Source organism: Chlorocebus sabaeus, chromosome X (genome assembly GCF_047675955.1).
Source record: "Chlorocebus sabaeus isolate Y175 chromosome X, mChlSab1.0.hap1, whole genome shotgun sequence".
In the NCBI taxonomy this organism is placed as follows: domain Eukaryota; kingdom Metazoa; phylum Chordata; class Mammalia; order Primates; family Cercopithecidae; genus Chlorocebus; species Chlorocebus sabaeus.
Window position 1 is genome coordinate 137,948,002 of NC_132933.1, and position 576,716 is coordinate 138,524,717.

The window sequence follows — 576,716 nt, forward strand, 5'->3', positions numbered from 1 at the left end:
GTGTAAATCATCCTTTAAATTTAACAAAATACCTGTAAGTTATCCTCACAGTAGTGGCCCTCAGAGTGTGGTCCCTGGATCAGCATCAGCATCTCCTGGGGACTTGTTGGAGATGCAAACTCTCAGATCCCACCCTGGACCTACAGAACCCAAAACAGACCAGGTGTATTTTAATAGGCCATCCAGGTGATTCTGATGCATGCTGAAGTGTGAGAATCATTTGTAGTTTATTTATTTATTTTATTTTATTTATTTTTTGACACAGAGTCTCACTCTGTTGCCCAGGCTGGAGTGCAGGGGTGTGATCTCGGCTCACTGCAACCTCCTCCTCCCAGATTCAAGCAGTTCTCCTGCCTTGGCATCCTGAGTAGCTGGGATGACAAGCACCTACCACCACGTCTGGCTGATTTTTGTATTTTTGTATTTTTAGTAGAGATAGGGTTTCACCACGTTGGCCAGGCTGGTCTCCTGACCTCAAGAGATCCACCTGCCTTGACCTCCCAAAGTGCTAGGATTACAGGCGTGAGCCACCGCACCTGGCCCATTTGTATAGATTTTTAATTTTACTAGAGTTTGAAACACAGATGTTCAGGAAAAGCCAGTGTGTATAATGAAAAATGCAATTGCTTCTCGTCTCTCTGTTTCTGGCCATGACCTGGTTACACAGCTTTGCAGGCAGAATCTCTGAAGTTTTTAGCTAAGCCTAATACAGAGTCATTCTGCTCCCTGATTTGGTAAACTCTTTACCCCAGGACAGACTACCCCTTATGTAGAAAATAGATATCTATATAAATATATATATAATCAATGGGAAATTTAGAAATACCAGTGCTCATTCTAACCTTTATTTATATTCTGACTTCACATCATCATCTGCATGTGGAAAGAGCTTCCAGTGGGCTCAGCTGGGCAAAACCATCCCAGTGTCTCCTAGATGTTTAAAAGCTTGCTTCCAGAATGCTCAGCTCAAGAAAATTGGGGACCATAAGCTTTCAACCCACGTGTTTGCCTGCCTTTAGCCATGGTTCTTAGGGCCCCTGCTACATACTCTTGCTTGCTGTATACATCCCACTCCTCTTGCCTATGCAACTCATCTTCTGGCACTTATCCCTTTCAGCAAGAGGTTGGACTTTTAATCATAGCATAAAGCATATGATTCTCTCTTATAACATCTATTTAAATTTATTTTCTCTTTCGAGTCTCCCTAAAGATTGCTCCCAGGGGTGTTGATTCGTCTCAGATGCTCATCTTGAAACTGAAAGTGCCCTCTGAATGGGGATGAAAAGAATATTTTAACATGGGATAATATGTTCCACTATTATGGAATCTGGAAATGAATGCAAGCAGATATATTCAAAATGAGGCTGTGCAATTATGCACATCAGATGAAAATGACAGTCTGCAGGTGGTATACCACTTTGGAGGTGTGATCACAAACACCAACTCCCTCAGGAGATGAGGTAGAGGCAGTTAGTACTTAAATTAGTTTATCTTTAATTTGCATTTGATGTTGGCCCACTAGGAGGTAGAGGGTTGATGAGTTGAGAGTTACTGTTTTGTAGAAGAGCTACTTTCCCTTCAGCACATCTGGAGACTTGGCGTGTTCATGAACTCTGCATAGTTTACACAGGAGACTCTTTGATGCACTGTAGCAGTCTTAGCTGCATGTGTAGGGGTGATTCAGATTTGGAATATGGTGTTCCAAGTAATGATGCATCTACGAACATTCTTTGTTGCACCATGTTGTAGTGAGTCCTTAGTTTGAACATAAGACATTCTACAGTCCTACTTCTTGTTGACTGTTTTGTTAGGATCTTTGGTACAAAAGTCAGTTTTGCATCACTAAATAAAATATCACATTGGCCAGTGGTTTTCAAACTTAGCTAAACATTAGACTCTTTAGAGACTTAAAAATCTCAATGCCCAGATTGCACACCAGGCAATTTACATGAGGCTTTCTGGGTTTAGGGCCCATACATTGGTGTTTTTTAAAGATCTCCAGTAGATTTTAATGTGCAGCAAAATTTGAGAATCACTGGCTTGGGTGCAGGGGCAAAGGGAACTTCCCCTGTGCCCTCTGGACGTTTGATTAATTTGAGTCTATGAAAATGAGCCTACAATAGATTGACAGGAGAAACTCATATAAAGTTATTACATGTACAAGGTCATCACAGGAAAGTGAGTACCCAATAACCCAATGAGATTTAAAGCTTATAAAGCTTATATACCCTTCTTCATAAGGGAGAGGGAAGTCGAGAATGTAGGCAATTTTAAGAGTAAGTAATTTTTAGAGGAGATGAATGGGTCCGATGAACAGACAATATCCTGAGACAGAATTCTTCTGGGTTCTGGTGGTGTCAATTCTAGTTTTCTTTCTAGAGAGTTACTCTTCCCCATTTGATGAGATTCTAGGGAGGGGGCTTAAAACCATTGCATTCCTTCTGGAGGAACTTCTCTTAGTCAGATAAGGGACCTTCAGAGAAATCCCCTCCCCGTACTTTGGGAGAGGCAGAAGGCTGAGAAACGAAGGCAGGAGAATTTCAGAGAAACATTGGTTCTGAAGCTGCTTCTTTTGTTCAAAGTACTCAGTATGTCCATCAGGCATGGACATACTGTAGTCCCAGCTCTTAGGGAGGGAGGAATGGGAGGATAGCTTGAGCCCAGGAGTTGGAGACCTGCCTGGGCTATATAGTGAGACCCTGTTTTCCACACACACGCACACACACAATACTCAGCATGTCCAAGTGCCATACTTTGGGATATTGTTTTCTGATCCTCAACATGGGCAGTTTCATGGCAGTTGGATGGGTGGTTGTGGGCTCAAGGTAGACAAATCCATTTGTAAGGGAAAGGGGATATTATGCTGTGCACTGGTAATAAGGTTAAGTGAAAATGGTTTCCCAGCCTTACAAATAGAAAAAGTAGTCAACCAGGCATGGTGGCTCATGCCAATAATCTTATCACTTTGGGAGGCCAAGGTGGGAGGACCACTTAAGCCAAGAAGTTCAAGACCAGCCTGGGCAACATAGTGAGACCCCATCTCTATAAATTTTTTTTTAAAAATTAGCTTGGCATGGTGGTGCATGCCTATAGTCCCAGCTACTTGAGAGGCTGAAGTGGGAGGATGGCTTGAGCCCAGGAGGTTGAGGCTCCAGTGAGCAGTGATCACTTCACTTCACTCTAGCCTGGGCAACAGAGTGAGACCATGTCTCAAAAAGTAAATAAAAATAAATAAAGTAAGGCTGGGTGTGGTGACTCATGCCTGTAATCCCAGCACTTTGGGAGGCTAAGGCAGGTGGATCACTTGAAGGCAGGAGTTCAAGACCAGGCTGACCAACATTATGAAACCCTGTCTCTATCAAAAATACAAAAATTAGCCTGGTGTGGTGGTGGGCACCTGTAGTCCCAGCTACTTGGGAGGCTAAGGCAGGAGAATCGCTTGAACCCAGGAGGCAGAGATTGTAGTGAGCCAAGATCATGCCACTGCACTCCAGCCTGGGTGACGAGAATGAGACTCCATCTCTAAATTAATTAATTAATTAAATAAAGTAGTTAGCGAAATTGAAAAGACCAAACTAGGTCTTCCCCCTTCCCCCAACCTGTAAAGTGTTCTCCTCCCTATTAAAGCATTCAATCATCAGTGCGCAAGAACACAGATGATAGCTCTGTTGAAGATAATGCAGGATAAATGCCTAAACTGGTGGTTTTCAAACTTGACTGCATGTTAGAAGTACTTGGGGACCTTTAAAAATCCCTATGACCTGGCCATATCCCAGAACAATTAAATCAGAATCATTGGATATCAGACATCAGGATGCTGAAAATCTCTCCCAGTGAATTCCAACTTGTAGGCAGGATTGAGACCCAGTGGCCTGTAACAGTGGTCCTCTAAATTCTGTATATTTAGAATCCTCTAGGAGATTTTCTATAAGTCCTGATGCCCAAGCCACACTCCACAGCAATAAAATAAGAATCTCCAGGGCAAGACCCAGATATCAACATTTTAGAAGCACCCCAGGTGAGTCCAATGTGCAGACGACAAATTTGAAAACTAGTAGTTGGAAAGAGAAGTTAATGGAGAAAAAAGGAAGACACAGAAAAGCATCACTAATAATTATATCCACCTAGTCAATTTGCCCAAATCATATTCTTTGTGGTGATTAGAAATTGCTAGATCTATAGCTGCAACATAAAACATCCTGAGAACAAGCTGCATTCATTCTCTTATTTGGAGATTGAGTGTGAAGATAACTCTCAATCAGAAAACTCCACATCAGCATTTTTCCCCTTCAGGTTCTATTTAAAAAATTTCTATTAAGCTATACACTTTATCCTGGGAGAATAGTTCTTAACCTTGGCTGCACATTAAAATCACATAGGGGAGATTTTACACTTTCACTGCCCAGGTTACACTCCAAGCCATTTAAATCAGTGTGGTGGGTGAAAGGGGTTGAATGGGGGTGGTGGTCGTACTTTTTAAAATTGAAATTTATACTGAGATTATTGTAGACTCATATGCATTGGTTTTGTTTTGTTTTTGTTTTTGTTTTGAGACGGAGTCTCGCTCAGTTGCCCAGGCTGGAGTGCAGTGGCGTGATCTCTGCTCACTACAAGCTCCGCCTCCTGGGTTCATGCCATTCTCCTGCCTCAGCCTCCCGAGTAGCTGGGACTACAGGCGCCCGCCACCACGCACGGCTAATTTTTTGTATTTTTAGTAGAGACGGAGTTTCACCATGTTAGCCAGGATGGTCTCGATCTCCTGACCTCGTGATCCACCCATCTTGGCCTCCCAAAGTACTGGGATTACAGGCATGAGCCGCCGTGCCCGGCCCATATGCATTGGTTTTAATTTGCATTTTCCTAATGGCTAATGTTGTTGAACATCTTTTCATGTGCTTATTTGCCATCTATATATCCTCTTTGGTCAGATATATGTTCATAACTTTTCCCCAAATTCTAATTCAATTATCTGTATTTGTACTGTTGAGTTTGGAAACTGTCTAGATCTTCTCCATACTTCGTCAGATGTGGGTTTGCAAATGTGTTCTCCCAGGTTGTAGCTTGTCTTTTCACCCTCATTACATGGACTATCACAGAGCAGAAGTTTGTGATTTTGATTAAGTCCAGCTTATTTTTCCTCTTACAGACTGCTTTTTAATGAAGCCGAAGAACACATTGCCTAGCCTTAGACCCTGAGGATCTTCCTCTATATTTTCCTATATAAGTTTTATAGCTTTACATTTTACATTTAAATCTATACACTGAGTTAATTTTTGTATAAGATGTAGGGTTTCAGTCTAGGGTCTTTTTATTTTTCTCTTTCTTTGCCTGTGGATATTGAAGCATCAATATCTTTTAAAATCTCTCCAAGCAGTCAAGGCTGAGGACCAGTAGCATGGTGACTGAAATTAGAAATCTCAACTCTAAGGCCTTCATGACCATCACAATAAGCTTTTAAAAGAACAACAGAAATCTGTGCTTTTAGACCAGCACTGTCTAATAGAAATATAAAACCAGGCTGGATGTGGTAGCTCATACCTGTAATCCCAGCATTTTGGGAGGCCAAGGCAGGAGGATCACTTGAGCTCAGGAGTTCCAGATTAGCCTGGGCAACATAGTAAGACCCTGTCTCTATAAAAATTTAAAAAAGCAAATTAGCCGGGCATGGTGGCACACACCTGTAGTCCCAGCTACTTGGGAGACTGAGGTGGGAGGGTCATTTGAGCCCAGGTGGTGGAGGCTACGGTGAGCTGAGATGGTGCCACTGTACTCCAGCTTGGGTGACAGAGCAAGATCCTGTCTCTAAATAAATAAATAAATAAATAAATAAAACAAGTCACATATATAATTTAAAAATTTCTATTAACCTCATTAAAAATTTTTTAAAAGGTTAAATTAATTTTAATGCAATATTTTATTTAACCCAATATGTCCAAAATATCATTTTAACTTGTAGTCAATATGCAAATTATTAATGAGACATTTTGTATCCTTTTTTCTGGACTAAGTCTTCAAAATGTAGTATGTATTTTACATTTTCAGGACGTCTCAATTTGGACTCGCTACATTTCAAGTGCTTAATGGCTACATTTACTTAGTGCCTACCAAATTGGCAGTGCAGTTTTAGACAAAGGGAGTCTTGTTTCCCACCCCCATTCTTTGCATGTTTGTTGACTGAATATTAAATTTCTGTACTGTTTCTTCCTAGCACGACTATAGGACTATTCATTTCAAATAATACAGGCTGTATTGAGAAAACCTTGCTTCTGCTTAAAGCGGGATAAAACAACTCTTTTCTAGACAAATACATTCATAGTGGAATGTGCTGCCATAAATACTTATGTTGGGCTGACAGTGATGGGCCCATAGCCTTGGAGCCATGATGTCTTCCCTCATGCTTTGATTCTTATCTTATTTTTCCTCAACCCAAGTTATTAAACTCACATGAGTTTACCCAGTGTTCTAAATTCATGAGGGCCTTGTTTATAGATGAAACTGTGCAGCAGTAAGGGTGGGACAAGGTAAATCTTATATGTCATCATTTAAACTGTCTAAGGAACAAAGAGCTGAACAAGACTGATTTCCATTCCACAAAATGAAGCATGCCACTTTAAATAAATGTACCTTTAGCCATGTCTACAGTGTGGACTAGAACAGTTTCTCAACATCAGCACTACTGATATTTTGGATTTTAAAGTTTTTAACAATTTTTATTCTTTGTGGTGAGGGGCTATCCTGTGCCTTGTAGGATGTTTAGCATCATCTCTGATCTCCAGTAATCACACTCCCACCCCAGATGAGACAACCAAAAATGTCTTCAGATATTGCCACATGTCCCTTGGGAGTCAAAATGATCTCCAGTTGAGAATCACTGGACCACAATGAAATGAATTTCTGATGCATGCATGGAGGTTTACTTCTTTGTTTTTTCCTTTTTTCTTCTTTCTGGCCAAATTTGAAATTTTATATGACTAATAGTATTTCTTTAATATTAAAGATTAATATTATGGAATGTCAAGCTCTCCAACTTGTTTTCCTCTTTGGGGGGAAATTATATTGTCTAAAAGTGCCTGTGGTATTCTTTGGTCATTGATAAAACAGCACCGAGGCCATTTTCATGGGGTTCTCAAGAAATCTGGACAGAAATAGAGTAATCATTAAGCATTCCTCAGGCTGCACTTGGTGCCACTTCCTTGTAACCACAAGTCACGTAACACTAGATCCTGACCATTTCCAGCCCCATTGTTCCTATCAATAGGATCTCTGATGTTAGAAATCACAAGGCTTCTGTTTAAGAATTGTTTCAACAAATCCTGAATTCCAGTGAAACAGCTGGCACCAACCAATATGAAGTCCCCTGCAGGGGAACCCAATCAGTGTTAGAACACAGTTTCTTCATCTCCTTGTCCCACGACTTCACCCTGCACTCTTCAAGCAATCAACGATCTCCATGCTCTGGCCCACTCCAAAACCCTTAAAGCACCTAGCCCCAGACTGCTTGGAGAGATGGACTTTGAGTTTCCTCCCATCTTCTTGTTCATTGTCCCTATGATTAAACCTTTTTCTCTGCTACAACCTCGTGCCTTGGTGTATTGATTTGCTGTGTGCATCCAGCAACAGACCTCTTACAGTAATGTTTGTTTCAGGCCATGGTACTATAAACTCTTTGAGATACAGAAATAGGACAGATTCTTATCTAATCTTTGAATCTTTGATATAAAATTCATCTTCTAAAACAGTCCTCTATACTCTGCTTGGTGAATTCCTGCTCATCCTACAAGGCCAGTTCAAATGCCTCCTCGTGTATGAAAACTTTGCTAATTTCCAAAGGCAGAAAAATGACCCTTTGTCAGAGGTTTCTTAGATTTTTGCTAAAGCTCCTCTAAAAGCATCTATTCCTTATTATAGTCATCCCTGAATAGTGAATGAATGCATGATTCCAAGTGACATTACAGGTAGGGGGTTTGAGGCATGGCAAACTTTGATTAAACTGGGAAGTGGGTTTTATATATGCACAGACAATGTACAGAGCAAAAGTAACCAGTAAGTGGAGACATGCTTGGGACATGGCCAAGAAGCTCTCCAAAAAAGTTAACAAAATTCATAGAGGGTTGACAGCGTCTACAATGGAAACCAAAGACCAAAATAGTTACAAAAAATGATCATCGGTGCTGCTCACACTCCTAAGTAAATTGGAATCAATGTAGCAAACTCATCTGATTCTGTGATCAGTGATTTTCAAGACGTACAGACAAAAACAATGAATATCCTTTACGGTCAAGAATCTGTGAATAAAATGTTATGTTGATGCTGAAATAGTCATTTACACAAAACATCACTGGATTATAATTTTATAGCTTTGCTTTATCTCACTGCACATCAGAGAGATGTCTAAACTTAAGTGGGACTGTCTGACTAAGCTAGAATCTTTGGAAGAACCATAAATCAATTTCCTTCTACCCGTGATAAATAACAAGATCCCAAACAGGCCATATTTTGCTTTTTGAAGCACCAAAGTCAATCTGCCCTTAAGAAGGAATTCTCAACTCGGTGATTCTCTAACTTTAAACCACTTAAGATTTATAGATACTAACAAGCATCTGGATCTCCTGGAGGATTCTGATTCAGATCTGGGTGGGGTTTTAGAATCTGCGCTGCTAATAAGCCCTGAGCTGAGATGATTCTGATATGGGTGGGTCAATGATCTCCCTTGGAAAGTAAACAATGAACTCTAACCCAATGGTTCTCAGTCACAGCGGGATGGGTAGGAGGGAGGCCTCAATGGTTGATGGGGCAATTTTGGAATTTGGCCCCCAAGGACATTTGGCAATGTCTACAAAGTTTGGATGACAATGGCAGTGGGGGTGTGAGGGGGGGTTAGTTCTATTGGCTTCTAATAGGCAGAGGCCAGGGACACTGCTAAACCCCCTACAGTGCTAGAACAGCCTTCTGCAGTTAAGGAACCCTGGGATAACCCACTGGTTCTGAACCTTGGCTACGCAGTGGAATTACCTGGGGAGCGTTAAAAAATTCTTCTGTCTCACCCTTAAACAATCTAATTAGTCTTGCATGTAGCATGGGCCTCTGGGCTTTTAAAACTCCCAAAGTGGGCTGGGTATGGTGGCTCACACCTGTAATCCCAGCAATTTGGGAGACTGAGGTGGGAAGATTTGCTTGAGCCCGGGAGTTTGCGACCAGCCTGGGCAACATCGTGAGACCCTCTCCCTATAAAAAATTTAAAAATTACTGGGTATGATGGTGCACACCTGTGGTCCTAGTTACTAAGTAGGCTGAGGTGGGAGGATTGATAGAGCCCAGGAGATCGAGACTGCAGTGAGTCACAATTGTGCCTGTGCATTCCAGCCTGGGTGACAGAGGGAGACCCTGTCTCAAAACAAACAAAACAACAAAAAACAACGAAAATAAAGTAAAACTCCCGAAGTGATCTTTAATGTGCAAACAGGGTTGGAAATCATGAGTATAGGCCAATGGTCCTCAAACCTATTGTATCAGAATAATCAGGATAGTTTTAAGAAATATATTAAATAGATTGCAGAGCCCCACCCTTAGAGTGTAGATCTAAGGTAGGATCTGAGAATCTGCATTGCTATGTTTCTAGGTGATACTGATGCTGCTAGTTTATTTTATTTTATTTTTTTTGAGACAGAGTCTCACTCTGTTGCCCAGGCTGGAGTGCAGTGGCATGATCTCGGCTCACTGCAACCTCTGCCTCCCAGGTTCAAGCTATTCTTCTGCCTCAGCCTCCTGAGTAGCTGGGATTACAGGCGCGTGCCACCACACCCAGCTAATTTTTTGTATTTTTAGTAGAGATGGGGTTTCACCATGTTGGTCCAGTTGGTCTCAAACTCCTGACCTCAAGTAATCAGCCCGCCTTGGCCTCCCAAAGTGCTGGGATTACCGGCGTGAGCCACCACACCCAGCTGACACTGCTAGTTTAGAGACCACAATTTGAGGCTGTCTTGTGAGGCATTGGAAAGTAACTCCCTCTGTTTGGTCCCATTCTGATTCACTATTTTAATTTTGGGGCCAGTAAACTAGAAATAGCATTGATGACATAAATGTGCTTCTGCCAAAATGAAGAAAACAGATCAGGTCATTTAATGAAAATCAAGTGAAATTAAATGATTTCTAGTAGCAATGAGAATGCAAATAAGCATAAACAGCAATAGATAAATCACTTCATGTTTCTGTTTAGCAAAACTTGTTAGGGCCTGTTTATATGTATTTGAAAAAATTATTTTCCAAGAAGCTTGAACAGTAAATTCAAGTCCAACAGGAAAATAATTTTAATTGAGATAGTTGCCAGAAGGGTCAATAGAGAAGTTTTTGTAATGGGAACATCTCAGCATTGCTTTCAAATTCATGCTAACACACATTCTAAATAAAAGCCTGAGAAATTAAAAAAAAAAAAAAAAAAGAAAAACTAACTGTCAGAAAAACTGGTCATAGGAGAAAAGAGTCATGAGACCCTCCCGCAGCAAAATAATCATACTGTGCTTCTCTTTTTACTCTGCCATGAAGAATCTGAGGGTGTCAAGAGGAAGAAGAAAGTCTCTTTGACTCAAAAAAAGAGCAGAACATTTTTATCAAATCTAACTGTGTAAGCATGTGAGCATGTGATTTTTCTGTCTGTCATTCTGATGTGAAGAAGCAACTTATCAGCTGAGAAGAGGAAAGAAGAACGAACAAGAAAGGAAAGAAAAGAAAGAGGAAGGAAGGAAGGAAAAGAAAGGAAGAGAAGAGAGAAGAGAAGAGGAAGAGAAGAGAAGAGAAGAGAAGACAGAGGAAGGATAGAAAGATGAATGGAAGGGAGGAAGGGAGAAAGGGAGGGAGGGTAGGTCGGTCTTTTACCCTAAACTGGCTTAGGTTCTGAGTTTAGATGAATCTTTAGATCAGTGGTTCTCAACCTCAGCACTGTTGACATTTGAGACCTGAACATTCTTTGCTGTGGGGGCTGTTCTTGTGCATTGTAGGATGTTTAGCAGCATCCCTGGTCTCTACCCACACCAGATGCCAGTATCATTCCCCCTATGCCAGTCGTGACAACCAAAAATGTCTCCAGACATTGCCAAATGTCTTCTGGGAAACAAAACTCCCCTGATTGAGAACCACAGCTTTAGATGATCTAACCCAGATTAAAACATTTGCACAGTGCTTCCCAAATTATCAGTGGGGAAAACCAGCTTTTAAAACAATTTCCTATTTATTGTGAACCCATACATCTTTAAAACACAGTAACATTTACTTACTTAAAAATAAAGTAACAAGAGGACAAAAAATACAAAAATATTTTTATTATTAGATTGAAATATAATTCATTTACTCTGTAAAGGTGACAATATTTCTAAGTACTCTCAATTTCTATACTTAAATGAGCAAGTAATGAATAATGAACCAGCCTGGTACTCAGTGGCACTAATCTGGAGGAAATCAGAGGAAAAAATGCATTCAATTAAGAAATACTTGCAGCATAGTAAGAAATTGTTCTAAAGTCTATATTTCTTACATGTTATTCCGTTTTTTGTCACCTTTAAGTTATATTATTTAAGTTAACTTTAGTAGTTTTGTTGGCAATCTCTATTTAATTTTTAGAAGGAGTAAATGACTTTAGAAAAACCTGTTAATTTTCAGCTGTTATTCCAGGAAAGCTGGGTATGAAGACTCCAGCTGAGATACTGCATTTGACTTGTAGATAGTACATCATTTCTTTGATTCATTGATTAGTTAATGAATTCAGTGCATATTTGTTCTACAACCCCCTGAATATCAGACATTGGGCTAGGTCCTGGGGATCCAAACATCAGTGAGAAAGAAACTCCACCTATGAGGGAAGGCACTGTCATTCAGGAAACCTTCCTGGAGTAAATGACACCTCAGCAGAGACAAGAGAACGAGTGACAATCCAGGAGGAGAAGCAGGAAAGACTGAGAGCATTTCAGGCAGAGGGTGCTGCGTGGGAGGTGGTCAGCAGATCAGTCATCACCCCTCCAAGGAACTGAAAGTAAAACGTGGCTGAGGTTGAGAGTAGGAAGCGAAGGAGCATGAGCTGAGGCTGTAGAAATAATGCAGGGGACCGGGCGCAGTGGTTCACGCCTTTAATCCCAGCACTTTGAGAGGCCGAGGCAGGTGGATCACTTGAGGTCTGGAGTTTGAGACCAGCCTGGCCGATATGGTGAAACCCCATCGCTACTGAAAACACAAAAATTAGCCGGGCATGGTGACATGCACCTGTAGTCTCAGCTACTCTGGAGGCTGAGGTGAGAGAATCGCTTGAACCTGGGAGGCAGTGAGCAGAGATGGCGCTGGCCGTGATAGTTGCTGAAATTTTACCCATCACATCCTCACATCTGCACTCCAAGTCAATACTCCACTTCCTAGTTTTATCTCATTTTATTTTTTTGTGGAGACAGGATCTCACTGGTCTTGAACTCTTGGCCTCAAGTGATCCTCCCACCTCGGCTTCCTAAAGAGTTGGGATTCCAGGGCTAAGCCATCACACCCAGCACTGCTTCCTAATTTTAAAGGGGCCTCTCTTCAAATCTCGCATCATACTGCAATTTATATGTTACTGACCAGGACTTGTTACATATTATACCTTGTTGTGAAGGAGGCTAGGTAGTGTATTATTATTTTTTTCTGGACTGCCATGTACTGTATATTCTCTGACAAAAAAATCAGAACTCTGTGACAAAGTACATAGAAGAGAATGTACATTTGGTACCCATATCTCTCTGAAAGACTGCCATAATCAGGTTTACATTTCAGGAATGTCATTCTGACTAGTATGGAGAGCAGGTTGTAAGGGAAGAAGACTGGAGCTGGGTAGATCAGCAATGAGGTAGTGGAACACTCTAGGGCCAGAATGGCAAACTGTGAGCTATAAACTAAATCCAGCCCACTGCCTGTTTTTGTAAATAAAATTTTATTACAGTTATGTCCATGTATTTGCATATTGTCCATGGCCGCTTTTGCTGCACAACAGCAGAGTTGAGTTGTTGCAGCAGAGACCACATGGTCTGCAAAGTCTAAAATATTTACTATCTGGCTCTTTACAGAAAAACATTACCAACTCCTGCTCTAGAGAAGCAGCAAGTAGTGTTGGAGAAAACAGACACTTTCAGGAGACATCTAGGAGGTAGAAAGTATAAGTGATTTGGGGGTATGGAGGATTAGAGGCCCAGGTTGGAGCTCTGACTGGAGTAGGCAGAGTATTTCTGAAATCCTCAGCAGTGTCCAGATCACTGTCTAGCAAATCAGGTTTCCATGAAAGGGTTCTTATGAGACTTGAGAATGATCACTTACAGTTCATTAACCAAACAAAAAAAATTATTCAGGTTTTGAGCTCTTAGCTTTGAAGAATAAAAATTGAAAGAGGACTAGTGTCCACTTTAAAGGGGAAGAAAATGAACATAGAAACATGGAATGTTTATGACGTATAAGATACTGTGCTAGAAATGCATTTATTGTATCTGTTTATACACAGTGACAATTCATTTTTTAATTTTGCTTTTTGATGTTGGCTAAAAAATATTTTTAAAGTATCAAAAAAAATTATACCCACTAATGTTTCACAATTTGTTTTTGTTTTATATCTCCATTAGAAGTTTCAGTTATAAAAAAGTAGTAGTATCATAAGCTTATTAAACAATGGGATAAGACAGAAAATTTAGGAAAAAAAATTTGTCCTCTACCATTAGATACAATTTCTGTTAATTCACTGTATTTTATTTTCATTTTTTTCTTTCTGAAAATATTAAGCATTTTCTTTTAAATTATACTTTCCAATAGTTATATATACTGCTTTCTTCACTTAAATTCTGTCACTTTTTTTCATTATGTGATCTTTGCATCACTTTGGGTACAAAACCATTCTGAAGATTTATGGGAGGTGCTTGGATTTGCACAAGTGTGTGCATTTCACAAGCCCTATATTTTCTAATTGGAGACTTAAATCCATAACATAATATCCTGCTACCCCAACATCTACTCAAAGGACTTTTTGAGTCAAGAGGCTTTTCCCAGTACAACCTAGCACTTACCTCATTTGGGAACTAGGAATCTAATCTGTGTTGGCAGCAAAGCTCTTCCAAGAGAGTTGCTGCTTTCATTCAGTGGCTATTTCTAGAATCTATTTATAGATGCAAACTTGACCTTTTTTTCTCTCCTTGTGAGTGGCAGGCAGGGTTGCTGTACCACACAAAACAACTCTTCTTTCCCCATCTGCCTTCCAGTCCAGTGACACTTCTTTAGACCTAATCATAATCTAAAAGCCCCGCCTGTTTCTTCCACCCTGGGAATACTTGGTAGCTAGCCCTAGTTTAGGAAATCCTTTTTTAATAGAGGAAAATTGAAATGGCCTAAAATTAGATTGCAGTGATGGTTGCAAAACTCTTTAATATATTGAAAACCACTGAACTATACACTTTAAATAGTGCATTTTATGGAATATGAACTATATCTCAATAAATCTGTCAAAAAAGAATTAAGAAAAAGAGACAAGTTAGTAGTGTTATGGCTTTTGTTTGTTTGTTTGTTTTGAGATGGAGTCTCGCTCTGTAGCCCAGGCTGGAGTGTAGTGGCGCCATCTCTGCTCACTGTGAGCTCTGCCTCCTGGGTTCAAGCAATTCTCCTCCCTTAGCCTCCTGAGTAGCTGGGACTATAGGCACGTGCCACCACACCCAGCTAATTTTTTTTGTATTTTTGGTAGGAACAGGGTTTCACTATATTGGTCAGGCTAGTCTTCAACTCTTGACAGGTGATCTGCCCGCTTCGGCCTCCCAAAGTGCTGGGATTACAGGTGTGAGCCACCGCGCCCAGCCTACTTATGGTTTATCTGAAGGAGCTAAACAAGAAATTGAGTGATTTCACAGATCCAGCAAAGCAAAATTCATTTAATTAGCACCAAAATGAAACGCACTCACTTAAGGGTGATTGCCAGGAGAGAGTGCGGGTGGTATTTTCTGTTTCCAAGGACCATCCTATGTGGTAGTATGTAAACAGAGGCTGGGCGCAGTGACTCACACCTATAATCCCAGTACTTTGGGAGGCCAAGGCGGGTGGATCACCTGAGGTCAGGAGTTCAAGACCAACCTGACCAACATGGTGAAACCCCATCTCTACTAAAAATACACAAATTAGCTGGGCGTGCTGGTGGGTGCCTATAATCCCAGCTACTCAGGAAGCTGAGGCAGGAGAATCACTTGAACCCAGGAGGCAGAGGTTGCAGTGAGCCGAGATCGCACCATTGCACTCTAGCCTGGGTGACAAGAGTGAAACTCCATCTCAAAAAAACAAACAAACAAACAAACAAAAAACAAACAGTACCTATTCAGGTATTTTCTTAAACAGTTCTAAATGGTACCTATTCAGGTATCTCTCTCTCTCTCTTTTTTTTTTTTTTTCTTAAGACAAGGTCTCACTCTGTTGCCCAGGTTGTTGTGCAGTGGTGCAATCACAGCTCACTGCAGCTTTGACTTCGCTCGGCTTAGGTAATCCTCCCACCTCAGCCTCCCAAGTAGCTGGGACTATAGGCATGTGCCATTATGCCTGGTTAATTTTTTTGTATTTTTTGTAGAGATGGGGTTTTACCATGTTGCCCAGTGTGGTCTCGAACTCCTGGACTTAAGCAATCCACCTGCCTCAACCTTCCGAAATGCTGGGCTTACGAGCACGAGTCACCATGCTTGGCCAAGGTATTTCTTTTATATGTGCTCTGGAGAGCTTCAGAATAGAATAATTGGTTTCTAGAATAAGCTGTTTTGTTCATGGGTTTTGAACCTTAAACAAATCCACTAATTCTCAATGGAGCATTAAACATCTGAATTCATTTTGCAAAGCTGAATGTCAAAGTGGCTTTTTAAAGTGAGAATAAACATAAAGCCATTTATTACCAGTGATCACACCAGCAGTTCTAACAAGTGGACTCGGCCAATTAGAGGTCAGGGCAAACCCTGCATTTTTTACTGTGCTAGATTAATCCCACACAGGATTAATCCCATCAGTGTGAAAGTGGGTTAATCATTAATGTCTTTAAGATGACACAGGTGTGTGTTTCGAGTCAATTGGTGTCCTAAGTCATTTGCCCTATAGAAGATTTGCATTTTTGTGTATTTGATGAATGTTTATTGCATGCCTATCTTCTTTCAGATGCTACATTTACAGGGTGTGTTTTGTTAGACTACAGTAAGCTGTTTTCCACAGAAACCTCTTAGAAATTTGTTTCGCCTGTTCTTCCCCCATTACCAAGAGCCCACCTTCTAAATAGTGTACTTCATCAGCTAGCTCCCTGCGTGACATATATACAAGTGAGAAGGAAAGGGTTAACAGCTGATCTGCAATCCAGCCTTTCTTACCCAGGGGGACACACCTGAGAGAAATGACCAGGTCACATGTCCTTGTGAATTTGCTAATTGGACTTCCTGATGGTAATTGCCAGTGGGAGTCCTTATCTATAGAATGCTTTTGTCAAGATATACCAGGTTTGTCTAGGCTTATTTATGGTAAACACACCTAGAATCTGTGAATTTCTGGAGCATGGTCAGGTGGTAAATGGCGTTTTTAGTGATCATGGTATAAAATGAAGATGTTTCATGACAAAAATAGCTGCTTTTGTGAAAATAGTGTCTCTCCACTCCCCACCTTATGACACTTAGAGATATCCTATGTTAAATCTGGGCCAGGATCATTTCACCCTACAGCTGTAATTCCCTGGGAACAGTTAGCACATCTTAATCCTCTTTGTAACAATGTCCAGCACAGCACATAGCACCTAGAAAAGACTCAATAAATATTTAATTTATTTTAAAGAATATACATACATGACATAACCCACTTATAAATGGCCGTAAACTACTTGGCTAGCAAAACCCACAAAAGATCATAACAGTTTTAACCACAACTATTGCAGCCAAGAAAATGTTTAACAGTCAAATAAAATGAGAAGTCACTTTAAAAAAAAAAAAAAAAAAAAAGACTTTTAGGTTGGGTGCAATGGCTCATGCCTGTAATCTTAGCATTTTTGGAGACTGAGGTGGGAGGATTGCTTGAGCCCAGGAGTTCAAGACTAGCCTGGGAAACATGGCAAAATCCTGTCTCTACTAAAAATACAAAAATTAGCTGGGCATGTGGTGCACACCTGTAGTCCCAGCTACTTGGGAGGCTGAGGTGGGAGTATGGCTCAAGTCCAGAAGGCAGAGGTTGCAGTGAGCCAAGATCACCGCACTCCAGACTGGGAGACAGAGCGAGACAGACCCTGTCTCAAAAAAAGAGAGAGAAAAAAAGACTTTTGAATAAAAGGTAGGAGTCTTTTGGGTGAATGTTTTTCAAACTTTAACGTGCATATGAATCACTTGGGAACCTGTGATCTTGTGAACATGCAGATTCTGATTCATCTGGGATGAGTCCTGAGATGTGCCTTTTCTAAAATTTCTAAAGGCTTGTTACTCAAAGTGTGGTCTAGGCACTTCGGCATCAGCATGACCTAGGTGTTTGTTAGAAATGCAGGATCTACAGCCCTATCCCAGCCCTTCTTAAATCAGACTCTGGCTCCTTTTTCAATGATTCCTTCAAAAACACTCTTGGCAAAGGTCCAAGGACTTCCTATTGCTCTTTTTCTAAGGTTACCTGGCCCTGCTTAAGAAGTGGTATTTCTTTGATGGCTCTATATCTCCATTATAATTGATTGGCTTGTCCAAGCTTATTGCTAAAAGTACACAAGGCACATTTTTATTTCTACTTTTTCTGAAACCATAGAACTTTGAACTTTCAGTCCCTTTGATTCAAGCGTGTCTGCTTTGGGACTGCCTAGCAAACAGTGTAATACTATTATACATGCTGTTTACTGGAGGTCAGGAAAATACAATATTGGCTAATGAGTCCCACGGGCAAGAAAAGGAACTCAGAAATTTCATGTGTAATCTAGTCAAAGAACATTAGATTCAATAAGTAGCAGAAAGATGTGCCTGGGGTAAATAAAATGTGTTTGGATATAGGAAGCTCAGAGTTACCTTTTTTTTCTGGACTCTTTAATAAAAATATATATTGATTTTAAGCCATGAAATGAAAGCATTAATGGGTATAATTAGCCAAAACTCAGTGCTACAAATTCAAATTCAAAGATGTAAGTGAAGAAGAAAATACTACTGGAATGAAGGTGAAGAACTCAGCAGAAATTCTGTCTTCAGAGAAACAGCAATATGGAAAAGAAGACTCAAAAAGGAAATGCCATTAACATACACAGAGATGCAGGCTGAGATGAAAGAATTACATGCAGTTAAATCCAAGTCTGCCAATACTTACAAAATACCATTAGCTTTAAGCAAGTATTATCTGCATACTTACATTTAGGATCTATAATGAAGTCCCCTAAATACATAGGAACCTCATAATGCCCCTGAGGTCTACTTGGATTTGCCCCTAAGTCAGTGAAAGCCAAAGGCAGGTGTGTGTCCTGCAGGTAGTAACTGCCTACTGCCAGGAGCTTGTGCTCCAAGCTGTGTGTGGGTTGGCTGAAGTCCTGCTGAGCAGCGAGCAGAGAGCAATAATGGCTGGTTGTCATGATGAACTTCCATCCCAGAGAGTCTCAAACACGTTTCACATATTTAACCAATCCACAGAAAGATGACAGACAAAAATAAGTCCATATAGGGATAAGAAGGAAGAGAGAGTCAGATGTGTGCAATCTGGCCCTGACTAAACTACGAATTGCTGTAGTGGGCAAAATAGGACACAGAAATGAAAATCCACAGAAAGGTCTTCAAGATTACATGCAGCTTTTAGTTAAAATACACATGCTGTCACATTCAATTAATTTTACAAATGGAATTAAGAAAATGAGAATACAAAGATCTATCCTGGGCTTTAGCTATAAATCTCTCCTTTATTTACCAGTGTTGTGGAATTTTAACTTTGACCATCACCTTCAGCTCTGTTTTACATTTCTGTTGCAGGTTGGGCTTACAGGCACGCAGGGACCCTTCAACTCTGTGTTAAAACCCCCAACACAATGTATTCTCAGAATATTTAGTCCCAAAACATAGTGCTTGAAAAGAGGATTCCATGGTTTTATAAATTTGGGAAATACATAATATTCTCAGAGATTTGTCATACACATTAGTACACTAAAGATTCTGAGAAATTCTATGGGGGAAAACTTTAATTTTGTTTAACGCAATATTTCCTAAAATTACATGGCAAGGGAAAGTGTTTGGCCCAGTGTAAACTATGGAATTAAGTGTTCTAAGGGACCTACTTGAGAAAATGCAGGCCTACAGAGATAGAAAACAGCACCTGAAAAACTGCTCTAGCATATTAATGGGGCATAGTTGTCCCTGCTGTGAAGTGAGTAGAGGGTAAGAAAAGCTGGGGGAAGCTCCCTGCTCATTAAACATTTGGGTGAGTCCAAACACTATCCTGCTGTAGTGAGTCCATGACAGAAGAAATGTTTTTGCAAGTCTTGGAGAGACCGGGGCTCTACTGACCTATACTTCCCATTAGAGCTGCAGACCAGCTATTCTAGATTCTTTGAGAACAGCCACTGTCTCTTATAGTTGCTTTTCCCCCTAGAGCACCAAGTTATAGGCTTTGCCTAAAACTGTACTTGATGAATGTCAGTTGATTGATATACATGAGGCAAAAAAGCTAGAAATGAAGAAAAGGAAGGCTAGTCTAGAACTTAAAAATAGTCTATTTTTAAAATTTCAGGAATATTTTCATCAGGTAGGTTCCACCCATATGGCAAGTACTGAATTGTGCTATGTGTTGGGGACTAGATGGTGAATACTTCATGGAGTTTATAGTCTAATTGGGAGTGAGGCATTATAAAAATTGTACACGTTTTTAAATGCAAGCTGTAATGAGTGTTATGAAGAAAACATGGTGGCGTCATGGGAGCATCTGATAAGGGGACCTGACTACCTGGATTCCTGGGATGAGGGATTCATTCTCTGAGCAAATGATGAGCTGAGAGCAATGCTGAAGGGGTAAAGGTGAAAGGCTGAGATGAAGAATTCCAAGCAGAGAATGGGATTGAACAATGAAGAGGGACCAAGGGGAATGAGGCCAGAAAGCAGGTAAGGACTGATCATTCAGGGCTTTGTAGGACAAGTTAGGAAGCTTAATCATTGTTTAAAAGCCATGAAAGCTACTTGAAACTTTTAATCAGGAGAGAGATATGACTGGATGTGCAGTTTCAATAGGCGCTGAATATTCCTGAATCAGTATGGAGAAAGGATTGTAGAAGATGCCCAGAGACCACTTGAGATTGTTGCAGGAGTAGTCCAAGTGACAGAGCTGTGGATTGAAGTGAGGGTGGCAATGAAGAGGTAGAATTGGAAGAGGGTGAACTCTGTGGCGTCAAGGATGGAGTTCAGTTTCTAGCTGGTGTAAATGGTGGAGGTCCCCTTATTAGATTCTCCCATGACACCACCATGTTTTCTTCATAACACTCATTACAGCTTGTATTTAAAAATTTGTACAATTTTTATTAATGTCTCACTCCCCATTAGACTATAAACTCTATGAAGTATTCACCATCTAGTCCCCAGCACATAGCATAGTATAGTACTTGACACATGGGTGGAGCCTAGCCTAGCCTTCCATCCATTGAGATGGGAATGGAAGACAAGGTTACAGGTTGGTTTTGACATTTTCTGATAGATACCTGGAACTACTGAGTTGATACTGGGTATATGTGTCTAGACTTAAAACAGAAAGTCTGGGTTAGAAATATACAAGGGTTAATGGCTTATTGATGGTAATTGCAGCCATGGGTATGGAGGAGTTAACCTAAAGGGGAGTGAGGAAAGAGAGTTCAGTTCTTTTTTTTTTTTTTTTTTTTTTTTGAGACGGAGTCTCGCTCTGTCACCCAGGCTGGAGTGCAGTGATGTGATCTTGGCTCACAGCAACCTCCACCTCCCAGGTTCAAGCAATTCTCCTGCCTCAGCCTCCCATGTAGCTGGGAGGTGCCGGCCACCACGCACAGCTAATTTTTGTATTTTTAGTAGATACGGGGGTTTCACCATGTTGGTCAGGCTGGTCTCGAACTCCCGACCTCAGGTGATCCACCTGCCTCAGCCTCCCAAAGTGCTGGGATTACAGGTGTGAGCCACCATGCCCGGCTAAGAGAGTTCAGTTCTGACTTTAACGTCTTAAAGACTTGGTGAAGGAAGATGAGCCAGTAAAGGAAACTGAAGAATGTCACTGGGAGAAAAAAGCAGGAGTTTGTTGTCTTACAAAACTTGTGGTTGATATAGTCAAATGCTGTTGCAAGAACTCACTTCAGACTCAAGTCAAAGTGGGTCCATTGGAAGAAGCAACAAGGAGGTCATTGCTGGGCCATGGCAAGTACACGGTACTGTTTTGCCAGAGTGATGGATGTAAACAATAGAATGGAGTGCGATGACAAGGAGAGGGATGCAAGTGGAAATGTCCTGAGGGCCCTTTTTAGAGATTTGTCTAAGAGGAAGATCAGATTTCAGTTAGGAGTTTGGCCCTAACTATGTGAGTGACCTCACTTATATCTTAACTCTTAGAATGAAGAAGTTCTGTTCCACTCTACACATGTAGAATGGTAAGTAAGAATGTTTTTCTTTCATTCGTTCTCAATTCTCTTGTGCTTCTTAAAGCAAGAGAATCTTGCTGATGGTGATTCTAGTTTTAAAGACATGTTACATATATTTATTAGACTACATGATCCCCTCCTCCTGGCAAAATAATAAAAAGTAAACCAAATACTTTACCTGGTGTTAAAAATGAATGTCTAATTGACCAAGATAGGCGTTATTATGGCCATTTCTGTTGTGGCACCTTCCTAATGATTGATTGATTGATTGATTGATTGATTGATTTTATTTTATTTTTTTTGAGACGGAGTTTCACTCTTGTTGCCCAGGCTGGAGTGCAAAGGCGTGATCTTGGCTCACGGCAACCTCCGCCTACTGGGTTCAAGCAATTTTCCTCCTCAGCCTCCCGAGGAGCTGGAAATACAGGCATGCACCACCACGCCCGGCTAATTTTGTATTTTTAGTGGAGGCGGAGTCTCTCCATGTTGGTCAGGCTGGTCTCTAACTCCCGACCTCAGGTGATCCACCAGCCTCGGCCTCCCAAAGTGTTGGGATTACAGGCGTGAGCCACGGTGTCTGGCTGACACCTTCCTAATAATTTTTAAATTTTAAAGAACAGAATATAGCTCCTCTGTAAGATGCACCTCCACCTTTAATGACTAAGTTCTTAAGCAGTTTAAGAAATCCTAGAGCAGTAAATACTGGATTTGCAAGGATGCTTTGCTTTTTACGTCAATTTCCTTTCACTTATCCTTTTTAGTAACTTACCAGTTCAGTCACATTTTAAAAAATTAAATTCTGCTGGACTGTGTCATACTATTGTTATTGCTTCTAATAATAGCTTCCTTCCTCTGCACCCCCACTAAAAGGAAGTAGCTGGAATCACAGAATCTAGAATATTGGAAAAGTACCCAAAACACATTTTTGACACTTAGTTTATGACTGAAAACACTTATTTTGTATTTGATTCAAGTTGTTCAACCATATTTTCATGGTAGTGGGTGAAGGCATTTCAGGGCAAATTTCATAAGTTCTACTGAACGAATCTGTATTATAGTATTAGAGTGAAAACTTGATGCAGAAAAGGATAAATGGGTACTGGATTGAGAAACACAAATGATTGGCTTCGTGGTTTGTTACAGTCTCAGATTCAGCAAGGGAAATGGTCAAGCATAATATTAGGAGTTTTGGAAGTTTCTTGTGTTCAGAAACTTACTAAGAATACACACATATGTACATGATTTCCAAAATGAACCAGGAAATCAGTGAGATTTTAAAACACATATACATGTATACATAGCTCCAGAACAACCTGAAAATGTGCAGAGGACTTTCTGAAATAATAGAATTCAAGGCACTAGAATTTAATCCAAAGTAAATTAGAGAGTATAAATGTTGGATATCATGATGCAGGTTTCTGTAAGAATTGTTTCCTTTTTTGTTGTTTTTTAATAGTTTTGTCCTTCTTATTTACTTACATCCACAGAGCATATTTATGTCTAAGAAAACTAACTCAAATTAACTGAAGCAAATGGATTATTCTTTAAGAAAAGGGAAAGTTAAAAAAAGCTAATTGCTTTCACTAGAGCTTCATTTATAAAAGAACACAATTGCTGGAAGTACCCTTTGTCCTAGCAAATTAACTCATTGTGAGAATCTTTCTTAAGCGCTTTTTATGATTGAATAAATGTTTAAAATAGTGGTGACATACTTTCCCCTAACAATTTACTCATAAAAGTTTGAATACTTGTGTGAACTGAATCTACGAGACTAGAGAAAGCCAACCAAGATAGAGATATATGGTCTCAACACCTGCCATTTGGTGCCTGATAAAGAAGTTCTAGTCTATTTCCTTTCAGGTGTGGAACATCTGTGAATTCAAAGCCGTCAATCACACTGCTTAAGGTTGAGTTCAGTTCTTCAACCCTCTGTTTCCTGGGGGACTGAATTGGATGAGTTTGCAGGTCCCACCCAGCACACACACAGCATCTCTCCTTGAGTATGGAGTGGGGGTATTGCTTGTGAATGTGATGGGATGTCACTCCCATGATTAAGAAGGACTTCGCAGATATAATTAAGGTTCTGAATAAACTACCTTAGAGTTAATCCCAAGGGATATTGTCCTGGGTGGGCTTGACTTAATCAGGTGAGTCCTTAAAAGGAACCGGGTCCTTTCTGAAGGAAGATTGGAGGTAGCAACAGCCACGCTGTAAACTGCCTATAGGGGTGGGGAGCTGCAAAGACCATTTGCTAGCAAATTGACCACCTCAGTCCTATAGCCACAAGGAAATGAATTGTACCAATAGCTTGAAGGCACTTGAAAGTGGATCTTTACCTAGTGGAGCCTCCAGGGAGGATGCAGTCAGCTGACATCTTGATTTCAGACTACGGAGCCCCTGAGCAGAGAACCCAGTCATGCTGTACCGGTGAAACCCACAGAAACTGTGAGATGATAATACATTTGTGCTGTTTTAAGCTGCTAAGCTTGTGGAAATTTTTATATGGCAATAGAAAACTAACATATGTGCTCTGATTTTATTAAATACAAGACTTGTTCAGGTTACTAGACTATGGCTCCTCAGATGGCTGGTGGTAACACACCCTACTATATGCCCTTCTACAGAGAGATGAATAAACCTCCCTGAAGGTTGATGCTGCACATCAAACCACTCCACAAAGCAAACATATGTTAATCTGTATGTTTAAAACCTTTTTGAAAATAAGGTCTGTGATATGGTTTGAATTTGCGTCCCCATCCAAATCTCATGCCAAATTGGGGAATGTTGGAGGAGGGGCCTGGTGGGAGGTGACTGGATCATGGGGGTGGATTTCCCCCTTGCTGTTCTTGTGATAGTGAGTTCTCATGAGATTTGGTTTTTTTAAAAGTGTGTAGAACCTCCCTCTTCTCTCTCTTCCTCCTGCACCAGCCACGCAAAATGTGCCTGCTTCCCGTGTCTTCTCCCATGATTTCAAATTTCCTGAGGCTTCCCCAGCCATGCCTCCTGTGTAGCTTGCAGAACTGTAAGCCAATTAAACCTTTCTTTATAAACTACCCAGTCTTAGGTAGTTCTTTATAGCAGTGTGAGAATGGACTAATACAGTCTGTCTATAGCTTAGAATATCAAGAAACTTTCAGCCAAGGGTCCTGAGTGGCTATTATACTTTGTCTCCTATTTTATCTTCATTCTCTTTTCTTCTCATACTGTTGGTGCAAGTAAAGCTCTCAGACGTACCTGTTCAGCATTTTAACCTACTACTCCAATGTGGCAGCTCTGGGCAGTTATGACAGCATTGGACTTAAAAGATTAAACTCTTTGTTCTGACACCAACTAGTCATGTTACTTTGGGTTTCCTTATCTATAAAAGACAGTATGTTATGATGTATTCCACTTATGACTGAAAAATTATTTGGTATCTGATCCAAGCTGCTTAACCATATTTGCGTGTTATGACAAGTATGTTTTGTCTCGAGACTGCTCAAGATGAGCGTGGGAAAACTGCTGGTTTCAAGGACCACTCAAATTTTCCCTCCAGGAAGACTTGCAAATGTGCACAAATCTTGTCCCTATGGGTCAGGGAGATATTTCTCTGTATTCTTGTCAGTTAAACCAGTTGTCTTCAAATATGTTAACACGTGGAAGAGATCGGTCTCACTCTTCATGGCAGGCAACATGTGTGGGGAATAAGGAAGGTATGAGACTCTTTGGACATTATAGGGAGATAATTTTTATTCAATATAAGGACAAATTAAGATGCAGATGTGAAAGAACTGATTTGATAATTTTATTGAGGTGCCAAGAATGCAAGAGTGGATAAAAGACAGGAAAAAGTTTGGAGAATTGTCAAGGAGGTGGAGGCAATATATCAGCAAAGCAAGGCTAGACTCCATGGATGTTTTATTTTATTTTATTTTATTTATTTATTTTTTCATTTTTATTTTTTATTTTTTTTATTTTTTATTATACTTTAAGTTCTAGGGTACATGTGGATAACGTGCAGGTTTGTTACATATGTATACCTGTGCTATGTTGGCGTGCTGCACCCATCAACTCGTCATTTACATCAGGTATAACTCCCAATGCAATCCCTCCCCCCTCCCCCCTCCCTGTGATAGGCCCCGGTGTGTGATGTTCCCCTTCCTGAGTCCAAGTGATCTCATTATTCAGTTCCCACTTATGAGTGAGAACATGCGGTGTTTGGTTTTCTGTTCTTGCGATAGTTTGCTAAGAATGATGGTTTCCAGCTGCATCCATGTCCCTACAAAGGACATAAACTCATCCTTTTTTATGGCTGCATAGTATTTCCATGGATGTTTTAAATGCATTATTTCCTCTCATTCTCACACCTAACCTGTGGAGTAGTACTATGATTATCACTTAGGGAAGCAGGCTGAAACTGGCTTAACTTTCCCAAGTCACACAGGCAGTCTTACCTCAGAGCCCTCACTCCTAACAACCATTGTTTCAGTTGGAACAGAAGATTTCTAGTCTGTCTCTTTGGGCCAGGGAGAGAAGGGGAGCCCTATGCTTTCGAGGGCCCATATTGTTCTGATATCAGGAAACCTAGAGTTGATGGTAAACATTTAGGGGAGAAAGAGCTGAAGACTGTTGTAAAGTAACCAATCCTTTCCGACCTAGCTGGAGATTTTCCTGACAGGAGCTCTAGTCTCCTAGAAAATTGTGCCCTCTAGGGACGGAGACCACCCTGTCACATCCCGGGTCAGTATGGTGTTTGTTGGCAGGTTAACATTCTTTGTGGCTCTATTTTGAATTTATCAGAGGGTTGGGACTCTTTAACCACCTGATTTTGTTATCTCCAGGATATTTTTCAGTGTAGAGGAGGGACCCGTCCCATTCATGCTATTTTTATGGAGAGGTAGCTGCCATTTGGGAGGTTGTGTATTTCATTGGTGACAGACCGGGCATCAAGAACCCTGAGAACCTCTAACATCACCATCCTGGGCTTCCCTGCTGCCCCTCTGCAACACCCCCCAGGTCCCAGGTCCTGAGCATGTGCCTGATTTCAGAATGATCAGTGCCACACTGCTATCTTCCCTGTGTGTCTGGCAGTCAGGCAGACTTCTTGTTAGCCTGCCTCCTGCTTGCTCCTGTCAGAGAACTATGTGTGAATACTAGGATTGGGGAAACTACGTGGCAATTCTGACTCGTTGCAGCTTCAGCAACAGGCTCCACAATGAACTCTAAGCATGACAGTGGGTCCAGTGCTATGTCTGGGGAAAACAAAGAACTACACTGAAAAGCAGCTACACCTGACACGGGGACAAGGAGAAACAGGACACACTAAAGGACAGGCTAACCTGACACTGAACTGCATCTTTGGAGGCCTGCAGTGCTGTCCTTATAGAAATGCAAAGCAGATCCAAAAGAAATTACTATGATCTTTAAAAGGTCAGAGTGAGGTTGAATATTGATTTTCTTTAAGATGCTTTATCAATTAGAGACCAGAGGTTTTTTTTTCCTGATGATATTTATTTCATAAATGTAATTATTTTTCTAAAACATATTAAAATAGAAAACATGTTCTTTTAATCAATTTATACAAAGAAAATACCAATATAGTAATAAAAATACTGAAAATATATGAAAAGCACCAGAACATTAGAGAAATTACACTGGCAACAATTCTAGGAATATATTTTTTTGTAGTTGTACAATAAAGTGCTATTAAATCCAGTCAAAATTAGTGGCGATATATAAAAACAGTTATGGTAGTATGAAATTTGAGGCCAGGTTTACCAGCAATCGCATTTTTAGGCTACTTGCAGATCAAGGTAATGATATTTCACTAATGCTTCCATGGAAAATCTATTAATTTCCATTCCTAAGTGAAAACAAATATCTAAATCTAAATGTTGGTTCCTTGGTAATTTGGTCATGAATAGGTAATGACATGATTAAAAATAAAATTACTGATTAGAGTACCAAAAACAATCATGCAATTATGATTAAATAAAAACAAATGAAGACAGAATAAAATCAAGTGTAAATATATGATTAATCAAGACAAGTACAAACGTTTAGATGCCTTTGATTTTATAGTTAATTTTCAGTAATCCTGCTTAGTCACATTTAATAGATACACAAACATTAACAGGATATGTTATTAAATTCAACTGATCAGACGTTGAGCAAGGATGTATTAGTGGGTCAACATAATTTTTCATATGAAACATTAAAGGGACACCGTTAGGACAATACATTTTCAATCTTGGCTAATTGTTTCCTCATTTATTTGCCAAGGAACAGAAAACATACACAACTACTTTGGGATTAGATTATATTAAGGCCAAAAATCTACCATGTAAGGGGAAGCCACTGTGCACACATACAGGGAGATACTGTGCACAGTACTTAGGGTGGACTGCAGTCCGTTTCACAGCTGGAGGTGGCAAACTGAAACAGAAAAGCCCAAATTAAGACAAAGTAGCACACCAGTGTCCTTTTAAGGTTTTATTTTCTAGGCCAATTTTGAAGGAATTCTGTTATTCTTCATAACTCAATTTTGGAATCAACTTCTTGAAGATGAAAGCCAACAACACTACCCTTCAGAATAGTAATAAAATCTCCAAACATGGCTCAATCAAAACTCAACATTTTACAGGCAGACTGTTTTTTCTTTCAAATAAAGTAGATGTACATGTGAAGCAACATAGACCCAAACTGGCCATATTAATGAGAAAACAAACTAATTTCATCGCCTCTGCTACTGCAAGGTGTATCTTGTTAGGATTTTAGGAATACCGGGTGGGTACTACCATATCAAAGGCAGAATATCAAGTAAGTCAATTGGTCCTAGTTTGAAGGTTTCACAGATCATCGTGAGTTACATTTTTCATTTTTTAAATGGAGAGCTGGCACCTAGGCATCTATGTTTCTTTTTATTTTTTTCTTTTCACCCTTCTAGATACTCTAGTATTTTGTAAATTTCCTTGTCATGGGCTGACTTTAACAAGGAACATTTTAAAATCTAAATTTATTATCCTGCTTAGCATCTCATACAACTAACTTTTCAAAACATTTATATCTAACACCTTTCATTTAGAAATGAGGAGGGAGACAGTGCAATTCATGGTCCACAGAGACTCCTCTGCTCTGGAATGGGGGTGAAGATGGGACAACAGAAGGTCAGGCCTTTTTAATAAATTAGGCAAAAAGTTGTGTCCAGCTATAGTGGACAACATGAAACTCCATAAAAATGACTGGATAGGGGGACTGCTTGAGACTTTTCTTTTGGGCATTACTAACAGAATTCAAAGAAATTCCAACCACGCTTAGTTTTCCAAATTCTACTGAAGTGAGAGTGTTCATAAAAAAGTCTGAGATTAATAAAAGGCAGGCTGTTAAGGAACACTGAGAAACAAGGGTTAAGGTGGTTTGGCATTAAATCGGTTTACATTCCAAAAGAATATTGACCATCACCTGGGAGGAATTCTCAAAATTACAAAGTCATGGTTACATAAATTCCTCTATATAAGTATGTTTTCTTTCTCAATATACATGTTCTTCTATATACATAGTATAGAAAAGCTAGTAAGTCAGCTCAGCTATAATAATTCTGTCATAAAAAAGCAGATTACATTTTTTGGCTGCAACAAAGCATGTTACTTATACTTTTCAGTTTAGCTAATGTATTTACATGATAAAACTTAAGCTTTAAAACTATTCAGATCAAAAGGAAAAAATAAATTATATTTAAACTATTAATTTACACAATGGATATGCCTTTACTTACTTTACTAAATAGCTATAGTCTCTTATAATCAATTTCTCCAGCATTTCTTTATTCTAGCAGTTTATTTTCAAGACATGTATGTGTTCCCCTCTAAGTGCTGCATATTTCCTTTTAGGAAGCACAGATGTGCAATGTTTTTAGTAGCTTGGTAGAGTTTTAGGTCTGTTACTTTTTCCAACTAATGGACGAAGGAGCCGTGGTTCCTATTCGGCACCACTTCTTTAACTGTACAATAAATAGAAGAAAGAGGTGACAAAAGCAAGCAAGAGCATTGTTAAGGAAAGCAGCAGCTGCTGGAACCAGATACAACGCTGAACTTGGTCTTCAAGCTTCCTATTGCTTTCTAGTAAATGACTGAGCTGAAGAGGGAAAAAGGGATGAAAGATTTATATCAATAAAACAGTCATTAATCATGGGCATGACAAACAGGAATACTAGAAATCTAAACACTGAAAGGATGGGGCCCACTACTCTGTAAGGCTGGTGGAAGGAGGTGGAAGTGCAACAGGGCATTAGATTTGTTTGGTGGACAGATATGTCTATGCTTATTCTCATTTTGAGAGGTCTACATTTCTAGCTGAGACAGGAGCAAGAGCAGTCAGTTTCTGGAGGTACAGAAACCCTTAAGTAGCCTTCAGCTACTCGGAGAGCCCCTCTGTCTCTTTCAAATTTAAATGCACTACTTGGTACTTTTTTTCTGCAAGACTGAATTATTTGATACTCCCCAAAGCACCTTGTGCTTTGCTAAAAATGGCCAAAGCTTTCAAATGGTTAGTAGATCTCCAAAAATAACTCATTTCTTACACCATTTCTTTTCTTTCTTTTTTTTTTTTTTATTGAGAAATGGTCTTGTTCTGTTGCCCAGACTGGAGGGCAGTGGCATGATCACGGCTCACTGCAGCCTTGACCTCCCAGGCTCAAGCAATCCTCCTGCCTCAGACTCCCTAGTAGCTGGGACTATAGATGTGTGCCACCACACCTGGTTAATTTTCAGTTTTTTTGTAGAGACAGGGTCTCGCTATATTGCCCAGACTGGCCTCAAACTCCTGGGCTCAAGTGATCCTCCTGCCTTGGCCTCCCAAAGTGCTGGGATTACAGGCAGCACTGCACCTGGCCTGCCTACCATTTCTGATTTAGCATCTCTTCACAAAGAAGACAGTATTTCTGTTGTGTCTATGCCAAAGGTTTTTCCTTATGTCCATGAGAAAAAAAGGGATTTCTAATGTTGATCAGCATTAACAACTTTGTTTGGGTAGGAAGAAAGTATACTTACCTGTAGACATATATCTTCACTGGTTTTATCTGACATGTTGAAAGCATTGTCTTTTAACGTAAGAGTGTTTGGTTTACTGCTTTCAACAGTATGGCATCTTAACCTATGAAAATCCAAAGAAAACATAACTTCTTAAAAATGTTAATGAATTTTCTTATAAAAGTAAAATATAAAATGAAAACAGCTAAACACAGAAGACTATGCAACAGAGGTGAAAACCCTCATTCCTCTTCCCCAGGTTCACCTAAGACAGCTGCTCTGTGTCTATGTATCTTCCAGCTTCGTTAATTAATGTACGTATAAGGAACACAACATATGGCAGATACCATTCAGTAAAATTCAAATGAAAGTTTTATATGGTATTCAGTAGAATTCATCAAAATATCTTATGATTTGAAGGAAATCACCCTTTCTAGATAGGAGAAAGGTACTTTCCTTGAGCTTCAGTACCCTACCACCAAGCCTCCCTCCCACTTTCTGCAGAACAGTGATCTCCTCTCACAGTTACAGAAAAGCAAACCATCAGTAATTGGTAAAGCAAAAAACAAAGAAAACAAAGCAACTCGAACATAACAAAACCAAAAATAACCCTTCATTTTGAAAGACTGTTTCATAAGAACTTCAAATTAATCTACAACACCTTTTATACCAGTGTTTCTTACCCTTTCAAAACATTCCCATAACCATGTCTTTGAACAAAAGAAAAACTCTTGATAAAAACAGAAAGTAGGCCCTCCTGTAATAGAATTTGAAAATTTAAATATTACATGTAAAAACAAGGCAGGCTGCTGACCTCCATTTGCTTCTCCCTCCTCTGGACTAAGGCTAATCTCCCCTGCTTTGGTCCCCCACACACTTTCAGCCTTCTCAGGAATTTCACTGTTCATAATCTATTTTCATGATCTATCAGCTAAGCTTTTGAGTTTTTGTAGAGAGGAGGTTTCCCTATGTTGCCCAGGCTGGTCTTAGACTCCTGGGCTCAAGCAATCCTCCCACCTCAGCCTCTCAAAGTGTTGGGATTACAGGTGTGAGCCACTGTGCCCAGCCCTGAAGATTTCATTCAACCATAGCCATTATCAGGTTTCCCAGCTTCTCCTCTATAAAGTAGGAAAAATGCCTTCCTCCCTCACAGGGCTGTCTTCATGACTGAATGAATCAGTATGTCTAAAGCATTTAGAACAGTGCTGGCATATAGCAAATTCCATTTTAGTGTGAACTTGGTATCACTGCCCACCGGCTAGTTTCTACGCAGTACTCAGAAGAATCCTTTTAAAAAAAAATAAGCCCGTATCACCTCATGGCTCTGCTTAGCACCGCCTAATAGTTTTTCCTCTCACTCAGAAGTCCTCACCATAGGGACGATCTGATATCCTACTATCTCTGTCCCCATCTGTCACCATGCTCCTCCCTTACTGGAGTCATGAGACAGTGACTTCCTTGTTGTTCCTCCCAAAGGCCAAGCACACTCCTTTTGCATTTGTTGTTCTGTCTGGAAAGGTCTCTGTCCAGTTATCTATGTGGCTTGCTTCAGGGCCTACTCTAATGTCATTGGAATGGCCATCCTTAACTACCCTATAAAGCAAGATTTCTCAACCTTGGCACTATGGACATTTGGAGCCAGATCATTTTTGGGGGATGGGGCTGTCCTGTGTACTGCTAGTGGTTTAGCAGCATCCCTATGCTGCCCCCATTAGATGCCCATTGGAGCCCATCACCCAGTTGTGATAACCAAAAGTGTCTCCAGACATTGACAGATGTCCCCTGGGGGGAAAAATGGGAACACTCCAATAAACCACAATTCCAATAAAAAAAAGCAAAATAAAACTACAATACAGTCTTTTCTATTCTCCTTTTCTATGCATCTTTTCAAGAAATTTGTCAAAACCTGATATATCTATATACATGCACATACACGTATATATCTATATACACAAGTTTTCCCCCCTCTTAAGTAGGATAATGTTCATAACCAATTTTTCTCACTAGATTTGTTTTCTAAAATATATTACAGATGTTTTTCCATGTCAGAACAAATAGACTTGCTGTACCTTTTTGAGTGGTTGCAGCACGCTTTAGTGTGGATATACTCAAACGTATCTCACTATTGCTTTACTGGTTACCATTTAGATTCTTTCTTTCCAGTTGTTCACTGTTACAAACAATGCTGTAGAAACATTCTAGTATGTAAGGTGAGCATTCCTACAGGGAGAACTGCTGAGACAATCTGTGTTTGTGATCTGGACAGATCCAGACTCTTGCACTGACCTGCAAGTGAGTTTCTGCTACTAGTGACCTCCTTGAGCAACACCAGGTCTCTTTCATCTGGGCATCCCCAGAGCCTTGCAGGGCACCCAGCAGATGTAAGAAGAAAGGGAGGCCACCTGGTCCAAGGAGGCACTTTTCTCTTTCTGATTCTTCCCACTACGTTTGAGAAGAAAGTGAGGAAAAAGCTTACCTATGTTCCATCACTTTGTTTCTGGGAACTTCTTTCCAAAACTGAGTTAATTCTGCTGGGCCTGTGCCAGATGACTGTTCCATTTCTGCAGCCATTATCAGAAAACGGTCTTGGGCAGAGACGGTTAAACCTGCATTCCAAAAGGGTAATTCAGCATATAAACAGGAACCTTCAAAGGGGTTGGATATGCATGTGGTTTAAAGCATTATTCTGGAACTTAACATTAAGGAAAAAGAAGAAAATGGAAATATCTTTAAAAAGGAAAAAGTTCTAAAAGTGAGGAATTTCTCCTTTGAAATTCAATTTCAATTGGTGTCAGTTTAAACAATTTTACTTGTTAGAAACAATTACATTTTAATGCTGGAAAGGGCTTTAGAGACCTCTTTGACCATCCCATTTCACATGTGGGAAAACCGATGTCTACAGTGAGGTGAGGTAACTCGTGATACTCCGCTAATTTCTAGATTCTAGCCCGACATCTCTGCTGACTCAGAGCCCAGCTCCAGGTCCCCTTCCCCCCGCCACACTCAACACCTGCTGTGGCTACTAAGTGACAACTCACCCCCATGGGGAGACACAACTATATCCACTGATGCGCCCGGGTCACAGCTGCTATTGCTTGGCTTGACTCTGTATTTTTCTGGAGCTGTTGTTCTCACCTGTTTATAAACACAATAGTCACATAACATCCTTTGTGCTTTTTTTGGGGGGAAATGGCTTAAGAATGACTTTAAAAAAAAAATTAGCAGTGAATAATCAATAACAAAGAGTTTACAAAGTAACAGTGATGGTTATGCATAGAATAGATTTTTTCCCCAGTAACAGGAAGAAAGCATCTCGACCTATCTAAAAAGATACTTGTAAGTCAAATTGTCATTCAGACTCCCTCTTAAATAAAACAATACATCTGTTAAGTATTTATCCTGTTAATTGCCTGAATTTAATGACATAAATTCACAAAAACAATGCACATTAGATTGCATGTAATTAATACAATGGTGTTCAGAAATTAAAAAACAGTAGATAATCAAAGCACATCAGGAACATCCTGGTGGTTACATCTAAATTAAACAGAAGATTTAAGGCAGGAAAACCTACAATATGGGGTAGAGACAGACTCAGTCTTCTTACCCTTAATGCTCAGTATCAGGTTAATATCCGATATAAACTACACTCCAGAGTATACCACACTTGGGGAAAATGCACTATCAATTTTATAGTTTTATGTTTCACTGTTATTATAAATTAAATTATTCACATAGTAAAGAGTAATTTTTCTTGGGTTGTTATTTACAACAAACATTAAACCCTTGTATTAACTTAGACATTAACCTATTACTGCACATAAAAATTCAGATACAGAGCTCAGGGAACATTTTTTGATAAGCTATGCCACTTGGTTAGAACCAGAAGGGAGTACTACATACCTAAAAATTGTCATAAATTAAAACACTGTACAAGTTCAAATTTTTCAATCTTTCAATTAGAACATGTCTAAAATCACTTTCCATGTCAAATTCTCGAACATAATTTATTGTATCTTTGAGAGATTTACCTTAAATGCCACTATATTTTTAGTTACATTTGTCAACACTATTAAAGTTTTCTTCTCTCCGGATTCTGTATTTCCAAAATACAGTTCTTCTGCTGGGCTAGGGAGTGACAAAAACATACAACATTTGTAATAATCAGAACAAATGACAATCTAATCATTAGCCTGAAGAAAAAATATTTAATTAATATTTTAGGCTCATTTGTATAAAGGCATTTCACCAAAAAAGACTTACAAAACAATTACCTAATACAATTTTGTATTTTAATCTTACTGATTCAATGCACACTATTTAAAAAGTCCTATGGTTTTCCCCAAGATCAAAAGCAAACCAGGAAGAACAGAAGAGAGAATGACGAAGGCTCTGATTAATCCTATAATCAGCACTATCTTAAGGTGCACTGATTTAAACTATTTGGAAGGTTATAGATAATAAAGCAAAGAAGATATTGCTGCTTCAACTTTACCTAATTACAAATAATTAGAATAAGGCATATTTCTATACACCAACAGGAAAGAGCATAACTTAAAAAGAAAGATGATTAGGAATGTATTTAACAGAATAATTTCTTACTATATAGCAGCTTTTCTAAGTAATAGGGAAGGACAGAAATAAACAAAAGTAAATTTGGGATGGGAGCTGTAGGAAGAACTTATTAAACAGTAAAATCAGTGAGCTTCAAAATTTAAATTTTACTATTACTTTCCATTGTAATGCCTATGACCTAAAAAATTTTTAAAACAATTCAAGCAAAGTTTGTGTAGTTTAATTACACTATCCAAATTGTATCAGGTGGCTCAAAACGATGGGAAGAATAGTGTTTTTGTTTTATATAAAAAGGTGAATAATTTAAAGTGGATTTTCAGCGAGCCCTTGATTTTGAGATACATCTTTAAATAGGTTAATTTTATATCAGGAATGTCTGTACCTTGGGGGTGTTTTTTAATCTAACTAACACATGTTTTTAAGAATGAGCTCTCCCAGGAGGGCTTTGCCGAGTTTTGGACAAGGTGGTAGATTTACATGGTTGCTGGCTTCCTTTTAGAATCCAATCTTAAGTAAGTCATAGAAAAACACAAGGTTATGGATCTCATTGTTCTTAGTAACCAGCACAAAACTGTGAGCAGCTCCAGGAAGACAGAGATTGGTTAGGTCCTTGTGTATGTGTAGGAGCAGCTCTGGGACTTCACCGGGGGCAGAGGATGGGAGGAGCAGAGCCTGATATGCAGTTGAGAAGCTGTCTGGCTTTCTCCCTAGCCTGCTTTTCCTGTCATACCTCTACAATTACAGGCAAGGACCTATGATGTGACAGGCTTCCAGTGAAAACAGAATGTGTAACTTCCAAATAAGTAGGGAGAAAAAAGGGAACAAGTAAACGAACAAAAAAGATAAACTACAAAGGGAGAAAATGGGAAAGAAAAACCATGAAAAATAGAAAATGCATGCGCATCTGTCTCTCTTGTTTGTTGGCTTTCATACACACAGATGGCGGAGATAAATCCAAATATAACAGTAATCAAAATATATGTAAACAAACTAATATTATCAATTAGAGAATGTCAGATTAGATTTTTTTTAAAGTCTGGCTGTATTGTTCATACGAGACACACATAAAGCAGCTATATAGAAAGGTTTCAAGTAAAGGGACAGAGGATGCTACATGAGATCATAAAGTTGGTGTAGCAATTTAACGTAAGGCAAAATACATTTACCAACCAAAAACATCAGTGAGAAAAAGGTCTTTATACACTTTATACAATGCTAAAAGAAACCTGGAATCTTTTGAATCAAATAACCTAGCAGAAAAACAGAGATGTCCTGAAGTTTGGCTTTAGTCACAAACCTATTTTTCTAGTTCATCTTTGGCTTTTGGAAAGTAAAATCAACAAATCCTTCGTGTCATTTCTGGCATTCCCGAACTTGGGCAAGTCTAATAGTATCAGTAATGTGAGGAAACTACTGCCATTCAGATTCACTAATATATAAATATTTACTTTTGTTATCTGATGTGTGATGAGAGCCCTTTAAAGACACTCGACATAGTAAAAGAAAGGTAGCTAAAAATATCCACTATGTCTGGAAACCAAGGTAATTTTCAGATAACTCTTGGTTTTATATTTCTACAGTTTCAAAAACCAAAGAGAAGTTTTCTTAATTTTGTGGCTCCCTCAAGGTGATCAAGACACGTTATAAAATTATAGCTAATAAAATATTTGGTGATTACCTGATGTGTAGTAAGGGGCCTTTAAACACACTCAATGGTTTCTTGAAAGCTTTCATTTTTGAATCAACTTTTTCATTTTCTTCTGCTTTGGAAGTAGATTCGGTTGGGTTAATCTAAAGACAAAAAAAAAAAAGGATAACTATTTAGCATATATTAACATGACCATTAACATCTATTTTAGTGCCTACATAGGTTACTGTAGAAAATACAACATGGCCCTTCCCTTAAGAGTCTTTAAACTTTTCTAAAATATAACATTGTATTTATCCATCTATCAAGTTCCTGATTACCTGTAAAAAGAGTGACAACTACTAAGTGCTCTTTTAAAAATTAGAGAAAGGAACTAAATCAAAGTTGTAAATTCATTACTTTTAGACAAATAAAAAAAATTTAGATAAAACAATTACTTCTAGATGTGTTTTGCTAGTCTTTATACAAAAGCATGGAATCAGCCTTTATTTTATTTGAGACAAAGTCTCACTCTGTCACCCAGGTCAGAGTGCAGTGGCACAATCATGGCTCACTACAGCCTCGACCTCCTGGGCTCAAGCGATCTTCCCAACTTAGCCTCCAGAGTAGCTGGGACGACAGGTGTGCACTATCACATCTGGATAATTTTTTATTTTTTGTAGAGACAGGGCCTCCCTATGTTGCTCGGGCTGGTCTCAAACTCCCGTGCTCAAGCGATCCTTCCACCTTAGCCTCAGAAAGTGCTTGGGATTATAGGTATAAGACACAGGCCCTGGCCTGGAATCAGCCTTAAATACACTAAAGTGGTGCTTCTGGTTAGCTAATCCCATCCTTTCTCTTTCTTTTTACACACAAAAATGTGGAAGGGTAGCAGGTTAAGTGAATTACCCAAAATCACATAGCTGGCTAGTGGCAGAATTGGGGATAGACCGTAACTTGTGATTCAGTTTCATTTTATTTATAAAGTTACCTTTTTAACAAGAGGTGTTTGTTCTTCGCTAGAAATTGTTTCCAATGTTTCTTTGCCATCACTTTCTATGTCCTCTTTACTTGAAGTTTCATCCTCACTGGTAATAGGCCCATTCTCACACAATGGGGTCTGGAAGTCATCATCTACTAGTGGTGGATAGCTATACTTGAAAGGATCCTAAAAGAAAATAATTTCACATGAGCCTACTAAATGGTGGGTGGAGAAATAATTCTCTTAGTAGATTTACAGTTCATTACTTTGGCCAAGAAAATAGACTTAATTAGATCACGAAATTTAAAATAAAGGAAGTATTTCAAACGAGAAAGAAAAGCAGCAATAAGTGGTGTGGGACAACTGGCTAGCCATCTATACAGAATCACCTTAGATCTCTAGCTTGCTCTCTACACCAAAAAGAATTTCAGATGGATAAAAGCTTTAAATGTATATGTTGTGTGTGTGTGTGTTTTTAAGAACCACATAAGTTCTGTAACAATACAAAAGAGGGATATAGAATACACTGAAAAAGAATGAAACTGTCTTTTGAATCATAAGGAAGTTTTCAACATCACTTATAATTAAAGAAATGCAAATTAAAATGACAATGAAATACTTTTTACCTGAGACTGGCAATGATTACAAAAATAAGAATATGCGATGCTGGCAAGGAGGTGGTTCAAGAATTCTCATACATTATTGGTAAACAGGCACAATCTCTTTAGAGGAAATGTGGCAACAGCTATCAAAATTAAAAACTATACCCACTGATTTTTTTTCTAGGAGTTTATTCTGTATGCATTCTTGCTGCACCCATACATCAAGAGTTATTACAAGGATATTCACTGCAGCAAAACTAGTAATGGCAAAAAATTAGAATACAATTATCACTGCAGTCCTTTAAAAGAGGAGTGATTAAATAAATTATGTTATATCCATCCACACAATGGAATATTTTGGAATGGTTTAAAAATGAGATAGACCTCTGTGTATCAATATGGTATAACCTGCAAAATAAAAGATGTGAAAAAAGCACAACTGGACAATATATATGGTATGTGACCATTTGTGTAAAAAACTGTAATAGATAACTCCAGAGGGATAGAAAACTTAATGGTGAATGCCTCTAGGGAGTGGCAGTGGGCAAGGACCTGGGAAGGGGGATATAGTTTTCATGGTACTGTTACACTTTTCAATCTCTGGTACTGTGTTTACTTTATTAAAAAATCATGTATATGTATTACTTTTTGAAAAAAAAATACTTAAAAATTAATGTTAAAAAAATAGTCCTGCTATAATTTTGACTGTAATTCTGAAGAAATATATCACTAAGAACAGAGAGGGAAAATAAAATAACCTTTTCTATACATAAAATTAATATAATTTAAAATGTTATGAATTATATTATAATTATTTAAGATACAACAATTTTATGAGCAAGTTAATAAAAATAAACAAAATCACATTTTAAATCAAGCATAGCACCTGAAATGAAGTGTATTTGGTTTTTCTTGGTGAAAATGTGAAATAAAGCCTTAGAATAAGAAAGAAGCAGACTTCAAATTAAAAATACTGGTTCAGGTCTTTTCTAATCAAAGACAATAAACAGAAGGACATATCAAAACTATTCCTCTTGCTAGTTCTGACTGAACACAATTTTGCCAGGCAGGCAGTATAAAAAAAAGATTGCAAAAAATCAAGTAAGTGAAATATTATCAAGTTAACCCAAAGCGTACCAAGTCCGTAAGTTGTAGTTTTTTTATAAGTAGTGAAAATCAGCTCAAAAAAATCTTGACAGTATATGCTTAACAGTATCTTTTTAACTAAAAAGAATGTTGAACAGCAAACAATTGGAAGCACACTGAAGACACATCAAGAGGAAATTCACTAACTTATGTCTAGATAGTAGAATGCCATGTAGCCATAAACGAGTATCAGAGCCTGCTACATACTGATTTGGTATAAGACATGCTGTGAAGAGAAAAGCAGGATGCACAGTAGCACATAAATGCACTAACTGTTTAGAAGAGATGAGAGGGAGGAAGAATTATATACTATACTTGTTTATATAGGTAATACATATCCCTGCAAATTAATATAAGAAATTCAGCTGGGGAGGGAATATGGTGATTGGAAATAGAAGTAGGAGGAGATATTTTTACTGAAGACTTATTTCTCATTATTCTTCTGAATATTCTTCAGTTTAGAACCACATAAATATATTACCTATTAAAAAATAAAAAAATCAACAACTTTAAAACTTTAAAAATGTGTGTAACACTACTTGCTATTTTGAGGGTATCTGTGATACTTCTTTGTATATTATGATACTACTTTTCTTTTTTCCTTGAGGAAAGTATACAGCCTAATGTGTCATTATCCAGTATAGTTTTATAAACAAGTTTCAAATATTATACTTACAGTTCCACCCATGTGGGGAGGCAGGTATTCTACACTGACATAGTCCTGAACTTCATTTTTGCTTGTAAACTTCAACAAGCTCACTGCTTCTGGACCAAGCCAGGTTTTCACAATTTTGAAAGCAGCTGAAGAAAAACCAGTCACTTCATTAAAATTCTCTTCGTTCCTATTCTCAATTAATTTACCATAAATGCTAACCCAGGTCTTCTGAAATCAGTTTGGGCTATAATCTGTTAATATTTATCTTTACGTGATGTACTTAATTAACATTCTCTAATTTCTGTAGGCGTTTACATTGTGGCTATCCCTTATGGGTTTCAAATGTTCTATGAAGATTCAGGAAGATTAAATTACCCTGATGTTCATTAATAAGCTTATCAGGGTTTTGGCCTCTGAACAAATCCATCAATGATCCCAACTATTTAGATTTCCAGACACTGAATCAAACAGCAATATGATTCAGGAAATAACTGCACAATAGTATGGAAAGAGTCATTTACCTTATGGTTCTCATAAACTCTCTATCTGAAAAACCTTCTCAAACAGCGAGTCAGAAGAGAAAGAAAGAAACAGCCCTTCTTATTATGAGTGTGAGCTGGATCCAGACTTCCTTCCTAACCCTACACTTCTCTGCCTCTCTCCCAGGCTTGCAGTTTATATAATTGTGGGGAACTTACAGAATCTCAAAAATAAACTGGTTTAAAAAATTTTTTTGAGACAGAGTCTCACTCTGTCACCCAGGCTGGAGTGCAGTGGCATGAACTGCACTGTTCTGTTGTCAAACACAGCTGTTTGGTAATTATAATCTTGTTCTGTCATGTAATTTCTTATTTATGCTTAATTTTTAAACCTAATTTTCACTGTGACAATCTAAGTACATTTTTAAGAAATTACAATAGAAATACTGCATTAAATTTGCAAAACTGTCAATTAAAAACAACAGAAAATAAGAACAGCAAGATAAACATTAGAGAAGTATCTTTTTATTTTAGCTAACTATAAGTTTTTTACATAACATTTAAATTTCCATTAATTTCAATTTAAAATGTGAGTTGACATATTTGAAACTATGCTACTTTAATTTGATAAATCTGATTTTTCATGACTTTACTGATATAATTTACATGTCATAAAATCCCCCCTTTATATACAAGTCAATGGTTTTTAGTATATTCACAGAATTGTGCAATCACCACCACAATCTAATCTAGAACATTTTCATCACACCAAAAAGAACCTTCATATAGCAATGTCTCTTTATGCCTCCTTCTCCAAGTCCTTAGGAACTACCAATCTATTTTCTGTCTTCATGGATTTGCTTATTTTGGACATTTTATATAAATGAAACCATACAACGTGGCTTTTTCTACTGGCTTTGTTCACTTGGCATGTTTTCAAGGTTCATTCATAATGTAGCATGTATCAGTACTTAATTCCCTCTTATGACTGAATAATTGTCCATTTTATAGATATGCAATATTTGCTTATCCATTCAGCAACTGATGAATATTTAGGCTGTTTCCACTTTTTGTTATTATGAATAATGCTGCCATGAACATTTGTGTACAAGTTTTTCTGTAGACATATGTTGTCACTTCTCTTGGGCATATACTAAGGAGTGGAATTCTGGGTTACATGGTAATTCTATGTTTAGCTACCAAACTGTTTTCTGATGTGGCCGGACCATCTTAACATTCTCACCAGCAGTGTACGAGGCTTCCAATTTCTCCACATCCTTGCCAATACCTGTTATTGTGTCTTTTTGATTCTAGCCACCCTAGTGGGTGTGAAATCATACCTCACTTGGTTTTGACTTGCATTTCTCTAATGACTACTGATACTCAGCATCTCTTTATGTGCTTATTGCCCATTTGTTTATCTTCTTTAGAAAAACATCTATTTAAATCTTTCACTCATTTTTTAATTGGGTTGTCTTTTTTTTTTTTTCTTTCAGAGAGAGTTTCACTCTTGTTGCCCAGGTTGGAGTGCAATGGTGCAATCTTGGCTCACTGCAAACTCTGCCTCCCGGGTTCAAGCAATTTCCTGCCTCAGCTTTCTGAGTAGCTGGGATTACAGGCTTGCGCCACCATGCTCAGCTAATTTTGTATTTTTAGTAGAGACGGGGTTTTACCATGTTAGGCAGGCTGGTCTCGAACTCCTGACTTCAGGTGATCTGCCCACCTCAGCCTCCCAAAGTGCTAGGATTACAGGTGTGAGTCACCATGCCCGGCCACTTGTCTTTTCAACGTTGCATTCAAAGAGTTCTTTATATATTCTAGAATAAGTCCCTTATCAAATGTATGGTTTGTAAATGATTTCTTCCATTCTGAGAATTGTCTTTTCACCTACTTGATAGTGTCCTTGAAGGCACAAGTTTTCCATTTTCATGCAGTCCAATGTTATCTGTTTCTTTTGTTGCTTGTGCTTTTGTTGTCATATCTAAGAAACCATTGCCCAATCCAAGCACAAGGATTTAATCCTATGTTTTCTTCTAAGAGACTTAGCTTTTACATTTAGGTTTCTGATCCATTTTGAGTTAATTTTTATATATGATGTGAGGTAGGGTCGAACTTTATTCCTTTGAATGTGCATACCCAGTTGTCCTAGCACCTTTTATTTAAAAAGTCTTATTTCTCTACTGAATTGTCTTGGCACCATTGTAAAAAAAAAATCAACTGACCATAATAAACACTAGGGTTTATACCTGGACCCTCAATTCGATTTCACTGATCTATACGTTTATCCTTATGCCCATACATGCCCAATGTCTTGATTGTTGTAGCTTTGTAGTAAATTTTGAAATCAGGAAGTGTTAAATCCTCCAACTTTGTGTTTCTATTTCAAGATTTGACTAGTCTGGGTTTCTTGCATTTTCATATGAATTTTAGGACAAACATATCCATTTCTGCAAAAAAAGGCAGCTGGGCTTTTGATAGGGACTGCACTGAATCAGTAGATCAATTTGGGAAGTGTTGACCTCTTACCAATACAGTTGGCCCTCTGTATCCACAGATTTCACATCCATGGATTTTTGATTGACCAACCACAATTGAAAATATTAAAAAATAAATAAAACCAATATGACAAAAATATAAATGAGAAACAATAAAGTAGAACAACTATATAGCACTCACGCTGTGTTAGGTAGTATAAATAATCTAAAGATGATTTAAAGTACATGGGAGGAGCCAGGTGTGATGGCTTATGCCTGTAATCCCAGCACTTTGGGAGGCTGGGGCAGGCAGATCACTTGAGGTCAGGAGTTCAAGACTAGACCAGCCTGGCCAATATGGTGAAACCCTGTGTCTATAAAACTATAAAAATTAGCCAGGTGTGGTGGTAGGTGCCTGTAGTCCCAGCTACTTGGGAGGCTGAGGCAGGAGAATCGTTTGAACCTGGGAGGCAGAGGATGTAGTGAGCTGAGATTGTGCTAATGCACTCCAGCCTAGGTGACAGAATGAGACTCATTAAAAAAAAAAAGGAAAAAGGTATACAGGAAGATGTGTGTCAGTTACATGCAAATACTATACCATTTTATATGAGGGACTTGAGCATCCAAGGATTTTGGAGTCTGTGGTGGTGGTGGGGGAGGGGTTCTGAAACCAGTCTCCCATGGATACTGAAGAGAGACTGTATTAAGTCTTCCAATCCATGAACAAGAAGTCTTTTTATTTACGTAGGTCTTGAATTTACTAAAATGGTGTTTTGTAATTTTCAGTGTCCTTGTCTTGAACTTCTTTTATTAATAGAAGTGGTAAGAGCAGACAGCGTTGTCTTGTTCCTGATCTTAGGGGGAAAGCATCCATTCTTTCCCTGCTAAGTAAGATGTTAGCTGTGGGTTTTCATAGATTCAGGTTTTTCATATATGCCCTTTATAGACAGGCAGAGGAAGTTCTTTTCTGTGAAGGATTAGCCTTACCCAAAGAGAGGTCTGGCCTTTGCCCTCAGCTTCTGAGAGGTAATCTTCATGCCTGATAGGATTGTCTTCGTCTGGGGGCCTTGAGTGACAATGGAACAATATGACTTAGGGTAGGAGCTGGCCATGGAAGAAAGACCAACAATGTGATTCAGGGTAGGGGTTTGGGTTACACGGTATCAGTAGACCTTGGGGGAGACTGAAGACTAAGATCAACCACATGGGCAATCAATCATGCTTACATAATGGAGTTCCAATAAAAACTCTGAACACCGAGGCTTGGGTGAGCTTCCCAGGTTGACACACTCCATGCATACTGCCACATGTTGATGCCAGTGAAGTAACATGCTCTACATTTGGTACTTCCCTGGACTCTGCCCTACACCTTACTTTCTGTGGTTGACCTTAATCTAAATTCTTTCCCTGTAATAAACCATAATTGTAAGTATAATAGTTTTCGGTTAGTTCTCAGAGTCCTTCACTAGAATTATCAATTGATGCCAGTGAAGTAACATGCTCTACATTTGGTACTTCCCTGGACTCTGCCCTACACCTTACTTTCTGTGGTTGACCTTAATCTAAATTCTTTCTCTGTAATAAACCATAATTGTAAGTATAATAGTTTTCGGTTAGTTCTCAGAGTCCTTCACTAGAATTATCAAACCTAAGGGTAATTTTCAGCACCTCCTGAACTTGCAGTTTGTGTCAGAAATGGGGGTGGTTTTGTGTGGACTACTGTGGTTTAACTTGGCAGTTGTTTCAACTCTTTGCACCTTATGTTGCTAGTTTGTTGAGTACTTTTATCATGAGAGGGTACTAGATTTTGTCAAATGCTTTTTCTGTGTCTCTTGAGATGATCACATCATTTTCCCCTTCATTATATTAATATGGTAGATTACATTAGTTGATTTTGATATGTTGAGCCCACTTAGTCATGGTGTATAATCCTTTTTATATGCTGCTGGATTCAATTTGCTAGTACTTTGTTGAGGACTGTTGCATCTATTTTCATAAGGAATACTAGTCTGTAGTTTTCTTTTCCTGTGATGTTTGATATTATGGTTATACTTGCCTCATAAAATAAGTTGGAAAGTATTTCCTCTTCTTCTATATTTTGGAAGAATTTGTGAAGGATTCATGTTGACACTTCTTTAAATATTTCACATAATTTACCAGTGAAGCCATCTGGGCCTGGGCTTTTCTTCATGGAAAGGTTTTTTGATTACTAATTCAACTTCCTTTTTTATATTTCTATTCTGATTCTTCTTGAATTAGTTTCAGTAGTTTGTATCTTTCTAAGCATTTGTTAACTTCATGTAGGTTACCTAATTTCTTTGCATATAATTATTCACAGTATCCCCCTATAGTCCTTTTTATTTCCTTAAGGTCAATAGTAATGTCCCTTCTTTCACTACAGATTTTAATAATTTGAGTCTTTCCTTTTCTTCTTTATTAGCTAAAGGTTTGTCAATTGTGTTGCATTTTTCAAAGAACCAAGTTTTGGATTTGTTGATTTTCTCTATTGCTTTCTATGTAACAACTGACTTTTGCAAACACAAATGAGAATGTACATTTAATAACATTTAATAACATTAAATTTATAGTAATTTTAAAGTTGGTCAAGATAGTTTATCAACCAATGGCTTTTTCAAAAAAAAATTTACCAAAAAAGATATCATGACTGTCAAAAGGGTCATGTCACTACAGTGATTTGGGGTGAGTTTCAGACTGATTCCACCTTCCTTCTCAACACCTGAAGCCCATGAGAAAACCTAGACAAGGCCTGTGTTCTGTGACACACCTTATCTGTGCATGTCAAATTCAGGCTTCTGACTACAGTATTACCTTAATGGTTGAATATTTTGAGGCTGCTGTTAATTTTTTTTTTTAAGAGAAAGGTATCATTATGTTGCCCAAGCTGGCCTCAAACTCATGGGCTCAAGTGATCCTCCTGGCTCAGCCTCCTGAGTAGCTAGGACTATAGGTGTGCAACACCATGCCTGGCAAGGCTGTTTTTAAAGAAGACTAATGGGTGCCCCCAGATCCTGGGTATAGAATTTTAGCCCTGTTTGCTTAGGAATAGCCTTTGAGTGCTCTAGCTCCAGTCTCTTAAGAGTGCATGCAAAGGACAATATAAACATTATTTTAAACAATTGTAGAAATATGGCTAAATTGGCAAAGAAAATTAGACATTTTGTTTTAAGAAAGTATAAATATACTCACCATTCATTAACCAAGGCATATCAAAGATCACTATTTTTGCTGAAAGATGAAAAAAAATTCATTGAATGTGAATCCGTACCTCTGTAATAATATCACTTATACTGGCCTAGAAAATACTGGTCATCTAAATGTAAGTAAAAACTGAGCTCATTGTCTGAGCTCTAATTCAGTGAAGTGTATAGTATCACGAATAGTATTCCATGTGGTGCTGGAACTGAACTAGCATGTCACAATGGTGAGGTGCCAGCCCAGGAGGAGGACTTGTGGGAAATCAATAGTGCACTGTCACTGTCCTCTGGTAAACAGCCTATTCTTTTGTCATTCACTGTGTTTGTTGTTTGCAGGGAAGTACAAAAGAAAACAGTTAAGTGGATAAATGGAGTCTTTGGATGTGGCATGTCATAGTAGCTCTGAGGCCACTGACCTTTAAAATCATTTCCAGTTCTAATTTATGGTTTCAATTACAATTTTCTAGAGATTCTATTGTTAAACCAGTCTCACAGTTGCCCCCTCCCCTTTTAATACATCACTACATTTTCAGAAGCAAAAATTATTTCTAATTTACATCATGAGCACCAGGAAGTTAATAATTCCAAAGTATACAGAAGTATTATTTACACACTGAGTTGAAGATACTAAACAGCCCAATTAACAAATGAGACAACTGTGAGAAAGAAACAGAAACTGCAAAGAAGACTTTTGAGATTCAATTCATTCTTCTATTCCAGAGGAATCAAAATGTAATTTCACTCTTTTCTGAGCAGAGAACCTCCTAGAGTTGTTGCATTAATGTAGGACAAATAAAGTACATATAAGGAAAAAGGCATCTGTGAAGAGGCACCCTGGTGCTTAATACCGCAGTCTTCATCTGGGATATGCTTAAAATAATGCAGACTTAAGATTTTAAGATACGATAGTTATTCTTCATGACAGATTTTGAAGAATAATCAATTAAGATTCCACAAAATTCAATGTCTGCAAAGCTACATTATGTAGGTAGAACATATATATATATATGTATATATAATCTCTAGTTAATTAAGATGAATCTATATAATTCATCTTTATATAGATCTATTAACTTTTTAATAGTTTTCTCAAAAGAATCTCAGATATATTTTACAAAGTAATAATAATATTTATACTATTGATAAGTGGCTCTTCACAAACTCCTTTAGATATTTCAATGATCAAGTGGGTATTTTTTCATTTTGTCCATAAGAGCAACAAACTAAAACTATGGGGTAGTGATTTCCTACTGACCAATGACTGGCACTGCTCAGGAGGCCTTAAGGAATCAGGGTACATGCCAGATACAGGAAAAATCCATAAGGAACCTAAGATAGTACAGGTTCTCCAAACTGGACACTATTGATCATTCTTTTCACCTAAAAATATTCATGAATACTCTCTCTGAAAAGATGAGAGTATAGAGCTAGGGGTGGCAGTGACTCTTGATATCCATTATGCTTTTTTGTCTATTCCTCACTTCTCATTAACAACAGTAAAATGAATATGCCAAATTAAGACAATTTAGGGATTTTATGCTAAAGTCACCTGAATCACGAGTCTCAAAAGACCCAATTTGCTGTTTTCTAGGAGTACGCTCAGGCAGATCTGTAAATTCCCATTTTCTGATGTCCCTGTTGCCTCTCTTCTGTCTTTTCACTTTTAAACCATTGGGGTTAAATATACTTGACTGTTTATGTGAGTTGGCATCTTGGCTTCCCTAGGGGGAACCCATCATACAAATTCAACAAGTAAAAAATGGACTATATAAGGTTTAGGAGTTCTTCATTCAGGTAATTAATGGAATAGTCACAACGAAAAACAAACAAACTCCAAATGCCAGATTCAAAAGTTGTACCTTCTAGTCAAGTATTTTCTTAATGACAATTTTTAAATAACAGTTGGTAACAGTATACTTTATATATCAATACTGCTTATCATACAGTGTACTTTATCAGTACTGCTTATCTGTTTCATATAATAAATACTATTTGAAATGAATTTCTAAATTGAAATATTAGTTAAAACGAGATAATTTTGAAATAAATGTATGCTTTTATGTACCTATGTGTGTGAGTGGGTATGTGTGTTATAGGATGCCATACATATGGTTTAGAACTTAAACTCTTAAAATTAACTGTGAAGGACAATGAATACTTACGAAAAATTGTCCTCTGGATGTGTTAGAATAATGTCTATGAACATATTTAAAATTCTTCATCAGAAAACAAAGTTTCAGGTATGAAAGTCTATAATACTATAAGGCTCCACAATTCTCAGACATTGTCTACAGTTTCAATGTTATATTTTTATAAAGGAGTAAGTTACTTACAGAGGTATTTAGGGTAATAAACCTTAAAGCAGTTGATGATAAAGCGTACAAAGTCCATGTCCTAAAATAAAGATTAAATCTTTAAGACTGTCCACATTAGATAACTTAAAATTGCACATTTCTAAAGGTGAGAAAATTAAATACAAATGAGACAATTATTAAATTCTTTAAAAAGTAAGCTCATATCTAAATATCTATATTCTCAAGGATTAAGGTTTTAGGTCATTAAGCTATTTATAATAATCAGCCCTAAAACTGACTTGAAGAAACCAGATGCTTAGTGATGTTTTAAAATTATTCACATTACCTCAGACTAGTTACGTACTTCAGGCTGCTAAGGCAACGGGGCATAAAATGGATCTAAAAGCAATCTCCACAGAGAAATTCTAAAAATCTGTTGAATAACTAAAGAATTATTGAAGCAAGTAAACAGTTTATAATCAGACTACTTGGGATGATAATACACATGTATGTAAATTCTCATATATTTGCTTTTTAATCCTAATTTTTACACCTCATAACAGTGTCAATAAAATATATTTTATCAATCTTTTTTTATCACAATACTTAATCTAATCACATTGGCCTGCTGTATCTACTCCACTTCTGGCTTTTTTCATTTTATTTAGAGACGTATAATTAGTTTTTCAGTTTATATTCCAGTGTTGTTCGCTGATTCTGATTTCTGGGAGACTACAAACATAGCTATCTGGTTGGTTCTACTGCTTTGAGCACAGCAACAGTAAATTAGGTCATTAAGGTTATTATTTCCATGGGTCATTTTACTCCATGGCCACATACTGATTCACTAATTCCGATTGGCCATCTTATAAAGACTGTGGAATGAAAGATATAACCAAGCAAACTGAAATCCATCACAATTACTGGAAAGGTGGGTTGTCCTAGAGATGAAAGTTTATAAATTCATCCCTGGAATGTTAGTTGCAGCATCTTTAATTGCAGTAAACTAAAAGTAAGCATCCTTAACTATCTTAAGTATTTGTTATGGGTATATATATAATAATACCTTTGTGTGTGTGTGTGTGTGTATATATATATATAAATAAAATAATACCTTTGTGTGTGTGTGTATATATATATAAAATAATACTTTTGTAATTAATCATTATAGCCACTGTGCATGGAGTTTTCATAATTGGTAGTTAAGTAACAGTCAAAGAAAATGGCTGAAAAGAACCAGTTACGTAAAAATTTGGTTACCTCGTTTACCTAGTTTATAATTTATGGCCCCCAGAGATTTTGTGTAAATAGTCTTGGTATAACATTCTTGTTTCTATCATTTATTTAATTGAATATCCTTCTTCGTAAAATCGTGAGTTACTGCTAATTCAAGTGGATATGATAAGATGTCACTGGTATATTCTATTAATGGGGACTATAAGAAATAGCTACATCAACCCTATTGCTCAGCATTATATAAGGAAGTTTTCGAGGTTGTTATTCATTATCTTGTAAAACGTCCTTTTGAGGACCCATGAAAGACTTTCTAGTTCAAGTATTAGGAATGGATATACTTTTAACACACTGGTTGTGAAGGATGGTTGCTGAATAATTTTAAATGATTACATTTCTTTCAGCCAGGCAGCTGAAAGCTTAGAGCCAAACTGGTGTCCCAACTCTAGCAAATGATTTTCTTATTTTTTGCCTTGAGATTTTGTAGACATCTTTATAAGCTCACTTAAATTCTTTGTGAATCATGAAAGGGTCATTTATAAAAATAAATTATTCAGCAAGATTCAAGTATTTTAAAACATTAATAATGACTTAAATTCTTAGCAGTGCAAATACACCTTATTTACAAATTAAAGATGGTGAGATAATTATGTAGCTTGAAAAAAATAAAACAGTTCAAGTCAATTCTCTTTCCTTATACTTGGCAACAAAAATATTAACATTTATTCTTCATGATTCTGGGTTATAATTAGGAAACTATCATATCCAAAGGATAAAATAATCATGATTTATTTTCATGGCATATTTATTTATCTAGGCAAATTGATTTTGATTTTGGATATAAAATAATTTACTCTCTCTAATTTAAAACCCATTGACAAGGAAACTAGGTTGGAAAACTCCAGGGCATCGGATCCTTGAAAAATAAAAAGAGAAATAGAAACATGAAAAAAAATTTGTGGTCCTGCCACTACAAAAAAACTCTTGTTAGCAGTTCTCTCTAGCCTATTTGGTGTTTGTTATAATGTCTACAGTTTCCTTTGTTGGGCTATGTATCACCATGGTATAGTATACATGCATATTACAGTATGTATAATCAAACAGCTTTTTTCGTCTCAGAAAAAAGTGTGCTGTCCAATATTACTATAAATTCCTTATAAACAACATTTTACATAGCTATATATATTCCATCAATTAGATATACCATAATCTGCCATTTCACCATGTTGAACATTTACATTTCTTTTCTAATTTTTCATTACTTTAAATGACACTGAGAAAATATTTTGATATATGATGCTTTTTCTGTATTCAGGGTTATTTCTTTAGAATAGATTTCCAGAAGTTGGTTACTAGGCAAAGAGTATAAATACAAACACTTTAAGGTTCTTAACATACTGTGCCAAATGGAATTCCGAAAAGATTTCAACACTGCCCTGAGCACGTTTGCGAATTCGACATTACTGCTATCAGAATCAGCCACAGATTAAATATAAGAGACTGTAGTTAGAATAAATGTGCCAAGTGATCTCAATTGCTGCTGAAGGGTTTGTAGGTATCACTAAGGCCACAAGGACCCAAATTAAAGACAGGTAGGTTTTACTTATTTTTCAAGCTTGGCAAAATCACCTGAAGAAAACTGGTTTCCAAAGCTAACCAAATCAAACAGATAGAAAACAAATCCAAACAAGCAAACAAAAACACTCAATAAAATCACAAAATGTTATATGTGCAAAACTCATCTGAACATCTTCCAACTGTAAAACATGGTATGAATATAACAAATTCGAGACGGTATATTACCTTACTTGATATTTCCTGAATATACTACTCTGTGGCACACACCGAGGCAGGTGCTATAGGATATTAGCTTTGATATCAAAGTTCACAGTTATCACATCGATTCATACCTTGCCAGCCTTGACATGCTACCTCCCCATCCTGTGTCTCAGACAAGGAACATTTCTAGGAAATCAACAGTTTCAACGCCAAATACAGAAACAAATTTAATTCTTTGCAAGCCCTATTCCATGTTTGACTACACTCACACTGCAAGGTGAAAAAATAAATCCCTAATACAAGTTAGTTACCTCAATTTTACAGCAATATGTGGTTGGCAGCAAGGATAGGAGAAAGTGAGGAAGCCATGATAAACACTGATTTGAAATGAATGAAAAATGCTTACAATGCTATTTATTCCAGTTTCTGACAGGTCAAACATCACTGTTACAGGTTTCCCATTTTCCCTCTTAGCATAACGCTCCAACCAGAATGCTATGAGCTTCTTTTTGTCCGATATGGTTTTCTGGTCTTTTATATGATACTTCACCCTGATCCAGACTTTAAGCAGAAGATAAAAACAAGAACAAGACTTATGGCATTATATTATTATTATACATATATATTGTCTTTCCCTTGACATTTTTCATTTACAATTCATTTTGTTTCTTAGATCAAAAACATCTCTTTCTTATTTTTAGTGAGAAACAGTTGCACTTGGGAGCCTTAAATTAAAGAGTAGCAAAGAGATAGACTGTTTCTTTCCCTTAGGAAATAAACAAATTTCACTTGTAAGAGGGAAAAGAAAATACAGATGAACAAACACTATTTGATAATAATCTAAATGTGCTCTGCATTGTGCTTAACAAAAAAGAAAATCACTACTTTTGTCGAGCACTGGAAAAAATGTTCCATCCAGAGGAAAGATACTGACACAGGGCGATGGAGGCATGAGCCAGTGCCGTGCATGTGTGTGGAGCACGGTAAACTGTTCAGGTGGTGGTAGTAGCTAAGATGAAATGTGATGAGTGGTGAGAGGAGAAGCAAAATAGGAAAGAACTGGACTTGAAGGACTCTGAATGAAACTCTAGGGCATTTTGATTTTCCTATTTTAGAACACCTTTCAGGCAATAGCACAGAGGGTAGAGTGGAGGAGGTAGAGAAGGAAACCCACCAGGTTATGACCTGGGAAGGGACTGGGGCAAAGGGGTAGTAGTTAGAAACTGAATTGAGGAACTAGGTGGTGAGGATGGAAAAAAGGCCAAATTGAAGCTATATTAGAGGAAGAGCCAATGAGTGGGACTGAGGTGGGCAATACAGAAAGTGAGCAAGTGGAGGGGCATGGATGTTCAGTAGTGTGTTGTGCTAAAGGCTGCTGACAGGCAGGTGGGGCCAGTCAGTGGGTAGCTAGGTATGTGCATGTGTCCTGGGGATAGTGTGGGGTCAATACTGTGCTGGGGGAGGTAGCTAAAGCTGCCAAGATGCTCGTGATTGATCACCCAAGGAGACTGTATCAGCTGTAAGGTAAAAGATGCAAGAAAGGAATAAAGCCTGGGAAACACCTTTAAGGGACAGGAGGAAGAAGAAAAATGAGAAAAAAAGGTTGAAAATGAGGAGGTGGCAGTAAGAGAAAAATGCAAAAAGAGTATTGCTGAAACAGGGACAGACAACATGCTATGGAGAAGTGAAGACGAGCGCAGGACATCTGTTCAGTATGGGGCTCAAACTCGCCTGCCAAGTTGCATCCCTGGTACAAAACCAGGCTGGATTTGGGGCAAGTGGGAGAGAGGTATAACAGGGGAGTCATTGGAACAAAAGAGATGATTGTTACTGTTCCTTTCATTATAATACACATTTCAGAAAAAGCTAGAGTGAGATTATGGGAGACTTGAAAAGGAAAAGGCCTACTTAGCAACCTTTAGCGACTGTCAAAAAAAATTCTCCATAAAAACACTAAGTTGAGTTTTAATATCACAGTCAGATTAGAAAGAAGATAATGACTCTGAATTAAATAACTTTGTTTATGCTGTAGGATGCAGCATTTGCCTTTATTGCCTACTTTATTATAACGCAAACAGTAGGTACAGCTACTAAGTATCTAACACTCTGTAAAAATGGTTCTACCAATCCCTCATTGCAGTAGACTTGAGAAGTGCTACAGATGGAGAAAGTTCTGCTAGTTCTTAATTCAGTTGACATAGATATCTCAATCTCAAAATCTTGAAAAGCCAGAACATAAATATACTTACACAATTTGTTACCTTCTTTGTCATAACCATGCAGATAAATAACACCAATTTCCAATAACCATCTGGGAATGGAGGATTCATTAAGGTCTAAAAAGTGGTAAGCTTTGATCAGTAGGTGTAATTTAGGGGTTTAAAAATAAAACTCATAATGTAAAGATAATGTTATGTAGTAGTTCTGATATTTAAAAATGATATAATGTACCCAAACATTCAAAAAGAAAATCTCTGGCAATATAAAGTGGTGTTTCCTACCAAGGAAACAAACTAAATAATGACACAGGTGACCAAAATGGACAAACTCCGTTTCCCCTGAGAGGTCATTATTTATGTGTATACATTTCCACATTTTGATTGTTTCACATAATGACTTGCAAACAATCACCATCAGAGTTTCAAGAGAACATTCCAGTAAATATCCACATTGCAGCCTCGGAATTAGTAGAAAAAAATCACTTTGGTTTCTTTAGTAAAATGGTATTTTTCTATTAGGTTGGTGCAAAAGTAACTGTGGTATTTGCAGTTAAACATAATGGCAAATGCTGCAATTACTTTTGCACCAATCTAATATGAAGTTTGTTATCTAGTAGACTTTAATGCATTTAAAAACCTTTAGGAAAGTGGAAAATACTTCAAGAAAAATGGCCAGGCATGGTGACTCATAAAATCCCAGCACTTTGGGAGGCCAACACGGGAGTATCATTTGAGGCCAGGAGTTTGAGACCAGCCTGGGCAACACAGTGAGACTCCCTCTCTACAAAGATAAATATATAAAAATTAGGCCGGGCGTGGTGGCTCACGCCTGTAATCCCAGCACTTTGGGAGTCTGAGGCAGGTGGATCACGAGGTCAGGAGATTGACACCATCCTGGCTAACATGGTGAAACTCTGTCTCTGCTAAAAATACAAAAAATTAGCCAGGTTTGGTGGTGGGCGCCTGTAGTCCTAGCTACTCGGGAGGCTGAGGCAGGAGAATGGTGTGAACTCGGGAGGCAGAGCTTGCAGTAAGCCAAGATCGCGCCATGCACTCCAGCCTGGGCGACAGAGCAAGATTCCATCTCAAAAATAATAATAATAATAATAATAATAATAATGATAAATAAATTAAAAATAAATAAATAAAAATTAGCCAGGCATGGTGGCACATGCCTGCCGTCCCAGCTACTCAGAAGGCTGAGGTGGGAGGCTTAACCTGAGCCCAGGCATTGAAGGCTGCAGTGAGCTATGATCACAACACTGCATTCCAGCCTGGGTGACAGAGCAAGACCCTGTCTCAAAATAAAATAAAAGAAAGAAAGAAAGAAAAGAGAAAATAAGAAATGAAAACAAAAAATGTGAGAACTTGAACTTCAGCAGGAGGAACAAACAGAGTGCCTCTCCAGTTTTTGGGAAGGCTAAGGACCAACATAGCAAGGCAGTAAATGCCAATGCTTTTGTTTCATTCACCAGCAGTACCTTAAGACCTTTCAAAGATTTATCTTTCCCCATCCCCTTTTACCAGATCTCTGCTATTTTCCACCAGAAAATAGCAATTCTATGTAAGAAAACAAACATTGTTGAATTTAAATATTTATTCGGTACTTAATTCGTTTAGAAATATCAGATTTATATTTCTTTGCTTGGTTAATAAATACTTCACTGTTGAAATTACCTACGGTTGTTAAATTTCCAATCACGTTATTTCTTACTACTCCCCTTTTCAGGGATTCCTTCTGCAAGCATGAAGAGTGAGGAGAGTATCTGCTCTAGATTTATTTGTTGACCATTTTGTGTTAAGTCTTCAGATTGAAGTCACTTCAGAGGTTATAATCTTCAAGGACAGAAAATTCTGCTTTATGCCTAACTGAAATCAGAAGTTATGCCAGTTTCTTCTTATTCAATTTTTTGGAGGAGAGAACTAACAGGTCATCATATACTTGAAGACCATTATAAAACTACAAGACTTGAAACTCCCATTTTTGGAAAAAAATTCAATCTAGTAGCAGACTTAGAAATTAAGAAGCTAAGGCTGCATGTACCCCAAAATATATACATCTACTATGTACTGAAAAAAATAAAAACAATATAAAGAAAAGACTGTGATAGGCTTCCCTGGGGATAAGTTTGCATTTTTGGGGTGACTCTCATTCATTTAACAATTCTATATGGTGCACCTATTAACCTATTAGCACAAGGAACTGTGGGGATAGAGAAGGGCATAGGAAATAATTGAGAAAAATGGACAGTATCTCCTTATTTCTAAGCCTAGTAGCAAAGCTACTGTCTTGCTATTGCTTAATGGTACTGAATTAAACACAGATTAGGAAACTTTGCTGTGACTGAAGAATCTGAGTGTGATTCTGCTCTCTGGTGATCTGATTTCCTTATGAATGTTCCTACTAAAAAGAGTTATAAGCTGTTCCTTTGAAAGTATTACTGGGTCTTTATAAATAATTATATTTTGGTGTTTATGATGGCTGCTAGGAGTATGTGCAAATACATGATTAGATAAATGTAAAACAATACCATTTATACAGGATATATTACAGTCAAGGTTAAATTGAACAGCTTACCGTTGACAGAAATTTCTTTCCTCCACTGAAAACTCTCATCGAGCATCTTCAGTGTTTCATCTACAATATTATGTCTCCAAGATAAGTAACTTTCAACCCAGTTATCATCTTGTTGTAGCCTTTCAACATCACGTGCATCATATTTTTCTGACTTATCTAGGGAAAAAACAGGAATAAACATCCAAGTCAGATTAATTCTGCAGTGAAAAATAACCACTAATGGCAAAGGAGAAGAAAGACTTTGAAGACAAAGTTAAGCTATTTGAGGATAGACTCAGGGATGTAGTTCAGATAAAAGTGTCATTTAAAAGATTGATGGTGCTATTGTCTGGGATATGGTTTGTTTGGTTCCCCCAAGTCTCTTGTTGAAATCTGATGCCCAGTGTTGGAGGTGGGGCCTGGTGTGAGGTGTTTGGGTCATGGGGAGGACCCCTCAAGAGTGGTTTGGTGTCATTCTCATGACAACGACTCAATTCTTGCTCTTAGTTCACACTCGAACTGATTGTTAAAAAGAGCCTGGCATCTCCTCCTTTTTCTCTTGCCTTTTCTCTCACCATGTGATGCCTGCTTTCCTTCGTCTTATGTCATGAGTGGAATCTTCCTGAGGTCCTGACCAGAAGCAGATACTGACACCATACTTCTTGCATAGCCTGCAGAACCATGGGCCAAATAAACCTCTTTTCTTTATACATCACTCAGTCTCAGGTATTCCTTTATAGCAACACAAATGGACTAAGACTGATGGAATTTCCAAGTGTGAGGAGAATACAGTTATCTAAAGACTGCAGGTTTAAGTAAGCCACTACAGATGTTAAAAATTACAACAGAGTAAAATATTTGGTACAGCCCTCTCTAAAACTATACACCAACATCTGGGAAGATCAATTATGTTATCTGAACTTGAAATTCTTAAGTCAATGAAAAATAAAGAAATTTCATACGTAAAGAAATAACTAAGTTGTACTTTAAAAAGACATTTGTTTGGCAAGTGTCATTAAAAAAAAATTAAGTAGGCTGGGTGTGGTGACTCATGCCTGTAATCCCAGCACTTTGGGAGGCTGAGGCGTGCAGATCACCTGAGGTCAGGAGTTTGAGACCAGCCTGGGCAACATGGAGAAACCCTCTCTCTACTAAAAATACAAAAATTAGCTGGGCATGGTGGCACACCCTGTAGTCCCAGCTACTCGGGTGGCTGAGGCAAAAGAATCGCTTGAACCCGGGAGGCGGAGGTTGCAGTGAGCTGAGATTGTGCCACTGCACTCCAGCCTGGGTGACCGAGTGAGACTCTGTCTAAAATAAATAAATAAATAAATAAATAAATAAATAAATAAATAAAATTAAATACAAAAATAAGGACAAAAAAAGAAAACAACAACAACAATAAAAAAACAGTAAAAAAAAAATTAACTAAGTACCTATGGAAAACTGATCATGTATGCCATATTATGGTATTTACTATTTTCAGACTCTGGCCAACATTTTCAATAATTTCTTGGAATAATTATTTCTAATAACAATAATTTCTCATCAGTTGCACACACACACTGTATTCCCACTAACTTGCATAGCAGACATTCCTCCTTCCTTGCCCTGCTCTATTATTCTGTAACTGAACTTCCCTTGTCTCTGCTCATCCAAATGCTACCATTCTGCAAGTCTCCTTTCAAACACTCCCCTTTCCATAAAATTTTCCCTGAGTCTGGAAGTATTAGGTTGATGCAAAAGCAATTACTTTTATGGGACTTGAACTAAGCTTTTCTTAAGGTGTTTACTACTTTTACCTTGAAATAAGAGTTACTGGCATGGAAGACATATTTCCCAAATAGACAGTAAAGACAGACAGTCTATACATCTAAGCATCCTCCAAAGCAGATTACAGTAGTGCCAATGAAAAGGCCTTCCATAAACATCTGTTGATGGAATCTATTCCTTTTCATTTTTTTCTCAGTTAGTCATACCCTCCTAAGGTTCATACAAAAAAACAAAACAAAACAAAGCAAAACAACTTCAGGAAATTCCCTGGCTCCTTCATTTCCTTTTCTTCTGCATCTAGTTAGTTGCCAGGTTTTATGAATTCTATCTCTTCTTGATTTGCACTGCCTTACTTCAGGCCCTCAGAGATAATAGCTGAAAGGCCAGGAAAATATAAAATGCATTCAGAGAATTGTCTTCCTTGAGTCTCAATTTCCTTATCTTTAAGCTGTTTTACATACTCACAAAGCTGTATGAGGATCGGATGAAAAAGTATATATATATGAAAGTATTTGGAAATTTAAAGCACTATAAAATATAAGATGAGGCCATAAATCACGCATTTATAAGAGTGTTGTCTTGGATATGGCTTTTAATATCTGGGTTGTATTTTTCTAATCTATAAAATGAGTGGTTCTGTGGTAGGTAATCTTAGAGATGGTTGTTTAGCTCTGCTATTTGAAAATTCATCAGTATTCAAAGCACATTTAAAAATTTTTTTTTCAAATGAAGAGGGTGGCCTGTGAAACAGGTGACTAATTCAGTTGGCAACTCAAACATATTTAGCATGCAGAAATGTTTTATGCATAGTTCCCCATTTTGTCACACAGAACATTGAAAGGACATGTACTCAAAGGTCAAGACTTAATACAATTTACTGTTTTATCAGGGACTTTCTAAAATAAACTTGGCTTTTTTTTTTTTTTTTAAACTAAGAATGCTGACAATGAGGACTACAGTGACTACCTGCCTTGATTTGGGCGAAGCAACCGGTACTGATTACACACCACTGCTTCCGTGTAATCAGTGCAAATGTAAAGAAAGTGAAAAAGGCAAACGATATCTTAGCATTATTATGACAACAGTTTTGACCTCATAGCTTTCTGAAAGTCTTGGCCATCCCTGAGGGTCCCCAGATATATTCTAAAAACCAATTACTTAGAACAATATATGGCAAGTGGTAAAAACTCAGCAAATATTAGCCATATTAAGAAGAATAAAGCACTATTGTTGTTGTTGTCATTTTTCCCACCACTGCTAGTACCATCACTAGGGATACCATAAACAAATGAATGCCCATTACCAAGAAATTTAAAGCCCATGGCTCTTTGATAGCTTTCAGCAATGTTGATCTTTGAAATTAGAAATCCCCATTTATATTAAAATGACTTTTATTAATGTTCTTACATATAACATGCTAGTTGTTGACCATTTACTCCTAGACAAATAGAAATGAAATCAGAGTGGGGGAAAGAAAATAGAAGATAAAGATTTGAGAGCTAGGCACATGGGGGTTGGGGGAGAGAGGCAGGAGAAAAGTAGAGGCAGAAGAGGACAGAGGACAACAGGACAGAGGAGAGGGGTGAGGGGGAAGAGAGGGGGAGAGGCAGATAGAATGAGACACAGAGAAGAGAAAGGTGAGGGAAGTAAAGATAGAAAAGGCAGAGAAACAAACATGATAAACTGAGCATTGAAGGTAAGGAAAACATGGCCTGGAAGCACAAGGCCAAGGGTGATAATTAATTGTGCTTATGTCAACACAATTTTCTGCTTTCACACACAGCCTACAGACAACTGAGCCCTCAAGTGACTGGAAATTTCAGAAAACCAGTCCTTTGGTAAGTTCAGATGTGCTATGGTTTGAAGCAAGTCTCTCCTAAATTCAAGTGTTGTCAACGTGACAGGATTAAGGGTAGGGTCTTTAAGAGGTGATTAGGCCATGAGGGTTCCTCCCTCATGAATGTCATTAAGGCCCTCATAAAAGAGACTTCATGCAGCAGTGTCCTCCTCTTGCCCTTCCACTTGCTGTCACAGGAGGACACAGCAAGAAGGCCCTTATTAGACACTAAATACTGGCACCTTGATCGGAGACTTCCCAGCCTCCAAAACTGAGAAAATAAATTTCTGTTCTTTATAAATTATCCTGTTCTGTTCTTTATAAATCACTCAGCCTCAGGTATTCCTTTAAAGCAAGATAAATGGACTAAGACTGATGAAATTTCAGGTATTTTGTTATAGCATCACAAAACTGACTAACACAAGATGTTACAGAAAGATGCTAAAGATGTACACTCAAAAAGGTTAAAGATATAAAAACACACATGAATGCACATACACACACACACCTAGGACATTTTTTTAAAAAACTTTATCAACAATTAAAGTGTAGAGATGAGGGTGAGAAGGTGTATTAGTCAGGGTTCTCTAGACGGACAGAACTAATAGGAGATATATACATATATATTTACTGGGTTAGTCTGTTTTCATAATGGCTGCTGATGAAGACATACCTGAGACTGGGAAGAAGAGGAGGTTTAATGGACTTACAGTTCCACGTGGCTGGGGAGGCCTCACAATCATGGCAGAAGGCAAGGAGGAGCAAGTCATGTCTTATACGGATGGTGGCAAGCAAAGAGAGAGGTTGTGCAGGGAAACTCCCATTTTTACAACTACCAGATCTCGTGAGACTCATTCACTATCATGAGAACAGTGCAGGAAAGACCTGCCCCCATAATTCAATCACCTCCCACCAGGTTTCTCCCACGACACATGGGAATTGTGGGGGATATAATTCAAGATGATTTGGGTGGGGAGACAGCCAAACCATATCAGAAGGTGTGAATAGAATAGAATATGATCAGTTTTATAAAAAGATATGTGTGTGTGTGTGTGCATATATATATATATATATATATATATATATATTCTCCCAATACTTGTCCTCATACACGAATGATACCTTGTCTCATAATACCGGTGAAAACCACATCAAAAACAACATTAATTCCAAGTGGTGGATTTTTAAGCCTCATCTCTGTATTTCTTTAAAATAGCTAATTTCAGCCAATCCTTCATGAAGAAACCTTCTTAATGAACTACCAGCACCCTGTGGTTCATTGGCCCTTTCTACTATTTATTTGTTCTAACATGAATTTTGCTCTGTAAATTGTTCTTACATTTATACAAGTGTATTACCACCAAATAAATTGTAAAGTCCATAATTTGGCAGAGAAAGAATTAAAGATACAAGACAATGGTGATATGTCTCTAGGAACACACAGTATTAAATGTTCCAAGGTAAAGATGACCTGTCTCAGCTTTTCACGTCTCTCAATACACATGCATGTGTATGTTCTCACTGTTTCTCTCACACATACAATTTTTTAAATAAAAAAATTAATATTTTTTAAAAATTGTGTTGTAAGATAAAGAAACTATAGTTCTAACTTGTAAAATAGCAAATTTTATTATAAACTTTTCTTTTTTTCTCTTGCATTTGTTGGCTAGTGATGTTACCAACAGGTCAGAAACTGTGTTTTAAGGTTAACAACGTGAGAAAATTTCTGGCCACATTCAGAATGTAGAGTAGAATGATGGAGCTGGAAGACCCATGCCACTATGTATAGTGAAGCTAAGCAGGCTCTAGGCTTTCTATTCTTCTCTGTAAAATGAAAATGAGGTCTGTCTACCTACAGTCTTAGAAAGATCAAGAACACTGAAAAACTTAAACACTATACAGATGAATTTCTATCAACATATGATAGAATGCTAACCATGAAAAGAAGACTAAATTCAAATTTACCTATTAGTTAACCAGGAAGGAAAATCTTGGAAGTATATTGTTGTTATAAATGTGCCTAAATTTCAGATAAAGGTTGAAAAAATATGAAAGTATTCTGATAGTGAAAACTAGAGAACAGTTAATGTTCCAAAGCAGCAAACATATAACTAGATCATTATAGTAGTTTAAAATATCTTAGGATTTCTTATTTCTCCATGACTCTGAGCACAGATCCACTGAAAGTGCTTCTAGGGCCTTAAAAGAGCATTTGTATTGGATGGACTATTTCTATTAGCTGGACTGTGTAAATGTCAGTAATGGGTGTGATCAAGACAAAAGAACAAAATGTTCCCTCAAGATTATTCTCTGCTAGTTGGCCTATTCTGAATCTCCACTTTTTTGTGAAACTGGTGAGACTGAGAGACAGGTAATCTTTTATAATGGGATTAAGCCATTGGTCTATAGCAGTGATTCTTCAACTTCAGCACATATCAGAATGATTAGGAGGGCTTATTAAAACTGGGATTACTGGGCCCCACCCCTAGACTGTTTAATTCTGGGTGGGATCTGACAATTGGTATTTGTAACCAGTTCCTATATACTGCTGATGCTGCTGGTCAGGGATCACACTTCGAGAACTGTTGTTCTACTGCAGGGGCTGGCAAACTTATTCCGTATAGGCCCAGATGGCAAATATCTAAGACTCTGAGGGCCATATTACATTCTCTGTTGCTGATTTCTTTCTTTCTCTCTCTCTTTCTTTCTTCTTTCTTTCTTTCTCTTTCTCTCTCTTTCTTTCTCTCTCTCTCTCTCTCTCGCTTTCTCTCTCTCTCTCTCTCTCTCTCTCTCTCTCTCTCGTGTGTGTGTGTGTGTGTGTGTGTGTGTGTGTGTGTGTGGGTGTGTGTGTGTAACAACCTTTGAAAGGCTTGGCTCAAGGGTCATACAGAAACAGGACTTTGCTGATCTCTGGTCTATTGCAAAAAGGGGAGGTGCTTTCTGTTTCAGTTCTTATCCTTCAAGAGCTGGATTCCTTAGTACACTTCAACAAGCAAAGTTTCAAAACTGTTCCCCAGGTCCTCATTAGTCACCAGCCAGTTATCCAGGTTAATTAGATATAATGGACCTTGGTCTATTCCTGTATATTACAGACTCTGTCTCAAGGTCTTGGCATAAGCACACTATCTATAATCATTCACTTGGCTCATTTTGGTCAAATGGGAGAATGTAAGGCCAATTTCATCAAAACTAATAAAATAATAGTAAGAGTCAGTCATTTTGAGAGGAGCTCCTCAAATAGGGGATGGCATGAGGAGTGGGACTGATGCTGTCTCCTCTACTAAGCTCCACGAGGTCAGGGACTTTGAAAAGTCACACCCTGTTCCCTCCAACTCTGCCCAACACACAGTAAGTACATGCTAAATCTTTGTTACTGAATGATTAGCCATGTACAAGTCTATCCCCTAGTAGATCTTGAGTTCAATGAGGACCCAGAACTTCACTAACAAACTGTTTTTTTCCTTCCCTTTTGAAAAGTTAAAAAATTATAGAATAGAAAATGATGTTGACAAATACTTATGTAGCTGTAGCCCAAAATTAACAAATATTAAGTTACTGGCTTCAGTTTTTTTTTAAATAAAAGGACTAGAATGTCATAGATAAAGCTGAAGTTACCCTTTGATCTTCCCATAAAAGCCTTACATTTCTTTGCTAGATTAGGCAGTTTAGAAGTTTTTGTGTTGTTATCATAAGCCTATGATAAGATTGGCAAACTTTATACCTCATATTTTCCTGCCACGTTCATAACTAAGTTATCCTATATAATGTAGAATTATTGAAATAATAGCAGAAATCATTGTCTTTTTCCTGACTTTATGGGAATTATTCTAAAGTTCCCCAATTAAACATGACATTTGCTGTAGGTTTTTAGAAGATACACTTAACTTTAAATACTCTGGAATTTCCATTGTGATGTCCTCTTTAACCCATGGGCCATTTAGCAGAAGAATTACACACATTGCTGAGAAGTTCGTAATCCATGGATTATTTAGAGGTGTGTTATTCTAATTTTCTATTATATGACATGTGTTTAAGTACCTGTTATTGTGACTTCTGATGTAGTTGCTTAATAATGTATGAGCATGTTCTGTATGATGTAGCTTCTTTGGAATTTTCTGAGACCCCCTTTATGACTTAGTATGTGGTGAATGTTTGCAAAGACTCTGAAAGTACAAATATATATTCAAAAAGTATATATTCTCTACTAGTTGGGCAGGAGAGTCTATATGCTTATATACACACACATATATATCTATAATCAAATTTACTCATTGTAGTGTTAAAATCTTCTAAATCTTAAATATTTCTTGCCTGCTAGTTCTGTTTCTGAAAGAGGGTTGTTAAAATCATTCAACAAGTTTGTAGATTTCTTGAGTTCCCTTATGATTCTGGGTGCTTTTGCTTTGAGTATTTTAAGGTTATATGGTTAGGTAGTTTTTTATGTTGTTAGTTCCTAGGTGTTATACACTTTTATGGTTCCTTTTATCATGAATAGTATCCCTTTTTATATGTATTAACGTCTTTCACCCTAACTAACATTTTACCTAATGAAAGTACTGCCGAAACAAGATTACTTTCGGTTAATATTTGTTTTGTATCTTTTTCCATCTATTTTCAACCTTTCTACATTAATTTATTTTAGGTTAGTCTCTTTTAGACTGCATGCAATTAAGATCTTTAAAAATCCTTCCTCTGTGTTTTCTAGTAACCATGCTGCTTTTTTCCTCCTTTTCTGCTTCTTGCTGGAGAGAACTTTTTCTCTATTCCCCTTTTCACTCCTCCACTGGTGTGGAAGTCAAACATTTTATTTCTGTCTTTCAAGGGTTACCCTTATTTTAAGTATTCACATTGAAAACAACAAAATCTGAAGTTAATACCTCTATTGTCATTCTGAAAGTTCCTTGTAATACTTTACCTCCATTTCTTCTACTCTTAATATTATTTCTGTTATTTTTTCTTACTATCCACAGTTAGATTTTTTATTTACTAATTTGCCTACCCATTTCTTTGCTTTTCATTACTTCTTGCATCCCTCTGCTTCTTTTGGTGTACTATTTACTTACTAGTGAAGTAGACGAGTAGTTGTTCCCCCATCCCCAGCAATGGTCAATCTTAGAATGCCTAAAAAGTTTTACCTTCACTTTTGAAAAAATGTTCTAAGTGAGCAGTTATTTCCCTTAGCACTTTCAGAAAATTATTTCACTGTTTCCTGGCAATACTGTTACTGATGAGAAATCAAGTATCAGTCTGATTTTTGTTTCTTTGTGGATAATGTGTCATTTCTCTTTGGGTTGTTAGATTTTCTCTGTCCTTGGTGTTTTTTGGTTTCACTAAAATATGCCTTGAGATTAATTTCTTTTTCTCTATGATGCTCAGATTTTCTTATGGTTCTTTAATCTGAGGATTTGATATCTTTTATAAATTCTGGGTTACTGTCAATTATTATTTCTCCTAATAACACTCTTTTTTTCCTTCTGGAAGTTTGATTAAATGTATATAGGGTTTCTCATGCCTTTTATTTTTCCTTACACATTTTTATCTGTTTTTTTCCTCCAATGATCTGGGTATAGAGTAAGTACTTGTGGAAAAACTTTAAAATTGTCTATGAATGTCCTATGTCAGTTGTGAATATATAGCAGCATAATGGGTAAAGAAAAGCTTCTGCAAACCGTGGCCCAACTAGTAAGTACTCTAATATCAAAGAAAATTCTACACATATGTGTCAAATCTTTATAGTCACTACAAATTCAGCTTAAACTAGTTTTGATTGAAATGTAGCAAACTTTTGTCCTCCTATTTCTTGCAAAATGGCTGCAGGAAGAAAAAATCCTTTAGGAATTTCTGTGAGCACTACTCAATCTCCTAGAGATCTTATCAAACCAAAATTCTTGTTAGAGAGTAAATTTTCAGTAATGAAAAATATTCATATGATAGAGTACTACTATCAAGAGCACACAGTAGATTTGGTAAACAGACCACTCCTCTCATGCAAGCTTTCCAAATGACAATGACTAAAAACAAACTGATATCTTAGAAATGACAGTATTCTAGTTACAGACTCTTTTTTTTTTTTTTTTTTTGAGATGGAGTCTCACTCTGTTGCCCAGGCTGGAGTGCAGCGGCACGATCTCGGCTCACTGCAACCTCCACCTCCCGGGTTCAAGCAATTCTCTGCCTCAGCCTTCCGGGTAGCTGGGATTACAGGCACCCGCCACCACGCCCGGCTAATTTTTGTATTTTTAGTAGAGACAGGGTTTCACCATCTTGGCCAGGCTGGTCTTGAACTCCTGACCTGGTGATCCACCCGCCTTGGCCTCCCAAAGTGCTGGGATTCCAGGAGTGAACCACTGTGCCCGGCCCCTAGTAACAGACTCTTTAGAGTCGCACATTTCCCTAACCATTCAGAATGAGGATATATGAAGAACAGGTATAAACAACTTAAAGAGATGAGTAAAAAGAGTATTCGCTAGGCACTGCAAAAAGTCATTACTGAAAAGAAACATTAAAAAATAAATAGGTTTACCAATTCTCTATCCCAACACAAATTTATCACTCAAGTCTCCAATGTGAAGTTACAATCTGATATTCTCTAAAGCAGTCTTGATATTTTTAGATATGTCATAAGGACATAAATTGATAACTCTCTTTTAAAAATTAATTTTTTAATTGACAAAAATTATATTTATGGTATACAACATGATATTTATATATTGTGGAACAGCTAAATCAAGCTAACTGACATGCATTACTTCATATACTTAGCTTTGTACTGAGAACACTTAAAATCTACACTCTTAGCAATTTTCAAGTATACAATACATTGTATTAACTATAGTCTCCATGTTGTACAATGTATCTCTGGAACTTATTCCTTCTGTCTGACTGAAATTTTGTTTCCTTTGACTTATATCTCTTGAATCTCCTGCCTCAACCCTCACCCTCCAGCCCCTGGTTAACAGCCATTCTATTCACTACTTGCATGAGTTCAACGTTAAAAATCTAAAAGATTCGCATTTATGTGAGATCATGTGGTATTTGTCTCTCTGGGATTGGCTTATTTCACTTAACATGTCCTCCAAGTTCACCCAAACTGTTACAAATGATAGGCTTTCCTTCTTTTTAAAAGACTGAATAGTATTCCACTGTGTGTATATATATATATATTACATTTTCTTTTTCTTCCTTTTTTTTTTTTTATCATACTTTAAGTTCTAGAGTACATGTGCACAAAGTGCAGGTTTGTTACATATGTATCCATGTGCTATGTTGGTGTGCTGCACCCATCAACTCGCCATTTACATTAGGTATATCTCCTAATGCCATCCCTCCCGCTCCCACCACCCCATGCCAGGCCCCGGTGTGTGATGTTCCCCATCCTGTGTCCAAGTGTTCTCATTGTTCAATTCCCACCTATGAGTGAGAACATGCGGTGTTTGGTTTTCTGTCCTTGCGACAGTTTGCTCAGAATGATGGTTTCCAGCTTCATCCATGTCCCTAAAAAGGACATGAACTCATCCTTTTTTATGGCTGCATATATACCACATTGTCTTTATCCATTCATCTCATAACCTCTTAAAATCTTTTCCTCTTATTCTGATGGTGACAACTTTAAAAAGGTTGATCTTGAGAATGTTAATGATGGAGCAGAATTTAAGCAAATCCAAGTGTGTCTGTTTGTTTATCTATCTTTTAAAGGCTTCCTCACTTGGAAATAATAATAACTCATTAGTTATGAGCACTAATCTGTGATCACCTGCCAGATGCTAGCCTAAAAGAGCTAGGTATTGCAGATGCAAAGATGAGTGGAGCCTGAGCTAGTCCCTTGAGTGGTTCATAGTCTAGACACATAGGCAAACTCTCCAGTATTATAGTTACATTTTAAATGTCATTTTCCTTTCAAGAAAGAGTAATCAATAAGGACAATCCCTGTTATATGTTCCCTTTACCCTACAGGAGTTTTTTCCAGTTACTGCTTATCTTCCTGTCCTTGAAATTCTCTTTTTTGTTATCCACAATAATAAAGTTTCCTGGTTCTCCTACTTCTCTAACCACGTCGTCTCCTTCAGCCTAACAAAATGAAGGCATTCCTCAAAGCTAACTGCTTAATTAAAAAAAAACCACACACACAAGGACAAAATAAAGGTATTTTCAAGACCAAGAAAGTTTACTACCAACAGATCCCACCAGGAGAAACCTGAAGGTTATACTTTAGTTGAAACAACAATGACCCAGGATACAAGATCTGAAACTCAGGAAGAAAATAGTAGTAAATACATGGTAAGTAAACAAACACTGATACATAAAACAACAATAATAAATTGGGGGAGTGGTGAATTTCGGGAATCAGGTTGTGCTAAACAATGAACATATCTTACAGGGAATAGAAAAGAGGGAACACTCACTCTGAAGCTTAGATAATCTTGATGTCAATATTGCACAAGAAAAACACTAGAAAGGAAAATTATAGGCCAATTCAAGAATACAAATGTAAAATCCTTAAACTATTAGTAAACTGAATTTAGCAATTTATTTTTAAAACCTTATCAATGTAATCTACCATATTAACACAGTAAAGGAGAAATACCAAATGAAAATGTCATCAAATACAATAAATGCGTGCAACAGATGAAGAAACTGCATTTAGTAAAACGCAATAATCAATCATAATCGGAACTAAACAAAACAAACAAAAAACCCAAACTAGCAAACCAAAAGTGGAAGAAAATGTCTTCACTTTGATAAAGGGTATATACAAAGATCATACTTAATGGTGACATGTTCAGAGCTATCTTTCTATCATCAGGAATAAGATAAGTAGGCTATTACCACTGGTTCTATTCAACAGTGTTCTAAAAGTTCCAGCCAATGTAATAAAGGAAAAGCATTGAAAGATTTAAGAATTGGAAAGTTAGAAAGAAAACGATCAATATTTCAAGGTGGTTATTATGTACATAAAAAATCCCAGGTAAATTATCAGAATTTATAAGAGTAAATTCAATATTAATGGAAAAAAATCATCTATATTTCTCATAAACCAGCAACCATCATTTAGAAAATATATATTAAGACATACCACTTAAATAACAACAAAAATAAAACACATACAGTATTTGGGAAGAAATATAACAAAAGATTGTGTTAACCACTATAAGGAAAATTATAAATCTTTCAATAAGGAAGACTTTAGCAGATACAAATATATACCAGGTTCTTGGATAAAAAGACTCAACCATGATAATGTCAACTTCCATGAAATTACATTCTGATTTAACATAATACCACTGAAATACCAGCAAAAGTGGTTTTTCTTTTGTTTTGCAGAAATATGATAAGCTGATTCTAAAGTTTACATGGAAGAAATAAGGACCAAGAAGAGTTGGAAGGAGTAATTTTCACAGAAGCAGAAACCAAAGGTCCTATCATAAAGGTATGAAAAAAAAAAAAACAAAAAACCGCTCAATCTCACTGGTATTCAAAGACATTAAAACCACAATGAGATCTCCCAACACACCCATCAGATGGGCAATTATTAGTTTTTTTAACTTGCAGTGCCTATTGTTAGGGTGTAGAAAAGTAAGGATGCCCAAATACTGCTGGTTAAAATGAAAACTGGTACAATCACTTTGGGAAACAGTTCAGCATTACCTACTAAAGTTGAACAAGAAACAATGTGCTTATTCTACCACCTACCCATTTTACTGTTGGGAACAAACCCTAGAGCAGCAGTTCTCAAACGTTTTGGTCTCAGGACACCTTTTACACTCTTACAAATAATTGCAGACCCTCCAAAAGCTTCTTTGTTGATATGGGTTATATTTATTGGTAGTTACTGTATTAGGTATGAAAATTGAGAAAAAGAATTAGACATGAGAACATAAAGTACACAGTCTATCAGCCATCAGAACAACGGCATCATCACATGCCACCCAGCCTCTGGAAAATGCCACCATATGCTTGTGAGAGGATGAAGGTGAAAAAGGAAAATGGTAGTTTAGTATTATGAAAATAATTTTGACCTCTCAAACTCCTTGCAATGGCCTCAAGGAACCCCAGTTCTTGAACCAACTTTGAGAACCACTACCCAAGAGAAATTCTTGCATGTGTGCACCAGACATGTATAAGGATGTTCATAGCTATATTGTACATGATACAAAAACCTAGAAACAACTCCAAACCCATTAATTGGTATATTCATTCTATGAACTACTACACAGCCATAAAAAGTAATAAATTAGTCATATCTGACAATATAACTGAATTTTGAGCAACAGAAGTAAATCATGAAAAAATATATTCAGCTTTAATATAAAGTTCAAAAAGAGGCAAAACCTAATGAAGTATTGGTGAGGAATATGTCATAGGCTGTAAAACTAATGAGAAGTAAGAGAATGAGTAACATCAAATGCAGAAAAAGTAACTGTTCCCTGAATAGCAGGCACGGGGATACACAGGAGGCTTCTAAAGTACGGGGAGGCTCTAGTTCTTTGGCTGAGTAGTGAGCACAGGGGTATTTATTTTATTCGTGTTTTATACGTTTTGTACATAACAGAATTCCAAAACTCAAAATTAAAAAATAGTAAACCAAAACAAAACAAAAATGAAAAGACTAGAAAGTCACTTTTAATGGCAAAAACTGCAATTACTTTTGCACCAACCTATTAACTTAATACCCATAGAAGAAACCACAAAGGAATGGGTAATTTTGAATATATTCAAAAACTGAAAAAAAAGTAAAAGTGACATGAACAAGAAAAGCCCAGACCAATATTAAAAGTCATACTAATAAAAAATGTTTAAACTACAAATGGATGTAAATGCATGAAAATAATTTACCCTCATTAGCAATCAAAAGCAAACTAAAACCACCATCAGTTAAGAAATAACAACACTAAATATGAGTAAGGGTGTGGTAAGACTAACACTCTCCTACAAGCTGGCAGGAATGAATATTGGTGCAACTTCCATGTAGGAAGTTTAGCATATATGATCAAAGGCCTGAAAAATATAAACACTCTTAAAACCAATAATTCAATTTCTGAACATGAATCTTAAGGAAATAATCTGAATTACCGCACACAAAAAAACTGTATTAAATGAAACTGGAAAGAATCTAAATGTCCACAAAGGGACTATCTAGGACAAAAGATAAGAAAACTATCTTTTATTTATAGAACCAAATATTGAATGGCTATATACAATGTTGCTTACTTCATAAATACAGAGAAATAAAATCATGTCAATAAAAATGTATTTTATAACACACAAAATTATATACAGAATAGTTTTTGTTTTTTTTTTTTGAGATGGAGTCTTGCTCTGTTGCCCAGGCTGGAGTGCAGTGGTGTGATCTCTGCTCACTGCAAGCTCCACCTCATGGGTTCATGCCACTCTCCTGCCTCAGCCTCCCGAGTAGCTGGGACTACAGGCGACCACCACCACGCCTGGCTAATTTTTTTTTTTTTTTTTGTATTTTTAGTAGAGATGGGGTTTCACTGTGTTAGCCAGGATGGTGTCGATCTCCTGACCTCGTAATCCACCTGCCTCAGCCTCCCAAAGTGCTGGGATTACAGGCGTGGGCCACCGCGCCTAGCCCAGAATAGTCTTCTAACTTTGTTTTCTTAAATGTATAGAAAAAAGACTGTAGGTGCAATGGCTCAAGCCTATAATCCCAACACTTTGGGAGGCTGAGGCAGGCGAATCACCTGAGGTCGGGAGTTCGAGACCAGCCTGACCAACATGGAGAAACCCTGTCTCTACTAAAGACACAAAATGAGGTGGGCGTGGTGGTGCATGCCTGTAGTCCCAGCTACTCAGGAGGCTGAGGCAGGACAATTGCTTGAACCTGGGAGGCGGAGGCTGTGGTGAGCCGACATTGTGCCATTGCACTCCAGCCTGGGCAACGAGTGAAATTCCGTCTCAAAAAAAAAAAAAAAAAAAAAGAAAAAAGACCGTAAACAATGTATCCACTGTTATCACACCTATCTCTGAATGGTGAGTTTACGGGGGTTTCTTCAGATATTTTTGGTATGACCCAAATTAATTTAAATGAATTCATATACTTGTAAAGCCAGACAACAAACCTAATTACAAAACCTATAAACCTCTCAATGGCTCTCCATATTAACTAAAGTACAAACACATCACTTTGGTGCCCAAGGCTCTCTATACTATATTTCCACTGTATTTAGCCATGTGTGCTTACCCTCCTTAAAGTTATCAAAGCAGACTTCCTACTGCTTCCGAACATGCCCCATACCTTTTGACCTCAGTGCCTCAGTTCAGACTATTCAATCTGCCTGGATCACCTTCTCTACCTGGCTGAGTTCTACCATCTTCTGAAGTTCATGAGAAATACCACCTTTTTAATGAATGTTTTTCTAACTCTGTGCTAAACTAGCCACCCCATCCAGATGTTATTTCTCTCTTTGATTTCTACAGAAAATATTTCAGCACCATTACTCTTAATACAATTTACCTTAATTTTAATAGCTATCTTTATTTTACTGCCTCTACTAGGTTGTAGTAGTTTGAGAAGGGGCTCTATCCTTCCTCTGCTCTTTCTCTAATACCGATACACTGCTTCCCAGAATTAGGCATATAATGAGTACTTAAGGAACTTAATAAATTATTGTCACAAGAGATTAGTCTCTTCTCTTGGGCATGAGAAAGAGGAAGAAAGAATGGGAAACGTTTCTCATTTGAGACTCAGCATGGAATTTCTCAGAAACAATAAGGAAACAAGTACCATAATTATGGGCTAATATTTTATTCTTTTTGCCAGCTAAAAATCTATATATAATGATAACTTAGTTTCTATGGACACAAAACTGTGCTTGGCATTCCTAAGAACCTACCTCCAAAAGCATTTCTGGAATACAGTTTGTGCTTGAAGTGACACACTTGCAGAAAATAAATATTTTCCTTTCATCGACTTTGCTTAAGTCTGCCTTAAGCCTCTTCTGGAACAAAATACTGTTAATGACAATAGAAAGGGTGAAAGAAAAAGAAGGAAAGTGGATGTTCTAAACACCCGAGTTAATTTCTAAAAGCAAATTCTAAGGGGAAAACACAGGCAAACTAAAAAAACAACCAAAAAAAATCCCTTTTATTATCATTTGCCAATTCTACCTTTATCTGTTGCCATATTCCAGGAAACAACTGAAACCTTAAGGTAAGAAGGTTTTCAAAGGCTTCTATTTTCTTTTTCCATGCAAATCTTTAAAATCGGACTAATCTTTTTATGTACATATTTAAGTATTTCTATATTCATTCAGTAAGTATATATTGAGAACTGTCCTGGGCATACAGAGATGAGTAAGACACACAAGGCCTCTGCTCTAAATGTCTATAGGCTGCTAGAGAACCCATGTACATTCTACTGGAGAAAATGAAAAACATACAAACCAATGAACAAGATAATTACAGATTACGATAAGGGCTGTAAAGCAGAGAAAATAAACAACACAGGGAGACACTCAATAATCAGTGAAGGCCTCTCAGATACATTTAAACACTGAAGAGAAAAAAGGACCAAGCCATGAGCAATACCTGGGTAAAATCTTCCCAAGCAAAGACAAGTGGAAAGGTCCGAGATGGAAACAGCCTCACTCTGTTTAAGGAACACAAACAAGGCAGTGTGGCTAGCTGTGGTTTTTCAAACTGGGGGTCACATTTTAAATTGCGATGTTAAGTTTGTGGGTAATTGCATTTTTTAAAAGGAAGTCAAATAGAAAAAATACATCAGAGAGTCACATGTTTTCAGAAGTATTCTTTAATGAACTTTTGCTTCAGTTATGTGAGTGTGCACATGTTTGTACTGGGTTGCAACATATAACATGTATCTTACTTTGAACCGTGGTCAAATCTGCACTAAGCAAGCAGAGTAGTAACAGATGACGATAGGGGGTGGAGGGCTGGCAAGAGCCAGATCACACATGGCCTTGAATTATAGGCCACCATAAAGAATTGGGATTTTATTCTAAACGCAGTTGGAAAGGCACTGAAGGGTTTCAAGCTGGAGAGTGACATGATCTAATCCGACATCAGGGTATTGCCAAAAGATTACTGTAGTGAAAATCAGAAGATATGAACACTAGTCCTGGCCTAGCCAATAACATCAGGGATTTTGAACAAATCTCTTAATCTCTCTAGACCTCACTTTCTTCATTTTAAAAACGAGAAGGATGCCCCAAGGTGACCTTTAAGATCTTGTTTATTGCCTAATTTCTGCCTGTATTCTGCTTCCTTCCTTCGGCATAAATAAATGACTATTGGGGTGTTACTAGCTCATTAGGTCTAATTCTGAGTTACTTCGTAAAATATTATAAACCATGTATTAACTGCTATAATAGTTACATTTCTGTAGAAAGCAATCGAAGAATGATCTCTATTGGAACCAGCTATATTATTAGAAATGGGAACTCTGGGTGAAAAGTGAATCAAGTGCTTTTGCAACTCTCCGGAACAAAGTTTGGGGTGTGAAGAAAATTGGCAAGGAGGTATGAAAAGATTTACTGACAAGTATTTGAAACCGATTTCCAGATTTGTTCTGTCATCAACTGATGTATAATCTAGGATGGTTTAAAGTTGCAGGGAACCTCTGCTGAATACTAGCCAAGATGTAGAAGCTTCACTCCTTTCACAGTAACCAAAATGACAACTGAGGCAAAATATTCACAGAGAGTCTACTATATGTTAAGACATGCTAGACGGTTTGATATATGTTTTTTTAAAATTTAATCCTACTATATTATTTGCACTTCATAGATATGAAAACAGGGGCTCTGAATAGACAAGCTATTTAGTGGCAGGGTCAGGATTATAATCAATCTTAAGGTAGGCAACATATAAATCCTTATTTAATTCCATATTTACAATAAGTTATTCCATATGTTTTACAAAATTACTGTACAGGTATTAAATATTCAGTTAAGTACCTGACAACTCAAGTATCTGTGACATCTGGACACAGAATGTTCAACCAAGAAATCAATTCTGGACTCATTGGTACTTTGCAAGATACAGTTTGGGATAAGAACTTGTTCCAGCATTGGAGGGCCTATTCTGTGGGTAGCATGCTGAGTTGTATGAAAGCGAGATCAAGCAAAATATCCAAGGAATTTGTATACCCAATTAAGTACACATCAATAGTATTATGGCAGTTTCCAGGTACATTTTCTCTAGTGTTGCTGGTGAAAGGCCAGCAGTGGAACCGTGGACTGGACAATGTCGCCCGTCTTGTGGGCCTAACAAGTATCCTGCAAATTCCATAAACACGAGGACATGCTAAAAACTTAACCGATTTCCAACTTACATTAACCCTTTAAAGGGAGCATGGGACACACCACTTGACCATTTGAAGCGGTGCACACAGCTTGTCATGGAGAGGAAAACCTTTGAGACGTGCCCAGCATCATTCTTGTGAGGGTTGAAAGGGTCCCTAACACCTCCCACAAATACAAACACTCCAGCAAAGTTGGGGATGCTCACTGCACACCCGGAACAGAGTACCCACCTGTCACATACTCAGCTTCGAACCTCCGCCGGGTCTCAGAGATGAGCTTGGCTTTATTCTGGGCGTGATTCTGGATGGGAGACATGACCGGACCTTAGATACTACTTCCATCAACCCGCTTACCCTCAACCCAGCCCACCTGCACACGAGCGCTCAGTCCCCGGGCCTTAGAGGCGGCTTCCGGGTCCGGGGGGCCAGCGGCGGTGCAATAGGCTCCTCACCTCGGCCATGATCACGGTCGTGGAAGTGATTGCAGTTGTCGCCGTCGCCCGTTCTATCGTCGCCAACCGAGTATCTCATCACCCGCCAGTCCCGCCCAGAGGTAGACAGAGAAGGGTGGGAGGGGGAGGCGGTCGCGTGACACCGGAAGGCGGACAGAGGTGCCGCCGCACCGCCCAATCCAATGCGGACGCCTGGGTCTGGAGGCGGGACCAGGCCCTCAGCCTAGGTCCCATTCGTTTCTCGTCCGGCCTCGCCCCGCGACATCCCCCGCACTGCGGTCCCGCCCCCGCCAGCCGGGAGATCGCCGGCGCTTCCCCTGCGGAGCTCCGCCCTGGAGAGCTTGCCGGCTATTTGCTTTCACAACACTCCCAGGGCCCCGCCTCCTCAGCCTCCCTTGGCAACCGTCTCCTGGCTGGCTTCTAGGCTCCGCCTCCTCTGCGTTCGACGACGCAGCCTCCGCCCGGCCTCCCAGGATGCAGCGCGCTGGCGGGAGGTTTGGAGCCGATAGATACTGTATCCGCGTGGGGCGTCCGGTATGTTGCCGCTGCGTTGAGGTAGGATGGGGCTGGCAAGTCTTCCCTTCCCGGGACTTTGCAGAGGGGGCGATGGGGCTGCATTTCCTCCCCTTGTCCCCGCATTGCGGGAAAGAGGGAAGGAAGCGGGCATTCCGAGACCTGGGTCTGCCATTCCTTGGAATTATAATTGGATTTTAAGTGCTACATTCGGGGATTATTTCTCTTGAAGCTTTTTTTCATCCCTTCAGTATCCTTCCAACTTGGAGTGTGAGATGCTTAATGAGCAAAATTAAATCCTTATTTAATTACATATTTACAATAAGTTATTCCGTATGTTTTACAAAATTACTGTACAAGTATTAAATATTCAGTTAAGTACCTGACAACTCAAGTATCTGTGACATCTGAACACAGAATGTTCAACCAATAAATCAATTCTGGACTCACAGGTACTTTGCAAGATGCAGTTTGGAATAAGAACTTGTTCCAGCATTGGAGGGCCTATTCTGTGAGTAGCATGCTTAATGAGATGCTTAATGAGCAAAATATCTGTGAAATCTTTAATTGTTATGTAAAGTTAAATGATAAAAGCGTCTTTCGGCTTATTAATTAAGGTAGTTGTTCTCAGCCGGGGGGCGGGGGAATATGGGGGGCGGTTTTACCACCCAGGGGACCTTTGGCAACGTCTGGAGACATTTTTATTCGCCACTGCTGGGGGCCAGGGGCCAAAGAGATGCTTACTGGCTTCTAGTGGATAGAGACCAGGGACGCTGCCAAACATCCTGCGGTGTACATGAAAATTCACAACAGTTATCCAGGGCAAAATGTCAATAGTGTCAAGGTTGAGAAAGATTTCGAATTAAAGGGACTGGAACAAATTTTGTTCGTCAGTTAAAAACGATTGAAAGAAAATAGTTGCGCATACAGTATTGCCTTTTGTAAAGTTGAAAGATACTGAAAACTACAAACAAGTTGAAAGAATAGTCCCCCATATTTCCATCAACTGTAGTCATCCATGACAGAATGGCATGTTAGCATCTTTTGTCCTAGACTTTTAAATATATTTACACTTTTTGGGAAAAAATGAACACATTGTCTAAATGTTGTTTGACTACATCCTTAAAAGATATTTCAGATATAACTAAAGTCTCCTTCTACCTCTACTCACCTATCCTGGACACTTAACTTGTTCAGAATCAACAGTCATTCAGAATTTGGCATGAAATGTTTACAGTTTTACATTTTCTTTTTTGGATCATACTGCCTGGGTTTGAATCCTGGCTCTGTCACTTCTTATCTGTAAGCCTTTGAGAAGATCCTGAAACTCCATGCCTCAGTTTCTCCATCTATAAAATGGGATAGTAACAGTGCCTGTGTCATAAGGATGTTGTGAGGAAGAAACGAGTTAATCCAAAGTGCTTAGAACAGTATCTGGCACTGTTGCTTCAGGAAAAAAAAATAGTACATGGCACTATTTCTTGAGAAAGCACTCAGGTAATGTAGCCATTGTAGGTAAATAGAACATATATAATGCTGTTTTGTTTGTTTTAATTTACGTAAATATACTGCAGTGTACATTTGTCTGCAACTTAATTTTTCATTTTATTTTTGAAATCTAACCATGATTTTATATATATATATGCATATACATATACATATTGATAGATAGATAGATCTAATTCGTTCCTTTTAACTCTCGTATGATAGTCCATCTATACTCATTCCCCTATTGGTGTTCATTGAGGTTTGTACTTTTTTTATATTGCAAATATCAGCACAGTGAGCATTCTAGAGCAATGTATTCATTCATATGTGGGATTATGTCTCTGGGTTTTTATCTACGAATGAAACTACTGGATATATGCATTTCAGTTGACTGCCAAATTACCTTCAGGGTCATCTCTCCCTTTTATTTAAGTACTCATAATTTTCTTCTAATTGTTAGCTCTTTTTCCAGTCTGATCTCACTCACATTTTTAACACTGTCACCAGGATCTTTATAACTCAAAAGTACAGTCCTGTGATTTCTGTTTTTGAAGTCTTTCAGTGGTTTATCATTACTTATATGAGAAATTTAGAAGTCCTTAATATGACATAAAAATTTTCTTTAATGTAATCTTCCCAAATTCTCTAATTTAGTTGATCGCCATTCTCCCACATTTACTTACATTTCAGGTATATTAGATACTGTTGAAAAAGGTGAGATCAATTCTGTGTAGGGCCCAATAAATAACTTACGTAGGGAGAAAAAACTTTTACCAGTGGCCCTATTTTGTAGGAATGTTAATTTACTTTGGTTAACAATGTCATATGTCTTGGAAAAACATCTATCATTATTATCTTCATAATATTATGTTCAGTATTTTTAGGTGCCATTTTAGTTGGGTGCCTTAATTCTACTTTTTTCCCAAGGATACTTTCTCTTGGTCACAATTGATATGGTTTCTTAGACTTTTTGGATGTCATCTGCTCTTCTAGGATAATCTGGAACCACACTGATAGTTTATTTGAAGAATTATCACATTTATAGGGCCAAAATGATTTATGAGCATTTAAAGAGAATGAACAACATGTTTATCAAGTGGGGGCAGGGGACAGTAAAGAATAGATGAGGATGATAATTTTATTGCCAGCCTACTATTGTTGTGTTAGCATATGCTGGTATATATTATCATTTTTCTAGTATACACACATACCTGTTTTAATTTTATATATAAAATAGATACAGTCATCTTTGATGTATGATAATATAGAACCATAAAAGCTCAAATTAATTATGTAGTATTTTATAAATAATCTGCTTTCTGGTCTCCACGCCCTGCCCTGCCACCCTGCCCCACACTGCCATCCCTAGTTACTTCTTCTGTATCCTCTGCAGCCACTATTACAATGTTAATAAGTAAAAAGTCAAATAACCCATAGGCTAGAATAGTAAACCTGGCGCCCTGATAATCAGGGTTTAAAATAGTGAGGGGTTGCTTATAGTTGGACTAAGAACCTCTAAACTGAACATTAGTTTGATTTGTTTCCAGATATGTTTCTATTTTTTAAAAAATGCCAGTTATTTCATGGCCTGCAGGTTTTATGAACATATACCAAAAACTTTAAAAATAGACATTGCAGCAGCAATACTTAATATCTACTCTCTTAGCAGTTACACCTCAGTAAAACTGGGAAAAAAGTTAAAATTCATTTTAGCAATGAATTAAATGTTAATGATTGAGTATTAATTAGATATGATAAACAGCAAACATTAAAAACAAACGAGATTGGAAACGTCGCATTAGTATAAAATATAGTGGGTATGCACATATTTGTAAATTCAATAAGTTTTGCAAAAACTTTTCACTCAGTAGTCATTTATGGTTTTAGATCAGTTTAAGTTCATGAGAATAAGTTTGCTTTTTGCCTGGAGATCATGTTGAAAGCAGGTTGAATTAGGATTATACAACAGTTTTGAATGCCATGCTAAGCTTCATAGCAATGGCTCGCAAGCTTTTTTTCTCTACACCATTCATATGTTCTATACACAGTGTTTAGCATCTGTTTTTCCAGGTAGTAATTCAAGAATCACAGGTCTATTGACAAAGGCAAGGGACATGCAAGCTTTTGGATTAGGGGGTGGACAGTGACAGGATCAAGTGTATGTTTTAGAACAATTAACTGATGTATTAAATAGCATAAATGAGTTGATGTTTTGGAGGGAAGAGAGATTAGATTAAGGAAGACTAAGAAGCTTTTACCTCAGCCTGAGAGATCACAGCCTGAACTATAGTAGTGGCAACTGGAACAGAGAGTTGGAAGTTAGATGTTTCTAACTTAGGGAACTTGATGATGACATTTAAAGAACAAAATGTAAGGGGCCTAACTTTCCTAAATTCTGACCATTTTATAATCAGATTTTCCTTACTCCTATCACACTTAAGTTATTGGTAAGTGAACCAGAGCATTGTACTGGTTAAACATTTTTTTATGTTTAATTTTGTCTATTTAAGTTGTGATATTTAACATTAAAATAATAAAATTCATATAGAGGTGATTTTTGTTTGCTTTTGATATTAAGAAATCTGAAAAACTTTGACTAGGTAGTAAAAGATGATGAACTCTTAGAGCTTTACCTCAGAATGTGTAATTTTCATGCTTTTCCTTTCTAGAAATCTAGGAAACCTGACATGGGACCTTTGGTAAATACATTATTATTCATATATTTTGATGGAATATAACTAATACATTTATTTTCTCTAAACTATAGTGTCATAAGTAAAAGCCACACCTTTGATTTACCTACCCTATCTTCTTTACTGATGAAGCTGACTGAAACTACTTTGTGATGGCTGTTGTCCCAGATCTTTCTGTTAATTGCCTAACAACAAACCAGTAAGCCAATGACTTCTTTTTTCTTCTTTATTTACCTGTTGTTATTGACACATTGTAATTGTGTATATCTAGAGAGTACAATTTGATGTTTTGATACATACATATATTGTATAATGGTCAAGTCAGGGTATTTAGTGTATCCTTCCCTCATGAATGTATCCTTTCTTCCTGGTAAGAACATTCAAAAACTTCTAGTTATTTTGTAATAAGTAATAAATTACACCTTACTGTTAACTATTTTTACCCTACTGTGCAATGGGACACTAGAACATATTCCTCCTATCTAATTGTAACTTTCTACCCTTTGAGCAACCCCTCCCCATCCTCCCATCCTGTCTCCTTTCCCAGTCTCTGATAACCGGTATTCTACTCTCTGCTTCTATGATAGCAACTCTTTTAAAAAAATTTTAGATTCCAGGTATTAGTGAGATCATGCGGTATTTGTCTTTTTATAACTGGCTTATTTCACTTAACATGATGTCTTCCAAGTCTATATATGTTGTTACACATGACAGGATTTCATTTAATTTTGTGGCTGTATTAATAGTATTCCATACTATGCACCAAAAATTGGTATATACACCAAATTTTTTAATCCATTGATTCGTTGTTGGACACGTGGGTAGATTCCATATTTTGGCTGTTGTAAATAGTGCTGAATAAACATGGGGGTGCAGACATCTCTTTGACATTGATTTCATTCCTTTGGATATAGACCCAGTAGTGGGATTCTGGATCATATGGTAGTTCTATTTTTAGTTTTCTGAGGAACTTCCATACTGTCTTCCATAGTGGCTATACTAATTTACATTCCTACCAGCAGTGTGTAAGTGTTCCTTTTTCTCCACGTGCTTGCCAACCTTTGTTATCCTTTGTGTTTTTAGTAATAGCCATTCTAACTGAAATTAGATGGTATCTCATTGTGGTTTTGATTTGTGTCTCCCTGATGATTAGTGATACTGAGCATTTTTTTTTTTGTATACCTTTTGACCATTTGTGTGTCTTCTTTTGAGATATGTCTATTAAGTTACTTTGTCCATTTAAAAAATGGGGATATTGCTGTTCTTTATATATTCTGATATAAATCCCCTGTAAGATGTATAGTTTGCAAATGTTTTCTTACATTTTGTGGGTTGTCTCTTTTCTTTTTTTTTTTGGCCGTGCAAAAACTTTTCAGTTTGATGTAATCTCATTTGTCTCTTTTTGCTTTTGTTGACTGTGCTTTTGAGATCTTTTTTAAAAAATCCTTGCCCAACCCAATGTCATAAAGTGTTTCCCCTGTGTTTTGTTCTGGTAGTGTAATAATTTCAGGTTTACATTTAAGTCTTTAATCCATTTTGAGTTGATTTTTTATATGGTGAGAGATAGGAGTCTGGTCTCTGCATGTGGATATCCAGTTTCCCAGCACCACCATTTATTGAATAGACTGTCCTTTCCCCAATGTGTGGTTCTTGGCACCTTTGTCAAAAATTAGTTGGTTGTTGGTGCATGAATTTATTTATGGCCTCTCCATTGTGTTCCATTGGTCCATGTGTCTGTTTTTATGTCAGTACCGTGATGTTTCAGTTAATGTAGCTTTGTAGTATATTGTGAAGTCAGATAGTATGATGCTTTTAGGTTCGTTCGTTTTGCTCAGTATTGCTTTGGCTGTTAGGGGTCTTTTGTGGTCCCATATGAATTTCAGGCTTGTTTTTTCTATTTCTGTGAAGAACGTCATTGATATTTTGCTAGACATTGCACTAAGTCTATAGATTGCTTTGGGTAGTATGGCCATTGTAACAGTATTAATTCTACCAATCCATGAGCATGGGATCTTTCCATTAGTTTGTGTCATCTTAATTTTTTTATCAGTATGTTATAGTTTTCATTGTAGAGATTGTTTTGACCTTTTTGGTTAACTTTATTTCTATTATCTTTTTTTTTTTTGTAGCTTTTGTAAATGGAATTGTTTTCTTGATTTCTTTTTCAGATAGTTCGCTTATTAACATATAGAAATGCTGCTGATTTTTGTATCCTGTGACTTTACTGAATTTATTAGTTCTAACAGTTTTTTGGTGGAGTCTTTAGGGTTTTCTCTGTATAAGATTATGGCATCTGCAAACAAGGACAGTTTTACATTCTCCTTTCCGATTTGGATGTCTTTTATTTCTTTCTCTTGCCTAATTGTTTTGGCTAGGATTTCTTGTATGCAGTATATAGAAGACTGAATAAAGAGATCAACAACTTTTTTTATACGTGTGTTCAATATTGAGGATATTCTTTTGTTCTTTATTTTACTGATTATTTCAAGTTGCTTTTCTTATAATGAGTTTGTTCAGAATAAGGGAATGCATGCCAGGGCAGAGTGGTAGTTAAAAGTGTAGACTCCGGAGTCAGAAGGCCCCTTTTCCAAACTAGCACCATTGCTGGTTACTATTAACTGTGGATTAGTGTTGTAACCTTGAAAAATTTTCTTATCTTCTTTAAAATAAAGCTTTCTTGCTTAGAAGGTGGAATAATAAGAGTACTTATTTTAAGAGAATAGTTATTAGAATTAAATAATGCATGTATTGTACCTGCCATATAATAAGCTTGAATGATTGATAACTATTGTTTAATTCTTGTGTTCATTATAATAAATTGTGTTAATCCTCTATTTTTTCCCTAATTTGAATAAGAATAGTGACTTCGTTGGGTCATACAAATGCATACAAATGCATTGCCTTTGTAAACTAAGATTTATTTGTATTAATCCTATGGAGATTTTTAAAAGCCTTGTTACAGCATCTCCTATTTTTATTCCTGGGGTTTCTTCTTTGTCTTAGAGCATGTATAGGCTCCTGTCTCTAGAAAGCAGAAGTCCAATTGCCTGGGCTGTGGGAGAAGTATAATTGAAAATCACCGTGTTTGGGGAGAGTGAGTTGCAAGACAAGTAAACCACTAATTGAATTGTCATTCTAAAGGGGCTAAGGCAGAGAGTGGGAAACCCCATTAGAGTTGTTAGGTTTGAAACAGAGAAGTATAACCCTTAAGCAATTTTCTGAGCCAGAACAAATATCTGAAGTCACTTTTAATAGAGCGTCTAAAGCTTTAAATATATGCTGTTAACACATTCAGTTATCTTTTTTGATATGGTTATTTGTATTCTTAGCAAACTTTTTTAAAGGGTCTAGAGAAATAGTATTTAGGATTTTTTTGATAAGTATGATATTGTAAAATAGTATAAAAAGCTTAAAATGTTTACTTAATAAAATGTATAGTTACCTATGTTGTAGTTCTCTAACAGAAACGTGTTTTCTTTTCAACTCTTCCTACTTCATGGCAGTTTTTCCTCATTTCTTTTTTAGGTTTGGAAACATCAACTGGAATCAATTTGCATTTGAAAATTAGATCAGCACAAAGACTTGATATTGTGGAATGACTAGCAAACAAGCAATGTCATCTAACAAACAAGAAAGGCTCTTGTGTTATAATGGGCAAGTCCTTGTTTTCCAGTTGTCTAAAGGAAATTTTGCAGATAAAGAGCCTACAAAAACACCCATATTACATGTCAGAAGAATGGTATTTGACAGAGAAACAAAAGTATTTGTTCAGAAGTCCACTGGATTTTTTACCATAAAGGAAGAAAACTCTCATTTAAAAATCATGTGTTGCAACTGTGTGTCAGATTTCAGAACTGGAATTAACCTCCCTTACATTGTGATACAAAACAATAAAAAGAATAATGTTTTTGAATATTTTTTACTGATCCTTCATAGTACCAATAAATTTGAAATGCGTTTGAGTTTTAAACTAGGCTATGAGATGAAGGATGGCCTAAGGGTCCTTAATGGCCCTTTAATTTTATGGAAGCATGTCAAAACATTCTTCTTTATCACTTCTCAAACTGGCAAAGTTGCTAGTGTGTCAGGTAACTTTTCCTCTATTCAGTGGGCAGGGGAGATTGAAAATTTAGGTATGGTTTTATTGGGACTAAAGGAATGTTGTTTATCTGAGGAAGAATGTACTCAAGAGCCTTCAAAATCAGATTATGCAGTTTGGAATACCAAATTTTGTGTATATTCTCTTGAAAGTCAAGAAGTATTAAGTGATACATACATTATTCCTCCTGCTTATAGCAGTGTGGTGACTTGTGTACATATTTGTGCAACTGAGATCATCAACAATCAGTTAAGAATATCTCTCATTGCCCTTACTCGAAGGAATCAGCTGATTTCATTTCAGAATGGAACTCCTAAAAGTGTGTGCCAGCTTCCATTTGGAGATCCTTGTGCAGTTCAACTTATGGATTCAGGTGGAGGAAACCTCTTTTTCGTTGTATCCTTTATGTCCAATAATGCTTGTGCTGTATGGAAAGAGAACTTTCAGGTACTACACTTATTGTGATAATAATTCAGTTGGTGGTCTCAAACCTTTTAAACATGTCTGTACTTCATAGAGTTCATTCTGGAGTCTTATTATTTAAGTCAATTTTCAGTTCTGTACTTGAAGTAATGTATATTACATTGTTCTTTTTTCTTAAAGTTACCTGAATACAACCTGATGGTGTTTTTTTTGTCTTGCCATTTTGAGTCATAAAGCCTTTGAGTTGTTTGGAAATGTGTAAATACGTATGTAACTATAATTATGTATTTACTTTCCTGTTAGTATAACTTTCTAATTTTTATTAATATAGTAGATGTGCATTTTCACTTACAATAAGATTATTAGTGATTTGACTAGATAGATAAGCCATCCTGGAAAATTTGAATCAGTTTTTCATGTTTTTATTTTTTATATATTTTTTGAGACAGGGTCTTGCTTTGTCACCCAGGCTAGAGTACAGTGGCGTGATCTCAGCTCACTGCAGCCTCCACCTCCCAGATTCAAGTGGTTCTCCTGCCTCAGCCTCCCGAGTAGCTGGGATTACAGGCATGTGCTACCACGCCCGGCTAATTTTTATATTTTTAGTAGAGATGGGCTTTCACCATGTTGGCCAGGCTGGTTTCAAACTCCTGGCTTCAAGTGATCCGCCCGTCTCGGCCTCCCAAAGTGCTGGGATTACAGGCATGAGCCACCATGCCAGGCCAACTTTTTAAACATTGATACTTATCTGTTTAAATTTACTTGTCTCTGATTCATTTCTGAAAGTGAAATATAGAGAAATTCCTAGAAATCTGGAGAGACAAATAATTGTTCTCTAGAGACAAGTGGTAAGCATTACTTTTTCTAAAAACTTGCTCAGAGATTTTATTATGTTATATTTTGAAATGCAGAACTGACCTTTGAGCAAGTATGCTCTTTTAAAGTAAGTTTGGAAATTGCTCTAAAATATGTATTGGTATTGAGTGTTAAATAACAGGTAAAAAGGCACAGAAAACCAATAGGAAATTAGAGTTTTGTAACTGAGTGTCTCCACCAATAATATTTCTTTGACTGTTTTTTTGGGTAATGTTGCATCCTTCTGGCTTAAAATGTATTCAGTTATGTGATTTGAAGTGTTTATGAATTAAGACAAATCATTACTAGTTAGAAATGTCTCTTCCAAAAGTAGTACACTATACAATTTTTAGTTTTTGTGCTACTTAGGAGAAAAAAGCAGATATTACCTTATTTTGTGTGCCCTGTCCATTTAATTAGAAGCTCAATGAAAATTTTTATCATATTGTCACCTCTATATGGAATATTGTTAAATGTTTTAGAAAGTTTGAAATTCATTTTTAAATGTGAATCATTATTGTTTGTGTGGGGGGAGGAATGTCAAGTTGGAATTGTGAATCAGGCTTTGCCTTACCAAGTACTTTTATATTAATAGGGATTATTTTGAATCTCTGTAATACATATGTATCCTCTATAATACATAGAGAATGCAAAAGGAAAATAATTTGAAAGCTATCCTATTTTATTTTGAAAGCAATCTTTTAAAAGCACATTATACATTTATTTGAAAGTTATTTGGAATTGTCTTTTTCTGTTCTCTTTTCCTTTAAAGAAATGGTAGGGGGAAAACATCTGGTATACCCTATAGTCTTTTACTGTGGTCAAGGTAATACAATAGAAAGAACACACTTAACCGGGTTTTGAATCCCAACTGAGCCACTTACTGGTGTTACCTTAAGGAATGTAATTCTTGTGAACTCATTTTCCTCCTTTATGAAATTTGGGATCATCCTGACTGAGAGGGGAGAATTAAGTCAAATGACATTGTAAAGTGTCTTGCACAGAGCTTGGCACACAGGAGGAACTTAGTAAGTAGCAGGTATTACTCTGTTATGTTACTGTTAGACAAAAGTCAGGGCTGTCCTCAGTTATTTGCACCTACTCAAGATCCCCTATTCACCTAGATAAGGAAAAAACAATTCCTTTATATGTCATTAATTGTAGTACTCACTCTCTTGAAGTGGGTTTCCTGCTTGGACCCTGTAAAGCTTTGCCACTAACATGTTACCCAAGGCAGGAGACTGCATCATTCCCTGTAGGTGGACCTGTAACTGCTGCTTCCCTGACCTGAAGTTGTGTTCTAGGGCACTCTCTCTACAATGGACCACTATCTTTTCCACACATTGCTTCCCTAAGTCCCTACTGACTTACCCCCTAAGTTGCTTCTTCAGGAATTCTGTACTTCTAACTTGCTCTCAAATGCCTTGTTTTAAAAGCTCTGGAATTCACCCTGATATCTACAAGTAAGTGCTTCAAAGTTGCCTCTAACCCTGCCACTTTGGGCATATTCAGGTCCTGCTTCTATCTTGGTATTACATTTATACTCAACTGCTTAAAAAAAAAGGGAAATATTAGTTTAGGGTAAAATATTCAGCTACTTTAAAAACAGAAATAAGGCTTGGCACGATGGCTCATGCCTGTAATCGCAGCATTTCAGGCTGCCGAGGCAGGCAGATTACTTGAGGCCAGGAGTTCAAGAGCAGCGTGGCCAACATGGTGCATTCCTGTAGTCCCAGCTACTCAGGAGGCTGAGGCATGAGAATTGCTTGAACCTGGGAGGTGGAGGTTGCAGTGAGCTGAGATCGCCCTACTGCACTCCAGCCTGGTTGACAGAGCAAGATCTGTCTCCAAAAAAAAAAAAAAAAGAAAACAGAAATAAGACCTAACAATCTAGAAATAAAGTGGGAGTAGAAATAATTATGCCAAAAACCCAGATTAAGACAAGTAATTACATTTGAACAATTACATTTAGTTTTAACAGTTAAGACAAAAAAATAAATATGGTGGATTTTACAACTGAAAGGAACATACTACAAGGGAAAATATTTTTTCTAACATTAGGTTCTGAGAAGAATTTACTGTGTGTGGTATTTTATAAAAGGTTTTGAGTAATAAGATGAATACCTTATTAAATAATAAGGTGGGTCTTTGATAGCAGTTTTCCCCCAAAATATAAAGCGATAGAAGCCATCTTCCTTTGGGTTGGCTATGGATCCATCCATCCATCTATCCTTTTATTACCTCATTCCAAGAAGGAATTAAGCCAGCTTACAAAGAGAGGTAAAATACAAACAAGCATAAATTAGAGTAAATAATGAAAATCAAGGTTAGTGTTTTCCCAGATCAACACTTCATAAAAGCCCGAGGTATGATGTTTAATGTGGTAATAGGACCTGAAACAGAGGTGAATCTAAAGTAATACATGATTAGCTTTTTTCTTCTTCGGCTTTCTCTCTTGAGTAGAAATTGTCTCTGCAAGTTTTGACAAGAAACTATGTGGCAGGCATTTCAAAATTGAGATCATAGGCTGGGTGTGGTGGCCCATGTTTGTAATCCCAGTGCTTTAGGAGGCCAAGGTAGGAGAATTGCTTGAGGCCTGGAGTTTGAGACCAGCCTGGGCAACATAGTGAGACTCCCATCGGTACAAAAAATTTAAAAATTAGCTGGGCGTGGTGGCATATGCCTGTAGGCCCAGCTACTTGGGAGGCCGAGGTGGGAGGATTGTTAGAGCCCAGGAGTTCAAGGCTGTAGTGAGCTACAATTGTGCCACTGCACTCCAGCCAGGGCAACAGAATGGGACCCTGTCTCAAAAAAAAAAATCCATCTGTCAATAAAATTGAGGTCATTGTCAAGTATACCGGAAGCATAGCTATTGGTGTGTTGTCGATAGAGGTTAATGTGTTCTGGTGCTGTGCTGTCTAATATGGTAGCCACTATCCAGATGTAGTTATTCAACATTTGAAATGTGGCTAGTCTGAATTAAAACAGGTTATAAATGTCAACCATCAAATTTCAAAGATGAATAGAATAGAAATGGTAACATCTCTCAATTTTTTAATGATTACATTGAATTGAAATGACAATATTTTAGATATATTGTGTTAGATATATTAAAATTTCATTTTTTTACTGCTACCAGAAAATTTAAAATTATATGCCTTGTATTTGGGGCTCGCTTACCTTTCTATTGGATGGCACTATTCTAGAGCTATAGATTGCAAATATGTGTGTGCATGCATGCATGCATACATAGTTCTGTGCTGTTTTCTTGCCAAGCACATTCTTATTACTAATGTCTCTTCCCATAGTCCATTATACTCCATGATACTGATGGGAGAAAGGGAGGATATGGGTTTACAGATAAGCTGTCTCTCTGCACAAGTGAAGAATCAACTTTGGAAATTAGCCTTGTAGGGGAAGATTGATATTTGGGTATGTGGGTTGAAGAGCCTTACTTTCATTCTTGCTGTAATGAGAGCTACCCTCCTGTATCATCTAGATGATGTATCTGTGCTCCTGGAATTCTGAGAAGGGGTTTTAGCTTTTTTGTCTCAGGGAGAAGGGGGATTTGATCCTCATGGTGTTAGTTTTCCCTGGGACCAATCTTGAGGCTTTCAGCTATATGTACCTTTAAGAAGTTGTCTTCTATTTTAAATGTGAGGTCTCAAGTTCTGATATAAACTGACCAAATCATTCCATGAGGCTAGGACGGTTCTGGCTGTTCCACTCTTAGGACCCCTCACCTGTGTACCCAATACTAGCTGTATTCCCCTCCATACCCACATCAGGGTTTAAGGTTTTAAGCTCATCTTGATTCTACTATAGGTGAGTTTGTATTAAGAGCTCTTAAGGTGTCTACTAGTACTGTCTGGTTACCTAATGCAACTGAATTCCTTGGGTAATTTGTCTGATCGTAAATATATATCCACTAAGAGTTATGGGAATGAGGGTCTTCCTTAAATTAGCTGTGTGAGAGAAAGAATCTTCGCTAGAGTTTGACTCATGATAAATGTTAGAATTTCCAAAGGTTTAGTCATGAAAACTGTTAGAACTTATAGGTTACAATAAAATTTTAATATAGATATCAAGAACGTGACGGTCCCTGGACAAACCTGAATAAAATATTAAATCTAAGTACCTTGCTCTTTATGAAGTTGTTATAACTCTTATATTTTCTCATCCCCTAATATCTTTATTTTTAGTTTTTGCTATTTTCATTACTCATTTATAAGATTGAATTTTACAAATTACAACTACATGAAACAAAAGGACTTAATTTGTTTATTTCACATTTGATTTTTTTCTTGTCTATTCCTCCTATAATGCTCCCTTTCTTTTAGGTTGCTGCTAAGTGGGAAAAACTTAGCTTAGTACTGATAGATGACTTTACTGGAAGTGGAACTGAACAAGTACTCCTACTTTTTAAGGACTCCTTGAACTCAGATTGCCTGACTTCATTTAAAATAACGGATCTTGGAAAAATAAACTATTCAGTAAGTTCTATTTACTTATCATATGGTATTTTAAGAACCATTTCAGAAAACTTAAGTGCCCAAAAGCTTTGACCTATCATTTAAATATTTGTGGTTTTATACTTAAAATTTTGAACTTTAAAAATATATAGATTGAATCTTTTAAATATATATATTGAATCTCCTTTCAACAAATGTTATACAAATTGACCATGCTTTTGATATAAATTTGAATTATAGTACATTTGGTGATCACTTAAGTGATGGCAATACTATAAATTAACTTTATCTTGCTTCTGAAAATCACATTTTTTACCAATAAATATAATATTGGATTAAATAAGGAATAAAATGAAGCAAAACTGCTTTAGTAAAGGAAGTAACAGCTCACAATATCTTGAGATCTTGGACATAAGGGAAATTATGCCCCTGAAGTTTCCAATCAATAAAAAATCTCTCAAAGCCTCAGTTTTTTCATTAGTAAAAATAGCATAATTTAATTTTTCTCCAGTTATGGAATTTTAGGATTTTTTAAAAAGCTAATGAGAGCCCAGGAATTCAAGGCTGCAGTGAGCTGTGATTATTATGTTGCACTTCAACCTGGGTGTCGGAGCAAGATACTGTCTCTTAAATAAATAAATGGAAAAATGTTTGCTCTTTAAAAAGAAAACTAACCAGCTGATACTTTGTAAAGCAGTATATAAATGTTAGGTGGTAGTAGTAGGAACCATAATAATTTTTTTCAGGTTATAAGAAGATGATGGGGAAAATATACAGGTTGCCTTTGGGTTTTTTTTTTTTTGGGAGACTGAGTCTCGCTCTTTCATGCCCAGGCTGGAGTGTAGTGGTGCAATGTCAGCTCACTGCAACCTCCACCCCCTGGGTTCAAATGATTCTCCTGCCTCAGCCTCCCAAGTAGCTGGGATTACAGGTGTGCGCCACTATGGCCGGCGAATTTTTTGTATTTTTAGTAGAGACAGGGTTTCACCATGTTGGTCAGGCTGGTCTTGAACTCCTGACCTCAGGTGGTCTGCCCACCTCGGCCTCCCAAAGTGCTGGGATTACAGGCGTCAGCCACCGCGTCTGGCCTAGTTTGCCTTTTATAAAATAGTGTGTAGCACGGGAAACTGTTCTGACTGGATATACTTTAATTGTTTTGTTAGTTTTATGAATTTTCAATTATTTCAAAATTTCAGTCTTAGTGTATTTATTTATTTATTTATTTATTAGAGTGAACCATCGGATTGCAATGAAGATGACTTATTTGAAGATAAACAAGAGAATCGTTACCTGGTGGTTCCACCTCTAGAAACAGGACTGAAAGTTAGTGTCTGTTTACTTCTTTTGCTTTTCGATTAGTGTTATTCTAAATGAAGGAAAGAACGTTGAAAGAAAGGTCTTTAAAGTATAAGCAACTTGGTGCTTGGGGAAAAATGGTATTTCAAAGGATCTTTATCTTTTTGGCACCTGTGTACAAACTATTATGATACTACTTATAAATGTATCATCTAAACATGATACCTTTTTTGTAGTAAGACTCTATAGATTTAATAAGCCTCATGAGAGAAAATAGAAGCAGCTCACTTTTGAAAACACGTTCTTTCCGGGATCAGTATACCACAGTATCTTTTTAGAGTAGCAGTGAATATGATAAATCATAATACATTCCAGACATGAACAATTTACTCTCGTATTTTCCATAAGAAGCTCCCTAAAAGAGTTTTTTGTTTTTGATTTTTCCCAAGTGTACCAAGGTAATGCACATTCCCTATAAAATACTGAGACTTTGCAAATAAATGTCAAAACAAAACAAAACAAAGCTAATGATTGTCTGTGATTCCACTTCTTTGAAATAACCGATTTTAACATTTTGGCATGTATATTCTTGCAGATTGTTAAATGAATTTATGCAAATTTACATAGAAATGTGATTATAAGATGTATGTTGTTTTGTAAGCTGCCTTTTTTGTTTATAGCATTTTCAAATATACAGAAACATTCCAAGAATACAGTGATTATCTCTGTATCCCCACATACATTCAACTCTTGTTACTTTTAAAAATCTTATTGGCCTCATTTGTTTGTGTTTGTGTGTGTGTGTATATATTTTTGTAGAACCATTTAAAAGTTGCAAATGTTATATTTCACTCATAGGTATTTCAGCAGGAATCTCCTAAAAATAAGGATATTCTCCTCATGCAACTATAATACCATTATCAAAGTTAGAAAATTATTAATGATCCATTAATCTTATTTGCTATCTTGTCCATATTCAAATATGTTTAGTTATCACGAAAATGTTTTTATAACTGTTTTTTCCAGGATCCAATCAATCAAAGTTTTTACTCGCATTTGATTATATCTATTATTGGTCTTTTTATCTAGAATAATTCCCCTTTTCCCCTTTTAAAAATTATGCTAAAGAGGAGGCCATGCTAGTTTTATCCTCTCTTTTGGATTTGTCTCTTTTCTTGCTGTGTTATTGAACTTTTTCCTCTTTGCCTAGGATTGGAAAACTTTTTCTGGAAAGGGCCAGGTGGCAAATATTTATACTTTGTAGGTTGTTTTAAAATTATTTTGCAGCTATTTCATCATTAGAGTGAGTTTACTTTAAAAATGCTTATTGAACATGTATTAGACATGAATTTGAATAACAGATTAATAAAACATCATAACAGACATAGAACCATGAATGAAGACATTCATCTATTCAAAATTTTTGTACCCTGAACAAAGTAAAAGTAATAAGACAAATTGTGAAAAAAGAAATTGTAATAAATGACAAAATATTAATTTTCTTAATATAAATGTACATTCTTCTATTGTATTTTTGTGAACGTGTAGTGGCCCAGCCTTCTCAGAGGTAAAGTTATTGTAGTTACTAAAAGATGAATTACTCATGTCTTTTTACTCTTGCAGTTTCACTTCTAGAAATCTCTTCTAAGGATAGAGATGATTTTACAAGAATGTTTATATAGTATTTATAAACTACAATGTTGGCTGAAATCTAAACATACATCATTAGGCGTATAATAAGTAAATTGTGATGTGCTGAACCATGGAATACTATGTAGCTGTCAAAGAGAATAATGCATATTTTTATACTGATTTAGAAATGATGCCAAAGTACTTTAATTTATGAAAGCATGACTTTATGAAAGGTTTAATTTATGAAGCAGGATCAACTCTCCTGATTAAAACTGAAAATGATAGATGAAGTCTCCTTTATAAACCTTCTTAGAAGCTTCAAAAAGCTGACACTATAAGAATAAATTATCAAATCAAACTTTAAAGACTGGAACCCAGAGAGATAAGCAGAACACTGATGCTACTTTTGCCCTGGGAGCATGTGTGTTGAACTTAAATTGGTGGTGCCCCAGGCACCTGACAGAAACAAACAGAAAATCCTCTCTGGAAACACACATTCATCCTAGCCCTCATAAATCTCACAAGTAATTTTTCAAAGAAAATGAGCTGTCCACAGAATAACTAAACACATAAAGAAAAGAGGCATCATGAGTAAGTATTCACAGAAAATAACCAAACAGCATCTGTTTGAAGCAAAAACACACTGAAATAAAAAACTCAATAGATGACTTTAACAGTTAAAGAGATAAAAGAGATACAGAGCAAATTAGTGAACCCGAATATATGAGAAAAATTATCCAGAATGTAGCACAGAGACAAGGAAAGTATGAAAGGCTTTAAACAACATTAAGGGAAGGAAGGGAGGAATGGAGGTGGTGGATAAGAGATAGTTGAATATCCATTTTGTTTCAAGTATCCGCATGTTAACAGTAGCTTTCAATGTAGATAATAAAGTTCTAAATGCTGGAAGGCCTTTTAGAGATGAGCAAGCCTACCTTTGCACCATTTTGCACATGATGTAACAAATAGAGAGCCGGAAAGGTTAAGTGACTTACAGAGCTAGAACTAGAGTCCATTTCACTGTTCTTTCTCCCCTGAAATTTGTATTCCAGTCAGTTACTGGAAGGGGAGATGGGGAGACCAGGACCTTAGAGAATCTTGTACACATGTACACAGATGTTCATAGCAGCATTGTTTGTAACACTGCACAACTGAGCATAACCCAAATACCCATCAGCTGGAGAATGGAGAAGTAAATTGTGGCAGTCATATGATGGAATACTGTAAGCAATGGAAGGAATGAACTACAGTTACTAGTGTCAACATGGGCAACTCTAAAGCCTGATACATGCTGAACGATTCCATTTATAAAAGGTTCAGAAGCAAAACACAAAAAACTTAAAATATTCCTTAAGAATTCATGCAAATGTTGTAAAATTTGAAGACAGGTAAGGAAATTATCTTAAAAGGCCAAGGTAATATTGACTCCACGGGAGAAAGGGCAACTGTGATTGTGGAGGGCCCCTGGGCAGCTCCTGGACTGCTACTTTTTGATTTGGGTGGAATTACATGGGTGTTGGCCTCATTATTAGTCTGTAAAATGTTATTTTGTAATGTGCATTCTTCTGCATGTATGATAGAGATCACAATAAAGAACAAAAAAGCAAGGTTCAGTGTCATGCAGTGCGATGTGCTCCTTGTATTTGGTTTTGGGTGGGTTTTTGTTGGTGCAAAGGAAAAAGCATTCCTTAACATGCACATGGAAAAGTTCTGGGAAGGTACACCATCTATTGGTTTTGCAAATGGAATTGAGCATCTAGGAAGAGGTGAGGTGTACTTTTTCACATTGTTTAAGTTTCTTAACATGTGTCTAATTTATTTTTGTAGCTTTGTAGCAAAACTTCACAGCCAAGATTATTTAACTACTCTACTGAATCACTATATCGTCCTGGAGTAAGGGCCATGTTAAGGAGGAAGGAAGAGTGAACACTGATAATTTTCGAGGGTACATTTCAGTATGCCCACATAGTTTTTTCTTCTACTCCCCACCCCTCCAGTAGCTCAGCTGTGGCTACATACCTTTGCTGGGTACATCTGCCTCTCCCTGTCACAAATTACTGAGTGATGGAGTGTGAATCATGTGCAACCCACAGAACTAGGTCAACATAGGAAGTTTTAAAACATTAGCTAGATACTTCACATACTTTGCGCAATAAGGTGACACATAGTAATAATTCAGTCTTCATTCTCCAATTTCTATTCATTGATTAAAAGAAAAATAATTTACTTGCCTTGAAATGTAATTTAAAAGAAAATCCCAAAAGTGATGCATTTTGTTGTTTAAATCTAGAAAAAGATGTTTCATTAAAAGCCAGATGAATACTTAAACAGCCTCAGATATCTACCTGAAATGAAACAACTTCTATCAGTTCAATAACATGACTCTTTAAATTTTCGGTAGCAAAATATATTTTGTGAATGTTTCATCCTTAGTGCTGAAATCTAGTTATCTGGTATCATGAAAGGAATGGATTGCTGTATCCCCGGTTCAGAGCCAAATTGTTATTTTTTTCAGTAGTTTTCAGTATTTTTCAGTAGACTCTAGCACCGAGTTTATTAGCACAAAAATAAATATAGTTTGGGAGCTATTACAATTTTAATTTTATTTAAAAATTTTGCTATAAAGGTTACATGAACAGAAAATTTCGAAGAGTATCACATTAAAAGTGATAATTTCTATTCATTATGATGTCTTTGCTTATGTGGATGCCTTGTTTATAAAGCAGAAATTATTTCAACAAGAAAAAGTTATTTTGTGTGGGGTGAGTGTATTTGTAGGGCTTGATTTTTATTCACATTGATTCGAAGTTACTTAATGACTCACTAGTGAAACATGCTAATATATTGCCACTCTCTCAATTTGATACATAAACTCTATGTTGCAGTTATTTTCTATATTTTCCTTTGAAAGAAGATACATTTTTTAAACTTAGAGACTTAAAATCTATAAACAAAACAGTTTTGCTCTGAGAAGTATTTTATTTTCTGCAGAAAAATGAATTGATACGCACATTTGGAGAAAGTATTTCCTGAATTATTGGTATGTCTGGTTTCATTTGAAATCATGTTTCTTGCAACTATTTTTCTTTCTACTTTATAGATTTGTTTTTCTTCTTTTCGGGAATTACGGCAGCATCTCTTTCTTAAGGAAAAAATTATTTCAAAATCTTACAAAGCTTTGATAAACCTGGTTCAAGGAAAAGATGATAATACATCAAGTGCAGAGGAGGTAAAAGTAATCATGTGACCATTTTATCATTTTATGAATTAAAAATCTGTGAGCTATTGAAAAGTCATTTAAATTGGAATATTAGAATATATTAGAAAATGCTGCTCAGTGGATCAAGAAGAAAAGCAGCAGAGGTTATAATGGTGGACTTTTATGACATTGAAAAATATTTGATTAAGGAGCCAATATTTTATCGATTTGTATGTAATTCTGTAGCATATTAAAGTTTCAGTTATCAGGAACCTTGGGGAACAAGTCCTTTTGTTTACAGATTTAACTGTTAAACTTTTTTATTTGTATTGTTTGGATAGAAATTACTCGTAAGTGAATTATGTGTTTACTGACTTCTTAAATAGAATATACTGAGTATTATTTAACTTTGTATTGGTGATGACATAATTTTATTATTAGTATGATTGTTCTTTTAGTCTGTTGGATTGTTTCTTTCTAAGGATATTTTTCCCTCTAGCAAGTGTTCTTACACTGCTATGGGTTTTTTAGTCCTTCTATCTGCTTTTTATAATTTTACTCTCTTTTTCCTTGTGGCTGATTATAATAAGATCCTCCTCAGGGCCGGGTCTGGTGGCTCATGCCTGTAATCCCAGCACTTTGGGAGGCCAAGATGGGTGGATCATGAGGTCAAGAGATTGAGACCATTCTGGCCAACATGGTGAGACCCCGTCTCTACTAAAAATACAAAAATTAGCTGGGTGTGGTGGCATATGCCTGTAATCCCAGCTACTTGGGAGGCTGAGGTAGGAGAATCACTTGAACCTGGGAGGCAGAGGTTGCAGTGAGCTGAGATCCTGCCATTGCACTCCAGCCTGGGTGACAAGAGTAAAACTCCATCTCAAAAAAAAAAAGAAAAAAAAAAGAACTTCCTCAGGTCTCTTATGTGGTAACTTATGTCAGTACATTAATGTAGGAAGTTAGTAAAAACTGCTGAAACTTCATAAAAATAATATTTATGCACATTAATTTCATACCGAGAAAGACACACATGGCGACACTAGAAGTAAATCAATAAGAGCTGAACTAATGTTGCTTTTTATTCCCTCAAATCACTGTAGTGCCTAGCTCTGACTTCCTTCTGGATTGACCATTTTTGTCATGGGCTATGCTTTGTATTTGTATTCCAGTCTTAGCCATATAAGGATTTGGGTGCAAAATATGATCTTGTTAATATAATAAAACATAACAAAAACACATTGTGTTGCTATATTACTGTTCTAATTTCCTGGGAAACCTCATGAAAGTCATTGTTAAAACTGTTACACCATTTCCTTTCCTCACCTCAATGATTTTGCCAATTTTAGAAAGGGGAAGGAATGTTTAGAAATTAATATATTGAAACCACTATGTGCAAGGCCCCATTTTTGGCCCTTTACATTGTTAGTTTTAAAAGCAAACCTGGCAGGTAGTAAAAATGTCTCCAGGTTTCAGATGAATAGCCTGCTTCAGAACTCACAACTACTGGCAGAAGTGTCAGATTCCTGGGAACATATTTTGTCTCCTATTGAGTGAATGCCCCTATCTTTCTTCAGTAATTACCACATAGAGAGGCAGTATAGGGTAACAGTTAAGGAAGAGCATGGGCTCTGGGACCAGTTGGATTCAGTTCAGATCCCAGCCCTGCTACTTGCTGTGTGACCCTGGGCAAGTTACATAACTTCCCTGTACCTCATTTTTCTAATCTGTAAAATGTAGATGATAATACCACAGACCTAGGGTACTAGGGTTATCGTGTGGGTTAAATGAATTGATACAAAAATGGCATTTGGAACAGTGCCTGGCATAAAGCAAACACTCAATAGATGTTGTATATTATTATTATCATTACTATTATTCTTATTACTGCTGTTTCTAATGTTGTATATCCATATGTGTGTGGAAATGAGTATGGCTTGGACTTTTAAGAATAAAATTTTAGCAATAAGCTCTAAGTAGTCTAAAGATAGTTTAATCAGTTTTATTCATACAAAAGTTTACAGTTACAGGCTTAGTGCAAGTCACTGATAAAATACAGAGTGGATTATTTTCAGTATAACTGGGGTACATATTATCAGACTTTTTTTTTTTTTCCAAAATGGACTCCAGGTTTACCTCCCTTTTGACTCTCTGTTGGATACCTCATCTGAATAGATAGGGAATTTTATATATTTTATACATTTCATGTTAGTAAATTGTGTATAATCTATAATATGATATGTTATGATTTGTTTTTAAATATTTAGGTCATCAGCCCTAGCCAAAAGCACACTTAACTTTTTTTTTTAGTTTTGCTACACATGGTACATATTTTATAATTAGTTATTTAAACTTTTTTTTTTTTTATAAGGAATGTCTTGTTCCTCTTTGTGGTGAAGAAGAAAATTCCATCCATATCTCAGATGAAAAGTTATCAGACAATTTTCAAGATTCAGAACAGCTAGTAGAGAAGATATGGTATCGTGTAATGGATGATAGCTTGGTTGTTGGAGTGAAAACTACATCTTCTTTAAAGCTGTAAGTAAATTCCAACATGATAACACTATCTTGATGCTCCAGAACAGTACTGTCCAATAGAAATTAATGTAAGTCACATGTGCAATTTTAAATGTTCTAGAGGCCATGTTTAAAAATGTAAATAGAAGCAGGGGAAATTATTATTATTATTATTATTTTTGAGACAAAGTCTCACTCTGTTGCCCAGGATGGAGTGCAATGGGATGATCTCGGCTTACTGCAATCTCCACCTGCTGGGATCAAGCAATTCTCATGCCTCAGCCTCCCCAGTAGCTGGAATTACAGGCATGCACCATCATGCCCGGCTAGTTTTTGTATTTTTAGTAGAGACGGGGTTTCACCATGTTGGCCAGGTTGCTCTCAAACTCCTGACCTCAAGTGATCCCACCCACCTCGGCCTCCCAAAATGCTGGGACTACAGGTATGAGCCACCATGCCTGGCCATTTTAATGATATGTTTTATTTAACCCAATATATCCAAAACATTATCATTTTAACATGTAATTAGTATAAAAATTGTTAATAAGATATTTTGCATCTGTTTTTTCATACAAAGTTTTTAAAAGTTGGTGTGTATTTTACGTGTATAACCTATCACAATTCCAACTAGCCACATTTCTGGTGCTTAATAGCCACATATATCTAATAGCTACTCTCTTGGCCAGCACAGCTCCAGAAGTATCTCTTTTACACAAATGCATTGAGTTAATAATATGAGGAGGATGAGGTTTATGAAATTAAGACGCTATAGTCTCACGGTGGAGATAATCAAACAGCGTACAGAACTTTTTAATCAAAACATTTAGAGGCATTAGGGATACTTAGAGACTATTGACCAAAGTGAATAGGTAAAAGTTTAGTTAAATAACAAAGTATCTCCCTCTGATAACAGACGATATTCTCTTTTGGGCTGTTGAAATCACGGATAGAGAAGTAATGTGCATACCATCTATATCTGCAGTCTAGCAAAGAGCTTTTTAGCCAAAACAGGCTAAATACAGGCATTACAGTAACTACATTGAATTTGAACCACAGATACACAAATAGAGAGAAACCAGATAGTGCCTTGTAATAGGTGATGTCAGTATATTTGAGCAGCTTAACATAGTAAGGGAGCCAGACTGCTTATCTCGTGGGTTTGAGATATGGATTTATTGTTTTGTTTCAGTGAATTTCTAAGCTGTTTTGGGCTGGTTCATCATCTGGGTTTTTCTTCTCTTTAATGTATTAATTTTATATTGTAAAATAAGTCTCGCATTCTTGTGATAAACAGTTTGTCACTAGATTTGGTTTGCTGTCCTTTGGTCAAGAATATTTGCATCTAAATTCATGAGTGAAATTGGCGTGAAATTTTCTTGAATGATACTTGCCTGGTTTTAGTATCAAGGCTATGCTAGTTTATAAATGAATTGAGGAATATTTCCTTTTTTCCTGTTCTCTGGAGCAGTTTGTGTAAATTTGGAATTACCTGCTCTTTAATATTTGGTTGTAGTCGCCTGGAATGCAGTAGAAATCTGAAATTTTCTTTGTGAGGTGACTTTTAACTACTGATTCAATTTCTTTAGTTATAGGATTGTTCACATTTTTATTTATTCTTGAATATGTTTTGCTTATACTTTTCAATTATTATATTTATTAGCATAAGTTGTTCCTAAGATCCTCTTTAGGTATTTATCAACTGTATTGTTAGTGTTTGTCAGTGTCTTTTTATTCCAAATCTTATTTGTGTCTTCTTTTTCCTTGATCTTGCCAGAGATTCATCCATTTTATTAGATCTTTTCAAATAATTAAATTTTTTGTTGATGTTCAATTGTGTATTCCCTGTTCATTTCTGATCCCTTATTATTTACTTTTACTTTATTTGGATGTATTCTGTTATTCTTTTTCTAAATATTTGACAGTGACATGATTAAGTGCAGATTTCTTTTTTTTTTTTTTCCTCCTTTAGATTGTTCAGCTTCCTCAAACTGTTTTGTTTTCTTCTGGCAATTCAAAAAATTCTTAATTCTTAATTCTCAACATACTGATGCTTCCTAACTTTCTCTAGTATCTGTCTCCTTCTGGAACTTCAGTTAGTACTCTGTTAGACCTTCTCATTCCATACTCTGTGTCTCTTAACATCTGTTTCATATTTTCTATTCATCTAGATAATTTCTTCTGATCTATATTATTTTCACTAATTATATCTTCAGTTCTTTCTATTCAGCTATTTAATCCAGTCATTGAGTTTCTAAGTTTTATTATTATTTGTATTATCATAAGTTTTATTCTTTCTTTTTTAGATCTGCCTGGTAATTTTTTATTCTCTATTTTCTGTCTTGTCTTTTATTTTTTTCATATGCGAAACAGAATTACTTAAAATGTTTTTAGATATAGAACATTTCAAACATACAAGGAGAATAGTGTGGTGAACCCTTCTGCCCATCGCTCTGCTCCAGTAATTATCAACTCATTGCTAATCTTGTTTCATCTATACCTCCATGCACTCCTCACCCCATCCCCCAGATTATTTTGAAGCACTCAAAGGCATTATATTATTTCATCTGTAACTATTCCAGTGTATGTATCTAAAAAATAAGAACTTAAAAAATATAATTACCCCCCCAAAATTAACAGTAATTCTCTCAGTAAATGGTCAAATTTCCCATTTCTGAATTTAAAAGTATTTTTTCAAGTCATGAGTCAGATAAGGACTATAAATTGGACTTCACTGTTATCTCTAAGTCCTTTGTAATCTGTAGTCTGTAGGTATCCTTTTTCTGTCTTTTTTTTTTTTAATGCAAAGTATATTTTATAGAAGCCAGGCAGTTTGCCCTGTGAAGTTCTATAGACTGGATTTTGCTGATTACTTCCTGTGGTATTGCTTAACATGTTTCTCTGTCTCCTGTATTTCCTCCAAATTGATGATTAGATCTAGAGACTGAGTCAGAATAATGCCTGGATTTTTGTTAACAGAATACTTCATAGTATTGCTTTCTTCCATTGGGAAGTATATAAAGTGTGGTCATTTTCCTTTTGTGATATTAGCAACTATTGATGCTCATTGCCTAGTTCCATTGTTCCATTACATTTTACAACATGATGGTATTCTAATTCTATTATTGCTTCTTTATTTATTACCTATACTTCTATAAAGAGAAACCTCTTCTCATCAATTATTTAGTTAGACCCTCAAATATAATTTATAATTTAGAAATCAGAATTTGAGTGCAAGAAGTGCTTATTTATCCTGAGTGGGTTGTTGTTTCTGGGCCTTTTTAGTAAGCAGAGGTAGGAAATAATGTGTTTTGTTAGTTTGGTTTGTTGTGGTTTTGGTTTATTTAGAGATAAAATATACTGTAAGTCCATGCTGATACTTCCAATTCAGATTAAGGACTTCACATTTTTACTTATCACCATGATGTAAAAACTTCAAGGTTTTTGCTTATCATCATCATGTATCTTCTTCTTTCTGTATCATCTTTCTCCCCTGTTGATAATTCCAATTCTCTGTTGTACCTACTACATAATTACTCTACAGTATATATGTAGTGTTGATAAAACAGCATTCCCAACAAAACAGTAGTTCAATTAGTGCAAATGAAGATTTTTGAGTTCTTTTAAAATCTTTAGTATAACTCATTAGACATGGTCAAATTCATGTATTAAAGGAGTTTTCTGTATTAAATTTCTACATTAAAGTTCTTTCTTTGGTCATGTCACCATTCTTACCTGTTTGACAATGCTGGAATATACTACAATAAGCCTGTATATATTTGTAAATTATTATAAATGTAGATATGGAAAGAATTGCTGAGGGATAAACAATATTCTGACTGAAAAAACAGATTTTATTCAAGTCATTTAGAGGAACAAAAAATACAATTTTTAGTTTAGAGCTATTTGCATTCTAAAGTATGACCAAAATAAACTCTTAAAAAATCATGAGTAGAGTTTTTCTTGTTTAAAAAGAGGAGACAAAAAAAGACCTACTTAAAAAATAAAATCCAGGCATTATTTTACCATTCCTTTACCTTAAATTTTTTTTTCTTTAATTTCTCTTACTATCATTCCTAATACCATTCCTCTATCTTAAAAATTTTACTTTCCTAAAACCTAGCATATTTACAATGTTTTTGCTTGCCTTTTTAAAGAGAGGTGCTATCACAGGACCTTTAAAAATGTGTTTGGCTTTTACTCTTAACTTTCTGATGTATTTTACATTTGAAATGTTGTTTTCTAGGAAAGGAAAGAATAAACATTTTTTTTTACTGTTGTTTGTATGACATTTAATCATCAATTTGATTTTAAAGAATGAGCTTTTAGATTAAACCAAAGTTGGGTTTTTTACAGGTCCCTGAATGATGTGACTTTATCATTGTTAATGGATCAAGCCCATGACTCCAGATTTCGGCTTCTTAAGTGTCAAAATAGAGTAATTAAGTTGAGTACAAATCCTTTCCCAGCACCATACTTGAAGCCAGATGAAATAGGATTGGAAGCAAAAAGGGTCAAGTTGACCCCTGATAGCAAGAAAGAGGAAAGCTTTGTTTGTGAACACCTATCTAAGAAAGAGTGTGTACAGATAATTACTGCTGTAACATCTCTTTCACCACTTTTAGCATTCAGTAAATTTTGTTGCACTGTACTGCTACACATTATGGAGAGAGAAAGTGGTAACTGTCCCAAAGATCGTTATGTTGTGTGTGGCAGAGTGTTTTTAAGTCTAGAAGATCTTTCAACTGGGAAGTACCTACTGACGTTTCCAAAGAAGAAACCTATAGGTAATTTTGTTGGCACTTTTAGATTATATATTTAATTGAATTAGAAAATTTTAAGAATTCTGTTTATCTGATAATGGACAGAGTTTAATGATAGAGCTTGTGACTTTTTTTGTAGAGCACATGGAAGATCTGTTTGCACTTCTTGCAGCATTCCACAAATCTTGTTTTCAAATCATGTCACCTGGCTATGCCCTGAATTCAATGAAGGTGTGGCTCTTAGAACATATGAAATGTGAAATAATCAAAGAATTTCCAGAAGTGTACTTTTGTGAAAGGCCGGGAAGTTTCTATGGGACACTCTTCACCTGGAAACAGAGAACACCATTTGAAGGGATTTTAATAATCTATTCCAGGTAATGCACATTAAATTGTAATCAGTCCAGAGAAGTTAGTGTGTTTGAATGTGATCAATGTGTGGTTCAACAGCGATCTGCATGGGTTTTGTATTATTGCCATGGCTTAGCATGAATGGACACATTGGCTTCATTTAGAAACTGAAGATCTCTGCTTTAATTTTATATTTGTTTTTGGCTTTTTTTAGTGCCTAGTAATTATTTTGAGATTTCCTGTTACCTCTCTGCCACAGTAAAATTTTTAAAAATATTATATTGACCTTATTACTCAGCAAAAAAAAATTTAATTGGAAACAATCTGATTAATATTAACTGACTTGATATGGGATATGTATATTTGATTGCTGTAGTCTGAATTTTATCAATTCTCACATACGTAATTGGTTCTGTTTATCATTATGGTGTTTATAAATATTAATTGATTACTGCAGTATATTGTACATGACTGCTTTGTGCTGTCCTAATTTTTGTAATATTTTGTTTGGTTTTTTATTTTAGGAATCAAACAGTTATGTTCCAGTGCCTTCATAATCTCATCAGAATTCTCCCTATAAACTGTTTCCTCAAAAATCTAAAATCAGGAAGTGAGAATTTCCTAATTGATAATATGGCATTTACTTTGGAGAAGGAACTAGTCACCCTTAGTTCTCTTTCTTCTGCCATAGCTAAACATGAAAGCAATTTTATGCAGAGGTGTGAAGTGAGCAAAGGAAAGAGTAGTGTCGTCGTGGCTGCTTTATCCGACAGAAGGGAAAATATCCATCCCTACAGAAAAGAACTTCAGAGAGAAAAGAAGAAAATGTTGCAAATGAACCTAAAAGTGAGTGGTGCCCTTTACAGGGAAATAACTTTAAAAGTAGCTGAGGTTCAGTTGAAATCAGACTTCGCTGCACAGAAACTGAGTAATTTATAATTATAATTTCAATTTGATCATATTTTAAAATATGTTTTCACCACCATATAAGATTTTGGTTCTACTTGCTATATGCCTCCTTTGTAAAAATAAACACCGAGGCTTACTGTAGTAGAATCTTTAGTTTTGATGATGCACAAAATAAACAGCAGCGGTTCTCAACTAGGGCCATTTTGTCTCACTCTCCTCTACCCCTAAGGGGCATTTGGCTATGTCTGGAGATATTTTTTTTTTTGGTTGTCAGAAGTTGTGGGGTCAGGAAGGAGTGAGGCACAGGTGCTGTGGGAGGAGACCAGAGATGCTGCTAAACATCCTACTATGCAAAAGACAGCCCCTTACAACAAAGAATTATCTAGCCCAAAATGTCAGTAATGCAGAGGTTGAGAAATCCTGTCTTAGAGTTACTTAAGTGAAGACTGAAGTGGCATAATAGTATTTTGGTCTAAATCTTTTAAAAACTTCATTTTTTTTCTTGCTTTCTGCTTAGTAAAACCTAGCATGTAAAAATCAACTTCAAATAGATAAATTAAGCAAGGTTGTAAGGATCCACAAGTTTCTGTAAATATCAATATTTCTCCTACAAAAATTTAAATGGCAGATTGTCTGGGCGAAACCTTTAAAATGAAAGTTTTTGAAACCCTTGTCAATTTGAATGTTATTACAAAGCTGCCCTGAAATCATGTAAGTCTATAAGAATGTAAAAATTGTAAGGCATTTTTCAGAAAAGCATATCTCTTTCAAAAGGCTGAGTATACTTTACAGGCCACTGTTTAAAAACCAAAAAAATGAAAATGCTTTTAAACTATCTGAAATTCCAACTCTAAGCAAAATTAAATTATAAAATTCTAACTAAAGTAACGTAAAGAATATGGTACTCCTTAGGGACTGAGAAATTTAAAAATAAATGAAAATTCACTTCAGTTAAGAAGTGATTTATAAGGGGTCCAATGAGATACATTTCAAAGGGATAAATATTCAAGCTAGTCTTTTCTTTGAAAAATAAGAATTCTGGATTAATAAGAGAGCTTCAGGAGAAAGAAAAGACGCAAAAGGATACGGGCCAAAATAAATATTCCTGATCCTTTTTGCTCTAAAATCCTTAAGTGAGATGCAAGTTTCCATCTCAGTTGAAGGAAAGAAAGATGATTATAGAATGTAGCATCTTGTGCTTGTAGCTGTGAAGTGCTATTTCTGTCATGCCTTACAAATGCTTATACCTAATGATCTTGTGATGCACATGATTTTCAGAGAATATAGGTTATTAGTTTCTTGTCTTGGTCTTTATGATGGTACATATAATAAGGGACCTACTTTCCTAGTAATCCATTGCAAATTGAGATAGAACTCTACAGTTGTATCCCTGTGAAATGTCAATGGAAAATATTTCAGACTTTCTCCAAATGGAAATGGAATAAATTCAGGATTAATTGTAGAAATCTGGAAAGAATATATGTCATGTGCTATCTGTTGAAACTGCCCATGACATGTTCTGAAAGAACAACCAAATGTAAAATACAGGAAGTAAATTGTAAAGTAGAAGTGGTGAAAAAACTAAACAGTCATGTTAGTAGAGTTGCTTAGAAAAAAAAAAAAACAGGATTTAATTGTAATAGTTTATGTGTAGGGAAGTTAAGATACTAAAAATAACATATTGCTTATTTTTTAATTATCAATGCAACCAAAAGATACAGATATGCCAAATAACTTACTAGTTAATTTTGTACTCCAGTATTTTTTTTTTAACTTACTACAAACTAGAAAAGCCAAAGTTGAAGAAATGACACTCTTGCAACTTTGATGATTCAGTTGTCTCTTTGCATCTACAAGCGTATTTTATTGACTACTGCCCTGGTCACAACTCTGAGACTCCTCTCAAAAACACAGTCCTCCCAAATCCACACTGCCAAGTTGAAAGTGAATTGTGTTTTGGAATGTAGCTAAGGAGATGCATGAAAACACCTTGATCCTGTACTCTTGTTGCAAATTATTTCAAACACTGTAGACCCTTTAAGAATTCTAATAGTACACAAGTGAATCTCTTATTGTCCTCAGAGCATCTCTTTATACCATGTAGAATTGACTACTCATTTTTTTCTAGTGTTAGAAAGAAAAAGATGCTATTAACTTACATCTCTCCCTGCTCTCCCCAGAAGAAACAAAAACTTCCAACTCTCTTGGCTAGAAACCTGTGTAAAACTTTGCTTTCTTTTTCCTTTTTGCCTAAAACTTGGACAGTATCAGAAACTGAGAGGATTCTATTTTCTTCCTTGTCTTCTAAATTACAAAGATGTTACTTTCCACTCTAAGAATTTGGGAGTGAAACATCTTTCTTGTGTAACCCATCTGAAGAATTTTAGGCTTCTGCTAAAGACAGTGTGGTACAATGGAAAGAATGCTGATACATAAACAGTATTCTTAATTCTTCAAGGGTTTGTTCTGTTTTCCATTTTTGGACTTTCTATATTTGTTGCTGTATTGCTTTACTGCCTCAACAAAATAGCCCTGTCCTGTAAGATCCTACTATGATGAATATCCTTGCAATGCTAATGGTCTGGTCACTTTCTAGGGCCTTATTTCAATGATCCTGCCTTTCCTTTTTATTCAGAAGGGTGTCATACTATTCAGGTCCTGAACTTTAGTAAGGGCGGTAAATCAGACCCCTACCATGCTTTGACTATTCAGATTTTTTTGCTGTGCTACACCTGTGAGCACCTATGCTGGACAAAAGTACCTGTGTGCATAACTGTGGCTCGTGATAGCCTTAGGTTCAGCTAGAAAGTTTCTTTAGCATCCTTAACTTTAATTATTCATTTCCCCACAGCAACAGCCACTTATCACTAAATGTACAAGCAGTGCTATGGTCAGTAAAGCATGCTATTAGTAATCAGTCAAAATATTTAACACTAGATAGCAGGTCAGTCAGGAGAGAGACGTGCAGTCTATTGATTACCTTTTCCACATCTGTTTCACTCTTTTTCTTACTGAAACTCTCGTTTTGTCCAGGGAACTTCCTTTCCCATAGTTCATGTGATTGGGGAGGTGAATCCCATCCCTAGTTCCAGAGATTAGTCCTGACTAATCTAAGCCAGTTAGTGCAAGACCTTTCCCTGGCAGCTGTTATTGATCTGGGGTAGACACAAGACCTAAATGGGTCTAATCAGACTGAGGGGAAGGGCTTGGTTCTTTCTGAGAAAAAGACTATGTTGGACTGAAGGTAGGTGGCCCTTATTTAAAAAGTTGAGAGTTACCTTATAATCACAAGGCAATCAAGGCTTAGAATGAAATTGACACAGTAGAATGCAAATTTTTTTTATTGTTGTACCCCAGAATCAAATCTAAATCTCACCCTTTTCCTGGACTGTCAATTACTTAAAAAAAATTCCTTGGCCAGGAGTAGTAGCTCACACCTGTAATCCCAGCACTTTGTGGGAGGCCGAGGTGGGTAGATCACCTGAGGTCAGGAGTTTGAGACCAGCCTGGCCAACATGGTAAAACCTCATCTCTACTAAACATAAAAAAATAGCCAGGTGTGGTGGCACACGCCTATAGTCCCAGCTACATGGGAGGCTAAGGCGGGAGAATTGCTTGAACCCTGGAGGCAGAGGTTGCAGTGAGCCAAGATTGCGCCACTGCACTGCACTCCAGCCTGGGTGACAGAGTGAGACTCTGTCTCAAAAAAAAAAAAAAAAAAAAAAAAAAAAAAAAAAAAAAAAAAAAAAATTCCCTTGTAACAGAACTCAAGGTTTCCATTACTTGTAGTTAAAATTGTTTCTAGCTGTTAAAAATGGGAAAAAGAATCCCAGAGAACAAAGCATGGGGAGTCCCAGGATAGAAACAGTTTATTACAGAAACAGGATGCTTTTACCTTAAAAAGAGTAGTAAAGAACCATCCACTCACCACCCCCATATGCCCCTTTTATTTCTGGGCAGTGGTTTGCTTTTTTTCTTTTTGAGTTTATAATTCAATTTATTATATACTTGATAGTAGTATATACCTGAAAATAGATGCTTTAATTATTTTTTGTATCTTCTTTTCTTTGTTCCTTAGCTTCTCTCTGGTATTACATGAGGCCAGTTGATTTATTATACCTTCTTCATTGGGTAGAAGTATATGTCAGATTATTTAACTTGTTTCTCAATATTTCATATTTTAGAATATAAAATTATAAATGTAAGGGCCATATCTGTCTAGTGTGTTTCTTAGATATCTGAATTCAGACTTTCAGTTCTCATTTCTTTATTTCTTTCCTTTTTTTTTGAGACAGGGTCTTACTCTGTCGCCTAAGCTAGAGTGCAGTGGCCTGATCTCGGCTCACTGCAGCCTCCGCTTTCTGGGTTCAAGTGATTCTCCTGCCTTAGCTTCCCAAGTAGCTGGGACTACAGGCGCATGTCACAATTGCTGGCTAAGTTTTGTATTTTTAGTAGAGATGGGGTTTCACCATGTTGGCCAGGCTCATCTTGAACTCCTGACCTCAGGTGATCCGCCCTCCTTGACCTCTTCCCAAAGTGCTAGGATTACAGGCGTGAGCCACTGTGCCCAGCCTCAGTTCTCATTTCTCCTGACAGCCATTCTCATGTTCTAGCTATATCCTCTCCAGTAGGAAGAGAAGGAAATCTTTATCAATTTGTATTGTTCTGGGAATCTTTCTGCTAGAAACAGCTGGTTTAATGTCATGGGACTGTTTAGGAAATAGGATATTATTGCTATATGAAAAGAGATGCACAGTATTATTAATTAGAGCTTATAACCTTTTCGATGATAGCATATACGTGCTAAAACATGAGTAGTTGCCTTTTAGTATATACTAGGAAACAAAAGATAACCTTTCTAACTTCATCTAACCTCATTAAAAAACAAGGTGATTATAATTTTAGTAGGTTTTTTTATGAGCCTAGTGAGATGTTTTAAGATTTAGAATGACTGAGTAATCTGGTTATGTCAAGTACAATAATAAAATCATCTTACAAATTATCCCAATAGGAAATCAATATGCTTTAATACTTGAAAGATTCTGGTAAAAGTAGTAAAAACATTGGGGGTGGGATGGGGGTGGGGGGTAATGGTGGTGGTAGAATGTGAAGGAGACCAGGATCAAATGTGTTCTTAGTAGTATGCAAAATCTTAAGAAAAACTCAACATGCAGCACATGCGTTAGGCCCAGGAAGGGTGGGTAGGGCTTGGTGTGCAGGCTAGTCAGGTGTTTCCTGAAGCCGGTGCCAGCTGGAAGGGGAATTAGTCAGTAAATATAAATAGTAGGAAAAAGAATTATCCACAAGATTTAGGAAAAGTGTTAAAGAAAATTATAACCCATACTCGCATATCCATTTTCTATGACATGGTGCATAATATCAATAGTGAATATTTATTGATTATTGTGTGCCAGACATTGATCTGAATGCATAGCCCATGTGATCCTTACAACCCTATAAAACTGTGCTTCCCAGGATAGTAGCTATGAGTCATATAGGACTATTTATATTTAAATCAATTAAAATACAATCAGTTTATACATTTAGTACCTTAGTTGATCCTAGTCACATTTAAGCTGCTCAGTAGCCACATAAGGCTGGTGGCTACCATTTGGTCACTGCAGAGAACATTTCCATAATCACAGAAAGTTATATTAGGCAATGATGTTATAAAATGTATACTGTTAACTATCTCTATTTATTGATAAATAAATTGAGACTGAGACAGGTTAAATAATATATGCAAAGTCACATAGCTGGTAAGGAACAGAGCCAGGATTCTAATCATCCAGTCTAGCTACAGAACCTTTGCTCTTTCACCACTATGCTATTCTGTGTATAAAGTCAATTTGTAATAAAACACTATCATGTCTTGACAGTTTTATATTACCAAAATGTATTTTTTGTTAAAAAGGGAAAGTCACATGTAATACACAATTCTATAAAAGTATAAATCTGTTAACATAATTGAATTGTCACGGAGAATGTGGACCATATCATCCTAAATCCTGTAATGAACAAGTTATTAGAGTTGGTTGATGGCCCCAGCTGAGTTTTATCTCTTGACTACTTCCCTCCAATTATGTCTAAATACCTGTGTATCTGTTCCCTATTTCCTCTCAGTTGTCTTTGTTAGAACCACCAGTCTCCAGAATTATTGCATTACCATTGCTGGTTCGTGTTTTGGGGATTTTTAAAATGAAACTGTCAGTTCTCTAAATAGCCCTTTATGTAGTTTCTCTTTGAGACATGTCTAGGTCCTGAGAATCTCTGAAGTGTTTGTCAGTGGCTGGTGATCACTGCTGTTGAGGGCTTGGGATTCCAGGGAAAGGTACAAGGTGTCTAGCCAGAAAGATTTACATCTTTATTCTCTATGAGTACTATAGCACTTGTGAAGAAAAGGAGGTAGAATTCTGTTTTCTATTTGTACCCTTTGCCTGCTCTAATCATTCCAAATGATATGCCTATAGAAAACATTTCACCTCTTGCAAATTATCAATAGTGTACAAAGTGGAAGGGAATATAGAGATCTTTTATTCAATCATGTGTCTATAGAGGTTTCATTGAATACATTCTCATGCACATCTAGGTGCCAAAGATAGATAAATTTAAGACTCTTCTTGGTTTTCAAAAAGCTTGCAGAGTTGTAGGTGACACTGAGGTAATTAACACAAAGTTTTACTGCAGTTCCATGGGAACACCCTTATAGGGCACTATACCCAGTAGGGATACCCTCTGAGAGCAGGAGTTCTTAATTTTGGATAAGAGGACTCTTTGGGGTTCTGACAAAAGCTGAGGAGTTCATGTTGGGGCAGTTGTAAGATTAAAGTGGTATTTTAATGTCGTGGTGTTTTACCTCATCATTTAGAGAGAATCTCAGAGAAAAATGTCTACATAAAGAAGTCCAAACCAAAGCACTTTGAATAGCAAAAAGGGGTCTAAAATATTTAAATCATGATTTTGAAGTATTTCTTGATTGAAAATTTGGTTTATTTTATTGGGGAACTGTAAAATAATTATATTTAAAGCTTTTTAGAATAAAATTTGTTGTAAAAATTTAAATAACATATGCATGTACATTAAAGCAAATAACTTTTAAAAAGTGATTATCTGAATTATTTTGCCCTATTTATTGTAGTTGAAAAAACATTACATTTATCCTAACAATTTTTAAGCATATAGTTCAATAGTGTTAAGTATATTCATGTTGTTGTATAGCAGATCTCTAGAACTTTTTCATCTTGCAAAACTGAAACTGTATACCCATTGAGCATTAGTTCTCTCTCCCTCTTCCACCAGCTCTTGGCAACCACCTTTCTACTTTCTATGATTTTGACTACTTTAGATACTTCATATGAGTGGAATCATATTTATATTTTTGTACCTGGCTTATTTTACTTAGCATAATGTCCTTGAGGTTCATTCGTGTCATAGCTTGTGACAGTATTTCCTTCTGTTTACAGCTGCATAGTATTCCATTGTATGCATATATGACATTTTGTTTATCTGTTTATCTGTTAGACATCTAGGTTGCTTCCACTTCTTGGCTGTTGTGAATAATACTGCAATAAACATGGGTGTGCAAATAATTCTTTGAGATCCTATTTTCAGTTCTTTTGGCTATATACACAGAAGTGAGATTGCTAGATCATATGGTAATTTTATTTTCAATTTTTCGAGAAACCTCTGTACTATTTTTAATAATAACTGCACTATTTTGCATTCCCACCAACAGTATACAAGGATTCCAATTTCTCTGCATCCTAACACTTGTTATTTTCTGTTCTTTTGATAGTGGCCATCCTAATGGGTATGAGATAATGAATTATTTTGCCTTTAAGAGACCCTGGGCAGCCTTTTGAGTTTCCAGTTCAGTCACTTTTTTTTCCTCTACATCAGTGGTTCTCAAAGTGTGGTCCTGGAGGAACAGCGTCAGTAACATCTGAAAATTTATTAGAAATGCTAATTATTGAGCCTTACCTGAAACCTGCTAAATCAGAAATTGAGAGTTGGGCATGGTAATCTGTATCTTAACAAGCCCTCTAGGTTATTCTGTTGCACACTCAAGTTTGAGAACTGCTGCTTTACACTAATAATTCTCAGCCACAGTTGCATATAAGAATCACCTGCCCAGGTGTGATTCTGTCCTGTGCGGCTGTTCTCTTGAGTGGGGTCGTTTGTCTCTGTCCGCCTTCTCTCCCACCTAAGTGTGTGTAGCTACCCAATGGAAGATTCGATGGACGTGGACGTGAGCCCCCTGAGGCCCCAGAACTATCTTTTCGGTTGTGAACTAAAGGCCGACAAAGGTGATCACTTTAAGGTGGATAATGATGAAAATGAGCACCAGTTATCTTTAAGAACAGTCAGTTTAGGGGCTGGTGCAAAGGATGAATTGTACATTGTTGAAGCAGAGGCAATGAATTATGAAGGCAGTCCAATTAAAGTAACACTGGCAACTTTGAAGATGTCTATAGAGCCAACGGTTTCCCTTGGGGGCTTTAAAATAACACCACCAGTGCTCTTATGGTTGAAGTGTGGTTCAGGGCCAGTGCATATTAGTGGATAGCACTTAGTAACTGTGGAGGAAGATGCAGAGTCAGAAGATGAAGAGGAGGAGGATGTGAAACTCTTAAGTATATCTGGAAAGTGGTTGGACCCTGGAAGTGGTAGCAAGGTTCCACAGAAAAAAGTAATACTTGCTGCTGATGAAGATGATGTTGATGATGATGATGAAGAAACTGAAGAAAAAGCGCCACACCAGTGAAGAAATCTATACGAGATACTCCAGCCAAAAATGCACACAAGTCAAATCAGAATGGAAAAGACTCAAAACCATCATCAACACCAAGAGCAAAAGGACAAGAATCCTTCAAAAAACAGGAAAAAAACTCCTAAAACACCAAAAGGACCTAGTTCTGTAGAAGACATTAAAGCAAAAATGCAAGCAAGTATAGAAAAGGTGGTTCTCTTCCCAGAGTGGAAGCCAGGTTCATCAGTTATGTGAAGAATTGCTTCTGGATGACTGACCAGGAGGCTATTCAAGATCTCTGGCAGTGGAGGAAGTCTCTTTAAGAAAATATTTTGGACAATTTGTTAAAAATTTTCCGTCTTACTTTATTTCCATAACAGTTGATATCTGGCTCTCCTTTTTATAATGCAGAGTGAGAACTTTCCCTACTATGTTTGATAAATGTTGTCCAGGTTCCATTGCCAAGAATGTATTGTCCAAAATGCCTGTTTAGTTTTTAAAGATGGAACTCCACTCTTTGCTTGGTTTTAAGTATGTATGGAATGTTATGATGTATTAGTAGCAGTGGTCAGACATGGAAATGGTGGGGAGACAGAAATATACAAGTGAAATAAAACTCACTATTTTAATAAAGGGAAAAAAAGAATCACCCAAGGGCTTCTTAAAATGTTTTGCTGATCTTAAGCCCAACTCAAAGAAAAATTTTGATCCATACGGTTTAGGGGGGTTTTGCCTTGAGCCTTAGCATCACTTTAAAAGCTCCCCAGGTGATTATTATTATTATTATTATTTTGAGACAGGGTCTCACTCTGTTTCCCAGGCTGGAGTGCAGTGGCACAATCTCGGCCCACTGCAGCCTCCACCTCTCGGGCTCAAGCAATCCTCCCAGCTTAGCACCCCCGAGTAGCTGGGACCACAGGTGCACATCACCACGCCCAGCTAATTTTTGTGTGTACATATATATATATAGAGAGAGTGTTTTGTTTGTTTGTTTTGTTTTGTTTTGTTTGAGACGGGGTTTCACCATGTTGCCCAGGCTGGCCTGGAACTCCTGGGCTCAAGCGATGCGCCCACTTCAGCCTCCCAAAGTGTTGGGATTTTACCTGGGATTACAGGTGTGAACCACCACGCCCAGCCTCCCCAGGTGATTCTAATGTACAGCCAGGGTTAAGAGCCACTGCTGTACAATCAGCTTGACCATTTCAGGGCGCAGGGCTTCACAGATTTTTCAGTTTTAGTAGCATCATTGTCTTAACAATGTAATATGCTAGTGCTTCTCAAACTTTAACATACATACTATCACCTGGAGATCTTGTTGAAATCTACTTTGTGATTCAGTAAGTCTAGGGTGGGGCCTGAGACTGCATTTCTAACAAGCTCACAGTTGATGCTGATTCTGCTGGTTCATGGGCCACACTTTGAGACTCAATAAGTAACCCTCATCAAAGTCAGGGCTTTTGTTTTGGGGAAAATTCAAGTATTCAAATAGAGCTTTGTTGTCATTCCAAAAAGTCCTCACCATCCGATGTGTTCTCTGAATGGATAAATACAAGGTAATCCATCTTTGCTGGTGTTGTGCTTTCATTGATAGAAATTTTGTACAAAAGTATTTCCCTGCATTATCTGTGTTCCAGCATCTTTGCTGATGAAAGGAAAATGAAAAGATACATGAACTTAATCTTTTTCTATTTTTACATTTTACCATTTAGGTTATTGTTCATGCCTTATGTAAATGATCATTGTGGAAGGAAGGATATGTTTTCTTTAATTCCTAAAATGAGAAATTATTCTGAATGCAGAAGCAATGGGAAGATGATGATTGTACAATGCCTGATATCCTTTATTCATTAAGACTTACACTAAAAAAAACCCAGCTCAAAACAAATTTACACATGAAAGACATAAATAATGGTGGTTGTAACCAGTGGAAAGCATTCAAGCTTGAGTCAGTTTGATGCAGCAGCTCAGCAGGATATTAAGGAGATTGTCAGCTTCCTCCTAAAGTTGGCCCCCCATGTGTTATGGAAGGGCTGCAACACTTCCAGGATACACATTTGCACACCACTCCATCCAGAAGAGAGCTTTATGGAAGAGTGAGGAACCTTCTTTTCCAAAGGAAAATCTTCCCTCATGTCTTACTGCCCCACGTTCATTCACACATTCAATCCTGAACTATTATCTGTGGCCAGTTGAATACCCTATATTAATTGGCTTAGGCTTGAAGATAGAGAGGGAGACTTCACATTTTACTGTTTACTACTACTGCAGTTTTTTGTGTAGGCACTTATTTGTGGGTTGAATTATGTCCCCACCCCACACCCAAAAAGATATGCTGAGGTTCTAACTCCTAGTACCTCAGAATGTGGCCTTGTTTAGAAATAGGGTTGTTGCAGATGTGGTTGAGATGAGGTCATACTGGAGGAGGGTGGGCTGCATTCCAATGACTGGTGTCCTTTTAAGAAGATGGCTATGTTAACACAGAGACACAGGGAAAATGCTCATGACAAGGCAAGGACTGGAGTTACGTAGCTGCAAACCAAATATTGCCTGTAAATCACGAGAAGGTAGGAAGAGGTAAGAAAGGTTTCAGAGGGAGCCTCACCCTGCCAACACCTTGATTTCAGACTTTTAGCCTCCAGAACTGAGGAACAATAAATTTCTGTTGTTTTAAGCCACCCAGTTTTTGGTATTTTATTACAGCAGCCCTAGGAAACTAGTACAACATTCATTACTTTTAGAAATTAGAAAATCAAGGATATATTGGAAGAAGGAGGGTAGGTCATTCTAAAGGCAACAAAAAATGAAACACCATGATGTTTCCAGGGGACTATAAACATGGTTGTTGGTGGTCAGTCTGTTCTCCTAAATATCTTTACATTTTTTTTTTTAGTTTTCCTCATCTTCATTGCTACTCCCTACTTCATGTTACCATTATTTCTTAACTAGACTATTTCAGCAGCTTCCCAACTTGTCTCCTTGTTTTTACTCTTGCTTCCTTCCAGTCTTGTTCTACAAACTGCAGCCACAGTTGTTTTTTCAAAGCACAAGTCTGATCGTCCACTGCTGAAAAACTATTCATCATCTTTCTACTGTTTCAGTGTTCATTCAATGACTTCCCATTACTTTTAGAATGAAGATCAAATTCCCTATGTGGCATGCAAGATATGGTGTCATCTAGCCTACCTCATGAGTCTAGCTAAGATTCCATTCCCCATCACTGTGGGCTCTAGTCTCTGACATCCTTTCAGTTCAAGCACCAGTGATTTGCCTCCCACCTCAAACTCTGGACAGGCAGTTTCCATTGCTTATACTGCTTTCTCTTCAATCCTGCTTCCCCATTCACCTAGTTTTATACCCATTCATTTCTCACCTCTCAGCTCTTGATTCATTTCTTTCCAGTGTTCACAGTTATAATTTAATAGCTAACAATAATTATAGACAGGTCATATAGTTAACACCAATTTGAAACCATGGCTTGTTGACTCCAAAATGTAAAACCCCTAGTACTCTAACTTCCTTTTAGGCAGAGCCCATTTTCTATCTTGATCATCTTTGTATCCCATCTAACATAATGCTTTGCATGTAGTAGGTGGTAAACTAATGTTAGTATAATTTTTTCAAGAAAACATGAATGAATGAAATGTATTACTGTTTTAAGAAAGTAAGGGGCTAGTCTTTGTGTCAGAGATGAGGGTCCATTAAGGAGCTTGTACTTCATTCTGCAGTCAGTGGTTCCTTTTGATCACATTGGCAAGTGTCATTTTAAACACTGTGGAGACTAACATGAAGTTCACAACCTTTTCGTTTTGCCAGGTCAGGACATTTAAAAATGCTACCTCTGCCACCATGATTTCATAAAACAAAGAATATATTGATACTAAATGTGTAATCATAGAATACAGATAATCTAAAGTGAATACATTTGGTTTCATGGAAAAATCACATTGTCTTTATTTTTCTCAGTCTCATTGTGCAACACACTAGTGGAAAGGTATGGATGGGCATCCGTCAGCAGGGGTCAATATTTAGGAGAATTTTGAAGGAATTTATGTTGGCACATGGCATGGTCAGCTTTTTGTTTTACATAGGTGACCATGTCATCTGTTTGGAGGCAGGATCGTAAGGGACAAAGTAGATTCTGGAATGAGGATATTGCTAGAGTGGTCTAGGTGTGAGCAGATGAAGTATTGATTTAAATTCACAAAGGTAAGGGTGAAGTGTATTGCAGAGATATTAAGGATATATTGTCAATTGGATTTAGTTTTTCTTTTATTAATGATTGTCAATTGGATTTAGTTTTTCTTTTATTAATGATTTTTAAAGGGTGGGGAGCCAGAATCACTGGAGCTAAATATGTGTGTATGTACATGTACACAAAGACATGCATATAACAGGCATACCTTGTTTTTTTGTGCTTCACATATATTACATATTTTACAAATTGAAAGCTCCACAACCCTGCATCAAACAAGTCTACCAGCACCATTTTTCTGACATAAGGTGCTCATGTTGTGTCTCTGTGTCATAGTTTGGTGATTCCTGTAATATTTCAAACTTGTTCATTATTAGTATGTCTGTTATGGTGATCTGTGATCAGTGATCTTTGACACTACTATTGTAATTGTTCTGGGGTGCCACAAACCACACCCATATAGGATGGCAAACTTAATTGATCAACGTGTGTGTTCTGACTACCTACCGGCTGTTACCCTGTTTCTCTCCCTCTCGTTGGACATTCCTATTCCCTGATACACAACCATATTAAAGTGAGGCCTATAGTGGCCTCTTGAGTATTCAGGTGAAAGGAAGAGTTGCATGTCTCTCACTTGAAATCAGAAGCTGGAAATGATTATGCTTAGTGAGGAAGGCAGTTGGAAGCCAAGATAAGCTAAAAGCTAGGCTTCTTGCAACAGTTAGCCAACCCATGAAAGCAAGGGAAATGTTCTTGAAATTAAAAGTGCTACATCAGTGAACATACTAAGAAAGCAAGCCTTCCTTATCTTTGGTATGGAGAACGCTTGAGTAATTTGGATAGATCAACGTTCTTCTATTACAATATCCCTTTAAGCCAAAGCCTAATCCAGAACAGGCTCTAACTCTCTTCAATTCTGTGAGAGCTGAGAAGTGAGGGAGTTGGAAGAAAAGCTGGAAGATAGAAAAGGTTGGTTCATGAGGTTTAAGGAAAGAAACCATTTCCATAACACAAAAGTGTGAGGGGAAGCAGCAATTACTGATATAGAAGCTGCAGCAAGTTATCTGGAAGATCTAACTAAGGTCATAAATAAAGGTAGCTATACTAAACATCAGATTTTTAATATAGACAAAACAGTCTTCTACAGGAAGAAGATGTTATCTAGGACTTTCATAACTAGGGAGAAGTCAATGCCTGGCTTCAGAACTTCAGAGGACAGGCTGACTCTCTTGGTAGGGACTAATGCAGCTGATGACTTAAAGACAATGCTTATTTACCATTCTGAAAATCCTAGGATCGTTAAGAATTATGCTAAATCTATTCTTCCTGTGCTCTATAAATGAAACCACAAGCCTGGGTGACAGCACATCTCCTTACAACATGGTTTACTGAATATTTTAAGCTCGCTGTTGAGACCTACTGCTCAGAACAAAAAGATTTCTGGCAAAGTATTACTGCTCATTGACAATGTTCCTGGACACCCAAATACATCTTGTAAGGCTATAGCTGCCATACATAATGATTCCTCTGATGGATCTGGGTAAATTAAAAATCATCTGGAAAGAATTTAACATTCTAGATGCCATTAAGAACATTTGTGATTCATGGGAGGAGGTCAAAATATCAACATTCAGCTGGGTATGGTAGCTCACAGCTATAATCCCAACACTTTGGGAGGCCAGGGCAGGAGGAATACTTGGGTCCAGAAGTTTGAGACTAGCCTGGGCAACACAGGGAGACCCTGTATCTACAAAATATAAAAAATATAAAATATAAAAATAGGCAGGTATGATGGTGCACACCTGTGGTCCCAGCTACTCAAGAGGCTGAGGTGGGAGGATATCTTGAGCCTGGGAGGACAGGGCTGCAGTGAGCTCTGATTGCTCCACTGCACTTCCAGCCTGGGTGACAGACTGTCTCAAAAAAAAAAAAAAAAAACAAAACAAAACATCAACTTTAACAGGAGTTTGGGAAAAGGTGACTCCAGCCCTGATGGATGACTTTAAGGGATTGAAGACTTGGTGGAGGAAGTAACTGCAGATGTGATGGAAATAGCAAAAGAACTAGCACTAGAAGTGAAGCCTGAAGACGTGACTGAATTGCTACAATCTCATGATCAACCTTGAATGGATGAGGGGTTGTTTCTTATGGATAAGCAAAGCAAGTAATTTCTTGAGATGGAATCTACTCTTGGTGAAGGTGCTGTAAACATTATGGAAATGACAACAAAGGATACATACATAAACTTAGTTGACAAAGCAGCAGCAGGGGTTGAGAGGATTGACTCCAATTTTGAAAGAAGTTCTACTGTGGGTAAAATGCAATGAAATGGCATTACATGCTACAGAGAAATCTTTCCTGAAAGGAGGAGCCAATCAACATGGCAAACTTCATTGTTGTCTTATTTTAAGAAATTGCCACAGCTACCTCAGTATTCAGCAACCACCACCCTGATCAGTCAACAGCCATCAACATCACGGCAAGATCCTCAACTAGCAAAAAAAATTACAACTCACTGAAGGCCCAGGTGATGGTTAGCTTTTTTTAGGAATAAAGTATTTTTAAATTAATGTATATATATATTATGGTTTTTAGACATAATGATATTACACACTTAGTAGACTAAAGTATAGTTTAAACATTTAAACATACCTTTCATATGTACTGGGAAACCAAAAAAATGTGTGGCTCACTTTATTGAAATATTTGTTTTGTTATGGTGGTTTGGAACTGAACCCAAAATGTCTTGGAGGTATTCCTATATATGCCTAGACTTGCTTTATATCTGAACCAGAATCATCAAGAATAAGGCCTAGCTATATGTATTTTTTAAAGCTACAAATGTGATTTTGGTGCTCATCATTAGTTAAAAACCATGAGATGGTCAATGGAAGGAGCAGGAGTAGTCAAGGAGTACTCTCAGGTTTTTATTTTGGATTAATTATATAGAGGATTTTAGAAGAATAGTTTGAATTCCTCAATAAATCTATCCCACTTTGTGAAAACAATTTTTATTAAATGGGCTGACCTCAATGAGAGAAGCCTTCTTTCTTTACCCTCAGATAGTAATTCTGTTTCATCACTATGGCTTCTTTGGTACTTTTAGGTACTGAAGAGCAATCTCATTTTCAGGTATTGAAAAGTTCATTCCAGTCTATTGTCTTCAAAATGAGACTATATAAGAAAGCAAATATAATTACATTAACAACTAAAAAGTACTCATCGCAAGAAATATGTAAGATCTGAATTAAAAATACCATTTAAATAATACTAAAATATTTCAAAAAATGGCTTTAAAGTAGTAATATATACCATATTCGTGGATAGAAAAACTAAATTTCACTGTCAGGTCTCTCTATGTTAATTTATATATTTAACCCACTCCTGATAAAAATACCAATAAGCCATCTAAGGCACAAATCAAGCTGATTCTAAAATTCTATGGAAAAATTTGCAAGCCAGAAAAGCTGTGAAAACTCTGAAAAAGAAAAGCATGTAGGGAAATGAGATCCACTGTACTAGATATTAAAATATATAATATAAATAAAAGTTTGTTTCTAGTGTGCAAATAGATACCTGCTACAATAGAACAGAAAGTTCAGAAATAGGATCAAATACACATGGGAATTTAGCATATGATAATGATGACATTCCACTTTAGTGAGGAAAAGATGATCTTAGGAAATCTAAGTAGCCATCTGGGGAGAAAGGAAAGAATGTGCCTATCAGCATGATCAATTTGAAATAAAACAAAATTTCAAATGTAAAAAAATGAAACAAAAATATTAGATGAAAGCAAGGGATAATTTTCTTATTAACTTGGAGTAGGGAAGGCTTATCAATCTGTGTCACAAAATTCAGAAGCCATGAAGTTCAGTCACATACAAAAAGCCAAAACATCTTCAATTTAAAAATAACAACATAAGTCAAAAGACAAGATACACACTGGAAAAACATTATTTGTGACTCCTATCTCAGAGAAGTAACCTCCAAAATACAGAGAAAATGTCTTGAAAATGATAAAGGAAAAGAGTCAATAGAAAAAGGGGCAAGGAAACTTAAAAATAGTTAGCAGAAAAAGATATGCAAGTGAACTCTTAACATGTGCAACTTCACTCAAGTGAAATGATTTAAACTATCACAAGAACAGAAAACCAAACACCGCATGTTCTCACTCGTAGGTGGGAACTGAACAATGAGATCACTTGGACTCGGGAAGGGGAACATCACACACCGGGGCCTATCATGGGGAGGGGGGAGGGGGGAGGGATTGCATTGGGAGTTATACCTGATGTAAATGATGAGTTGATGGGTGCAGCACACCAACATGGCACAAGTATACATATGTAGCAAACCTGCACGTTGTGCACATGTACCCTACAACTTGAAGTTTAATAATAATAAATAAATTAAAAAAAAAAAAAAAAAAAAAAAGCCAAAACTAAATAAACTTTATGTTTGGCAAAAAAAAAAAAAAAAAAAAATTACATTGAAAAAATGACTTAAGAGTGAAATAAAATAGGTTGCTACAGGCATACTCTCCCACTAGACAAAACTGGATACATTACAGAAATCATCTTAAAGGCAACAGAGAACTGTGAAAATAAGGTCTAGATGAGCTAAAATTATAGAAAAGGGAGAATTTTTCCAAAGTAACTTGATAACTACACTGTTTCTCTAGGGACAGGCTGTGAATCAGGCTTAGTCCAAGGAAAGGGCTTCTGCTTGGGAACAGAAGTCAGCAACCTTTTAGCAGCTGTATGGTGCTGTCATGACAAATTAAAATATTGAGGAGCCTTAAATGCAGAAACAATTTTCATATTGGAATATTTTCATAGTTCTGTGGTTACACAAGAAATGGGAGAGCTATCCCCAAAACTTCTAAAAGGCAAATTGAAATTTCTTTAAATTGTACAGTGCTGCCAGGGAGGAGCTCTACTTAAAGCACATGGCTGGTTTCCCTTTCGAGACATTTGCCAAATTTTGAAACTGAATGAAGTAGGAGGCTGAAGAGCTAAACTGAAAACTTTTGAAGGACAGAACTGCCTCTGTTAATTTCCAGTGCTAAGGCGATGTATACCCTTCAGGATTTAGGAGCATGAACATACCAGAGATAGCTTGAATCTTACTAAACTTGCAGTATATTTCTGATTAAGCACAAATTCTGATTGGATTGAGTTGATTAACCACTCTTATTGCCTAATGGGGTAAAAGAGAAATCCTCTTTGGTGGAAGATAAAATTATCTGGAACATCTATGGTTCTTCTATATACAGTGTCTGGCACACAATATAATATCTAGATATGTAAAGAGGAAAGACAATGAAAATCAAGAGAAAAATGCAGATCCACAGGTATTAATGTTAGCAGATAGTTATAATATGTTAAATTATATGTTCAAAATAGAGGAAAGGACAAAAGATGAAAGGATGGAAAATTGAAAGCAATCAGAATGCTTAAATAATAATCAGAAAGTTTAGAACTAAAAAATGCAATATCTAAAATTAAAAACAATGAATGAGTTTAGCTGGAGAGGGCACATAGCAGAATCCAGAATTAGTAAACTGAGATATAGATCAATATAAAATACTTAAACAGAAACACAGAGAGGGAAAACAAAGTGGGAAAAAGACTAGCATATAATAGACATGTGATACACATAATTGAAGCTCCAGAGGAAAAGGAGAAAGAGAATAAGGCTAAGGCATTATTTGAAAAGGTAATAACCGATAATTTGTTTAAAACTGATGAGCAACATCAACCCAGAGAATGAAGTTCACAAAACCCCACGTAGCAAAAAAAGAAGAAACCAGACTTACGCACTTCATGGAAAATCAGCAGATAAACAAAGGCAAAGTCATTGAGAAGATCTTTAAAGTGGTGAGAGAAGATTGCCTTCAAAGAAGCAGCAATGTAACTGACAGCTGATGTCTTGTCAGAAACAAACCCCAAAAGCAGTGGAATTAATATCTTTAAAACTGCTTATAACGAATAGCCTAGAATTCTATGCCTAGCAAAAATTTGCTTCAAAAATAAGGAAAAGATAAAGACATTTTCAGACAAAGACCAAGGGAATTCCTTTCCAGCCGTCCTCCTCTACAAGAGATATTAGGAACGAAATGATACTGGACAGAACATGGAAATGCAGGAGGTAATGAACAACATATGAAATTTATGTAGTATGTAAATATAAATAATTTCTTTACAAGACAGTAATTGCCATGTCTTGACTTTATTTGCAGAACTGAAATGCAGAACAACACTCAAAATGAATTTAGGACAGCAGGTAGATTTTAAGTTACTACATTCTAGAAGTATCAGGAAAATGAAAAAATTATTTGTATTATGATGTAATAAGCCAAATATGTGTTTTGTGATCTATAAGTCAAACACCAAAAGTTAATAGAAACCTCTGTGACTTAGCACTCCTAAGTAGTTACTTAAAATAATGAAAATATTTGTCCACAGAAACACCTGTACACTAATGTTTGTGATAGTTTTATTTGTAATAGCCTCTGAAGGAAACAACCTAAATGTCCTTTAATAGCAGAATAAATAAGTTGTGGAACTTATGTTCCTACCATGGAATACTAGTTGGAAATAAAACAGAACAAAGACATGGATTAATCTCATAAACATAATGTGTAAAAAAACTAGTGAATATATCCAGATATTAAGTTAACACCAAATATAATGTGATCCCCATGTTCAAAATAAAAAACTACCATGGTTCAGATTAGTGAGAGAATTCTTTTCAGGTAAAAAGAGCAACAAACATTTTTCAAAACCATTAGAGTGAAGCAAATCTAGAAATAAAGTTAATAGGAATTTTCTAGGGTTTGTAGAACCAGAAGAAAGTTATTTCCCTCAACCGCAAACCTGGTTTCAAGAGAGGTCAGATTGGAAATTAATACCAGAACCCTTTGTGTTATTTGCAATGAGTAACAAGTCTTCTGCTAAAGTTGACCATTTTGTGAACTCTGCTTGAAAGGGCTCAATCTTGTGGGTTTAATTACTCTCCGCTAGTTATGTATATTATTCTTAAAAAGTAAAGACTACTTTTTGGAAAATGGCCAGTGTTCAAATCTGGGATCCACCACATACTAGTTAGGAATACTAGGCCAGTTCCTTTACCTCCATTGGCCTCAGTTTCTGTCAGGAGCTCAGGCAAGCTAGAGAGAGCTGAGCTGCCAGTTGTCAGGACAGCTGATTAAGACCGCAAGTCAAAATGAAATTAACATTCAAGTGTTCAATCCCTTACAGTGATAATGTGAAGGCTACGCCAACCCTGTTCCATTTTCCCCCACAGCATCAGTGGAGGATCAGGCAATCAAGCAGAGTTGGCTACCTACCTCCCACAGCATCTATTTGGCCTACAGAGAAACCAGTCACCCTTGTGCCCCTGAATCTCAGGAAGTACAGTTGCTTGCACTGCTTCCTTCTCTCCCAGCTGTCAGGGGGCAGCTCTCAGACCTCTCCAAAGGACAGTCTGGCACTAGTCTTGGTGCTCCTTAAAGGTCTATGATTGCTATCAGGTCTTCCTAAGAATCCTCTTGCCCTCTAGTCTGGTGGGACAGGGCAAACCTGTGAATATGTGCAGCTCAGCAAGCACCAACTGCAGAGTGAGATGCTCTTCTTCCCTTCTGACAAGCATTTCTCCCATCTCTTCAAAGGATTTTCTTAGTGTCCCCTTGACCTGGCTTGAAGGAGGAGAGAATGTCCCTATGAGGAAGAAAACAAAATGCCAGGATCCTCTCATTTCTTCTCACTTTGAGAATCACCTCTCCTCATTTTTCTGTCTCTCTGGGTCTCTCCTAAATAAGTTGAGTGTAGGTGGTGGTTACTGAACCAGTCTGGCAGCCTGTCACTAAGTTAGTAGCTGACTTTAGAATGAATGCACACTTGTTGCCCATTGGCTTCAGTTCTGGGGACTTAACAGGACTTCCCAGATGATAAGAAAAGCCCCATGTGAATTTGTAGCAGACTGAAAGAGAACCAGAATAATCATCTGTTTAGATAACTAGGTTATATATGTCATAAATTATATTGAATGTTTTGTCTTACTCTGTTAGGGTCTATGTCAGGTCATATGTCTTAACTATTTGTCAGCTGTGTAACTGAGGGCTAATTTGTTAGAGGATGGCATTTTCTGAACAAATATTTTAAAATATAATTAAAATATGAAATTGGATAGACTCTTTTCCCTGCTTAACTGACTTTTATGACTTATACCCTCAGCATGGGGCTTCACTTTTCATATGATTTTTCTCTCTCAAGGGTTTTCTATAATTGAGATACATAATCTATTACTGAACTGTGATACAATTATAGTGTGTTTCAACTAAATTGATATGGCAGTTTCTTAACTAAGAATAGTATTTTAGCCATTGTAGGCATTATGAAATTTTGAGAATCAAAGCATTTTTGAGAACCAAAGCAGTTTATGGCAAAAAAATCTTAATTTTCTATATTTACTTTTATCTTTATAGCAAGAAAAAAAAGTTGTATAGACCAGACTCATCATAACATGTTTAGTAATGCAATGAAGAGAATATTTTAGGCATTCTGAATATATATCTGAGACCCGTGATCAATATTTATTTTGGAAAACTTTCAGATTTTCATTCTTTTGCCCTCACATTTTCATGAAATTCCTTTTTTGAAGGGCATTACATACCTAAGAAGGAGAGAATGCATCCAAAATCATTTTAAAAAGCTTTTAAATTTGGGATCATTTTAGATTTGCTTTCAATGAGTTGCAAAAATAGTACAGAGTTCCTGTATACCATTCCTCCAGTTTTTCCTTATGTTAACATCTATACCTATAATAAAATGCATTTTAATAATAAAAATACCATTTTTGTATAAAGATCTGGACAGCTGAGATCATTGCTATCTATCTTTCTCAGTTATCTTTTTTAGATTTAAACTTTAAGAAGGTAAAATTTGGGTCTAATTGGATTGATGCCCTAACAAAATTATTTATTGCCACTACTCTGCATTTAGTAAGTCAGTTACTTCTGATATTAAATTGTATTACATTCTATTTATTTATGTAACCCATTTTTATTCTGTGTCTCCTATCAGCTAAACTCTTACAGAGTCCTTGTCCTTAATGAGCTTATCTTCTAGTTGGAAAACAAACAAGAAAAATGACATGGATAATTATAATACCAACACAATGGATATTACGTACAATAAAGTTCAGTAGTTGTGGGAGTATATAAGACATGATTCTAACCCAGTCTTGGAGGATCACCAAAGCAATGACATGGGTTTCAACTGTAACATAAGGAAGTAGAAAGCATACCAGTAAAGAATAGATTATTTCAGGCAGAGGAACAAGAAGGGGAAAGGCTAGGAAGTGAGAGCTGGAGAGAGAAGGGAAAGGAGGAAGAAGAGAGACATAGGCAGAGTCAGACAGATGGAGATAGAGAAAGAGAGATAGATTAGTGTTTTCCAGGAAGAGAAAACCAATCAGGAGCATAGGACTAGGGAAGAGGGATGGGTAGGTTAGTTGAGTGGTGAGAAAGGCAGGGGATGGTGAAATGTAAGGCTAGAGAAGGAAGGAAAGGCCGCATCATGAAAGTCTTGCAAAACCATGTTAAAGGGTTCACTTGGGGGGACAATGGGAAACCTCTGACTTGTTTTAACCAAGAAAGTGACATGATCTGATTTATGTTTGGAGAGAGTACTCTGGCTACCATTTGGAGAATGGGTTGGAGTGGAGCAATACTAAGCAGGCAGTGTTAGGATGCTACTGCAACAATCTGGGTAAAAGACGTGGCCTGAACAGGGCAGTCGTAAGGCAAATGAATGAAACCGAGAAATATTTTGACATCCAAATGGCAGAACTTTGTCATTGCTGTGTAATAGATTGCCTATTCAGGCAGATATTAAATGGGGTGCTCTTTGCAGTGGTTTCCTTGAAACACCTTTACAGTACTTCACTCCTTTGGTTATATAATTTTTCCTATAAAATATGTGTAGAAGAGAGAATAGAGAATAAACAAACACACACACAAAAATCCCAAACAACCAATCAAACAAAAATCAGGTTCCTCTGAGGTCTTTAGCTGGGGGCTCTTTTTCTGTATCCTATCTCTTCTTCAGTCTTGTTGGTTCTTCCATCCAACTGCCTCTCAGATCCTCAGCTCCCCTGTGTTTCTCCTTCCCACCTCCAGTTTGAGTTCTCATTACTTCACATTTTATTTATGACAAAAAACTGTTCATTGGCTTCCCTGTTTTTTTTTCCTCTGTTCTGCTGCATATTAACCTCCCTAGAAATCTATTTTTATCTTGATCCTCTCCAAGTGTTGGATAGTATAGAGTGGCTCTGTTTTGTGAACTAGCTCATATACAGAGTCTACCTCTGTGCATTCTGGGTCTATGTTCTGAGGGCCTTATGTCATGGGATAACCCTGCTCCACTGCTAAAACCAACCTTCTAGACCTGAGCTACCTAATGCGTAGCCACTAGCCACATGTATGACTCAACTCTTGAAATTTGTCCAGGGGGGCTGGAGAACTGAACTTTGAATTACTGTTAGTTAATTGGCATTTAAATTTTAAAAACTGAAGCAGTTTTGTCGGTGTGGATTTGAATATTAGTGGAAGATGATTTTTTGATATTTGATGCAGTTACTGGAAAAGTTTTAAGTGTGTTTGGAACAACTTGAGTATGTGAATTCACTTTTTCAGTTGCAAATTTTACCATATCTAAGTTCAGATCAAGTGTTTCTGTTGAAAATTTAGTACCCAAATTGAGATATGCTTAAGTGTGACATGCACATTCTATTTCAAAGACTTGGTATGAGTAAAACAATGTAAAACTTCTCCATAATTTTTGTATATCAATTGCATATTGAAATAATAGCATTTTGGATATACCAAGTTAGTTAAAATATTAAAGTAAATGTCAACTGTTACTTTTTACTTTTTAAATGGGTTTATTGGAAAACTTTAAATTATATGTGTGGCATGTATTATATTTCTACCAGATAGTGCCATTCCAGAGCAGTTTGGGCCATTTTCCTTATTCTCCCATCCCTTCAACTTAGATTTTCCAGGGAAGCCTCAATTTTTAATATTTTCTGTAACAGCCCCCCCCCCCCCAATCTTCATAAGTAACTCATTAAATAGTTTGTTTGAATGAATGTTTTGGAACATATGATCCAGGCTTCCACCCAACCCCCCTAGTGTTTTCTAATATTCTTCACATCTAGAGTCTCTCTCTCTCACTCTTTTTTTTTTCTTTTAATAAGGCCTACATATGCTTCTGGGTCCAACTCAGATATGCTTCTGGGTCCAGCCCAGGTGATCTGCCCCACCCCATTCCACCCCTGTACCTTCTTTGACCAGCAGCCATGGGTTGCCCTTTCCTATCCCTCCATTCCCAGGGCACCACTCTCCCTACTGCTTTGCATAGCTCTGACTTCTTACATGTAAATCTTACCCTCCCTTCTAAAACTTCATCTGAGTCAACCATTATGCTTTCTCACTCCTTTGACACCCACCCTTCAGATCTAATTTTTTTGAACAATACAAAGGCTCAATAAGGACCAGTTGATTAATAGCTCAGTGAGGGAAATTCCAATATTTGAAGTCTATCCCTGTTGAGTTGCCAAATATTAAATTTCGTCCTCTTAATAAATTTAAAATATATATTTATGTTTGTGCAGATGTGCAGCAGTGGAAAAAGCAGTTGCTGTGGAGTTGGCAAACTAAGACCTTTATTCCGTTTCTGTCTCTCTGGTGCCCGACCTTGGGCAAGTGCACTTCATCTTTCCGGAAATGACTTTCTTCATCTAGAAAACAATTAGATTAGGGAATCCCTAAAGTGCATTGCAAATCACATATTTTACAAGCCTGTGATGGAAATCTTTTTCAAATGCCTTATACACTACCCTGATTTTTTTTTTTAAATGGAACATGGTGAACAGAAATTAGCATTTTTTTTCAAAATGTCAGAGTCATTATTAGGAATGTCAGTTATTATGCACTGACAATGTAATGCAGCTAAGGGGTTATTGTGGTGTTTATGGCTGCTTACTCTCCAGAGCATGTGGTTTTTATTTTTAAATTAATGTCTACCCTTTAATTTACTCTTTTAATGTCAGACCTGTTACTTCTTACTACTGACATCTTGACACCAGCCCTGATTGTATTAACACCTTCCCTATCCCTATCCTACCTAATTTGGGACTTCTTTGGTGATATGGAGAAGCCTGATAATGATAATCTTGTTTGCCTTATATCTGAAATTGGTCATTTCGTTTCTCATTTATTGGGTGTCTATACCTGTATGCGAGGCAAAAGATGATGTAGGGGCTGAGGAGGAAATAATTTATAAACCATCTTAATAACTTTGGGGGCTTTATGGTGAGAGAAATGTATCTGACCTTTAGTGCAGGACTTCTACATGCCCTTTTCTTCACTTCTCAGTTTCCAGCCTCTTCATGTATGAATGGCTGAGTTTCCCAGACAAGTCACCTGTGGATAATAGAGGGCTAATAATAATAATGGTTAATAAAAACAGCGGGGAACTCTCACAGAAATAGGCAGAGACACAAATAGAAGAGAACAGAAAGTTCAGAAATAGACTCCCTGTGTCTGTATAGGAACTGGGTGTATAATAGGAATAGTTTCCCAAAACAGAGAGAAAATAGTAGATAGTGTTTCATTTAATTCTTACAATAAGCTTCTGAGCTAGGTAACATTATTCTCATTTTATAGATAAGGTAAAGAGTGGTTCAGAAACTTGCCCAAAGTCACAGGGGAAATAAGTGGCAGATCTGGGAGAAGGTGTTTCTTTCATCTTTGATCTACTTGACCTCAATATGAGCCACTTGATATTTTAGATCATCTTCATCCTTTTAGATGATTTACTGGTCAAAAGAAACTTAGAAAAGTGGTTCTCAACCAGAATTAATGTTTCCACTCTGCCAGGAGTATTTGATAATGTCTGAAGACACTTTTCCTTTTCACAACTGGAGTGGAATCTGGTGGGTAGAGGCCAGAAAGGCTGCTAACGCATCCTGCAATGCACAGGACAGTGCCCAAGAATGATCCAGCTCAAAATGTCAATAATGTCGAGGTTGAGAAACCCTGTGATAGATTAAATAAAGCTCTCATTCCCTCATTAATGACATGGCTTGGATTAAAATAAATAAAGTGTTTGAAGTCTATTTTTTATTTCTTTTTTCCTTGGTCACAAGAGACTGAAACAAGAAACAAGTGGGAGGAAGGTGGGAAAAAATTTCTGATACTTGAAAATACCTTGAAATATTTTAATTTTATTTTTACTATATAACATTTGTATTTTATTTTTCCTTCTTTGCCTAGAAGTAAAATCTAAAAATATTCTGTGTATCTGTGTAGACATTACTAATATTTGCCAAGATTTCTGATCCTCCTTTTAAAATTATTTTGTTTTATTTTATATTTGTATATTTTATTTGTTCAATTCTTTCTTTTTTATTTACATAAATTTAGGGGATACAAATGCAGTTTTGATACATGGATATATTGCCTACTGGTGAAGTCTGGGTTTTAGTATAGCCATCACCCAAATAGTGTACATTGGATCCATTAAGTAATTTCTCATCCCTCACTCACCTCCCAACCTCCCACCTCTTGTAGTCTCCAATGTCTGTTATTCTATACTTTATGTTCATGTGTACACATTATTTAGCTCCCACTTACAAATGAAAACCTGCCGTATTTGGCTTTCTGTTTCTGAGTTATTTCACTTAAGATAATGGCCTCCAGTTCCATTGATGTTGCTGCAAAAGACATTATTTCATTCTTTATTATGTCTGAGTAGTATTCCACGGTGTATATGTACCATATTTTCTTTATCCAGTCATCTGTTCATAGACAGGTTGATTCCATATCTTTGCTATGGTGAATAGTGCTGTGATAAACATATGACTGTGGGTGTCTTTTTGATAAGATGATTGCTTTTCCATTGGGTAGACCCTAAGTAGTGGGTTTGCTGGATCGAATGGTAGTTCTATTTTTAGGTGTTTGAGAAATCTCCATACTGTTTTCCATAGAGGTTGTACTAATTTACCTTCTCACTAACAGTGTATAAGTGTTCCTTTTTCTTCACATTCTCACCAACGTCTGTTATTTTGTGACTTTTTAATAATACCCATTCTGGCTGGTGGTTTGAATTTGCTTTTATCTGATTAGCAATATTGAGCTAATCAATCTGTTCACTTTGTTGATTATTTATTTTGCTGTGCAGAAGCTTTTTTTTTTTTTTTAACCTTTTATGGCATCTTTTTTTAATTTGGGATTCTTCCCCCCACCAACCTTTTTTTAATTATTATTATACTTTAAGTTCTAAGGTGCGTGTGCACAATGTGCAGGTTTGTTACATATGTATACATGTGCCATGTTGGTTTGCTGCACCCATTAACTTGTCATTTACATTAGGTATTTCTCCTAATGCTATCCCGTCCCCTGCCCCCCAACCCAAGACAAACCCCAGTGTGTGATGTTCCCTGTCCCGTGTCCAAGTGTTCTCATTGTTCAGTTCCCACCTATGAGTGAGAACATGCGGTGTTTGGTTTTCTGTCCTTGCGATAGTTTGCTCAGAGTGATGGTTTCCAGCTTCATCCATGTCCCTACAAAGCACATGAACTCATCCTTTTTAATGACTGCATAGTATTCCATGGTGTATGTGTGTCACATTTTCTTAATCCAGTCTGTCATTGATGGACATTTGGGTTGGTTCCAAGTCTTTGCTATTGTGAATAGTGCCACAATAAACATAGGTGTGCATGTGTCTTTATAGCAGCATGATTTATAATCCTTTGGGTATATACCCAGTAATGGGATGGTTGGGTCAAATGGTATTTCTAGTTCTAGATCCTTGAGGAATCGCCACACTGTCTTCCAGAATGACTGAACTAGTTTACAGTCCTACCAACAGTGTAAAAGCATTCCTATTTCTCCACATCCTCTCCAGCATCTGTTGTTTCCTGACTTTTTAATGATCACATTCTAACTGGTGTGAGATGGTGTCTCATTGTCCTTTTGATTTGCATTTCTCTGATGGCGAGTGATGATGAGCATTTTTTCATGTGTCTGTGGGCTGCATAAATGTCTTCTTTTGAGAAGTGTCTGTACATATCCTTTTCCCACTTTTTGATGGGGTTGTTTGTCTTTTTCTTGTAAATTTGTTTAAGTTCTTTGTAGATTCTGGATATTAGCCCTTTGTCAGATGGGTAGATTGCAAAACTTTTCTCCCATTCTGTAGGTTTCCTGTTCACTCTGATGGTAGTTTCTTCTGTTGTGCAGAAGCTCTTTAGTTAAATTAGATCCCATTTGTCAATTTTGGCTTTTGTTGCCGCTGCTTTTTGTGTTTTAGTCATGAAGTCCTTGCCCATGCCTATGTCCTGAATGGTATTGCCTAGGTTTTCTTCTAGGGTTTTTATGGTTTTAGGTCTAACATTGAAGTCTTTGATCCATCTTGAATTAATTTTTGTGTAAGGTATAAGGAAGGGATCCAGTTTCAGCTTTCTACATATGGCTAGCCAGTTTTCCCAGCACCATTTATTAAATAGGGAATCCTTTCCCCATTTCTTGTTTTTGTCAGATTTGTCAAGGATCAGATGGTTGTAGATGTGTGGTGTTATTTCTGAGTCTTCTGTTCTGTTCCATTGGTCTATATCTCTGTTTTGGTACCAGTACCATGCTGTTTTGGTTACTGTAGCCTTGTAGTATAGTTTGAAGTCAGGTAGCGTGATGCCTCCAGCTTTGTTCTTTTTGCTTAGGATTGTCTTGGAAATGTGGGCTCTTTTTTGGTTCCATATGAACTTTAAAGTAGTTTTTTCCAATTCTGTGAAGAAAGTCCTTGATAGCTTGATGGGGATGGCATTGAATCTATAAATTACCTTGGGCAGTATGGCCATTCTCATCTGATTCTTCCTATCCATGAGCATGGAATGTTCTTCCATTTGTTTTTGTCCTCATCCCAGGGATGAAGCCAACTTGATTGTGGTGGATAAGCTTTTTGATGTGCTGCTGGATTCGGTTTGCCAGTATTTTATTGAGGATTTTTGCATTGATGTTCATCAGGGATATTGGTCTAATATTCTCTTTTTGTGTGTGTGTCTCTGCCAGGTTTTGGTAGGATGATGCTGGCCTCATAAAATGAGTTAGAGAGGATTCCCTCTTTTTCTATTGATTGGCATAGTTTCAGAAGGAATTGTACCAGCTCCTCTTTGTACCTCTGGTAGAATTTGGCTGTGAGTCCGTCTGGTCCTGGACTTTTTTTGTTTGGTAGGCTATTAATTTTTGCCTCAATTTCAGAGCCTATTATTGTTCTATTCAGGGATTCACCTTCTTCCTGGTTTAGTCTTGGGAGATTGCATGTGTCCAGGAATTTATCCATTTCTTCTAGGTTTTCTAGTTTATTTATGTAGAGGTGTTTATGGTATTCTCTGATGGTAGTTTGTATTTCTGTGGGATCAGTGGTGATATCCTGTTTCTCATTTTTTATGGCGTCTATTTGATTCTTCTCTCTTTTCTTCTTTATTAGTCTTGCTAGTGGTCTATCAATTTTGTTGATCTTTTCAAAAAGCCAGCTCCTAGATTCATTGATTTTTTGAAGGTTTTTTTTGTGTCTCTATCTCCTTCAGTTCTGCTCTGGTCTTAGTTATTTCTTGCCTTCTGGTAGCTTTTGAATGTGTTTGCTCTTGCTTCTTTAGTTCTTTTAATTGTGATGTTAGGGTGTCAATTTTAGATCTTTCCTGCTTTCTCTTGTGAGCATTTAGTGCTATAAATTTCCCTCTACACACTGCTTTAAATGTGTCCCAGAGATTCTGGTACGTTGTGTTTTTGTTCTCATTAGTTTCAGAGAACATCTTTATTTCTGCCTTCATTTCGTTATTTACCCAGTAGTTATCCAGGAGCAGGTTGTTCAGTTTCCATGTAGTTGAGTGGTTTTGAGTGACTTTCTTAATCCTGAGTTGTAGTTTGATTGCACTGTGGTCTGAGAGACAGTTTGTTGTGATTTCTGTTCTTTTACATTTGCTGAGGAGTGCTTTACTTCCAACTATGTGGTCAGTTTTGTAATAAGTGTGATGTGGTGTTGAGAAGAATGTATATTCTATTGATTTGGACTGAAGAGTTCTGTAGATGTTTATTAGGTCTGCTTGGTGTGGAGCTGAGTTCAAGTCCTGGATATCCTTGTTAACCTTCTGTCTTGTTGATCTGTCTAATATTGACAGTGTGGTGTTAAAGTCTCCCATTATTATTGTGTGGGAGTCTAAGTCTCTTTGTAAGTCTCTAATGACTTGCTTTATGAATATGGGTGCTTCTGTATTGTGTGCATAGATATTTAGGATAGTTAGCTCTTCTTGTTGAATTGAACCCTTTACCATTATGTAAATGCTCTTCTTTGTCTCTTTTCATCTTTGTTGGTTTAAAGTGTGTTTTATCAGAGACTAGGATTGCAAACCCTGCTTTTTTTTAATGTTTTCCATTTGCTTGGTAGATTTTCCTCCATCCCTTCATTTTGAGCCTATGTGTGTCTCTGCACTTGAGATGGGTCTCCTAAATACAGCACACTGGTAGGTCTTGACTCTTTATCCAATTTACCAGTTTGTGTCTTTTAATTGGGGCATTTAGCCCATTTACATTTAAGGCTTATATTGTTATGTGTGAATTTGATCCTATCATTATGATGTTAGCTGGTTATTTTGCCTGTTAGTTGATGCAGTTACTTCCTAGCATTGATGGTCTTTATAATTTGGCATGTTTTTGCAGTGGCTGGTACCGGTTATTCCTTTCCATGTTTAGTGCTTCCTTCAGGAGCTCTTGTAAGGCAGGCCTGGTGGTGACAGACTCTCTCAGCATTTGCTTATCTGTAAAGGATTTTATTTCTCCTTCACTTATGAAGCTTAATTTGGCTGGATATGAAATTCTGGATTAAAAATTCTTTTCTTTAAGAATGTTGAATATTGACCCTCACTCTCTTCTGGCTTGGAGAGTTTCTGCCGAGAGATCTGCTGTTAATCTGATGGGCTTCCCTTTGTGGGTTCCCCGACCTTTCTCTCTGGCTGTCCTTAACATTTTTTCCTTCATTTCTACCTTGGTGAATCTGACAATTACGTGTCTTGGAGTAGCTCTTCTCGAGGAGTATCTTTGTGGTATTCTCTGTATTTCCTGAATTTGAATGTTGGCCTGCCTTGCTAGGTTGGGGGAGTTCTCCTGGATAATATCCTGAAGAGTGTTTTCCAGCTTGGTTCCATTCTCCCTGTCACTTTCAGGTACACCAATCAAACATAGATTTGGTCTTTTCACATAGTCCCATATTTCTTGGAGGGTTTGTTTATTTCTTTTTACTCTTTTTTCTCTCAACTTCTCTTCTTGCTTCAGTTCATTCATTTGATCTTCAATCACTGATACCCTTTCTTCAACTTGATCGAATTGGCTACTGAAGGTTGTGCATGCGTCATGCAGTTCTTGTGCCATAGTTTTCAGCTCCATGAGGCCATTTAAGGTCTTCTCTACACCGTTTATTCTTGTTAGCCATTTGTGTAATCTTTTTTCAATGTTTTTAGCTTCCTTGCAATGGTTTTGAACATCCTGCTTTAGCTGGGAGAAGTTTGTTATTACCGACTTTCTGAAGCCTACTTCTGTCAACTCATCAAAGTCATTCTCTGTTCAGCTTTGTTCTGTTGCAGGCAAGGAGCTGTGATCCTTTAGAGGAGAAGGGGCACCCTGGTTTTCAGAATTTTCAGCTTTTCTGCTCTGGTTTCTCCCCATCTTTCTGGTTTTATCTACCTTTGGTCTTTGATGATGGTGCCCTACAGATGGGGTTTTGGTGTGGATGTCCTTTTTGTTGATGTTGATGCTATTCCGTTCTGTTTGTTAGTTATCCTTCTAACAGTCAGGTCCCTCAGCTGCATGTCTGTTGGAGTTTGCTGGAGGTCCACTCCAGACCTGTTTTCCTGGGTATCATCAGCGGAGGCTGCAGAACAGCAAATATTGCTGCCTGATCTTTCCTCTAGAAGCTTCGTCTCAGAGGGGCACCTGGCTGTATGAGGTGTTATTTGGTCCCTACCGGGAGGTGTCTCCAAGTGAGGCTACACGGGGGTCAGAGACCCACTTGAGGAGGCAGTCTGTCCATTCTCAGAGCTCAAACACTGTGTTGGGAAAACCACTGCTCTCTTCAGAGCTGTCAGACAGGGATGTTTAAGTCTGCAGAAGTTTCTGCTTCCTTTTGTTCAGCTATGCCCTGCCCCCAGTGATGGAGTCTACAGAGGCAGGCAGGCCTCCTTGAGCTGAGGTGGACTCCACCCAGTTTGAGCTTCCTGGATGCTTTGTTTACCTATTCATGCCTCAGTAATGGCTGATGCCCCTCTGCCAGCCAGGCCTGTGGCCTTGCAGTTCCATCTCAGACTGCTGTGCTAGCAGTGAGCAAAGTTCTGTGGGCGTGGGACCCGCTGAGCCAGATGCAGGATATAATATCCTGGTGTGTCATTTGCTAAGACCGTTGGAAAAGCACAATATGTAGGTGGCAGTGTCCCGATTTTCCCGGTACAGTTTTTCACAGCTTCCCTTGGCTTTGGAAAGGGAAATCCTCTGACCCCTTGCACTTCCTGGGTGAGATGATGCCCTGCCCTGCTTTGGCTTGCCCTCCATGGGCTGCGCCCACTGTCCGACTAGTCCCAATGAGGTGAACCAGGTACCTCAGTTGAAAATGCAGAAATCACCCATCTTCACTGTGCAGAAGCTTTTTAGGGCTTCTTAATGAAGTCCTATTTGTCTGATTTTGTTTTTGTTATATTTGTTTTTGAGGTCTTCGTGATGAATTATTTGCCTATGCACATGTCCAGAGGAGTTTTTCTTAGGTTTTCTTCTAGTAGTTTTAGAATTTCAGATCTTACATTAAGTCTTTAATCCATCTTGAATTAATTTTTGCATATGGTGAGAGAGAGGCATCCAGGTTCATTCTTCTGCATATGGTAATTCAATTTTCCCAGCACCATTTATTGAAGAGGGAGTCTTTTCGCTATTGTATGTTTTTGTTGACTTTGTTAAAGATCAGTTGGCTGAGGGTATGTGGCTTTATTTCTGTGTTTTCTCTTCTGTTTCCATTAATGAATGTGTCTGTTTTTATGCTAGTATCATGCTGTTTTTGTTACTATATCCTTGTAGGATAATTTGAAGTCAGGTAATGTGATGCCTCCAGCTTTTTTCATTTTGCTTAAGATTGCTTTGGCTATTTGGGCTCTTTTTAGTTTCATATGAATTTTAGGATTTTTTTCTAATTCTGTGAAAAATGATGGAATTTTGATAGGAATTGCATTGAATCTGTAGATTGCTTTGGGCAATCTAAATGATATTGATTCTTCCAATCCATGAATATGGGATGTTTTTCCATTTGTTTGTATCATTGGCCATTTCTTTCATCAGTGTTTTGTATTTCTCCTTGTAGAGATCTTTTACCTCCTTGGTTAGATGTATTCCTATGTACTTTATTTTTGTGTATCTGGCTATTATAAGTGGGATTGAATTCTTGATTCGGTTCTCAGCTTGAATGTTATTGGTGTATAGAAATACTACTGATTTTTGTATGTTGATTTTGTATCCCGACACTTTTGTGAATGTATCAGATCTAATAGTCTTTTGGAGCAGTCTTTAGGGTTTTCTAGGTATAAGATCATATTATTAGTAAACAGAGATAATTTGACTTCCTCTTTTCCACTTTGGATACCTTTTATTTCTTTCTTTTGCCTGATTGCTTTGGCTAGGAATTCTAGTACTAGTGGTGAAAGTGGGCATTCTTGTCTTATTCAAGTTCTTAGGGGGAATGCTTTCAACTTTTTCCCATTCAGTATCATGTTGACTGTGGGTTTATTGTATATGGCTTTTATTATTTTGATGTATGTTCCTTCTATGCCTAGTTTTTTGAGGGTTTTTATCATGAAGGGTTGCTGAATTTTGTCACGTGCTTTTTCTGCACTTTGAGATGATTATATGGTTTTTGTTTTTAATTCTGTTTATGTGGTAAATCACATTTATTGACTTGCACATGTTGAGCTATCCTTGCATCCTTGGAATAAAAGCCACTTGATCATCATATATTTTCTTTTTGATGTGCTGCTGGATATGGTTTGCTAGTATTTTGTTGAAAATTTTTGCATCTGTGTTCATCAAATTCTTTTCTTATTATTTTATTTGTACATTTTATTCAATCCTCTTAAACACATTTTTTTTCAATTTTTAGGTTAGATTCAGAGGGTACATGTGCAGGTTTGTTACAAGGGTATGTTGCTTGAGGAATGAATGATCTCATCACCCAGATACTGAGAATAGTATCCAGTAGGTAGTTTTTGAACCCTTGCTTCCTCTCCCTCCCTCTCCACTCTAATAGTCCCCAGTTTCTATTGTCATTGTCTTTATGTTTGTGAGTTCTCAATGTTTAACTCCCATTTATAAGAGAGAACATGCGGTATTTGGTTTTCTGTTCCTGGGTTAATTTGCTTAGGATAATGGCATCCAGCTGTATCCATGTTGCTACAAAGGATATGATTTCTCTTTTATGGCTGTGAAATCAAATAATAACTATATATTTATGGGGTATAATGTGATACTTTGATATATATATTTACAATGTGGAATGATTACATTAGGCCAATTAAATCTCTACTCACATACTTTTTTTTATGGTGAAAACATTTAAAATCTACTCTTTTAGCAATTTTGAAATATACAGTGCATAACTTTGCCAAGAACACATAATGGAGAAAGGACACTCTTCAATAAATGGTATTGGGAAAATGAGATATCCACAAGTAGAAGAATGAAATTGGACCTGTATCTCACACCATATACAAAAATCAACTCTAAATGAATTTTTCTTAGGCTGGGCATGGTGGCTCACACCTGTAATCCCAGCACTTTTGGAGGCCGAGGAGGGAGAATCACTTGAGCCCAGGAGTTTGAGATGAGTCTGAGCAAGATAGTAAGACCCTGTGTCAAAAAAATAATAAATAAATAAAAAGATAGGGAAAAAAGAGAAAGAAAAAAAATGAACTTTTCTTTGAGTGTACATGGTTTTCAAAATTTTTTAAAAAGTTTTAAATTTTTAATTTTTGTGGGTTCATTGTAGGTCTATATATTTATGGAGTATATGAGGTGTTTTGATACAAGCATATAATGCCTAATAATCACATCATGGAGAATGTTGTGTTACAATCCAATTATACTCTTTCAGTTATTTAAAAATATACAATTATTATTGACTATAGTCACCATGTTATGCTATCAAATAGTAGGTCTTATTCATTCTTTCTATTTTTTTTTATACATTTTAACCATCCCCACCTACCCCCAGGCCCCCTGATATCCTTCCCAGCCTCCAGTAACAATCCTTCTACTCTCTATCTCTGTAAGTTCTATTGTTTTGATTTTTAGTTCCCACAAATAACTGAGAACATATGATGTTTGTCTTTCTGTGCCTGACTTATTTCACTTAACATAATGCGCTCCAGTTCGATTCATGTTGTTGCAGATGACAGGGTCTCATTCTTTTTTATGGCTGAATAGTGTTCCATTGTGTGTATGTACCACGTTTTCTTTGTCCTTTATCCATTCATCTGATGATGGACACTTAGGTCACTTCTGAATCTTGGCTATTGTGAATAGTGCTGCAACAAACATGGGAGTGCAGCTATCTCTTTGATACACTAACTTCCTTTCTTTTGGGTATATATCCAGCAGTGGGATGACTGGATCATATGGTGGCTGTCTTTTTAGTTTTTTTGAGGAAACTTCAAACTATTCTCCATAGCAGTTATACTAATTTACATTCTCACCAAAAGTGTACAAGGGCTCCCTTTTCTCCACATCCTTGCCAGCATTTGTTATTGCCTGTCCTTTGGATATAAGCGATTTTAACTGGGGTGAGATGATATCTCATTGTAGTTGTTTTTTATTTATTTTTTATTTTTTTTTATTTTTGAGGCAGAGTTTCACTCTTGTTGCCCAGGTTGGAGTGCAGTGGCACAGTCTCGGATCACTGCAACCTCTGCCTCCCTGTTTCAAGCGATTCGCCTGCCTCAACCTCCTGCGTAGCTGGGATTACAGGCGCCCACCACCACACCCAGCTAATTTTGTGTATTTTTAGTAGAGACGGGGTTTTGCCCTGTTGACCAGGCTGGTGTCGAACTCCTGACCTCAGGTGATCCACCCGCCTCGGCCTCCCATCATTGTAGTTTTGATTTGCATTTCTCTGATGATCAATGATGTTGAGCACCTTTTCATATGATTGTTTGCCATTTGTATGTCTTTTTTTGAGAAATGTCGATTCAGATCTTTTGTCTATTTTTTGGTGGGATTATTAGATTTTTTTCCCCTATAGAGTTATTTGAGCTCTTTGTATATTCTGTTTATCAATCCCTTGTCAGATGAGTAGCTTGCAAATATTTTCTCCCAATCTGTGGGCTGTCTTTTCACTTTGTTGATTGTTTCCTTTGCTGTGTAGAAGCTTTTTAACTAGATGTGGTCCCATTTATACATTCTTGTTTTGGTTGCCTGTGCTTGTAGGGTATTGCTCAAGAAATTTTTGCCCAGACCAGTGTCCTCAAGACTTTCTCCAATGTTTCCTTGTAGTAGTTTCAGAGTTTGAGGTGTTAGATTTAAGTTTTTAATCCATTTTTATTTTATTTTTGTATATGGTGAGAGATAAGGGTCTAGTTTCATTCTTCTGTATATGGATATCCAGTTTCCCAGCACCGTTTATTGAAGAGACTGTCTTTCCCCCATTGCATATTCATGTCATCATTTCAAAAATGAGTTCTCTGTAGGTATGTGGATTTTTGTGTTCTCTATTCTGTTCCGTTGGTCTATGTATCTGTTTTTATGCCAGTACCATGATGTTTTGGTTACTATAGCTCTGTAGTATATAATTTGAAGGCAGGTAATGTGTTTCCTCCAGCTTTGGTCTTTTTACTCAGGATAGCGCTGGCTATTCTGGGTCTTTTGTGGTGCCATATAAACTTTAATATAGTTTTTTCTATTTCTTTGAAGAATGTTGTTGGTATCGATAGGGCTTGCCTTGAATCTATAGATTGCTGTGGGTAGTATGGATACTTTAACAATATTAATTCTTCCAACCCATGAACATGGAATATTTTTCCATTTTTTTGGTATCCTCTTCAATTTATTTCTTCAGTGTTTTATAGTTTTCATTTCTTTAGTTACTCCTAGGTATTTAATTTTATTTGTAGCTACTGTAAATGGGATTACTTTATTTCTTTTTCAGATTGTTCAATGTTGGCATATAGAAATGCTACTGATTTTTGTACGTTGATTTTCTATCCTGCTACTTTACTGAATTTATCAGTTCTAATAGTTTTCTGGTGGAGTCTTTAGGTTTTTCCAAATATAAGATCATACCATCAGCAAACAAGGATAATTTGACTTCTTCCTTTCTAATGTGGATGCCCTTTGTTTCTTTCTCTTTTCTGATTGCTCTAGTCAGGACTTCCAGTACTATGTTGAATAACAGTGGTGAAAGTGGGCATCCTTGTCCACTGAGGGATTGTGTTACACATCTTAGAGGAAAGACTTTCAGTTTTTCCCCATTCAGTATGATACTAGCTGTGGGTCTGTCATATATGGCTTTTATTATGTTGAGGTATGTTCTTTCTATACCCAGTTTTTTGAGGAGTTTTATCATGACGGGATGTTGAATTTTATGAAATGCTTTTTTTAGCATCAATTGAAATGATCCTGTGGTTTTTATTCTTCATTCTGTTGATATGATGTATCACATTGATTGATTTGCATATGCTGAACTATCCTAGCATCCCAGGGATAAATCCCACTTCGTCATCATGAATGATTTTTTTTAATGTACTGTTGAATTTGGTTTGTTAATATTTTGTTGAGGATTTTTGCATCAATATTTATTAACAATATTGGCCTGCAGTTTTCTTTCTTGATATGTCTTTGTCTTGTTTTGGTATCAGGGTGATATTGGCCTTGTAGAATGAGTTTGGAAGTGTTCCCACCTCCTCTGTTTTTTGGAAAAGTTCTAGTAGGATTGATATTAGCTCTCCTTTAAATGTTTGGTAGAATTTAGCAGTGAAGCCACCGGATCTTGGGCTTTTCTTTACTGGGAGACTTTTTATTACAGCTGTGATCTTGTTACTTTATTGATCTGTTCAAGTTTTGGATTTCTTCCTGGTTCCATCTTGGTAGGTTGTATGTGTCTAGGAATTTGTTCATTTTTTCTAGATTTTCCTTTTTTTTTTTTTCTTTTTGGCATATGGTTGCTCATAGTAGCCATTAATGATCCTGTGAATTTCTATACTATCAGTTGTAATGTTTCCTTTTTCATTTCTGATTTTATTTATTTGTATGTTGTCTCTTTTTTTCGTAGTCTGGCTAAAGGTTTCTCAATTTTATTTAACTTTTCAAAAAACCAAGTTTTGATTCATTGATTTTTTTATATTGTTTTCTTCATTTGTGCAGGCTTTCTTAAAGTTAGTATAGTCATGTAACCACAATGTAAGTTGCAGATTAATGTGTTTAAAAAGCAGTTCATGATGGGAGTGTGTGTTGATATGGAAAAGCCATAGAATCTAAGCATCATGGAGAGTAGTAGTCCTGCCCAGTCTCCCACATCTGTTGAAGACATTGTATGAGTAATAAATAATCTTGTTATGCTGCACCACTGAGAACTTTGGGGTTATAACTGCAGCATATCCTAACTTATCTGAATACATCAAAATTAATTAGCAACTCTTCAGGAATCCTTGAACTCCCAAATTTCGGAGATATAGCCTCTGCTTTAGCAATCATGATATATTATTTCTCATACATATTCCTTCACACTGCTTTCTTAAATTCTGTTTAGCATAGAAGTCCAAGAGAAATGTTAGCCTCCATAAAACTCTGGTGACTCTGCAGTAAGTACCAAATGTTCTCACATATAGTTGTTGGGGCTGTGTGTGAAAGAGATTTTTTTAGGCTTTGGAAATGCACCTTATGTCTGAAATGATTTCTGTTGGCATTAAAATATGTCCTGAATTGTGACATCTCAAGCTTGATGACTTTTACCTGCCCATTATATACATTCTATTATGTAAGATATAATGGAAATTTGATTTAGTTTCCTGAATTTCTAACTTAGAGTTTGTGAAAATTCTAGGACAATGATAATAAACCTCTCCCTTTTCTTCCACACACTTCCCTGTCTCTCTTTCTCCTAGTTTGAATCAAACCGTGTCATTATTTATCTGCACCATTGGAAACAATATACCTTTTTTGTAAATTAAGGATCTGGAAAATAAATGCCAATTTTAAAATAATCATTAGTCATCTTGTGAAGTTAATTCTTTTCTCAAGTCTGACATGATTTTCCCAATACCCTTCAATAAGTATATTCATTTTAATGTATATTTTATGTATTTATCATTGTATATTCACTTTTTCAGAAGTATTTATTTACTTCGTAGCAATTCTGTGATTTTCTTGTATGGGCTATAACTATAACCAAAGGATTAGCTGTCTGGAAATTCCTAATTTTTTAAGCCTTATAGGAATTGAGTCTCCTTTTCCTCTGTTGTTAAATAAACTTCCCTGAGACACAATTCCTCAGGCTGTAAAAAATCTAACACCCTGGCTAACATGTCTGTTTAGCTGTGTGCATCTCACTTTCTTGTGGTCAGTCTACACTGTGGCCTGCTTCCCTGTCACCCCTTAGATGATGGTAGCTACTGTCTTCTCCCCACACCAGCTCTGCTCTTGGTACACCTGCATCACCTCTGACTTGGACACTTCTCTGCACGAACACAAAATGCCATTGGAACAAATTTTTATAGAAGGTTTAGGAGTAATAGAGAGGGTCACAACTCAGAACAGTGAAGACAAGCCATGTAAAATGGAATCAAAGGCACTCCAGTTCTCTAGAATCTTTTGGCCATCCTCATCCCTGGGAAATTCTCAATGCATGTCTCTCTTCTCAGGCCGCAGCATCTCATCACAGTACTGGGCTCTCTTTCATTTTCACACTTGTCTAACTTATCCTCTTCCCTCCTTTCTCAGGGTCCTCACTCCCTCTCTATCAAACTTTTCTCACTTCCCTCCTTTGAAACTCATAATTCCCCTTACTCTTACTTGTATGTACTACAATTTGCCTAACCCAGTCTTTAACTCAATCTACTCTGGGTATATACCCTTTAGAAACATGTGTTTTCAGATTAGCATTTTCTGTAACACAATCACATTGTTAGACATGGGACTCCTACTCACCAATTTTTAGAACAAGGGGAAGCAATATAAAGTATCAAGGCATTCGAGAAGGATAAGAAGGACTAGACATCCTTGTGGGCAGGAGTAGCTTGTGAGTACAGGAAGGTTGTTGAGCTGCAGTGAAAGGGATTAGAGCGGTCAGAACGGGCCATGTAATGGAGGATCTTGGGAAGAATCATGTGGGCAGAAGGAAGTTATTGAAAGGTGAAAGATGCAGAACATCGTGCTCAAAACTGCATTCTAGAAATATCACTCTAACCGCAGTCAGAGGGGCAGAGTGGAGTCTGGGAGAATAGTTATAAGACTTTTAGTCCAGAAGGAAATACAAAATACTTGTGCTGAGACAGAGCACTGTCATCCCTAATGCGTTTGAGAGTTATTGAGAAGGTGGGATTGATGGGGGTTGGCAGCCAGATGGACCAATAAGTCAGTGAGAGAATGAAGCTGGCTTGAGCAGTTTAGCAGGGGTGATGGTGTGTTCTCTGCGATAAGGGAGCAAGGAATCAGGAACAGTTTGGGGTGGAGGTGGAGAGGCCCATGGTTCAATTATTCCTGTGGTTAGTTTGAAGTGCCAGTGTGACACCATCTTAAATATATTGAGTAGCAAGCTGTGGACCCTCAGACACTGGCACCCACAGCTTTAACACACTTGGTTTTGAATGTTCTTGAGGTTCATGACATCACTAAAGCACAAATGTGAATCAAGAGGTAAAATATTGGTGTTTAGGAGTGATCATGTAGCCTATGAGTGCGACTCATGCATGCACATTTTTGGAGATCAGGAGAAGTCAGGAATGGTGGGCTCAGGGAGAAGTGGTGGTGTCTAGTAGTGTGAGAAGGAGGAAATGATAAATACAATTGAGGCATGTGGAGTTTGAGGGGACAGAGTGACATACAGGGGACATATCCAAAAGCCACTGAAAAATCAGGACTGGAGCTTAGGTGGTATCAGGACTGGAAGTATAGATTAGGGAAACATAAGTTTGGTTCATTTTGCCAAACTGCAGCCTTTGATTTCTTAGTTCTGTTAAGTGGTGGAGCTGAGAAGCAGGCCTTAGCTTTTGGAATTTGCTGTACTTTGTACAAGGCAGCCTGTGAAAATTAGCAGAGGCAGGTTAGGTCTTTAACAATCTATGAAGGGATTCAGGTAATAAATTTGGAAGAGGATGAAATATAATCCATATCAGCAGAATTATATCTTCATTATGTCTGTCTGCTGTGGGTAGAAAACAAGCATGGCATTTGAAGATAGAAGATGTAATAAGTTTTCACTTCTGTCACTTTAATTTTCCTCATTTTAACTTTTCTGATGTCTACGTGATGCTCCTCCCCCAACCAGAAAAAAAAAGAAAAAGAGAAAAGAAAAAAGTTGGCTGGAGTTTCTTTTCCTCCTTAATCTCCCTCCCCTTCCACACACACACATACACACCCAAGGAGTTGTTATTAGGTAATTTCCCTTCAAAAGGCATTTCAAAATGTAATTTCTTCATCGGTGAAGAAACACATGGTGATCATTTAAAAATACTGAGTGGCAAAGGAATTCCTGAGTTTTTTTAAGATAATAGATTAAACTGAAGCCTTGTTCTGCAATAGCATTTGCTGATGCCAGGTTTATGGCTGAAATCCCAGTAGCATCTCTGCTTTGCCCCAGCACAGTACATGCCTGTGGCTAATCAACATACAGGTCTTGAAATCCCTGGTTGATCTGTACACTTTGTCCCTAGGAATAAAAATCATTCCTTTTGGGAGAGCTTGAGCCTGGATTGTTCATAACCAGTTCTTTTTGTGTATACAAACTGGTTGGTTTCTTGGAGTTAGAGACAAATTTGTGAGATCAGGACCACGGTTTGACCAGGATAACTCTTCTCCACCCATGCAAACATCTTGGCTCTCATAATGAAACTTGATTGTCATATGCTGGAATGACAAGAATTTATTCAAGTTTCAGCACTATCTAAGATCTGAAGATACCAGCATTTGTGCTCTAATTTTTTCAGAATTTCTTGTATTCCAGGCATATTGACACTTTCTCTGTCTGAAATTCATTTCAAAGGAACATGGTAGAAATCATAGCCTGATGACTTTAAAGGAAAGAATTTATTGACTGAAGGCCTGTGCATTTCTTGGATTGTTTGATAGCACTTCAGCTTACAAAACAGAAGAAAAGGAATGCCAGATCCAAATGTCTAACATCCTAATTCACCTGGACATCCTATAGGCGCATTAATTCAATCTGGGCCAAACTGAACTCATCTGTCCTCATATATTACTTCTTTTCCCATATTCCTGTCCACCACCCATGCAACCACTCAATCAAGAAGCATTGGGGGTAATGCAAGACTTTGGCTTCTTCACCAATTTTCACTTTAAACAATTTTTATCTCTAAAAATCTCTTATTTTCATTCCTTCTTCTGCTTTCCCAGCACTTTCCTTAGGTCCCCACCATGTCTCATCTGATCTGTGGCACTAATAGTGTACCATTGAATTTTCCTGCCTTCAGACAGCTTACCACCCCTGCTCCCAGCGATTGACTCAGCTCTCCTTAGAAAATGATCTTTCTATATTGCAAATCTGATTACTTTATTACAATTTTAGACCCCTCAGTGGTTTCCCATAACTACAGGATAATGTCTGAACTCTTTAATATAACTTCCAAGGCTTTCCCTCTGTAATTTGGTCTCTGCCTTCCCTCTTTACCCATGGTCCACCATTCTGCTGTGTGACCCAACATTTTAGCTGCATCATATGATGGCATGCCATCCTATGATATACCAAGTTTTATGGAGCTGGCATTCATTTTATGTACCCTGAATATATATTTTTTTCTCTACCTGAAGTGCCCTTCCTCCCCATTATCTGACTGGCAAACTCCTAGTTGTATTTTAAGAACATCTTATCCTTGTTTTCCTTAACCCCACCCTCAACACCACTTAAAACATTGCCTTGAATGATATTATCTGTAATGTCTATCTTCACAGTACATCTGGGAGCACCATAAGAAAGAGCCATGATTCATTTATCTTTAGTATCTAAACTTGCCACAGCAAAGGGAGGAAGATAAATCATGTGACCATAGTCCCAAGGTTTCAAGGAAATCATGAGGCTCTTAAAGGAGACTAAGTCACAGAGCTCTTCTTATTATCCATTTTGCCCATTTCTTTATGTTTTCTGGGGACTGGAGTCTTTAAAATTCATTGTTTCTAGCAGTCATCAGTTCTCATGGCCTGAGGACATGATGTTAATAAGAATAAGTAGGCCGGGCGCGGTGGCTCAAGCCTGTAATCCCAGCACTTTGGGAGGCCAAGACGGGCGGATCACGAGGTCAGGAGATCGAGACCATCCTGGCGAACATGGTGAAACCCCGTCTCTACTAAAAAAATACAAAAAACTAGCCGGGCGACGTGGCGGGCGCCTGTAGTCCCAGCTACTCGGGAGGCTGAGGCAGGAGAATGGCATAAACCCGGGAGGCGCAGCTTGCAGTGAGCTGAGATCCGGCCACTGCACTCCAGCCTGGGCAGCAGAGCGAGACTCTGTCTCAAAAAAAAAAAAAAAAAAAAGAATAAGTAGAAGGGTGGCTACATGAAATGTATAAGGGGCCAGTGGTCATTTTTAAACTGAAGGGAATTTTGAGATAATGATCATGCCCTAGAGCTATGTTTTTCAAACTTTGAAAAACACGATCCCCAGAAGGACATATGATTTTGTCATGACCCAGTACACACACACACACACACACACACACGATAAAATAAATGGAAAAAAGTTTATGAAATACTTTCCTACATGGCACACATTCTGATATTTTCTATTCCATGTAATCTATCCTATTCTATTTTGTTTTTTAAGAAAAATCTGTTTACAACCCATCAAATGATTTCACAACTCATCAATGGGTAATGACCTGTAGTTTGAGGAATCCTGTTATCCAAGCAGCCTTCCTTTCACTCAGGTGCATGGTTGTATGTGGCTGAAGATGGGCCACATCCCCAGCGGCCCTAACAGGAAACAACTGTTTGTGGGAGGGAGTGATTAATGGTTGGTGGAATCAGTATCAGCTGCTGAATAGAATTCCTTGCATTTTAAAGACCTGAAAGAAGAGTGCAATGTAGCCAAATCCTGACTCTTCCAAGAGCTGAAAAAAGTTGCCTGATTAACAGAACCTGAACTCAGAGACTGGAACCTTTGATGACTGTTAGGTCCCAGCTACTTAGGTCACAGGGATTTGGAAGCCAATGCCATGGCACCACCATTTGAGAATGCTTCCAGCAGCCACACCCAGGGTCAATCTAATCAACGTGGTGCTTCTGCTTCTGCTTCTGCTTCGGTAATTTCTACTGCTGTGGTCGTTCACTGTGCATATCAAAATGACTGACAATTATCAGCTCAGCATGTAAACAAAGCCCAAGCAGAATTTAAATCACTTACTAATGAGCAGTGGTGTTTGTCAAAAGAACACTGTTGTTTATTTCATTGGATTTCACTTACAAAAATATTGTATTTTTGCAATCATGCCAGAGGGGAAGTGAGGAAATTAGAGATCAAGGAAGATGCAAACAGACCAAAATGACAAGTATTATAACTTTCAAAATGTCTTAATCCAAGTTTTAAATGAAATCATGCAATTAAATTATTTAATTAATGTAGCCTAATGTTTATTAAAGTGTTTATCTGCTGTTCCCCAAGCAGGTACAGAATACATGTGGGTTCCATACAAGAGGAAACTTCAGCTAGTCAATATGTGTTTTTGATACCTCCTGTATTAGTTTCCTAGGGTTGCTGTAACGAAGTACCACAAACTGGGTGGTTTAAAACAATAGAAATTTAGTCTCTTGCATTTCTGGAAGCTAGAAGTCTAAAGTCATGGTACTGGTAAAACCATTCTCTCTCTCTCTCTCTCTCTCTCTCTCTCTCTCTCTCTTTCTCTCTCTCTCTCTGAAAGCTTTAGAGGATTTTTCCTTGTGTCTTCCTAACTTGTGGCGGTTGCTGGCAATCTTTGGCTTTCTTTGGCTTGTAGATGCATCATTCCAATCTCTGCCTCTGTCTTTGCATGACATTCTGTGTGTTGCTGTCTTCACATGGCATTCTCCTGTCTGTCCCTCTCAGTTTAACAGTGTTTCTGCTGGTCTAAAATTTTCAACAGTTTGTCGGCCTTCCATGAAACTCACAGGGTTCCGAGCCATTAGACATGAGTGTTCTTCATAGATCCTTCCTGGATACCCCTATCAATATTCTTGGCTGCTGCTGAGATGGTTGATTGGATCCATAATCTCTTTACCCAGCGGTTGTCTAGTCACACCCTTGATGTTCTTTCCAGAGCATACTCTGTCACGTTTTGCTGTTATCTGAATAGACTGAGAATTTTCCAGATCATCAAGTGGTGGTTGCTTTTTACATAACAATTCTCTCCTCAATTTATCTCTTTCTTCTAGAGTCTTGCTATAAGCAGCAAGGAGAAACTAGACAACACTTCCCATACTTTGCTTGGAAATCTCCTCAGATATCCAAGTTCATTACTTACAAATTCTATTTCCCACAAAACACTAGAACACAATTCAGCCACGTTCTCTGCCACTTTATAATAAAGATCACCTTTTCTCCAGTGTCCAACAACGTTTTCCTCATTTGTCTGAGGCCTTACCAGAGGTACCTTTAACATTTATATTTCTACTAGTATTCTGTTCATGATGATGGATGATTTATATTTCTACTAGTATTCTGTTCATGATGATGGATGCCTATAGTCCCAGCTACTTGGGAGGCTGAGGCAGGAGAATGATGTGAACCCGGAGGCGGAGCTTGCAGTGAGTCAAGATTGCGCCACTGCACTCCAGCCTGGGTGACAGAGTGAGACTCTGTCTCAAAAAAAAACAAAAAAAAAAAAACAAAAAAAACAAACAAAAAAAACAACCCAGAAAAGAAAAACATCTTGAATTTTAAAAAGTTCTTTAATGATACTGAGTTTTTTTATCATAGGAAGTTTTCACACCCACTTGCATGATATGGTATAACATTATGGCTGACAAATTGCCCATCACAGGGCTGTGTGCTTGCTTGCTAAGGTCTTAGAGTTATAAGAGACACAAGAGTGGATGCATATGATAGAGGAAACACTTGGTTACCCATTGGAATCACCTAGGGAGCTTTTACTCATTGCATACCAAGTCAAAAAGGCTAGGGGTGGTAGCCAGTATAAGTATTCTGTATTCTGACTCGATAGAAGCTTTCTCTACTGTGCTCCTCACTTCCCTCTGAACCCTGTCACCTTTAACATCTATATTACTTTCAACTATCTCTTCAAAGCAATCTAGGCTTTTTCTATCAAGCTCTTCAAAATTCTTCCAGCTTCTACTCATTACTCAATTCCAAAGCCACTTCCACATTTTTAGATATTTGTTACAGCAGCACCTCACTTCCCAATACCAAGATCTGTATCAGTCAGGGTTTGCCAATGAAACAGAACTAATATGATACATACACATCCATATCTATACCTGTATATCTTTATATCTTAATGATACTGGTGGGCTAGAGGAGGTCCCCAGACACTGGTGGGACCTCAACCCTGGCCAGTGTCCGGGTCCTTGACAACTTTGCAAGAAGGAATTTAAAGACAAGTCAGAAAATAGTGAAAGTATGGAGATTTTTTGCAAAGCAAAATACACACTCAAGAAAGCGGGGTGTGAGAGTACTCAAGAGAGTGAGTTGCACCAACAGTGTTTGGGGCTTCTATCTTTATGGGTTTCTTTAACCGTGGGGTGGAATATTCATAAACATTTCTGGAAAACTGTTAAGATCTCTCAGAACTGTGGTGCCACCCGTTTTTGTACCAAATATGAGTGTTCCTGGAACAATCGTGGTGCTGGCAGATAAGTGGTTTAGTATGTTAATGAGCATATAATGAGGTTCTAGGTGAAACCTAGGTTAATTCTAGTGCCATATTCAGTCCAGTTGGTCCAGCCAGCATAGTCCATATCCTGTTTTTTAGGATCTTATTGGCCCTTAGCTTATGCAGCAATTTCACCAGTTTCCTTTTTGTCATGTGAAACTGCTGCCTGGAATTTTCTATTCTCTTAATCATGTCTACAAAATACCTTCACATCAGCATCTAAATTGGTGTTTGATTAAATAACTGGTTACTATAGCCTAGCCAAGTTGACAAGAAAACCCTAACCATCACACCACCAAAGTCAGACTTTATCACGTTCTGTCATGAATTATCAAGCATCTCATCCTTTATAGGCTCAAACTGTTCATTATTTATGCTTTTATTTATAAGTTTTCGACTTCATACTTAGCCAGAAGTCTCTTATATTTGTTTTGTTTTATATCTTTGTTTTAGACTACATATGATTTTGAAAATGCAATGTATTAAATACTCTCCTTTTGGGTATCATACCTCTATGTAACACATATTACTTATTTCTTTGTATTAAGAAAAGTATTTTGAAGGCTGGGCACGGTGGCTCACGCCTGTAATCCCAGCACTTTGGGAGGCTGAGGCGGGTGGATCACGAGGTCAGGAGATCGAGATCATCCTGGCTAACACAGTGAGACCCCATCTCTACTAAAAATACAAAAAATTAGCTGGGTGTGGTGACAGGTGCCTGTAGTCCCAGCTACTTGGGAGGCTGAGGCAGGAGAATGATGTGAACCCGGAGGCGGAGCTTGCAGTGAGTCAAGATTGCGCCACTGCACTCCAGCCTGGGTGACAGAGTGAGACTCTGTCTCAAAAAAAACCAAAAAAACAAAAAAAAAACCCAAAAAACCCAGAAAAGAAAAGCATCTTGAATTGTAAAAAGTTCTTTAATGATACTGAGTTTTTTATCATAGGAAGTTTTCACACCCGCTTGCATGATATGGTATAACATTATGGCTGACAAATTGCCCATCACAGGGCTGTGTGCTTGCTTGCTAAGGTCTTAGAGTTATAAGAGACACAAGAGTGGATGCATATGATAGAGGAAACACTTGGTTACCCATTGGAATCACCTAGGGAGCTTTTACTCATTGCATACCAAGTCAAAAAGGCTAGGGGTGGTAGCCAGTATAAATATTTTTTTAAAGCTCCCGAGATGTGGTTTTAAAATATATCCACAAATTCTTTAATATTCCTTTCTTCAAGAAGCAAAACCTAACCCCTCGCTCCTTGAGAGTGGGTTGGATTTAGTGACTTGTTTCTTTTTCTTTTTGTTTTCTTTCTTTTTTTTTTTTTTTGATAGAATCTCACTCTGTTGCCCAGGCTGGAGTATAGGGGCATGGTCTTGGCTCACTGCAACCTCGTCCTCTCAGGTTCAAGCGATTCTCCTGTCTCAGCCTCCTGAGTAGCTGGGATCACAGGTGCACACCACCACACCTGGTTAATTTTTATATTTTTAGTAGAGATGGGGTTTCACCATTTTGGCCTGGCTGGTCTCGAACTCCTGACCTCAGGTGATCCACCCACCTTGGCCTCCCAAAGCGCTGAGTTTACAGGCATGAGCCACATGCTCAGCCTAGTGACTTGTTTCTAACATGAGAATATGATGGTAGTGACTGTGTGTGATTTCCAAACCTTGGTCGCAAAACATATTGAGACTTCTATTTGGTTTTCTTTCTTAGATCACATGTTTTGGGGAAAGTCAGCCAACATGCCATGAGGACACTCAAGCAGCCCTAGGAGGAGTCCTATCTTGCAAAGATCTGAGGCCTCCTGCTAACAGCCAGCAAGCAATTAAGATCTTTGTGATGGTTAATTGTATGTGTCAACTTGACTAGGCTAGATATTTGGTCATACATTATTCTCTGTGTGTATGTGAGAGTATTTTCAGATGAGATTAACATTTGAATCAGTAGGCTGAGTAAAGCAGATTGCCCTCCTAATGTGGGTGGGCCTCATCTGATCGATTGAAGACCTAAGTAGAACAAAAAGGCTGAGTAAGATGGAACTACTTCTACCCGACTACTTGAAGTGAAACATTGGTCTTTTCCTGCCTTAGAACTCCAACTGCCAGCTTTTCGACTGGAATCAACACCACCAGCTCTTCTGGTTCTCAGGTCTTCAGACTTGGACTGGAACTACATCGTTGGCTCTCCTGGATCTCCAGCTTGCTGACTGCAGATCTTGGGACTACTCAGCTTTGATAATCATGTAAATGAGCCAGTTCCTTATAATAAATCTCTCTCTCTCTCTGTATATATGTGTGTGTGTGTATATATATATGTACTTAGAATTGCCTTTCCAGCAATATATGTAATATATGTAACATATAATATATATTATATATGTTATATATATAGAATCAATAGAAAAAAATATAAAACCAACCAATAGGATATAAGTATATATATCCTATTGGTTCTGTTTTTCTGGAGAACTCTGAGTAACACAGCTTTCTACCAACAGCCACGTTGGAAACCCTACATACACATATCCTATTGGTTCTGTTTTTCTGGAGAACTCTGACTAATACAGCTTTCTACCAACAGCCACGTTGGAAACCCCAGTCAAGGCTTCAGATGACTAAAGCCTGAACTGACATCTTGACTGCCAATGTGCAAGAGATGCTGAGCCAGAACTCCCAGCTAAGCTACCTCTAAATTCCTGACCCACAGAAAGTATGTGAGACAGTAAGTGCTCATTGTTTTAAGCCACCAAGTTTTGTGGTAATTTGTTATGCAGCAATAGGTTACTACAACTGTAGGTGATTCCAACGTGTAGCCAAGCTTAAGGACCATGGCCTTAGTCTTCTGTCAATAAAAATCATGAAATATCTGCCTTTTAGGCACTCAAAGGGATATTAACCACTTATTTGTATTATAAGGCACCTATCAAATGTCTAGCTGAAGCAACAGATCTGTAGTGCTACCTCTTTTTCACTCCTTAATATTTTCCAGTTTCATACTCATGTCCCATCAAACCCTCTATCAGCAAGCTGTATGGCTGGATCATATCGCATTGATGTCCCTTTCTTCTGTGCACTCAGAATTGCCTCTCCAGCTCCAATAATTCTGTTCTGTTGTGTTTGTGGTGTAGACATCTTTGTGTTTGGGACATAATATTGTTCTAAATATCTCTGCTTGTTTGAAACTTTCCCCTTGATTTTCAGAAGAAAATTTCACAGGAAAAATAACAGAAGTCATTAAACACAAATTCCCTCAATTGTCTTGTCATCCAACTGCATTTGCATGCAATCTTTCTTCTCCTCTAGCTGTTACATTTGAAGTCATGTCCCCTTTTTATAGGTGAATCTTTTCACCTGTGCTGTGCATCACACGCTCTCTCCTCAAGGGCTACTCTGCATCTTCACCCTTTTCTTCTCTTCTGGCTGCTTCTCATTAAAATTACTCATGATTTAAGACCATTAAAGACTGGCTTCTCTCTGCAGCTACACTGTAGTCTTCTAGAAGTCAAGGGCAGTGTATTGTCAATGAAAGTGCATGAAATATATGAATGAATGCATTAATTTTGAAAGCATTGCAACATTTAATGGAATACAGAGTTACTCTTTGCTGGTGTCTACCCCAAAATTTGTATTTCATTTTGTTGAAATGAAAAACTAAGATGAAAATTAAAGCCTTTTCTCCAGAGATGTAGTAGAAGGATCGAACAAATGTACTAGATTTAAAAGAGAGATGTATCTGACTGGTGGTCAGTTACCAATTTGGCTACCTAATGACCACTTGACAGCCTTTAAAGCATCATGTTGAAATTGAAAAGCTGGTGATCCAGGAGATCCTTTCTCTTATTGCTGCCTAAGTGTTCTTGACTTCTCACTTCTCTTTATCTGTAGGGTCAAAAAGGCATGTTCACTCAAAGAGCCTAATGAAATGTTTTCTAGGAAGCCACGTAGCAGCTATTGTCAGGTGAAAGAATCACTATAGCAGAGTGGCTACGGTCCTTCTCGATCACACCTTTTATTACTTTCCCCTTTTGGAATATAAACTACAAATAAGCTACATTGGATTTTTTCCATCACACCCAATATTGTACCTATTCTCTCCCCACTCTACAGACTTTTTCTGGATGAGCCCACCTACTGCAATGACTGTGTGACTTAGAAAAGGTCAGCAAGACACAGAGGGAAAAGCATAGCCTTCACATTTAGTGAGAGTTAGTTGAATCCTGGCTCTGCAGCTTACTAGCTATGTGGCTTCTGGAAAGTTACTTAATCTCCCAGAATCTCTCAGGGTCTTCAGTAAAAATAATGTACAGCTCAGAGTTGCCATGGACATTAAATGAAATAATTTTGAAAAACATTTATTATGTTGGCAGTTTAATTGTCTTCCATATTCATGATGACTTCCAAAATATATGTAGCTCCAATTTTGTCTTTAGATTCAAACCCATGATTCCAACTTCATATCTCAAAGGCATCTCATTTTCTTTTTTTTTTTTTTTTTTTGAGATGGAGTCTCGCTGTGTCACCCAGGCTGGAGTGCAGTGGCTGGATCTCAGCTCACTGCAAGCTCCACCTCCCAGGTTTACGCCTTTCTCCTGCCTCAGCCTCCCGAGTAGCTGGGACTATAGGCGCCTGCCACCTCGCCCGGCTAGTTTTTTGTATTTTTTAGTAGAGACAGGGTTTCACCGTGTTAGCCAGGATGGTCTCGATCTCCTGACCTCGTGATCCGCCTTCCAAAGTGCTGGGATTACAGGCTTGAGCCACCGTGCCCGGCCTCATTTTCAACATAGTGACTCAACTCATTATTTTACCTTTCATCCTTTCCCCTCTGGTGTTCTTTAGTTTAATAGCAACATCACAGCCACCCAACATAAAAACTTTTACATCATCTTCCATCTTTCATCATTCTTTCCTTCAGTCTTCATCTCCAGGATCTGTCAGTCAGCAAACTCTGTTGATTCTGCCTCTAAGATACGTTAAAAATCAAAACTCTCCTCCTCCCCACATCTACTGCCTTGGCTGGGGCTGTCTTTGACTCTTCAACCTGGACCATTACCTAGCTGTATGTAAACAGTATGTAAGTATCTGCTTACATACAAGACACATTTTTAACAGTGTCCTAGAGCCTACAAAAAACAAACAAACAAACAAAAACTAGACAAACAAATAAGAGCAAATTTAGCAGGTCATATGAAATCTTCCATGTTCTGGCCTCAATTCACTTTGTAACCTCATTACCCATAAATAACTGCTGTCCTCTCATCTCCTGCCCTTCCGCACTTCCCACTCCATCCCCTTCTTCAACCCAAATATTGCTACTTCCATGCCCTTTCTGACTCCTGACTCCATCAAATACAAGTTACTTCCTCTTCCTCTATTATTGCAAAGCATATTTTATCTAGCACTACTTTAAAAAAAGAAAAATCACACTCCACTTTGCTTGGCTTCTGTGTTCAACTCAAGATGGGAGTTTCATCTTTGTCCTCTCTCTACGTGTGTTAACTCAGTATTTGATTTCTGTTTAGTGAATGAACAGCTTCAGACATTACAGAGTTAGAGATTAATTGAATTTCTTGCTCACTGACACAGAAAATATTGCTATTGGATTTTGAAAATTTGATCTTTTTTTGTAACAGCTTTATTGAGATATAATTCACATACCATACAGTTCACTCATTTAGAGTATACAATTCATTGGTTTTAAGTATATTCACAGAGTTGTGCAGCCATTACTATAATCAATTTTAGAACATTTTCATTGCCCCTAAAGAAATCCTATACCCTTTAGCTTATACTGCTAAGCAGCTGCCAATCTACTACACGTTTGCTAACTCTGGACATTTCATATTAATGGAACCATACAATATCTGGTCTTTTATAATTGGCTTCTTTCATTTAGCATGTTTTCAATGTTCATTCATGTTACAGCATGTGTCAATACTTCATCCCTTTTTATGGCTCAATGTATTATGTGTTTTTAATCTAACTTTTAAAGACTTTTAAATTTTTTACGTATCAGTGAGAAATTTTGCATGTTAAGAAACATACATTGATTTATTTCCTTCAAAAAATTCAATTGCTTGGCTTATTGAAATAAAGATAAATTCCAATAGGTAAATATGGAAGATGAATTGATTAAGTCATAACCCACTAAAACGCCAATGAAACTTGTAATTGAATAATTCATTTGGAAATGTAGAATTAGCTACAAATCCCTCTAATTTTATTTTATGTTATATTTGGCCTGGGATGGTAAAAAAACTATAAATTGAAAACATGATAAGGAGAATATATAAATAAATAAGTCAGATATCATAATAAAATCTCCTCTAAAGAATGATGGTAACTTCTCTACCATGAAATACAACAAATGCCTTCAGTTGCCTTCTACTTTGGAAATTTTGTGAAGGGGAAGAAAAAAATTGTCTTACAATGTATTTTAGAATGTATTTAGTAATGAGAAAGTGTGTTAGAAAAAGGCAACTCTTTACATTTCTTCTCCTACAATATAAATATGGCACATTTTCTTTTTAAATTTACAGTATTATAAGTGAAAATATTATTTAAGACAAAATATCTAGGTTACTTCCAATCTACTTTTTGTGTTTTTAGTTTTTGATTCCTTTTAAAATAAGAAAATATATTGAATTTTTGAATTGAATATATTGATTTTTTTTAATGGTGCATTGATTTTGAAACACAGCCTCTGCTTCTACTTGGCCAGCAGGGTTTAACATCTATATTCATTCCAGAAAATTGCTTCACTTCAAGGAGGGACAGCTCAGCCAGGTGGGGAGGGAAAGTCAGGTTCTAACCAAAGTAGGGCATGAGAAAGGCTTCAATGGAGAGCCTTGCTCTTTTTTCAGATCAAACTTATTCAGCATCTTGAAAAAAAATCCTCTCATTAATTTGTGCACATATCTCTTTTGAGATTGATGCTTTTGGAAGGAAAGTACAAAATGACAGTGTCTGAGAGGAGTGCTTTTAGCAAGATATTCCTGACCCAGTTAAAGAATCTCAAATTTCAGGCAAAAACTAATGCTCCTGATGTTCTTGGCAGTTCTATCATACATTTTTAGTGAATTCATTATAATTTTTAAAGCTTTTCCAATATAAAAGATTATGAATATAAATGTAAGATTTTTAGGTGTGACACAGTTGTCATCCATCTTTTTGTTTTTGTCATTCTCGCCCTAAAAGGAATGCATGCTGTTCTGGAGATCAAGCTGTTAAAATGTCCCCCTTTCACATGTGTTAACAAATGTGACTGCTTCATATAAAAAAGGACATGGAATCTTAATGGCTGCCTTGGGAAGAAAAGGTATATTAACAATTGAGAGGAGAATAGGAGGGTTTATCATTGCTTCAAATATAATGAACATATAGAACAAACCCTATGACAGAGTAGGTTATAGTTCTAGCCATTGCATTTGTATTCCATTTGCATTCCCTTTCTTTAGGGAGAACTCAGAAACAACAGGCTAATCTGTCATCTTAGTATGTCCACAGTCTATGAGCTCTGTAGCAGGTGTCTTTAGTGCTTGTGTCAGTGTCACCTCCCTTGCCTGCCTGTAATATCAGCCATAGCTGTGTCGCTCAGTTCTTCCCATACTCAGATTTCACACAGCAGTGTCTGTATTAGTTTGCTAGAGCTATTGTAACAAAGTACCACAAACCGAGTGACTTACTCAATAGCAATTTATCGTCACTAGTCTGGAAGCTGAACATCCAAGATCAAGGTGTCAGCAGCCCGCACTGCCTCCAGAAGTGCTAGGGAAGGGTCTGTTCTAGTCCTCTCTCGCAATTTCTAGTTCCTTGGGTTGCGGCAGCATAACTCCAGTCTTCACATGATGTTCTCCTTGTGTGCATGCGTGCATCCAAATTTTCCTCTTTTTTAAGGACACCAGTCATATTGGATTAGGACCAACCATAATGACCTCATTTTAACTTGATTACTTCTGTAAAGACCCTATTTTCAAATATAGTCACATTCTGAGATAGTCAGGATTAGGTTTCAACAGATGAAGTTTGAGGAGACATACTTCAACACATAACAGTCTCATACCTTAAATTCACGCTTTGCTTTTTTTTTTTCTCATGGTCTTCTCAAAGCTAAAGCTGTGGGGACCAGTTGGCCTTAGAAGGTGAGATTGTTGGCATTTTGGGGGGTAAACCTCAATTAATCCGGGATGGGATCCAGTGGAGAATGTACTAGCCTCTTCTCCTTTGGTTGGGCAATTCTAGGAGGTTTTCTGTCTTTTCTCAGAAGTCCTGGTGCGACTGAGTCCTAATTGCTACAACAACCACCCTACTAACCATCCCAATTTTGGCTCTCTCCTCTATCTCACCTGTCCTTTTCTCTTAGTACAACTTCCTGGGATCCCTACTCAATCAAATGACCAACACTCTTGTGGGATTATTTCCTTGTTTCAGACTCTGCTTTTGCAACACTCCAAACAGTCTGCCTTTGTTTTTCAGTAGGAAAACTAAGCGATCCTCCCTCCATTAGGTTGCATCTCAATTCAGTAGGACAACTATGTGATCCCCCATAAAGCTGCATCTCAACATGATAGTAGTACCTGAGATTATGATATGAAATATGAGAAAGTATATTTTTCGAGTCTCCATAAATTTAACTTGTCTTGCTAGCATGATTATAGTAGACATATAAAAAATATAACTATCACTGAAAATGCCATTGAGATTCTACTCCCATTTTGGCACGTGAGAAAACCGAAGCTCAGAGAGTATAAATTGATATTACAAGAAGTTAAACACAGAGATGTGGCTAGAACCTAGATTCTCGGATCTCTAAGTAAGCATTTTTTCCCACCACACACTTAATTCCTGTTGCCAGGAATATTTCATTAGTTAACAATGAAATATTTGTTGTTCCTTTCAGAGGGTGTTTTACAAGCTTTTAAGGTAATGGAATATAAATTTCTTGAGGCCAGGGAAGATTCCCGTTTATATTTGTGACAAATGGGGTTATGTCTTTCATAGAATGAGTCCTAAATAGATACAATGTTAGCTCCATAATGGCAGGGATTTTGGTCTGGTGTATTCACTGGTATATCCCAAGAACCTAGAATAGTACCTGCCACATAGCAGGCATTCAGTAAGCATTTGTTGAGTGAACAGAGGAATGCATACATTCTTATAAGAAATAATTGTTTCTGTCTCCTATTCCATCTATTAGATGGTCACTTAATATGCATTAATAATAGCACAATTCTACCTGTCAAAGAATGTTTTAGATTGTTTACATATATTCTTGATCTAATCTAATTCTTATGATACCCCTACAATGTAAGGAAACTGAGGCTTAGAGGAATTTAGTAACTATTCCAATATCACAAGACTAATGATGGACCCTACCATGTCTTCACCATATTGCCTCTGATTAGCATGACGTAAATAACTGTACTGTCAATGCTACAGAAAATGAGGGCACAAGGAACTCTAATCATCACTCATATAATAAGCAATCATCTTGCAAACATCATAAGCTGAAAGGTGAAGGACTCAATTCAAGCCATTTCCAAACACTGAGTGTGAGGGAGCATGACGACTCGTCATAAAATCAGAAAGACAACCCTTATTCCTCCCTACTGGGTTGTCTGTTGGGACTGAATTTTATTAAACTGAAATTATTTTCATTGTTATAATTCTTATGTTATTAAGTATCATTATTGTTGGCTTTACTTTCTTAATTTATTATTTTTATTATTTTTTGCAGAGGGGGGTCTTGCTATGTTGCCAGGCTGGTCTTAAACTCCTAGTCTTAAGCAGTCCTCCTGCCTTGGCCCTTCAAAGTGCTGGGATTACAGGTGTGAGCCACTGTACTGGCCTAATTGTTTGCTTTCTTTGTCCAATTTATTCTTTCTGAGAAAATAACATTCTACTGAATAATGGCAAGCAAATAAAATCTCTTCCTTGTGAAAGCATGGGCTCCCTTTGACAGCCAGAGACAATATACCCCAGCAGCTAAGTCAAGGGCACTAGAGTCCACTGTTTGGCTTTGACAAGTTCCTTACCCACTCTAATTTTCAGGTTTTACGTCGGTAAGATGGGATAAGAAAAGTACGGAGCTTATAGTGTTGTGGTATTAAATAAAAATGAAATCAAAGTGTTTTACATAGGATAGGACCTGACTCTAAATGTACATACTGAAACAAATATTGCCACCACCACTAACATCATCATATTGAAGAAAAGTTTTTTTTTTAATGACATGATACTGTTACTTGTTTGAAGAAAGATCACCTTTGCTGGGGTAGGGATGGTTTCCCTGGGTCTCCAGGTACAACATAGAAGGTGAAAATTTCCAAGATGATCTAAGTTCCTTCTTATGTGATTTAGGGCCACTCTATTCCCTACAGCTATGCTTTCGAATATGGTAGCCACTGGCCACATGTGGCTCTTGAGCCCTTCAAATGTGGCTAATGTAACTGAGGAAGTAAAATTTTTATTTTATTCAATTTCATGTGTTTAAATTGAAAGTCAAATAGCTACTTGTGGCTAGTGGTAACCAGAATGGACAGCATTGTGCTTTGTCGTGCTGAGGCCAGGACTTTGCAAACCTTTGCCAGCTGATGCTCTGTTAGACTCTGCCTGTAGGGAACACTAGAGGGAGATGTCAAGGTTGGAAGGAGGAGAAGGGACCTGTTTCTTTCTGTCCACCTCTGGTCCCATCAATCAGTATCAGGACAGCAATGGTTCTTCACCCTGATAGTGGCCGTTGGTTCCAGTATTGATTGCTACATTCCCAGAACTAGCGTCATTGTATCCCTCAGAGATACCAGGACCAGCTGGGCAGTGTCCCCTCCTTGGAGGTCTGAGTCCATATTCCACAGGGCTCCTTTAAACCTTTAGGTTCTGATAACCCTAACCTCTTATGTAGTAGTGGGTAACTGCGTCAGTTTCCCCTGTTTTTCTTTTCAGTTCTCTGGCAACAAACAGTTCAATTCTCTGCATTAAATCCTTTCCATTAAAATACCTCATATGGTGTCTGCTTTCCTGCCTTGTCACAATACAGGCTTCCTGGAATCTCAGTCCCTCTGGGGCACATTTCCACAGCTACCTGAGTAGAATGCAGCTCCAGCCCCAGGACTTGTCCTAGCACTTTCCTCTGACACAGTCTAGCCAGATTTTTCCTTTTCTTTTTGCTAATTTTTAACTGCAGCTTTTACCTAAAAAGGTTGAAGTTTTATTTAATCATACCTCTCTTAACAAGCCTGTTTCTATTACTTTTCTCACTGGATCTCAGTTTTATAATCTTTATATATATATATATATATATTCTATTTTTAAAAATTGGGGTTATTTATTATTATTCATATTTTTGTCTTGTCTTCTGGTTTCCTCCTTATTCTCAGTTCCCTTGTTTAAGTCACATCTGTTTCATTGTTCCTTTCTGTTGTTTATACTGTATTCATAAAAAAATAACAAATTAACTTTTTTATTTTTAACTTATAGATTTAGGTTTGCCTTTATTTATTTATTTAAATTGACAAATAATAATTGTAAATATTTAGGGAGGACAGTGTGATGTTTTGATCTATTTACACATTATAGAAAGATTAAATCAAGCTAATTAACATATCTAACACTTTACCTATTATTTTTTGTGGTGAAAACATTTAAAGTCTTCTTCTCTAGTAATTTTGAAATATACAATAGATTAACTCTGGTCATCATATTGTGCAATAGATCACTAAATCTTATTCCTTCTGACAGAAAATTGGAACCCTTTGACCCTTTTTCCATACCCACACCCTCATGTTTCCCCTTTTTCCACACCCCCACCCTCATCCCCTGGCAATCACCATTCTACTCCGTATGAGTTCGACTTAAGATTCCATATATAAGTGAGATCATGTGGTAGTTGTCTTTCTGTGCCTGGCTTATTTCACTTATATGTGCTTTTTTTTCTGTTCTCTTTGTTTCATATATGTTTTAAATGACTTTTCATAAGGATGGCAAGAATTGAATGAATCCCAAGGGGCATTGATGACAGACTTTAATCAATGAGGAAAATGGAGATTTTCCTCCCTCTCACTTCTTCATGTCTATTTCTCTGGCTCTCCCTTAGCAACCCCCCCGCCACCCTAAGTGAGGCCTGTTCTCTAAAGAAATTCACCATGTAGTGACTGAGGCCATATAAAAGTTATCTTTTCTCAGAGTCATGGTCTTCATTTTGCCTTTGACCCGTTTTCTTCACTGGAAAGCTTTTGCATTCTGACATTTCACCTCGTTTGACTCACTGAGCTCTAAATCCATGGTCTATGAAATATATTATTATTGGATTATAGACAGATTGTTCTGTGTTATGACATAACACTGGAGACATTGGTACTAGGGAGGTGGCAGCTAGAGCAAGGCTGATACCATAGTGTTCTCAGGTGGTATTGAACTTCTCAACATTAATGGAGGCTTCATAGAGATGATTTTGCTACCTCTTGGACAATTTTACCCCAATCTGCTTCTTGCCTAATAATTATGAGGATCGTTCTCCTTACTTTCTTATTGCAGTCATGGAAACTTTTCTTTTAAGTGCACTTTTCCTCAGCTTCCTTCCCTTGTCATGCAGGTCAAAGAGACACTGAAAGGATAGGCATTAACACAAATAGAGGATCAAAAATGTTTTATTTCCTTTTGCGGGGGTTCATTCATTTGTCAGGTTCCATTCTTGGCAACCAATGATAAAGAGAAGTGTCAGACCCCCACCACTTTTAGATAATGGGTCCACTATGCCACAGTCCTCATCTGGGGGTCAGGAAGAGTCCTCTCATCATATTTAAGGTGCTGAGACAAGGCTTTTTTCAACTTTTAACCATTGCCCTTATAATAGATGATGCTGTGAATCATCCAGGTTTTCATTTAGGACTGAAGTGCCTATCTCCCCTTCCCTCCCCCAACTGCTGGGTGCTACTCTCAGCAGAGTTCCTCTTTGGGAATTCCCTTTGGCTGAAGAGAGCTACCTGCCTGGTGCATCACACCTGACTTCCTCAGTGAAAGCCACAGCCTTTGACTAGTTGATGTGGGAGTATAAAGGCCCAGCCCCCTTGCTTCAAGGCAGGACAACTGAAAGGACCATTTGAACTCCAGAGTGCTCCACCTGGGCTCAGCTGAGGCCATGGTTGTGAAGACATTGCAGTTAACTTCTCTCTGTACTCAACTGTTTACTCAGACTTTTCTAGTCTTTCCCAAGAGCACTCCTGTAGCCATGAGGTTTGGTACCAGGAGAAAGCACGCTGTAAAATGGAATCACCCACCAGCTTGCCAGCAATCAGGACCCCATCACTGGGGGGAGGTAAAGGTCAGACAGCATCTGGCGTACTGTAGTCCTGCAATTGTTAGAACTGTGATGGGAAGCTTTTATCTCCCGCAGCCAGATAAATGAGGGTCCCTTCACAACATAAGCCTGCCAGGGAAGTGCTGGCCTCCCAAGAGAAAGGGGGACTATACCCCAAAGTTGCTGCCAGATCTGGTCAACATATGCTGCTGTTGGGAACCAGAGGAGGACTGTGCTACTGGATTTTGAGGACACTGGATCAAGGAAAGAGCAAAGGTTGGATCAAAGGGAGTGTATTGACTTAGGTGCATCCTCCTGTGATGCAGGATTTAACCCTCGGTAAGAATGCAAGAAGAGTATGCTGATACACAATTAGGTTGGCTCATGGAAGCTTGGAGAAAGCAGTGACCTGCACCAAGTCAAGTAAAAATGGCAGAATTGCCATAGCAGATGGTGTAAGAAGAGGTCAGAAAGCTCAAAGAAACGGGCACTCTAGTATGGATATACTGTAAGGCTAGAAAACCCAGTGTTAATTATATTCCTAATCCCAAGAACCTGTGCATATATTACCTTACCCGGCAAAAGGGACTTTCTAGATGTAATTAACAATCTGGAGATGGAAAGGTTTTCCTGGATTATCTAGGTGGGCCCACCGTTATCACAAGGTTCTTTTTATTCTTATTCTAAGTTCTGGGGTACATATGCAGGATGCACAGGTTTGTTACATAGGTAAACGTGTGCCATGGTGGTTTGCTGCACTTACAACCCATCACCTAGGTATTAAACCCAGCATGCATGAGCTATTCTTCCTAATGCTCTCCTTATCCCTGCCCCACCCCGCAATAGGCCCCAATATGTGTTGTTCCCCTCCCTGTGTCCATGTGTTCTCTTTGTTAAGCTCCCACTTATAAGTGAGAATATGCGGTGTTTGGTTTTCTGTTCCTGTGTTAATTTGCTAAGGATAAATGACTTCCAGCTCCAATCATGTCCCTGCAAAGGACATGATCTTGTTTCTTTATATGGCTGCATAGTATTCCATGGTGTATATGTACCACATTTTATTCATCCAGTCTATCATTGATGGCATTTGGGTTGATTCCATGTCTTTGCTATTGTGAATAGTGCTGCAACGAACATATGCGTGCATGTGTCTTTATGGTAGAATAGTTTATATACCTTTGAGTACATACCCAGTAATGGGATTTCTGGGTCAAATGGTATTTCTGGTTCTAAATCTTTGAGTAATCGCCACACCATTTTCCGCAATGGTTGAACTAATTTACATTCTCACCAACAGTGTAAAAGCGTTTCTATTTCTCTGCAACCTCGCCAGCACAAAGATCTTACTAAGAAGGAGGCAAGAAATTCAGAGAAGAAGATGTGAGGACAGAAGCAGAGGTTGGGGTGATATAATTGCTGGTTTTGGAGATAGGAGAAGGGAAGGAGTCATGAGCCAAGAAATCTAGGTGGCCTCTGGAAGCTGGAAAAGGCAAGGGAATGAATTATCCTCTAGGACCTCCAGAAGGGAATGCAGCTCTGCTCTGCCAACACCTTGACTGTAGCCCAGTGAGACCTGTGTCAGACTTCTGAAACGTAAGAGAATACATTTAATATATTTTTTTTCTTTTTTGAGACAGAGTTTCACTCTTGTTGCCAAGGCTGGAGTGCAGTGGCGTAATCTCTGCTCACTGCAACCTCTGCCTTCCAGGTTCAAGCGATTCTCCTGTCTCAGCCTCCCAAGTACCTGAGACTACAGGCGCCCACCACCATGCCCAGCTAATTTTTGTATTTTTAGTAGAGTTGGGGTTTCACCATGTTGACCAGGCTGGTCTCGAACTCCTGACCTCAGGTGATCCTCCCGCCTCGGCCTCCCAAAGTGCTGGGATTACAGGCAAGAGCCACGGCGCCTGGCCTTGCATTGTTTTAAAAAGTCACTACGTTTGTAGTAATTTGTTATAGCAACAATGGGAAGTGAATAATTAATATAGACATGTATTGCTAACAAGGCACATTTGCATTCCTTGGCATTTATAGCTGTTGCATTCAAGGTAATAGGGGCAAGCATCCAAACACTCCTGTCTTTTTGTAGTCAGGCTTGAGCCTTTTCATATTGAAATATGTATTGTTTTATTGTGAATTCCATTCTTTTTATGTATTCTTTTTTTTTTTTTTTTTTTTTTTTTGAGACGGTGTCTCGCTCTGTCGCCCAGGTTGGAGTGCAGTGGCCGGATCTCAGCTCACTGCAAGCTCCGCCTCCCGGGTTTATGCCATTCTCCTGCCTCAGCCTCCCGAGTAGCTGGGACTACAGGCGCCCGCCATCTCACCTGGCTAGTTTTTTGTATTTTTTAGTAGAGACGGGGTTTCACCGTGTTAGCCAGGATGGTCTCGATCTCCTGACCTCGTGATCCGCCCGTCTCGGCCTCCCAAAGTGCTGGGATTACAGGCTTGAGTCACCGCGCCCGGCCCCTCTTTTTATATATTCTTACTTTTTGGGTTCAACATCCTCAAGATCTGTTTCCAGAAATATCCCCAATTTTCTATCTTAAAGTCTCCATTGTATAAGCCTTCTCTTCTCTAGTTTGATTCCACACTCAAACCCTTTCCAGGCATGCTAGAATCTGATTATGGTTATTGACTGAGCAACAGTAACTGGTGGGGTACAAATTACTTTGTTCTGCAAGGCAGCACAATCAGGCCAGGAAGTCACAGTTTCTTTAAGCAAGGGTAGGAGAACTGCTCTGCAGGCCCAAAAGGCTGTGGGAAGTGCTTCATCGGGAGGTTGGGGATTTACGGGACTCCTCAGAGTGTTTCAGATATTTCCATTTAAACTGCTGGGATTGTACCCTTTCCAGGTCACTGCCTTTGCTCACATCAAAGACCCAGCAGGGCTATGAATTCAACTGATACTGAAATTCAGCAAGCAAACTTGGATTTTATCAGACTCAAATTCTGAGTTCAATTTTTGGATATTTCGTTGTTTTTGCTATAAGGGATAACATATTTTTTAAAGCATGGTTATAGAAAATCTTTTATTTTAATCTGTGGCTTAAGGTGAAAATTTAGATATAGGAGGTTTTTGTTCTGCAGGCTTTAGGTTTCACACTGCCAATCAGGAGCAGCCATCCAACTTAATTAGCTATTTCAGCCCTGCCTAATTTGAACTGCTGGGTTCCTGTATCAGATTATGGACATAAGGTTCGGTGCATTTTCCTTCCTTGCTACACAGAATATGATCTGCAAACCAGCAGCATGGTCATCCCCTTAGGAGACTGTTAGAAATGCAGCATCTCAGGCTGCATTCTAGACCTACTAGAATAAGAATCTGCATTTTAAGAAGACCCCCAACAAATCAAGACCCCAAGGTGGTCTGTATGCACATTAATGTCTGAAAAGCATGTGCCATACTATCTTGGCCAGATAAATATGGCTGGATTCTGAGTCTAGCTTCTTACCATCTCCTGGCTCTGCCTTCTTCCCTGTGGCTTTCAATTTGAGCTTCAGGTGCTGGCCCTAGCCTTAATATACCCCATATCCTCTCGGATTTAGGCCTAGGAAGAAAGGACACTATCCTGTCTCCAAGAAGCCCTAGAAAAAGACTACTCACCTCTTAATAGTTCTGACTGGGTCACAAATTATTCCTGAACCAATCACTGTGGCCAGAAAAGTAAGACACGGGCAATGGTCAGAGTCTCGTGTTAAAATGAGGGGTGAGGTCTAGTCAGAAACATCTGCTGAACATTGTCCACTATTAGTTGACATGATGTCCTAAGAGGATATCTAAGGTCTTGATGAGTTTCATTTTACCAGAAAGGTAAATAAATCCTGGCAGACAAAACAGCAGATAGTCACTCTGCCTCCCTTTGGGTTTTTGTGCTGGCTCCCACTGAGAATGAGTTCTCTTTCCTGGTGGACTCTGCCCCATCTTTGAATGTCCCCCTGTCCAACTTGACTACAAACAGTGATATTTCTCCTCATTTTCTTCTGAGTGATGAATTAAGACCTCAGGCTAAGAGTCTATCTTAATGCCCTTTCTTCCAGAAAGAGTTGTTAGGACTCATCCTTTGCTGTATGAACAGTGCCCTCTTCACTGCTGGCGACCTTATCTAAAAAGCTACAGACTCACCTACACTTAGTAACTGCTCACAAACATTCTAAATTGGTCCACTTAGACCTGCAGTTGTAAGTTTTAATTTCAGGAGTTTGCTTTCCAATCCATGACCAACATTTCTTTCTGGGTAGGTGGCCAGTTGAATAAGGCCCCTAGGATATTGGCTTTCTTCTGAGTTTTTAACTTTATAGCTTGTGAGTGACCTTGCTTTTAGAATATTAAACTCCTCAAATCTGTGATTTTAGGCTCCCAGAGAAATGGAATATTACATAAATAAATGGTATTACCTTCTATAGTAAACACTTTTTATTCCTTGTGCCATATCCCCATGGCCCACTTGTGATGGTGGATGCTGCTCTGGCAGAAAGTTCCCAAGCTGGGCAGCAGTATCTCATCTTGAGTTCTTGAACCACCTCTTTACTTTTTTGCCTCGAGGCTTTTGCCAAAGCAGAGGGAGCTTTAATGACTTCAGGTGGGGGAACTTGAAGTGAAGGGACTATATTCAGTAGATAATGATTCTAGCCTTTTGCTGCTCATCCTTCAGAGAGGCATTTCTAAAGCACATTCATTTTTTTTCTTTTTTTTTTTTTAAAAAAAACCATTTATTATTTATTTATTTTTTGAGACAGACTCTCATTCCATCACCCACGCTGGAGTAGAGTGGTGTAATCTCGGCTCACTGTAACTTCTGCCTCCTGGGTTCAAGTGATTCTCGTTCCTCAGTTTCCCAAGTAGCTGGGATTTCAGGCGTCCACCACCATACTTGGCTAATTTTTGTATTTTTAATAAAGATGGTGTTTCACCATGTTGGTCAGGCTGGTCTCAAACTCCTGATCTCAAGTGATCCGCTCACCTCAGCCTCCCAAAGTTTTGGGATTACAGGCATGAGCCACCGCACCCAGCCTACAGCATATTCTACCAATTTCTCAAGAGAGTCTCTAGTGGGATACAGCCCAACTGCCTGCAGTAACCAACTCGGCAACACCTACTTTGTTGGTTTTTTTCTCTTTCTTGATATCTCTTTCTTTCCTTTTCTCTCTCCATGTTCCCTCACTCTTGCTTCCTGGGGCTGCCTCCCAAATAAACTGTCTGTACCCAAGCCCTTGCCTCAGCCCTGCTTTGGGGAGACCCAAAATTGGGACATCAATTTCTTGGGCCAAATTCATCCATTACCTGTTTTTATACAGCCTGCTTGTGAACTAGGAATGGTTTTTACATTTTTTTAATGACTGGAAAAATAAATAAAAACAAAGAAGAATATTTTGTGACACGTGAGAATTATATGAAAATCAAACTTCAGTGTCCATAAAGTTTTATTGGGACACAGACATCCCCATTAGTTTGTATAGTATCTATGACTGCTTTTGTACCGCAATGGAGGGTTGAGTAATTGTAACAGAAACCATCTGGCTCGCAAAGCCTGAAATAATTACTGTCTTGCTCTTTGCTGTAAAATCTACTGACCCCGATCTAGGCAGTAAATGTTAAATTAAAATTGAATTGTAACATTGTTAGTCAAGTATAGACTGAACTCTAACCTTCTATGTTATTCACATCAAAATAATTTCTTTCAGAATGTTTTAGATAGACATTTAAAAAGTTTAACAATTTCTACTTGACTATCATTTATAACTTGCTGTCTAGACCTCAAAGATTTAATGTTGTAGGTAACTCTTCTGTTTATATGTACAGAAAAGAGAGATTAAAAACTCAGAAAGTGATTTCAATCTTCAATTTTAATATTTACTTTTAAATAACCTATTCAGTGTTTAACACATAGTAGGGAATATTTAATAATAGACAAATAAGAAACGACCATACTTTTTCTGACATACCGAGTAGTTTTCCTGTTTCATGTTAGAAAATTAGCTTCTTATAGAGGTAAGTGTTGCATTTTGTAAAATAAGTGGTCCCAGGCTTCAGGAAAACAAGTTTTCTTTTTGTGGTTTGGCTATAATCATAGTTCAGAGTAATTTGGTCTATTCATGTATTTCTGGAGCACAAAGCCCCTTTGTACAGAGAAAATAATCAACACCTAAGAATTTTTCATTTTCTTTTATTACATTTTGTTGTACTTTCAGGTTCCCTCTATTACTTAGTAATGCACTTGGAAAATGTCCAATAAATCATGTTTGGTATCAACTAAGGTTTATTAATGTAGCGATTCTATTTCATGTGGAATGTTCTCTCTTACTGAAAAATTGTTAATAGTTTTCCATTGCTCACAGGATATATCCAAATACATTAGTTCGACTCATTCTGGGTACAGCCCATCTCTCAGACCTTATCTTCCACTATCATCTAGTCCTCACTTCCTTCTCTATCTTCTGATTATTATCCCACTGTTTTAGTCCATTCTGTGCTGCTATAACAAAATACCTGAGACTGGGTAATTTATAAAGAACAGAAATTTATTTTTCACAGTTCTGCAGGGGCTGGGAAGTCCAAGATTAAGGCACTGGCATTTGGTGTCTGCTGAGGGCCTTCTTGCTGTGTCCTCAAATGGTGGGCATGGTGGAAGGTGGAACGGCAAGAGACAAACACTACTGCTTGAAGCCTCTATTATGAGGACCTTAATCCCAGTCATGAGGGAGGAGCCCTCATGGCTTAATCATCTCTTAAAGATCCCACCTCTTAATACTGTCACATTGGCAATACCAGAATTCTGAAGGGGTACACTCAAACCGTAGCACCCACCAAAGCCCAGTTAAATGTCCTCTTACTCTGGGAAGCACCCCAACCTCCCTGGCCCCCCAAGATATCTCTTCTTATGTGTTAGATTGGGTTCCCCAGAAGCAGGCCCAGAGATAAGAATTTGTGTGCAAGTGATTTCTTAAATAAGTGCTCTCAGGAGAAAATGGTGAAGGAGTTAGGGAAGCAGGACAGGGAAGAGTGTGATTTTTGTCTTGCATGGGTATTTCAACCTGATCATGCAGAGGAACTCTGGAGTGTAAGTTACTTCTCAGCCTTTGTCTTACCTTGAGGAACAGGAGTTGGGCTTTTATACTCTCAAAGTCATGAGTTATTGATGAAGGACTGCTCAGGGGCAAGTAGAATCCCAGGCATCATGTGCTTTGCCCCATGCATAGGACCAAAGTGGCTTTCAGTGGTATCTTCTGAACAAAGCCATAGGTTATAGACCATTTTAAGCAGGAGCCATGGGAAGGACATACAGAAGTTGTAAAAGAAATCTCAATGTCTATCACATGATTTCCTCTAGCATATGCTTGCCATGTGTTATGTACCACTTTCCATTTCCAAACTCTGTTGAAAGTAAAATGGTCTGGGATTGAACTCTGTCTTGCTACCTAGCTGAGAGACCTTGAACATATGACTAAACTCATAGTCTCAGATTGTGCTTCTTTAAATGAGCATAGTTCTACCTACTTCAGAGAATTATTCATCGAGTTGAAGGGGTTACCTGGGAAGCTAGCACACAATAGGTCTTCCACATATGTTAAATCTGAAATTGCCTCACTTTGCCAGTCTTTGGCAACCTCTTGCTCTTCTGGCCATCATCTAGGATTAATCTCTATTATATGACACAATGGAATGATTTATAAGCTTCTCTATTTTAGTACAGTTAAACACCATTGACAAATGATGCATGATGTCCCATTTGGGTTAGGTGGGAATTCTGAACCTCAGCATTAGTGACTTTTTGGACTGGATCATCCTTTATCATAAATGGCTGTCCTGTGCACTGCAGGATGTTTAGCAGCATCTTTGACCTATACCCACTACATCCTAGTAGCACTTCCCCAAATTAAGACAACCAGAAATATTACCAGACATTGAGACAAAATGTCCCCTAGGAAGCAAAATCACTCTTTGTTAAGAATCACTGGATTAAAGAAATCTCCAGGAGCTGTGCAGAGTTTATTTCAACCTCAGAAACCATGTAAGTAGGTTAACAGCAGCACCTGTTAAATGCTAGAAAATGTCCTCCCTTTCCCTCTTTAAATAATAGAATTTTTCATACATGGTGGGTTTTTCATTTTTACTTTCTTTCTTATTATTGGCTATTGTTTTGTTTTGAACATTGAGGAGGAAGGCAGGGAGGAACCTCACATTCCAAATATAAGAATTTTGGAGGGCCATGCTGCAAGCAACATGTAGGTCTTGGAGATCCAGAGAACTCGCATATATCTTACAACAAGTCTCCAAAGGAGCCATGATTTGAATTCATACTGCTTTGCTCACTCCAGCGTTTGGGAAGCAGTCATTAAAAGATTGTGATATCGGGTAGTGATTGATTGTTTCCTATGTTACATTTTGTTTGGGACAGGAGGAGTAGAATGAATGTTATTGGGTAAGATGGGATGTACCAATCTTCTTTGTAGAAGGAAAGCTTTGCAACATTTCGTTACTGTGACGCTAATGAGTCATATTTAGGAGTGAATATTTCCATACAAAATGCTGTCCAGTGATCTTACCTTTATATGGCCTATTGGTTCTAATTTTACTGCGTTTCAGTCATCCTTGTGAAAGAGAAAGCCAGAGTAATTGAAATCATCAAATTACTATAATTGCAGCTTTATACGAATCCAGTAATTATCCCCTGAATTCCATTTTCAGCACTGAATATTTATGTATTTGGAGCAGATAGAATTAAAAACATATTGAGTAATGCAAATTATAATCTCAGGAATTTGAACTGATAGAATAACATTACTTTCCCATCCTAGAAAAATAATTTGCTATTTTCAAGCTCTCCTGAAGTGATGATAAGTAACTGCCAATTGAGAGATAACTCTCAGCAGGTGTCCTAATAGGTAGACACCCCCCCCCCGTGAAAAATAAGCTAATTTACACTACCAGCAGACCTTCATTTAAGAGAGGCTTTTGAATCTTTAGGAGTTGAGTATATAAACCTTTAAGTATTTCAGTATTGTAATGATTGGTTTTATTTTGTTAACCTGCTTTTAGACCCAGCAATGCCTGGCAAGGCTTCCATTCTTACATGTGGTAAAGCAGGAATGCCTGTGGAGACCATTGTCGCCCCACTGTTCCCCTCTAGGCACCCTCCAGTTACTTTGAGCTCATTTCACATGAGTACCCAGTAATCCTCTTTCTTTGATTCCTCTCTCTACTTTATCTTCCAATCCCTCTCTCTAGCTTCAATACCCCGACTGCCTTACAAGCCCACCCAGTGTGGCCCAGATGGCATGTCTTCATTTCTTGCATTAGTGAGTTCCATGTTGCGCAGAATCCTTAGGAAGTTCAGAATGGCACACCTACAAGATAAACACTCCTCTCTCTTTCTAATAGTACCCATTAGTCCTCAGAGCTCTACTCTGATGTTTCCTCCGAATTACTATTTTGGTTAAGTGGTTGTCCAAGTTTATTTTAGCAGTCAAGTTTTTCTCTCAAATAAAAACAACTAAGTAGCTGCAATATGTGAAACTGACATGTATGCTGTTGCTCTTGGAGAGGTGGGGCTGGGGGCCTAGGGCCATCTCAGCCAGCCTTCACAGCCCCCTTTTCTCAGCCCAACCACTCCCTAGACTGGAGTGCTCTATTCAATACTATTTACAAATCGCTGATATAGCACAACCTCTTTATTTTGCAAAGAATAAACGGAGGCCCAGAGAGGTTCAGGCACAAGTTCCAAGTCTCATTGCTCATTTCTGACAGAGCCAAGATTTGAACTGGCTCAGTGCTCTTTCCCCAACAGCCCTCCCAACCATCCTGGCCAAATGTCCAACAGGTGTTTTTGACAACCCAAAGCGGGTGGACATTTTCCCTAGGATCGGGGACCCAAATCAGTCTGAACTACTTGCTTTATCATTGCTGATTAAACAAAAAGCACTCTGAAAAAATACCACACCCAAGCTGATGATGCATAGCTTCTCAGAGGAAACCTCTTTTTTCTGCATTTCCATCATTCCTGCCATTGCAGGGCTCTCCTCCTCCCCTTTCCCCACCGCTACTCCAGTGATTTCGAGAGCTATCAGGGCATATCAGATGTGCCCACAAACAAATCACAAATTTTTCTTTCCATCAGGCCTGCTGGAAACTCAGGCTCTGACTTGTCCCCATGAGTTTGTAGGTATTGATGACCTGTCCACTGGTCACTGCTGTCCTTTCTTGAGGGCTTGGTATGGAGTGGGTGAAGAGTTTCCCTTTTCTCTGTCATCCTCTGCATAGCAGCTGCTTATGCCCCAATGCCTTACAGAGATCTTACGAATGTGATCAAGGACCCTCCATAAGTATTGGACACACTTGTCCAATTGTGGATGCTGGGTAGGGAGATAACTCTAAATAACTAACTCGATGCTGTGCTCAAAATAGCCCCAATCCTCTTATCACTGTATCTGGATCAAGCTTGTTGTGCAGTATTTTGTTTTATTTTGTATTGTTTTGTCTCAGGAGAACCCTTAAATGCTCAAAGAAATAAGCAAAACAGATTTCTGGCACTGAGCCCACAGACAGGTCCAGACAGCCTCAATTATCCTTGGTGACACAGCATAAGCTCAAGCTGAGACTCCACTGTGCTATGAAAAGTGATTTCCACAGTTTAGGATTTGACTACAGCTTGCACCCTTGTCTAGCCGGCTGAGCTAGTCTTGAATAGTTATCCTCCTTCCCTTACTGCTTCCCAGCAGCTACAGGAGTCCTGGCTGTCTTCACAACACCTTCTCCTGACTCAGCTAGTTCTTCTGAGTTCTTTTGTCCCACAATGCCTGGCCAAGTATCAATTGTATTGAAAGACAGAGGAAGGCAGGCAGGGAAACCATTAGCAGCAAGAAAGTCTTCAAGTATAGAAGAGCGGAGATAGGAGCTGGCAAGTCAAAGGAAGGATCCCCCAGAATGAAGGAGAAATAGAAAGTCAGAATGATGGTACCGAAGTTAAAAAAAAAAAAAAAAAAAAAAAAAAAAAAAATTAGAGAAATAGAAATAACAGAGTGGAGGCTGGGCGCGGTGGCTCATGCCTGTAATCCCAGTACTTTGGAAGGCCGAGGTGGGCAGATCATGAGGTCAGGAGATCGAGACCCTGGCTAACATGGTGAAACCGTGTCTCTACTAAAAATACAAAAAATTAGTCCGGTGTTGTGGCAGGTGCCTGTAGTCCCAGCTACTCGGGAGGCTGAGGCAGGAGAATGGCATGAACCGCGGAGGCGGAGCTTGCAGTGAGCCGAGATTGTGCCACTGCACTCCAACCTGGGCGACAGAGCAAGACTCTGTCTCAAAAAAAAAAAAAAAGAAATAACAGAGTGGAAATAGAAGGGAGCCTCAAAAGGAAATGTTATCATTTACAGACAATAAAGAGACATGGCCAGGGCTTTCAGAATCTGACCCTTTGTTACCTGTGAAAACATGGGAAAGACAATGACTATTAAAACATTTGTACTTTTCCTCTGAGTTATATACTTCCCATAAATCATAGGAAAGTTTTTTCTACTTCTAGGAAATTTGTCCATTTTCCTTTCTTTAGTACTTTTAAGATTTCAAAGTTTTACCTTTAAAATTTAAAATTGATCCATTTGGAGTTGATTTTGGTGCACAGTGTGAAGTATGGAGCCAACTTTTCTTTTTCCAGAAGGCTACCCAGTTGTCCCTATGCCATTGAATAAAAAGCCCAACTTTACCAAATAGGTTTGAGATGCCCCCTTCTATCTTATGCTAAATCCTCATGTGGATTTCTATTTTGTATTTCTGGACTATTCAGTTGCATTGGCATTTCTGGTTGTGTATCAGCTCCATATTTTTAAATACTTTTGACATTATAAATATGTTTTAATATCTAGTAGCACTTGTCATTCTTCATTACTTTTGTTATTCTTCTGGCCTTTGCCTTGTTATTCTTGTATATTTTGTCATTTAACTTTTCAGTTAGAATGACCAGTTCTAGACAAAAATGATTGGCACTTATTGGGATCTCATTAAATTTATAAAACAATTTAAATTTTTAATAGCTACTTAATATTTTTCATACTCGAATTTACTATGCTATTTTTGGACATTTAAGTAGTAGGCATTTATTATTTTGTCAGATCTTTATTTATTCTCCTTCTTTTGGGCAGTTGCTCCTTTCTCAGTCTAATTATATGATTTGGGTGGGTCCTGTGAAATATAGAAGCTCACCACACCGTTGTGTCTGGTTCACCTGATGGATCTGTGTATCAGGCCAGACAAATTAGATTCTTCCCCGGGACTTCTTTGAGAGGGAACCTCATTGGTTATAGAGATGTGAGGTTGTGAGAAAAGATGGTTTCACTTCATGGAGAAGGTACCAAGAAAGAAGAAAGTGGACACATATAGAGTACCCTGGTGATATATGCCTCCTGCTTCAGGTATCTCTCACTAGAGTCCCACTCTTGCTCTTTACAAGAGCCAAGCAGTCCCCTCTGCTAAAGACAGTTTTATTAAAGGAATACTGAACAATATAAAGGTTCAGTATTCCTTTCCTCCCTTCCTCTATGCCTTTGTTTAGATGTGAGAATCTCATTGAGCATTGAGCATCCTCTCAAATGCAGTCATGGGCTCTGTACCTGTATTTCTCTCTCCTTTTTCTTCCAGCATCCTGCATGTCAGCCAGACTACTTTATGACTATACCTTTGCCTTGCTTGCCTTTGAAACCTGTTCTAAATCTCCTAGATCCTCCTATTTTCCAATTCCCATAGTAATATTATGACACCTTACTATTCACAAGAGGTATGTTCAGAGCTCTCACAGACCCCTGCCATTGCTGACTTGAAATGTTTATTTAGGCTTTCTTTTTAGCTGCATTTTTGTGCAAGGTATGCATGCATCCTAGAGCCAGCTCTTCAAGCATCACTAAAGTTTTAACTTTCACTTAATTGCTGTTGTTCACAAATACCTTTTAAAAATCTCCTCATAAATTACTATATGCGGTACTAAATTAAAGAAAAATAGGTTGGGAGCCAAGATGGCCAATTAGAAGCAGCTGCAGTCTGTGGCACTCATGGAGAGGAATGAAAAGGGGTGAATGACTTCAGCACCTTCAACTGAGATATCCAGGTTCTTGCATTGGAACTGACTGGGCAAACAGCTCGACCCTTGAGAAATGAAGAAAAGTAGGTGGGGTGGTGGTGGGGGAAGGGGTGTGGCCATGACCCACCTGGGAGCAGCATGGAGCCAAAGGAACTCCCACCCCTAGTCAAGGGAAGTGGTGAGTGATTATGCAACTCCGCCTGGGAAGCCATGCTTCTCCCATGAATCTTTGCAACCCTTGAATCAGGAGATCCCCTCCTGAGCCCAGGCCACCAGGGCCTTGGGTCTGATACACAGTGCTATGTGGAGTCTTGGCAGAGCAGCTGCTCAGGCACACACTGAGATCCAGGAATTTTATATACTCTGGCCCTGGGATCCTGGGCAAGGCAGGAAATCCATTTGTACATATCCCTAGGAAGGGGGCTGAATCCAGGGAGCCAGGCAGCGTCATTCTGCATGCCCCACTTCCATGGAATCTCACAAGTTAAGACCCACTGGCTTGGAATCCCAGCCATCCAACAGCAGCTGGTTGGAGTCTGCCTGAGATGGGTTTGAGTTCCTGGGAGGAGGGGTGCCTGCCACCTATGCATCTCAGTCGACTCAGCCACTCCAGCCTGCTGGCTGTGGAGAACACAGACAGTCCAGATATGGAAGGGTCTCAAACAATGCAGCATAGCTGCCTTGCCAGATTGTAGCCAGACTGGTTCTTTAAGCAGGACCCCAATCCATCCCTCCTCACTGGGCAGGAGTTCCCTGTGGGGGCTTCAGTCATTCCAGCCAGGGTTCTATAGACAGAGCTTTGATATCTCCCTGGGATGAAGCTCCCAGGGAGAGAGCAGCCACCATCTCTGCAGTTTAGTCAACTCGACTGTTTCAGTCTGCTAGCTTTGGAGAATACAGGTGGTCTGGACAAGGAAGGCCCCCCCGCCCTCCAGCCCCCAAAACAGCACACCTGTAGCCAGACTGCTTCTTTGGGTAGGTCCCTGATCCCATTCCTCCTGACTGACTGAGGCTTCCCAATGAGGGTCTCCAGCCACCTCCTACAGGTGTGTGGGGGCTAGCAACAGGTCAGCATCCCCCTGGGATGGAGCTTCTAGAGGAAGGAGCTGGCTGCCATCTTTACTGTTTTGCAGCCTTCACTCATGATACCTCCAGGTACAGGAGAAACTGAGGCAACTGGAGTCTAGAGCAGACCCCAGCAAACTGCAGCAACCCTACGGTAGAATGGCATAACTGTTAAACACAAACAAACAGAAAACAACAACAACATCAATAAAAAAGACTTCACAAAAAACTCATTCAAAGGTCAGTGACCTCAAATATTGAAGGTAGGTAACCCCACAAAGATGAGAAAGAATCAACATAAAAACGCCGAAAACTCAAAAAGCCAGATGGCCTCTTCTACTCCAAATCACTGCAACACCTCTCCAGCAATGGCACAGAACTGGACTGAGGCTGAAATGGCTGAATTGACAGAAGCAGGCTTCAGAAAGTGGGTAATAATGAACTACACTGAGCTAAAGGAGCATGTTGTAACCCAATGTAAAGAGCTAAGAATCATGATAAAATAGCACAGGAGCTGATAGCCAGAATAGCCAGTTTAGAGAGGAACATAACCAACCTGATGAAGCTGAAAAATATATCATGAGAGCTTCATAGTGCAATCACAAGTATCTGTAGCAGAATAGACCAAACAGAGGAAAGAATCTCAGAGCTTGAAGATGCTCTGTCTGAAATAAAACAGGCAGACAAGGATAGAGATAAAAGAACAAAAAGGAATGAACAAAACCTCCTAGAAATGTGGGATTATGTAAAGAGACCGAACCTACGACTGATTGGGGTACCTGAGAGAGACAGGGAGAATGGAACCAAGTTGGAAAATATGCTTCAGGATATCATGCAGGAGAACCTCCCTAACCTAGCAAGACAGGCAACAATCAAATTCAGGAAATGCAGAGAACCCCACTAAGATACTCCATGAGAATATCAACCCCAAGAAACATAATCATCAAATTCTCCATGGTTGAAATGAAACAAAAAATGCTAAGGGCAGCCAGAGAGAAAGGCCAGGTCACCTACAAAGGGAAACCCATCAGACTAACAGCAGACCTCTCAGCAGAAACCCTACAAGCCAGAAGAGATTGAGGGTCAATATTCCACATTCTTTTTTTTTTTTTTGGAGACAGAGTCTCGCTCTGTTGCCCAGGCTGGAGTGCAGTGGCCGGATCTCAGCTCACTGCAAGCTCCGCCCCCCTGGGTTCAGGCCATTCTCCTGTCTCAGCCTCCCGAGTAGCTGGGACTACAGGTGCCACCACCTCGCCCGGCTGGTTTTTTGTATTTTTTAGTAGAGACGGGGTTTCACTGTGTTAGCCAGGATGGTCTCGATCTCCTGACCTCGTGATCCACCCGTCTCGGCCTCCCAAAGTGCTGGGATTACAGGCTTGAGCCACCGCGCCCGGCCGATAATATTCCACATTCTTAAAGGAAAGAATTTCCAACCCAGAATTTCATATCTGGCCAAACTAAGCTTCATAAGCAAAGGAGAAATAAGATCCTTTTCAGACAAGCAAATGTTTAGGGAATTCATCACCCCCAGGCTTGCCTTGAAGAGCTCCTGAAGGAAGCTCTAAATATGGAAAGGAAAAACCATTATCAGTCACTACAAAAACACACTGAAGTACACAGATCAGTGACACTATGAAGCTATCACATAAACAAGTCTTCAAAATAACCAGCTAGCATCACGATGACAGGATCAAATTCACATATAACAATACTAACTTTAAATGTAAATGGGCTAAATGCCCCAATTAAAAGACACAGAATGGCAAACTGGATAAAGACCCAAGACCCATCAGTGTGCTGTCTTCAAGAGAACCATCTCATGTGCAAAGACACACATAGGCTCAAAATAAAGGGATGGAGGAAAATTTACTAAGCAAATGAAAAACAGAAAAAAAGCAGGGGTTGTAGTTGTAGTTTCTGACAAAACATACTTTAAACCAACAAAGATCAAAAAAGACAAAGAAGGGCATTACATAATGATAAAGGGTTCAGTTCAACAAGAAAAGCTAACTATCCTAAATATATATGCACCCCAATATAAGAGCACCCAGATTCATAAAGCAAGTGCTTAAAGACCTACAAAGAGACTTAGCCTCCCACACAATAATAGTGGAAGACTTTAACACCCCACTGACAATATTAGACAGATCATCAAGGCAGAAAATTAACAAAGATATTCAGGACCTGAACTGAGGTCTGCATCAAGTGGTCTTGATAGATATCTACAGAACTTTCCACCCAAATTCAACAGAATATACATTCTTCTCATTGCCCACATGGCACTTAATCTAAAATTGATCACATGATCAGAAGTAAAATACTCCTTAGCAAATGCAAAAGAACTAAAATCATAACACACAGTCTCTTGGTTCACAACATACTCAAGATTAAGAACTTTACTCAAAATGACACTGAACAACCTACTCCTGAATAACTCTTGGGTAAATAATGAAATTAATGCAGAAATAAAGAAGTTCTTTTAAACGAATAAGAACAAAGAGACAACATATCAGAATCTCTGGGATGCAGCTAAAGGAGTGTTAAGAAGAAAATGTATAGCACTAAATGCTCACATCAAAAAGCTAGAAAGATCTCAAGTTAACAACCTAACATCTCAACTAAAAGAACTAGAGAACCAAGAGCAAGCAAACCCCAAAACTAGCAGAAGACAAGGAATAACCAAGATTAGAGCAGAACTGAAGGAGAGAGAGACACTAAAACTCTTCAAAAATCAACCAATCCAGCTGGTTTTCTGAAAAAAATTAATAAAACAGATGGACCACTAGCTAGACTAATATGGAAGAAAAGAGAGAAGACTCAAATAAACACAATCAGAAATGATAAGGAAGATATAACCAATGACCGCACAGAAATACAAATAACAATCAGAGAACATGACATACGCCTCTATACACATAAACTAGAAAATCTAGAATAAATAAATTCCTGAACACATAACCCTTCCAAGACTGAACCAGAAAGAAATTGAATCTCTGAATAGACCAATAACGAGTTCTGAAATTGAGGCAGTGGTAAATATCCTACCAAGCAAAAAAAGCCCAGGACCAGATGGATTCACAGCTGAATTCTACAAGAAGTACAAAGAAGATCTGGTACCATTTCTACTGAAACTATTCCAATAGATTGAAAAGGAGGGATTCCTCCCTAACTCACTCTATGAGGCCAGCATCATCCTGATACCAAATCCTGGAAGAGATACAACAACAAAAATAAAACTTCAGCCCGATATCCTTGATGAACATCAATGCAAAAATCCTCAGTAAAACACTGACAAACTGAGTCCAGCAGCAGGTCAAAAAGTTTATCCACCATGATCTAGTCAGCTTCATCCCTGGGATGCAATGTTGATTCAACATATGCAAATAAATAAATGTGATTAATCATAAACAGAACTCATGCCAAAAACCACATGACTGTCTCAATAGATGCAGAAAAGGCCTTTGATAAAATTCAACATCCTTCATGTTAAAAACTCAATAAACTAGGTATTGAAGGAAGACACCTCAAAATAATAAGAGCCATATATGACAAACCCACACCCAATATCATACCGAATGGGCAAAATCTGGAAGCATTCCCCTTGAGAACCAGCACAAAACAAGGATGCCCTCTCTCATCACTCCTATTCAACATCATATTAGAAGTTCTGGCCAGGGCAATCAGGCAAGAGAAAGAAAGAAAGCATATTAAAATAGGAAGAGAAGAAGTCAAATTATCTTTATTTGCAGAAGACATGATTTTGTATTTAGAAAACCCCATCGTCTCAAAAGCTTCTTAAGCTGATAAGCAACTTCAGCAAAGTCTCAGGATATGAAATCAATGTGCAAAAATTGCCGGCAGTCTTATACACCAACAACAGGCAAGCAGAGAGTCAAATAATGAATGAACGCCCATTCATAATTGCTACAAAAAGAATAAAATACCTATGAATACAGCTAACAAGGGAAGTGAAGGACCTTCTCAAGGAGGACTACAAACCACTGCTCAAAGAAATCAGAGAGGACACAAACAAATGGAGAAACACTCCATACTCATGGATAGGAAAAATCAATATCATGAAAATGGCCATACTGCCCAAAGTAATTTATAGAATCAGTGCAATTCCCATTAAACTACCACTGACATTCTTCACAGAATTAGAAAAAACTACTTTAAAATTAATATGGAACCAAAAAAGAGCCCAAATAGCCAAGAACAAATCTGGAGGCATCACACTACCCAACTTCAAACTATACAAGCCTACAGTAATCAAAACAGCATGGTACTGGTATAAGAACAGACATATAGTCCAATGGAACAGAATAGAGAACTCAGACATAAGACTGCACACCTACAACCATCTGATCTTCAGCAAATCTGACAAAAACAAGCAATAGGGAAAGGACTCTATTTAATAAGTGGTGCTGGGAGTGCTGGCTAGCCATATGCAGAAAATGAAACTGGACTCCTTCCTTGCACCATATACAAAAATTAAATCAAGATGGATTAAAGATTTAACTGTAAAATCCAAAACTATAAAATTCCTGGGAAAAAATCTAGGAAATACCGTTCAGGACGCAGGCACAGGCAAAGATTTCATGATGAAATTGCCCAAAGCAATAGCAACAAAAGCAAAAATTGACAAATGAGATCTAATTAAAGAGCTTCTGCACAGCAAAAGAAACTATCAAGAGAGTAAATAGACAACCTACAGAGTGGGAGAAATTTTTTGCAATCTCACCATCTGACAAAGGTCTGATATCCAGAGTCTACAAAGAACTTAAACAAATTTGCAAGAAAAAAAAACCGTTAAAAAGTGGACAAAGGATATGAATAGACACTGCTCAAAAGAAGACATACATGGGGCCAAAAAACATGTTAATAAAAACTCAATGTCACTGATCATTAGAGAAATGAAAAATCAAAACCACAATGAGATACCATCTCACACCAGTCAGAATGGCTATTATTAAAAAGTCAAAAAACAACAGATGCTGACAAGGTTGTGGAGAGAAAGGAACGCTTTTACACTGTTGGGAGTGTAAATTAGTTCAACCATTATGGAAGACAGTATAGTGATTCATCAAAGACCTTGAGGCAGAAATACCATTAGACCCAGCAATCCCATTACTGGGCATAGACAGAAAGGAATATATATCACTGTATTATAAAGATACATGCACATGTATGTTCATTGCAGCACTATTCTCAACAACAAAGACATGGCATCAACCCAAATGCCCATCAAGGAGACTGGATAAAGAAAATGTGGTATATATACACCATGGGGTATGCAGCCATAAAAAGGAACAAGATCATGTCCTTTTCAGGGATATGGATAGAGTTGGAAGCCATTATCCTCAGCAAACTAATGCAGGAACAAAAATTCAAACACTGCATGTTCTCACTTATAAGTGGGAGTTGAATGACAAGAACACATGGATACATGAGGATGGGGAACAACACACACTAGGGCCTGATCGGGTGGGGGTTGGGGGAGGGAGAACATCAGGAAAAATAGCTAATGAATGCTGGGCTTAATACCTAGGTGATGGGATGATATGTGCAGCAAACCACCATGGCACACATTTACCTATGTAACAAACCTGCACATCCTGCACACGTACCCCTGGACTTATAAGTTGAAGAAAATTTAAAAAAACGAAAAATAAAGATGAATTATTGAAAACACATATATCCAGTTAGTTTTATACATTGGCCTAATGATGTATTCTTCAACTGGCCTACAGTGACAACTGCTATTCAAATGTTTGCCTTAAGAAATTTACCCATTATTAGAATTATATTAATATGAAGCTTTGCTAAGTCAATAGGATTTTGCTTCACTTTACTATTAACTCTAAATTTTGTAATTTTTTGAAGGAAGAACACATATTTGATTCATCCCTCATATTACTTCTGGGTGCTTACTAATTTGTTTAATAGCTGAATGAATTTCTGATACATGTTAGTTTTTCCCAAAACACCTGGCACTCTGAAGCACTCAATAACATTTTGTTGAATGAACAAATAAATGTATGAATATATGAATGTAGAATGAATAAATCAAAGAGCATAGACTAGATCAATGAACTAAATGTTTTCATAGTAGAAATTTCCTGAATACCAGAGAATTACAGCAATCTGTTTTGTCAGTATAACAAATAGTGGGTTTATATCTCTCTTAAGCAGTGTTTCTCAGCCTTGGCACTGATGACATTTTGGGCTGGATAATTATTTGATGTGGGGGCAGTGTAGGATGTTTAGCAGCATCCTTGGTGTCAACCCAATAGCTGCCAGTAGTACCTGCCCCTAGTGGTGACAACCAAAAATGTTTTTATAAGTTGCTAAGTGTACCCTGGGAGAGGGGGGAGAAATAGCCCCCATTTAAGAAGCACTGCTCTTGAGATCCTTTGGTTACCCATTTTTCCTTTCTTCTCTCCAGCTACATGTTTAATAATGTGTAAATCATTTTTAAACGTCTTTTCATTTCTCCAGCGGCAGAGTGGACACTGCCTGATCTCTCAGTTGTGTAATGTGCATTTGCCATTTTCATGTTTGCTTGAGGAACTGTGGGACCGTCTATTTACAGTAGACATCACTTGCCTGTCATCAGCATTTTTAGGCTGAATCAAGGTGTCAGGCTTTGTTATGTTGAAGCTGCTGTTGCCAACTTCAGCAAGTAAGAACAACAAAAAATGCCTTCTGACTTCCCTAACGAGAAGTCCTGTTTGACAGATTTCATTCAATTAAATAGATGCTGAGGCATTTCATTAATAAGTGATGAACTTAACTGTCATTTCTGAGCTATCTTCTTACTCTTCAACTGGAGAACGGAGTTTGCTCCTTTAATGGTGGAACTGTTCTTGATGATTGTATCTCATAAAAAAAGACAAGCTGGCTGGCCAAGATAATGGGTAGACAGTTACATATTTTATTGGTCCTCTCTTACTGTGTAACAAATTACTCCCTAAACAAGTGGGCTTAAATGACAAGTATGTATTATTTCACTCTCTGGGTGGGGCAGGAATTTGAGAGCAGCTTCCATAGGAGGCTGTGATTTAGGGTCTCCTAAAGTTGCAATTAAAATGTCAGCTGCAGTTGCAGATCAGATGATTTGACTGAAGCAGGGCTTGAGGAAGCTGGGTCACTCTCATGGCCCCTGGCATGTAGGGTTACCAAATTATGGGAAACAGACACAGAATCAAACCTCAGGATGCCCAGTTAAATTTGAATTTCAGATAGACAATGAAAAATTTTGTAATATAAGTATGCCCCATGCAATATTTGAGACATACTTATGCTAAATGATTACTCATTGTTCATCTGAAATTCAAATTTAACTGGAATTCTGTATTTTATCTGGCAACCTTATTGGCACTGGCAGTTGGTCTGAGTTCCTTGCCACATGGGGCGCTCCAAAGGGCTATTTAAAAGTCCTCATGGCATGGCAGCTAGCCTTCCTGAGAACTGGTGACAAATAGGTGAACATTGCATTGTCTTTTATGATCTAGCCTCAGAAGTCACATGCCATTACTTCTGCCATACTTTACTGATCACATAAACCAACCATGATACAATGTGAGAGGGGATTATACAAAGGTATGATCATTGGGTACCATCTTGGAGGCTGGCTCCCACATCTGTGTTTTTGGATTTTTTTTACTCTTTTGTGGTTGGCAGAATTCTAAGAGAACCCCAAATGAGTTATGCCCTTGTATAATATCCTCCCCTTGAGGGAGAGCCTTGGACTTGCTTCTTGCTTCTCGCGTGTCTTATTCTAGCCAATAGAATGTGAAAAAGGTGATGAGATATTAATCCCCTGAGTAGGTTAACTTATAGGGCAGAGATGATAGGACGTCATTTTCATAATTAATTCTGTTACATAAGTCCCTTTTAGCTGACTAGAGCAACAGACACTCCCTTGCTGGCCTTGAAGAAGCTACCACGTTGAGAAGCCTGTGAGAGGGACTGTGAGAAGGAATAGGAGCAGACGTTAGGAGCAGAGAATGGCCCTCAGCAGGCAGCAAGCAAGAAAGCAGGGATCTCAGTCATACAGTGGCAAGGAACAGTATGCCAAGGTAGACCAACAACAACCGTATGAGCCTGAGACCCTGAGACTCCTAAAAGAAATGCAGCCCAAGTGACACCTTAATTGCAGCCTTGGGAGACACCAAAACAGAGACCCAGCTAATCTGTGCCTGGATTTATGAAACACAGAAACTATGAGATGATCAATATGTGCTGTTTAAAGCTGCTAAATTTGTAGTAATTTGTTGCACAGCAATAGATAACTAGTTCACCCTTCTATCTTTTGCACTGCACCAGGGCTGATAGTCTACCCTTGGGGAGTGTTATTAAATCTTACTCCCTTCGCATGCCCTCTATTAAAAGTTGTGCACTTTCACAATGTGCCTGAAAAGATATATAAAGCCAATTTGCAAAACTTGATTCAACAACTATTTGTAATTAAATGTGAAGAGTTGTTAAGATAGGAGAACAATGGGGAACTTTGAATACACAGCATGATGAACTAAAATAGTTTAAGAGTTTAGAAAAGAACTTCTGGAAGAAGTGATACTGAAAGTTGTAGGAGCAAGCATTAGCTAGGCAAAAGTGAATGCTGAGTAAGAAGGCAGATAATTTTTTAAAGTGTAAACTATCATGATATGACTTAACAGAATAGTGGATAAATTTTAACTGTGCAGCTTGACAAATTTTTACAAAGCAAACACCCATATAACTATACAGATCAAGAAGCAGAGTTATAAGCTTCCTAGAAGCTCCCTTGTGACCCACCCTCCTTTTCTGCAACGGTAACCCTGTCCTGATTTGCAACACCATAGTTTAGTTTTGACTATCTTTGTACTTTATGTACTTGGAATAATATACTATGAGTTCCTCTGTACCTGCCTTTCCCCCGCGATGCTAAGTTTGTGAGATTCATTCGTCTGGTTGCATATAGCCGTAGCTACTTTTATTTCGTGACTGTATAGTATTCCCTTTTAGAAGATACCACATTTATTTATGTTATTGTGAGTGATCTGGATTTTTCCCATTTGGGACTATTACATATAGTGTTGCTGTGAACATCCTTGTACATTACTTTGGTGAACAGTGGTATATTTTGAGTAGATATTTAGGAGTGGAAGTGGGTCATAGGATCAAGGCACTGGACTTTTGTAATCAAGGTGGGGGCAATCTAAAATAGCTAATGGAGAACTAAGCAATCTAGCACCAGCCTACCTTTCCAAGCTCAGTTTAGATCATTCTCTGAAGTACAAATGTTCAGAGGAGACAGTAGTCTAAAAATGGAAGTTGGAAAGGTAGGTCAGTACTAGATTGCTCACTGCCCCACAAGCCACATTAGAATCTGGACATTATGCTGAGAACTTATTAAAGAGTTAAAGTAAATAAAATCAAATATCAAAATTCATTTAAAATATATCTACCTGGTTACATTTTGGAAAACGAATTGGAAGGAGGCGAGCCTGATACAGGGAGAAAAGTTGACTGCTGTTACAGTAGTTGTGAACCACAAAAATATTTGATCTTATAAAGGTTTATTGAGTCTGGTATTGATGTTGGTTTCTGAAGTAAAGGACCTTGCATTTAATTGTTGTCTTTTCCTGGATCAGTCAGAGGACTTAGCTGCCATTTTCATTGGGAGAAGTGTGGAGGTTTGTAGATTCGCTGGCTTGCTTTAGTTGGCTATCATGCACACCTGTTGTAGTTGTGTGCCTGTTTTCTTTGCAGTTGTGTGCCACTGTAAAGAAAACAGGAGAAGCATGAGGGCCACAGTGGTCTGACTGTGTCCCTGAAAATTCATATATTAAAATGTAGTTGCCAAGGTAGCAGCATTAAGAGTTGGGGCCTGACCCAGTACAGTGGCTTATGCTTGTAATCTCAACACTGTGGGAGGCTGAGGTGCGAGGATTGCTTGAGCCCAGGATTCTGAGATCAGCCTGGGAAACAGAGAGACCTGTCTCTACAAAACATAAAATAAAATAAAGAGTTGGGGCCTTTAAGAGATGATTAAGTCATAAGGGCAGCACCCTCATGGATGGGATTAGGTCCCTTACAAACAAGCTTGAGGGAGTGGGTTTATTTCCTCCCATCTCTTCTGCCATGTGTCGACATAGCATTCATCCCTTTTGCCCATCTGCCTTCCACCATGTGAAGATGCAGCAACAAGGTGCCCTCTTGGAAGAAAGGAACAGATCCTTAGCAGACAGTGAACCTACTGGCACCTTGATCTTGGACTTTTTAGCCTCTAGAACTGCGAGAAAATAAATTTCTGTTCTTTATAAATGACCCAATCTGTGGTGTTTCATTATAGCAGCAGAAATGGACTCAGATGGACTCCACCTAACCTCCATTTCCATTCTCCCTACTCTATTTTTATACATTGAGAAGGCAGTATTCTTTTCCCACTTACACCTACAACCACAGAAATCACCCTTGGAGCCCTAGAGCCTCTGAGACTGTTGTCTGTTCTATCAAAATTATGATCACTTTTCTGGAAAGTGATGACACTTGTGGGCTGAATGGACTCACTTTCCTTGGGGCTGGTCAAAGAAGCAATTGTTTCTTAGTGTTCTAAAAGTTCAGCCTTTGCCCAGATGTCGCAGTCATACTGCTAATCCATTGTCTACACCCTTCCCTAATCTGCAGGTGTTCAAGGACTAGGACTCCCCTCAAACCTGTTCCTGGTATATCACTCAATTTGGGTAATACTGCCATCTACTTCTACCAGCACTGTGTTCCCAGTCCTTTGTAATCTTTCATTCCTACACCCAATCATGAAATGCTATACATTCTGTTTGAAGATTCTATCTTATGCCATCCTCTTTTCTCTACCCCCTCTGCCTTAATTAAAACTCATCACCTCTGGAATCATTTGCAACTGACCTCCCTGCCAGTATTCCCCTTGTCCAATTTATCTTAAAAATATCCAGATTCTTTCTCAAATATTAAACTTGTATGTTAATCTTAAAAATCTTTTAGGTGGGGCATGGTGGGTCATGCCTGTAATCCCAGCACTTTGCGAGGCCAAGGCAGAAGGATTGCTTGAGCCTAGGAATTTGAGATCAGCCTGGGCAACATGGTGAGACCCTGTCTCTACAAAATAAACCTTTAAAAATTACCTCTATAGGGATAAAATTCAGTCTTTCCTTAGGAGAACTGACCTATGTTTTTGTTCTATTTATAGTTTTAATTTGTTTTTTTTTTTTTGGTGAAGTAAAATTTATATACGATTTATCACTTTAAAGTATATAATTCAGTGTTTTTCTTTTTGAGACAGAGACTCACCCTGTCACTCAGGTTGGAGTGCAGTGGCGCAATCTCGGCTCACCAAAACCTCGGCCTCCCGGGTTCAAGCGATTCTCCTACCTCAGCCTTCTGTGTAGCAGGGATTACAAGCTCACGCCACCATGCCCAGCTAATTTTTTTGTATTTTTAGTAGAGACGGGGTTTCACCATATTGGCCAGGGTGGTCTTGAACTCCTGACCTCAATTGATCTACCCACCTCGGCCTCCCAAAGTGCTGGGATTACAGGCATGAGCCACCGCACCCGACTGACTTTTTTTTTTTTTAATTTGTTTTAAATTGACAAATAATATTGTATATATTTCTGGAGTACTGTGTGATATTTTGACATGTATATACATTGTATAATGATCAAATCAGTGTATTTAGCATATCTATCACTTCATACATTTATCATTTCTTAATCAATTTTGAAACATACAATAGTGTTAATCATAGTCACTCTACTGTGCACTAGAATGCCAGAACTTATTTCTGCTAACTATAACTTTGAACCTGTTGACCTGTTTCTCCTAATCATCCTTTCCCCACTACCCTTCAAGCCTCTGATAACCACTATTCTACTCTCTACTTCTATGAGATCAATGTTTTTAGATTCCACATATGAGTGAGATCATTTGGTATTTGTCTTTCTGTGCCTGGTTTATTCCATTTCGCATTATGTCCCCTAGGTTTATCCATGTTGTTGCAAATGTCAAGATTTCATTGATTTTTATGGCTGAATAGTATTCCACTGTGTGTATTTACCACATTTTATTTCTTCATTTAAGGCTAATATTGTTATGTGTGAATTTGATCCTGTCATTATGATGTTTGCTGGTTATTTTGTCTGTTACTAAATGCAGTTTCTTCATAGTGTCGATGGTCTTTACAATTTGGTATGTTTTTATAGTGACTGGTACCAGTTGTTCCTTTCCATGTTTAGTGCTTCCTTCAGGAGCTCTTGTAAGGCAGGCCTGGTGGTGACAAAATCTCTCAGCATTTGCTTGTCTGTAAAGGATTTTATTTCTCCTTTGCTTATGAAGCTTAGTTTGGCTGGATATGAGGCCATTTATAGTCAATGTTATTATTGAGATGTGAGGTACTATTCTATTCATCATGCTATTTGTTGCCTGAATACCTTTTTTTTATTGTGTTTTTGTTTTATAGGTCCTGTGAAATTTATACTTTAAAGAGGTTCTATTTTGGTGTATTTCAAGGGTTTCTTTCAAGATTTAGAGCTGCTTTTAGCAGTTCTTATAGTGCTGGCTTGGTAGTGGTAAATTCTTTATTCATTAAAGATGTATATTTCCTTTGTTTATGAAGCTTAGTTTCACTGGATACAAAATTATTGGCTGATAATTATTTTGTTTAAAAAGGCTAAAGATCAAACCCCAATGGGTTTCTGCTGAGAAATATGCTGTTAATCTGATAGGTTTTCCTTTATAGGTTACCTGATGCTTTTACCTCACAACTCTTAAGATTCTTTCCTTCATCTTGACTTTAGATAACTTAATGACTATGTGCCTAAGCAATGATCTTTTTGTGATACATTTCCCAGGTGTTCTTTGAGCTTCTTGTATTTGAATGTCTAGATCTCTAGCAAGACCAGGGAAGTTCTCCTTGATTATTCCCTCAAATATGTTTTCCAAACTTTTACATTTCTCTTCTCCCTCAGGAACTCCAATTATTCTTAGATTGGATCATTTAACATAATCCTAAACTTCTTGGAGACTTTATTCATTTTTTAAAATTCTTTTTTCTTTGTTTTTGTCACATTGAGTTAGTTTGAAAGCCTTGTCTTCAAGCTGTGAAATTATTTCTTCTACTTGTTTGATTCTGTTGCTGAGACTTTCCAGTGTATTTTACATTTCTCTAAGTGTGTTCTTCATTTCCAGAAGTTGAGATTGTTTTTTATTTATGCTATTTTACTGAAGATTTTTCCCTTAATATCTTGTATATTTTTTTGATTTAAGATGGACTTCACCTTTCTCTGGTGCCTCCTTGATTAGCTTAATAATCTTCTGAATTCTTTTTCTGGCAATTCAGAGATTTTGTCTTGCTTTAGATCTATTGCTGGTGAGCTAGTGTGATCTTTTGGGGGTGTTAAAGAACATTGTTTTGTTATATTACCAGAATTGTCTTTCTGCTTCCTTCTCATTTGGGTAGACTATGTCAGAGGGAAGATCTGGGGCTGAAGGGCTGCTGTTCAGATTCTTTTGTCCCCCACAGGGTGCTCCCGTGATATAATGTTCTCCCCTTTCCCCTAGGAATATGACTTTCTGAGAGCTGAACTGCAGTAATTGATATTTCTCTTTTGGATCTAGCTACCCAACAGAGCTACCAGGCTCCAGGTCGCTACTGGGGAGTGTCTGCACTGAGTCCTCTGATGTGAACTGTCTTTAGGTCTCTCAGTCGTGGATACAAGCACTTGCTCTGGTGGAGGTGGCAGGGGAGTGACGTGGACTCTGTGAGGGTCCTTGGTTGTAGTTTTATCGTGCAAGTTTTGTGTTGGTTGGCCTCCAGCCAGGAGGTGGTGCTTTCAAGAGAGCATCAGCTGTGGTAGTTATAGGGAGGATGAGGCGGTGGGTGGGGCCCTAGAGCTCCCAAAAGAATATGTCCTTTGTCTTCTGCTATCAGCACAGGTAGAGAAAGACCATTAAGAGGGAGAAAGGTTAGGCTTGTCTGAGCTCAGAGTCTCTTTGGGCAGGACTTGCTGTGGCTGCTGGGGGGAATGGGTGTGGTTCTCAGGCCAATGGAGTTATGTTCCCAGGGGCATTGTGGCTGCCTCTGCTGTGTCTTGCAAGGCAGTGGGAAAGCTGCATCAGGGAAATGGGGGAAAGCTGGCAGTTATAGGCCTCACCTGGTTCCCAAGTAGCCCAAAAGGCTGATCTCACTCCCACCGTGCCTCCCCAACAACACCTAGTTTATTTCCAGTCAGCAGGTGAGCAGGGCTAAGAACTTGCCCCAGGCTACCAGCCTCCCAGCTGAGAAAGCAAGTAGGGCTTTCAGATTTCATGCCTCCCTGCCTGCCATGGCTTCTGTGCTGTGTCTGCACTCCTGATTTGCCTTCTCCCCCAGGTTCTGTCCAGGAAACTTCACATGCAGTCAACATTGTTACAAAGTTCAGTTGGAAGTTTTCTTCTCCCTGTGGTCTTTTCCCAGTTCCTCTGGCAGCCCTCCCCAAGGATCCTTGTGAGACAGTTAAAAATGGCTTTCCTGGGGACTGAGAGAGCCCACAGGGCTCTTTTTGCTGCTGCTTCTACCCCGTATTTTGTTCGGCTTTCTAAATTCTTCTCAGCGCCAGATAAGGTAAGATCCTTTTCCCATGATCTGGACCTCCAGGTTCCCCAGTGAGGGTCTGTGTTTGGGGGCAGATGATCTCCCTTTCACTCTTAGAGCACTCACAGTTTTTTGGCTGTCTTCAGGGGCCTGTAGCAGCAATCCACTTCCTTCAAAGGTTCTGTGGAGTCTGTTGGCTTTCCAGATGTTTCTGTGGTAGTTCTTGGAATAAAAGTTCATGATGTGAGTCCTACACACTGCTCTGTCCATCCGAGTGACAGTTGCAAGTTAATCCTCCCATTCAACTGTTGATGGGCATTTAGATTGATCCCATATCTTACCTATTGTAAATAATGCTGGAATAAACGTGAAAGTGCAGATATTACTTTGACATGATTTCCACTCTGTGGGATGTAGATCCAGTAGTGGGATTGCTGATCATATGATAGTTCTATTTTTAATTTTTTGAACAACTTTTATACTTTTTCATAATGGCTGTACTAATTTACATTCCTACGATAGTGCATACGAGTTCCCCTCTCTGTACATCCACACTAGCATTAATTACTTTGTCTTTTTAATAATAGCTATTCTAATTGGAGTGAGGAGAGATCTCAGTATGATTTTGATTTGCATTTCCATGAAGATTAGTGATGTTGAACATTTATTCATATAGCTGTTGGCCATTTTTGTGTGTTATCTTTGGAGAAATATGTATTTGTGGCTGACTGCCACAGCTACTACTTGAGACCATCACTACGAGAGTTACTGTTACTACTTGAGACCATCATTACAGCAGTTACTACTGTTACTGCTTGAGACCATCATTATGACTGAATGAAGGGACAAACATAGAAATGATAACAAAAAACAAAAGAAACTGTTTTAAGGAAAGGCAACATGGAGAGAAGAGAAGAGGTCCCTGCTTCTAGTGAGCAAAGACCGCCGCCCGAGCTTCTTAGCCCTTCATATTTATTGGGTAACAAGAGCAAGGAGGAGGAGGTAATGACAGGTCAGCTGCTTAATTGATCACGGGTTCATATTGTTTCTGACAGGCTTCAGTTGTGCCTAATCATAAACATTTGTGTGACCTCCAACTTGTATTCAGGTCTTTTGCCCATTTCAAAATCTAGATTATTTGGTTTTGTTGTTATTTTTCTATTGAGTTGAGTTCCTTATATATCCTGAATATTAACCCCTTGTCAGGTACATAGTTTGCAAATACTTTCTCCTATCAGTTGTCTCTTCATTTTATTGAGCATTATTTTTGTTGTGGAGATGCTTTTTAGTTTGGTTTAATCCTGTTTGTCTATTTTTGCTTTTGTTACCCATGCTTATCAGGTCTTATCCAACAAAACCTTTGCCCAGACCAGTGTCATGAAACATTTCCCCTATGTTTTCTTTTTCTAGCGTTATTATTTCAGGTCTTATATGTCTTTAGTCCATTTTGGGTTGATTTTTGTATATGGCTGTAGGTAAGGGTCTAGTTTCATTTTTCTGCATGTGGACATTCAGTTCTCCCAGTGCCATTTATTGAAGAGACTGTCCTTTCCCCAATATATGTTCTTTGCACTTTTATTGAAAATCAGTTGGCTGTAAGTATGTGAATTTATTTCTCTATTCTGTTCTCTTTTATATTCTGAGTTTTCTTTTCTGTTCCATTGGTCTATATGTCTGTTTTTATGCCAGTACTATGCTCTTTTGGTTACTATAGCTCCGTAGTATATTTTGAAATTACAGAGTGTGATGCTTTTAGGTTTGTTCTTTTTGGTCAAAATTGCTTTGGCTATTCAGGGTCTTTTGTGGTTCTATATGAATTTTAGGATTTTTTTTTCTATTTCTGTGAAGAATATCATTGGTCTTTTGATAGGGATTGCATTGAATCTATAGATTGCTATAGGTAATATGGTCACTTTAATGATATTAATTTTTCTAATTCATGAACATAGGGATAGCTTTCTATTTATATGTATCCTTTTCAATTTCTTTCATCAATATTCTATAGTTTTCATTGTAGAAAATTTTTCATGTCTTTGATGAAATTTATTCCCATGTATCTTATTTTTATTGTAGCTATTGTAAATGGAATTGCTTTCTTGGTTTCTTTTTCATTAAGTTTGGTACCAGTACATAGAAATATTACAGATTTTCGTATGTTGGTTTTATATCCTGCAATTTTACTGAATTTCTTCATTAGTTCTAACAGTTTTGTGTGTGGAGTTTTAGGGATTTTTAAAAAATATATAAGATCATGCTATGTACAAACAGAGACAAGCTGATGGCCTCCTTTTCAATTTGTATTATTTTCTTTCTCTTGCATAATTGCTCTATGACCCCTGTACTATGTTGATTGGAAGTGGTGAAAATGAACATCTTTGTCTTATTCTAGATCTTAGAAAGCTTTCAACTATTTCCCATTTGGTATGATGCTAGCTGTGGGTTTGTCACATTTGGCCTTTATTATGTTGAGGTACATTCCTTTTATACCTAATTTGGTATCATGAAGGGACATTGAATTTTATCAAATGCTTTTATCTATATCTATTGAAATGATTATATGGTTTTTGTCTTTGATTCTGTTAATGTGATATGTCACATTTACTGGTTTGTATACCTTAAACCACATGAATGATCTTTTTAATGTGCTATTGAATTTGGTTTGCTAGTATTTTGTTGAGGATTTTTTCATCTGTATTCAACAGGGAGATTGGCCTGTAGTTTTTATTTTTGCTGTGTATTCTTTTCTGGTTTTGGTAACAGGATAATGCTGGTTTCAAAGAATGAGTTTGCAAGAATTCCCTCTTCTTAATTTTTTTTTTGCATTGTTTGAAAATAATTGACATTAGTTCTTCTTTCGATGTTTGGTAGACTATATTTTTAAAAACCTGCATATATACCGCTGAACCTTAAATAAACATTAAAAAAAAAAACTAAAAATCTCAGAAAAAGGGAATAGGGATTCTCCTCCAATGACCATTATTCTGATATTGAGTCAACCCCTCTCATTTTGTGTGTGTGTGATATTGCCCATCAACCCTATTCACAGCAATTTAGCTCCACATCTTTGTTAAGGGCATGAGTCCTTATAATATCAAATGTCAGGGTAACATATATACATATTTGTGAGTTACTGTTAATCAACCAGCTTAGAATTATGTTTTTGTAATACATTTTTATCTTAAATAAAAGTAACATTTACTGCTTTTAAAAATATGTTTGGTAGAATATAGCACTGTGGCCGTCATTCAGTCTCGTTACTTGTTATTGGTCTGTCCAGGATTTCTGTTTCTTTGTGCTTCAATATTGGTAGGTTGTATGTTTATAGTTTATCAATTTTTTCCAGACTTTTCAGTTTTTTGACATATAGTTCATAATAGTCTCCCCTATGGTGTTTTTATGTCTTCAGCTGTAATGTCTCCTTTTACTTCTCTGAGTTTAACTGCAGTAGTTCAGATGGGGAACTATTGTATGTGTGTGTGGTGTCATGGCTGTAAAGCCATAGGGATGAGGAGATGCAGTGGCTACTGGATCCTGGAGCAGGACACACTCTCACAGTGCCTGTGGTTACAAGATGGCACCATGTTGCAGCAGCTTGGTTCATGGAAGGGGAGGGGGCAAACATGGGCTTCTCTGGAGCAATGCAGCTGTGTAAACTTCTGCCAGCTCCCCAAACTGTGCTCAGAGCCTGTGCATATTCTTTCTAATAGCATAGTCTTTGTTTCTTGAAAAAATATTTTATTTCTGGCTTTTGCCTGCTGTGGTAGATTATAAAAATGGCCACCGATCATTCTCCTTCTATCTGTGATCTAGGGAAGTGCTCTGCCACACTGACCCTAGGCTGGCCTTGTGATTTCCTTTGGCGAATAGGACATTAACAAACATGATGCAAGTGAAGGCTTGGAAGGTCTTTGTTCATTGGGGTTTACTCTCTTCCTGAGCTTGGGAACTCTGTAAACACTACCATGTGAATGAGCCTGAATTAGGCTGCTGGATAGTGAGAGACACATGGCTAAGTCATCCTTATTGCCCAAGCTGATATTCAGCCAACTGCCAGACATGTGAATGAGGTCATCCTAGACCACCCAGCTTCAGCCAACCTGGCCCAACCAGAAGAAGCATCTAGCTGAGCCACTGAATAGTGAGAAATGAGAAGTATTTGTTGTAATAAATTTTTGTTTTAAGCCACATACTTTTGGGATGGTTTATGATATAGCAAAAGATAACTGATATAACCTAGATAAATAATTCTGTTGTAAAAATAATGGCTTGCATTTTCAAAATGTCAGTATCATTAAAGAAAAGAAAGACCAAAGAACTTTTCCATATTGGAGGAGAGTAAAGAGGCTTGAAAAGAAAATATGAAATGTCATACTGGATTGGATCTTGGACTGGGTGGAGGAAATGCTTTAAAGGACGTTGTTGGGACAATTAACAAAATTGGAATGTGAACTGTAGAAAAGATAAAAATATTGTGGCAATATTAAATTTCTCAAATTTTATAATTGTATTGTGGTTATATATGAAAATATCATATTCTTAGGAAACGCACACTAAAGTATTATGAGGTAAAGTGGCACGATTTATGTAATCTACTCTCAAATAATAGAGAAAAACTAATAATGTGTGTGTGTGTGTGTGTGTGTGTGTGTGTGTGTGTCAGAGAGAGAGAGAAGGAGAGCCAGAGACAGAGAAGAAGGAAGGAGGGAGGAAGAGAGAATTATAAAGCAGCTGTGGCAAAATGTAAAAATTGAGCAGTCTGGGTACAGTTTTATGGAAGTTATTTGTACTATTCTTGTATTTTTTAACTTTAAAAAAGTTTCAAAAAACAAAAGTAAAAAGAAAAACCTTGACAATTGAGGAAATAAATAATTGATACAGTTTCCTCTAGAAATTTCCCAACAATATTCTCTCAATACATTTGTTTTAGGCAAAAGCCAAGATACTCATTTATGTAGACATCAGATCTGGGAACTTATGATTGAAATGGGAAATGGAGAATGTTGGAATCATGTTCATTTCATGTCAACTACATGTGAAGAGAAACAGAAGTCCTTTAAATGTATGGGATAGGGAAAGGATGCTAGATAGGGAAGAGAAAAATCTGGATTTTTTTTCTTTGTCATACTATGTCTTAAAACAAATTATTCAAGTCTCTTGGCCTCAATTTTATCTTAGACTAAATGGAAGGGTAACCTCTTAAACTTCCCTTTGATGTTAACATTTATACAGTCACTTATAAAAGGAAGCCAAATGTGTTGATCAGTGATTGCTAGTTTGTAATCTTAGTGGCCTTTTGTTATTATGGGATAACTCCACATGACAGGTATTCATGGGTACCTTGTTCAATATGTAGAAGCATAATATGAGCATAAGTTTGAGTTATTACCTGTAGTTACCCCTGTGAAAACCAGGCTATCTGGAGGTGATATTAGCAGATAATGGTTTTTACATGATTATGATATTGAAAGTCTTACTGGTGATTAGGGTAATATATAAATTGCAAGAACTGGGATTGGTTAGGATGACTCCCCACCCCCACAAAACACAGACATACACAGACACAACCTAATTCCCCCAGCATACCAAAATGACAAAGGAAAAAAGAATCACAATGACAGAAATGACAGGGTGACATATGGAATAGAAAGACACATTATGATCTGGAAGACATGTAGTGGATTGCCCATAGGGAAGACTTGTATTTTTAGCAGCGCTAAAACTTAGCCCAAATGAGAATGCCAGGGTCACTGTGAAAAAAGTGACCTGGACCTTTTTGCAATTGTCAAGGTTTAGATATAACAGAAATGGCATGATTTAGAAAAGTGGTAGATATCTCTGGCTTTTGATACCCTGCAGCCTTATTATGTGTCCTCACCCTCTCCTCCTTCTTTATGACTTATTTTCACATTTCTCCCTTCTTACTCCTTTTACCTTTTATCTACTTCCAAACGCTGTGGCACTTGTGAGCAATATTTAAGCCCTTTGGGGTCTCTCAGGTGGAAGATATTATTTTAAAACACTTTTTATTGATGTATGCAACTTAGAGAATTTTCACAAACTGAGTGTACCCAGTAAGTAACACCCCCATCCAAAAAGAGAACATTACCTGCATCCCACAAGCCATGTTCATGGCATCTCCTAAAGTTGAGCACATACATCTCCCATAGCCCAGCAACTCACTCCCAGATATATAGCCAACAAATACATGTATTTGCCAAAAGTTAAGTACCAGAATGTTCAGAGCAGCACTGTTCGTAATAGCTAAAAAGCAGAAATATACTCATGCCCACCAAGTGTACAATGGATAAACAGATTGTTTTATATCTTACAATGCTACACAGCATGAAAATGAACAAACTGTAGCTACATGTACCGGTATGGATGAATCCCACAAGCACATATTGAGCAGAAGATAGAATACCTACTGTGTGATTCCATTTATATAAAATTCCAAACAGACAACATTAATCTGCACCATTAGAAGACAGAATGATCATTACCCATGAGGGCGCTATTTTACAAGTGCCTTTTATGAGCCAAGCACTTGGCATGTCATTACAGTGATCTTGTTATTGAGGGTATGCTGCTGAAGACATTGAAGTTTGGAAGGGTTAAATAAATTATGCAAGGTCTCATTGCTTGGGCTGGAGCAGGGATTAGAACCTAGCCTGGTTTGACTTCACTGCTTTTTGTTTGTTTTTGTTTTTTTTTTAAATAATGTCCTCCCATTAGCTTCTGATCTCTGGTTTAGTACTATGAAGGCCTATTTTCATATGATTTAAGGATAAATGTCAGCAGCTTTCCAAGCAAAGCTATTTGTTTTATTGGTAACATTTCCAGCTATAAAAACCTTTGATGTATATATTCCCTAGAAATGCTGGCAAGAGGCAAGGATACAAAACAGTAGACATCTGTGTTCTTTCTGTTCCCAAGTGAGGCATAGATGGTTTCCTGTCCCCCAGAGACTTGGGCTCCCCTTTCATAGTGTTGAGTTGTTGCTGGCAAACCAGGAACAACATTTTCTACCACGCTTGTGCCTAGTAGAATGTATAACAAGTTCTCACCACAGGAATATGAGTGGAAGTGATGTATGTCATCTCCAAGTATAAGTAGCTGAAAACAGGTGTTCCTCCTTCTCTTTATATTTTCCTGTACACCAAACAGATACAGAGGATTCGGCAGTAGACTTTGAGCCCATGTTGATGGTGGAGCCATTGAGGGAGTCTGGGTCCCAAATAACTACTTAGAAGAGAGAAAAGCTACCTACCAATCCGTTACTTTGAGTGAATGACAGGTGTCAGTTGTGTTAAGCCTCTGAATTTGTGGGCTTATCTGTTAAAGAAGCTAGCATTACCTTAACTAATACACCAGGGAAGTCCCCACACTCATCCCACCATTTTCCCCTGCCTTAATCATTTGGATTTTGGAACTTCCTCCATGGCTGAAACCTGGAAAACATATTTGAGGATCATAGGAATTGAATGCTCTACTTCACAGAGCCTGAATATGATTATCTTTGTGAATCATCTTCAGCCCTTTTTTTATTGTACGTCCTGTGACAATGTAATGCAATTTTTATGTTATTTTTGCCTTTGAAACTCTTTATTCTTTGTAAAGGAAGCCATTACAGACTGAAAAAGGGCCTTTTCATGGCTGCAATGGAAAACTTAGTGGAATCTCTTTTTCTGTGTAGCCAAGCATTTGTACAGCCCTTTAACACTTTTCAGACTTCAAGCTTCACAGAAGCTTTGTGACATAGGACAGGCAGCTACTATTATCTTTATTGGGCAGTTGAATTACCAATATAAGAAATGCAGAGAGGTTAAGTCACACTAGACTAGAATCCAGACTTATGGCTCCAGTTCATTGCCCTTTTGACTCCTCTCTGACATGTCAGTGTCTGTGTCAAGAATCGGAGAATTATCACTGGATTTGCTAAACCAATTATGATAAGATGTTACATTTGGGATTCCTAAGCCTGGGTATGAGGAATCAGTAATTCAAAGAAATTATTAATTTTTCAATAATTTATTTAAAGGTGGGTTTTTGTACATGAATTTTATGTATCAATTTCCAAAGCTTTATTAGCCTAGCACATGGCTGTAGTGTACATCTGTATAGATTAAACACTACATAACAATATCTGACAGCCAATATGGTCATATAAAGGAGGATCCTGCCACAAGATCCAGGTAAGGGTTTTGGCATATTCTAAGCACACATCTGAGCCCTACGTCTAAAGTGTGAGCCTTTCCTCTTTCTTTCCTTCTGCTTCAAGTCTATGAAACTATAAAGTTTCCCAAATTCTGATGCCTGTCACATTTCTTGCCCACCCGTTTATCTTATTTCCACATTCATTCTGCTTCCTGCCATAAAGTCTCACAGAAATGTTCCTTGGTTTGTTTGTCTACCAAAATTTGTCCTCCTTACCCTGCTCCTTGTATGTGCCATTTTGCTCTAAGGCTTCCTCATCCTTGCTTTTCATATGAGCTTCAGGATGACTGACTGAATCATGGAGATTTTGATTTTTGGTACCCCTCACATGAGACACAGTCCCATCACTGTTTCTGTCATATAGATCCCTTGTGTGAAATGCCTTCCCTAACCCTACTTATTCTTTCAAGCCCTGCTTAAGTCATACTTTCTATATTCAGGGTTCTCCAGCCTTTCTGATCTTCCTGCCTTCTATACACTATCAAGAGATGTTGTGGAAGAGCCTTAGTGTAGGAATCAGGAGCCCTGGGTTCTATCATGGTCCTGAGCAAGTCACTTAGCTCTTCTGAGCCTTAGTTTCCGTTTCTGTAAAATGAGGGGATTTGGCTAGTGACATCAAAGTTCCTTTCCAGATAGTGATGCTCTAAATTTGGCCTTGATTTAAAGTAATGGGATCCAACCTAGTTTTTGGCAAGTCCCCTGTTTAGTTTTCCACAAATACCAGAGAATGTTCAGAAAGTCATGGTCTATTTCCAAGAAGGAAGTATCTAAGTATTCAAATCATGTGCACTCTTCAAGGAATAATTAAATCATGCATTTTTGTTGTTGTTGTTATCAGCATACATTTACTGAGTGTATTAGGTAGCTATTACTGCATAACAAATTGCCTTAGGGTTTTGCGGCTTTAATACAACAAACATTTATTATTGCACAGTTGCTGTAGGTCAGGAATCTGTGCATGGCTTAGCTGGGTCCCCTGTCTCAGTGTCTCTCACAAGGCCACAATCAAAGTGTTGTCCAGGACTGCAGTCACCTCAAGGTTCAATTGGTGGAGAATATGGCTGTTGGTAGGATTCAGTTTTTCACAGGTTATTGGACTGAAGGCCTCAGTTGCTTGCTGGATATTGGCCAGAGGCCTCCCTCAGTTCCTTGCTATATAGACCTCCCCACAGGGCCATTCACTACATAGTAGCTTGCTTCTTCTGAGTAAGCAAGCAATAAAAGCCACAGAGAGATCAAGACAGACATCAAAGTCTTTTGTAACCTGATCTTGGAGATGACACCCTGTCACACTTGCTGCATTCTAGTTATTAGCTGGGGCCAGCAAATAGCCATCTCCTTTTTTCATTGAGTTGTTAACCAGTTGAAAAATAAGACAAACAGGTAAGGCAGATGAGAGGCCCCAAATGCAGACACCTGTAGCTTGACATTGGTTTTGTGTTAATGAAATCAGTTGTTCTATATGAAAATACTAAAGGAGCCCTCTTCCAATTATTTTAAATAGGGAAATTTATTATGCATTACAAATCAACCCCAAACCCCCAACCAACTAAAACACATTAAAATGTCCATGCACAAAGAAGAAACTGTCATATAATGAGATAATGCTTAAAACATTGTTTCCTTGGTACCAAACCAACCAAAATTAATATGGCTGTTGACAAACAGTTGCTTTGTCTGCAGTGATATTTTTCTTAGTACCAGGAACATCCTAGCCACAAATCCCCTCTGTTGATACTTGGAGCACTTTAAAATAGCTATGTGTACTTCTGATTCATCTAAATTTGATTCATTCTAAATGCCAATTGTATTTGGAGTGAAACTTCTAGATGTTTCCCACACATTCTTTTGTTAAAAATGTTATATTGATTTTTAAAGGCATAAATGTAGTTTTTTAATGCAACCCTCATTCCACTGAGAAGTACTTAGGTAAAGTTTAGCTATTAAAAACCAAGAGGCATTCTCCTGAGAAAACATTAATCAAGAACAAATTCTGTGTGGTATACCTGTGTCATTTTTGTTGCAAATAGTGCTTATATTGGAAAATGTGATTTATATCTGTGGACAAGCAGGCTTGAAAATTCTGCAGTCTAGAATTAGACTTATCTGTTGAGTCATAGATCATGTTTGGAGAACTGTAAGCTTTCCCTGGAGGGAAATATTGAAAACATTTTTCTCCACAGAAAACATTCCCATTATGTTGAAAACATAAGGCAACACCAGAGCACAACATACCATTTTGGAAGGTAGGCATCTCCCAAGAAAGAGGAAAGAGGAGTGGGGCAGAAAATCATCTTCAAACTCCCTAGTCAGATCCAGTCACTCTGTGGAGGGGCTGACAGAGGCCAGAAAGAATACCCTAGTGAGCTCTCTCTACGTGTAAAGAAACCACTGAGTTGGGGAGAAATGACCCTCATCACAAACCATGTAATGTTCCAATTCTTTACATGCATGGATCTCACAATGGCTTTGTAAATTTGGTGCTGCTATCCTTGTTCCCATTACAGATGGGAGAATTTGAGAGATGAAGCAATACATCAAAGGAACAGGAACAAAAAGGAAGAGAAAGTGGCACATTTGAGACTCAAATCTAGGTTTCAAATGCGCTTTACCACAAAGTTATACAGCCTTACCATTTTGCATACTTTGCTTAACTCTTGACTGTAACTGGAAGTGGAACGTTGCTGAATTTTCAGCTGGTAGTGCCATGATTTTTGACAAATTTTCACTGGTGAAGTTTTTATTGAAGTTTTAGGGTCTGCTTTGTTTCTGCCTTTGTCTAGGCTGGAAATTCTCCTTTGTTCAAATGATGTTCATCAGTGTCAGGTTTCAACAGGAATATTTAATTTCAAAACTTTAGAGATCACTTAGATCCAACCAAGGCTTTCCTGAAATCAATACCATAATTACATTTATCCTTTCATTCTTCTTTTATCCTTTCATCCCCTTCTGATCTCTTTTATACTTTGTAGTCAGAATTATGTGCTGAAATGCAAAATCACTCTTAAAATCTTGTAATGGCATCCCATTGCTTACAAGATAAATCCCAAGATCCTTAACCAGGCATGTGACTTCATATTTTCATCCCTGCTTTTCTCTCCAGCCTAATTTCTCATTCTCATTCAAGAATGACAAGATTTCAATCATTTGAAACTATCTGCAGCTGGCATAGTTTCTCTGACGAGGGATGTAGAATGCTAAAAGTTTTGACTCAATGATTTAGTGAAACTATAATCATAAAATCAGAGATCTCCAAAAAGCCTCAGATACATCTTCATCTTGCTCCCCTTACCTGCCCCAAAACGCCCCTAATATATTCATGACAAGTTGTTAGGGCTGTTTCTTTAAAAATCCAGAGTTTCGGCTGGGTATGGTGGCTCACACCTGTAATCTCAGTACTTTGGGAGGCCAAGGCAGGTGGATCACGAGGTCAGGAGATCGAGACCATTCTGGCTAACACAGTGAAACCCTGTCTCTACTAAAAAATAGAAAAAAATTAGCCGGCCATGGTGGCGGGTGCCTGTAGTCCCAGCTACTTGGGAGGCTGAGGCAGGAGAATGGTGTTACCCTGGGAGGCGGGGCTTGCATGGAGCCAAGATTGTGCCACTGCACTCCAGCCTGGGTGACAGAGTGAGACTCCATCTCAAAAAAAAAAAAAAAAAAAAAAAAAAAAAAATCCAGAGTTTCCAGTCATCAGTCTCAAGACTTTTATTCATTTTGGAGGTAGCCAGAGCCTCCCAGTAAAACACTGGGTTGTGTTTGCCCAACCAAGGGGGGAAGGTGTTGGTTGCAGGATTCTGAACTGATTGGAAGGGAAGGGAAATGAGGAGTGTTAAAATAATTAATCTAGGGGCCAATTAGATTGAGGTGGCTCCAGCACCCTGGATTCCTGCATAAGCAAACCAAAACTCAACTCAGAGCAAATGGTCGTATCCTAGGAAATGAAACTTAAGCTTAACTAATAAGAAACCACCAACTAATTTCAAACTAGGGACTCTAAGGCTACTGTTCTACCTTAACCCATCAAACGTTTTCTTTGTTTTGCTTCCACTTTGTTTTGCTTCCAAACTTTTGTTTATAAAAGTTTTCTTCTTGTCCTGTGTCAGTGGAGCCCAAACCACTTGTAGTTTCGTGCTGCCTGATTCATGAATCACTGCTCAAATAAACTCTTTAAAATTTTATTATGCCTAAGTTTACCTTTTAACAGGAGGAAGTATATCTGGAATTTTTAAAAGATTCATTTTCTCATTGGTGCTAGAGAGGAAAGATGTAAAATCAGCTTTAATTCATTTCAATCCTGAGGTTTGGGGTCCTTCTGTTCCTGCAGTCACACCACAAAATGGATGGAACTAGGACACAGTAGCTTTTAGTGTTGCCTTGACACTTCATTAACAGCTTATTAAATCAGTTACCAAAGTCATTGAGAAAATTGATGAGTGAACCATGCTGACACACATTAAAAGTTACCTTGAGATACCTCCCAGAACCCACTAACAGGACCTTTTTGCCTGCCTTGATGTGTTCTGTGCAGGTACTTTGTAGTCTGCCAACCCTGACATGTGAGCCCATTTTAATGATAACAGAGACCACAAGAGGAAAAAAAAGTTAGATCCATCCAAGACTTTCCTGAGATCAATACCATAATTACATTTTAGACCCTCCAGGTATTAATCTTCTATTTTCAGAAAAGCAATTCCATTTTCCTGGCATGGTCTCTTAGAAATTATACTGCTTCTCCATGGCTCTTTTTAATTTTTTCCCCCGAGGGGGAAGGGAAGACAAGCCTTTTCCTTTTCACCTCCTTCCCTCCTACAGCCATTCTCTCTTTTAAATTGAATGTTCATTGATGCTCTAAAAATACTACACACAAAGAAAGGGTTGATGTGAGAATATTTTATAATATTAATAGCTGAATATAGACTGTTTTAGTGCTTTCTGGAACTCCTTGCTTGCATTATTTCATTTAAAAATATTGTGTTTGCTGTCTAAAAATAATCTTTGTTGAATACTTCTTATGGACTAGTTATTTTTCTAAGCACTTAATCTGAATTAACTAATTTCAATATCATTAGAACCCTGTGAAATAGGTACTGTTTTAAACATTAGGACTCCAAGGCATAGAGCATTTGGAACCATTGCTTAAAGGCTCACAGTTGGTAGAGGCAGAAAGAGTGTTTTATCCCAGGGAATTTTACTCCAGCACCTACATGCTCAGTCACCAAGCTATCTCTGGCTTGATCTGTATGTATTTTACACTGGGCCAGGGACTCTATAAAAATATTAGACACAGTTGGTGCCTATACTTGGTTGAATAGTGTGTACCCCAAATTCATGTTCACCTAGAACCTCAGAATGTGACCTTACTTGGGAATAGGATCTTTGCAGATATAATTAGTTGAGCTAAAATGAGGTCATACTGGATTAACATGGGCCCTCTAAGGTGTTTTTTTTTTTTAAGGAGAGGGAGTTTTAGAGACAGACATACAGAGAAAATATGGCCATGTAAAGACAGAGGCAGAAGTTGGAGTGATGCAACTGCAAGCCAAGGAATGCAAAAGACTACCAGAATCACCAGAAGCTAGAAAAAGGCAAGGAAGAGTTCTTTTCTAGAGACTTTGGAGGGAACATGGCCCTGCTGACACCTTGATATCATACTTCTAGCTTTCAGAATTGTGAGAGAATAAATTCCTGCAGCCCTAGGAAACTAATACAGTGACCTCAAAAGCTAGGCTGGTAGGGGAAATGGGTAAGGAAATGAGTAATTAAAGATGATATGACAAGAGCTACAAAAAAAAAAAAAAAAAAAAAAAAAAACAGAAAACAAAAACACACACACACACACACACAACATGTCACGTAGAAGCCCTGGAGGGGAGTATAACTGATAAAGAGGGGAGGGTAATACAACATTTTTTCCATCATAATTTCTTTTATTGAAGAATCAATATGATCTGGTGATTAAGAGTATGGATTCTGCGGAAAGATTGCCTGGGTTTGAATCTTGGCTGTGACATTTATGAGCTGTGTGCCCTAGGCAAGTTACTTAACCTCCCTGTGCCCCAGTTTTCTCACACATGGAATAGTTTTCAGATACCTTTGACATTCATGGTTTCATTTAATTTTCACAGCAGACTTGAAAGGTGGGGAGATGGGGCAAATCTCATCATTCTCATCTTATAAACATTGCCTAGAGCCACACAGCTAATACCTGATGGCAGGTCCCACTTCTGTGACAGTGAACTAGTTTCTTAACCTGTGCTGTTTCAGTTTCCTTATCCATAAGGTTATGATGATGGTGGTGGTGGTGATGCTACTTATGGTTTTGATGATGGTTATTATGAACTGAAGGCCTACTCGCCTACTCCATGCTAGTCTCTCTGATGGGAAACCATTATTCTTCTCCATTTTACAGAATAAACTGAGGCTTTCAGAGAAACTGGCCCAAGGCCACCATCCCTGTGTTCACAGGATGATTTGGCAGAATTTATGTTAAAGCAATTTATAAACTGTACTGGCACTACATCAATATTATATATAGCAAAAGCCCTGCTTATGCCAACATAAGCCTTTTTAACATTTCAATTAGGAAAATGTTTACCTTTCTGTAGTAGATTAAAACAAAACGGTAAAAATCCTTGTTGTTACCATTTGCTAAAGAAGTTTGTCCAGACTGTCTCTAGATATGGCCTTTTCACTTCCAATCAGCCTTTTTGATGTTTAGGCAATGATTTAAAATTATGATAGTTACAGTAGACCACAAAGGAATAGACTTCATTTATAGGTGATAGGTTCTGAATGGCATCGTTAGTGAAGTAAAACATTATTAATTAAAGGTGGGTGGGAAGGGAAATGAGAACTAATATTTATTTAGTACCCACTAAGTGCAGGTACTAATCAATTTAAACCTCACCTGCAATTGTATAAGGTATATGTTATTATATTTTACATTATCTTCAGTCCTAGGGCATTAAAGCTTTACTCAAGGACACTCAGCAAACAAAAGACAGAGGGATAATTTAAATGCAGATGTGACTTCACAAACTATGCCTTTAGAACTATGACACTTGCCTTCCAGAAGAGTGGGCAAATAATCATGTGGAAGTAGAATAACTTAAAGGAGAGGAACTGCCCTTTTAAACTTTCTCTACCTAGAATATATGGAAAAAGGCTCATGGGAGTGGTTAGAAAGGAATCAGGATCGAATTCAGGGGACTTTGGGTTTGAGCTCAAAGGCACATTAACATGCTAAGTAATATGGCCCATGTCACTTTAACTCTCTGGGTATTGGTCCTGTTGAGGTATGATGTTGATAGTCAGATGATAGTTAAGCATTACATTTGAATTGCACTTGTCTGTAAGAAACTTGGAATTAGGCAAAAAAGATTACAGGTGCTCTTTTAGTGTAGTGCTGGGCATGGCATAGTATTTTCTAGGCTATTTCACCCATCAGTAGAGGCAGAGATGAGCTAGTAGAATTTTATCTAATAGAAATTCAAATAATTTCTGTCCAAAGAGCAGATAACCATAAAGGTTACTGTTTATGAACTCTATTGGACATTAGCCAGTTTTTAGAAAAATCTAACCCAGCAAACTTATCCTAACATTGCTTGTAAATACCCCATTTCTCAAATGCTCTTTGGTCTGGTTTTAACATTTTACTGTTTTTTCATCAATTAATAAGCTAAATTTTGGACTTGTGCTAATTTTATATTTGCCTAAGAGTCATGATTTTATCATTTTGAAAACTATGATTTAAGAGTGTTTAGATAGAAAACCTCAAGTGTAAAACCTTTTCTGGAATCTTTGCCTCTGCTTCCTTCAGATGACAAAACAGTGATTTCATTGAACTGATACTGCTACCGGGCACTTGGTGCTTCTTGTGCCAGGGAGTCAGTAGGCAAAGAAGGGGGTTGCTGTACTACCTGGGGTGATTGATTCTGACTACTTAGAGGAAAGTGAGTTACTAGTACATAGTGAGGGTAAGAAGAAATATGTTCAGAATGCAGGAGATCCTCTGGGTTACCTCTTAGAGAGCCCACATTTAGTATACCCATGCCATCTGATAAAATCACTGAAACTATAGTGACTCAATCCAGATATGACTGCTAATGTCCCAGACCCTTAAGGATCTATAGTAGGGTTTTTCAGAACACATTTTAGAAAATGTTTATCTAGTGTAATTCCTTCATTGTTATAGACTCAAAACCTACTTAAGTTTTGATGGTGATTTTTATCTAACTGGGTAATATTAGGTTCCTTAGTTCTATCTCTAAGCCTTCCATACACCCAATTAACTCCCTAATAAATATTAACTATTCAGTTATTCATTGAACAAATACAATATTGATTGAACATCTACTGAATACCAGGCACAGGTCTGGATCCTAAGAATACAATAATGAACCAGGTTCCAATTTCTCACTTAGAGCTGTCCTTCATGTGTGTTTGTGTGTGTGCGTGTGTGTATGTGTGTGTGTTAGAGAATAAACACATAAAAATATCAATTGTCAGAAAGTATCAAATGCCATGAAAAATATAAGGTAGAAATGAGAAATAGAGAGAAATGATTGGGAGGTGCTAGTTTATACAAGGTGGTCAGAGAAGTCTTCTCTGATAAGAAGGCATTTGAGCAGAGGCCTGAATTAAATGAGTGAATAAGCCCTGTATGTATCTAGAGCAGGGATTGACAATGTACTGCCTGTGGGCCAAATCTGGTCTGCTACCTGCTTTTGTAAATAAAGTTTTATTGGTGCACAGCCACACCCACTTGTTTGTTTAATGTGTGTGACTGCTTTCATGCTATAATAGCAGAGTTGAGTAGTTGTAGCAGAGATTGTACGGCTTGTGAAGCCTAAATCATTTACTACCTGGCTATTTACAGAAAACTTTTGCCAACCTCCTGGTATTGGAAAAGAGGGTGCCAGGTAGAGGAATTGGCTAGTGCAAAGGACCTGTGGTGGAATTGTGCTTGGCATGTTTAAGCACTGGTAAGGTGGCCACTATGCTTGGAGGGAGAAGGTATGGCAGAGCATGATGGGAGTTCATGTGGTTAGATCATGTGCCCAAAGTGAGGACTCTGTGGCTTGTTCTCTGAGTAATATCGGGAGGCATTGAAGATTAAAACAGTGACATTGTCTAGTTTGTGTCTAAAAGGCAACTTTCTGGCTCTTGTCTTCCTTTTACCTCTTCTCCCTTCCCTACTACCCTGCCCCTAAATATTTCTCCTCAAGAAGCAGAAATAGTATAAGAAATGATTATTCATTGAATTTGATTAACTCTTGGTTAGTCCTGATCCTTGCACGTGAAGGGTCTCCTTGCCCTTGGTTTCATCATTTTTGAGGACCTGGAGCTTCTAATGAGGCTTCAGTCTGTATGAGGACTGACCAAATTGTCTGTTCCATGAGCAGCCCTGGGTCCTACTGCAAGAGGGCCAGTGTGGTACACACTTCACAAAGAGCACCCTAGAGCTTTGCACTCCTCTTTCAAGCTACGTTTACCTGCTTATGAATCATTTGTGCCAAAGCGATAATGGCCTTTCTAAATGCTAGCTCATCGTCTAAAAACATCTAATACACACTTCCATCATCTTGGGAAACTATATATTGTTATTTTTAAACTGCATTTGCACCCAGAGTAGAACTAGTGCCTCTTTTCTCATGTGGGAGCATGTGTAACAAAGCAAACGTCATTTTCCCTCCTTCAAAAATAAAAATAAACACCTTTTGAAGTGGAATTTTGTTGGTCTTTTTTTCAACCCCTGTATCTTTTGGGCCAATGAATCACACAAGATCTTGACTCTGAAGATGTTATTAATACTGCATGCACAATTTCGAGTTATTTCTCTTAAGCATTTTCAACAGAAACATTCTGGGCTCTCTTTTGCCATTTATATTGTCATTCATGAGCATGGATCAGTGGTACCATGACCTTTTAATTTCCAGGTTTTTCTTTTCTTAGTGTGGATATAGTGAAAGTGTATATAGTCTGAGGAGTTAAGAAACAAATTGTGCTGGATGTTCAAACTCTAATATGATAGGGGATCTTGGGCAAGGAGTTTAATTCATGGAGCTTCTGTTTATCTGTTGATCAAAGGGTGTGTATTGACTCTTTGTGATCTGGGCACCTTGGATTGTTGTTAGAATCAAATGCTGTCATAGGCATTAAACATGTCGATAGTTTGAAAACACTATGTAAATATGAAGTTGTAGCGTTATCTTTAATTCTTCTACTTTGTGATCTATGAAAAAATACATTGCTTGAATCATTCAAATTATACTTTAAAAAAAAAAAACCCAAATTAGTGAAAACAAGAAAAGGTTCAAAGCAGAGGTCGAAAGATTAAAAAATAATTTCTGGCAGACATATGGTTTAGATTCATCCCACAAATTGATTTTAGGCTTAAAATGCATAAACCCTAAAAACATTCTGAATAGATTTTATTTTCCAAAGCTGTGAATCATATGATGTGGAATTTTGTGCTGTGTTTTGGTTAGAACCTTCTTATTTGGTATTAATGGAGTAAGTGAAATGTAAAATGATATTCATTTAATCTTTATTGGAAATTTTGCTTTTAGAATTTGGCAGTCCTGTTCAGTGGCATAGATGAGGAGCTTAAAGCTAGCACTGCTTGGAAGGATTTTTAAAAATCTACAGCCAGTCTCATTTGTAGCATTGGTTTAGGGCCAAGTTATTTGAGAATGCCATAAAGAGTCTCAAGCCTTAAGTCATCCCTATGTGTTTTTAAAACCAAATGGTAGGAATTGAAAAATGTTTAAAAGACAAATCCTCCAGTAATCCATTATCTGAAAAAATCGTGGCAGTAGTTAGTTACCTTCTGTAATTTCTGGGTTGGGGAAAACTTATGTAACTTTTTCAGTAGGCACAGCATATCCTCCTTCACCTATGTTTTTCTAGCGATAGTAATAATATCCGTTAGGAATTTGAGCTTTGGCAGGCATTGCGGATAACCAATGGAAACATAGCCACTTTCTCCCAAAGGCTTCCAATCTAATGAAAACAGGTAAGAAGGTCTCTTCCTCAGAGCCATAATTTTACTTTTGAACTATTTTCCCTGAAGGACTATCACAAAACAAAAATGTCCCAAATAAAATTCCCAGTAACATTATAAGGAATTAATCTGTTTCACCAGCATATGTGGTACTCAAAATATTTTCTCTGAGATTTCATCTTATTTATTTTATATAACCCACATTGGTGCATTTAAGAGTTTATTTCACTGAATGTAGGCTAGAATCAGAGAAAAGTCAAGAAGTCCTCTTGCCATCCAAGATGCCTTTGCCTACTTTAGTGGCTGGCAGATATGTTTTGGTGTGAATCTCTTCTCAATTTTCTAATGGGGGGACTATATCTCCCTCCACAATTATATGGCACACACATTGATTAAACATAATCAATTGTCTTAGGATTTTCTCCCTAAAGTGCCTACCCACTCTGCCGTATACTGCATTGGGGTTCTTCCTGGGATACTTATGGGGTTAGGCCCATCTTTGGGAGGCATGTTAGTCTCAATTTTACTGTTTTGCAGAGGAAGGAAAAGAATTGAGAAAAAATACTTCACCTTATTTGTTTGGAAAGGAATGACCAATAAGACAGAAACAGTATTTTTAAAATGATGCAAAAAGCATGTCATTGAACTTGACAAGGCTAGACATTGTGAAGCTTCTTGCCCGGTGGATAACCAATACTATTCATAACAATAATTATTTTAATATCTTTCAGTTATTGATAATTTAATTTGTGTTAGACACCATTCTAATGGCTTTAGCTGCATTTTTTTCCAGTCAGTTCTCTTGAAACTCTGTGAAACAACTATTCTGAAAAGTCAGGTAATTTATCCAAGGTCACACTGTTGATAGTGGCTGAGCTAGTCTCCCTATCTCCAAAGTGGTTAAAGGTGGTAGCTAAAAGCTCTCGTAAAGTTAAAAGTGGTGGCTTCTTAGCATTCTGCAATATTCCTCTATATGAAGATTATTCAATATTTGAATAGGTTTAAAAGGCCATAAACATTGTCTTATGAATCCATATCTTCCTCAGAATACTGATTAATATCTTTGGTTAAGGAAAATCTACAGGAGTCAACACGAGTTACCTCTACTTCACAGGGGCTCTCATAATTTTTCTTTCATCTTGGAACTCCATTCTTGACAAAGTCAGGATGGGTAGCTAAATGGGTTGGTCACTTAAGTTTTGTTTCACCTTAAGATTTTATGCTTCCTCGGTGCTCTTGGTATTTTATTTTATTTTATTTTATTTTATTTTATTTTATTTTATTTTATTATGTTGTTATGTATGTTGTGTTATGTTATGTTATGTTATGTTATGTTATGTTATGTTATGTTTTGTTATTTTTTGATAGAGTCTTGCTCTGTCATCAGGCTGGAATGCAGTGGTGCGATCTCAGCTCACTGCCACCTCCACCTCCCGGGTTCAAGCAATTCTCTTGCCTCAGCCTTCCAAGTAGTTGGGACTACGGGAGTGTGCCACCATGCCCAGCTAATTTTTTTGTATTTTTAGTAGAGACGGGGTTTCACCATGTTGGCCAGGTTGGTTGTGATCTCATGACCTTGTGATCTGCCTGCCTCAACTTCCCAAAGTGCTGGGATTACAGGCATAAGCCACCACGCCTGGCCTCACAATGCTACTAATACTTCCATTTCTCTGTTTCTACAATGAGAAGAACATATTTTTTCTTTCTTCATGGAGATACTAACGCATCAATAATATAATAGTTGTATAAGTGCTTCAAACTTACGAGGAAGACCAGATGCAAAAATCCAAGTTATCATTGTGATTTAAATAATCTACCTTTTGGAAGATGGCCAAATAGGAACAGCTCCAGTCTGCAGCTCCCAGCGAGACTAACACAGAAGGTGGGTGATTTCTGCATTTCCAACTGAGGTACCCGGCTCATCTCATTGGGACTGGTTAGACAGTGGGTGCAGCCCATGGAGGGTGAGCCGAAGCAGGGTGGGGTGTTGCCTCACCCGGGAAGCACAACGGGTCAGGAAACTCCCTCCCCTAGCCAATGGAAGCCGTGAGGGACTGTGCCGTGAGGAATGGTCCATTCCAACCCAGATACTATGCTTTCCCCACGGTCTTCACAACCCACAGACCAGGAGATTCCCTCAAGTGCCTGCACCACCAGGGCCCTGGGTTTCAAGCACTAAACTGGGCGGCCGTTTGGGCAGACACCAAGCTAGCTATAGGAGTTTTTTTTTTTTCGTACTCCAGTGGTGCCTGGAATGCCAGTAAGATAGAATAGTTCACTCCACTGGAAAGGAGGCTGAAGCCAGGGAGTCAAGTGGTCTAGCTCAGCAGATCCCACCCCCACGGAGCCTGGCAAGCTAATATCCACTGGCTTGAAATTCTCAATGCCAGCACAGCAGTCTGAAGTTGACCTGGGACACACGAGCTTGGTGTGGGGAGGGGTGTCCACCATTCCTGAGGCTTGAGTAGGCAATTTTCCCCTCACAGTGTAAACAAAGCGACAGGGAAGTTTGAACTGGGTAGAGCCCACCACACCTCAGCAAAGCCGCTGTAGCCAGACTGCCTCTCTAGATTCCTCCTCTTTGGGCAGCGGGATCTCTGAAAGAAAGGCAGCAGCCCCAGTCAGGGGCTTATAGATAAAACTCCCACCCCCCTGGAACACAGCACCTGGGGGAAGGGGTGGTTGTGGGCGCAGCTTCAGCAGAATTAAATGTTCCTGCCTGCTGGCTCTGAAGAGAGCAGTGGATCTCCCAGCACAGTGCTCGAGCTCTGCTAAGGGACAGACTGCCTTCTCAAGTGGGTCCCTGACCTTGGTGTCTCCTGACTGGGAGACACCTCCCAGCAGGGGTCGACAGACACCTCATGCTGGAGAGCTCCAGCTGGCATCTGGCAGGTGCCCCTCTGGGATGAAGCTTCCAGAGGAAGGAACAGGCAGCAATCTTTGCTGTTCTGCAGCCTCTGCTGGTGATACCCAGGCAAACAGGGTCTGGAATGGACCTCCAGGAAACTCCAGCAGACCTGCAGCAGAGAGGCCTGACTGTTAGAAGGAAAACTAACAAACAGAAAGGAATAGCATCAACATCAACAAAAAGGATGTCCAGACAGAAACCCCATCCGAAGGTCACCAACATCAAAGACCAAAGGTAGATAAATCCAATAAGATGAAGAAAAAACAGTGCAAAAAAGCTGAAAATTCTGAAAAACAGAATGCCTCTTCTCCTCCAAAGGATCACAACTCCTTGCCAGCAAGGGAACAAAACTGGATGAAGAATGAGTTTGATGAATTGACAGAAGTAGGCTTCAGAAGGCGGGTAATAACAAATTCCGCCGAGCTAAAGGAGCATGCTCTAACCCAATGCAAGGAAGCTAAGAGCCTTGAAAAAAGGTTAGAGGAATTGCTAACTAGAATAACCAGTTTAGAGAAGAACATAAATGACCTGATGGAGCTGAAAAACACAGCATGAGAACTTCGTGAAGTATACACAAGCATCAATAGCCAAAGCAATCAAGTAGAAGAAAGGATATCAGAGATTGAAGATCAACTTAATGAAATAAAGGGTGACAAAAAGATTAGAGAAAAAAGAATGAAAAAAAAAAAAACTGAACAAAGCCTCCAAGAAATATGGGACTATGTGAAAAGACCAAACCTACGTTTGATTGGTGTACCTGAAATTGACGGGGAGAATGGAACCAAGTTGGAAAACACTCTTCAGGATATTATCCAGGAGAACTTCTCCAATCTAGCAAGGCAGGCTAACATTCAAATTCAGGAAATACAGAGAACACCACAAAGATACTCCTCGAGAAGAGCAACCCCAAAACACATAATCATCAGATTCACCAAGGTTGAAATGAAGGAAAAAATGTTAAGGGCAGCCAGAGAGAAAGGTTGGGTTACCCACAAAGGGAAGCCCATCAGACTAACAGCGGATCTCTCCAAAGAAACCCTACAAACCAGAAGAGAGTGGGGGCCAATATTCAACATGCTTAAAGAAAAGAATTTTCAACCCAGAATTTCATATCCAGCCAAACTAAGCTTCATAAGTGAAGGAAAAATAAAATCCTTTACAGACAAGCAAATGCTGAGAGATTTTGTTACTACCAGGCCTGCCTTACAAGAGCTCCTGAAGGAAGCACTAAATATGGAAAGGAAAAACCGGTAGCAGTCACTGCAAAAACATACCAAATTGTAAAGTAATATAAGTTAATTGGTGGCTTCCGAATGGTTGCCCTTAAGTTTCATTTTTTTTTTTTCTGTAATATAGGCATTTACAAGAAATAGTCCAAGTTAACTTTTGCTTATGTTCACAAATCAAGCAAAGTTAAGATCATTTATGAGGTCTAACTGGCTTTGTCTTCCCAAGGATTCTTCAGGCCTGGTCTCCATTTACTTTAACAGGGCACATGCTCTAAAAGTAAAATTGTTTGTTTAAAAGTTCAGTTTCTCTTTTTGATGAGACAGGTCTTCAGGCAAATTATTGCCTTCTAGTATTCATTTTAAACATTTTTATTGAAATACAGTAGATTTACATAAAAGAATATTAAAATAGTTTATACTCATTTCTCAAAATAAACATGTTAAAATGTTTAATTTAAAAATGAAACCATGGATCCTTTTCAACACAGTATTGGAAGTTCCGGCCAGGGCAATCAGGCAAGAGAAAAAAATAACGGGTATTCAAACAGGAAGAGAGGAAGTCAGATTGTTTCTGTTTGCAGATGACATGATTGTATATTTAGAAAACCCCATCATCTCAGCCCAAAATCTCCTTAAGCTGATAAGCAACTTCAGCAAAGTCTCAGGATACAAAATCAATGTGCAAAAATCACAAGCATTCCTATACATCAATAATAGACAAACAGAGAGTCAAATGATGAATTAACTCCCATTGACAATTGCTACAAAGAGAATAAAATACCTAGGAATACAACTTACAAGGGATGTGAAGGACCTCTTCAAGGAGAACTACAAACCACTGCTCAAGGAAATTAGAGAGGACACAAATGGAAAAACATTCCATGCTCATGGATGGAAAGAATCAATATCATGAAAATGGCCATACTGCCCAAAGTAATTCATAGATTCAATGCTATCCCCATCAAGCTACCATTGACTTTCTTCACAGAATTAGAAAAACCTACTTTAAATTTCATATGGAACCAAAAAAGAGCCCATATAGCCAAGACAATCCTAAGCAAAAAGAACAAAGCTGGAGGCATCACACTACCTGACTTCAAACTATACTACAAGGCTACAGTAACCATTAACAGCTACTGGTACCAAAACAGAGATATAGACCAATGGAACAGAACAGAGGCCTCAGAAATAACACTACACATCTACAACCAGCTGACCTTTGACAAACCTGACAAAAACAAGAAATGGGGAAAGGATTCCCCATTTAATAAATGGTGTTGGGAAAACTAGCTAGCCACATGTAGAAAGCTGAATCTGGATCCCTTCCTTACACCTTATACAAAAATTAATTCAAGATGGATTAAAGACTTAAATGTTAGACCTAAAACCATAAAAACCCTAGAAGAAAACCTAGGCAATACCATTCAGGACATAGGCATAGGCAAAGACTTCATAACTAAAACACCAACAGCAATGGCAACAAAAGCCAAAATTGACAAATGGGATCTAACTAAACTAAAGAGCTCCTGCACAGCAAAAGAAAATATCACCAGAGTTAACAGGCAACCTACAGAATGGGAGAACATTTTTGTAATCTATCTGTCTGACAAAGGGCTAATATCCAGAATCTACAAAGAACTTAAACTAATTTACAAGAAAAAATCAAACAACCCCATCAAAAAGTGGGCAAAGGATATGAACAGACACTTCTCAAAAGAAGACATTTATGCAGCCAACAAACATGAAAAAAGCTCCTCATCACTGGTCATTAGAGAAATGCAGATCAAAATCACAATTAGATACCATCTCATACCAGTTAGAATGGCAATCATTAAAAAGTCAGGAAACAACAGATGCTTGAGAGGATGTGGAGAAATAGGAACACTTTTACACTGTTGGTGGGAGTGTAAATTATTTCAACCATTGTGGAAGACAGTGTGGTGATTCCTCAAGGATCTAGAACCAGAAATACCATTTGACCCAGCAATCCCGTTACTGGGTATATACCCAGAGGATTATAAATAATTCTGCTCTAAAGATACATGCACACATATGTTTATTGTAGCACTATTTACAATAGCCAAGACTTGGAACTAACCCAAATGCCCATCAATGATAGACTGGATAAAGAAAATGTGGCACATATACACCATGGAGTACTATGCAGCCATAAAAAAGGATGAGTTCATGTCCTTTGCAGGGACATGGATGAAGCTGGAAACCATCATTCTCAGCAAAGTAACACAGGAACAGAAAACCAAACACCACATGTTCTCACTTACAAGTGGGAGTTGAACAATGAGAACACATGGACACAGGGCAGGGAACATTACACACCAGGACCTGTCAGGGGGTTGGGGGCTAGGGGAGGGATAGCATTAGGAGAAATACCTAGTGTCGTTGATGTGTTGATGGGTGCAGAAAACCACCATGGCACGTGTATACCTATGTAACAAACCACGTTCTGCACATGTATCCCAGAACTTAAAGTATAATAATAAAAATTTTCAAATAAAAACTTAAATAAATATCTACATTTTAATTCAAAATGAAAATGAAAGCCTCTAGAGAAGTTTGTGGCACACTTAGCTTTATTGAAATTGAACAAATGCTTTTTAAAATAACCCCTTGTACAGCACATGTAAAATTTAATTATTTCCTTATATTTTTACAGGTTTTATCTGAGTAAGCAAAAATACGTCTTTTTTTTTTTTTCTTACTTAAAACATGTAGCCAGAATTCAAACCACGTAGCTCTGGTACCAAAAAGGCAACGGGTTATGAAAATCACAGTACAATTTTAAAATTCTTTAAGTTAGTTAAGGATATTTAAAACAATGTTCACTTATATTGACAGTAGAAATCATGGATCAGTTGACATTAGGACTAGTAGTTACACCTACAATGAGAGCAGAAATGGAAAGTTCAAGCTGACCTGAGCTACACTGTTCAGGATACACCATCTCCATAAATACTGTAGCTGAGTAGCTGCAATGGCTAGTCACAGTTGGGCAATTAAAGTCACATGTAAATATAGCCAAAGCAAAAATATATATATAGTGCACTAACTTGGATATAAAATAAAGTGGGCATTTATTAAGAGGGTACACTATCAAATTAATTACACAATACACAATTGAACTTTCAAAATTTTATCTTGGAAAGAAAAATATTTAAAATGCACACCTATATGGACAGTAAAGTAGAAATTTTTCTGTCATTGGTGTTTATTTTGTCATTGTTATTTACTGGATAAGTAGAAATAATTTACGACCCACAAAAGGATTTCTCAAGTGAAACACTAATTACAGACGTTGTAAAGAACATAGCTTAGGAGGCTTGTTTTAAAAACGAGGCAGCATTTTCCTGAAAAAGTTTGGTCCTCGACTCACTATAGGCTAGTCACTATGGTCAGATGGTTAAGCATTTTTGAAGTGTGTGTGTTTGTGTGTGTGTGTGTGTGTGTGTGTGTGTGTATAACTAACTTTTCAGTACCAGAATTAGTCAAAGCCAAACCAAACCAAAAGGACCAAAAGGCAAACAGCCCTTGAGAACTTGACCCCGCATATCGTGTCTTATTGATGCACATATCATGTCTGACTGAAAGAACAATGCTAAAGACTATGGAAGGGAATTATGTTCCCGTGATTCTGCAACCCCTCAATTTTGTACAGTTTTCTTCATCACCCATATAACTTGTCTTTTTTTCTTGTAGGTGCCAGGAAACCCATCCCCATGACTCTCCCTCCCCCCTCCCTCAATCTTCTCCTCTGTCAAAGTGTTATAAAGACAATTTCACTGTGTATTTACAAGCACAACACTGAGGCAATAAGGTCCCAGGGTCTGTAGGGCACATCTATTTCTTGTGGACATCTTCATGCCGAATGATTTTGTATGTGATCCAGTAAAAGATGTTGAAAATGAGGAAGGCCAATGGGAAGGCAGCTCGAGATATCGTGTCAATCCTTTTTGCCCGGTCCACAAACTTCTTCTTGATGGCATCTGCATCTTTTGGGGGTTGTGGGAGCGGGTTGGCAGGTGTGGCCTTGACAGCTGTTCCATCTTTCACTTGGAGGCAGTGACCCATTCCATAACCACTAAAATTAAATCGACTTTCACGAGTAACGTCTTCTTCCTGACAGAATAAAGACAGAGGAAGCACAGATTGGTTGTCAGTCAAGTTAGATGGAAGATGCTTAAAATTCTTTAGAAGTAAAAGGATAAATCACAGTTAACTGGTGGTGTGGGAGGCTTTTGGAATAGGGAGTTCTCTTTCAAGTTCAACTTAATTATTCATGGAACAGATACAGTTCATTAACTTTTCAGACTGAGAAATTAAGGGTAAGAATAATGACTTTGTGGTCATTTTAATTAATTAATAAACAGAAACACCTACATTATATTCTAGACTTTTCCAAAATCTAGTTTATTAATCCCCAGATGCGAATAGAGATTTTAAAGTAGTTCTCCAAATCCCAATGTTGCACTGTAAATCTATCAAGAGGACCACTCATTCATTCATTCATTCATTCATTCAGAAAACATTTACTGAGCCTGTGCTGTGTCCCTGGCCCTAAGGAACTTACAGTATTGTTGTTCATTCACAGCGCAATTCCTCCATTAACATTAGGTTTAATGTTGATGTTACATCTAAGATGAGCCCCTTAAATATATACCTGTTCCCCCTCCAGCCCTCTAGTTCATCTCTTTTATATAGCAGAGATTAAATATTCATTAATAATTTAATTTTTCCAGTGTTGATTTTTAACATTGATTATTTGGCTGGTGAACCATTTCTACCATATTTAAATGTGTCATTTTAGCTGATGTCAGTGATATTTGTATTGATTATTTCTACATAAATTAGATAAAAGCCTGAAAAATTGTACTTATTCCTTGGTATAAAGGACAAATAGCCTTAGAGAAAAATGTATGGGATCTGGGTTTATGTTTGGGTCAAAGGAGGGGGTCAAATGGTGGGGTTGAAAAGGTGTGATTGAAATGACTTAGCTGTAAACAGCCATCAATTGAATTATCTTCTTCTGTAACTAGATTACTGCCTTCCACAATAATATGCAACTCCTCTGAGTCACCAGAGGCACTGAACTCTTTATCTTGCCAGTAAATAATAACGGTTATGTTTCCCAAAAGACAAGGAAACTTGGTATTAATTTTATTTCATTAATGCTTACTGCATGTCAGTAGTGTCTTCAGCCACATATAAAAGGTATACTAAATGAAGGACTTATAATGTGAATGACAGCCTAAGTATAACTCAGATGGTACAACAAGGACAATTTGTACCTTGTGTACTTAAATGAGTTTTGTAAGTTCAACAGCAGATCCCTGGAGAGATAAGGAAGGTGAGAAGAGCTATTTCAGTTAATTACACTTCATTATGTGCAAAATGGGGACTGAAAGAGCATGTAACAGTTTAAAGAGTGGTGCAAGGACTTCAGAATAGGTAGAATAGATTATAGTATACATGCTCAGATGGGCAGCTGCAGAACCTGGAAGGCAGAACAGATTTGCTTCTATGTGGCTCATTTAGCTAGATTAGTATAATACCCAGGTGTCACCTCCCTTTGTGGGAGATATATGCAGCCTGAAAATGAAGAAGAGAGTTCAACAGAGTCCTTGAGGCTTTTGATTTATCGACATTGCCCATTGTGATACAGTATCTCTGGTGAAGCCAGCCCTAAACATGGCTGAATATTCCATTGCAACCTGGCAATGACTTGGAATTTGAGCTGGAGAGATAGCAATTGTGAATAATTGCCAAATATTCTGTGTCATCCTTCACCATGTAAATTTGATCTCTTGGAAAATCAGGCTAAAAAACAGAAACCTCATTTGCTTGATACATTAGTAGAATTTATTAATGAATGCACCTAGTGCTTCCAATAAAAAGCATTAATTATAACCTTTATCATTATTTTTTGAGACAGAGTCTCACTCTATTGCTCAGGCTGGGGTGAACTGGCATGATCATGGCTCACTGCAGTCTCGACGTCCCAGGTTCAAGTGATCCTCCCTGCTCAGACCCCTGAGTAGCTGGGACTACAAGTGTGAGCCACCATGCCCAGCTAATTTTTTGTTTAACTTCTTGTAGAGATGGGGTCCCACTATGTTGCTAAGGCTGGTCTCAAACTCCTGGGCTCATGTGATTTTCCTGCCTTGGCCTAGTTGTAACCTTTAATCAGACCATTGTATCACAAAAATCCGTCCAAAGCTCTTTAAAAAGTAACTGTAAAACTACTACTTTATAAAGCCATCTTTCCATACTTTTATTTATATGGGATTGTCCTACGCAAGTTGGCTAAAGGCACTCTGTCTCATTTCTTAACAAAAATATAATAAAGGATTTTTAATTCAACCATTAATTGTTGAGTGTTGCCTCTGTGACAGGCATTGTACTAGGTGCTGGGAGACAATTGATGAAGTTGGACAAGGGCTCTATCTGCATGGAGCTTTCAGAATCTGGCAGAAGGGGCCAAACTAAAGGTATTATCATATAAGGAAGTCAGCAAACAAAATCCAGCCTAACATCGGAGTACTTCCATGTGCTCAGCTACATAAACTCGATAATGAAGACTTAAGTGGGACTCAGATTCAAATATTAAATCTGTTTTCTTTGCCTTAAAATATGAATGATACATTTTATGGATGCAAAAGTTTTAAATAAGTGAAGCCTTTCAAAATGTGGAATAACCAGATTAATTATTACAGTGTCATCAGTGTCCTCATAACTATCTGAAGACTTAGTGCTTAGCAAGAAAAGGAAGCACATACAAGTCATTAGGAGGAGGGGACTTGTTATAGGCAGTCTTGGACTTCCCAGCTACTACTAATTGGTAATTAGATCTCAACCAGTGTGAAATAGAAATGATGCCAGTTGGTTTAGTAAAGAGAGATCTGCTCTGGGAATTTGAATATTTCTGTTCTGTGCCTGCTCCAAGGCTTATAAGCTGTGTTGACCTTAGGCAAGCTACTTATTCTTTCAAAGCCTCAGGGACCTCATGCCAAAAATGTCAAGGCTGAGCTGGGATCTGTGGGTTTCAGCTTTGGCTGCTGGGGAATTTTACAAATACATGTATGCCTGCCTCCCCTCCCAGCCCCTTCTAAACCAGTCTCTGGGGATGAGAACTTAGGATCTATTTTTTTAAAGATCCAATGACTCTAATGTAAAATGTTGGAAACCACTGGTCTAGATGAGTTCTGATGTCCATCTCTAAAATGTATGACCTATTCTGTATTTTTAAGTCTAAAATTACTATTCAAATAGAAACAACCCCTCAAAATACCTTTCTCCTTATCTGCTCAAATTTACTGTGCTGTTTTTTCCTTTGCATATCTGCAGAATCTTGCAAATTACAGTTCTCACCTCTATAAACCTTTAGAAACTCATGATGAAGCATATAGTTCACTGCCTCAGTAAGATAATGTTCTTTTAAATTCTGAAGCCCCTAAAGAAATAGAAAGGGTATGTAGGTAGTAAACTGTTTTTAGCACACAAAACAAAAGGAAACTTAAATATACATGTCCACATGTCTTTTCAGACTGACTCATTCATTTAATTTCTGTAGTCTTTCATCACATACTGTGAATGGACAGCTGAAAAGATTAACTCATTCAACTAACTGAGCTAGAATAGAAGGATGCCAGGTTAGAATCTCATTATATTGTACATCGTCATGCAAACTGTGGGGGCTTAATAAACGTTTGCTGAATAATGAACAAAAGGGAATTTTAAGAGTTTTCCCTATGCTTGAAAATACTTTCCTCATTTATTCAACACTATTTCAAATTATGCTTCTGAGCATAGTTATAGCTAATTTAATCAATTCTTTAAAATTCTCTGCCACAAAAATAAACCTGTTGTGGGTAAAAATTATCCATTTAAGTTTTTATATGTAGGAGGTATGAATGCTAGTTTAAGGGTCGTCTTATTTACCATTATGATGCATTCAATGCCTTTTAAATATAGAACTTTACGGTATTCACATCAAAGGAGATGGTTTTGATTCTGAAAACATAACTGCAACCAATTTGAATTGTTTTGTGTTATAATAAATGACTAACTGCCTTTCTAGCAGGTTCAGAATAAAATGTTATGGTAATATGACAAGATTCCTATATGAAATCAGCTTGAGTCATGGATAAACTGAAACTAAAATAAAGAACAATCTGTAGCCACAACTGAGTTGAGCATATTTACAGGTAGAGTCAGTTAGGTCCTTCCAGTAAGGAAAGAATTAATTTTAGGCATATATTCTCCATTTCTTCTGATTATCCAGGAACTCAGTTAATTATCCATCATCTTCCATCTTTAGTAACTGAGCAATAAACACTTCTAGCTGACCCTCTTTTGTTATTCACTGATTAAATTCTCACAGAAAATGAATCATCCAGTCAAGGTTTCAATATATGCAATTTTTATATCCCACTTTGATAAGATCTCCTTAATCCTGTCTGCTGTATAAAGCACTGCCATGGCACTATGCAATTTGCTTGAAATTTATTATCTAATTTTATTTATTTTATGCATCAGTTTTACTTATTGTAAAATTTGCTCATTCCTGTGTTTAGAATAATTCTTGTCTAGATGTGAAATTGAACCTAAAGCTCATCGGAATTGCATTGTAGTGAATTGTTTGTCATAAGCAAATGATTTCAATATAATTAAAGAACATGGCACTTACAAATGAAAATATTTTAACAGAGTCTATATTTGTAATTTTTCTTTTATTCTTGAGATAGGAGGAAGTAAAAGGACTCCTAAAAATTGGGATGGGGACTATCTTTCCATCGCATTTCTCACCCAGATTTTTTGATTGGACTGGTCCTCCTTTCTGTTGGAACAGGAAATTTCTTAGTTGAAACTGAAGGTTGTAGTGAGTCTTACTCAATGCAAGGACATAATGGACTCTCCAGTCTGTCTTAGGAAAACGTATGTGTCCGAACACAGTGGGTTTTCTTTTTTTTTTTTTTTTAATTATACTTTATGTTCTAGGGTACATGTGCACAACGTGCAGGTTTGTTACATATGTATACTTGTGCCATGTTGGTGTGCTGCACCCATTAACTCGTCATATCTCCTAATGCTATCCCTCCCTCCTTCCCCCACCCCACAACAGGCCCCGGTGTGTGATGTTCCCCTTCCTGTGTCCAAGTGATCTCATTGTTCAATTCCCACCTATGAGTGAGAACATGTGGTGTTTGGTTTTCTGTTCTTGCGATAGTTTGCTGAGAATGATGGTTTCCAGCTGCATCCATGTCCCTACAAAGGACATGAGCTCATCCTTTTTTATGGCTGCATAGTATTCCATGGTGTATATGTGCCACATTTTCTTAATCCAGTCTATCTTTGATGGACATTTGGGTTGGTTCCAAGTCTTTGCTATTGTGAATAGTGCTGCAATAAACATATGTGTGCATGTGTCTTTATAGCAGCATGATTTATAATCCTTTGGGTATATACCCAGTAATGGGATGGTTGGGTCAAATGGTATTTCTAGTTCTAGATCCTTGAGGAATCGCCACACTGTCTTCCACAATGGTTGAACTAGTTTACAGTCCCACCAACAGTGTAAGTGTTCCTATTTCTCCACATCCTCTCCAGCACCTGTTGTTTCCTGACTTTTTAATGATTGCTATTCTAACTGGTATGAGATGGTATCTCATTGTGGTTTTGATTTGTATTTCTCTGATGGCTAGTGATGACAAGCATTTTTTTCATGTGTCTGCTGGCTGCATAAATGTCTTCTTTTGAGAAGTGTCTGTTTATATCCTTTGCCCACTTTTTGATGGGCCTGTTTTTTTCTTGTAAATTTGTTTGAGTTCTTTGTAGGTTCTGGCTATTAGCCCTTTGTCAGATAAGTAGATTGCAAAAATGTTCTCCCATTCTGTAGGTTGCCTGTTCACTCTGATGGTAGTTTCTTTTGCTGTGCAGAAGCTCTTTAGTTTAATTACATCCCATTTGTTGGAAAAAAACTACTTTAAAGATCACATGGAACCAAAAAAGAGCCCACATTGCCAAGACAATCCTAAGTCAAAAGAACAAAGCTGGAGGCATCACGCTACCTGACTTCAAACTATACTACAAGGCTACAGTAACCAAAACAGCATGGTACTGCTACCAAAACAGAGATATAGACCAATGGCACAGTAGGTTTTCACTGAAAATGTCTCCCAAGCAAATGATGGTTGAATGATACTTAATCACAGACCTGGTAATTTCTGTCACCTGGATATAAGAGGAATGGCCTTGGGAAATTTTCTTCAACTCTTAGGGCTTCAATTTCCTCCTTTGTATCGTGGGTACTTTGGGAATAGACATGAATAATAAATGGATAGCATTTATTAAGAGTCTGTACCATTCACTTAAAACCATGGTCAGTCCTATTACTGAATTGACCCTTCAAGTCACGTATTTCCTGGGGAAACCGAGGCCAAGAAAAGTTATGTGGCTTCCTATAGTCATAGTGCTAATAAATGTTGAAGCTGAGATTCAAATCAAGGTCTGTCTGATTCTAAAACTGATTCCAAAGTCTCTGGTGTTTGATTTGTGTACGTTTTTGACCCTATCAAATCCCAAATGGCTTCCATTCAAGATTATGGATGAAGAATCTCACTGAGCTTTGCAGAACAACAAAGTTGAAATAAACTAAACCAAATATAGCCCCTTGTTGCTTAATGAGTGTGCTGAAATGAGTTAAAACTATCAAAGTGTCATTTTGGGCAGATTGTGAAAGGCAATTTTTCCAAAAGAAAAACATGTCAATGTATTATCTCTTTTTCAGTGCAGCATATTTTTATCGTTGATTTTTAAAGAAGGAACTGCCAGGATTTATTTCTTGAGCAACTGCCTTTTTTTTTTTTTTTTTTTTGAGATAGAGTTTTTCTTTTGTCACTCAGGTTGGAGTGCAGTGGTACGATCTCATCTCACTGCAACCTCCGCCTCCTGGGTTCAAGTGATTCTGCTGCCTCAGCCTCCCGAGTAGCTGGGATTACAGGCGCCCACCACCACGCCCAGCTAATTTTTGTATTTTTGGTAGAGACAGGGTTTCACCATTTTGGCCAGGCTGGTCTCAATCTCCTGACTTCTGGTGATGCACCCGTTTCAGCCTCCCAAAGTGCTGGGATTACAGGCGTGAGCCACCATGCCTGGCTTATTTCTCATATTTTTAACAAATATTTATTGAGTACCTATTGTGTGCCAGGTATGTGGTAGAGTTACAGCAATGAACAAGAATACAAAAGTCTCTGATTTTTTTGTAATTTACATTCTAGATGGGGAAACAGTAACAAGTAAACAAATTATGCACACACATACACAAACATATTTATACATATACACATCTATATATATATATACACGAATGCATATACACACAAGACACACAGATAATAATGGGTGCTTTGGAAAAAAAAAAAGGTAAGGTAAGAGACTTAAGATAGGCGAGTGGTATAGAAGGGAGTGTTTTAGATTGAGTGGTTGGAAAAGGCTTGCAGAGATACCAGGCACTGCTATGTGCTGGGGATCCAGTGGAGAGCAAAATAGATTTGATTCTTGCCTTCAAGGAGTTTGCAACCTTGAGATGAAGGGAAACAATAAAGTAATCACATGAATACATAATTACTAACTATGATAAGGGCTCTGAAGGAAAATTATAAGATGCTATGAGAGCTTACTAAATGGGGTCCTGGTCTAATCTGACAGATAAGAGAAGCTTATCCCCCAGGAAGTGATATTTCATTAGAGATTTGAAAAATGAGAGGCATTAAAGAGATGAAGGCAGGGTTTGGCAATGTCTGAGATAGGAGGGTTTGCTGCAATTGAGGGATGCAATTGAGGCCTGGAATACAGGGGGAATGTGGGGTGAGACAATGTTTCAGAGATGAACCAGGGGCTACATCATATAGGGCCTTGTAAACCAGTGTCTGATGGAGCTTTATTTTGAGAACCAAGGGGAGCCATTGCTGGCTTTTAATGGAAATTGCTTGACATTACCAGATTAGCATATTGAAATAAATCACTTTGGTTACCATGTGGATGACTGCCTAGAGGAAGGCAAAAGTGAATCCAGGAAGTTAGAAAGCAACAGCAATGGTCCAGATGACAGATGATAATGATTTGGACTTAATGGGTGGTGGTGTGGGTGGAGAGCAATGTGCCAACAGGAGACATAGAGGGGCAATCAACAGGTCTTAGAGATGGATTGGAAATTGTCAAGGTTAACCTCCAGCTTAAAGCACTAGATAGATATTAATGCCATTCAATGAGAAAGAAGACACATTAAGTTTGGGGAAAACAATATGATTGAGGTACACTTGAGACCTTCATATAGGTACATGGGGTAGGTGATTGCAATGTACAGTCTCTAACTCAGAGGGAGATCTCAGCTGGAGGCATACACTTGGTTATATTTTAATGCATGACTGGTAGTCTTTTCAACCCCAAACTGTTTGCAAGACAAAAAATACTGAAGGTGACTTACGCTAAAATCAGCTATTAGCCAATACAGTTAAAATTATTCTTTTAAATACTTTTCAAGTTTTACCCAGATAAGGCAATACTTGTAAATAATTTTGGATTCAGAATAAATCTTTGCTCTGATGCTGAGGATAAAATGAAATTATAAGTATCATTCTGCATGTCAGCTAAGTATTCCAAAGAAAGCTTTATGGAGTACCCATGGTTTGGGTCATCTGGTGGGATCCCCTACATTCATCCTGCACGGCCCTCTCAAACTGGTCTGTGGATAGCATAGTGGCATGTTGGCAAGGCAAAGAGAAGAGAAGCAGTTCCCACTTCTTTCTCCTCTGCATGCTTCCATATGTCATATAGAAGTCACAGACTATATTATATTGTGTTTGCCAGAGATAGCCACAATATCTCCCATCCCATATGCTTTTTCTTAACAATATTATCATTGACACTCTTTCCATTGAAACATGGGGTCTATTTCCCCTCCACTTGAGTCTCAGTGGGCTTGTGACTTGCTCCTAATCAACAGAATTTGGTGGAAGTGACACTAAGTAACTTCTAAGTCTAGGTCATAAAAAGTGATGAAGCTCCAATCCTGGTGTGATTGGAACCATGAGCCACCATGTCAGCTGTCTGACTGCCCTGAGACCACCATGCTGTGAAGAACTCAAAGTAGCCCATGTGGAGATATCACATGGAAAAGCCCTGTAAGTCCATGAAGAGAGAATGATGCCTGGCCAACTCCCAGCTGTTCCAGCCCCAGCTACTGTCTGACTGCACCAAAAGGAGAGACCCCGAACCACAACTGCCTAACTGAGATCTTCCCAAATTGTTGACACACAGAAAGTGTGAGAGATAATGAACTGCTTGTTATTGTTTTAAGCCACTAAGATGTTGGATGATTTATTATGCAGTAATAGGTAGCTACACAGATAATTGATGCTGTATCAAAAAGTGAAGTGTTGTGGCTTTATCTTTGGGACCAGGCAGCAGACAGAAGCTGGAAGGACCTCAAGGAGGTTGTTGGAAGGCTGGGAGGAAAGAAAGGCAATTGCTGTTGAAAGATGGAGGATGGGGAAAAGTTTACCAACATTGTTTCCTGTGGTAACATGGAAAATAGAAAATATACTTAATAAATCTCATCATCTACCTAAAGAGATTTCCAGATAGAGCACTAAGGTTACTGCTTGGCTTTTAGCTGCTGATACCAAACTGAGAGAGGACAAAGCACTGAAGAACAGGCTATTAAGTGTCCAAGTAGAAGTTGGAGGAAATGTAAAGGATCCAGAATAAGTCTTTTCTGCCTTCAAAGGGTCCTCAAATCAGAACAGGCCTGAGGGGAAAAACCATATACAGGGTGGGACTGTAAGATTCTTTGTTAAAACCTGAGAAATATCTAAAGCAGCACCTTATAAGCTCTTTCAGACAGACAATAGGTCTTATAAGGATCATAAGAACATGCCTTATAGATTCTCTCCTCTAAACAATAAGCTTCTATGAATATTAAGGGTGTTGGGCCACACAGCATACTCACAGGGAGCCTAAGATAACACAGGCTTATAATTGACAAATAATAATTGTATATATTTATGGAGTATAATGTAGTGTTTTGTTGTGGAATGATTAACTCAAGGTAATTAACATATCCATTACTTCACATACTAATCATTTTTTTTGTGGTGAGAACATTTAAAATCTATTAGCAATTTTGAAATGTACATTATTATTAACTGTAGTCAGCATGCTATGCAATACATCTCTAAAACGTAATCCTCCTAACTAAAACAGGGTTTATCTTGAAAATATTTGTGAGTATAGCTCTTGTCTAATGAAGTGGATTATAAATTTATACATAAGCCCCAACAGTATTTTTTGGTTTTTTTTTGAGACAGGGTCACAGTCTGTCACCAAGGCTGGAAGTGCAGTGCCATGATCATGGCTCACTGCAGCCTCGACTACCCAGACTCAAGTGATCCTCCTGCCTCAGCCTCCCAAGGTGGACGGGTCATGCGCCACCTTGTCTGGCTAATTTTTTTGTAGAGATGGGGGTCTCACTGTATTGCCCAGGCTGTTCTCAAACTCCTGGACTCAAGCAATCCTCCCATCTTGGTCTCCCAAAATGCTGGAATTACAGGCATGAGCCACCATACCCAGCCCTGCCCCCAACAGTTTTTAAGGAATTGTATGTTTGGACTGAAAACAACAAATATAAAATGAAAGGAGGTCTTTAGACTCCTAATCTTTTAAAGACAATAAATAGACTAAAAAGGTTACTCAGTTGCAAACAAGTGCCCCTTCTTATAGAAAAAGAAAGATGTTTCCAATAGCAGAATAAGAGTCCAGAGAGCAGACCCAAAGACTAGAGAGGACAGCCAAGGAATATATCCCCCAAACAAGGATCTTCCAACACAGACCTTTCTAGGTCTCAGAATTCCTATTACCAGTGACTGCTATGTGCCTCTCCTTCCCCCTATTTTTGAATGGAAGAGTCTATAACAGTTATCCTCTGTATATCTCCATATTGTCTGTTGAGTAAGTGGAGCAGATACCTTGTCTCTTTAGTTCCCAGGTTTTCATATTTAACTGTATCCAAAATGCTTAACCTGAGATGCTTCATTTGACTTACATGATGAGATCCTGAGTTTTGAGCTATATTTACATTTTAAAATATATTTTAATGGACACATAATTGTACATGTTTATGAGGTACAGTGTGGTATTTTGATACATGTGTACAATGTGTAATGATCAAATCAAGTTAATTAGTATATAAATCATCTCAAAACTTAATCACTTTGTTGTATTGATAATATTCAAAATCCTCTCTTCTAGCTCTTTGAAAAAAATACAATAAATTTTTGTTTACTATAGTGTTATAGAATACTAAAACTTGTTCTTCTTATGTAGCTGTACTTTTGTATCTGTTAATCAAACTCTCCCAATTCTTCACTCCTTTCTACCCTTCTCTTCCTCTAGTAACCACTATTCTGCCCTCTACCTCTATGAGATCTACTTTTTAGCCCCCAAAAATGAGTGAGAAATTTTAGTATTTCTTTTTTCTGCCTGACTTATTTCCCTTAACATAATGTCCTCCAGACTCATCCATGTTGCTATGAATGACAGGATTTGATTTTTTAAGACTGAATAGTACTCCATTATGTATGAATACTACATTTTCTTTATCCATTTATCTGTTGATGGATATGTATATTGATTTTATGTCTTGTCTTTTGTAAATAGTGCTGCAGTAAATGTGGGAGTGTCACTCTCTCTTTAACATACTGTTTTCCTTTCTGTTGGATATAGACCCAGTATTGAGATTGCTGGATTATATGGTAGTTCTATTTTTAGCTTTTTGAGCTATACTGTTTTCCATAATGTCTGTATTAATATACATTCCCACCAACAGTATATATGAGTTCCCTTTCTTCTGCATTTTTGCTAGCATTTGTTATTTTTTGTCTTTTTGATAATAGCCATTCTAACTGGGGTGAGATATCTCATTGTGATTTTGATTTGCTTTTCTCTGATGACTAGTGATGTTGAGCATTCTTTCATATACCCATTGGTCATTTGTATGTCTTCTTTTGAGAAATGTCTATTCAGATACTTTTTCCATTTTTAAATTGGATTATTTGGATTTTTTGCTGTTTAGTTGTTTGAACCCCTTGTATATTTTGATATTGATCCCTTATTGGATGAAGAGTTTGAAAGTATCTTCTCCTGTTCTCAGGAGCGCTACATTTTAGTTCAATACCTGTAATCAATGTTTCACCCATTGAAGTCTTTTATAGGTAATTATTTCCCCTTACCCAGAAAAGAAAACACCAATAACAGAAAACAAACAGCTTCCTGTTTTACTATTCCTGTAGGTGTACATTTGATATTGGTGGTCTTGGAAAAGGGAGTGAGCATGTTTTGCATGTGGGAGGGATGTGAACTGTGAGGGAAGAGGGTGGACTGTGGCAAAATGTATTTGTCAAAGACGGCCACAACAATATATCCCATTCATATGGTTTCTTCATTGTGACTTTGAAGCTCCTCCTACTGAGAGTTAGGGGTCTATGTCCCCTCCCTTTGAATCTGGACAGGCTTGTGTTTGTTTGTAAGTAATAGAATGAAGTGAAGATGACACTGTATGACTTCCAATGTTAGTTCATAAAAGGCAGTGCAGCTCTGCCATGTTCACTGGTGCACTTGGGCCTGGAGTCTTGGGACACCATATGAAAAATCCAACTACCCTGAGGCTGCCATGCTGTGAGGAAGTCAAGCCACATGGAAAGGCTATGTGTAGGCACTCTAATGAGCAGTCTTAGTCTTAGAGTTTTCCTAGCCTAGGCACCAGACATGTGAACAAACAAGTCTACATACTAACTCCTAGCTGTCAAGTAACCATGTGTCTTTGAATCATCTGAGCTAATATGTCAGACATCATGTAGTAGAGACAAGTCATCCCTACTCTACCTTTTACAAATTCCTGAGCATAGTAAGATGGTTGTTTTGTGCCAATAAGTTTGAGGTGGTTTAGTCAGCACAGTGTAACTGGAATAGACTACTTGAGTCATCATTGTGCCAAATATTACACTTTCAATAGCTAGTTATCTAAACCTAGAATTCCTGGCATAAAGTAAGATAAATATTACAAATATATGGGATTGGATGTGTTCCTGATTGACCACTGGTTGGCTTTTCAAATTTAAAAGTAGGACTAAAAATGCCAATCTAAGTACAGTGTTGGTGAAAACTGCTCTGTAAGCTATGCCAGGTAAACTGGCTAGTTTACCTAGCTCTCTGTGTAGTGAGCTGCCTGTATCTTCTCTTAGTCACCTGAGATATGGCATCACTGCCTAAGGCTCCAATATCCACCCTACTGTAGGAATCATATCCCTGAAGAACTAGCAGCACCATAATGTAATGTCATATTGACAGAGAATGTAACTTCTGCTTGAAAAATAAACATCTTGACTTCATCTCAGTAATGATACATCAGCAGGAAACCAATGTCATACCTGATGACTTTCTCAGGGGTACCATTTCAGAGAATCACATTTACTCATCACCCTATCTCTTTCTGTTATAAAACCAAACACAAGTGTGCTTCCTTTCAAAATAAGTATCTGAACCATATAAAAGCAATAAATCAGTGGATGATTTCTTTGAAATTGGATTCATAACTGAGTAGTCTAATGCATGCTCAAAAGATTCTTGATAAATCCTTGTTTATTGACTGATGGATTTTTTTTTTTTTTTTACTTTACAGAAGGATATTCCAGTTGCTAGTAAATCCAAGCTCACCTAATTCATGATGTACTCCATATAAAGTGATTCATACTTAACCTTTTCTATAATATATGCATTCCACAGAGTTGAATGTACTCATAACTATATACAACTCTATGACATAAACTTAGAAAGATGGTCTCTACAAATAACTATTAGAGCAGGCTTATACATAGGTAAGGATTGTGAATGAATACAATCAAAACCTGACCTGGTTAGAAAAGTGAGCCTGTGTCCTATAAGGTAGTTTAATTATTTCAATTTAAAATGATCAGTGAGAGGTAAAACTGTGTGTAGGAGTATATATAAGAATTAAGCCCAAGTAAAGGACTTGATAGCTCCTTTTTTTTTTTTTTTTTTTTTACTTTCTTAAGTGAAGAAATTGGCAGAAGAATAAAAGAAGAGTGAAATGGCAGAAGTATCTCTTGGATGTGACTGACCCTGCTTCTCTCACCTTGATGCACTGAAAGCTTCTCTCTGTACCCAAGTCCTCCACTTGGAGGGTGCCCACAGTTACACTGACCTCATCTGTCAATCCATTCAATTTATTGACCATCAGCAGTAATGTTGAATAAAGAAGCTCTTATTATAGGGCAGGCACTGGACTTGGCTCTGGAAGCACATAATTAACATCTACTTCTAAACTTTGGACACCTCAGGTTTGTTGTTGCTTTTTTTGAAGGGGGCATAAATAACGAAATAGAGTATAATAGGAGGCATATTTTTGAGATATGTACAAAGGTTTATTGGGGTTCAGTTTAGCCTGAAGTCTCCAGAGTTGGTGAAGGTATTGATGGTAACACTGCTGAGACATACAAGGTGATGTGCAAATCATCCATGATTCTCCTATTCTGAAAAAGACTTTTTAGTTACTTATTATTATTATTATTATTATACTTTAAGTTCTAGGGTACATGTGCATAATGTGCAGGTTTGTTACATATGTATACTTGTGCCATGTTGGTGTGCTGCACCCATCAACTCATCAGCACCCATCAACTCGTCATTTACATCAGGTATAACTCCAGTGCAATCCCTCCCCCCTCCCTCCTCCCCATGATAGGCCCTGGTGTGTGATGTTCCCCTTCCCAAGTCCAAGTGATCTCATTGTTCAGTTCCCACCTATGAGTGAGAACATGCGGTGTTTGGTTTTCTGTTCTTGTGATAGTTTGCTAAGAATGATGGTTTCTAGCTGCATCCATGTCCCTACAAAGGACACAAACTCATCCTTTTTTATGGTTGCATAGTATTCCATGGTGTATATGTGCCACATTTTCTTAATCCAGTCTGTCACTGATGGACATTTGGGTTGATTCCAAGTCTTTGCTATTGTGAATAGTGCTGCAATAAACATACATGTGCATGTGTCTTTATAGCAGCATGATTTATAATCCTTTGGGTATATACCCAGTAATGGGATGGCTGGGTCATATGGTACATCTAGTTCTAGATCCTTGAGGAATTGCCATACTGTTTTCCATAATGGTTGAACTAGTTTACAATCCCACCAACAGTGTAAAAGTGTTCCTATTTCTCCACATCCTCTCCAGCACCTGTTGTTTCCTGACTTTTTAATGATTTCCGTTCTAACTGGTGTAAGATGGTATCTCATTGTGGTTGGTTTTAGGTATTAGTTTCCACTTTTCTTATTATTATTTTCTTTAACATTGCTTCCCATTCATATTAAAGGATAGGCACCCAAGTGATAGCTGATTTCCACTATTATCTTTGCTCACCAGAGGGTGAGCTCCTGGGAAGCATGTCAAAATTAACTCTGTAGCCCTATTCTCTAGTACATTGCCTGATTCCTAATCATTACTCAATAATTGTGTTTGGAGTGATCCTCTTAATTCTAAGTAAGGACACAGAAAAGTTGTGCTCCCTGGGGGAAGGGAGAGGACAGCAGTTGTCTCCTGGCAGATAACTCTCTCTTTACCAATTGTAGTCCTTTCTGCAGCCTCTGGCTCAATCTTTTCCCTCAAAGAACTTCCATCCTGTTCCACTCACTTTGAATAGCCTGGATATTGCAGAGGAACAGAGGAAATCACTGGGCTAGAATCTGAAAGGCTTTGGTTGAATTCACATCTTTACTATAACCTAGATGCGTGAGTTGGGACAGTCCCTCAATTTTTTTTTTCCTCTTCAAATTCCTCATCTTTAAAATGAAGAGGTAGGACATTTGGCCATTTTCTGAATTTGTGGGTATGGGACTATAATGCTAGCTAGTATGTTGCCTTGAGACTAATCTCTAGCTGGTTGATATATTTAAGATTTTTCTTCCCAACCAGGGAGTAGAGACATGCAAATAAGGGTTTTATTGTCTTCTTTCTAACCCCTGCCCTGAGACCTTCTGACAGGGTCAGCTTTGTGAGTGTGCATACTATACAGTCACACAGTGCCCAGTGCTTAGAAGGGTCCTGTGCTTGTCTTGATGCTCTGCTATAGCCATTTTGACATTCATAATAATTTTAAAACAAGAGACCTACATTTTAATTTTGCACTGTGCTGCATAGATTATGGAGCTATCCCTGCCTTCTACTTTAGTGGAATAGATGCCATTGGGCCGTTGCTTCCATTTCAAGACTTAATACTTTTCAATAGTTTCTCATCTCCTTAATGACCCCTCCCAAGCTCCTTTGTGTGACATTCAAGGACCCCCATGTCTTGCCTTACACCTACTTCTCTCATAGGATTACATGACCTTTGACTATAAACTGCTTCCCTTTATATAGAATAATCCTCACCTCTTTTTACCTGGTAAACTCCTTCATGTCTTTTAAGATTCTACTCTGCCATTATTCCATTCAGAATGCTTTTTCTTGACCCCTGAGACTGAGCCATGGGTTCTTCCTTACCTCCTGTAGTACATGTCTCTGTAATGGAACCTACTGCATCATGTTAAATTCAGCTATTTACATGTCTGCCTCTTTCATGTAACTTTCAAGTGCAGGGGCCCATTCTGGCATATTTTGATATCCCCAGTACCTAGAATAATACTTGACTGAATCTTCTTACATTGAATGTATATATGTATAAATAAAGGCGTAAATGAATGGTAATATGAAAAAGTATTTTGTAAGTTGAAAAGTCATTTCCTTGCTTATTTATCATATGGCTTATTTTTGCATATTGGATTTATGTAAAATTAGGGCAAACCTAAGCTTAACAATGTCGCTCAATAACTGAGATATTCTATTTTTGAGACACTGTCCATATTTTGGCCAAGTATTAAGCTCGTGAGCAGCCACATAGTGTGAAAAATAGATTCACCCTATTAAGAATCTTATAAGAAAGTACATACTTCTTTACAAGGAAAATAAATGGAATAGACAAAAATTTTAGAATATAAAGACTTTTTTTATTTATGTATCTGTTTACAATTCAAAATAATAAAGCTAGTTAAATGAAAATTCAATATGTATTAGATATATTCAAATATTTTACCAAATAAATTCAATCTTATCAGTTAACACCCATAGCAAAAGACTAAGGAGTATTTGTATGCTGTTAGGGTATTTGAACTCATATTCTATTCATTTGGATTTAGCAAGGAAAGCAAATCCCTGTAAATCTATAGTAATTACCAAACATCCATTTTTAAGTCTTAAAATTCTAATTAATGGAATATTCTCTTCATAAATCTCTTAAAACAAATTAATACCTGCACTGTGGTGCTGTGTACCATTTAGCTATCATTATACAAAATCACCTTCATTGCCTTGATCACACATGTTATTTTTACAAGCCTCTGCATTAAAAAATGCCAGTAGGGCCTCCTATTCATGACAGACTTCACCCCCAGTAATGGGGAAAATGTATGGGCAGGGGAGAACAAACAGAACGTAGTTGTGGTATGAGTAGAAATCTTGGAATTGATGTTGCCACAGCCTGTAAATGGCTGGGGTGGCGGCATAGGGAGTTGAGTTGGGCTATACAACTCCTAGTTACCACCAAAACCCATTCTTCATTTCTTCTCATAGTGGTGGATCTTTCTTTAGTTCCAGATTGCTTACCTGTAGGAATATTGACACTTGGGATAGATAATTATTTGTTCTTGGGAACTGAGCTTTGAATTTCAGGATGTTTAGCAGCATATATGGCCTTTACCCACTAGATGCCAGTAGCACCCCGCCCCTGAACTGTGACACCAAAAATGTCTCCAGACCTTGCCAAGTGTCTCCTGGATGAGTAGATCAACGCTACTTGAGAACCCCTGTTTTGGCTGGTCATAAATGTGTATGTGGAAAGTCTGAATTTTCTAGCGTCCCCTACACCTATGTGGGGCTATGCAACATATCTAGTATCAGGAAATAGAATCAGCTCAAGCTTCAAACCAGAATCTAATAACTTCTTGCCATCTCCAACACTACATGCTGGTCTGAGCCACCCCTTGGTGGCTCATCAGGATAATTCCCACCAGAATTATTGCAGTAGTCATCTACATGGTCTGCTGGCTTCTAGACCTGTCCTCCCAACAATGTCTATTCTCAACATAGCAACTAAAGGGATCCTGTTAACTTTCCAGTGAAATCAGGTCATCTTTAGCTCTCTTCTCTTAAGTCCTTGTAACATACCCTTCACCTCTCAGACCTTAACTCCTGCTGTTCTCCCTCTAGCCCAGGGGTCAGCAAACATTTTCTGTAAAGGGCTAGATAGTAAACTTTTTAGGCTTTGTGAGCCATACAAACTCTGAAGTCTATGTCTTTTCAATGTATATTTTGAATTGAATTTTCTATAGTGAAATATATATTTCACTCTTCTTTGGATCATACCTCACCTACAGCACCACATTTTAAATGGACTAGAAGTAATTGTTTAAAAATAATTGTTTGGCTTTCTGTTCAAAATCTATCAAGCAGAAATGTTTTCATTTAATGTCATCTGTAGCCTTAGAGACAGTAGTTTAGAAATAGATAACATGGCTGTGATATTTCAATTCCTCATAAGAGAAGCAATGCCTTGAATATGGAAATTCTTTCCTAGCAGTTTCTGTCAATTCTGCTCTAGTGCTCAAAAGACACACAAAATTCTAAGAAGCATGAAGGTGAACATCTTCCATCTGGAGTATGAGCTGTTTGATTATTAATATCATTTGCCATCTGTTCAGGGTGCAAAGTGAATGTTGAGACTGGAGGGGTCAGGTGATTAGAGGATGAACCCACTACTAAACTCAAAACAATAATAATAGCATCAGTGACAAATCACATCAAGCATTTGCTTGTTTACTAACTTGGATGATCCTGACTGCCAAATTCTCTAGATCTTTATTGTGCTTCAACGTCTCTCTCTATATATATTCACACACTTGGTGTCAAAGTGGTTATTGCATGGGATTATCTGTTGTTTATCTGGCACCACCACTCCTTAGGCATCTGCCTAAGGCTGGGAAGAACTACATTTCCCAGAATTCTCTTCTGGATTGGTTGCAGGTTAGGATTTTTCAGTAAGAGAAACTTGGAAGATCTGGAAGGTAGAAAGGAAGCAGAGGCTGTTACTTTTGGGAATCACTGGGGTCAGAAGAGGCTGCTTTGTTAGACACAGTGGCTAGTCCTTTCTGTGGACTCCCACTTTATGATCTTACTTTGGTGCCTAGACCTGGTGACTTCACAGACTTTTCGTGGTTTTCTACTCAGAACTTCATGTTAACTCCCATCCTTTGACTATAACCTTTTTGACCTTAATCTCCCCAGTTACTCCCCCACATTCATATAAAGCCTAATTTCTATGTTAAACCCTTGATTTTGGTACTACTTTTAATGTCTTTGTCTTCATGACTATATCCATTTGGATACAGGTATACAGGTATTCCGAACTTTTAACTACAAAACACCATTTTAATGCAAGTAACTATAGTTTTTTTTTTCAATTAAGAGTGATTATCTTAATATACCAAGCATTGGACAGAAACAAAGATAAAGAAGACAAAATCCTGCACTTGAAGTCAGTGTGCGGTTAGTGGAGGGGATCTAGAACATGCAGACCAGTGATTCTCAACTAGGGTCAATTTTACCCCCTAGGGGATATTTGGAAATGTCTGGAGGCATTTTTAGTTGTCACAACTGGGAGAAGGTGTTTTACTGGCATCTAGTGGATAGAGGCCAGGATACTGCTGAACATCCTGCATATGCACAAGACAGCTCCCACCACAAAGCATGAATTATCTAGCCTCAAATCTCAACAGTGCTAAGGTTGGGAAACCCTGATATAGACAAATGACTATAATATAATGAGATATCTGCTCTGGCAAAGGAACAGACCACCAGATACTATGGAAAAGGTAATGTTATGCCAAGGCAATTGAAGGAAAGTTAGATGGCATTTTTTTTCCCTATAATAACATGACAAAATGCACTACGTCTGCCATTTGGTCATTAGTTGGTATCTTTTAAACATCTAGCATCTTAATTGCGGAAGATTTGTTACAAAGGACAGAAGTTCACTCATGGTAGCTTAAATAAATGGGACTGTCTTTAAGGAATTACTATAAGAAAATTATTGTAAGAAAATCTCATAAGTTTCCAAGGATAGGGAAGCAATGGCCTGTAAAGGTGAGAAGCCTGGGCTCTGGAGCCAAAACTCTGGTTTCAAATCTTGGCTCTGCCACTAACCATTGTGGGAACTGGGTAAGTCACTTACTACATGCTCAGTGTCTTTTGTAGTAAAATAGAGATGTTATCTCCTTCCTTACAGGGTTTTTTGAGAGGATTCAGAGAAATAATGTACATTAAAAGCTTACATGCCTGGTATATAGTGTATGCTCAATAAATGTTAGCATGATGGTATACACAGGGCTATCTAGCCTGGGAGCTCCAATGAGCAAGTCAGGAAGTGAGATTATTCTCAGTTTCTCAGGGCTCATACTCTCTCCTATTTCTGCTCTTCTCTTACCAGGTTCCCATAATCATACATGTTCCAGTCAGGCCACACCAGCCTCAACTCTATGGGAAACTGTTCAACTCAAGTCCTCACTATCATCTAATTAGGGTATCAGAACCTCTGTTTGAATTCTTGAAAGAGAGAATCTCATCGATATCCCAATTTATAAACAGTTGTCCCTCGGTCACTGGATAGAAAAAGGGATAGGATTATGAGATACAAACAGGACAGATTGAGAATAAGGTTGGGGGCAAGGGAACCCTCCCAGGGTGGTGAGTGTTCCTGAAAGCGACAACACATGAGGAAGAACAGAAGGAACAACAAAGGCTGGCCTTGAGAAGAGATAAGCCTGGCTGATATGACAAGTATTTTCAAAAGAGTGAAGGGCTCTTTTGAGTTCACTCATATTTGTATTAATGGCCCCAAGGAAACTAATCAAAGACTATTGGTTGATATTACAGGGAGACAGAATTCAACTCTATATGTGGATGAACTTTTAACAACTCTGTGACTGAACATGGAACATACCACCTTGGAAGGTAATGAACTCACCATTGCTAGAAATAGTCAAGTATTCAACCACTTGTTGGAAATGTCGAATGGGTTAGGGGACTAGGTGAAAATTTATATATCTTCTATTTATGGAGTCTCTGTGTGTAAAAACTGCTAAGTTAAGAAGTCTAAGAGGATAAACCACATTGAAGGTGCCGACCCAAGTTCAGGAAAGATGTATTTGATAAGCTATGTCCTGCTATGGCCCTCCATAATCTCTCAGAAGTTTCTAGTTCAGTTTTGAGAAACCCTGTTCTAATATAATCAACCGTAACAACAGTTCAGTTCAGGTATATTTTCCTCTTTCAATTATTTTTGACTTACATATTTTATTTCATCATTTTAAGGGTTTTAATTAGGCAACAAGTCCCTTTGCTGCTGTTATAATTTTGAAGATGACTCTAATATAGAATATCTAAAATATAGAATATAGAATAAGAAAACTCCTAATATAGTAACATGTAACCTCACATTATGTAAAGAAATAGGCACTGAATGTATATCCTTTTAGAGGCTGACACATGGTGTTCACAGAGGCCTGTCTTTATTATATTGTTTTGATAGCCTAGAGGCTTCAAGCAATGATATCAACCTTCCAGATAGCCACTACTTTCTTTCCCATCTTCCCTGCTGCTGCTCAATTTCTGCTGGAAGTAGCTCAGAGGGATGAAAGTCAATGCTGTTTGGAGTGGAAGTTTGTTGAGCTGTTTGTTTCTGCAGGGGGCTCAGTAAACTCAAGAACTGAGAACTCAATCACTAGGATCAGATCTATATTTCATCTGGCCCTCAATGTCTTCCTACCAACTTAGAAGACACAGGTTAGGTTCATGATGAAATCGCCCAGGTGTGACTTGGAGAAGTGTTAGGAGGTTTCTAGCAGAGGAGCAGTGAGGCATGTCCTGAGGAGAGAGACGTCTGTGGGCCATCACGTCATTGCTTTCCACAGTTGCAGAACAAATGTGTTTCTCCAGGTGAAAAACTATAAACCTGCTTTCTCTGGCCAATCTTAGCTCCTGAATTTGAATGATGTTGGTAAGCTAGCTCTTATTTAATGAATATGGACTGTAGGTTCTGTTTTAAAATTAGCAGTTACTGAAGCAGGTGAACACTGTAAACCATCAGGAGGCAATTTCCTATTGCTTCTCTCAAGGACATTCAAAGTAGCAGAGTAAGGAGGGGGTATAGCTCAGAGGTAGAGCATTGAACTGCAGATCAAAGCAGCAGAGTGAACGAGAAACACAGTCTATGCTCCATTATTCTGGCTTATGATTTAGCTTTGCAGATCATCTGTGCCCTAGCTCCCTTATGCTTTCCCTGCAACCATTTGTTTGTTCACTGACGCTTATAGCTTCTTATATGTAACTCTTGCCGAAAAAAAGAAAATGGAAAATTATGGATAAAATGAGAGTTTGTTTGGTGGAGTATCTGTAGTGCCTTTCCAAGAGTTCCCCTTTTCTCTGCTTCATTATTACGGTTACCAGATTTAATATTTCAGAGAGAAAACTTGTCTATAGGCCCAAAGGGAAGATTGATTGAAGTAAACACAGAAGACAGATTGGTCACTATGGGAAAATAATGCCAGTATCTGTTGATCTAATTGTTGACCAACTGAGTTTCTAGTTAAGAAAGTGTGCATCAAGGTATGTAACACAGTATTTGGCACATGATGGGGAGTCTGTAGCCTTTCCCCACTCCTTTTTTAAAAGACAAGGTTTTGCTCTGTTGTCCAGGCTGCAGGGCAGTGCCGTGATCATAACTCACTGCAACCTTGAACTCCTGCCTACGTGATCCTCCCATCTCAGCCTCTCAAGTAGCTGGGATTACAGGTATGCACCACTGAGCCCAGCTCTCCCTTTACTTTTCAAAGATATCAATACAATAGTTATAGATATATTTTCATAGAAAATGGACTTAATTCTTGAGTTGCTCTCTCTCTCTCTCTCTTTTTTTTTTTTTTTTTTGTGGAGACAGTTTCTCTCTTGTTGCCCAGGCTAGAGTGCAATGGTGTGATCTCAGCTCACCACAACCTCTGCCTCCTGGGTTCAATTGATTCTCCTGCCTCAGCCTCCTGAGTAGTTGGGATTACAGGTGTGAGCCACCATGCGTGGCTAATTTTGTATTTTTAGTAGAGATGGGGTTTCTCCATGTTGGTCAGGCTGATCTCAAACTCCTGACCTTAGGTCATTCACCTACCTCGGCCTCCCAAAGTGCTGGGATTACAGGTGTGAGCCACTGTGCCTGGCCTGATGTCTCTTTCTTTTTCCCCAGCTGTGTGCTGTATAATTGGGCAGATGTTGTGTCCAGCTGAGGATGACACAGCTTGAACTCTAAAGGCAAGTCACAGAGTGATGAGCCCACTGGGTCATGGGCATCATAATACTCAGGTGGCGTGTGAGTGTGGGCTGGTCAAACAAAAGCAAGGGCTTAGCAAGTTTTAGTGAGGTGCAGTATAGTTAGTGCAACATATATCTCCTGTCCCTGTCATCATGGCAACCAAATGACCCCTCCTACTGTGTCTGTGACTGCCTCTTGAGGGTATGTGAGAAGGTTTAAGCCTGAGATGGTCAGGTGAATTTGTTTACCTGGCCTGATCCACCCTGAGAGCACTGGCTTTCAAAACGTTTTGCTGTGAAATACTACAGGTTCTCACTTATATGTGGAATCTAAAATAATCAAACTCACAGAAGCAGAGAGTAGAATGGTGGTTTCCAAGGAATAGAGTGAGGGGAATGGGTAAGATGTTGGTCAAGGGATACAAAGTTTCGGTTCTGCCAGATGAATAAGCTCTGGAGATCTAATGTACAAGAAGGTGACTATAGTTAACAATACTGTATTGTATACTTGAAATTTGCTAATGGGGTAGATCTTTAGTGTTCTCATGAAAGAAAGAGGGAGGGAGGTAAGGAAAGAAGGTAGAAAGGAAGGAAAAAACTGGTAACTGTGAGATGGAGGACATGTTAATTACTTTGATCATGGTGATTATTTCACAGTGTATACATATATCAAATCATCAAGTTGTATACCTTAAATATATGTGATTTCTAATTGTCAATTATACCTTTAAAAAGCTGGAAAAAAATAAAAACCATCATCTAACAGTGTATGCAACACATGTGCACGCGTGCACACACACACACCACACATCTTTTTTGCTGTCACTCAAAGTAGGAAAACATATTTTCCATTACCAGGACACACATACGCACACTTCCACACACATTAATATATCTAATGGCAACAAAAGTTTCACTAAGTAGTATTTACTTTTACAAAGCAGGATATACCATGATAGTTTCTTTTTTGTTGTTGTTGGTTTTTGTTTTTTTTAGAGGGTAGAGGGTAGGGGTGGGTTAAAAAACTACCTATCAGGTTCTAAGCTCACTACCAGGGTGAAGGGATTCATACTCCAAACTCAGTATCTGCAATATTCCAATGTAAAAAAGCAGGTGAAAGGAAGAGAAAGGAAATACTTAATAAGTATTGGCTGTATGTAAGGCACTGTTCTTCACGTGCATAATCTTGCTTGCTCCTAACAGCAACCCATGAGAAAGGACTTTATTAGACTCTTTCTACAGATGAAGAAACTAAGACCCAGAGTGGTTAGGCCATGACTCCAAACACCCAGCAAATAAAGCACCAGCCAGGATTTAGATTCAGCCAGCTGGACTCCTTGCCCTAAGCTTGTGTCACTATGTCATGCTTCTCTCTCATCTTCTTTTATGCATGTTTTGGAGAGAAAATGTATATGTTATTAAGAGGACAGAAATTCAATGGCAGTAATTCCAGGAAATGGTTCTGTAATGAAACATACTGACAGGATACAGTACTTGGCTGGGATGATGAAGGCTAGCTTTATGACAGGTATTTTTGTGAGTTTTATTTTCATCAATCTGTCCTAAAAGACAGGAAGTGTGAAAGAACACTCGATTCTATGTTGAATTAAGGCATCTCAGGTCTGGCAGTCAGGAATTGGCTGTATGACATTCAGCAAACCTTATAAACTCCCTGTGGAGATATCACTGCCAAACTACCATAATTTGAAGCTTTTTGTGCTTTCCAGAATGAAGTTGCATGACTATTTAGAATTATTGGTTTACTACAATGCATGTGTGCACAGTTCAATCTTGTTAACAAAGGTGAAGCTCCTCACTCTATCATGGATCCTGTTGCATGCCATATGGGATGATTTCCTCCTTGTGTATGTGAACACAGAGCTGAGAAGGAACCTTCTCAGAGTTATAGGAGAAGGTCTTTCATGGGGTTCCCATTTGGCTCTTAATACCAGAATGATAATCCTAGGCTACTGAATAGCTAGTGATTACTCTTCTTGAGAAAAACAAAACAACAAGCAACATAGGGTTAAATTATTCTATATGATTGAAATCCTTCACAATTAAAAATAAATAAAATTTAGTGCAAAACACAAGCAGCCATAGTAATAAACTTAATATTTCTTACCAAGTGAAAATAATTCTATTTAAAGCTTTGGAGCTTTGTACTATGTCTTTATAGTATACCTTGTTTTAGACTGCATATTGCAATATGCGTATATTTTAAAAGTGGACTCTCTGCAATATATTCTAGAGCAGCACTTCTCAAGCTTTAATGTGCTAGTGAATCTCCTGAGAATCCTGTTATAAAGCATGTTCTGATTCCACAGGTCTGAGGTAAGGCCTGAGAGGCTGCATTGCTGACAAGCTGTAGGTGGTGCTGATGCTGCTGGTCAACAGATGAAATTTAAAGATGCAAGGTTCTCAAACTTGGCTTCACATTGCAACCACCTGGAAAGCCTTATAAAACCAAGATGTCTGGGCTCTACACCTAAATATTCTGATTTAATGGTCTGAGGTGGGGTCTGGGTGTTTAGATTTTAGAAAGTTCCCAGGTGTCTCTAGTGTGTAACCAGGATTGAGAACTGTGCTGTAATGGGTTACCTTGGTTAGAATATACCAGAGCTCATTTCTGGTATGACTTCTGTTGCTCTTGAACAAATCCTAGCAGCAGCAGACAGAGTGAAATGAAGTGGGGGCATTTAATAACTTAACCTCCTGATATTTTTACACCCATGTCAACATGTCAACATTTTGAAAAGCAATTAAATCAAATTCATGCCCCTGTTCATTACCAGTATACAAAGAACCATATTTTGGATCCCTGATTTACTATATGATGTAAATTAAAAGAACTTTATGTAGAGTAAAAGAGCTCACTTACAAAAGAGAAAATTCTTAATGAAAGGTTTTTCTGACTATTTTGTCAATTGGGTTATACTAGCTCTAATTAATTACTCCTGACAGGAGTGACATCTTTATTCTTAAGCAGATTGCACTCATGAAGCTAAACCTCAGTCCTCTGCATGCACAGCATGCCTCTATCCCTTAGATTAGGGTTTTTCAACCTTGGCACTATCCATATTCAGGTCAGATGATTCTTTGCGATGGGCACCATCCTGTGCACTGTAGGATGTTTAGAAGCATCCCTGGTCTCTACCCATTAGAGTTCAGCAACACACACAGTCCCCAACCCTGAGTTGTGAGAACTAAAAATGCCTCCATGCATTGCCAAATGTCCCCTGGGGTGGGGAAGAATAGTTCCTGGCTGAGAACCACTGCCTTAGATCAAACAAAACTTCCGTGTCACTGACTCTCACCTTCCTCTTGAAGGTCTTGGAATGGGAAGCTCTCCAGGTTCATCTGACGTAAATGTGTATCAACAAGGCAGGATAAGGCTACTTTCTAATGAGCATTAAATGCCACCTTAAAGAGTGTAGTTTTCATTATCTATTTAATGATTTAATCTGTTTCATTTACCGACAATAACAAGATGAGTTTAGAATAACTTACAGTTAACATTCTAAGATAAAATGAACTTTTCAAATGCTGCTTCCTTCTTGAGACTCTCCCTCCTGCTTAAGAGCTGGAAGTACACTGTACTCTCTGTGGGAATTGCCACAGCTCCAACGATAACTCTTTTATGGTTCTTAAAATTCTCGACCTCATATTAGAAACTTTTTGTACTTTTTTTCTGATACTGACCTCTAAAATTTTGTGAAGACAGGTTTCAAGCAGTTTTTGCTTTTTATCTACCCCTTATCTAAAACAAAACTCTGTACAAGGCAAGCATTCAAAAAATATTTGTTGAAGAAATGAAATCTAGGATTGCCTAGCAGCTTAGAATGAAAACTAAGAAGGCAGGGGTCATTTCCTTTTACCCACTCCCGCACAGAGCCAGGGTCATTTATTTTATAAATGGTTATACGCACATCTGATGTTACCTTATCAATCAGGTGGGAAATAACTCCATTTAAGTATATTGTCCCCAAATGAGCTTGTTAAAAACAAGAATAACAGTGATAGAGACAAATTACTACTATGGTTAGGCAAACCCACATCTCTTTGATGTAATGCCAAGGAAGCACCAGACTTGTCTGTTATTTAGCTCGATCTTTTTATGAGAGTCCGGTTATGCTGAAATAACTACAGCTCAGGTTGCCATCAAGAATCTTACACCATTGTGCAGGATCTGGATTTTAAAAGAAAAAAAGAATCTTACAGCAATTAAGAGCTAGACAGTGAAAGAAGAAAGTTCAAGGTATCTACCATCATAGCCTTTATAAAACACTAGTAGAGCTGAAGGCACAGGCTTGATTTCAGGGACACAAAGCAATAGAATTGTGTTATGAAACCTGTTTTAGAAACTCAGCAGCTCAGAAATAGTTTAGCAATGCCAACTGTAAGGTACAATAAAGAGAATGTAGTTGTTTATCTGTCATTTGAATAAACCATTGTTTGGCTCTCAGGGATGCCACTTGCTGCTCCTAGATTCCCTCTGGTTCCACACTTTAGGCACAAAAGGTCCTCCAGAATCTGGTGTTTAGTGGGGAGGCCGAGGATGGGGTTCAATGGGTTGTGATTCTCATAAGGTCCTTGGCCCAGGAGGCATTGCACCTTAGTTTGTTTTTGTTCTCTCCAAAGCAACCCTGAGATGAGGAATTGCATGCAAGAGGTTTACTTGGGAGGCAACAACAGAAGTGTGGTGAGACACTGGGGAAGTAGGACAAGGAAAGGAGAAAAGTCAATAAAGGATGGGTGAATAATCAGCAGGTGACTACTGTTGCCAAATGGGGCTCAAACCTCTGAGAGACTGAGACTTGACCTACCAAGGGTTGAGGAAGCTTGGTATTTGGCCACCAACTCCCAGTTCTCATTGGTTCAGGGCCACTCCTGTAGCATTCACCCCCTGTCACTTCTGGACTGCCCTGAGTGTGCATGGAGCATGCTACAGTGCCCAACAGATGCTCTCAGAGTTGCAGTGGAAACCATTGCTGTTTGTGGCAGGCAGGATAATGCCTACCGAAGATGTCTGTGTCCTAATCCTTGGAACCTGTGAATATGTTATCCTACAAAGCAGAGGGGCTTTGCAGATGTGATTAAGAAACTAGGGATGGGGAGAGGGCCCTAGATTATCTAGGTGGTCACAATTTAATCACATGGCTCTTAGAAATGGAGAACCTTTCTCAGCTGTGGTCGGAGGTAGACATGGCAATGGAAGAAGGGTCAGAGAAATGCAGTGTTGTAGCTTTGAACACCTTTCCCCTTTGGAGAAAAGGGACTATGAGCCAAGGAATGTAAGTGGCCTCTAGAAGTTGGAAAAGTCAAGAAATCAGATTCTCCCCTCGAACATTGTTACATAAATGAGCCAAAGATGGCCTCTGTGTATTGTCCCCTTGGTTGTTTATTTCCCCACTACAGGTTGAGACCTGTTATCTCAAAAGCTTGCTGGCACCAAACTCAAATTTTACACATTCCATTATTTTAAAAATAGCCTAAATGAGCAGATTTTTAGCCATCTAGAGCCTGACTGCTTTGCATAGCCCATGAAACCATGCCTAGTATCTGCTGGCCATTGACAAGATAGAGCCTTGCACTTATAAGGCCCTATGGCACTGCTGCTCTTTGAAGCTCTCTGACCCATAGGCTCCCTCACTGCAGCTGAGCAGCATCGCCTAGACAGGTGATCCCCCTCTGATTCACCTCCCCACTGGGAGTCCCCTTGTCCTCTCCTCTCTGTATGTTGGCTCCTCTCGCTAAGCCTCTGGATTATTTCATGCTGTGAGGGGCCACCTTTTCATGCAACCCTGTCCAGGTGCCACCCAATAAACTTAGTTGTGTATTACTGCCTGCGTGGTCATATCGTTTTCTTTGAAATGGCCCCCAATCCCTTGAACCCCTGTGACAACCCTCCAGAAGCAATACAGCCCTGCCAATACCTTGATTTTAACCTAGTGAGACCCATTTTGGACTTCTGACCTCCAGAACTGTAGATAATAAGTTTTTCCTGTTTTAAGCCATTAAGTTTGTGGTGATTTGTTACAGCAATGATAAGACACCTTTGTTACTGCAAAGAATTCAAACCAGAAAGCCACTTTTATATTCACACTTAGGACACGCTTTGCTCAGTTTATAATATACGTCCCAGATTTGGAAAGCTGGTTCTAGCAAAATTACAAAAAGGCAAACTAAAATAGTAATAATGATCTATGCCTCTCAGGAGGGGCTTCAGGAAAGTGTAGACTAATTATACAATTAAGGGTGTTCTTAAGTTGAAATGCTGAAGCAGCATTTTCCTGATCTTGTGCTTTATTCCAATCTGATCTTTTCTATACAGAGTGATATTTCCATAGTTTCAATCTGATTGTAGCATTCTATCATTTTTAAAGCCTTTTGGTGGCTCCCACTTCAAGAGCAACTGAAGTCTTCCTTCCTTTTAGGCCCCATGCTTTAGCACTTTCCAGACCCAACTCTTTATGATGTAGTGAAAGCATCATGTCGTTTCTAACATCTGAACCTCTGCACAACTGTTTCCTCAGCCTGGATATCCTTTTTTTTTTTTTTTTTTTTTTTTGAGACGGAGTCTTGCTCTGTCGCCCAGGCTGGGGTGCAGTGGCTGGATCTCAGCTCTCTGCAAGCTCCGCCTCCCGGGTTTAAGCCATTCTCCTGCCTCAGCCTCCTGAGTAGCTGGGACTACAGGCGCCCGCCACCTCGCCCGGCTAGTTTTTTGTATTTTTTAGTAGAGACGGGGTTTCACCGTGTTAGCCAGGATGGTCTCGATCTCCTGACCTCGTGATCCACCCGTCTCGGCCTCCCAAAGTGCTGGGATTACAGGCTTGAGCCACCGCGCCTGGCCCTGGATATCCTCTTAATTTTCCTTTTGACCTGGCAAATTTCTACTCCTGTGTCAAGACCCAGACAAAGGCTCAACTCCCTGGCACTACCAAGTGGAGAAGATGCTTTGTCCTCAGTCATCACTTTAAATCATGCACTTAAACCTTTCCCATAGCATACAACATTCTGTATTGAAATATTTGCCTGAGCCTATCTACCCCAGTAAACAAAACAACACAAAAAGGAGACTAGTTGATACGAGTTTTCTTTCTCGTTTAAACATTGAACTCCCTTCAAAAAAATCTGTAAAGCAAAACTCCCTTAAGAAGGTCTATGTGCAAAACTAGAACTTCAACTAAATTTGATAACTATAGAAATATAAAGAATCATTGAAATTAAAAGCTAGAGTTAACTATTTTATCGCAAATAAAGAAGGAAATAAGTGGACTAACTGCCACATTTTATTGCACACATTTATTTCACTTATGTGTAAAATATTCTCCTTTCATTCTCATCTCTACTTTACAATATCCCCATTTCTTTACCCCGCTTGGACCATCACATGATCCATATTTTTATCCATTCATCCATCCTGTCTGGCAAAACCCTCAGCTTGGATCCAAGATTGGCTTCACGGACATGCAACCTGTGAAGACACACAGGGTCCATACACAGAGGGGTGCTAGGCTTAGTTTAATGCTCTGCTGTTGCCATCTTGAAAATCTTAATCATTTTTGAACCAGGGGTTGCCCATTTTTATTTCAGTCAGTCCTGCCTGGATCAATTGTGGAACCCACCATCTTGATATTCTAGGCTGCTGAGCTCCTCTGGAGAACCTCACTGAATCCAGCACATTGATGCCCCTACATATCCAATTTCTTCTACGTCCGCTGGACCCTAAGGCTGCTTGAGAAAACTTCTGTGGGTTCCTGGTGATGTATTTCGCAATTCACAAACATTTCAAAGTTTTCCCACTGTTCTCACACCTCCTACTCTGTCACCTCCCTCTTTACTCTCTGAAAATGAATGCGTTTCCTGTGTCACAGAAAACAATCAGATGCCATCATGTGGGGATTCCTTCAAAATCCTGCCTGCCTACCCACCCACCCACAGACTTGCCATGTCCTCCTTCTTATTCCTTCCTTCATCTCCCAGTTATCAGAAGGAATACCTTCTACTGGGTATGGCTAGTGGCTCCACCTACGCATGCTCTCCCACCTTTCCTCAAAACTCCTGTAAGTAATATTATTCTCTCTATAAACAACTCTCTCATCAGCATTTAAATGTACTCAAGTTGCTCATTTAAAAAAACACTAAATAAAAAGCAAAAGAACCAACCGACCAACAAACAAAAATATCCAAGGCCTATGTGCCTCGTCAGCCACTTCTGTCTCTTTTTCTTGGGTAAAATGGCTACATTCAATGACCTCACTTCCTCACTGTCCACTTCACTGCTATGCTTCCTAAAATCTTGTGTCTGCCTCCATCTCTCCACTGAGCCTGCTGTTGTTGAGGTTACTAATATCCTCTGACTTCCTAAAATCCATGGCTGCTTCTTAACTTTTATTTTATGTGAACTCCACATCTTTAGATACTATGAATTTTATTCCTGGTTATGTTTCTTTTTCTATCCTCCAAGTGATTACACGGCCCTCTGACCTTCTCTCTCTCTCTCATAGGCTCCTTTCCCCCTGCCTGTCTCTGATATGCTGGTGCTCACAGGGCTTTGCCCTCAGCTGTCTGCCTTGCCTTGCCTTGCCTTGCCTTGCCCTGCCTTCCCCTTCCATTTCCCCTTCCTGCTCCTTCCTGCTCTTTCTCAACCTTTCCCTTCCACTTCTCTTCTCACTCTGTACACTTCTGCTGGGTAATCTCATCCACTTCCATAGCTTTAACCTCCAACTGTATCCTAATGATTTCTCAGCATGTCTGTCCAACCCAGTCCTCTCTCCTGAGTGCTGGACTGCCTCATGGACATCGCTACTTCCATCTCTCACATTTCACCTATCCCACACTGAACTTAATCTTTGCCCTCCCCCTGTCACCAGCCCAATCTTGTAACACTACAGTCCCCTTCTTGATAAAGCCATACTCCTGGAAGTCATCTTAGACTTCTTCTTCTTTGTGTTTCATATATTTAATTAGTACATGTCCTGTTGATTTTGCTTTCTTATTTTTTAAAAGGCCATTTAATTTCTTAATACTTTTCAGGCCCTTATCACCCCTGGTTTTGATTACAACAAGAACCTTCTATTGTTTTCCTGCCTCAGTCCTGCACTGTTCAAAACATGCTCCAGAATGCTTCTACTGAGTGCTAGACTGCTCTTTCCATAATGCAAATCTGACCATGCCATTTTCCTGTAAATACCCTTAAGTCTCCTCATCACCTTCAGGAGGAATTTCAACCTTCTTAGCATGGTGCAGTCTTTCCTTGCCAGGTACCTGCTTAGTTCCCCAGCCTTCTGTTTTGGTACTCATATTTAAGGGAGCCCAGGTATTGGCTTGGTGCTTATCTTACTTGGCTTTTTCTAGAACACTCTGAGGCAGAAATGTGAGTTCAGTTAGTTTATTTGGGACGTGATCTCAGGAAGCACTAGTAGAGGCATGGGGAAGTGAGGCAAAGCAAGGAAAGACATCCATTCAGGGTGCATTGGTAAGCCAGTTTCACTATGGGTAACTGGGACTCAATCCCACTGGGAGCAAATATAAAAACATACCTCAGAGGGACAAGGAAACTAAGATATTTATTCCCAGGCCCCAGCTATGATTGGTGGAGGGCTGTTCCTGGAGTAAGTCACCCTCTGTCTCCCCACATCAAGGCAGAGTGAAGCTTGCAGTAGGAAGCCCATCAGAGTATATAGAACAATGAGTGCCATGGAAATATGGACGGGATATTGATAGTATCTACCACAGGCCCCCGCTGTGTTTTTCCATAGCACTTTTATGGCCCATATGATACCTATCATATGTACATAGACTAATAGGCAGATAAGTTTCCTGTTTTTCCCTGGACTATGAGTTTCCCAAGGGCAGAGCCTATTGGACTTTGTGGATGGCTCATAGTAAGTGTACAAGATATTTACACTGAGTATATGAAAGAATTAACAAAATGAGATAGTCTGAAGAGATGAGACTGAGGGTAAGGGAAATAGAAAAATAAGAGAAGAAAATTAGAGGCAGGAAAATGTGATTCAGTAGGAAGGAAGGTAGGAAAGGAAATGGAGAAAATGGGAATTGGTCTCAGATGAAAGTAACAATTGGAGGGAGACACTAAAATGACAGGGTTTTCATTTGCAAGACTACTTCTACAAGTTGCTTTGTATTTTTGCAAAAGAGAATTCCATATTGCAAGCCCTAAAATAACAGTCTGTCATAATACCTAGAAAAATGGAACATGCTTAGAAGAAAACACCTTAAAAATACTTCAGGTCTTGGCCGGGCACAGTGACTCACACCTGTAATCCCAGCACTTTGGGAGGCCGAGGCGGGCGGGTCACGAGGTCAGGAGATTGAGACCATCCTGGCTAACACAGTGAAACCGTGTCTCTACTAAAAATACAAAAAATTAGATGGGCGCAGTGGCAGGTGCCTCTAGTCCCAGCTGCTCAGGAGGCTGAGGCAGGAGAACGGCGTGAATCCAGGAGGCGGAGCTTGCAGTGAGCCGAGATCACGCCACTGTACTCCAGCCTGGGTGACAGAGTGAGACTCCATCTCAAAAAATAAAAAAATAAAAATAAAAAAGGGGGCGTGCCCAAGATGGCCAAATAGGAACAGCTCCAGCCTCCAGCTCCCAGCGTGAGCAACACAGAAGACAGGTGGTTTCTGCATTTTCAACTGAGGTACCCGGTTCATCTCACTGGGTCCTATCAGACAGTTGGCACTGGTCCATGGGTGCAGCCCGACCAGCAAGAGCTGAAGCAGGGTGAGGCATCGCCTCACCTGGGAAGCTCAAGGGGGAAGGGAATTCCTTTTCCTAGTCAAAGGAAATTGAGACACACAACACCTGGAAAATTGGGTAACTCCCACCCTAATACTGACCTTTACCAACGGTCTTGGCAAATGGCACACAAGGAGATAATATCCCACACCTGGCCCAGAGGGTCCCACGCCCATGGAGCCTCCCTCATTGCTAGCACAGTAGTCTGAGATCTAACTGCAAGGTGGCAGCGAGGCTGGGGGAGGGGCGCCCACCATTGCTGAGGCTTAAGTACATAAACAAAGCTGCTAGGAAGCTCGAACTGGGTGGAGCCCACCACAGTTCAAGGAGGCTGGCCTGCCTCTGTAGACTCCTCCTCTGGGGACAGGGCATAGCTAAACAAAAAGCAGCAGAAACCTTGGCAGAGGTAAATGCCCCCTTCTGACAGCTTTGAAGAGAGCAGTGGATCTCCCAGCAAGGAGGTTGAGATCTTAGAACAGACAGACTGCCTGCTCAAGTGGGCCCCTGACCCCTGAGTAGCCTAATGGAGACATCCCCCACTAGGTGCAGACTGACACCTCACACCTCACATGGCTGGGTACACCCCGGAGACGAAGCTTCCAGAGCAAGAATCAGACAGCAACACTCGCTGTTCAGCAATATTCTATCTTCTGCAGCCTCTGCTGCTGATACCCAGGCAAACAGGGTCTGGAGTGGACCTCAAGCAAACTCCAACAGACCTACAGCTGAGGGTCCTGATTGTTAGAAGGAAAACTAACAAACAGAAAGGACACCCACACCAAAACCCCATCAGTACGTCACCATCATCAAAGACCAAAGGCAGATAAAACCACAAAGATGGGGAAAAAGCAGTGCAGAAAAGCTGGAAATTCAAAAAATCAGAGTGCATCTCCCCCTCCAAAGGAACACAGCTCATCGCCAGCAATGGAACAGAGCTGGATGGAGAATAACTTTGACAAGTTGAGAGAAGACTTCAGTCCATCAAACTTCTCAGAGCTAAAGGAGCAACTACGTAACCAGCACAAAGAAACTAAAAACCTTGAAAAAAGATTTGACAAAAGGCTAACTAGTATAATAAATCTAGAGAAGTCCTTAAAAGAACTGATAGAGATGAAAACCATAACACAAGAACTACATGACAAATGCACAAGCTTCAGTAACTGACTCGATCATCTGGAAGAAAGAGTATCAGCAATTGAAGATCAAATGAATGAAATGAAGCGAGAAGAGAATTGTAGAGAAAAAAGAGTAAAAAGAAATGAACAAAGCCTCCAAGAAATACGGGATTATGTGAAAAGACCAAATCTACGTCTGATTGGTGTGCCTGAAAGTGACAGGGAAAATGGAACCAAGTTGGAAAACACTCTGCAGGATATCATCCAGGAGAACTCTCCCAACCTAGTAAGGCAGGCCAACATTCAAATTCAGGAAATACAGAGAACACCACAAAGATACTTCTCGAGAAGAGCAACTCCAAGACACGTAATTGTCAGATTCACCAAAGATGAAATGAAGGAAAAAATGTTAAGGGCAGCCAGGGAGAAAGGTCGGGTTACCCACAAAGGGAAACCCATCAGACTAACAGCAGATCTCTCGGCAGAAACTCTGCAAGCCAGAAGAGAGTGGGGGCCAATATTCAACATTCTTAAAGAAAAGAATTTTCAACCCAGAATTTCATATCCAGCCAAACTAAGTTTCATAAGTGAAGGAGAAATAAAATCCTTTACAGACAAGCAAATGCTTAGAGATTTTGTCACCACTGGGCCTGCCCACAAGAGATCCTGAAGGAAGCACTAAACATGGAAAGGAACAACTGGTACCAGCCATTGCAAAAACATGTCAAAACGTAAAGTCCATCGATGCTAGGAAAAAACTGCATCAACTAGCGAGCAAAATAACCAGCTAATATCATAATGACAGGATCAAGTTCACACATAACAATATTAACCTTAAATGTAAATGGACTAAATGGTCCAATTAAAAGAAACAGACTGGCAAATTGGATAAAGAGTCAAGACCCATCAGTGTGCTGCATTCAGGAGACACATCTCACATGCAGAGACACACATAGGCTCAAAATAAAGGGATGGAGGAAGATCTACCAAGCAAATGGAAAACAAAAAAATAGCAGGGGTTGCAATCCTAGTCTCTGATAAAACAGACTTTAAACCATCAAAGATCAAAAGGGACAAAGAAGGCCATTACATAATGGTAAAGGGATCAATTCATCAGGAAGAGCTAACTATCCTAAATATATATGCACCCAATACAGGAGCACCCAGATTCATAAAGCAAGTCCTTAGAGACTTACAAAGAGACTTAGACTCCCATATAATAAAAATGGGAGACTTTAACACCCCACTGTCAACATTAGACAGAACAATGAGACAGAAAGTCAAGAAGGATATCCAGGAATTGAACTCAACTCTGCACCAAGCAAACCTAATAGACATCTACAGAACTCCCCACCCCAAATCAACAGAATATACATTCTTCTCAGCACCACATCACACTTATTCCAAAATTGACCACATAGTTGGAAGTAAAGCACTCCTCAGCAAATGTAAAAGAACAGAAATTATAACAAATTGTCTCTCAGACCACAGTGCAATCAAACTAGAACTCAGGACTAAGAAACTCAATCAAAACCGCTCAACTACATGGAAACTGAACAACCCGCTCCTGAATGACTACTGGGTACATAACGAAATGAAGGCAGAAATAAAGATGTTCTTTGAAACCAATGAGAACAAAGACACAACATACCAGAATCTCTGGGACACATTTAAAGCAGTGTGTAGAGGGAAATTTATAGCACTAAATGCCCCCAAGAGAAAGCTGGAAAGTTCTAAAATTGACACCCTAACATCACTATTAAAAGAACTAGAGAAGCAAGAGCAAACACATTCGAAAGCTAGCAGAAGGCAAGAAATAACTAAGATCAGAGCAGAACTGAAGGAGATAGAGACACAAAAAACCCTCCAAAAAATCAATAAATCCAGGAGCTGATTTTTTGAGAAGATCAACAAAATTGATAGACCGCTAGCAAGACTAATAAAGAAGAAAAGAAGAATCAAATAGACGCAATAAAAAATGATAAAGGGGATATCACCACCGACCCCACAGAAATACAAACTACCATCAGAGAATACTATAAACACCTCTACACAAATAAACTAGAAAACCTAAAAGAAATGGATAATTTCCTGGACACTTACACTCTCCCAAGACTACACCAGGAAGAAGTTGAATCCCTAAATAGACCAATAGCAGGCTCTGAAATTGAGGCAATAATTAACAGCCTACCAACCAAAAAGTCCAGGACTAGACAGATTCACAGCCAAATTCTACCAGAGGTACAAGGAGGAGCTGGTACCATTCCTTCTGAAACTATTCCAATCAATAGAAAAAGAGGGAATCCTTCCTCACTTATTTTATGAGGCCAGCATCATCCTGATACCAAGCCTGGCAGAGACACAACAAAAAAAGAGAATTTTAGACCAATATCCCTGATGAACATTGATGCAAAAATCCTCAATAAAATACTGGCAAACCGAATCCAGAAGCACATCAAAAAGCTTATCCACCATGATCAAGTGGGCTTCATCCCTGGGATGCAAGGCTGGTTCAACATTCGCAAATCAATAAACATAATCCAGCATATAAACAGAAACAAAGACAAAAACCACATGATTATCTCAATAGATGCAGAAAAGGCCTTTGACAAAATTCAACAGCCCTTCATGCTAAAAACTCTCAATAAATTTGGTATTGATGGAACATATCTCAAAATAATAAGAGCTATTTATGACAAACCCACAGCCCATATCATACTGAATGGGCAAAAACTGGAAAAATTCCCTTTGAAAACTGGCACGAGACAGGGATGCCCTCTCTCACCACTCCTATTCAACATAGTGTTGGAAGTTCTGGCTAGGGCAATCAGGCAAGAGAAAGAAATCAAGGGTATTCAGTTAGGAAAAGAAGAAGTCAAATTGTCCCTGTTTGCAGATGACATGATTGTATATTTAGAAAACCCCATTGTCTCAGCCCAAAATCTCCTTAAGCTGATAAGCAACTTCAGCAAAGTCTCAGGATACCAAATCAATGTGCAAAAATCACAAGCATTCTTATACACCAGTAACAGACTAACAGAGAGCCAAATCATGAATGAACTCCCATTCACAATAGCTTCAAAGAGAATAAAATACCTAGGAATCCAACTTACAAGGGATGTAAAGGACCTCTTCAAGGAGAACTACAAACCACTGCTCAGTGAAATAAAAGAGTACACAAACAGAAGGAAGAACATACCATGCTCATGGATAGGAAGAATCAATATCGTGAAAATGGCCATACTGCCCAAGGTAATTTATAGATTCAATGCCATCCCCATTAAGCTACCAATGACTTTCTTCACAGAATTGGAAAACACTGCTTTAAAGTTCATATGGAACCAAAAAAGAGCCCAAATTGCCAAGACAATCCTAAGCCAAAAGAACAAAGCTGGAGGCATCACACTACCTGACTTCAAACTATATTACAAGGCTACAGTAACCAAAACAGCATGGTACTGGTACCAAAACAGAGATATAGACCAATGGAACAGAACAGAGCCCTCAGAAATAATACCACACATCTATAGCCATCTGATCTTTGACAAACCTGACAAAAACAAGAAATGGAGAAAGGATTCCCTACTTAAGAAATGGTGCTGGGAAAATTGGCTAGCCATAAGTAGAAAGCTGAAACTGGATCTTTTCCTTACTCCTTATATGAAAATTAATTCAAGATGGATTAGAGACTTAAATGTTAGACCTAATACCATAAAAACCCTAGAAGAAAACCTAGGTAATACCATTCAGGACATAGGCATGGGCAAGGACTTCATGTCTAAAACACCAAAAGCAATGGCAACAAAAGCCAAAATTGACAAATGGGATCTCATTAAACTAAAGAGCTTCTGCACAGCAAAAGAAACTACCATCAGAGTGAACAGGCAACCTACAGAATGGGAGAACATTTCTGCAATCTACTCATCTGACAAAGCGCTAATATCCAGAACCTATAAAGAACTTAATCAAATTTCTGAGAAAGAAACAACCCCATCAAAAAGTGGGCAAAGGATATAAACAGACACTTCTCAAAAGAAGACATTCATACAGCCAACAGATACATGAAAAAATGCTCATCATCACTCTCCATCAGAGAAATGCAAATCAAAACCACAATGAGATACCATCTCACACCAGTTAGAATGGCAATCATTAAAAAGTCAGGAAACAACAGGTGCTGGAGAGGATGTGGAGAAATAGGAACTCTTTTACACTGTTGGTGGGACTGTAAACTAGTTCAACCATTGTGGAAAACAGTGTGGCAATTCCTCAGGGATCTAGAACTAGATGTACCATATGACCCAGCCATCCCATTACTGGGGATATACCTAAAGGATTATAAATCATGCTGCTATAAAGACACATGCACACGTATGTTTATTGCAGCACTATTCACAATAGCAAAGACTTGGAATCAACCCAAATGTCCATCAGTGACAGACTGGATTAAGAAAATGTGACACATATACACCATGGAATACTATGCAGCCATAAAACAGGATGAGTTCGTGTCCTTTGTAGGAACATGGATGCAGCTGGAAACCATCATTCTCAGCAAACTCTCACAAGAACAGAGAACCAAATACCGCATGTTCTCACTCATAGATGGGAATTGAACAATGAGATCACTTGGACTTGGGAAGGGGAACATCACACACCAGGCCCTAATGTGGGGAGGGGGGAGAGGGAAGGGGGAAGGGATAGCATTAGGAGACATACTTAATGTAAATGATGAGTTAGTGGGTGCAGCACACCAACATGGCACATGTATACATATGTAACAAACCTGCACATTGTGCACATGTACCCTAGAACTTAAAGTATAATAAGAAAAAAATTCCCATCTTCTTATATAGTGATGCAGTAGATACCATGCAGTTAAAATTAATGCACTAAAGCTAACCATATCAACATGGATAAATCTCAAAAATATAATGTTAAGGGATAAAAACATATTGCAGAAGAATGTATACAGTATGATTTCATTTTATGCTGTTTGAGACCATGTAAAACACTATGTACATGTATATACAGTGATGGTATTAAAAGTTTCATGGGAACGAAAAAAAAAAAAACTTCAGGTCTTTTTGTCCCTGACAAGCACCAGCTCTATATCCTAGGTATAGTCAATTACAAAGTACCATGACATTTATTTATTCATAATCACTTTCATAATAAAGTCCAAATCCTTATCCATACAAGTCTGTTAAAGCCTCATCTAAACTCCTCAACCTTTAAGATAAAAAGCAAACACACCTTTGGCTTCCCTGGGGAGGCAGTTACAACGTTTTCAACATCATGCTTGCTAAGGAAGCAGTTGTTGCTTTAATTAATGACCTGTGAAATCTTATTTAAACACCTTGTGCAAACAGGTGGCAGAACATGGAAAATATGTTAAATAATAAAAGAGAACACACACCATTTCACTATGTTCTTCTTGAAAGGAAAAAAAAATAAGAGTTATGATTATGGAGCTTCCTTTCCAAGGACAAGGAAAAAGGAGACCTATAGGGATTTTGAGTCTAAACATCTTTTACAAAACATTTTATTCTCTGTTTGTTAATCTTTCAATGGCCAATTTTCCAAAATGGAATTGATCACTGGGGTTAATGTTTTGGATATGACTATGGACATATTAGTAGCAAAGGTATGGAGGATGATTATAGTATTGCTATTACTAAAGGTATTTTAAGGGGGGGGGGGGTCGCTCTATGCCTCCAGGTGATTCTCATTTGCACCAAAGTTTGAGAAGCATTGGTCTAGAGCAGGATGCTCAAGGTGTGGTCTGTACCAGCGCAAGTCTGTGAACTGTTAATTGTTTTCTGCAACTAGACAAGTGTGCTTATTATGGGTTATTCTCAATTCCTGTGCTTATTGCTGTTTTAAATAGTGAAGCTTCTTATATGCCTTCTCCCAGTTTTAGTAACAAACCAAATAAAAATGTTTCCACTGGATTCCTTCTAGAATGGTTGAAACCACTGTTCTTCTATTTAATGCTGTCCCACTGTCTTTTTCTTTTTACACTAAACATCATTGTGTGTACCTGTTGAATCACATACATCCAGGTATTAATCCTAAAAGTAAGCTTTCATTATGACTTTCCACACTACTGAACATTTCCTAAATAGGTGTAATAAATAACATTGTTTTTCCTACCCACGTAGAAGTCTCTCCATCTCACAGAATCTGGATATTAATTCGGAGTCTGCACCTAATATTTTCCAGATGTGGACCCTGCCTTACTTCATACATGAAGCATAGTGTCATAAATCTGTTTTCTTAGGACATGTGGTGTGTGGATCCACATGATTTATGTCTTGATAAATGAAGCCAGTCAGATGGAGCTTTCCTTCATACTCGATTGAACATACATTTGGATAAAGAAACCAAATTTCAAAGACAGGCTGATGGGTAGAATTTGCCTTTTATAAGGGAAAGACAACAAGCCATCACCCGGTGGGCTCCACCTGTGTACAAATCTTACAGGAAGAGTTCACTTTGAGGGTAGCAGAACTGAAAGAGCTCTCCTGATGATGTGCAGATAATGTTTTCAGGTGAGACATGATTTGCATACAAGAAAGAGAAAACAATTGAGACTGTTGCATATCAAGAAGTATAGCCTGACAATGCTCTAAACCAGGGTTTCTCCACTGCAGCACTATCAGCATTACACCTTGGCAATTTTTTGTGTGGGCAGCTGTCTTGTATATCCCAGGAGGTTTAGCCACATCCCTGCTCTCTACCTATTAGATGCTAGTAGCTCCCCTTCCCAGGTGTGACAGCCAAACAGGTCTCCAGACATTGTCAAATGTCCCCTGGGGGCAAAATTGCCCTAGGTTGAGAACTATTGCTCTAAGCTTTTGGAGAGGAAGAGAAAAGGGTAAGAAGCCTTAAGCAGGATTCTCCAAGTTGACCCTACTCTAATTATAATTCAATGAGTTCTTCATTTGCTTAGATTTGTTTGTTGATTAGACTTAGTGGTAGTGACATCTGCATTCCAACAGCCTTCTTTCAAAGTCCATTTACATTCTAATTGGGTTTGAAGGATCTTAATGGATTCTCTACATTAGAAGAAGGTTTCCATGCATTTAAGACCTAGCTTAGTCTACTTCTCTCTTGTTTAGACACTGCAGAGTGAAAACACAAAGTCATTATTTTATTCCTATGAATAAAATTATTTAAAAAGTTGTATATAGGCCATATTTTGCCATGCAATCTAATTTCCCTTTGTGGAAGAAAGATAAGAGGAGTAGAAGTGGAAGAGCTATTGTAGTTATTCTAAGATACTTGATTTTGATTTGTATAACATGTTCCCCAATAAATTGAACACAAAAACCTTTATGACCCAGAGTTTGCTACATACCTATGTGGTAGAGACAGTGGACACAAAATGAGCAATCACTAAACATAGAACTTACTAAGTGCCAGGGCCTGTTTTATGAGCTTTATTCAGGAAAGCTCATTTTTACCACAGTTCTATAAGGTAAATATTATTCATTTCTGTACCTCTGAAACTGAGGTACAGAGAGGTTTTACTTTTAATTAAACTGCCTACCAAAGTCACAGCACTGTGACATTATAAAGCCTCTATTTCAATGTTGACAATTTAGCCCCTTCATTTTAGGAGGAGAAAACCACAATCCAAGTTGCCTTAGACAAAGTTGGTCTAAAACCTTGGTAAAGTGAGACAAAACAAGGCCACTTCATGATTTTGTTTAAGCACAGACAAAACAAGATCACTGTGCTACTTACAAAATACTAAACATCCTTCTCTCTTGGTTAAAATTCCTGCCACTTTGTTTTTTAACCAATTACAGTTTTATTCTCATTCTAGTCGGCCTTTCTATAGATAAGATTGATTGAGGTTATTGAATTTCCCCCACTTGCTGACAGTATCTGATCTAGAGTAAACTCCTGCTTCCTTAACTTTTCCCCTTCAAATCAACCAATTTATAGGTAGAGATCAGCACCCCCATCCCTCATTCTATGTGTTCTCCCTCACTGCAAAGAGTAGTAAACCCACTTTGTTTAACTACAAGTTTGTTCCTGGTGGTCTTTGGCTAAAGGGCATTGACACTTATTTGCCTATGGTACACATCTTGAAGTGACACCTAATTTTCCAAATGACTGAATCAATATCACAAAGATTACTATAATCTAGAACAATGGCCAAATCCAACAAAATAAAAATTTATAGGAATAAATATAAAGTCCTTTATTTAGGTTAGAAAAAAAATCAAGAACATAATCAAGAGGGGATAACTTGATAGCTATTCATGTTAATAATAGAAAAAAAAAACCTGGGAGTTTAATAAGAATTAGCAAGGTCAAAATGAGCCAATCATAGAATCAGACTACTTAAAAGCAATACTGTAATTTAGTGCTCTATTAAAAGTATTCAAAAGTCCAGATAAAGATAGGGGATACTACTGCTGTTTCATGTTATATATTGATCATACCTAGACAACCTTTCAAATTCTGTGACTTATACGTCAAGATGCCCATTAGCAAACTGTAGATAGGGTAACCAGCATGGTGAGGGGCTGTTAGCCATATCATAGAAAGGGCTAGATCAATTTAGCAGAGATTCAAGAAGACCTACCAGCTCTCCATGCTTAAGTATTTGAAGGGATGTCTCCAATAAGAGAGGACAGAGATTTTACTCCCAAAGAATAGAAGTGCTGGTCTAACTGGAGAGATTCTAAACATGGATTGAATTGTACTTTCTGGAGGTGAAACCCCATGGATTTAAATGATCCACTCCCAGGTGACCACTGACACCGGGTCCTTGTCTTCTAGCCTTCACCAGTTGGGCTTGCTGTATCACTGGAAAGAGAAGATCTAAAACCCTTAGAACATTGGAGAGGAAATAGACAGTATGGGGCTTACGGGCCTACCAAGTGGAAGAATAAGGACTTCTAAATTGTTCTCCTGCCTGGGCCATTGCGTTGGGGTTTGAGGCTAAAATCTGGATTATTGGTCTGTTTTTGTTTTCTGTTTCTTTGTGATTCACTTTTGATAGGCTCTATGTGTCCAGGAATTTATCGATTTCTTCAGGGTTTTCTAATTTGTTGGCACATAGTTGTTCAAAACAAGCAGCTTTTTATTTTATATTATTCATTTTTTTAAACTTTAAGTTCAGGGGTAAAAGTGCAGGTTTGTTAACACAGGTAAACTTGTGTCATGGGGGTCTGTTGTACAGATTATTTCATCACCCCAGGTCTTAAGCCTAGTACCCACTAGTTTTAGCTGATCCTGTCTGCCCTTCCACCCTCCACCCTCCAGAAGACCCCAGTGTGTGTTGTTCCCCTCTGTGTCTATGCAGTCTCATCATTCAGCTCCCACTTATAAGTGAGAATAAGTGTTATTTGGTTTTCTGTTCTTACGTTAGTTTGCTGAGGATAATGGCCTGCAGCTCCATCCATGTCCCTGCAAAGACATGATCTCACTCATATGTGGAATCTAAAAATTTTGATCTCATGGGGTTAGAGGGTATAATAGTGGTTATCAGTGCCTACAGAAAATGAGGGGGCGGAAGAGATGAGAAGTTAGTCAGTGGGTACTATGTTAACAGTTAGATAGGAGGAATAAGTTCTGGTCTTCTATTGCACAGTTGGGTGAAAATGGTTAATGATAATGTATTGTTTATTTCAAAATATCTAGAAGAGATGATTTGGTGAAGAAATAAGTGTTTCATGTGATTGATACAGTAATTATCCTGATTTGATCATAATACAATGTATAAAACCTCAAAACCTCACATTGTACCCCATAAGTATATACAACTATTTATTATGTGTCAATTAAAAACAAAATAGAAGAAAAATAAGTAAAAGGCAACTTGTCATTAGGTGGCCTACATGCCATAACCATGTTCTCAAGCAGCCACAATTTCTATTTAGTAGCTGACCAAAAAGAAGTCAGGGCTATCTGGGTAACTGGAAACATCTGAAATTACGCACAATGCCAGAAGTAAGGTATGATGCAGTCAGATATAAAATGAAAGTGGGAGATAAATGCAGGTGAGGCTGCATTGTAGAGAAGTTGTTATAACTTCACATGGTGCACATATTTCTTATTGGAGCTGAGGAGATAACATTAAAATAGAGTTTTATTGCCTAGACCTGGGGCATCAGCTTGTAATAGACTGGAGTTGGCTAGTTCTGTCAGGGAAGATCTGGGCGTGATTGTTTCTGAGAAACTCTGTTTTGATAAAATTGACAGTGGCTGCTTTGCAAAACCTAGAAAAGATAATCAAAGCAAATACACCTAGTTGCACATTGCCTGGCAACTCCTTGAAAGTGACCCCATTTGATAACTTGATTGCTCAGTAAACACCAGACACTCTTCCCATGCATGTAAATGTAATCTCAGGTGTTCTCTCAATAAATACCGTCCTTGAATAAAGCTTAATGCCATTGTCTTTTTGGGAGATGATCTGCTCTTATTTTTTGTTATACCTTCTAAAACATCAACCTGTATGTTATTTTAGAGGTCAGTTTCTCAGTAGGAAATTAAAGAGATGACATATTGCCTTGGGAATATTTACTTTTTTTTTTTTGAGATGGAGTCTCGCTCTGTTGCCCAGGCTGGAGTACAGTGGCGTGTTCTCGGCTCACTGCAATCTCCACCTCCCAGGTTCAAACGATTCTCCTGCCTCAGCCTCATGAGTTCCTGGGACCACAGGTGCATGCCACCATGCCTGGCTGATTTTTGTATTTTTAGTAGAGACTGGGTTTCACATGTTGGCCAGGCTGGTCTCGAACTCTTGACCTCAGTTGATCCACTCACCTCGGCCTCCCAAAGTGCTGGGATTACAAGTGTGAGCCACCGCTCCTGGCCAAAATATTGAACATTTTTAAATGATTAAAAAAAAATTTAACTCAGGCCACAGTGTATTTCTGTGAAAATTAATTTAGTAGTTCATGACTAGGTGGGCCCCAAACTAGGAGAAAACAAGTGAGGCCTCAGGGGCAAAATTTGAGGAGGTACCCAAAACTCCAGTACTCAAATGATATTTAATGTAATGTTTTAAAATATCATTATTAATACGAAAAATCCATGTTGAACAAAACACTAAATAAAAAATAAAACAGGATCTGACCCTGTACTTGTGTGACTCACTTGCCTCACCCTATTTGCTTCACCTTGCCTCACCCTATTTGCTTCACCTTGCCTCACCCTATTTTCTTTTTGCATTTGTTTCCTCATCTGTAAATTGAGATAAGAACAGTATCTTCATTGTTATTAGGTAATTCACTTAATTTAATTCAAACAAGGCCAAGTTTGATAGTGGCAAGTGGCACTGACAGACATTACAACTCTATAATGTTGACTATTGCAAAGTAAAAAAAGTTTTATCAAACAATAAAACATTGTTAAAATGGTTTTATATCATACAAAAAATGACAAACACTCAATTATGAGCATTTAAATGCTCAACAGCAAGACTGCTCAGTCTTTCTTTTCTTTTTGTTTTATGTTTACGGAACCTGTGATTTTCTATGTTTAACTTTTTTTGTTTGTATTATCTCAATGTGTAATCTCACTTAGTTTTGTGGATTTAAAACAGTATCTGTTTGCTGGTCACTGCCAAATATACATTTCCAGATGTTATCCCTTTCTTGAGCACATATTTCTATCTAATTACTTGCTAACTCTACTGAGATGTCTCATGGGCATCTGAATTTAAGAGCATAAAAATATGACTCGAGTTCCACTCCAAATCTGCACTTGTCACAATAGTCCCCATCTTAATAAATGGTAACACTACCTACCCAGTTGCTTAAGCCAAAAATCTGTGAGTCATATTCAATTCATTTTCTCACCTCTTCACATAAAATGCATCAGCATGACCTATTGGTTTTACCTCCAAAGCATAACCACTAGAATGTAAGTTTCATCAAAAGGTTGCATTTTTTTCCTGTCCTGTGAAGCAATGTATTCTGAGGATTTACACAGTGCCTGGCACATAGTAAGAAGTAAATAAATTTTTGTGGAACAAATGAAAGATTCCTGAACCTAATCACTTTCCTTTATTCTTATGACCAATACCATAATCTAAGCCATCAACATCTCCACCTATAGTTCTACAATAGCCTCCTAACTTATCTGCTGCTACTCTTGACACCACAACTATCCACTCAATAACCTATTTGCTATATTGAAACTAACTAGTGGATTCCAATCACTTAGGATAAAATAAAGTCCTTTATACTGGCCTGCAAATAAATCTTGCAATTACCTATTCTTCAACCTCATTTTCCACTTTTTTGTCCCTCTCATTCTCTACTATATTCACAGGTTTCCATGTTTAAGCATAGTAGGTGCTCAATAAACATTTGTTGAATGGTTGAATGAATAAATATGTATATTTAACCTGTGAGTAGTCTAATCATGACAGGAAGTGAGATTGTGCAGAAATTTGTTTTACCCCGTCTCTCTCCCTTTGAGAGCTAGATTCTCAAGTAATCTATACTTGCTTATTCCATATCCTCACCTACTTTAAACTACTGCAATCTGGTTTCTTCCCAAATGCTGATTTGAAAATATCCATGACAAGATAATCAGTAAACTCAATGGACCATTCTTATATTTTATTAATTTTTGCTCTTTGTGTTTTTTTCACTCCTTCTACACTTTTTGGATTTAATTTCTTATTCTTCATTCTATCTCCATGAAATAGATTCTTAGATAATCAATTTTCACTTTCTATCTTTATAAAATGCATTTGAAGTATACATTTTTCACTAAGCATGGCTTTAGCTCAGTTCATATATTTTGATATGTACAATTTATCTTTCAATTCAAAATATTTTCTAACTTCCAATGTGAATTCTTTTTGACTCCTGAATTATTTCAGAAGTATTTGGCTATTTCCCAATTTATAGAGATGTTCTAGTCATCTTTGTACCATTGATTTTTAGCCTAATTCTATTTAATCAGATAATATGATTTCAGTGGTTTGATATGAAGTGCGTTATGGTCCATCTCATGGTAAATGTACCAAAATGTTTCTTCTGACTTGAAAAGTATGTGTTTACTGCATTTGAGGGTGTAGTTTGTTAATTATGTCGTTAAATATTTTATATCCTTACTGATCTTTTTGTCTGCTTTTTTTTCTATCAGTTGCTAAGAGAGGTATGTTAAAATTCCTCACTATGAGTGTGAGTTTGTCTATTTCTTCTTTATATTTGTCAGTTTAAACTTGGTGTATTCTGAGGCCATGTTATTCGTTGTATACGTATCTATAGTAATCACATCCCCCTATTGAAATGATCCTTTTAATTATGAAATATCTCTATTTCTAGTAATAATTTTGGTCTTAAAGTCTACTTTATCTAATATTAATGGAGCTAAACTGGCTTTATTTGGTTAGCGTTAGCATGATATATCTTTATCCACAGTTACTTTGAAGCTTTCTGTGTCTTGATATTATAGGTGTGCCTATTGGAGGCAGACTAGAGTTGAGGTTTATTTTTTAATTTAATCTGAAAATGTTTGTCTTTTAATAGAGGTATTTATTCTATTTTCCTTCACTGTATTTATAATATATTTGGGTTTAATCTATCACTTCTCTATTTGCTTTCTCTTTGTCTGTCTTGTTCTGCATTCCCTCTTTCTTTTAGATTGATTTTGTCTTTTTATTATTCCATATCCACCCCCACTTGTTTGCTAGTTATACTTTTTAAAAAATTAGTCTTTAATATCTGTTATTATGTAATGCCAGACATTGCTAATTGATGACAGATCTCATTCCCACAGAGCCCAGGTACAGTCTAAGAATCCTTCACACAGTAATTTAAAAATTCCCTAACAATTATTTAGAATTGTGAAGCAAAATGAAACCCATTTTCCATCTCTGGTCTAGGAGAGCATGCAGTCAGTAAGCCAGGATAGTGTTTCTTAAAGTTATCTCATCATAAGAATCACCTAGAGTGCTTATTAAGAGTACAGATTCTTGTATTCCACCCAACTTTATAAATCAACATCTGAAAGGAATTTTACTGAGAATTAGTATGTTTCAGAGGGGTCCTAGGTGAGTCTTGTTACGATAAGGTAAGTTTGGGAAACCTGAGCAGTATTACCATATGTAAAAGAAGTTGTTGAAGGACTTAAACCATCCACTGAGGCGGTTGCAGCATGAGTTCTATACTGTTTTGTGTTGAAATACCATCATGTAAGAATATTTTCTGGGTGGCACAAGTGATCCTGAACTCTTGCTGCTGTGTGCCAAACTTCTGTGAATGTGATTAAAGAAACGATAGCACCAACAAGGAGGCAGTGAGGAGAAAATTGAGAAAGGCACAACATTAAAAGGTAAGGTACAGCAAAGAGGATATTTGTGCTTGTTTACTTGTTTTCCTTATCTATGGCAGGACAAAATGTTCCTGAGAGGTAGTGAAGAGTGAGACAGGGCAGCTAACAGGACAGATTTATCTCTTTCAGCCCAGAGTATGTGCAGGAAACCTTTTAGTGGATGCAGTCAGAACTCAGTGAGCTCATACCCACATAAACTCCTCAATATAAGCAATGTCTCACAACAGATATTCAGCTTTACACCTACGTATTTGCAGCATTAATAGTGACTGTGGAATATTTTTGTTTTCATTCCAACAGAGTAGCATATAACTATTACTTCACCAGCAGGATTAGTTTATCAAATATTTTTTGGAACAGATTTTGAAAAATCTCTCTACTGTACATAAAATGTTAACTTTAGTTCTCAAGCAGTATTGTTACAGGAGGTAACATTCTCCATATCAAAGGGTATGTTTCTCTCCCAGAGTTTGAAATGGAAAACAGGTGCAAGCCTTTTGATAGCCTCTACAAGATTGGGTTATAAAGCAGAACAGTGTTTTCCAAGCATGTCTGCACACCAGAATTGCCTGGGGAGCTGCAGAAATACGGAGGCTGGTGCCCCTCCTAACATTGAGATTTAATTGGTGTAAGGTTGTGTCTAAGGCTTGGGATTTTTAAAATACCCCCAGGCAATTCTAATGTGCAGGCAAGTTTGGGAACCACAGGACTGGAGATCTTGAGCTATGCATTTCAAACCTCAAGTCTCTGGACAGTGTAAAGCTTAGGATTCTGCACTAAAGTTTAAGTTGAGATCATAAGATCAGTCTCACTAGATTTATCATGTTGCAATCTACATGGGTATGGAATAATTTACATAAAGCCAGAGCAATTGATGAAAAAAACTCAATCAGATCAGTGATGTACACACACACACACACACACACACACACACACACACACACACACACAGAGTCAATATTTAGAAGAACCAGGATTTTAAAGTAACTTGGTCAAATTGAGTATATATCCCCAATTAGAGTTGCTTGATAAATACAGGGAGCCCAGTTACATCCAAATTTCCGATAAACAATTTTTAGTATAAGTATGTCCCGTGCAATATTTGGTATGTGCTTATACTAAAAATTGTTTGTTGTTATCTGAAATTCCAGTTTAATTCCATGACATGTATTTTTATTTGCTGAATCTGACAGTCCTCCCCAATTTTAAAGGCCTAAGCTGAGCCCTAAGTCAGTGTAGTAGGACAAATCAGAACAAAAATTAACCTTGGCTTCTTGCTTATTGTGTGCTCTTCTGTTTTCTGAATTATATTGCCTGGTTAACCAACTTAAGCTCTACATTGTCTGAACTGAGAGGCAATCATACCTTATTCTGCCTCTTCTGTCTTCTTCGGAGGCGCAGGAACTCCTTGTGTTGCCTGGAGACAAAGTTCACCGCTGCGTATTCCAGTAAGGCAGCAAACACAAACAGAAGACACACCGCCATCCAGATGTCAATCGCTTTTACATAGGAGACCTGAGAGAGACACACACACACACACACACACACACACACAGAGAGAGAGAGAGAGAGAGAGAGACTATGAAAGCTTGCCAGGAAACCAGATTCTTAATGGTGTGAGCAGCAAAATAACCTAATTTCCTTGGTCAAGGATTTTCCAGCGTTTTCTTAAGAAAGTGCTTAAGCCATTGATTCTACTTTGAAGATTCTGGGCAGAGCACTGAAAGTCACATGCCTCCGAACCAGTAGCTTTATTCCTGAGACCGGGTCCAAAGATGACTTCAAGAATTTCCTTAATGACAGTAGATTTTAAGTGTTCTCACTACAAATAAATATGTGAAATAATGCATATGTTAAGTAGCTCAATTTAGACACTCCATGATGTGTACATATATTGAAACATGTTGTACACCATAAATATATACAATTTTTACTTGTCAATTAAAAATAATTATTCTCTTAATTAAAAAAAGAAAAATGAAACTTTGAGGCAAAATAGATGGGTGCTATTATTAAAACTGCTCACTTATATTTTTTTTAATTAACGTTTAAAAACCAATATAATTAAGATAATTTCAAAACATGGATGAGAAATAAACTATGTATGGCCTTAGGCTCTTCAGAAGCCAATTTGTAATTTTCTTCAATTTACTGATCCTAACTGACATGAAAACACAGTTCTAAATAGTTTTAAATCCTCACAATTTAAGAACCAAAGTAAAATATCAAGAATCTAGCCTTGAGAAGGTATCTGGTTAAAAAGAAAACTTTGATAACCCTTCAGTGTTTGCTTAAGTGTTTAGTAAGTCTTATAATTTGACAAAGTAGATTCTGAAAGCAAATACTTTCTACTTGCAATGGAAAATGCCCCTCATTCTCTCAACTTAAAATTATTTTTTCAACTGTAAAAGGGAAAAATAATTGGATGAAGTTACAAAGTATTGGATCCTGGACTACAAAGAATACTTACTAAACTACCATCTGAATGTGTACAATCCAGTTCTAATTTTTAAATAGTTTCCTGTATTTTGGTATCTGTCAAGTGCTTGCCAGCCAGTATTTTAAGCATTTTGTGTGTGTGAATTTTTTAAGCCTTACAACAACTCATCCCAATTTTCTGATGAGAAAACTGGGGTAAAGAGGGATGAAATTATTACCCAAGGTCACAAAAGTAATAAATGACAGAGTCAAGATTGGAATTGGAACTCAGTCTGACTAGTGGATTTCCTTTCCGAACACACACAAACACATTGTTAGGATCATAGTTTGTATCTTTGCATTTACCTTTGACCTTTATACTGAGCATTTCCCATGTTATTTATTTTTCTTCTAGATCATAATTTCTAATGCTTGCCTAATGGTCTATACCATGATTAAACATTCATATTGTAAGACATATAGGTTACTTTCTATCTTATATTTTATGACTATAAATGTTGCTGTTACAAACATTCTTCTCCCAAAATATTTAACTGTGTCTCTGATTATTTGTTGGGTCAACTTTTAGGTGAGTTACAGAAGTAAAGAGATGAAAATAGGCTCTTGAATTAGAAGGTTTGCAGGAGCACAGTGGACATAAAAGCAGAGATTCTGGAGTAAGATGCCCCAATTAAGAAATGCTGCTCTGCTACTACCTGTATAATTCAGTTATGTTATATAACCTCCCTCTGCCTCTATTCCTCATCTTTAAAATAGGAACAATAATAGTACCTACCTCGTAGAGTTGTTAAGTGGATAAAATCACTTAATATACATAAAGATTTTAGAATAGTTTCAAACACAGAATAAGTCCTTATAAATGTTTGCAATTATTTGGCCAGAGAAGGGTGTGATTTTGTGAATGGATAAATTTTGGAAGGAACAAAAATTAATAAGGAACATAAAACTCACCCACAATCATAATATATTCTAATTATTATTTTTAAGATCACCACCTGCCTTACACTATTTGTCTAAAACAATCCAAAGTACTTGTGTCAGTTCCACATGTATTGTGACAAAATGATCTAGCATTTTGTTATCTCCAGTCCTTGAAACATATTATTCTTCCTACCTGGGATGGTTATTCCCACTCCTTCTGATTAATAGTCGCCTCAGAATTCTTTAGGACTTCGCTGAGATATCAGTTCCCCTGGGAAGCGTCCCCAACCTTTCTCCTTTCTCTCATCTGAGTTAGGGGCCACGTTTCTTTGTTCCCTTATCACTCTCTATTGAACTTATCTGTTCCTTCTTTGCCCACTTTTTACATGGAAGATGTCCCTCATCTCACTCAACTTACAATTTTATATACATATGCAAATTTGTGTATATATATATAAATTTATATATCTATATATACATATACACATATATGTGTATATATATATTTTGAGATGGTGTTTCACACTGTTGCGCAGGCTGGAGTGTGTGTGCGCGCGCATATATATGTGTGTGTGTGTATGTATATACACACACACACACACACATTTTGAGATGGTGTCTCGCACTGTTGCCTAGGCTGTAGTGCAGGGGCGCGATCTAGGCTCACTGCAACCTCTGCCTCCCAGGATCAAATGATTCTCCTGCCTTAGGCTTCTGAGTAACTGGGATTACAGGCACGTGCCACCACACCCGGCTAACTTTTGTATTTTTTAGTAGAGACAGGGTTTCACCATGTTGGCCAGGCTGGTCTCAAACTCCTGACCTCAAATGATCTGCCCATCTCGGCCTCCCAAAGTGCTGGAATTACAGGCGTGAGCCACTGTGCCCGGCCAATTATATTTTAAAGTATTCCCTGACCCTACTCTTAGACTGTAGGTTTATTTTTTTGTTTTTGTTTTTAGTTTAGGCCCTGTGCAGTATTACTTTGTATCACCAGCACAGGATCTAGGAAATTGTGCAAAGGCAGTAGTTATGTGGGATGGATAGATGGATTGGTGGATAAATACATGGTGGATGGATCGATGATGGATAGATGGACTGATGGTTAAATGACTGACTGACTGAATTAATGAAAGAGAAGGAAGGGAGGAAATATCTAGCTATTTTTTCATCTTTGTGCTTTAAACAGTTATGAATGATATACTGTTACCCACAACTGTATATATTTGATACTTCTAAGAGTGGACTATTAGTGAGTTTTTATTTTCTCAGCTCGCCTAACATTCCTGGAACATTTGCTTCTTTAATAAACAATAGTTTGTCTTGTATTTGCTCTTCTGGAGAAATCCTATTTTCCTGTAATAATAGAACATTACCAATCACAGCATTTCCAGTTATATATTATTCAGATGGCCCATAAATGTTTTAAGACCCAATAATGAGAGGAATGTGTTAATGCTCGAGATATATGCATACCAAGAGCTAAGTCCAATAGAGCTGGCCGTCATTCCTCCTCTTCCTAGTGTTTACAGCATTCAGTAATTTGTACACCTTTTCTCCATCTTCTTCTAGCAATCAGCAGACCAAGCTCATATTTGGCTTCTTTTATAGCTGCTCATAAATGAGTCCTTCCAGTCTTTTAATCATTTTGGTTGGTCTCCGAGTTTCCTCCAAATCATGAACATCTTTCCAGCATTGAAGTGCTGGCATTAAATGCATTATTCACATGGATTTAGAGGGTGTTGTGAGACATCTATCACATATGATGTGATGTTCCTTGGTGCTGGTTTCTCAGAACTGAAATGCCTTTTTGTTGCTTTTACCCAGCTCTGATGTCAGATTCTCTTCTTTCAGCTGCTATTCCTTACATGTTTTGAGCTCACATCTTCCCTTGTCACATTCTTTTTTTTTTTTTTTTTTTTTTTTTTGAGACAGAGTCTCGCTCTGTCACCCAGGCTGGAGTGCAGTGGCTGGATCTCAGCTCACTGCAAGCTCCGCCTCCCGGGTTTATGCCATTCTCCTGCCTCAGCCTCCCGAGCAGCTGGGACTACAGGCACCTGCCACCTCGCCCAGCTAGTTTTTTGTATTTTTTTTTTTTTTAGTAGAGACGGGGTTTCACCATGTTAGCTAGGATGGTCTCGATCTCCTGACCTCGTGATCCGCCTGTCTCGGCCTCCCAAAGTGCTGGGATTACAGGCTTGAGCCACCGCACCTGGCCTCCTTGTCACATTCTTTTTATGATTCTTGGACTTACATGATTCCTTCTTGAACGACTTTACTACAAACTTGCAAGATAGTTTTAAAAGGTAATGAAGTTCTCAAAATGCTGTTATGATTAACTCAGTTGGTATCTTTTCAGGCATATTTAATTCAGAAAAACAAAAACAAACATTGAGAGCCTACTACATGGAGGGCTGTACTAGGTGCTGGTGGAAGATGGGGTAAAAGATACAAAGATGACTAAGAAGTATATTAATTCTCCCCAGGACTTCCCAGATTATATTTCAGGGGACCGCACTCATGCTGTGCTCCAGAAAGTATCATTCACATAGATCATGGGGCAGCAAATTATAGTCCACGGATCAAATTCAGTCCACTGTTATTTGAAGACAGCCATATTCATTCATTTACATATTGTTTGTGGATACTTTTGAACTAAAATGGCACAGTTGAGTAGTTGTGACAGAAACCAAATGGCCACAAAGCCAAAAATACCATATGGCTCTTTACAGAAAACATTTTCCAGCCTCTGACCTAGACTTTAGTGTTATCTTCTTTTTATTGGGGTTGTACATCTTAGTGACCCTGCCTCACCACTTAAGAATCCCATGGTCTACAGAGGGAGACAGTCACATGAACATATAACTGATATAAAGTAGATGGTTCCACATGACAAAGTAAAGGAAGGACAAAAAGTCTGGTGGAATATGGGGAGGTTAATGTCGATGGAAAAATCAGTAAAGGCTTTATTTCTAGGTGGTGTGGCACTTGTCTTAGGGCTTGAGAAGAGCCAGGTCTTTGGTGGGTAGAAGAAGCTGTGAAATCAAAGCCATAAAGATGGGAGAGAGTGTGGTGGTCTTGCAAATAATGAGCAACCCAGTGACCGGGATATGCTGGGCACCTGGGAGGTAATGGTGAGGGGTGGACAGGTAGGCTGGGCTGGCAAAGGAAGGCATTGAAAGTCAAGCTGATAGGTTTGGGGTTTCAAAAATTTGTAAAGATAAGCTAATGATGGTTTTGAGGTGGAGTATAGATGTATAAGGTGCCTTCCTTCCCTTCCTTCCCTTCCTTCCTTTCCTTCCTTTCCTTCCTTCCTCACTCCCTTTTTAAACAATTATCATGATGCTGTTTTGTCTCTGAAAGCAAGAGTCTCAGCAAAGTAGACATTATCCTCCTTATGGAAATTTACCTCACCTCTTCTTGGCACTTTCACCTCTATATAGGTTGGTTCTCTTCCAGGCTCTCTGACATCTCTGAATCAACAACATCTCTGAATCATCTGATCTTCCTTACTCTCTTTGGGACATCTTATTCCATTTGGTATTTCCATTTCTTGAACTCTTTCCTCCTCAGTTTTCACTCTATCTTCATATCCTTAATGAATTAATCCACTCCGATAGCTTTCTTCTTATTTCTGTGTGTCAGGGTAGTGGTGGTGGTGGTGTGTGTATGTTGAGTGCTATAACAGAGACTGGCTATATTCTTCTAAATTTCATTTCCTCTACCAGTAAGCTAGATTTTCCACTTCTCTTGGATCCTCAATGGAATATGGGCAGAAGTTATACATGTTAGGACCTCTAAAATCTTCCATGAGGCCCTTAGGACTATACCTTCTGCAGCCACCTTAGGTGTCACCTGTTTAAGATGGCAGTGCCATAAGATGGAAGAAGATTGGATCCCCAAAAGACCTACGGCCACCCACCGCACAGTAGAGTATAATGTGAGTGAGAAGGAAATTTTTATTTTATCAAGCTACAGGAATAAGAAGAAAGCTACAGGAGTGGATGCATTTATTCAGGATATGAAGGTTTTGTGTTTCCAAAGTTCTCAAATTATTCCCTCAGCCCTGACCTCTCACCAGCATTCTGTGATAATTCTAAAATAGCTACAGTTAGTATTTGCAAAATTAAACATATTAAATGCCACCTCCTTCTTATTCATCACATTTAAATCTTCCTTCTCACTAGTAACCTGGTTTTGCCACTGTTTCCCCCTCCGTTGTCTTCATCTCTAATATTCAATCTATTGCACAGACTCAACATTTCTGTCTGTAAAGCAACCCTGAGTTTACTCTTTACTCTCTCCATTCCAAAGATATCACTTTAATCCTATCCATCAACACCTAATGCCTGGTTATTATAACAACTTCCTAACCAGTCTACCTGCATTCAGTTCTTCCTCATGGCACCTAGTCTTTTGCTTCTGTGAAATTAAATTTAAAACCCCAATTTCATTTTGAAACACATCTGCTTAGGAATTACTGTGGCTGCTTATTGCAGTCTCTAGTATTCAAGGCCCCGCACAGCATGTGTCTATCCTAGTTAATCAATCTTATGGCACTCTTTCGTAACACAAGCTTGGTGTTTTGTTTAAGCAACTTTGCTTAGCCCTGAGTAAGCCAAATCCATTCCCACTGATGACTTTGTCTACACCAGTAGTTCCTAAATGAGGTTGACTTTTCATTCCAGGGGACATTTGGCAATGTCTGGAGATATTTTTGGTAGTCACAACCAGGGAGCGCTGCTATTGGCATCTAGTAGTTGAGGTCACGGATGCTTCTAAACATCCTATAATGCACAGGACAGCATCCAAAACAAACACATCCTGTCAAAATGCTAATAATTCTGAGGTTGGAAAACCCTGAGAGAGAAAAAGCAAAAACAAAAACAAACAAAAAACCTAGGTAACTGTGTCTAGTCCAGTGGTTCTCAACCAGAAGTGATGTTGCTCCCAAGAACATTCAGCAGTGTCAGAAGATGTTTTTGGTTGTTTCATCTGGGAAGTAAAGAGTTGCTCTGGTTTCTAGTGGGTTGAGGCCAGGGATGCTGTTAAATACGCAACAATGCAAAGGACAGCTCTTTATGACAAATAATTACCCAGTCCCAAATGTTAAGTGTTATAAGGTGGAAAAACCCTTCTCCCAGCATAGAAACATTTCCCACATTTTATATCTGTTTATTTCCAGATAATTCTTCAAGGAGTAGACCAAATCCCATCCCCAAGGTGATAATTTCTTTGCCTATTCTAGCCGACGGCGGCCTTGCCCGTCTTTAGAATTTGTAATGCACTTAAAGATAGAATCATCCAGTTTAGTGTTTGCTTCATGCATATGTGTTTTATCCACCCAACTAAAGTATAGGATACTTGGGGGAATATAGATCCAGTAATGTCTTCTGTATCCATGTCACCAAGGATGTTTTTGTGCATATAGTAAGTGTCCCCATAAGTTTTTGTTGACTGTCAAATTTTCCAAATGCTATATAAATTCAAATTTCTTTCACAATTATTGCTTTATATGAAGGGTAAACTACAGAAAAAAAAAAGAGAACTAAAAAGAAGAAAAATGTGGTTTTGGTCTTTTAGTGATGACAGTTGTTGATATCCAAATTACTCTGGATTTATTTTCATTAAGGGAAAGGATAATACTTATTATTTATATGACTTTACAACTTATGTAGTTTGCAAATATATCTGGTGGGAAAGTAGAACCAGTCAAGTGGTTTAGGGTTTCATGGTGCTAGATTAGCATTTATCTGTTGTTTGAACAGATAAGTGAGATCATGGAATTTGGTTAGTTGCTCAGTTGTTTGGCATTATATAGACATTTCTTAGAGGTGTTTCCCATTAATATTCTTTTTAATACTGTCTTGGCATTTTTGAAAACTTTGGCAAGTTTAATAGAGTCAATTTTTTTTCATGAATTACATCCTTATTTCAGTTTCAAAGTGGAAAATCAAGTCATGAATTTATTTCCTTTAGCCCCACAATTTGTTTTGTCTGTGTTCAGACACTGTACTGTTTCCTGTGCCATGAAGCCAGTTGCTGTTATTGGTTGGGACATTTTGTACATGATGTTTATCCCCAGGACAGAATAATGAGTCACCATTGTACAAGGATTACTTGAATGTCCTTACAGCTTGGATGCCCTCTCCATTCCTCATGGGCAAGGCACTTCTATGTGATAATGTGCCAACTAAAGTATATCCATATTCCTAGCCCCTAGGCTGACCCCAGAGAACTGTGACATTCCTCCAGCAGCTAATCAAGGAGGATTGCTAATGAACATGTACAGAGAGCAGTTCACTACAGTGGAGAAAAATCACAAATGACTATGATCAAGTGTTGTTTTGTAATAGAAAAGAAACAAAATGTATTTATAGGGCAATCTCAAAATATTCAGATGTTCTTTCTTTAAGTGGAATGATTCCTCATATCCACCTGCTTGAGTCAATGTTTAATTATTCTCCACAATATATCCATGTAACAAAATTGCACTTGTGCCACTTACGTTTATACAAATAAAAAATGTTTAATTATTCTCAAACTATGCCTGAAAACTATTGATAAAGCAGAATAGAAGTTTTTTCTTCTGTACAGTACAATTTCGTTGTATCTAATTTATATGTGGAAAATATTTAATTAACCTTGATTAATGCAGCTGTTGAAATGAGAGATACCTGTTGGCCACAGTAGCCTGAGATGTGCTTCTGTTACATAAAATAAAAGGCTTTGGTAGCTCCAATCAACTTATCTTTTATTGAATGCTATAAAGTATACCATCATGCTTTCCATTCCCATTTTGGGGGGAAATGAGTTTATTAAATGCATATCTAAACTTTATATGGCTAGTAATTAACAGAGGTGGTAATGAGAATTCTGGCTTTGCTTTTTCTGTTTGGTCTCTTACCTATATTCAGTAAGTGTATCATGAGAAAAAAAATACAGATAGTCAAATTAATCCTAGTGCCAAAGATTCATAGTGCTGTACAATTTCATGTTTATAGTTTTACTGCCAAGTTGACATTTTTTTTTTTAAATCATAGGGGCAGTTTATTCCATGCTGTTCTCATGATAGTGAGTGAGTTCTTACAAGATCGGATGGTTTTATAAGGGGCTCTTCCCCCCTTCGCTGAGTACTTCTCCTTCCTGCCATCTTGTGAAGAAGGTGCTTTGCTTCCCCTTCATCTTCTGCCATGATTATAAATTTCCTGAGACTTCCTTAATCATGCTGAACTGTGAGTAATTAAACCTCTTTCCTTTATAAGTTACTCAGTCTTGGGTATGCCTTTATTAGCAGCATGAGAACAAACTAATACAATTTTTAATTTTATTGAGGGTTGATTTATGTCCCAGAGATTATGGGCTCATTTTGTAAATATTTTGTGTGAACTTGAAAGTAATTCTGTTGGTGTTGGTCTGTAATTTTCAATTATGTCAATTGGTTGATAGTCTGTGTCAAGCCTTTAATATCCTTACTAATTTTCTGTTCATATATTCTATCAGTTATTGAGAGAGAAGGTTGAAATCTCTGCCTATGTGGATTGTGACTTGTCTAGTTCTCCTTGTGGTTTTATCAGTTTTTGTTTCATACATTTTGGAGTTTGTCATTAGGTCCGTACATATTTATAATTGTTATGTCCACTTACTGAATTGACCCCCTTATCAGTAGAAAATGACCCTGCTTATTACTGTTAGTATTATTTGCTCTAAAAAGCAAGAATATTTACTATGTCTAGTTTTAATATAGCCACTTCAATTTTCTTTTAATCAGTGTTAGCACACTATATCCCCAATTCTTTTAGTTTTAACATGTTTGTGACTTTATATTTGACTCTTGATTTTTAAACCAGTCTGACAATTGCTACCTCTTAATTGGAGCATTTAGGCCATTTATGTTTAGTGTAATTATTACTCTAGCTGGCTTTAAATTTACCACCTTGCCTTTTTTCTGTTTTCTCATCTTTTCTTTCTTCTCCTTTATTGTCTTTATTTACCACCATTTGGATTGAATATTATGACTCCATTTTATCTCCTTTGTTATTCTTTTAGCTATAACTCTTCATTAATTTAGTGATTGATTTAGGGTTCATAGAGATAAATTTGAGATGCCACACCTCTCATATTGAATGCCAGACCTTACTTATAGTACAAAAACCTTATAACAGTATACTTCCACTTCTTCATTACTAGACTTTGTGCTATTTATGTTTTACATTTTATTTCTACATACATTATAAACCTAACAATACATCAGTTTCATTTTTTGCTTTAAGCAGTCAATTATCTTTTTTTTTTTTTTTATGGGAGTCTAAAGTTCTGTATGGCTTCTTTTTTTATATATACTTTAAGTTCTAGGGTACATGTGCACAACGTGCAGGTTTGTTACATATGTATACATGTGCCATGTTGGTGTGCTGCCCCCATTAACTCGTCATTTACATTAGGTATATCTTCTAATGCTATCCCTCCCCATGATCCCCTCCCCACAACAAGTTGCCATTTTTATTGCCTAATTAAAGAGCTCACACCTGCCGTTTAATGCTGGGAAAATCAGATTTCCTTGGCAGAGATGGATGATGACAGCACTGACTACCTGGCCCATCCCAGTGTCACCACCCTCACCCCATTTTCTCTCCATATCTATTATTATTGTTGGGTTCTAAGCCGAGTGGTTAAGTAAAGAATTACTTATGAAAGTGCTGCTTGCAGAAATAGACATTGGGTGGCAATGCCTCTAAGCCTGATATCTGCAGGAACCGACCAATTATAAATGGATCTTTGAGGACCAATTAGTTTGTTGGGCATTGGATGGTACACAGACCTAGTGAGTTGATATTATTTCTAAAGATGAATATATTTCTCTCCATTATGGTGGTCAGAAAATTGTATAAAGTAGCTTGCCAAAACTTACTATCCATGTGAGTTTCATGGGTGGAGAGGTACAAGAAGAGTAAAACTGCCAGCCCTGGAATATACAAGCAACACCAGGTGATATCCATTGTTAGAGGCACCATAGGGACACTCTGCAGAAAGGCACCCCCAAGTCTCAGCCTCCGGCAAATGTAGGCATCTGAGAGAGTCAAGATGAAGGAGGGGTTAGCATCTGGAGGAAGTAGGGCAATGCAGCATCTTCTTCCCTGTGCTTATGTCTGCCATGTCACTACATTTTTGGCTGATAGACAAGCACACTGATTCCTGCCATAGTCTGCTTCCTGTGCCTGCACCTTCAGTGACAAAACAAGTGATGTATGTTTATTATCCATCAAGGGCAGGAATAAGGGGGAAGTGGGGATTCGGAACAAATTACCCACTGGTGGAAAAACAATCTCAATGAAGAAAAGAGCCAATTGGGTGATCTCAGTATTGGAAAGACAACAATGGGCTTTGGGGAGATGATGAGATGATGCTTCACTTAATAAATGTTTGTGTAGTCAGTGTGTGTGTGTGTGCGCGCGCGCGCACATGCGCGCATGAAAGAGCAAGAGAGAAAGAGAAAGAGAGGAGAAAAACTGGGGAGACTATGAAGATATGGAAGAAAGGAAGAAACTGAAAAATAAGGAACATTTTTGAAGCTAGACCAACTTGTATTTGAATCCTAGGTGAATGACCAATGAATTTGGAAAAATTACTTAACCTTTTGGAATCTTGATTTCTTCATATCAAAGTAGGGGCCCACACATTCCAGTTTCATGGGGTCATTGAAGGATTGAATAAGATACTTTATATAAATCTTAACACTCATTTGGCAGATTGTAGATTCTCAGACACATTGGCTTGTAAGGGACGAGCCCCTGAAGACATTGCATAATTCAAAACTTGCACAATTCCCCAGAGGAATAACGTAAAGTAGAATATCTTGGATTTCATGTTTTGTGCATGGACTAAGACTTTGTTAGTGTTTTTATATTGCTGTGTTTTAAATTCACATAATCTAAGTTCACATAAATGGAACTTTATTGCAGTGAGCACTCCTGTGTATCATGGGGACTGATACATACTGTTACAAAAAGCAAACAGAACAAAATCACCACCACTGCTATCATCAACAAAAAGCTTATACCACCAGCATTCTATGAGTTATCTCCATTGTAAGGATAAGGGAACTGGGTTCACTCATTAACTTTACCAAGATCACACAGCAAAAGAATGGTTGAGCTGTGATTTGCATTAAGTCTGGCTTGACTCCAAATTCTGTGCTTTTCTGCCTCACTGACCCCTGTGGGAACCTCCCTGTCTGGCGATGAGTCAGGAGAATTACTCACAGACTGTGATTACACCAGATGACAACATCTGATGTGGAAAAGAGGTAAGAAGGTACATGCAGTGGGACTGGCAAGCAAGAAACAGCAGTAGTGCTGTCACACCTACAGCTATGGACATACTGTGAAGATAAGTGTTCATAGATGGCAGATAACCACAATCTTCATTCGTTTTCTCAGTCAGCAATTAGTGCCTCAACTACTTGTATACTATTTGTGCATTTACTCCCCACCCTATCCTAGGTTCAAAATTCATACTTACAAGCAAGGAAATAAAAGAGGGAAGTTTAATAACTGTTATTTGGAAAGGCCTTGGAATGGTGGGTAAGGTTTATAGTGATGGGCAGAGGAATATGGAAGAACTGACAGGTCTCCACTGCCTGTACTGAGCTTGTTGGTTTATGATTTCCAAGTTGCCTATGCCTCCTATAGTGGGATGAGGAGCCAAATCAGGAAGGAAGCAGTGGCCAAACCTTTCACCCCTGAACATTTCTCAAACTCAGAACCTTACCAGAGTGAGTGGGTATACCTGTGTTGAGTGACTATGTGCAGATGTGTCATCATAACAATCATGGATGATGTACTGCTGAGATGACCAGTGGGTAAGATATGTAGGGAATGGGTGATTCTGGACTACAAAATAGAGGCAGTCTTAGAAGCCTGATTCAACTTGCAGTGATGGAGAAATCATTTCCCCAAAATACCTAGAATCTTGTGATAACTCCAGGGTACAAAGAGGCCCCTCCTGGTGCTGAACTCCCCCACCAATGCACCTGAATCCTCTGACCACTGTGATGCTACATCCTGGAGATGAGAACAGGATTCCTTTAGTGGAGGGCCATAGAGCATTTAACATATGAGAGTATAGTGTGAAATATGAATTTCAATTGAATGGTAGAGTCAGTGGTAGCCAAGAAGCTTTCCCACCCAGACTCTGGCTTGTGGACTGGTTTAGTGTCAGCTCTGTACTTTAATGTGAGCTCACAGTAGAAGCCGCAAGTCATCAAGGATGTCTCGATAGGAGCCAACTTGCCAGAAACCTTCCCTTCTTGGCATGGGACTCTGGGCGCTCAAGCCTAGTGTGTTCTAGCCTAAAGCTCTTGAAGCTAATCAGCTACCTATTGTTTCATACTATTCAAAGTGAAACTGAAATGGAAAAATTCCAGGCACCCACCATGCTCCAGGTTCCATGTGAGGAGGAGAAAACAAGAAAAGAAGTTACAGGTCAGTCAAAGGTTTGTAATTAATGTGGTTCAAAAGCTTCTGGCTGGGCTGTTGATCTCACTTTTTGTTAGTAAAAAATTAACAAAATTATGTCTCTACTGTATCCACTTCCTATAGTTGAGCAGCGTTTTGATACAAGTCAGCTCCATTCCTTTCTGCTTACCAAAAAAACCAGAAGCACAGATCACTCACTAATAGTTAGATTCTTATTTGCAATAGATACTAGCCTACAGGAGTCTGTAATGATTAAAAAGAAATCCTACTGCCTTTTGAATAAAATGACATAAGTATATGTGTGAGCTCTTTGAAGAAATAAAAAGGCCATGCCATCAGACAGCATTGTTATTTTTCAATATGGAAGTGTATAGAATGCTTGAAAGATAAAGTATAAGTGTGAAAATATTTTGGTTGGGCTCATTGAGTGCCTCAGTTTCTAACATATCAGTTGCATACATCTGCTTCAGAAAGTTTAGATCAATCTCAGTCCCTTGGTGGAAATCAAGTATGATTTCTAAAGTAAGAGAAAGCAGCAAGCCTGTGTTGGAGAGAGCCATGAGAAGATGCCAAAAATGTGGACCTCAGCTTTGCCAGTGGCTAACATTGCAAATTTGGGCACATTATTTCACAATTTGGGGCCTCATCATCCCACTTGGGGATATAAAAGGATTAGACTGATAATTTCTAAGAGTTCTGCTATTCTAAGATTCTGTGACTCAAGGGAAATAAAAAGTGATGAGAGAGGAAACCACATCAATAGCAGTATGTGTTCCCAATTTCAAGGTGATCAGAGCTGTAAGTCCCAGTAACAGCCTTCAGGCCCTCTACTCCGCCTTCTTAGCACTTTCAGTATCATCTGATAATGTCCATTCATTGAATGCCTCTATGTGCCAGGCAAGACTTGCCTAAAATAGTGAATTCCTTGCTTAGAAGCAAATAGGACTAATTCAGGAAAAACAATTGCACGTGCAATACCATGTGCATAGCAGATACACTGAGTTTACTTGCAGATTCAATGGACAATTCTCACATAAACCCTCAGCAACTCACCCCAAGCTCAGCTTTTCTGCCTAAGAGATTTCTCTGGTACCTTAGAAACTTTCTTGACATGCATGCAAGGAAGTCTAGAACACTACCAGGGGCAGTCCTCAACCATGGAAGGATGGGAGTTGGTGGATAAAGACCCTAGATTTCCTGGTACTTGTTGGGGCAAGTCTGAAGAGAATTCTACACAGTTTTTAGAGGATGCCTAGCAGAATTGAACACTAGTTGTCCTTCATGGTAACCAACTCAGTAATACACTTGTTTGCCTTTTCTCTTTTCACTGTTTACATTCCACATTCGCTTTTGTCTTTCTTGTGACCACCTTTCAAATAAACTGCATCCAAATGCTTGTTACAGGGTCTGCAGTTTACTGAAACAAATGACAAACCCCAAGTTAGATCAGGAGAGCCTATCACAAAAATGATGCCTGTCACATCATTGCCATTTAGAACCAGGATAGCAAAGAAACCACACATCCTGAAAAAAGTTTTTTTACTAGCAAATATCCTATGCCTGGATGGCTTGCCTATCACCAGTAAGAATGGAGTGTTGATATCAATCAAAAAACAGTCTTCAAGCAGTAAGTACCAAATCAATTTAAGACCTATATTACCCATATCATTTAACACCCATCACTTCCCTTTTTGCTCTGCACAGCTAGTTTTAAATTTGTAAAATTAGAATGATGGAGCTGAAACAGAAACTAGTATTTCCTGTCTAATACTATGCAATAATTATTCAGCATATGCCAACTCTCCTGGGGTCAGATAATGAGAGCACCTTATTTGCAGAAATATTGTATAAATGGTCCCACCCTGAGCTCCTTAGGAAGACAGAGTCACAGTTACATTTTGAGCCTATAAGGATGTGGATATTATGAAGGTACAAATTACTCCCGTTGACAGGACATCAATTAAAGATTTTAACAGTGATATGGTTTGGCTGTGTCCCCACCCAAATCTTATCTTAAATTTCCATGTGTTATGGGAGGGTCCTGGTGGGAGGTAATTGAACCATAGGGGCAGGTCTTTCCCTTGCTGCTGTCGTGATAGTGATGAATAAGTCTTGCGAGATCTGATGGTTTTAAAAATGGGAGTTTCTCTGCACAAGCTCTCTTTTGCCTGCTGCCATCCACATAAGATGTGACTTGCTCCTCCTTGCCTTCCACCATGATTGTGAGGCCTCCCCAGCCACATGGAACTATAAGTCCATTAAACCTCTTTCTTTTCTAAATTGCCCAGTCTTAGATATGTCTTTTTCAGCAATGTGAAAACAAACTAATACAGTAAATTGGTACAGTAGAGTGGGACATTGCTGAAAAGATAGCCAAAAATATGGAAGTGACTTTGGAACTGGGTAACAGGCAGAGGTTGGAACAGTTTGGAGGTCTCAGAAGAAGACAGAAAAATATAGGAAAGTTTGGAATTTCCTAGAGACTTGTTGAATGGCTTTGACAGAAATGCAGATAGTGATATGAACAATAAGGTCCAGGCTGAGGTGGTCTCAGGTGGAGATAAGGAACTTGTTGGGAACTGGAGCAAAGGTGACTCTTGTTACATTTTAGCAAAGAGACTGGTGGCATTTTGCCCCTGGCCTAGAGATTTGTGGAACTTTGAACTTGAGAGAGATGATTTAGGGTATCTGGTGGAAGAAATTTCTAAGCAGCAAAGCATTCAAGAGGTGACTTGGGTGTTGTTAAAGGTATTCAGTTTCAAAAGGGAAACAGCATAAAAGTTTGGAAAATTTGCAGCCTGACAATGCAATAGAAAAGTAAATCCCATTTTCTGAGGAGAAATTAAAGCTGTCTGCAGAAATTTGCATAAGTAACAAGGAGCCAAATATTAATCACCAAGACAATGAAGAAAATGTCTGCAGGGCATGTTGGAGACCTTGGCAGCAGCCCTTCCCATCACAGACCCAGAGGCCTAGGAGGAAAATGTGGTTTCGTGGGTTGGTCCTGGGGTTGCCGTGCTGTTTGCAACATGCAGCCTCGGGACTTGGTGCCCTGTATCCCAGCCACTGCAGCCGTGGCTGAAAGGGGCCAACATAGAGTTCAGGCTGTGGCTTCAGAGGGTGCAAGCCTCAAGCCTTGGCAACTTCCACGTGGTGATGAACCTGTGAGTGCACAGAAGTCAAGAATTGAGGTTTGGGAGCCTCTGCCTAGATTTCAGAAGAGGTATAGAAACACCTGAATGTCCAAGCAGAAGTTTGCTGTAGGGGTGATGTCCTCATGGAGAACCTCTGCTAGGGCAGTGAAGAAGGGAAACGTGGGTTAGGAGCCCCCATACAGAGTCCCTACTGAGGCACCACCTAGTGGACCTGTGAGAAGAGGGCCACCGTCCTTCTGACCCCAGAATGATAGCTCCACTGACAGCTTGCACTGTACACCTGGAAAAGCTGCAGACATTCAATGCCAGCCTGTGAAAACAGCCAGGAGGGAGGCTGTACCTTGCAAATCCACAGGGGTGGAACTGCCTGAGATCATGGGAACCTGTCTCTTGCATCAGAGTCACCTGGATGCGAGACATGGAGTCAAAGGAGATCATTTTGGAACTTTAAGATTTGACTGCCCCTGCTGGATTTTGGACTTGCATGGGGCCTGTAGCCCCTTTGTTTTGACCATTTTTTTCCCATTTGGAATGGCTGTATTTGCTCAATGCCTGTATCCCCATTGTATCTAGGAAGTAACTAACTTGCTTTTGATTTTACAGGCTCATGGGTGGAAGGAACTTGCCTTGTCTCAGATGAGACTTTGGACTGTGGACTTTTGAGTTAATGGTGAAATGAGTTAAGACTTTGGGGGACTGTTGGGAAGGCATGATTGGTTTTGAAATGTGAGGACATGAGATTTAGAGGGGCCAGGGGCAGAATGATATGGTGTGGCTGTGTCCCCACCCAAATTTCGTCTTGAATTTCCATGTGTTGTGGGAGGGACCCAGTGGAAGGTAACTGAATCATAGGGGCAGGTCTTTCCTGTGCTATTCTCATGATAGTAAATAAGTCTCACGAGATCTGATGATTTTAAAAATGGGAGTCTCCCTGCACAAGCTCTCTTCTCTTGTCTGCCGCCATGTGAGACGTGCGTTTCATCTTCTGCCATGACTGTGAGGCCTCCCCAGCCACGTGGAACTGTAAGTCGATTAAACTTCTTTCTTTTGTAAATTGCCCAGTCTTTGGTATGTCTTTATCAGCAGTGTGAAAACGGACTAATATAAACAGCATTACACTAAAAGACCAATGCAGAGTTAGTTTTATTTTAATAGTGTGTGGTAGGCAGCCTTCTAAAATGGGCCCCAATGATTCCTGTCTCCTGGTATTCATGTCCTTGGATAATCTGTTCCCCTTGACTATGGGCTGACCTACTGACTTGTTTCTAACAAATACAATGTGTCAGCATTGATAGGATGTTACTTCCACAATTAGGTTATAAAAGACTGCCTTCCATCTTGCTTGCACTTTCTTTCTTGCTGGCACTCTCTTGCTGGCTTTTCTCATGTTGCCTTTGTGGAGAGGGCTCCCTAGCAAGGAACTGAGGGTAGCATTCAGCCAGTAGCCAGTGAGGAGCTGAGGCCTCAGTCTGACAGCACAGGAGGAACTGAATCTTGCCAACAACTATATGAGTGAGCTTTGGAAGTAGATCCTTCTCTAGTTGAGCCTTCATGTGAGACTACAGCCTCAGCTATGAAATCATGTGAGATTTCAGCCTTGTGGGAGACTCTGAAAGAGAGGTTCCAGCTGAGGTGTGCCTGGATTCCTAACTCACAGAAACTACAAGATAAAAATGCTTATCAAAACTGTAAGATTAAAATATTGTTTAAGTCACTAAAATCTGGGGGAAATTTGTTATGCAGCAATTGACAGTTAATATATGTTATCTTTGTTGTGGAGGAGAGAGAAAGAAATATAGATAAAAAGGATGAGAAAGGGGAGATAAGTTGCTTATTTTGGGCCTTATGAATCCAGAATTTGGAAACATTTGATGGTTTTTTCTTTTTTTTCTTTTTTTAACTTTTTAAAGAGAAAAGTTCAGTTTAAAAATAATAAGCAAGATAACTGGGAGGATAATTAATTAGTATAATTATGAGAAGAAAAACCATAATATATTCATTTTTAATCTATTCATTTAAGTAGGCTCCATGCTTGAACATGTATAAAAGTAGCTATTCAAAATCAGTTTACCTAAGCTCAAGTCCAGGAGTCATCAAACTACTGTCCATCAGTTAAATCTGTTCTGCTACCTGCTTTTGTAAATACAAGTTAATTAGAACACAGCCATACCCATTCATTTACATATTCTCTATGGCTCTCTAGTCTCCACTTACAATGGTAGAGTTGAGTAGCTGCAACAGAGAACTTAAAGCCCAGAAAGCCTAAAATGTTACCTATTTATCATCTTTATAGAAAAAAGTATTATGAATTCCTGCTTTAGTCCTATATTTTAATTCAAGCTAATCATTACCTAATATAGTCTGAATCAACAAATTTTCTCTAATTTTAATGATCATAAAAAGCAAAACTGGATAATTCATATTTTAAAACATTTCATTGTAAGGGTTTATTATGGAATCACTTAAATAAATTCTCATCTCAATTTCCACTTGTCATTGTATACACAGATATGGGGCCCCAAGATGAATTGCATATTTTCAGCAGTAAGTCAACAAATCATTGTAGACTCTTCCTTGTGTGTGAGATGCTGAGAAGTATACAAAGATAATATTTGGTTCCTGCCCTTGTGTAATCTGTTTTACAGAGGTAAATAAATACAAGAGAATAGACGATTGACTTCCACTCTATCAGTGCTGAGTTAGAGTGGTGATAAACCCTATAAGCACTAGTATTGGACTTTGAGGGTCTAAATCTTGTCTTGCCTCTTCTTAGCTGTACAGTTTGGACACAATACTTAATGATTCCGTGCTTCAGTTTTCCCAGCTGAAAAATGGGGATAATAATGGAGCCCACCTAACAGGTTTGCTATAAGTATTGAGATATCTGTGAAATAACAAGTAGGTAATGCTTTAGAACTGGGCCTGGTACCTTGTAAATGCTCAAACATGTTAACTCTCATCATCATGGTGGAATTACCTTTTATACTTCTATCCTGCCATTAGAATCAATGCCTTGAGTGCTGCAAATTAGTTAGATTAATTAATAGTTTCATCCAATTTAGGATCTTCATTAAAGTTAAACATGGGAGTCACTCTTGTGTGACTTCTTCCTGGATAGTGGCACTTAAGAGATTTGGGAAAACTGCTGTATCTTGACATCAGTGCTATCAGAGAGGGGCTAATTTTCACGCTACAATTCTTGTTTTAAAATTACTGTTTGGTTTGAAACGCTCAGTTTTACCTTTACATCTAAAACTATTAATTATTTATTTTCAGAAAGCTAGGCAAAATTATTTCCATGGAATTTTGGATAAACTGGATATCAACTGTATAGTCTCTTAAATGCTAGAGATTCATTTATGCTTTTATAATGCATAATTGAATGTGATCTTTACCATAAACATTTGTTGAGCTTTATCTAATGTTATGACTCATGGTGGTGATAATGAAGGCTTTTCATTAATGAGTAACATTATGAAAATACCAAGTTTGTATCATTTTGCCAGATTTTCTCTCACATGAAGCACATTGTCATTGTGAAGAATTATTATTATGTATTTTGTGTAGGGTACATTAAATTTTCAAAAAGTTAATATATAACTCATTCTATCTCTACATACAATACTTGTGAAAATACTGAGGTCAGAGAGCTTGAGAGATTTTCCCAATGTCAAAGAACTAGTTAAGAGAAAAACCAAGCCTAGAGCTAGATTCTTGGTCCAGCTTTGTTTCTACTGTGACATCACATACTCATTCTAGTTTTGCCACTTGGAATATTTTTTATTTTACTCTAATTCTTTCAGCTTTAGTTTTCCTGGTGTCTTGCACCTAAGAATTAATAAGAATATTTGATTAACCTATACTACCTTTTTCTAGGGGATTTACGTCTATGGAAAGAACATGGACCAGATGATCTCTTAGGCCTTTCCCCATTCTTTGTCTTTGGTAGTTGGTAACCTATTTCTGTATTATCCCCTGTTAAGATGATTTGTGCCATACCTCAGTGCTGTGGATATAGTCAAAGACTGACTATACACCGCCCCCCCCCACCATGCCATCTGCCATTTAAGGATTTATTGTAAGTTCAATATTTGCCTTGCTTACCCTCACCAAATCTCCAGTGGTGATTGGGGTTATTTAAAATAATTTACAAAGGCTAAATGACAGAACTTCAGAGCTGAGACAGCTTTCTAAATCAGCTAATGGAGTTTCTCATTTTTCAGATGAGGAAATGAAAGGGAAAGGGCAAGATTGTATATGGCTGCCCCCAATAAACTATGCTGATTCCATGCATTCACAAAGCATGATTAGGCATGAAAGTGGAGGGGCTATTCAGAAGATTTGTTTAGATTAGCAGGCTCCCATTTGGCAATGAAAATATGTCCTGAAAAATTAAGTCGATAGAGTCAGTCACAACTCCTTGCAAGTTACTTTAATAAAACTAATACTTAACAGAGACTGGCCTAATTGGAATTTTCATTTCAAAAGGTAGAAGAGGACTGAGGAAGTTTCTAAACATTGAAACCAGAAAAATAATATGAGATTAGTGGTGTCTTCAGAGGCAGGGTACAAAATTAGGGAAATAGGTAATGCTGGTGATGAACACTGGCCACTTTGCCATTTTTCCTGTTGCAATTGGGCTGACGGCATGCTACTGATTCATATTTGAGTACCAACATGTTAGGCTGCCAGTGTCTGGCTGAGAATTATAGAACTTGTTTGGAAGATTTTCCACTTGCCAGACACCTCCAATGTATCTATAATATTTTCTTCCCACTGTCTCCTTCCCTGACCCCTCCTCTCCAGCCTTCTTTTTAAAGAGAAATTCTAAATGGGAGAACGTTATAAAATATTCATCCATTCATTCAGCAAATGATTTTGAGGTCCTTCTATGTGCTAAGAGCTGTCAGGTCCTGTTTTCAAGGACCTTGAATGTATGGACAAGTAAATTATAATACAATGCAAGAATTGTTAAAGTGGCCGGAAGTACAGGTGCTAGAAAAGCAGAGAAAAGGAGATCATCTGGCCTCAGCTTGTGCAAGTTTGAGAAGATGTCTATGGAAATGTCTAGTAAGCTGACAGTTGAAGTGAGATCAAATGGAAGATCTAAGTAACATAAGTAACAAGGAAAATCTAACTGGTATTTTCTGAATTCTGTAAATAAAGAATATGCCTTCTTTGCAAGAACCCATAGAATATTCATAAAAATCAACCATGTACTAGAGTACAAAGACAATCTCAATAAATTTCAAAAATTAAAAACAATACAGCAAACATTTTCTCATAATGTGATAAAACTAAAAATAAAACAATAAAATGTAGGAAATAAAACAATTTTGCTTTCTGGGGAAAGCATGAATTTCTTAGTCCTCGAACCAAAGAAGAAATACAAACTGAAATTGCACAGTGTCTAAAAAATAGTAATAAAACAATTTGTACCACAATTTATATGACCTGTCTAGAGACGTACTCAGAGTGAGATTTATATTTAATATTTTTATCAGTAAACAACAAAATTGACCAGGGAATAATAGAATAAAGGAATTAGTAAAGATGAAAGCATGAGTTAATGAGTTAAAAAAAGAATATCAGCTGAATAATAAATACAATGAAGAACTAGCTTTTTAAATAAACTGCTAGACTAATCAAGAAAGAGAGAAAATATAGCTATATAAAATAAGAAACAGTGGGAAAGAACATAGAAAATTAAAAGACTCATAAGAGACTACTTTGTTTAACTTATACATATACATTGGAAAACCAGGATGAAATGGACAGTTTTGTAGAAAAATATACTTCACCGAAACTGAGGAGATATTTTTTAAAAATCTAAGTAGCCCATTTCCCTAGAAAAATTTTTTTCAAGGGCTACAGTTTTCAGCATTTAGCCATATGATTTTTCTCCTTAGATAAATTAACATGAAATATTTTAGTAATAGATTTTCTTATAATAAATTATCATTGCATTATTGAATAAATCATACTTGGTCATAACTTATTATTTTTAAATTTCTAGCTGAATTGTTTGCTACTTAGCATTTTTACATCCATTTTCCTCCCCATGATAGGCCCCGGTGACATCCATTTTCCTAAGTGAGACTTGTCTTCAGTTACTTTGTGTGTGTGTGTGTGTAATCTTGTAATTTTGGTATCATTGTTATGCTTGCTGTATGATTTAGAAGTTTTTCTTTCATACATTAGGTTCTGGAATTGACATAACAAATTAGAATCGTCCTACTCTTTCAAGGTATACTAGAAGTCTTCTATGAATCCATCTGGGCCTGGAATCTAATGCAAAAATTATATGATCAGCTACTGATATGCTAAACAGATTTTGCAAAATTCAACCTAAATTCTTCATTAAAATCTTTAATAACACTAATTCAGGGAAAATATATATACAAAAGTCAAAACTGTGTTTAATGGGGAAATACAGAATCATGACCAGTATCAGGAACAAGACAGGGATACCTACATTACCATTATTATGCAACATTGTACTCAAGGTAGACATTAAGGCACTTAGGAAAAATAACAAAAGGTATACAAATTAGAAAGAAGGTGGTAACATGGTAGCTACTTGTGAATGGTATGACAGTCTATCTGGAAAACTCAAGAGAACCAACTGAAAAATCTAACTACTAGTATAAATATTTAGAGAGTTCAGTAAAGTAGTAAAATACAAAATGTATAGAAATTAATAACTTTTATTCATACAAAATATAATGAAAAATAACAACAAGAAATGTGCAAGAACACAAAAGTTGATTTGAACAAGTGAAAAGACATTCCGTGCTCTGTTATAGAAAAGTTCAGTATCCAAGATTTAATCCTTTTATAAGTTAACTTTGTAACTGTAATGTGTTGCTAATATATATATATAAATTGTTGACCTGTTAACAGAGATACAAACTTAGGTATTGTGCCCATAGTATATGTGGTCAGGGAAGACTTTAAAAAATTTTTATATAGCATTCATGTGAATCTATTCTTGTTCAGAAATTAAATAAATATTTTTATAACTCATGTGTGCCTAAACCTTTAAAGCCTGAACATTCATATATCTTTTGTTTGGAGCCTGGAATGCTTATCAGGATAATTTCTCTGCTTTCTATCATCATTCACATCCAAAATTACAGTTTTAAAAATGAGTTAGCTTAAGTAGTGTTGCTCATCTTTCTGTGCAGTTATACTGAAATTAATGTAAAAAAATGTGAGCCAAGCTTTCTGCAACTCTGAAATCAAGTTACATCTGCTCCTTTAAATAAAACTGCCTTGTTGATCATGAATTTTTATTAATAGGGCTCTGTGTATATGTAAATGTGTGTGTGTGTATGTGTTTTATTCTACTTTATGAATTCTAAAGGAACAAAGATCTGAAAATGTATAATTTATTCTCATTTGTCACAATTCAACAGAAGGAATTATAGTAACAAACTTGGTAATATTCAGGAAAATAATAAATCTCAGGTGTCCTGATATATCAGTTCTATCTACCTAACTATTCCATTCCCTTTCTTAAATAGGAGCTGGAAATTAAAATTGATAAAATATTTATATTAGTTTATTTATTTGGACAGAGTTGCTACTTTGAATACATCATAGGCTTGAGACATTATGAACCTCAAAAATTGATTAGTAATCTGCAAAAATATACTTAATTCTTAGACTGTGGATGATATTGGCAAATGTTTACTACCTTTTTTTTTTTTTGAGATAGAGTCTTGCTCTGTCACCCAGGCTGGAGTACAGTGGCACAATCTTGGCTCACTGAAACCTCTGCCTTCCAGGTTCAAGCGATTCTCCTACCTCAGCTTCCCGAGCAACTAGGATTACAGGCGCCTACCACCACACCCAGCTAATTTTTTGTATTTTTAGTAGAGACAGGGTTTCACCGTGTTGCCCAGACTGGTTTCAAACTCCTGAGCTCAGGCAATCCACCTGCCTTGGCCTCCCCAAGTGCTGGGATTACAGCCCTGAGCCACCGCACCCAGCCATTTTCTACTTTTAAATTAAGCTATAATAAAGTTATCTACTTCCTAGAAGTTATTATTTTTCTCCTGTCTTAGTTTGTCAGCTATACATTTTTTTTCTCAGATGGATGAATATTCCTGACCTTTTACTTTAGACTTTACTCTGATCATCCAGCTTGTCTAGAAATGGACAACTCTTCTTTGATCAATATGAGTCATTCTCTTAATGCAAGAATAGCTTGGACTGTCAAAATATGTATTATCTCTTCATACAACTTAAATGATGGAAAAGATAGCACACTGCCAAGTTCAAAGGCCATATTTGATTCTTTACTATGATACCTGCTTGAACATGCAAGCTTTCTGAATACCATTAGAGGTAAATGAAACAACTTGAGGTCTTTTCCTTCCATAGGAGGAAAATGTTCTTTTCTCAAAGTGCATAAATTAGCTTCATAAAAGTATGTGTCTGTTCATTCATTCATTCATTCATTCATTCATGTAGCATCTTTGAATATCAGCAAAACACAGTGTTATTCATTATGTTTCTGGCACCATGTTAAGGTCTGGAGATAAATGAATGAAACAGGGTCTTGCCATCAAATAATTTACAGTCTGGTAAATGAAACAAAGAAATGCTAGGAGCTGTATTTCAGTCAGTGAAATTTGTATCTTTAGCCAAAACCTTCTATTAACTCCACACTCCTATATCAAATGCCTATTCACTGAGTGTGCTTTGATGTCTCACAGCTGTCTACATTAACTTATTCTACTTGCAGTCTTTCTCATGGTCAAGTAGGCTGCTCACTCCATCATTCCAGTTACTATGCAAAACATTTAACTACTTTATTTCATTTAAATCCCATATCCAATCCATCGGGAAGTCCTGTTGACTCTACTTCAATGTACATGCAGCAAAATCTGACCCTTTCTCATCTCTCCACTGCTAGCCACTGGTCCCAGTCTCCATCTCTCACTTTGATAACTTCAATAATCTCCTAACTGGTATCCTTGCTCCCTCCCTTGTTCACCCAGAGTCTATAATCAACAAAGCAGCTATAGTATCCTTTTTAAAACCTAAGTCATACCAAAAACCTCCATGGCCCACATTTCACCTAGTATATAAGCTGGAATCCTTTCAGTGTTCAACAAGGACCTACGTGGTCCATTCACCATAATTACTTTGACCTCATTTTCTAATTCTCCCTTCATTTTCTACTCCAGACACACTGTCTTCTTTGTTGCTTTCACTGTAGAGTCTCTGCACTGACTGTTTCCTCTGCCTGGAATGTTCTTTCCCAGATATCTATGTGCCTTTCTCCTCACTCCATCAAGTCTTTGCTCACATATTATCTTCTCAATCAGGCCTACCGTGACCATACTATTTAAAATTGTATTCCTCCATTTGTATTCTCAATCTTCATTACACTGTTGATTCTTTCCTGCCTCCCCCACCCCCAACAGCACTTAACTCCTTCTAAAGTGCCATTTAATTTGCTTATTTGTTGTATATATTACTTATTATCTGTCTCCCCCAGATGGAATATAACCTATAAGAAGATTATGGGGGTCTTTAAATTTTCACTGATAAATCCCAAGGGTACTTGGCACATAGTAGATGCCCCATAAATATTTATTGATGAACTTAACTAAAACGATTTGGCAGAACCCAATTTGCAACAGATAAATCCACTGAATGATCTATGTGTCACATTGAACAAATTTATCAAATTACCAAATTATTTTAAAACTATTTGTGGGTTGACAGAAATTAGTATTCAATGGGATAATAGGGCTCACTCATTAACGCTGTGAGTAGCTAGAATCCAGAGTTCTGGACTGTCATACTCTCCTCCAGCTGCAGGGTCTCCTATCTCCCTGTGCTTGGCCTTTCTCCTTCTTTCTCCCAGGTTCACTCCTCTTGATGGCAGCCAAGGAAGTGCTCTAAAATCGCTCTCCTCTCTGCCTTCCCCCAGACTCAGGGTCCCCTTTCTCTACCCCAAACCCTCCAGCTAACTCAGCAGGATGCAAGGGCAATGAAAAGCTGAGCATCACTGACATATTAATTAAGAAAACAACATAAAAACCAAGCAAAGAAACCTTTGCAGAATGATTCAAAAGCTGTTAAAACAATTTGACCCAACACAAATTACTTTAAATCCTATAAGTAGTTCAAATAAATATATTTTTGTTAGATTGGTAAATATAGTATGGTAAATGTCATAAGTAATCTACAAATAGATTTTTGGTGAATTGGCCTGTTTCTGGTTAACTGTAAGAGGTGCTATGAGGGTCTTCTAGAGCTGTAGTCAGCAAACTTTCTGTAAAAAGCCATATAGTGAGCCTTTTAAGTTAAGAGAGCAATACAGTCTTTGTCAGAACTACTCAACTCTGCCTTTGTAATGCAAAAGCAGGCATAGATTTATGTAAATGAATGAGTGTGACTATGTTCCAATAAAACTTTATTCGCAAAAACAGGTAGTGGGCTGGATTTGGCTCATGGACCATAGTTCACTGATCCCTGCTGTCGAGGACACTGGAGCCTTTAAGGCAGGGTGAAAAGATTAGGCAACACATCCAATGACTAGTCTGGCTAAACTCAAGGGCCTTTATTTACTCAAACTAGATTCATACTCTGGATTTGTATTCATTTACCCTATCACTTTGGGTAAGAGATAACCATCTCTGATCCTCAATTTTTCATCTTAAGATGGCAAAAATTTAAAGCCATTCAGAGGTACAAGGAGGAGCTGGTACCATTCCTTCTGAAACTATTCCAATCAATAGAAAAAGAGGGAATCCTCCCTAACTCATTTTATGAGGCCAACATCATCCTGATACCAAAGCCTGGCAGAGACACAACAACAACAAAAAAACAATTTTAGAGCAATATCCCTGATGAACATCGATGCAAAAATCCTCAATAAAATACTGGCAAACCGGATTGAGCAGCATATCAAAAAGCTTATCCACCATGATCAAGTGGGCTTCATCCCTGGGATGCAAGGCTGGTTCAACATTCGCAAATCAATAAACATAATCCAGCATATAAACAGAAACAAAGATAAGAGCCACATGATTATCTCAATAGATGCAGAAAAGGCTTTTGACAAAATTCAACAGCCCTTCATGCTAAAAACGCTCAATAAATTCGGTATTGATGGAACGTACCTCAAAATAATAAGAGCTATTTATGACAAACCCACAGCCAATATCATACTGAATGGGCAAAAACTGGAAAAATTCCCTTTGAAAACTGGCACAAGACAGGGATGCCCTCTCTCACCACTCCTATTCAACATAGTGTTGGAAGTTCTGGCTAGGGCAATCAGGCAAGAGAAAGAAATCAAGGGTATCCAGTTAGGAAAAGAAGAAGTCAAATTGTCCCTGTTTGCAGATGACATGATGGTATATTTAGAAAACCCCATTGTCTCAGCCCAAAATCTCCTTAAGCTGATAAGCAACTTCAGCAAAGTCTCAGGATACAAAATTAATATGCAAAAAATCACAAGCATTCTTATACACCAGTAACAGACAAACAGAGAGCCAAATCATGAATGAACTTCCATTCACAATTGCTTCAAAGAGAATAAAATACCTAGGAATCCAACTTACAAGGGATGTAAAGGACCTCTTCAAGGAGAACTACAAACCACTGCTCAGTGAAATAAAAGAGGACACAAACAAATGGAAGAACATACCATGCTCATGGATAGGAAGAATCAATATCGTGAAAATGGCCATACTGCCCAAGGTTATTTATAGATTCAATGCCATCCCCATCAAGCTACCAATGACTTTCTTCACAGAATTGGAAAAAACTGCTTTAAAGTTCATATGGAACCAAAAAAGAGCCCGCATCTCCAAGACAATCCTAAGTCAAAAGAACAAAGCTGGAGGCATCACGCTACCTGACTTCAAACTATACTACAAGGCTACAGTAACCAAAACAGCATGGTACTGGTACCAAAACAGAGATATAGACCAATGGAACAGAACAGAGTCCTCAGAAATAATACCACACATCTACAGCCATCTGATCTTTGACAAACCTGAGAGAAACAAGAAATGGGGAAAGGATTCCCTATTTAATAAATGGTGCTGGGAAAATTGGCTAGCCATAAGTAGAAAGCTGAAACTGGATCCTTTCCTTACTCCTTATATGAAAATTAATTCAAGATGGATTAGAGACTTATATGTTAGACCTAATACCATAAAATCCCTAGAGGAAAACCTAGGTAGTACCATTCAGGACATAGGCATGGGCAAAGACTTCATGTCTAAAACACCAAAAGCAACAGCAGCAAAAGCCAAAATTGACAAATAGGATCTCATTAAACTAAAGAGCTTCTGCACAGCAAAAGAAACTACCATCAGAGTGAACAGGCAACCTACAGAATGGGAGAAAATTTTTGCAATCTACTCATCTGACAAAGGGCTAATATCCAGAACCTACAAAGAACTCAAACAAATTTACAAGAAAAAAACAACCCCATCAAAAAATGGGCAAAGGATATGAACAGACATTTCTCAAAAGAAGACATTCATACAGCCAACAGACACATGAAAAAATGCTCATCATCACTGGCCATCAGAGAAATGCAAATCAAAACCACAATGAGATACCATCTCACACCAGTTAGAATGGCAATCATTAAAAAGTCAGGAAACAACAGGTGCTGGAGAGGATGTGGAGAAATAGGAACACTTTTACACTGTTAGTGGGATTGTAAACTAGTTCAACCATTATGGAAAACAGTATGGCGATTCCTCAAGGATCTAGAACTAGATGTACCATATGACCCAGCCATCCCATTACTGGGTATATACCCAAAGGATTATAAGTCATGCTGCTATAAAGACACATGCACACGTATGTTTACTGCGGCACTATTCACAATAGCAAAGACTTGGAATCAACTCAAATGTCCATCAGTGACAGACTGGATTAAGAAAGTGTGGCACATATACACCATGGAATACTATGCAGCCATAAAAAAGGATGAGTTTGTGTCCTTTGTAGGGACATGGATGCAGCTGGAAACCATCATTCTTAGCAAACTATCACAAGAACAGAAAACCAAACACCACATGTTCTCACTCATAGGTGGGAACTGAACAATGAGATCACTTGGACTCAGGAAGGGGAACATCACACACCGGGGCCTATCATGGGGAGGGGGGAGGTGGGAGGGATTGCATTGGGAGTTATACCTGATGTAAATGATGAGTTGATGGGTGCTGACGAGTTGATGGGTGCAGCACACCAACATGGCACAAGTATACATATGTAACAAACCTGCACGTTATGCACATGTACCCTAGAACTTAAAGTATAATAATAATAAAAAATAAAAAAATAAAATAAAAAAAAGAGTGATGATGATAGATATGACAAGGGCAAAATATAAACATTTGAATGGCCATTGCCGCATTTTTCTTTTTTCTTCTAAGGTTTCTTTGTTGCTAGGGCTGCCTCTTTGAGGAGGTTGGTTGATTCAGCTTTCATCTCATTGGGTGTGTAGAACTGCCAACGTGAAGAAGCTTAAGACACAGTAGATTTATTTATACTGGAAAGGATACAAAGCTACTCTAGAGAGAAAAAACTAGATTTGGAAAGAAAAAGGAGGAAAGAAGGAAACGAGGAAGAGACAGAGGAGAAAATCAAACCTGGAATGAGTTTTGAGGAAAGATTTTTAGAGATTGGAAGAAGTGGGATTGGATACACCTCTCATGCATGGCTTATGATGAGGGAGGATGAGGACAGAGGGAGAGAAAGATTATCAGAAGTGTTGTTCTGTGTTACGAATGCTATTGTCTTTCTGGAGGTTTTAAAGATAATGCAATAAAGACTATAACAATTTAATTTTACAGTATAGTACTTCGAATAAAACCATTTTATTGCATGGCCAGAAGGCAGCCTAACTTTATAAGGGTTACACAAGCACAACACCAAGCACAGAGCTTGACACAGAATAAGAATTGAAAATGATAATAATATAGTCTTTGCCATAGTGTGTATACCTGATGAGGGGCAGATAAGAAAAAGTTTCATTGAGAGTAGATTCTTGAGCCGAATTTTATAAAATAAGTGGGTGTTTCTCAGGAAGGTATACAATATGACTATGAACTCAAGCTTTGGAACCAGAAATGCTGGGGTTTGAGGCCTGGTTAAGTGTATAACTTTGGACAAGTTGCCTAATGTCTATGTGACTCAGTTTCCTGGTAATGAAGACAGTGCCTAACACAAAAGGGGTACCAAATTTGATAACACATATAAGGTAATTAGAAGAGAGATGAAATGGAGTTAAAGTTATTTTGTATAAGTCAATGTTGTTATATTATGAATGTTTAATGTGCATTGCCAGAGTCAAATAACGTGAAAAAGAGGAGACCCATTGTGGTTACATTACTCATCGTCATCATCATCATCATCATCATCACCACCACCACCAGTCACCATCATCAAGCATTGTTCCTTTGAGGGCTGATATTTTAACTTCAAGATTTTGCAATTAAGGTTTCTATAATTGGGACACAAATCTATGGACCCTAGATGGACTTTGGCAGTGAACTGTAGAAATAAAACCATGATATCTGAAACAAAATGGTTCAAGAAGCAAGACAGCAACAAAGTTAATGCCACTCAGTCCCTTGGCTGGAACCAGAGACTCAAACAGTTTGGAATCAGAGCCATGCCCCAACACCCAGGACACCATGCCCAGAGGGCTGGCTCTTTGTACTGATCTTGTTTTCTGAGCAGTTCACTCAAAGGAGAAGAGACAGAAGCAGAAGAGTACCTAAATGGACCTTTACATCACACGAGAGAGCAGGAGTAAATTTGCTGAACTCAAGGCACTGCCTAGAGAAGTAAATATTATCTCTGTATGTGTTTGGGTCTCACGATCCTGCTGACCCTAAAGTAAAATATTACTATATTGGAAAGTAGAGAATTTGAGCCAATGATGATGACACTCTTGGTTTCTGTTACTTTTGTGCTGCCACAATATTGGGTATTTATGCCTGCAGGTGATTTATGTTTTCCATAAATGCTGTAAAGCTTTGATACTTTTAAGACTTAAATACATCTACTGGATCCTTTAAGTCATAGACTAGAGACATCCACAAAGAATGCTACTACAACCACCCTTGCTCTTTGTCTAGCGCTTGACCATCATTAGCTTGTTTCTGACCCAAGACTTTTATTCTTGGAGGCTGTCTGCTTAGAAAGATCTTTCCCACCCCCAGATCTTTGCCTAGCTTTCCTGTTATGCCATTCAAGTCTCTGCTCAAATGTCCCCTCTTCAGAAAGGTCTTCTCTGATAACCCAGTTAAATAAACTCTCCCCACTGTCACCTAACAATTTACCATGCTCCAACACTTAACTGTGCTTTATTTTTCTTCTTAGCACTTATTACTACCTATGCTTCTATCCTGCTTCATATTTTTTATTTATTTTCTTGTTATTTATATCTCCTATTATAAGTTCTATGAGGACAAAGGCTTTTTCTGTTTTGGCTGTTGACCACTATCTCCTCAGTGCCTAGAACAGTAGCTGGAAAAGAACAGATGTTCATACACATTTATTATGTGAATGAATGACTGAATAACTACTAGCATTAGAAGTCATTCACATTTTACTGAACAAAAATACTGACTTTCGAGAGGTTTAATTGATCTGCTCAGGGTCAAAGAGGTCATGGCTTACGGGGCCAGGACATAAATGCTAGTCATCTCCCTCCTGTTTTAGTACCCATCAACCATGAACATGTCATTGAACAAACATTAGACACTTAACACCATACCAAGGATGATTTGGAGGATTCACAAAACATAGAAAATGTGGAAGTGGCCTTCAAGGATCTTCTAGTGTAACATAGAATATACAACATGTATAGCTAAAAGGGCACAAATTTCACCTAATATTGCTTATTCCAGGGAAGTGTGTTTCAGCTGTGAAATGAAATAAATGTGGAACAAACATAAAACTTGAAAATAATATCCATATTAGGACCCTGCCTCAAATCAATTAAATTAGAATCCCTAGGAGTGGGACCCAACTTTGATATTCTTTAAAAGTTCTCCATGTGACTGCTGTACAACCAGCTTCAAAAACCACCACTGTAGCCCAGTGTATTTCAAACTGTAATATGCACCTGAATCACCTGGAGATCTTGTTAAATTTCAGATTGTGATGTAGTAGGTCTGGGACAGAGCCTGAGATCCTACATTTCCAGTAAGTTCCCAGGTTATGCCTATGCTGGTTTGTGGATCACACTTTGAATAGGGAAGATCTAGAGATAAGTGACCAGGGTTAGAAAAAAAAGTATTTGTATAGTTATGAAATAAGTACAAAGAGCCACATTACAACACAGATGGACTCATGGCAAAGACCCCATACTTAATAGTCAGGTTACATCGTATTTGGGAAAAAATGGAAAACCAACAATGTACAAATGCAGGCAATGAAGCCCAGTGGAAGCATAGCTCACAAGTGCTGGGAGGATGTGGAGGGAAGCAATTAAGAAAATATTCTAAGAGCTGAGAATATGTACCAAGCTATAGAAACATCCTTCTGGGCCTATTCTGAGAATGGAACAAATCCAAAAGTGCAGCTGCAGGAGCCAACTTCATATTTCTCTAGCGAACAGTGGACATCAAAGACTCAAGTGGGGAGTTTGTGCAGGAACCCTCAGTTTGGATTATTTTCATCAAGAATAACAGAGATTTGACATGGAGAACATAATCTGGCCATAACCTTTCCAAGTCTACAGAAGGAAGTAATTCAGGAGTGGCTGAACAAAAATGAAGTTAAGCCTGTTTCAGGTGACCTTGTCCAGAGTACAGTGGGGAGAACAGGAACCCACCACTTCAAAGATAATAGAGAACCTTGGCAGACACCCAGCTCTGTGCTCCACATAACCTAGCATGCCTCCACCTCGCCTGGTTTGTTTTTTTTTACCTAAATTCTCCATATTTACAGAATGAAATTTCAGGATTCTGGGATTTACCCAGATAATCACTTACTTCCATCTTTAGAGAATTCTCCATGTGCGAGCAGTCTCTACTCAGTGTCTATATTACACCTGGCTTATTATTATTTTTTCTATATTACACCTGGCTTATTATTATTACTTTTTAATCCAAACAGCTCTCCCTTTCCTCCATTTTGGAATACTATTGATAGGGTTTGGCTGTGTCCCCACCCAAATCTCATCTTAAATTGTAGCTCCCATAATTCCCACATGTTGTGGGAGGGACCCAGTGGGAGATAATTGAATCATGGGGGCAGTTTCCCCCATACTGTTCTCATGGTAGTGAATAAGTCTCACAAGATCTGATAGTTTTATAAGGGGAAACCCCTTTCTCTTGGTTCTCATTCTTTCTCCTGTCTGCTGCCATGTAAGATGTACCTTTCACCTTCTACCATCATTGTGAGGCCTCCCCAGCCACGTGGAACTATGAGTCCATTAAACCTCTTTTTCTTTATAAATTACCCAGTCTCGGGTATGTCTTTATCAGCAGTGTGAAAATGGACTAATACAACTACTCTGAACATCCAGGGTAGCATGTCCTTCAACCAAAAATATTTCAGTATCCATCATGCTTAGGGCACTGAGTTTAAATGTAAGTTCACTAGAGGTGGATACTGATTTCAGAGAATTAAAATGCATTAGTGATAGAAAACATGCCCACATGCTAACTATAGGCATACCTCAGAAATATTGTGGGTTTGGTTCAGACCACTGCAATAAAGTGAATATTGCAAAAAAGTGAGTCACACAGATTTTTTGGTACCTTGGTGCATATAAAAGTTATAGTCTAATAAGTGTGCAATAGCAATATGCAATAGCATTATATCTAAAAATGTCTAAAATTTTAGACATAGCATTATGTCTAAAAAATAGCACAATGTAATAACATTATGTCTAAAAAGCAATGTACATATCTTAATTTAAAAATACTTTATGGCTAAAAAATGCTAACAATCATCTGAGCCTTCAGTGAGTTGTAATCTTTTTGCTGGTAGAGGGTGTGGTGTGGTCTTATCTTGACATTGATGGCTGCTGATTGCTTAGGCTGGTGGTTGCTGAAGGTTGGGTGACAGTGTTAATTTCAGTGTTTTTTGTTTTGTTTTGTTTTCTTTAAGAGACAGGGTTTCATTCTGTCACTCAGGGTGGAGTGCAGTGGTACAATCATAGTTCACTGCAACCTTGACTTCCTGGGCTCAAGCAATCCTTCTGCCTCAGTCTCTCCAGTAGCTAGGAATATAGGGGCACACCACCATGCCTGGCTTATTTTTAAACTTTTTGTAAAGACACGGTCTTGCTATATTGCCCAGGCTTGTCTCAAACTTCTGGCCTCAAGTGATCTTCCCTACTTTGCCTCCCAATTCACTGGGATTACAGGCATGAGCCATTGTGCCCAGATGGCAATTTCTTTAAATAAGACAACCATGTAGTTTGCTGTGTTGATTCACTCTTCCTTTCACAAAAGATTTCTCTGTATCATGTGATGCTGTTTGATAGTATTTTACCCACAGTAGAACTTCTTTCAAAATTGGAGTCAATCCTTTCAACTCCTTCCACTGCTTTATCAACTAAGTTTATGGAATATTCTAAATCCTTTGTTGTTGCAACAGTGTTCACAGTATCTTCACCAGGATGTAGATTCCATCTTAAGAAACCACTTCCTGTGAGGAACGCCTCTGCCCGGCTGCCCACCGTCTGGGAAGTGAGGAGCGCCTCTGCCCAGCCGTCCCTTCTGGGAAGTGAGGAGCGCCTCTGCCCAGCCGCTGCTCCATCTGAGAAGTGAGGAGCGCCTCTGCCCAGCTACCAACATTTCGGGAAATGAGGAGCGCCTCTGCCTGGCAGCCCACCGTCTGTGAAGTAAGGAGCGCCTCTGCCTGGCTGCCATCCTATCTGGGAAGTGAGGAGCGCCTCTGCCCAGCTGCCCATTGTCTGGGAAGTGAGGAGCACCTCTGCCCAGCCGCCAACCATCTGGGAAGTGATGAGGGCCTCTGCCTGGCCACCCCACCGTCTGGGATGTGAGGAGCGCCTCTGCCCAGCTGCCCACAGTCCAGGAAGTGAGGAGCGCCTCTGTCCAGTTACCCACCCTCTGGGAAGTGAGGAGCGCGTCTGCCTGGCCACCCCATCTGGGAAATGAGGAGCGCCTCTGCCCAGCCGCTGTGCAACCTTCCAAGTGTGAGGTGATAGCTTCATGTGTGATCTTTTCTGTCTTCCTCAAGTTTGCATTTTCAACATTAAAGTTGACTTTTTAATTGAAAGTTAAAATAAAAAAAAAAAAGAAACCACTTCCTTTCTTCATCAACTCCTCATCTATTCAGACTTTACCACGAGATTGCAGCAATTCAGTCATACCTTTAGGCTCCACATCTAATTCTAGTTTTCTTGCTATTTCCGCCACACATGCAGTGACTTCCTCCACGGAAGTCTCGAACCCCTCAAAGTCATCCATGAGGGTTAGAATCAACTTTTTCCAAACTCCTGTTAATATGGATATTTTGACCTCCTTCCATGAATCACAGATGTTCTCAATGGCATCTAGAATGGTAAATCCTTTCCAGAAGGTTTTCAATTTACTTTGCCTAGATCCATTGGAAGAATCACTGTCTATGGTAGCTATAGCCTTATTAAATTCATTTTTTAAAAGTAAGAATTGAAAGTCAAAAATACTCTTTGATCCATTGGCTGCAGAATAGATGTTGTATTAGCAGGCATTTAAAAAATGTTAATCTACTTGTACCTCTCCATCAGAGCTCTTGGGTGACCAGGTACATTGTCAATGACCAGTAATATTTTGAAAAGAATCTTTTTTTCTGAGCAGTGGGATCTCAACAGTGGACCTAAATATTCATTCAGGTGTTCCCTGGAGTAGCACTTTTAATTTCTTTCAATAACTTTTTCTTTGTATTCACATCTTGACTGTTTGGCACAAGAGGCCTAGCTCTCAACGTATTCTGAATTTTGACATACGTTCCTTACTAAGCTTAATCATTTCTGGCTTTTGATTTCAAGTGAGAGATGTGCAACTCTTCCTTTCACTTGAACATGTAGACCATTGTAGGGTTATTAATTGGCCTAATTTCAATATTGCTGTGTCTCAGGGTATAGGGAAGCTTGAGGAGAGGGAGAGAGACTGGGAGACAGCTGGTTCATAGAGAAGTTAGAACACACACAACATTGATCAATTAAGTTACCATCTTACATGGGCATGGTTCCTGGTACCCCCAAACAATTACAATAGTAAAATCAAAGATCACTGATCACAAATCAGCATATCAGATATAACAATAATGAATAAGTTTCAAATATTGTGAGAATTACTAAAATATGACACAGAGACAAAAAGTGAGCACATGCTTGGGAAAAGGAGTGCTTATAGACTTGCTTGGTGCAGGGTTGTGACAAATCTTTAATTTGTAGAAAATGCAATAGCTGTGAAATGCAATAAAGTTCAATAAAATGAGAGATGCCTATATATGTGGAGAGAAATGCAGAGGGACAACAAAAGCAGTGTTATTCTGTCAAGGACATCAGGATGATTTTCTGCCCTTACTTATGTCCTGTAATCCTGACTCAGTTTCTGCTCAGGCAAGCAAAGCAGTGGCTAGATGACAGTCTTGGTAAAGCATACTAAGCAAAGTTGAATATGTTCTAAGTTGGGCCTTTGTGAGCTCTGACTGTCATAATTAAACACCATAGGTTGTGTGTTAAACAACAGAAAATTATTCTTTTACAGTTCGGGAAGCTGAAAGTCTAGGATCAAGGTCCCAGCATTGTCAGGTTCTGGTGAGGGTTCTCTTCCTGGCTTGTGAATGGCTGCTTTCTCATTGTGTGCTCATATAGGGGAGGGAGAGAAAGAGAGCAAGCAAGCTTTCTGGTGTCTTTTCTTACAAAGGCACTAATTCCATCATGAGAGTCCTGCTCTCATGACCTTATCTCAACCTAACTACCTCCCAGAGGGCCCCATCTTCAAATACCACCGCATTGGAGGTTAGGGTTTCAACAAGAAATTTTGGTGAGACACAAACATTTATTTCATAATACATCTGATACTACTGGGGGATATCTGAATATAATAACATGGCATTAGGCTATGTACAATCATATGTCACTTAATGTGGATACATTCTGCAAAATGTGTTGTTAGGCAGTTTTGAAGGGCAAACATTACAGATTGTATTTACACAAACCTAGACTGTATAGCCTACTACACATCTAGGCTATATGGCATACCTTATAGTTCTTAGGCTACAAACTTGTACAGCATGTTGCTTTACTGAATGCCGTAGGCAACTGTAACAAAATGGTAACTATCTGTGTATCTAAACACACCTAAACATAGAAAACACATGGTAAAAATACAGTATTATGCTTTTATGGGACCGCCATTGTATATGTGGTTCATCATTGATCAAAAACCTCATTGTGTGGTACATGACTGTATATTATAATATATAATAATTATATAATGTAATACCAATTTTACTTTGAAATTTCTCACAACTCAGATATTTACATCTAAAAAAAACTACACTGCTTTCTATTCCCAGCTTTGGAATTAGAAAGTATGGGAAAACAGTTTTCTGGATTTAAAGCTCCTGCTTGAATTTTATGTATTAAAAATTCTTCCCTCATGAAGCACTACAAGTTCTTTCACAAGTGATAAATGTCTTGGTGTTGGTCACATTCAACAAAAGAGTAAAAAATATATTCATGTTTGTACAAAATTATTTCAGAGATGGCACACTCTACAGCGAATATTACACTATGATAGTTGGACTGTTGAGATATATGTTCTGGACTATAGAGATCTTTACTAATGTCATAATAAGCAAAGGACATAGGAGAATTCCCTTTTTCTACCCTCCAAACAGGAACACAATTTTCAGCATCAAAATTCACAAAGGGATATTCTTTTGGTTTTTATTTATGCATCAAAGCAAAGATCCCTCCATTCACTTATTTCAGATTATAAGTGAACATTGATGAAGTCCTTAAAACAATAAAATCCCATGTCAAAGAGTTCAAGCTTGGGATGCCACAGTTAAGCTTTCTCTAGCCTTATAAATACAGGCAAATGTGGATCCTCCTGATTTCTCATTTGGGATGCAAATGAAAATAAGATCCTTGTCCACCTGGGAAAGGCGTGGAGATGGGGGAGACGGGGGAAATTGTGATGAAAGGGAAGACAAAGGAATAGACTATTATAATTAAAAATTGCAATGCACAAGTTATTATTATTATTATTATTTTGGTCCATGGTAAATAGATTGCTGCTAGAATTTCTCAGTGGGTAGAAAGCCTGGGTGCCCAGGCTTTGTTAGAGAGGAGGCTGGAAGGAGTGGTTGGAAGCTCTCTCTGAGACAAGAGACTTCCCAAAAGTGAGAGGTACAGGGAATATTCAGATGTATTTTACCTTCCTGCCATATTTACTTGATTAACATGTCACTAAAGAACAAAAGAGCAGAAGAGAACAAGGAAACAGGGATTTTGGTTTTTTTTCTGAACAGAACTTAATTTGCACACCATGAAGAAAAATTGATCATTTTCTTATGTCTGCTACTCTGTTGAGAGTGTCCTATGTAGAAAATCAATTTCCTTGTCTCAAGTTGATTTGCCTATTTAATTAACTTAGCAGCTTAATGGAGGCAAACATGATTAAAACACAGTTTGAAAAAGCTTTCAAAATTGTTATTTATTATATATTATAATATTTCATCAAAGATTTCCCTGTAGTAATTATGGTGTGTTTAGATTTTGTTTTCCTTGCACCAATGTTTCATTAATTATTGAAGATGATTAGTTCAGTAGTCCTGTGATAATCAGAAACTAAAATATTCCTATTAAGCTTTAATGTATGCAACACAATACTACCTGGGCTGGAATATTATTTGTCATATGAATCTGTAACTTGGTACTTTTTTGGCTTACCTAGAATTTTTGCATTGAGCAATTATTTCATTGTTGTCAACTAATTCAGAACAATGAAGTATTTTAATGATCAACTTTTAGAAAATCACTTTGATATAAATGACGAGTTGATGGGTGCAGCACACCAACATGGCACAAGTATACATATGTAACAAACCTGCACGTTATGCACATGTACCCTACAACTTAAATTATAATAATAATAAATAAATTTAAAAAAAAGAAAATCACTTTATTATTATTATTATACTTTAAGTAGAAAATCACTTTTTATATCTGCTTAACATTTTTAAGCTCCATGTTTTTTAGAGTAAGCAGTAAAAATCCATGTATCCTGATGAGAGGTAGGGAAGAAGACTTAGGAATATTTGGAGTCAGATTAGGCAGGTCAGAGCAAACTTAAATATTAGGAAGAAATATCATGTATTGCATTTTGGACTTTATATACTTTAAAAGTTATTATAATCTCTCAACATTAAAAATACAATTAATTTAAAATGGCTTAACTTTTTTAAATTACAAGGTTGTGAGTTTATTCTTCTTCTTTAATTCTTGCTAGATGTACTGTATCTGCATTGTCAGAATATAAAGTCATTATTTACTATGTTTTCTTCTTTATAGCCATAATTTAGTTTTAGTTCTATAGGTACACATATATTTAATGATCACCACCAGTCCTTACATTCTTAAAGTTCATAGTATAGATACACTACAGTATTCATAGTCATTCTACTACTGATGGAATTTGGGTTGTGTATTTGGGAATATTGTAAAAAAAATACTACTCTGAACATTCATATACAAATCTCTGTGTAGATGTATATTTTAATATTTCTTGGGTAAATACCTAGGAATAGGATCATTGTGTTACATGGTAAGTATATTTTATTTCTTATTATTATTTTTTGAGACGGAGTCTCGCTCTGTCGCCAGGCTGGAGTGCAGTGGCGCAATCTCGGCTCACTGCAACCTCTGCCTCCTGGGTTCAAGCAATTCTCCTGCCTCAGCCTCCAGAGTAGCTGGAACTACAGGCATGTGCCACCACGCCCAGCTAATTTTTCTATTTTTAGTAGAGATGGGGTTTCACCATGTTGGTCAGGATGGTCTCAATCTCTTGACCTCATGATTCACCCACCTCGGTCTTGCAAAGTGCTGGGATTACAGGCGTGAGCCACTGCACCCAGCCATATTTTTTAATTTTATAATTTGCTACCACATTATTTTTAAACATTTTGCATTTCCACCAGAAGTGCATGAGGATTTCAGTTACTCCACATTCTCACCAACATTAGATTTAATCATTCTTTTAAACATTAACTATTCTAGTAGGTGTATAATGATATCTCATGATTTTATTTTGCATTAACCTAGTACTAATGATATTGAGCATTAAATTGTTAAATTTAAGTTAAATTAAGCTAAATTGGCCATTTGTATACCTTCTTTGGCAGGGTCTGTTGAAATTTTTTGGCCCATTGTTTTACTGGGTTCTTTCCCTTGTTGCTGAATTTTAAGAGCTCTTTTTTGTGTTTTGGATATAAGCATTCTATTCAGTTATGTCAAATATCAGTCTTACAAATATCTTCTCCAAGTATATGGCTTGCTTTTGCATTTTCTTAAATGTTAGTTTAAATAGTCTATTTTATCATTTTTTAATGGTTTGTGCTTTTTTGTGATCTAAGAAGACTTTCTCTAACCCAATGTCTCAAAGACTTTCCCTGCTGTTTTTTTCTAGAAGTTAATAATTTTAGTCACTTTATTTAGATCTATGTTTATTCAAGATTTAGTTCAAATATCATTTCCCCTGTGATTCTTCCAGGAAGAGTTCATCAAACCCTCTGTATTTTCATAATATCATATGTACACTTACCTTCGAGTACGTGATATTTATTTAAATGTTCATTTTCCCCACTAGACTGTAAGCTTCAGTGCATAGTGATAAGTCTTATTTGTTTGTGTAAAATGCCTAGACCATGCCTAATAAATAATAGGCTCTCAATAAGTACTTGTTAAATAAACAAATGAATACAATTATATTAATTTATTAAATATTTTTACAAAGCATTTTTGCATCAACTTTTCATTAAAATCTCACAAGAATTCCATGAAGCAAACATTATGTTACTTCCATGTTATAAACTATTGTTGGCTTTTCAAAGCCTAATGAATTAAGATCAGACTGTTTAGCCTGGCATTTAAAGGATTCTATGATATTATCCTCCAACCTTTCCAGCTTTGTTTTTCACTATTTCCTTTTACATATCCATTGCAATACTTAAATTGGACAATTCATTTTTCTTCATCTATGCCCTTAATTTCTACTTTTTACATTCATTCAAGCTATCTCTTTCACCTTAAAATTCTCTCTACTTCATTTCTCCCTAAGAATATCCTAGCCATCTCAAAAGCCACCATTTTTATGTTCCTTCCCATGATCTGACTAGATAAATGACCACATAAATGTGAATGCTTCTTCATCTACATAACCACAAACATCCATCCATCTTTACCTCAAATAAATGGTGTTTTTCCTTAGCTTCCTACCATTTTTCTCTTAATACCTGTTCTCCTGACTTGTAGCATGTTTTCCTCTATTAGCAGGGTCCCATTGGTCTCCTGTTTTCCCTTTCTCCAAATTGCCCTTTCAGCCTTGTGTATACACAGACTGGGAGTTATAAGAAATGGATTCCAACTCTGGTACTGCCAAACACTGGTGGTAGGGCTTGGACCTTTAATTGCCTCCTTTGTAAAGGAGATCTACTCCTGCCTGTCTTTGAAGGCTGCTCTGGAAATTAATAATACAATGGATGGGAAAGTCATTTGTAAATTTAACATGTTATACAAACTATTATGATCATGATTGAAATCAGCCTTTAGCTTAAATTCATGCATCTCTCAACCCCACAGTTGAAGACAAATGTTTGGGACAAATGTGTTCTGGGGCGCCCACATTGGTGTTCCTTCCAATGGCTCTTGGCTCCTGAATCTCCCTGTACCAAGGTGAACCCTGAGCTTGTAACTCTCCTGGTTCCTTCTGCACTTTTCTCTGTGTTTAATTAGATGCTTTTGGATCCCTCTGTGCACTGCCCAACATCTGTTCATGCTTCCCTGTGTCAGGCTCTGTATAGCTAATGTGAAGGCGGAATGTTGACCTATTTTGCCTGATTTAATCAGGTTTCGCAGTTGTAAAACCCTGCCCCAAGGTGGCTGCCACTGTCTTTTACAATGTCCTGGGACACATATGGCAAGAAGGGAAAGTTGAAGCCCAGAGTAAACAGTCACTTCTTATTTTTAACACAATTAAAGGATCGTGCCTCCCTAGGTAAAGCTGTGAGATTATTGCCACTGGGATGCACACCCTGCTCCACTAATTGATTCTCTCTACCTTTGTTAAACTCCCACCTCTCAACTATATCACCCTAAGTCTTCTCTATCGTATGTCTACCTGCACATCCCAGTTATCCTCTTTCAAGTCCACTGGACTGGTATGAGACTGAGACTGGCTCCTCAAATTAAGTTTACTTTGCTGACTTCCTATCACAAGAAAGGTTTGAATTAGTTATTTAGTGATACAAGGAGAAGTTGCAGTTAAAAGTGCAGTCTTTGGAGATTTTCTGAATTCAAATTCTAGCTCTGCCATACGTCCTTTCTGAAGATAGCAAGTTATTGAGGTTCACTTACCTCAGTTTATGAAACTATAAAATGGAATAGTAATAGTCCCTACCTCATTTTTTGTTTGATTACATGAGTTAATTAAAAGATTAATCAGGTAAAGAATTCAGAACAATGCCCAGTACCAAGTAAGCAGTCAATACAAGTACAGCATTTTGTGCCCATTAAAGGAAGCTAGAATGGAACCATAATGCACATGGCTACAGAATTATAAATCTCTAGGTTCTCATCTTGTGCCTGCCACTTACTGGCTATGCAGTCTAAGTCTAGATAATTAATCTCTGTAGGCTTGAATTTCTTCATATATAATAGCAGTATATTCACCATATGGGGTTGTGTTAAGCATTAAATAATATGTAGAAATCATTTTTAGAACAGGACTTGGTACATAATTGGCATGCAATTAAATTGGCTATTTTTATTTCTTATGATAATGTAATTCCCCTCCCTAACTACTTAGTCATGGTCTTCTGGAGCACTGTCCAACTGTTTCTACTTTTTCCAGAGGGAGGGCTTTAATGATGTATTTGTCAGTCAGGTTGGAAGGTAGAAGAGTTATTTTTTTGTAGACTAAATTTGTGATACTTCTCAGCTCACAGAGGATCAATGGAGGTATTGTACAAGGAAGACAGCAAAGCATGGGAATAGGCAAACAAATGGGCAGTTTTAATTAACCCAACAGATGAAAGCCCTTTAATTCTTGTTCAAGGCACATCATCTCACTCTGTGGGAAACCAAGTTATCTAATGATGCACCAAGTCCAGCAAGCCCCAAGTGGACTCTTCCAAAAGCTGTGGTGTGTTCTTGCTCTGGTTTTTCCTTTAGGTTAATTGCAAAGAGGTGAGATAATGAATTAGAGTTGTGTTTTGTTTGGATCTATGTTCAAAGTATTTTGCTTTGAAAAATGGCCATTTGCATGTATATTTGGGCATGGTGTCTAATTATGGGCTCAGAAGAAAGGAGAGAAAATAGAGTTTACTGTCATTTCTCCATAGTTTTCTCAGTTTTCTATTGATAAGTAGATAATCCATCCCAGAGGAAGATACTGGGAAATAGAACCCAATAAAAATATGAATGATGTGCAGCCATCAGGAATGGAGAAGAGGAAAATGAAGGCATCAACTAAATTCTCACTTTTACTAGTATAAGGAAAGGAAGACTGTGTATTAGACACTTTGATCTGTATGTAAAGGTTTATGGTTCAAATCAAGGAAATATATACCCTCCACCCTACAATCATCGTTTGTCTACCCAAGTCAATTAATCAAACCATGCACAGAGCAAACATGGAGTTTCTGTTCATCTTCACCTACCTATGCTATTCATATGGATCATGGAAGTCACATCTGTTCTTTAAAACCAACATTTCTCATTAATGACCATATAGTAATGTTGTGCAGGCCACAACTTTATTCGTGATACAAATCAAATTGTTCTTCACATAAAGATGAAGGCTTGGGGGGCACCCAAGATGGCTGAATAGGAACATCTCCAGCCTCCAGCTCCCAGCGTGAGTGACACAGAAGACATGTGATTTCTGCATTTTCAACTGAGATATCAGGTTCATCTCACTGGGGCGTGTTGGCCAGTTGGTGCTGGTCAACGGGTGCAGCCCGACTAGCAAGAGCTGAAGCAGGGGGAGGCATCCCCTCACATGGGAAGTACAAGGGGGAAGGGAGTTCCTTTTCCTAGCCAAGGGAAATTGAGATGCACAACACCTGCAAAATCGGGTAACTCACACCCTAATACTGCATTTTACCAAGGGGCTTAGCAAACGCCACACCAGGAGATCATATCCCACACCTGGCCCGGAGGGTCCCATGCCCATGGAGCCTCCCTCATTGCTGGCACAGCAGTCTGAGATCTAACTGCAAGGCGGCAGCGAGGCTGGGGGAGGGGCGCCTGCCATTGCTGAGGCTTAAGTAGGTAAACAAAGCCACTGGGAAGCTGGAATTGGGTGGAGCCCACCACAGCTCAATGAGGCCTGCCTGCCTCCGTAGACCCCACCTCTGGGAACAGGGCATAGCTAAACAAAAAGCAGCAGAAACTTCTGCAGATGTAAAAGTCCCTGTCTGACAGCTTTGAAGAGAGCAGTGGTTCTCCCAGCATGGAAGTTGAGAACTGAGAATGGACAGACTGCCTGCTCAAGTGGGTCCCTGACCCCTGAGTAGCCTAACTGGGAGACATTCCCGACTAGGTGCAGACCGACACCTCACACCTCACACGGCTGCGTACACCTCTGAGACGAAGCTTCCAGAGCAAGAATCAGACAGCAACACTTGCTGTTCAGCAATATTCTATCTTCTGCAGCCTCTGCTGCTGATACCCAGGCAAAGAGGGTCTGGAGCGGACCTCAAGCAAACTCCAACAGACCTGCAGCTGAGGGTCCTGACTGTTAGAAGGAAAACTAACAAACAGAAAGGACACCCACACCAAAACCCCATCAGTACGTCACCATCATCAAAGACCAAAGGCAGATAAAACCACAAAGATGGGGAAAAAGCAGTGCAGAAAAGCTGGAAATTCAAAAAACCAGAGCGCATCTCCCCCTCCAAAGGAACGCAGCTCATCGCCAGCAACGGATCAAAGCTGGACGGAGAATGACTTTGACAAGTTGAGAGAAGAGGGCTTCAGTCGATCAAACTTCTCAAAGCTAAAGGAGGAAATATGTACCCAGCACAAAGAAACTCAAAACCTTGAAAAAAGAATGGATGAATGGATAACTAGAATAATCAATGCAGAGAGGACCATAAAAGAACTGATAGAGATGAAAACCATGACACGAGAACTACGTGACAAATGCACAAGCTTCAGTAACCGACTCGATCAACTGCAAGAAAGAGTATCAGCGATTGAAGATCAAATGAATGAAATGAAGTGAGAAGAGAAGTGTAGAGAAAAAAGAGTAAAAAGAAATGAACAAAGCCTCCAACAAATATGGGATTATGTGAAAAGACCAAATCTATCTCTGATTGGTATACCTGAAAGTGATGGGGAAAATGGAACCAAGTTGGAAAACACTCTGCAGGATATCATCCAGGAGAACTTCCCCAACCTAGTAAGGTAGGCCAACATTCAAATTCAGGAAATACAGAGAATGCCACAAAGATACTCCTCGAGAAGAGCAACACAAAGACACAGAGTTGTCAGATTCAGCGAAGTTGAAATGAAGGAAAAAATGTTAAGGGCAGCCAGAGAGAAAGGTTGGGTTACCCACAAAGGGAAGCCCATAAGACAAACAGCAGATCTCTCGGCAGAAACTCTACAAGCCAGAAGAGAGTGGGGGCCAATATTCAACATGCTTAAAGAATTTTCAACCCAGAATTTCATATCCAGCCAAACTAAGTTTCATAAGTGAAGGAGAAATAAAATCCATTACAGACAAGCAAATGCTGAGAGATTTTGTCACCGCCAGGCCTGCCCTACAAGAGATCCTGAAGGAAGCACTAAACATGGAAAGGAACAACTGGTACCAGCCATTGCAAAAACATGCCAAAATGTAAAGACCATGGATGCTAGGAAGAAACTGCATCAACTAACGAGCAAAATAACCAGGTAATATCATAATGACAGGACCAAGTTCACACATAACAATATTAACCTTAAATGTAAATGGACTAAATGGTCCAATTAAAAGACACAGATTGGCAAATTGGATAAAGAGTCAAGACCTATCAGTTTGCTGTATTCAGGAGACCTATCTCACATCCAGAGACACACATAGGCTCAAAATAAAGGGATGGAGGAAGATCTACCAAGCAAATGGAAAACAAAAATAAAAAAGCAGGGGTTGCAATCCTAGTCTCTGATAAAACAGACTTTAAACCATCAAAGATCAAAAGAGACAAAGAAGGCCATTACATAATGGTAAAGGGATCAATTCAGCAAGAAGAGCTAACTATCCTAAATATATATGCACCCAACACAGGAGCACCAAGATTCATAAAGCAAGTCCTTAGAAACTTACAAAGAGACTTAGACTCCCATACAATAATAATGGGAGACATTAACACCCCACTGTCAACATTAGACAGATCAACGAGACAGAAAGTTAACGAGGATATCCAGGAATTGAACTCAACTCTGCACCAAGCAAACCTAATAGACATCTACAGAACTCTCCACCCCAAATCAACAGAATATACATTCTTCTCAGCACCACATCACACTTATTCCAAAATTGACCACATAGTTGGAAGTAAAGCACTCCTCAGCAAATGTACAAGAACAGAAATTATAACAAACTGTCTATCAGACCACAGTGCAAAGAAACTAGAACTCAGGACTAAGAGACTCAATCAAAACCACTCAACTACATGGAAACTGAACAACCTGCTCCTGAATGACTACTGGGTACATAATGAAATGAAGGCAGAAATACAGATGTTCTTTGAAACCAATGAAAACAAAGATACAACATATCAGAATCTCTGGGACACATTTAAAGCAATGTGTAGAGGGAAATTTATAGCACTAAATGCCCACAAGAGAAAACAGGAAAGATCTAAAATTGACACCCTAACATCACAAATAAAAGAACTAGAGAAGCAAGAGCAAACACATCCAAAAGCTAGAAGAAGGCAAGAAATAACTAAGATAAGAGCAGAACTGAAGGAGATAGAGACACAAAAAACCCTCCAAAAAATCAATGAATCCAGGAGCTGGTTTTTTGAAAAGATCAACAAAATTGATAGACCGCTAGCAAAACTAATAAAGAAGAAAAGAGAGAAGAATCAAATAGATGCAATAAAAAATGACAAAGGGGATATCATCACCAACCCCACAGAAATACAAACTACCATCCAAGAATACTATAAACACCTCTACGCAAATAAACTAGAAAACCTAGAAGAAAAGGATAATTTCCTAGACACTTACACTCTCCCAAGACTAAACCAGGAAGAAGTTGAATCCCTGAATAGACCAATAGCAGGCTGTAAAATTGAGGCAATAATTAATAGCCTACCAACCAAAAAAATTCCAGGACCAGATGGATTCACAGCCGAATTCTACCAGAGGTACAAGGAGGAGTTGGTACCATTGCTTCTGAAACTATTCCAATCAATAGAAAAAGAGGGAATCCTCCCTAACTCATTTTATGAGGCCAGCATCATCCTGATACCAAAGCCTGGCAGAGACACAACAAAAAAAGAGAATTTTAGACCAATATCCCTGATGAACATCGATGCGAAAATTCTCAATAAAATACTGGCAAACTGAATCCAGCAGCACATCAAAAAGCTTATCCACCATGATCAAGTGGGCTTCATCCTTGGGATGCAAGGCTGGTTCAACATATGCAAATCAATAAATGTAATCCAGCATATAAACAGAACCAAAGACAAAAACCACATGATTATCTCAATAGATGCAGAAAAGGCTTTTGACAAAATTCAACAGCCCTTCATGCTAAAAACTCTCAATAAATTCGGTATTGATGGAAAGTATCTCAAAATAATACTAGCTATTTATGACAAACCCATAGCCAATAGCATACTGAATGGGCAAAAACTGGAAGTATTCCCTTTGAAAACTGGCACAAGATAGGGATTCCCTCTCTCACCACTCCTATTCAACATAGTGTTGGAAGTTCTGGCTAGGGCAATCAGGCCAGATAAAGAAAGAAAGCGTATTCAGTTAGGAAAACAAGAAGTCAAATTGTCCCTGTTTGCAAATGACATGATTGTATATTTAGAAAACCCCATTGTCTCAGCCCAAAATCTCCTTAAGCTGGTAGGCAACTTCAGCAAAGTCTCAGGATACCAAATCAATGTGCAAAAATCACAAGCATTCTTATACACCAGTAACAGACAAACAGAGAGCCAAATCATGAATGAACTCCTATTCACAATAGCTTCAAAGAGAATAAAATACCTAGGAATCCAACTTACAAGGGATGTAAAGGACCTCTTCAAGGAGAACTACAAACCACTGCTCAGTGAAATAAAAGAGGACACAAGCAAATGGAAGAACATACCATGCTCATGGATCGGAAGAATCACTATTGTGAAAATGGCCATACTGCCCAAGGTAATTTATAGATTCAATGCATCCCCATTAAGCTACCAATGAGTTTCTTCACAGAATTGGAAAAAACTACTTTAAAGTTCATATGGAACCAAAAAAGAGCCCACATTGCCAAGACAATACTAAGCCAAAAGAACAAAGCTGGAGGCATCACGCTACCTGACTTCAAACTATACTACAAGACTACAGTAACCAAAACAGCATGGTACTGGTACCAAAACAGAGATATAGACCAATGGAACAGAACAGAGACCTCAGAAATAAAACCACACATCTATAGCCATCTGATCTTTGACAAACCTGACAAAAACAAGAAAGGGAAAAAACAATAAGAAAATAGAGGAAAGGATTCCCTATTTAATAAATGGTGCTGGGAAAATTGGCTAGCTATAAGTAGAAGCTGAAACTGGATCCTTTCCTTACTCCTTATACGAAAATTAATTCAAGATGGATTAGAGACTTAAATGTTAGACCTAAAACCATAAAAACCCTAGAAGAAAACCTAGGTAATACCATTCAGGACATAGGCATGGGCAAGGACTTCATGTCTAAAACACCAAAAGCAATGGCAACCAAAGCCAAAGTTGACAAAAAATTAAACTAAAGAGCTTCTGCACAGTAAAAGAAACTACCATCAGAGTGAACAGGCAACCTACAGAATGGGAGAGCATTTTTGCAATCTACTCATCTGACAAAGCGCTAATATCCGGAACCTATAAAGAACTCAATCAAATTTACAAGAAAAAAAAAACAAACAACCCCATCAAAATTGGGCAAAGGATATAAACAGATACTTCTCAAAAGAAGACATTCATACAGCTAGCAGACATATGAAAAAATGCTCATCATCACTCACCATCAGAGAAATGCAAATCAAAACCACAATGAGATACCATCTCACACCAGTTTAATGGCAATCATTAAAATGTCAGGAAACAACAGGTGCTGGAGAGGATGTGGAAAAACAGGAACACTTTTACACTGTTGGTGGGACTGTAAACTAGTTCAACCATTGTGGAAAACTGTGGCAATTCCTCAAGGATCTAGAACTAGAAATACCATTTGACCCAGCCATCCCATTACTGGGGATATACCCAAAGGATTATAAGTCATGCTGCTATAAAGACACATGCACACGTATGTTTATTGCAGCACTATTCACAATAGCAAAGACTTGGAATCAACCCAAATGTCCATCAGTGACAGACTGGATTAAGAAAATGTGGCACATATACACCATGGAATACTATGCAGCCATAAAAAAGGATGTGTTTGTGTCCTTTGTAGGGACATGAATGCAGCTGGAAACCATCATTCTCAGCAAACTATTGCAACAACAGAAAACCAAACACCACTTGTTCTCACTCATAGGTGGGAATTGAACATTGAGATCACTTGGACACAGGAAGGGGAACATCACACACCAGGTCCTATTGTGGGGAGGGGGTAAGGGGGAGGGATGGCATTAGGAGATCTACCTAATGTAAATGACAAGTTAATGGGTGCAGCACACCAACATGGCACATGTATACATATGTAACAAACCTGCATGTTGTGCACATGTGCCCTAGAACTTACAGTATAATAATTAAAAAAATATATTAAAAAAAGATGAAGGATTAGGTATTATGTTTTCAGAGATTCAACCACGAACAGCATTTACAACACCCATTAAAGTGCTGTGGTTAGCACTAGAGTTCAGTACTAGAAAGGTAGAAGATAAGCAAGTAGGAAATAAATTGCTTTTATCAAACTGAAAAGCCGATATGAAAAGCCGATACTGAACTGAATTATTTCATTGTTTGTCTTTTCCTCAAATCAGCATTTGACCAGCAAGAATGTTTAAGGACAGAGTAATACTTTAGATAATTTAGAACCACTCATTTAGGTATGGAATAAAATTATTGCTTGGTAGAACAAGCCTTCAAGTTTTCTTTAAAGCATTTTAATTTGGAAAAAAAAAAAAAACAATAAAATCCATTCTCTAAAATCTTATGTAAGCAAAAGAAACACTGTAAGCAAGGATAATAAAATACGTCACCCCAGTTTGACACCCTGGGCTTTTTATTTTGAGATTTTGGCTGTAGAGACTGCCATACTTCTTTATCTCATTTGAAGTAGCAGGTCATGAAAACCACTCTTTTTTCTGTAAAGAATATATCTATTATAATATTTAGAAAGCTTAGCATAGTCTTTGAAAGAGGGATTTTCTAAATATCCAGATTGCCCCATTCATTTATGAAAATCCATGACCCTCAATTTCCCTATTCCTGAAAAACCTACTGTATTTCTTAATTTGACTATCCCACTAGTCTGTCTAAACTCATCCAACAAAGCAAGAGATGTGACCTCTGTTGAGGAAAGTGCTTTGGAAAACAGCAGTATTGGGGCACTATTATGGGGAAATCTTTCTGAAAAAAATCTTATTCTTAGAACTGAAAGGGCTCTGTTCCTGGCCACAGAAGAAGAAGGGCAAGGGAGGTCAGGAGTATAGAGAAAATCCAACAAGATTGGTGGCACATCATGGGAAGCAAAGCCAAAGCTAGTGGACCACACCAGAGTAGAAGGGCTGCAGATGTATTCCTAGGGACTGCTGGAACTGAGAAGTGTATTCTCTCTCAACAGTTTCTTATTTTAGCTCTGTGTTAGGCACACCCAGGACCCATCCTTTCATCCTGTTTCTCTTCCAGGATTTCTGGATCCATATATTATAGTTTCCCCATTTTATAGATGAGGAGGTATCAGAGGTATGTTAATAAAACTAACTTCATATGACTTGAACCCAGATATCTCATCTGAACCACTAAACTGGGGGATTTTATCTTACTTCTGATAATATATGCAAGACAGAATTCCTACCGTATAGAATACTGCTCTTGAAAAAAATGGTCCTTTTAAAACCACTGCTTTTGAAAACACCACAGAGAATTTCAAAAAAGGCAAAAATTATTACCTATAAACTTAATTAGACTGGTTTATTAAAATCATGTAGAACTCAACATAGAGTACTTGGAAATCATTGAATATTTTTAATCACCACTTCTCACCTTCCACTTTTCTAGCACCTTGTGACACCTAGGCTATGTATGCTTTAATAATGGATTTTGTGACAAAGACATGTAATGTCAACATGTTCCCATTGCATTGATGGAGCTGTCATGGCACTACTGAACCTTGCCCATGTTGTTACAGGAATGGGGAAGTACTCTATACGCCAAGTATAAAAGGAGAGCTCGAAAAGCAAATCACATTCCTGGTATAATTCAAATTTGAAGGAAAAATGGTTGTCAAACTCAGCACCTGGTGAACTCTTATGATAGCACTGGCAGACTTGATATTTTCTTCCTTGTTCCAGTTGTATTGCAGTAATTACCAGCATGATGGTGTCAATTGGAGTCTCTTTCTAGTGAAATAACCCAATGATTTCAAATAACCCAAGCTAACCCCTTGGTATTTCTCAGGCCATTTAATTTTTTCTACCCAATTATCATCTACTAGTCAGCCATTTAAAAGAATGCAATGAGAAGAAACCAGGTATATTCCTTTTATATTGCTACCTAACATATCACCAGAAATTTAATGGTATAAAGCAACACCCATGTATTAGCTCACTTCTGTAGGTTGGAAGTCTGACATATCATGGCTGAGTGTTTTGTTTTTTGTCTCACAATGCTAAATTGAATGCATCAACCAGCTGTGTTTTCACCTGGAGCTTGGAGTCCTCCTCCAAGGTTATTATTCCTATTATTGGCAGAATTTAGTTCTTCGCAGTTACATAACTAACATACCTGTTTCCCTGATCACTGTCATCCAGGGGATTCTTTCAATCCCTTAAGGATGCCAACATTCCTTCTCCTGTGGTCACCTCTGTTTTCAAGCCACAGCTGAATCTCTCTTATGCTTCAAATCTCTCTGACTTTCTCTTCTGCCAGAAATATCTCTGTTTTTAGGGGATAGTCTGATTAGATCTGGCCCACCTAGATAATCTTCCTATTTTAGGGTCATCTGTGCCATATAATATGATGCAATCATGGAAATGATATCTTATCAGCTCACTGGTTCTAGGGGAAAAGGGAGTGTAATCTTGACGGGAAAGGGGATTTTTAGAAATCTGCCTACCATACCGGATCAATAAGAATATGCAAAAGGACTCAATCTTTCCTTTGAGCCAAATAATTCTTATGTCAATTTCTTAAAATTCACGAAGTAGAAAGTTGAAAAAAACTAAGCAAAATAAAAACAATTACATGCTATATGGATATATAATAACAAGAAATTAATATAGCTATAACATGATGTATTGTTAAAAAAAATCATGGCCAGATGCAAATCATTGCACATTTTCACATAAGCATTTATGGGATGCTAATATCTTGATGGCATAGATTGATAAAGGATTTGATTCCATTCTGAAATCCAGTGATTCAGCAGAACAATGACAGGCAGTCAGCATTGTTCTCTGTCCTCTGCATCCAATGGCCAAGGAGCTGGATGACTGAATAATCGTATTTGGTCGTGCCTTGAAATGCACAGAAAAATTGTTTCTGACATGCCACTGGCACATGCAAAGAGGTAGAGATGAAGACTTATTTCTTCCAATATTAGGAAGAGCAGATTCTCATTAGCAGAAGCACTGCCAGGCACCCAGCCCAGGCAGATGGACTTAATGAGAGAGAAACTCCATGGCCCCCTGTAAGTTACTGGCAGAGAGGAGGTTCTCTTATTTAGGCAATTTCCTCTCCTGTCACATTTGACTTGCTTTCTCTGGCCACTTGGATGCCCTTGAATATATAACCTTTATAGGAGTGTACTGCAGATTTTACAAGATGATTCTTGTGGAACCTAAGTTTCTATTTTATTAAAGTGCTCCTGTGTCTTGGGCTGCCTGTAAAGGGAGCTACTCTTTTCCTCTAAATCTTTTAGTTTCTACCCAGAGCCAGACTGAACAATTTGCCAGTCACGAATATGTATAATTTGGCTTGAACCTTCCTAACTCACATACCAACAGAGCCATTAGGCATATGGTGGGTCTGAAAAGCCAAACGGACCAGAAAGTACATTTACAACAGGCTTCAGTAATCATTTCAGTGGTCATTTCACACAGCTAGGCCTGGAGATTCAGACCCAATCCACCCAGTTTATGTCTGAGTGGTCCAGATCAACATGTGAATGCTTCCCCAGTGTGTTGGATAATGTTCTAACCTTCTCTTAACGGACACAATGAGGGCCTAATATGACACCTCAAGAATGTTACCAATAGCCAAACTTCATGAGGGTTTTCTATGTACTAGGCATCACCCAAAGAACTTCATGTAGGTCTACTCCAATGATCTCAACACTATGAGGCAGGTCCTATTATGATCCCCATTTTATAGATGAGGTATCAGAGGTATGTTAATAAAACTAACTTCATATGGCTTGAACCCAGATATCTCATCTGAACCACTAAACTGGGGGATTTTATCTTACTTCTGATAATATATGCAAGACAGAATTCCTACCGTATAGAATACTGCTCTTGAAAAAAATGGTCCTTTTAAAACCACTGCTTTTGAAAACACCACAGAGAATTTCAAAAAAGGCAAAAATTATTACCTATAAACTTAATTAGACTGGTTTATTAAAATCATGTAGAACTCAACATAGAGTACTTGGATAAAGAGTTCAAATCTAGACTTGTGCTTGGGTAAGAAAATAATGAGCAAAAACTTGGATCAAGCACTTCACAAAAGAAGACAACTGAATGGCTACTGAGCATGAGATAAGGTGTTTTCTTGGTATCATTAGTAATCAGGAACATGCCAGTTAAAACCACAGTGAGCTACCAGTAAACCTCATCTGAATGGCTACAATGAAAAAAGTAGCAACCTGACAATGAGTGTTGGCATGGATGTGGAGCAATTGGAACTCTCATATTTTGCTAGGTGAGTGTAAATTGTTTCGACCACTTGGGAAAACTATCAATATACACTGGAGCCCAGCATGTTAATACCTTATAGCCCAGCAACTCTACTCCTAGATATAATGTCAAGATAAATGTGTGCATCTGTCCATCAAAAATATGTACCAAATTTTCATAGCAGATTTAATACATAATAGCCTAAAACCTGGAAGTGATGCCCACCAACAGGAGAATGGACAACAAAAGGGAGCAAATTACAGTTAAACAAACAACATAGATACATCTCACAGGGATTGAGTTTTGTGAAAGAAGCCAGTTATAAAAGAACACATACTGCAAAATTCCATTTATATGAAGTTCAGTAAGAGGCAAAAGTAACAATAGTTAAACAAGTCAGACCAGTAGTTACCTCTGGGACACTAGAAATATTCCATATCTTGATCTGAAATGTATACATACATAAAAATTTATGAATTGTACCCTTAACATTAGGGCATTTTATGCATTTTAATGTACATATGTTTTACGCTGAGAAAAAGGAAAAGAAGACTTTGTGTCTGAGAAATGTTTTACTTGCAACAGAACAGGACATTTTAGCTCTTCTTTATTTTCTTTTCATTTGCATGATATTCCTTTGTTCATGGTACAAGCAATATATTTGGTGAGTGATTACGTTTTTTGTGATGAGTTTACCACATAATGTTAGGTATCTTCCAAGCAAACATGGTGAGGCATTGCACATTTCTTTTCTTTAAAGTGCCTGTTATATATTGCCTATCTCTTGGCAAAGTAGTGGGAAGTTTAAGACTTGTTTTTTTTTTAAAAAAACCATAAACACAAATCTTTAAGGAAAGCAAACATTAAAAATTATATCAATTTAAAATATGTATCCACATGCCATGGTTTGGGTTGGGCATTACTATACTGTGACAATGTAAAGAAGGAGAAACCATGCAATGGCATAGGAACAGAGTTGCAAGGTATTCTTCCAGTTGGGAATACTGATTGGACCACCAAATATGTGAAATTCACATATGAAATATACTTGTTGTATATATCATTTAAAAACTGTTTTTACTATGAATATTTTGACATCTGTGTAGCAGTTCTTTGTATCATTGCAAATATTCTGCCAAGTAATAAAGTTTTTAAATATCTATATGAAAACATTCACAGTAAAGATAAAAAGAACAAATAAAGCAAGTGAACAAACAGGGATTTATTTAAATAAGATTAAACTTTCCTCAAGTTTACACTAATTTCAGTTGTTTCGATAGGGTCTCCAGGCATTTGTTAGAATTTAGAAATTTTACAAAGGCAAAACAAGTCTCAGCATTACTAATGATGTGCACTGTTTGAGGGGTAGAAAGCACAGGGCACAGAACTGAAGAGCTGGTTTTGACAGTTGTCCCTGGGGTTCCCACACTGGCACTAAAATAGGAAAGCATTGTCATTGAATAGAGAAAAACATAAGTAATTGCAGTGCAGGAGGGAATTTTCCTCTAAGACTGTTGTTGCCTAATTTAACTATTTAAATGTTGAGGATTTCCTTGTCTGATGCAGGATTTCCTCCATTGGGAAATTCTCAGTTTTCCTCTAGTTATTCATTCAACAAATACATATTGAACACCTGCTTCATACCATGATGTCTGCTGTGCTGGGTACAGAATGGGTCTCTGCCCTCATGAGGTATAAGGTCTACAGTATCATATTTCTCAGCACTGGGAAGTGGTTCCCATTGAGTCTCCTGGGAAGGAAGTTTGGGTGACTCCTTGAGGAAAATTGGCAGGAATTTGAAGGAAGAGAGAGAAAGATAATTACCTTTTATGGAATATACCACATTAGACTTTACTTATGGAATATATCATGTAAGACCCTACGGCAGCCTTAAGAGGTAGCAAGTGTAATAATTGGCTTGATCAAGGGTATTTACTAGCAACAAAGGATTCAGATCCAAGGAAATATGAACCCTGGATGTTTTATCTACTGTAGAAGACTGCCTCACCAAGAATTTTAGTATTTATGTATTCACTCTACAAGTGTTTACTGAGTGCCTACTTTGTGAGAGGCATTATTCTAAGCACATTATGGTATTTGAATTATATATCAAATATATATTTTAAGTTCCATTTACTTGATTGTTTGGCTTTTAACATTAGTAAATTTTATTAAATTAGTCAAAACAGGAATGGGCTATAATACAGGGAGACTTAAACATTTCTAGGAATTCATATTTCCACAAAACATTGTGAGTAGAATAAATATTATGCTTTCTATTTATATGCTCCTAATTATCAAATGCATATAGGTGCTGGTGTGAATGTACCTGAATTTATAACTTTTTGTGTTTGCAATTGTATTTTCAGGAAGTTGATACTAAACATAAAATTACTTTCATCTGGGAGACATGGCATATTTTGATATTAAAAGGAAGGTCCTCAGACCCAAAAGTAATGGAAATCACTGGTTTATGGACGGATAAAAATAATATTTCATTATTACCATTAATGTAAAAATAACAAAATAAAATTCCTCATTAGTAAGTGGCCAACATGTTTATTTGAATGAGAAACAGTATTTGAAACTTGGCCTTCATATAAATAATAAAGGAAGATCATGAAAGCTGTTAGTTGCAAAAGCAAGGAAAAATACCATGAAAATAGGTTTCTTTGAAGATATGGCAAAAGTTATAATTATACGTTTGAAACTACATTGTGCAGATTCCTGTACAGTCTACTCTAGTCCATCCTCCCACCACCACCCTCCCCCAAAATCCTTGGCAAACCTTCCTTTTCATACTTCTCCAAATATCAAAGAAGCCACCTATAAAGTTGATTTGTTACCCTTTTACCTACATGCTAACAATGCCAATTCAATAACCCTTTTTCATCTGAAATGCAGGGTGGCAGTTCAAAGACATTGGACTACTGGTTAGGAGACCTGGTACTCAGACCCTACCCTGTCTCTAGTAAAATCTTCTCTAAGTAACCCTCTTTTATTTCTAAAATGTAATACTAGTATTAGCTTTGCTTATATCCAGGATTTGTTTAGATGGCTTAAAAAAAGAGCATGTTTGTTTTATTGTATGGTTTTTATTTTTGTGGTTCTTGTTTTCAGAGCTACATAAAAATGGACATTTATTTACTTCATTATGTGTAGTATTATAAATGTATCCCTTATATGAAACCTGTGGGAGCAATTATGCACTGTAATTCAGAGTTATTCAGATTTTATTAAGGTAATACTGTGACATATACAATTTATTACATGCCCCTTACTCCCAGCGGGGCTTGGGGAAGACCCTGTAATCAAACACATTAATATTTCTTTGGAAAACAGTATGAATATTCACACTAAATGGGATCTGCAAAGCCTATAATTAGCCTCCCATCAGTTCAGAACAGGTTTTGCTGCCAAATGAGCTATGGGAAACCTTTTGGTTTTCAGAGCTTAAGAGATTTTGTAAGTGTGGATAGAAGATTTTAGACCTGCATATTTTCAGAAGTGCTAAATATTTATATTTCATATTAAGTCTACTTCCTCCCTCACTTAGATACTTTATTTTTATTCCTTTAGCTTTATTGGGTAGAAGCTGTTCTGTCCTTTCCACCACTTTTCATCCTGGAGGAAGCACCTTTTCTTTCTTATTCCACTTCCCCCATAGTTCCCCACCATCCACAGGGGTGATACACTGGGAAGTGAGGTACATACATGTAACTCTACTCCCTTGATGGCAATTCATTTGTCCAGGGTGATCCGGGGACCTAAGCTAGGCTAATCAGAGTCCTTTCCCTGACCCTACCCCCATCACAGATGATAGGAATCAGAAGTCAATTCCTGCCTCAAAGTGAATGATCCTTTCCTCTGAGAATTTGGAATTGGATCAAAAGAAAGAGCAGTTCCTCTCCAGGTGTCTAGTATTTTTTTTTTTTTTTTTAACATGAATATCCTGGCACTGTCCATAGCCAGGCTTTCTACCTTTTGTGGATAAGGGACAAGGAAGAATGAGAGAGATAATAAAACAAATTAGATCTCTTATTCAGAGACAAAGAGTATTCCTCCAGATTTTTCCAGCCCTCCGGTCCATTTTGAATGCCTAAGCACACATCCATTCTTAGATTCTGAGACATTTCAGTTGCTTTCAAATATTTATCACTTTTTAAAATAAACTTTAAAAACTTTAGAATAGTTTTAGATTTATAGAAAGTTGTAAAGATAATATAGTTTTCATATACTGCACACCTTGTTTACCCTAGTGTTAACATCTTACTATGGCATGGCACATTTATCACACCTAATAGATCAATACTGATATCTTAGTTTTTATCTAACTTTTTTCCTTATTGTTGTTCAAGGGTCCCATCCAGGATACCACGTTACATTTAGTCAACATTCTCTCCTTAGCATCCCTTTAGCTATGACACTTTATCAGACTTTCTTCAATTTTGATGAACTTAACAGTGCTGAATACTGCTCAGGTATTTTGTAAAACGTCCCTCAGTTGGGAACTGTCTGATGTGTTCCTCATGATTAGCCTGGGATTATATGTTTTTGGAAGGAAGACCACAAAGTGCCCTTCTCGTCACACCATGCCGAGGTTATATACAATCAATATGACTTAATTTCGATACTGACCTTGATCACCTAAGGTAGTATTTGTCAGGTTTCTCCACTGTAAAGTTACTCTTTTTTCCATTTTCCATACTGTACCCTATAGGAGGAAGTCATTATGTGCAGCCCACATTTAAGTAATGGGGAGTTATGCTCTACCTCCTTGAGGGCAGAATATTATCTATATGAGTTATTTGGAATTCTACATGGGAGATTTGTTTATTCTACCTCAATTATTTTTATGCAGTCATTTATTTATATCAGTTTGGCCTGATGGATATTTGTTTTACAATGTGGGTAATTCAATACTACTTTACTTATTTTGTTGCTTAAATAGTTCCAGCTTTGGTCACTGGGAACTCATTCAGTTGACTCCTGTGTTTCTTGGACATACCCTATCATATTCATTTGACCCAATCTCAGTTGGTCCAGGAAATACTAGGAGCAGTGATTCTATTGGGGTACAAGGGGAAGCACCTCTTTCCTCTCAATTCAAACTGCAATGTTTGATGCCCATGATTTGGGGATGGGAAATATACAGTACTCAAAATTCCTCCCTAGGAATTGTTTTCAATAGACATAACATGAGACATACATTTCACATGACCTCATTAAATTCACATAAAGAACAAATTAATACTTCTTTGGAGGCCCTTAAAGACAAAGACAGAAATTTCCTTCATTTTTCATATTTTGAAGTCTACATTGTATTGTTGCTCAACAGTCCATTTTCTCCTGAATAGTAACACAGGTTTTGGCCTTCATATTTCTCTTAACTTATTTGCTTATTTGGTGACATTGACTAACAAAAGAACATTCCTACTCATAAGCTACCACCTATGTAGTCTCACAGACCACAAGTGTTATATAAACAGATCCTGATGATGGATGATGGCACTATTTGCTTCTAGAAAATCTTCATTAAATTATTCTGGGCCTCTTAGCCACACGTGTGTGGTCAGATTCCATTTTTGCTATCTGTCTTCATTTTCTCAGCGGACATGACAGCTAATTTATAATTCTGCAGTTATTTACTCTCATTGCAATTCAAAAGATTTATTTAAATGCTAACTGCTTGGTGTTTTTCTTTAAAGAATTGCTTGGAAACTATGTCGTTGTGAAACATTATACATTTTACAAAATGATTTCTATGATGATACTAGTGATTCCAGGAGGATTTGAGAATACTTTATTATCAGCTTTCCTGTCTTCTCAGGTTAAACTTGACAGACAATTTTGTCTACTTCTACATAATTAATAGAACACATAAGCTGTTAGCTCATTTCCTAAGCTTTAGTATTCATTTTAATATTATACTGATTTGATTTTAACCCATTTAAATTATTTATTCCAAATTCCATACAAAATGTATTCAAACATAAAGATTAATCCACTTAATTAACCTTTTGATTAAAAACTAAAACCCCAGTACTTATCCATATGGATTTTCTCCTCGAAACGGACTGTTGAGAATTGCAACTTAGAAGTTGTATTTCAAGTGGCTGCTAATTATGGTCAAATCTACATTATGAGGGAATTAACCCACATACAGTTGAAAGATCTCTAACAAAAACCCTTGTTGAAAAATAAAGGTGCTAATATAAGGAATGAACATTTTCATTCCTTGTCAGTAGGCTAGTCTTTAAACCATTTCTGTAGGACCTCAATGTCTATTTGGTAAGTTCAAATGATTTGGGCTGAAGTGGACGTTTTCATTACCAACCATGAAATATTTTTGCTCTGCTGCTGGGTTCTATCTCTGTGCTAGAAACAGTGGGAATTCAAAGTTGAATGGTATATAATCACTGCCCTAAATGTGAAGATTGTCTAGTAGAGGAACAAAGAGAAGTGCAAAAATAACCATAATATAAGACAGAATAAAATAAAAGATCAAAGACAGGAGCTTAGCAGATCTACAAGAGGAAGACATTATTTCTGTCTTGGTTGATCCAAAGACCTTACATTTTCCTTATTTTTCTATTACACTCTTTAGTATAATCAACATGCCAACCAAACAGAACTATGTACTTCTTCCCAAAATCTTCAGTGCTTACTCATCACTGTTAGTCATTTCAGGTTTTCTCCTGTGACATGTTCTGGCTCTATATCCTCACTCAAATCTCATCTTGAGGCCAGGCGTGGTGGCTCATGCCTGTAATCCCAGCACTTTGGGAGGCTGAGGCAGGTGGATTTGAGGTCAGGTGTTTGAGACCAGCCTGGCCAACATGGTGAAACCCCGTCTCTACTAAAAATACAAAAATTAGCCAGGCATGATGGCGGGTGCCTGTAATCCCAGCTACTTGGGAGGCTGAGGCATGAGAATCACTTGAACCAGTGAGGCAGAGGTTGCAGTGAGCCAAGATCACGCTATTGCACTCCAGCCTGGGTGACAAAGTGAGACTCCATCTCAAAAAAATAATAATAATAAAAATAAATAAAAATAAAATCTCATCTTGAATTGTAATCTGAATTGTAATCCCCATGTGTTGGGTGGGGGACCTTGTGGGAGGTAATTAGATCATGGGGGCAGTTCCCCTATGATGTTCTCATGATAGCGAGTGAGTTTTCATGCACTATGATGGTTTTATAAGGAGTTGTTCCCCTTTTGCTCTGTACTTCTCTCTCCTGCTGGCTTGTGAATAAGGATGTGTTTGCTTCCCCTTCCACCATGATTGTAAGTCTCCTGAGGCCTCCCCAGCCATTCGGAACTATGAGTCAATTAAACCTATTTCCTTTATAAAGTACTCATCTCGGGTATTTTATTATAGCAGTGTGAAAATGGACTAATACACCCTGTCATTCCTGCTTTTTGTAATTCTGTCTAAATACATCAGCTCAGATATTGCTGCCTCTCTTAAATCATTCATTTGTTGTTGTTGTTGTTGTTATTGTTGTCATTTTAGAGACACAGTCTCACTGTCACTCAGGCTGCAGTGGAGTGATGCAAGCATAGCTTACTATAACCTTGAACAACTAGGCTCAAGCTATCCTCCTGTCTCAGCCTTTCAAGGAGCTGAGACTACAGGTGTTCACCACCACACCCAGTTAATTGTTTATTTTTTGTGGAGTCAGGGTCTCATCATGTTGCTCAGGCTGGTCTCAAACTCTTGGCCTCAAGCAATCCTCCCAACTCAACTTCCCAAAGTTCTGGGATTATAGGCATGAGGTGCCACACCTAGCCAATTCATTGTATTTACAAATCAAGTATTAAGATATGAATCTCCCTTCTTTGACATCCCGTAACACTTGTTTCTTGTCATCTTTGTGATGTATCTATTGTTCTATGTTGTGTTTCTCTGCCTTTTTCTATTAGATCAAGGGTTTTATTGGAACATAGCCATGCTCATTTGTTTTCATGTTGTCTGTGGCTGTCTTTGTGTAACAACTGCAGAGTTGAATAATTGTGAGAGAGACTTTATGGCTTGCAATACTAAAATATTTACTGTCTGGTCCTTGCAGATGATGTTTTCTGACTCTTGTACTAGATCATAAATTCCTCACGGGGAAGAAACTATCTTATTATCTGTTTGACCTGTTTAATACCTAATACAGTATGTGTGCCTTGAATATTTGTTAAATTGATTTAAACCAAATTAAAATGAATATGTGATTTAGTGGCAGCATCCACGGGGTTAAGTACGAACCATTAAGAAAAATGGTTCATTGACATGTAGAGAGAGGTGGATGGATGGGAGATAAGGTCCCCTACCCCCAAAAGCAGTCTACAGTATATTATTTAAAAAGAGTTAAGAATAATCATCAATTATAAGCATAAATATGTTGAACAACATTACCTTGAAACAAACCTTTTGATGAAACATTTTGTAGAACAAAGCTGATTTCTATTAGAATATTAATATCCATGACTGTACATACCAATTATTAATTCCTTTATAAAAATTTGTTCTCAGTCTTAGAGTTCATGGACGATATATTTAATAAATACAGTCTTCATTGATTAGAACAACTGAACTAAGCATTTACAAGCTAATGCTAGTTGTGATAATTATTTCAATTATCTACATTGTAACATTCAATTTATTCACATTCCACGTCAAATTTTAAAAAGAAATCAAGGATTCAAAACCATGGCAGTGATTTCCACTTAATGTCAAGATGGAGTAACAGGGACCAGATTTACCCTCCATCCTGAATCAGCTAAAACATTTGGTTAAAATATATTTGGAAAATGGTTTTTAAGACAATAGACATCAAGTAAAAAAGGACAGTGATCCCTGAAAGGTAGGAAACAAATGAGGCTAGTCCTACTATTGTTCCAGTTTACTGTCTAGAGAAAGTTTCTAGGTCATGCAGGGAGGAGGAATCTAAGCAGAGCCCAACCAATTCCCAGAATTGAAAAGATGGATCTGAGGGTCTGTTGAGTCCACAGAAGCTGGAGTTCACAGAGAATACTACCAGAATGAAGACAATCATATATATTGTCTTCATATACATTGTATATACATATATACATATACATTTATATATATATGCACATATACGCACAAGACAATATATACACACACATACACTCTCTCCCTCTCTCTGTCTACAGAGTGTATATGTATGTGTGAACTCCAGAGGTCTGCAGAGGATTCCTCTGGAGCACTGAGCAAAGTACTGATAAGTGCATGCATGTGAGAAGAGTAACTGAGGCTAGGGGAAGAATCTGCAAAAGAATTAGAGAAAACAGAACTTGGAATTCTCAGTGCTTTTTTCCATAAGCCAGATTGGAAAACTTGATCACTCATAAGGCAAGAGTGCTCAAAAGGGTCTTGCCTATCTAAAAAATCTTAAGAGCAAGACAAAAAAAAAAAAAAAAAAAAAAAAAAATCAAACTGTTTCCAAGTAACTGTCCCAGAAAGTTTCAATTATATATATATCTGGCACCCAACAAGATAAAAACCACAATGTCTGGAATCTAATAAAAAGTTACCAGGCATACAAAGAAGAAATTAACACACATGATTAAGAGAAAAAGAAATGAATTGCAGCCAACCCAGAATTGACACAGATGTTAGAATTAGCAGACAAGGACATCAAAACCCACTATAACTATATTCTGTATGTTCAAAAAGCTAGATAAAAGAATGACTAGGTTAACAAGAGACATGGAAGACATAAAAAAGACCCAAATCAAATTTCTAGAGATGAGTACTGTCTGAGATGGAAAATATACTGAATTGAGATTAATAACAAATTAGACATTGCAAAAGAAAAGGTTAGTAAATTTGAAAATAAGACAGTAAAAACTAAAATGAAACACACAGAGTGCTATGATTTGAATGTTTTGTCCTCTCCAAAATTTATGTTGAAACTTAATTCCCAGTGCAACAGTATTGGGAAGTGATTGAGTAATTAGGACTCCACCCTCACGAATGGAATTAGGTGCCCTTATAAAGGGGCTTAACAGAAGGAGTTCATCCTCTTTTGCCCTTCTGCATTCTGCCATGTGAAGGCACAGTGTTTCTCCCTTCCAGAGGACACAGTGTGCAAAGCACTGTCTTAAAAGCAGAGAGCGAACTCTCACTAAACAACAAACCTGCCAGTACCATGATCTTGAACTTTCCAGCCTTCATAACTGTAAGAAATACATTTCTGTTCTGTGTAAAGGCGATTCCTCAAGGACCTAGAACTAGAAATACCATTTGACCCAACCATCCCATTACTGGGGATGTACCCAAAGGATTATACGTCATGCTGCTATAAAGACACATGCACACGTATGTTTATTGCGGCACTATTCACAATAGCAAAGACTTGGAATCAACCCAAATGTCCATCAGTGACAGACTGGATTAAGAAAATGTGGCACATATACACCATGGAATACTATGCAGTCATAAAAAAGGATGAGTTCGTGTCCTTTGTAGGGACATGGATGCAGTTGGAAACCATCATTCTCAGCAAACTATCGCAAGAACAGAAAACCAAATACCGCATGTTCTCACTCATAGGTGGGAACTGAACAATGAGATCACTTGGACACAGGAAGGGGAGCATCACACACCAGGTCCTATTGTGGGGAGGGGGTAGAGGGGAGCAATAGCATTAGGAGATATACCTAATGTAAATGACGAGTTAATGTGTGCAGCACACCAACATGGCACATGTATACATATATAACAAACCTGCATGTTGTGCACATGTACCCTAGAACCTAAAGTATCATAAAAAATAAAAAAATTAAAAAAAATTACGCAGTCTGTGGCATTTTGTTATAGCAGCACAAATGGACTAAGACAGAGGAAAAATAAAGGACCAAGAAGAGAACAGATGCTTAGTAAGCTGTATAACAATGTCAAGTAGCCTGATGTACATGTAATTTAAGGCTTTGAAGGAGAGGATATAGAAGAGGGTACAGAAAAATTATTTGAGAAACTAATGGATACATTTTTTCCAAATTTGATGAAAACTATAAATCCATAAATCTAAGAAGCTTAATGAACTCCAAGCAAAAGAAACATTAAGAAAATGACATTGAGCCACATCATAATTAAATTGCTCAAAACCAGAAAAAAAAGAAAATAATTAAAATTACCAGAGGGAAAAAGGCAAATTATGTACATAGGAAGAAAGATGACAGCAGATTTTTAAATTGGAAACAGTGCAAGTGTAAAGACAATTAGAGAAACATCTTTAAGCTACTTATTAGGGAAAAAAAGGTCCATGTAGTATTTTATAACCAATAAAAATATATTTTTAAAGCAAACATGAAATAAAAGACTTTTCAGACATATAAAAGCTGAAATAATTTACAGCCAGCAAACTTGTACTATAAAAAATGTTAAAATAATTCCCATGGATAAAAGAAAAATGATACCAGATGGAATTATGTATCTACCCAAGAAATGAAGTACATTGGAAATGGTAACTACCAAGGTGAATACAGAAGGTTTTTTCAAATTATTGTAATAATTTAAAACATAACTGTTTAGACAAAAATAATAAAAATGAATTGTGGGCTTTATGATATATAAAGAAATAAAATATATGATAACAACTGTACGAAAGCTGGAGGAGAAGAAATAGAAGTTTGTTTTGTAGGGCTCTTATACTATATGAGAAGGGGCATAATACTAGTTGAAGGTAGACTGTGATAGGTAAAAGATATGTACTATAAACCCTAAAGCATTTAAAAAACACAAAAAGAGTTATGGACAATAGGCTAACAAAGGCTACATACAATAAAAACTATGATATCCAAAAGAAGGTAGGAAAAGGTTACAAAAAACAAATGGGACAAATATAAGACAAATAGCAAAATGGTAGATTTAAACCTAAACATATCAATAGTCATAGGAAAATCTAAATGGTCTAAACATCTCAATTTAGAAAACCCTGAGTGGTGTTTTCTGCCAGAGGCTGATGGTCATGAACCTACAGTTTGGTGGTGTCACAAAGGTAGGGCTGCAGTTACTGTTTCCTGTTGATGAAAACCACAGGCAATGAATTCTCCCACTACTTTTCTGGTTCAGATGGGCACTACTGAATCACACTGTGCTCCAACAATAGCCCTAAATGGGGAAGTATGCTTCGGTACCTAATGACACTACTCTTTGGTATGTAAGCTACAAATCAGTGCTGCTTGTGCTCCCAGTGCTTTATGGAGAAGGCTTTTCATTGTTCCTCACAGCCTTCCTTCTCTATTATTCATGTCTGAGTTACAAGACACCGGGTTGTACTCAAAGCCCCTATTCCTTCCAATCCTAATGTGTTGTCCTTGGGTCAAGCCTATGGGTATTCATTTTTTTCATCCCTTATAATGTGTCTTCAGTAGTTGGCTTTGGCCCTGTTTCTGTCTCCACCAATTCCTTATATATAATCAATTGCTATGTCCCATTAATTCTACCTTCAATATTTATCTTGAATTCATTCATTTATCTTCATTCCAACAGCCAATATCTCGCCTAAGCTACCTCTCCCTTGTTATAGCTGTAGTTCCCCAACTAGTTTCCCCACATCCACCCTATCCCCTCTCAAATCTTACTCTACACAGTAATCAGTGCGGCTCTTTTAAACAAATAAATTGGATTATGTTACATCCCCATAATGAGGAAACTCAAACTTCCTACTGGGGCCCATGAGGTCCCGTGTGACCTATGTGCCTCCGTGTTTGCCATTTCCCCTTTTGTCCTCTACATTCCAGCCACACAGTCTTTTTTTCTAATTCTCTGAAGTTTACTGGCTCATTCCAACTTCAAGCCCTACAGACCAGTTTCCCTGTCTGGGGTCATCCTCTGCCACCTTTATATAGGTACCTATTATTAAGCCTTAAAATCCCACTTAGCCTTCACTTCCTTGGGAAAACTGGAAAAGCACCAGTTTCCTTCTTACATGTTCTCATGACACCCAGAGTTACTTCTTAATAAGCATTATCTATTAATTCATGCTTAATATTTGTCTCTACAGTGGGATGTGAACTCTCTGAGGGCTGAGAACATGTCTGTTTTACTCACTTCTGTATGCCCAGTGCCAAGCACTGTGGCTGGCTCTAGAAGTTTAGTACAGTAGTTCGTTAAATCTAAGATGCCAGCAATCATAAGATGCACCATTATTTTATGGCAAACATCTCTAATTAAATTCTATTTTGCCTTCAATTTTAAGGCAAACATCTCTAATTAAATTCTATTTTGCCTTCAATTTTAAGATGCAACCCAAACTCAGAAATGTGAAAATGTGAAAAAGTATGTCTTAGAATTCAGAATATAAATATTTTAAAAACTAAATACATGAGCAAAAGAATCATCTTTATCCTCATGTAATCCCCGTTATACCTGGCCCAACGAGCAATCCCCAATATGCCTGGACATTAGTATACCCTAAAATGAACTTATGTCTTGGTGCTGTCAAACCAGGATACCCCCACTATACTTGAAAGTCTGGACTGTTGTGTCTATGACCATTACCTAATTCTTGCCTGTTGAAATTATATTAGACTAATCCTATAATCAATACTATTTCCATATTTGTCGAGCATACTTTCTACAGAGTCCCACAAAAAGAGAAATCTACACATACGGTTTGGAACTAACAAAGTTTATTGTAAAACGAAATGGTCTTCTATATGAACCAATTACAAAATATTAATTCATTTTTAAGAACTCTTTTACTTAGGGTTACATAGGGCAAGAAACATTATTAGGTGCCAACTTCTGTTTAATATCTTGTACCTACCTTCAGATTCTCTCCAATGACAGAAAGCTCTTAATAACCCTTTCCATACAAAAGAGTTATTCAGGAAGTGAGTAGGAGACAGCAATGGGAAGCTGAAGATAAAAGGTGGGACTGTTCCAGTGAGAATTCAGAACTAGATGGAGGATTCACTGTGATTACTCAAAATTGTGAACAATAACTTAAGAATATGCAAAGAATCTCTAGGCTTCCAAAACCCTCCAGCCCCATCAATCAACCCTTAAGCATACAAGCTGTAACTGGCATGGAGGACATGCATTTTAAAGGTTGAAGGGATATTAGCCACTATAAAATGAGAAGGAGAGCAGCATAGTGAAAAAGGAATAGGGTTTAGGGTCCAGTGAAGTTTGGATTCTGGCTTTGGCACTTACTAGTTGTAAAGTTTAGACTCAATTTACTTATCTAAGACCAATAATATCTATCTGATAGGGTTGAGAAGATTAAATAATATATGAATAAAAGGCACTTAGAAGCAGGTCTGGCACATAGAGTCAATAAATATCAGCTTGTATTATTTTTATTCTGGAAAAGGAAAAAGGAAACTTCCTAAATTATGTGAGTGTTCTCTATTTGTATTCACTATTGTTGCAATCTGTTTTTAACTTATCTTTTTAAATACTGAAAAGTACCCAGATCACAACTGGGTATGGCATAGTGATTAATCACATCAACTTGGAGCCGTATAGTTTAATGAATCACCACAAAATGAACATAACCATCTAACCACTACTCAGGTCAAGAGATAGAACATTACTTGCTCCTGAAAACCTAGCCCTTCATGGTCCTTCTCAATTGCTACTTTCCCTAATTTCCAAATCCAATCATAATTCTGGTTTGAGTACCACAGATTAACTTTCCCTGCTCTTTTTCAACTGAATAAGCATAAAAGTATGCAGCGGATATTCTTTTGTTCTTGGTAACTTTTCCTCATTAAATTTGAGAGATTCATCTCTTGTTATGTGTGACTGCAGTTCCTTCATTTTTATTTACATCTAGTATTTCATTGAATGAACAGGCTACAATCTTTTTAACCATTTTATTGTCGATGATCATCCAATCTGCTTTCCTTCAACCTTTTAGTTGCCACTGAATAATAGTTAATGTCATATCTGGTTGGACTCTTAACATAATCTCACATGTTGTGAATTGATGAGAATGATGGTTAAAATGGCTACAGCTGATAGAGGCAATAAACAGCAACTGAGTTAAACTGAGAAAGTGTGCTAAGGAGGAATGTGCTTGTCAACAAACCCAGGGTGCACACTGGAAGCCTCAGGAACCATTATAAGGTATTCTTAATATGAAAGAGGGCAATCAGGCAAGCATTGCCTCTTCAATAAAATGATAAACAATATGTGAACTGAATGTAATATACAGTGAATTCAGTATGCATAGCCAAAAGACAGGGATTTTACAGTCTAGAAAATAACTTATTTCACAAATAAGGGCTACCACCTGTAATTAGCATAGTATGGACAATGTGATGGGACTTAAAATTCTTAGTTCTTCCTTTTAGAGGATTTGAATTGACTATTATTTAAATCTGGGTTCTTCACTTGCTACAAATATAACTGTCTGCAAATTCCTTAAGCTATTTATGTTTTAGTTTCCCTACTTATAAATTGGTGATACAAACTACTACTTACCTCATATTTATGTCATGAGATAATCTATGTAAAGGGTTTGGTACAGTCAAAGGCATCTAAAAGGAGCTCAATAATTGTTCACTATGAAAAGTGGTATGGCATAGTGATTAATTACATCAACTTGGAGCCAGACTGCCTGGGTTCAAGATCCAGCTCTAGTTTAAGATCCAGCTCTGTATGACCTTGAGCAAGGTATTTAACCCTTCTGTGCCTTAGTGTCCTCATATATAAAGTGGGGATACTAATAGTACCTACTTTGTTGGGTTGATGTGAACTTTAAATGAATATATATGCTGGCACATAGTAAACATGAAACAACTTCCCAAGACAACAGTAAAATTCAGAGTTACAGTTCTCAGCCCTGGCTACACATTAGAATCACCTGAGCAGCTTTAAAAAATGCTGATGTCTTGCAGTCCTCTCAGCAGGAACTCTACAAGCCAGAAGAGAGTGGGGGCCAATATTCAACATGCTTAAAGAAAAGAATTTTCAACCCAGAATTTCATATCCAGTCAAACTAAGCTTCATAAGTGAAGGAGAAATAAAATCCTTTACAGACAAGCAAATGCTGAGAGATTTTGTCACCACCAGGCCTGCCTTACAAGAGCTCCTGAAGGAAGCACTAAACATGGAAAGGAACAACTGGTAACAGCCACTGCAAAAACATGCCAAACTGTAAAGACCATCAATGCTAGGAAGAAACTGCATCAACTAACGAGAAAAATAACCAGCTAACATCATAATGACAGGATCAGATTCACACATAACAATATTAACCTTAAATGTAAATGGGCTAAATGCCCCAATTAAAAGACACACACCGGCAAATTGGATAGAGTCAAGACCCATCAGTGTGCTGTATTCAGGACACCCATCTCACATGCAGAGACACAAATAGGCTCAAAATAAAGGGATGGAGGGAGATCTATGAAGCAAATGAAAAACAAAAAAAAGCAGGGGTTGCAATGCTAGTCTCTGATAAAACAGACTTTAAACCAACAAAGATCAAAAGAGACAAAGAAGGCCATTACATAATGCTAAAGGGATCAATTCAACAAGAAGAACTAACTCTCCTAAATATCTATGCACCTAATACAGGAGCACCCAGATTCATAAAGCAAGTCTTTAGAGACCTACAAAGAAACCTAGACTCCCACACAATAATAACAGGAGACTTTAACACCCAGCTGTCAACATTAGACAGATCAACGAGACAGAAAGTTAACAAGGATATCTAGGACTTGAACTCAGCTCTGCACCAAGCAGACCTAATAGACATCTACAGAATTCTCCATCCCAAATCAACAGAATATACATTCTTCTCAGCACCACATCGCACTTATTCCAAAATTGACCACATAGTTGGAAGTAAGCACTCTTTAGCAAATGTAAAAGAACAGAAATCATTACAAACTCTCTCTCAGACCACAGTGCAATCAAATTAGAACTCAGGATTAAGAAACTCACTCAGAACTGCACAACTACATGGAAACTAAACAACCTGCTCCTGAATGACTACTGGGTAAATAATGAAATGAAGGCAGAAATAAAGATGTTCTTTGAAACCAATGAGAACCAACACACAACATACCAGAATCTCTGGGACACATTTAAAGCAGTGTGTAGAGGGAAATTTATAGCACTAAATGCCCCCAAGAGAAAGCAGGAAAGATCTAAAATCGACACCCTAACATCGCAATTAAAAGAACTAGAGAAGCAAGAGCAAACACATTCAAAAGCTAGCAGAAGGCAAGAAATAACTAAGATCAGAGTAGAACTGAAGGAGATAGAGACATAAAAAATCCCTTCAAAAAATCAATGAATCCAGGAGCTGATTTTTTGAAAAGATCAACAAAATAGACCGCTAGCAAGACTAATAAAGAAGAAAAGAGAGAAGAATCAAATAGATGCAATAAAAAATGATAAAGCGGATATCATCCCCGATCCCAAAGAAATACAAACTGCCATCAGAGAATACTATAAACACCTCTACATAAATAAACTAGAAAACCTAGAAGAAATGGATAAATTCCTGGACACATACACCTTCCAAAGACTAAACCAGGAAGAAGTTGAATCCCTGAATAGACCAATAACAGGCTCTGAAATTGAGGCAATAATTCATTATCTGCCAACCAAAAAAAGTCCAGGACCTTACGGATTCACAGCCGAATTCTACCAGAGGTACAAAGAGGAGCTGGTACCATTGCTTCTGAAATTATTCCTATTAATTGAAAAAGAGGGAATCCTCCCTAACTCAATTGATGAGGCCAGCATCATCCTGATACCAAAGCCTGGCAGAGACACAACAAAAAAAGAGACTTTTAGACCAATATCCCTGATGAACATTGATGCAAAAATCCTCAATAAAATACTGCCAAATTGAATCCAGCAGCACATCAAAAAGCTTATCTACCACGATCAAGTTGGCTTCATCCCTGGGATGCAAGGCTGGTTCAACATACACAAATCAATAAATGTAATCCATCATATAAACAGAACCAAAGACAAAAACCACATGATTATCTCAATAGATGCAGAAAAGACCTTTGACAAAATTCAACAGTGCTTCATGCTAAGAACTCTTAATAAACTAGGTATTGATGGGACATATCTCAAAATAATAAGAGCTATTTATGACAAACCCACAGCCAATATCATACTGAATGGGCAAAAACTGGAAGGATTCCCTTTGAAAACTGGCATAAGACAGGGATGCCCTCTCTCACCACTCCTATTCAACATAGTGCTGGAAGTTCTGGCCAGGGCAATCAGGCAGAAAGAAATAAAGGGTATTCTATTAGGAAAAGAGGAAGTCAAATTGTCCCTGTTTGCAGATGACATGATTGTATATTTAGAAAACCCCATCATCTCAGCCCAGATTCTCCTTAAGCTGATAAGCAACTTCAGCAAAGTCTCAGGATACAAACTCAATGTGCAAAAATCACAAGCATTCCTATACACCAATAACAAACAGAGAACCAAATCATGAGTGAACTCCCATTCACAATAGCTTCAAAGAGAATAAAATACGTAGGAATCCAACTTACAAGGGATGTGAAGGACCTCTTCAAGGAGAACTACAAACCATTGCTCAACGAAATAAAAGAGGACACAAACAAATAGAAGAATATTCCATGCTCATGGATAGGAAGAATCAGTATCGTGAAAATGGCCATACTGCCCAAGGTAATTTATAGATTCAATGCCATCCCCATCAAGTTACCAATGACTTTCTTCACAGAATTGGAAAAATCTAAAGTTCATACGGAAACAAAAAAGAGCCTGCATTGCCAAGAGAATCCTAAGCAAACAGAATAAGGCTGCAGGCATCATGCTACCTGACTTCAAACTATACTACAAGGCTATAGTAACCAAAACAGGATGGTACTGGTACCAAAACAGATATAGACCAATGGAACAGAACAGAGCCCTCAGAAATAATACCACACATCTATAACCATCTGATCTTTGACAAACCTAACAAAAACAAGAAATGGGGAAAGGATTCCCTATTTGATAAATGGTGTTGGGAAAACTAGCTAGCCATATGTAGAAAGCTGAAACTGGATCCCTTCCTTATACCTTATACAAAAATTAATTCAAGATGGATTAAATACTTAAATGTTAGACCTAAAACTAGGGTGTATTTAATAAATGGTGCAGGGAAAACTAGCTAGCCACATCTAGAAAGCTGAAACTGGATCCCTTCCTTACACCTTATACAAAAATTAATTCACGATGGATTAAAGACTTAAATGTTAGACCTAAAACCATAAAAACCCAAGAAGAAAACCTAGGCAATACCACTGAGGACATAGACATGGCCAAGGACTTCATGACTAAAACACCAAAAGCAATGGCAACAAAAACCAAAATTGACAAATGGGATCTAATTAAACTAAGGAGCTTCTGCACAACAGAAGAAACTACCATCAGAGTGAACAGGCAACCTACAAAATGGGAGAAAATTTTTGCAATCTACTCATCTGACAAAAGGCTAATATCCAGAATCTATTAAAAAAAAAAAACCACCTAATTTACAAGAAAAAAACTCAACCCCATCAAAAAGTGGGCAAAGGATATGAACAGATACTTCTCAAAACAAGAAATCTATGCAGCCAATAGACACATGAAAAAATGCTCATCATCACTGGCCATCAGAGAAATGCAAATCAAAACCACAATGAGATACCATCTCACACCAGTCAGAATGGTGATCATTAAAAAGTCAGGAAATGGCCAGGCGCGGTGGCTCAAGCCTGTAATCCCAGCACTTTTGGAGGCCGAGATGGGCGGATCACAAGGTCAGGAGATCGAGACCATCCTGGCTAACACGGTGAAACCCCATCTCTACTAAAAAATACAAAAAACTAGCTGGGCGAGATGGCAGGCACCCATAGTCCCAGCTACTCGGGAGGCTGAGGCAGGAGAATGGCGTGAACCCAGGAGGTGAAGCTTGCAGTGAGCCGAGATCGCGCCACTGCACTCTAGCCTGGGTGACAGAGTGAGACTCCATCTCAAAAAAAAAAAAAAAAAAAAGGCAGGAAATAACAGGTGCTGGAGAGGATGTGGAGAAATAGGAACACTTTTACACTGTTGGTGGGAGCGTAAACTAGTACAGCCATTGTGGAAGACAGTGTGGCGATTCCTCAAGGATCTAGAACTGGAAATACCATTTGACCCAGCCATCCCATTACTGGGCATATACCCAAAGGATTATAAATCATGCTGCTATAAAGACACATGCACACATATGTTTATTGCAGCACTATTCACAATAGCAAAGACTTGGAATCAACCCAAATGTCCATCAAAGATAGACTGGATTAAGAAAATGTGGCACATATACACCATGGAATACTATGCAGCCATAAAAAAGGATGAGCTCATGTCCTTTGTAGGGACATGGATGCAGCTGGAAACCATCATTCTCAGCAAACTATCGCAAGAACAGAAAACCAAACACCACATGTTCTCACTCATAGGTGGGAATTGAACAATGAGATCACTTGGACACAGGAAGGGGAACATCACACACCGGGGCCTGTTGTGGGGTGGGGGAAGGAGGGAGGGATAGCATTAGGAGATATGACGAGTTAATGGGTGCAGCACACCAACATGGCACAAGTATACATATGTAACAAACCTGCACGTTGTGCACATGTACCCTAGAACATAAAGTATAATTAAAAAAAAAAAAAAAAGAAAACCCACTGTGTTCGGACACATACGTTTTCCTAAGACAGACTGGAGAGTCCATTATGTCCTTGCATTGAGTAAGACTCACTACAACCTTCAGTTTCAACTAAGAAATTTCCTGTTCCAACAGAAAGGAGGACCAGTCCAATCAAAAAATCTGGGTGAGAAATGCGATGGAAAGATAGTCCCCATCCCAATTTTTAGGAGTCCTTTTACTTCCTCCTATCTCAAGAATAAAAGAAAAATTACAAATATGTGTTTGTGTGTGTGTATATAAAAAAAAAGTAATCAGAACAAACTTTTAGTTTAAAAAAGAAATGCTGATATCTGGACCCTATGCCCAGATAGTTTGGTTTAATTTGTCTGTGATAGGATCTGGGAAACCTGTGAAATCTCCTCAACTGATTCTAATGTGTAGCAAAGTGTGAGGTCCCTGCTTTAGAGACCCTTCCTTATTAAGACAAACTCCAACACTAATTCTTACCTTGATCACAGAGAATCAGGAGCCGTTGAACACTGTCTCTTTACAGTACTTCCCCAATAACTATTAATGGGCTCTTCTGTGTAATTCATATGGGTCATGCAAAGTTGAACAACATACGGCGTTCACCAAAAGGAATTTATAGTACAGTTCATTAGAGCAAGTACACACGGGCCGTGATCACTAAGCCTCATGTCAGAATGCAATGATTGAAAGTGGCATGGAAGCAAGAAAGTGTCATGGAAGTAAGGAAGGCCATTTATACTTAATGGCAAACCATAAGGGGTTCATGTAAGAAGTGGCATCTACTTCAAGTGGCTCTTGAAAAGTGGATTAATCTTCATCAACATCAGTTTTCTCATCCCTAAGAAGATTGCTGAGGCTCCGTGCTCTACTAACGCAAAAGTTTAAGATTTTATGAGACCAGTCCATGTGTAATCTGGAATATATTTGATACTCCAGTTTCTTTAAGGTATAGTCATTTTTGGAAAGCAAACTGGAGTCCCAGTCCCCATTTTGTGATGAAGGATGGAAAATGGTTTGCTTTAGTTTGTAGTTTGTTTCAGATTGGAGTTCATGGCCTCTTAAGTCATAGATGAAGTCCAAAGCAATCCTTAGGTTCAAATGCACAGATAGTCTTTAATGACACCTTAAGATCAAAGAAAATAAAACCTTTCTCAGTCCTTGCTAAAGAAAGGGTGCTAATTTTCTGGCATTTGGGCTCCTGTGGAAGAGTGTGGGGTTGTACCTTTGGTCCAGAGCTGCTGTATAGAGTCCAGATGAGAAGATCTTTAGACAGCTTTATCAGAATTCAGAGAACAAGCCTGTAACCTAACAAACTGGAGAAGCGAGAAGGGACAATGGAGGCTTGCGTCAGCACACCAAGAAACCTCCAAATTAGTTATGACAGTGCTGAGGAAGCAAAGCTGAGGTAAAAATAGTCTGTCTTGATGCCCTCTTATCTAAACCACTATTTCATTTTATTATATCTTTGATTAGATTATAAGAAATATATATCAAAAAGAAATATAACACTACTTGATACTATCAGAGAAGTGAAACTTATAAAATGTTATATTAGAATAACATACTATATGCAGCAGGATTCTCTGTGGTAAAGAATAACCAGTAGAAAAAAGGGGGTCCCTGGTTAGGTAGGTTCCCTTTTATTCTTTTCATGTCTTAGATAAAGGTTAGATGGATAGTTCTCAATGACCCAACTCTAGAGATGTAGATGTTCATTCATTATTCAATCAACAAATATTTATTGAGCATATACCGTGAGCTAGATGCTACTGAAGGGAGCAAGCCAGATAAAGAACCTTGCCTTCATGGAGCTTATAATCAAGCTAAGGGAAACAGATAATATACAGTAAACATAATCTGTAATAGAGTTTGATATAAATGATAGTGTGGCTATAAGGTAATAAGGTACTGTGGGGAAACAAAAAATTTGGAAAGTTGAGTCAGGTCAGGGTATTGATGAGAGCCTAGGTCAGAGTGGTAATGATAAGGCTTTGCTGAGAAGATAAGATTTGAATAAAGATTTGGAGAAGGTAGAGAAGGTAGGTGGCTATCTGATGGCAGAACATTCCAGTCACAGAAAACAGTCATTGCAGTGGCCCAGAGCACATGCTCTCTATATTTGGGAAACAGCAAGAAGGTCAGTGTGCCTGAAGCAGTGAGCTAGGGGGTAGGTTAGTGGGAGATGAGGTCAAGAGGAAATAGGGGATAGATTATGAATGGCATTGTTCACCATAGTGAGGGCACTGGCTTTTGCTCTGAGTGGGATGGGGATCTATGGAAAAATGTTCAACAGGGAGCTACAGGAAGATGTTCAACAGGGAGGTGCTAAATAGGAGTTTTCTGGATGTTGTGTTGAAAATACAATATACAAAGCAAAATGGAATCAGGGAGACCATCTAAAGAGTATTCCAGTACAAAGGTGTGGTAGGGAGAATTCTAAATCCCAAGTCCCGAAGATTTCCAGTCCTGGCTGTGCATAATCCTGCTAGTTATTCCATCAAACACTAATCTAGAGACTGTTATGGAGGGGTTTTACAGATATAATTAAGATCCCAAATTAGTTGACCTTAAAATACAGAGATTATTAGGTGTGCGTGATCTAATTAACAGGCCCTTTAAATCTGAGTATAGAGGAAGTCAAAAGATTTGAAATATACAAAGGAATTAATGTGCTGTTCCTGACTTGAAAACGGAAGGCACCACGTGTAATGAAATGTGTACAGTCGTGTAAAGAAATGTGTACAGCCTCTAGAAACTAAGGGCAGCCCCTGGCTAACAGCCAGCAGCAAGGAACGGGGGCCTCATCTCCACTGCTGCAAGGAGCTGAATTCTGCCAGCAACAAAAATGATCTTGGAAACATATTTCTCTTCAGAACCTCCAGAGAAAACCTCATCCCAGCTGACACTTTGATTTCAGCCTTATAAGGCCCTAGGCAGAGAAGTCATGCTAAGCCAGACTTTTGACTTACAGAATTACAAGCTAATAAATGGGTATTTTAAGTAGCAAAGTTTGCTATACTACAATAGAAAATTACTGCATCAGCTGAAAGCTAATATTCCCTATTATGCTATATCTATGTTTATTTTAATTCATAAACATAATGTCCTTTATATAAATGACATTACCATACTATATCTATGTTTAATTCATAAACATAATGCCCTTTACATAAATGACATTATCATGCATATATACAAACACATAATTCTGTCTCATGAAATAAGCATATTTAGTATAAGGATATGTACAAAAATGGAAAGCTTGCCCAATTGTTAGTGAGTGCTCAAATTGGTGTGTTTATCATCAGCATCCTGCTCCTTCCTGGGCCATGAGAGAAATATTATAAAGAGAGGTAGGCACTCAACAATTGCCTAACTGGGACTTCTTCTTATGGAAAGCGATGAGGAAACTGTTCCAAAGAATTTGAGAAAGCTTCCTGGAAGAGATGATAAATTTTAAGAGTGGTTTCGAAATTAGAAAGAATGTCACCAGACTAAATGGCGATATTCTTATATTCTTATCCTGTATACTTATTATAGATTTGTTCCAAGGACACTAAAGTTAATATCAGTCATTTTATTTAAAACATGGTGGTGTTAAGAACTTGTGTCCAAATAAAAACTTCATCTATTTTCAAAAAAACTTTAGTTCAGGTGCTTCCTCATGTCCCTTCTTCCAGGAAGTTCCAGACTAGATCAAGGATCCTTCTTAGCAGCCATAACTTTTGCTGTGTAACAAACTACCCCAAGATGTAGTAGCTTAAAATGACAGCTATTTATTTGTTCACTATTCTATGGTTCAACTATTTGGGCTGGGTTCATCTGGGATGGATCATCTCTGTTCCACATGGCAGTGGCTGGACACCCTCATGTGTTTGCATGGCCTCACCTGGTGGTTGAGATAACTGGGCCATGTGTCTCTTATCACTCAACAAGTTAACCTGGTCTTAGTCACAGAGTAGTGGTCACAGCATCCCAAGAGTAGCAGGAGAGAGCTAACTTCAATATGCAAGCATTTTTTAAGCCTCTAGTTGTGCTACATTTGCCATTGTCCCATTGACCAGGACAAGTCACATGAACAAGTTTATAGTCAGTGTAAGAGGAAGCTATTACCCAAGGGTGTAGATACAGGGAGGGAAATTATTATAGCCATTTTGTAAAAAAATCTGCCTTTATTGCACTGAATTATAATCTTCTATTTTATGTTTGTGTCTTCTTAAGGACAGAAGTTCTGTTTCTTCTTGTCTGTAATGTGATCATGTATGATAACACAGTGCCTGACACTATGTTGCATACTCCACAATAGTTCATTTTTTTCCTCACTGTGTGGTGTTTATAAGAACCCAAGCCATTTGGATCCATAGTTACCCATTTTAGTGAAATGGAAAGAGAAAGAGTTCAAAATAATCCTGAATTTCCATATGCCATCCCCAAAGACTTATGAGCCTCACCAGGACTTGAGCAAAAGCATAGCTTGGATAGCTTCTCTCACTGTTAGCTTCCGTGCAAAAGGCTGCCAACAACATTCTTAAACTAAAGTGCCAATGGCGCTTCAGCTCCGTCCCCAGAGAATTCTCACACATCATCTCTTTGCATATTTTTTTTCACACACTCACTACATGAATGACTCTTCAATTTGCTGTGGCTTGGGAAATGTCAGGAGGGAAAGTTTATGAAGTCTTCTACATATGCAGATATCTGGCTAAAGCAAGCAGGCCTGCAGATCAATTTGCTTGGCTTTCTTACTTTTTAATCTTTATCCAAGAACTTCATAAGATCCTGATTATGTACAAAAGATTATTGTTTCCAGCTTCTTTCAGAAATACTGGGAAAGTCATTCAAATTTGCTGGGAATATGCCTGATTCAAGGAGCAATCATCTTTATTTTTTAGAGCTAAAACAGATATCCAAACAAATCTTTATTTAAAAACTCCTACAGGTATCAGTCTTACTGTTTTCATAGTTCTCTTAGTGCAGTCTCTAGTTAGAAGCATTCTGGTAGGGGGATTAAAGCAAGACCAAATGTGGCAAAACTATGTATGGCCTCTTTTATTTTAAATTCCAAGCATGTCCTGGGTTTGTCAGCTGCTTGAAATGGTCCAGCTGGTCTTAGTTGACCAGATGGCTGAAAAGTAAGGAGAAATTTCCTTATATAGGAAATAGGCCATCCCAGTTAATAATGGTGAAAGACAATGCCTCTGGATCCTTGCTTCAAACAGACAGTTCTGGACCTGTCAGAGTCATCTGTACACCTAGGTCATTCTAGCTATCTCAGTGTTTGCTTTCACTTCTATAGTCTCTGGGCTTCAGCCACAAATGAGGAATCAAGACACACTTAGGAGTGGCTATAAATCATCTAGCTATGATGACAAACATGGAGTAAAGGAAAATAATCGTTTAATCTTGTTTTGCCATATGCAAAGCCTGCCGGATGTCTCAGTCTTCCATCTTCCATTCAATTCATCCTCATACTTTTCTGAGGGTGGGAAAGACAACACACAGCCTTTAGTCTGCCACTAGAGGCTTTATGCTCTAAACGGTTAAAAGAAGTATTGCCAGCACAATAGCTTCTTGGGGGTTGGCAGAGATGTATGTTTAAAACAAAAAAATAAAAACCAATTTTATAGCTTCAAAGGGGAAGATACCGATGAAACACATATCATGCTGGTATTTGATTTTCCTGTATTTAGAGAAGGGATTGAACTTCTGAAAAACAAAAAATCAAGAACAGAAACACAAAAAGTACTGGTTGGCAGGAAGGTAGGAAATTAACTTGGAATCAATAAACACAAATTTCTTACTTGAAAACGTGTTTCAAATGTGTGAAGCATGTTTGAAATGTGCCCAGATTTTCTTCTAGAAAGCCTTATTTTAAAAGTGTAGCCCAAATATTATGAGTAGAAGGTCCTCGTTGCCTGGAATGCCCTTTACCTCCTCCTACTTCACCTACTTAACATGCCTCGTAGATTCAGCTCAGGCTCCCTCCTTCAGGCCATTTTCCTAAGTCTGCTCCTGCTCTCTCTACTTCCTTTGCTCCCTGCCCCTCTCTTCTCTCCCTTCTTCACCCACCCATTCCTCCCTCCTTCACCCACCCATTCCTCCCTCCTTCACTTAATAGGTTAGGCATCTTACTTCATATATCTTTATATTCTACATTGTTGAATAATCACCATTCCAAATGCCTATCTCTGGCCTGCAGATTACAAGCCCCTAAGGGTCGGGGCTGTGTTTTATCTTTGACCCCTGGAAGAATGCATGGCACAGATAAAACATTCAATAAGTGTTAGTTGAATAAATAAATGGATGGATGAATCATCAATTGAATTATACTGGAATACCCCTTGATTACAAGTATTTTCAACACTGTTCATTTATTCACTGATTTACTCTTTACTGAGCACCTACTGTGAACCAGGTGTTGTGCTGAGGGGTGGGTACATGCACATTTCCATGATCAATGAAGTCCTTGCCCTCATAGGGATAAAAGTCTAAAATTAAGAGTGTATATTTATATGTGTAACAGTATGGGAATAGGATATTCCTATTGCCTCAGCATTTTTAGCAAAGCCTTACACTAAAGGGAGACACTGCACATATACATGTCAGATACAGTACTTTCTAGAAGACAGAAAATGCTGTCTAGAGACTCTAACATCCAACACACTGTATTACTAGAGAAAACCAGACATTTGAAAACATTAATTGAAGGAATGGAATTTGTGGATGTTGACAGTGCTGTGGCATTCTCCCTATTCTCCTAAAGATGGGTAGAAGGTGGCTTATTCCTACCCCTGTAAGAGAAGAGACTGGTATCTCTTCCATATGCCATATATTTGGTAAGCTGCTGAAATTCCAACAAGTTACCCCTGGATCAGAGTTCTTAAGAGAATCTCTTATTTGTCCTTAGTCATTTGGGTTTCATATGAAAATGTGAACACCAATATCTGTTTCTTACCTGAATGAATTTTGAAGGCAGTAGGTTAGCTGGAATACCCATGATAGTAGGGTGAAAGCAGAAAGATTAGCAGTTGGTTAAGTTGCATTTCTATCATTTAGCAAGGCAATAATGCACAAGTTCTTAGTAAGCCTAATAAATGGTGCGGAAGATAGCTAAATGTGAGTCATCTGGAAAACACGTCAACCAGGAGGGCTATCTTCTTGAGGAAGGGGACCTGAGGAGTAAGAAGTTGTATGGGATACGCTGCTAGGAGATGATAGCTAAGGGGAGATGATAAGACATCACCCAGAGAGTACATTATTCATCTGGAAATGGTGTAGTATGTGGGATGCCCTGGGAACTCCAAAAAACTCAAGTTCACCTCGCAAGAAATCCAGCATTTGGGGGCTTGCCATTAGAGAAGGCACTAATAGTATACCATAGCGTTGGTCACATGCGACTTTCCTCCATCTTTCCCATTACCCTCAGCCTTCAACAATGATGAAGTCAGCAACATGAATGAGGAAAGAAGTCGGAAATACAGGGGAGTAACTGTGAAGGAACAGACAGTGTGCTCCACATCGCTGTACATTTTCAAGGCAAAAGTCAGGCCTGAACATGCGGCAAGGGAAGAAAAGAGCATTGCATTGTACATGAGACTGAAGTTTTGTTTCAGACTAGATAAGTTTTTTAAAGTCTGATAATAGACTATCCTAAGGTATTTGTCACTGATATGTTAGCTGTCTATTACATTGAAAAATACACATTCCAGGTGTAATAGTATAGCGTATAGTACTGAGAATCTATAGAATCCTCCAGGGACAGAGAAGACATAGCCAAGTGGGGGTATTTAATGGCAGCGAGTGGGGAAAAATTGAGTCGTATCTTATTCAGACCCTCTGGAGCTTAACCCATTTAATCAACTATCTGTAAAAAACACACACGTGTGTATTTGCCCATACATACATAGTTGTCCCTTGGTATCCACAGGGGATTCGTTCTAGGACCTTTGCAAATACGAAAATCTGTGGATGCTCAAGTCCCTTATATAAAATGGAGTATTATTTGCATATAACCTATGCACATCCTCCCATATACTTTAAATCATCTCTAGATTACTTATAATACCCAATACAATGCAAATATTGTATAGTTGTTATGCTGTACTGGTTATTTTAGTTGTATTATTTTTATTGTTGTTTTGCTTTTTTAAAAAAATATTTTTGATCAGTGGTTTGTTGAATCTGCAAATGCAGAACCTGCAGATATGGAGGACTAATTGTATCATGTACACACACACATATGACAAACTTTGGTTAATCTCATTGACAGTACAACTATAAGTGAATAGTGAGTCATCCAAGGAACAGGACATCTTCTATTCATAAGGCCCTTTATGCATTTTCTAATATAACCTCTCATCCAATGGAGCAGTCTTTTCTACTACATTATGGACAGGGAACAGTAACAATAAAAATAACCAGAATGAGTTGAATACCAATGATGTAGAAAACGTGGGCTAAACAATTTATATAAGTACTGCTTCATCTCACCCTCATTTAATTTTTTAAGGGGTAGATAATCATGTTCTCATTTTAGAAATGATGAAACAAACTTAGAGAGGTTGAGTGAAGTAAAAGCTCTAAGATTTAGATCAAGGCCTGCATATGTTTCAAAATATGTCTTTGTTCTTTTTATTATTATTATACTTTAAGTTCTGGGTTACATGTGCAGAACATGCAGTTTTGTTACATAGGTATACACGTGCCATGGTGGTTTGCTGCACCCATCAACCCATCATCTACACTAGGTATTTCTCCTAATGCTATCCCTCCCCTAGCCACCCCCCAGCCCCCGACAGGCCCCAGTGTATGATGTTCCCCTCCTTGTGTCTATGTATTCTCATTGTTCAGCCCCAACTTGTGAGTGAGAACATGCGGTGTTTGGTTTTATGTTCCTGTGTTAGTTTGCTAAGAATGATGGTCTCCAGCTTTATCCATGTCCCTGCAAAGGATATGAACTCATCTTTTTTTATGGCTGCATAGTATTCCATGGTGTATATGTGCCACATTTTCTTAATCCAGTCTATCACTGATGGACATTTAGGTTGGTTCCAAGTCTTTGCTATTATGAATAGTGCCACAATAAACATACGTGTGCATGTATCTTTATCATAGAATGATTTATAATCCTTTAGGTATATGCCCTGTAATGGGATCGCTGGGTCAAATGGTATTTCCCGTTCTAGATCCTTGAGGAATGGTCACACTGTCTCCACAATGGTTGAACTAATTTACACTCCCACGAACAGTGTAAAAGCATTCTTATTTTTCCACAACCTCTCCAGCACCTGTTGTTTCCTGACTTTTTAATGATCACCATTCTAACTGGCATGAGATGGTATTTCATTGTGGTTTTGATTTGCATTTCTCTAATGACCGGTGATGATGAGCATTTTTTCATGTCTGTTGGTTGCATAAATCTCTTCTTTTGAGAAGTGTCTATTCTGTCCTTTGCCCATTTTTTGATGGAGTTGTTTTTTTTTTTTCTTGTAAATTTGTTCATATATTCTTAACTTCACAAAGTCTGCTTGAGAATTTTTGGAAAGGGAGACATACTGTAGAAAAATTCCAGTCCTTTATAGTACATGTCATATTATTATGAGATTCTTCTGTACATTAAAACTCAAATACTTTTCTGTATAACTTTTACCCACAGATTCTGCTTCAAGTCTAATCTACTAGGTTGGTACAAAAGTAATTGCGATATTTGCCATTACTGTTAATGACAAAAGCCACAATTACTTTTGCACCAACCTAATGTCTTCAACATGGCCTCACATGGGAGAACATGGCTCTTCATTAATTTATCCATCCAATGAGGATGTATTGGTTGTCTAGTCTAAGCCACATACTGTTCTAGGTGTTGAAGTTAACAGAATGAACAAGACAAAGTTCTTGCCTGCATAGAACATATATCCCATCAAATATCTTCTCATAGATCTTCCCTCATTCACTCTAAACATGCTCAGTCCCTTCTTTTTTCTCATTGAAAGTTTTTAAAAATTAAAAACTACATATATGTTATCTAGAACACAGTGGGCTACAAACACTCTTATGCAAATGTACTTATAATTATCATACTTACAAAAGCAAAAAAGAAAACGCTAAATATCTAAGATGGTGTAAAAGTTTGATCTCAGTTTTCTGTGTGTGCATGTGAGTGGGCTTGCCCATAAATGCACATAGAAAAAAAGACTGAAAGAAAATACACCAAAGTCTTAACAACAGTTATTTAATGGTTAATGTTAATCATGTTTTCTGTGTTTTCTATCTTTTCTATAACAAACATCTTACTTTTAAAGTGTAATGTGCATGTGTACTCTGTACAGGGCATTGAAGGAGGCCCTGCAGTAACTGTACAATCACCACAGTGGAGCATCTGGTCAGCGATTGCAGTGTTTATAAATTGAGTATTTACATGAATGCACATGTATAAGTAACTGTATGACCAATTTTTATTTTCCATGACTCACTTTTTATCCCATGTTTGTTTCACACCATCATCTACATAAGTTACATTTCCTCATGGTCAGTTGAAAGCCAACCATGTTTAACAACAGCATAAGAAAAGTACATGGAGGAAGATAAACGTAATGGTGGCAAAAGGATAACCACCATGAGTTCAGAGCCAAGTATAAAATGATTTTTGATTATACTCTCTTTTGGTTTATCTGAGTTCCTGATTGCCTCTACATACAAAGATCACTGATCAGTGAACATTTATTTAGCAATAGTTTTGACCATTGATGCAGAATCATAACAGCTTTATAAAATGAATAACAAATTTATAAAAACTCAAACTCCCATTTTGAAGATAAATGACTACTCTTTTCATAGCAATGAACAGTTGGAGGCTAAATGTCTTATATTTTGACATTATATGCTTACAATTTGTCACCAGTATTTTAGCTGTCTATTAAATTGTAAAATATATGTTTGTACATCCTGAGGTTTAATGGCATGGCATGCAGTAATGGCAGTAGCTAATAACTAATAAGAAATAAGCAAATGACCTGTTTGGGAGGGGCGCAGAGTGGATTAAAAGTGCTATTAGGTAAAATTGATTTTTGATTATAGAGATTTAAAAAGCTGTATTTCTGACATCTGTATTCCAATAGAAAAATAATACAGGTACATTATGCTATTTGTTACTCTAGAAGATAAAGAAGTATTAGAGATATCTCTATTCCTTTCTCCATGACCATATAAAACCTAATGTTTATCTTTGGAGGCATGGGACTTAATAAGTTGTATAAATATTTCTCCAGTATTCAGCCCACCTCTATTACAACCACAGACCTCCTCCATATGTCATCTTATATTCTAGATATGGGAAATAATGTGGAACATGGTCTGACATTTCTCATTATGTCAAATTCAGCACAACCAAACATAAACCCAAGCCAGCAAAAATATGGGATTACATCTTTGTTATTTTCCTGAAATGCATTTTGGAGAGACTGCTCAACCAGTATGAGACAATGTACACTGAATCCTAAATTGAACTCATATTCTGGAAAATTGAAGCCAATGGCTCATTGTACTCAGTGGAATGGGGAAGCATACAAAGGCACACTTATGGGGTGCTAGAGCATTTCAAAAGTGGGACATTTATCATTACTTAAGCAATATTTACAAATGCAGATGGCCTGCTTTTTATAAAAATAGATTACACAGCCACTTATGGATTATTATTTGAGGTGCTACAAAATGTCTATATGTCCCTGATATCGATCCCACACTCCTCTGTCACCATGCCACATTTCTAGGAATTTTCACCATTTTGGATGACTCTACTGTTCCTTCTCTAGGTAACTGTGTCACTCAAAAATAGTAGCATATCAGCCACTAAAGGAAATTAAGGCATAGCAATGTTTCATATATCAGATTGCTGCACCCTAATACTGTACATTAATTTCTTTCATATATTCATTGATATGGCTCTTCTGTGTAAATTTCCAGGAGCCTAATTCAAATTTTTATTACTATAAATGACTTCATTGAACATATGAATTGCAATAGTTTCACCAATAAATACTTGAAAATATGGCCTAAATTGCATCAGTCTTACTCCAATTCTTGCAAGCTTCATGGCTCATAAACAACTGAGGTCAAAAGCACTCAAGGGCTTTCTAGAATCTCTAAGCCATGTTTCTGCCTCTACTCATTTCTCTTCACTCTCAATACTAATTTCCCTTTCCTCTAAATGATATGATTTTGAGGGTTCCCCATGTTCCCAGATCCCTGATTCTCTCAAACTCAGCTTTTTGTCCTCTTATTGCATTCCTATCTACGACAGTGTCATAGAGTGGCCAACATTTCTGTCCTCACAGAACTCTCCAGCCCACAAGACCTTTGGGAACCTTTCATGTAATCTGTTATCAAGCAAGATTTCTTACCTTTGGCAGAGATGCCCTGGAGCCTGAACTCTGGGTGGTCATCGTTAAGACTGTGGTGATGCCCAGTGCGACCCTGGCAGGGGCTGCATCCATGTTTATCCAAAAGGAAACCCAGGACAAAATTACTATAAGCAGGCTTGGGATATACATCTGGATCAAATAATATCCCATTTGGCGTTCCAGATGAAACTTGACCTCAATGCAGGTAAACTTTCCTAGAAGGAGTAAATGATCATTTAAAGTCCAGTCTGAATTTATATTTCCAATTCCGCTATCCCACGTTGTTTAAAAAAAAAAAAAAAAGACTACTGCAGATGGATTTGGAAGATTGCACAAAATGTTCACCCTACATAACCAATTCAACTCTTCTCCAACTGAACCAGTAATAGAAATAATTACTGTGGAATAATAGTGATAATAATAGTGTGAGAATAGTGTGTGATCTAAAGAGTCACTGGACCAAAACCATAAGGCATATTTAATTTTTAAAATCTGTGCTTGCTGCAGCTTGATTGTTTTAGACAGAGCTTCAGAATTTACAAGACTGACAGAAAATTACCAGTGGAAATAAAAGATTCAAATTTTGTGGGGTTATAATATGTAATATATAGTATATTCTATTAATAGCATATACTATATGGCATATAATATGTAACACATGACATATACTGTATAATAGTTGAAGCCATTTCCTCCAAAGAAGTACAGTTTACATAAAACTACAAAGTATTTAAAGAACTGTGTATCTATCATTGTGTTATTAATGGCAAGAGAAAAATGTACATTTGTATAAGCCAGTGTATAATCTAGTCATTGTAAAAATTTCCTAGCCTTCTGGGTAATTGCTTCAGTACATTTAGCATATGCCTAGGAACTATGTACATTGTTTCTTTCCCTGTAAAAAGGAGGTCATATAAAGGCATTAAAACTTTTAACATTTAAGAGATAGATATTTCTACCTCTTCCCACTTTTTTTCTCCTTAATTGACTTGGAGTTAGAACCCCAGAAGGTAATTTTGCTTATTCCATACAGATTACAAGACATAGGGTTGAATCCTTAGTCAGAAAAAAAAAATCCTTGGAATCAGGTTTTGGTTACTTCATAAGTATCACCGTTGGCTGCTGGAACAAGTGTGCATAAACTGTTTTCCCCAGCAAGGGACCTAGATCAGTTACTGGACAAACCATCATGTCTTGATTGTCTCTCCATGATCAACTTGCATGGTACTGAACACCATGGTTTTTCTTGGGAAAAACCATCAACTTTTCTGGACAGGTAAAATCTTCCAGAAAACAACAGATGCCTATTTGTTGCTACCACCTCAAGTTCTTCCTCCACCACCTGTCCCCCAACCCCATGTGTCTGTCAGTACTATTGATAACACATGACTTTAGAGTCAGCTGAATTCCTGCCAGCTGACGTTCATCCAAATTTCTATTACTATTTAGGACTGAAGAACACAACAGCTCTATTTCTGGGTTTACAAAGACCTGTGTTATTGTCCCTCTTTTCCACTAGGCACTAAGACAGTAAGGCAGAGGGTGCAAATTTACCTAAGCATCCAATGGCAAGAGCGGATGCCAGAAAGGAGCCAGAATTCATGTTTTCTGCACCACTAATGAGGTTTTCTACACCTTTCCCCAGACTCATTTGACAACAGATGGTCAGCTAGGGAACAGCAAAAGATCCTAAATCCTCTCTCCTTCTCTCTATGTTCTGGAGAAATTACCTCTTGTGTTTCCTGACCTATTCCAGAGAGTATGGGAATCTTATCTGTTGAGGGAGTTTTGAGTCAAATCAGGTCCATGCCACATAGGTCTATTTGCCTGGTAAATATGCAGCAATTAAAGTAACGAGATATATACGCCAAGCTGCAAATGGAGCTCACTTGTGTTTAACAGCTAAAAAAAAAAAAAAAAAAAAAAAAAAAAAAAAAAAAAAAAAAAAAAAAAAAAAAACAAAACACTTACCAGTGTTGTAGTGCTTTGTGCAGTAGCCAAGTTCCTTCTCTTCTTTCAAAATAAACTGGGGCAGGGTCAATCCTTCAGCAACTTGCACTGGACCATCGCTTAACCACTCAAATATCAGGTCATTCATCGTGTACCCAACTGAGGTAAAGAAATCATAGTGAAAATTGAATATGGCTTTCCAAGAAAGCTTGAAAGTCTACCCATGTAAAGAAACAAACAAGGAAACCATCTAAAGCGGACATATGCTCAGTCAATTCAACAGCATTCTTAATAAAAGAGCTGCAGTCATCACTACAACTCTGTGTCATTGGAGCCAAAGAAATTTAAGACAGAAAGCTACTTATGGATGGATTTTTTTTCTGTGTAATGAAAGAATGGAATCTAAAAAGTTTATTGATTTCTGCCTTTTTATTCACTAACTCTTTCTGAAGAACAAACAAGTAAACAAACACAAAAATCCTTTGAAGATTGTCTTTACTTGCAAGAGCTGAGGCTTTGGCAATTCAATAAGACAATCCAATCCACAGTGCCAGTCTTAGTACTTCAAATGAAAACCATTCTTTTTTTAAATGAGAATCAATTCATCACGGGCCTGCCTAAAACATTCCCATTGCAGACTTGGCCCTCCTCCTAGGGTCTATTAGCTTTGCATTCAGAAAGCTTATGTTAAAGTCCTTCTACTTTAGCAAATGGGGAAGACTATTGGCAGGTAACCTAAGAGGAAATTGTGGGATATGCAAATTAAGAATATTCATTTGTGCTAGTGTCTTGCTAAATGGGCCCACTCATCATAATTATTAATATGAAGTAAAACAGATTACCTATTATGAAAAATCATATTGTTATATGACTCAAATCATCCAAAATAAGATTGTTATCAGTTTGGTAATCCAAAGTTAGCTCTTAGTCTCCAGGCTCCTGCTAGCTAGGTCATCATCTGTCAATTGTTTCTGGATCTTTCTCTACCCTAGAAATGAAGCCTACTCTTCTTTCATGCACCATTTCTCTACCTTCTCCCTTTGTTTGTAATATTTGAACTTTTCAAATAAGAGTGATGAGGACAGGGGACATTATGTGAGGTCTTGGCTGGTCAAAAACCTCAGCATGGTTTTTTTAAGTGTATGGATTCTTATTCTTATTTACTGCAAGACAGTGACTCACCAAAGCTACCCAGAAATCAATGGCAAGTTTAATTGTAATCTACTTTCCTGTTTCTTTATGTTGAAAAGGACTACCTTTTCAACATAAAGCCCCCCCCCCCAAAAAAAGAAGAACATTTAAAGCAAGGAGATACAAAGAGGCCCTATACAAGCACTGATGATCCTCAAAGAGAATGGCAAACCCTATCTGTATGGGTACACCTTGGAAACCTCCAGCAAATAGTACTCTAAGCTCAAAAATACCCCATGTTCTTGTCTGTTAAGCTTCTCGTTGGCCACCACAATAAAAGTTCTTGTCAGTCACCCTGAAGCCTCAGCATGGGGAAGACAGCAGAGGTAAAGAGGTAGGGATGAAGAAAGTAATAATGGGATAGAAAAGGAAAAAAAAAAAAATAATTCCCACCCTTCACATCCAAAGTTAGTGGTAAACATGATGTTTCTTTGATTTCATTATTCATGCCAGGACTGAGCTTATTTACTAATCCAAATTTTCTAAGCCTTGGATGAGCATCAGTTGACAGCTATGGCTACTGTTTTACAGAAAAAATAAAAGTGTTGGGTTGAGTCAGGGGAGATTTTGGAGCAGTAGATAAAATAGAAAGAAGGAATCATTATGTAAGAAAATGTTTTTCTCAGCTTTCTTCTCAAGAGAAGGAGCGATAAGGAAAAAAATATATAAGGCCTATTCTGAATCAGAAATTTTCATTTTATCTATGACAACTTCTTAAAGAGGTTTCATCATTTTGTTTATTTCTCTGGGATGTTTCAAGGAAAATCCATAGTGATTTTAAATGATCAGAATGAAACCAACCCTGTCACTACCTCTTTTTAAATAATGGATAAGTCTTTTTACACATATTATTTTTCTAAGCCAAGAAGTTAAAAGTATTTCCTTGCCCCTGCCTCATTAAATCTCCTAACATCCATGTAGGTCAGTGGCACTTATTATTCTCTACATTTTACAAACAGAGAAACTGATAGACCAAGCCAGAAAGAAATTCATGTTTCTTAACTGAAAATCCTGTTACCTTGGAGGCATCAGCAACTTATGGTGACACATGTCAAAGATTTTAGTGGCATCAGGGTTAGGTAATAAAGGGGACAAAGTAGATGGGGGGTTTTCTACTTGCTTCACCATGCTTTTGTGTATCCACTGCTTATCTAAGAGAAATGCCTCTTATTCTATCTTATTCCATCTCATCTCATGCTCCTCATTCTTACATCCTCCTCTGGCCAAGGTGGTTATGTCTTGTTCTCAAAGCAATTATCCCATCCTGCCAGAATTCCTTTTGGGGTGATGGTCTATACGGGCATAAGATGGAAAGAAACTCAATTTTCTGATTAAAGAGTGATTCACTATAAAAATTTAATGACTAATTTAAATTTTCCCAGGAGACATTTTCATTTCAATGAAAAGCTCACTAAATCAGGCTATTTTGCGGGGTTTGGGGGGACAAAGGAAAGTTATTTGGCATTTTACTTTGAAAGGTTGTCTATGCTGTATTGATAATGAGATTTTGTATGACACACACACACACGCACACACACTTTGGTTTGTCTTTCCATTAGGATGTTGGGGGTTGGTCAGTATATAGGGAATGAGTCATAAGGGTCCTTTCTCTTTAATTACATACTGAAAGAACCGGGTCATTGGTTAAAACAAGCAGGGAGTCATTTCAACAGTGGTGACTTACAACTCTCCAGCTGCATTGTACAGGTCTGGACATCCATCGGAAAGTTCTTCAAGTCCATGGGACAGGATAGGGTCAAGGTGAGTCTTAGCAAACAAAAAAAATTAAAAACCATTTTTAAATCTATGAAGTCCACTTGTTGAGAAACAAACAAAAGACACTTGGCATTAAGCAAAGTGACATTGATTCAAATAATGAAATCTAAGCTCCAAATCAGGGCAGTGCTTTTTGTTTCTAAAATGAAGAACAGTCATTGATAATTTTTTAAAAATATTGTAGTATTCACCATAACCTCTTACTCTATTTTTCATCTTCCAGCCTCTGATTCTCCCTCCTTCCCCAAAAATGGTGCTGTTCTCAGCTTTGTACTAGAATAAACAAGACCACTGAGATATAACTTAACAAGAACAATAGACTCTTACCCACACTAATGTCCAAAAGATATAAAGTTTATACTATTTTAGAATTATACCTTGGACTTTGCTTCAAGGACAGAATGATGTAATAAGTATAATTGATCATGGTAAGTGCTAGTTCTTCTTACATCAAATGGGCAAATGCTTAACTCCACAGTCTTCTCATTTACTACATGGATAGGTTAACAGTATATTTTAGCATTTATTCTAGAATTTTGATAATTCTGGAGCAAGTAGTTCTTGAGCTAGAAAAACCCATTTAAAGATGATGGTTTATTTAATTAAGTCCCACGTATTTATCTTTGTTTTTATTGCCTTTGTTTTTGGGTTCTCAGTCATGAAATCCTTGCCTAAGCCAATATCTAGAAGGGTTTTTCCAATGTTATCTTCTAGAATATTTATAGTTTTAGGTCTTAGATTTTAGTCCTTGATCCATCTTGAATTGATTTTTGTATAAGGTGAAAGATGAGGATCCAATTTCATTCTCCTACATGTGGCTTGCCAATTATCCCAGCACCATTTGTTGAATAGGGTGTCCTTCTCCTACTTTATATTTTTGTTTATTTTGCATGGCAAAAGGAACAGTCAGCAGAGTAAACAGGCAACCCACAGAGTGGGAGGAAATCTTCACAATCTATACATCTGACAAAGGACTAATATCCAGAATCTACAATAAACTCAAACAAATTAGCAAAAAAAAAAAAAACAATCCCATCAAAAACTGGGCTATGGACATGAATATTCTCAAAAGAAGATACACAAATGGACAACAAACATAAAAAATGCTCAACATCACTAATGATCAGGATAATGCAAATGAAAACCACAATGCAATATCACCTTACTCCTGCAAGAATGGCTATAATCAAAAATAAAAATAAAAAAATAATAGATGTTGGCATGGATGTGGTGAAAAGGGAACCTTTCTACAGGGAATGTAAACTAGTACAATCACTATGGAAAACAGTGTGGAGATTCCTTAAAGAAAGATAAGTAGAACTATTATTTGTTCCAGCAATCCCACTACTGGGTATCCACCCAGAGAAAAAGAAGTTATTATATGAAAAAGGTACTTGCACACACATGTTTAGAGCAGTACAATTCGCAACTGCAAAAATGTGGAACCAACCCAAATGCCCATTAATCAACAAGTGGATAAAGAAACTGTGGTACATATATATGATGGAATACTACTCAGCCATAAAAAGGAATGAATTAATGGCATTCACAGCAACCTGGATGGGATTGGAGACCATTATTCTAAATGAGGTAACTCAGGAATGGAAAACCAAATATCATACGTTCTCACTCGTAAGTGGGAGCTAAGCTATGAGTATGCAAAGGCATAAGAATGACACAATGGACTTTGGGGATGCAAGGGGAAAGGGTGGGAAGGAGGTGAGGGATAAAAGATTACAAATTGGGTTCAGTGTATACTGCTCAGGTGCTGGGTGCACCAAAATCTCACAAATCACCACTGAAGAACTTAGTCAGGTAACCAAATGCCACCTTTTCCCCAAAAACCTATGGAAATAAAAAATTTAAAAAGGAAAAACAAACTACTCACCCCAAAAACCTATGGAAATAAAAAATTTAAAAAGAAAAAAAAAGGAAAAACAAACTACTCATTATCTTACAAAACAAACAAACAAACAAACAAACGATGGTTTGTACATAGTCTTCAGCTCTCTGCACCCAGTAAGGGTTACTCTGCTCCACTTTCCTCTTTCCTTAATTTTTTTGAACTCCAGTCAGCTCTGGCTGATCCTTATATCAGGATATTCGTTGAGCTACCATCTCATTTCCACCATATCCCTTTTTAATCCTCAGGGGAATGATGCACACCTCTTGCTCTCCCATTTTTCTATATCTCCAAGATTCAAGGAAGGAAGTTAGGATTGAGAATTAGTAAATCTTGGTTCCCTTCCTAGTACTGCCTCTAACTATCTCTTCCCCCAAACAAGACCTTAAACTTGCTAAACATTTGTTTTGTCATCAACCAAATGATGAGGTAGGTAAGATGATGCTTATTCTCATTTGATCCTAATACTACAATCCCTATTTTTCTAAAGTTGACTGCTTCAAATTCTGTTCATCGTATCTCAAACACCTTTTATATCCAAAGACCCCACGAAATCTCACACTGTTGCCTAAACTCTCCTTTGCTGTCATGCTCATTCTTGCTCTGCCTTCCTGGTTCCTTTATCTTTATCTTTCTCTGCTTCATTTTTACAATCTAGCAAACGAAACAAAATTTAACACATGTATTTTAAAGAAAGGAAAGGGTTGCGATTTGAAGTCATATTAGACAAAGAATCCATGCTGACAATCATCAAAATTATTAAAATATAATGATTGGAAAAATAAAGATATAGAACAGTGTAATGTGAAAACATGTTTTAAATCTTGGAAATAAACACACTATTTTATTAAGATTAGATATATTTGGTTAGTGGGATGATTCATATTTTGTTTTTATTCTTTATCTTGCATTATCTGAATTGAGAAGTATAAATTATTTGAAAATGTCCATAAAAACTATTTATAACAGCTTTCCCATCTTCATGTAATTAGATGTGCCTTTCTTCAAACAATAACTGAAAAGTAAAATTATAAAATTCCATTTTGTTCAGTAATTTTTTGCTATTATAATCATATGATTATTAAAAATTTGTCACAAACATACAGCATTTCACATTCATTGCTAAATAAATTAGCTACCTTCTGTGGGCTATTCTGAGAACCCAAACATGTCTCTAAAGGAAAAAACGTGGCTTATAGTTCTAAACAACTGACTTAAAAATAACATTTTAGGCAGGAAAAATTGTTGTCATTTATGGAGTTCGTGTGTAGATATAGCTATAGAAATACAGATATTTAGTTTTTGTTTCCCAGCATAAAGACTTTATTTTTTTGAAAACACAATTTTGTGGAGATTAATGCCGTGAACTCTTTGAAATAAGGACAGAATAAAAGAACCAAAAAAAGTAAAAAAGAAAAAAAACAGAACTGGCACCTTATTAAGGGTGAAAAAAATTCAAAAGGCTCCATGAGCTTAAAATTATTATTACCATAATGAGAATCTATTTTTTTCTGTTTTTCAAAGAAGAAATAAATATTTTCATCATACAAAAATATGTTCATTCATAACTTGGCTATTATGAATAGCACTGCAAAAGGAAACAAAGCCTCAATTAGACAGAAGGACTAGATTTTTCTTTCTTGGAGATATATTGCATAGCATGGTGAAAATAGTAAATCATAATGCATTGTATATTTCAGAATTGCTAAGAGAGTAAATTTCAAGTGTTCTCACCATAAAAAATAATAAGTATTTGAGGGAATGGATATGCTAATTTGCTTGATTTAATAACTCCACATTCTATTCATAAATCATAACATCACTTTGTACCCCATAAACATATAAAACTATAATTTGTCAATTTTCAATTCAAAAACTTAAAATTAAAATTTAAAAAAATGTTCATTATATGAAAATAACTAGATGGTATGTGGATAATTGGTTTCAGTGAATCAAAACCAAAAAATCTGGAAATTTCATTATAGTTTTGAAAAGTTTACTTTTAAGAAATTAAAAATAATAATAATAATGAAAATGAACACACCTTAAAAGAGCATGTTCTTTTAAGAACATCACAGAATTCAACTATATATTGCTTTGTTATTAGAAACAACCCAACTTTAATATTCCTAATCATAGGCTTGCTGAATTTGATTGTTTTGCAAAACGACCTTTTCACATTTCTTCAGGAAGCAGAGATCTCACACACAATTATTGCTGCCTTTGTGGCAGATCTAACTATCCTAGAGGGGCTCACAGTTTGGGAGTCAAAACTATTAACAGCATGGGAGACCCCACTGAGATAAATTCCTAACAAGCAGGACCCTATCCCTGAACCTTGTCTCAGCTGAGAACTCAGTGGTTTTTTTTTTTTTTTTAATTTTTTTATTATTATTAAACTTCAAGTTGTAGGGTACATGTGCACAACGTGCAGGTTTGCTACATATGTATACTTGTGCCATGTTGGTGTGCTGCACCCATCAACTCGTCATTTACATCAGGTATAACTCCCAATGCAATCCCTCCCCCCTCCCCCCTCCCCATGATAGGCCCCGGTGTGTGATGTTCCCCTTCCCGAGTCCAAGTGATCTCATTGTTCAGTTCCCACCTACGAGTGAGAACATGCGGTGTTTGGTTTTCTGTTCTTGTGATAGTTTGCTAAGAATGATGGTTTCCAGTTGCATCCATGTCCCTACAAAGGACACAAACTCATCCTTTTTTATGGCTGCATAGTATTCCATGGTGTATATGTGCCACATTTTCTTAATCCAATCTGTCACTGATGGACATTTGGGTTGATTCCAAGTCTTTGCTATTGTGAATAGTGCTGCAATAAACATACGTGTGCATGTGTCCTTATAGCAGCATAATTTATAATCCTTTGGGTATATACCCAGTAATGGGATGGCTGGGTCATATGGTACATCTAGTTCTAGATCCTTGAGGAATCGCCATACTGTTTTCCATAATGGTTGAACTAGTTTACAATCCCACCAACAGTGTAAAAGTGTTCCTATTTCTCCACATCCTCTCCAGCACCTGTTGTTTCCTGACTTTTTAATGATCGCCATTCTAACTGGTGTGAGATGGTATCTCATTGTGGTTTTGATTTGCATTTCTCTGATGGCCAGTGATGATGAGCATTTTTTCATGTGTCTGTTGGCTGATGGAATCCAACTTACAAGGGATGTAAAGGACCTCTTTAAGGAGAACTACAAACCACTGCTCAGTGAAATCAAAGAGGACACAAACAAATGGAAGAACATACCATGCTCATGGATAGGAAGAATCAATATCGTGAAAATGGCCATACTGCCCAAGGTTATTTATAGATTCAATGCCATCCCCATCAAGCTACCAATGAGCTTCTTCACAGAATTGGAAAAAACTGCTTTAAAGTTCATATGGAACCAAAAAAGAGCCCGCATCTCCAAGACAATCCTAAGTCAAAAGAACAAAGCTGGAGGCATCACGCTACCTGACTTCAAACTATACTACAAGGCTACAGTAACCAAAACAGCATGGTACTGGTACCAAAACAGAGATATAGACCAATGGAACAGAACAGAGTCCTCAGAAATAATACCACACATCTACAGCCATCTGATCTTTGACAAACCTGAGAGAAACAAGAAATGGGGAAAGGATTCCCTATTTAATAAATGGTGCTGGGAAAACTGGCTAGCCATAAGTAGAAAGCTGAAACTGGATCCTTTCCTTACTCCTTATACGAAAATTAATTCAAGATGGATTAGAGACTTAAATGTTAGACCTAATACCATAAAAATCCTAGAGGAAAACCTAGGTAGTACCATTCAGGACATAGGCATGGGCAAAGACTTCATGTCTAAAACACCAAAAGCAACGGCAGCAAAAGCCAAAATTGACAAATGGGATCTCATCAAACTAAAGAGCTTCTGCACAGCAAAAGAAACTACCATCAGAGTGAGCAGGCAACCTACAGAATGGGAGAAAATTTTTGCAATCTACTCATCTGACAAAGGGCTAATATCCAGAACCTACAAAGAACTCAAACAAATTTACAAGAAAAAAACAAACAACCCCATCCAAAAGTGGGCAAACGATATGAACAGACATTTCTCAAAAGAAGACATTCATACGGTTTTTTTTTTTCTTCTTTGTTTTTCTAATTTCCTTTCTAGGAAGCTCACAGAGTTTAAGCTTTGTTCCCAAACTCATAAAACCAGTGAGTGACCAAAGTTAGATTTGAATACAGCTTTAATCGACATCAAATTCCCTTTATTATTTCCCACACTACCACATTTCACATTTCCTCCTTAGGAAAATAATCTGTTACCAATTTATTATCCTCCTTTGTCTATGAAGCCAGCAGAGTTGGTCATAGACACCTTAGTTGCCTTGTACCTGCTCAGGGATACCCCTTTCATTTTTCCTCAGACACCCAGAATTCTCATGGCTTGTTGTTTTAAAAACTCCTCCAGCCTCTCCCGGCAGCCCAGAAACCTGGGTGATAGACCTGGCTTACCCATAAAGAGCTATTTGATCTTGACTAAATCTCTGGGCCTCCCCCAACAAACATCCCCATCCTGCTCAACATCTCTGTGATTATAAACTATAAGTGAAGGCAACCAGCTTGAAGGATTTCCTCTTATAGGTAAATTTACCCTCTTGAATATGAGGAAAACTTTAAGTGCAAGGAACACTTCTTAAAATAGGAACTTCTTGGCAATCTGGGCAGATAGGTGAGACATCTATTGCTTCCACAGGGCTTTGTCATCCAATGTCCTAGAATACTATCCACTCTTTCACTGAGAACATAAGGAAGGCCTTCCTGTACCATGTTGATCCATTGACTCTTTCCTCCCAGTTGTACCTTGAAATTTCTGAACCATGTGACATTCTAGTGTCAGGGAGATTTGACAGGATGCATCAAGTATCAAACAAGAGTGTCATCTTAACCCACCTAGACCTTAAGTGAAATTAGCCTGGGGGCAAGTTAGAAGTCAAGTTAAAAGTGCATCATTAATACAACCCACACATGGAGAGAGGGAGGGAAGATTAGGAAATCACTGGGATCAAAAACACTGCTAGGCTGGTTGACTGATCAAACATCTTTTAGTATAGTGGGTTTCAGTCTCTGGTAGGCATAAGCATTGTCTGATGGGCTTAGTCAGAATGCAGATTATCAGGCCCTCTTGATAAGCAGCCCAGGTTACACCAATGCTGGTGTCCTGGAGCACATTTTAAGGAGTACTACTTAAGCATATCCCAAGGGATGACTTTGATTTCTGTTAATGTGATAGACAAAAAGGTGAAGGTTTTAAGAAAGGGGTCTACAATTAGTAACAGTAGCACTCCTTTGGGAAATATTATTTCTTTTTTTTCCCCCCTTTTGAGATGGAGTCTCGCTCTGTCACCCAGGCTGGAGTGCAATGGGATGATCTCGGCTCACTGCAACCTCCACCTCCCAGGTTCAAGCGATTCTCCTCCCTCAGCCTCTCGACATTAGGGTAGGACAGTTAGCCTCAAGTAGGCTGCTAAGTGATTGGACTAGGGGTAATGGTACAAGTTAGGGGTGATGATCATGGGCTTCAGTCACATTGGAGAGGTATACTGGTTAAGTCAGGGCAGTGAAGCCAAAATCAGTCCACTGGCAACCAAGAATGTGGTAGATGTGGCTAGGAAACTGGGAGAGCTGCTAAGAGGGGTAGGAGGACAGTTTCTAGGTGAGATAGAGAAGAAGCCAAGACCATCATGCCTTTTAACACATGCCAGTATGCAAAGGCCAAAAGTAGGCAGTGAACTCTACTCAGGGTGATGGCAGCATATCAGGTTACTGTCTCTGATGTCTGGAAAATAGGCCACCAAGAAATTTCAAAAGATGTTAGGGAGGTGGCTACAACATGCATTGAATGAACCACAACAAAAATTTTAGAAAATCTCATGGTACTGGTCATAAAGAACAGAGTACATGGGAAGACTAGCTCTAGGTCCTAGGGTGGAGGGATTGGTATTAAGCATGACTCCATCTGGGCTGTAATGTAGTATTATACATCCATTCAGCAATATTTTGGCAAGTATTTATTGGGCACCAGGCACCAGACACCTAAAATAAGACAGTGTGTCTCTTGAAGGAGATCACAACTTAATATCAGAATTGCAGATATATATCCTAATAGTTTCAATTTATTATTCAACTTTTCGAAGTTGTTTGCAACTCTCCCACTTAATCCTTCTGATGATGTGAATCAGACACACCTGAACAGAATCAAATAAAGGACCTTTAATTACTCCCTTGGGACCTAGATAAGCACTCTCAGTGATCAGGTAGAGCAGGTACAGACCTGGATCCTTAGAGGGCCCTTTCGGTCTATCAGAGAAGCATGTCTTGATGCTCCTGAATCGAACCTGAGGTACCCACATGAGGATCTTTATTCACAGAAAACAAAAGGAATTGTCTAAGTCTGGTTAGGCAGGCAAGGAATGAAATTTTTTAACTTACCATTTCTGAAAGTTCTGTGACGAAATGGCTACTTTGAACTTACATCATGTAACGCATAGAGAGAGTCCTGCCTACTCCAGCCCTGAGCTTGTCACCTGGTCCATGGGCAGCCACAGATGTGGCTGCACCTGGGAAGGCTTTCCTCCTAATCAAAGTTTGAAAAATTAATGGTGTACAAATTGTTGGGAGTTCCACAAAGGTCCCAATACATCCTTGCTCAAACACCTTCCAACTCTTAGCTGCTATATATAATAAATGGATAAACATTTAGCTAAAGGCTTCTTTGACTATTAAGATGCAAAGCTAGGAAGAGAAATGTGTTTCAAGTACTGTTACTCATTTCCTTCTTTGTGTAAATGAATTGATAGATTCCCAGATTCCCTATTGATATCTCCAAGGGCAGACTGTCATACTAAGAAAATCAAAGGGAAACATGAAACTAGATGAAAAACAGGGCTCAGAAAAATGTGGCTGGGCACCAGAGACACATCATTTTTCCAATATTGTCTAAGGCTGGACCTAAACCCCAGGTTGGTTCTGAGCTGTATAGTTAGACGCTTTCCTCTCCATTAATTCCAAATAGGCACTTTTGCTGTTTTTTCTTTTTCATTTTTTTTTTTCCTGTTGACCTTGAGATGTGGAGGAGATAAATGGCAACACTGCTTGGCTCATTAGCTGTTCTCCTCTCCCCTGACTAAAATCCCAGTGGCTGAGCAGGAAGGTCCATGTTTACCAAATATCATAAAGGCATCATAGAAAATACCCATATGCAATGAGCAATAGTAGCTGGGAAGGACAAAAATATAATATCTGCTCCCATCTGTGTGTGGTCCTTTCAGAAAGTGTGCACACATATGGTTGGCCCATGTTAATCAAGTCCAAATGTGGATTAGATTCAACTTGGAGAGCAACTGATAAATCTGCAGCTAAAATTTTCCCCAAATGCTTTGATATTTCCTGGATGAAAATGTTTTGAAGGTGTTGAATAGAAGAGGGATAAATTGAACACCATCAGAGGAAGGAGCTCAAATTACCAGAGATTTAAATAATCAATACTCCCCGACATCTTAGTTACATTTTACATTTCAAAGTCATTTCACATCTAGTATTTATTTATATATCCAAACATTGGTGAAGATAAAATGTAGCCTGCACATTAAAATAAATGAGAACTGCCTTTTTCATTGTCACTATGTGTCTAGTATTACATTTAATAGTGGCATTGAGGTGAAGAAAAAGAGAAAGTTACTGTACAATGTAGTAATTTTTAAAATGTTTTATTTTACTTTTTTAAAAAAGGGGAAAGAGAACATGTGTAAGCATGCTTATGAACTGCAGATATGGTTTTGAGAAAACCAAAGTAACCTCGTACCTGTTGACAACTGAGAGTAAAATTGTGTTACCTGGCTGGTATTTTGCTGCATTAAAAAGACTTCCATTGTGGTAACTGGTGGAGACTTACTGACCACTGTTTCTGGTGGCAAAGGTTGGAGAGAGAATGGAGTTCTGGTCAGATGATAGGATGGTCCATCCTTGACTGGATAACACTTTGAAACCAAGCATAATTCCTCAGTTTGCTTTTAACAAGCAGCTAAAGGGGAGCAACAGCATCAGCTAAACTATTATCTGAAAGTAGATGCAACTGTCACCTCTGTTATGAGCTACATGTCTCCCAAAAAGAGGAAACTCAAGGCAAGGAGAGTATCCATCTGCTTTGGACTAAGTGTGGAAAGTGAGTGGAGCCTGAATAGTACAAGTATGTCCATACATATGTGTTAAGGAAGGTAAGGGGCATTGTCACCCTTACTTACTCCCTTTTATCCTACAGCCAACTCAAGGATAATTAAGACATTCATTGAACATTTATTATGAATCTGGAACTGAAAAAAACTGCAGGTCAAAGAAAGGTTAAATGACTTTTTATGGTCACTTAGTAAAATTGGATTTGAATCCAAGTATTCCTGACCCTCAGAACTGACATTTGTCCCACCCCAATAGAATTCTGTCTTTAATCCCCTAGTGTACGTTTTGCTTTCTATCCTTCATCTGACTGCTCAAGTTTAGCAAAATACCCATACTAAAATGAAACATCAAATAAAACCTTTGTTTTATTGTCATTTGAAATAACCAATCAATCAGAAATGAGGTGGTTTTGCTCTGAGAGTATGTCTCATGTGGAACTTCATATAATTGTATTCATATATGTACTTAATAATTTTCAGTGACTGTCCAATGATAAATATTGTATCCTCTTTGATACAGATGTTAGTTTGTAATTTTAAATGCCACAAGCAAGAAGAAACTTGTTGGAGAGACTGCTGAGACACGCAGATGGACACGTTTTTTTTCCATTTTAAAATAAAGTACCTTTTCCTTTGGATTATGTGCTATGAGAATGCACTAAAGTAATTCATATGTTTCATAAGAGCCATGGTGATATTATGCATGTTTATTTTGGTATTAATGCAATCCAGGGAGCCTTACAAAAGTAGCAGTGTGGACCAGGTAGAAGCCCACATTAATGTAAGTTGAGCAGCCTCACCAGGACCTCTGGTTTTCCTTTGACTTTCTGCCATGAGAAAGTTCAGGTGATGAGTAATAACAGCAGACTAACTCTTCAGCTCTGCTGGCTCAAATCTACCACATGATTCCTTTAGTCTAAATAGTCAGTCAATTATTTTCCCAGCCAACCATCTTTGTGTAATTGTCTAAAAGTATATAAACCCATGATTCATGAACATATTCTAAAATAATAATTCACAGATATTCCTGGTGATTGAATTAGAGGGTACAAGTGATCTAGTTTGCGACTGGAAAATTTCTCAGGGTGCTTGGTACTAAGTATTTGTCGTCATGTAAACTATATGTTGAATTTTTCTTTTTTTGAGACAGAGTCTCACTTTGTCACCAAGGCTGTAGTGCAGTGGCATGATCTTGGCTCACTACAGCCTCGACTTCCTGGGCTCAAGCGATCTTCCTGCCTTAGCCCCCTAAGTAGCTGGGACTACAGGCACACACCACCAGGCCCAGCTAGTTTTTTTTTTTAAAATTTTTTGTAGGGATGGGATTTTGCCATGTTGCTCAGGCTTGTCTCCAACTCCTGAGCTAAAGTGATACACCCTCCTCAGCCTCCCAAGTGCTAAGATTGCAGGTATGAGTCACTGTGCCCAGCCACGTTGAATATTTTAACGCTGCCTCTTAAATTACAGGTAGTCCAATCCTCCCTAACCTACTCCAAAATCAGGTTCCTCTTCTCAGGAGTTGTATATCTAATTGGGGAGAAAAGGGTTCAAAGATCCAAGTAGTTTAAGACAGGCATCTTGAAATTCTGAATTTCCTCTCCTCTGCTGACTCAAGCCCTAAGGGACATGAAGAATGCACTCTTATTTACTCATCAGGAAAGTGTTTTGTGGTTTGGGAAGGAGAGGGAGGTTATTTTGAGTTAAAAACTTATAATAGTGCTAGAAGGAGCCTCATACTTGGTCTAAGTCCCTGGTTCAGTCTCATTTTATAGAGGAAACTAAGACCCAGAATGATAAACTTATGGGGCTGGAGAGGCTGTTCTATGATCCTGGGAGATATAGTAAATGATGAAAGGAAGTGTGGAGATCACAATGCCCTGAGCCATCTTCTCAGTATTCTGCTCTTTGTACCATTGACTGAAGAGCAAACTCTGATTAATGTTAATGAAATGGAAAGTTACCTCTAAATGGAAGAAAACCTACTGGTTGCTATTGCTAGTCCAGTCAGGTAAACAGTTAAGGACAAGTGGTCATGCTAACTGCCATGTATTTCATTGATCAAGTCTCTCTTTTCCTCCAAACAAGCATAAGATCTGTAATGGTTAATACTGAGTGTCAACTTGATTGGATTGAAGGATGCAAAGTATTGTTCCTGGGTATGTCTATGAGGGTGTTGCCAAAAGAGATTAACATTTGAGTCAGTGGACTGGGAGAGGCAGACCCACCCTCAGTCTGGCTGGGCACCATCTAATCAGCTGCCAGCACGGCTAGAATAAAGCAGGCAGGAGAAGATGGAAGAACCGACTGGCTGAGTCTTCTGGTCTTCATCTTTCTCCTGTGCTGGATGTTTCCTGCCTTCGAACATCAGACTCCAAGTCTTCAGCTTTTGGACTCTTGGGCTCACACCAGTGGTTTGCCAGGGGCTCTTGGGCCTTTGGTCACAGGCTAAAGGCTGCACTGTCGGCTTCCCTACTTTTGAGGTTTTGGGACTCAGACTGATCCACTGCTGACTTCCTTGCTCCTCAACTTGCAGACAGCCTATCATGGGACTTTACCTTGTGATGGTGTGAGTCAGTCAGTTCTCCTTAATAAACTCCCTTTCATAAACATATGTAACTTTTAGTTCTGTCCCTCTAGGGAACCCTGACTAGTACAAGATCCTTACTCTGTTGTGTCTGAATCAATATTAGGTCCCATAGTGTTTGTGTATTTCTAACCTGAGCAGGAGCTCAACAAAGTTTTCCATACTTTATGAGAGTCTGTCATACATACAACACACTTTCTGGACCTTCACACTTCCACCCTCAGCCATACCTTTGTAAAGGGCCTCTCTCCAAAAATAGCCCCTCTGCACCACAGCTCCTGCTGAATCCACTAACATATGTGCATGCCCGTGCTTCCCACCCTCCCAACCTTGCTCGCCTCTAGGAAGAATGGAATCATTGTGGTTTCCATGGCATTTCCAACCACTTCTCTGAAGACTGCTTAATTCTGATGTGGGCGCTTATGTTACAGACATTAATTACTTCATTAAGTCAAGTTACAATACTAATGAGGATTTGGACACAGAGTTAGAAAATGAGAATGTAATTTTGCCTGGATTATAGAACATAAGGATAAATAATGGTCCAAATATGCACAGGGAAAAGAAATCATAGTTTTTCATAGCTGCCTTCTAATAGAAAATGTGGGCTTACATGTCTCATCAAAATTGAGAGTAAGGTAATCAAAGCAACACCACTGGTAACATTTAAGGCAGGTCTCAGTTCATTGTGCATTTTATTTTTGGCTCTGACATCTAAGTAGAGAATGTCCTTATTCCCTATGCCATAAAAAAATTTATAACTAAAGTTAGAATATTTTGAAGTTCTTGCATCAGACTATAGGATCAGTCAAGGATGGGAGGCCATGTGAGAAAAGCTAGCCTTCTATGTATGTGGGTAGAGTTGGTCATTAGACAAGATTGTTTGGAGGAACACCGTTGGATGTCTGTCTAGAAATCTGCACTGTACCTACTCTCAGTGGTGCCTGTAATCTATCATCAGAGGGAAAAGCATGCCAATCCCCAAGGGTTCTCTATTACAACTCCAGTACTACTGGGAAGGCAGAATACTGAATTATCAACACCCAGAATTGCAAATAGAATCAAAAGGGATTAACAAGCAAATCACCTCCAGTGCCATAAAGGAATAAGTTTTAGGTCAGATAAAGGTTGATGATGAGGTGAACAGATGTTTTGGTGATATGGGGTGCTATTGTTAAGGGGCAATTTTATAATTATTTATGGTTTATCAGAGGGTAGCATGAGGCCCCCAGATAACTGGTCAGTTTAATAACACACTGAAAGCAAACAATATTTTCTTAATAACTTCACCTTTAGGTATACCCATTCTGGAGGCATGCAGTAAATCTGGAAACAAAGCTCTTAACAGTTGGAGGGTCATAGCTTCTTTAATAAATATAAGGACCTCTTCCTCTAAACAAACAAACAAACAAAAACTAGCTTAAATAACCTAATGCACAAAATATGCGTGTGTGTGTGTGTGTGTGTGTATATGTGTGTATATATATATATATATAGAGAGAGAGAGAGAGAGAGAGAGTCTCACTCTTCACCCAGGCTGGAGTGCAGTGGTGTGATCTCTGCTCACTGCAGCCTCCGCCTCCTGGGTTCCAGTGATTCTCCTGCCTCAGCCTCCTGAGTAGCTGGGACTACAGGCGCCCGCCACCATGCCCAACTAATTTTTGTACTTTTTTTTTTTTTAGTAGAGATGGGGTTTCACCATGTTGGCCAGGATGGTCTCCATCTCCTGACTTCGTGATCCACCCACCTCGGCCTCCCAAAGTGCTGGGATTACAGGCGTGAGCATATATTTTGAGCAAGGTTCAAGCAAAACCATATGATCATCCCAATAGACACAGAAAAATCTTTTGATAAAATTCAAAATCCTTTCATGATAACAACCACCAACAGACTAGGAATCAAAGGAACATCCCTCAAAATAATAAGAGCAATCTATGACAAACCCACAGTCAACATCATACTGGGTGGCAAAAGCTGGAAGCATTCCCCTTGAGCACTAGAACAAGACAAGGATATCCTCTCTCACCACTCCTATTAAACATAATACTGGAAGTCCTAGCCAAAGCAATCAGGCAAGAGAAAGAAATAAAAGGCATCTAAATAGGAAGAAAGGAACTGAAACTATTTGTCTTAGCTAATGATATGATTCTATATCTAGACACCCCTAAAGACTCAGCCAAAAGGCTCCTGGATTGATAAATGACTTTAGTACAATTTTAGGACACAAAAAATTAATGTACAAATATCAGTAGCATTTCTATACACCAATAACGTTCAAGCTGAGAGTAAAATTAAGAACACAACACCATTTGCAATAACTACAAAAAAATGAAATACTTAGGAATACAGCTAACCAAGGAGGAGAAAGATCTCTACAAGAAGAACTACAAAACACTGCTGAAAGAAATCAGAGATGACACAAATAAATGGAAAAACAACCCATGTTCATATATTTGAAGAATCAATATCATTAAAATGATCATACTGCCCAAAGCAATTTACAGATTCAATGCTATTCCTATCAAATTAACAATGTCATTTTTCACACAATTAGAAAACAAAACTATTCTAAAATTCATACAGAACCAAAAAAGAGCACAGATAACCAAAGCAATCCTAAGCAAAAAGAACAAAGCTGGAGGCATCACACTACCCAAGTTCAAACTGTACTATAAGGCTACAGTAATAAAAACAACATGGTACTGGTACAAAAACAGACACATAGACCAATGGAACAGAATAGAGAACCCAGAAATAAAGTCACACACAAGCTGATCTTTGACAAAGCTGACAAAACAAGCTGGGGAAAGGACTCCTTTTTCCAAAAAATGGTGCTGGAATGACTAGCTAGCCATATGCAGAAGAATGAAACTAGACCACTACCTTTTACCATATACAAAAATTAACTCGAGATGGATTACAGATTTAAGTGTCTGGCCTCAAACTATAAACATCCTAGACAGGGCCGAGCACAGTGGCTCATCCCTGTAATCCCAACATTTTGGGAGGCTGAGGCGGGCAGATCACTTGAGGTCGGGAGTTCAAGACCAGCCTGGCCAACATGGGGAAACCCCATCTCTACTAAAACTACAAAAATTAGTTGGGCATGGTGGCATGCACATGTGATCCAAGCTACTTGGCAGGCTGAGGCAGGAAAATCACTTGTACCTGGGAGCAGAGTTGTCAGTGAGCCAAGATCACACCATTGCACTCCAGCCTGGGTGACAGAGCGGGACGTTGTCTCAAAAGAAAAAAAAAAATTCCTAGACAGAAACCTAGGAAACACTATTCTTGACACTGCCCTTGGAAAAGAATTTTTGGATAAGTCCCCAAAAGCAACTGCAACAAAAACAAAAGTTGCCAAATGGGACTGAATTAAACCAAAGAGCTTCTTCACAGCAAAAGAAATTATCAATAGAGTAAACAGACAAGCTACAGAATAGAAGAAAATGTTCACAAACTATGCATCTGATAAAAGCCTAGTATCCAGAATCTATAAGGAACTTAAGCCAATCAACAAGCAAAAAACAAATAGCCCCATTAAAAATGGGCAAAGGACATGAACAGACACTCAAAAAAAGACATACAAGTGGTCAACCAACATATGAGAAAATGTTCATCATCACTGGTCATTAGAGAAATACAAATCAAAACCACAATGAGATACTATCTCACACCAGTCAGAATGGCTACTATCAAAAAGTCAAAAAGCAACCGATGCTGCAAGGCTGCAGAGAAAAGCAAACACTTACACACTGTTGGTGGGAATGTAAATTAGTTCAGGCGCTGTGGAAAGTAGTTTGAAGACTTCTCAAATAACTTAAAACAGAGATACTATTTGACCCAGCAATCCCATTCCTGGGTGTATACCCCAAGGAAAATAAATTGTTCTACAAAAAGACACATGAAGTTGTATGTTCATCACAACACTATCCACAATAGCAGACATGGAACCAGCCTAGCTGCCCATCAATGGTAGATTAAAGAAAATGTGGTACATATATACCATAGAATACATGCAGCCATAAAAAAGCATGAAATGATGCCCTTTGCTGCAACATGAATTGTGTGTGTTTGTATCTTTTGACTTGGGTTGAAGTAAATGAGGAATTAATGTGGGGGTAGGAAATGACAGCACTGAAACAGAAGTGAAGAGCCCTGATTCTTGTCCTAGCTTTCCTACTTACTAACTCCATTGTTTGGATTAACCCAACTTCTGAAAGAAGTCACTTCCTTATCACTAAAACAAGCATGTTGGATTAGATATTTTACAAGGTAACTTCAAATTTAAAAAAAAAATCCTTCTATAAAAGTCATATTTCTGACTAAATTCTCAGAAGCAATGGGATTTTTAAAAAGAAGACAATATCAGCAAAGATACTGTGGGCATGTGAGACAAGCTGTTCTTCAAAAATGCTCTCCTCCTCCTTTTTTCTTTCATGTTGTCCACCATATCCCATGATGTCCTGACCTTTATTCCAACTCATTATATTAAATTCAACAAATATTGTTTAAACAATAATATGTACAACCTTCAAAATTCACCTCACTATTTCAGTATGGATTCAAGTATGGATTCATTGTAAGTAATGTGAATTTAGAATTTGACTCTCTCTGAATTTAGAGTTTGACTCTCTTTCCCCATCCCAGATGAAGGATCACATCTTACTCAGTACTTGATATTTAGGCCCAGCATGGTCTCTGGATTACTGACTTTCTCTGAAGAGGGTTTACAAATCAAAATGTATACTTTTGTCAGAGGTGATCAATAATTAATGGGTGGACCAACAAAAAACTTAGGAAAAAAACAGAGAGTAAGATAAAACATTAGAGAATGAATACTAAAGAAGAAAAATGGACGGAAATGGATTTGGTACTTTTTCATCAACAAAGACTGTGCCCTACTACACTGGATAAAAGGTTTATTAACACTGAGCTAAGGCCTTTCCTTCCTATTTAAAAGATTTGTTTGAATTTTAGTCAAGTACCCTAAGTGTTCATAAGGAGGACACTTAGGGAGTTCTAGTCTACTGCCATCTCTCTTTTTTTTTAGACCCCTACCTTTTGGAATATAGATATATGAAGTATTAGGAAATGTGATCTTGCTTGTTATGAAATCAATGAACTGTATAGTTCTCTATTTGTTTTGTTTGACCATAAAAGCCTTGAACTTTGGTGTCCATAGAGAGTTAATTCTACCCCTACACCTACAAAGCTAAGAAAAACATGGAATTTTCCCCAGATTAAATGCAATTAGTATTTGCTTTAGGTTTTAGGAAAATGCAAATACAGAGTATCAAGACAGAACATTACTTTTTAAAATGTGGACCACATGCTTACATAATTAAATAATTGCTTAAGTATTTACTGTGTATGTGGAGACAGTTTTAGGGTTTTTATTTGGTACTTCTAGCCCCTTCCTTGTATCATTCTCAACCTTTCTTCATTCTATCCCATTTATACTCTTAGGAATCCAATATGTTCATCCTCAGAAATAAATTTTATATCAGCTTTTTAGAGTTTAGTATGGATTTAAGCCAGTGGATTTCCTCTCCTGGGAGTATTTGTGTCGTAAACCTGAGTATGCAGGGGAATTACTTCCTAATGGAACTTCAGTAGGAACTTTTCAGCACCTTTAAGACATGGACCTACTTGGGAGGCTGAGGCAGGAGAATGGCGTAAACCCGGGAGGCGGAGCTTACAATGAGCTGAGATCCAGCCACTGCACTCCAGCCTGGGGGACAGAGCGAGACTCTGTCTCAACAACAACAACAAAAAAAAGACATGGACACAACTGTACCTGCCTTGGCCTTAAACTTGAGTCAAACCTGCAGCTGGGCATATATTAGCACTAGTTACTCCTTGACCTCTAGTTAAATTGAGCCCAGTGACAAACAGGAGTGTGGATGCCAACTCCCAAATTCTGGCAATATTTTGGTCACATAATTCATTTGCAAAATTAGAGCCACTTTTGTTTTTCTTGTTTCCTATTTATTCCTATTACTTAATTTATCATGTTTCCCCCTGCCTTGTTAGACTGAAGTCATTGCAGGGGAAGGACCACATCTTACTTAGTTCTGGATCTCTAGACCCAGCACAGTATCTGGTTCATCAAAAGCCCTTCGAAGCAAAAAATTAGATTCTTACAGCTCAAATCTCCCAACAGCTTGTATTTTCTTAAAATGATATCCCCAATTCTCCTTTACCAAGGTTTTTTATTTTGATTTCAGAGAACACTCACAATGAAAGAAAAGTATAAAACAGCCTGCCACAGGACAAACCCCACCTAATCCAAAACAATTGTTAGGGCATTTCAGGGCCTGTTATGTGCTATGCTTGGGAACCAGAGATAGAAGAATTGCCTCTGGGTCTAGGCTTGGGAGCATTATATTCTTGATGATTCTAGAATGTAAAGACCTCTGTAAAACAGCAAGAAAGCAACAACAGCAACAACAACCTGATTTTATTTCAGCAGTATGTGATGCCTGATATTCATTAGAGCAAATGCCACCCAAGGCCCAGGGGATTAGCTGGGGCAGCTGATGCTCTGCGCTGCTTTTTATAACTCTCCTTCCTAGCGCCACACTCTACATATGTCCCATTTTATCAGGTCCGATCGACTTATGCTGTGCTCAGTACTACATTTTACACCAACCAAACACATCACCATGGAGAATGTTTTGTGTTTCCTTAAAAATGAAATGGTCATTGGGGGAAGTTTCCTGGTTTTCTGTGCAAGCAGTGACTTTGCCACTTTTTACAAATGAGCAGCCTCTTTTGTTCCACAAGACATTGGGGCTCTCAGCCATCAGCAGGGTGTGAAATTATTAGGTATAAGAATGGAATTTACAGTACAGAACCAAATCATATATAGAGTTGTCAAATGAGGTTGTGATGATGGTGAGTATGCAAACTTGGAAAAATTATTTGCAAGGAGACTAGCTGTCCACTTTTTTGGTAATAAAATTATATAGAGAAGGGGGGCATTCTATTAAGGACCTTTAAATGCCAATAGTTTATTCAATGTACTATCTCTCATATACAGTACATTGTCCTAGACCTTTGGTAGATGTTACAAAAAAGACAAAAACCAAATATCTTGAATTGAAATAGCTAAGAGCTTACTACCGAAAAAGAACATTAATTTTTCTAAACATTGATTTTAGGTTCAGGGATACATGTGCAGGTTTCTTGTATAGGTAAATTGCATGTCATGGGGGTTTGGTGTACAGATTATTTCGCCACCCAGGCAATAAGCATAGTACCCTGTAAGGCAGTTTTTTGATTCTCGTCGTCCTCTTTCCCTCTACCCTCAAGTAGGCCCCAGTGTCTGTTGTTCCCTTCTTTGTGTCCATATATATTCAATGCTTAGCTCCCACTTGTAAGTGAGAACATGCAGCATTTGTACTGCATGTTCAATTGAACAGTACTGTACTATTCTGTACTATTCACTGAACAATATTTTTCTGTTCCTGTGTTAGTTCACTCAGGATAATGCCCTCCAGTTCCAACCATGTTGCTGCAAAGGACATGATCTCATTCTTTTTAATGTCTGTGTAGTATTCCATGGTGTATAGTGCCAGTTTTTTGTTTTTGTTTTTTGAGACAGTCTCACTCTGTCTCCCAGGCTGGAGTGGAGTGGCACTATCTCGGCTCACTGCAATCTCCGCCTCCTGGGTTCAAGCAATTCTCCTGAGTAGTTGGGACTACAGGCACGTACCACCATGCCCGGCTAATTTTTTATACTTTTTAGTAGAGATGGGGTTTCACCATATTGGCCAGGCTGGTCTTGAACTCCTGACCTCGTAATCTGCCCACTCCGGCCTTCCAAAGTGCTGGGATTACAGGTATGACCCACGGCACCCAGCCGCCACATTTTCTTTATCTAGTCTACCACTGATGGACATTTAGGTTGATCCTGTGTCTTTGCTATTGTGAATAGTGCTGCAATGAGCATACATACACGTGCATGTGTCTTTATGGTAGAATGATTTATATTCCTTTGGGTATATATCCAATAATGGGATTGCTGGTTCAAATGGTAATTCTGCTTTGAGTTGTTTGAGAAATTGCCAAACTGCTTCCCACAATGGCTGAACTAATTTACATTCCCTCTAGCAGTGTATAAGTGTTCCCTTTTCTCTGTGACCTCACCAGCATCTATTATTTTTTTGACTTTTTAATAATAGCCATTCTGACTGGTGTGAGATGGTATCTCATTGTGGTTTTCATTTGCATTTCTTTAATGATTAGAGATGTTGAACATTAAAAAAAAGAACTGATTTCAAAATACAGATAGCCATTATTTTATCAAACATTTACTCTGTGTCAGGTACTGTGGCAAGTATTTTTAATATACTTTATATCTAGCGTTGGCAAACTACAGCCAAAGGGCCAAATCCAGTCCACCACCTATTTTTGTAAATAAAATTTTATTGAGACACAGCCATGTCCAATTGTTTGCATATTACCTATGGTTGCTTTTGAGCTATAATGATAGAGTTGAGTAGTTGCAACAGAGGCAATGTGGTCTGCAACATTTGAGATAATATCTGGCCCTTTACAGAAAATATTTGCTGACCACTACATTACTCATTCACACAAGAATATTCAGAGATAAACATGGAGTTTCCCATTTTAAAATTAAAGTAACTGAGGGTTATAGGTTACATAACTTAGTAAGTGGCAAAACTTGGGTTTGATTTTAGATCTAATTCCAGAAATCCATGTTTTTATGCTATACTCATGAACAGAAGTAACCAAAATATAAGGCAGGAAAAAATAAGAGCCTTACAGAGAAACTGCTATTAGAGTTCAGAAAAGGGGGAGATTATTTTGAGCCTAGAGTGATAACACTTCTGGAGAAGATATTTGAATATAACAGCAAAAATGGATCTCAGGAATTGTCTGTCCCCGGCCCAAGTCCAAGAAAAGTTAAGAGATCAAGGTCACATGTTTACTTAGAAGCAAAGCTGACATTGGAACCAGGTTTCCACTTATCCAGCTAAAAGTATGTTGTTAATGACTATGCTGAGCTATTGAATTTGTGTGTGTGTGCGCGCGCGTGTGTGTGTCTAAATGTTACAGAATGACAGAATTATTGAAATGAGATTTCGTATATTATGCTTAATGGCAATTGAAATGAATAGCCTGTACTTCCTTTATTGAAGCAATCAGGAACACATTTGTGCAGGTGATTACACAATACCATTAACCATGTACCATCCTACCAAATACATTTTTGTTATGGAGAATCACATTTATGAGACCAAGGGGACTTCTGATACTCTCCACCAACTTTAAAATTCAAATGATAAACAAGAAACCACAAAAGTCAAATATTCATATACATCCTACCCTGCAGAATCAGGCAGCTCTATGTTAGCAGAGAAATGGAGATGCGAACATGTGCAGCCAGTGGAGGCTTACCTGATACTGTAGAGCACTTTGCCATTTTTCGAAATCCGTAGCAATTTGTTGTCAGTGGTGACATCGTGGAAGTTGGCACCCTTCTCATTAGCAAAGAACAAATCTGGTTTCCAAATGGAGTCTAGCATAGATGGGTCCAAGTCCAGGGAGTCATCTGGGTACTCACTGTATGCCAGCCGTGAATCATTCCACTGTTGTCTCAGAAAGATATTCACTCGGTAGTCCTACAGAAATGCCATGGACAAGTGTTACTGATTACCCTGGCATAAGAGTTCTATTTGCATTTCCCTCTCACTCTTCTCCCTAATTTGATACAGCTTTGGTGTCCAAGTAAACCAAACTGTGTATACCTTGGTCAAAATAAACCATTTAGTTCCATTAGGAGAGCGGACAGAAGGTAGAAAGAAAAAGGAAGATTCAACCAAACCAGAACACCAATAAAACAGGTTGACTTGGTTGAATTTTTTAGTGTTTGAATTATTCATTTTGGGATGAGATAATACTAACTCAAGCTGATTTTGCTACAGAAAAAGGTAAACAATGAACACAGAAATCAGTCTGTGATGGCAGATTGTCAAATAAAACTGATTTATTTTCCAAATCAGAAATCACATGATCTCTGGTCCCTTTCTGCTCAGATGCTGTGGGCAGAAGGAAACCCACTGTGTAATTTTAGTAGTGAAAATCTTATAAAACTATGACATGATGGGGCAATATTTTAAAAATTTATCAACATAAACATTAAGATCTTTCATGTTGACAAAATATTTTCTTTTTTTTTTTTTTTGGAGACGGAGTCTCGCTGGTTGACAAAATATTTTCCTTGCAGCTACTTACTTTTGAAATTCTTATTTTATCATTTTCTCTGGATGTGTTGTATCTACTTGATGCTTCATCCAAACAGAGATGTTTCATGTTCTCAATCGGAACACTGTGGGAGCCTTAGGTAAACCCCTGGCATTCCCATTTGGTCTGGGAATTTTCTTCTGTGCTAATGAATAGCTTGGGAGCAGTGACTGCTCTCCTGGGGACTTCTACTCAAAGACCTTAGGTTCATTGAAAGTACTACGTCACTTGATAATCTGGACTCCGATTGAGGCTTCAACAGTATTCCCTAACCAAGCCAGTCTGTGGTTTCAGAGCTAGTAGTTATCCACTATTGCTACTTGTGACCACAAGTGTGATATATACTAATTCATTCTTATTCTCTTTCTTTACATTTTTTACCCTTACTTGCTCCATCTCTACATATTTGGCACCTGGATTTTTGGTCATTGTTTACATTACTCTAATGGTGACTAACTTGTCCTGGTTTGCCTGAGAACTTCCCAATTTTGGCCCCAAAACTCTCACACCCAGGGAACTTCCTCAGTGTAGGCAAATTGGGATAGTTGGTCACTCCACTGGGAGTCACTCTACTCTGGAGACAATTTCAGGATGGCAAGTTTGGGCGAAATCCCCCAGGATCAAAAGGGAAAAAAATAATTAAGTTGCAAAGATCAGGGTGTATGGAAAAAAGCTTCAATACAGTTTTTGGTTTTTTACCTATTTACTAAACTATACAAATTCCCATGACTTTTTTTCAAATACATTCATCCTGATGATCAAGTTCATAGAGCATTTTGGAGGCAGCAGCTCTTGGGAAGAGTGCCCAAAGTAGGCCTAATCTCAAGTCTGTGTGAGCTTTAATATGAGAAGTTAACCTTGAGTTTGAAGTTATAGGGGGCAGTTACTTTATGATAAATTGAAGCTTTACCATTGCACTGCTAATTTAGAGACCAAGGTCACCTTATATATTTGTTTAAAAAAATGTCAGACCTGAGCCAGGTGCTGTGGCTCACGCCTGTAATCCCAGCACTTTGGGAGGCTGAAGTGGGTGCATCACCTGAGGTCAGGAGTTCGAGACCAGACTGGCCAACATGGTGAAACACCGTCTCCACTAAAAATACAAAAATTAGCCAAGTGTGGTGGTGCATGCCTGTGGACCCAGCTACTCGGGAGGCTGAAGTGGGAGAATTGCTTGAATCCAGGAGGCGCAGGTTGCAGTGAGCAGAGATTGCACCACTGCACTCCAGCCTGGGCAACAGAGGGAGACTCCATTTCAAAAAAAAAAAAAAAAAAAAAAAAGTCAGACTTGTAATAGATTCTTGATTCTTCCTTAAGAAGTCAGAAATAAGAAATGTAGCAACCTGCTATCCCTGATAAGTTAGCATCTTCTTATAACTTGTTTATGCAGCTATAGAATGAAAGGGGACTCATAGTCTTATTTCAGAAGTTATAGCACGACATGCATTCTAATAAGGGGCTGTCTATCTCCTTAATCTGAGTTCTTCGGGAGTGTGATTTCAGATTGGAGATAAAACAACTCTTCATTCTGCAGAAGAAACCAGCAAAGCATGTGAAATGTTTGTTTTGGGGAAGGATTTGAGGGACCTAGAATTATATTCTGGAGATGTTCTCTGAGCAGACACATTTTGTACACTTTCAGTTCACCATCCTATTTGTTAAATGAGGAGCAGAGTAGGATCTACTGCTGTGTCATGGATAGTGTTCCAGTATCCATATGTCCAAATCACACACTATCTACCTACATCCTTCCAGGCAATCATTTGAAGCTGGGAAGAGAGCATCTTTTCTCTATTTTCTGATGGCCCAAACTTGGGGGAAAGCTACATACAGACGGTAGTATGAAAGCACCCTTGACCCTTACTGACATTACTAAAATTCTCAAACTCTGCCTTTATATAAGGAAACAGGGGTTGCAAATATACTCCCCATCCTGTAAATTCACTTGCCATCAGAAACTAAAGAAAAGAGAAAAATAAAAGAAAATGGTAAACTCGCATTTCAAAAACAGAATATAACCTATCTTATCGTTTTCTCCTTATTAGTAATCTAAGTCTTTGGGACACACAAAATTTGTTCCACTGAATACTCTTAATGCTGGGGCAACTAGCAATGACCACTGACAGATTTTTGTGTCTCTTAATGAACAAAAATGCATTTTTGAATAATATATCCATAAAAATAATGATACATAAAAATATTCCTTAGAGTAACACAAATGTGTTGTCCTGTGAGTACATATCTCTGACACTAACATATCAGAGTGATCATTGGTATTAGGTCTGTAAGCAGGCCTATACTTTGTGGGCAGGCAATACCTACAATAAATTAGTGGGACTTCATTAACCATAGGAAGGGCAGACTGGATAGCAACAAAGAAAGCCATGTTGAGTTCTTTAAATACATAATCATTGCCTTTTATTTGGAAACAAATACCCCAAACTAAAACTTTTAATAATGCTCTTTGGATAGTGGGGTGAGAGTGAAGTGTAAGGGAAGAGAGGAAAGTCAACAGATTTAGAAACTCAAAATTCTGAGGCATTCTTGGACATAGTTTATTCTGGAAAATGTAGAGAAATCAAAACTATTACCCCAGAAAATAGCACCAATCAATGTCCTCAATGACCTCATCGCTGTGCATAAAGCTAAGGATTCTGACTACAACTAAAGACAGTTCAGGGAAGAATCTGTTTCTGTTTAATTTTTTTGACCAATTTTTCTGAGTCAAATTTTGTGAAACTATCAGTAAATTTATGGATGGTGAAATCGTAGGGGTATGATAGAGAAAACTTGGGCTGTGATGACACTTTGGGTGTGCAATGGACTAAATGTTTGTATCCTCTCAAAATTCATACGTTGAAATTCTAACCTCCAATGTGATCGTATTAGAGGGTAGAAGCGGGGCCTTTGGGTGGTGATGAGGTTGTGAGGGTAGAGCAGTCATGAAAGGGATTACTGCCCTTATATAAGGGACTCCAGATAATTTTCTTTCTACCATGCGAGAATACCAGAGGAATTCAGCAGTCTGTAACCCAAATAGAGTTCTCATCAGAACCTGACCATGCTAGTACCCTGATCTCACACTTCCAGCCTCCAGAACTGTTAGAAATAAATTTCTGTTGTTTATAAGCCAACCAATCTATACTTTGTTATCACAGCCTGAGCTAATTAAGACTGGTTTACCGGGTGGAGTCCCAGGCAGGGCCTCAATTATCTTGGAAGATAAGGCCATTTCTTGTTGGAGCAATTCTCACATTCTTATTATGCATCCACTTAAATACTGATGCCCTAAATCTGGGGCTGGCAACCTATGGCCTGTGGCCCAAATTTGGCTTCAGCCTGTTTTTGTAAATAAAGCTTTATTGGTACACAACCACACCTATTTGCTAACTTGGGCCTTGGCCTGTTTTTGTAAGTAAAGCTTTGTTGGTGCACCACCACAACTATTTGCTTACTATTGTTTATGGCTGCTTTCATGCCAAAAGGGCAGAATCACATAGTTGTGACAGAGACTATCTGGCTCTTAAAGTCTTAAGTATACTGTCTGGCCTTTTACAGAAAAAATTTGCCATTCCCTACCCGAGGTGGCCTGAGGATTTCTTCTTTGACAAGCATGATAGAGTTCCAAAAAATATTTTCTGTAGTTTTTCACCAAAGCCAAAATTGAATAAAACAAAATATATTTTTAAAGCAAATGAAGTTTGTCATTATATCAAAGCTAAGAAGTAAAACAAAAGAAGCACAATATACATCAGTTTTCTAACCATGCAATTCAATCCGTATTATACAGCAGAATAGACAGGCTGTGTATGTTACCCTTGAGCAACAGTTTCCAAATTTTCTGATAAGAAGCATGACAGAGGTCACTAAATAAGTGACCAGGAAGTACCTGAGCATCTCATTTATTAAACTTTCAGTAGCTGTTCAATATAGGAGAAAACAAGGATATCCATAGCTTCCATTTTAATCTCTTTAAATGTTTAGCTTTTTTTGCAGTAATGAACATCGAAAAGGTACACATTTACATTTTTGATTGAGAATACGATGCAATGAGGAGATTTAATCAAAGCAACATGGGAGTCTAATTAATGCAATCAGCATTAGGTCGTGCAAATATTTTCATTGAATGCCATCGTGTAAAGCTGGTGACAGTGATTTGGGCTACTGGAAGCTTTGCCCCCTCTCTTATTACGATAAAGCCAAGAGGGGAGAGACAGAAACTGAATGTCAACCCGGGAATTGATATACTCTTTCTATGTTTAGCTTTTCTTATGAGTCATTTAATAACCCTATCAAAACTATCCTATTGAGGTAAATTTTTAAATTCACTACATCCTGTCAAAGTCTCACAAGTCTCATTTCTGGGTAATAATGTTTCAGAATAATATCAAAATGGGTAGTGGAGTTGAATTATGTCTAATTTTGCCAGTGGGAAAAAAGTGGTAAAGGTAAATTAATTCTTCCTAACATGAAGGACACCACAAAGTACAGTAATTTATTAAACATGATGTTAGTTGCCAAAAAGAGAAAATTCATATAAACAAGGAAACTTTTTAAAATTTCTCAATGGCATTATGCTTATTATTTTTAGGACATCAGGCACCATAATACTTAGTCAAACTCAATTACACTTGATTTTGGTTTTATCAAATGAATGGTTGTAAACTTTACATAGTCATGCAAATTAGACCCAGCCAATTGATTTAGGACTTAAAGTAAATAATATGGGGACCAAGAAAATATCTCACCCAAATGCAACCTCCATGCTGTAGCCTAGAACTCTTAATGATCCAATAGGCTATGTCACAGGTAACATGACCATGACATTTATGAAGAGTGTTTAGAAGTCAGGGTGTAGTAGTTAATGCCTGTAATGATGGTGCTTTGGGAGGCTGAGGCAGGAGGATTGCTCGAGGCCAGGAATTTGAGACCAGCCTGGGCAATATAGTGAGATCTCATTGCCACATTTTTTTTTAAATTAACCAGATGTGGTGATGCACACCTGTAGTCCTAGCTACTTGGGAGGCTGAGGCAGGAGTATCGTTTGAGCCCAGGAGTTTGAAGTTTCAGTGTGCCATGATCTGCACTCCAACCTGGGCAGAAGAGTGAGATCCTGTGGTGGCTCACTCCTGTAATTCCAGCACTTTGGGAGGCCGAGGCGGGCAAATCACCTGAGGTCAAGAGTTCAAGACCAGACTGGCCAAGATAGTAAAACCCTGTCTCTACCAAAATACAAAAGTTAGCCGGGCATAGTGGTGTGCGCCTGTAATCCCAGCTACTTGGGAGGCTGAGGTGGAAGAATCGCTTGAACCTGGGAGGTGGAGGTTGCAGTGAGCCGAGATCGTGCCACTGCACTCTAGCCTGGGTGACAGAGAGACTCCATCTCAAAAAAAAAAAAAAAAAAAATTAAAGGCACTGTAGATTTTATAGTATCTGAAATCTTTTTCACATATATGAAACATGTTTACTCATACTCTATAATGAGCTTCTAATTAGCTTTAAGTTTACAGTTTTTTGTTTTTTGTTTTTGGAAAAGGCATGCATATGGTATAATTGTCATGGACTTGGAACTACTTTCTCTTGCCAACAAAATTGTGTGTGTGTGTATGTGTTTGTGTGTGTGTATTTTTCTAAGTTCAGCCCTTTGGAATATATCTTAAATGTGGCATCGAAGGGAGGCTCAACTATCTTAAAAATCCCATTTCATGTAAAAAACTGGTGATACTATTGCATCTCTGAAACTTTGAAATTTGTACTTCTGAAGCATTGGAGATGCACCTATTTAAATATCCATAACTATGCATCATGTTTATTGTGGATAATTCTACAGAAAACCATTAAAACATCAAATGTTTTAAAAATTTCTCTGGCATGATGGATATAAGATTACTGAATATTGAGTGATGAACACTTGACAAATGACTTTACAAAATAAAGTAGTATAAAGTATTGCTTTTCAGAGGTAAGCAAAGTTGGAAATTGGCACTCAGTAAATGTCTCACAAATATGCCACAGTGCACTTCAATCCCACGTCCCATTCCTTCACACGATGGCTTCAATGCTCAGCCCCACTCACCATTGTAGTTTCTGCTATTGACCCAAAGCTGTTGATAAATATGTTGCAGGTAACATTTACAGGAGGCCCTGCAAGTTGAACAATAGAAAATTTGACAGTTTGTGTTCACGGCATAATTGAGTCATGTCTTTCTCTTGCCAGTGGCATTGCAGGACTTACCATGGTCGTTTCTGTGACTGATCCAAAACTGTTGATAAAAATATTGCAAGTAACGTTTACTGGAGGACCTGCAGAATGCAATGAGAATATTGCAATAGACATTGAAGCAAAAATACACCTCCATTAACATCTGTGCAATTGGCTAGAGATTTGAATAAAATTAAAATCATGGTGAGATTGAAAAAAAAACTTTTACCCAGAGGTGCATAATGAAAACATTCCCACTTGTATTTTGGATAATGGCTGTTAAGCAATGGCAACTTACCCTGAAGCGTTTTGGATTTGGAAAATATAAGCTGAAAACTACTGAACTGAATTCACTGTCATAAGTTTCTATTAAAATAGCCTTTTGGGTGGTGGCTTTTTTATTTTTGACCTTAGGATCATCAACATTGTAGACATCAACAGCGGTTGCCTCATAGTGATGAAATAGCCTGGTCATGAGGTCAAAATGGAGCTGCATTTTGAGTTATGGATGAGTCAGAAACATCCACCTCCTTTTGTATGACATTCTTTAAATCAGCAAGTTACTTTGATTTTCTTGACACCTCTGAATTTACGCCACTCCTTCTTTATATTCTCTGACCACCAATGAAAAATGATGTACAGAAATATAACAAATAAAATTAACTTATTTTAAGACATAAACACAAACAGAAATGTCAATTTATGTCCATATTGTTACCTTAGTAAATATGGTGTAAAGCAAGGATTATTGCATCCTAGATGTGCTTTGAACAAAATAAGAGTCCATTTTTATCTCCAGAGATCCAGTGACTAGCCTGACTGCAGCTCTCTTTTTCTCTTACCTTTTGTCAGTAAGTAAATCACTGTCTAATGATTCCCTGCTTAACATTTTGCTGGGGAAGATGTTTATTGCCTTTGTGGAAATTTCCCCTAATGCTTTCTGAGCTAATATTGCCATGAACTATCTATTTATTTGCTGCCTTCTGTAGAAATGTGTCTGTCTTTATGTGACAAAGGATCAGCAGCCCAGTGCAAGAAACACCCTAGTTGGCTCAGTACCCAACAAATCTGTAGGATCTGAAAGAAGAGGAATTTGGCTTGAGGCCTCCCTCAAAGGCTGGTAGTGAAAATACAAGTTATGGCAGCACTTAAACGCTGCATTTTTAAACTCCTTCAGAAGTCCATGTCGGGTTCTAGAAATGAGGAAATTTGGGGTACAATGGCTAATTTAACTCCCCAGGCAAAATTTTTTGGTAAAAGAAGGAGCAAGGTGTTTTGGTAAAAGAGATGTGTTGTTATTCTTTGAAACATAACTAGTTTTTCTGTTTTTAATGAAACAGTAATTGTGATTTCTTTTATATGTGTGTTTGCTCATATCTGTGTAATCTTCTGCAGTGGGGATATGAAAATATAGGTACTGAGTTCTATGACCCTTGAAAAACACCTTATAACCCTCAGAACTCTCTTTTCCTAATGAAAGTACAAGTGTGTTCTTATGCATACTTTTGTATAACAGGATTTATACTTAAAATAGTTTAGATACTTATTACTAATGAATTTTGATAGACGCAAACCAGGACTATCAGTGTGTTTTTCTCTTCTTTCGCCTCTTTAACTCATTCATTTGAGAGGGCCCCTTATAGCCCTCCTTAAGTCTACCTTTTGAAATGTAATTGTGATTTTTTAAAAAAAATATTAGCAGGCACAGAATCACAGGCACCATCATATTACCAAAACAGTTTTCAGTAGACATCTTTGAAATGCTCCAAATATTTTTAATTTGTCCCTGCCCCTCTTATGTCAGCATCTGCCATGATGAATTCTTCTCCATGGTCACCTTCTACTCTGCTTGATTTTTTCTTTTTTGATTGCTCAAAATAAAACAAAGCAAAATAGATACTTTCTCCTCTTTCTTGGCTATAAAATTCCATTTTGTAACAAACACTTTTTCTGCTAATAAGAAATAAATGAGTCAAGGCAGAGGCAAGTCACAAGAAATTATATATGTTTGCTTTTCCCCTTTCTCTCCACAAGGAAATATTTCCTTTGAGATCATCCAGTTCAAGGTGGAAAACTTTCCTGAATTCTTATATGCAAGATAGACCAAAAACATGAATGATGGGAAGAATAAACAGGAAAAAGAGAAATGTCATTTAAAAGCAGAAATTTGAAAATTTAAACATTGGTTGTCTTGTACACTTTCTGCTTGTCTAGCCTACCCAACTGGCTTGGAAGCATTTAGAAAGCTGGGTCATACCGTTATATATTTGTTTTTATCTTTCCTGGTAAGTGGCTTTATGAGTATGTTGCTGGAACTCAAAGTAATTTTTAAGTTACCATATATTGCTGCACTGTGCTAAGTGCATTTTAAAAAATTATCTAGTATAATCCTCACAAAAGAAGAATCTGTTTATTGCTCTAGTAAATGTTTACAGATGAGGATACATGGTGTTAGAGAGGTGAAATTGCTTGAAGTCACATCACAGTAATTAGAAAAGCTGAGACTCAGTGTCTCATCATTCTGATTCCAAAAACCTAAACTTTCAACCATTTTGTTGCACTTCCCTCATTTCATAATATCCTGTTGCCCTCCTGATCTGCTAACCATGGTATTTTACATTGGTTTGTGCCTTTCTTAATCCTTTACATCTGACTTTTTCAATTTTGGGCATTTTGTTTCAAGGTTCATTTGCATTTCTATATAAAACCTTAGAAAGAAAAAATGTTTTTTGATGAGGGATTAGCACATGCATATACTAAGAATTGACATATATTTGAACCTTGCTGTGTGCCAGTGAATGCCTTATTTCATTCTTCAATAATTATCATTACCTTCATTTCTCAGATGAGAAAAATTGAGGCATAAAGATCATTAAATTTCCCAAGGTCACAGAGTTTATACGAGGCAGAAATTGCCTAACTTTAAGGACATTTTTCTTAACTACAGGGGTAAAATGCCTGAGGCCAATACAATTATCCTAGTGATATAAGCTAACTAAATATGGATGTTGACCTGCAAGTTCTTTGGGTTGAATTGTAGAGAACTGTTTTTTCCCCCTCCCCCCCACTTTTAGGAGTTATCCTAGTATGTGTCAGCACAACCTTTCATCTGCATTTAGCACAATAGTCTGCTCAGGTGTTCTGATTGACAGGGACATGTTCTTAGATGTGATCACCAGTGAATGAACGTGTTCTGTAAACTATAGAAGGAAACATTTTACATTAGTTAACCCCATCTAATTGATTTATCAGCAAAGTGATATTCAAAAATGAGTTGAATGAGAATCTGACTGGTAAAAAGAATTATGTAGACATCTAGTTTTTCATGGCACTATCATTCCTATCCTTCATTCCTTCCTTGTCTCCTATCTCCCTTCTTCCCTTCTTCCTGACCCCCTTCCCTTTCTCTCTTGCTCTCATTTTTTCCTTTATTTTTTATTTTATTCTTATGAGAAAGAGTGATCTGGCCATAATTCAAGTATGCAAACCAAATATAAATGGAAGTAAAATATAGATCTGGCATACTTTAAAAGTATTTGAAAAATAATTCCACCTCACCTGCCCCCTGCACAAAATATGACAATCCCCATCCCATATTGATCTTCTTTGTTGCTATATATCACTTTCTCAGAGTATCTTCTTCGGAATAAGGCATTTATCTTAGAAATCCATGTAAAATTATAACTATGCTATGTTGGAGGCATAATAAATTGTTATTGTCCATTAACATCTTTGCTTTCAGATCAGTTGATCAAATTGGCTATGGTAGGGAACAGGATCATGAAGAATAGTGCTATTCTTCATATATAGCACTATTATATCCCCTGCTACTCAAACTGTGGGCTGAGGACCAGCAGCATCAGCATCACCTAGGAGCTTGTTGGAAATTCCAAGTCCTCAGGCCCCATCTGAGACCTGCTGAAGCAGTCTGTACTTTAACAAGGGGGACTTGTAGCTGCAGACCATCTTTCTCCCTTTCAACATTATGATCACTTGTATTTTGTTTCTATCTTTCATAAATGTCCTTTGAAATATAGTCCATTTGTAAAACTTCTAAGGTCAAACAAGTTTGGAAAACACTGTTGAATAGTTATGTAGTTTCTTTAATGTAGATTTTCCCAAAGCATTTTATTGTTTTTAAATCGTGGTGTTTTATATAGATATGTGTGTGTATTATATAACACATATGTTATTTGTTTTATATAAATATATATTTGAACTATATTCAGTGGCATTAATTGCATTCACAATATTGTGCAACCATTACCAGTCTGTTTCCAAAACTTTTCAGTCACACCAAATAACAACTCTGTAACCATTAAGAAATAACTTTTCCTTTCCCCTCCCTGCCACTTCTAGTAACCTCTAATCTACTTTCTTTCCCTATGAATTTGTCTATGTAGGATATTTAATGTAAGTGGAATTGTATAATATTTGTCCTTTGTGACTCATTTCTTTTACAACATAATGTTTTCAAGGTTCATCCATGTTGTAGCATGTATCAGAATTTTATTCCTTTTCATGGTGGAAAAATATTCTATTGTATGTATATATGAAACATCTGTTGATGAACACTTTAGATTGTTCTCATCTTTTTGGTCATTATGAATAATGCTGCAGTGAATATTTACATAAAAGTAGGTTTGAGTCCCTGCTTTTAATTCTTTTGGATATATACTAAGAAGTGGAATTGCTGGGTCATACGATAATTTCATGTTTAGCATTTTGAAGAACTGCCAAACTGTTTACCACAGCATCTGCACCATTTTGTCACAAGCAATGTATGAGAGTTCCAATTTCTCCACATCTGTGTCAACACTTACTTTCCATTTTTAAAATTATTGCCATCTTAGGATGTGTGAAATGGTATATCATTGTGGTTTTGATTTGCATTCCCCTAATGAGTAATGACATTGAGCATCTCTTCATGTACTTACTGGCTATTTATATATTTTTTGGATAAATATCGATTTAAGCCTTTTACCCATTTTTGAATTGGGTATTTTGTCATTTTACTGGATTGTAGTTCTTTACATATTCTGGATATTAAACCCTCCTCAGACGTGATTTACAAATATTTTCTTTACTGTTTTTTCACTTTCTTCATAATGTCCTTTGATGCATATAAGTTTTTAGGGTTTTTTGTTTGTTTGTTTGAGATGGAATCTTACTCTTTCACCCAGGCTGGAGTGCAGTGGCATGGTCTCAGCTCACTGCAACCTCTGCCTCCCAGGTTCAAATGATTCTCCTGCCTCAGCCTCCCGAATAGCTGGTATTACAGGCACCCGCCACCGTGCCCAGCTATTTTTTGTATTTTTAGTAGGGACGGGGTTTTACCATGTTGGTCAGGCTGGTCTCAAACTCCTGACCTCAAGGGATCTGCCTGCCTCGGCCTCCCAAAGTGCTGGGATTATAGGCATGAGCCACCACACTTGGCCTTTAGTTTTGGTAAAGTTTAATTTACCTATTTTTTCTTTCGTTTCTCATACTTTTGTTTCATATCCAAGGATCAATTGCCAAATCCAAGGTAATGAAGATTTAACCCTATATTTTAAAAAATAGCTTTTTGGTTTTAACTTTTTTTTTTTTTTTTTGAGACGGAGTCTCGCTCTGTCACCCAGGCTGGAGTGCAGTGGCCGGATCTCAGCTCACTGCAAGCTCCGCCTCCCAGGTTCACGCCATTCTCCTGCCTCAGCCTCCTGAGTAGCTGGGACTATAGGCGCCCGCCACCCCGCCCGGCTAGTTTTTTGTATTTTTTAGTAGAGACGGGGTTTCACCGTGTTAGCCAGGATGGTCTCGATCTCCTGACCTCATGATCCGCCCGTCTCGGCCTCCCAAAGTGCTGGGATTACAGGCGTGAGCCACCGCGCCCAGCCTGGTTTTAACTCTTACATTTAGGTAATTGATTCATTTTGAGATAATTTTTGTATATGGTATAAGAGAGGTCCAACTTCATTGTTTTGCATGTGGAAATTCAGTTGTCCCAGCACTCTTTTTTTTTTTTTTTGGAGACACAGTCTCGCTCTATTGGCCAGGCTGGAGTGCAGTGGCATGATCTTGGCTCACTGCAATCTCTGCCTCCCAGGCTCAAGCAGTTCTCTTCCCTAAGCCCCCAGAGTAGCTGGGATTACAGGCATGTGCCACCACGCCCAGCTAATTTTTGTATTTTTAGTAGAGACAGGGTTTCACCATGTTGGCCAGGTTGGTCTTGAACTCCTGACCTCAGGTAATCTGCCAGACTTGGCCACCCAAAGTACTGGGATTACAGGTGTGAGCCACCATGCCCAGTCAAGTCCCAGCACTATTTCTTGAGGAGACTCGTCTTTCCTCATTAAATGGACTTGCCAACCCTGTCAAAATCAATTAGCCATAGGTGTATGGGTTTATTTCTGAACTATCGATTTTATTCTATTGGTCAATATATTTATCCTTATGTCAGTATGACACTGTTTTGATAATGTGGTTTTGTATTAAGCTGTGAAGTTAGGAATTGTGAGTCCTTCCACTTTGTTCTTCTTTTTCAAGGTTATTTTGACTATTCAAGGCCCCTTGCAATTTAATATGAAGTTGAGGATTGAGTTTTCCACTTCTGCCAAAAAAGGCTCTTGGAATTTTGATAGGGATTGCATTGAATCTGTAGATAACTTTGGGTAGTATTGACACCTTAAAAATATTGTCTTCCTACTCATGACTTAATAAGGGGTGTCTTTCCATTTATTTAGGTCTTGAGTTTTTCAGCAATGTTTTATAGTTTTCAGTGTATAAAACTTTCACCTCTTTGGTTAACTTATTTTTAGGTATTTTATTCTTTTACATACTGTTATAAATGGAAGTGCTTTTTTTCTAACTTTCTTGTCAAATTGTTTATTGCAGGTGTACAGAAACAACTGATTTTTGTGTGTTCATTTTATATGCTACAATTTTGCTGAATTGATTAGCTCTAGCAATTTTCTTTTGGATTCTTTGGGGTTTTCTATATGTAGGACTGTGTCATTTGTGAGTAAAGATATACTTCCTCCTTTCAAGTTTGGATGCCTTTCATTTATTTTTATTGTCTAATTGCTCTGGACAAAACTTCCAATACAATGCCAAATAGCAGTGGTGAGGACAGGTATTGTCTTATTTCTGATCTTAGAGGGAAAAACTTTCAATCTTTCACTCTTAAGTATGCCTCCTGTAGATGGCCTATAGTTGGATCATGTTGTTAATTGTGAGTTCTAATAAATTCCCTTTATCATGTTGAAGTTTTCTTCTATTTCTAGTTTTCTAAGTGTTTTTGAAATCATTAAAGGATGTTGGAATTTTGCCAAATACCTTTTCTGCATCAATTGAGGTGATTGTGTGTTTTTCTCCTTCATTCTATTAATGTGGTATATTACTTTAATTTGTTTTCTTATATTGAACCACCTTTGTATTTCTGGAATAAATCTCAATTGGTCATGGTGTATAATCCTTTTACTGTGCTGTTGGATATAGTTTGCTAATATTTTGTCAAGGATTTTTAAATACACCTTCATAAGGGTGTTTTGAATGAAACTCTATCAATCTAGCTGTTAAATACTGTCCTCCAGCAGCTAAGAGACTTGGACAAAAGAGCACCAGCAGAGGCAATCTACATCTGTGCACTTTGGGGCTGCCCCACTGTCAGGGGTCAGATTGCCAGAACAGCTTTAATGACACAACCGCAACGTGAAAGTTTAATTTTTACTACTTATGTACCCTGGAGGGTACATAGCATGCCCAGAGACTGCACACATGTAGAGGTCAGGGTGCACAGGCAGAGAGAGAGAAGGGACCCATGGGCCAATGCTTTCATTCAGTCTAGGGTGTTATCTAAACAGGCTTCCCACAGGAGGGCTTTAATTCGTGGTTTAAAAGTGAGCAGGAACTAGTTTCAAATGGTCATTTTGTAACCGAGAGGTGATCACTTTAAGTTCGCAGGCAAATGTCTGAATGGTCTCTTTAAAGGACGTAGCAGGAAAGCAGGGAGTCCTCCCTGCTAGGCAGGAGAGATGCCTCTAAGTTTCACCTCTGGCTAGCATTCAGGTGGGGAGAATATGACAATATGTCAAGGGTGACTGAGCCCTCTTTCTGGCATGAGAGAGTTAAACTTACATGTAAAATGTATGTCAAGACAACATACAATCACAAGCACTCACTACAAAGGGATATTGGTCTGTGATTTTCTTTTCTTGTGGTGATTTTATCTGGCTTTGGTATTAGAGTAATGCTGGACTCATAGAATAAGTTAACAAGTGTTTCCTCCTTGACCACTTCTTGGAAGAGTTTGAAGATTCATGTTAATTTTTCTTTAAAATGTGTGCTAGAATTCACCAGTGAAGCCATCTGGTCTTGAACTTTTCTTTGTTGTGAGGTTTCTGATTGCTGATTTAATCCCTTTGCTTGTTATATGTTTGTTGAGATTTTAAATTTCATCTTCAATCAGTGTAGGTAAATTGTGTGTTTCTACTTATTTGTTCATTTCATCTAGGTTATCTAATTTATTCATAGTCTTCTCTTAAAGTTCTTTTTATTTCTGTAAGGTCAATAGTAATGACTCTATTTTCATTTCTGATTTTGGTTGAGTCTTCTCTTTTTTTGTCAGTCTAGATAAATGTTTATCAATTTGGCTGATATTTGAAAGAATAAACTTTTGGTTTTGTTTATTCTGCAACTCTTTTTCTATTTTCTATTTTCCTCCATTCTAATCTTTATTATTTACTTTCTCTGATAACTTTGGGTTTAGTTTGCTCTTCTTATTCTAGTTCTTCAAGGCATAAAGTTATGTTGTTGATTTGAGATTGTTCTTCTTTTTAAGTGTAGGCATTTATATTATAAATTTTCCTCTAAGCACTGCCTTCACTCTATCCCATAAGTTTTTGGTATGTTGTGTTTTTGTTTTCATTCATCTCTTATGTCCCTTGTGATTTCTTCTTTGATTTATTGTTTGTTTAAGACAGTATTATTTCCAAATATTTATGAATTTTCCAGATTTTCTTCTGTTATTGATTTTAGCTTCATTCCATTATAGTGGAAAAAGATACATTTTATTATTTCAATACTTTAAAACTTACTGAGGCTTGATTAGTGTCCTGAAAACAATGATATTATATATTGATAAAATGGTCAACTCATTAAGAAGATATAATAATTCTAAACACATATGCACCAAACAACAGAGCTCCAAAATATATAAAGCAGATATTGACAAAAGTGATGAGAGAAATAAACATTTCTACAATAGTTGGAGACTTCCAACTATTATTAATAATAAATAGAACATCTTTAGAGATCTCTCTCATATATAATGTCATTCTTTGTCTCTTTTAACAATTTTTGACTTAATATCTATTTTGTCTGACATTAGTATACCACCTCAGCTTTCTTATGGTTACTATTTTATGGAATATCTTTTTCAATTCTTTTGCTGTTAGCCTACTTGTGACTCTGAAACTAAAGTGAGTCTCTTGTAGATGGCATATAGTTGAATCATGGTTTGTTTTAGCCATTCTGCCAATACATGTCTTTTGATTAGGGTGTTTAATCCATTTACATTTAAAGTAATTACTGATAAGGAAGGACTTTCATCATTTTATTTGTTTTCTGAATATCTTACAGCTTTTTATGTCCTACATTTCCTCTGTTATGACCTCTTTTATGTTTAGTTGATTTTTTTGTAGTGAACCATTTGGATTTTCTTTTCATTTCCTTTTTTGTTAACTTTTCACATATTTTCTTTGTGATTACCATGGGAATTACATTTAACAACCTAAATTTATAACAACCTAGTCAGAAATGATACCAACTTAACTTCAATAACATACAATAGCTCCACTCTTACAAAACACCATTCTCTCTCCTTTATGTTTTTGTTGTTGCAGATTATATCTTTTTATTGCATGCACAATAAAATCAACTAATAATTTTTTATGCATTTGTCTTTCCAAATCCTGTAGGAGATAAAAGTGCAGTTATAAACTCCAAATACAATAATAGTGTTTTTACATTTTCCCATACATTTACCTTTATGGGAGATCTTTATTTATTCATAAGACTTTTACTTACTGTTTAGCATCCTTTCATTTCAGCTTGAAGGACTCCCTTTATCATTTCTCGTAGGCCAAGTCTAGTGGTAATGAACTCCCTCAGCTTTTGCCGGTCTAGTAATGTCTTAATTTCTTCCTCATTTGTTAAGGACAGTTTTGCTGGATATAAACTTTCAGTTACATTTTTTTTTTCTCTTTCCGCACTTTAAATATATCATCCCATTGTCTTCTGGCCCTTAGAGTTTCCACTGATAAACCAGTTGATAGTCTTACTAGGGATCCCATGTATGTCATGAGTTGCTTTTCTCTTGCTGTTATTACAGTGTCCTCATTGCTTTTGGTTTTCAACAGTTTGATTATAATATGTATCATTGTGGATCTCTTTGTGTTTACCATACTTGGAATTTATTTTGCTTCTTGGATTTGTAGATTTATATATTTCATAAAATGTGGGAACCATTATTTCTCAAATTTTTTATTCATATATTCTTTCCACTCTTTCTTTATTCTTCTGGAACTTCCAGAATGTGTATATTGGTCTCTTTGATTGGTTCCCATTGGTATATTAGGCTCTGTTTACTTTTATTTATTCTTTTTTCTTTCTGCTCCTCAGACTTGATAATTTCAATTTTCCTATCTTCATTAACTGATTCTTTCTTCTACCTGCTCAAACCTACTGTTAAACTACCCTAGTGAATTTTCTATTTCTGTTTTACCTTTCAGATACAGAATTTCTATTTTTTTATAATTTCTTTATTGATATGTTATTCCTACATAATATTCCTGATTTCCTTTCATTCTTTGTCTTTGTTTTCCTTTAGATCTTTGAGCATATTTAAGACAGTTGTTTTAAAGTCCTTGTTTAGTAAGCCTAGTGTCTGAACTTCCTCAGGGATAATTTCTATCAATTTATTTTGTTCCTTTGAATTAGCCAATACTTTCTTGTTGTTTTTTATTCATTGTGATTTTTGTTGAAAACTGTATATTTATCATAATGTGGTAACTGAAAATTATCTACCCTCTCTAGAGTTTGCTGAATGTTTTGATTGTTGAAGGGTATAGTAGGCCATTTGCTTAGTGACTTTCCAAAACTATTTCTGCAAAGACTATAATATTCCTTCTCATGCGTGGTCACTATAGTCTTTGTTTCTCAGCCTGTGTTCAGCTAGAATTTTATGAGAGATTTTCTTGAATATCAGGAGCTAAAATACCAAGCAGCCAACCAACCAACCAACCAAGCAAACAAAACATACCTCTCCCAGTCTTTGCAGATTGGCTCTATGCCAGAGCTCTTCAACAATTAGCTGGGCTTGAACTGAATCTAGGGATCAGCCCAAGGTGAAAGGTAAGGGTTTGCTCGGGTCTTTTCTGAGCATACATATTTCCCTGAAAATGCAGTGGCTTTCTAAATTTGCCATATACATGGCCAATTTTGAATGTCCTAATTTCCCTAAGAAAATCTCTAGGTTTTACTCCCAAGCTCTTAGATGGTCTATTGTATATTTCAATTATAATATTTTACCCTTTAAGATTTTTAGTTTGACTTGCAGTATTTTTTGAATACTCACTGCCTTTCCATCCTGAGTTAGGTAAAAACAGAGATGAGCATTGTCATAGGCTGAATTGTGTCCCCCACCATATTCATATGCCTTAACCCTCAGTACCTCAAAAATGTAACCATATTTGGAGATAAGGTCTATTAAGGGTTAGTTAAGTTTAAGTGAGGGTTGGCCTTAATCTGATATGACTGGTGTCCTTATGAGAAGAGAAAAAAAGAGACACCAGGGATGTGTTTACACAAAGGAAAGACCATGTGAAAACATGGTGAAAAGGCAGACATCTACAAGCCAGGGAGAAGAGCCTCAAAAGAAAGCAAACCTGTCAACATCTGGATTTTGGACTTCTGGCCTTCAGAACTGTGAGAAAGTACATTTCTGTTGTTTAAACCACTCAGTCTGTGGTATTTTGTTATGGTAGCCCTAGAAAACAAATATAAACTCCTTTCATTTGTCCTTTTGGTAGCCTATAGAAAGGTTAGAACAGACACATAAAATAATTTGTGAATAAGGTTTGGTCTACTCCTTCCAGATCAAGGGACCAGGGCCCCATACTAGGAGTGTAGGCTACTACCAATTTTAAACCAAAACTACTGCCATACCAGGGAGGGGATAGGACAAGGGCAAGTAGAAATACCAAGAAACTTTCCTACCATTTTGAAGTTATCTTTTTCTGGATTTTGTGGACATTTGGTTGCTGTAAACTTTTGACTGTTTTCCAGAATTCTGACAAAATTGGTTCTGACAGTTTCTACTCTTTTTTGAGAGCTTCAGCTGCCTACTGTGCCATTTTGTTGAAGTCACCCTCCCCTTCTCCAAAACTTTAATACACCTATGTGAACTATGGTGCTCTTGAAAAACAACTGTGTGTGTCATGATTTCTCAAACTTATTTGACCATAGATTTTTTTGTTTTTTAGATAGACCATCCTTTTCATGGAACACATTTCAAAGATAGCAAGCATTCTGCAAAACGTAGCTTTCAAAATGCTGATCTACATTTTTCATTTATTAATTCAATTAAAACATTCTTATTGAACAATATATATGTTAGATGATAACAACAGAACTATTAAAAGGACTAAAGGCAATCAAAGGGCTATTATGAAACTCTGTGCTCCTGCCAAGGAAGAAATGTTCTATTTGGGGCTGCAGAGTAGGTATCTAGGATAGAGAAGCAATAGAAGAGGAAAATCAGTAAAGTCAGCTTAACTTTTCCCAGTTATCTGTTTAAGACTAAATTTATGATTCTCTAGTCTGCAGACATAACTTATGGATGTGAGTGAAAAGCTCTATTTGTAACTGGATTTGACCAATGTATTAATTCCTGGCTGAGCTGTCTTAAAAACTCAGTGCCCTAGTCAACATCATTTTTTTAAGGAACCAGATATTGAATAGTTTAACCTTTGGGGGCCCCAAGGCCTCTGTCATAACTACTCAATTCTGCTTTTGCAGTGAAAATAGCTATAGACAATATGTAAATAAATGAGTGTGGCTGTGTTCCAGTAAAAGTTTATTTACAAAACAGGTGGTAGACCAGATTTGGTCTGTAAGCCAACTTTGCCTGGCCCTGCTCCTAATCAGACTAGGAGGCTAGAGAACAACAGGAATTATTATAAATTCCATGGTCTTTCCATAGCTGAAAGTGAGGACTAGCCATGGACATGGAAGAGCATAGGGACTGCCTGTAGGACTATCTACAATGAGTTTGATATTGTGCTCTGTAACATGAACAAAGTCATAGCAGAAAGATTGGATGGGAAATGATGGCCTCAGAGCCAGATGCACTGGAGTGGGCTCAAGTGAAAAACCATCAAGCCTGAATCAGAACACTATTTATCACAAGCGTTAGGAGATAATATGGAAGTGAAACGGCTAAGCCAGATAATATGGACAACAAATACAAAAATATACGACTCAGTTATTATAATGACTTACATTGCTCATAAAAATACATGAGACTTCAGTATTTTGCATATTCAAAACCTAGATAACAAAAATGTTTTCTATTATTCATGACTATATTTTAAAACACTTGTTAATGTATATGTGTGTGTGTGTGTATATATATATATTTGTATGTACCATAGCTAAGTTAACAATAAATGTTGTTGTTGTTGTTATTATTATTATTATTATTATTATTATTATTATTTTTGAGACAGGGTCTCTCTCTGTTGCCCAGGCTAGAGTGCAGTGGCACAATCACAGCTCACTACAGCCTTGCTCTTTTGCCTCAGGCTCCCGAGTAGCTAGGACCACAGGCGTGCACCACCATGTCCAGCTAATTTTAAAAAATTTGTATTGTTTGTAGAGATGGGGGTCTCACCGTGTTGCCCAGGCTGGTCTTGAACTCCTGGACTCGAGCAGTCCTCCCACCTCAGCCTCCTAAAGTGCTGGGATTACAGGCATGAACCACCACACCTGGCCAAATATTATTTTTTGAAAAGCATTATGATGGATTCTATTTAAAAATAAACATTGGGAAAGAATTGGGTATCCCGTGTAACACCAAGACAATTAGTCACTATTTGTTAGTTCTCCTTAATTATTTCCCAGCATCCTTTTAAGGTAAAAGACTACTTGAGAACAGAGGGAAATCTTTGAGTTCCAAGATGAAAATGATATTATTTTTCTCTCTTGTCACAAATAGAAAAAAATGGCATTTTCACTTTGCAATTTCTCATAAATAATTTAATGTGTCTTCAAGTACCACAATTGCTTTAATGTGTGGCCTTGGATAGGAATGGAATATTAAATGTATGTGCCTGATATATACAGAAATTAAATTTCCTTTAGAATAAAAGGATTTTGTCTAGCATAAAGATTCTTTCCATTAGCTCAATAGACAAAGGGGGAAAATAAAGCACACAGAGGAAGCAGGAAGATGTAGAGTTAAGGGTCAGAGCCTTGATATCTGAACATGAGTAAGCCCTGTTTCTTATTATGGCTTCCTGTGTTGCATGGTGCTTTGATGCCCATGAAAGAGAGAGCCTTGGAGGATGGGAGGATCATAAGGGAGAGGGAATGACTTTTCTTCATGGCACTCCCTTTATAAGGGAGAATTTAAGGCATTTAATCTGAAAAAATAGAGAAATTTTTTAAATGTCATGATTGTAATTAGAAATGGCCCCATAATTGAGGCGGAGGTTGCCGTGAGTCTACATCGTGCCATTGCAATCCAGCCGGGGCAACAAGAACGAAACTCTGTCTCAAAAAAAAAAAAAAAAAAAAAAAATGCTGGGCGCGTTGGCTCGTGTCTGTAATTCCAGTACTTTGGGAGGCTGAGGTGGGTGGATCACCTGAGGTCAGGAGTTTGAGACCAACCTGGCCAACATGGCAAAACCCCGTCTGTACTAAAAAAGTACAAAAATTAGTCAGGTGTGGTGGCAGGCACCTGTAGTCCCAGCTACTCGGGAGGCTGAGGCAGGAGAATGGCGTGAACCCAGTGGGGTAGAGGTTGCAGCCACGGCACTCCAGCCTGGTGACAGAGCAAGACTCTGTCTCAAAAAAAAAAAAAAAAAAAAAAAAAAGAAAAAGAAAAGAAAAAAAGAAATGGCCCCACAACCTAATCCACTGTGCTGTTTTAATCCACTTGAAAATTCACCATAGATAAATTATGTATCATTGATTCTTCTGCTCAACACATACTCAGATGATTTTACCAGTCTTACTGCATTCAGCTTGTTTGCTGACATTCCAGGTTTGTGCAAAAGGTAAAACATCAGAGAAGTAAACATGCTGGATGTTTACTGATTCCCACAGCCTGATGAAATAGCTAGCAAAACCATTTGCTTTGGATAAGCCATGCTGATAGAAATTAGAAAATTGCCAGACAGATGGGTGGTGGTGGCTCATGCCTGTAATCCCAGCACTTTGAGAGGCGGAGGTGGGCAGTTCACCTGAGGACAGGAGTTTGAGACCAGCCTGGCCAAAATGGCGAAACCCTGTCTCTACTAAAAATACAAAAATTAGCCTGGCATGGTGGCACATGCCTGTAATCCCAGCTACTCGGGAAGCTGAGGCAGGAGAATCACTTGAACTTGGGAGGTGGAGGTTGTGGTGAGCTGAGATCGTGCCACTGCACTCCAGCCTAGACAACAGAGTGAGACTCTGTCTCAGGAAAAAAAAAAAAAAAAAAAAAAAAAAAAAAAAAAAAAAAAAAAAAATTCTAGACAAAGCAGTTAATTAACACCTAAAGTAGCTTAAATATCAAGAACCAAATAGCATCTTCTGCAGGTCCTTCCCACAAATGGCCACCAGTTGTCAACTGCTCCCACACAAAGATAAGTGAATGGACAAATAAACACATGGCTCAGATACATGTCAAAGGGCTTTGAGAATGCCAGCAAGTTTCTATATTTGCCTGATGTGGATTTCTCCACAGTTTAAAGAGAAGAGATAAGAGAGAATCCATCGTCTCATAGTGATCACTTTTAAGAGTGAGTGAGTGCTATTAATAATTATACAGGAAAATCAGGCAGAAACCAGGACTGTCCTGAGAAAACCTGGACTTTGGGTCATACTACTTAAAGATATATTTGAAGTATGGTGGCTACTAGTCTGTTTTACCTTTAACACTAGCTCTGATTATTACCACCTGTCAACTTTAAACAGCTGCCAAAAATTCTCTGAGCCTGTTAATTCTGCAGAATAGAAATAATGATGCTTACTTTGATGGTAATTGTGATAATTAATAATAATGTATGGAAGGCATGTAATCGTTCCTTAATAGATCACAGTTACTATTATTTATAGTAATGGTAGTAGTATTACTATCATTGTTGCATGTTCATTGGATTGTAAAAATATGCCTATGTAGGAAATACATTGTCAAACCCATTTTAATATAAACTGAAATCTTGGAGACTACAACTTAGAACTTCCAATATACTCTATGCTAATCTTTACTGAAATAATGGCCATCTTATCCTATTTCCATTCTCTTTTCTCTGTAAACTTTGTTTTGTTTTGATTTTTCTTCTTAGCTTTACAGGACTTCTCGGCAGGACCCAACCACCTTTTACACCTTTCTTGTTTCTGGGAATTATGTATAAACATTCTTCATGTCTGGAAAACCCATGTAGCCATCATGAACTTGAGATTATTGCAGCCAGCTTCTTTATTTAAAATAGGCTTTCTCTACCTTGGGACTATTGGCATTTTGGGCTAAATCATTCTTTTGGTCAGAAGTTGTTCTGTGCATTGCAGGGTGTGTAGCAGCATCCCCCTCGTCTACCCACTAGATGCCAGTAGCACCACATCCCCCACACTCCCTGTTGTGACAATCAGAAATGTGTCTAAACATTGCTAAATGTCCTCTGTGACACAAAATCTCCTCAGTTGATAACCACTAAATTATAAAAAGAAGGTAAAATTGCTGGATGAGTAGAAAGTTTATTTAACAAATATCACATTTTATGTAATAACGAAATGAGCTTCAGTTTACTCTTCTGCTTCACCAAACAAATGCTAGTGTCATAATATGTCTTGGTCATATGACTTTCTTATGAGAAAGTCTCATATGTTTCAGCAAAGAGTGTGGATTTTAAAAAATATTTAGACATACTGTAGGTGAAAACATGGCAGTATAATAGAATTTATACTCGTTTGTTGGGTTTGTTAATCAGAAAATTGAATTTGCAGACATTTGCTGAATTCTGTGTATTTGCATGTTACAAATCCTCAGTTGCTCATTAAATCAACAAATATTTATTGAGTACCCATTATGTGTCTAGTATATACTTGGTCTTCTACTAATTATTACCTACAAGTAGATGGTAAATTGTGGTGCTAAATAAAAGAAAATCAGGCATTAAGGACAAGTCAGAAACAATTTGCTGAAAAGCTCTTGAGTCACTCTGCAAGAAATGTCAGATGAAACAAAACGTGTATGCCCAACCAAGTATCACAGAGAGGGCATTTTTACTAAGCCTTTTCTAATACAAGTGAACTGCTGCTTTTTTGTTCACTGCAGGATCATAGTGACCTTAAGGTGAACAGTTTATGTTTTGGGAGATTCAGAACACTTTGCTTGTGGTAAAAAGCTTCATTTCCTATTTTAAAGATTGCAGAGACTAAATGGAACCTTCAGGTTAAGAACAATTTGTAAGAATAATTTATATATATTTCTATTTATGCTATAATAAAATGTCATCAGACAAAGAATTGCTGGAAAACATGGGATTCTTGCTATTTGGGATTGGGGTGGATAATAAAGAGCCAGTTAGCCTTAGAAGAAAAGGATTCTGAATGCCATTTGGAATTAGTTTTGAAATATAAAGACCTGAGAATTTTTCATGAACCCAAATGACATATCCTTTCCTTTTAGGAAGTAACAAAAATAGAATTAAAGATGACTTTCTCTCATGTTAATTGAATCCTCTACTACTTTGTGAAATGAATAACAAGTTCACCAATTTGTTAGGCCCTGACAAATTGGAAATAGAATTTTTTTGCATTAATAATTTTTAAGAAGAAACTATACTATGTTTGGAGTTATAATAATGGAATTGGCTGATAGGATACACACACATATACGTAATTGTTTCCAAGTTAAAAATCCTATCCTCCAAAACCAAATGATACCTAATTGATGAAATTCTTCATGATTATCCCTATATGAATATCATCTTTCCCAGCATTTCTACATATAACCCTTATCTTGTTGTATTATGGTCAATTTTTGTATGTGTCTTATCTTTTCTAGTTTGCTCTGGACAGGGCATGGCTTTTATCTGAATCACTGTAGTGTTCCCTTGGCACTTAATATAGTACTGAGCACATAGTAGGCATTCAATAAATGTCCAATGAATGCTATTGATAAGAATATAAGCCATTTGTATGTAAGGAACTCTTAGTGGCATCCCAGGAAATCTGATTCAGAACAACTTTTAAGGCATTTTAACCCAGTTAATCAGCCTTCATTTCTTCAGCTTCAAGAAGTAATTCATTTAAATCAATTGTTTAAGCTAAGCCTATGAGATCAGAAGCCAATTCTGTTTATCTCTCCAGAGCATTCAACAGAATGAGAAAATTATGACAAAAATATGACAATCACCAATGAGAAGCACTGCTACATGCTTCTTCGAAACCACTCGAAACCACTGCTGAACTGCCCTGTTTGAGGTGGGAGTCAGGAAATTCTTAACTGTTGCCCTCCCTCCTAACATCATCCTTTACCAGTACAGTATGGCATAATGGAAACAATCATAAACTTGAGGGCCAAAAGTACTAGGTTTAAATGCTGGCTCTACTAGATACTATTTGTATGACCCTATGTAGGCTACTTAATTACTCTGGGCTCCCATTTCTTCATCTGTAAAAGGAGAAGTATCTTCACCTAACTCTCAGGTTCATTGGGAGCACTGAATGAGATAATGCAAATGTGAAATATCAGCTACTTCTTTTCTGTTACCATCTCCTTCTTTCCCCTATCAAGGAAGGATCTTCCTCCTGAACCTTGAGATTTTTTTCTTTACTTAACAATCAGATGTACTTTTCTCAAGCATAGTTATCTCTGCCCTGCATTTGGTTACTCTCATCCCTACACACAGTGTTAAGAAAATGACCTGATTTTAAAAGTATAAGTAAAATCTAGGAAAAAGTCGAATTCCCCCTTATTGGAGAAATATTGCATTATTAAATCTAATGATCATGAGTGTAGAGAAAAATTATGCTTCAGTAAAATCTACACATTGTCTATACAGCATACCTTTCAGTGTTATCTGACTCTGATTCTATGGGAGCTGTTTTACAACTCTGCAAATTCTATAACTAATAGTAATGCAAAATATCCCTTGCTTATAGGTATGGAAATTCTGTCCTGTAGAGGTTCAAGTGACTTCCTTCCCCCACTGTGGAAGAGGCTAATTTTGCATCGATTTGCACATTTATTTCAATATTTTTATCTATAGATGTGTCTGTTCTGTTCTTTGAGGTTTTTTTTTTTAACTGATTATACCATCTGCCTGGTTCCCTCATTGACTAATGAGTTAAATAAAATCTTTAACATGTATTAATTATATAACTGTATAAGGGTCATGATTTTACCTTATTTTGGAAAATTATTTTTTAATGTGAGGTTTTAAAAAAAGAAAGAGATTACTGCTCTTTGGACATCTTGGGCTCAGAGCCAAGCTTTAGCAGCTTGGAGACCTAAATCCTGTTCAAGGCCATTGCACTGCCAGGCAACCCAGCATTTTCTATTTAGCTGTCAAAAGAGATCTAAAAGCACCATGTCTGCCAACAACTAGTACCTAAGCTCTCATTTCCCTCCTCTGTTCCTCTGTGGCTTCCACAAATGGGAACTTGTTTCTTCCTTAGGCATTCTGCACCATTTCTCTGAGGGTGGGAAGGTCACTACTGTACTGTTAGGAAACAGGTTTTCTATGTCAGCAAGAGGTCTAAAAATAGAAGCCAGAGCTTCTGATAATGTACTCTTCTCTACTAACAACTAGGACAGCCGCCTTCCTACTGCAAAGGGAAATCCTGAAATCATGGTGCTTGTTGTGTTTACAAGTGTTCAAATTTGACTGATAGCCTCCCAGCACTTACGTAGCATAGCACTTCCATGTTTTATCTCATGCTATACTATGCATCTTTGTAATTCAATTTTATTAAAAGGACATTTTTTGAAGTTCTTCTGTATATTGGGTGCTTACATAGTTTGTGTTCTCCTTGAGTCAGGATTTAGGTGAAAGTCATTTGTTAGGGATGTAAGTAATATGCTGGATGAGACGTGGGGAAGTGAGACAGGTTAGGCAAACAAGAAAAGGTGTGTTAATAAGTCCATTATTTTCTGATGGCAAATTAAGCCTTGTCCCATGAGCAATTCTGGAAGCCAGCATAGAAGGACTCCTCAGAGCTATTCTGCCCAAGGGGAGAAGGAGCTGGTGTATGTTAAATTGATTTCCATCAGTCATTGGATGAGAGTACTCTCAGGAGACACTAATTCACCTTTAGTTCTGGTCTGCCACAAGGGTGGGCAAAATGGCTTGGATCAGAGAAAGCCCTCAACAAAGAAATGCAGCTGCTACCACGTAGAAGTCAAGTTGATATGGTAAGGGACCGGGGTTATGGGAAAGACACAGACACTGGTGCCTTGTAAGATCCTGGGAATACCAAAATGTACTGAATCTTTGCATTCCAAAAAACCATAGTCTGTCAAGGCAGAAAGACATGGATTAGACTAATTACAATGTCATGTGATAATAACAGTAATATTTAAGGGAACATAGCAGAGGAGGCAACAAGTTGTGCACGAGAAAAGGAGAAAGGGAAAGGAGAGCAGAGGTTCTTTGCAATGGATTGATGTATCTCTTCATGTGCAGAGGAGGGGGAAGATATGGCTCTATTTTATAGTGAGTATATATCACTAGCCAAAGTATAATCAGCAATTGAAGGCTAAATCTGCATAATTGCTCTTTATTGCATATCCTTTCTCTGATTTGAAGGCCCCCACATTTTGCACTGTTAGACAGTTTTAAGGTGATGGAGAAACTGTTCTGTGTCTGGATTTCGATATTACATGTTTCTACCTCCATCTCAATGTGAGACGATCTCTGATAATGAGCTGAATACAGTTGTCCCTCCAAGATTGAAGAAGCCATGTGGCCTCCTCTCATTCATCACAGTTGAGTTAACACTTGAAATTGAGGAGGTCATTCTCCCACTAGACACCATCATTGCCTATGTGCTCATGGAAATAGACAGTGACATCACCTTGGGACCTTGAGTCGGTTATAATTTGAGGACATGAGAATTGCTAATGAAACAGAACAGGGCTTTTACCCATGATCTTTTCATGCTAGAGACAAGATTTGTTGAGGTTTTAAAGAGTCTCTAATTTTGTGTGTTGTACCAGACACAATAGAGCAGTATTATAGAAAAGCAAGTCCTGTGATGAGAAATGGCCTCATTCTCCTACCCTCAGGCAATGGAGGTAGAAAGTCTGCCAAGTCAAAAGGGAAGAATCTTACTGAGTCTTTTTGGGTATTGGCTTGGGTTGATGCATACCTCTCAAAACATTCATCTCCAGTCATATGAACTGTATATTTGCAAACACAGACACTATTAGCCTGCCTAGGCCACCATAAGGTGTAGTACAGTTGCTGAGTATGTGGGCCTCAGCACCAGACTGCCTGGATTTGACCAGCTTCTCTGTCTTTCACAGCTGTGCCAGCTCTAAGGATTCTGAAACATTAGTTTCTGGATCTGGAAAAACGAAATTGGTAAGAGTAGTACTTATCAATTTTGTAGAGAACAAATAAGAGTATGCATATGACACACTTAATATGTTGTCAGGCACATCATGAGGAACACATTGACTTTGTATACCCCACCCATACTCCAAGTCTTCACCTCATTTTCCACCTCTTCCTTACACTTCAGCCATTATCAATTCCCCTTATTCAGAACTTCTAGTCTCCATGACATAATTCCATATATAGCTGTATAATTATATAGACAGGAGTTGGCTTCTGTTGCTCAGACTTGTTTTATGTCTGTTATTTCGTTTGCTGAGGAAGATGATGCATTGCTAAGGACAAAAGTTGCCTGTCGAAGGGGAACATCACACACCAGGGCCTATTGTGGGGAGGGGGTATGGGGGAAGGATAGCATTAGGAGATATACCTAATGTAAATGACGAGTTAATGGGTGCAGCACACCAAAATGGCACATGTATACATATGTAACAAACCTGCACGTTGTGCACATGTACCCTAGAACTTAAAGTATAATAATAATAAAAAAAGTTGCCTCTCACTGCTTCTATAAGTTCCCAAAGTTGCTATACATTAGGCACATCATAAATGTCCCTCATAAATACTTTGTAATTAATTTGTACCTTGCTACAAAGTTAACTTGAATTTCTACATAAGCAGCAAGTACTTCCTCTGCTTAAGAAAAGAACAAGTAAATTATTTAAGAGAGCAGTCTCCTTAGTTCTGAAGGAACATCATCCCAGTAAGCAGCCCCCAAATTTTTCCCTTTCCTATTCCCTGAGCAAGCTTGGGCTCTTTGTGTGTGTTGGAAAGTAATACTAAAAAGAATAAATTATAGACTTCATGTCTCAGACTTACAGTTTTCTCTCACTCTGCCCAAATGATTTAACATTGTTAAATGAAAACATTCCTAGGACCTAGAGAAAAACTCTAGGAAGCAGACTACAGGACTAGATAAAATGTCATATAAAAGGGCATGTTTTTGGTATATCATAGCATTTTCTTGAAATATGTTTAAGTCCATCACAAATTTGCACTGAAAGATGTAAAAAATGTTTATGAAATGCCATTAGTCAGAGACAAAATCATATAATGTGTAGTCCATGGAGGCAGTAGTCCCTGTATCTATTCTGTTTTCCTTAGCCGCCAACTGTTCTCTACTACACCTCCACCCCACGATCTACAATGTAGTTCCAATACATCCCAAGCAGAAAGCTGCTGGGTGTTTGGAGAGGAATCATCTTTGCTCGTTCATGTGATTATTCATCAAATATTTATGGAGGATTATTAATGTGCTCAAATCTGAGGATGTAAAGTTAAATAATAAACACACCCTTAGGCACGCCTCCAGATTCACAAACCCCTAGCATGGCTGTAATTAAGAAATGATTATAGGCTTGGTGTAGAGCAACACAAATCTTTAAGGTTTTTACTATCCCACTAATAGTACTGAGGGCAGACTCATGCTTGACTGCCTGGCATCAAAAGTCATTTCTGCACTCCTACTAGCTGAATGACCATAAGTAACCAAATAAGATTTCTGTTCTATTTTCTTATCTGTAAAATTGGGATTATAATAACATGTATGATAATAACCTTCTCTATAAGGTTATTGGAATGATTAAATGAGTTAATATGCAAAGTGCTTAAATGCTTGACACATAGTAAGGACTCATTAATATAAACCAGCAATGTTATTATTAACAATTTCTGGGTTCCTACAACGAAAATGGTGTGAAATATATGGATGGGTGCAGTGAGGAATAAAGCACTGGCTAAGAAGTCAGCTGATGGATAACTTGGACACCGAGTCCCTTTTCTTATGTTCATCTTTTGTCTGAGAATTGTGCATAATACCTTCTGGCTTGATCTTCTGGGACATATGTTTGAAAAACATAAAGTATCTTCCTACTCAATAAGCCAACTGAGAAGTATAATTTTTTTAGAAAAGTCTGTTTTCATGATGTGTTTAAAATTTTTAAATGCTTTTTGAATCTTCGTGTTCTGTCCTGGTGGCAAAGATGGCACGTATCAAAGCATCAAGGGCCTGGTGGTCCTTTTTAGCTTCATGGTGACTGTGCCCAGGAGCAGCCCAGTCTTGTGGCAGCAGCCCCTCTATGGTAGATGACAGAATACTACTTCACCAAGAACATACAGATCATTGGATGTGAACTTATCTGACTGCCTTCCTCTCCACCTGTAAAACTTATTATCAGAGTAAGGAAATGGTATTCCTCCTTCAGTGCAAGGGTAATCTCTTCATCTACCTTATGAGATTGATTCTTCCTGCTCCTTCCAGAACTCTCCTCCATCAATTATCCTCTATCTCACTCATACTTTCAATCTCCCTTTCCTTTATTCTACAAATGTACCCTTCTCATCTTAATTTAAAAAGAAAAAAAAAAACTCCCTTCCCTCAAACTCTGTAATCTAATATTCAATCCCTCTCCTTCTCTTTGGCACCAATCTTTTAAATGATAAATCTACAGACTGACTTTTCCCCACTTTCTCAAATCTCATTTACTCTACCAACTCAGTATGGGCTTTTGTATCACCACTCTAGAGAAATTGACTTTGCTAAGGTCAAAAATGTCCCAATGGTCAAATCCAGTGACCTCTTTCTCTTGTTCTTTCTACTCAGCTGCTGCACTTGTCGTGGTTGCTTTCCTCATCTGCAAAACTCCCTCTTCCCTTAATATCAATGACTGCGTCTCTTTCTGGTTCTCCTCCAGATTTTCTAACCACTCTTTCTCTGTATCCCTTGTTGAGTCCTTCTCTTCCTCTTATTCTTTCAATGTTCATGTTCATGGAAATCCTATTCTTATTCATCTTCTATATTTATTCTACACATTCTCACTGGGTGATCTTAACAATACTGTCATTATATGATGACTACTATTCCTACATTTATAGCTCCGGTATCTGTTCTTGGCTCCAGATTAACATTTTCAACTGTAGATTAGATATCCTTGTATGTCCCTTACACGAATAAACAAAATCACTGTCTACTCAGTTGCTCAAAATGGAACCTTGAGTCAAACATTACTCTTTCTATTGTACCCTCTACATCTTGTCTGATGCAATTTTACTTTAAGTTTATCTTGTGAATCTTGCCCCTGCTTTCTAACCCATTGCCACTCCCTAAACCCAAACCTTCATCATCTCTCTTTTGTGGATGATTGTCCTGGCACCCTGGTCCCTTACCTTTTTCATATATCCTTTGAAAGGTATCTTGAGTTATCTTCTTAGAAATCATACGTAATTATGCTCCTTTTCTGCTTAAAAACCTTGATTGCCTTCCTGTTACCTGTGGTTAAATCTATGCTTCAATAATCTTCTTTACACTGTGGCCTTAACTAACTTTATGCTGTAGGCTTATCTTCTATGATTTCCCCCTTTTACTTCCTCTAGATATACTCATCTTTTATTATCCCCCAAACTAGCAATGCTCTTTCCAGACGTGGACAGTTCTCTATCTTTAATTCTCCTTTTCATTCATTGAACACCTATTTGTCTCTCAAGAGCAAATTCAAGCACCTCCTCTTTTATAAAGCCTAGAGCTACTTCTTTTTCCCCCTCAGTGAACTGAGTTCTCCTGTATCAAGGGCCCTCTAGAGAAAAATTAAGGTCATCACTATTAGTGGATACCTTAGTTAGCCCCCCTAGTCTTTTTTAAAGATTTTTGGTTCACTGCCTCATAATCTGGGAGAATCCTGAACTTGAGAACTACTCTTCAATTTTCTTGTAAAGCTGGAAGATGAGGCTCAAGAGGAGAATTTTAGAAGATGCCCAACCACAGACTCCACTGGTTGGAAGGAAGTATGGGCCATAACCATGAAGTGAACCTGATATTACGTTAGCAGTCAGAACTCCCTGGCAATCCAGGTATATCCAATATTATCAACATGTATGATTTATGCGCCTTTGGTTTTATTTACTGAACACTGCAGACACTGAGTGGGAGAGTGCCTTAGGCCGGGGATTCTATTTGGATAAGTTAGATGCCAATATCCATCTGTGTTCGGTATTAGGCATGGAAAAGAAAACTTTTTATAAATGGGATATTGGTACTGAAACAGTGGTAAAGTAGAAGAAGGTGGGATAGTAAAGTTGCAGGTTAGAATGCTGATAAGGTAACAATTCTCCTTTGAATCACCCTGTACTTGTACTTAGTGCAGTGTCCTATGCATAATAAATGCGTGATACATGTCTACATGTAAATAAATCCACTTACTCAACATTAAATATTTATTAAGCTCCTAGATAAACAGAAAATGCACAAAAACCTGGGGCTTCAAAGATGAATTCAGTTCAACCTGTAATAGAAAGGGCAGTAGCTATGTTACAAATATATTCAATAAAGTATTGCAGATGGAGAACGAGTGTCCCTGTTGTCATTTTCTAATGACTTATACTCCCCTCCATCCTAGGTTATATGTAAGGAAAGATAGTGTTTGTCCAAGTCCTATTTGGCAACAGAATAACTTTTTCTTCCCCTAAATAACAAGAATGATAAAATTCTGGCTGTTTTCTTTTCAAGAAAATGCAGTAAGGAGTCAAATGAGACAATACATATGAAAGGACTTCATGAATTTTAAGTGAATCACAATTATTAGCAGATAATAATTTAATAACTTAGTTCAGTTCTTAATATTCAAGTTTGCATTGGTACAGATTCTGAGATTAAGGATTAGTATTGTCAATTTTTAAGTTTACTTGATGAATGTCTATTGACAACCTACCTACTGTCAAGTGTTGGAGATACAATGTAGAATGAGATAAGCTCAATCCTAGCCTTCTTGAACTAATCTAGGATGGAAAGAAATAGAGAAGCAACTAATCATAAGATAGACTCTAGACTGATCATGTAGGAAAGGTTGGGATTTGTAGTTTAAGAGAGGCTTTCTAGAGGAAATGACATTAACCTGAAGTCTGAGTAGAGAGTAAGCTGTTGGAAAGACAGGCATGGTAGAGAGAAATGCAAGTGCCAAGCACCAGAAATAAAAGGTTTGAGGAATGGAAAATGGGGCATCGAGGCTGGAACATAGAGTGGGAAGGTGTGGCTAGAGATGTGGAATGAAGATGTTGAAATTGACAACATATATGCTTGGCTTTCCCACTTCCTTGTCTCATTTCCTCACTCTCTTATATGTCTCCCCTGATTGCTTATTCTTAATAAATCTCTTTTGCACAGGGTCTGCTTCTTGGAAACTCAACTTCAGATAGATGTAGTAAAGCATCTAAACATAGAAACCTTTGTGAGGCATGTGCAAGTGTATGCACTTTATCCAAAGTGATGAGAAGGCCTAGGAGAGTTTCAAGGGTCATGAGAGACCTAGAATATCAAGGATACTAGTATTTTGAGCTCTGCACTCCCTTGGGTGACAGCTCAGCTTGCTTTTTCTGTGCATTCAGATAAAGATATAGCCAATCAGGCACCCCAGAGCAGCTGCACTATGGATTTTCTATAAAAAGTACAGGAGTTTATTTCTGATCTTAGCTTTCCTTTAGGATCTATTTATTATCCCATCTTTATTTCTTTGCCTTCTTTGCACCTGCCACATCACCCATCAAAAATCAATAATATTTTTTAAAGGTGTCATTCTGTGATGTATATAGCATATTACATGATGTCACTGATGGACACTTTTTGTTAATACCCTCAAGTGCTTTGCTTTATCACTGACGTAGATAATTTATTCTGGCATTTATATGAAAAGTTGGACACTGAGAGGGTACCTGCTTGTTTGAGACTTTATGTATACACGGTTTGTTATGGCACATATTGTTAGCACATGGCTCCAAATTTTTATGTAATAATTATATTCTTTTCAATCTGTGAGGGAATGAGAGAGGCCCCATCATGAAGGAATAACTCAATCATGAAAGCTTCACATGTCAATCCATTCTTACTGAGCTTCACAAAGATTCCTTCAGCCAAAGTACAGTGCTGTTAACTATACCTTGGCACCTCTTAAATGAACTCATTTTGGGGAATGGAGGTGCTATAGAAGACTTTTTACCCAGGAGCCATTTGCAAACTGAGTTTCAACTGTAGGCAGAAAAAAAAAAAAAAAAATCCCACGTGTGTAATTATCCTATTTGCAGAGCTGGTTGACAAGTAGAATTGTGCGGTTTTCTCCTTGAGATAAGTGTATTCTTTTGCCAAGGAAATCCTTTTCTTAATGGGGTTTAAGATATTTGCCCCAAGTCACAAATTCATACACTCTGCGGAAAGCCCTGCATGTTATAAACTTTGTTGGCATTCAGGAGATCTATGGAACAGGAAGCCGCCTGCTGGGTTTTAAGTGGGAATATTTGCTCAGAATATTTGATTAAAGGATGCACTTAAATGAGGCATATGTGCATGATAAACAAACGTGAGTCAGAAACTTGGGGGAAATAAAAGGAACACATATTCCAGACTGTGGATAATTCCTTTTATGTTGGGAGAGCTCAATAAAATATATCTGATAATATAGGATTAGTTTGATAAAGATCAGGTTAAGCATGCCACTGGTTACAGAGTGGGCATGGATTCTAGGAAATGAAATAATATTACAGATAAAATAAATACTGAATAGTATGGCAACCTTATTAACAAACTGTGACCTTAAATTTTGGAGAGAACAGGTAGCATGGCATTCATCTATTTAAAAAGGCCTCTGAAAAAAGTGAAATTTTCAGTGCCAGGGCTTCCTATTCACAAGGCATGACCCTGGACATATGTAACATTTCCTTTCAAACAGGGATGATGTCTTAAATTTTTATATTTTGGGAAGACACTGTATATACTTCCTTTGGAAAGCAAATTTCAGGATTCCAAAGAAAATCTTATCCTCTTGTTCATATTCCTTGACATCTGTAATAATTCAGCAAAGCCACTTTCTCATACCCCAATATCTAATGACACCATCTGTGCCTTGGAAATGGAGAAGCTGTGACCCTGGAAGCAAATGATAGCAAAGGATCTAAGTCAGGCACTCAGACTATATAAAACAAAATTCGAAGTCAAAGTAAGCAAATGTGTGCCTGCCCAAATAACTTCTTTATAGTTAACCTTTATTCAGTTCTTCTTCAAGATGCAGTGTATCTGAGACTGCCAACCTCAATCAAAAGACAAAGTTAATCAGTGCTGTGGTTTTAATGTACCCCCCCCCCAAAGATCATGTGTTGAAAATTTAATCCCCAATTCAATAATGTTGAGAGGTGATGCCTCTAAGAGATGAATCGGTCGTGAGGGCTGTGCCCTCATGAATGGATTAATGTCATTGTCATGGGAGTGGGTTAGTTCTCATTGGAATGGCTTCCTGATAAAAGGATGAATTCAGTTCCCTTCCCCTTCCTCCTTATGCCCTCTTGCCCTTCTGCTTTCTACCGTGGGATGTTTCAGCAAGAAGACCCTCGCCAGATGCAGGCTCCTCAGTCTTGGACTCCTGAGCCTTCAGAACTGCAAGAAATAAATCTCTATTCTTGAAAATTACCCAGTCTGTGGTATTTTATCATAGCAACACAAAATGCACTAAGACAACTGGTATCCCATTATCTGTGGGCTGTACAGTGGAATATTAGCAATGCTAATGTCATCACTGTGGATACTTTGTCTCAAATAAAGGATTAGTTTGATATAGAATGTGTAGGGGCTCCATCACTTGTGTTTTCACCTAGTGTGTAAAATAAATGACATGATTCAGGAGCCACTGATTAAGTCTGAAGTGGCTTACTATTTCCCTACCTCTACTCTGTTATTTATCTCTTCCTAAGAGCCTGGAGTGAGAAGAAGGAAGACAAAAAATCATGCTTGCTTACTTGACAAACACTCTCAGAGAAAGCATGGGGGAGAAACTAGTAATTTAAAAGTTAAATATATATTCTATTTAAGAATATCTATATGTAATCATCCTTTCCCCAAGACATTTAGTGATATTTCAAAGACATTTCATTTTCTGCATCCATCTTCATTGCAAACAATTTTCAATAGTTTTTCCTGGAAATTTATATATTGAAGTATATGAAACATTATCATTTTTAAGCAGAGAAACTTAGAATGATTTAATACTAATAAATAGGAAGTTAATCTTAAATCTGCACAAGTTATTTAAGATAAATATTGCATGATTTCCATTTTAAATGAGATTTTTAGTATAGAATTAAATTTTTAAAATTTCATTGCAAGGAAGTGATGGGAAAAATATTCTCAGCAAACGAGTGGAAATTGCACAACTACAAGACTTACCCATTTTTGAAAGCTGCCTGAAAAAGAAGATAGCAATCCAAAAGAAAATTCTTCATACAGGTATGAAACTTTGTCATATACTGCCGAAGAAATGTCTCTAGTTCAAGGTAAAAGATCACTTGTTTAAATGTATTTATTTGTCAGCTTTGTAAATCATAAAGACTAAAACAGTAGGTGATTATTAGTTCCAAGTATTTTGATGTATTGACTAATTTCTTTTCTCTACGCTTTTCAAAATGCCACTGTTTATTTATTCATGTAGATGAAGCAGGAGAAAAATAGACTGTAATAATATTCTAAGTTGTAGAGTAATTCTCTTGTGGCATCATAATGCTAATGTAGAACATATATCAAAATGAAAGCCTCATTTACTGAATGCTGGACGCTTCTCACTCTTATGAATAATCTCTTTCTAGCAAATTATTATATTTTATGTATATTTAAGTTCCCATCATCATCATCATCTATTTTCATGGCAAAATTTGTTTAGGTTTCTGGATTTGACCAAAACTACATTTTCCAAGGTATTCCATTAAACACTGGTTCTCCAGGATGTTACTCATGATAAGAAATCTGTGATCAAGTGAACATCAGGCAAACCCCGGTGTAAAAAAGTTTTTAAAATACTTATTTGTGTACTTACTTTTACTACATATTTTCTCACAATTTTTAATATGCAAATGGATATTAGGTCTCTCTCAGAGGATTTTTGCAGAATTTCCTATACTTTACATTTAAAAACTTATATCAGAGAACATTTCATGGACTAGAATTTTGGGAAACATCTTTGGTCAGACGCTGAATTAAAGAAACTTGATAGCTACATTTCCCAGAAGCAGCCTTTGTACATGAATTTGCTACCTCCAAACCAAGAGCAAGGCAAAAATTGTAATAGCTTATTTCTTCAGTAATCGCCTCATAAGTTTCCAGGGTCTTCCCTGCAATAACAGTTCTTGAAATATTGGGAGTTGAAATAAGGTAGAGGCAACTGTGAAAAATGCTGGACAGAATTAATAATTTCCCAGAAAGGAAACATTATCTCAGAAGACTGGGTGCATCCAAGTTCTCTGGGTAAGTCAACAATTTACAAAAGGACATACCCAAAGATATTAATTTAGGCTATTAGAAACAGGGATCATCAAAGTTAGAAATGAAGTAAAGAGACATCTTGTTCTAAGTCTTTCTTTTTCTTTCTTTCTTTCTTTCTTTCTTTTTTTTTTTTTTTTTTTTTTTTTTTTTGCAGATAACAAAAGTGACTCCCAGAGAGGTTAAGTGGCATACTCCAGGTCATAATTGTCAAAACTGGAGTTAAAATCAGGCCTCGTGAGTCTCAATTTAGATATTTTTTTCCTCTTGTGGGATTTTCCCCCCTTCATTCCGTAAAACAACACGGGCACATAGGATCTTGGGAAAAAAGTACTATAAAGAAGGTATCATCCTTCCGATATAAGGGCAAAAATGTCTTATTCTAGTCCTGTAGGTCTTAACCTGTAGGGAGTAATGACTTCGTTAAAGTTGTAAACTTAAAATAAAATCCTAAGCCCCTACTGACTGAATAGACCCTCTTGTAGCCAAGTGGACTCCAGAAAAACCTTTAAATTGAGTTCCCAGCCACAATGGGACAGGAGGTTAGACGCAGTTCATTATACCTCCTCTCTTTTGGGGTTTAGACACAACAACTGATGAGCACTAATATTAAAGTAGAGATCATAAGACTGACAGAACACTCTTTGTGGCAATGAGATATGAAATTTTATACAGGACCTAAAACCATGCTAGGCAAGGGGTAAGTCATGCACCCCTACACTTAAAGAATACACTGTGTTCTAACTGCCACAAAGTTTTTTTTTTCTCTAGCAGTTAAATAAGGACTGGTCTCAAGCAATATTAAAACAATTACAACTCATCCAGTTCACAGAGGCTGACTAACTGATCCCCTGTTCCATCAACCATAACTACAGCTTTGACGGGACAAGAGACTGATGTCAGTAACTTTCTCCTAATAAGAAGACCACGAACCATGGACTGATGATTCTGGCTGGTTTACAGAGATCACTCTTGCATGCCTCTGTGTCCCAAAAAGGTCTTTTGACATATAGGCTTTAATTGTAATACATTTAAATATTAAGTCTCCACCTCAAAGTGAACATGGGTTGTGTGTTACATGCATGTTTACTTTATACACATGCATCAGAACCACCTTTGTGAATATTCATAGCCTTCTGTAACCTGTTGAATATGTATGTTTAGCCAACCTGTTCAACATAAAGTTCCTATCCCAACCACTCCTCCTTTGAAGTGCCTGTCTCTAGTCTTGTTCAAAGACATGCTTCCCAGGCTGCAGGATGATCACCTTGAAGACTATAACCCTTTACAAGAAATAAAGTCTCCTTTCCTTTACCAAATTTATAGATTTAAGTTGACAAAATGAATACTCCAAGATCCCATCATCCATATATTCTGTAGATGGAGAGGTGTGGGGCCCAGGATTTGCCTTTTTAACCAGACTCTCAGGTGGCTCTGAAGCAGGTCTTCTGAAAAATGTAGCTTGAGATACACATCTGGTTGATTGTTAATTTTGGTATTAAATCCTAAATCCTTTGATTTGGCACACTACATACAACGCTTATGTAATAAACCAGAGTTAATTCAAAGGAAAAAGTAGAATATGAGAAATCCATTGTGAGCACTGTACATCATATTTATAAATTTTCCTGAATCACATCATCTAACTTAAGTTTGGTTTGCCAAATGTGTGTCTCATTCACTTTTCAGAGACTCTGAGTTTCAAATATAAATAAACAGATCCCTTGTTTTCTGAATGCATTTATTTGGGTGGTGGGAAATGGGCAAAATGCTTTTTCTAGTAAAAGCCTGATAAAAGAAATCTTGACTGTCTTGTTGGTCATGAAGTGGTTCTTAGAAATCAACATTTTGAAGTATTTAAATGCAAATAAATTAGAAGAAGATATATTATATTACCTTCTATGTACATTTGGTTTTAAAATGAAGTAAAAATTGTGCGGTAAAGTAGTCCTGGGCTTTTCCTAACATAGGAGAATTGCCAAGATAAGTAGCTGTATTACAACTGTGATAATCAAACCAGCCAAGGAATGGGAAATGAGCAACTGTTCCCAGAACTCTCCATTTCCTAGAAATGCACACTACTCTGCCCCTGGTCTTCATGCCTTTTTAACCCCTTACCCAATCTTTTCTTCTAACACCCTTTCTCCAGATCTATGCAGAACAAAAAAGCATGAAGGGAAAGAATTTATCTGATAAATGCTTCCCCAGAGAGACTTGGCATTAAGTCTTCTGCTCAAATCCAAACCCACAACATATCCCAGCATGGGGAGCCTGGAGGGAATTACTGTAGGGACGAGCACGTTAATATTAGCAAATATATTCAATCAGACAGAAAGGAAACTGTATTAATTACTTTCATATGCTCCACAGGAAGATCTCTCTTTTTCTTTCTCCCTCCCATCTCTATCCCTCACTTTTTCCTTTCTCTCTCTCTCTCCCCTCTGTCTCCTCCTGTCTCTCTCCCTTTATTTCTAGTGTCTCCTCCCTTTCCTCCCCATCTTGCACCCTCCCCGCTTCCTTCCTTCTTTCTCTCGCACACACATATACACCAATCCATTTATTGCACATCTTCCTGTTTTCTATTTAGGAGACAGAACAATCACATTACACTGTATTTCTCTCTCTTCTCTGCTTTTGGGGATAGCACTTATCTATTAGGATAATATATCCAAATGGTCTCCAAACTGATCAAAGATGGCTTACTAAATTTGTCATCAGTGTTGGAGATGTCTGCTCAACCACCTGAATGGGTGAGTTTGCTCATAAGTTGACGTTTGTGCTGGTTGTCTTCCATTTCCCCACCCCAACCCCTCTCTTCTATTCTCTGTACCCTAGGAAGCTGTCCTTCAGGGTTTGTATCAGTGGGCTCCCTTGCTCTGTTAGTCGAATCTGGCTAATGAAAGGCTCCCACAGGAGAATGGAAAACAGGAGGAGGGCAAGGTCTGGATATTTATTCTCAGGCTTACTTCCTGCTAGGATAGCACAAATTGACTACATTCCTCCACAGGTTTCATTAGGTGACCCTTCTATATAGCTGCCTTCACCAGGTTCTGGTAATCACTCCCTCCCCTGCTTCTTCAGTTTTGTTGACAGTCCCAGAATACTACACTCTCCCTTTAAGGGTTGTTTTTTCTCTCACACCATTGAAATGTGTGGTCTCTTTCCTGCAAAGATCTTGGATAATAAGCATTCAACCTACAAATTATATTCCAGTTTTTATTTAAGTGAGATAGTAATAGTAAGAACTGACATTTGAAAGCTTAAATTTCTATTTACCACTCTATACTTAGCACCTAATAATGGTGCCTGGCACATGGTGACTAGTCACTAATTATTTATTAAAAGATTTAACAAATTAACTGTGTGTTTAGACTCAAATATAAAGATGTAAAACTATTACATGTAATTTTTTATACCTACATTTATACTCCCTTGCCACAAATTTATTATATTGCTTTGACAGTGCATAGGTAAGTGTGGTTTTTCTTCCCCACGAGAAAATATGTTCCACCCTCATCAGAAAAAAAGAAAAAACAGAAAATAAGAGTTATCTGTCATATACATACTTCACAGATGGTGAAGATGCCTTTTCTCAAATGATAATTGCCTATGGACTTTTCATACTTTTACTGAATCCAGAATTTATTTTGCCCTTTGGATGAGTATACAGAGCCACTATTTGGTGTATCATATTAATAATGGAATGATGGGTACACAAACCATAGCATGAGTCAAAGAAAGGGTCCAGCTTCTCTCTCTTGTATTTGCTTCATAACCACTTTGTTGGCTGGCCAAACTAGACTCCAAATGAGTAACCTAGTGACTTTGTTCTTACATGTACTGCACACATTAGAATATCCATTTGAGGCCTATGCCTTTTGCTCATATGCTTCCTTTAGTGGCTTCTGCATGGCTGAAAGTGTCTGTAATCAGTCATAAGTGTGCAGAGTAGCTCTCTCAGGAAAGAAGTCAATGAGCAAACGCTTCACGCAACAGTCAGGACAGCATCCTAGGCGTTAATCCCAAAGAGAGCCCAGAATGCTTCCAAAGACCTTGTTATTGAGGCTTCATCAAACACAGTTCAATTTTTAAGATCCTGTTCCACAATGGCTGATGCAACATAGCAAGAAAATTATCCGACACCATCAAGAACAAACAAATGACTATTTTTTTTCTTATTCTGAACCTAACTGCCCCAACTGAACACATTATACTGTCCATTCATTAAGCACCAAGAGACCTGAATATTGTTGCCATCTAAGTCTCAGATTATCAGCAAAATTGACTGAATTATCCTTCAGGACATGGAGGACCAGCAAGCTCTATAAACTAAGGATAAAATATTTAAGTTCATTCAATAATGAAAATTAAGGATATGGGGTCACCCAGAATCAATGAAGGAGCAATGCAGTACTTTCTCAAAGACTAAAAAAATTATGGGCTTCCATTTCTGGTGCACTTAACCTGCCATGTTGTGAGACCAAATGCTCTCTTTAAAATACTTATTCTAAAATAGGAAATCATTTCAGTACTATTGTGCAATGAACCTTGCAACTATAGTAACTGGACAAGAAAAATACATCAGAAATGGCAGTCATATTATCTTCAGTTAAATTTAAGGTCATCCTTTATAGGACTAAGTTAAATTTGTTCTATTTCTCTTACTTGGTTTATTTTTTAAAATGAGTCCAAGAAAATAATCAGAGATGGGATTTGAATGTGTAAAGATAATTCCCTCCCACAAATGGCTCCCTCTTTGTTTTCTATTTAGGAATATGAAATAGTCATTTCAGGTTGGAAATTTCCCCACCGAACTAATAAAAGGAAAACCAACTGAGGCATATGACATCTACATTATGGGTACTCTGGTAGGAATCTGAGATGCCCAAATTTCTCTAACTTGTTTCTTCCATTTAGAAAATCAAGCAGCTGTTTTCACAATACACAGTAAGTGTTGACTATAAAAGAAAAATGGAGGAATTGCAATAATAATTCAAATTATCTGTATATTAGTAACAGTTGAAAACAAATAATTCATGCTCATGGTATCATTTGATCCTCAGTACAACCCAAGTGAGGTAGGTAAAGGCAGAAGAAAATCTGAGGCACAGATAGGTGAAGACATCTTTTCTCAAAAATGGCTGAACCAGGACATGAACATAGGTCTTCTGGATCCAAGTTCACGGCTCTTTCCACTATACTACCCTGTCACTATGGAAGAAAAGACATGCTGACAGACTTATTGGAATATGCTTTACCAGGGTGCATTAGAATGCTGTAGATGCCCTCTTGATGCCACTTCAAATCCCAAAAAAACCTTGTGGGTCCACAGTAGGAGCCTAGTATATACAAATGTGTTGATTGGTGTTCATACAGCACACAAAAGTTGTATGAACACCAACCAACACATTTGTATAATAAATTGTGACACAGCCAGTGATTTTTGATGTTCAAAAATCTTCATCAATATTGTCTCTGAACGAAACTATCATATATGTTTCCCTTTGTTACTCCCAGCCTTTCCTTTCAATAACCTTTTTCCCCTATTGTCTTGTTTTATAATGCCTTGCACCATCAATATTCTTCCACAGTGCCAGACTACAACCAAATACTCTCATTCAAATTATGGAGTAAAAGACTAATTAGGCTTACTGTCATTTCCATCAAGTGGTTTTAATATGAAATAAAATCTTTAATCCAAGAACAGAAGCAACAGTGCTGTAATTTTAGCCATTATAATAGCAAGCTAGGTTAGAATAGTTATTGGGCAAGGGATTTCTTTCAAGGGCTTGGGTACTATTGAAATCAGGCCACGTGCATGTTACTGCACTTAAAGTAAGAGTGACACTGACTCTAATCTGCCACCACGGACCATACTACCCAAGAGAGGCGCTCCCTTGAGCTTTACCTCTCTAGAAGTGCTTAACAATTACCCTTTTGAATTGGAAATACATATAATGATCAGCATTCAAGAGGCACGCAGAGAAAAGTAACTTTTCTTCCTACCCCTGTCTCCCTGGCATCCAGTCACCTTTCTTAGAAGCACCTGATATTTCCACTCTCTTGTGTATCTTTTAGGGACATTCTATTGCATATATAAATACAACATTTGTGCATATATATAGACATACTAATATATACATAGTCCCCCATGCTGTATGTACTTTGCAAGGTAATTTTATAATAATTTATCCTAAAATAAATCTATTCTTCCTTTCCTTCTTTCTATTCTCCCTTAGTTGGCCTTGAATTTCTTCAACGAATGGTTCCCACTGATAACTATAGCCTATATATTTAGCCAAGAGTAATTTCCCTAATGAGAGTGTCAACTGTCTCGAAATTGGGCTTAGTTCTAGGCCATTTTAAAATGACTGCTTTCATAATTAAAAGATAATGTCTCAAAAAATCATATGCTGTATTATCATTTTAAAAGTTTTATAATTGACAACTCTGACTTATACTTGACATTTGTAGACACCTGAAAACTCTTTTTCTGTATACTTTTTATTTATTTATTTTTTTACATTTTAATGAAAAGATTTATTGATACTGTATTTCCAGAATAAGCCCTGCTTTATCCTTATTTTTTATTTATTTATTTATTATTATTATACTTTAAGTTGTAGGGTACATGTGCATAACGTGCAGGTTTGTTACATATGTATACTTGTGCCATGTTGGTGTGCTGCACCCATCAACTCGTCATTTACATCAGGTATAACTCCCAATGCAATCCCTCCCCCCTCCCCCCTCCCCCCTCCCCATGATAGGCCCCGGTGTGTGATGTTCCCCTTCCCGAATGAGATCTGTATACTTTTTAACAATTACTCTCATATGTTTCAATGTGGGTTTAGTACCATTAGGGCTTTTTTTCATCTCAGCCATTAAAGAGTGATTTACCTCAGGCCTCTTGATTAATTAAGGGAGACCTAGAATTAAGGGAGAATACAAATTCTTCTGTGAGGACGGTAACTGTCAAGCAGATAATCCAGATAATTCCATAATCACTTCCAAGGTGATTTATAATTGGGCCAATTACTGTCTGTATTTCCTAATAAAACCACAACATCAGCATGACCATGAAGTTACTTTTTCAGGTGCCTGGAGGCTTCTGCTACTTTCTGCACTCAGGCACAATGCTTCTGATACTTGCAAGCATTTTGGTCTTCTTTCTCAGGTTCCATAGTAATGTCTGATGCCCACCAGGCTGATCAAAGAAATGGCGATGCTGGGGTTGCATTATCACTAACTGAAAGAAGCACCCTTTCCAAGTGTCCCCGCTGGACGCTTGTGCTCAAGCACCTTCTATAGGGATTGGTATTCACAACATTTGAACTTTAGCTCCACTTGGCTACAGACATGATCATTTTCAAGGGGCAAAATCTGAAGACCTCTGGTTTCATGGAAGCGGATCTATGATACTTGAAACACCTCTTGAGCTGCTAGCTCTTTGGAAATTGCAGAAAAACATATTTCAGGCAAATGTAGGTTTTAATGTCACACATTACACTTTCCAACTTAGGTCTCTAGATGTGGGAAAAAATAGTGTGCATGGCAGGCACAAAGAAGTGGAATGAATAATTATCTCCTGGCATTATCTACTCTAGATTCTATCCCAAAAAGAATGTTTTAGCGAAATGTATTTATTCACATTGGGATGAAAACTAGGATGTAACGCTAAGTTAATTTTATTTTCAAAGAAAATTTCATTAAAATACATAAAGGCTTTGTTTCAAAAAGAAAGAAACAGAACTAATGCATTTTGCCCAGATTTGAACATTTCATTAAAAGCCTAATGTTTAAAGTGCATTTTCAAGATACAATAATGCTGACAGAAGAATATCTGATAGGATGATGGAATAACACCATGATAAATCAACTGAAAATGAGACAAATCACCTAAGTAGGGAAAGAGGCTCATCTCTTGATATAGAATCAACATTTACCATGGTTTCAGAACCAGGTAATTGTGAATGGATGTAGCTTGTGTTTTTATCTGAATTGAGGATTTTCACTGAATGTATGTTTTGACAAGATCTGAAACAGGTCTCTATGGATCTTATAGATAAAATTCAATTGACAACTCTGACTCATGACTTTGTTTATACACTTGTGCTTCAACACATCAGAAAAGCTGGTTTTTTTCCCTGTAGTTTCTAAGAATATCTCTCAATTACAGAGTCTAAGTCTGAATCATTTCTGGTGGTTATCTTTTCTAGCTTACATCCATTTTTCCTTCTTATATATATGCCCATTATGACATCTTTCAAAGCCCATCAGGGATATGGAATAGACATGCAATATTTTACTGACTTAAAAGTATACAGGAAAAATTATTTCCAATAAGAAAAATTATACGTATGCATTTCTTTTGCCCTTGTCAATGCAGGGTAGCAAGGTAAACAGAGAAATATGCTAATATTTAATAAGAATTCTAGAATAACCATTCTGTTTACCTCAGTGGCCCATATTTGGCTCTTGATTTTATTCTGGTGGTCAAATTTTGCCCTTCTATCTTCTTATCAGTCACCGTTATTTTAATTGTCAACATCATCATCAGTATCATGTTTATGGCTATCACAGACAATTGCTTTTTCACAGTTACAGGGAGATTGTCACTATTCTATATGCAATCACATTTCCTAATCTCTTTCATTTCTACTGACTATATTAAATTCCTCATTGATACATTACTAATCAACTATGGTAAGTATTATAGTGTTTATCTAAGCCTCCTCCTTGTTACAAGTTCCCTATTTTCTCTGTCTTCTCTTTCCTTCTCTTCACCTCAGCTAAGATCATCTTTGCTTGCCACTATGACTACTGGTTGGTCTCTCAAAAGTTACCACCCTCACATTCTACTACAACAACTAGTTGGAAGCACTAATATTCATAATTGATCTACCTTTTCCTCTCTGTCTTTGTTCTAATTTCCTTATCCTGGAGAAAAGGATAACTTATTTTCCCTACACTACCAATATTTTATGTGTGTATGTATATATAAAATAAGGTACTTCCCTGCCCTCTCAGATGTGGTGTGGGAGTGGATTGATAAAATATAAATATGTAGAAGGATATTAGACATTTAAAATTCCATGGGAACTTCAAGAAAAAATTATTTTAGTCTAAAATAATGGGGAGTGTTTTAAATCCAGGAATAACCAAGCTCCCCCAAATGAAGAGAACTTTGGGAGATGTCAGATAATTGATCTGATAGAAATGGTCTATGTAAATAAATTTTATGAAGAGGTAGCAGTGTTCATTGAAGTGAAGAGTTAAAGGGAGAGGGAGATAAAACTCAATGAAGCCCACTAACGTTAGAGTCTTCTGTGATATCCGCCCCATTTCTTTTTTATAAGTCGTTAAAATATCCTGTACTTAGACTTTTAAGTAGTAGATACATCGAAAACAAAAACAAAACAAAACAAAACAAAACAAAAAAACGTGGCCACACTTTGCTGAACCTGACATTCTCCTCATTTATTTATCCTTTGGAACCATGATAGATATCATTTCCCAAAGGTGATATCCCCAGAAGAACCAGGAAAAAATTGGATGTGGAAACGATGGCTCATTCTTGTGTGGTCACTTAAAGTAGCAATGTCAACATGCGTGTTTGTTTTATTACCCTTTGCACTTTCCTGCCCTTTTGAAAAAGTATTTCTAGAAAGAAACGAATAACAGCTATGAAACAAGATGCTCGTAAACGTGAAACAATTTTCCATCTCTGAACCTTCTCTATAAAGCTTTCCATGAATATCTTAATAGGAAATTATCTTTCCATTTCTTGGAATCCTGTAGCAATTTACCTATATTTCCTAATGGTATTTTCCTATTTCTATCTAATAGTAAAAGTATGCATGTAACATCTCCTCCCTCCACTAAAATTTTTGATAGAAGCACCTAAACTGTTTCATCTCCCAATTTTACAAAGCACCCAACAGTTAGTATTCTGCAGATAATCCAGACTCAAAAGTTGTTGAGTGGCTTAGTGGATAAATATATGAATGAGCAATCCCATTGAAAGCTGGTTCTCAGTTTGTTATTCACAAGATTTTATTTCAAATACTGACTTCCAAAGCAATGACCACAAAATTAAGAAATGGGATGAACATGAAGATTTTTTTTTTCAGAAAAACTTCTCTGAATGTAGTTCAGTTGTCTCTCTTGGAGATACTTAAAAAATACTGTTTCGCCAAAATTCTGACATATTTCTTTATAAAATATGCCCATAGCTGGGTATATTCAGAGGTGTAACATTTAAAGAAGAAATGAATTTAAAATTTAGTTTTCATGCTTATATTTGCCAATAATACAAATTAATCAATACTGAAGAAAAGTGTGCCATTAAATTGCCAATAAACAAAAGTAAGCAATGCATGAATTGCTATATAATATCCAGAACATTATAGGTTTCTCCTTTTACAAAATGTTATAAACACTTCACAATGCATTATGTTAAATTTCATTACAAGAAAAAGACAACATCACTTAAACTATGTATTTAAAAATTAAAGCATCAACATGATTCAATTATTAATAATTGATTCTTATTAGTTTTTTTCTGATTCAGAATAAAAATAAACTAAATATATTTAAAAAGCATTTCTGCAGACTATTAACCACATTTTTGTAATGTTCAACAAATAAAAACAAAAAACATTGGTTTGCTTCTAATTGAACAAAGAAAGTATCCACCATCTTTGACATGTGCACTTTACAATTCTGTGATCTCTGTTGATTTCAAATAAACAATTTCAAATAAACAATGAGAATACTTAAACAAAAGGGAACAAAAAATTAGAACCTCTTCTTACAAAGTCTAAAAATTAAAGAGGCCTGAAAGTATGGAAAGTGGCATATTTTATAGAGATTTAAACTCTACTTTGATGTAGGTATTTAAAATCAAAACCAAATATTTTGGAGTAACCATTGAAACTTGCATGCATCCTGGTAGATATTCAAGCAAGTCAAGTCTGTCACTTGCTCTTGTATTCACTTTCAGCCACATTCCCACTTACGAAAAAATAGGGACTATGGCCATAATTTATGACACTCGTTTTATTCGTGAAATAGAACACAAACTAGGAAAGTTTTCAAATGTGGGAAGTGACAGGTAAAATGAAAATATCAGTAACTAGTGCAAAATAACAGCAAAATGAACACTATACTTGTCATTTTAATTAAAAGCTCTGAAAATGTTTTTCAGTTAACTATTCAAACATCTAGAAGATTTCTCAAAGGCTTAATGTAAGTTTAAGTGGAACCTACCTTTAAAATTTGGCCTGATTCTTGCATCATATCCTGATGTCCTTCCCATTAACTTGTCCAAGAAATCTGAAGGAGATAGGGTCTGTGAAGGTTGTTTTCCAGACCTGGAGTCATGGTCTTTGCAGAAAGCCGTCCTAAACACATCATTAACTCTTTTAGCAACAATTTCATTTGCATCCCTTAAGAACTAATGCTCACTGCATTTTTAACATTACATTTTGGTAAAGATATTTGATATGTTAGTATGAAGAAAACCAGAAAAATCCAAACTCTTTGGCCAACTTCTGAACTTGTACATGTTCTAAAGTTAACTTTAAATGATGAGAACTATAAATCCTGAGTCACGTCTCTCAAGTTTCCAAACTTTAACCATAAGATGTTTGAGAACAGACAATGTAGTTTTAGGTTGTAGATTTTATGTATATATAGTTAAAACTATTCAGAAAAATGAGATTTTTTTCAATTCATGTGATTGTCTTAAAATCATTTCTATCTGACTTAAAAACTTGTTTCAGCATTTCAGCCCTAAATATAAGTCCTCTACCTTTTATAAGAAATATACAGTAAGATGGGCAGAACAAACTTATTATTTCATTGCTTATTTTCCCATCTGCTAGTTCTAATCCAACTATCAACTATTAATATTTTTCAATGTGATATCTAAAAGAGAACCTTCATTTGGACATTTCATTTCATTTTAAAATAGGTCAACAGTGAGCATGTATGTGACTTCTATTATTTTATCAGTTATTTATATATAAGCATTTAAATTGTTGGCTCTCTAAAAAATATTAATGTAAACACACTTCTAAATCATTTTGACTTTTTATCACCAAAACACTGAAAGTTGGTTAAAAATTTCTCAGATTTTCATTTTCCTGTTAAAAGTAATAAAGAGCTTATTACACATAGCATATTTGCTTTGTAGCAAAATTAATTATTTCACAATACATAGTGGTTAACTGAAATTTCTTCCCTAAACTATATATTTTATAAGCTTTGTTTTCAATAGTTTAACAAATAGTGTCTTATGAATTCTATCACTAAGAAAATATCACATTCTTGCCAGTTTTTCAAAGAAGGGATATTCAAAATAAGTGCAAAGATGATATAAATATTTTGTAGGAGTTAAAAATTGATATGATCATGCATAAATACTCACATTCTCATATGCAGAATCATCTGATTAATCAAGTATTATTTGATTATGATGGTGGTGGTGGTGAGGATGATGATGATGATGATGATGATGATTCTAATAAAAACCAGCCTATATTTTTTCTTAATCATAGTAGGAGGTGTAAACCTGAAAGGAACATAGTGGGTTTTCCCGGTATTCATAGCATTATTACTATGTGTTCCATTTATCTTGGTTCTGTGAAAAAATGCCATAAAATTTAATGAAAATTAAATTTAGAGTCCTATACTTTGTTTTAAGAGCATCTCCTGTCTCTGCTGAGTCTTTTACTCTCTGTCATTAGATGACTATATTACTTACTGGTAATGATTTGATATTTTGAGGTATCAATTGATTTGATAACTATTCGCAAACTATGTAGAAAATGCAAGCATGAAAATAGTAATTTCTCACTTTATGCATACTCCACTTCTCATACGTACATAAATACAATTATGTCATATTAATTAAATTTTGGTAGGCAATCAATTTCCAAACAGATTGAATAGTAGAATATAGTAGTAAAAAGAAATTTTTGATATTTCAAGAAAATTCCTAAATTGTAATCCTCATAGTATGCTTCCAGTTTCTGAAATATAATAGAAGTCTCAAGTTGGCTGAGAATTAGGGATCTTTTATATTTTATCTAAAATGAGCATGCTCCTGCCAAATTAATATAATCATCTTATATGAAAAACACTGCACCCAATATCCCTTTAAATTACTTTCAGAAAAATTTGAAAGCAAAAATATCACCCTTATATAGAAATGTAAAGAGCATGCAACTCATCAGACTACCTTAATATCACATTGGCTGTGAAAATGTGTGTTGAATTGCATAGAGTGCGGCTATGCATCATAAAACTTGCTTTTGTGAAAATTTACCACCCTCCCACTATTATTAGGCTCTTAAAATGAACAAAAGATATATAACTTTCCTCTATAAAATTAAAATAATATAGTCCAGGGCACAGAGAAATACATAACAATTACATGACACATTCTCTTTTAAACAATTTAAATATCAATATGCAAAGTCGTTTCACCTACCTGAAGTGGTTTGTCTCTAAGAAAAATGCAAACAAGGCTGTCAAAATGTTCACTAGCTGCCGGTTCATTCCTGTTTCTGTGTTGCTTGTGGAAAATATCCCGAAATGATTCCAGAAAGATGCTAGGACAAAGTATCTCTTTACTGTCCAGATTCAAAATTTGGCAGGAACCTAGTTTCCTTGAAAATCAAAAAGAGATTTGGTTTTGTACAGTTTGCTGAGAAAAAAGAAAAAGTGCCAGTCCTGGGCATCATGGTCAGGTCAAACCGAGGCTTGGGACCATCAGCTAACCCAGAAAGACAAAGCCTCAGAACTGATGAATCCCCCAGCTCCTTTTCCTGAATAATAAAAATGCTTCTACCTTAATCGCATCACCATGCAAAGGGAGTTGGTGACAATGCCATGCTAGATAGCTGTGGCTTTTGTTTTATATCTTTTCTGTTTAGCAAAGCCCTTTTTCTAGAAAATGTTTCCTATTAAAAAGAAGTTGCAAATGAGAGAGAAGAAAGGACTCTGCGCGCTGGAGTGGGTGGGGGAAAGAGAGAAAAATTGCTGAGATCCTGTGCTGGAATGAGGGCTATAGAAAGAGACGGAGACGTGATCTTACCCAGCCTATAAATTTCAGCACTCGGACAGCTCCAAGCTCTGAAGTGCGCATGTTTCCTTTTTCAGTTGCTTGGGGCGGGGGTCGGGGAAAAGCATTCAAGAGGGGACGTGCCTGCTGTTCGAAGGCAAAGAGTAGCCATTCAGCGAGGGGGTACTGAAGGGGGTACGATGACAGCAAGAGGAGAACAGAGGTCTGGAGAGGGTGAGGGAAGTGGGGTCTGAGCTCCTGGAAATGCTAGCCTGTCGGTGGGTGGGCGGGACGGGAGTTTGAAGCAGAAAAGGGAATAAGGTTTAATCGTGGGAAAATGAAATGGAAGGAAACAGAGAACAGGATTCAGAGTACTGAAATTATAATAAGGGTGTGGACAGTTCACTCTTTGTAAGTGGAAGCCAGAGGCAAAAGAGGAGTCCTGTGCTGAAGAGAAGGAAACATTTCCTTGGCACAGAGAAGCCCGTGTGCAGAAAAAGGTTCATGAAGATCGATAATTTAATTTAGAAGTCCTTTATGCCTTCCTCGCCTTTTTAATGTTTTCATTTGATTTTAGCCGCCTATTCCCAAAGGATCTCTCTACCTCTCTACTAGGGAAAGCCCCTTCCAACTGAGCTTTCTTCAGTGGCTCAAAATCCTCGGGCATCCTCAAGTCACAGATTTGTAGAAAAGGAAATGAGACAATGGACCGGCAGGGGGCAGTAGCAATCTTTTCTTGCCATAGTTAACGGTTAGAGCAGGGCTCCATGTTAGAAATGGAGCAAGGAAAAGTGCAACTGGGAGTTTAGTTCATCTGCCCATTCCAGATGTTAATCACTGGGAACAGTCATGTAATAAAGTGCATATGGTATTCTCCTAAATTGGCTAAAGGGACCGAAAATAATGAAGTTCATAAATCTGTACAAAAGTATAAGTAACCCTATTTCAAATTAAAATTACAAATATTATTATTAATAAAAAAGAGGAAGGGCAGATAGTCCAATGCGGATAATTAGCAACTTCTGGGAAGGGGGAATAAAAAAGCGCATGTCTTACTATAAGCTAGGAGAGTAACCTATTTTTTTGTGAAATATTCCTTGTTAGTCACCTATGCACTTTACCGGAGGTCTTAATTTTAAAACAAAATAATATGATTAATTTTTATTCCATAAATGACAAACTTTGGATCAGTTTAAATATCATAGTAGAGTAACAATGAATTCTATGTTTTTAAGAAGTAGATTCAGAGAAAAAAGATGGCAAGTTCTTTTTACCTTTTAATGTTAATATAAATCACCAGAGGATCTTGCTGAAATGCAGATTATGATCCAGTAGGTCTGGGGTGGGGCCTGAAATTCTGCATTTCTGAGAAGTTCCTAGCTGAAGTTGATGCTGCTTGTCCACAGATCACACTTTGAGTAGCAAGAGTCTATATGCCCTTTCATAAGATTTCTATCCCAGTAAGACAGTGAAAATATAGGAATCTCTTTTTAGATGAAATGCAGTGTGCCCAAGCATTCTATTTACATACAAAATCAATTCTTCAAATGTGTTTTCTTAACTTTCAAAGCCTAGAGAAAATGATTCAGTTTAAAAGAAAAACAGTATGGTGTAGTGTGAGACATCCCTGGACTGCAGCTTCAAATCTGTTCACTTCCAAATTCATCCACATGGAAACTCTAGACCTGATTTTATCCCTGCTGTCCTGACCCAAAAAATATATATAAAATCAATTCCTGGAAATATTTCTTCAATTGGTTATACATGGAAAAATAGCACAAGATTTTTTTGTGTTCAAGATTATTTCCAAAACAAAATATAGGTATAAAGATAGAAGAAAATGATTTCTGTCAAATTTAAGGTTGTAATGATGCTTAAAGTAATATAGTCTTTGTAAATAATTTCTTCCCCCCACCCCCGGCCCCCCGAGACGGAGTCTCACTCTGTCACCAGGTTGGAGTGCGGTGGCGTGATCTCGGCTCACTGCAACCTCCACCTCCCGGGTTCAAGCAATTCTCCTGTCTCAGCCTCCTGAGTAGCTGGGACTACAATCACGCACCACCATGCCCAGCTAATTTTTGTATTTTTAATAGAGATGGGGTTTCACCATGTTGGCCAGAATGGTCTCGATCTCTTGACCTTGTGATTTGCCTGCCTCGGCCTCCCATAGTGCTGGGATTACAGGCGTGAGTCACCATGCCCAGCCAAATAATTTCTTTTAACAAGAGTTGTGTTATTAACCAGGAATAGGATGAGTAAGGAAATCTGTGACAAAGGAGACTCTGGCCAGCAGCATGAAATCACAGCATTATATTATTGTAGAGTTGTAAGGGACATTAGAGAGGATCTAGTTTAGCCTCCTCATTTTACTTCTCAGCTCTCCTAAATTTGGATTCCAGCCCTATCAATCCACAGAAACAGCTCTCACTAAGTCTGCCAGTGAATTTCTTGTAACTAAGTCCAAAAGACATTTTTCTGTTCTCATCTTACTTGACATTTCCATGGTACCTAATGTCGTTGGCCTTTTCTTCCTCCTTGAAACACTTCCCTCTATTGACCCTGTGACACAGTGCACTCCTGGATTGCCTTCTGTTCTGTCTTCTTGGCAGGCATATCCTCTTCTACCTGGCCTATAAAAGTTGTATTTCCTAAAGGCTATATTCTAGGCTGTCTCCTCTTCTCGCACTACACTCGCTTAGAAAATATTACGGTAATATAATTTCCATTATCATTTTATGCACATGACACAGAAATGTATATTTCTACCCAGACCTATACATCCAACTGCTTTCTAAACAATTCCTAATGGATGTCTCAAAAGCTCCTCAAACTCATGTCAAAACCGAACTTCTGATAATTCCTCCAACTCCTACTCCTATTCTACTGTGTCTGTTTCATTGTTACCAACCAAAGGCCAAGGCATCATCTCCATCATCCACCATATCTAGTTCTTCACCAATCCCTATTGATTTTTTCTCCCAAATCTTCCCACTTCCCTCCATCTCAACCTCCATGACCCCAGTTGAGATATCTTTCTCTCTTGCCTGTACTGCTGCAGCCATCCTCTTACTAATCTACCTGAACCAACAGCTGGTCTTCTATTACCTCATCCCGTATGCTGAAACCAGAGTGATTTGTTCAAAATCAGAATCTGATTATGTCACAGCCCCTGGTTAATACTATGACTCTCCATTGATATTTGTGTAGAGCAAGGAAACTACTTAATGACCTAAAGGTTCCACATGGTCTGGCCCATGCCTACATTGTTCCTCATCTCATCCACTAACCATCTCATTTCTTCCCCTCTAGCCATATTGGTCTTTTTTCTTAGTCCCTAATGCTTACTGTATTGTTCATGTATTAATGCCCCCCATCTTTGTCTGGTTAATACCACCCTATTTTTCAAATCTCTGGAAGACCTTTCCTGACCTGCATTACTCTAACAACTCTATTACAGGCCTTCATAGTACTCTCCAACTCTGACTCAAGGAGCTCATCATCATTGTATTTATACATGTGTATGACTGTTTGCTTATGTAGTAAGCTTTGCAATGGACAGAGACAGTACATGTTTTGGTCCACCATTATATCGCCATACATTCAATGATAATGACAATCATCATAATGGTATTGATGATAACTAGTATATAATTTTAAATATATATCAGAAATCTGTGGCTTAAACAAAATAATATAAGTACATATGTATAGTTCACAAATAGTTCTTTCAAAAAACTACTTGTTAGGGAAGTAACAAGTGAAGAACTATGATTATTTGAAAGGAAACCAAGTTCAGTGGCTCAGCAGTCTAAAGCATAAAATTAAATTCAAAGTAAAAGATTATGAATTTAATATCCTTGATTCGAGTTCTACCTCTAATACTCATTGGTTATGTGACTGGACAAGTAATTTAATCCCTCTCAGTCTCATTCTCATAATATGTAAAATATATATATAACATAAAGTGTTAATTACATAAATACATGTTACATAAAATATTTCCATGCAGAATACTCTTGAAAGTCACATGAAATCAGACCTGAAGTTGTGTTTTTAGAGTCTTAATCTCATTTACTTAATTTATTTAATCTCATTTACTCACTGTTAAAATTCATGTTTTAACTTTGTTCATTGGACAATTCCACTTTCAAGGACAGTAAGACTTAGGAGCTTTGAAAAGGTTTTATTTGCAATGCAATGGAAACTGAAGTCTAATTCTCCTATGCCTCTAACTTACCAAATTCTAACTGGTTGAGACATGTGGAAACTTATTTTGTATTCTTTTTACAAGAGAAATGAAAAGATTGTGACGCATCCTATGATGTCATAAGGACCAACACACAATATTTGGTCTATATGATGCTACATATTAAACTTTAAAAGATAGATATAAACAAAAACACTTTTCTTAATGTCAGTATCATTTACTGATACTGATAAAACTTAAGAACCTCTAACATATACATAATGCTTTATAGTTTTCAAAATACCCACATTATATGGCAGAAAAATAATTGATACCTATATATTTTCATGAGGAATCTATAGTTTGTGTAAATTGATCAATTTTCTCAAGTCTATATGATTAAGTGACAGTCATACTTTTTATATTTACTACTCATGAACAAAATTATTTCTCACTACATGTGATTGCTGTTATTTTTTAAGTCACTGAAAGCCTACTGTATGCCCACAACTACTTTTAATAATTATATTTTTGTGATTCCATTCCATTAAACTTTGGTTACTATTATATTAAGATACACACACACACACAAATATGTTGAATAGAATGCCCATGTTAAGAGTCTCAGAGTCCATTTCCTCAAATAAAGAGTCAAAAGATATCCAATATATCAATATCCTGTGTCAGGACTTTTACTGAACAGGTTTCCTACGGAAAAAATGTCCTCCTCAAGTACAGACATTCTTTCCTCCACTTGAAAATATGAAGTAGAAGGTAAAAAAAAGACCTATTAATTTACAATAGATACCCACCAAGTAGAGGTTTGAGGCAAATTAGAGAAGGCAAGAAGTTGTTTTTACCAAATCTTTTGTTGTTAGAGATGCTTTCTCACAGAGAACAATAAAGACAATTTCACCTTGATAAAACGCACCTCCTGAATTTTAGTAGAGATTTATTTGTCTCAAACAGACTCTCTTCTCACTATAGGGCCGTAGATTAAAATAGATTTCTAGGTGAGAAGACCTCTGGCATGAGGATGCATGGCCATTATATTTACTAAGCCGTATGGCTTGTGATATCAATATTAGTGGTTGTCATTTCTTAACTACCTATAATATTGTATTAGAGTTCTCCAGAGAGACAGAACCAATAGGATATGTATATATAGGCATATCTTGTTTTATTGCACTTTGCTTTATTGTGCTGCACAGATATTGTGTTTTTTACAAACTGAAGATTTATGGTAACCCTGCATTGAGCAAGTCTGTTGGCACCATTTTTCCAACAGCATGTGCTCACTTTGTGTCTTTGTGTCACATTATGTGAGTGAATTGCTGCAATCTCATGATAAAACTTGAATGGATGAGGAGTTACTTCTTATGAACAAAGAAAGAAAGTGGTTTCTTGATATGGAATCTGCACCTGCTAAGGATGTTATGAGCATTGTTGAAATGACAACATTCTCACCATCTTTCAAACTTTTTAATTATTATATCTGTTATGGTGACCTGTGAATGGTGATCCTTGATGTTACTACTGTAATTGTTTTGGGGCACCATGAACCACACCCATATAGGATGGCAAACTTAATCAATCGATGTTGTGTGTGGTCTGACTACTGTACTGACTGGCCATTCTCATTTCTCTCCTTCTTTTGGGGCCTCCCTATTCCCTGAGACACAACAATATTGAAATTAGGCCAACTAATAACCCTATAATGGCCTTTAAGTATTCAAGTGAAAGGAAGAGTCATATGTCTCTCACTTGAAATCAAAAGCTAGAAATGATTAAGCATAATGAGGAAAGCATATGGAAAGCTGAGATAGGCCAAAAGTTAGGCCTCTTGCACAGACAGCCAACTCATGAATGCAAAGGAAAAGTTCGTGAAGAAAATTAAAAGTGCTACTTCTGGGAACACATAAATGTTAAGAAAGTGAAACTACCTTATCATTGATACGGAGAAAGCTCAAGTGGTCTGGACTGGAGATTAAAGTAGTCACAACATTCCCTGAAGCCAAAGTCCAATCCAGAGCAAGGCCCCAACAAAACTCTTTTCAATTCTATAAAGGCTGAAAGAGGTGAGGAAGCTGCAGAAGAAAAGTTTGAAGCTGACAGAGGTTGGTTCATGAGTTTTCAGTAAAGAAGCCACCTCCATAACATAAAAATGCAACATGCTCAAATAAGTCCTGATGTAGAAGCTACAACAAGTTATTTAGAAGATCAGACTAAGATCATTGATGAAGGGGGTTAGCGTAAACAACAGATTTTCAATGTAGATGAAACAGCCTTCTATTGGAAGTAGATGCCATCTAGGACTTTCATAGCTAGAGAGAAGTCAATGCCTGGCTTCAAGGCTTCAAATGACAGGTTGACTCTTTTGTTAGGAGGTAATACAGCTGGTGACTTTCAGTTGAAGACAATGCTCATTTACCATTCTTAAAATCCTAGGGTCCTTAAAAAGTATGCAAACTCTACTGTGCATCTGCTTTATAAATGGAACAAAGCCTGGATGACAGCTAATCTGAACATTTAGATCCACTCTTGAGACCTACTGCTCTGAAAAAATATTCCTTTCAAAATATTACTGCTCATTGACAATGGACCCAAGAGTTCTGGTCATCCAAGAGCCCTGATGGAGATGTACAAGGAGATTAATGTTTTTCTCATGCCTGCTAACACAACATCCATTCTGCAGTCCACAGATCAAGGAATAATTTTGACTTTCAAGTCTTATTATTTAAGAAATACATTTTGTAAATCTATAGCTGCCATAGACAGTGATCCCTCTAATGGAGCTGGGCAAAGCAAATTGAAAACCTTCTGGAAAGGATTTACCATTCTAGATACCAGTAAGAACATTTGTGATTCATGAGAGGATGTCAAAATATCAACAAGAGTTTGGAAGAAGTTGATGCCAACTATCATGGATGACTTTGAGAGGGGTTGAAGACTTCAATGGAGGAAGTAACTGCAGATGTGGTGAAAATAGCAAGAGAACTAGACTTAGAAATGGATCCTGAAGATGTCACTGAATTGCTGCAAACCCATGATAAAACTTAAACATATGAGGAGTTGTTACTTATGGATAAGCAAAGCAAGTGGTTTCTTGAGTTAGAATCAACTCCTGGTGAAGATGCTGTGAACACTGTTGAAATGACAACAAAGGATTGAGGATATTCCATAAACTTAGTTGATAAAGCAGCAGCAGGGTTTGAGAGGATTTACTTCAATTTTGGAAGAAGTTTCTACTCAGGGCAAAATGTTATCAAACATCGTTGCACCCTATGGAGAAATATTTCATGAAAAGAGGAGTCGATTTATGTGGCAAACTTCAATATTGTCTTATTTTAAGAAATTGTCACAGCCAACCCAACCTTCAGCAACCACCACCCTGTTTAGTCAGCAGCCATCAACATAGAGGCAAGACTCTTCACCAGCAAAAAGATTACAACTCACTGAAGGCTCAGATGATAGTTAGCGTGTTTTAGCAATAATGTATTTTTAAAATTAAGATATGTACATTATTTTTAGACATAATATTGCATACTTTAATACACTAAACATAACTTTTATATGCACTGGGAAACCAAAAAATTTGCATGACTCACTTTATTATGATATTCACTTTATTGCAATGGTCTGGAACAAAATCCACAATATCTCTGAGGTATACCTATATAGATATACGACAGAGATTTATTGGTGTAATGGCTCATGCACTTATGGAGGCTGAGAAGTCCTATGATAGGCCATCTGCAAGCTGGACACCCTGATGTTGGTGGATGGCTTAGTCCATGTCCAAAAACCTCAGAACCAAGGAAGCAAATGATGTAATTCTCAATCTGAAATTAAAGGCCTGAGAACCTGGGAGAGGGCACTGATGCAAGTCTTGGAGTCCAAAGGATGGAGAGCCTGGAACCCTGATGTTCAAGGACAGGAGAAATGTGTCCTATCTTCAGGAGAGAGAGAGAGAAATGAATTTGCCTTTCCTCTGCCTTTTTGTCCTATCCAGGACCCCAGCCTATGGAATGGTGCCCACCCACATTGAGGATGGATTTTTCCCACTCATTCCACTGACTCATCTGCCAATCTCCTCTGGAAACACCCTCCCTCACAGACACACCCAAAAATAATGCTTTACCAATTCTCTAGGTATTTCTTAATCCAGCCAAGGTGACACCTTAAATTAAACCTCACAAATATCTCAGGGATCAGGTAGAGAGTCTCTCTCTCTCAAAGTGAGACCTCTGAGCTACCACTGCAGAGTCCACAATGGCTCTTGACTTTCATGGCCAGTGATTGGCCTTTATTTCCTTGCAATGGTTTATATTGTCCTTTATTTCCTTGCAATGGTTATATTAGAAATGAAAGGCATATTATAGATCCCACTCTGTTGGATAAGTTGTTAGAAGAACAGGAATAAAAAATGAAAACAAAGCATAGTTTCTGTATGTTGATTTGTGCAGGCTGCTACAAGCATTGGTATTGAAGAATTTGAAGCTGTTTTCAATGGCCAGCATTGTCCATAGAGCAAGAACACTTAGAGCTGATGTCACTCTGCATTTACTCTCTCTCACTTTCAAAAATCCAGCTTGCTTCTCTCCTTTTTATTTTGCAGAAGGCATAAAGATGCCCACCATACAGAGAGGCAAGCTTCAAGGACAGGAAGCCTAAATGGGAAATCACTGCTCTTCCAGGCTCCATGCAGGCAATTGGATGTCTGTCCAGAACATTTCTGGATTAAATTGTTTGGAAGTCAGACAAATCATTTTAGGACTGGAGTTCTGCTTATTAGTGTTCAATGTTCACAGGCCACAAATGTGTCAAATGCTTGAAACAATTTATATTTCCAGTGATGATTCATGGCAAGTGATTGCTTCCCTGTTGGCTAATGTGAGAAATGCAGCATTTCTTTTCATAAACATTAACAGGACAAACAATAATTTGGAGAATAAATAAAATGTAATTCCACTTGGATGCATTAGAAAGATTTCTCCTTTGCTACAATTCTAAAGATGATAATAATGAATAACAATGAGATTGATTGTTGCAGTAGCACTTGTCATAGAATCTTCTAAGTTTGGTTCTGCCACTGATGTGAGAAATCCCTTGACATCACCTTCATTATCATGATGCCCTCACTGAAAAATGTATTTTGGGGAGTTCTCACATTTTAAACTTTTGTTATTGACTTCGTGAGTGTCTACCCCCCATCCCATAGAATGCCTCTTCTGGATTGTCTTGGATTCAGAGAATGCTGAAAAGAAGCTGAATTTGGAAAGAGTGAATTATTTGAACTTGAACAATAGCAATATTTTTATATTTGCAAGTAAGTTAGCATTTTGTAGCTGACATGGAATTACATTCATTATAGACAATGATGACTTTTTTTATTATTTTGAAGCGTAATATAGATGCTAACTCATTAGTGCATGTGTACCCAACAGTCCTATACCAATCAACCAGTCAACGAATATTAGTCAGGCATTTACTGTATGCAAAATACCGTTATTTCTTTGAAGATAAGACAAAGTAATATGAAACATTATTTCTTCTTTGTAGGGACTTATGACCTATCTATACGTGAAAATAAGGAAAATAAATATTATGAAAGTCGGGCTCTAGGTTACAGTATCTAGGGAGATCAGCTTACTAATACCCAAGATATTTCAAAATGCATTCATCCATGTATTCTTCACAGTCTAAATCCTGGTTCTTAGCCTTGCAGGTTTATAAAATTAATCTTGTTAGAGCCTCAAATATGTTATTAATCAGGAATATGACATACTAACTCCATAATACCTAATCTGACATATAACCCAGAATGAAAATATAGCTACTGGGCTGCCAAGTAACCCATGTAGGCCTGGGCAGTGTGTAAGCTTCCTGGGTGCATGCTGCCTTGGAAGGTTTCATGATAAACATGACAATAGAATAATGGGATCTGACTATAGTTGAAATGTGAAAAAGCTGAGTTAAATCTATATAAAGTAGACTGAGGATGTCACCTCTAACTTTTAAATACTCATTTGAGAAACTGAATATTTACATCTGTTCCCACTACTCATTTCTTGGATTGGGATTTCTCTCTCAGACTTCTTTTTAAGCTTCATTTTTGATTAACTTCACTGCTAATTGAAATATTCATTACATTTTGAAAATGGCATATGATGAAATATTACACACTCATACAAATGTGTGTAATACATATAAATTATATATAATAATAAAATAAATTACCCTGTAGCCACAGATAACATAAGACACAAAAAATCACCAACAGCTCTGAATCCTACTGAATGGTAGTCTATTATGTGATCTCTTATGTTAACTTTTATACTGAAAAATTTTCTTAGCATTTTATGTTTTCTCACACACACAGACACACACACACACACAGAGTTTAATTTCTCATGTTTTAGACAGTAAAATGAGAATGAGAATGTGTTCTGTGACTTTGGTCAATATTATGTAACTGTACATATCAAGGATTCATTCATTTTCATGCTGTATTTCTCCATCCTTTGAACATTACACAATTTTTTTATTGTCCTGCTGATGGGCTTTGGATCATTTCCAGTTTTAAGTGTTTTTTTGCTATAATAAATAATGCTGCATAATATTCTTATACATTTCTTCTCTTGTACATGTGCAAAGTTTCTCTAGCATGCATATTTAGAAGAAGAACTATTGGGTCCTAATATATGCACAGCTTCCATTTTATTAGAGGATGCCAAGTTGTTTTCTAAAGTGTTATAAAATTTATGCCCTTGCCATAATGTAAAAAGTTTATAACTAAGTAAAAAAGATATCACTTTATATCTTTACCAACACTTGGCCTCTTCAGACTTTAATTTTTGCTAACCTGGACAATGTTAAATAGTATCTCACTGTGATTTTGGTGTACATTTATCTGATTACTAAGGGTTCAGTACCATTTCAATATGTTTACTGACCATTTGTGTTCCATCTGTGAAATACCTGTTAATTTTTTTGAAAACTATTCAATTAAGTTGTTTCCTTTGTCTTCTATATGTATAAAGACTATTTTATAACAATCCTTTGCCAGTTGTATGTCTTACAAATATTTCCTGGTTTGTAGCTTTTTACTTTATTGATCATATTAAAATACATTTTATAAATTTTATAAATCAAATGTTATTAATAAAATTTATAAACTTTATAAATAAAATATTATTGGTAACATTTATTAATCTTTCCCCTTATGGTTTTTACTGTTTTTATCTTGGAATAGAAATATTTTTCAATACTGAGATTATGAAGATGTGTTCTTATATGATCTTTGATATGGTTTGGCTGTGTCCCCACCCAAATCTCATCTTGAATGGTAGTTCCCATAATCCCCACATGTCAATGGAGGCACCCAGTGGGAGGTAATTCAATCACAAAGGTGGTTATTACCCCCATGCTCACTCATGATAGTGAGTTCTCACAAGATCTGATGGTTTTATAGGGGGCTTTCCCCTCTTTGCTTGGCATTCAGTCTCTCTCCTGCAACCATGTGAAGAAAAACATGTTTGCTTCCCCTTCTGCCATGATTGTAAGTTTCCTGAGGCCTCCCCAGCCATGCATAACTGTGAGTCAACTAAACCTCTTTCCTATATAAATTACCCAGTCTTGGGCAGTTCTTTATAGCAGCATGAGAATGAACTAATACAACCTTCTAATGTTTTTAAAATGGCACTCATATTTAAATAATTTATACCTAGAGTAAATAGTATCTCTATTAGTTATCGACCTTCATATAGTTGTAAATAGTACTCATAGAGTAAATAGTATCTCTATTAGTTATCGACCTTTATATACTCATATACACATTGATGTGTTTAGATTATATATGATACAAAAATTAGGTGCTCTTGTTCTAAGAGTTTGAAAATTAAAATGTCCTATAATATCAACATAGCATGTTAGACTACAGATTTGCAAAGAGATACAAGGGCTACTAATTCAAAAAGTCTTGACTGTTGATCTGGTAATGTATGGCTGTGTAACAAACTATCCAAAAACTTACTGGTTTAAAGCAATAATTTGTTAATATCTTTTATGATCCAGTAGATTGAGTGGGCTCATCCAGAGATTCTTGTTTGGGATCTCTCTAGCTGTTACATGGAAACTGAGGCTTGAGTCATCTGAAGGTTCAACTGGGCCAAACTTCCAAGATGGCTTGCTTATATGACTGGTATTTGGTACTGGCTGTTGGATAGTGAATAGGAGTTCACCTGGGACAGTTACAAGAGGACCTACATGTGGCCTCTTTCTGGAGGTTGGGCTCCTTACACCATGGTGGCTGGGTATAAGAAGGTACATCACAACAGTGAGCCTTCCAAAAAAACAAGGAAGATGCTGCTACAAGGCTTCATATGACCTAGCCTTGGGAGTCATATAGTGTCACGGTTTCTTCCATTTTACTAGTTATGTATGGCCGGCTCAGTTTCAACATAGGAGGAGACTTCTCTAGGGTGTGAATTCCAGAAGGTACGGTTCACTGGGGCATTGTCTCTGAAGATTAGTTACAACAGTTAGGTAAAGGAATTGCCAGTATTAATATTTGCAGAGAGAGTTCTACGACATCTAATTCAAGCAATAAATAAGATTAAATAGATTGAAAAACCTTTCACTACAAAACATCTAAATTTTATGTCTAAAATGTATGTTTTTAAAAACAAAGGGGAATTGACCATGAAGTAAGAAAAATTCTCAGAGGTCCAAAGCAAGAAAGCATAAATTTAGAGTAACATTTAAATGCTAAAGACAGATTAGTTTAGAGTACCTTTTGATTCCAAACACCTATGACTTTAGTTTTAATCCAGATTGGTGCGGGAAGGAGGGGATAAGAGAGAAAGCCTAGAGCCAAGGTAAGGTGGATAATCTATTTGAAGACCCTCTACTATATGAGCCATGAAGTGTGCTATACAAAAGTAGGGATAGCCAGAAACATGCCTATTCAAAACTTGACTCTAAATGGAACTTAAAAGCGTCTGAGAATTTGTGAACAAGTGAAAACATCATACAGGTTTATGATTATAATTAGTAGTAACTCTATGATCCAAACACCTCAAACCAAAAATGTATTTAAAGTTATTTTAAGTTGGTGATTCCAAGTATCTCTGATAGAAGCAATGAAAATTCAGTTGGGAGAAACAAATTTCAACACACATCTCAAGGTTTTTCTTCAGCTAAAGTTCTAATGGATATTATTTGCAAACACAAATCACAAGACACATGACATAACAAGGACATCATGAGTAAGAGCCAGGAGAAGTAATGAGTAATAGCTAAGATACTCAAACACTTCAGATATTAGAATTATCAGACCTAGAATACATGTATTAAATATGTCTAACAATTACAAAGGCAAAGAATAAGAGACAAGTGACTCAAAAATAACCAAATAGAATATCTAGAAATGAAAAGTATAATAATCAACATTTAGAAGTCCAACTATTTAAAATATTAGATTTAACTTGTAAGTATTGATTTGGAAGATAGACAAAAAGCACTATTCAGAAAATAGCAGACAGAGACAGATAATTTGGAAACATCAAAGAGAAGTTAAGAAACACCGAGGATAGAAGGAAAAGATCTAACACATATCAAGTAGGTGATTCAAAGAAATAACAGGAGAGTTGATTTTTGAAGAGGCAATGGCTAACATTTTTCAGAATTGATTTAAAAAACTGAGATCATCAGGATTAGGAATTCCAATGAAATTCAGGAAAAATTCTGAATTTCCACACCTGAATACATTGTATGGAACATGAAACTTAAAAGCTAAAGACAAAGAAAAAACCTTCAGATCAGTTAGAAATAGATTTTTTAAAGTTACTAGGTGACAGTTGAATGGCTGAATTATCAGCAATAATAACAGGACAAGAAAACAGTGAAATGACTTAATGTACTCAGGGAAGGTAACTGCCAACATAGGATTATATATCTGCAAAGTTCTTTTAAAAAACAAAACAGGAGTGAAATAAATATACTCAACAGACAAAACTGAAATGCTTACTACCATTAGAACTTGAGGAAGGGAATGAAAGAAAAATAAAATAAGAGTAAAAGACTACTTCAGGAAGAAGAAAAATCCTCTCAAAATGAAATTATAAGATGTAAAAAAAGTGGTGAACATAGAAATTGCTATACAAATGGGTAAATATAAACAGTATACAGCATATTAATGGGTTTTAAGGCAAAAACGTGAGATTTTATTAGGAAAGGCAGGGATTGTGCACAGATTAATCTGATTAAAACTATACTAGGACACCACACTGGAATAAAGCAGAAAGAAAAACCAAGGAAGATGAAGACAAGCAAAGAGAAAAATAAAGGGAGTAAAAAGGTGAAGGGGCATCCTGAGGAGTTTTCAAATGCTAAAAAAAATTGTTGACCAGAATTAACATTTTTAACTGGAGAATTAAAGCATCTTTCTTTCTCTGGCTTTTCTCCCTAACTCAAGGCTTGCCTGGTATTAATCCTACTCCAAAACTCTCTACCGCTTTAAAAAGGTATTGCCAAATAGAGAGAGAAACAGGTTCTCAGAGTCCAAGATACTGGAATTATTTTACTTTATATGAGAATGTTAAATGACAATTTAAATGCTGTCTTCAGCAATTCAAGCTTCATTTCCTTTTTCTTTTTTTTTTTTTTTTTTTTTGTACCTTTAATATTTCTTTTCTCTTTTTTTAAAAAAAAAAAAACTTATTTATTTCCATAGTTTTTTGGGGGAACAGGAGGCGTTTGGTTACATCAGTTCTTTAGTGGTGATTTCTGAGATATGGTGCACCCATCACCCAAGCAGTATATACTGTACCAATTTGTAGTCTTTTATCCCTCACCCCCTCCCACCCTTTCCCCTGAGTCCCCAAAGTCCACCGTATTATTCTTAAGCCTTTGCATCCTCATAGTTTAGCTCCCACTTATGAGTGAGAACATATGATGTTTGGTTTTCCATTCCTGAGTTACTTCATTTAAAATAATGGTCTCCAACTCCATCCAGGTTGCTGCAAATGCCATTATTTAGTGCTGAGTAGTATTCCATTATATATATAAAATATATATATATACACATATATATACATACATACACACGCACACACACACACATACACACACACCACAATTTCTTTATCTACTCATTTACTGATAGGCCTTTGAGCAAGTTCCATATTTTTGAAACTGCAAATTGTACTGCTATAAACATGCATGTGCAAGTATCCTTTCTTTATAACCTTTTTTTTTTTCCTCTGGGTAGATGCCCAGTAAGGGGATTGCTGGATCAAATGGTAGTTCTACTTTCTGTTCTATAGGGAATCTCCACACTGTTTTCCACAGTGGTTGTATTAGTTTAAATTCCCACCAGCAGTATATAAGTGTTCCCTTTTTACCACATCCATGCCAACATCTGTTATTTTTTGATTGTTTGATTATGGCCATTCTTGCAGGAGTAAGGTGGTATTGCATTGTGGTTTTGATTTTCATTTTCCTGATCATTAGTGATGTTGAACATTTTTTCCTATAGTTGTTGGCCATTTGTATATCTTCTTTTGAGAATTGTCTATTCATGTTCTTAGCCCACTTTTTGATGGGATTTTTTTATGCTAATTTGTTTTAGCTCCTTGTGGATTCTGAATATTAGTCCTTTGTCAGATGTATAGATTGCAAAGATTTTCTCTCACTCTGTGGGTTGTCTGTTTACTCTGCTGATTCTTTTGCTGTGCAGAAGCCTTAACTAAGGTTTAATTAAGTCCCATCCATTTATCTTTGTTTTTGTTGCATTTGCTTTTGGGTTCTTGGTCATGAAGTCTTTGCCTAAGCCAATGTATAGAAGGGTTTTTCTGATGTTATCTTCTAGAGTTTTTATGGTTTCAGGTCTTAGATTTAAGTCTTTGATCCATCTTGAGTTGATTTTTGTATAAGGTGAGAGATGAGGATCCAGTTTCATTCTTCTACATGTGGCTTGCCAATTATCCCAGCACTATTTGTTGAATAGGGCAGGCGTTCTTTCCCCCACTTTATGCTTTTATTTGCTTTGTTGAAGATCAGTTGGCTATATTTAGCTTTATTTCTGGGTTCTCTATTCTGTTGCATTGGTCTGTTTACCTAGTTTTAGATTAGTGCCATGCTGTTTTGGTGACTATGGCCTTATAGTATAGTTTGAAGTCACATAATGTGATGCCTCTAGATCTGCTCTTTTTGCTCAGTCTTGCTTTGACTATGCAGGCTCTTTCTTGGTTCCATATGAATTTTAGGATTCTTTTTTTCTAGTTCTGTGAAGAATGATGGTGGTATTTTTATGGGAATTGCATTGAATGTGTAGATTGCTTTTGGTAGTATGGTCATTTTCACAATATTGATTCTACCCATCCATGAACATGGGATGTGTTTCCATTTGTTTGTGTCATCTATGATTTCTTTCAGCAGCGTTTTGTAGTTTTCCTTGTAGAGGTCTTTCACCTCCTTGGTTAGGTATATTCCTGAGGTTTTTTTTTGCAGCTATTGTAAAAGGGGTTGAGTTACTGATTTGATTCTCAGCTTGTTCACTGTTGGTGTATAGCAGAGCTACTGATTTGTGTACATTAATTTTGTATCCTGAAACTTTGCTGAATTCATTTTTCAGTTCTAGGAGTTTTTTGAAGAAGTCTTCAGGGTTTTCTAGGTATATGATCATATCTTCAGCAAACAGTGACACTTTGACTTCCTCTTTGCTGATTTGGATGCCTTTTATTTCTTTCTCTTGTCTGATTGCTCTGGCTAGGAATTCCAGTACTATATTGAATAGAAGTGGTGAAAGTGGCCATCTTTGTCTTGTTCTAGTTTTTAGGGGAAATGCTTTCAACTTTTCCCCATTCAGTATTATGTTGGCTGTGGGTTTGTCATAGATGGCTTTTATTACCTTAAGGTATGTCCATTCTATGCTTGTTTTGCTGAGAGTTTTAATCATAAAGGGATATCAGCTTTATTTTCTAAAATATGACAAACCAGCATATCTCCATCTCCTTTCTGGACAGCCATATAGGGGCCATAATTCTAAGATACATAAATGGTAGGAATTCTTGCCAAATGTTTGATGGTTGTACCAGCAAAGAAATGGGTGGAATCTCCATCAACAGTGCTTTTCAAAAACATGTATATCTTTCATAAACCCACTTATCCTCTTACAGGCCTATACAGCTATGGCACATGGTATTAATTGGAACATTCAGAAGATATATATTGAAGTTCTACTTCTTCTGCTTACTAGCTATGCAATCTTGGACAAATTAACTCTCTGAGCCCCAGTTTAGTAGAATGGGAAATAATAGCACTTTTCTTCTTGACCATCCTGGTTGTAGCAAGGATGCAATGACATGGCTTGTAGGGCTATATAAACTTCAAAGACTCCAATAAATATAAGTTGTTATTCTTGAATAAACATTTTTTTCATTATCACAATCACATGAGGCTATTTATGTAATAACCTCCTTAATTCTAAGGAGATGATTATAATTTGTTTTCAACATTTCACATTTAGGAAAATAGATAAAAAGAGAGATGCACTTTCAATGATGATGAATAGTACATGCAAAATATATGTGAATGAAGAAAACAAGATTATATTATTTTTCAGCTGAGCAATTATCATATGAGCCTCTGGGGAGAAAATCTAATTCAACTTTTAAGTTACTAACTTTAGTAATTCTAAGCATGTTTAACAGTCATGACAAATGACTTAAATTACTAAATATGAATAAAGGGGAGAATTCTATTGATACAGAGGAAAGGTCTTCTAGTCAGAGAAAAAATTTAAAGGGGACTTGAGATAATTTAATGTAAATATAAGACTAAGTCTGTGGAAAATATTGAATTGTGTTTGCTTCTTGACTAGCGCACCAAAAATATAATCAACTAAAGAGATTGAAACAAGTGAGTAACCATTTCTCTTTCTCCTTTTAAGGAAAACTATTTCTGTTAGAGTTTTGAAAGCCTTAAAGATAAGGTCAAATAACATTACAAAACTAAATCAGGTTTTTGCTAAATACTAGACAAATCCAGTTGTATAGGCTTTTATCATATGGTTAGAAAATAAGCTTTTCTATTTATTTACTAAGTGTTATAAAGGAGGGATGAATGTAATTCTCAGTGTCTTGTCTACAAAGTAGCACTGATACTAATAAGAATGAGAAATGGGTTATGAACAATGGATGACAAATCATTTTCTTGAGTCTCCAGAAGCCACTTAAGTATTAAAATAAAATGATGCCATATTTCATATTTTGTTCCATGAGGATATCAAAAACAATCTGACTGTGGACTTCAGACTTTTTTATTCCATTTTGTTGAATAGACCCGTTTTCCCCAGGGATATGTCCCTTCACCATGGAGTTCCAGGTCCTTGCACCAGAATGGTACACTCTACTTTCTAGTTATGTCTGACAGTCTATTCTGTTTCTGGTATTTTTTCATCACCAAGGGCCCACGACTCCTGAGTACTCTGTTTTCCCTCTCTGTCCCTCCAGATTCCCTCTCCGCCTTTCATCCTGCTCTATATCTCTGGGGGCCAATGTTAATGGACTGCAAAAATTAGGCTTCATTGACATTTGGCTTACAATTCAGCTCAGCCAATACAAGGCACCAGCAGGAGTTGGGAAGGAAAGACAAATTGGGGCATTCATTTCACCAGCTTCCTCCCAGCTCAGCAGAAACTTGGTGGTGGCTTTGTTCTTCTGTTGAAGGCTACAGTTTCTGAAAGATGACTCTCTTCTATCACTACATCTCTTCCTAGTTTTCAGTAATGGTTTCCTATTCTTGTACTTTTAGACCTAGGATAGTAACAGCTCCCTGCTATTGTTGGTCCCTGGGTGTTTTACCATCCCTAATTTTCTTCCCTTAATTTTAACCACAAACTTTTATATATAGTCCCTTTAGTAAATCCTCTCTAATTTACCCTATTTGAGTGCATCTTGTTTCCTGCCAGGGCCCTTTCCCACATAAGCCTACCATTGCCTGTGAGATAATCTTTAAACTCTTCTCTTTGATTTTAACTCACTTTGCTATTTGTCACCTTCTTGTTTTGCTAGCTGTGAGAAAACATTAACTTTCCCCTCTTCTAAATGGAATAACCTCTAGCACACATTTTCTCTGCTCTATTATGCCTTTGCACTTTACTATAAACTCAGGTATAATTATTAACTTAGGTGTAAGACATATTTCATCAAAAGATGACAAAGAAATTCATTCTTCACACTTCTCATAGCATCTAATCCAGGAAGAGACACTAGTTAGGAGCAGTATTTGAAATTTTAATTCATTGTTTCCTTGATTTGTTTCTCTTCCTTTCCAGCCTTCATTAATTTCTTTCCATTTTAACCCATGCCTTCATCCCTATTTTTCTCTTGGCCTCAATTTTTACAATATTTTAAGTCCTAAGCCCCACTTTATGAAGCCACTACATTAGATTATTGATGTCAGATTAAAGAACTCTGAGTTTATGAGTCTGAAAGTCCTTTTCTCCCTCAATATAACAAAGTCTGAGTCTTCCACCCCTCAGGGCACAATACAGAGCTCTTCTAATTTTTGGTTGGTTTTCCTGATCAATGAAAGGAGGTCAGTTTACTTGGAAAATGCTATCATGTTTACTTAAACTAAACACTGTTGTTAGTTCCATTGCTGTATTAGAAATATTCAAGTGAAGGAAGCTTAAGGGTAATATAGTACATGAAGCTGTTGGAACAGGGAAGATAAACAAAGATAAGACTAGAATGAATTTTTAGAATCAAATTTCACTTTGGCTTTATTCTTCAATCTATTATAATAATCTCTACTTTTGTATCCCTAAGGGCTAGCTTGGGTTCTTTAAGACAAAGCCAGAACACATTCCATAGATGAAGACAGAGAAATGGAAGACTTCTTGCCCACAGTAAAAGCATCCAACTTTATCTTCCTAGTAATAAGTTTAAGAGGTGCCACTATACGTTCCTTTTTAGAAAGGAGTGAGAGAAGTGAGGGGTAACACAGCCTCAGTGAAATCTGGGGAGTGGGTAGCCTAGATTAGATATCCTCGGGCCGCTCTAATGTGAAGAGCATGCCATTTGTTTCTGGTATCATCTCTGCAGCAGGCTGTAGTAGGATGAGCATGAACTCTGGAGTTAGCTTTGTATTTGAATCCTGGTTCTACCATTTAGCAGAACCAGGTATACTGGACCAAACCAATGACAAAACCAGGTTTCTAGAGGTATTCTATAATTGATGACCTTGAAACTCATTTTTTTTTTCATTCAACAAATATTTTATTGAATGCCTACTATGTTCCAGGCCCTATTCTAGGCATGGAGTGTATTAAAAATGGAAGTAATATGAAGTCCCCAATCTCATACGATTTATCATGATTTTGCAGGCTGGCCTTCTCTTCAGCCATCAATTGACCCTAAAAGTGCTAGATGGCACATTGCCCCCCTACGTCTATAGGCAATCATGCAAAATTCACTAATTAAATGTCTCCATAATGACTGTGTGCTACAGGAATGGCCCTGTGCCAATGCCTTCAAAAGTCTGTGCTCCAAATGCCACTCTTGTCCTGAAGCTAATGGATAAAGTGACCACAGCATACATTTAGAATTGATTGTTTTCTTTAGATTTAATTAAGCCCTCCTCTCCTCCTCCAATGAAAATGTTAATGTTTTCTTTCTACTACAGTCACTATACCTTAACATGAAAAGAATTACATTTTCCTCTCTGACTTTTAATTATCCCCTGACAGCTTTGAGAAATGGCATGAGTAATACAAATCAGAAATGCCAGTTGGCTTTGGAATGCATCCCGTGTGCTTTTGAAACAGATTTTCTGAGCTATGTTTTGAACAAGTGTTAATGTTAATTTGTGTTTCTTTAACAGACACCAACAGATGAGCAAAAAAGAGAAAGAGGTCCTTCACAAATGTAATAGTATGACAGGAGGGCTTTCCAGGATTGACAATTCCATGAAGACAATCAGCAGCACAAAAAGGAGAGGTCATTGAATATCCTTAACAATGTCTCACGGTGGCTCACGCCTATAATCCCAGAACTTTGGGAGGCTGAGGCACGTGGATCACTTGAGGTCAGGAGTTCAAGACCACCCTGGCCAACATGGTGAAACCCCCTTTCTTCTAAAAATACAAAAATTAGCTGGGTATGGTGGCACATGCCTGTAATCCCAGCTACTTGGGAGGCTGAGGCAGAAGAATCGCTTGAACCCAGAAGGCGGAGGTTGCAGTGAGCTGAGATTGTGCCACTGCACTCTAACCTGGGAGACAGAGTGAGACTATGTCTTCATAAAAAAGAAGAATGTCTTTCTTGGTGATATATTTAAGTGGTCATTTTCTCAACTGAGGTTTCAACTATATCGGTGCTTCTCAAAGCATCTGTGAGGAAAGAACCAGTTTTTTAAAAAGAAATTTTCCAATCTAAAGTTTCTAAGGGCTGACTCTCAATTTCTGTACTGTTTCATCACAGACCAGTAACAAGCAAGCATCACTGCTCCATGAACCACATTTAGAGTAGTCCTGTTTTATATAAATAATGATTGCCATTTATGGGGCAGATAGTGTGCCAAACATTTGATAAATATAATTTAATCTTCACAACAATCTTATGTGGCAAATCTTTCCCATTTAACAGCTAAAAAAGTGAGATTTAGAGAGTTTAGGTAATTTGCAAAGACTCATAATCAGTGGTAGCACATTTCATCCTAACTTAAATCTATCCATTACCATCTTTTAAGAATCGGGAGTAGCAAGGTTGGATAGTTCAAAATATACAGAATTATTGACAGAAGAATGACGTCGCGCAGAATCAGATCTGATAGTCCAAGGACACAAATTAATGCGGAAGCAAAAGGCCAGGAAAATCTAGTTGGGCATGAGTCAGGTACTAGGTAATTGAAGAAAAGAATGGTTGAAACTGGGTTGACTGCTGGAATGTAGAGTGTAGCTTGTGAGCAATTAGTCAAAGATTTTTGCTTTTGTTTAGTGTCCTTTCTTCCTAAGGTAACCAAACATATTCTAATTAACAGCTGTCACCTGATTCTGCCACCACTTTCCAATGTACTGTCTGGGGCTTGCTGTACTCTCTGGTCCTGATCCTTTTAAGGTGATATGGCCATCAATATCTATCCATAGAGTTTGATTACACCCAGCGAAGGGAGGGAAACATCCCTTGGCAAGATCTGAGGCTCAATTAGAGGGTCTTCATCCTCTGGAAGACCAAATGGTGCACTATCTAGGGTTCTCAAATTCAAGGACTTGACTCCTCTTTATTAGAACATCCTTTTCACAGGGAAGCATAGCCGGTGAGGCCTAATGAAACGGGAATGGATCACTCCTTAAGTCTTAGAGGTGGATACAGCATGATTACTAAGCTATTCGCAAGGAGAAAAGAGGCTTTTGGCCAGGGAATTAGCTTGTAGGGAGACCCACTGGAAACAGTGCGGCATGTTCAGTCCCCTAGGAAGAGGGGACATAAATGCTAATTTATGAAATTAAATTATGAAAATCACATTGGAAGCCAACATGGCAAAGGGGGTCCAGATGCAGGGTGGAAAATGATGTAGGAGAAACTGAAAACGTGCACTGTAAAAGCAGGGATGCAAGGCAAAAGGGAGGAACCAAGAAAAAAAGTCACTTGGGAGGAGGAGGTAAGCAGATCATATAAAGTAGATGAGGCCAAACCTTGTCCAAGCTCCAGGGTTTTGCATAAGATCAAGTAAATAAATATATTCAGATTGTAGACAATACAGAAACACACACACACACATTTTATGCAACCACAAGAAATCCATTACCCACATTCGTACCACCCAGAGATGATTATTTAATTATGTTTTCTATGCATTGTTTGACTTTGAGAGTAAGCAAAGCCCAACCAAGCTGGTTCCCTGACTGTATTCTGAATAGTGTGTGTGCTGCAGGGAGGGAGAGATAATTGAGGCAGGGACAGTTAATTCACTTCTGAAAAACTCGGTGTAATGTTGCAGATGGCCAAGGCATCATGGGATTTCTGACCCAGAGAGAACTTGAAGATCATCCAGTTGATGGTTTTAAAACTGTGTTTTTCAAAGCCATATAGGTCCAGCACAGATGCCTCAGGGGCTGTCTGGGGACAGAATTGAGTGTACAGCCAAGTCATCAGGGTTATAGGTCTCCCAACCTGGCTTCAACTCAGCAGCTCTGCTTTATGTGGTTTTTATATTCATTTCTGGGTAAGGTTTTACTTGAAAAAATATTCTGCTGCTTTTAAAGGAGAACAATAAAAAGATTGCCCTAATCCCAAGTATCCATTTTGCAGATAAGGAAACTGAAGTCCCAAGAAATGAAAGGACAATCAGAAGAATGTCTAACCCATGGCCAGATGTGTTAGCTATAAGGTACATTCTTGATTCCCTATTTATTCTCTGACATTCCCCTCAAATTGGCTGTATCTCTTTATAGTCTTCCTTAGAATAGGCCTCCTCTTACTCAGAAAATGTTCAGTCTTGGCTCAGGATTATACAACAACAGAATAATCAACTGTTTCTGTTTTCCCAGGACTGAGAGGCTGTCTTTGGGTACAGGACTTTCAGTGCTAAAGCCAAAAAAGTGCCACACAAACCAGAAGGGTTGGTCAACCTATCAGGAAGCCTCCTGTTCCCAGATCTTTTCTTACTAACAGCTCTGTATTTGTTCCTGGAATTCTAGGTAAGTTTGTCTCACTTTAGATTTCTGACTCATAGAATCCTTCAGCCTTTGGAACTCAATATTCGAGTCTGGCTTCCTAATTTCTGCTTCCTGACCTCACTTCTGATTCATGCCTGTGTGGACACATTCTACCTGCTTACTTCTCTGTGTCATGGACAACACACTCTACCCAGTCTTTATTTTTTCTCCCTAGGATCTGATTGTGTGTAGTCTTTGAATATGTCATTGAGTGTCAGAGTGTCACTTGCCATTCACGTGAATTGAAGTAACTGCTGACACCTTACTAATCAATCAATACTGCCCAATTTCTGGTACATTCTGGAAGTTTCTCGACCCATACTCAGACTTTTCTCAGAGTTTCTTTCCATCATCATTTCCCTTTACTGCCAACAGGCTTGAAAAACATCCTATCTTGGCTGCTGGACATCAACAATATATTTTATGCCCCATGTAGTTCATGAACTGAGTGTCGCAACCTAACAGATTAGTAGGAGATAATTTTTTAAACTGCATTTATTAATAGTTAGCGTCTCTTTGGATCACTGCCGATTAGAGTATCTAAATTATTCTCACAATTTTGTTTTACCTTAGGAAGACTTGCTGTATATAATTCAGAGGGTTTTGTTAAGTAACTCAAGCATGGGATTTTAGTGTCTCATTTGATGAGAGCTCTGCCAAAGTGTCCCTGTTACTTCACTCATCATTTGGCCTGTGGGGAGAACCCGGTGGCCTTTGCTCTGCTCATCTGCCCACTCAAATTTATTCTAGGTTTACTTTGTAGATTTTGATCTGAACTATTTTTTCAGAATCCCAGACAGGTTCTTTTTCAAAAACACAAACAGAAACAAAAAAAACCTGTTTGGCTCAACTCTGTGTCTCTTTTGTTCTCTCTAGCCACAGTGATGGCACTCAGATCTCAGTGCTCAAGGGATGTGATTAGAGACAGAAAATAGCATTGAAATTCATGTCACAGAGCATTTAAGTTCAGCTATCATGTGAAAGATCATAGTGTTTTTGTTCCCATTCAGTATACGCTGAGTTATATTTTTGCCTCTTTTGTTTTTGTTTCTTTGAAAGGAAAAACATCACTTTATTTCCTTCCAAACTTGTGAATAGGGAGACAGACATCAATGATGTCGTAAACATACTGTGAGGAAGAAAATCTGTTAATTAGCATATTTCTTATAGTAGCTATATTAGTAGAAAAAAAGACTGGAGGAGGAAGTGTCCTGGTAGTTTTGAAACGGAATTTAGGGTTGTAGCTTATAGCATGTTTTCTTGGGACTCATCAGATGCCAACATCTCTTTCTATAAATGAGTAAATTGAAACACAAATAAATCAAAGTGGTGGTTCTCCACTCTGGATACACATGACATTCATCTGGGAATTTTAAAAAAATAATTTAAATTTCAGATGCCTGGGCCCCACCCTCAGAGCTGATCTGATTGGTCAGGGATAGAACTTGGCATTATTGGTTTTTAAAAACCCTCTTGGAGGTTCTTATGCACAGAGGAAATTCAGAATCCTTGTATTAAAGTTCAGTGGCAGAGTGTGGAGTAGAACAAGTCTATATGAGTCCCCAACAGAGATCTGCTCACTGCCCTCATGCCCTCACTTTGAAGAATGCTGGCTGTTGGCATTGAAGAGAGCACCAAAAGGTTAGCGACACACACTGAAGAGGGCAAGTATTGCAGTCAGGTACCATTTGAGTAAAAGAGATAATACTATTTCCATGTCAGTCAAGTGCAAGGATTTCCCAGGAGACAGAGGACACACAAAAACATGCTGATATACTACATAACTCACTTTGAACTTCACTAGGGTCTTCCCCAGTTGTGGTACCCTCTGGAAACAGAAACTAATCATCAGAAAGTGGAGTGACAGCAGAGCTTCTTCAGGAGGCAGATACTTGGAATCCTCTTCCTCCCCAGAGGATTCAAAGAATCCAAACATTTCTGTAAACTCCTTAAATCAGTGGGTCACTCATTAAGTCCCTCTTTTGCCACCCTACTGCTCTGTCCTCTGCTAGACAGTAAGCAACACTGAAGAAACTGCCTTGTTCTGTAGTGTGCCCTAGAACCTAATACAGTGATTGACATACAGTTGATTCTCATTACTCTAGGATTCTGTATTTGTGAACTAACTTACTTGCCAAAATTTATCTGCAACCCCCAAAATCAGTAGTAGCAGCAGTTTCATGGTCATTAATGGATATGTGCTAAGCAATGAAAAATTTTAGTCTCTCAATATGCATGCATGCTCCCAGCTGAGGTTGAACAAGGTGACACTCTGCCTTCTTGTTTCTGGTCTTAGACTCTAAACAAGTATCCTTTTGTAGTCTACTTACTGCCATGTGTTTTTTTTTTTTTTTTTTTTTTTTTTTTGCATTTTTATGCTTTTTCTTGGTAATTTCACTGTTTAAAATGTAGCATAGTGCTGGAGTGCTGTCTAATGTTGCTAAGTACAAAAACACCATGATATGCATTACAGAGAAAACACATATGTTAGATAAGCTTTGTTCAACTATGAGTGATGTGTTGTTGGCCATGAGTTCAATGTTAATGAATTAACTATATATTAAAGTGTTTTGAAACAGAAACACACATAAAACACAGTTATATACTGATGAGTTGTTGAAACTGTTGTGGCTAGAGGATTATAGGAACCTAATCCTGTGTTTCTTCTAGGAGCAATGGTTCGGTATTAAATAATTCAGTGTTCGCAGTGACTTTAGAGAACATAACCATCACAGATCATAAGAACTGACCACAATATGTAGGTTTAAAAAGTTTAAATATACTTTCCTTTCTTGTTTCTTTATCCGGATAAAAAACGGTGTTTAAATTAAATTTTGACATTTCCTCAAAATATGGTTGAGTGATAGATTGATCATTACTGTGTCATGGTGGGTTCTGCAGAAACAGATGCTGAGAGGAAGATTCTGGAATACAGCAGTCTTTAATTTTAATAGCAGGTAGGATAAATCTTTTTTTTTTTTTTTTTTTGCTACTTTTTCAAAAACATTCTTGGCAATTTTTGCATACTTTGTTTTCTTATGAAAAATCATTTTATCAATTTTATAAAGAAACCTTGTTGGGTTTCTGATTGAAATGATATTAAATGTATTTATTTGAAAAGAAATCACATTTCTACTATATTAAGACTTTCTGAGGACTTCCAGTTCCAAAATGGTGGTGTAGATATAAGCTGGCTTCATTCCTCCCATCACCACAGAGAACCAAAAACATATACAGTGTCAAGATTATCATCAGCAATATCTAATAATTAAAATATGAGGATGAGACCATTTCTGGGGCCACAGGAAAGTGAAAAAACTCTGAGCAGATGGGAAGAGAATTGGACTTGTACATCTGTGATACCCTTCCCTGCAACCTGTCCACCACTAAAAGCACAGAAAACTTTTCCCTGACCCATGGTTTCTACAAAGTAAGTAAGATCAAGGTGAACAACCAGCTTCTCCACCATCTTGTGTTCCCTGGCAGGAGACCTGTGCCTACCTCAACCCACAGGAAGCATCGACAGTACCTGAAAGGAGAATATCCCTGAGGACAGCCAGAGACAAAGGGGTGAGGTAGGACTACCATCCAAAGTGGCTGTTTAGCATCACCATGCTATAGTCTGGGTTTTGTTTGTTTCAGGTTTTTTTCAGGTCCCCTGGGCATGAACCCCTAGCAAGACTTTCCATACTACTGGGACATCCCCTTTGGGACTTTCCCATTTGGGTTGGATGGCACTCTAATTGTGTATCAGAACCAAGGCAAACCTGGGCCTCAGCAAACCTGGCAGCCATCTAGTGCTGAAAAGAGACGGTGACCTAGCTGAGAAAAAAGAAAGAGACAGCCTGGTGATGCTGAACAGCCACTCAGATTTGGTGTCTCCTTTGGCCAAAATACAGAGCAGAATTTCTAGGGCTTTGGATGGTAGTCTGGATAAAAGTATTTTGTGTAAGACTGCAAAAGCACAAGCAACCAAAGCAAAAATAGACAAATGAGATTACATCAAACTAAAGCTTCTGCACAGCAAAGTGAATAGACAACACACAAAGTGTGAGAAAATATTTGCAAACTATCTGACAAAGGATTAATAACTGGAATCTTTAAGGAGCTCAGACCACTCAGTAGAAGAAAAATCCACAAATAATCCAATTAAAAATGGGCAAAAGACCTGGATATATATATTTTTTAAATCCATTTTTATTTTAGATTTGGGGGTGTTGGTGTAGTTGTGTTATACAAGTTACACTGCATGATGCTGAAGTTGGGTTTCTATTGATCCCATCACACAGATAGTGAACATAGTACCCAAAAGGAGGTTTTTCAGCTCTTTCTTCTCTCCCTCCTTCCTGCCTTTTGGAGTCCCAGTGTCTGTTGTTCCCATCTTTATGTACCCAAGATTAACCCCCACTTAAAAGTGAGAACATGTTTCTGTTTCTTCTTCTGTTTCTGCATTAATTTGCTTAGGATAGTGGCCTCCAGCTGCATCCATGTTGCTGCAAAGGACATTATTTCAGTTTTTTATGGCTGTGTAGTATTCCATGGTGTATATGTACCACATTTTCTTTATCCAATCCACCATTGATGGGTACCTAGATTGATTCCACATCTTTGCTTGAATAGGTATTTCTTAAAAGAAGACATACAAATGGCCAACAGGTATATGAAAAAATGCTCAACATCATTAATCAGGGAAACACAAATCAAAACCACAATGAAATGTCATCTCACTGCAGTTAAAATGGCTTTTGTTAAAAAGACAGGAAATAACAGATGTTGGTGAGAATGTGGACAAAGGGAAACACTTGTACACTGTTGTTGGAAATGCAAATTAGTACAGCCACTATGGAAAACTGTATAGAGGTTCAAAAACCTAAAAATAGAACTGCCATATAATTCAGCAATTCCACTGCTGGGTATATACCCAAAAAGAAAGGAAATCAATGTATCAAAGAGATATTTGCACTCCTATGTTTATTGCAGCATTATTCATAACAGCCAAGATATGGAATTTACCTAAGTACCTATTAATGGATGAATGGATACAGAAAATGTAGCATATATTCACAATGAAATATTAGCCATAAAAGCATGAAATCCTGTCATTTGCAACAACATAGATGGAACTGGAGGTCATTATGTTAAGTGAAATAAACCAAGCTCAGAAAGACAAATATCACATATTCTCATTCCCATGTGGGAGCTTAAAAAGACAATCTCATGAAGATAGAGAGTAAATTGGTGGTTATCAGAGGCAGGGAAGGGTACAGGGGAGGGGGAAATGAAGAGAGGTTGATTAATGAGTATAAATATACAGTTTGTTGTAATAAATGAGACCTAGTGTTTGATGGATCAGTAGGGTGGCTATAGTTTATAATAATCTATTATATACTTCAAAAATAGCTAGAAGAGAATAATTCAAATTTTTCTATCATAAAGTATTTAAGGTGACAGATATCCCAATTACACTGATTTGATCTTTACAAATTATATAAATATATTATCTCATGTGTCCTCAAAATATGTACATCTAATACATACAAAAAATTTTTTAAAAAATGTCAATGACCTGGGGGGAAAATACTTTCTATCAAGTATAGTTTGTCAATATATTTATTCAGATCTCATTTTATGTCCTTCAATAAAATTTATAGCTCTTTTAAATAAATGTTACACTTTCCTTGTTAAATTGTTTCTGTGTAATTTGTAGTTTTTATTTTTAATGAGGTGTATGGTTGTGTTTTCCATTTCTATTTCTATCTGGTTTCTATGAGTAAATCAGTTGGTTTTTAAAATATTTATCCTGGTAACCAGCACCCTACCAAATTCTTTTACTTCTAGTCATATCATTTTCTTTTAATTGAGCCTGTTAAGTTTTATTTTTAAGGTAACCATGGAATTATTTGCAAATCAGTATGATATGACTATCTTCCAATATTTACATAACTTCTTTACTTTTTAAAGAATTCTCATGAACTCTGATGAAATGAAAATAACATCTCTTCCTTGAAAGAGCATAAGCTATTGGCCAGTGTTCACTATATATTAGAGTTGTAATTGTGACTGCAGGTACTTTACTTGTGATGCATAATCCATCTTGCTGTGTGTTCTATTCCAGGATGATATTTCTGGGTTAGAGTACCTGCTTAAGCAGAGCCACATGGAAACAGGATTTTTAAGGGACACATTTTGACAGAGTTGGTCTGCCTAGCTGTGAGGTAGATGGGAGGGGGTGGGGCAAAGTACATCTTAGAGGTCAATTGTCCCACAGGTTTTTAAATAAATGGCAACATTTTTTAAAACTAAGAAAAACTGAGCTTTTGCCTTTTAAAGTCTAGTTCAAATGCCCCCTTATGAAACAGAATGAAGTGAAAATGTCTGGATGGGCAGTGGAGGCTCAGCCTGCCACTCTCTCACAATGTCTCCAAGGACTGTGCTGTGGTTTGTGACTCAGCTATTGTTTGCAAAGCCCAGGACCACCACATTTTTTACCCTTCTCTGTCTTCAAGGAGAAAGCCCACTTCATACAACCAAGCCCACATGGATTCTCACACTGGGCATTATAAAAGACTGCACCGAGCTGTTTTCTTCCTGTTACTCTTATGACAAATTCCTTTCTGTGCTTTAGAAATAAGTAGCTGGGGAAATTTGTTCCCTCTGCCTTCACTTTTGCTTTCTCATTTTGAAATCATCATGAAAGCTCAGAGAAGCTAACATCAAGTTGCCCTGGTTATCAGATGATTTCTCTTCTCTATCTTGACCCCTCATCATCCCCTTTACATTATCTTTCCATGTAATACAACTATTTGAGTGCCTTGGGCTCTAAGCTCTGTAGAGCAAGCAGCCTATACTTTATTTTTCCTCTTCTGTGTTCTAAGACACTTGTAATAATTATCAGCCTAAAATTAACCCAAATATCAGATGCATGGTGTTTGGTAGCCCTTCAAAGCTTTTTTTTTTTTCTGGCCAATCTGAGGTACAATGGTTTGGTATCAGACTAAATTTAACATGTGTACAATGAAAAGATTTTGCTTCATTTCTCTAGGACTTTGATGTTCTGGTATTTTGAACCACCTAGGCTGTGATCACTCAAGTTGCCTAGTAACCAGCTGTAGGCCAGCACCAGAGTGAAACCAAGAGAAGCCACATTCCTTAATAAAGACAGCAACAGCTGGGGAACCAGCAGGTCTAGGTTCACGGTTGAGCTGGATCCTTACTCCTTTGAGGATGTGACTGACATGTCTTTTATTAAACTGCTTAAATCCTCCATCTGTAAAATGGGCCTGACGTTTGACAGCAAGTACCTCTTGCATATATTGTGAGGATTAATGAAGAATCTAGAAAACAGTTTGAATCTTTCAGAATAAAGGCACTTGGAAAACATGTTGGATTTACAATAATTTAGTGCTAGCATAATGTTGGAAAGCAGGATCAGCTAAATCACTGATTTCCAAAATTTAAAGACAACTACAGTAATAAGTCTTTCCACTTTCCTTATAGTTAATTGGGTTTATATAATTATCTCAAGGACGGAAAGTGGTGATAAATGCATTGAAAATGGAGGAAAACATATTATGGTGTTAAAAAGCAATCTGAGTTACCATGTCTGAGATCAACCCACATATGTGGGGATTTACTCAGCACTAATTCAGCTAATCTTTCTTAGAGATGGCTGTCAATTCTAGAAGAACTCAAGATGCAAGGTAAGACCATTGGCTTGGTGTATAGTCTGATGAACAGCACATAAAAATGGTTTTGTTTGGGAAACAGTCCCTCTATCTCAATATGAAATTCTGGGCTCATCTGAGCCAATATATCTTACCTAGGATTCAAGTTCCTTCCCCTCACCTGCAATCTATGCATTTTTTTTCTTGTCATTACCCCATGCAGACTTTACATTTTGCCTGTGCAGAATATTTCATCTCCCTTGCACCCCAAACACAATGAACTCTCCTTAGCTAAAAATATCAGCTCACAAGCTTCTGCCTTATAACATTTTTTTTTTCACACTTCTCTTGGATTATCTGAAACAAAACTATCCTGAAAACCACCAACTCAACTACTCCTTTGCAAAATGGACTGTTTTATTTCCCAGGCCCAGAGTGGTCATAAAGTCCCTGAGGTATCATTAGGCATCAAGAAGAACTGGGTTCAAATCCTTTGTATGATGCTTTCTGTACATACATAAGGCAAATTACTTAATTTCTTTCAACCTTAGATTCTCATCTATAAAACAGATAATAATACACTCAAAGGTTGTTGGGAGGATTAAATAAGGATATATATATATGTAATAGATATATTTTCATATATATCCTTATATAAGTATATATGTATAAGGATATATATGCAATATGTATATAGGTATGTGTACATACATACACATATATAGTGAGTGTGTGTGTGTGTATATATATATACACACACATATACACATATATATGTGGTGGGTCAGAAATTTCAGAAATATGCCCCGTGCTCAATCAACGTAATTGATAGAGTTCTCTCTCCCCTCCACTCCACCTTCTTTCTAGCTCTCATACTAATCATGGCTGCTTTTCTAGATGGTAGAGTAGAACCCTATATCGACTAACAAAATAGATGCATTCTACTTGAAGAGATTTAAAACCAGGTTTAAAAGTAAAACATAACGTCCATTAGCCTGCATTATAGTTTTCTGCGATGTTTAGAGAATTTTTCTAATGTGACAGGTTTTGATTGTCTTATATTGAATATGTTTTAAGTGATTTTCACCTAATATAAGAGGAAAACATCAAAAGCCACAATCCTAGAAAGAGAAACTACATTACACTGAAAACTCTCAAGGGCTAATGGACCATTTATGCCATTTCTCTGGGCATTAGGAAACTCATTGTATGGAGACGTGATTGCCTTGGTTCGATCTGATCTACCAGCAAGGACTCTGAAAGACATTCATTTAATCACTTGTCCATCCTGAAGCCACTGCTAAAATTGCAGCCAGCTGAAGTGACACAGGAAACCAAGTCCCTGCACTTAACTTGGAGGATGAAAGGAGGCATCATACAGAAGACTGATTAAAGGCCAGGTGTTGTGACGGCCCTCATACTCAGAACATCTGGGAATTTTTAAATGCTGTCCTGACCCTCATTAGTTTTCTTCAAATACTGGAACTGCTGGAAATTCCACCCAGTTTTTCTGCAAAACCCATTTAGGTGCTTCTATGGGGGTTAGGTGATTCCCAAAGTCCAATAACTCCAATGACATGAGACTTCGGAGATTTGCTCTTTTCTAAAAAGAGCAAGACAAGTGTCTCTTCCACTTCCATTCTAGTTTTCCCAGGACTTTCCCAGTTTTCCAGTGAAAGTCCCTAGTCATAGGAAACACCCCAGTTTCAGGTAAACACTGAACAGATTTCTTAGAAATACAGCTAGGAGTGGAGAAAGTCACAGTATCACCAACACTTTAAATAGGACAGGACTTACTCTTTCAACTTAGAAAAAGACAGAAAAAAACAGTTTTGTGATCAACCCACAAACCTAATGCCATCCAAGATCTGTTCTTTCTTCGCCAATTTAATGGTTACAATTATTTTTGAGGCAGAAACTCCTTTGCAAAACAGACGAAATCTATGGAAGCTCTTCTTAGAAAAATCTATGCATATCCACATAATACTGGAATATATAGCACACAGAAAACAAGTGTACTAATCAAAAGATTACAGCTTTATAAATTTTCACAAACCAAACACACCCATTTGAACAGCACCTAGGTAAAAAATAGAATATTACCAGCACCTCAATAGGATTTATCTTTCCCTTTCAGTCACTACTAGCCTGCCAAGGGTAAATGCTACCCCAACTTCTGAGACCTTAGATTAATTTTGCCTGCTTTTGAGCTTCATATAAGAGAAATTATTTAGTATGTACACTTGCATGTTTGGTTTCTTAAATGCAACGTTATTTTGTGAGGTCATATTATTGTGTGTAGTTGCAGTTCATTAATTCCTATATATGTTACATTGTATGAAAATACTATATTTTATTTACATATCCTATTATTGGTGGTTATTTGGTTAGTTTTTAAAGTATTATAATATTACTGTAAACATTTTCATGTATATCCTTTAGTGAATAAATATATGCATTTATGTTGGATATAAACCAAGGAATAAGATGATGGGGTTCTAGAATATGTATGTATGTATGTATATGTGTGTGTGTGTGTGTGTGTGTGTATTCAGTCTTAGCAGACACTGTTTTTCATTTATTTTTAAATTTACATAGAGTAAAATTCACATTTGTTTTGGTGTAAAGGTCTGTGAATGTAGCTTTTTAGATTAGCCTCTTTCATTTCACATAAGTATTTGAGGTTCATTCATGTTGTTTACATATGCTTAATTCATTCCTTTTTTATTACTGAATAGTATTCCATTGTATGGATGTATCACAATTTGTTAATTCACCTGTTGAAAAACATTTATTTTTCCACTTTAAAGCTATTATTAAAATTCATGTACAGGTTTTTGTGTGAATATAGTTTTCATTTTCTAGGTGATATGGTTTGGATGTATGTGTCCCTCCCAAAATTCATATGTTAGAGCGTAAAACCCAGTATATTAGTATTTAGAGGTAAGGCCTTTAGGCGGGGATTAAGTCATGAAAGCAGAGTCCTCATGAATGGGATTAGTGACCTCGTAAAAAGGCTTGAGGGAAATAGCTAGGCCCTTTTGCCCTTCCACTGTATGAGGACACAGTATTCATCCCCTTCGGAGAACACAGCAACAAGGCACATTTTGAAAGCAGATATCAGCCCTTAGCAGACACCAGACCTGCCAGCACCTTGATCTTGGGCTTCCCAGACTTCAGAACTGTGAGACATAAATTCTTGTTCTTTATAAATTACCCATCTCATGTATTTTGTTATAGCAGCAGGAACAAACTAAGACACTAGGGTAATCATTTAGAAGCTTTGGTTCTCATTTGATCTTTAACTTTATAAGAAACTGCAAACTTGTTTTCCAGAATGACTATACCATTTTGACTATACCCATCAGTAATGTATGAGATCTCCAATAGCTCTGCATCCTCACCAGCACTTGGTAGTGTCAGGCTTAGTAAGCCATTCTGGTAATTATGTAGTAATATCTTATTATGGTTTTAATTTACATTTCCTTAATGATTAATGAGGTTGAATATACTTTCATGTGTTTATTTAGTATTCCCATATAATTTATGTATTATGTCTAAAATTTTTAATTGTAATTAGTGGGAAGATAGGGTAAAGTGTATGTATTTCATGTCAGCCAGAAGTTCTCAATACCTTTTGAATTGGATTTTAGTCTATTCCTCAAGCAGTGTTTCACAGAGACTGAGCATGACTAGATGATAGGAATGCATCTCAGTGACACTCAGGGAAACCTCATCTCCTCTGAATCATGTCTTCTAGTTTCTTGAGAGCCTGCTGTTCTGCAGGCTAAGCTCCTACAAAACTTAAGTGGACAAAATAACTTGTCTGAGTTAATTGAAAATCCACTTTACACCTGTTTTTCAATCCATTTTGCTTCCTAAGGGGATGGATGAGTTCACTCATTCTCCTCAGGCTATGGTATTTTAAACTGCTGTTGTAGAAAGTAACAGGATCTATTTGGGTGCTCTTTCTCTTTCTCACAGTTCTACTAGAATGACCTCCAGTTTGATTTGACCCACTACTTCCCAAGCTAAGGAAACAAGTTTTTTGAAAGTACACATGCTTCTGTAAAGTGCACAAAGACTGTACTGAATTGGTAGGCATGTGTCATGATGATCAACTATGACGACATGTTTGCCAAACTGGGACTGGTCTCAAAACATAATATTTCTGGAGGACACCCACGTCTTGACATCTATCCTCACTTATTAGGCTGGATTATTTGGACCCAACTACAATCCTCTGGGAGGATGTCAGGTGCTTTGAATGGCTCCATTAACTCATCCAGGCCATTAGAACAGTACTACTCATGTGTGCCTTGTGTACCCGTAGCATCATATCACATGGGAGCTTGTTAGAAATCCTGATGCCCAGGCAACCTTTTCTAAATCATATCTCTGGGGCTAAGTACAGGAATTTGTGTCTTTTTGTGGCCGGATCTCAGCTCACTGCAAGCTCCGCCTCCCCGGTTCCCGCCATTCTCCTGCCTCAGCCTCCCGAGTAGCTGGGACTACAGGCGCCCGCAACCGCGCCCGGCTAATTTTTTGTATTTTTAGTAGAGACGGGGTTTCACCGTGGTCTCGATCTCCTGACCTTGTGATCCACCCGCCTCGGCCTCCCAAAGTGCTGGGATTACAGGCGTGAGCCACCGCACCCGGCCTGGAATTTGTGTCTTAACAAGCTTTTCAAGGGATTCTTATGCATTCTGAAGTTTAAGAACCACTGATTAGAATTTGCATTTACTTATGACAAAGCTAAATTAAAAGATTGGGAAGAGGAAATGAGATGTTTTTCTGAGTGTTTTCAAATTTCTACTGAGTGTTAATCTATTACTCTTTTAGAACCAAACTCTTCAGGCAACCTGCGAAAGGAAGAACTAAGGTGACTTTAGCAATAGAAGTGAACAAAACTGCCAGTTTGTGGGAGAGTATGTGGCCTTCCTTTTGCAATCATAGATGGCAAAACAATATTAGGAAGTGCAGGTAAAAAATATGATCCTATTTTTGAACTATTTTACAGCAAATGTACAGAATATAATTTTTAAATGAAAAAGTTTTATTATTGTTTAAAAAATAATACTTGAAAATCCTCAGAAGAAAAGCTGTTTGTTGAGTTTCCCTCTAGAAATATATTATTTTCTGACCATAATACCAGGCCCATGTGAGCAAATTTTATAGTAATTCTGACTGTAATCTCAGTTTTGAGCCTAGTTAGAGGAATTCTGAGAGCTGAATTCAAATAGAGATAGACTGGAGAAAAGACAGAAGCAGTCTTCTAAATTGACCTTGAATTGGTCAGATGCTGTTAGTAAATATTTATTGAGTACTTATTATGTGCAGAGTGTGTGCTATGTGCTGAAGCTGGTCATCATTGTATCAATTTGGAAGTATGATAAGGTAGCCTTATGAAATGTCCACCAAAACCCATGTAGGTGATAGAAGGCAATAAAGTTTTTCCCCTATACACTCCTTCTACTTCTTTTCAATCTTCCCACCCCTTATCAAGGTGTGTTTTCTTACACAAGTCACTACCACTGATTTAGCATCAATGACAGAAGATTTTCATTGTTTATTTCATCCAGCCATGAAGATTCTCTGATTCACCTTCCCTCCTCCCAATTATTACCAAAAACATGAATTTTGCAAGCTGATAAACTGAAATCTGAGGTGCAAACTGTGGAATGGAACTGAGCTAAAGGAGCTTATATTACAGAAGGAATTTATTTTTTAAGAGAATTGTCTGTTCCTGCTGTTCAAACTTTAAGCAAAAGATACATATCAGATTGTACTATTTTTAAACTGTTTTACCAATTAATTTGACTATGAAAAAATTCACTAGAAGTAAATTACTCATTGCATCTTATCTCTTGATCTTGGTACTAGAGCCCAGCTGCATCACCAGTTTTAGACTTCCCTTCTGCCTCCCACACCCTCCCCCAAGCCCACCGACTTCACTTGCAGCTTACTGAAGAACAGATAATGTTGGCTATTTAATCAGAACTGCAGAGATATTTGACACAGTGTACATGCAGCCCCTGGAGGAATTGTAACTGACTACCCATCTTCCTACAGCTGAATCCCAGGCAGGTGAGTAGCCTGAGATGAAGGGAGGATTGTTAGAAAGGAGAGGATACTGACTGATGGGTTAGCTGGGCACTGTCTCTATCCAGGGACACATAAGGGAGTCAAAATCAGGACAAGACCATGCCTGGGTGAGAAACTAAATGGCTAGATGCCTGGGATTCCTTGACTTTTGTCATGCTCTCTCTAGGTCCTATTATTTTCTCATGTTTGGAAAGACATTGTACTATTACAGAATTTTTCCAAAAAAGAAAGGAGATAACCACTTTAGATAAGCCATGGATTTTTATTTGGTTTTAAAAGGGCTTTGTTCATTTTCCATTGTTAACAATCCAGATTCTGTCCCAGGTTCTGCTCCAGCAATATTCTAATGTCTACTGGTCAGCAGTGACAAAGCGACAAATCCTTGTTGCTCAAGAATTCGTAAAGTCCATTTGCAGGCATTAGTTCATAATGAGACAGCCAGTAAGGGCTCCCTGGCAGAGCCTCTGACCGACCCTGCACACTGAGAGGAGTGTGCACTGGAGTGGAACCACAGAAGTTTGCATCATTTTCAGTGGGGAGGAGCCTGGCCCCTCCTCTTCCTGGGTAGCACCTGGAATTTAGTCTGCTAGGCGGGAAGCCCATGAGCAGAAAGCATAAACTCTCACCTCACTAAGAGTCTCTGTTTCCCCTTTTCTTCCTTTTTGCCCAATAAATCCCATTTTTCTCACTCTTCAAATCATCTGCGAGCCTAAATTTTCACGGCCATGTGACAAGGACCCCATCTTTAGCTGAACTAAGGGAAAGTCCCACAACAATAATAGGAGATGGCCCAATTCTGCATGACTTAGATCAAGGTTTCCTAACATTTGTGAGTTTGAGGACCCCTTCATACCATCAGAAAAGTCCCCAAATCACCAATTTTACCTGTGTTTCAAGTTATTAGTTGATTACAACATATTTGTACTAGGACAAAAAAATGACTATCAATTCAAAAACCTTTTTAAATTACCTTGTATATGTATAATTTTTCAAAAAAAGAAAGGAAATAACCACCATATATTAACCACAACACTTGCAGACATTTGAAAATAGCAGTCCATACACAGGAAGATTTGCTTTTATTCAGTATGCAGCCAATACTTGGTAAACAGAGGGGTTAAAGGTATCTTTTGTAAAGCACTTATAATTCCTAAGTATCCACAATGTGCAGGCTTGAAACCAGTGACTTAGGCAATGAATTATATCACACACAAAAAAATGAATGAATAATAAAGAAATAAATAATTGGGAAAAATCTGGGCTTGTTAGTAAAACATAAAAAAGGAGAGCTTTTTGTTGAGGTTGGAATTATAATTACTTTGGTTCGTAAATGGAAATTATTTTGTGATGATTCTTGTTATAGCTATAAATACTTGTGATGAATTTTGGGGTGTTTGTAGTTTTTGATACTACAAACTGTATTAGTAGAACAATCAGAAGAAATATGCCTCTTTAGAAGTACATTTCAGCAATTAAAATGATGTTTTTAAATATGTCTTTTTCTCTTCAGAGGTTCAGGACTGCAGGCCATGCAAACATTTGTGGCTTTAAAATATGACATTGCCAGGATGGTTAGGCATATCCTAATGTCTTAGGCGAGGATGGAAAGTGACTTGATGTCTCCTGCTGTACCATCTCTAGTATTTATGGAATGACCACTCATAAAATGAGGGAAACAACTGTTTAAAGAGGGATGTTACCTCCTGGCAGGGCCATTCTACAACTAAGAGCAGACTGTTACTTCTCTAACTCCTGGTTCAACTCTGAATCAGTCCCCACCTAGTATCTCTTGGGCGTGGTAATGGGGCTTCAAGTGCCATTATATGGAAGTTTGGCCTAAGGATAAAGTATCACCTAAATTTTATCTTGGCTCAGCTCATCTGTTCTCCTTGGAATTCCAAAGGCACTGTGCTCACAATAGACAATGGCAAGGGAAGAATGGCATTATTTCTTTTCAGTGAGCCTGTGCGTGAAATTCCAATGTCAGCTTTCTAGGCAACTGGACAGGAATCCATGGCTTAGACTCAAGAGAGGAGGGGAGTACCCATTCTGCCCCAAAACGAAAACCCCACTTTCAAAATTTTACCGCCTTCATGGCAGCTGCATTAGGAATGTGAGGGCAGGGTTTTAAACATCCAACTGCATGTGTGATAGAAAAGAGGGAAAAGATACCAGAGTCCAAGGCCAGATTCTGCTCTATGGAGGCAAGAAAAATAGAGAAAGACATTCATGTATTTGATCCTCTAACACACAAGGTCAGATTCTCACTAGAGTAATAGAATCTGAACCACTCAGATTAGCAATGCCTGCTTTGGTAACGGATCTAGAAAGTAGGTGGGAGGAAGACAAAGACGTTCCTCTCTAGTACTCATGGATTTTATTCTGGAAGACCATTGCCCACTTACATGTCCTACCTTGGAGGACATGTAGCTTTAGAAGTCTATATGATGAATTTTTTTAGAAGATTAAATTCTGCTCACAACCTTGTTGGCACAGAAGCTGAACATATATGCATGGAAATAATCTCTGACTTTCTGAAGCCAAAGAATAATCAGGCTCATGCTGGCACTTGATGAGTTAAGTGAGCTGAAATATGAAGTCCAACAAATGTGTTAATGGCATTTCCTTTAACTAAAAGTATCGACGAAATCCATAGGAAGTAAATCTTTGCTTCATCTCCTACTGCTGTTACTAACAGAGTTATGGAAACTTTTTTTTTTTTTTTTTTTTTTTTTTTTAACAGAAAACCAATGAATTGCTGACTTGTATAAAAAGTGGACAAAAAACAGTATCTAACTCTACGAAGATAAGAATGTCCTGGAATAGTGCTGCCCAATAATCTGCACTGTCTGATATGGTAACCAGCAGCCACACACATGTTTACTAAGCATTTTAAATATTATAGTATGACTGAAAAATTAAATTAATTTTAAATAATTTAAATAGCTGCATGTCTATTAACTACCATATTAGACAACACAATTCCAGAACTGTTCCATTCATCAGTGCTGTGTTTTTAATTAAATATATCATAGGCACAAGTGAGTATATAATATAGTTTAAAGAATAATAATCCACGTATCCCCCAACTCAGCTTTAGAAAGAGACTACTGTCCAAACCTCTGAAGTTCAAGTATATCTGCCAGATCCCTTCGTATGCCACCCCACCCCCAAAGGTACTTAGTATCTTGAATTTTATGTTTGCCACCATTCCTTTATTTGCTGTGTATTTTTGTATGCATTCCTAAACAAAATTTTATTTCTTTTTGGATGTTTTATAAATAGAATTATACTGCATGCATTCTTTGATGAAGTACACATTTTTTACAGGGTAATGTCAAATTATTTTTAGAATGGTTGGACTAACTTTATACACTTACTTATAGTTCAAGAACTGTTAGATTCTCCATATTCTGGCAATAATTATGTTTGACACACTTTTAAATTTGTGTTTATCTGGTGAGTAGGCATGAAATGTCATATCGTATGCCTAATTAGCATCCCCAGATTATTTATAGGATAAGGGATCTTTGCATTCATATATCTTTTCTTTTGAAATGCCTGCTTAACTTTTTATTATTTATGGGATATTTTTATATATTCTGGACAGTAATTTCTGCCAGTTGTGTGTGCTGCAAATATCTTCTCCCTATTTGTGGCTTATCTCTTACTTTTTATGGTCTATTTATTGAACAGGAGTTTTTAATTTTATTGTACTTAAATTTAACATTTACTTCATTTGATTGTGTACTTGTCATCTTTTCCAAGAAAGTCTCCCTGCCCAGAGGTTGTAGAGCTCTTCTCCTATATTTTATTCTCTAGGTTTTGGTTTTTATTTTGCCTTTAAGTCTTTTATCCATCTATAATTGATTTTTGTGTATGGTGTAAGATGGGGATACAAATTCATTTCTTTCCATAGAGATAATTCATCTGGTATCAGTTATTGAATAGACAGGTTATTTACTGATTGATCTTCCATACCAACTCTTGTATATGTAGGCACAATTCCAGGCCCTCTCTTTTCTTGTATCTTTCATATTTTAATGTATCTTTTTATGTTTTTCATGTATATATGGGCACAATTCCAGACCCTCTCTTTTTCCCAATTAGTCTGTTTCTTCAGTCCTGAGACAATACCAGTGTCTTAATTACTATAATGTTGGAATAAAGAAGCCAGACACAAAAGAGTAACTAATCTGTGCATCCATTTATATAAAACTCAGAATATTCCACATCCTGTCCAATGGGGCAGGGAGAAGAGCAGGAGACAATGTCAGAAAGGCACTATAGGGATAGATCATGGAGTAAAATGGAAGCCACTAGAATGCTTTCAGTAGAGGAGCTACATGATCTGACTTATGTCTTTAAAGTATCACTCTGGAGCTTTGTTGAGAATAGACAGCTGTGGAAGCAGGAGACCAATTATGAGGCCAATGCAACAATCCAGATGAGAGACGATGGCAGATAGGACCAGAGTGGTGGCAGTAGGGGTGGTGGCAGTAGGGGTGGTGACATGTGGTCAGATACCAGGTACATTATAAAGGTAAAATTGATCATATTTGCTGAAAACTTGCCAAGAGAGTAGATTTTAGGTGCTCTTACCACAAAGATAAAGGGTAACTATAAGATGATGGATAATTTCCTTGACTGTAGTAACCAGTTCACTATGTATAAGTCTGTCATAACATCATGTTGTACACCATAAATACATACAGTGTAAAAAGAATGACACATCAAGGTTTTGGGGTGGGCAACGATAAGGATGTATTTCATAGTATAAACAAATACATATAGAATACATATAACATATTTATATGGAATATATGTAAAGTAAACACACATACATAGTGCCTAGCACAGGTTGGGAACATGTTTATATGTATACGTTTAATAAATAGTTCCTTTCTCTCCCTCTTGGGGCATGGATATAAAGGACTAGTTCAGACTTTCATATTCTACAGCGTCTTAAACCTAGAGATAACCTCACGCTCAAGTGATGATTCTGAGTTATGCTTGCCTGATAATGAAGTGGAGATGGAACAAGGTATGTGAAAGAGTGACGCCTACAACTTTGATTCTTGAGCAATGGGCATGCAGTAATAAGGATGCCCATATTGGGAAATAATCAGAGTAAACAAAAGTATCTGTAACCATGTGGTTTCCAAGAGGATAACATTTTTAAGACCAAGTGCTATTTTAGCATGAACTTAAGGGTGAATGTTTACAGTAGAGAACTTTGAGATGTCTGTGTTATCTGAGTATAAGTAGAACATTTGAACTCCTTGGAAGAAAGCTTAGGTATTTACCGAAATGAACATTCTCTCTGCTGCTGTTGACCAATAAAATGCTTTCCAAATGTGATTTTAATTGCATCAGCCCTTAAGATGGTGGCTTGATATGACCTTATTAACTATGTGCCCTTCAGAGATGACAGATCCCATCACCAACATGACATACTGTCTCTCTATACATCTAAGCCCACAACGCCATTAGGCACTTGGTTTTTAGATTAGCATTATCAACACCACACTAATCTCTCTGGTTGTTGACGAAAGCCATGCTTTCTCCTTTTTTGGGTTTATAATTAATGTCTAACCAAAAGACTTTGCCAAGAACTCCATCCGTCTATGCTACTTAACATCATTCATGTATTCTTGACTTGGTGTTCTTTTGAAAATTGCAGAGAAAGTCCAGAGCATTAACCAGCAGTAAAGATTGACTAGGTTGAAGTAAAACCCTTCCTCAAGGTAATGCAAAGTATTAGGGGATGCTTTAAAGTAATTTGAAGACCATTTTCCATTTGCATCATTAGTTGAGTATAGCAGCTATTTTTTTTATCAACATGACTCCACTTTTGAAATTTGTAAAATTAGTGCAAGATAGACCAAGGCACAAAAGAAAAGGTTTTTCCTATCGTGTTAGTCAGGGTTCTCTAGACAGACAGAACTAATGGAATATATATCATATATATGAAATATATATGCTATATATGAGATATATATGAAATATATGATATATATGAGATATATATGAAGCATAAAGTATACATGATATATATGAAATATATGCAAAATATATATGAAATATATATGTGAAATATATATGAAATATATATATATATGAGTTTATTAAGTATTAATTCACATGATCACAAGGTCCCACATAGGGCATCTTCAGGCTGAGAAGCAAGAAGAACCAGTCTGAGTTCCAAAACTGAAGAACTTTGAGTCTGATGTTCAAGGGCAGGAAGCATCCAGCACGGGAGAAAGATGTAGGCTGGGAGGCTAGGCCAGTCTCTTTTCACATTTTTCTGCCTGCTTATATCTACCCACACTGGCAGCTGATTAGATAGTACTCACCCAGATTAAGGGTGGGTCTGCTTTCCCAGCCCATTGACTCAAATGTTAATCTCCTTTGGCAATACCCTCAGAGACACACCCAGGAACCTTTGCATCCTTCAATCCAATCAAGTTGACACTCAGTATTAACCATCACACTTATCACCTACACTTTTTAAAAATACAGTAAGACATTATTGAGTTCTAACAAATAAAAAGGTAGTTGTGCCAGGTACCTGCTCTTAAGTTTATTGTCATTTAGAAGCCAGTGGTTTTAGAGACAGCAAATGACCAATGATTGCCTTCAGAGGACAGTTTTCTTGTAAGAGATGAATACTGTAGTCAGATAATGCAAGTTAACGTTTATCATACAGTTCTAAGTGTGTTGCATGTAGCATCTAATTTAATATTTACTATAACCCTATGAAGTAGGATATTGTTTTTATATCCATTTTGTAAATAAGGAAATTGAGGTATAGTCACATTAAGTGACTTGCCTAAGTCACACAGGTAGCAAGTAGTTCAGTCAAGATCTAGAATAATTCAGGCCATCCTGCTCTAAAATCTGCATCTCAATTTCTGCATTGTTCCAGCATTGTGATGTCCATATGGAAAAACCGTATGGCATAGTAACAAAGGGTGGATGACAAGAAAGAGCTTTCTATTTTATGCCCTAACCTGTGTGTGCACCACAAATTTGATAACTGGGAGCCTTCTTAACTAGTCAGATAATGGTAAAAGGACCTTTAAATTACATTCAGATAGCTCTTTCACGATTTGCATTGGAAGAGGGTTGCCTTTCAATCAGCCAATGTTTGTTGCATACTTTAAACTTCTAATGTTTTATTTTAAGAAGAATACCAAGTCAAGAACATTTAGAGTTGGTGACTCTGTAATAGCAAATAACTGGATGGACAGCATAATTTATACTCTAGTGGTATATATTCAGCTGCTCTATGACTGAATTTATTCCCCTGTAAAAAGAAAATAATAATAATTATATGTAATTTACAGGGTCTGTGTGAGAATTAAATAAGATATGGAAAGTGAACTGCTTAAATTTATGCCTGGCACATAAAAAAATACCTATGATGACAACAAAGATGATGGTGATGGTGGTGGTGGTGACAATTATGATGATAATGATTAAAAAAAAATCTTTGCTGATGACATGCTCAATTTTAGGAACTTCAATTTTAGGGCACCTGACTGAGATGTTCTATATTTTATACTTATGAATATAATATTTATAATTAGAAATATTCACATACCAATGAACTCTTCTAGGGTCCATTACTAGCTTTTATATGCTTTCTCTTAGCCATCTCTTTAAGACCTTATAAGAACATTTGAAAGACAAATTTTATCAATTGCCCTATAACCAGGGTTAACTTAAAGTTGGGTCAGAGGATTTTTGCTTTGGTGAAACTTTTCCCACCCTCCACTTCCTGCATTGCTCAAGCATTTGAATTTGCAGAACATGATTCTGAACAATCCTATGAACATATTAGAGCATCCTGGAGATGAAAGAAATTGCATAATAGTTGCCTAATGGAACAACCCACCTAATTCATTATGCATACCAAATATACATCTACTTCCAATATGGAGTCTAATGTAACCAGACACAATAAATTCCAATAAATAATTCCTTTGGCATTCTTACCAAAATTAATTTTTAATTGTGTTCACCAAGCATACATGTTGTTTGTAATTAATGATTAGATATCAAGTAAGTTTTCTTCAGATTCTGGAATTTCATTCTTCATTATAGAAAGTTTACTCTCAGATTTTAAAATACTAGTTAGGATTTAAAGCACATTTTTTAAAAATCTGGAATGTGTAATTAATCCAAGTGGTTAGCCCTACTTGCTTTCTTGTGTATCTATAAACATTTTAATTGTAGTCAATTCTATAAAATAGAAACATTTTTTTTTCTTTCAACTTTCTAAAGCAGTATTTACAGTGCAGTCTTAGATGTTAAAGTGGGCTAAAACATGGACTTATAAATATGACTAAACTTCCTTGAATCGGAAGAAAATTTCACCATGGAGAGGGAGTGTGTGTGCACATACATGTGTGTTTTGTTTGTATGACCATACATTGTAATCACTCTCAGGATCTGAAGTAATAAGGGTATTTTTATGGATCTTATGGAACTCATTTACAATCACATAGTGAAGAAAAACTTCTCCAGATAAACATACAATTGGCTTATTAGAATACCCAGTTTAGATAAGTAATACAACTCTAATTTTAGTAATAAAGATTGGGTGATTTTCTATTTTCCATTCGTTCTTTCTGGACAGGCCTCAGTTTCTCTACTCGTAAACATCCATTGTTAAAATGTTGAAGAGCTCAAGAGAATTGGCAGCTGGATTTTCACTCTAAATTGCTAGCTTTCCTGCTTTGCCCGCTGCCAGTCCCAAGTGATCATCCCTATCCCATAACTCACTATTGACCTCAGTGAGATACTATCAGATGCAGGCCTAATAATGACTGACTTCTAGTTTTAGGATGTGCAATGAATACCAAAGGCTTAATAAGGCTGAGAGAGGCCACCCAGGCATTAATTAGACCAGTAGATGAAATGTGGAATCCAGTAACATAGATCCAAATTAAAGCAAGGACTTCAGTAAAGTTTCAGAATACAAAATCAATGTACAGAAATCAGTAGCATTTCTATACACCAACAACGTTCAAGCTGAGAGACAAATCAAGAATGCAGTCCCATTTATAATAGCCACAAATAATGAAACACTTAGGAATATATCTAACCAAGGTGGTGAAACAACCCTAAAAAGAGAACTACGAAGCACTGCTAAATGAAACCATAGATGAGACAAATGGAAAAACATTCAATGCTCATGGATTGAAAGAATCAACATCGTTAAAATGGCCATACTGCCCAAAGCAATCTACAGATTCAAACTACCAATGTCATTTTTCACAGAATTAGAAAAAATGACTAAAATTCATATGGAACCAACCAACAAAACAAACAAATAAACAAAAAGCCCAAATAGCTAAAGCAATCCTAAGCAAAAAGAACAAACCTGGAGATATCACATTACCCTACTTCAAACTATATTATAAGGCTATAGTAACCAAGACAACATGATACTGGTACAAAAACAGACACAGAGACCAATGGAACAGTATAGAGAACGCAGAAATAAAGCTGCAAACCTACAGCCATCTGATCTTCAAAAAGTCGACAAAAACAAACAATGGAGAAAGGACTCCCTATTCAATAAACGGTGCTGGGGATTCAATAAACGTTGCTGGCACACTATATGCAGAAGGATGAAATAGGACCCCTACTTTCACCAGATATAAAAAATCAACATGGATGAAAGACTTAAATGTGAGACGTCAAATTATAATAATCCTAGAAGAAAACCTAGGAAATATCATTCTGGACATCCACCTTGGGAAAGAATTTATGACTAAGTCCTCAAAAGCAATTGCAACAAAAACAAAAAATTGACAAGTGGGACCTAATTAAACTCAAGAGCTTCTACACAGCAAAAGAAACTATCAACAGAGCAAACAGATAACCTACAGAATTGAAGAAAATATTTGCAAACTATGCATCTGACAAAGGTCTAATATTCAGAATCTATAAGGAGATTAAACAACTGAATAAGCAAAAAACAAATAACTCCATTAAAAATGGGCAAAAGATATGATCAGACACTTCTCAAAACAAGACATATACACAGCCAATCATGAAAAAAATGCTCAACATCACTGATCATCAGAGTAACGTAAATCAAAGCCACAATGAGGTATCATCTTACAACAGTCAGAGTGGCTATTACTAAAAAGTCAAAAAATAACAGATACTGGTGAATGTGCAGAGAAAAGGGAACACATACACTGTTGGTAGGAATATAAATTAGTTCAGCCACTGTGGTAAGTAGTTTGGAGATTGCTCAAAGAACTTAAAACAGAACTACCATTTGACTCAGTAATCCCATTACTGTGTATATATCCAAAAGAAAATAAATCTTTCTACCAAAGAGACATGTGTACTCACATGTTCATCACAGCATTATTCACAATAGCAAAGATAAAGAATCAACCTAGGTGCCCATCAGTAGTGGACTGGATAAAGAGAATGTGGTACATATACACCATGGAATACTATGCAGCCATAAAAAAGAATGAAATCAGGTCCTTTGTGCAACACAGATGCAGCTAGAGGCCATTATCCTGAGAACACGGGAATAGAAAACCAAATGCCACATGTTTTCACTTATAAATGGGAGCTAAACATTGGGTACTCATGGACATAAATATGGCAACAATAGAATTTGGGACTACTTGGAGAAAAGGGGCAGCCAGGGTTGAAAAACTAACCACTGGATACTATCCTCAGTACCTGGATGACAGGATTATCTGTACCCCCAATCTCAGCATCATACAATATACCCAGGTAACAAACCTGCACATGTAGCCACTGAATCTAAAATAAAAGTTGATAAAAAGAAAAGCCAAAAGATCCATTGAAAACTAGTCTGGAAACAAACCAAAAAAAAAAAAAAAAAAATTCTGTTTCTGCAATATTAAATCTGACTCAATTAAAGAAGGTTTTCACCAACGGTCCCCAGTAATGGTGTGAAAACAGATCAAACTGTCTCTGATATTCAGCACTCAGAATATTTTCTTCTAATCTCTGGAGGATAAATTAAAGAATGAATGTGAGTGTTCAAAGCACAGTTCAGTGTTACATTCTCCACTTTTTTTTTTTTTTTTTTTTTTTTTTTTTTTTTTTTTTTCCTGCATGCCTACTTCTATCTTCTTCTGTTCTGGCATTCTTTGTGTGTCTTTCTCTCTCCCTCCCTCCCTCCCTCTCCTGTTATTTTCTCCTCCTCCATCCATGTGACAGAAAACATGGCCGTATCTTGTTGTGACTCCTAAGTTAACATCACCTCCATTCTAAGGACCAACCCAAATGCCAAATGGAGTCAAATTTTGTTAGTACCAATTCCAAATAATGTATTCATGTGTACCCCACCTTCTCACAAAAGTATTGGGGCCATCTTAAAGTAAAAATGCATAGGTATGTAACCACAGGCTAGTTTAAGGGAATTGAAATTGTGGTGAGGAATCATATAAAGAAAGTGAGGCTATAACAAGAAGAAAATAATGAAATGACATGAAATTATCACCATAGTGACAAATAAATTTAGCTGGGAGCTTCCTGGCAAACAGGATAATTAAGGAAACATTATAGATTATAAAACTATCACCAACAGAAGAAATCATTATTTTTTTACGAACCAGGGCTTATTATAATGCTTTGCATATAGCAGGTTCTCAATTTAAACATTTGTCAGATGACTACAAGAAGGTAAACATTTTAGTGGATAAAAATGTAACATTGTATGCACACAGAAACACACCCACACAAATAGGATATAAGGCTGTATAAGATTTTTCATCTAGCTAGCAATACAATGAATTGGGCTAGTTCAACCATATCTCTATACAAAATCTTTTTGTGAGGATTCTGATACAAGTTGAAAGATAGCTTGTACAGACAGTAGTTCAGAGAAGACACTCTTGTACTTACGACTCCTTTGGCTGCACAAAACAGAAAAGGACTCAAGTGGATCCCAATTAGTATAAGCAAAAAGCCACCATCGATTAAGATATAATAACATGGATCCCAAGGGCCGTGGGAATGGATTAGAACAAGTGCTTAAGATACCATCTGAACTATCTCCATTTTTTCATCTCTGCATCCCTCTATAAGATTTCTTGATTTTCTTCTCTTTCTTTGTATCTTAGTTTCTGTCTCTCTCTCCTTCTGGGTTGCTCTGCTCTCCAGTCCACATGGTGAAAAACAGTATCATATCACCACTCATGGATATATATATATTTCCTCTTTTTAAGCTAGCAGTGCTGGTAGAAATTGGAATTGCAATTCCAATTTCAAATTTTCATGAAAGTTCCTCTTTTTTGTCCAGTTTGGGTCACAACTTCAAGTCTGGCTGATCAACTGTGCGTGGGAAGCCTAGGCCACATCACAGCAAATGGTTGCCAAGAGGATGCCTCTTACCATTGGGGTGGGAGTGGGGTGATGTGCCAAAGGATTCTTCTGTAGCCAAGAAAACATTATCTGAATGCATTACTTTCAGGAGATCTAAGACTTAACACAAAGCTACTTTAAATGGAAGCCACTACATTGTGTGGTGTTTGAGTAGTTACTGATAATAAATATAGCCAGTGAGTCCTGGTTAGAGTTCAGCTCCTACTCAAGTCCCGTAAGCCCAAAAGGACACAAGTTGCACCATTACACAAGGTAGCTGGAGGGGCAAAGTATCCCAGGCCAGACTAAACTGTAGCAGCTGCAAGGTAACCAACAATAAATCTCTGCTGGGGAGAGTGGTTAGATTTCTACTATCTGACCATATATGAGATCCTAGAATTATTGGTGGATAATCTAGACTGTCTCTTGCAAGTATAATCCTTCTTGACCATGATTTTGGCCAAAGCTACATCACAATTCAAAAATAAGCTCTCTGATGAGTGTCTGACATGTATATATATTATGTTGTTGAAATAAGTGACTCATATAATTTTGCTTCCAGATGACTATGTGGAAAGGTTAAATAAACTTTTTTTTTTTTTTTTTTTTTAAATAAAGAACCTTGGGAAATTTTAAAGGAAGGTATTAGTATCAACTGCCATGACCACCGCAGTACCATTCTGGCCCTAGGAATCTTCTGGCCACAAGTGTAAGAGAGAAAGAGAAAATACGTGATTACACAAGATTTTCAAATTCTCTTTCCCTGGGAAGCACTCAAGGGGTAAATCAGCTTGTCATGACCAAGAGAGGATGATTGCCTACCATTCCTCCAGAATGCAGGGTCCTCAGTATAGGGATGAGTCCCCTATCCCTTGCATTAAAACATTTAAAGCTGGTTTGTTCTAAACAAGAGTAACAGAAAATTTTCAGGGAGGTCTAGACATAACTCAGTGTCTTCCTTCCTCTTTCTTCACAGCCAAGACAAACTATGAGGTTCGTGTAAAAGCAACTGCAGTTTTTCCCATTAACTTTCAGTGGCAAAAACAGCAATTACTTTTGCACGAACCTAATAGAATGGCTAGAACAAAAGTCACATTTATGCATTGGGAGGAAAGAAGCCAATATAATAACTTGCTACATTGTCCAATTCTCACCACACATAAAATCTCCAAGAATGTTTTACTCTCTGCTTGTAGTAAATTTCCAAATAGCATAAGGCAAAATACACATTTCTTTTCCCCAAGCCGGTAGAGTCAGGTTGTGACCTAGCAGACCTTTGGAGGAAGAAATTATTAATAGTATCAGAATGACATCCATGAGGGACTGATCTGCTGTCTGAGATGACAATAATCTAACTTTACAGAACAAACAGCTGGGACTTGAGCTACCTTACCGCATTCTGAAGAAACGGAGGAACCAAAAGAGCAGCTTTAGCATAGTCAGGAAACATGCCAGTAAGACAATGGTTGGAGTACACTTGGCAGTCTTTAGGGAAACACCAGCTGAATCCAATATGTTCATTACACAATGCAAGCTAAGTCTGAGTGAGTAGAAAGCCAGCCGAAGCAAATGTAGCTGAAAGGCAGTAATAAAACAATCAGGAAACGGAGTAAATGTGGTTAGAAATCAGCAATAAAAATCAGTCTGGAAACTTGAGGATTTCCTTGGGTTTGTGGATCAAATAAAGGAGACTGAAATATACAGAGCAGTGGTACTGTAAGCATGGTCCTTGGAGAAGCAGCATCAGTCCAGGAACTTGTGGGAAATGCAAATTTTTGACCTTACCCCAGTGTAACTGAATCAGAAACTAGGGGCGGGGCTCAGAAACTTGTGTTTTAACAAGTGTGCCGGGTGATTCTGAGAGCCACTGATACAGGGGACTGGATATTAAGAGGCATTTATTATGCATTAGGGGAGAGGCATTATATATATTAGCCATGTATCCATAGAAGAAACAAAAATGTTTAAATAAATGTACTATAGGCATATTCCCCAAAGCTGTGTTTTTCAAAATCCAGGTTATGACACATTGGGTTATGAAATACATCTGAACCACTTATCAGCATTTAAAAAATTAGATTAGAAAATATCTATTATACTTAGGGTATTTTCTCCTCAAAATCATTAAGTCATATGCCTTTATGTATATGTATGTGTGTGTGTGTGTGCACGCGACTGAAATGTAAAAATTATTAACTTGGATAGAGGGAGGAAAGTTGCAAAAGCCACTTCTTTAAGGCAGTGGTTCTTAAACTTTAATGTAAATAAGAAGTACATGGGTATGTGAAAGATAAATTTCCAGGCCCCAAGCAGAGATTTTGTTACACTACACCTGAGGTGGGACCTCATTTTCACAATCTGCATTTTAACAACACTCCAGGTGATTCTGATTCTGGTGGTTTGTAGAGCTACATGTTTCTAGGGTCGAGACGGTAACTGATATTAATAACAAAAATTTAACAAGTTAGATTAAATATTTTTGAGCCCAAATTATATGCTATGCTAAAGGTTGTAGAGTTTATAATGTTGAATTGGACATGAATCTTTCCTCAAGGAACATAAAAAATGTAAAGAAGCAGTCTTTATTGTTGAGCCTGCCTGACTCAGAAAGTCTGCAAAAAAAGACAAAGGATAAAATATCCTTGGGGATTTTATTTGCTGCTTACAATGTATTTAGTAAAAGAAAACATATATTGGGGCAATCAGTCTCTGCTAGCACATACGTTGCCTCTGTGAGTGGTAGAAAGAGGTATCCACTCTGGGCAAATGAATTAGGAAAATACACACATAATGGGTCAGCCATCTAGAAAAAGGTGTCCACTCCTCCACACTGATGTAGCTTCAGGCCAGTGCCACGATTTTGTGTGGTAGATTGCAACAAAGGCTACAAATGTTTGTTTAATATTCGTAGTCTTTGGTACTGCCTTCCCACACTAATTCTGGACTGTCCTTCAGATTTGATTTGGCCAGTACTACCTTCACAAGCATAATGTAAGCAGAGACTTGAAAAAGACTTATACATTGGGGCTTTCCCTCTTGCTGCTCTCAATAACCCTTGTTACTGTGCAAGTTAGCCAGATGGATGATGAGAAACTATAAGGGGAGAGGCCCCAGTCATCCCAGCTGAAGCCATCCTAAACCAGCCAGCTCCAGCCCACCCACCAGCTGACTGTAGATGTTAAAGTAAGCCAGCCAAGGTCAGCTAAACTCACCAAGCCCGGAAGAATTACCCATCTGAGCCCCAGATTGCCAATCTATAAAAGTCATGAGAAAAAACAATGGTCATTTCTTGAAGACACATTTTGAGGTGTTTGGGTAGCTAGTGATAAGATACAGTCAGTGAGTTCTGCTTAGAGTTCAGCCCCTACTCAAAGCCCCTACACCCAAAGGGACACAAGCTGCACCATAACACAAAGCAGCTGGAGGCGTAAAGTATTCCAAGCCGTACTAAACTGTAGCAGCTGCAGGGTAACTAACAATACGTCTCTGCTGGGTAGAGTGGTTGGACTTTGATTACATGACCATACGTGAGAGATTGAAATAATTTGTGAAGAGCCTGGTGAGTTGGGAAATTGGATGGTCTAATGATAAGATCAGACCTAGTCAATATAGAATGGATTGTACATCATGACAAAAATTCCAGATTGGCTGTTGTAATCAAGGTAGTTGTACACACACAGCCTCTTAGGCCTAAGGATTATTATGGGCTATTTTTATTAAGAAAAGCATGTGTTAAGACAAGAATACCCTACTGTGTTTCTTCAATATCTCATTATCAATCTGGATCCCTGTACAAAACCACACTGAAAATGTGTTCTTATGTAATAGCGCAGCAGAAAACAACCAGATAAGTTCAGGTCAATTTCCTACCACTTTCCACTTCTCACCATACCATCCAATATGAAGGGAAAAATCTCTCCTTTATATTTTCTTCAATTTGGAAAGATTTTATTTTTCCTTTTAAAATCTGAAACAGTTTCCTTTCATATAAATGAATACCTGCAATTGATCACAGAAAAAGGAAGATCATATCCCTTCATAGTTGCCTGTGTACAGAAATGAAGCCTGAGCAGGCTTGTTTATTATTCTAAAGTGGGAGCCAACAAATATTGAATGAAAGATGAGATGGCTGCATAGAAGATGAAAAGACACATGGATGCCCACAGCAGAATGGCAGCATCTTACACACTTGTAGGGGAAAGGAGGAAACCTGGAGTAACACAGTAAGCAATCAGCAATGCTGGTGTCCTCTATCAGGATTCATGGACAGGCCATAAATAGCATGCAAAACCACCAGAATTAAGTGCAGTAGCTCATGTGCATGAATATATGTACTTTTATCTGTGGAGAAGGTTTGATTGTTTTCATCAGATTCCTAAAAGGATCTTTGTCCTCACCACCTTCTCCCAAAAGCTAAGAACCACTACACTAATGGAATCTAAATGTATAAGCACCTCAATTTGTTAGTGGGTGACTTGATTTTCTTTTTAAACCACACCCTGAATGTCCTTTACACACAAGTACTTTGTACTACATATGTAATATGAATTTTTTCTTTCTCTTGATTTTATAATGAGGTTAAACATGTGTTCCCATGGGGAAGGAAAAAAAGTCTTCCAATTGTTTATAAACAAGAGTCAAACTAGTAAAGGCAACTTTCCCCCCATCTCCTCTCTAATTATCTTATAGTCTCCTTTTTTATTTCTTCATGGATCCTTTCACCTCTTAGAACATTTTTTGTCTGATTCTAAGACACATCTGAAGCTCTTTACCTCGCTCCACTGTCCAAAGGAATTTCTCTGGGACATAAGCATCCTTTAGGATCTCCCAGTTCACTTCACTTCAGCTGCCAGAACTCTATACTCTCTCTTCTTGTATATGAGCAGTTACCAGAGCTGAGATATTTATATTAGCATTCCCACCAACATTCCCTAACACACATAGAATGCACCTGGTCTGAAGGTTCTAACGTTTGAGATTTGATGGTACAGAGAAGGAATCAGTTCCCTTCTTCATCTGAATCTGTGAGTTCAGAACAAAGCCTACTTATGTGACCAACTATACCTAGCAACCCTTCATAAAAAAAGATGCCACAGGAGCTGGAAGCCATTATTCTCAGCAAACTAACGCAGGAATGGAAAACCAAATACCTCCTGTTCTCACTTATTAGTGGGAGCTGAATGATGACAACACATGAACACAATGAGGGTGGGGGAACAACACACACTGGGGCCTGAAAGAGGTTGAGGAGGGAGGTGGGAGAAGTGAGAGCATCAGGAAGAATAGCTAAGGGATCCTGGGCTTAATACCTAGGTGATGGGATGATCTGTGCAGCCAACCACCGTGGCACACATTTACCTATGTAACAAACCTACACATGCTGCATATGTACCCCTGAACTTAAAAGTTGGAAAAAAGAAGGAGATGCCATACGAGACTGTCAAAGGTTTCTCCATTCTGCTATCCTCAATGCTGTTGAAAAGAATCTGGAAGCAGGAAATGATGAAAGTCTTCGTGCATGTCTGTCAGTTACACTGGCCAAGCCAGGTATCCATAGCTGAGGAGAAGCAGTGTTCAGCCATCAGTAAACTTGATTACGGAGGCCACAACTGATTTAAAAGCTTAGACAACCTATTTTAACAGTGAAGTTGATCTGGTCACCTATTCTGGGAAAAATTTATGTTACATGAGGCAGGACCTGGCCACACTTGAGTGGGGTAGATTGAGGAGGGATGTATTTGTTGGCTTCTATTGTTTCTCACTTTAAAAGCAGCAAAACCACATCACAAAAAAATTGGAATATGAGATAAAGAAGCAAAAAAGAACCCCGACCTCCACTCCCAGTCTACCATTCTCACACAACCAAAATTAAGATGTAGCTATGTTTTAATCACACTGTGAAATCTACTCTTTCTTGGTATAATGTATCAAACCCAGTTACCTCAACCCTTGTTGGTTCTCAGGTTATCCAATTCTGGGAATTTCTATAGTGGTTCATGATTCTCACACAGAATTTTCAAATTAGCTGAAAATATGTAAAAAAAAAAAAAAAAATCTTCCAGTGAATCAAATTAGACCATGGGATAAAATTGACTGGGCTATCTCACTTATTCACTGTGCAACTTGGACCATCTATATGTATCAGTTTTTCCTCTCTAAAATAATAGTAACGATCACTAGCTACATGCATCGGTGAAGAGTTAAATAAGACAATCTTTTAAAACACATAGCAGAGTACCTGCTCAATAAGTACTGACTATTAGTAGTAATAGTCTACCACAGCAGTTGCTGGTTTATGTTTCCCATATACTGTTTACATCCCGTAAACTGGATGCTTCTTTTTTCTTTTAAAATGAGATGCACAGATCCTTTGAGTCAAAGAGAAAAAAGAGGACTATAATCACATCATGATCTGTAGCTGTCACAGCTAGTTCTTAAATCAGAATGGAGTTCCTTATGTTTGTTTAAGATATCAGTTGAAGGTGCCCTTGTGAGCCTACTCAGCGCTGTTATGGTTTTCTATCACCATCAATCAGGGAAACACATGTTAATTAAGTGCTTTACTGTTTTGCACATGATTTATTAGGTCTCGTCTCATTAATGTGTTTAATCAAAAAGAAAAGTAATTAAGTGGGGAATAGTGGCAGCAACACATACTTGGCATCAATTATTAAAAATAAAAGTTCTTAGGATGAGAGCTTGATCATTTGTCCTTAAGCCATTTGGGGGGTCTCAGCTGATGGCAAACCATCTGAACTATTACTACCTCTAATTCTTATATTTGCTGGGGTTTTCTTTTTGAGGAACACTAAAGGGAAATATAATTTGATATTTACAATCAAAATACCAGCAGCTGGCAAAGGAAGACTGGAATTGCACAATCTTCTCTTTATCCCTTAATCATAGAAAGTCAATAAAACGCTTCTGCAGTCAAAAACCTGTGATTTGTCCTTTAAATATCAGTGATATGACTTTATAAGGTAGGCTTCTCAGAAAATAATGACTGCACAATTTGAAGGGGGGAAACAACTCATTTTAAAATAAAAAAGAAACATTTTTTCCTTGAATAACTTGTTTTTCTAATGGAAGAGTTCATAACAATTTGAAAGGCAATGTCAGAGGTTATTTTGTGTATCCCTCATGTTTCTAGGCAGGGTTATAAACAAAACCTCCTAGAATTTGTTCTAGCCTTTTCAATAAAAGCACCCAACATAAAGACTATTATTCAGATATGAGAATTAATTCTGCCATTGTGATGAATCTATGTAGCGAAGGTTTTCCTCTCTCTCCTTAGAGACATTAAGATGCTATTGGTTTTCAATATCTGAAAGCCAATGAGTTTTAATTCCTGGAGTCAAATTAAAGATACATAAGCATCATAAATTATGCTTGGAACAAGGTAAGGAATAAATATACAAATTGGATGCCGCTGTCAGGGAATATTCAGGTATAATAAGAATTCAGCCTTAGAATATTGTACTAAGAACTATGTATCTGACCATTACTATGAAGCTAATTTTTCCACCTTGCATCTATTACTATTTCATTTTGATGATGTTTTATCAATATTCTACTTTGTATTAGAAAAATTTTGTATTTGAAAGTTCTTGTAAAAATAAAACGGGCCAAATGTGAAAGTGACATTGCCATATACAAAGTAGAACATAAAACTTGCTAAATGGAAGATAAAAATTTGACTTAAGGATGAAAATGAAAAAGTTAATTCAGAAAATACTTCAATTTTTGGAAAAATCTTGATTAAAATATTAGTCATTGTGACTCTTAATCATTGCAATTTTTTGTGCTTATCTGTATTCTTCAAATCAAATTCTACATTGAGGTGCATTGACTTTGAAATTACATCAAAAAGTTGTTTTTTAAAGCTGATTTCATTGAATTAAAAAGCAACAAACTAAAAATAATATTAGTTTTTTAAGTTTTTTATGTAGGTAGGTTTCTATATATTCCTGATTTAACTTTGGTAGTAGTATAACATTATGCTAAAATGGGAAGTAACCTTAAAAATCATCTACATTTCCCAATATAAGTTCCATAGAACATTAATCTTGTGAGGCAGTCCTTGTAAACAAGCGTTCCACATCAAATAAGTTTGGGAAGCCCTGCTATCCACATTCAGAGGCTCCATCCAAAGGATCTAAGAAGCTTGCCACTAGTAAAACCTGTTGAAGTCTATTTAACGCACTGTCTGCCTACCTCATTTAACCATGGACAACATTTTTCCACAAAACTCTAATTAACATCATGTCACACTGGAAAATGTTAATCTAGAGCAGTCCTCTAAAGAATGAAACTTACTCAGAGCTGTTGCGCAAGATCCAACAGCTAGATAATAGCAGCTTTGGCATTGAAACACAAATATTCTAACTCCCTGCCTGGTGCTCGTTTTTATTATGTCCAAATATTCGACATTTTTACTCAAAGATGAAGAGATGCCAATTTTTCCTTTTACATTCATCCAAGCGTCCTTTCCTCACCTCAAGGAAACAGATCAGGGAAGATTTCTCTTGATACCTCATTCTAATATTCAAGTCAACCTAACATTGATGCACCCTCATGCCTTAGAACATTTGGATGACTATGAACAGACTTGAATAGTCCATCTATCGACCCACTTAAGAAGCAAAATTCTGCCTCACCATTTGCTATTCCCATTTCTGCTAATATGAAATGCTCCTCCCTGCAATAACCTTGAAGTAAAGGATTTTTTTTTTTTTCGGTCCTTACACACTAATGCCTCTTGAAGGCCATTTATATCACACTTTAGGAGGTTTTTTTTCTCATTACCTGAGGAAAAATGAGAGAGTTCCTCATCTGGGAACAGGAATGGAAGCTATGTTTAGAACTTTTACAGCTATTCCCACTAGTTTTATTCTCTTGTACAAAGTTTAAATGTTCGGACATGCAGGCCTATAACATCACCTTACCGTCAACTTGGAATGTTTGTCTTGGTAGTAGTAAAGTATTTGTTGTTTACCACCACTTAGATGTTGTCTGAAAATCCAGACCTTCACATATTCCCTTTATTGTATTGTTGCTTTCTTTTTTGCACTGATTTCTCTCCCTTTTAAAATATTCTAAGACATTTAAAGAATAGTTAGCATTCCTGGCTAACACGGTGAAACCCTGTCTCTACTAAAAATACAAAAAAATTAGCCAGGCATGGTGCCGGGCACTGAGATTGCGCCACTGGACTCCAGCCTGGGCGACAGAGCGAGACTCCATCTCAAAAAAAAAAAAAAAAAAAGGAATAGTTAGTATTTCAGTGTGACAACACAGCCCTCCTCCTCGTGTTGAGGTCTGTGGACATTACTTTGGGAGTGGTGTAGAGATGCAGAACCTCAGGTCCCACATAGTACTACTCAATCGGACTGCATTTTAACACGATCCCCTTAGGATTTGTGTGCTCTTTCAAGTTAGGGAAACATTGACCTAGGATATGTTACAAAGCAAGGCTTTAATTTGTGAGGCAAAAGTTAGAAAGAATTGCATTTATTTGCTAACCCCTTCTGAACACAAACATCTTTTTTTTGTTGTTCTAAAATATACACCAACGCTAATATATTAGATGTGTGAGCTTTTAAATTTTGTGAAATAGAAACAAACGTGAAGACTTTCTGAAATGTTTCAAAGGGAACATCAAAATATAGCACATATAACTAAGGTAGCCAATTTGACTCTGATATCAAATAAGCTAACTGGCAGCCTTCTTTCCCTCTAGGAACTGACAACTGAAGCTGGGCAGCACAATTCAGCATTAACCAGAGCTATAGGGGGGTGTGGATGGAATAAATGCAACCCTTTCATATCCCCATGTGGAACCATCCTGGGTGAGGCATTAGCATGCACAGCAGAGATGTAATCAGTCCATGGCTTTAGTCTATCCAGGCCTTTCTACATTGTGATTTCCTTGCAACTATCTTATTAGGACTAATGGGAAGAGCGGAACCAAGTCTTTAATGCTTCCTTGATGTAAACAGGAAAAAAAGTGTGATTTTCTTCAGGATACTAAGAGGTAGTATGTGTGACTCTGTACTAATCTTATTTGATAAGGCCATTATTGATTTCTTTTTCCATGCATTTAGAAGTGTTGTATCTTATCAGTAGCATTCTCTAAGGAGCTTTACACAAGCAGCTCATTACACCACAAAAAAATCCCTGTAAGCTAAAGGGATCAATATTTATTATGCTCAATCTTAGAGCCAATGGAGACAATGCAGGAAGAGAGTTAAACATGGTGAGTTAAATTTCAGACTGCTACCTCTAAGCTAAATACCCTATGTAGTGGTGTCTCTAGAGGCCAATTTATAGAATTAGGAAAAATGAACTTATTAGTTTTATTAGGTTTACTGTTAAGTAGTCCTAATCATCCTCTAGATTTATAATAGGGAGGTAGATGGATGCCAAGAATCCAGGGAGTTGCATCTTAGTCAATACAAATTTCAAGAGTAAGGAACAACTAAATTTCCAAGCTGTTGGAAGGCATGCTGATTGTGCCATTATTACTTGCTAATTAATTGCCTACCTGCTCATTTGTGGTCAGTAGATATCAATGCATCCTCAAGTCTGCCCTTAGTTGGGGATTCAGCCTTATTTAATCAAAGGTTACAATCCAAGATGAAACACCATAAATCAAAAGGAAAGCAAATATGAAGGAGGAATTAGGTGTAGGTTGTCTGGCATAGAATAAAATCTAAAGTCTGGAATAAAACAAGCATTGACAAATCTCTCAAGAACAAGTATGTAAGCCCATTTTTATTTGAAATCTATGGTTATACATCCAACTAGAAGTGTTCATGGGTTGGTTAGGGCTGAACAAAATTATAATAAGTTAAAATGGAAAATGTGACACCTCTCCCATACTGCATATTTGTACTTTACCCAGGGTCTCCAAAGTATTAATCTAAAGAAGTGGTAGTATTCCTACTTATTGTGATCAAGACAAGACAAAGAACTTGGGGCAAAAAAGCCTTTGGTTTTCTTCAATGCATGCTACCCAGGTAACTGCCAATTATAAATGTATTTAGAGCAAGGATTTCTGAAAGTAGAGGACACTTGAGAAACTCAGGCCCAATTTTTCTCACACCTAGGACAGAATATCAGTCTCTCTAAATCCAGATATTTTTTGATACAATAGCTGATAGAAAGAAGATAAGCATTTTCAAATTATGCTTTGCCCAAGGCATTAAGAAACATGCAAGAGAATAATACAATTATGTGCCAATAGCTCCATTGTAGTACTGGAAGTCCTAACCAGAGCAATTAGGCAAGAGATATAAATAAAGGGCATCCAAATTGGAAAAGAGGAAGTCAAACAGTCTCTGTTTGCAGATGATATAATCTTATATGTTAAAAAAAAAAAACCTAAAGACTTACCCAAAAACTCTTAGAACTGATAAATTCAGTAAAGTTGCAGGATACAAAATCAACATACAAAAAGCAGCAGCATTTCTCTATATGACCAATGAACTAGCTGAAAAAGAAATCAAGAAGCCAATCCTATTTACAACAGCTGCAAGAATATAGGGAAAACTACAAAACACTGATGAAAGAAATTGAAGAGAACACAAATAGACATTCATGCTCATAGATCAGAAGTAATATTGTTAATATGACCATACTGCCCAAAGCAATCTACACATATAATGTAATTCCTATTAATTCTTCATAATTAATGACATTCTTCACAGAAATAGAAAAAAATCCTAAAACTTACATGGAACCACAAAAGACCTCAAATAGCCAAAGCAATTCTGGGAAAAAAGAACAAAGTTGGAGGCATACACTACCATATTTCCAAACATACTACAAACATACTACAAAGCTATATCAATCAAAAACAACATGGTGCTGTCATAAAAATAGACACACAGACCCATGAAACAGAATAGAGAACCCTGAAATGAATCCATCTATCTACAACCAACTCATTTTCAACAAGGCACCAAGAATATTCATTGGGGAAAGGATAATCTCTTCAATAAATGGTGCTGGGACAACTGGATATCCTTATGCAGAAGAATAAAACTAGGCCTCCACCTCTCACCTTATACAAAAATCAACTCCAAATGCAGTGAAGACTTAAATGTAAGACCCAAAACTATAAAACTGTGAAAAACATGGAAGAGATGCTCCAGGATATTGGTCTGGGAAAAGATATTGTGAATAAGACCTCAAAAGCACAGGCAGCAAAATCAAAAATAAATTATATCAGACTAAAAAGCTGCTGCACATCAAAGGAAACAATCGTCAGAGTGAAAGGAAAACATACAGAACTGGAGAAAATATTTGCAAACTATCCGTTCAACAGGGAATTAATATCTATAATATACAAAGAACTCAAACATCTCAATGGCAAAACAAACAATCTGATTAAAAGTGGGAAAATGGGTGCAGTCGCCTCCAAGATGGCCAAATAGGAACAGCTCTGGTCTACAGCTCCCAGTGAAATCGATGCAGAAGACAGGTGATTTCTGCATTTCCAACTGAGGTACCTGGTTCATCTCACTGGGACTGGCTGGACAGTGGGTGCAGCCCACGGAGGGCGAGTCCAAGCAGGGCAGGGTGTTGCCTCACCAGGAAGCGCAAGGGGTCAGGGGATTTCCCTCTCATAGCCAAGGGATGCCGTAACTGTACCTGGAGGAGTGGTACACTCCTGCCCAAATACTGCGCTTTTCCCATGGTCTTCGCAACCAGCAGAACAGGAGATCCCTTCCCGTGCCTGTCTCGGTAGGTCCCACGCCCATGGAGCCTTGCTCGCAGCTAGCGCAGCAGCCTGAGGTCGACCTGGGACACAGGAGCTTGGCAGAGGGAGGGGCGTCCACTATTGCTGAGGCTTGAGTAGGTGGTTCTATGCTCACAGTGTAAACAAAGCTGCAGGAAAGCTCGAACTGGGCAGAGCCCACCACAGCTCAGCAAGGCCTACTGCCTCTCTAGATTCCACCTCTGGGGGCAGGGCATATCTGAACAAAAACCAGCAGACAGCTTCTCCAGATTTAAATATCGTGGCCTGACAGCTCCAAAGAGAGCAGTGGTTCTCCCAGCATGGTGTTCGAGCTTTTATAACAAACAGACTGCCTCCTCAAGTGGGTCCTTGACCCCTGTGTAGCCTGACTGGGACACACCTCCCAGTAGGGGCCAACAGACACCTCATACAGGCAGATGCCCCTCTGGGATGAAGCTTCCAGAGGAAGGATCGGGCAGCAACATTTGCTGTTCTGCAGCCTTCACTGCTGATACCCAGGCAAACAGGGACTGGAGTGAACCTCCAGCAAACTCCAACAGACCTGCAGCTGAGGGGGCCTGATAGAAGGAAAACTAACAAACAGAAAAGAATAGCATCAACATCAACAAAAAGGACATCCACACCAAAACCCCAACTGTAGGTCACCAACATCAAAGACCAAAGGTAGGTAAAACCACAAAGATAGGGAGAAACCAGAGCAGAAAAGCTGAAAATTCCAAAAACCAGAATACCTCTTCTCCTCGCCAACAAAGGAACAAAACTGGACAGAGAATGACTTTGACAAGTTGACAGAAGTAGGCTTCAGAAAGTCGGTAATAACAAACTTCTCTGAGCTAAAGAAGCATGTTCTAACCCATCACAAGGAAGCTAAAAACCTTGAAAAAAGGTTAAACAAATGGCTAACTAGAATAAACAGTGTAGAGAAGACCTTAAATGACGTGATGAAGCTGAAAACTACAGTACAAGAACTTCGTGAAGCATACACAAAGTTCAATAGCTGATTTGATCAAGTGGAAGAAAGCATATCAGTGATTGAAGATCAAATTAATGAAATAAAGCGAGAAGACAAGATTAGAGAATAAAGAGTGAAAAGAAATGAACAAAGCCTCCAAGAAATATGGGACTATGTGAAAAGATCAAATCTACATTTGATTGGTGTACCTGAAAGTGACTGGGAGAATGGAACCAAGTTAGAAAACACTCTTCAGGATATTATCCAGGAGAACTTCCCCAACCTAGCAAGGCAGGCCAACATTCAAATTCAGGAAATATAGAGAACACCACAAAGATAGTCCTCAAGAAGAGCAACCCCAAGACACTTGTCAGATTCACCAAGGTTGAAATGAAGGAAAACAATGTTAAGGGCAGCCAGAGAGAAAGATCGGGTTACCCACAAAGGGAAGCCCATCAGACTAACAGCAGATCTCTCAGCAGAAACCCTACAAGCCAGAAGAGAGTGGGGGCCAATATTCAATATTCTTAAAGATTTTCAACCCAGAATTTCATATCTAGCCAAACTAAGCTTCATAAGTGAAGGAGAAATAAAATCCTTTACAGACAAGCAAATGCTTAGAGATTTTGTCACCACCAGGCCTGCCTTACAAGAGCTCCTGAAGGAAGTACTAAACATGGAAAGGAACAACCAATACGAGCCACTGCAAAAACCTGCCACATTGTAAAGACCATCAATGCCATGAAGAAACTGCATCAATTAATTGGAAAAATAACCAGCTATCATCATAATGACAGGATCAAATTCACACATAAAAATATTAACCTTAAATGTAAATGGGCTAAATGCTCCAATTAAAAGACTCAGACTGGCACATTGGATAAAGAGTCAAGACCCACCAGTGTGCTGTATTCAGATCCATCTCATGTGCAAGGACACACATAGGCTCAAAATAAAGGGATGAAGGAAGATCTACGAAGCAAATGGAAAGCACAAAAAAACAGGGGTTGCAATCCTAGTCTCTGGTAGAACAGACTTTAAACCAATGAAGACCAAAAGAGACAAAGAAGGCCATTACATAATGGTAAAGGGATCAATTCAACAAGAAGAGCTAACTATCCTAAATATATATATTTAGGATATATTAGTATATTTACGTCCACATAATTGGACGTAAAATACTCCTCAGCAAATGTAAAAGAACAGAAATCACAACTGTCTTTCAGACCAGAGTGCAATCAAATTAAAACTCAGGATTCTCACTCAAAACCACACAACTACGTGGAAACTAAACAACCTGCTCCTGAATGACGACTGGGTAAACAATGAAATGAAGGCAGAAATAAATATATTCTTTGAAACCAATGAGAACAAATACACAATGTACCAGAATCTCTGGGACACATTTAAAGCAGTGTGTAGAGGGAAATTTATAGCACTAAATGCCCACAAGAGAAAGCAGGAGAGATCTAAAATAGACACTGTAACATCACAATGAAAAGAACTAGAGAAGCAAGAGCAAATAAATTCAAAAGCTAGCAGAAGGCAAGAAATAACTAAGATCAGAGCAGAACTGAAGGAAATAGAGACACAAAAAACCCTTCAAAAAAATCAATGAATCCAGGAGGTGGTTTTTTGAAAAGATCAACAAAATTGATAGACCACTAGCGATACCAATAAAAAAGGAAAGAGAAGAATCAAATACACACAATAAAATATGATAAAGATGCTATCGCCACCCCAATCCCACAGAAATACAAACTACCATCAGAGAATACTATAAACACCTCTATGCAAATAAACTAGGAGACCTAGAAGAAATGGATAAATTCCTGGACACATACACCCTCCCAAGATTAAGCAGGAAGAAGTTGAATCTGCGAATAGATCAATAACAGGCTCTGAAATTGAGGCAATAATTAATAGCCTACAAAACAAAACAAGACCAGGACCAGACAGATTCACAGCTGAATTCTGCCAGAGGTACAAGGAGGAGCTGGTACCATTCCTTCTGAAATTATTCAGATCAGTTGAAAAAGAGGGAATCCTCCCTAACTCATTTGATGAGGCCAGCATCATCCTGATACCAAAGCCTGGCAGAGCTACAACAAAAAAGAGAATTTTAGATCAATATCCCTGATGAACATCGATGCAAAAATCCTCAATAAAATACTGGCAAACCAAATCCAGCAGCACATCAAAAAGCTTATCCACCACAATCAAGTTGGCTTCATCCCTGCGACACAAGACTGGTTCAACATATGCAAATCAATAAACACAATCCATCACATAAACAGAACCAATGACAAAAACCACATGATTATCTCAAGAGATGCAGAAAAGACCTTCAACAAAATTCAACAGCCCTTCATGCTAAAAACTCTCAATAAACTAGGTATTGATGGAATGTATGTCAACATAATAAGAGCTATTTATGACAAACCCACAGCCAATATCATACTGAATGGGCAAAAACTGGAAGCATTCCCTTTGAAAACTGCCACAAGACAAGGATGCCCTCTCTCACCACTCCTATTCAACACAGTATTCGAAGTTCTGGCCAGGACAATCAGGCAAGAGAAAGAAATAAAGGGTATTCAAACAGGAAGACAGGAAGTCAAATTGTCTCTGTTGGCAGATGACATGATTATATATTAAGAAAACCCCATCATCTCAGCCCAAAATCTCCTTTCGCTGATAAGCAAATTCAGCAAAGTCTCAGGATACAAAATGAATGTGCAAAAATCACAAGCATTCTTATACACCAATAACAGACAAACAGAGACAACTCATGAGTGAACTCCCATTCACAATTGCTACAAAGAGAATAAAATACCTAGGAATCCAACTTACAAGGGATGTGAAGGACTTCTTCAAGGAGAATTACAAACCACTGCTCAAGGAAATAAGAGAAGACACAAATGGAAAAACATTCCATGCTCATGGATAGGAAGAATCAACATTGTGAAAATGGCCTTACTGCCCAAAGCAATTTATAGATTCAATGCTATCCCCTCCCCATCAAACTACCAATGACTTTCTTCACAGATTTGGAAAAAATGACTTTAAACTTCACATGAAACCAAAAAAGAGACCACATAGCCAAGACAATCCTGGTCAAGAAGAACAAAGCTGGAGGCATCACACTACCTGACTTCAAACTATACTACAAGGCTACAGTAACCAAAACAGCATGGTACCAGTACTGAAACAGATATATAGACCAATGAAACAGAACAGAGGTCTCAGAAATAACACTACACATCTACCACCATCTGATCTGATCTTTGACAAACCTGACAGAAACAAGCAATGGGGAAAAGATTCCCTATTTAATAAATGGTGTTGGGAAAACTGGCTAGCCACATGCATAAAACTGAAACTGGACCCCTTCTTTACACCTTATACAACAAATCAACTCAAGATGGATCAAAGACTTAAACGTTAAGTCCTAGGACCATAAAAATCCTAGGAGAAAACCTGGGCAATCCCATTCAGGACACAGGCATGGGCAAAGATTTCATGTCTAAAACACCAAAAGCAATGGCAACAAAAAGCCACAATTGACAAGTGGGATCTAATTAAACTAAAGAGCTTCTGCACAGCAAAAGAAACTATCATCAGAGTGAATAGGCAACCTACAGAATGGGAGAAAATTTTTGCAATCTATCCATCTGACAAAGGGCTAATATCCAGAGTCTACAAACAGCTTAAACAAATTTTCAAGAAAAAAGCAAACAACCCCATCAAAAAATGGGCAAAGGATATGATCAGATACTTCTCAAAAGAAGACATTTATGCAGCCAACAGACATATGAAAAAATGCTCATCATCACTGGTCATTAGAGAAATGCAAATCAAAACCACATTGAGATGCCATCTCACACCAGTTAGAATGGCGATCATTAAAAAGTCAAGAAACAACAGATGCTGGAGAGGTTGTGGAAAAATAGGAACACTTTTACACTGTTGGTGGGAGTGTAAATTAGTTCAACCATTGTGGAAAACAGTTTGGGGATTCCTCAAGGATCTAGAACTAGAAATACCATTTGACCCAGCAATCCCATTACTGGGCATATACCCAAAGGATTATAAATCATTCTATGACAAAGACATATGCACACGTATGCTTATTGCTGCACTATTCACAACAGGAAATATTTGGAACCAACCCGAATGCCCATCAATGAGAGACTGGATTAAGAAAATGTGGCACATATATACCATGGAATACTATGCAGCCATAAAAAAGGGATGAGTTCATGTCCTTTGCAGGGACATGGATGAAGCTGGAAACCATCATTCTCAGCAAACTATCACAAGATCAGAAAACCAAACACTGCATGTTCTCACTCATAAGTGACAGTTGAACAATGAGATCACATGGACACAGGGAGGGGAACATCACATGCCGGGGCCTGTGGGGGGTGGGGGGCTAGGGGAAGGATAACATTAGGAGAAATACCTAATGTAGGTGACGAGTTGATGGGTGGAGCAAACCACCATGGCACACGTATGACTATGTAACAAAACTACATGTTCTACACACGTAACCCAGAACTTAAAGTATAATTTTTAAAAAAGAGGGAAAATGATCTTAACAGACATTTTTCAAAAGAAGAAATACAAATGGCCAAGAAATATTTGGAAAAAAAAAAAAAAGTTCAACATCACCAATCATCAGGAAAAGCAAAACAAAACTACTGTGAGGTATCATCTCATCCCAGTTAGGATGGCTAATATCAAAAAGACAAAAAATAACAAATGTTGGTGAGGATGTGAAGAAAAAGGAACAATTTTACACAGTTGGTAGGAATGTTAAACTAGTACAGCCACTATGGAGAACAGTATGGAAGTTCCTCAAATAACTACTAATAAAACTACCATAAGATCCAGCAATCTCACTACTGGGTACATATCCAGATGAAAGGAAATTAGTATACCGTAGAGACATCTGCCCTCCCATGTTTATTGCAGCACTATTCACAATAGCCAAGACATAGAATTAATCTATGTGCCCAACAACAGATGAAAGGATAAAGAAAATATGGCATATATAAATGATGGAATATTATTCAACCATAAAAATGAGATCTTGTCATTCATGGTAACATGAATGGAACTGGAGGACATTATGTTAAGCGAAATAAGTCAGAAAAAGAAAGTTAAACACTGCATGTCCTCACTCATATGCAAAAGCTTAAAAAAGTTGATCTTGTAGAAATAAAAAGTAGACCAGAGGACTCCAGAGGCTGGGAAGGGAGAAGGGAGGTATAGGGAGAGATTTGTTAGAGGATATATACACAACAGCTAGATAAGAGGACTGGGTTCTAATGTTCTGTAGCACTGTATACCTAATGTAGCTAACAATAATATATTTTACAGTTTCAAATAGCTAGAGGAGGACATTGGATGTTCCTAACACAAAGAATTGATAAATGTTGGAGATAATGGATATGCTAATTACCCTGATATGATCAGCATACATATGTATCCAAACATCATTGTGTACTCCATGAATATGTATAAATGTTATGTATCAATTAGAAAATAAAATATAAAAAAGAAAACAAAAATTATTAAATATTACCAAGTAGGGTTAAAGAACTTAATAGACCATGGAAAAAAATTAAAAATTCTCAAGATTCTTTCTTTCCCCTACAAAGACCACTATGATCAGATAGTTCTTCAGATTAGGGTTATCATATCTTCTAGGAAAAAAAATTCATGTGTATTCTATTTAAATCATTCCAAAGGTAAGGAAAAAAATCCAAATCTATGTCTGAGAGACTAACCTAACTCTGATATGAAAATCAGAGTTTCATATCAGGACAACTCCTTCCCCTCAAAGAAAACTGTTGACCAATTTCATTTATGAATATAACTCAAACATCAGCAAATTGAACATTAAAGTGGATTTTAAAGGAATGTACATGGTACACAAAGAATTCAAGGATAATTCAACATCAGAAAACAATTTACATAATTAAAAAAGTAAAAGCCATATAATCATCTTAATAGATTCATCTGCTAAAATTAAACACAAATTCATGATAAAATGATTCATAAGTAGTGAATAGAAAATTGTGCCTTTAATTTGAGTAAACATATTTATCAGGAACCAAGAACAAACTCCTTCCAAACAGCAAAATATAGATATGTCCATTAAAAACAGGAACAAGACAATGATCCCCACCATGTAACTATTTTTCAACATATTTAGGGGCAACAAGAAATGCTCATTTATTTATCTAAATCACTATTTAAAACAAGCATCACTTTTAGTGAAATAAGTTGATTTTTAGCCTTAAGTTTTTCCTCAAAAAATATGTCAGATACACAGAAGACGGGTGATTTCTGCATTTCCAACTGAGGTACCGGGTTCATCTCACTGGGGCATGTCAGACAGGGGGTGCAGGACAGTAGGTGCAGCCCACCGAGTGAGAGCCAAAGCAGGGCAAGGCATCGCCTCACCCGGGAAGCGCAAGGGGGAAGGGAATTCCCTTTCCTAGTCAAGGGAAACCGTGACACACGGCACCTGAAAATTTGGGTCACTCCCACCCTAATATCACACTTTTCCAAGGGTGTTAGCAAATGGCACACCAAGAGATTATATCCCGCACCTGGCTCAGAGGGTCCCACACCCACAGGGCCTCCCTCATTGCTAGCACAGCAGTCTGAGATCTAACTGCAAGGTGGCAGCGAGGCTGGGGGAGGGGAGCCCGCCATTGCTGAAGCTTGAGTAGGTAAACAAAGCAGCCGGGAAGCTGGAACTGGGTGGAGCAGCCTACTGCAGCTCAAGGAGGCCTGCCTGCCTCTGTAGACTCCACCTCTGGGGACAGGGCATAGCCAAACAAAAGGCAGCAGAAACCTCTGCAGATTTAAATGTCCCTGTCTGACAGCTTTGAAGAGAGTAGTGGTTCTCCCAGCACAGAGTCTGAGATCTGAGAACGGACAGACTGCCTCCACAAGTGGGTCCCTGACCTCTGAGTAGCCTAACTGGGAGGCACCCCCAAGTAGGGGCAGACTGACACCTCACACGGCCGGGAACCCCTCTGAGACAAAGCTTCCAGAGGAACAATCAGGCAGCAACATTTGCTGTTCAGCAATATTCACTCTTCTGCAGGCTCCGCAGCTGACATCCAGGCAAACAGGGTCTGGAGTGGACCTCCAGGAAACTCCAACAGACCTGCAGCTGAGGGTCCTGACTGTTAGAAGGAAAACAAACAGAAAGGACATCCACACCAAAACCCGATCTGTATGTCACCATCATCAAAGACCAAAGGTAGATAAAACCACAAAGTTGGGGAAAAAACAGAGCAGAAAAGCTGAAAATTCTAAAAATCAGAGCGCCTCTCCCCCTCCAAAGGAATGCAGCTCCTTGCCAGCAATGGAACAAAGCTGGACGGAGAATGACTTTGACAAGTTGAGAGAAGAAAGCTTCAGAAGATCAAACTTCTCTGAGCTAAAGGAGGAAGTTCGAACCCATTGCAAAGAAGCTAAAAACCTTGAAAAAAGATTAGACAAATGGCTAACCAGAATAACCAATGCAGAGAAGTCCTTAAATGACCTGATAGAGTTGAAAACCATGGCATGAGAACTATGTGACAAATGCACAAGTTTCAGTAACCGATTCAATCAACTGGAAGAAAGGGTATCAGTGATTGAAGATCAAATGAATGAAATGAAGTGAGGAGAGAAGTGTAGAGAAAAAAGAGTAAAAAGAAACGAACAAAGTCTTCAAGAAACATGTGACTACGTGAAAAGACCAAATCTACATCTGATTGCTGTACCTGAAAATGACAGGGAGAATGGAACCAAGCTGGAAAACACTCTGCAGGATATTATCCAGAACTTCCCCAACCTAGCAAGGCAGGCCAACATTCAACTTCAGGAAATACAGAGAACACCACAAAGATACTCCTCAAGAAGAGCAACTCCAAGACACATAATTGCCAGATTCACCAATGCTGAAATGAAGGAAAAAAAGTTAAGAGCAGCCAGAGAGAAAGGTCGGGTTACCCACAAAGGGAAACCCATCAGACTAACAGTGGATCTCTCAGCAGAAACTCTACAAGCCAGAAGAGAGTGGGGGCCGATATTCAATATTCTTAAAGAAAAGAATTTTCACCCAGAATATCATATCCAGCCAAACTAAGTTTCATAAGTGAAGGAGAAATACAATCCTTTACAGACAAGCAAATGCTTAGAGATTTTGTCACCACCAGGCCTGCCTCACAAGAGCTCCTGAAGGAAGCAGTAAACACGGAAAGGAACAACAGGTACCAACCACTGCAAAAACATGCCAAAATGTAAAGATCATCGATGCTAGGAAGAAACTGATCAACTAACGAGCAAAATAACCAGCTAACATCATAATGACAGACATCATAATGACAGGATCAAATTCACACGTAATAATATTAACCTTAAATGTAAGTGGGCTAAATGCTCCAATGAAAAGACACAGACTGGCAAATTGGATAAAGAGTCAAGACCCATCAGTGTGCTGCATTCAGGAGACACATCTCACATGCAGAGACACACATAGGCTCAAAATAAAGGGATGGAGGAAGATCTACCAAGCAAATGGAAAACCAAAAAAAGCAGGGGTTGCAATCCTAGTCTCTGATAGAACAGACTTTAAACCAACAACAATCAAAAGAGACAAAGAAGGCCATTACATAATGGTAAAGGGATCAATTCAACAAGAAGAGCTAACTTTCCTAAATATATATGCACCCAATACAGGAGCACCCAGATTCATAAAGCAAGTCCTCAGAGACTTACAAAGAGACTTAGATTCCCACACAGTAATAATGGGAGACTTTAACACCCCATTGTCAACATTAGACAGATCAACGAGACAGAAAGTTAACAAGGATATCCAGGAATTGAACTCAACTCTGCAACAAGAGGACCTAATAGACATCTACAGAACTCTCCACCCCAAATCAACAGAATATACATTCTTCTCAGGACATCACACTTATTCCAAAATTGACCACATAGTTGGAAATAAAGCACTCCTCAGCAAATGTAAAAGAACAGAAATTATAACAAACTGTCTCTCAGACCACAGTGCAATCAAACTAGAACTCAGGATTAGGAAACTCACTCAAAACCACTCAACTACATGGAAACTGAACAACCTGCTCCTGAATGACTACTGGGTACATCACGAAATGAAGGCAGAGATAAAGATGTTCTTTGAAACCAATGAGAACAAAGACACAACATATCAGAATCTCTGGGACACATTTAAAGCAGTGTGTAGAGGGAAATGTATAGCACTAACTGTCCACAAGAGAAAGCTGGAAAGATCTAAAATTGACACCCTAATATCACAATTAAAAGAACTAGATAAGCAAGAGCAACCACATTCAAAAGCTAGCAGAAAGCAAGAAATAACTAAGATCAGAGCAGAACTGAAGGAGATAGAGACACAAAAAACCCTCCAAAAAAATCAATGAATCCAGGAGCTGGTTTTTTGAAAAGATCAACAAAATTGATAGACCACTAGCAAGACTAATAAAGAAAAGAGAGAAGAATCAAAGAGATGCAATAAAAAATGATAAAGGGGATATGACCATCAACCCCACAGAAATACAAACTACCATCAGAGAATACTGTAAACACCTCTACACAAATAAACTAGAAAACCTAGAAGAAATGGATAATTTCCTGGACACTTACACTGTCCCAAGACTAAACCAGGAAGAAGTTGAATCCCTGAATAGACCAATAACAGGCTCTGAAATTGAGGCAATAATTAAGAGCCTACCAAACAAAAAATGTCCAGGACCAGATGGATTCACAGCCGAATTCTACCAGAGGTACAAGGAGGTGCTGGCACCATTCCTTCTGAAGATATTCTAATCAACAGAAAAAGAGGGAATCCTCCCTAACTCATTTGATGAGGCCAACATCATCCTGACACCAAAGCCTGGCAGAGCTACAACAAAAAAGAGAATTTTAGACCAATATCCCTGATGAACATCGATGCAAAAATCCTCAATAAAATACTGGCAAACCAAATCCAGCAGCACATCAAAAAGCTTATCCACCATGATCAAGTGGGCTTCATCCCTGGGATGCAAGGCTGGTTCGACATATGCAAATCAATAAATGTAATCCAGCATATAAACAGAACCAAAGACAAAAACCACATGATTATCTCAATAGATGGAGAAAAGGCCTTTGACAAAATTCAACAGTCCTTCATGCTAAAAACTGTCAATAAATTTGGTATTGATGGAATGTGTCTCAGAATAGTAAGAGCTATTTATGACAAACCCACAGCCAATATCATACTGAATGGGCAAAAACTGGAAGCATTCCCTTTGAAAACTGGCACAAGACAGGGATGCCCTCTCTCACCACTCCTATTCAAGATAGTGTTGGAAGTTCTGGCCAGGGCAACCAGGCAGGAGAAAGAAATAAAGGGTATTCAATTAGGAAAAGAGGAAGTCAAATTGTCCCTGTTTGCAAGTGACATGATTGTATATTTAGAAAACCCCATTGTCTCAGCCCAGAATCTCCTTAAGCTGATAAGCAACTTCAGCAAAGTCTCAGGATACAAAATTAATGTGCAAAAATCACAAGCATTCTTATACACCAGTAACAGACAAAGAGAGCCAAATCATGAATGAACTCCCATTCACAATTGCTTCAAAGAGAATAAAATACCTAGGAATCCAACTTACAAGGGATGTGAAGGACCTCTTCAAGGAGAACTACAAACCAATGCTCAACGAAATAAAATGGAAGAACATATCATGCTCATGGATAGGAAGAATCAATATCGTGAAAATGGCCATACTGCCCAAGGCGATTTATAGATTCAATGCCATTCCCATTAAGTTACCAATGACTTTCTTCACAGAATTGGAAAAAACTACTTTAAAGTTCATATGGAACCAAAAAAGAGCCCACATTGCCAAGATAATCCTAAGCCAAAAGAACAAAGCTGGAGACATCATGCTACCTGACTTCAAACTATACTACAAGGCTACAGTAACCAAAACAGCATGGTACTGGTACCAAAACAGAGATATAGACCAATGGAACAGAACAGAGCCCTCAGAAATAATACCACACATCTACAACCAGCTGATCTTTGGCAAATCTGACAAAAACAATAAATGGGGAAAGGATTCCCTATTCAATAAATGGTGCTGGGAAAATTGGCTAGCCATGAGTAAAAAGCTGAAACTGGATCCCTTCCTTACACCTTATACAAAAATTAATTCAAGATGGATTAGAGACTTAAATGTTAGACCTAAAACCATAAAAGCCCTAGAAGAAAACCTAGGCAATACCATTCAGGACATAGGCATGGGAAAGGACTTCATGTCTAAAACACCAAAAGCAACGGAAACAAAAGCCAAAATTGACAAATGGGATCAAATTAAACTAAAGAGCTTCTGCACAGCAAAAGAAACTACCATCAGAGTGAACAGGCAACCTACAGAATGGGAGAAAAATTTTGCAATCTACTCATCTAACAAAGAGGCTAATAGCCAGAACCTACAAAGAACTCAAACAAATTTACAAGAAAAAAAACAACCCCATCAAAAAGTGGATGAAGGATATGAACAGACACTTCTCCAAAGAAGACATTTATGCAGCCAACAGACACAGAGAAAAGTGCTCATCATCACTGGCCATCAGAGAAATGCAAATCAAAACCACAATGAGATACCATCTCACACCAGTTAGAATGGCAATCATTAAAAAGTCAGAAAACAACAGGTGCTAGAGAGGATGTGAAGAAATAGGAACACTTTTACACTGTTGGTGGTTCTACCATTGTGGAAAACAGTATGGCGATTCCTCAAGGATCTAGAACTAGAAATAGCATTTGACCCAGCCTTCCCATTAATAGGCATATATCCAAAGGATTATAAATCATGCTGCTATAAAGACACATGCCCACGTATGTTTAATTCGGCACTATTCACAATAGTAAAGACTTGGAACCAACCCAAATGTCCATCAGTGACAGACTGGAGTAAGAAAATGTGGCACATATACACCATGGAATACTATGCAGCCATAAAAAAGGATGAGTTCATATCCTTTGTAGGGACATGAATGCAACTGGATACCATCATTCTCAGCAAACTATTGCAAGAACTGAATGGGCAAAACAGAAAACTAAACACTGCATGTTCTCACTCATAGGTGGGAATTGAACAATGAGAACACTTGGACACAGGAAGGGGAATATCACACACCGGCGCCTGTTGTGGGGTGGGGGAAGTGGGGAGGGATAGCATTGGGAGATATACCTAATGTAAATGATGAGTTGATGGGTGCAGCACACCAATATGACACATGTATACATATGTAACAAACCTGCACATTGTGCCCATGTACCCTAGAACTTAAAGTATAATAAAAAAGTCAGATAATTTCTTAAGCTATCATATTGCTCACTGAATAAAGAGAAATTCTCTTTCACCTTTTATAGATACACAATATTATTGTCCTATGTGATTTTCCAGATGTTTTCTGAAATCATGCTGACACTCGTTCCATCTTGGTTTGACATGTAGACTATAATTATCTTCTATGTGTCAAATAAATCAAACAGAAGAAAGTCGAAAAACCTAACCTTGTCTTCTCCTGTTGCTTTCTACCTTCCATGGTTTCAGAAATAGCAATATCCTTGATTTTACAAAGCAGGTTTTGTATCTTTGGTAGGCCATTCTCTGAATTCTCATTAGTACTAGAGGTATGATAGTGGCTGATTTTGAGATAAAGCTGTTAGCACCATTGCAACAGGGATGGCAAATCACTGTTCATCTTAAAGGCAATAAAGATATATTCTTAATTTAGCAAGTTAACAGAAGAACAAACACATTAGGCTCAACAAAGGTGATTTCCATCAAGTTCTAATTAGAAACATATTAATTAGAAGTGTTGAATAAATAAAACTTGGAATGGGCTAGCTATTTTTAAAACTTCAATTTTTTTTAAATGTCACTCATATTTACAGTCTCTAATGAGGTTAATTTTTATATCATTCTTTAGTTCTAAGAATCATAGTATATTGGACACAAGTTACAGTCTAGCAAAGGATGACCTTATTTCAAGTGCTATATTTGTATTGATGGCAACAGACAATGTTTACTTAGCCTAGTGAAGCATGTGTAGGTAGGAGGGACAGATAGAGGCATTTGCAACCAAAGTGGTATAGTGGAAAGGGATCACTATAATTTTTATAACTAGTGATATTGGGAAATTATCAATAAGGTTGAACATGCCTTTTTTTTTCACCTTGAGAGCTTACACTTTGAGAAAAGAAGACAAAAATCACAATGAATTTAAGCATAAAAAGGATATAATTTACTGAAAGGTTGTGCAATCCAAACATTATTTTCAAAATATGTGGATCTGAATTCGTTTTTAAGTTTTTAGTTTGAGATAATTGTAGATTCCCATGCAGTTGTAAGAAATAACTCAGAAAGAGATCCTGTGTACTTTTACCCAGTTTAACTCCATAATAACATCTTTCAAACTATGGTGCAACATCTCAACCAGACTACTGACATAGCTACAATCAACTGAATTTGTTCAGATTTCCCTTGGCTTACTTGCACTCGTGTGTGTGTGTTTAGTTCTATACAAGTTTAACAGAATGGTAGGCTTTTGTATCCATCACTAGTCATAATCCTGAACAGTTCCATCACCACAATGTTGCCCTCTTAAAACCAACTCACCTTTCTACTATCCTCTGTACCCGCTTAACACCTGGCAACCACTAATCTGTTCTTTACTATGATTTTATGTCAAGATGTTATACAAATAGAATTATGTAATATGTCATTTTTGGGGATTGGCCTTTTTCACTCAGCATAATTCTCAGGAGATTCATCCAAGTTGTTGTATCAATTGTATATTCTTTTCATAGTTGAGTAATATTCCATGGTATGGATGTACCATAATTTACTTAACCATTTGCCCATTGAAGGACATCTGTGTTGCTTCCAGTTTGGGGTTATTATGAATAAAGGTGCTTTGAATGTTTGTGCACAGGCTTTTGAGAAAACGTACATTTCCATTTCCCTTGGATAAATAAATGCCCAAGAGTGCAACTGCTGTGTGATATGGCAATTGCAGGTTTAGTTTTATAAAAAGCTGCCAAACTGTTTTCCTGAGTAGCTATTATCATTTTACATTGCCACCAGCAGCACATGAGTGATTGGATCCAGTTTCTCCACATCCTTGCCAGCATTTGATGGGTCACTTTTTATTAGCCCATCTATTATAATAGATGTTGAATGTACATGTACTTTTAATCCAGGATTCTCAACTTCAGCCTATTGACGTTTTGGACTGAATAATTATCTGGTGTTGGAAGGAGGACTATTCTGTGATTGTAGGATGTTTAGCCATACCCCTGACCTCTACCTACCAAATGCCAGTAGGGTGCCCTATCCCCTACTCTCCACCCCTTCTTGCCTTTATTACAACCAAACATGTCTTCACATATTGCTAAATGTCCCAAAGAGGCAAAATCTTCCCTGTTTGAGAATCACTATAATTTATCACAACACTCTACATCTAAAACAAGATCACTAGTGCTCATTTATCTCCTCTGGGCTCTTTCCCTTTTTTGGGAAATATAAAACTTTTCTTAACACCCCACTCTCTTTCTCTTTTCCAACCAATCCCCTTAACTCATCACCCAGATCCATAAGATTATAAACCTGCTATGATGACTTACTAGACTAGAACCAAAGTGAAATTGCTTTCATATGATCTTGTTCAGGCTACTAACTCTCAAATTATCTCCGTCAGCTAGGAATGTGTCTACTCCCATTTGGTTGTTAGGTGCTAGTCTCAGGCAGAAGCAAATTCAGAATAGCTGTGAGATGAGAAAGGCAAGGAAAACGTGAAAAATAGGCTTTTTAAAAGGGGGCTGGTGCAGATTAGAAAGAATCCAGGTTAAAACAGAATATGCTGCAAGTTGCGAAAAACGAAAATTCCAGCCACTGTACCTGCATACTCTAATCACTAAGCACAAAACTGTGCACTTAACTTCAGATATATGTCAAAACACTAATCCCCCCACTTCCCAGTCTATTAAAATACTTCTCATCCTTCAAAGCTCAGATCAAGTGCTATCTCTTCTGTAATACTTTCTCCATTTCTTCCAGCTGGAACAAAATAAGCCTTCCCCTGGATTCTGCCAACATTTATCTCCACCTTGATCATTACTAGGACTGATATCATTCTGTCCATGCTTTGATTATGTGTGCGTTTGTGCCCATCTTGAGATGGCTAACTTCTTGAATTTTATTTAGCAAAAACACCAGGGCAAGAATGCCTGTGCAGTGGTACAGTAGGTTACATAGAAGGCAGAATGAAAATGGATAGAGAAGAAACAGGCAGCATAAAGACAATCAAAGAAAGGGTCATTTTAAAGTTAGAACTTTTAGGGAAATTTGGAGCTAAGCTCACCTTGACATTTGTATCCAAGAAACTTCTACAACTGGGATAAAAGAAAAAACCTGTTAACTGTGAAATAGAGGAAAGGATCTTTTGAGTAAGTGGTTCTTAAATGGAATCACCTGGAAGGTTTCTTTTTTAAAAAAATGTCAGCTTTGACTTTAGATTCAAGGGTTACATATGCAGGTTTGTTACATGGATATATTGTGTGATGCTGAGTTTTGGGACATGAATGCTCCCATCATCCAGGTAGTAAGCACAGCACCCAACAGTTAGTTTTCCCTCTTTCCATCATTACATTCTAAATCTATGTGAAATGAAATTACTAATGTTCACTTCTCTGGGCTCTTCCTCTTTTTGTAGAAAAAAAAATGTTGGGTGCATATATAGAGTAATTAAATCTTCTTGTTGAATTGAACTCTTTATCATTATGTAAGGACCTTCTTTGTCCTTTTATAACGGTTTTTGGTTTAACATCTGTTTTATCTGATATAAAATAGTGACTCTTGCCCTTTTTTTCATTTGCATGATAGGTCTTTCTCCTTTCCTTTGAGCCTATGGGTGTCTTTACATGTGAGATGGGCCTCTTGAAGACAGCATACAGTTAGGTTTTAGGTCTTGGTTTTTTTATCCAACTTGCCACTCTGTGTGTGTCTGTGTGTGTGTGTGTGTATATATATATATGTTTTTGTTTTTTTTTAAGAGACAGAGTCTTCCTCTGTTGTCCAGGCTGGAGTGCAGTGGTGCGATCTCAGCTCACTGCAACCTCAGCCTCCTGGGTTCAAGCAATTCTCCTGCCTCAGCCTCCCGAGTAGCTGGGAGTACAGGCACACGCTGCCACACCTGGCTAATTTTTTGTATTTTAGTAGAGAAAGGTTTCACCGTGTTGCCCAGGCTGGTCTTAAACTCCTGAGCTCAGGCAATCCACCCACCTTGGCCTCCCAAATGCTGAGATTAGAGGCATGAGCCACTACACTCAGCCTACTCTGTGCCTTTTAGGTGGGGTCATTTAGACCATTTACATTCAAGGTTAATATTGATATGTGAAGTTTTGATGCTATCATGTTGTTGTTAGCTGGTTGCTTTATAGTCTTGATTGTGTAGTTGTTTTATAGGGTCTGTGGGCTATGTGCTTTCGTGTGTTTTTATGGCAGCAGATGTTCTTTTGTTTCCATGTTTAGAACTCTCTTAAGAATCTCTTGTAGGCTGGTAAATTCCCTTAGTGATTGCTTGTGTGGAAAAGATTATTTTCCTTCATTTATGAAGCGAGTTTGGCAGGATATGAAATTTTTGGTTGGAATTTTTTTTTTTAAGAATGCTAACATAGGACTGGGCATGGTGGCTCACACCTGTAATCCTAGCACTTTGGGCAGCCAAGGCAGGTGAATTAGAGTTCAAGACTAGCCTGGCCAACATGGCAAAACCTCATCTCTATTAAAAATACAAAAATTAGCTGGGTGTGGTGGTGTGCACCTGTAATTCTAGCTAGTCAGGTGGCTGAGGTGAGGTGGGAAGATCTCTTGAATTCAGGAGGTAGAGGTTGCAGTGAGCCAAGACCATGCCACTGCATTTCAGCATGGATGATGGAGTGAGGCTGTGTCAAAAAAAAAAAAAAAAAAAAAAAACCAGAATGCTAAAATAGACCCAGTTTCTTCAGGCTTGTAAGGTTTCTGCTGAAAAGCCCACAGTTAGCCTGACGGGGTTCCCTTTTTAAAGTAATATGCCCCTTTTCAATAGTGGCACTTAAGAGTAAGGGCCATCTCTTTACGTATAAAGCAGATAGATGGGCTCTTATCCATGCATCTGTTTTATATTTCAGTGCATATAGAACAGTGATCTAGGGAGGGCAAGAGATGACTCCCTCATCAAGTCTATTCCTGGGCCTAGGCAGAGCCGCCTACAATTACTGGCGCCACACCTGCATTTCCTTAGCCCTAAGTGGGGCGTAGGCAGGCCTGTACTCGCTGCTCCCTCAGGGGCAGTCTGAGCTGAAGGTTAGGTCACCAGGAGGCCTGCAACTCTTCTCCAATAACCCACTAGTCCTCCGAGCTTGGCAAAGTCAGAGCAGGTTGTGGAGTATGTCTGCGGGTGGTTTTGTGATGCTGTGGGCCAAGGGTGGATGATCCCCAAGCAGGGGCCTTGTGCCATGACTCTGCAACTTGTATGGCACCTGTAAGCCTGAGGTTTTCAGCCCAGCAAACATCTGTGGGGCCCACACAGCTCATGCTCCCCCAACTAGGTCTCTCTCTGGCATCTGCCCCAGGAGTAGTCCCAACAAGCTAGGCTTGTCCCAAACCTTTTTCTCCTTCTAGGGAGCACTGTTGCCTGAAACACCTGGGCTCCCTGAGGCAGAATCTGTGGCTGGATGACAGGCTACACCCCTTCCTGGACTGGTCTTGTGCAGGGAGGGACACCCAGCTCCTGTGCCAGCACATGAGCCTATACCACACTCTTCTCAGTGTTCTGAAACTGGGGGCTCCTCCCCAACTTGAGCTCAGGCCACAGATCTCAGCTGGATACCCCTGGAGAGTGTGCTCAAATCCTGGGGTATTATGATGGGGCCCACAGTTTTGTCTTCTGGCCCTCAAGCACTGGCTGTGCTGACAGGATGGGGGCTGGGGTGCTGAACTGCTCCCAGGCTGCAGGCAAAATATTCAGGCAGGGAATTGAAGGTTGTGTTCTGGGCACCCTCCTGTGGGAGACCCAGGCAGGTGGTCTTGGGAGGGGATGGCAGGCAAGTGGGCACATGGATCAGATGCACTCTAGTTTTGTGGGAAAGATAGCTCTGCTTTCTCCCCACCTGGCCACCAGCAGGGCTAGAGCCACTCAGAGCAAGATGGAGAGCCTTGGGGGATGGGTGCCTATGGCTGCATTTTACTGAAGCTGCATCTGGCACCATGACACCTTCTGGGCTCCACACAGGTTTAAGCTCTGCCTCCCCTGGGGAGTTCCCCCTGCAAACTCAAATGTCTATGTGAGTCATGGGATCTCTTTTTGCTAGGATCCCAGAGGTCCACAGTGGGAGGGTGGTTCCCTGGAGTTCCTTCACTCACCTCTTCCTTAGGATCAGGAGCCAGTCCTGGCACTTGGCAGCTCTGTGCAAGCTTCCCAGCTTCCTCCCTCTTCAATTTTGGTGTCTGCATCTCCTCTCTGTCGACTTTCAGTATTTTCTCTCAAAAGATCTGTTTGAAGTGTGATGTTTTACTCGATATTTTGGTGTCAGGTTCACGAGTACACCAAATATCCTGCTCGGGGTCAGGTTCCAGCTTATGCTGAGGTCTGAAGGGAGTGGGTGGATGAGCAGATAGTTGAAAGAACACTCGGCGGGCGGGGCGGCGGGGTAGGCAGGTGAAATGTAGTTTTATTCAGTAGCTCTCTCATCAGCAGCTCATTCACACTGTCCACCTTGTCTCAGCTGCTTGAGCCGGTGGTTTCCACACACAGCTGCATGACTGGCTCTCCCTTCAGGGTCAGCAGCTTAACTCTTTCTTCTCTAGGCATGAGCGAGCTGAGCTGTGTCCTGGCTCCCCTTGTCCATCTGCAAAGATGGACAGTTCTCTCTCTCTCTCTCTCTCTCTCTCTCTCTCTCTCTCTCTCTCTCTCTCTCACTCTCTCTCTCTCTCTCTCTCACTCTCTCGGTGCAAGCACGCCTATACAGTGTCAGCGGGGCAATTATATCTTTTATAGACAATAGTGGCGTAGGTCCAAGGGATGGCCTTTCCGTGTTATGGCTAATGGCTGTGATAACAAGTGGAGTTATATGACTGCACTACAAACTCGCTGAGTCATGCAGAATATAAACATCCTACCTCGGCCTATCCTTGACCACAGCACAGCCATGTTCCTTATATTTGGTTTCCCTTGGTAAATGAGGCATTTCCCAGCTGCATCTCATGGGCCACCTTAGTTCATTTTCCCCACCTGAAACGCTTCTAACAACAGATTGCTGGGCTCTAGTCCTAGAAATTTTGATTTGGTGAGTCTGGAGCAGGGCCTGATAATATGCATTTTTAAGGAGTTTCCAGGTGATGCTGCTATTGGTGGTCGAGCACCACATTTTGATAACCACTGGTGTAGGCTAACCCTCAAGGTTCCTCCACCTATGGAGTTCAGCCCAGCAGCACTGCTATGGAAAGTTATTGGGGGAAGGACTTATATAGTGGAAACAAACTGGGAAGCACCTCCTCTTTGCTGAGCAATCTAGAATCTTCCCATGAGCTTTGGCTCTGGGCCTCTTTTAATGACTTTAGACAAATATTTAGTAAGAAGTTTATATTCATCTTTATATTTCTGATATGCTTTGCACACAATAGATGGGGGATATAGAATAAAAGCTAATTACGTGAAAACATGGATGAAATGAATTTAATATTCTTGCAGTTCTTGCATGTCCATTGCATAGAGAAATTTTCTAATAAAAGTTTGTTAGTCTTGTTGTTGCTTCTATTGGTAATGATGCCATAACATCCTTCTCAATGTGATGCTAAACATATGGAAGATAAGGAAATGTTTAGAGAAATGAATAATAAGTTTTGCAAAGATAAAAGTCTAGAAAGCTAGTCTAGGCTGAAGATATTGCCCATAATCTGGCAGGTAGGTGGGGAGATAGATAGAGATTGATAGATAGATGAGATAGAGATTGATTGATAGATGAGATAGAGATAGAGACAGAGATAGATAGCTAGAGACAGAGATACCCACAAACCTCATGGATTCTGTGGCAGATAGATCTCTAAGATTGCCCCTAGGATCTCCATCCCTGGTATTCATGCCCATGTATAATCTACTCATTTTGAGTGTCCTGGCTCACTACAGTGATTTGTTTTAAAAAATTGAATACAGCAAAAGTGATGGATATTACTTCCTTGATAAGGTTACAAAACATTGTATCTTCCTTTCATTTTATTTGTACTCTCTCTCTTTTGTCTTTTCATGTGCTCAATCTGATGAAGTCAGCTTTGATGAAGAGGCCACATGGAAATGACCTCAGAACAGCCTCTGACCAAAAGCCAGTGAAGAACTGAGCCATCAGCTCAACATGGGCCCAACAACCTGATGAGTGAGCTAGGAAGCAAATCCTTCTAAGTCAAGCCTTGAAATCACACTGGCTTTGTTAGACACCTGGAGACAGTGGGCCTAGTTAACTCGTATGTGCATTCCTGATCCACAGAAACTGTGAGATAATAAATGTGTTTTAAGGTGCTAAGTTTGGGGGTTATTTGTTATGCAGTAATAGATAATGACACATATTATTTTCTAAAAATGCCAAATAATGTATTCTGCAGAGCATCAAAGAAGTAGTGTGTGTGAATCTGTGTGTGTGTGTGTGTGTGTGTGTGTGTGTGACAGAGAGAGAGAAAGAGAAAGAGACAGAGAGACAGAGAGAGAGAGACAGATCAGGTAGGGTTCCAAAAACATTTCTGATCTCATTTCCCATTGCACAAGATTCGTTGCTAATCTGATCCCCTAAAAAATTAAACACCAAAAGTTCCAGAATTAATTAGGGTCATCACTATTATCATTATTATTCAAACTTTCCAGACCTAATTGTGCTATCCCACTCACAACTATTGACAGAACTGTGATATTTGTAATAATGGTTGGTCTTAGCCTTTCTGACTCACATTTTAACTCTACTCAGATCTTCTTGCAGACTTAAGTGGGAATGAAAGAGAATGTAGCTGTGCCCTGGCCATGGCTAGAGTTTAAAGTACCACAACTATACATAAACATCTCTACACATCAAGAATCACAGACAACATTCCATCCATCACTTATCCATCCAATTTTCAACAAATGTTTACTGAATGCCTACGTTGAGCAATGCACCATGCTAGGAAGAATAATTGAAAGATGGCCATATTAGAGAAATGCAAATCAAAACCACAATGAGATACCATCTCACACCAGTTAGAATGGCAATCATTAAAAAGTCAGGAAACAACAGGTGCTGGAGAGGATGTAGAGAAATAGGAACACTTTTACACTGTTGGTGGGATTGTAAACTAGTTCAACCATTGTGGAAAACAGTATGGCAATTCCTCAAGGATCTAGAACTAGAAGTACCATATGACCCAGCCATCCCATTACTGGGTATATACCCAAAGGATTATAAATCATGCTGCTATAAAGACACATGCACACATATGTTTATTGCGGCACTATTCACAATAGCAAAGACTTGGAACCAACCCAAATGTCCATCAGTGACAGACTGGATTAAGAAAATGTGGCACATATACACCATGGAATACTATGCAGCCATAAAAAAGGATGAGTTTGTGTCCTTTGTAGGACATGGATGTAGCTGGAAACCATCATTCTCAGCAAACTATCGCAAGAACAGAAAACCAAACACCACATGTTCTCACTCATAGGTGGGAACTGAACATTGAGATCACTTGGACTCGGGAAGGGGAACATCACACACCGGGGCCTATCATGGGGAGGGGGTAGGGGGGAGGGATTGCATTGGGAGTTATACCTGATGTAAATGACAAGTTGATGGGTGCAGCACACCAACATGGCACAAGTATACATATGTAACAAACCTGCACGTTATGCACATGTACCCTACAACTTAAAGTATAATAATAATAATTTAAAAAAAGAGAAAGATGGCCATGATCATAACATGTTCATATTCCCATATTCCCTTTTAAATTTACAGTAACCATGACACCTCCCTCACCTCTACAGTGTTTTCTTTTTAGCAGCATCTATATAGCAAGTATTTTGAGCACATTGCCATTTGTGAAATGCTGTCAGTGAAAAAGCTAATTCCTAAGAACAGACAAGAAATCTGCCATTGGCAGGTACTTCAACTAGGCTTTTCAAAGATGAAACACCGACAGTGGGCCATTTGCTATTGCTGGCATGACATTTGACATGATATTTGAAACTCTTGTCTGGCCATTTCCCAAGGGGCCACAATGAAGGCTCAAGGGGCCTCCCTGTAAAGATGAACCACAGCAAGGCAGATACCAGTGTGTGTCTGACATGGATTCAGCTCGGCTTGCACAGTCAGCCTGTAGCACAACCACAGTTCATAAAATCCCATGTCCCTCAGGGTTCCCAGAGATCATAAGAAGTAAACAAAAGACAGAATAAGCTCATGAGACACACTGCTTTTAACTAAAAAGCAATATACAAGTATCAAAATAAATCCAGAAAAGGCCATTTGGCAATCCATATGAGAAGATTTAATTTGTATTTTGCATATCTTTTGATCTAGCAAATCTAATTATAGGAATTTATCCTAAGTTGTGTGGGGGAGTGGGGAGATCATAGGGCTTTGAAAATCTATGACTACAGGGGCATTTGTTAAAATGATGTTTATGAGGAAAGAAATTAGAAACCACCTAAATATGCACCAAGAGAGGACAGGATAAATTAACTATTACATAATCATACAATGGAAAATAATTTAGCCATTAAATAACATTGTGGAAGAATAAGAACTAGGGAAATATTAATGTTCAGTATATATTATTAAGTGAAAAGGCAGGTTAAGAAACAAGTACAATATTTTTATGTTTTTGTTAAAAAATGTATGTGCATACTATATATATGTACATATATATAGAGAGAGAGAGAGGTGGGAATGTTAATAGTGGTTTTATCTCAATATTGGGTTTTTGGATAATTTAAATATTATTTTTATTTAACTATATGATTTATATTTTTCATAATGAGCATATAGTTTTGAGATTAGGGATAATTTCAATTTTATTACTTTTATTTTACTATTGTCTGTATTTTCTATAATGAACACACATTGCTTAGAAAAACATTAAATTATTATTTATAAAGGGATCAATTAACTGAAAATGTACATTAAAGAAATTCTTAAACTAAATCTTGAGGTTTTAAGTACATGAAAAGGGAATAAATGTAACTGAGCATCTTCAATTCTGCCTTCTGCCCAGCAACTTAGCTATCACTCAAAGGAAATAAAAAGTTGAGTTTAAAACATCACTGTCACATAACCACCCTAAATCTTGTTATCTTCTGGAATTGAGACTTTTTTTTTTGCCAATGAATGAACCAAAAGGAACTTTTCTTTTTGCTGGGGGAGGAGGAAATGGTCTTGTTAGGAGGAAGGAGAGAAAGCACACCCTCATATAAGGATAACCAGATGCCAGCTGGGGACAGCACATATCTGTGGCTGCTACTTATAGAGGTTCTCCAAGGCAGTTCAAATGTGAACACATTTTCTGTTCAGGGGCAGTGTAAGTTTTTCATTTTTAAAATTAGTCTCAATAGGCAACTTCAAGGAAACCAAAGTGGTAGAAGATATAAGTATTATAGGTATAAAATATTTAGTCTCTTTCTAAAATTAAGCAGAACTTGATATTTTAGAAGGCAACTATTTTTTATTTTAAATCAAAACAATGCTTCACATTTAAGTAATTTTTGCCTCTAAACTTTTCTATTTCTTTTATCTAAATAAAAAAGAGAAGCTCTCAACCAGAGTTTGAGGCATACATAAAATAGCAAAATAGACCAAAAACATATAATTTAACAAATACTGTGACTCAATTATGTTACTTCTTTCTAGGAGACACAAAACACATTCTGAGGAAATATGCATTCACTACATGTGCACGGGAATCATTCATTTACTCATTTAACATGAATTATCACCCACAAAGTGTTAAGTACCTAGAATAAAGAGATAACGATCAATCCTGTCCTACAGACCCACCTTAAAAAGAATAGGTGGGGCAGTTGAGACAGAAAATACGTTAAAGTCTTCTTTGTGTGGCAGAGAAACAAATTATATTTTCAACACAATGTATTAAGTGCTTTAATAGATTAATGCACAGTGTGATTTCTATTGGCACCAGAGGACAGACATTTGAAAAATACTCGACAGGAAAAGACATTAGGGAGGCTTCCAAGAGGAGGAAAGACTTTTGCTGAATCTTGAAAGGATGGAGAGTTAACCCAGTAGATGAGTGAGGAATACATCTGGGGCACAGAGATGTGTCACTGATGAAATGTAGGCTGGATACATCTAAAACAAAGGAATTCTTAGGGTAACATAATGATACCTGCTAATTTCTCTTATTTCATTAAAACAGAATTTGATTATACATTGACATTTAGCAAGCTCATAGGTTTAAGAAATAGCGAGATTGTTCAACTATGGCATATTAGGTTATTGTTAAAAATTATTCATTCACCCCTCTTTCACTTTGTGGGTGGAACATACTTGCTCATCCCTTGATTTTGGGTTTGTCTACTTGCTTGCATTAGACAGTGGAATGTCAGGAGATACAAGGCTTGAAAAGTACTTGAGAGATTGGGCTTTCTCACGCACACCTCTGCAAACCTATGGAAAGAACTTGTTCTGACTAGCTCACTGCTCTTGGGAGGAAAATGAGAGAAACGAAGAGCAGAGCCTCCCCACCCAAGTCCTCCTAGATAGCCATCCCTGAGCTGATATTCAGACTTGTGACCTTATTGTTATATGCCTCTGAGATTCTGTGGTTGTTATGCAGCAGTATCGTGGTCATAGTTACTGATACACCAATCAAAAATATTTCCTGATACAGTGTGTATGATTCCAAACATAACTAACATTTCTTAAACGAGTAGCTCATCACAATTTTGTATTGCGTTACTGTGTGATGTATGAGTTTTGATTGGAGAGATGTGATATGAAGTTTGGTTGAAATGAACATGCCCAGACACCCAAAATACATTGATGAAGTTCCTGGACTTCCAGTGGTGTGAAAGTGAGAGGAGAAGATAAAAAGAATGCAGAGTAGTACTGAAGCCAATATTCACCTTCTTCACATATTTTTTTTTTGTAGGGTATATCTGGCACTCAACTAAATGCTTAATTTGGGGGAAAGCAGGATTTATTCCAGATCTTTTTAAACTTTAAACCTGCTCCTCCACATAGACTATATTCATGGGTTCAAAGAATCAATATTGTAAAGATATCATTTTTCTCCTAATTGGTCTATAGATTTGATGCAATCTCAATCGTTATGGAAATGCACAAACTGCTACTAAAGTTTATATGGAAATTCCAAGGCCAGAAAGAGCCATGGAAATCTTGAAGAAGCAAAGAGCTAGAGGACATTGTCAGATATGAAGACTTATTATAAAGTTAAAGCAATGAAGTTTATGTGGTATTGGTACAAGAATAGACAAATAGATGAATGGAAGAAAATGAAGTCTAGAAACAGACCACTCATATACTGTCACATGATTTCTGATAAAATTGATTATGCAGTGGCATGGGAGAGAAGGTGATCTTTTCAATAAATGGTCTTGGATTATTTAAATATCCAACTGATAAAACAGTGAATCTTTACTGCTACCCCCACACCACCCACAAAAATAAATTTCAGATAGATAGTAGATATAAATGCAAAAGTAGAGAAAAGAAGAAAACGTAGGACACAATTTTTATGACTTTTGAGAAAGCAAAACATTCTTTAAAAGGACCATAAAGAAAATAAATGACAATTAGATAAAATTGTAATCCTCCCATCCTGAAGTAATTCTACCAGTCCCACTTCAGCGGGGGAAGGGGACATTTGAGATGCACCAAAAGATATTGTTTCATTTACTAAACAAACACTAATTTTTTTTCTTTCTACCTTAAGACTCATTTTATAAGGCCATCAATCTATAATAGAAAAGATCAAAGCTTCCTTTACTAGTGATATAAATAGTGAATATAGAATGAATTTCTCTTCTAATATAGATTTATAATTAATATTAGGGAGCAATTTTTAAAAGGTCATTTTTCCAAATAAATTTCTCCAATAGAGGGATCACAGAACAAAGAGGTAATACCTTCTTTCTTCCCACTCCACACCCCTTGCAGTATTTCATTAAAGACCTTTGCAAATAGCAAGTATCACATCAGCACATTATGATATTCCACAGATTATTAATTACTTGACTGACTGATGGCACTACATTTCATGTTAGGAACCTTGCTAAATGGAGATCACTTTGGAATAGAAATAAAACATCTCGCATTATGATCTGAATCAAGAGGAAAGATTAATTCTATATAAGCAATTCTCAATAGTATCCATCACATGAAATGAGGTAAGCATATTCAGTTCTAGGCATTTCAAGAGTTGAGAAGTTCTGTGGAAAGAAGATCTCAAAATATTAACTCCCAAAGAAGCATGGAAATGAGCCAAGCAAAGGGCAGTCCGAGCAGTAACCCTGTGTTCTCTTTTTGCTCTGTGATGTTCACCAATACACAGGTGGCAGACGTCACCTGAAGTGACCTGGAGACTGCCAGAAAAGGTTACTCCTGAGTAAATGAAACTGTGATCTATTCTTTTTTACTCTGCAGATGTGTGTCAGGATGAATTTGTGCCCCAAAGGGAGAAATCAGAGCATCAGCACTGAAGTCATTTCCTAGAGAGACGTCAGCACACCCCACAGAGAACCCTTCCTCCCTAACAGGCACAGTTGCTGACGTCACTCATCCTACCTTGCTGATTCCAAAAGGGCCTGGCAGAAACAGAAAATCCAGGTTGCAAAAGATACACACACACAAACATGAGAAGTGTTCTACAGCCAATCGCATGGAAGTATTCAGACTTAATGGTACTGAGCTACATTATTAAAAACTACCTACAAGGATTGCTCTTTTGTCTCTTTGGAAAGGAAGGAGGCATAATGCCTGAAGAAAGTAAAAAAACAATGTATATTATCAATACTAAAAAAAAAATTGTCAAAAGACCATTTTCCCAACATAATTAGCCCCCCACCCCACCCAAATGTACCTGCTATAGTGACAGATGTCATAAAATGACAGCTTCTATGTTGTCCATCTGACTTTGTCAGATCTTGGATTAAGTTAACCCCTTCTAGGTTTCTTTATATGAAAAATTAACATGTAAAGTATTTGGTTTTTGCCTGATTCAAAGGCTCTAGAACATTTAAAACTTGGCTGATTACTTTCTCTTCTGCCAGCTCAGTGTATTATGCAGTAGCATGCTAATACCCAATTGTACTTAACCTTGGTTAAGGACTAATTGATTGGCTTTAAAATGACTTCAACTTTTATTTTAAAAGTGCACAAGTACAAAATATTTGTGGCCATTACTGAGAGAGTTTTGATGGATTTATTTTTGTAGAGCAGAGCCAAAAAAAAATTTATCGAAAAATGAACCACTTATTAATCTAAAAATTATTTTTTCCTTTAATAAAAGAAAAATCAGCCACTCATAGGAGATTCATGCATAACTGACTATGTGTTAAATACTCTAAACAGGCTTATAATATTAATAATATATTTAGCGATTTTAGCACAATTAGAAACACATGACACCTCCCTTTTCCTTTAAGTATCTCCCACAACTCAACTCCCAAATGAACTCACAGAGAGGAAGACAATTTGTCAGTTCTGACATATTTGGGAATAAAGATACCTTTGAGAAACAAAGACTATGAAGCTAACACGTCAATATGTATCTTTGGAAGACAATTCTGCAATGGATTTAGCAAAACACATTAAGATTCTGGCATTGCCAGTTATAAGCAGATGTGAGTGGAAAGTGGCTTTTTTGTTTTGTCTGATCAGTGTACCTTGTAGTGGTCATCAGGCTTCCAATCTCGCCTTCCTGTTACTGTCTCCCTCTGTGCTTTTCTTGATTAAATGAAGTTGGCTACAGTCTGATGGGCTGTGTAGATTAATTCAAGATATGTGTGGAATCAACCTGGCAAACCTGATAAAAGCAGCTTCCAAAAGTGGAAATGGAACAAAGGCATGAATAATAACATGGGGGATTTACAAAGGACAAAAATATGGGCTGCCATTTGATAGTGACAGTAATTACTTAAGTAAATGTCAAAACACTTGAAAGAAACAAGAGAAAGACACGTCATGAATATTTAAAGCTGAAACATGCCATTCTATTGATGTGCCATTTGGAAAGAGATCTTTCTCATGTTCACTCAGTTAGTATGTTTTGAAAATGGTGTACAGCCTATCTGTCTTTACACTAGGCAAACTGAATTATAATTAATATAAAATCCACAGGCATTTTCATCCAATCACTTAGTGCCTCATTTCTCAAAGTACTATCTGTGACTAGCAGATTCTCAGACCCAAATGACCTGTCCATTGTTGAAAGTGGGGTGTTGAAATCCCCATCATTATTTTATTGCAGTATCACTCCCTTTAGGTCTGATAATATTTGATTTATATATCTGGGCCCCCCAGTGTTGGATGCATACATATACATATACATATTCACAGCTGTTATATCTTCTTTTTAAATTGATCCTTTTATCATTATATAATCACCTTCTTTATATCTTTTTACATTTTTTGACTTAAAGTCTATTTTATCTGATGTACAGATGACTACTCCTGTTCGTTTTTGGTTTCTATTTTCATAGAATATCTTTCTCCATTCCTTCATTTTCAGTCTATATTTGTTTTTAACAGTTAGGTGAGTCTCTTGTAGGCAGCATATAGTTGGGTCTTGTTTTTTAATTTATTCAGTCACTCTATATCTTTTGGGTTGGAGAATTCAACCTGTTTACATTCAAGGTTGTTACTGATAGGCAGCGACTTACTCTTTCCATTTTGTTTATTGTTTTCTGGTTGTTTTATAGACCCTTTGTTTCTTTGTTTCTCTCTTGTTTATCTCTGGGTTTGGGGGTTTTCTGTGGTGCTAAGCTTTGTTTTCTTTTTCTTTCTTATTTGTGCATCTGCTGTAATTTCTTTCTTTGTGGCTGCTGGAGCTAACATAACTACACACTATCATCATAGTTATAATAGGCTATTCTAAGCTGATAGCAACTTAACTTTGGTCACATAAAAATTATCTTGAGTTTTCCCTCTCCCTCACGATTTATATTTTTGTTGCCTTAATTTACTTCTTTATCTATTGTGTGTTTCTTATATACTAATTGTAGCTGTTGTTGTTTTGACCATTTGGACTTCAAACCTTCATAATAGAGGATTGAGAGATTTACATAGCACCAGCACATCACTGGAGTATTCTGAGTTTGATTTATGAATTTACCTCTACTGGTCAGTTTTTTACTTTCATATGCTTTCATTTTATTCCAGGTATAGCACCCCCATAAAAATTTCCTGTAAGGCTGGTTTAGTGGTGATAAATAAAATCAGAGATGAAGAAGAAGACATTACAACTGATACCACAGAAATACAAAGGATCACTAGAGACTTTGTGTGAACAGAAGTATGCCAACAAATTTGATAATATACAAGAAATGGATTATTTCCTGGACACATGCAATTTGCTAAGATTAAATTATAAAGAAATAGAAAATCTGAACACAGCAATGAAAAAATTGAATCAGTAACAAAAAAAGTATCTCATTAAAGGAAAGCCTACAACCTGATGGGTTCATTGCTGAATTCTACCAAACATTGAAAGAACTAACACCAATTATCCTCAAACTATTCTAGAAAATTGAAGAGAAGGGAATACTTCCAAATTCATTTTATAAAGACAGAATTACCCTGATTCCAAAACCAGACAAGGACAAAACAACAAAAAACTACAAGCCAATATTTTTGGTGAACATAGGTGCAAAATGTCTCAACAAAATGCTAGCAAACAATCCAACAGCATATTAGACAGATCACTATGTTCAAGTGAGATTTATTCTAGGGATGAAAATATAGTTTAACATACATGAATCAATAAATGTGAGATACCACATTAACAGAAAGAAAGACAAGAAATATACGATCATTTCAATAGATGCAGAAAAAAGCATTTGAGAAAATTCAGCATCACTTCATGATTAACAACTCTCAACAAATTAACTATGGAAGGTATGAACCTCAGAATGATAAAGATCACATATGACAAACACACAGCTAACATCATACTGAATGGGGAAATACTAAAACTTTTTCTCTAAGATCAATAATCAGACAAGGATGACCACTGTCACCACTTCTATTCAACAAAGCACTGGAAGTTCTAGAAGCAGTTGGGCAAGAGAAAGAAATACAAGACATCCAAATTGTAAAGAAGCCAAATTGTTCATTTGCAAAGGACATGGTCTTATATATAGAAAACCTTAAAGAGTCCACCAAAATCTGCTAGAACTAATAAACAAATTTAGCAAAGTCGAAGATGCAAAAGGAACATACAAAATCAGTAGTGTTTTCATATGTTAATAGTTAACTATGTGAAAAAGAAATCAAGAAAATAATTCCTTTCATAGGAGCTACAAAAAAGATACTGAGGGAAAAACTTAACCAAGGAGGTGAAAGATCTCTACACTGAAACTATAAAACTTTGATGAAAGAAATTGCAAGGGACACAAATAAATGAAAAGATACCTGGTGCTCATGGATTGGAATAACTACTATTTTTTAAATGTCCTATTATCCAAAGTAATCTACATATCTAATGAAATCTCTGTCAAAATACCAATGACATTCTTCATAGAAATAAAAATATTCTAAAATTCATATGTAACCACAAGGGATCTCAAATAGCCAAAGCAATCCTGAGCAAAAAGAACAAAGCTGGAGGCATCACACTACCTGACTTCAAAATATAGTAACCAAAACATCATGGTAGTGGCATAAAAACAGACACATAGACTGATGGAAAAGAATAGACAACCCAGCAATAAATTTACACACCTACAGCCAACTGATTTTTGACAAAGGTGCCAAGAACACACGTTAGAGAAGACAGTCTCTTCAATAAGTAGTACTGGGAAAATTGGATATTCACATGCAGAAGAAAAAACTATATCCCTACCTCTCACCATACACAAAATTCATCTCAAAATAGATTAAAGACTTAAATGAAAAACCCCAAACTATGAAACTGCTAGGAGAAAACACAGGGAAAATGCATTGTGACACCGTGCTAGGCAAAGATTTTTGAAATAAGACCTCAAAAGCACAGGCAACAAAAGCAAAAATACACAAATGGATTGTCTCAAACTAAAAAGCACCTACATATCAAAGGAAAACATTAACAGAGAGAAGAGACAATGAATGAAATGAGATAAAATATTTGCAAACTACATATTTGACAAGGGTTAATACGCAAAATATATAAGGAATTTAAACAACTCAAGAGCAAAACAACAAAAAGAAGTAACCAGATCTTTTTAAATGGGCAAAAGACCTTAAGAGACATTTCTTAAAACAAGACCATACAAATGTCCAACAGGTGGCATATGAAAAAATGCTCAACATCACTAATTATCAGGCAAATGCAAATCAAAACCACTATGAGATACCACCTCACTTCAGTTAGAGTGCTTATTATCAAAAAGACAAAAAGAAAAGAAGTGTTGGCAAAAATACAGAGAAAGGGGAATCTGCACACTTTTGGTAGGAGTATAGACTAGTACAGCCATTACGGAAAACAGTATGGAGTTTCCTCAAAAAATTAAAAATAGAACTGCCATATCCAGCAATCCCACTACTGGGTACCTTTCCAAAGGAAATGAAATCAATATGTCACAGAGATATCTGCATTCCTATGTTTATTGCAGCACTACTCACAACAGCCAAGATATGGAATCAATCTAAGTGTCCAACAACAGACAACTGGATAAAGAAAATGTGATCAGTATACAAAATGGAACACTGTTCAGCCTTAAGAATAAAATCCTATCATTTGCAACAACATCGGTGAACCTGGAGGCCAGACACAGAAAGACAAATACTGCATGATCTTTGTCATGTGGAATTGTTTTAAGTTGATATTACAGAAGCAGAGAGTAGAATCATGGTTACTAGAGATTGGGGAGGGGAGGAAGAATGGGAGGATAGGGAGAAGCTGGTCAATCAGTACAAAGTTACAATTAGATAGGAGGAATAAAATCTGGTGTTATGTTGCACAGTAGGGTGACTATGGTTAGTTGTAAAATATTGTATATTACAAAATAGCTAGAAGAGAGTCTTTTGAATGTTCTCAACACAAACTCATGAGATAAATTATAAATGCATAAGGTGATGGATTCAAAAAATACCTTGATTAGATCATTATACAACATAGATATGCATCAAAACATCATATTGTACCCCATAAATACATACAATGATAGTTGTGAATTTAAAAAATTGTTAGGTGCACCTAAAGAAGAAAATTTATACTCTGCCATAGTACACATTGTCATTTGTGGGAATGGGAAGTACTGGTTTAAATAAAAACCTTTTACAACTTTGAAAAAAAATAAAAAATAAAAAACAAAAATAAATAAATAAATAAAAAATAATAAATTTTTTAAAATAGAATCTCAGACCCAAAGCCCAATGTACTGAATCAGAACCTACATTTTAACAAGATCCCCAGGTGGTCTATGTGTGTTAAATTTTGAGATGCCTTGTATCAGAACATTTTTAAACAATGTTTTCAGTGATTGAATGTTCCAATATTCTGCACTTAGAATACTTTACTGGATAGTAAAAGGGCTGCTGTTGCCCCAGAGAATACAACTATTAATGATTTTCTAACCTACCTGGTCTGTTCATGAATCATTGTGTGGGACCCTGAACCATCCAGTCATGGTAACTTATAAGAAAGTTCCTGGAGAATATATAATTCCACAGAGATTCACAGATTAGGTTTCAAGTAGAAAAGACTGCAAATTATTCGTTCATTAGGCATAAAATCCCTGCCCCCAATCCCTTTATTTCCTTAAAACATTTGTGTAATACTTTCTTTTCTGAGTGTATAGTATTTTCTTGAAGCAATTTAGAGCCCAGGTACTGATGGGGAAGGTTATCAAAATATCTGTGACCTCAAACAAGAGTCTGAATCAAATCAGTACCAAGAAAAGTGAAATGTGGTTAGAATTGTTGACTATTAGAGCTGGCAATCACTTTAGAAATAAACTAGCACACCACCACCCTATTTTTACCATGCATAAAATAAAACCCTATATGGTGAAATGACATTCTCAAGGCTTCACAAATAATTGATGATGGAGCTAGAATTACAGGCCCAGTCTTATGAATCAAATCAGTGTTATTTCTCTGCTCAACATGCATGTATGTGATAAGCGTGGTGACTGAGTCATGCAAATGCAAAAAGCCTTTAGATTTTCCTGTCTCCAATGGCATCATCCAGTGCATTCAATAATGTCTTTACCTGCTCATTTGGAAACAGTTATTTTAAAATGAATTTCAAAAGCAGTGTCCAAAAATAAAAAGTGGGTGTAGCCCTTAAAAAATAGAACTGTTTCAAAAAGAGCCAGGTGCCTGTTTGAGTGGTTAATGCATAATCTTAAGCATCTGATTGAAGTTAGCATTTATAATAATTATGTGTACCAATGGAAGCTTTTTTGGAAGAAAAGAGGAGGTGGTTTGAGTAAATTACTTTCTCAACTTAAGACCTGGAAAGTCACAATGAGGCCTGTTATTTTTTCGCCTGCCAAGTGGAAAAGAGAATGTAAAGAAGTTAGAAGGGCAAGCAAGTCCTCTCCCTTGAGCATACACAAGAGTGTATATACTGAATACTCAGCTAGCAGAGTGAGATGAGAAAGCCAATTTGCTGCTCCAAAACCTCAGAGGAAAGTCTAACTGTAAGAAAAGGCTCATAGTGAATTGCTTTATTCAACTTCGGACGATAAACTGGGGTTGAATTAAGCAAGATTATAGTTAAGTTTAGTGTTAAATTTGGTACTGCTTTCCCCTAATCACCAATGAGTATTTCATTTCTTTACTTTTTTTTTTTTTTTTTTTTTTGGAGACAGAGTCTCTGTTGCCGAGGCTAGAATGCAGCGGCATGATCTTGGCTCACTGCAACCTCTGCCTCCCAGGTTCTAGCGATTCTTGTGCCTCAGCTCCCTGAGTAGCTGAGAGTACAAGTGCGTGCCACCACGCCTGGCTAAGTTTTGTATTTGTATTAGAGACAAGGTTTTGCCATGTTGGCTGGTCTTGAACTACTGACTTCAGATGATCCACCAGCCTCAGCCTACCAAAGTGCTGGAATTCTAGGTGTCAGCCACCGTGCCTGGCCACCAATGAGTATTTCATTAGTGTGTTTTATCCTCTTAAAATATTTTATGTTTTAAATGAACACATTAAGTAAGTTATGTGCTAATCTATTATGTCAGTTGTCCTCAATAAGAGCAAGTCCTAACCATGTCAACGAGGAACTGTTTTTATGCACCTAGTGGTACTTACTTAAAATACGCAAAGGAATAATTAACCCTTATATTAGATGTATATTTTTTGTAATAATATATTAAAAGGAAACTCTATTTACTTCAGTTTGGATTGAGAGACTGAAGAACAAAACAAAACTTGGTAAAATTTCCCACATTCCAGACTTAGGAGCTAGGCTACTTTTGCAGGACTTAAAGAGGAGGAATCTGAAATTCTCAGTGAGTTTTATTCTCTTAGAGATCTTGACCATCAAGTATTGGTGTTACACTTCTGATTTGGTCTTCACAAGTTAATTTATCATTCCTGGAAATGTAATATGTAACCCCGTCAGTTTTAATCAGGTGTGTACATCGGAATCAACTATGGAGTGATTTGGTTTGGTTGCTCTGCATAGAGAGCCAGACATCTATTTGTCTTTTGAGAAAATACCACACTAGCTCTGAAATCAACTTCAGTAGAGAACCACCACCTTAATCCAATGGAATGAAACTCTAATTGCAGTTTTTCTGGGAATATATGAAAGAGGATGTCTTCATAGCATTTCTCAAATTATATAGTGTCATCTATTACCTTTATCAAATGGACAAGAGGTTGTGGTGGATGGTTAAATAATGGCCTCCAATGAATCACATCTCCCAGAAGTCTTGCCCTATGTAATACTCTTCCATATAGACTCTGGACTTGCCCATGTGCCTTGATTCAGTCAATAGAACACCAGCAGATATGATTCAAGCAGAGGTTTGATATGTGGTTGTGCATTGGGGTTTGCCCTCCTAGAACCCTGAGACCCTGCTATGGAGAAGCTGCCACGAAAGACTATGTGGAGAGAGAGGCCCAGCTATCCAAGCAGAGCCACCAGTTGACTGCTGTCAGCTCAAGTGAGAGCAATAGCCAACCCACAGAATTGTGAGGAGTAATAAGTCATTGCTGTTCAAAGCCATCTTATTTCGGGATGGTTTGTTATGCAGCAAATGGATAACTGAAAACCAGTGTAGGAAAATTTTTCACTACATCCTTTCCAAGAAGGAACTAACCAGCAAATAAAGAAAGATGTCAGTTTTAATATTGATCTTAGAGAAGAAACATAAGGTACTTGAACTTTGAGTAAATTTATAACTCTGCATAATGGATTTCCAAAGAATCAATGAACAAAAGACACACAGACACACACACACAACTCTCATTCGGGGATTTTCCTTAGTTTCAACTTTTTAGTGGCTATACAAGTCTCCAACTTCCAGCCTTGTATAAGATCATACAAAATTTCCGTCTTGAATGTTTTTAGTATAAAAAGGCTCCCAAATCTAATTGAACACGTGTGTGGGTGTGTGTGCAAACATTCACAGAGGTCAAGTTATTTACTAAGGCCACTTAACTAATTAACAGTAGAACTGTTTGTATCTCAAGTCGGATAATTTTAAATTAAACCTTCCCTCTAACAGTCATGCTTCTTAAACTGCTATATATATATTTTCAAAGATATTCGGGCAGAGTACAAAGGGATATGGAAAACCACAGGAAAACCATGGTATATTTTTCTAGTATGTTAATTTGATTTCATGAAATTTAATTTATAAAATTATTTTAAATTAAGCTAATATAAATATATTGTGTGAATGTAGTGCTCACAGAAGTTTGAATTCACAAAATAATAAGTGCTCTAGTTCTCTGAGAGCAGAATATTTTTTTGGCCACAGTTGGTACTTTGGTGGAATATTTTAGAAGCAATACATTAAGCTGATATTCCTCTGCCTCTGGTGATCTCTTATCATCAAGGAAAATGAAAGAATGCCATGAGGAGAGACATTGGAATTGTGAGCTTTTCCTTTACAAGTCACTTTTCCATGAAGCATGCATGGAGGGGAGGGAAGTGAAGACACAAAACAGTTGGATAATCTATGAGCAACACCTTGTATCAGAAATCATAAGTCACCACCTATTAAATACCCAAATTTGTACAAAGCACCCAAAAGAGATCAGTGGTTTTCACACCTAGAGATTCTGATGTAATTAGACTTGGGTGGGACATAAACATCAGTAATTTTTCAAAGCCCCCCCGCCAAGTCTTTTTCTTACCAGAGGGCACCATTTTTGTGATTATGCTAGATACTGAAATTAAGAGACCTTCAATTCATTTGTTGTCTTAACTAGGGTTGGCAATATTATCCAGATTTATTTTAAAATTCTTCAAGTCTTGAGAACACACAAGGTGATAGGGGAAGATACAGTCTCTTTTTGGTTAAGAATGTCTTTATAGTAATATCAGGTCAGATTTGAAAGTCAATAAGTTTATTTTTTATGACCTGTCTTAAATATCAGCTATATTTTGAAACTGCCCAGATTGTCAGTTTCTCAATTCTGTTTTGTATAATGCCTTCAATGTTATCTCTCTAATAAACACACATTGTATAGTGACTGCCCTTCTCACAAATGAGAAATGGCTGTCTATTTATTAGGAATGTCCCAAACTTCTTGGTCCAAAGTTCATAAGGGTCAAAATATTCTTCAAATCAAATTCCAGTGGCCCAACATACCAGTCTTCTGTTGTTAGTTCTAAACTATGGACCTTACTTCCACTATCCATGGCTTTATACAAATTTTCCTTCTTTCCCCTCTCTTGCTTCTCATGCTTCAAAGACCTAGGCAATGCCACCATCTCCGTGAAAACATCTATGACACTAATGAGAATGAATAGTTCTCCTACCTTCCCAGTATTGATTTGCACCACAATTAGCATTTGCTTCACTACGATTTTCATTATAGGTATCTGAGTCTGCCTTTCCTACTAGAGGATAACAAGAGCAAGAAAAATAAAAAGACAATGAACAAGAATGTTTTCTGGCCACTTATTTTTTGTCAATTACTAAGCTAAGTGCTTTCCATATTTCATACTTTTAATTCTCACAACAACCCTACAAGAGAGGTTCTATCATTAACTCCATTTTACAGATGTAGAACCAAAGGCTGAGAGAGTTTAAACAACTCACTTAAAGTCAAACAAACAAGGATATTACAGCTGTAATTCAAATCTGTCTTAGACTAGGATCCAAACTTTTAGCCACTGTGTTAGCCCACTTGTAGTCAGAGACAGTATGTAATTATTTGTGTATCCATCACCATCTCACAAAATCTAAGATAATTCTTTAGTCATAGGAACTCTAAAAGGTTTATTAAATCGTAGATTTTAAAAGAGGTAAAATTTACTCCATGGTAGCATAAAACACAACTTTTTATCACAAATTTATCACATGTGTTGTGTGTTTCATACAGTGTGTTATTCTGGTTGGCATGAGAATGACAGATGAATAAATTTTCAGTAAATGTATATAATGGGCACAATGAAGTCTGGTGTGGGGGGGTATAGGGTCTTTGGAGACACTATTAGATGGTTTTGTATAAATTATTCCTTCCCACAGGCCATATTTAGATAGGAGTTTAGTTAAATAGGCTAAGGGACCATGTATATTTATGAAGGACAAACAGTGGGGTCATCCTCTGTTTGGAAAACTCAATTATCCATGTTTAATGTTACCCCCATGAGTACAACAAGCTGACCCTAATTGGAATTGCTAAGATTTCCACATTGGCATTCAAAACATGCTGGTGTATAAAATATCTACCATCACTCTGAGGGAATCAAACTCAGTAGAGAAAATTTACTAGATACTGGACATATTGTGGTCCCTTCTGCATGAGAAGTTTGAATAATCCATCTGTCACTTATAGTCATGACAATGAACCATGACACCTATAAGTGCCAGATGTGCTAATTTAGGATGAGAGGTGTAATTACTATGAATGCTGCCATGAGGAGGAACAGAGGAATTTAGAATAAGTTTTAGGAGCAGAAAATTATCTGAAATCAAGCTATTGACTGTGTTTGTGATCACAAACGAACCACCTGAACAGGAGCAGAATTTACTTTTATGGCTCCTTAGTACCCTACAGCTAAATTCCCCTAAAACCACAGAAGTAAACTCTCTAGGTTAGTGATGTCCAATACAATGGCCTCTAACCACATAAGACTTAGATATTTGGAATGTGGATAGTCTGAATGGAGATGCACCACAAGTATAATATACCAGATTTCAAAGACCTTGTATGAAAAAACAATGTAAACTATCTCATTGTGTTTTATATTGATTATAAATTGAAATAATAATATTTTGACTGTATTGTGTTAAACTGTCAAAGTTGCTTTAGCTTGTTTTTTACATTTTTTTCATGTGAGTACTAGAATATTTAAATTTTCTATGTGGTTCACATTAGTTCACATTATATTTCTATTGAACAGCTGTGGTCTAGATAAAAGGATCTGACTCCAGCATCATATTGCTTAGGTTTTAATCCTGGCTTCCTCACGTACTGGCTGTGTATCCTTGGGAAAATTACTGAGCTTCTCTGTGCCTCAAGTTTCTTCATCTTAAGTGGCAATAAGAATAATACTACCTCTTAAGGTTTCTAGGAGGATGAAATAAAATTGTGCATATGAAGTGCTCCACGTTTGGCTCAGGGTGAAAGTTAAATAAAGGTTAGGAAGTTTTAAGCTTTCAGGAGTAGCTTAGACACTGATTTTCCTTCTGTTCAGAACGCTTTAGCAGTTTCCCTTTGTCCACAAGACTCTAAGCACTTCAGCATGGCTAAACAGAGGTATCTACAGAAGCTGACCCCAGCCCAGCTCTCCAGTATCACATGACCCACCTTAAAATTAAGCTCTTGCATCCACTGTAGCATCCTCAACACAGCATGTTCTCGGTTGCTTGTGCAGTTTTGATCTTGTTAGTTCTTCCTCACAGATCTTTTCTTGATTTCTTTCTCTGCCTGCAAAACTCCTAACATCTGGGGAGGAGTCACTTCCTTTGCAAAGCTTCTCCTGGTTCACACTCTCATGTAGCAGCCTTGAAAAGGTACACATTATTCAAATGTAACTTATATATATGTCTGTTATTGTAAATGTCAAACTGTATCATAGACATTCACCAGCCAATCTCCCTCATTCAAGTGTGATTTTCTTGAGGGTAATAACCACATTTTTCTTGTGTGTGTGCCCAGCACCTAGCACAGCTCTTGAAGCACAGTATATGTGCAGTAAAGATTTTCTGAACTCATAACAGAATCTTGAGCTGATCTTTTGGTGCAGAGGGCAATTCTCCGCTGGCATGGTTTATGGATTCCTGAATTTCCCTCTGTCTCCCTAACATATCTCATTTTGCTCTCCACATTTCCCAGCTACCATGCTCTTTGTGACTAACCCTAACCAATGCAACTTGAGTAGGAATGTTGTTCACCTCTAGTCCCAGGAAATTAAGAACAGGTTACCTGTTCAGTCCTCTTTCTCTCTTAGGTCGACACACTTAGAAGCAAAGAACTTCAAGATGCCAGACTGCAAAATAAAAGTCACTAATTTCTGGGTCAGCAACTGGGAGAAAGGCAGGCAGAAGAAGCCTCCTAGTCCACATTAGATTGTGCCCTGCATGAGGTGTTTGCCTTTGCTATGCCAGACCACTGAATTTGGAGGTTTATTACTACAGCAGAGCTTTGCATATCCTCACTAATAAACCCACTATGGTAAATATAATTAGAAAACCTTTTTCCCCGTGATAATTCTTTCTATTGCAAATGCTCCTGAGACAAGGAATAACACATAAAACAAATCTGCTCTGATCACAGATTTTTCTCCTTCCCAGATAAATCCAATTAAAAGAAGAGGTCTTAGAATTTAAGGGGGGGCAGAAAGAGGATCTCTGTGGGTAGAGGGTTGGGGAAAAAAGCAGGGATGGTAGTTTTGGTATGCAGGACACCAGAGACAGTCCTCACCTAATTCAATGGCTTAAAATTGTACCAAAGGAAAATAACTCATAACCCAAAAGGAATTAGTATGCACACACCAGGATTACTCAGACATGTGGTGCTGCCTCCTATTTTACTTTATGGTAGGTAAAGTTGAGCAGTTGTATAAATAGAAATGACTGGAGCCTTTACATCTAATAGCAGAAGTCATTTTTTATTTCTTTTTTGGCCTCTTGATAAAACTAAGGATAAAGCCTTTTTTAGAAAGCTTTTATTTTGGATCTGTTAGGCTGTTCTACTCTAAAATGTCATCAATATTCTTTAAGGTATCAAAACTAATTTTAGCAAAAAGCCCCAGGAGTTGACTGTTGCTGGTCTGATAATGGATATCAATTTTTCAAACTGAAAGCAACTAAGAGCCTCTAAAAAAAACCCCATAAACCAACCAGACTTTCCTTCTTAAACAATGGGCTCTGTGCTTTTATCACTCACAGTTGTATCTCTTGTTATAAGCTACAAGGGCTATAGCTGAACCATGGCAATGATATAATCCCTTTCATCTGGGACTTCTCACACTCCCAAATTCATTTGATCCTCTGGCCAGAGGAGGCTATAACAACAAAATCAAATCAAGATTCAAATTTTGAATCCAACAAGCCATATTGACATATGTGTATGTACACGTGCATTTATGAGCTGTCTTTATTTTCTATGCCTTTCTATTTTATGCAAACTATTTTCCCAACATAGTTGTGTAGTAACAAATTTGGCCTTGCCCAAAGACAAGGTCTGGTCTTTGTCTTGTTTCTTGGGGGTAATCTCTGGATGCTTGTAATATTATACCTTATAGGAGCGTCTTTGTTTGTCTGTCACCTTGAATCATACTGCAACAACCTTGAATCAACCTGAGACAACTAACTTGTAGAATATTGCAAGTCACTGAACTTCTCTGTGCCTCAGTTTCATCATCTATTATATTATCATACTGGATAGTTTAATAAAGTGATTTAGAGTGGGGTCTGGTCACACCTGTATAGTGTTAAGGTGGAAGCTAGCCATCCCAGAAAGACCAACAATGTTAATTAAGTTGTGGGCTTTGGGTCATGTGGTATCAGTTGACCTGGAGATCAAGATCAACCATGTGGGCAATCGCCCAATCAGCCATGCCTGCAATATAGAGCCCCAGGAAAAACCACCCACGACTCGAAGACTGGACACTGAAGCTTGGGTGAGCTTCCCTGACTGGCAAAACTCTGTGCATATTGATACCTGGAAAGTAACATGTCCTAACTCCACGGGGAGAGGACAATGGAAGCTTTATGTTTGGAACACTCCTGAACTCTGCCCTCTGCACTTCTTTGCTTGACTGATTTTAATGCGAATTCTTTCCCTTTGGCAAACCATAACTGTGAGTATAATAGCTTTCAGTGAGTTGCATGAGTTCTGCTAGTGAATTATCAAAACTGGATAGTGGTCTTGGGAAACTTCCCGAGCATGCAGTTGGTGACATAAGTAACTTCAGGCCAGGCATGGTGGCTCACACCTGTAATCCCAGCACTTAGGGAGGCTGAGGCAGGTGGATCACTTGAGGTCAGGAGTTCGAGACCAGGCTGGCCAATATGGTGAACCCCCGTCTCTACTAAAAATATGAAAATTAGCCATGCATGGTGGCACACACTTGTAATCCCAGCTACTTGGAAGGCTGAGGTGGGAGAATTGCTTGAACCTGGGAGGCAGAGGTTGCAATGAGCCAAGATTGTGTCACTGCACTCCAGCCTGGGCAACAGAGCAAGATTCCATCTCAAAGAGAAAAAAAAGAAATGTTATAGTTTGTCCTAAACACCTGACAGTGGTAAAATATAATTGGCAAAGGATTTGGAGGCAGATAATCCAGGTTTAAAGTCAGGTTCTGTGACTTACCAGTTGTGTGAATATGCAAAATTTATTTATTCTTTTTGTTCCTCAATGTCATCATTTATGAAACAATAATGTCTATACACAAAAGGACTGCTGCAAAAATTAAGTAAGATCATGCATATGAAATGTTTAAAAATTATAAAATTTTATGTTAATTATACAAATGTGTCCTTTTTTGCCTCTGAAATTATTCCACGTGAAACCATGCTCTCTAGCATCGTTTGTCACTATATCAAAACTATTTTTTCCTAAACATAAACTGTTTTCAAATTATTAGTGTTACTGGCAATATCTTTAATCTCATATCTTATTTCAAACTTGTAATACACTTATAATAAAATAATACTAATCATATATTGCAATGATAGGGCACAAAACCCCAGCTATGATGAGATGAATAATCCAGTAAAATTGGGTATTCAGATTACAGACATTAGAGGGAAACCACAAAGCTGTTAAGAACATCTTAAACGTGTGTAGTTCTCTCCAGATTTAAAGTTTTTCAAGTATACATTTTTCCTATCCCCATAATTTGCTGAAATTGCCAGGAATTTACTATTACCTCATTTTGTAGCAATCTGAAACTGAAAGGGAGTACATGGACCAATGTTTCAGTTATTAATTAAACAAATATTTGTTTGGCAATAACTGTTATTAATGCACTACCATAGGAGATAAGCAGACAAAAACTTTGCTCTCGTTAAACTTACATTTTAGGGATTCTGACTTTGTAAGTTTGCCATGTAGCTAAACATCATAGAAGTGTCTGAGACAGATTTGAATGTGGCTTTTCTGGAAACTAGTTTAGTGCATTTTCTTTCCTATCATTGAGCTTTAACATATAGTTAAAATAGAGTTGATTTCCCTCCCACATGTTGGTTAGACCATACCTTTCATTTATAGTTTAACTTACAAAATGTAACACTGTCTTTTAGGGTCATTTCTGACAAGAAACAAATAAGTACAAAAAAGATTGGATATATTCACAAATCCCATCGTATAGTAAATTTTTAAAAATATAACTTTTTAAACTAAGGAAAACACCTATTGAATTGATTTTGATCCTAAATTAGCAGATATATATACAACCTTCCAAAGTTAGAAGTTTTTTAGAGATAAAGAAAAAAGAAAAATAAATGTGGAGTTATTGCTCATTTGGAACTAAATTAGGAACTTGGGAATTTGTGGTAATAAACCATTCATTTGTCACATGGTATCATGCAAGGCTTTGTGGAGATATAAAAGTAATTAAGAAAATTATGGATTCTGATGTTAATAACATTATAGTTTAGCCGAAGACATATATTTTTCCAAATTATACATTCTTTTCAATTTTCTAAAATGCATTTAGTCTTTAGGTCTTCAACCAAATACATACATATCCAAATAATTAAAGTACAAATTCACCCTTTCAGCAATTATTTATGGAGCATCTATTATGTGCCAGAAATGGTGCTGGGTACTAGGAATACAACAGTGTGTGAATCAGGAGTAGCCTCTACCTTCTTGAGTTCCATAGTGTAAAATAGTAAGTAAGACAGAAAATCCCCTACAAATGGAAGAAGAGTGCAGGAGTGAGCAGGTGAATGGGTTGAGGGTTGAGAGGAGATGGGTGTGGGGACGTGGTGTGAGGAGAAAGCAGTAAGTGTGAAGGTATAGAGGCATGAGTGCATTCAAGACAACTCAGAAGGGCTAAGCATAAAAGGCAAGGGGGAAATGTGAAGCAAAACAGGAAGGTTGTAGCCAGATCATGGAAGGCTTCATGAGTTGAGTTAAGGCATCTGACCTTTGTCGTAAGGGATTTAGGAACCATAAAAGAGTTTTAAAGAATGAGTGCTGTGACCATATTTGTGATTATGTAACTAGAGAATGAACTGTATTGGAGGGAATCAGAACTTCAGGGAGGGTACCAGTTAGGAGGCCACGACAGGCCCCATTCACACACACACACACACCCAAAAAGAATAAAAAAAAAAAAAAAAAAAAGAAGGAAAAAATATCATGACCTGAACCAGGATAGTTGGAGAGAAGATAAACTTGAGAGACATGTAAGCAGAAAACTACACAGAACTTGAAAATCAATTGAATGAAAAGATGAAAAGCAAGGCCATTTCAGTTGGGTAGATGGTGGTTCCTTTACAGAAATACAAAACACTGGAAGAGAAGTTCGTGTGTGTGTGTGTGTGTGTGTGTGTGTGTGTGTCTAAATTTGATGACTTAATTGTGGACTTAAATTTGAGACATCCATGGAGAGACAGAGATGATGAAATGACCAATGGAAATATGCTAACTTGTAGCTCACAGGAGATGCATTAAACTGTTTTCAAACTACCCAAAGAAAGTACTGTATCTAGTAAACAAAGTATTCCATATTCCTTCATCACTTGGGTTATTTGTTCTCTACCTTCTTCCTGTTCTGGTAATTAATACAAATAATTAATCAAAATTAATAGGCAGTAGGAATATTCTCTTGGATGTGTATTTATTATTTTCCTTTCGTGAGTGTCAATGTGGATTTAATGTCTTCCACAGACTCAACTGGTCCCAACTTAGTGTTGCCTACTTTTTGATGTTTAATTTATACAAACCCGGCTGAGAGGAAACATTTTAAGGCCACCATCTCCAGACATTTAAATATATATCTTTGCTTTTCCACAAGAGGAAATTCCAGGTTCATTCTGAGTTCTCTTTCCCCATAGAAATCAACATCTGGGTACCAGGGATAGCACATTGTATAATTTCACAAGAGAACTCAAAGCAGAGTGAGGTAACATAGGAACTTCAAACCACTGACATGGGGCAGAAAAAGTACCTTTTCTCCAAAGTCCAAGTATTCAGGTTTCTTTTTTACTTTGCTCTAACATGTTTATTAATCTATTTTAGGTATTCCTTCCAGTACTTTCTGGTATATCATGCCATGTTTTGTCACAACGAACAATGCTCTCAATTTATATTATCGCTCCATTTTTAGAAGTCTTTTTCTTCCTTTTGCTGAAGCATCATGGAATTGGTAGCAACGTATTAAAGTTTAGATCAAAGGTAAGCAAACCACTGCCTATTAGCAAAATCCAGCCCATTTTCTGATTCTTAAATACAATTTTATTGGAACACAGACATGTGTATTTGTATACTGTCTAAAGCTGCTTTGGCAGTATAATGCCAGAGTGGTTGTGATAGAGGCTGCATGACCTACAAAGCCTAAAATGTTTACTGTCTGGCCCTTTACAGAAAAAAAATGCCATTCTTTGATCGGAATGATCTCCCTTGTCTATACCTGTCGCTAACCAATTATCTGAAAGAGAAAAGGAAATCCCAACATTCTTCCAAGGGAACACCAAGGAATACAGAGACACAGGCTACCCAGTATTTCAGTGAGACTCCCATAAATCTGCCAGCAATATCAAGGAATGGGACAATATAGATAATTGTAAACCTTGAACAGTTTTTCCCAAAGCTCTTCTTTAACTTTTTATTGTTATGAGTCCTAGCATCATAATTTATTATTTATCATGGGAATCTTAATGTTAAACTGCAACTTTTTAAAAGCATATATATATATACACACACACACACACATATATATAAATAAAATACTACTACATATTATATATAATACTATTAATAAAATTAATCATATGTCTGATTGATTCTATTCCAGTTCCTCATCTGCAACCTCCCTTGTGTCCATACCTTTTACCATGTGATTTTGCAGTTTCTCTCACTAAAGAGACTGTATTTTCCCATCTCTTTTATCTGTGTTGACTGCAACATGCTCCAGCTAGTAGAATGCGGTGAAGGTGATGATGGTGTGCTACTTCTGCGGTTCTGCAGAGGCCTTTTACTTTTCTGCTCTTTCCCTTGTATTGCTTCCTCTGCCATAAAATATACTCAGGAGGATAAAATACACATATAAGATATTTGAGTTGCCCCACTTACCCAAGCCATGCTCAGCCGAGATCAAACAAGAGTGAGCAATATCCACACATGTTAATGAGCTCAGCCAAGAACAGCAGAGATGCCTCAACCAACCGCTCTAGATGTGTAAACAATAAACGCTTGATGTTTTATGCTACTGAAGGGTTTGTTTGTCATAAAACAATATTGTGGCAATGAATAGCTGACACAAAATATATTAAAATGACTTATCTCAGTTCTGTGCCAGTCTATCTTTTCAAAAACTAAGAATGTTAGACAATATAACCAAATTGATACTAGGAAATCTGAGATACTTATAAAACTTAACCTCAAGAGCTCAAATAAATAATATCTATGAATGGTTTGACTTCTACAAAGGCCAAATCAGAAGATATTAGCACATTTGGATTATAACACATTTCATTTGCAATTCTGTAATCACATTATATTTGCATATCCTAAAATCCCCGTACAAGTAGTTCTCCGACATTTTTGGCCCTATCCCAGAAGTTTTAATCTCTACATAAAACAAATATGAAAATTTATTAATAGCAAGATGTAGCTATAGAATATTTTGATGCAGTTATCCAACATTTTGCAAGGATTTAGCCTAATGTTTAATTCTGTGTAGATGTACAACTACTACAGACAGGAAATAATCAGTCACTTTCTTCTCATATAACTTGGTAAACAGGGCATAATAAGATTCTCAAATGTTAGATATAGCTTTGGCCAAATCTAAATGGGGCCCACAGTATGTTGGGACTCCACCTGGACCTAGAAAGGGCTAGAAGCAAGTAATTTACTTTTTAACAACTTGGTAGTTCTTGTGGTCCAAACCTTATACTCCCTAATAATTTACTGTTTTGGATTCTACTTGCTTGTAGTCCAGTTGAGATTCTCATCCTATGTTTAATTAGCGTCTACATTCAGGTAGAGGCAACACCAATGCTTGAGAGTCACATGGTTTCACTTATGGATGCCCTGTGATACTATTTCTGCTAATGGCTGCTGTTCTGCTAAAGGTAGGTGTCCCCATCTTCAATCTATCTTGCAGAAGGGCTTAATCTATTTTCCCTTTGTAGGATCCAAAATTATCAAAAATTTCTTATATGAGTTCTATTTCCCCGTTTGTCCTTCCTCCTCTCTCTCAGGTTGCTTTTTAATTTACTAAAGAAGCTAGAGGATTTCTTTTTCTTTATATTTTAAAATAAAATCTCATTTAGCTAACCTTCTCTTGGGGGAACTTCCCAATTTTGAATCACTTTCATTGAAAGAGTAGGGGAGTGGAAGGAAGCTCTTGCCCACCCTCCATACAACTTCTTAGAGTTTCAAGTCAAATTGTATAGGCTCCAGCCTGGAAAAAGTAGTTGGTCTTTTTCTATGGTTTGAGATGATCTGGGCTTCGTGCCAGTGTGTCCTTCTTTATCTTAGTTGGCTCTGTCCCAACCTCATCTTTTCCCAAAGTTTTGTCTGCAAATATCAGTTATTTAACACTTTAGTTTCATTGTCTTGAAACAATTTTAAATCAGTATGCTTAGCAACCATGGCTCACTCTGGACATAATCATGAATATAGTTTGCAACTTCTCAGACATTCTTAGTACTGTATTTCACTGGGTTCATGCACATCTCTTAAGCAGAACTTCCATAAAGAAATAAATTTTCCTAAATGGAAGTTTCATATGTCAATTAAATATTTTTATTTTCCTCCTAGAATGTGTCTAGTTCACATGGAAAATTATTTCTGAAACCCAAACTTCTGTATGCCATTAAAACTTTTTGGGATGCCCAAATCACAGAGCTCCACGTTCATAGCACTTTTACAGAAGAGGAGTTAAAATAAATAAAATATAGATTAGTTTCTATATATAATAAATTTAATATAGCTTAAAATAATCACAAGACTTCCCTTTTTTCCCCTTTGAGATCTGCGTCCCTGGGTTAGTGAGAATAAGAAAATCTCAGCTCCTTTCTTTCCTTCTCACATTTAAACCTAATTTTGCCTAATAAATAGCCTTTCATCTGTCTGTAGAACGCTTGGTTGAGAGGTACTTTCCTTATTTCAGATGCTGCCATTCCTGATGCATCTATCCTAGCATCAGTGTCATGGTTTCATTGTCAGTTGAAGAGCTTGGCTAGAGACAGTGAAAGAAACCAAGAAATTATAATTTGGTAAAATTTGGGATTGTAATTCATTTTCAGTCCACAGTGACAAGAAACTCAGAGTTAAGAGAGGGGTAAACCTTCTGTCTTGGAATAATTCCTTGTTTATTACCTACTACAGAGGTATTCATTCTGATGTCAAGGATGGTGAATCCATCAACCACTTCTTTTGGTATCAATATGCCTTGCTGCAATATCTTCCCCTAATAACTTTGATCATTAGGATCTGAGGCCTTTATATCAATTCTACTTCTGACACTAATTGATATTAATGTTATAATGGGGCTATAACATGAATGATGGAAAGACATCAACAAATCCAGTTAAATGATACAAATTTTATTTTATAGAAAATGATATGAAGATATAGCTCTTTAGAAGTAACTATACAAATCAAGAGATAGTATTTATAGAAATAACTATACAAATCAAGAGATTCCCAGATGTGGGAATAAGATTCCCTCCTTCCCAAAAATTCCTCCAAGTAAACAGAGCTTCCTATGAAACTACACATAAAGACCTAGACCTAAGGGGTGATCTCACAGTAAACAGTGAAAAATGAACAGGAATTGTTTGGTCCAAATTGCTTTCTCTTGAACATGATATGGTACAAGATCATCCAGGTATATCATTTAGAATGAAAATAAATAAGGCCTAGGCCAGAGTTAGCAGGAACATCAACACATAGGGATGAATGGAAGAAAAGAAGTATAGAGAGGAGTCTGAGAAGGACCCAACTGGTAGAAGAAGCAGCAAGAACATGTGGGGTCACCAAAAAAGTGATAAACTGAGTCAAATATAACCAAAAGGTCAAAATAAAAGGACTGAAAAGAATTCACCAGGCTAATGGCATGGAGATTATTATTACAGACAGACTGATGCAGTTCACTAGAGTGATGAAAAAAGGAGCCTGATTGAATAGTCAGAAGACTGAGGGAAAGACAAGGAAATGAAACTCTGGGAACCACACGTCTATAAAATCTCGCCTGGGAAGGGATTGGAGAGAGAGGACCCTGGCTGCACAAATGCTTGAGGTCAAGGACAGATATCCTTAAGAGGGAAGAGACTTCAGCTATTTGAATTCTCATAAGAAATAAGCAATGGAGGTTAAAAGAACGAGGACAGAGAGAGAATAAACATCAGATGAAGACATTTGAGCAGAAATAGGGGTGTTGGTCATCAATATAGGGGCATTTATTTCATGACAATAGAATGGACAGTTTGTAGGATATGTGGCTGGAGGTTAGAGTTTCATCTGAAGGTTTCAGTTTTGCATAAGAAATAGTATGTGTGAACACTTGTTGAAAGTGAGGGAGAAGGGGTAGGATTTGATGGCTTGAGAAGAAAGGAGGATTAAAATAATGAACAGCTGACTGGGTAATTATATGAGGATTGATACTCAGATAGGCTAGCTCTGTAGGTGTTAGTAATCTAGCAGGATCAGTAGTCCCCAATATGAACCAATGATTTTTTTATTCAAGCCTTCAGGCTTCTGGGAGCTGATAAGGTGTATAGTAGAAATCATTCTAACTAAGGTTTGGTCAGGAGCATGAGGAAGAAGGACAGTGGGGGAAGAGAGTAAAGAACTAAATGATGGAAATAAAGCTACAGAGAGTAGGAGGTGACATGAGATGGACTTAAAGGAAGAATATAAAATTTAAAAAATGAAGATCAAGGAAATAAAGTTGTCATCACACTCACAATGAGAATTAATATAGGTATGATGTTTTAGCATTGAATGTGGATATAATGTTTCTAAAAGCCTAGGAAAAATGATACTAAATTATAAGACTCATTTCAAAGAGTATAATTCATACATGTTTTACCAAAAGAAAATATGCTTAGCAAAATAAGAGAGGCTGTTACTCTTAATAATAGCTTCCTTATGCTGCCTATGTCTTCCTACTAAGGTGTTAGAGGTCATTGCTATTGGGACATAAGGAACATTGTCACTCTGTGACGATGGCCATGTGCTAAAAGATGGAGAAAATTATAAAGAACAGTATGATGCCTAAATGGGAGAAATCCAAATCTAACTAATATTACAATGATGAGATTGGGCATCCTGCTTTTCTGCTACCTCCATTTAAAACCATTAAAATATGTCCTAAAGATGGATTCTGCAATATAACTTTTTTAAACTTTGTGGAGATGTTTTCATACTATACAATTCACTCATTTAAAATATACAATTCAATGGTATATTTGCAGGGTTGTGCAATCACCATCACAATATAATTTTAGACTATTTTATCACCCCAGAAAGAAACCCTGTACACATTAACAGTCACTCCTATTTCCTCCCAACACCCCCAGCCCTAGGCAACCAGTAATCTGTCTGCATCTATGGATTAGCCAATTCTAGGCATTTCTTGTAAGTGGAATCATACAATATGGGGTCTTTTGTGATTGGATGCCTTCACTTAGCATAATGTTTCCAAGGTTCATGGAAGTTGTAGCATGTATCATTTATTTTTATTGCTGGGTAATATTTCATTATATATACAAATATACCACATTTATCTTTTTATATATATACATTATCTTTTCATTATATATACAAATATACCATATTTATCTTTTTATCAGTTGATAGACAATTGGATTGTTTCCATTTTTGACTATTATAAATAATGCAATTATAAACATTTGTGTACAAGTTTTTATGTGGACATATGTTTTCATTTCTTGTGGGTGTATACCTAAGAGTGGAATTGCTGAATCATACGGAAACTCTATATTTATCATTTTGAAAAACTGCCAAACTGTTTTCCAAAGTGGCTGCACCATTTTACATTCCCACCAGCAATGTATGAAAATTCCAATTTCTTTACATCCTTGCCAGCACATTTTTTTAATTGTGGCCTAATAGATATGAAAATATTTCATTGGGGTTTTGATTCCACAATACAGTTTTAATGTTCTTATGGGTTAAAATCTAGAATGAGGGGCACTGGAATGGATGCAGAAAGATAATACATAGAACCTCTTTAACTTCGTGTGATCATTAGTGCATCTCACTTTTGGCTCATCTCCCTTCTGCATCCTAAGTTAGATTGCATTTCCTGAATGTCTTGTGGTTAGATAGGGCCAAGTGACTACCTCTGGCCAATGTATCATGAATGGAAGCAATGTTATCACTTCTGTGCCAAAGCATTTAATTGCTAATACAAGACCCTCCAGAGTTCTTTCCTTTTACCTTGACAACCAACAACTTTCAAAATAGTAGTAGCTTTGATAGCCTGGGTCATGGGATGAGGGGACATTTAGCAGAACTGACCTATGATATATATGCTGTGTGAGTGAAAAACAAACATTTGCTGTTAAGAGATGGTGGTGGTTTGTTACTGCAGCATAACTGGGCATAACCTGAGTAATAAAATGATCTTACTATGATTTGTGTGCTACTTGATGCTTAGATATTAGATTTCAATAGACCTGACAAATAACTTTGCATCTCTAAACCTCAGCTGCCTCTTCTATTATATGGGTGTCATAAATCTACCTTATACAATTGCTTGAAGTTAAGCAAGACAATGTATTATTCTATAATGCTTAGTGCAGTGTGTGGTACCTAACAGGTTCTTAAGAAATGATGGTGTTTTTATAGACAGGCAAGATAGTTGAGGATTATAATATTGGAGTTAATTTTATGCAGAAGGTGATAAGTCTTTGAAGGACCAAGCCATAGAAACAGGGAGGCAGGGAGAAGGGTCATGGATTTTCTTTGGGTAGTTAGTTTGGATCTTGCAGCAAGCCTCCTTAGCAAACATTCCTGTTGCTGTATATCTGCATGCCATATATATGTTGGCGTATATATGCATGCCAGGGTGGGAAGACCTTCTCTGGGGTCTTCTTTGTATACAGTTTAAAAGTACAAGTGCAGTTTTGTTATGGGTATATTGCATAGTGCTGAAGTCTGGGATTTTTGTGTAACTATGACCCAAATAATGTACATTTTATCCATTAAGTAATTTCTAATCTCACAGCTCCTCCTACCCTCCCACCCTTCAGAGACTTCAATGTCTATCATTCCACACTCTACGATTCTTTTGGGTCTTGATTTTTCTTCCCAGAAGAGAAGAAATGGTCACAGTATTCTGATTCATTTCACAGAACAAGGAGCACAGAATATGAAAAGTGATTACATTTAAAATATGCTGAAAAGTGGTTTCATAAATACAGAATTAACCCATCACTCTTCAGAATGGCAGGCAGGGATGAGGGATGACAAAACATGTTTATTTGAGAACATATAGAATCAATATAAAATATATTTTTCCTTATGTGCATACCTTCCTTGAGACTTAATGAGGCAGGGACCTAGTTTAGCCTAGCAAAAGACGCTCAACAGAATTAGTTAATACCATGCAAATATTTCTATTCATGGTGAGGGGAAGGGAATTCAACAAACTAGAACAGTCATAACAATACATTGGGCACTGGTGGCCATGTATTTCCTTTTCCTTGGTTTCATCTCTCCTACTTTCCTCTCTTCTTAGATGCTTGACTGTTTCTCCTTGTTCTTTAGCTGCCTTACTTTCCTTCTCTGTCTGTCCTTTAAATATTGATATTCTACAGGTGAACCATCAGCCTTATTCTCTCCACATCCTACGAACCCTCCCCTCAAAGTTCTCATTCTCTGCCATAGTTTTACTTCTTCATCTGAGACCTTGTTTCTAAGTGCACGTTTCCATCTGCCTATTGGAAACTTCTATCCAGATGTCTTACAATATTTACCATGTCTTCTTCATTCTATCTGAAATGTTTTTCTTTCATCTTCACCAGTGCAGTTTCTTCAGATCTCTTAAGCTTTACTTTTTCAATATACTGTTTCTTGAGACTGAGACTACATTAGGTCTACCTCTGTGCACTATCCAAACTCCTGTTATTTTACCTTAAGCAATTCAGAGCCCATTGTTTTAAATTTTATATTTATGGGATTATTTTCTCTCTTCCATGCTAAACTTTTTACTCCATGAAGGCTAGCACAGTATCTGTCTTGATCTCTATATTTCCAGTGGACAGTCAGTAAAAATGTGTTGAATAAATAAATGAATCATACAAGCTAAACTTATAATACTACCCACCTCTCCTATTTCTATTCCTGGACATGACTGATATGCTCCCAAGTCACCCCATTATCTCCACTAAAATCTAGGAGCCTTCCTATATACTACCATGTGCCTCATTTCTAATATCTAAACACTCACCAACATCTAGTATTTCTCTTAAATGTTTTAAGAATCTACTCCCTCTTCTCTCTAGAAGAGAAGTCCCCGCTATTCCTATTTTGTTTGGGTTCTTGTCTTTTTTTTCTGATTTTTTGTCTTCTTCTATTCCTTTGCCATCACTGCAGGGCATTTTCTTAAAATGCAAATATGACCATTTTGTTCTGCTGCATAAAACCCTTCAACAAGCACCCTATTGTTTTAAAGATAAAGCTCGGTTTCTTAAGCCTGATCTACTAATCACTCCGTAATCTGACAATCTATTCTCAGCCTTCCTTCTTCTCATTACCTCTTTTCATTGTCCCTGCCACCCACAACCCCCATTCCCCCTGGTCATTCAGAACTCATGGTTCTCAAATCCACCTTCTTGCCTTTGCACAGCTTCTCCTCACCCAGAATGTTTTTTTTTTGTTTGGTTTGGTTTGTTTTTTTTTAATTTTTAGCAGAGGTTCTCTACCTACCCAACTCTTCACCCTTCAAAACAAAGCTTTAAGGCCACCTCCTCTGAGAAATCTTTCCAAACTCTCCTAGAAAAAAATATATTATACTCTCCTTTATACTCCCATGGCACTCTACAAGAGCTTTATTTATAGCCTCTAATATAGTTTGGCTGTTTCCCCACCCAAATCTCATCTTGAACTGCAGTTTCCGTAATCCCCATGTGTTGTTGGAGGGACCAAGTGGGAGGTAATTGAATCATGGGGTTGGTTACCCTCATGCTGTTCTCATGATACTGGAGTGGGTTTTTACATGATCTGATGGTTTTATAAGGGGCTTTTCCCCCTTTGCTTGGCACTTCTCTCTCCTGCTGCCTTGTGAAGAAGGACATGCTTGCTTCTCTCCTGCCATGATTGTAAGTTTCCTGAGGTCTTCCCAGCTACGTGGAACTGTGAGTCAAACCTCTTTCCTTTATAAATTACCCAGTCTCGGGTATTTCTTCATAGCACTGTGAGAAGGAACTAATACAGCCTCCAAGTCTTCAGTGATTATGTTTTATTGTATTGACCCCTTCAGGGGCCTATTAGCTCCTATAAACAGGATCCAGTTCTTATTTGCCTCCGGATCTACTAGAATTTTAGCTGCATATTTACAAATAATTTCTCCAATAAAATACTTTTACCCAGAATATATAAAGAACTCCCAGACTCAATAGGAGGCAAACATAAATCCCAGTATAAAATGGGCAAAAGATTGAAGAGACTATTCATCAAAGAAGATGTACAGGTAACAACTAAACAATAAACAGATGCTCAATATCATTGATCATCCAGGACACAAAAATTAAAATCACACTGAAAACTACCACACACTTATTCAAAGATCTAAAGTAACAAACACTGAACATATCAAGTATTGGCAAGGATGTGAATGGAGAGCAATTTTGCAATTTCTTTACAAGTTAAACAGAAACCTACCATATGATCTGGCTATTCTACTCCTACACATATTTATCCAATAAAGAAATACATGTCTATACAAAGACTATCATGGGACTTTTATTTGTGATAACCCAAAATTGACATAAACCAAAATGTTTTTCATTGGTTCATAAATAAACTATGATATACCCATAAAAGGGACTCAGCAATAAAACACTCAACATACAACAACATGGATAAATCTCAAAACAAGTATGTTGAGTGAAAGAAGTCAGTCAAAATCAGTACATACTGTTGGGAGGGGGAGCAAGATGGCTGAATAGAAACCTCCATCAATTGCCCTCCCTGCAGGAATGCTAAGTGTAACAACTATCTACACAAGAAAGCACCTTCAGAAGAACCAAAAAGCAGGTGAGCAATCACAGTACCCGATTTTAACTTCACATCACTGAGCTGGTATTTATGTTGCAAGACAAAGTCCTCTTTACTCTTCCCTCTCCTCTCCTCAAGAGGAAGGAGAAGGTCTCTTTTGGAGCTGTGAGCTACACTGGAAATCCCATAGAGAATGGACACAGACCTCATTCAGAGTATCCAGAGGCCCATAACAGAAGCAATTTAAGCTGCACTGCCTGAGGTTGAGGGGTGATGCAAGCACTCCCTTAGCCACCCAGGCTGGTGACTCAGTAGTTTATGTGCTCCCCAAGTCCACTGGCTTGAGCCCAGCAGAGCACTAGGGCTTGTCTAGGAATGGCAGTCCTTGCGGCTTAGCCTTTCAGGTTTTTTTTTCAGAAACCCAGAGCATTTTAGCCCACAGTGGCAAGGCTTACTGAAACTGAAGTTCCAACTGCTGGGATGGGCAATTCCCCTCTGGCTAGGGCTGGTATAAATGATCCCTCCATGGGTGCATTAACCACATTATCTAATGGCCCCTTGCTACTCAAAATGTGGCCCCTAGACCAGCAGCATTGTCACCACCTAAGAGCTTGTTAGAAATGCTGAACCTTTGGCCCCACCCCAAACACCTTAAATCAGAATCTGTATTTTAACAAGATGCCCAAGTAGTCTGTATGCACATTCAATTCAAGAAGTGATTGTCTCACTGTCATATATCCTGTATAAGATAATGATTATTATTCCTATTACTCATTTGAGAAAATGAGAATAGGGAACTAAAATGACTTGAAAATAATCAATATCGAAAAAGTACCAGAGTTGAAATTTTAAGGTAGTTCCCACAATTCTAAATGTCAAACACTTCTTTCCACCATGCTTTTCTCTACATGAAATGAATTAAGTAGCTCTGGTTATAACCACCCTACTCTCAACTTCATCCATTTACTGGTTGCTGATACCCAAATTCTTACTCTCAGATATGCATGATTTAGATTGAACACTGCCCATTGCTTGAAATATTTTAAATACCAATATCTGTGGGAGGAGTTAATTAATAAATCACTTAAATATTGGTGTTTGGGAGTCTGATCAGACTGTTGCCTTTATCCATTTATAGGAAGGGAAAACCAGTTTGAGGTCTACATTGCACCTTGGAACGAAGGAAGGAAGAAAGGGATTGAAGGAGAATAAGGAGCAAAAAATGAAGGCAAAGTGCCCCATATATATAATTTGACAGAGATCAGCCCTTCCAAAGACACTGACTGTCTTTGAAGTTTGCTGTAGCCACTGGCTTGAGCCTGTTCAATTTCTTCTGTCATGGGCCTCTGGATACTCTGAATGAGGTCTGTGTCCTTTCTGTATGGGATTTCCAATGAGGTCTGTGTTCTTTCTCTATAGGATTTCCAGGGAGGTGAGAACTGAAACTCCTGCAGAAATTTACCACTGCTATCCAGAGTGACAGAGAAGAAATGTGAAACAGCTGTGCTGACCAGTGCTCAAGGCTGCATCCTTCTAAAAAATACTCCAACACTCTACTGTTACCAATAGTAGCTGTATTTGGGTCTCTACTGTAAGTCAGACACTGTACTAGGTACTTAATAAATATCTCTATAATAGTCTTAAAAGTATGTATTATTCAGGAAATGTGGCTGGTGAGGGGTGGAGCCTGGCTTCTATCCCAGGTCTATTTGAAACAAGAGCAAATTTCCTTCTACCATAACACACTTCTATGGTATGCTTAAATTAACCCCTTACTCAACCTTCAATGCCCAGTTCAAATCATTCCTTCACTAAGCAGCTTCCTCTCAGTGACCTTAGTGATATCTTATCCCTGTAGCCCTGATTTTGTACTGTTTAAATCATAGCTTGAATTCTTTCTTCTTTTTTTTTTTCATATTCCTCTTACCTCAAGTTACTATTGAGTCTGTTTGTGTCTGTGTCCCATCTCCCCACCCAAACCTTTGTTCCCTTAAATGTTCTTTGGGTTGCTGGCCCCAGCCTCATAGCAGGAGTTCAATGGTATCATCAGTTAGTCTATAAACCAACTTAGTCCACCCTCTGGAAGCCTCTGGAAGTCAAACATTCCCTGTTGGTTGAGCCACTCCACAAAGTTTACATGTAGCCTCCAAGAGGTGACAGCTCCCTCCCTGAAGCAATGGCTTACCCATGGGAATTTTGTATCCATATATGACTTGCTCTTGCCCATGTTTTGCACTGCTTTTCTTTCCCCTCATTCTTTTCCAAGAGGAGAAGATAGCTTGGGTGCTCTTCATACTTGGCCACTCCTCCTCTTCTGGTTTTCTTTATACTTTTGATTCTAGGAGAACAAAGACAAAGAATAGAACTTCCAGTGACTCTCTTCCTCTCTTGTGTACTTGCACTTGCTCATTGCCTAACATTTGATAATTTACTATATATCATACATTGTGCTAAGAATTTTACATATCTAACTCTCACACAAATAATCTCATGAAATATGTGCTATCATTATCCCCATTTAGCTTGAAAGGGCCTTTAAGTATACAGAGGTACCTTGTCCATTATTACAGCAGGAAATGGGAGAGCCAGAATATGAAAGTAGGCTATGTGCTACTCTTAGTCACTTACCAGTTGATGTCAATGAGAAACACAAGTGAACTATGGCCAATGTGTAAGTATATAGACCAATATGGTTATTGGTATCATATTGATTATCAAGTAAATCAGGATCTCTAGATGCTTCTTATAACTGGTCCTTGACTGGGACCCATCTTCCTGCTTTCTGTTATAGGCACTTAGTGAATGTAGGTGAATTAGTTAATAATAGGAGTATTAGTTTGAGCTAAGCTGTTAAAAATATAGTCTAAGTCTATAGTCTACTATTTTTTAAATATATCATTTAATAGAGAAAGAATGCAACTTCCAGCAATATCTTCTAAAGTTCAATATAAATGATTTTTGAAAAATTCAAATGTTTGATTATTCATATTCACTTGACCTTCTCCAGCAGGAGAAATCTTTTAGAGTTGATGGTGTGCAGGTATTTGAAGAAGCCATTATGTAAATTAAAACATCATGTTCACTCAGATATTTGTTGCAGGCATTATGGCAAACACAAAAAAGCATAATGCATTCTCTCAAAGAGTTCATCATCTTTTGAAGAGAAAATAAGCAATATACATGTTTCTCATTAAATAACAATGATAATTTTAAATGGCTCTTTGAGAGGATGATGACAATCACAAGCTAAAGCATGATTATACCAACAGCAATTCAGAGAAGGAACACATAATGTCAGGCTGGGATAAGTGATCTAGAGAGGTTTGGTGGAGCAGATAAATTTTAAGCTATAATTTGAAAGGTCAATATAATTAAAGTAAAGAACAATCAAAGGAAGGGCAGATAGGGTTGGATAGAACCAGAACGTGGGCTACATGACCCATAATAGAAAATGTCTTTATGCAAAACAAACTAGCATCATTATTGGGCTTAATTTGGACTTTTAGTCTTGAGTAAATAGAGAATATCTGTGACTCATTTTGAACTTTGTAACCCAAGGCCTAAGGGGAAGCATTGGAAGATGGGATTGAGGTTGTTGCCAAGTTCCTCTGGTAACAAAGTTCAACACTACAGAGGAAATGACACCTGTTGCTGCCTACTTAGCAGGCTCCCTTGGGCAATTGTAGGACTAGGTTGCCAGGTACATCAGATGAAGTATCCACTTTGCAGAAACACTGCCTGGCATTATCCAGGCTTGCTCCACTAGTCCTCTAAACGGTTTTTGCATTTGTTGCTTAAAAGTGAGACATCTGGGCAAAAATATGCTACACAGTGGGTCAAGCTCAAGGGTTCTTCAGGGACACTACTTGGAGCTACCCTCTAGAGGGACCAAGAGGAGCCCCCACTACTACAGTTAGATAGTAGGAATAAGATCTAATGTTCGGTAGCACAGTAGGGTGACTATAGTTAACAGTGAATTGTATCTTTCAAAATGGCTACAAGAGATGATTTGCAATGTCTCTAACACGAAGAAAATAAATATTTGAGGTTATGGGTATCTCAATTATCCAGATTTGATCATTACACATTGTATGTTTATATCAAAATATCACATGTACTCCGTAAACATTTACAACTATGATGTAACCAAAAATTTTTTTAATTAAAAACATTTTAAGCTAAAATGATCTTTTTTTAAAAAGCAAGAGCCTATTCAGAAGGGCAAGAAAAGTGAAGATTATAGAGCACCAGCCATGTGATGTGGGAAATATATATATAATACATTTTTAATATATGTGTATGTTATGTATATTTATGTTAAATTTCATACAAATCTCTGAGAGATAAGAATTATGTCGTGACTTTTATAGAGGACAGAAACCTCAATAAGTTACCCAGTGGCATCAGCAGATCCAAGGTTCAATAACATACTTAAGCAGTTAAAAAATTAGCCCCATGGCCGGGCGCGGTGGCTCAAGCCTGTAATCCCAGCACTTTGGGAGGCCGAGACGGGCGGATCACGAGGTCAGGAGATCGAGACCATCCTGGCTAACACGGTGAAACCCCGTCTCTACTAAAAAAAAATACAAAAAAACTAGCCGGGCGAGATGGCGGGCGCCTGTAGTCCCAGCTACTCGGGAGGCTGAGGTAGGAGAATGGCGTAAACCCGGGAGGCGGAGCTTGCAGTGAGCTGAGATCCGGCCACTGCACTCCAGCCTGGGCGACAGAGCAAGACTCCGTCTCAAAAAAAAAAAAAAAAAAAAAAAAAAAAAAATTAGCCCCATACAGAGAGGAAAGAAGAATATATATATATAGTAGAATAACTAAATATAACTAATTAACATATGTATTATCACACATTATCATTTTTGTGGTGATGCCACTTAATATCATGTTGTACATGATAAATACACAAAATTTTATCTGTTAATTTAAAAAATCAAACTCTAAAAAAGAGAAGAGATGAAAGATCTTGAAAAGGTTGTTTGCCAATGCACTCTGTGCTCTAGAAGTCGGTAGGAAACAAACCACAGACCTTGACCCTGGAAGCAATTCAAGTTGAAGAGGAACCTTAAGGGAATCCAAAATCTAGAAGCTACTGAAGGAGTACCACAAAAGAAAGCTCAATTAAGAACAGCTTTACAAGAACACCTTTAGTCTGCCCAATAACATGAGTCATAGTGCACTCCAGAAGGCAGTGAGAAATATCCTCTCTTCTTACTTAGATATTACTGGAAAGTCTACCAAAGGGGACACTATCTAGGAATAGTTGATTGAGCCTTTAAGCCAAAGAGAAACAGAGACTCTGACAACAAACTGCCCTCAAATTCCTAGTGCAAAATGAAGCTTTATAAAACAAGATCCCATATATGTTGATGTTTCCTAGAAATACATTGTATAATATTTGGAAGGCAGTACTAAAATGGTCCTTCTCTTGAATGAATAATATATGTGATTAATAAGAGGCCTATGCCAAGGGGAAAAAAGAAAGAAAAATGGCCAATTCCAGACCTGTTTTGGTATAAGAGCCAGGTTTTATATTACCCATGTAGTAATTAATATTATGTATATCAAATGCCTAGAAAAATCTCCATCCTGTTACCTGAATTTAGATATCACTTTAACAAAACTTGAAATTCACCCATTCATGCCAAACTTTACTCTCAGTAGTTCTGTTTACAAAATAGAAACATGATTAGAAAGCATATGCTTGAACTAATTTGCACTTATGCCTAAAGTCTTTTGAGTACATTTTTTTCCTTATTTTTTTCTGGTAATAATGAAAGGCTTTGAAGAAATCAGTTGTAAAGAATCCTTATAATAAAAAATGTTATATCTGATTATTAATCTTCAGTTTGAACTTGTTCAATCTGAAGGGGAGAGAAAAAATATTGTACATGTATCTCAAGCAGCAGCTAGATTTCTACTGAGGAGTACAAGCCATCTCATGCTGCTTTAGAGGAGTGGCCATTTTCCCCTTCTTAATGAAAATAGAACTTCTCACAAGAATACATACTATTGACACAAAAAGTACACCTACTTGACTATATAATCTTTGGCTCATGTCTTATGTCTCAGAAAGGAAGAGAGAAGAAAGGTAAGGTAATAAAGTTCAGATAGAACATTCAATCCCTTGTCAAGACATTGACAAATGAAGATCGCCAAAGAAGGCCTAAAAACAACAATGACAACAAAAGAAATGCTTTGTTTTGAAATAATGTTAGATTTACAGAATAGTTGCAAACATAGTACAGAGAGTTCCCAAATGTCTTTCACTCAGCTTCCCCTAATGTTAACATAATACAAAATTATGTTAGGAAGCTTTTGACACCAAGTTGGCCTGGAATTTTTGGATGAGTTGGTTATAAAGTAACTCTCAGTAAAATATGGCAGTAAGATTAAGGACAAATATAAACCAAAAAATTTTAGGAAGAAAAGAAGAATGTGTACTTTTGGAATTAAAACGCTACCAATATTTTAAAAATTCAACTTGTAATAACACAGTTTTAAGTAGCCTTTTTAGGTGGTCACCAGATAGTTATATGTTTTGTGAAAGAAATAAGAATCTCTTCATTTTGGATAAGTCCTAGTATAGCATAAGCAATAGATTATTAGTATGTTACCACCCCTGCATGGTAGCAACACATTCAAATAAGTGCTGCAGGTTTGTTTCTTCTTTTAAATAATGAAATATCTCTTAAAAATATAAGCCTGAAAACATAAATATCATTGAAATTTATAGCTAAAATAAAAAGGGTGATTCACCAAAGCATTTGTTTTCAATCATTTTATTAGATCATTTTCCTCCATGGTAGAAAAAGTGAGGAAGACAATGGAGGAACTGCCTTGAGAAGAGAAGTATGAAAGGAGCATAGAATGGAAGGCTGGGATGTCAAGGACAAAACTTCACTGAGGGTGGTTTCTTGGTCCTGAAGTCTTCAATTGTTCCCATTCCTATCTTTTGAAAACAAACTTCCATGCTTACTCTGGGCTGTAAAGACTTTGGATTTTGCATATTGTATTTCCAAAAGAAGATAATGACCCTCTATCTAGATATCGTCAAGGTTAGCCTCCTTTTGAGTTTCCTGATGAATTTGACAGACTATGCATTGCAATCTAGAATATCAGCAATCTTGTTTTACCAATGATGGTTATGTCAGTAGATAATTGCAGGGAAGGCTTGGTTGAAAACATTTATTAATTTTCCTATAGCAGGCCTTTGAATTACATTGCATATAACATACATTTTTTTCAAGGTCCTCTTGTACTTTAGGTTTTCCCCAAGAAAAGACTGAAGCAAGGATTTGGGTGTGAAAATAATCCCAGAAAACAAGAATAAGGAAGTGGGAGTGGGACAAGGAAAGAAGAAAACCAATATAACAATAAGTTGCCCAGGTTACTGCTATAAGCATTGAAGCTTGATTTCACTGGGATTTTCTGAGAAGCATATAAATGCCTCTAAGAATTGTCCACTTATGTTGGAAAGGTTGCCCCCCTCGGGTGTTGACTCTCCTGAACTAATAGGCCATATAGGCAACCACAGGGTCAGGTCATATCCTCATAAAAATCAGGAAGATGTGCAATCTGCATTTTGGGTGGGGCATTATCAACACAGTTGTAACTGGGCTTGTATAGAACTGTCCATCTGATTCAGCTGGGGCTGAAATCAGAGGTGGTCTGGGAGGCAGACATTGCAGATGTCTGCTACAAAACTCTAGCCAAAAAGTGCTTAAGAACCAAGGCCCTTAGGGAACATGGCTATAAATAGCATGGAAGAGAGTAGAGGACTTAGTTGGGCTTGTCAGACAAGGAAATGCTCTGTTTCTCTGAACCTTTCATTTTGGGTAAAAATCTTATTGTCATTATTAAAATAGAATTAAATAAGGCATTGTCTTGGACAGCTATGCTTTGAATATTTCCATTTGAGAAGCAAATGGAAAACCTCTGTGGTCAAAAATCACATGGTAGAGAAAAACCCACAGAGAGTTTTTTCTGATAAAATGATATGCATATGTATAGTAATGATATTCCAAATGATGAAAGACAGAGAGGGACTGGAGTCCATACTTTTGCTCTTCTATTACCAAATAGCCTTTCTCTCTTTCTCACCCTCCCTCTTCACTCTCTTCCCTCCTACCTTCCCTCTGAATGTGTCATTAGTATTTTATTGGTGATTTTCTATTATTCTTTTACAACAACCAGATGATTAAGTCTTACCCTACCTATGGAACTTTCAAAATGAAAAAAAAAAAAAAAATGTGATCACCCTTACTAAGAGGATAAGTATAGTCTTAATAAGGAAAACATTCAACAACCCTGATCATGGTTTGAATAAAGGTAAAGAGTTGGCTAGGTTTTGGACTGTTAATAAATAGGGGGACAGGTAGAAATTTCCAGAGCATCAGGAAAACAGCTTCAGAGTAAAGGAGGCATTACATTTACAGAAGTCCAAAGGCTGCCCAAGTCTACAAGAGGCTGGCTATAACCAATCCATCAGCAAAGCAGCATCCCATTCAGGTAGCATCATATTTGGCATACAAGGAAGACTGTCTTCTCCAGCACTTCACTTAGCCTTCTTCTGGGTCACCTTCTTATAAAAAGAAACAGCTTCCAGCTAAGCTTCAAACACAACCATAGGCCCACTGCCCTCTCTCTCCAAAAATGATTCACTATCCAATTTGTGTGAGTCTAATTTATCTCTAAAGGAATGCATGGTGTTTCCAAACAGTGTAAAGATGTGTTAAAATTTTACACATGCATCTTTCGGGTTTTCTTTTTTGAGTATTAATGGATAAAATCAACTTGCATTCTATTGGCTGTTTTCATTAAAATTCAAACTTGTGCTATTCTCTCATCCACTCCTACTTCTGCCCAGGGACTCTTTCTTTGATATCTAGGCTATCACTAATAAAATATATTAAATAGTATGGTATTCTCAAGGGCTATTTACAAAGCTCAAGCATACAAATAAAAACCTACAATCAAAACCAGTTTTGTCAGTGACACATTATAAAGTAGAGGTGTTAATCGAAGGCTTCAACTGGTACTATAACCAGTTGCTCCCTTATTTCAGGGCAAAGATCCACAGGACATGTATTCCTTGGAAAGACCCTGTCTGGGTGGACACAACCACTAGCTTTACTCATTATATCCACCTAAAAGACAAGTATTGACAATGAAAACCAAAGAATTTTATTCCCAAACCTGATAGCCTAGAGGGCCCATTGCTGCTGAAAACTAGAATCACAGCCTCCAGAAGTCAAAAGAAACTAAAACTTGACTCTAAATGAATTTAACGTGGCTAATTACATAAAGTTGGTGGGCTGAACCTAGAAGTTTATATATGAGTAAGAGAAGATGTAATATCAGACATGCAAAAAACTAAGAAATTTCTACAGCAGGAAATGTTAATGATCTTAAGCACAAATTGTGAGTTATTTTAGTTCCCTAAAAAAAATACTTCTCTTTGAAAAAAACAATCTATACAAATAACTTAATCCTCTGCTATAGAAAACTGCTTCTATAGATTCTTCCTATGATGAGGTCAGTAAAAAGACTGTGGAATTCATTTTTTTAACCATTTGTCCTTGTTCACATGGACAGAAGGGATGAGAGATGAAAGTATACTGTTTAAGGTGTAGAATTCTCTCCTCACCCTTCTTTATTGGCTCACTTAAGAATAATCAATGCATCTGCATGAACAAAAAGGGTATGTTATTGATGGTCTGGCTTCCGGAAGTAATTAAATGAAAAATGTAACATTGCTTGATTGGTTAAAATGTAGTGTTAGGGGAATAGAAAGATGGGCAAAAAATGGACAGATTTATTGACAATAAAAGTGGTGACCATAATAGTGTTATTATCATAAACATTTGGCCCTACATGAAATGATTCTATGCTCCTGAGTTTTTACCCTTTGTTTCTGATTAACGTATTATTTTGTCCTCTTCCTCGGCGCTGATTGTCACTTATAATAGCCATTAAGATGCCTACTTATATATAGTATTTTTCAAAGAGTAATGCACATTCTTTTCATATGCAAAATGTATGACCTTAGCTACTCCTGAGTGTACAGGTGACTATCTGTGTATCTGTGCACGTGTGCCCTTTTGTATCTGAATGTATGCGTTTTCCATTTCTTGAAATTCAGCTTTATTTTTATTAGTTGAAGTTAGCAAGTTACTGAATGCTAGTGAAATGCAACTTTTTTGTCATCTTGATGATATTCACTAAAGATAATTTTGGCTTTGATGTGTGAATTTTTGTGACTTAGCCGTAACCAGTGTTTTATAAGTTTCAAATTTATTCTGAAATATTTCAGTTGTATGAAAGGTATTGAAATAATATAACAAACACATATGTACATCTCACCCAACTTAGGAAATGACATATACCAAAAAATTCATGCCCCCTCTTGATGTCTCCTTGGAGAAACTTCCCGCCCCCTTCCATAGGTAAACATAGCCTAGGATTTGATGTATTTCTCTAGATTTTCTTATTTATGTATATTTGTTTGAATATTATCTAATGTTTTAGATTTTATATAAACGGTATACTGTTCATATACTTCTGAAACTTGCTTTCCTCATTTACTATTAAATTTAGATTTTCATCTGCGTGGACAGATATGGTGGATTTTTCCACTGCTGTATATTATTCTGTTGGATGGATAAGCAATAATGGAAACATTCTCTTGATGATTGATATTTGGGTTCTTTCTAATTTTTGCTATCATTAAATTCCTTCTATTGTATTAGTGTTTATGTGTGCATGTGTGAGAGTTTTTCCAGGATCTAGACCTAGGAAGAGAATGCCTGAGTAATAAGATATGTCTAACATTAATATGCATTGCCAAATTGATCTCCAAATTTTTATACAAATGTATACTCCTAACATCAGTGTATCCTTACAACAAATAATGCAAATACATTTTAATTGGCATTTCCTTGATTACTAGCAAACTTGAGAAAATTTGATATATATAAAACATTTATATTTCCTATTTTGAGAATTGCTTGTTCATATATTTTCCCCATTTTTCTATGGCATTGTTTCTCTTAATTAATTTATATGAGGTTATGAAACTCAAGAAAGCCACTTATTCATGGCGCAGGCTTGCAAGTTCTGCCTAAGTTTGAGGGTAGAACAAGGTGCGTAAGCACAAGGTGGTGATTAGCTACTACTGTGGGGCAGACAGGAGATCTGCCCTTGTTCTGGACTCCTCTCTTATGAGAGGCAAAGCCATCTGCCATGGGGTGGGTGCAGGGGAGGTGTCATTTTATATATACATATATATATACACACACACATACATATACATGCTCTTAGCAGCAATCATGACATAAAAATTTCCCAAAAATGATACCCTGGATGTTATTTGAACTATAGCCTTACCCTTCAAATATTACATTGATGCAATAAATATAATATCCCTACCCTACCACTTAGTTCTATGAGGATACAGGGAGAGGAAGTGGGAGAGAATATGCAGACAGTAATTTCTAACTCATTGAACTGACCGAGGTATAATTAAGTAACATATAAAGTGTTCAGCCCTGAGGTTGGAAAAGAGAATTCACTCAAGATAGGTAAGCTTCAAAAATAATTTTAAGGAAAATAAAGATAACTTCTCCGAAAGTAACATGCCACTTACAGAGTTCTATGAGGTTACATAAGGACCTCTTCCCATATCACCCTTACCCCCAATCTTAATTCATTACCTCCAAGCTATTTTGGACTTGAAAGCCAGAAAATCCATCTTATTAGAAGTATATGTAAAGTAAGAGTAAATAAGTGTTGAGGTCACTAAGAGTAGCTTTCCTGTGAGCAAAGGGCAGAAATATTGATACTGTGGTCATTCAGAGCCATTTTTATAACTTATATTTTGTTCCTGGCTATGTGTCTGATAGGTGACAACTTAAAAACTGAGAAATACAAGATTTTTTTTCTTTCTTATAAATGTCAGTAGACTCTATCAGCATACTCTCCAAAAATAAGCATTAGTCTGGAAAAGTACTGGAGAGAGGTTTTTTCTTCCCAATAAGCCAAGAAGTGAATACATTAAGACTTTTAATAATATTATAGCATCTAGGTATCTTATTGTATATTGTCTCAAAATTTTTATTCCAAACTGATGTAAAATGATACACATAACAACATATGAACAACCTATAATGTCAAAAGTATAGTTATACATCAAGATTTGAATCTCAGAATATCTTTCCAATAAAATATATTTTAATGGCAGTTAGCTCATCTAGGTAGTTCTAAAAGACTACATAAACCATGATTTAGCTAGACGCTAATGTCAAAAATACGCGTCTGAAGGCTGGACCAGTTTAGGTGTTAGAAGGAAGAAGAAAATGCTTTTACTTTTAGTACTCTTTCATTTCTCTTTGTGAACTTTGTTTTGCCCTTTATTCCCCTTTCTTAAGAATATCCATGTCTTCATGCTATCCCAAATGCTTTACCCCTTCCCCATCAAAACTCTGTGAAGTTGAGATAATAGTTCAGTTAAAAGCAGTCTGAACTAATTCATACTAACATGAGAATGATTTCTTAATCCTCCCAAAGGAATTTGAATTCTTAAAACATAGCTTTGATAACCTAATTAAATCTTCATGATCGTAATTCAGGCACCAAGTAGAAAATTTAACTAAGTAGAAAATTCAGTCAATATTTGGTGAGCTATTTGAAGTGAAGGGTGAATATTTAGAGTCATCACTGCCTTGGGAATTGGTTTTCATAATCTATTCCCTCCTGCTAATAGAGACTTTAAAATTCTCTGACATCCACTTCCCATGCAGTAGTGGCTCTATCTACAGAGAGCTGTGTAAATGGGCATATTTTTATACCAAAGACTAGTGTGTCAGGGCTTCCTTTAGAAGATAAGAATAATCATTTTTGAAATGTTTGTGTTTTATTTTTATCTCTTGTAATTAGTCTTTCTGACTTTGTTTTTAATCTACTTGATGGACTTGATGGGGAAAGAATAATTAGTAGACGCTGAAAAGAAAACACTTCATTCTCTATGCTTTCTCTCATTCTGCCTCCACCAATAAATAAATAAATAAATAAATAAATAGGAAGAGGAGGATAAAAGAAAACAAGCAAAGACAACTTACATATTGAAAGTAATTATTCATTCTGGATCATGACATAGAAGAAAATATTTTAAACAAGGCTTGCCGCTATATCCTGCAGTAAAAGTGAATACTAGCATGAAAGAATGCTATCTGCAAAAGCAGTGAAAGATTAACATTAAAGTTAAAAGATAATAGAATTAAGTTCCTTGTGGTCATAAAAACATATTAGACACAATTACAGATTCTGGTCTTCTAGTCAATGAACACCTGATTCTTGACATAGTTTTAAGGATAGCAGTGTGTGGTTATGAACAATGGTTATAAAATCTAAATTGCATTATTGATTCATAGTCCAGCAATTCCTTGTTTACTCTGTGCCTGATGACAAGACTGCCTGCTCTTTTGCAACACCGTGAAGCATGTCCTAACACTACTTTAAGTCCTGCTGGAGGTCACTGATCCAGAAGAAATAGAAAATTATTCTTGCTCAACTTTTAAAGGTTCGTTTGTCTCCCCCAAGCATTCTCACTGATTGAATCAGTAATTCTCATTACTATGCCTGCACTAAGGCCCTGTAAACCATGCCTGTCTTTCTCCCTTCTGACCTGTTTGGCTGAATTGAAAGAGGAATGTGGGGTTTTACTTCACTTTTATCTTCACTTCTCAAGGAACAGAATTCTCCCAACACACCATTTATGTTTCAAAAGAGACTTTTCCTTAAGGAGCTGTTCTGTTCCTAAAACTTATAGCAGCAATCTGATATTAAACAAAGCTCTAGTCAGTGAACTCCAATCACAAATGGAATGCATAACTTGTTCATGCATTTGTTCACAGGGATTTATTAAGCCCTTAGTATATACCAAGCACTAGATTAATTGCTAGGGCAAAAACAGTGAACGAGAGAGACAAAGTCTCACTTTTTATGAAGCTTAGCACCAAGACAGAAAGACAGACTTGAATGATAATTACAAGATTGAGGATGTTATAAAGGTGTACACAGGGGACCAGTGAAGGCCTTTGGAAGAAGTAACATGTAAGCAGAAATCAGAAGGTTTAGTAAGAACTGAAAATGTTAAATGTTTCCAAATGTTGAAAGGAGGGGTTATGCAGAAAGAACAGCTTATATGATGTTGTGAGATGACAGCAAACATGACTTATTTGCAGAAAAACAGTTCCTTATAGCCAGTAAGTGCTAAGGGATAAGGCTTTAGATATAGGCATGATTCATATCACAGGAAAACCTTATAGTCATGCCAAAGATTTGGTCTTTTTCCTACGGGCCATGACATCTTTTTAAGTTGGGGAGTGACATTTGCATTTAAAAACTATCTTTCTGGCTGTAACTGTAAAAATAGATTTGAGATTTGCAAGACTGGCTGTAAGGAATGCAATTATGAAGTTGTTACAAACCTCTGGTTCCAGCAACATGACAGACGAAGATAGCAGAAAAAAAATCTTGCTAAAAAGATTTAGACATTCTATTAAAAAATAATAATAAATAAATAAATAGTGTAAGGAAGTATGTGTGGTCATAAGAAAGACAGATGACAGAAATGAAGATGGAGCTACAACCCCAGAGAAGCCAGAAAGTGTGACTGGGCGCAGTGGCTCACGCTAGTAATTCCAGCACTTTGAGAGGCCAAGGCGGGCGGATCATGAGGTCAGGAGATCGAGACCATCCTAGCTAACACGGTGAAATCCCATCTCTACTAAAAATACAAAAAACTAGCTGGGTGTGGTGGGACGTGCCTGTAGTCCCAGCTACTCGGGAGGCTGAGGCAGTAGAATCGCTTGAACCCGGGAGGCAGAGGTTGCAGTGAGCTGAGATCGCGCCACTGCACTCCAGCCTGGGCGACAGAGTGAGAGTCTATCTCAAAAAAAAAAAAAAAAAAAAAAAAAAAAAAGAAGAAGAAGAAGAAAGTGAGGCATTATTCTGGCTGCCTAGGAGAATTTATATGACTTACTTATTTTCAGGCTTGGGTTTTAATATCCAAGTAGGGACAAATATGTTGTCAGAAGTGTGAACGAGGTGTGAGGTTGGAACTAACATCTCAAAGGGCTTCAGTCTCAATGAAAAGGTGAAACAGACCAAAATTCACCAGTTGGCAGATGGACACAAGAAGAAACTCTGATTCCTTGTCTTTATTAAGATGGTCTTGAGAAGGAGTGCTCTCATCTCAGAATTTTAACTGCTGGGCCCTCACTTCACATAGATTTGGGGTTCATATTTGTACTAACAACTTAGATCAAAAACATCCAGGAAACCAAGCACAAAATTAATCTGTAGAAATGTTCCTGTAACTCATACCACAAAGAATATTCATGGAAAAACAAAACAAAAGGCTGCTAAAGATAGTCTTAAGAACAAAATTTGAAATTTTTATAAGATAGTATTTTACTATGGCTAAAAATCAATGGACATAACAATTAAATGAGAAAGAATTCAGAAAAATAAAGTGACATTATGAAGGGAGTAGGAAATGAATAGGTATAAATAACACAAAGAAAGGAACATTCTTTAAAAAAAGACACAAGTAAAAATGATAGAAGAAATTTGAGAGGGAAAAGCTTTTAGGAATGAAAGACATGGTTGCTTAATTAAATCAATATACAGGTTAAAAATTATTTCAGAAATAGCTAACAAGAAAATTAATACACTAGATTTGGATCTAAGCAAATTACCCAGAATGCAGCACAGAAACCTGAAGAAATGAATACCATGAAAAAATGTTAAGAAAAGTAGAAGATACAATATGCAAGATCAACATACCCAATAGGAATACCTGAAATAGATACACAGAAAATGAGGAACAGGTAATATTCAATGAGAAAATGGCACCGATCCTTTAATTAATGAAAAACATGAATATTCAAATTCAAGAGTCCTACCCCTCCATGTTCCAAGCGGGATACATAAAATTTGCATCTGAATATATCATTGTGAAACTGTACAAAACCAAAGACATTGAGCACATCTTGAAATAGCTAGAAATAAAAGACCCATAAAATCAAAAGGAACAATAATCTGTCAGTAGACTTTCACCAGTACCAATGAAAGCCATACAACAGTTGAGAGAAAATAGCTGTCAACTTAGAAGACAGTTGTCCATTCTCAGGCTTTTGCTTAGAAAAATATATATATAGCCAGGTGCGGTGGCTCACACCTGTAATCCCAGCACTTTGGGAGGCTGAGGCGGGCCGATTACCTGAGGTCGTGAGTTCAAGACCAGCCTGACCAACATGGAGAAACCCCATTTCTACCAAAAATACAAAATTAGCTGGGCATGGTGGTGGCAGATGGCTGTAATCCCAGCTACTTGGGAGGCTGAGGCAGGAGAATCGCTTGAACCCAGGAGGCGGAGGATTGTGGTGAGCAGAGAGAGCACCACACAAAAGCGAAACTCCTTCTCAAAAAAAAAAAAATTATATATATGTACACACACACACACACATATATACACACACATATATATACACATATATACATATATACACATATATACATGTATATATATTTTTAAGATGTGTTCGTATAAGGAGGAAATTGAACATAGAAGGAAGGACTGAGATACAAAAATTAATGGTGATGCCAGAAAGTATGAATATAAAAATATAAACATGTTGGCTTTAACAAAATAGTAAATGCAATCGAAAAATTTGGGAACTATCAAAAGCAAGTTGTACTAAATGCTGAAAATGATATGCAAAATGGAAATTAAAAGATAAGGCTGAATATAGTTTAAGTAGTCTTAGCCCTTGTATTATTTAGAAGACAAAGAACCAAAACAATTTAATAAAAACAGAAAAAGAAAAATATGCACAAAAAAGCAAAACATAAAGCACAAAATAAGATAGTTTAAATAAACTGAAATAAATCAGCAATCATCAAAAATGTAAAAAGACTAAATTGACTAGTTAAAGGCAGAGAATGTCAATTTGAATTAAAATCTACTTTATGTGAAAAAATAGTGGAGGAATAAAAATATAGAAGGCAAATACTAACCAAACAAGGCAAATTATAACTATATTCAATATTAATCAAAATGGATCTCCAAGAAAATAAATATTTTTAGGTTTGGGAAATATTTTATAGTATTAAAAAGAAACTTCAGTAGAATGAAACACCTGTATAGACCTAACAATGTGTCATCAAACTATTTAAAGGTAAAAATGACCTAACAATGTGTCTTCAAACTACTATGAATTTTTAATTTCATAATCACAATGGAATATTTTAATGTATTTTCTCAATAACTGACTGAAAAAATACAGAATGTAGAATTTTGAGCAACACTGTTTATTGGATACTCCTAAAGAATCCTTTACTTGGCATCTAGGGAACATATATTTTTTTCTAGTATACAGGGAATATTTATAAAAATTCAACATAATGTGCCACAAAACAGGACTCAACAA

At 37.6% G+C, this 576,716-nt stretch overlaps 3 protein-coding genes and 1 pseudogene across 7 annotated transcripts; 2 read left to right on the forward strand and 2 right to left on the reverse strand.

The window, feature by feature from the left end:
- Positions 1-27,208: 27,208 nt before the first annotated feature.
- On the reverse strand, positions 27,209-75,918 carry MOSPD2 (motile sperm domain containing 2). 2 transcript variants are annotated; one of them, XM_007991081.3, is made up of 15 exons: positions 75,768-75,918; positions 75,547-75,616; positions 56,444-56,599; positions 53,896-53,982; positions 52,053-52,207; positions 48,674-48,734; positions 46,333-46,371; positions 40,194-40,318; positions 37,779-37,955; positions 36,839-36,951; positions 34,617-34,713; positions 33,624-33,720; positions 33,062-33,191; positions 30,607-30,709; positions 27,209-27,994 (listed from the first exon to the last, which is right to left on the reverse strand). In XM_007991081.3, exons 1-15 carry the CDS (start codon positions 75,774-75,776, stop codon positions 27,953-27,955), a joined length of 1,461 nt encoding a protein of 486 aa, XP_007989272.1. In that variant the 5' UTR covers positions 75,777-75,918; the 3' UTR covers positions 27,209-27,952. The 2 variants fall into 2 exon arrangements, with proteins under 2 accessions (XP_007989272.1, XP_007989271.1); XM_007991080.3 differs by having other exon boundaries at positions 27,209-29,692; positions 75,768-75,884.
- Positions 75,919-76,222: 304 nt separating this feature from the next.
- FANCB (FA complementation group B) lies at positions 76,223-110,031 on the forward strand. Of its 2 annotated transcripts, XM_007991084.3 has the most exons (11): positions 76,249-76,322; positions 76,733-76,791; positions 80,536-80,660; positions 83,987-85,007; positions 90,179-90,331; positions 91,541-91,633; positions 96,339-96,467; positions 98,806-98,972; positions 103,305-103,735; positions 103,851-104,088; positions 104,587-110,031. In XM_007991084.3, exons 4-11 carry the CDS (start codon positions 84,057-84,059, stop codon positions 104,999-105,001), a joined length of 2,577 nt encoding a protein of 858 aa, XP_007989275.2. In that variant the 5' UTR covers positions 76,249-76,322; positions 76,733-76,791; positions 80,536-80,660; positions 83,987-84,056; the 3' UTR covers positions 105,002-110,031. The 2 variants fall into 2 exon arrangements, with proteins under 2 accessions (XP_007989274.2, XP_007989275.2); XM_007991083.3 differs by lacking the exon at positions 76,733-76,791 and having other exon boundaries at positions 76,223-76,322.
- A 2,963-nt stretch (positions 110,032-112,994) lies between these two features.
- LOC103231627 (nucleophosmin pseudogene) lies at positions 112,995-114,508 on the forward strand (annotated as a pseudogene).
- A 105,520-nt stretch (positions 114,509-220,028) lies between these two features.
- On the reverse strand, positions 220,029-440,338 carry GLRA2 (glycine receptor alpha 2). 3 transcript variants are annotated; one of them, XM_007991077.3, is made up of 10 exons: positions 440,127-440,338; positions 439,521-439,698; positions 437,294-437,427; positions 394,907-394,974; positions 387,826-388,049; positions 365,592-365,674; positions 362,738-362,875; positions 360,767-360,981; positions 272,550-272,699; positions 220,029-221,589 (listed from the first exon to the last, which is right to left on the reverse strand). In XM_007991077.3, the coding sequence occupies exons 2-10, from the start codon at positions 439,586-439,588 to the stop codon at positions 221,311-221,313; spliced, it is 1,359 nt and encodes a 452-aa protein (XP_007989268.1). In that variant the 5' UTR covers positions 439,589-439,698; positions 440,127-440,338; the 3' UTR covers positions 220,029-221,310. The 3 variants fall into 3 exon arrangements, with proteins under 3 accessions (XP_007989268.1, XP_007989267.1, XP_072869965.1); XM_073013864.1 differs by lacking the exon at positions 440,127-440,338 and adding an exon at positions 438,456-438,668 and having other exon boundaries at positions 220,040-221,589; positions 439,521-440,089; XM_007991076.3 differs by lacking the exon at positions 440,127-440,338 and having other exon boundaries at positions 439,521-440,110.
- Positions 440,339-576,716: the final 136,378 nt, after the last annotated feature.

Bases quoted from the DNA above. Each gene is read 5' to 3' on its own strand.
- MOSPD2 (XM_007991080.3), bottom strand. The intron at 53,983-56,443 runs GTAAGCTGTTCA...ACCACTTTTTAG, and splicing joins GAAAGAAATTTCTGTCAACG to ACCTTAATGAATCCTCCATT. The intron at 34,714-36,838 runs GTAATCACCAAA...GTCACTCCCTAG, and splicing joins GGCCCCTTACTACACATCAG to CCCAGCAGAAGAACTGTATT.
- FANCB (XM_007991083.3), top strand. From the start codon at position 84,057: ATGACTAGCAAACAAGCAATGTCATCTAACAAACAAGAAAGGCTCTTG. The intron at 96,468-98,805 runs GTAAAAGTAATC...TTTTTTTATAAG, and splicing joins ATACATCAAGTGCAGAGGAG to GAATGTCTTGTTCCTCTTTG. The intron at 104,089-104,586 runs GTAATGCACATT...TTTTTATTTTAG, and splicing joins ATTTTAATAATCTATTCCAG to GAATCAAACAGTTATGTTCC.
- GLRA2 (XM_007991077.3), bottom strand. From the start codon at position 439,588: ATGAACCGGCAGCTAGTGAACATTTTGACAGCCTTGTTTGCATTTTTC. The intron at 388,050-394,906 runs GTAAGTCCTGCA...GCATTTCTGTAG, and splicing joins CAGTCACAGAAACGACCATG to GACTACCGAGTGAATATCTT. The intron at 360,982-362,737 runs GTAAGTGTTTTG...TACTCCTTCTAG, and splicing joins CACAAAGCACTACAACACTG to GAAAGTTTACCTGCATTGAG.